This window comes from Bombus fervidus, chromosome 15, assembly GCF_041682495.2.
Source record: "Bombus fervidus isolate BK054 chromosome 15, iyBomFerv1, whole genome shotgun sequence".
NCBI lineage: Eukaryota > Metazoa > Arthropoda > Insecta > Hymenoptera > Apidae > Bombus > Bombus fervidus.
Window position 1 is genome coordinate 5712593 of NC_091531.1, and position 561290 is coordinate 6273882.

At 38.0% G+C, this 561290-nt stretch overlaps 22 protein-coding genes, 14 long non-coding RNA genes and 1 pseudogene across 76 annotated transcripts; 21 read left to right on the forward strand and 16 right to left on the reverse strand.

Moving 5' to 3' along the window:
* The first annotated feature begins 3123 nt into the window (after nucleotides 1-3123).
* Nucleotides 3124-62287, forward strand: LOC139994951 (aquaporin). 9 transcript variants are annotated; one of them, XM_072018049.1, is made up of 6 exons: nucleotides 3124-3260; nucleotides 14459-14623; nucleotides 55717-55904; nucleotides 56333-56476; nucleotides 58907-59362; nucleotides 61693-62287. In XM_072018049.1, exons 2-6 carry the CDS (start codon nucleotides 14488-14490, stop codon nucleotides 61696-61698), a joined length of 930 nt encoding a protein of 309 aa, XP_071874150.1. In that variant the 5' UTR covers nucleotides 3124-3260; nucleotides 14459-14487; the 3' UTR covers nucleotides 61699-62287. The 9 variants fall into 9 exon arrangements, 8 of the variants coding, with proteins under 8 accessions (XP_071874150.1, XP_071874151.1, XP_071874148.1 ...); XR_011801824.1 differs by lacking the exons at nucleotides 3124-3260; nucleotides 55717-55904; nucleotides 56333-56476; nucleotides 58907-59362; nucleotides 61693-62287 and adding exons at nucleotides 7152-7362; nucleotides 26775-26962; nucleotides 30737-30880; nucleotides 32599-33050; nucleotides 34019-34559; XM_072018050.1 differs by lacking the exons at nucleotides 3124-3260; nucleotides 55717-55904; nucleotides 56333-56476; nucleotides 58907-59362; nucleotides 61693-62287 and adding exons at nucleotides 7154-7362; nucleotides 26775-26962; nucleotides 30737-30880; nucleotides 32599-33046; nucleotides 34012-34559.
* Nucleotides 62288-71078: 8791 nt separating this feature from the next.
* On the forward strand, nucleotides 71079-251462 carry Alpha-man-iib (alpha-Mannosidase class II b). Of its 5 annotated transcripts, XM_072018031.1 has the most exons (8): nucleotides 71079-71777; nucleotides 138289-138344; nucleotides 170236-170685; nucleotides 221184-221276; nucleotides 229534-229706; nucleotides 232388-232521; nucleotides 245963-246431; nucleotides 246595-251462. In XM_072018031.1, the coding sequence occupies exons 3-8, from the start codon at nucleotides 170398-170400 to the stop codon at nucleotides 248735-248737; spliced, it is 3300 nt and encodes a 1099-aa protein (XP_071874132.1). In that variant the 5' UTR covers nucleotides 71079-71777; nucleotides 138289-138344; nucleotides 170236-170397; the 3' UTR covers nucleotides 248738-251462. The 5 variants fall into 5 exon arrangements, with proteins under 5 accessions (XP_071874132.1, XP_071874135.1, XP_071874136.1 ...); XM_072018034.1 differs by lacking the exons at nucleotides 71079-71777; nucleotides 138289-138344 and adding an exon at nucleotides 147863-148029; XM_072018035.1 differs by lacking the exons at nucleotides 71079-71777; nucleotides 138289-138344 and adding an exon at nucleotides 160635-160658.
* On the forward strand, nucleotides 181083-181467 carry LOC139995237 (uncharacterized). Its single transcript, XR_011801920.1, has 3 exons — nucleotides 181083-181104; nucleotides 181180-181205; nucleotides 181319-181467. It is a non-coding gene; the product is annotated as an uncharacterized lncRNA (long non-coding RNA).
* On the reverse strand, nucleotides 238854-240592 carry LOC139994957 (uncharacterized). Its single transcript, XR_011801835.1, has 3 exons — nucleotides 239610-240592; nucleotides 239321-239518; nucleotides 238854-238988 (listed from the first exon to the last, which is right to left on the reverse strand). It is a non-coding gene; the product is annotated as an uncharacterized lncRNA (long non-coding RNA).
* LOC139994954 (uncharacterized) lies at nucleotides 251111-252626 on the reverse strand. Its single transcript, XR_011801830.1, has 2 exons — nucleotides 252578-252626; nucleotides 251111-252396 (listed from the first exon to the last, which is right to left on the reverse strand). It is a non-coding gene; the product is annotated as an uncharacterized lncRNA (long non-coding RNA).
* Nucleotides 252627-253184: 558 nt separating this feature from the next.
* Nucleotides 253185-254333, reverse strand: LOC139994955 (uncharacterized). Its single transcript, XR_011801831.1, has 2 exons — nucleotides 254167-254333; nucleotides 253185-254061 (listed from the first exon to the last, which is right to left on the reverse strand). It is a non-coding gene; the product is annotated as an uncharacterized lncRNA (long non-coding RNA).
* Nucleotides 254334-256865: 2532 nt separating this feature from the next.
* On the forward strand, nucleotides 256866-266900 carry LOC139994801 (uncharacterized). Its single transcript, XR_011801756.1, has 5 exons — nucleotides 256866-257420; nucleotides 258929-260454; nucleotides 260540-262374; nucleotides 262497-265802; nucleotides 265842-266900. It is a non-coding gene; the product is annotated as an uncharacterized lncRNA (long non-coding RNA).
* Nucleotides 266901-267241: 341 nt separating this feature from the next.
* Nucleotides 267242-325159, forward strand: Rhogap100f (Rho GTPase activating protein at 100F). Of its 8 annotated transcripts, XM_072017738.1 has the most exons (21): nucleotides 267242-268054; nucleotides 272229-272331; nucleotides 277186-277429; nucleotides 306928-307041; nucleotides 307650-307832; nucleotides 308294-308452; nucleotides 308835-309064; nucleotides 309525-309783; nucleotides 311009-311261; nucleotides 311342-311605; nucleotides 311694-311852; nucleotides 311932-312095; nucleotides 312186-312534; nucleotides 312599-312817; nucleotides 313141-313529; nucleotides 313592-313724; nucleotides 313810-313929; nucleotides 314025-314185; nucleotides 314256-314448; nucleotides 314798-315051; nucleotides 317933-325159. In XM_072017738.1, exons 3-21 carry the CDS (start codon nucleotides 277211-277213, stop codon nucleotides 318188-318190), a joined length of 4080 nt encoding a protein of 1359 aa, XP_071873839.1. In that variant the 5' UTR covers nucleotides 267242-268054; nucleotides 272229-272331; nucleotides 277186-277210; the 3' UTR covers nucleotides 318191-325159. The 8 variants fall into 8 exon arrangements, with proteins under 8 accessions (XP_071873839.1, XP_071873840.1, XP_071873844.1 ...); XM_072017739.1 differs by lacking the exons at nucleotides 267242-268054; nucleotides 272229-272331; nucleotides 277186-277429 and adding exons at nucleotides 303982-304608; nucleotides 316545-316608 and having other exon boundaries at nucleotides 314794-315051; nucleotides 317933-318060; XM_072017741.1 differs by lacking the exons at nucleotides 267242-268054; nucleotides 272229-272331; nucleotides 277186-277429 and adding exons at nucleotides 303983-304608; nucleotides 316545-316608 and having other exon boundaries at nucleotides 317933-318060.
* Nucleotides 324335-325518, reverse strand: LOC139994802 (uncharacterized). The gene is made up of 2 exons (XR_011801757.1): nucleotides 325187-325518; nucleotides 324335-324908 (listed from the first exon to the last, which is right to left on the reverse strand). It is a non-coding gene; the product is annotated as an uncharacterized lncRNA (long non-coding RNA).
* A 5024-nt stretch (nucleotides 325519-330542) lies between these two features.
* LOC139994814 (uncharacterized) lies at nucleotides 330543-333535 on the forward strand. Its single transcript, XR_011801759.1, has 3 exons — nucleotides 330543-332663; nucleotides 333107-333220; nucleotides 333300-333535. It is a non-coding gene; the product is annotated as an uncharacterized lncRNA (long non-coding RNA).
* An 830-nt stretch (nucleotides 333536-334365) lies between these two features.
* On the forward strand, nucleotides 334366-340912 carry LOC139994804 (uncharacterized). Of its 4 annotated transcripts, none has more exons than XM_072017747.1 (16): nucleotides 334366-334649; nucleotides 334743-334859; nucleotides 334932-334976; nucleotides 335078-335229; nucleotides 335302-335413; nucleotides 335491-335673; nucleotides 335753-335918; nucleotides 335994-336769; nucleotides 336834-337183; nucleotides 337317-337450; nucleotides 339088-339233; nucleotides 339308-339538; nucleotides 339615-339934; nucleotides 340007-340327; nucleotides 340408-340501; nucleotides 340600-340912. In XM_072017747.1, exons 2-15 carry the CDS (start codon nucleotides 334784-334786, stop codon nucleotides 340495-340497), a joined length of 3102 nt encoding a protein of 1033 aa, XP_071873848.1. In that variant the 5' UTR covers nucleotides 334366-334649; nucleotides 334743-334783; the 3' UTR covers nucleotides 340498-340501; nucleotides 340600-340912. The 4 variants fall into 4 exon arrangements, with proteins under 4 accessions (XP_071873848.1, XP_071873849.1, XP_071873850.1 ...); XM_072017748.1 differs by having other exon boundaries at nucleotides 339311-339538; XM_072017749.1 differs by lacking the exon at nucleotides 334932-334976 and having other exon boundaries at nucleotides 334367-334649.
* A 557-nt stretch (nucleotides 340913-341469) lies between these two features.
* On the reverse strand, nucleotides 341470-346917 carry LOC139994807 (ethanolaminephosphotransferase 1). Its single transcript, XM_072017758.1, has 9 exons — nucleotides 346776-346917; nucleotides 346500-346568; nucleotides 346232-346424; nucleotides 345899-346161; nucleotides 345663-345820; nucleotides 345399-345579; nucleotides 345136-345312; nucleotides 341619-344587; nucleotides 341470-341550 (listed from the first exon to the last, which is right to left on the reverse strand). Exons 1-8 carry the CDS (start codon nucleotides 346845-346847, stop codon nucleotides 344525-344527), a joined length of 1176 nt encoding a protein of 391 aa, XP_071873859.1. The 5' UTR covers nucleotides 346848-346917; the 3' UTR covers nucleotides 341470-341550; nucleotides 341619-344524.
* LOC139994812 (coiled-coil-helix-coiled-coil-helix domain-containing protein 7) lies at nucleotides 341513-342361 on the forward strand. 2 transcript variants are annotated; one of them, XM_074112073.1, is made up of 3 exons: nucleotides 341513-341652; nucleotides 341885-341989; nucleotides 342065-342361. In XM_074112073.1, the coding sequence occupies exons 1-3, from the start codon at nucleotides 341563-341565 to the stop codon at nucleotides 342170-342172; spliced, it is 303 nt and encodes a 100-aa protein (XP_073968174.1). In that variant the 5' UTR covers nucleotides 341513-341562; the 3' UTR covers nucleotides 342173-342361. The 2 variants fall into 2 exon arrangements, with proteins under 2 accessions (XP_073968174.1, XP_071873866.1); XM_072017765.1 differs by having other exon boundaries at nucleotides 341885-341983.
* LOC139994815 (uncharacterized) lies at nucleotides 346423-347455 on the forward strand. The gene is made up of 3 exons (XR_011801760.1): nucleotides 346423-346617; nucleotides 346652-347264; nucleotides 347342-347455. It is a non-coding gene; the product is annotated as an uncharacterized lncRNA (long non-coding RNA).
* A 366-nt stretch (nucleotides 347456-347821) lies between these two features.
* Cox7c (Cytochrome c oxidase subunit 7C) lies at nucleotides 347822-348499 on the reverse strand. Its single transcript, XM_074112074.1, has 3 exons — nucleotides 348293-348499; nucleotides 347992-348110; nucleotides 347822-347915 (listed from the first exon to the last, which is right to left on the reverse strand). The coding sequence occupies exons 1-2, from the start codon at nucleotides 348389-348391 to the stop codon at nucleotides 347997-347999; spliced, it is 213 nt and encodes a 70-aa protein (XP_073968175.1). The 5' UTR covers nucleotides 348392-348499; the 3' UTR covers nucleotides 347822-347915; nucleotides 347992-347996.
* A 575-nt stretch (nucleotides 348500-349074) lies between these two features.
* Nucleotides 349075-352733, forward strand: LOC139995101 (E3 ubiquitin-protein ligase TRIM23). 2 transcript variants are annotated; one of them, XM_072018270.1, is made up of 7 exons: nucleotides 349075-349450; nucleotides 349819-349895; nucleotides 349975-350535; nucleotides 350593-350701; nucleotides 350826-351199; nucleotides 351256-351624; nucleotides 351727-352733. In XM_072018270.1, the coding sequence occupies exons 2-7, from the start codon at nucleotides 349827-349829 to the stop codon at nucleotides 351919-351921; spliced, it is 1677 nt and encodes a 558-aa protein (XP_071874371.1). In that variant the 5' UTR covers nucleotides 349075-349450; nucleotides 349819-349826; the 3' UTR covers nucleotides 351922-352733. The 2 variants fall into 2 exon arrangements, with proteins under 2 accessions (XP_071874371.1, XP_071874370.1); XM_072018269.1 differs by having other exon boundaries at nucleotides 349077-349605; nucleotides 349681-349895.
* Nucleotides 352184-357105, reverse strand: Calr (calreticulin). 2 transcript variants are annotated; one of them, XM_072018271.1, is made up of 8 exons: nucleotides 356945-357105; nucleotides 355199-355303; nucleotides 354882-355085; nucleotides 354385-354536; nucleotides 353861-354127; nucleotides 353514-353750; nucleotides 353191-353334; nucleotides 352184-353000 (listed from the first exon to the last, which is right to left on the reverse strand). In XM_072018271.1, the coding sequence occupies exons 1-8, from the start codon at nucleotides 357027-357029 to the stop codon at nucleotides 352983-352985; spliced, it is 1212 nt and encodes a 403-aa protein (XP_071874372.1). In that variant the 5' UTR covers nucleotides 357030-357105; the 3' UTR covers nucleotides 352184-352982. The 2 variants fall into 2 exon arrangements, with proteins under 2 accessions (XP_071874372.1, XP_071874373.1); XM_072018272.1 differs by lacking the exon at nucleotides 352184-353000 and having other exon boundaries at nucleotides 353227-353331; nucleotides 353510-353750.
* A 373-nt stretch (nucleotides 357106-357478) lies between these two features.
* On the forward strand, nucleotides 357479-361960 carry LOC139995100 (uncharacterized). 2 transcript variants are annotated; one of them, XM_072018267.1, is made up of 7 exons: nucleotides 357479-358695; nucleotides 358931-359676; nucleotides 359782-360078; nucleotides 360162-360531; nucleotides 360630-360948; nucleotides 361021-361193; nucleotides 361722-361960. In XM_072018267.1, exons 1-7 carry the CDS (start codon nucleotides 358471-358473, stop codon nucleotides 361761-361763), a joined length of 2172 nt encoding a protein of 723 aa, XP_071874368.1. In that variant the 5' UTR covers nucleotides 357479-358470; the 3' UTR covers nucleotides 361764-361960. The 2 variants fall into 2 exon arrangements, with proteins under 2 accessions (XP_071874368.1, XP_071874369.1); XM_072018268.1 differs by having other exon boundaries at nucleotides 358553-358776.
* A 732-nt stretch (nucleotides 361961-362692) lies between these two features.
* On the forward strand, nucleotides 362693-387665 carry LOC139995104 (uncharacterized). 8 transcript variants are annotated; one of them, XM_072018274.1, is made up of 3 exons: nucleotides 362693-362943; nucleotides 385128-385646; nucleotides 386076-387665. In XM_072018274.1, the coding sequence occupies exons 2-3, from the start codon at nucleotides 385181-385183 to the stop codon at nucleotides 386264-386266; spliced, it is 657 nt and encodes a 218-aa protein (XP_071874375.1). In that variant the 5' UTR covers nucleotides 362693-362943; nucleotides 385128-385180; the 3' UTR covers nucleotides 386267-387665. The 8 variants fall into 8 exon arrangements, with proteins under 8 accessions (XP_071874375.1, XP_071874383.1, XP_071874382.1 ...); XM_072018282.1 differs by having other exon boundaries at nucleotides 362716-362943; nucleotides 385128-385643; XM_072018281.1 differs by lacking the exon at nucleotides 362693-362943 and adding an exon at nucleotides 375886-375910.
* On the reverse strand, nucleotides 363022-363500 carry LOC139995105 (uncharacterized). The gene is made up of 2 exons (XR_011801864.1): nucleotides 363340-363500; nucleotides 363022-363249 (listed from the first exon to the last, which is right to left on the reverse strand). It is a non-coding gene; the product is annotated as an uncharacterized lncRNA (long non-coding RNA).
* Nucleotides 367861-375042, reverse strand: LOC139995106 (uncharacterized). 3 transcript variants are annotated; one of them, XR_011801867.1, is made up of 4 exons: nucleotides 373938-375042; nucleotides 369268-373813; nucleotides 368373-369065; nucleotides 367861-368315 (listed from the first exon to the last, which is right to left on the reverse strand). It is a non-coding gene; the product is annotated as an uncharacterized lncRNA (long non-coding RNA). The 3 variants fall into 3 exon arrangements; XR_011801866.1 differs by lacking the exon at nucleotides 373938-375042 and having other exon boundaries at nucleotides 369268-373193; nucleotides 373721-373931; XR_011801865.1 differs by lacking the exon at nucleotides 373938-375042 and having other exon boundaries at nucleotides 369268-373931.
* Nucleotides 380329-382461, reverse strand: LOC139995108 (uncharacterized). The gene is made up of 3 exons (XR_011801869.1): nucleotides 382011-382461; nucleotides 381079-381342; nucleotides 380329-380961 (listed from the first exon to the last, which is right to left on the reverse strand). It is a non-coding gene; the product is annotated as an uncharacterized lncRNA (long non-coding RNA).
* A 7-nt stretch (nucleotides 387666-387672) lies between the features above and the next one.
* Nucleotides 387673-390992, reverse strand: Echs1 (Enoyl-CoA hydratase, short chain 1). The gene is made up of 7 exons (XM_072018273.1): nucleotides 390776-390992; nucleotides 389261-389470; nucleotides 389007-389131; nucleotides 388658-388862; nucleotides 388101-388220; nucleotides 387957-388024; nucleotides 387673-387886 (listed from the first exon to the last, which is right to left on the reverse strand). Exons 1-7 carry the CDS (start codon nucleotides 390870-390872, stop codon nucleotides 387821-387823), a joined length of 891 nt encoding a protein of 296 aa, XP_071874374.1. The 5' UTR covers nucleotides 390873-390992; the 3' UTR covers nucleotides 387673-387820.
* On the forward strand, nucleotides 388168-388862 carry LOC139995107 (uncharacterized). The gene is made up of 2 exons (XR_011801868.1): nucleotides 388168-388304; nucleotides 388353-388862. It is a non-coding gene; the product is annotated as an uncharacterized lncRNA (long non-coding RNA).
* A 1545-nt stretch (nucleotides 390993-392537) lies between the features above and the next one.
* LOC139995284 (uncharacterized) lies at nucleotides 392538-393944 on the forward strand. Its single transcript, XM_072018615.1, has 4 exons — nucleotides 392538-392788; nucleotides 393062-393309; nucleotides 393400-393545; nucleotides 393687-393944. The coding sequence occupies exons 1-4, from the start codon at nucleotides 392728-392730 to the stop codon at nucleotides 393823-393825; spliced, it is 594 nt and encodes a 197-aa protein (XP_071874716.1). The 5' UTR covers nucleotides 392538-392727; the 3' UTR covers nucleotides 393826-393944.
* On the reverse strand, nucleotides 393200-395301 carry LOC139995285 (uncharacterized). Its single transcript, XR_011801933.1, has 2 exons — nucleotides 394719-395301; nucleotides 393200-393535 (listed from the first exon to the last, which is right to left on the reverse strand). It is a non-coding gene; the product is annotated as an uncharacterized lncRNA (long non-coding RNA).
* Nucleotides 395302-395455: 154 nt separating this feature from the next.
* Nucleotides 395456-398304, forward strand: LOC139995283 (inositol 2-dehydrogenase). The gene is made up of 4 exons (XM_072018614.1): nucleotides 395456-395625; nucleotides 396029-396271; nucleotides 396633-397014; nucleotides 397405-398304. The coding sequence occupies exons 1-4, from the start codon at nucleotides 395543-395545 to the stop codon at nucleotides 397852-397854; spliced, it is 1158 nt and encodes a 385-aa protein (XP_071874715.1). The 5' UTR covers nucleotides 395456-395542; the 3' UTR covers nucleotides 397855-398304.
* On the reverse strand, nucleotides 397362-402081 carry Rngo (DNA damage inducible 1 homolog rngo). 2 transcript variants are annotated; one of them, XM_072018611.1, is made up of 6 exons: nucleotides 401615-402081; nucleotides 400950-401168; nucleotides 400612-400866; nucleotides 399964-400269; nucleotides 399742-399888; nucleotides 397362-399244 (listed from the first exon to the last, which is right to left on the reverse strand). In XM_072018611.1, exons 1-6 carry the CDS (start codon nucleotides 401874-401876, stop codon nucleotides 399030-399032), a joined length of 1404 nt encoding a protein of 467 aa, XP_071874712.1. In that variant the 5' UTR covers nucleotides 401877-402081; the 3' UTR covers nucleotides 397362-399029. The 2 variants fall into 2 exon arrangements, with proteins under 2 accessions (XP_071874712.1, XP_071874714.1); XM_072018613.1 differs by having other exon boundaries at nucleotides 401561-401702.
* A 3506-nt stretch (nucleotides 402082-405587) lies between these two features.
* On the forward strand, nucleotides 405588-410284 carry Fer1 (48 related 1). 2 transcript variants are annotated; one of them, XM_072017720.1, is made up of 3 exons: nucleotides 405588-407977; nucleotides 408365-408681; nucleotides 409181-410284. In XM_072017720.1, the coding sequence occupies exons 1-3, from the start codon at nucleotides 407706-407708 to the stop codon at nucleotides 409318-409320; spliced, it is 729 nt and encodes a 242-aa protein (XP_071873821.1). In that variant the 5' UTR covers nucleotides 405588-407705; the 3' UTR covers nucleotides 409321-410284. The 2 variants fall into 2 exon arrangements, with proteins under 2 accessions (XP_071873821.1, XP_071873820.1); XM_072017719.1 differs by having other exon boundaries at nucleotides 408365-408684; nucleotides 409181-410282.
* A 4363-nt stretch (nucleotides 410285-414647) lies between these two features.
* Nucleotides 414648-425080, reverse strand: Alh (coiled coil domain containing protein Alhambra). Of its 2 annotated transcripts, none has more exons than XM_072018533.1 (13): nucleotides 424546-425080; nucleotides 424372-424451; nucleotides 424143-424307; nucleotides 423872-424069; nucleotides 423122-423787; nucleotides 422711-423042; nucleotides 421423-421896; nucleotides 421164-421347; nucleotides 420859-421078; nucleotides 420473-420625; nucleotides 420135-420399; nucleotides 419929-420057; nucleotides 414648-419785 (listed from the first exon to the last, which is right to left on the reverse strand). In XM_072018533.1, exons 1-13 carry the CDS (start codon nucleotides 424652-424654, stop codon nucleotides 419635-419637), a joined length of 3126 nt encoding a protein of 1041 aa, XP_071874634.1. In that variant the 5' UTR covers nucleotides 424655-425080; the 3' UTR covers nucleotides 414648-419634. The 2 variants fall into 2 exon arrangements, with proteins under 2 accessions (XP_071874634.1, XP_071874635.1); XM_072018534.1 differs by having other exon boundaries at nucleotides 420865-421078; nucleotides 424546-425078.
* A 568-nt stretch (nucleotides 425081-425648) lies between these two features.
* On the forward strand, nucleotides 425649-426820 carry LOC139994811 (arylalkylamine N-acetyltransferase-like 2). The gene has a single exon (XM_072017763.1). It carries the CDS (start codon nucleotides 425950-425952, stop codon nucleotides 426658-426660), a length of 711 nt encoding a protein of 236 aa, XP_071873864.1. The 5' UTR covers nucleotides 425649-425949; the 3' UTR covers nucleotides 426661-426820.
* Nucleotides 426821-427149: 329 nt separating this feature from the next.
* On the forward strand, nucleotides 427150-431325 carry LOC139994810 (uncharacterized). Of its 2 annotated transcripts, none has more exons than XM_072017762.1 (3): nucleotides 427150-427424; nucleotides 430255-430540; nucleotides 430651-431325. In XM_072017762.1, the coding sequence occupies exons 2-3, from the start codon at nucleotides 430268-430270 to the stop codon at nucleotides 431140-431142; spliced, it is 765 nt and encodes a 254-aa protein (XP_071873863.1). In that variant the 5' UTR covers nucleotides 427150-427424; nucleotides 430255-430267; the 3' UTR covers nucleotides 431143-431325. The 2 variants fall into 2 exon arrangements, with proteins under 2 accessions (XP_071873863.1, XP_071873862.1); XM_072017761.1 differs by lacking the exon at nucleotides 427150-427424 and adding an exon at nucleotides 428547-429521.
* A 702-nt stretch (nucleotides 431326-432027) lies between these two features.
* Nucleotides 432028-433711, forward strand: LOC139994809 (uncharacterized). The gene is made up of 4 exons (XM_072017760.1): nucleotides 432028-432163; nucleotides 432346-432626; nucleotides 432719-432817; nucleotides 433194-433711. The coding sequence occupies exons 1-4, from the start codon at nucleotides 432046-432048 to the stop codon at nucleotides 433572-433574; spliced, it is 879 nt and encodes a 292-aa protein (XP_071873861.1). The 5' UTR covers nucleotides 432028-432045; the 3' UTR covers nucleotides 433575-433711.
* LOC139994808 (uncharacterized) lies at nucleotides 432078-442250 on the reverse strand (the record flags this gene model as incomplete). The annotated part of the gene is made up of 6 exons (XM_072017759.1): nucleotides 432078-439577; nucleotides 439867-440116; nucleotides 440406-440672; nucleotides 441073-441305; nucleotides 441367-441642; nucleotides 441956-442250. Coding segments are annotated over 6 exons (1494 nt in total), but the record flags the coding sequence as incomplete, so codon positions are not given.
* Nucleotides 442251-448920: 6670 nt separating this feature from the next.
* Nucleotides 448921-452179, reverse strand: LOC139994816 (uncharacterized). The gene is made up of 3 exons (XR_011801761.1): nucleotides 452045-452179; nucleotides 451747-451975; nucleotides 448921-451694 (listed from the first exon to the last, which is right to left on the reverse strand). It is a non-coding gene; the product is annotated as an uncharacterized lncRNA (long non-coding RNA).
* Nucleotides 451691-554366, forward strand: LOC139994803 (adenylate cyclase type 6). Of its 2 annotated transcripts, XM_072017744.1 has the most exons (22): nucleotides 451691-452789; nucleotides 468486-468646; nucleotides 482272-482532; nucleotides 485231-485389; nucleotides 493657-493870; nucleotides 495329-495639; nucleotides 524117-524266; nucleotides 531906-532027; nucleotides 535068-535160; nucleotides 535449-535595; nucleotides 537377-537535; nucleotides 539101-539349; nucleotides 539763-539922; nucleotides 540592-540689; nucleotides 541190-541274; nucleotides 541994-542110; nucleotides 544903-545034; nucleotides 546101-546339; nucleotides 546551-546689; nucleotides 547054-547273; nucleotides 547925-548073; nucleotides 549473-554366. In XM_072017744.1, exons 2-22 carry the CDS (start codon nucleotides 468566-468568, stop codon nucleotides 549803-549805), a joined length of 3618 nt encoding a protein of 1205 aa, XP_071873845.1. In that variant the 5' UTR covers nucleotides 451691-452789; nucleotides 468486-468565; the 3' UTR covers nucleotides 549806-554366. The 2 variants fall into 2 exon arrangements, with proteins under 2 accessions (XP_071873845.1, XP_071873847.1); XM_072017746.1 differs by lacking the exon at nucleotides 547925-548073 and having other exon boundaries at nucleotides 549473-549659.
* Nucleotides 543801-544284, forward strand: LOC139994984 (cytochrome c oxidase subunit 1-like; annotated as a pseudogene).
* Nucleotides 554367-561290: the final 6924 nt, after the last annotated feature.

Consider the following 561290-nt stretch of genomic DNA (forward strand, 5'->3'; position numbering starts at 1 on the left):
TTTCCACGTTCACATGGCATTTCAAAAGGTCGAAGAAGGGTACGTTACATAAACATCAAAAAAGGGAAAGCTATTTATTCGTCTTCACCGAGTTACCTAGAAATTCCGTAGCTATGAAATGGGAGAACGTTTTCGTCTCTTCCTGTTCAAGTCGTCGACCTGAGTCGACTGTGAAAATGTTATGCAAACCGCGGTCGATTAGCCTATCGTTGCCTCATCGTCGACCACGAATTAACCAGGAATGTCATTGATATCGTGTTTCGTATCTTCCTGTTCTCGTTTGGCGCACGATTCCGATGGTCTTTGACAACGATCATCATCAAATTTCCTACTCGTTCGTTGAATTAAAATAGGTACACGAATATCTTTGTTCATCAACAACATTGTACGTATATAGATCGAATAATTATTCGGAATAATAATAAGAAGATAATAATTCGAATAAGAAGATAATATTCTCGTGGAGTTTCGAGCATCGTGCAAACAGATTTTTCTCGCGATTTGTTCGGACAAAAGAGACGGTTCTACCGCATAAAATTTGCATGTTAGTCAATTTCGGAGAAATCTTCGCAGTTTGAACGTACAAGCGGATGATTTCTAAAAATTTCCACGATTTCAAAATTTTCCATCCTCGTGCCATCCTAATCCCAAACGATTCTTCGCAATCATCGCATCCATCTTCCACCTCTCGCATCCTGCAGCACGTGTATGCAACAGGAAAACGTGAAATACAACACCGTTGTTTAGACGATGAATTCAGGGAATTCCAATTATTTCAATTATTCGAACAAATTTGCTTTTCCTTTGTTCCCCTCGGATCCTTTGTTTTCTGTTTCCATCTTGAGTCGCCTATCGATCACAAAGTTCACAGAAGCGATCACACGCTCTCGAGTTTCTATTCGCAGAAGCGGAGATTCGAAATGCGAAACGCCCAGGATTCCCGAGATCGAGACACAGATGTAAAATAATCGCTAAAATCCGTGGCAATTTGCTGGAATTTATCGTTTCCGTGGCTAAATCCTCGCGTCATATATTTGCTATGGCGATTAATTTAATCATTGGCCGGCACCAGACAAATCCGTCAGTGCCTAGTGTCAACGTGGCGTGGTATCGGTGTTTACTACCTGGATAAGTGCAATCTCGACGATCTAAATACCAGGAGTAATTTATACAGTTAGCAGCTTTATTTTTTATGTCCGTTTGTCGACGTTATCGCGAATTAAATCGCGGATCAAATCCTGTCGAGATAATGCTGCCTGCTAGATTTATGCTTAAACAGACATTTACTGCGCTTATTTCACTCGAACGCTTACTGCACAATTTCTTTGCGAATATATTGAGCTTGAATATATCATGCTCGCTATTTGACTATATGAAACTTTTGGAAATTTTTGTTAGCACCGTAACGAGAATATACGAATATCGCGATTATAATAGGAAAATTTGGAGCTACAGTAGACCCCGGTATAACAAGATTAACACGTTACGCGCTATATGAATTCATTGGAAATTACACATAGAAATTAGAAGAAATTTTCTGCAAATATATGTAGAATGTACTTTGTTGTTTCGAAATTAGCATTACGACGAGACACGAACGAAGGACAATGGTATAGATTAGATTTTCTTGCAAAATTTCATATAAAAATACCGCGAGGAAATCCTGTAATGAATATACTATGCGCGCTGCTAAACATTTTTGGAAATTTTTGTTAGCACCGTAACGAGAATACGAATAGGACATTTTTTGAACTGATTCGAAAATACACGCAGAAGTTAGAAGAAATTTATTGCAAATATATGTACCACGTATATATGTCTAGAATTAAATTGTAACGAAACGACTGTTTCATATTTTAATTTTATTACTCACAGGGCTCGTCGTATTGCCATTTCTTCGTGACGAGTATACTCGTCAAAAACAGCTGACTGGTTAAAAAGATGTAAGAACGAACTAATTAATTTTCGTCTTCCGCGAGTTATTAGGACAATTCGTCTCCTAATAACTCGACGTTCGTTTATGAGCAGACATTTGGAAATAGAGAGAAAATTATTCCGACTGCCAAGTACTCTCGCGTTATTTCTAGCTGTATCCATCGTTGCCCTGCATCGTTGCAAAATTAAGTACGCGTGTTTGCGATCGGTAAATCTGACGATCGACTGGAAGAATTTCACGAACGAAAGCTGCTCCTCTATCGATCGATCATTATCTAAGTGGAAAGGTATGACATTATGTATGTATCGTCCTGAAATTGCAGCATGATAAACGCGATTCGTTTCTTGGCAAATTCTCTGAATACATAGCAGTAAAGTTCAGGATTTTTCAAACTTCGTTTCGTTAATTATACGAAATATCATGCTTATAATAGGTAGCATGTTTAGAGACTGTTCTGGATAATTTCTATCATAATGTTCTTAATAATTCCTATTAACTATCTCTAGATACTAATTTCTACTATTTTCAGTAATTTTCATCAATTATTTTCAATAAATACTATTCATTGCTTTAATATATTCTCAATAATTTTCATCAATTATTCTTAATAATTTCCATTATCTCTGGCAATTTCCACTAATTTGTGTTAATAAGTTCTATCGATCATCTTCAATTTATTCTATTAATTATTTCTAATAATTTGTATTATTTTCTTCTTTCTAGAATTCTCAATTATTTTATAATTCAGGATTCTTCAACTTCGTTGTACTGATAAAACAAATAATTCGTTTGTTGTGCCTAGGTTTATTATTTTCTAACAATTTTGCAGGTGTATGCATAAATAATTTCTATAAATTCGTATAAACAGTGGTAAAATACTGCTAGTTCATAACACGTTAAATTAGTTTACCTTTCTTCCTTGGAAATCTCCACATTCCTGATGAATAAATTTTCATTCTTTAATTTCTGCTAAATTTCATAGAAATCCTAGAAACAGATTAAAAAATAGAAACTGTGTAATTTAATGTTACGTATATTATGATCTATGAAGTTCAATTTATCACTGTTACTGTCGCATAACTCGCGTCTCATTAATTTGTTAATAGCGCTGACGCAATTATTATCGTTAAATATTCATCGCTGTCGCATCTTCACGCTCAGACGGAGAGCATCGTATCAGTGACAACGTTACAGTGATAATCGTTCATTTTAATAATTGATCCTCTCGATCAAATGTTTCTTCTTTTTTCTAGAGCGTAGATAAGCTCTGTTATAAATCTATCGTTTCTGAAAACGAAAAATGAAGATTGCGGGGGGAAACACGGTAAGCCATATCTTTTGTTTTTTATATTGAAAATCAAAGTAAAAGATTATGATGGATTACGTTTTCACTATCTATAGGGGAACGATTCTGAGTAAACAATTTAGTTTAACCTCTTAGACATTCCAACGATACATTAAAATTAAAAAGCTCGCAATTGTACAAATATCATATTTTTCTCCTGTAATCTTTCTAACCACCGAGTAACATTACAGTCAGAAAATAGTTCAATTTTTTAACACTAGAACTAGCGATAGTTAACACGAAGCTATTTCTACCACAACAAGTTAAAATAGCAGGGTCTTTAAAAAATGCGTATTAATAGAATATTTGTATATTTATTGATTTATTACTTTCTCACAGAAGCAATTCCATGTTACGTAGTACATTTTTGCTACTATTAATCCATCTGGGATCTCTGAACGATGATTGATACATTTATAAAATTGTAGAACCAGTCGTTTAGATTGCTGTGGTATTTATAGCGTTAGCATCTAGCGATCGATCCGGAATTTTCCTCATAACTGATATCGTCGTATCGAATGATACGCGGTAAAAATTTGGAAAACGTGTGACAAGTTGTACGAAACGAGGAAACTGGTTAATTGGGGTTCGATAAACAGATTGCAGCACCCCTTTACACTTTGACAAGTACCAGTCATTTTCACTGCTATTGATATAAGTAGCCTTAATACAAAATTATTTCCAGTTTGAATAGATAGAAAACAAAATAAAATTCATTATATTATTCCTTCAGTTATCGTTGCGAAAGTCATTACATCATTGTGAAAAGAAGATATAACACGAAGTAGGAATTTTAAAATAAAATTGTGAAACCAGTCAATATCACTGGTGTGGTAGTTCTAGTGTTAAAATACTGCTGTAGATAGTACTGTATACACTAAGATAGATACATATTAGATAGATACTAATTATTAGAAAACAGTTAATTCATATGATATAACACGATAAGATAGAGATATAATAACTATGTTTAAAGTTTCCCGAAAAAATCGAGTTTGAAAATTTATCAATAATACTAGAACATGGCTAATCATCGACTGGATACGAGTAAACAATATTTTCAATGAGCTGCTTCTTCATTCAGACGAATTTCAAGTCTCCAGCTTTAGTTATATCACAGAGATACGGCTATTTGTGGGAAAAAATCCATTTTCCCTTTCTCCATACCTCACATAAGGATTTATTTCGAACGAAGAGTTAGTATGTCGAATTTCACGTCTTTAAACTTCAGAATAATTATTATTCCGTAAAAGAAATGTTACCTCTTTTCACTCCTTTAGGGTTTGTATTTCTAAAACTCCTCTCATCTCATATTTACGTTATAAAGAAAAAAAAAAAAAAAAAAAAGAAATATACCGTTGAAATTTCACGTTTCTAGGTACAGCGGTTTGGTCTGAGCGTTGATGAATAGATCAGTCACTTTTGCATTATATATATGAATATATCTATACAAACGTATATATAGGAATACGATGTATATATACTGAGTAACATCCTTACCTTTCTAACTGTTCATTTCAAAGAGAAACGTAAACAAGCTTTGAACTACTGAATTATCTACGTACGTATTACAAAAATAAATATTATAACATACTTAGAATATCAACTTTAATTATTATGTAATACGGTTGTAATAAATTAGGTACATTAAATAATATTTAACATTTATTGGAATAATCGAGAAGTTTTAATATCAACGGGCGAAATATCCGTTGCCGTTATTTTCTATGGAAAAATGTTTATTTCTATATTTTATTAAGTTCTATTCAAAGTTCAAACATTTATTTTCGTGAACTTTTCTTCATCTGTTCTTATCGGAACTTATAATGTGGGAACGTTTTCTATAAAAGTTTCACGGTCCTTGTTTTAAACAGAATCTATTAAAAAGTTTCCTGGCTCTCTTCATTCCTGAATTCTTGCGATTAACGAAAATTCGTTAAACGTTATTTCTTGCTTGTTGGAACGTTAAAGCATAATTTGATCGATATTTTAAATAATTTGATGATATTTAATCTCTTAGAGGTATTCCATAAATATTAAATATCGATCTTTGAAACATATAATAATAAAAATGTCAATGGATATTAATAAAAATATTAATCTTCTTTCGGAAATATTAATATAAACATTAGAAATTAATCTTTAGAAAAATCGATTTAAAAGTAACTTTACCTAATTAAGCTTCTATCGTAGCATTTTTATTCAACCCACTAAGCTTACAACGTCGACAATCTTCAACGTAACACTTTACCGACTGCTAGCGGTTTAACAGCATACGCACGTCCAATCGGCAGCTCAAGCGCAGATTCTCCCTGGCGTCGGCTCTGCTTCTGTTTACACTCTCCAATACCATTCCTTTCGTTCATCGCGAACGATAAGTTTTACAAATTGGTATAAAACTGTGCGAGCTTACAGAGCAACGCGACTGACGCAACCGAGCAAGGTACCTTAGTACTAAATAACAAATTACTGCTCAAATAACGAAAAAGAATATCGGCGATAAAAAGCCGATTAATAGACTATCGGTCGGTAAGCGTCGGCGACAAAAAGCCGATTAATAGACTATCGGTCGGTAAAGTGTTAACGTATTTTTGATCCTCCAGATCTCTATCTTGTTCTCAAAATTCCAGTTCAATTGAATCTTCGAATTGAAAGTTAAAAAAGAAGAAAAAAGAAAGAAAGGAAAAAGACGCAGCGTTGCAGATCTGCCCTGAACAAGCGATCTGGAATGTCTGAACGATAAAGCGGAACGTATTAATAAAAATGGGACAGGAATGTCAAGAACCAGATATACGTTATTTAACCATCATCGAAGCTTTGAAAAATAGAAAACTTGAGCTTATCGTATTTTTATCGACTTACGTCAAACAAAGTTAATCTTTATCTGTATTAATCCGATTAAGGTAGAAAAATTTGCGAAATGATAATTAATCACAATTATATAATAATCTATCTGCCGCAAACTCTCACCATTATCAACAGCTCCTGGATTGTGAATTTTTCTGCGAATTTCCATCTTTATAAAGCCAACTAACCAAATGGTATCCGAGTATAAATCTGTTTCATCCACTGAACGTTACGACAAGTACCATATTTCCCATATTTCGTCCACTCTTGCCACTTCAAATTTCCTGCAAACCTATACAGACTTGGCTCGAACGTTTTTTAAACAGCCTGCATCTGCTTCGTTCCACGTAACCGACTGTCATTTGATCTTGCAAAACGCGCGATCGCTAGTAACATATTAGGTGGTCCGCGAAGTTTCTTTCGTTTTATAAGAAAATAACGGACGCACAACGTTTCTCGTTTTCTATTATTTTATCGAATTACCTATGATCCATTTTATTCTAGCAAGATGAAGATCACAACGTTCGATAGATTAGGTTTCATGTTTGTAGAGAGATGCGTCGTTATACAAGACGCGTCTGCAAAAGAAAGACACTTTTCGGACAACCTGATACTTCCCTGTGATCGTCGATGACGTTATCGTTTATTAACCACGGACCATCTCGGAATATACTGACGAATAAATAAACAAATAAATCGCTGATCTACTCTTGCGTTGGCAACTAAGTGATCGCGGATTTTGTCAATACCACCTAATGACAAAAGCCTAATGACAATAGTTGCCAACCCAATAATCGCACCAACTTTGTTGACAGTGTCCCGCGCTTTCATAAACACGCGGGAAGAGCAAGACGCGCGAAAGAACGCAGAATCCGTTTACTGGATACGCAGAAAGAATGGCATTGTCCGAGGGGAGGATCGTCCGAAAGGATGAGAAACTATGTCGGCCGGTTGGCATCGATTTGGCAGAAGTAACGGGAGCCAGAGTGCCTGCCAGAGGAGGAGATTCTACATATAGAGGTAGAAGCGAGTCGCGAGCCGATTCAGTCTGGTTGAAGCCACGCGACATTACGACGTTGTGCCGAATCGCGCAAGTCTAACCGCCGCTTTTCGTCCAGCTGTCATATTACCAAGCTTCGACCGAGTGACCGCGAGAAACACCACGTGCTCCTCTCTTCTCTCTGCTCGCAACATAACACAAGGTGGGGCATAGCTGATCGATCTTCGTCTCAGCGTGAGTCACTTTATGCAGAACCGGACTGCGGATTTTTATTCCCACACGCGTTTCTATTAAGCTAATGGAACGAGTGGAATTTCGGTAGAAAATCGGTCTCGTCCGGTGAATATAATAATAATAATCGGTACGCTGTATAAAGGCGAAGGATAGAAATAAGCGGACAGGTGTAGCGAGAGCAGGTAGTGGGGGTAGATTTTTCATTTTCAAGGAAGATGAACATCAAATTGGTATTATTTTTTACTGTATTCTGGTCTTGGCTATCGTGCAGTTTTATGGTCAATGGTGAGGCTATCGTTGAATAAATTTACACGTAGACAGTTGTTTCGATGGACAGTGATTTGTTATGGGGCGGTTCAGTCGAAAAAGGGGAAGAATTGTCTGTTATTTGGACGCTTGTTATTGGATTGCTTGAAACAATGAAATTAAGTGTTATTTTGGAATATCAGTTTACTTTCTATTTATTTTTATTTATTGTTTACCGATGCTTAAGATAATCTATTTTTACACGAAGGTAACAGTTCAATGAGAGAAAGAGAGAGAGAGAGAGTATTGTGTATTGGAATTTGGAATTGTCAATAACGCGTCTGTTGACTACGGCGAATACGCCAAGATCAAATATACCTGCGAACAATTTGTTCGCAAAGCGAGTAGCTTTGAAAGCAAGTGTCAACTACGGTCTGATTAATTAACGATCAAATTAATAAACAAATGAAAATAGATAAGACAGGAGGAAAAATTATTCGTTTATAGATTATCATTTGTTTGTCGACTGGATGCAAATGGGAAATAAAATTTCACTTGCAAATTAGGAATAACAAATAAGTTATTTTTCGCCTTTCGTTTTTAAATGACTTTTATTGAAATAAGAAATTTCATAAGTGAATAAAATTTTGCCCAATTTTGTAGCGCGCAGATTATTTAGTAAATATTATTAGTATATATGAAATTAATATGTATATTTTTGCGTAAACATTTCGTATTTGAAGAATTTATTTCCACTATGCTGTTGTCTATTTTTGCTCCTAAACCGCGCCTCGCATACTTTGCTTTTCTTTGCGTATTATACGATTTTCGCGCATTTTTCCAATTTTAAATTTCCTACGAACGCAGCACGATCGTTGCACGATGATCTTTTCCAGCGGTGAAACGCGGAAATTCGAATTTCTCGTTCAGAAATTTCTAACAGGTCACAGATTTGAATTTGAATTTCGATGGAGACGCAAGATAATGATTTCGTTACGAAATGTGGATTGTTGACATTGGACACTCGAGTTTACATCGAAATATGGAGATTTTTTCCCTTTTTTTTTTCTTTTTAATTTCAATCGAAACGTAGAAACGTCGATTCGAATGGAGATAAAACGTAGAAGCCCGAGCTTCGACTTGAATACGCAAAAGTTCTCGTAGAAATTTCAATCGAAATTTAAACCAGTCGATAAAACGAATCAAATCTGGCAGATACGAGAATTAAATTGAAACGAGAGGAGAAAGGAAGAATTATTTGAATTTTAATCGAAATTCGAAGCAAGAACACTTGAAATCATTAAAAGAGGAATATCGAAGACGATTAATCCATAGTTTGGTCACGGTTGTACGTTAAACTTCAGATACGTGTGTATGTATACGAATTTTCGATTACCAACAACTCCGATGTTTACAACGCGCCGCACAAAGATTACATCCTTATCGTGAGATCCTTGGCCGGGGATTAAATCAGGATTATCGATCGCTCCACTTGATTCAGATTGCATGGAGCATGCAATTCTACGATAATGCAGCCAAACAGTTGAACATTCGTAGAAATTTTCCACCTCTTATGAATAAGTTACGTACGTTGTGTAAAATATATTGCAACGTGTAGAAACGTTTGATGAGTAAATTATGGTTGTTTAATGTATTATATGCTGTACGATGTTATATAAATGCTATATTATAAATAATAATTTATAATATACCTACACGGATACATATTGAAATTTCATTAACATTGCAACAAAATACGACTATCGTGATTATATTGACGAAATTTGACCAGAAATATATGTAATAGTTGCAGGCATAAATTTATTCAAAAATTACTACACACCATGTATAGCCAGTTTATACGTACGACAAGTGTTAAAGATAGGGAAACTAAATTTCTATCGAGGTTTATTAATATGTGGTTGGCAGATGTTCATGCAAATTCGTATTTTTATGAATGGAAATGGACTTTACTCTTTAAATGATATAACCAGTATCTTGATTTGAATAATCATAATAACGATAATAATTTTTATTGATTTCCCTACGGGATTACGACGTCCCACTACCTTCACCTTCTATACATAAATATCACGTATGATGTAATACGACAAACATATAGCGAAATTCGTATATATCAGGCTGTAGCAAAAGTTTCTTTCGTTTTGTAAGAAAATAACAGATGCACAACGATTTTTGTTCTATTGGAACAGAATGGATCGTATGTAACCCAATGAAATAATATAAAACAAAACAGAATGTGCATCTAGTGTTTCCTTATAAAACGGGAGAAACTTTTAGGACAATCTAATATATCACTATAGCATATCCTAATTTTATAAGAAAATAACACATGCACAACAATGTTTGTTCTATTGAAACAGAATGGATCATATGTAACCCAATGAAATAATATAAAACAAAACAGAATGTGCATCTATTGTTTCCTTATAAAACGGAAGAAACTTTTAGGACAACTTAATATATCACTATATAACATATCCTAATTTTATAAGAAAATAATAGATGCACAACAATGTTTGTTCTATTGGAATAAAATGGGTCGTAGATAATCCAATAAAACAATATAAAGCAAAAGATACTGTGCATCTATTGTTTCCTGATAAAACGAAAGAAACTTTTAAGACAACTTAATATATACATATCACTATAACATATCCTAATTTTATAAGAAAATAATAGATGCACAACAATGTTTGTTCTATTGGAATAAAATGGGTCGTAGATAATCCAATGAAACAATATAAAGCAAAAGATACTGTGCATCTATTGTTTCCCTATAAAACGAAAGAAATTTTCAGGACAACCTACTATATACATTTAACTGTAACATTAGGTTGTCCGAAAAATTTCTTTCGTCTTATGAGGAAATAATAGGCGTTTTTTGTTTTATATTATTTTCTCGAATTACGTACGACTCATTTTGTTCTGCTGAGACACACACCGCGACATTTCACAGACTTGGTTTCACCGTTGTAAAAAAACACGTTTGCGAAAGAAAGATACTTTTCGGACAACCTAGTACCTGTAAGCAATGCAGTCGTTGGTTTTTATACGTCAGACAAAAATAAAAAAATCATCTGTATATCACTGATGAATTTTCCCGTATCTCTTTTATAATTCATTATCTTTTCCTATCAAGCTTTTGATTGGATCTTCTCAACATTTTGAAAGTAACAACGCTTGCTGTTTTAAACTAAGCTCTTAAAAAAGCTTCGTTACTTATGGGATGACTCGATGTAACATTTATAATACTTTAAAGCAAAACTTTATCCCTCCCTTGCTCTAGTCTCATTAATTTAACCTAATATTACCTTACAATCCTGCCCTGTTCTCAGATTTATTCCACCTGGCAAGTAGTATAATAGCAAGCAACTATGCTACCTTATTTTTCACTCTTGTTGCTCTATAGTCATCAACCCTTTAATTAAGCTACATCTCTTCGCTTCTCCTCTTATCTTCTATTTTCCCATTCTCTTCCTTACCATTTTCAATATTTCTCGTAATTTGTTAATATCACGCGTGTTTAGATCTTCATAGAAATTTTCTCGATTTGTATTTCGTTGCTTGTTTGATACACGTGAAAGATTTCCAGATTCAGAGATTCTTTCTTCAAAAGTTTCTTTCGTTTGATAAGAAAACAATAGACGCACAATGTTTTTTGTTTTATATTAGTTTATTGAATCATGCAGGAACGTGATAATAGAAATAGAACGAAATGGATCATAGCTAATTCAATAAAATAATATAAAACAGAAATTGTTCTATTATCACCTTACGAAACGAACGAAACTTTTCGGACAATCCGATACATATCTCATTCTAAACTCACGCTCTAAAATTTCTTTGACAGAGGAAGCTTCATATACTTTGCTCGGTAGCGTTAAACTTGTCGCGAATCGCGTCCTTTCCGATACGAAATTTCCTACAAATAATAAAAATTTCCATTCTACTTATCGATATTTTATGTTCGGAAAAAGTCGCAACGACGATTCAGAAACACTTACGTAGTCTTTTCTTTTCTTTTTTTTTTCTTTGAAGCTTCGAAGCTTTCTATGTCGATCGTTGAAATACTTTGGCGAACCACTGCGCGTGAAACGACGAAGCAAAACGATCCGAATTTTCCCGTTCAACACGATGAACAGCAAGTTTCGATCTGTCGATAACGTGTGACCGAGACTCTATCTTTCGCCCGTGGTATAATTAGCCCGGTGATGGAAACGCAACGATAACGTGCTCTTTAACGTCAATTAGCCTTGGCACAATGGTAGAATTCGATATCAATTAGACCACCTCAATTTCGGCCTGTGCAATTTAATTATCCGCGTCGTCAAAGTGTCACTGGTACGGTAGATTGCTAATTAATTGCTTTCTGTTTCGATCGTACAATCTGCACTTTCTATCGTATCGTCAAAATTATCGTTACAATGCGGTGGTAAACTCGACTTGCAGTGCGGTCTTTTCGTCGAGCTTTTGCCAGTTTCTTCAAGTTTCTTTCATTCAAAGAGTTCTTCGAGTTTTATTCTTAGAACACGGTAGAACTGCGTTTAATTGAACTTGTCGGTGGACAGTTTATATAATCGCAGTTCATAATAATAGAAACTCGTCGATTTTCCTTGCAGCCTGTTATTTTTCGTTCACGTAATTCGAATAAGAAAATACAAGCAGTCACGTTCGGGTAGGCAAACTCAACCAGCCAAAGTGCAACTAATTAATTCGCTAAAATTCAAACGGCCCAGCACGTTATATCGTTCCAATTCGTTACGCGAACATTTGTGAATTTTTGAAGTGTTCAACGACACAAATATTCACAAGATGCGCATAACACGCGAGGATATGTCGAATGTCCAGGCTACTTAATTTGTATTTAGCTTCAATTGCTTTGATCGCTGTACAGATAAACATAAAGATAGGGGCAGAATGGAAATGCAAAAGTGTACCCCTGTGGTCTGTTTCTGACGATAGGAAATAATATTGTGTTGGCAACTAAGTGATCGCGGATTTTATCATTACTACCTAATTACGTTTAAATAATTTAAATCTTTATATTATTTAATGATAATATTATTAATCTAATATACTTATATTTAGTTATTAAAATTATTTTTTATATAAAAAATTACATTACCCACAATATTTATATAAATATAATATTCATAAATTAAAAAATTATACATACATATATATATATATCAAATTAATAATTATTTAATAGTAATTTCCATTTCTTTTTTACTTGCTAAACTTGCTTTTTTTTACTTTACTACTCACCTAATTAGGTGGCAACGACAAAATAGTTAATTGCCACTTAGTTGCCAAGCCAATTTCAAACGAAAAGTAGACTTAGTTCGAGGTGGAAAAAAGTGAAATACAGAAACCATAGTACCAGGTTTTTAAAATATCCACTTTCGTTTATCCAATAAAAATTCGAGATACGAGGAAAAGGAGGAGGAAAGAGAATTGGGTATTTTTTTTTCTTCGAGATTGTTTTCTTCGTCAAATTTCTTTATCCATCGATACTTCTATATAGGTTTCTATAAATAGGAAATTTGTGAGTACGAAATCAATTAAAAATAGTAGATGTAATCTTTGAAACGTGTAGTAAACAACTTTCATTTTTTGTAGAGTGAATGGGTTTACGAAAACAGGAAACGCGTAGTACCAGCGACGAACCTGTGTCTCTTTATCAATTCGATGTTACGACGCGAGAAAAGCGCCGCTTCCGAACGATTTACAGCCGTCCGCCTTATTTCTCGCGTTTTTCACAGTTCTGTCAGCCGCGATTTACGACCCCGTCCCACTTATACGCGCGTCTCCGAACTCACTGATAACGAAATCGAAAAACGACGCGTTTACCATTGTGTTTCATCGTTACTGACAAATTCCGCATCCAGATATTTCCTATTTATAGAAATAAATAGAATTATTCATGCATGCTTTTTAAAAAATAATTTCCATTTCTCTATTCTTTCTCTTCATCCTCTGTTCCTTTAAATTTATCCATCGAGATCATTACTGACAAATCACGCATCAAAATGCTCCCTGTTTATAAAAATGAATTAAATTATTCGTAGATATTTTTGAAAAAGAAAAAAATTCCTATTTTTCCCTCACTTTCTCTTGATTGTTTCTTGAAATTCGATGGGATGGCTGCTGACAAATTCTGTGACAAAATATCTTCCATTTGTAGAAACGAAGAAAACTACACGTGGATACTTGTGAAAAGAAGAATTTCTATTTTTCTTTTATTTTATTTATTCCTTGCAATTCGACGAAACGGTTGCTGACAAATTTCCAATTAAAATATTTGCCATTTGTAAAAATGAACGATATTATTAATGGACACTTTTGAAAAAAGAATTTCTATTTTTCCTTTCGTTTTTCTCTATTTCTAACAATTCGAAGGGATGGCTACTTACAAATTACGGATTAAAATGTCTCCTATTTTTGTCAAAATGAACGATATTATTGATGGACACTTTTGAAAAAAGAATTTCTATTTCTTCTTTCGTTTCTCTGTTTCTAGCAATTCGATGAGATGGCTACTGACAAATTACGGAGGAAAATATTTTTTATTGGTAGAAACGAACAAAATTATTCATGGATACTTCCGAAAGAAGATTTCCTATTTTTTCCTTCCTTTCTCTTAATTGTTTCCTGAAATTCGACGGGATGGCTACTGACAAATTCCCGGGGCAAATTATTTCCCATTTGTAAAAATAAACAAAATTACTCGTAGATACCAGCGAAGAAAGAATTCCTATTTTTCTTCCCTCTAAACTCGACGAGTTCTATCGATGAAATGAACGTTGAATTTTTTAACGGGCAGGCAGATTGACGTGGACCAGTTCGTGAGACATGGAGCAAACTGGCATCTCGATAATACAGACTGGTGCGATCACCGCCAGTACAGCGGGAAAATCGAAAAGCGTTGGCATCCCGTTCAATCCGAGCTCCAGCATACAGAGTGCCACGAAGAAGTTCAAAATACCATGTGAGTCTGCTCTCTTTTTCATTATTAATGGATTTTCATTCTTAATTTATGAAGAGACCGTGAATTTTTATATATTCATTGGAAATTTATCTCTGCTATTTTTCTTACCTCTTTATATCTCTTCAGATATCTTCTTTTTTCGTATAACACTTTCGTGAAATTCATAAAAATCGAGGAATACTGAAAAATTAGTCTAATTATATTGCATATCAAAAATGTACAAATGTGAATAATACTCGGCGTGTAAATTCCACGTTGCAATGGAATACACTGAAACGGTGTTAAGAATCAAATAAGAAGAAGCGAAAGCAACGTACTATTTTATACATACGATGCTTGGAATATGTCTTTTGTCTAAATGAATAGGCTTAAGAATAATTAGAATGTAGAATTTATCCAATAGAATTTCGAATCTATAATAATATTTATCAGTCTAGTTATAAATTAACAATTTTGTTTCTCAGCGATAGAAACGTGCCAGCGAACAAAGTATAACGTGTAATGCTAAAATATGCTATATAGAATAATAAATCATAAAGAGTAGAATGACGATATATATATAGTTCTATCGTGAAACTAAACATTCCTTTTAATGAGAATGTAAGCGAGCGGCACGACGACGAAAGTTTCGATTCCGCGAAAGTTCGTTCACCTGATGATTAAAACGCGACGCGTGGAAAAAAAGAAAAGAAAAAAAGAGAAAGAAAAAGAGACGAAAGGACGATTCGACTGGGTCTGGTGGGTTGCTGGCATTGCTTCGCCATGAAATTCCACTAGGCGGCCTGGTGGATAAAAATTCGATCGTACCGCGTAGAAAGGTGCTCGCTGGCACCGGTTCCCCTCGAGTGAAAGAAAAGAAAGTACCGGCGACGCGGCGTGCATTTCAGGAAATCGGGTTACCAGAGATCTCGTGATCGACCGGAAACTCCGTCACGTGAAATGAAACCCGTGACCACCGAATGATCTGAAGAATCTGCTTGTGTTCAGCGAGCAACAGATGTTCCATTATCGGGAAAAACGACGAAATAATTTGCATAGATGATTCACGTTGCTAGAAACAGCACCTTACAGAGGAGAAAATATCGATATTGCGTGGTATCTTTCCAAGTCTAGTTATTTTTTTTTTTTGCCATGGAACAAACAACTAGATCGACGTAGATGAATTATCGCTGTTCAAAGAAGGTTTACAACGATTATACTTTGATAGTTTTTCGTCAACTTTTGGTAATTTATTATTTGCTAGAAACACGTTGCTAGAAGCAACGTATTATAGACGATATTCTGCCAGTTTTCTGATCTAGTTTCTTTTCCGAAAGGGGAAGATAACTAGATTAAATAACTAGGAAAGAGTTATTGATATTGTTTAAAAGAGGTTAACGAAGAGTGGCATGGACACGTTTCGCTTCTTCGTTTATTTCTTCGCGAAATTGTGATAGCTTACTATTATTTTTCCGTCTTGGTGAACACGTTATTCGTACTGTTTAATCGGTTTACGCTCGATATGAGGGTTATATATTAAAAATAAACTAATTAAACGATAGACGCTTTGTTTGGCAAATTGGCTAGAAATTTGAATGTTTTACATTTCCCTTACGAAACATCGGAAACGATACGTTTTTATTACTAATAATTGGCAAGAATAAATTTTTCTCCATGTCTAAAGAAACTTCGGTCTTAAAAAGCTTCATAACGATCGTATCTACTCGTATAGTTCTTTACGAAATTTTAGTCACCTATCCTTATTTACTCATTTAGTTGTTTCATTTTTCTCAAATCGAAAAATCAACTACACTCTGCTAAGAAATAATGTTATTCTTATTATCCAAAGGAAATTACCAACAATTTTATTATCCAGTTAGTTCCTACAAAAGTTTCTAGGATCTGTCTCCAAATGTTACTAGATTGCATTGAATATCACCAGACGAATTCGTTGCTTAATATCTTCATAACTTTCGTATTTGCATGTCGAATTTCCATGCAGTAGGTTAAAATACAGCAGGTGAATTATATTTACACGTGTTGAAGTTTGAATAAGTCTACGATGAACAATAACCCGGAAGATGGCTCTATTCTTGCTATTGCGTGTCATAGTGACACAGTGTGAGATAATTAGCACCGTGTCATTACCAGTCGCTCGAGACTAATGACGAACGCTCGCAAATTGTTTGAACTATTAAATTCAATAGTTACTTCGTCTCTGTCTCATTACATTTCCACGAAAGCAGGTCTGCTATTCAGGCTTAAACATTTTTTGCCTTTAATTAATTAAACGATATCGTTCGTCGCTAGGTTGAAAGATTTTATTATTCGAAATTCGAGATTTTATTTTCGAGAAATGGAACGTGAACGTGATTCCACGAAACTGGCTTTCGAGAAAGGTCAAGAGTACCTTGTCTTTTCTCACGATGGCAAAAACCACATGGTTTCCATGTCGAGTAAGCAGATTCGAACCTGGTTTCTGCAAGCACCGTTATGGAAGCTGAAGGCTAATCGTGCTAATTTCCCTCTTGCACAATCCAACCACTGTTACTAGAGAAACTGTGCAGTTACAACTTACCAATTAATACGTCGAATTAACGCGTAAAAAAAGAGGTTCTACGTGACAAAAAAAAATTCATTGATCGCTAATTACTTTAACTGAATGAAACGAAAGAATTACGCGTTCATTCATGTGTTAATTGATCTTTCAAAGACTGCAAACTGTAACACGTTCTAATAGTCAAAAGCAGATGGAATTAACGTTACAAAAAATGACGTAGTTTGGCATACTGTCGAATGAGAAATTTTATTAACCGTTTCTATAAAAAAACCTTTCTAAAGAAGGTGATCTAGCGTCTCACGATGCCCACAGCGTCGTAATTTCATTGGACTTGTACAGCTGTGGTCGAAAGAAAGTTTATAACTGGAACGTGGGTTTTTAGTAACAGTATACTAGATACTTTTTATCACGTTGATAACAACAATTTGTTTTTGCACAGTGTCTCCTCGAACCGCTCAGATATCTCGAAAAATATGAACGGTAGAAAAAAATGTGTCGAACGAAATTCCCACGATATCGAGGTAGATGTACTGTGCTCTTGCGTATTTCACTTTGAGATGATCTTGAATCCTCTGGTGAAGAACGGTACGAATGGCGCAAGTTTATTTTGAAAACTTCTGAATGTCAGCTACAAAAACACGTGATAGAAGATGAAGGTCTCCTTTTAAAAATTGTAATGTTGACTTTACAAAAGATTTCAAGGTCACCGAAAGGTCAAATACACAAGAGTATAATATGTTTCACTGCGTGTCGTGTAATTTTCTCTTTGATTTCACAGAGAATCTTCGTTGTATTTACATTGCAGTAATCAAGCACGAAAATTCTTCTTTTCACGTTACGTGAATTCGTTGGTTTTGTAAAACAGTCGTTTAGAAAATGTAATAAAATTCCAACGAACTTCTTCCGCCATCCAATTATACGATGAACATTTTGTTAAGAAAGATTGAAAGGTATGAAGCAAAAATTGACGACATTGGAACATCGTTCCGTTCTCTTTGAAGAAGGCAAACACGAAGAAATTGGATTCGCTGGTGAAAACGAGAAATCTAAAGACACTAGGACAAGAACGAAATGTTCCCACCCTGAAGATACAGCTTAGTCAGTTTGATTAGCTGGCCTGATTTATTGAAGCATTTACGAAGCGTGTTCTCACGACTGTCCCACTTGCGAAACGCAAATCACACGAAACAACGTGGCCATAGGGGCGCCACGATATCGAGCCGATATAATCGCCGTGATTTCCCTCGTTTTCCACGTTCCAGATACTTTCGCGCGCAACTTTCTTTCCGGCCCGCAAAAGTCCTCGATAAGCGAAATCCCATGAGATTTCTACCTGCAATACATCCGAGCGCCCTGTTCCTTCGTCATCTGCGCTTGCAAACTCGACTAATAAACACGCAGGGATCCTGATCCTGATCCTTTTCCGGTGAAAACTGGTCTTTACGAGGCGTTCAGCGTCGTTGAAAATGGTACGTGTAGAAAGTTAGACGCGATGCGTGTAAGCGTGACTCGCAGAGCGGCGAATCCTAATCTCGTTAGTACTGTCTTTGAGCAAGAAATCGCGATAACCAGCGTAACGAGTGTTTGTCGTGTGCAAGAACGTGTGTTTTGCGAACAGTTTCTGCAGCGTAAAGCATATCGTAATGTAGTAAATTGGCAGAAGATCAAAGCCAACTTAACTAATTCCAACTTTGAGCATTAGGTTGTACGGGTAACTGCAACGAGTCTTTCATGTGCAGCCAGATATGCATCATACGAATATTTATAGGGTTAAAGATTTCAACCGAGCATTTCAGATACCCAGGTACCCAGGTACCCGTGAGACAGCCAGGTTTACAAAAATTGCCCGGCTACCAGGCTATCTCACCAGACACCTCGATAGTCATAATAAGAGGAACCCATTTCAGCAGTCGACAGGAGACACCAGAACAATGAAAGAGGTCCGTATGAACATGTGTGCTATCTTGTTCCAAGTTAGAGCCATTTGTTCTTGTTTCCAAGTTAGATGCATTTTTGTGTTTCCATAATTCGCAGCTACTTATCTTCGTAGGAGTTGGATAAGTAATATACGATCGCGAGTTTGCGGGCAGACCGAGCGATAAGTAAGCAGTTGCGAATTAATGAAACACGAAAATGGCTACACGACTTCGAAACGAGGACAGGTAGCACACACGTTCGTAAAAAAATTCTTCATTGTTCTTGTGCCTCTTGTGAAATGGGTCCCATGAGTTATGGTACACCCTTACCATTGGAAAGGAAGTGAAGTAACCTGATTAATGCTATGGATATTTATATATCTTAACACTTTATTGACCCCTAGCGGTTCAACAGCATACGCACGTCCGACCGGCAACTCAGGCGCAGATTCTCCCTGGCACCGGCTCTCTTTCGGTTTAGACTCTCCAATACCATTCTTTTCGTTTATCGCGAACGGTAAAGTTTTCAAATTGGCATAAAACTGTGCGAGCTTACAAAGCAACGCAACTAACGTAACTGAGAAAGGTACTTTAGCACTAAATAACAAATTATTGCTCAAATAATGAGAAAGATTGTCGGCGACAAAAAGCCGATTAATAGACTATCGGTCGGTAAACGTCGGAGATAAAAACCGATTAATTGGCTATCGGTCGGTAAAGTGTTAAATTGCATTACAATATAATAAATTGGAAAAGAAACGAACTTTACTCAATTAATATCGTCTTTGAGCACGAGACTTCGGTAAAGGAGGACTTCAGATGAAAATAGCAATTTTTCTGTTATTATGGTGGGCACGTGATATGGTTCTATTAGACACCAGTTAATAAAGCGTGTGAAAGAGAGGAAGAGTGGGAATTGTGTCGTTTTGGAGAGGGGTCAGTGGATGTTCATTGCGAACTTGGCTCAATGTCACACGTGTAACTGTTGCAGCTGTGTAAGAGAATTCGTGAGATTAATTGGCACGACGATCGAAGCGATGAAGAGACAAATCTTATCAGCTTGACTAATCGCGTCGAATATTTTTAGAAAAGGGAACCGATAGAGTTAATTAACTTATTGTTAGTCAGCTATATTCGTGACTCGTGAGATATGGTAATCGATAACAATATTTTTCAAATTATGTACAACATGATAATTTCTTGTGAACGCAAACATAAGCACTCGTATCAGGCACTTTTACATAAATGTACGAGGATGTTGCTGATTTCGAGATTCCAATGGTTTGAATGTTTTTTTAATTAGGTAGAACTTGACTCGATTTCATTGCCAGTTAATTCAAAACTAATCTTGTATTGTACTCAAATAAAGATTAAACGGAATTTTTAAATCTTATCCCAAACATAATCAAACTGATTCAAACTTAATTCGAATCTAAGCCAAACTTAATCAAATCGCTTCAATTATTTTCAAATAAACGTGGCAACTGACTAATCTACACTAAATTTTTAAGTCTACTAACACTCGAGCTTAATTAAACCAAATTTATCTTAAACCCAATCACTAAAACTAATTCGAACCTAACTCAACCCCACCAAACGAATTCGAACTTGGTTCAAACCTAATACAATTGCTTCAAATGCTTTTTACAATAAAATTTCGACTTCTAATCGTTTTCTGTTTACACACATTTGTCGTTTTCTTTTTCTTTTTTTATTGAAGGTCTAAACCTAATCTAATAATCATCCGTTATCATTTAAAAAAAAAACCAAATGAAATATTATATAAAGCGAACCAGAATCGCCTGATCGATGAAATTTGACGACAACAAATTTTTTTCTTATTTAGATATTTGGAGAATTTGTCGAGCGAAGAGATGGTCGGGGTGAACGTGTTGCGGAAAGCGCGGAGGCGACGTTAATTGGAGCGTGGAACGCTCGAGCAAGAAGTAGTCCTCGATCTCGGGAGCTTTCGCGCGTGCTCTCGTCGAATCGCGAGCTATATGGGCCGAGGAACGACTAAACTGCGGCGAGACAGAAATTAATTCCGCGCGCGCTTTCTACTCCAGTCTCTCGGCACGCTATTAATTCGAGAGGAACTCTATTGTTTCAGTTTCGAGCGTATCGAGATATTTAACACCGGCCAGCTCGTAAATCACGCGATACAACGCTACATTTTCTTAATCTATGCAAAACATTCGGAGATAGGTTAGCTTTTCAATAAATTCTCCTAGACGCGGAATCTAGTTTACAGGATGATACAAATGTAATGTAAATCGATATTTAAACAGATTTGATTAAAAGTTGTTCTTATTAGAAATCCAAATGTACGTTAAGTTGTCGATAAGTTCTTATAAACGCGAAGCTTTATATACAGAGTGATGCAAAAGTGAGCGCTAAAAAGTAACGGCCAGAACCATGTTGGAATCTTGGACATAACCTAACCTAAAACTTAATTCATGAAGTATTTAATTTTATTATGGAATATCTTCATTAGAGATAACGATACATTTTCTAATCTACGTAAAATACTGGCAAAAAGATAAGATAATCAGATTCTTTAAAAAATATGTCAAATAAATATAGAAAATTAGTAGGGTTGAAAATCATCGTGGTTTTTATTACAATTTTATTACAATAAATGCAGAACATTAATTACAAATATGGGTATGGGTGTAGAAAAAGTCAGCAACGGCTATTCGTGAATACTTGACGATCGTGTGAATGTTAAATTAAGATGGTTTCATCCTATTTCACGCGAATTAACCGTTTATACGTTACGTAGTGAAAAATCGATCGCTATCGAACTTTCTATCGTTACGTTTTTTATCGACGTAACCATTTCCTTCTTTATCGAGCCACGCTATCGAGTGATTAATGATTCTTCTCACTAAGAGCAGATGGCGTGCTGATTATCACCATAAATTATTAATTGATGCAAGCTATGGGGAACTGGCCATTTCTTATCGTGTTTCATGCTCGAAAGGCAGACGATCAACCTTTCACTCTTTTCTAAATCACGGACTATTACTTTCTCGAATCCTAATTACGAGCAGGTAACTAACTTTCATCGTAATTACCGGCAACACCTATATCCCTCGTAATTCTGCTATTATGGACACCAGATATCATCGCAAACTTGTATACACAATCTTCTGAAAGAAGAACTTGGTTCTAACATTAATAAGTTAGAGAGGCACTTCCTCGTTCCTAACTCAAATTGGCAACAACGGTTAGAACGTGTTGCCACCATTATCTGACGACTCGTTCTATAAGACATGATCTACATCGCGCTTTTATGTAACAAATATTTTTTCGAAGGAATATCTTAGAACAGTGTTTTAAAATCAATTCACTTCTAAGCACTGAACCAGAACATTTATTTCGTTAACTTTATTCAACGTATACTTTGATTTCCACGCGACTAAATGTTTCTCCTTCCTGTGTTATTTTATCAACATATTCATTAGACATATTGAATCTAAGAACTGGTTTCTCTAAACTTGTTTATCGATACTCTAGTTCCTTAACAGGTTACCTTACCTGGTTTTCATAAATCAGACGAAAGAAGGTGGAACATAACCACAGCTTTTGTATAATAATTTACCAATCAGTAGCAATACCAATGACAGCAATGCCAATGAATTAACAAGTGATAAGTTTAAAGACTAAAATAAAATTTCATTCATGATAGTAGTGCAATTATCTAAAACGGTATGTGAATGTGCAGATTGGCGCACCTGATTCTGCAGAGATGAATAACACCAGAGTCGATCCTTTTCCAATAATTAGGCTATCATCAACATGGAATCGTACTTGAAAGCCGTGGCAAACGTCAATGACTGATCACTGTCACTCTCGATGGGACGCTAATGGAAATTGTGCGTGACACGTGTTGCCTTCTAATTATATCCGGCCGGCACACGGTTAATCACGAGAACTCTGGCGTAATTCTGGGGCAGACGTGCCTCCGCATATCCTCCGTCTAACCCTATACACACCAATACGCGACAATTTCGCGAAGAATTTGACATGTCACGAATCATCGAAAAATCGAGCCCTGTTAGATTTTTCAAAAATATATTTTACGCGACAATTGAATTCAACTGGAAACCAGTTAAAACTCAAATGAAAACGAACCAAACTAATTCGAGCTTAGCCCAAACCTAACCGTTTCATGCAATTTCCAGACAAATCTATGACCGAGTAAACTATTAGGTTATCTCAAAAATGTTTTTCTTTAAGTTTCGAAAGTTTCACTGAAACTATGACTTTGTATCGCAACATTATAAAACATGTATCGCAAGATACTTGAAGCTGCACTTTGCCAAGTTTGACGCCATTAAGGCTACTTACGCGATTTTTGATGGTTCACCGTAACGGTTATGGTGGCCATTTTCTCCGCGCGAAAGTATCACGATAGTAAACCTAATGAAACATTAACGTTAATATGATATTTTCCTTTTATTTTTTTCCTCTTATATACCTCGAGAGTGGAAAGTTGAAGTTGAACGTTAGCTTATTAAAGCGTACCGGGTGATTCGTGAAATACTAAATTCTAGGGAATTATGGGGATAATTGGTAAGAATGACACGGCTAGATGTATAGAGAGATTCATTCGGCGCGTCATCTCCGAGCTACCTGAGAATTGTGGTTACAATTGATGGCGATGGTTCGTTTATCCGAGATTTATTTTCCTCAGAAGCTATAGAAACTTGCTAATTTACAATTAAACAAGTGCGTTTCATATATTCTTTAAACTATTATTGTAAATTGTTATCTATATATATTATTGTTATCTATATATTGTAAAACGAGAAGAAACGTTACAAATATATAACAAAATTTTCTTCTGTCATTAGCAATTAGGAAATACAAGAAACTAGAATGTTTGATAAACACGAATCTAATAAAAAATTATTTGATGTAGCTGGCTTTCGTAAGAAGACAAATTACGCAATGTATATGTATCGCTGCATCGCGAGCGAAAATTTTCGCCTGCATCTTTCAAGCTTATTCAGAAACTGCTCGTTTGACCTATGCTATTGATTTCTTCATCGCTGATACCGGCTTTATCATTCCTGGCACACGTATACGTAACAGTGACCCGAGATTACTGCTCGCATCCACGATAAGTAGAACAGAAGCACTTGTAATCAGGCCTACGAATCGTTCAACACAAGCATACAAGCTTCGCTACATTTTGCTTTTAAAAATAACATATTTCTGTTTGAAGATCAGAGGGGACGAATATGATAAACGATTTTTAAATTCACTAGTCGATCGTATACGTATCGAGTTACATAATGCAATATTTAATGACGCAATGTGTCAAGACGTAAATTATTTGGTACTATTTATCGATAGGTAAGTTTTTAGCATATTTTCATAGGCGTAGAATAGACACTTTTTTTCGTACAGGGCTATACAAAAGTAAAATGGGAATAGCTACGGTGGTGGAACATCTCTTGCTTGGATATCAAAGGTAAGTTATGTTTCTTATCGTATAGAGATTGCTTAAGGTTTGCAAGCTCACAGGTAAGTTAAGTTCTGAGAATATTTTCATGATTTTGCTATGTATATAGGCTTAGTTTATAGGATGATAGAAAATTTGTATGTGCAGTTTAAGATCCGAATAAACTTAACGACAGTAAGTTAGATTCTCAATATGTACATAATATCATCTATTAGATGGTACAAAAGATTTGATCACAGACTAGTTCTTATTGAGAATCCAAACATACAGATTAAGTTTGCAATAAATTCCTGTAACCATTGCACGAGGTTTCATCTATAGGATGATACAAAAGTAATGTAATTATTAAAGTAACCAAGTCTGATTTACAATACCTCTTATCAGGAAGCCAAATGGAAATCAGGTTTTCAATATATTCTCGTGTTCGTGCAGCTTCATCTACAGGACGCCACAAAAGTGACGTAACCCTCGAATTAAGCAAGTTTCATCAAGAGTTTCACTTTATCAAGAACCCAAATGCGAATTAGATTGCCGATAAATTCTCGTATTCACGCGGTTGCATCTACAGGACGTTACAAAAGTAACATAACCTAGAATTTAACCAAGCGCAGAACGAAATGGCTGTTATCGAGAGCCGGGGGGGGGGGGGCGACTAGGGTTCTTCCAGAAATTCTAATCTCGTTTCCACGTCTGTCTAACGTTCTATTCAGAAATAGAGAGACTAGGCAGTCGGCAAGGATGAAATTTCGCACGATCCAGGGGCAATTTCATCTGGAAACGGCATCGATCGAGCGTGCACGTTCGCGGTTACCCTAATGAGTCGCAGCTAGGGGAAGGCCCCCGACGTAATTAAGAAAATTGCAAGCGATCGAGCGTGGATCTTCGTTGCACCAGGAAAATCTCGCACGTGCTCGCCAGCGTTATTCCGGCTTCCGGTTCGGCTCGAATATCAGCTCGTGCCGCCTCTAATGTTCACCTTTGCCTACCCGCTTGGCCTCTTCATTATGCATTCACCGCGAGTCCCTTCGTTAAACCTCTTTCTTCGCCCGATAGCCATCTCCTTGACATCTGTATTCCAACCGAGCCTCTGTTTACATTGGCGCCAACGATATCGGTCAGCATTGCCATTACCATATTCCTAGATCCATTAGACAGACCTTGTTATGAGGAATTTTAAATTTACGACGGCTGAAAGCGTTCCAACTCTTAGCATGGAAGTTGCCCGCGTTATATTAAATATTTTGAAATTTCATTTACGCTGCAATGAGTCACGACGTAGCCGTGATTACGTTGGCAAAGATTGAAACAGAGCTGAAAACGTGGCTATGGAAAAACACTTGGACACCACTGCGTTTATTATCGTAATTGACGTATTCATTGATTGGATCTGATCGTTTTATTCGTTTTATCAAAGAGAACTATCCGTTTTATGTTTCCAATTACCTACAAATACCTACAAATTTCTATGGAGTCCTGTGGACATATCGTCATTCCTAGAATCCAATGCTGACACGTTAAAAATGTTTTGCTTCGTGTTAACATCTAAACAAAGTAACCTACAGCCTTGTCAAAGACCCAACTATAAGGAAAATTACCTATTTCAATAAATTCCATTTACCATAAATACCTAAAGATTTCTGTGGAGTCCTGTGGACATCGTTCCTAGAATCCAATGTTGACACGTTAAAAATGTTTTGCTTCGTGTTAACATCTAAACAAAGTAACCTACAGCCTTGTCAAAGACCCAACTAACAGAAATTATCTGTTTCAACAAATTCCATTTACTACAAATACCTAAAACTTTCTACGTAGTCTATGGCCAAACCGAGAAGTTACCATGACCAAAAAATGACCGTCTTATCGAGCATTAAGCAATTCAGCTACACTGACAGAATCAAAAATGAATTCGCAGCGAAAGGGTTGATAGAATCGCAGGAATTCCGATATCGATGTATCGTCGTTCTCCTTCCAATTGGCGGCCACCTTCGGGCCTGTGATCGGCTGTTTTTCCATCGACAGAACATGGCCTGGAGTTCCGCCGCGTCATCCGACGACCGCGTCTCTGGCAATGACTGTGCGTCCACTTTCCTTACAAAAATTGCCTCGCAGGTTCAGCTAGCGTAAGACAAAAGACACACCGATCGATCACGTCTCCGTCGCGTCGATCCGGTCCCTCGATCTCTCACAGACAATCATAGTTCTCTCCCTTTTGTCTCGTTACAGGGCTGAGCAATTTGATGAGAGAGGATGCATCCGGCTGGAAGACGCTGTGCATTGCCGTTAGCGAGGCGATCGGCACCGCCATTCTGGTCTTCGTTGGATGTACAGGATGTATCGGAAGCTTGGGTGTTCATCCGAACCTGATGCAAATCTCTCTGGCCTTTGGACTAGGTGCCATGATAGCTATACAGGTGAGCATGTGGAAAGTGGCTGTGATTCAGAGTTTTCGTGCCGCATCTTGGGTTGTCGTTAGGGAAAATGCAAAACCAGAGCTTGTTTCATCACTGACGACAAAAGTTAACGTATGTAACATCGTAACGATCGCTGGAAAATTACTATGCATTTCTTATCTGCTCGGATACATTGGCTGGGAATGAAAAATATCATCAACAGATAACAGCCCGTGCGTGAACGTGCAGTAAGTTTTAACGTCAAATGGCTGAAAAGAAGAGTTTAGGAGAGTGAAACTTGGCTCGGTGATAACTCCACGCTATGGGGTTGTTTCTCGCGTAACGGTGCTGGCCCGCTCGTAAGAATAAAAGCAACTACGGACAGATTCGTGACTATTTTACAAACTCGTATGCTGCCTGCGTGCAAACGAGATAATGCGAGCAGAGCGGTCATTTCGACGCGATAATAACGCGAAACCTTCTAAATTAATCGACACGTTTCTTTTGCGACAAAACGTCGTATAGTTGAGTGGTGAAGTCGTGCTGCTGACTTGAACGCGACGCAACATTCGCGGGATTACGTTCGACGTGAATTGGAAAGTCAATGTTTTAGAAACAAAAGGCAGTCGCGTACGATTAATCGAATCGATGGCACGCAGTAAACAAATCCAAGGTTTAACCAACATCTTTCTACGTTATTTCTTATGTAGCTTTTGTCGAATTTGTAATTATATGATTGAAACGGAGTACACGTTTCTCAACATTGTCACAAAGTTTGATTTGCTTCACCTGATTCAATATTTTACCGAGTAGATCTTACACGAGTATAATCGAAAAAAAGATATTATTGTCATTTCACGTATACACTGTTACCTCTGTAAACTATTTTCAATTTCAATTTCAATGGATCTTGGAAGATAAAAAATACACAGTAATTTCCTTAATTTCTTTATCAGTACGTGTATATAAGTCGATTCACAGGTGGAAACGGTTAATTCCACATTCTGAAATTTGGAAAATTTTATTACCAACGTACTGATTAATTCATCGATCAATGCTTGTACAACTTCATCGATCTTCTCTACTTTTTCTTTCGTGTAGCTGACAAATTATATGTACGTCATCGCTCAAAAGTAGCCGAACATTTCTTTATTTGTTACAAGATACGATGATCAATAATATCGCAGCGATTTTTATAATCGCCGCGGATGATTCCTAGTTCATCGTCAACCAGTTAACCGGGGAATTTAGTTTTAGAAATCTCTCATATACACGTCGAACGCAGTTAACACTTTGACTGCCACGTGGGTCATATATAACCCGCCACGGTGGTCATTGATGACCGGAGAGTTTCAACTTATTACAATTGTAAAAATTGAATGAAAATTCACAGTTAGGGCATTTTCAATATAACCGATAAATAGAAGATACTTTGAAATTAAAAGTGCCCCATTGAACGATTAAACATTTTTATTGGAACATCGATAAAAAAAATGAGAAGAAATCTTGTACCTAACGGTGCACTGTGTTAAAACGCTTTGAACATAAACGTGGCTCATCGATACGATCTGGACAATAGGTGGTCACCTTTTTGCTCCGATTCTTAGCAATTTTTCATCCTAACTGTTTAACATTTTTTTATAGCTCTCTCTGCAAAATTTTCGCGCCAGCTACGCTTGCCCTTCTTTCTTCTGCATTTCGTGTCGCGATCTTTGTCGAATAAGGATATTTCACGGCTCTGGTGAACGGCACTGTGTAAGGTGCGTTGCGAGTGCCATTCTAAAATCTGATACCTTGATGTTTGTTTTTGTTGCTTGTTTATAGAGTATCATCGCGTTTGAAATTGATGTATTTAACAGTAACTCTAAAGCTAATTTTGTATACCACTTGAGGGTTTTTCCATATGTTGTAAAATATGCTATCGTTTGCTCTGATAAATCCACAACACATTTTCCTCTGTTGTAATCTACCACTACCACTGACTTATCAGAAACATAATTTTTTTGACCTCTACCATTTAGCCGAATGTTTCGTCGAAATCATAAAAATAATCGTGAAACTGTTTGCTAATATCTTCTACACGTTTCAACGATATATTCTGCACGTTTTGTCTACGACGAAACAACGAATGCGAATGGTTTGTTGAAACAAACGAAGCCTTGTTGTAATGTGTCGCTATCAACTGTTAGCAAGGCGCCACGATGGTCCCCGTGACCACCAATAAGATAAACGGTCCATTGGGGAAGAACGTTGTCTTACATCATCAACTTATTAGTATTTTACCATTATATGCTTTGAATAATAAAACGCGTGATTTCGGCGTAGCAGTCAAAGTGTTAACTAATTAATATATATATATTTAATTGATATACCGTTAATAGAAATCGACCAGATACTTGTCCGGATACTAGTTAAACATATTATATGTAGTGGGAAAGCTATTTTCACATTTTTTAATTTATCTTGCCACGGGAAAGCTAAAGTACTTTGAATCGGCGAGCCGATGAAAAATTTGCATTGGTCGATCGGTTGAAAGAATATCGACTGTGCTACGTTATTTGTATGTTTGGTAATAACGCTGTCGGTTGCTCTGGCTAATAAATTATTCCGTAACTTAACAATTCGTCAATGCGTCAAATATACACGCGCTGGCTTATAATTAATTCGGGGTTAGTCTAATTAATTCTAGTTCCGTTGCTCGAGAAACCAGATGCTAATGAAGTTCAGATAGGTTGATTTGATTGAACCTCTTGCTTTTGGCACTTCTAAAACTCATCCGCTGCTTACAATTGCTAATCAAGCCAATCCAAACAGGGAATCAGAGGGTCAACGACTAGATTGAAACTCTATATTTAGACTTCCGGGAACTCGCAATAGCTTCGATTTCAATCACGCTGACGCTTGTAAATTCTTGAATCTCTATCCGACTTGTCACTTTTCTGCCGCTCTATTCCAACTTTTCTTTTTACGCTTCTGCCATCCCTCTGTTCAATTTCATACATTTTCCATCGGTGTTCGATTCCGGCCGTGGCTTCCACGAACCCACGGAACAAGCGAACGATGATAAAAATTTACCGAGAGTGGCTCACTGATTTATCGTAATGTCTAGTTTGCCAAGTTCTTCGAAATTTACAGTTTCGGCTGTTTTACTTTTCGCGGCAATTCAAATAGCAAGCAAGAAAGTCGATACGTGAGTTTATTACTTTCTGTCGTCCAGCAACGAAAATTCCTTTGCCCTCGTATCGTTCGTTTCTTGCTCTATCGCCATCGTAATCACGAGGCTGACACGCGGAAATTTCGCTTTTCTAATTACACTCGCAATGCGTCGTTTATCCCATGTCAGAGAAATTGCAAATTCCCTTTGATTATCCAAATTATTGCTAATTGGGTTGGCAACTAAGTGACTGCGGATTTTGCCATTACCATTTAATGTAAGTCACTTAGTCGCCACCAAATAGATACCAAGATGTTCGCTTACAGCGGAGGACGAAAGAAAAAAGTAGTACAAGAGCACGCGATAATTGCAGAGAAAAGTGTTACAACTGTCAAGAACAATTAAATTACCGATAGACGTAATGCAGATGACTGTTATCAGCATGGTAGAAATCTAGTAAAGAGTGTTATCGATACAGCAAAGTTACAGTGCAACGTAGTTATTATACACGAATATGAATTTCAAACTTTCTTCCGTCCACTGCTGTGCATTTAGCAATTACTTAATTATTGAATATTTAATTGCAAGAATATTTATATTCCCTGATGTTTCTTGTCTCACTGTGCTATTTTACTTTCCAGTGTATTGGACACATCAGTGGAGCGCACATAAATCCCTCCATAACAGTGGCAGCTCTGATCCTAGGGAGAGTCTCTCTGCCCATGACCTTCCTCTACATTTGTTCCCAGTGTATCGGTGGACTGATAGGCTTCGGTCTGATTAGGGTAAATCACCGCTCGATACTAGCGCTACAACTACCGTACTAAGTGATTGCCGCATTTATTATTATCATCATCGAATGACAAAACCCGCGATCGCTTAGTTGCCAAGCCAATAGACCAAGATGTTCGCTAGGATGAAAAATTTGCGTTAATTAACGGGACACGAGATACAAAGGACAAAAATATGTTTGCGTAGCAACCGTTGGTGTCGTTGCTGTTTTGTAAAATTCGTAGAAACCAAAGTTCAAAGTACATGCGCGTCCTAGCGGCAATTTTTCAGCGCGTAGAACTCGAAATGTTCACTGATCTTTTTCTGTCGAATGACTCTTGACTAGACTCGGTTGTACACGCGATCAGTGACTGTACGAATTTAGACTTAATATTGTTTACAATACAAATAAATTCACTGTGTGATAAATGTATATATAGTATACATGTAATACAGTGATGGATTATATAGGGTGAAACAGGTAAAACAGATAGAAGAGAAATATGCGAAACAGAACTGCCTGGTATCGCCATGTGATTTCGTGTGAATGGTTGTTTGATAGTTGGAGATCGTACGAAGGTCAAGTTGGATTTTTCAGACGGGATGACACGTTTCTTTACGTAGCATCGGCAGTGCACTGGTACGTTAATAAATCGCCATTACATAAAACAATGTGTTGGATCGCTCGCACGAGGTATATCATTTTCTCTTGCAATTGACTTTCATTGACCTTGAATGTTCTTGAACGTGTGAATCATTGTACGGGTCTTAAAACGCCACGCTAGATGCTACGTAAAGAAGCGCGTCGTTCCATTTGAAAAAACGAAAGTGATCTTCGTATGACCTCTACGCGGCCATTTATCAAAGAACTATTTACATCAAACTATATGCTCCACGACATCGTGCAATGTTTGGTTTGACACGTTTCTTCCGTGACCAATAACAGCCGAGATATTTAGGTGGCCTATTTTAGTCCCACTCTGTATATGTAATAAATAAGATCGTACGATAATTATAAGAATGTATGATAATACGATGGTACAACACAGATCTAGTCAGGAGCGGATTTACCTTGACGCTAATGACGCTATGGCGGCCCTAAAAGTGCTTGTGAAAAAGATCAACGAACAATCGTTTGTCGGAATCGCATAAAATATAAATTTGTCAGTTTACAAAGACTGGGATAAGAATTTTGGCTCGGCTGAAACAACGTTCGTCGAGTCAACACGTATAGCTGTTGAAATATTCGAGACGCCCATCGACAACTCGATGGGTCCATTCGAAAGTGTTCAGAAGGATTGTTGCGTTTTCTAAACTGCGCGAGAATCCACCGAATCCTCCACTTGAATAATTTTGCAAGCAGTTCTGCATCTCGTGGCGTGTATTTTAACCACTACACGCAAAGTTAATATTCACCTAGTCTAAGCGAATATCGTGTCCTGACAGATTACGCGAAGGATCTCCGAACGTGAATATTAATTTCCTATTGATTTAACAAAAATCGACTTATCCAGGTACCTTGGCATTTTATAAATTTGCTTTAGAAAGGTTGGGTCGAAGGTGACCCAAAGCGATCATTAGCTTCAGGCCAGCAAAGAATTAAATCCGTCATTGGACGTGACAAAAATTTTATGCGACATTTCGATGAACACGTCGGTAGTTTTAGCGTTAAATGGAGCCCCGATCGAAACTCGTCCAGCTTCTTCGATACAGAATTCTTCGATTTCTGCAGGTGATAACACCGGTGCAGCTAATGTACACCGCGCAGGGGGCAGGAGACACCTTTTGCATGACGGACGTTAACGCAGATCTGACCACTCTTCAGGGTGCCATGGCGGAGGTCTTGGCCACTGGGCTTCTCGTCTTCTTCGCTTGCGGTCTATGGGACAGTCGAAACGCCGCCAACACAGACTCGGCACCGATGAGGCTTGGCTTCTGCATCACCGTCCTGTGTCTCATTTTTATCCCATACACTGGCTGCAGTTTGAACCCAGCAAGGACACTAGCTCCAGCCGTCTGGAATGGCTACTGGAACAATCATTGGGTCTTCTGGATTGGTCCAATCGGTGGCGCTATCGTGTCGTCGCTGCTGTATCGATGTCTGTTTCTTTGCAAGACTACCGAGTCTGAATAACGGACAACGTCGCAACAGTGCTGTAGGACGGCGATGAATGGCGATGGTAGGTTTTGCAGTTGCAGGATCGAGATTATTAGGAATAGCGAATAGCGATAGTAGAGCGTCCATTTGTTCCAACTTATCGCTGATTAGCCTTCTGCTACGTTTTGTTTGCCACAGGACAAACACGGGATAATAATAGGGCGACTTGTAACTTGTGCGATTTTCTTCGTTCCAAGACTCGATATTGTCACGCGGAAGAATCCATGAACGCGTTAACCGAAGCCACTCTCTGGCGTTAATTTCTTAATCATCTGAATTAATTATAGAAATAATTTTATAATTTTTTTATTTGAGAACATAGTTGTATGGAAACATATATAGCGTATTGACCGTCGCGCTGATTTTATACACGATGTCCCCGTATTGATGGTACAACCGTGGAGGGGGTGATTGTACATGAAAAAATAAGCCGAAAATGTGGAATACATTTTTTTCATTCGAGGCTTCGTTTTCGAGAAAATCCACTTTATATTTCGTCCGGCTACGCCTGCGCTTGATCGTCTCTTGGTTAAAATTAAACATATGCCGTACGTTTATGAGTAATAATAAAGCGTGTAACCCTTAGGAGTTACTTTATTAATGGAAAATTTGTTGAAAATGCTGGCCATCGTACTGCATACACGGGTGTGCTCTCCGAATTCAATTTTTAACGCATTTTCCGCTTTCATTTCTTTGTTTGTACGGTTTGTATCGAGATCCGTTTAAGCACGACGTAGTCGAGCGCACGCGCACCAGGACCTCGAGCATGGAACGCGCACACAGCCGACTCATTCGACGATTCACAGTTCTTGTCGTCCTCTTTCGTACAGATAGAATCGAAAATTCCTGGCAAATTTCTTTCGTCTTCGTCGGTTTCCGCTCTGTTCGCTCGATCTCATCTTCCGCAACTGATCGATACGACCGAGGGGAAGAGGCGGCGAGAAAATAGATCGAGCCACTGTCTTATTGGTTTCTTATTGGTTTCAGCGAGCAGAATCGTATTCAGATGGTCCGTAGTTCACAATTCGAGCGAGAAATCCTAATCGTGTCGCGGAAGCCGAAAGTGAGGGACGATCGCAGAGCCTAATAAAGGATCGAGGATCGAGAAGAGGCGGAAACTTCGCGGAACGTCAGGCGAGAAGGACTTCTCGGTTGCGCACACCGATTTTCCCAAACGATTCGTCCTCTTCTTAGATCGATATCATCTCCTCTTACGTATATTTTTCTACGAAGTACGTAATTTTCGAACCGTGGCGCAAAGTTTCGCGTAATTTCGATGGAAAGTTTCCGGGAGGGAGAGGAGAGAGGGAAGCGCCGTAGAATAAAAATTGTTCGTAGAATTCTTTGTCTGTGAATGAAACGCGAGAAAGGATTGCAGATTGTTTTCGATGACTCGTTTATCGAATGGATAGGTCGCGGAAGAATCGAATTCTTCGATCTATTGCGTTTTTAAAATTACGAAATTCAGAATTTACCAAAAGCGATCGAGATGTGTGCACGCAGAGGCAGAAATAAATTTGATACGTTTTAAGAAACTTTTATCGTGTCTTTTCGCCGCTCCTACCTTCTTCCATCCTTATTTGGATTTTTCATTCCCAGAAAAAAGGAAAATATTTTATTAAATTCATAAGTTTACGAGATCACGAGTAGTTTCGCGAAAGAAGCATGATCTCTGTCAATCGTTCAATCTCAAGATTGTAAATAAAATAATTCACCAGCCATACGATCCTTTCGTACAATCGTTGATACAATCGTTGATAAATAAACAACAAAACTTCATAGCTGATAAAAAGAGCTATTTTAATTTCAACGGCAGGCTGTTGCCTGTTTCGACAGCTTTCGAATGGTGAGAAAAAGATTTCGAAAATGAGCGATTAAAACCGATTCATTTGCGTTGTGTCGCTCTCTGCGAGTTCCGGAAACGTGTAAACGCTGGCAGCTGGCGCGAAAAAAACTCTCAGCACGTTTACCAACACCGTGCAACAGCTCTTGGCGCGATAACAGAGTTTATCTGCGAAAGTTTTTTGCTTGAAATTCGAGAAATATTCAACACGACAAATACAGGAAATTAAGCGTCGTCTGTGAGAGAAGATCGACGAGAGCGTGGCTCGTCGTCTAGTCGGAAATCGCCACGTCCGAATTTTTTCTTTGTTTCCTTTTTACCGTACGAACAGCTCTGGTAAATGTTCCGTATGGTTTTTACAAAAGTCACCGGCGAACGAGTCGTTTCGTGGCTCATTTTCAAAATCGTTTTTTATGCAATAATACAAACTGTCAAAACAGAAAAATGTTCTGCCGTTGAAATAACAATCGAATATCGGTGTTTCGATCCGCCACGAAGCTTTCACGCGCAACAGCGGATGAGGCTCCAGGATAAATAATTTAATCACATCTGTTGCAATCGGACACGGATTTTTAACGCTGACTCGATATGTTTGTAGCTTTTAGCGTATTTCACTACCGTTAATTGCTCTACGATTTTTCATTCGCGATAGATATTTATATATTTACATATATTACATTTATTACATGTTACATATTATATATCTATATATATTTATTTATTTATAGATATAGATAGATCATACACAATAGCAGCATTCGTCTCAATGACGAATTCCGATAAGAAGAATTCTCAGGTCTCTTAATCGCGCGTTGAAAGAAACGTATGAGTAATCGTTTCTAGAAATTGCATATTTTATTTTATCAACCGCGTCTCTGGTTTCAGAATTTCAGTATTTCCCATACTCGATGATATTTGTCGTACAACGAGTCGTTTTGTTGAAACGGGTCGATTCGAAAGCTCAACAACCGCACGAGCAGCTGTGGTAGAAATTGCAGCACCCAAATTGCAGCTAATTAGAACGATGTAACGATAGCATCGATTGAAAGGCGTCTGTCCTGTGAAAACAGAGGACACATTTCAAATCTCTCGAAGCCAATTTCCCTCATCTTCTGCGTCGAAGCTCAACTTTCGAAGCACCGCGTATATTTTCTTTGAATTTCCCCAGAGTCGGTGCACGTCGTTTGAATTTATAAGAAATTTGAAGACGCAGAAGTGCACAGAGTACACGCGATATGTAAAGATATAAAAAATATCCGGAGCACGCGCGATGGATCGGGCGAAAGAAACGAGTGAAAGCAATTTTATAAAAATATTATTTTCCTATAAATATCCACGATATATTTACTTACAAGCAACTCTGCTTCTTCACTCCGCTGTTCTCTTTCTAACCAAACCTACGTTTCTCCCCAAAGAATGAGTTTTACATTTTTTAACCAAATCTTCCCGATCTTCCTTTCGAAGCTCGATTTTTTAAAAAATTTAACGAATTTCGTTGGAGGAGCCGTCGTTTAATTTTGTATCAAATTGAAAGATGCAAAAATGCACGGAATGCACGTGCTTTGCAAAGACATACGAAATATGTATAATACAAAGGGCAATATTTACCAGGTAGAAGGAACGAATGAAAGTAATTTGATAAAGATATACATTTCTACAGATATCCATGCTACATATATAAGCAATGTCTACTTGCACACAGTGAACAAACATTCTCATCATTTTTTCTCAAGAGAACGCTTTAAACTTTCTAATCCAATTTCCCCAATCTTCTCTCTGATGCTCGACTTTTCAAGCACGTCTCACGTTTTCATTAGATTTCTCCGGAGTGTGCACACGTACAGTGACTCTTATTCAAAATCTATCAGGAACATTAAAACTATGAGAAGAAAGAATAATAACACTCAACATGATATACAAAATATCTAAAGTGTAAAGTACAAATTAATGAACATTTTTGTAATTTTGTAAAGACATACATTTGTATAGATATCTGCAGTCTGCTCAAACGTAAGCTTGAAAAAGCATTCCGACCATGTCTGAACCTAATTGAGCCCACGTTCCCACAAAGAGTCTCATTTCTTATCCAAAAACCACAAGAAAACACAAAAAGCATAAGAACGCAAAGATGCAGAAATTAATGAAAACAATTTTGTAAAAAAAAAGAAACATAAGTTTCTATAGATATCCGCAGTCTGCTCAAACGCAAGCTCCACTTCTACAAGCTTGAAAAAGCATTGCAATCATGTCTGAACCTAATTGAGCCCACGTTCCCACAAAGAGTCTCTTCTTTTATCCAAAAATCACAAGAAACCACAAGAAGCATAAGGACGCAAGGATGCAGAAATTAATGAAAACAATTTTGTAAAAAAAAAAGAAACATAAGTTTCTATAGATATCCGCAGTCTGCTCAAAAGCAAGCTCCACTTCTACAAGCTTGAAAAAGCATTGCAATCATGTCTGAACCTAATTGAGCCCACGTTCCCTCAAAGAGTCTCATTTCTTATCCAAAAACCACAAGAAACCACAAGAAGCATAAGGACGCAAGGATGCAGAAATTAATGAAAACAATTTTGTTAAAAAAAAGAAACATAAGTTTCTATAGATATCCGCAGTCTGCTCAAACGCAAGCTCCACTTCTACAGGCTTGAAAAAGCATTGCAACCATGTCTGAACCTAATTGAGCCCACGTTCCCACAAAGAGTCTCTTCTTTTATCCAAAAATCACAAGAAATCACAAGAAGCATAAGGACGCAAGGATGCAGAAATTAATGAAAACAATTTTGTAAAAAAAAAGAAACAAATTTCTATAGATATCCAGTCTGCTCAAACGCAAGCTCCACTTCTACAAGCTTGAAAAAGCATTGCAATCATGTCTGAACCTAATTGAGCCCACGTTCCCACAAAGAGTCTCTTCTTTTATCCAAAAATCACAAGAAACCACAAGAAGCATAAGGACGCAAGGATGCAGAAATTAATGAAAACAATTTTGTAAAAAAAAAGAAACATAAGTTTCTATAGATATCCGCAGTCTGCTCAAAAGCAAGCTCCACTTCTACAAGCTTGAAAAAGCATTGCAATCATGTCTGAACCTAATTGAGCCCACGTTCCCTCAAAGAGTCTCTTCTCTTATCCAAAAAGCACAAAAAAACACAAAAAGCATAAGAACGCAAAGATGCAGAAATTAATGAAAACAATTTTGTAAAAAAAAAAAGAAACATAAGTTTCTATAGATATCCGCAGTCTGCTCAAAGGCAAGCTCCACTTCTACAGGCTTGAAAAAGCATTGCAATCATGTCTGAACCTAATTGAGCCCACGTTCCCACAAAAAGTCTCTTCTTTTATCCAAAAATCACAAGAAACCACAAGAAGCATAAGGACGCAAAGATGCAGAAATTAATAAAAATAATTTTGTAAAAAAAAAGAAACATAAGTTTCTATAGATATCCGCAGTCTGCTCAAACGCAAGCTCCACTTCTACAAGCTTGAAAAAGCATTGCAATCATGTCTGAACCTAATTGAGCCCACGTTCCTACAAAGAGTCTCTTCTTTTATTCAAAAATCACAAGAAACCACAAGAAGCATAAGGACGCAAGGATGCAGAAATTAATGAAAACAATTTTGTAAAAAAAAAGAAACATAAGTTTCTATAGATATCCGCAATCTGCTCAAACGCAAGCTCCACTTCTACAAGCTTGAAAAAGCATTGCAACAATGTCTGAACCGAATTATGACCACGTTTCTAAACCAATCTCGTCTGAAATCTCCTAAAACCATTTTGCCGCATGTACCAACCGAAGCTGAACTTCCGAAGCACCCAGTACGTAGATTTGCAAGTTCCTTGAGAGAAGCGCCGCGAGTCGGCGCACCTATGTTGTTTACGGTGGCCGTGTAGACGGACTGGTGAGTTTGTTGGACGCGCGTTAAAAATAAAACTGGCTGCTCGGTAATCGAAAATAAACGTAGGCTGTTGCGCGCGCTTTCGCGCTCGCGCGCACGCCAGTATCTGCAGCCTGGTGGGGCGGCTACGTGGAGCAGAGGTTCCACGCTGAATCAACCGTGGTCGAGAGACCGCGACCACGTGCCAGCACGATAAAAGTGCGTACGATCGTACACGATCGTGACCGTTCACAAACAATCGGGACGAGCGACCGACCGTGCGCTGCCTCATTCTTACTTTCCGATCGATCGAGATCGTCGCCGCTCGATCTCTCGCCGTCTCCGCACAGTGTCAGTGTATACTATATACTATACTATACTATACTATACTATACTATATTATAGAGTGAGTGTGTGACAGCAACTGGCGCCATGTCCTCTAGCGATCTTCGTTCAGGTGAGTAAGCCGCATTTGCAAACAAATTATTCTTGTAGCAAGTTGATCAAATTGGAGGGAAAATGTAATCCGGCGAGGAACTACGTGGTTAGTATAGATCAGTATAGATAGGAAAATTGGTGAAAATTTATAGCGGATAAAGTTTGACAGAAATGAGAATGAAAGAAACGATTGCAACTGACCGAGGATAAATTTAACGCGGTACTGTTAGTAAATATCGCGAGGATGAAGTTCGACGAGATAAAAAGAAACGGGAATCGTGTGGGTCGTTGGAGATAAATTGTTCTGGTAGAAATTTAGCGATGTAGATGGTAAATAGGTTTACCGATCGAGCACAGCAACGTTTTGTTGCTACGATTTATTAATTTCACGTGGACGAACGTTGAGACAGAAATGGAAAAGATAGGAGAATCGAGCGAATCGTTGTTAAATATATTATTATTCCGGCAGAAGATTATTCGCGTGGATTGAAAATAAGTTCAGCGAGAAAGCATAGTAGAGATCGATGGAGGAATTGTGTAGTAAATTTAGCGAAAATTCGCTGAGAATAGGTTTTCATGGTTTTGAGAGAGAAAGAAAAATAAAAGAAGAATCGACTGAACCTTTAGAGTAAAATGGGGCATGGTTGTGCGTACAATGGTACGCATTGTTTGGTTTCGATGGCACCTCGTCACTAGGTTCGTAGTTATACGCGGTGGCACTGTAAATACCGAGTACAGAAGATACGGAAGTTTGCTTGTTTTTGAAGAAATTTGCACTTGAGAATTGACGAAAGGAATTTGGAATAATCGTATTGGCTGATCGAATCATAGATTCGATAAATTTTTTTTTTCTTCTGAAATTGTAACTTAAATAATAATATAACGATATTTGCAAGAAATCTGCGGTAGAAGAAACTAGCATTTCAGTTAGCTGATTAGACTTCAGATTCGATGATTATCCGCAATTCGGTGGATAATTCTTTTAAATTAAATACTGCAAGTACTTGGTATTCAATAGCTGATTTTTTGAATATTGATGCATAAAAGATGTTGCGAATATTTCAATTCGCCGATTGAATTTTAGATTCGTTTCGAGTTTGAAATTCATTCATTTATTCGGTTGATTCGTTCGATTTTTTAAATATGTATACATTTGAAATTCAATGGAACGACATCTTAAACAATGAAGTTTTATTCTACAATAATTTTCAGACACCCTGTGCATGTTCTATTACCGTGAGATTCAGGCCAATTGCAAGTACAGTTTAATTTCCGAAATGCTCGTAGCTTGCGATACCAAGTGTCCCGAGATTCTTGGCTAATCAAAATATACGTTATACGCAAATCTATATACACATCCATATACCGGGTGATAGCGAGAAAACTATCGTCGAAATAAATTTCTTCCAGAGGAAAAAGGGAAAGAGAAGGAATAAAAAAGAAATTTCTTCGATAGATAAATTATTTTCGTTACTCTCTTACCGAACTAAACTAACATAAAAGACCATAAATAAATAAAAATGTATAATAAAAATCATAACCTAAAAAATAAAATCATTCACTTCGAAAACTAGCATTAGGTTATTTTTATTATAAATAACGTGATTTATTTTGCAAGATCGTTCTACGATAGATAAATTATTTTCATTACTCTCTTACCGAACTAAACTAACATAAAAGACCATAAATAAATAAAAATGTATAATAAAAATCATAACCTAAAAAATAAAATCATTCGCTTTGGAAATTAGTATTAAGCTATTTTTATTATAAATAACGTGATCTATTTTGCAAGATCGTTCGTCGATAATTAATTCTCACTCATCGTAATTTATTTATTCCATCATTTTCATTTTCAAATTCCATCAAATTCAAGCGTGAATTTTAGAGGAAACTTTTTTAGTATTTGCTTAGAATTCAAGCTCGATAAAACGTGTTTTCCAGGAACATGGTAAGAAACGATCGAGACGTTCAAAAGGTATTATTAGCAATAAACCGAGCAATGCAAATTTATTCTATGCAAATTTATATTTCTTAGAATGTAATTAAAAAGATTCAGGTGTATGCTAGAAAATTGTTCTTACCCGGAAAGTATCACCGAAATCACTATACTTTGCATATTTTATATATTCTATGCAATTTCGCACTTTTCAATTTTCTACGGACGCATAAGAATCCGTTTGATCGTCAGGTGACAACGAGGAAAGCAAAATTATAATCATTTGGCAGAAAGACGAAGGAAAAGTTATGGAGAAGAGCAGATAGCAAAGAGAAAGGAGCGCATGGCGGGAAATTAGTAAGAAATCGAGGCGACTTTCGATAATCATAACTTGCAAACGAATGCGTACGATGCGTATGGAATATCATTTTGCAGATTAAAAGTTAACTGATAAAAATTGACTTTTTTCAAACGCTAAAGATCTCGTCTGTTTCCTACAACGAGAGCAACGACCGAAATAGAAAAATCTCGGAAAGGCTACTCTACTTGTGCGAAAACACGATAATAATTAACGACAACAATTAAAAGATTCGTAGAAATAAAAATTATTTTACTTTTACTTCTAAACCGAACAAGAAGGAGATTTCAGATTAAAAAGCGCAAAACTTCATTTCTACGAACATCATTGTGACTGCAAGTTTGAGAAAGTCGTCAACGGAGAATTTCTATCGATTTTCATCTCGATACTTTTCATCTATCTTTTCAAATCTACCCTTTGTACCTTTAATAATACCATAACTTCGATACGTGGCGAATTCGTCCACGTAATTTACATACGCGCGTGTGAACAGGATTGTCGCTGCGAGATTGCAAGAAATTATTGAAAATTAAATTTTAATACAAAAAAAAAAAATCAGTTTCCACGTGTTTCTCCCATTATCGATGTATAATTTGTCGTATCGCATTTTACTACGAACGTGATCTGTCTCCCATGTTTCTTTTCTATTCCATAAATATATTGGCTCGGCAACTAAATCAATACCAGCTAATGACAAAACCCGCAACCACTTACTTGCCGAGCCAATATTAAGAGTCTGTCGTATCCGTTTTTGTTCCTTCGTATCAACTGAAATACGCGTTCGATAAGACGCTTGATACGCGTAATTGCTGTGGACGCGTTGATGTAAAGAGAAAATTGGGAAAAATAATGTGGAAAATCATCGCTTCATTTCTCTACTCGAACTGAACATTTCGAAATTTCACCTACCTTTAGAGACAAAAATATTCGTCTTTCTCGCAGTCATTGTAACCCACATTTAAACTTGTTTAAATGTTTAAAAGTTTACATGCTGTGGATTTTATTGGCTTGGCAACTAAGCGATTGCGGCTTTTGTTAATACCACCTAATGACAAAACCCGTAATCGCTTGGCTGCCAAGGCAATATAAGCTTCTGATTTTACGAGGGAAAGTAAGTTGCAATTTGGAAAACGTCGGAACGCGATTTCAGCTTCTTCGCTTAACGTCGCGCTAATTCATCTCTCCTTCTGTTTTACGATACACGTCGTCACTCGCGCAATGTTGCACAGCGTTCCTAATGCCTGTTTTATATTTAAACCGTGGTTGGTTTGAACGAACAGCTCGGTACGAGGAAGCATAATGAGATCCATGAAACATGTCAAACGTGGAAGAAGAATTGCTTGGGAATAACAAACGATTGTTGCAACCGAGTTCCGCGACACTAGTCGACCGATGCTTCTGTGCAACATTGTATACGTTGTTAGAATGATTCGACAGCATGACACGACTACGAGTCATTCGATGTGGATTTCTGTTTAGCTAACATCTGTTTGTCATTTATTATTAGTCATATAGCAAGTCATGTAACGTTTATACAATAACTTAGTACGACTTTGAAGTTGTGCCACATCTTTGTCTCAATAATGGCAGATCACACGGAGAAACACGATAAATAGGAAGATATATGCCAGTGATTATGAAATATACAGACAGTAGATGGTCTACATGAAGAATCTAGCAAAACATGAGCTTATCGCTTATGTTACGTTGCATCTATTTACATTAGAACGATCTGCAACTAACTTTACAAAGTAGTAGTAATTGAACTATTGGATTGAAGTGGTTGCTACGTCGTTAAACAGAATCCAGTTGGTACGTCGAACGCAAAACTGTAAACATCTCGAAAGGAAAACTATATCACTTAGGCCACTTTCATAATCACCGGCACATGTATCGTCTTATTGATCGTCTCCTTCTTTTATTAGTTTAGTGACTAACCGTGATCGCTGAGAGTTCATTTTTGTACGAAATATAGTTTTATATTTGCAAAGGAAGGATTTTATATTTAGCCTTAAGATTGTAATTATGTTTAAAGGTAATATTTAGAAATATAATTTTCTCTTTGGATCGTAAAATCCAAACAGATGGAATATTAAAACTAAATAAAATATTTCCCAACAATGTAGTTGACTGGAACACTAAAATTTATATTTACACAAAATATATTTTTTTTTTTTATATTTGGGAAAGAAGATAATAATTTAGCCTTAAGATTGTAATTATGCTTAAAGATAATATTTAGAAATATAATTTTCTCTTTGGATTGTAAAATCCAAACAGATGGAATATTAAAGTTAAATAAAATATTTCCCAACAATGTAGTTGACTGGAACACTAAAATTTATATTTACACAAAATATATTTTTTATTTTATATTTGGGAAAGAAGATAGTAATTTAGTCTTAAGAGTGTAATTATGTTTAAAGATAATATTTAGAAATATAATTTTCTTTTTGGATCGTAAAATCCAAACAGATGGAATATTAAAACTAAATAAAATATTTCCCAACAATGTAGTTGACTGGAACACTAAAATTTATATTTACACAAAATATATTTTTTTTTTTATATTTGGGGAAGGAGGTAATAATTTAGTCTTAAGATTGTAATTATGTTTAAAGATAATATTTAGAAATATAATTTTCATTTCGGCTCGTACAAATTCAAATGAATGGAATGTTAATATTATTGGGTTGGCAACTAAGTGATCGCGGATTCTGTCATTACCACCTAACGACAAACTCTGCAATCACTTAGTTGCCAAGTCAATAAATAAAATATTTTCTAACAATAAAATTAATCCGAGCAGCGCATCGGGGGCCGATTAAACTGATCGAGAAACGAAGCTAGCGGTTACGTAAAATATGGAAACCTGGTTGGATTAGTTCGCCTTTTCTTTCCACTTCGGATGACCTTGGAATAGATACAGCTACCAGAATACCATTTAAAATCGCTTCGATCGATGAATTATAATATTTACATAAACAGAGTTTCACAGGAAACGGACATCCTTGCATTTACATTTTGTGTGTGTTTGGCGACTATTTAAAATATTCGTTTTACATGGAAGAATAAGACTACTTCGTCGCTTAGGTATAAAAATTGAATGATCGAATAGAGAAACGATGTCTGTTCGTTGGAATTTTTCTAACAGTGTTGCGAACGAGACAAAACACGTGACGGCGTATTAAAATTGCAAATCAACATCAGATATCTGCAATTACATCTTAGCAGATGATATGAGTTTATGTTATTTCTTTTTCTTTTCCTTTTTTTTTTTTTTTTTTTAACTATGTGATAAAGTCATGTTAAGGCTATGTAACGTTACGCAACGATTTCACGCCACTTACGATTTATTCCGTTTCGATTTATTTTGGTAATTATTTTGGTATCGATAACAATGTTTAACGAGTTGAAATTTTTCATAAATAATATTTTATATGCGCATAATAAATGTTTCCGCGTTATATTTATATGACTATTAATGTCAAACAAACTATTTTTTATAATTTTGTTATATGATTATTAACGTCGAGTAAATAAATGGTTTCTCCATTTAGGTGTTAACGTAACTGTAACGTATGCAGCGTGAAATTTTTAATAATTATACATTTAATATGAAGAAAAAAATTGCGCAAGAGAAACATTTTTTAACGCAGGCACTCTCTGTCCCATTCTCAGCATGACAAATTTTTATGCACCAGCTTTTATTTAGAAAATTAAATCCCGCTGCTGAACGAGCTATTAACATCGTTAATGAATCACTAACTCGCTATTTGCTCGCATTTATTTTCATTAATTCTATCTTACCATATTGGTCATTTATATCTCGGCTGGTTTCTCAGGATCCATGGAAGCAAACATAATCCAGCTTTCTATGGATATTTCCAAAGAAGTTTCAAATACGCGTACAAATTTATGCAAATAATAATAATCTGCTTGTCATAGAACAAAACTAACGTCCGTCGATTTCGTTGTAGGAAAATTATAAAAAATTGGATGACGGATTTGCCAGAAAAAAAAAAAAAAAGAAAGGGAAGAGAATTAGGAACTTGGACTATTTGGAGGAAAAGCGTTATTCTCCTGTATTTGATAGCAGTAAAATTCCAGAATAATTCATTTTCCGGGAACTCGAGGGGAAAGAGATAAACTTGCAAAAATACTGCGGAAGATTAGAAAAAATGCTTAATGTGCACAATCGAAAGTCGCGTGTTTGTTTGCGAATGTAAACGTAGCTAAAACGCAAGCAAGCAGCGAAGATTCGATAACAGAATTGCATCGTGCGATCAAACTTTTTGATTGCGTAACGATATTACTGCACGGAATACCATTTCCTACCGATCGTTATACTTTCTTTTTACGAGCGACGAACCGTCGCGTTGCCCTAAAACCTGTTCCTCCGGTTATCGTGTGCCAGTCTGGATCATAGGTGTATATATATATATATGTTTAAATTAGCTTCGTTTTATATTCGTATCGAGATTGCTTCGATTTTCAGTTGGGTCAAAGTCGTTGCTCGATCCAATTCGTGTCTAGTTCATCAGACCTATCGTGACTAAAATTTCTTCGAAACCGATAGCGACGACGAATTCTCCACGAAGATAAGTAACGTAATTCAGAGAAGATTGGAATTGTTCGAGGAAAAATTCTTGGCCAATTTATGCCAGTTCCGTGAGAAAGCATCCAAGTATTTTCATTGTTATACGATAGAGACTTCTCTCGGTATAACTTTGTTCTTATCTGCTTAATTATAAATTACAGTTTATGGATTAGATTTAAATCGTATAATGTTTCTTTACCATAGAATAGAATCTTTGCTTTAGGTCCCGAAATTTATGTTTCTTGATTATACAGTCGAATCTTAATTTTAATATAAACGAATAAAACAATGTAATTCTTATTACTTCGATTATAAGTCGAAATTAGTTACACTCGAATTTGAATTCCAATCCAAACAATCTTATTGATTTTATACCAATAAAATATTTTGTTACAGTTTAAAAAATTAGGTTAGGAACAAGTGGAGCGGTAGGATTAAGCTAGGTCTAATTTACGATCGTTTAGGTTAGGTTTAAGTTCGCGTCCATTACTCTGTGAAATCTGTCTACGAAGGGTTTAGGTTAGGTTCGTTTCACAGAACGTTTCTCGTTTTAGCTAAAAACGTGTCGAAGATTAGAGAGAAAGGTGCAAAAACGTTGGTCCTGATTCTGACAGACTGATACTTATTTCAAACAACTTATCGAATATTACGAAAACAATTCATAGTGGCAGAGCTGCGGTTAGATACGATCGTTTAAAATAGCCTACGAGTCTCCAAGGCTATGGATATCTATAAGGGGCATTAAAAAACAATGTACAAACACGGATAAGCCTAGACAAATTCTTCGATCGGCGATGAAAACGATACTAGCGCCACTGGCCTCGATCTACCGAGACTTACGTAACCTTTTCTCTTTTGTAACGAAACTTTTTCTATTTACATTACTGAGTATCTATTCGTTCCTCCGCTAATTATCAGTAAGGTTTTAGAGGGTTGAATCTTCGTTTATCATTTAGATACAAAATGCGACGATAAAGTCTAACCAAATTTGTCTTGAACCTGATAGTGGCAAATTCAGGGGATTCTTAACTCTCTTAATTAAGTCGTATCATATATAATACCATTTAGAATCCTACATAGTTACACAATCTTTAGGATTTCATGTAGTTATTGGATTTTATTAAATGAAATGTTATAGCGAGGTATAGAATTTATTAAATTTTATGAGGGTTTTTGAGGACACTCGGTGTATATGAATAATACAATGTTATTAAATAAGAAAGTTATTTCGATAATTATCGGAATACGACGAATATCACAAATCAGTCCAATTAAAAATTTCGACCTCTAGATTGGCTGAATCTTTCGATGGCAATAGATCGTTCGTTTAATGCGAAGCTCCTGTTAAAATTATATGAACTTTAATCCGATGGACTTAAAAGATAATTAAATGATTTGATCGATTTATAATTCTAAAAGGAATTCTCTCTTTCAGCTTTTGTGAACGTGTTGTGAAGAAGTTGCTGGATGGCTTAAATGTGACTAAAGCCTTTTTTCATTATCACTAAATCAAACAGAAGTTTAACATTTTTATGTACACACGATCTCGTGACAAACTAGTGAAATTTCATCTTATCTCGAAAGTTTTCCACGAAATGCCAGTCAAAATCGAATCAAATTGCCTTTTATCGGCTCTCTGTCCGAGCAAATAGGGAAATTGCGTTATCAGCTAGGGTTATCCGACAGTTGTGCCAATCGCATCGTCCTTGTCTCGTTTGAATTTCGTAAAGCCACATTTGTTTGCCACTTATTTTTTTATGTTGTACGAGATAAGTTTATGACAAATACATGTACCACTTGTATTAAATATCTTACCATTTCTATATATATATTTTTCAGATTTGTTCTGTCTGATTACGGTGCTAAGGAAATTTCAATGTTTTACATAATACAATTGATAATATTAAAACTGTGGATTTTCACATATTTATGGAAAATTTAAAAATGCGAAAATACACAAAATTCGAGTAAAGTGGAAAAGTACATAAAATATCGAAAATACAGTTATAATATTTTATACATGATATTTAATTATATTTAATAGATGAAACACAGCTTTGCTGTTTTATTTGTGTTAATAAAAATATAAATTTGCACAAAAATCTGCGGTCTACGCATAACGTACTCATCGAGAAAAGCGTTCGAGCATTTTTGTTGGCCATTGTAATTTGTACAAGTGTATTTCCAATTATATCGTGATTTTTTAATTATTTTGGTTACGTTTGATTTAAGCTGTCGTTATATTGCAGTTAGTTTTTAACTTTATTTGAACTGTGACTGTCTATATGTTGATAAATCATTTAGCATCAATTTGAATGTAAATTAACGAGTCGTACGTTTTCTGAAAACACTTGGTAAAAAAAAAAATTAGAATATAGCGCGAGTAATAATAGTAACCGTGAATAGTATATATTTAGTGCTAGAAATAATATAATAGAAATAATTCATATTCAGTTATTCAAACCGATCAAATACTTTCGCGATATTGTCAAGGTAAATGCTTGCGCTAAATATCTTGCAATTTCTGTACACATCCTCAACTTCTCATTGTACAAGAAACTTTACAAATGCAATTATGATAGTCGACTCTGGTTACAATGTTAATGAAATTCTAAAATGCTTGACGTAACGCACATAATGTATTCGTAAGAAAGACGTACGTAAAATGTTGAGGTGATCGAAAATCGATGAGAATCGGCCTCAAAACGTGGCTGGAACGCGGAACAAAGGAGGAGGACTTAGGTTGGCCAGACTGGCCGAGCTGACACGAGCCATTAGTCAATTCGAACACGATCTGCGTTATATCTGACGCCGCTTATCCCCCTAATAGGCAGATTATACCGACTAATTGCCGCATAATGTCCCGATGCCGATTCCGTAGAATTAGCCGATTGTCGGTTGGCTACACTGCCCGAGGGCACTCTCTAAAAACGTTCGTTCAATGGACGATCGACTGGAATGTTGCTCGAAGATCTTTGTTTGCTTAAGTAGAATTGGGTCGCCGGATTTCCTTTCTCTGCGCGGCTCCTTTTTTTCTTTTCTTTTTTTTTTCTTTTTTTTCTTTTTTCTTTTTAGATTAGAATGGAAATGTATGATAATCGCAGAGGCGTTCCGACGACGAGTCTATAATTACTTTCCTCGCTATCTCGGTAGACTTTGTAGTTTGTTCAGACGACCATTCTTATTATTAAACAACAATTCTCGAGGCATTGGGAATCTTTGCCGCGTCACGAGACAATGCAGAGTTTATGAAATGGTTCTTCTACTTTCCAGTGTTCCTTCATCTTCTGTTTTTATTAAGAAGTTACGAAGCTCGGAGAGGTGGAAGTTTTAATTGGGAAATTGTGAGATCCGCGATGAGACGAGAATTTTAAAAAGACTACTGCAATATCTGTAGTCGATCGAGAACTTTCGAAGAGTCTACAATGAAACGAAAATTTCGAGCCACCCGCAGTCAATCGAAAATTCGGAAAAATATACAGCGAGGCGAAAGTTATGGAAGAATCTACGATAAATTATAGCATCGTAACACCTATGGCTATTCTAACTGAGTTAACCCACCTTACTAACCCTGTACACTATATGGGGTCCTTCTTGATCCTTGTCATCCTTAAGACGCTGCTTGAAACGTGCACTTCAGTTTTCATATTCATCTCGACTTTCGAATCTCCGTGTATATCAGTCTCTTTTAATTTTCCTTGTTTTGCATATACTTACGCGTGCGATTTATTTTTCCCCGCGTCGTATCTTTCTACCAGAGCATTTACCCCGTTAATACAAAATACACAATATTAATAATAATAATAACAAGAACAACAATAAAACAAGAATTCTGGGCCGATCCAAGCAGACAAAGATTCCGATATCGCGAATCTACAACAATAAATGATTATTTATCGAAAGAACACGATAATCTGAACGATCTACGAGAGAAAAAGATACAAGTTGTTCTCGACAAAGTGTTCGAAGATAAGACAGCACTCAAGTCGAGTCGAATTCACTTCAAAGTTCATGTCTTTCCTTATCAATCGTGTCAACTTATGAAGAAAGATCGCATGGAAATTTTGCGAATCTTTTCATTGATAGGGGGTTAGATTAGGTTAGGTAAGGAAGAATATTTATGGCGGAGAACGAGGGAAAATGTGGAAGTGGCGCTAGTGTCGCTAGTGAGAGAGCTGAACAATGCGACTGGCATAAATTACACGCAATTACGATGTATCCAGCGAATCGCAATTACCTGTTCACTGGCGTAAAAGCGACGAAACGCATCGTTGCACGATGCCTGTTTTAAAATCTAATTATCCCTTTCTAAAATATCTCATTCGTATCCTTTTGAAAAAGAAAGATACACTGTATATGTTTTTCTATGCCCCTATCTAATAGATCATAGTACTGTTCTCGTTATTAATTAATTTGCCATTACTAATATTCACCGTACTTATTTGTAATAGTATTACAATCTTAGAACACGAACTAAAACTCTAGATTATGTGAATATAAATATACACAGGGTGAGAAATATCAGTTATCAATTTACGAATATTTATAGTCCTGTCGTGATACAGAACGATGATGATAAAAAGATTAATAGGAAAATATCGTCTAATAATTGCGTGGATTATGAAATTATGTTCGAAGAATATCGAAACACGAGGAATCGTGAAACGAATGAATCTTTGAAATTCAACTTGCATTCTCTTATGTTTTTCTTACGTACGTCTATCATTTACGATAAAAACGTTCCGGATAAGATATTTTTAGAAAAGCGTACAATGTAATCGCGCGCTAACGTAATTCGATTACGATGAAAAAATTCCAGCGTTTTCAAATTCCTCAAAATTATCGCGTTTATGTAACTGCAAATTAACTACAATGATTACGAAACGGCTACAATTATTTTAATTGCTCTGGTTCGTAAATCAAAATCAGCTACTATAATGAACGTTCGAACGTTTATCTTACACCCGCTACATAAACAAAGCGCAATTACCCAAATTATACCTGGATTATTGTAAGAGAATTAATCGTGAATTTGCTTCACAATGTCCATAAAGATTTTGTAAATTCGCGTGGGAAGAAATGCTGACGTTAAATAGCGGAAACTCGGCCGAAGCGAGTCGACTAGCGCAAACGATGATCATTAAATTTGCAAAGTATGAAAAAATTGGGATAGAATCACACGCAGGAGCCAAGCTTCGAAAATTCGATCGAAGCGAGCCAATTCACGCGAAGCGTGATGAAGGAGATTAAATTTGCGAAATTTACGAATCAACGTAACGATGGAAGGAGTGGCGAATTTTTGAAAATCGGTCCGAGACGAGGCGATCGGCGTAACGATGTTAAATTTTCGAGACTTGAAAATTGGAAACGAACACGAAACCGAGTTTCGAACCGAGTACGTAGCACGAAAGAATTAAATTTTCAAAGTTTAGAAATTGACGCGAAATTTGGGAAATTCATGAAAATTCAGCAGGTGAACTTAGAGTTCGGTCGATAACGTGGATATTGTTTCCCTTTGGCGTCGCCAGGAATTTTCGGTAATTGCAGATAACGAGATCGTGGAACCACGTGTATGGGCATTATTTTGTATGGATCCAATTTCCACGGGTACAGATATTTTCATCGGGACGGGTCGATAGCGATGCCGAAGAGCCACATCAATCACCGTGCACTCTTCCGATGAACGTGCACTCTGATTACTTTGCCGGCATTCACGGACTAGAAGAGCGGATTCGTGGACCAGCGGGCGAAAATACAAGTAACCGCGTGTTTCGGTGAAAAAAACGCGCCCCTTTTCTTTTTTTCAAAGTCCATTCGACGCTGTAATATCATCTGGAAACGTATATGCGAAGAGATTCGTGATTAACTGTGAGGTCATGTTCGCGTGTACTTAATAATCTTTTGGCTTGAAACGCCCTGTATAGAAGTATCGAGAATTAGCAGTAAGTTGGTAATAATTATAATTTGAAATGGAAAGAAATGGAAAGAAAGCGTTGGATTGATCGAGCTTGGAAGATGTAGATTTAGTTACTTTGAAACGCTCTGTAGTGGTTTAACGATTATTTTTTGGCATTTTCTTTCGTCGCTTTCCTCGAACTTCGAAAATTATGGTTAACGTTTCTTTCCGCGAGTTTGTGAATTGTCGGAACAACTTGTATATCGTAGGAAATATTACGCGAAAGGAATTGGTAGCATAAATTTTGAAATATTCTGTAGTCAAGTGATAATAATTCCTGATATCAGTGGCAGCCGTTGAAGATGTTATGTAGGGGTTCTGCGTACATAAAAGATAAATAAGTAGCATTTTTTAACGCGTAAACAATTTATTAATAAATCTATATATAGAAATTTCGGTATTTCAAAACAAATTATTTTTATCTAAAAATAAACTCTATCTTTCTTCGCTTGCCCCGAGAAAATCTCTCAATAATTTTTTCATTAAAGTGCGAAATTTCTGAAATCATACCTTTTTCAATCGAAATCACACACAGTGTTGTTAATCGTTCATGGCATTTTTTAAATAACGTAGACTCCTTTTAACGTAGAAACAACCATTAACGCTGGAATAACAATCTATAACCTTAAGCATATTATACTGTATTTACATAATATATTAATAATATTTATTAGTATTATTTTGCACTTTCTAACCTCAGAATGTTCGAGTCTTCCATTTTTTTTTCGGGCCGCCATTGTTCGATATCATATTTCCTAACCTCTAAAACCAGTACTTCCATAAAGAAATTAATTAATAATAACTACTGTAGAAAACTTCCTTGCCTAAATTTATTTGCAATTCGTACAATTAAACACTTGAAATCCTCGCTTGTCAAATTCCTAACCTCCAAGATAAAATCTTCCACGGCAGAGGTTGATACTACTGCAGAAAACTCATTTATTCGAATCTAATTAGCTCTAATTAAAGCAGAAACTGTGAAGAGCGCTGTATTAACGTAACGGAAGTGTTTGATATTGCGGTTTCAATTGCGTTACGAAACTCGCACAACTAAAGGAACAACTTCGGTAGACGGTGCTGAGTGATCTTTTACGCGACTCGATCTTCCCGGGTCTGACGTTATCTCTGTAAACGCGAGTGTACGACCTGCTTGCGTGTGGCAAGGTGACGTCCTGATTTACGATCGATCCTCGTCCCGATCTATCGTTGCACGAGTGTAATTCCTGAGTGACGTGCAAACTATGCTCCGTCATTGAAATTCTACACTCTTTCCACGTGCACCAGCCAGTAAAAACAAATTTACGATCAATTCTAAGAAATTTCAAGGGAAATCGTATCTGGCCATCATCTCGATCCCAATACGGATCATAAATGATACAAACAGTGACATACTACGTCGTTGCTTTTTTTCCTTTGCAAAGGTAAACATTTCTATCGGCGATATCGGTTTACGGAATATTATTCGTAAAAAATTCGTCAAAAAGGTTAGTATTACTCGTTAGACCATTGATACAAACGTGGACAGACGAAAGGATGTTTCGAGGCCCCTAAAAGCTACTACGGCTCCGTCGAAGATATCAAAAAGATCTGCCGGAAGTGGGCAGAAACAGTGGCGTCAATTGAGTACAGGATAAAATACAAAGGCGTTTCAAAAACGAAGTCCCATTCGCCAGAAGGTCAACGTCGCCGTCGTTTCATCGTTTTATTAAAAACGATAAAGAATACTCAATAAAATAAAAAAATTCAAAAGGCGTTTCAAAAGGTGTTTCAAAAAAATAGTTAAATCGATGGTATCCTTTCCTTTCTATCTTCTATGTATATATACGGAGATAATGCATAAAATCCACCTACAGAGGGTTTCAAAAAAAAAAAAAAAAAAAAAAGAAAAAAAAAGAAAAAGAGAGAAAAGAGAAATATCCACGTAAATATACACAAGGACGTTTTACCATAGATATTGAACTCTTCCAAAAATACCGATCAAACAGGTGCAATATTTGCGTTTGAATGGCATCGCGCAGTGTAAGTGTATTTACATTGGGCTATCACTCGACTGAGCCATTTTCGTGCTGCGTCGTGTGTAGTGGCTAATCAGCTGTCAACATCATTGTACCAACGTAAACGTCGTATTTCGTTGGACGAGACCGACGTAGATAACTATCGTTCAGACTACTTATTTCATCGGTGCAAGTGGTTCCGTGTACGCGTGCTGTGTAACATCGACGCAATGGTCTGCAAGTGCGGTGAGATTATCACTCGTATATACCTACATCGATGATAAAAAAGAAACAAGTTCTTCATTCATCGTGAAAATCTCCATCTAAGCCATTTCTCATTTCTTCGTTTACTTCATCTCGTTTATATTTTTATATATGTACATTTTATATATTTGTATACATTGTGCGTAAATACGTAAACAAGGGAAAAAACGCGTATCGTATGTTAGCGACGATTCTTTCGAAATATACGATGAAACATTCAAGATCGTAAAAATATTACCTGGTGGCAAATGTTTCAGATAAAACTCGAAGAACATTGAAAGAGAGAATTTTTGAGAGAAATTAGAAGATCAAGACGTTCAGAATTAGAAAATCTTAAAGGTTGAAAAATTAAATAAATAGAATAAAAGGAAGAGGTGAAACGCGACGAATACAACGACGTCGTTTGATAGCTATTCTCGTTTTTCTGCGAAATATCTGTGCTTTGGTGAAAGTGTTTCGTTTTGAGAATACCATGAAAAGCCGAGGAATTTATAATTCACTAGTTTTTGGACCCTCCAACATCTTGCACCGGTTAGACGAAAGAAAAATAGGTTTATTAATATTTCACCTTTATCACCGCCTGTCTCGCTCGTTGAGAGAGCGACCACCACGACGGGAACGTCTCTGTCCTTGTCGACACCTGTCGAGACTCGGGTCTCGAGAACACCATTACGAACGCTCGTTTGGCGTGTTTTCTATACATGATAAATGTCGCCGACGTCGTGGAAAATGTCTGTCACGAGTCTGACGAGTGGAACGAGAAGAAACATTTTCATACAATGAAAAGTTACCGAGGTTGATATATATCGAGTATATCTCGATTACGAGTTCTGCTAAAATTTATTTAAAGATTGTAATTAATCGGATCCCTGAATTTCGATTTGAAAATTGCTTCCCTAGAGTTTTATGGGGGGATACTTTGCGGGATATTTTAGAATAAAGTTTATTGAAGAGATGTAGGTCCGTGTATGGACAAGAAAATGAAACCACCTGTAGCTATTAAGGTAACAAGTTTCGCGTCAAAGAAAGAATATTTGCTCGAGGTCACAGCATCTTCATTAACATTCTGGTTAAATAAGAGGATGGAAAGAACTAGGTCCATGCCGTGGATAATAAAATGAAACTACCTGTAGCTATTAAGCTAACAAGTTCCGCGTCAAAGTAAAAATATTTCCTCGAGGTTACCGCATCTTCATTAACATTCTGGTTAAACAAGAGACTGGAAAGAACTAGGTCCATGCCGTGGATAATAAAATGAAACTACCTGTAGCTATTAAGCTAAAAAGTTTCGTGTCAAAGTAAAAATATTTCCTCCAGTATTTTCACTAACATTCCAGTTAAATAAGAGAATGAAAAGAACCATTGACGATTGAGATTATTTAAGAAATTACACATCATCTACAGTGTGTTTCATGTTGCAGGTTTTAAGAAGCTGATGCATGGCGAAGGCGCCATGAAGAAAACCGTGTTGATAGTTTTGGCCGAGACGATTGGCACCTCTATATTGCTGTTCGTTGGCTGCATGGGATGCGTTGGAGGCCTGGGCTCTGAACCCACTCCACTTCAAATTTCTTTAACCTTTGGCCTTGCTGTGATGATTGTGATTCAAGTTGGTATCCATCAATTTTGGCAATTCGATTTCATTTACACATATTTATTCTCTCGTTGATTTTGTTATATCTGATGATCCAAATTATACACTATATTTCGATTCTTATTTTATATATCTATCATATTGTACAATTGCACTATGTATTTTAAGACCAAACAGTCTATTCACGATGTCTGTTAGCTTTTGGACCACAGTTAGAATTTCTATCATCATAAAGAAATAAATTTCTAGAGAAGACTCAAATTTGAATTTCGTTGAACACTTCGAAAAGCTTTCTGTTTTCCACGACAGACTAATCGTCGTAGAAATACAAATAGGTTCTATTGCATTTGTAAATAATTTTGCCATGTTCCTAAATGTCTATATGAATCGACTATTCGTGGCTATTGAATAATTCGAAGCTAAGATTCGTTTGGTCCTTTCAGTCTATTGGCCATATCAGCGATGCTCACATTAACCCTGCCATCACGGTGGGATCGGTAGTGCTCGGGAAGAAGACTATTCCCGAAGGATTGGTGTACCTGTTGTCCCAGATAGTCGGCGGAATCCTGGGGTTCGGCATGCTGAAGGTTCGTACTTTCGTCATTCATTCACAACTTTGGTCATCCTCTATTTATATTGATCGTGCACCGAAACGGATAAACTGTGACGTTGAATTCTTTAAGGCCTCGCTTTTAACAGGATAACTTGAAAAATTCGTCATCTAAAAAGCTATTGGTACTTTTCTGTAATTAAATTCTATGGGTACACGTACTTTCTAAAATATTTTGGGCAGATCAAGTTGGTGTTACGTTGTAAAATGAAACGACCTGTACCTGCTTCGAGGCAGAATATTTTCTCATCGTAACAGGCAATTCTGCAAAAGCAAATTTGGAGAATATGTGGATTTTTTTACTCATTGCATCGTGCAAGCCGATAAAGCAGGTTTTGTATAAACACATTGTTAAAACAAATCACTTGACACATCAATCTTAAGCTTCAAGATTGCTCAGAAGATAGATATCACCTAATAACAACATAATAATACGATAATAAATCGAATATTATTATCATGTATGAATCAGGTTGTAAATCTTTGAAAAATACGTGAAACGTACAAGAGAATGATTTTAACGCGATTTCGAAAAGAGGCCAGTATATAATCGCAACCTCGACATGTATCCGTTTATCGAGTTCAAGACCTTCTATTACATTCATTTATGGAACGATAACTAGTCATGATATCACGCTATCTGTATAGATTGTGGTCGAGCTCTATTTGAAAACGAATACCTGTGATAACAAACATTTTTTCTTATCTAGCTTGTGTCTTTGTTAGCTTTTGTTTGATTATTTTTAAATACAGTCATTTTTCATTCGATTTGTTAAGTGATGAAGTAAATTGGGATATCAGGTAGATTTATAGAATTATGCATCATGTTAGTCCGAATCAATTTCAATCATTACATTAATCTTTGATTAATCCTAGACTCGAATAGTTTATGATACCAATATGAATCATAACCATTTCAATGATCTTCAGCAATCCAAACTGGGATTGAATCATACACCATGTCCATTCTAACCAACTCCAATAGGTACTACATCAACTCAAATCAATTGCAACCAATGCATCAACCTTTGATTAATCCTTCCACACATTGCCAAAGTAGTAGATTTGAATAGTTTATGATACCAATATTAAACAATCATAACTATTTGAGTAATCTTGAACAATCCAGACTGGAATTGAATCATCCACAATATCAATTGAGTATATCAACTCAAGTCAATTCCAACCAATGCATCAACCTTCAGTTAATCCTTTCACACATTGTCAAAGCACTAGAATTGAATAATTCATTATACAAATATCAAACAATCATAACTATTTGAGTAATCTTCAACAATCCAGACTGAAATTGAATCATCCACAATATCAATTCTAACAAAATCCAGTATGTAGTATATCAACTCAAGTAAATTGCAACAAATGCATCAACCTTTGATTAATCCTTTCACACATTGCTAAAGTACTAGATTTGAATAGTTTATGATACCAATATCAAACAATCATAACTATTTGAGTAATCTTCAACAATCCAGACTGGAATTGAATCATCCACAATATCAATTGAGTACATCAACTCAAGTCAATTCCAACCAATACATCAACCTTCAATTAATCCTTTCACACATTGCCAAAGCACTAGAATTGAATAATTCATCACACCAATATCAAACAATCATAACTATCTGAGTAATCTTCAACAATCCAAACTGGAATTGAATCATCCACAATATCAATTGAGTACATCAACTCAAGTCAATTCCAACCAATACATCAACCTTCAATTAATCCTTTCACACATTGCCAAAGCACTAGAATTGAATAACTCATCACACCAATATCAAACAATCATAACTATTTGAGTAATCTTCAACAATCCAGACTGAAATTGAATCATCCACAATATCAATTCTAACAAAATCCAGTATGTAGTATATCAACTCAAGTAAATTGCAACAAATGCATCAACCTTTGATTAATCCTTTCACACATTGCTAAAGTACTAGATTTGAATAGTTTATGATACCAATATCAAACAATCATAACTATTTGAGTAATCTTCAACAATCCAGACTGAAATTGAATCATCCACAATATCAATTGAGTATATCAACTCAAGTCAATTCCAACCAATACATCAACCTTCAATTAATCCTTTCACACATTGCCAAAGCACTAGAATTGAATAATTCATTATACAAATATCAATCAACCCTAACTAACTGCAACTATTCATTATTCTTCAAGTAATCTTGCCACGCATTATCAAAATTATACAGATAGATAATATATACATACAGCAATCTCAACTAATCCTAACCATATCATATCCCTTATTACCAAACCATTCTTTCTGATCTTAAAGAATCCTGTATTAATCTCCCATTTCCATGAAAATATCTCGATGTAGCAAGCAAATATCGACCCAAAACCGGAACTGGCGTTGCAGGTGGTGACTCCAACAGGTAACCTGACGAGCAAGACCCTCAGCGAGGCGGACATGTTTTGCGTGACCGATCTACACTCGGAGCTATCTGCGATCCAGGGCCTGTTGCTCGAGGGCATTTCCACCGCTATACTGATGCTGGTCGCGTGCGCCGTCTGGGACAGTAGAAACGTGAAAAACACCGACTCGGTGCCAATCAGATTCGGCCTGACGGTCGCTGCTCTTGCGCTCGCGTTCGGACCTTACACAGGCTGCAGCATGAACCCGGCCAGGTCATTGGCACCGGCGCTCTGGAACAATCAGTGGTCACATCACTGGATCTACTGGTTCGGCCCTATTGGTGGCGCCCTTTTATCGTCCTTCATGTACAAAACTATCTTCGGCGTAAAGAATAATACGCAGGATGAGTGCGCCGCTGAAGCTGTCGCTCTGAACAGCGTCAACATTCAGAAGACGGAGGTACGCTCGTTACCATAAGTATTTTTTAATTTTTTTCAGCTGTTCAGGGTCCGCTTGTTTTTCTTTAATTCCTTTTTAACTCTCTGTAGGCTGGTATATAATCTATCGTACGCTATTTTTGTAATTTTTCCATTTTTGAATTTTCCTTTCATCTTTAATTTAAGCCGATCAGAGTCCATTTTAGATGGAAGATTCTCTTTTCGATTCCTTATAGACTTGGTACATTAGTATCAGCTCATGGTGCGCCATTCATTTTTCAATATTTCCAACTGACCAGCGTCTACTTTTCTGAATATTCTACTTTTAGCTATTTACAGGCTTCGTATCAAAGTCTACTTTGTTAAAAATTCTCTTTTTCACTCTGTGTACACTTGGTACACAGTGCGATAGTATCTGTCGCTCAATTTTATCAGTATTCGTGTCACTGAAAATATTTAACTCTTCGTAGACTCGGTAAGCTCGTTCACCTTCGGCTCTGCCATCTATTTTCTAATATTTCCAGCTGATCGCAGTTCGTTACAGTGAACATTGTCTCTTTAATTCCTCCTACACGTTACATTCACATTACCTACGTATCTTTCGTCCTTTTTGTATAAAAATTTTATATCTTCGACTTACTTTTACAATCATTTCCTTCTCACTTATACTATGAATAACAGGACACCCTGTATAACACGTATAACATATACAGGAAAGTTCCCAATGCTAAGTGTTGAAATACCTTCATGAACTATTGTAAGTAGCCTAGCAGTCTGGTGACGACAGACGTCAGTCTCTGGATTCCTCTTCCGAAAGCCATTAGGCTCTAACTAGGACAGTTTGCAGGAAGGTGACTTAAAGTTGATTCCAGAATATTCTTGCAACAGCGTGGCGCATAGGATAAGAAGTTAAACGATACGTCGTCCGAAGAACGGCTTTCCTCAGATCCACGGTTAGTGTTCCCATCGACGGTAAACCGAGAACGTTAAATCTCACCGCGTCGTAAAACCAGTTTCACCAAACTTCCTCGCCAACGACGATTTATCGCCGACCTTTACGGCCAGCCCTTACAAGATAATCCGCATCGCGAAAAATCTCCATGCACGGCATGCATCGCGTTTACATGACGTACATAGTCAGCTAAACTTACGAGCTTCTCCTCCAAATTTCTTTCATTCGTCGCGATGTTTCCTTTTCAGAATTTTTTTTATCGAATTACTGACTAGTAATCCGATTAAATTAATAGGACGATGTGAAAAGAGAACTGATAAAATCAAGTATCAACGTTGCGCTCGCCACTTCGATTTATTACGAAAATTCTTCGATCTTTCTGAGAACTTTGGTATCCGAAAATCCAACGCGCGTCCTAGAACGTTCGTGAAGAGTTTGAAGATATTCTTGGTAGCAGGAACTGTGGACGATTAGGAAGATTAAAAAATAAGCGAAAAGGCTAAACATCTGCAAGGGAAGAGATTGAGAGATTCACGAAATTCTGAGTAGTCAGACTTTAGCGAAGAGAAACACATTTCTGTCCTCTGATAAGAGATGATCCAAGAAATCGTTTGATGTAACAGGTCTACAGAGTTGACGCGTCAGCTTTGACATCTTGCTGACTTTAATTTACACAAAAAATAGTTTGATCCTCTGTGTTGAATTTAGATTGAAATTGCAAGTAGCCAGGAAATTTCCTAAAATACTACAAGAAAATCCTAAAAATCTTAATCAGTGCCTAAAAATAGGAAGGATATGTTCTCTGAAGCGTTATTTAAAGTGCTATCACAGGTTAGCATTATCTTCGGTCAACTTCACAAGTCGATATATGCACACAAACCTAACTTAATCTCTTGCTCAAATATCATAACAAATAAAAGTTTATCCATCTCGATACAATCCTTCCGTCAGTAGCATCAACGAGCTATCGCGAACAATCAAAGAATTATCGAATTTTATCAAGGGATTAGGAAAACCAACTAAAGAATTAAAGCAACCGAAGCTGCGTAGTAATTTGCTTCGCCTATTAAAGATAGTGGCGAATACTCCATTTTGGAATATTTTACATATTTTACGTATATCGTGTACATTCTGCTGACTTTTGTACTTTTAAATTTATGATAAATCTAAAGGCACAAACGTACACGGAGTGACGTAAACAAAGCAAAGATATGTAAATGAAAACTATACGTAAAAAAAAAAAATAAAATATGTTACTATAGTTATTATATGTAGCAAACAAAACAACTGGTACAATCCATTCTTCGAACGATATGCAGAACAATATAAATTTCTATAAAAATCCGCGTTCTATCGGGCAATGATCTATCACGATTGATCGATTCGTTTTCTCTTTCTAGCCGTGAGACGAAACTGAAGAGGGCCAATCGGAAACGTCGAGGGTCGATCGGCATCATCTTCAAGAAACCACGAGAGATTAAGCGTTCAATGGAGGATTCGAATGGATCGAACGGATCTACTGGATCGTACATCGCGCCTTCTAGGATCTTTTGTACCTCCGTTTTTCTCGATCGTATAGAGTTCGAACGATCCAGGAAATCGCAAGACTGCTCATCAGAAAGATCATCCGTTGCCTGCGAAGTATTGTTCACACGCGGCAACGTTATCTTGTTAGGGAAACGATATACAGCGTATAGGTTATGTGCATCCCGGGAACGACGGTATTCCGCCATTTTACGATTCGATGATCCACCGTGCACAATATGGTGGCTGTTAGATCGGAACCGATGCCGGGAACACGCATCTCGTTGTTGTTGTCTTTTTTATTTTTTTTTGTTTCGAATACTCCGTTAGTATATGTTTGCACAGCGTAACTGTGTTGCTTGCTGCTTCATAGGCGACTTCAATCCGCTAATTGTCGTTGTATATAATTGTTATATTTTTTATAGATGTATTTACTCGTGACGATGGAAAAATATAATCGGATAAAAGTGAGCTTGGAATTTATTCGTCAACCCTTCCCCATTACCTTCTGCTTGAAAGAAATTCGTTTCTTTCTCCTTCACATCTTTGGAGAATTGTCGAATAAGAATATATATATATATATTTAGGAAATTTTGAATAAAAATGTTAAAATCTCCTGTAGTACCGAGAACCGTGTCGCAGCGGTGTATCGATGGTAGCCTGTATTCAGGCGCCAGACGAGCGTAGAAAAAAAAACCTAGCTCTTATAATTGGATCTCTTTTATTAATGATATAACAAGCTTTTTAATTATAATCTGAGATTCTGAGATACAGAGCATAAACTTTGAAAACATTGCGCGAGAAACTTCTCAATAACTATTTACAGAGACAATTGGTCGACGATCGACCGGGACAATTTCTCTCCGTCGCTTATTACGACCTTGAGATTCCATTCGAAGACGAAAAACACAAATCACGTCGTATATGAAACAAGTTCGATAGAATGAATTCATCGGCGGCGATGATTGTTCGATAAAAGCCTGTAGCGTTTGAAGCAAATAGGAAAAATCAGGAATTATTTTTAAAATACGATAACCAACGATTGATCGTTAATTAATTTATTCATAAGACCAAAATTATATCTGCAAAGGTATTTACTGGAAGCAATAATTAGAAGCCATAATTTGTAGCCACCGAGCCATAATTAACTAATCAATCGTAATCTCAAGTGATCGAACCGCGTAATAACCATAAACTGTAATAACAAAATATAAAAACTGACTGGCTAATTAGCTTGTTCATGAAACAACCGGAAATATTAATCGTTCCTAATCTCAAGCTCTATAGGTAAAAATAAGAGAATCTTCAAGTCTCAACTTAATACTAGTAATTTAATAATAAATATTAAACGACCCAATAATAAAATTAATGATAATAAATTGAATAACTGACAAGTGCCGTTGGAGAAAGTCAATCTTATTTCGAACTAATTTATCCGCAGAGCCAAAGTCAGTCCCGACGACTAATCAATCCTAACACAAATTTCCGTAACTCAGAGCCGCTATTCACTCATGAGAATTTTGAAATCTTCATTTATAAACAGTCATCGTTCGTTATTCAATTAGCATAAAATTACGGTTCGAGTGAATAGCCAGACGGAGCGAAGGGATCTCTACGGGGCTGGTTTCCCATGGGCGACGTAGCTTGTTACAACGGAGTCAGAAAATTAGACGAGGACCCGGCAAAGAAACAAATGTGTTTCCGCGTAAGAAAATGGGAAAACTACATCAGGCTGTTGGCGAACAGAGCGAAGTAACGTTTTCCTATGATTTACATAGCAAGCGTCGACTCAATAATTCAACTTTCAATCTGTTCCTTAATGCTCGCCTCCCTTTTCTTCGCCGTTTCTTATTTCCCACGATTCCTTCGCAGACACGTACGCCTGCATGCGATATAATGACCGTCTAAGACGAAAATAATTACAGCGAGCAGTGAAGCAAATATTTGTCAGCTCAAATTTCTCGACGCGACGCGCGATAAAAAACTAAGGCTGACGGTCTCCATCTATGGTTCCAAGAATTTCATGCCAGACACGCGTCAATATCGCGATTGACGTATTTAAGGCTATTTTTCGACGAGTCCTTTGCACGTTCTACACTTTTTTTCGTACAGTTCGAATCCTGATCTTCCAAAGCTGCTACGAGTAAAGTTTTATTTTTTGCAACTGCGATATTTTACCTCTTATCTGTATTAAGCACATTTCTTCGACTTTATCGATTCTATTGTAAGAGACTGAAACGTTACCCATCGTTCGTTAACATGGAAATGGTTTCCTTCGATGACTAAAGCTTCCGAGGGCTAAAATACGACAAGAAGGTGCTTCGATATGTTTGAACTTTTGTTAATCACTTGCCTTGCAATTGTTTTCCCGGCTATATCATTGTCAGGTTTCCGATATTTTAATCATTATTCTATATATACAATATGCATTAATTATTATTTTTGTACACATTACGTTCAATCATCGTAATATTACATTGCTATATTAACATATTCTTTTGTGTTTGCAAACTGTAGGATCGATGTATTACGTGGAAATTGCATTAATAATTCATAGTGTAGCAATTCGGAATTAAAATCCAAACTAAACCTCCACGCAAATATTAGTCCTATTGGTTGTATCAATTGTACGGTATATTTTGCCACCTCTGGAATATATTTTATGAACCACTCTGTATATATTAGTCGGCCAGCTACGTAGTACAGAAACTATATATTAAACACGATATATATCTTACATTTTTCTCTTCGATTTTCCTTTACATTTATACGATAGTTATTAACATGAAATAATTAAACTGTTCATCGCATATATCGCATACATTTGCACGGATAGTTTTACATTGATGTAAATTATGTGATTTTTATACAGTGGAACGATCGGTTTAAATTTAAACGGTTGGACATTGATTTATAGGAATGTACAGAGTGATTCGGAGGAGAGTTATGGTGGCCATAAAGACAGATAAAAGCGAACCCCGTTTTGTTTGCGAGGCAACGTTTGCGCCTCCATTAATATCCTCGTTTACTTAACGTTATCAGTCTTGATTGTGTCATCTTAACGTATGTGCGATCCCATAATTCCGTTACCTACCTGTGTCAATATGCCATTTCCCCGTGGAATCGATAGACAACCATGTCGTATACAAACATCAGGCATCTTATCTCCCTTAATTCACCTCACATTTTCATTTCGAAATTTATACAGATAACGCGTTACAGTTTGTTCGGAACATCCAATTTTTTTTTTTAACAGCAATACGTTGAACCAGGCTATTTAAAAATATCATTTTAAAGAGCGTCGCGAACGATTCTAACTACTGTTAATTTTACATTAAGACTAAACCCGAAACTAACGTGAAACTTACATTAAACATTCGCATTTTTATTTAGAAATACGTCTATTATTTAGGAACATTGTTTATTCTAGTTTATTCTATGTACTACATTATATATCCGTTGCTTTTAACAATTAGCTGATATAATTCAGTTTTGTAATATTGTGCGATCTTCTTTATTGTACCCTTTAAACTTCTTTTCGTCCACCACTGTGTGTGATTATTAAACCACCCTGTATAAGATGTTACCCCGATGTTAATATTAATAAGAATAAAATTAAGAGTAAATTTTCACGAAAATAATAATCCAACCGATGGTAAATGGTAGAAAGATTCGAATCTTCAGTTTTCAACATTGTAATTGCATTTTGCAGATTCGAATCGTTGGAAATAATTGTTTCAAGTTCCGGGAGAAATCGTGAACGAATCGTGACCTAATCGGGAATTCGGATTACTAACATTTACTATCACCAAAAATGATTCTCTGGTTTCTGAGGAAAAATTCCTGTCGCCAGAAACAATTCTGTTTTATTTTTTTTTTTTTTTTTTCTGAAGCATCCAAATTACGAACAAAAACGAAACGACCGACTAATCTTAATCCGATCGAAAGTTCAAAAGTACGAATTGCTAAAAATTGAAACCCTGTAAATAATACTCTACTCTTCGAGAACCGAGAGGGATAGCGAGAGAAATCGATAACTAATCTGGATCTAACTAAAAGTTAAAAAATTCCAAAAAGCTTGAATAATAGAGGATGACTCTCTTCGGTTTTGGAGGGTCGAACGTGAGCTAAATCGATGACGAGTCTTCGTCTAATTGGCCGTGCGTTCGTACAAAAGGCGAATGGGAGACGAGGACAAAGGGAAATGCGAATTGGACGCGTTCGAACGTCCGTAGTCGGAAAGGCTTACGAGCGCGTGTAATTGCCCATTGTGGAGGCCATCTAGCATTTTCCAGGAAAAATATTCGAGTACGGGCCTACTTAGAAAGCGTAACGAACTCGTTCGATATCGATATGCCGCACGTGGAGCCAATTGTACAGAAAATCACGTGACTGCTCTAATTCTTCGACGCCGTGACGATGTGCTTTTCATACACGGGTGAAAATCTCCTTTCTTTTTTTCCTTCTTTTCATTTTTTCAACACCTGTAGTCTTGTCTTTGTACGTTTACGCGACGGACATGTACGTTAAGTGGTTAATTATCAAATTGAAATCCTTCGAATAACGGTACATATATGGATTTACAAATAATTCAATGTTAACAAGTAAAATAGTTAAAGCAATATAATTAGAAAATAAGAATCTTACCGTTGACACGAAAAAGACGATATGTGGTAAAAAAATAAGATAAAATGTTGTAATTTTAATACAAATAAGGCAACTTTACAGTTAGCAATAAAAACACCGATATTTGATAAAAAATATGATAAAAAAGTAGAATATTGTAATTTTAGTAACAATAAAAAAAAAAACGTTACCGTCGGCACTTAATACAAAAAATTAGCACAAAATACAATGTACGACAAAGAACATGTTAAAAATAGAATATTATCATTTTAATACGAATAAAAGGACCTTATAGTAAAAACACTAGTAGTTGTACTAGCGTTTTGCAGTAAAAATATGATATTTTAATTAAATATTTATTTGCACGGTTAAAATTGTCTGACCGAACCTTTTTAATACATAGCTTAAATATCATTAAAATATTCCATTTGATACGAATACTACATGAACATTTGACTGTAAAGTTTGCATTTAAATTTAGTCAAATTCTACATTTACACGAATAAGCATGGGGTTTGTTTGAATCTTGACTTTGAATTAGAGCCGTCGTTGCGTTCACGGATTTCTTTCATAAAATTGAGACAATACAGTGAGACTCTACTCGATTATTTACAGTTGACTCAAATTACAAATTATTCTTGCAATATGATTGGTAGTGATTTGATCAGATGTCTGCGGATCTATATTGGTATGAAAAATGATCATTGGAAACACTTGGTGTATAGATAACCACAAACAAGGTGAACGAACTGCAACGAGGCTGTAACTCTTGATCAAGGTTGACCATGTGATCTGTTTGCATTAATCGTTCTATATATAGCACGAGATAGAAGTTATTATTACCAATTATCCTCCGTCGGATGATTTTTTCTTAAGGTTAGTTTCTTTCTAACGTCATGACTTTCCTTCTCTTAAAAATTTTAAAAACACATTTAAAGAAATAATTATTATATCAATCTTGCATTCTTTTTAATTGAAACGACTAATAATTACAACTTCACTAACGTGTAAATTTCAACTAAGATTTTATTACGTATAAATTCAAGTCTATTAGCTTTTAGCATACGAATGAAATTTTAACAAAATGGCTGCCAGTTATATCAATTATAGCTATCGTGTACAGCGAAACTATGCATATACCAGACATAATATACATTTATCAATATTTCTACACTTTTGAAATTGTTACAATATCATCTTAAATGTATTATATTGCTGTAATAAAATGCTATGATAAAATCTGTAACATCTTGAAATACGTTGATGCAAACGCTTAAAAAAAAATCATCCACCAATACGATTTCCGATATAAAACAAGTATCTATCGTGTGTGTGTATTAATAATGTACATATAATATATGAATTAATGAAAAACTCACGGATCTCGTAACTCTTTTTATCGGCATTCCAATGAACGTCAGCAGCTTCGTAATTCAAACGGGAATGATTTGTTGCACCTTCGACGCTCAACAGTTGAACGAATAACGTGCTTTGGCGTATAAACAAATCCTGGTACAATGGACAAGGTGATCATTATTGACTGCACACACAATACACGTTGTTACAACTTATGACACATCACCGACATCGCACATTTCAATCTAACGTATCACGTATTTATCGAAAATCAGACTCAAATCACGCTTGATTTCAACGGATTCGTCAAAGGACGCGTAACGTGCGAAACTATTCGTTCGATAATCGAAAGATGCGACGCGAGCGGCGAGGTATCGAATCTCACAGGTATGTACACTACTGTACGTGTTAACTTCGCTAACTTCACCATTGGTCCATCTTGTACAATTAATTAATGTCATTATTTAATTATTAAACTACCGATTTTCATGCATTTACAAGAAATTTAAAATTCTAAAAATACAAAAATGCACAAAATGCACATAATATGCAAAAATGTACAAAATATTCAAAGTATACTATATATTATAATATTCGGTGAATGAAATAAATATCTACTTGCTGTTAAATTCCATTTGTTTCATCAGATATATAAAAATATGAATTCGCATAAAAATCTGCATATATGGGGAATTTTACAAATTACAAATCACAAGCTGTCAGTATTAATAACTTCTCTTGCATAACAAACTTGGTAATAAAATAAATAAAGTTGTATTTGTTAGTTTTATAACTTACACATCAACTGATTATTCTGCTTTATGTGAAAATGTGCATTTGTAAAAAAGAAGTTTATATTCCATAACTTGTAACTTATTAATTGACCGATACTGTTAATTGGTACAGCATTGTGCAAGAGGATCTTATGTAAAATAAACAGGTGAGATATTCATAGCTGACTCTCGCTTAAAGGAGTAGAAAAACATACAATACCTTTAAAATATATTTTCAGACATTCCTAACTTCCAATGAAGCATTTTTTTATTAGCTTCTACATTTCATTTTCATGGTATCAAATTATTGTAGTCACATCAAAGTAATATTAAATGATACAAAATTTAATTCGTATATTATTTGTAATATATTATTATAGTAAATTAATTTCAATACATAGAAATATACTATATAACAAAAGAGATCATCCTATTTTCATTATTATTGAATCGTAGTGTTAATCTAGATCCAGATCGAATCTAACCTGGACCAACTCAATCTCAACTCCGGTCTTGTAAACTCTAGTACGTATAAAGTGTTGGAAATACATGGAATATTTGGTAAGGGAGGAACTATAGGTGGAGTAAACCGTACCTTTTAGAAATTCTTCGCATAGGATCTCACTGTAGTCCTTTCAGAATCCTACCTACCGCAGTTACGAGCCGCGTTACTTGCCCCTTCGAACATGGAAAAAGTTTGTATTGCGGTTATGCTTTGTCCACTGCGCAAACTCGACCGGTCGTTTGACTCAGTGGTCGATCTCCCCGGATCCCGCCCGACCCCTCACCTGTAAGCGCGCGCCGGTAGGCTAACCTGACCGTGAACAGGCGTGACGCTATTAAACGTCCGAGAAAGAAATATTTATCGGAATTTCACGCAATCAACCCACTGTAAACTCCATATATGACTCTAACGTGCTATCGAATAACACTGGTCCTCTGATTTCATTGGTTGTAAATAAATACTTTTTTTCTAGAATGGATCGTTCGGAGTTAAAAACAGTTTTAATGTTCCGTTTATTTTGAGAAGAATAACAAAATATAAAAAACGGCAATACGTATTCGTGTAATTTTCGTGAGATTTTCAGAACTAATTTCTGATTGGCTTTTATATAATTCGTAAAGGGCAAATGACCAATGGGATTCAATCACGTATCTTATTCTTAATTTTGGCGGTAACCGACGTATGCACTTCCGGTTAGCAGTTTCGAAGTTTCGAATAGTTCTGTACGCGGTACGTTGCATGCAAAAAAGAATGGAAGAGTTTGGTATCTGGAACATGTTCCGTTTTCTTCGAGTGTACTCTTATTATTAAAAAGAAAGTAACGCATGAAAGTATAGTTAACTACAGGTTCGAACGTACGACGAAGTTTTACAGTATTCTGAATGTGTAACCTGTACACCATGAGCATTGGAAAGATATAAGGAAAGAAACGAAGGTATGCTGAGCTTTGACAATTATATATCGTTCTAATAAACCATTATTATATGTAAATAACTGTAATATAACATTGGCAAAAACAGTGGAACATTTGAAATGTAAATTGTTATTACATAAATGTTTACGTAATAAATGTCATTCTCCGATAAAATTTCATCCACGCATTTTCAAATCGTACAAAAATTATTCTCGTTAGTGAATTGTTGGTTGGAAGATTTCAATTTATTCTTTTTATTGGTTTAATGATATTCTTAAAGAGACATATTTTACTTCTTTTAAAACGTATTACGTATTTTATGAATATAACTAATGCTCAAGTAGTCTTGAAATAGTAAGAATATTATTTCTTTACAAAATTGAAATCAATAAAATTATGCAACAACAAAAGAGAAACGTGTCGACTCAAACGATTCTTAGTTTCGTTAAAAATGTTCTATTTTAAAAGATATAATTATCCGTGCTTTTATATTTCCAAGATATAACCAGTGTTGGTCAATTTCGTATTATTATGTTTTAAACGAAGTTTAAACGAAGCTATAACCTGTAAATTTGTAATTAGAAAAATACAAGAAAATAGGTATTGAAAGTATACCGAACTTGAATAGTTATTCCAATAAAATAATTAAAGTGACTAAATTTCACATTTAAAAATTTTAAAATTACAGCATTACTATCTACAGTCAATACAATAAATATACAACAAATAATTATGCAGTAAAGTTAAATAAAACAAACAAAAATAATTCGAAAGACTTTCCAACTACAATTACTAACAAAAATAGTAGTTTATGAATTTATAGGAAATTTAAAAATGCAGAAATGTATATAATACAGTATATAATGTATATAGTAAATATATATAGTATAGTACCCTGTATAGTAAAATCTAATAATTCTCTCTAAAATAAAATCTATTCAATAGATAAAGTAATTTTCTATCGACGTTCCATTTCCTTAATCATAATTATAAAAATACGAATTTCCATAAACGATCTCTAGTCTAATGATAAAAAATCAATTTCTTTCTTACTTGTAGGAACCCCACGCCCTTTGCTACATACGTTCCTGTCTGATGGTATCCTTCTCACTTTCTCTTACCCCGAATCGAATGGCGCCGTGCGTTCGTCCTTCTTCCACGTTCCCGCGCAGTCTCCAACACTGAAAGCCTCGTCGTTTCTCCCTCTCTGTGGTCCTACCTGGCTTCCCTCTCCCGGTCGGTGGTCGATGGAGGGGCGCGGGTGAACGCGGTCGGACGACAGTCCTTCCGCGGATTGCGGATATTGTGTCGGGAAGCCTCGTGGTACGGTGTCCTTGCTATACCCGTGTTCCTGCGACGCACAGAGTGGAAGGCGAGTGGCATCCAGTTTTTCCATCGCGATAAACCAACTCGTGTCTTTTCGTCGGGACCTTTGAACCTTCTGGAGGACTGGAGAATCGTTTCACGGTCGCCGTCTCCTTGGTGCTACTCGTAGTCCGTTCTCGCGTTCTCTTCCTCTCCGTATTTCCGACGTACGTACTCCGTGACACCGGTTGTAAGGTTATGTTCACTCCTGTCACATCCGCGTGCCGCTTCGTGCGACCGTACTTTTCTTTAGTGAGTTTGTCGCGAGATACAGTGTCGCATTATCGTTTTACGTAGTGTTTGTCGTCGTGTATTGTTCGCGAGTGCTCGTCAGAGAAGTTTGTGACTTTGAGGGACACGTTTGGTCTCGAAGAAGGCGATTCACGAATGACGCTACCACGCCTGGAGTCTTTCTGCATTTCGGTAAGTGAATATTTAAAGCTTAATTTTGTTAAGGTCACTCCTCGTGGCGTCCAATGCTCGCGTGCTTAGACGTTGCGTATTTCGACACTCTTTCTCTTTCTCTCTCATCAGTGTTTCCCTCCTTCAGACGCGGGGAGATCGTTTCGAAAGATTTTTTTGCGTGCATGGTATTAACACGTTGACTGCCACGCGAATTTACATACTTCGTTCTAAAAGTCGCAATAGATTGAAATATAGCACTCTATAACGTCTAATTTTTCTAGAATATTCTATTCTATTTGTACATCTTTTTCTGGCAATGCTATCGAACTAATTCGTATTTGTGAAAATCTGTTCTCTTATCTTAATTGTCCTATAAAATGTAACAACACGGCGTCAAGTGCGACGACCGTGACGATCAACGTGTTAGTGTATCGATGTTTCTATGTTTTTATTCTATCGCGAGATATTTTGGTTCTAATCCGATTCGAACAGTATCAAGTTACATCGTGTTGACTCGTACAAAATATCAACTTTAATCACGTAAATTGTGTTTTCCTTGACACGACATTCGGTTAAACTAATTTCTAAATGAACGTATGTATATAACGTCTCTGAATAACATTAATTAATTCTACCATTTTCAGATTTATAGACGATATCGCGTTAGAATTTAAGATTGCTCATTCAGCTTATTTATTTATTAGATGAAAATTAAATGAAAGATGTTAGATGTTTGAAAAAGATTGAAATCAGTAAATGGAAGGATTAAACGTTTTAATCCTTGAATTTTTGACATGGTCATTTTTCGTATTTAATATTTCTATATCTTTTTTATTTTTATATTTCTATATCCACTGCATGCATAGTGCATTCGTTGCACGTGCAATGCAGCAAATTTCTTTTTTTATCTACAACAAAGCAAATAGTGCGAGCCCATTAAGTCCCAAACTCCATAGAAATAACATTTCATATACTTCAATCCAATAAATTCAATTACATAAAATATCTCTCTAATGTATATAATAAGTTTTATTTATTTTAACCAAATTTTATTTCCATTATAAAGATCCATTATTCTGTACAAATGTTTTTCCTTAATCTAAAACATGAAAAATAGAGATTATCATAAACGAATGATTTGGTGCTCGCGTAGTGGTAAGATGCCAAAGTACAATAACAGTCATTGACGGCAGTCGGTTACAGAGACTTGATTGAAATTCCATTCGTATTTGTTCGCGCAGCTTAAACGCATTTAGTGTATTACATTCCTCAATAATATTCGAGTAGAAGATTGGAAAAGACGTGGCTTCTTGTCGTCGCGAGAACAGGGTGTGAACTGCCAGGTGAATTAGAGCGGACGATAAGCAGAGGCAGAGGATTGCCGTGGAGACGATGGCGAGGAAAAGCGGAAGTTCATCTCCGGTCTAACAGAGGGATGTGTAACGAAGTCAATCATCTTTGCTTGCTCGCTTGGCCCGGTCTCCTCGAGGCTTTGCTATTAATTAACTTTTCTGACAAGTTATTAGCGCGACGAGATCAAAGACGCCACGGTATTACTTCGTTCCATAGCGTCGTCGTCTTTTCCTTTTTTCTTTTTTTTTTTCTATTCGTCTCTCACCTTCGCCCCGCCTAAATCGTCGAACCGTGGCGTGTAATTAAGACGGCCATCGCGTGCCTAGGTGTACGCGTTAATTATCTTGTTTATAAAGCTTCGTTGGGAAACGGCGATAGCGAAGAATCGGAGCCAACGTTAGAACAACCCACGCCCACTACCATGCGTGTCGAGAATTTTACGATACACCTGTAATCATGCGATGGCTACTCGTATTTAACGAGTGGAACGATACCAGTGCGTTTTCAATTTAAACTAACGGCGTAGATTCACGGCCAACTGCAAGGTTTACCGAATCAACGCCTGCGGGATCTTCCTTTTAGTAATTAACGCAATAATGAAATAAGAAGGCTTATAGCGCGCTCCAGTTTGAAACTTAAATATGAGGATTCGTTCTCACAGTCTCATTAGTCCCAGAAGGGTTAATAGAATATACATCAAATTATCGCTGCTCTATAATTTCAAATTATGACACAAATTAGGGAAACGATGCAGGCATTTGAATGAATGAATATACCAACTCCAGTCTTCTAACTAATTGACTAATTTTATTAAATTATCTGTGTTGAAGTGGCCACCGCTTCTAAGAAAACTTTACATCTGGTCTTTTTAGTTTTCTCAAACATTGAAGCCATTGACAGTGTATAGACAAAAGACTGGGACGAAGGCAGTAAACAGGCGTCATAGGGTAACGCTGGTAGCGTGAGGATCGGGACCAGCTCAAATTATATTCCTACTTGTATTTACACTTCTGTATTAAAATATATTTTCTACCTTACAATTTATCCACGCGTTCCCTTGTTCACGCATCTAATAACCTCAACAACGTGCACTTGGTTTTTCAAACTCGCATGCAGGAAACATACGACATAGCCTACTCTTGATTCTTCTTGGATGTACACAAATTTACAATTCTATGAGAATCTCGCGATACCGTTCTGGCGTCGAAACGCCGACTCCTTGGAATTAGTCTACATGGTGTTTTACTCTTTCTCTCGAGGAAATTCAAGAATTTTGTCATTTTTTTTAACGCGCTAAGATTCGGCAAGGGATGAAAGAGCCTGTCTAATCTACGGTTAAGCAGCTTACGAGGAAGAACGACTACGCGTGCATATGGTCGTCGTGGAGCCTGTTCCCGGTCGTCTTTGTGCGCCAGGGAATTGTTGCAGTGGCTTCTTTTGTCGAAAGTTCCCCGCTGGCTGTGACCACCTGCGCCCATCTCGATACCTGTTTCGGTCTGCGTTTTCGTCTTCCTGCGTCCTTCTGCACCTGTCTTAACCTTAGCAGTTCTCGCGCCTGATTGATTCCTCCTCGGTTGAAACGCCTACCCCTTGGCTGCAAAGTATAGCATTCGCTGATCTTAACTCAGGTTTTGTATTTGAGGAATATTTTAAGCATCGACGAGTCGCCATCCTCCTTCGTGAACATGTATTTTTACCTTTTATTTCCGCTACTTCTTCGTTATTTATTTACGAATTTATATTTGTAAGTGAACGAGTTCTTGGTAAATCGGGCAGAGCAAGGGGAAATTATTTCCCCCTGTTTTTCATCTCTCTTCGTACTTGGTTAGAATGCAGCTAGATTAACTGCTTTTGTTTCTGAAAAATTATGATTAAAACTGTATTATAAAAGTTGTATATATAATTATATTCTAAAATTTGTTGTTAGAATATGGAAATAAATAGCTGCCGAATGTTTCTGTAATACTATAGATCCAGCAAGTGGATTACGAATTTTGGGTTTGGTTAAAGTTTGTTTATATATGTTACATAATGTTTATACATAAAATTATATTCTAAAAATTTGTTGTTAGAATATGGGAATAAATAGCTGCCGAATGTTTCTAATATTAAAAATCTAGCAAGTGGATCGCGAATTTTGGGTTTAGTTAAAGTTTGTTTATATATGTTACGTAATGTTTATACATAAAATTATATTCTAAAAATTTGTTATTAAAATATGGGAATAAATAGCTGCCGAATGTTTCTAATATTAAAAATCTAGCAAGTGGATCGCGAATTTTGGGTTTGGTTAAAGTTTGTTTATATATGTTACGTAATGTTTATATACATATAATTATATTCTAAAAATTTGTTGTTAAAATATGGGAATAAGTAGCTGTCGAATGTTTCTGTAATACTATAGATCCAGCAAGTGGATTACGAATTTTGGGTTTAGTTAAAGTTTGTTTATATATGTTACGTAATGTTTATACATAAAATTATATTCTAAACATTTGTTATTAGAATATGGAAATAAATAGCTGCCGAATGTTTCTAATATTAAAAATCTAGCAAGTGGATCGCGAATTTTGGGTTTGGTTAAAGTTTGTTTATATATGTTACGTAATGTTTATACATAAAATTATATTCTAAAAATTTGTTGTTAGAATATGGGAATAAATAGCTGCTGAATGTTTCTAATATTAGAAATCCAGCAAGTGGATCGCGAATTTGGGGTTTGGTTAACGTCTGTGAAAATTTGTGGTAATAAGAAAGGTGGGAGAGATTCCTTTTAAATACTCGGATGAGTATGTTTTGGATCATCTGTTATTGTTATACGGCCAATTCACGTTTCCCCGGAGTCAGAGATAGTTTTGTATATCATGAATATTCAGCTTATATAACATTGTAACGATAACATGGTAATCGGAAATTTTCTCCTCGTACATTCCATTCATATTATCGCCACTATCTGGGCTGGCGATTAAACTGTATCATTAAATTACTACATATTATTTCATGTTAAACGAAACTGTCGCAACGTCGATGACGTGACTAGTTCATTGAGCCAGACGTTGCAAGCTTTTCCCAGCGAAAATAGAAATTCGAAGGCGAATGAAATTTTAATACGCGTTAACCACCGTCATCCGTTTCTCGTACGTTAATTACTTATGGTTAATTACCTAAAGGTTGAAATATTTTTAGCTCTAACAACGTCCATTAAACCAGACTTATTTTTCATCCAACGAATAAATTCATTAACAAACGAATATACAGAGTGCGGTAATTTATGAAAAAATAAGAACAAAATATGGAATAAGATTTTGTCATTTAAATACCCACATCCAGTCGTTAATTAACCAAAATTAATAAGGAAACTCGATAAATCTTGAAACTCGATTTTCTCGTAAACTAACCCGAGAATGAAAAACTTCTATTTTATTGGTTTATTTCTTTCTTATTTCCTTCCCCTATTTTCTTCCTATTCTCCTACAAGGAATCGTGTGCTGTGCACTTTTGCATATTATTCGACCATATACTGTGCGTTTGATCTAATAAATTATTCGATTTAAATTACCACATTTATTGTTACGAGTCGAGTTGTTAATTAACGAAAATAAATATACGAAAACACAGAGGAAAGTAAGGAAACGAGGAGTCAAAGTGAAAATTCCATTCTCTTCGAATTATAAAGTAGAAATCGCGATAACTGTTCTATGACTTGTTAATAAGGTTGTATATCATCTTGAAACACTCGAGAGACCACTTCCTGCGGGACGTGGGATTCGTCGAGGCACAGCAGCTGCTACAGTCGGTCGGTTTGCTCGTGGAACTTTCCGTTGGGCGAACGTGCACAAGCAGAGCGCAGGGTGAAATAAAATGTAATATCGTCCCGCCAATGTTAACACGCGGCGTTTGTTTTGAAACGCGCGTGCACGTGGTCCGGCTGCTTACGCTCTCGCGCTTAGAAACTGGATTCTCGCGCGTGTAACGAAGAAAGAGGAGCGGCGTGGCTGTGTCGGCGAGAACGAGACGAGCTGCTCATTGATGAGAGCGAGAGCTGGCGTTGGCGAAACGAAGAAAGAATCTCGCTGCGTGGGAATATAGTATTGATCAGAAGTTTGAGGCCACGTTCAACGAACAGGCCACAGATATATTTTTGTAATGGTTCAGCGATCCCAGCTATCGTTCGAGAGGAGACAGAAAGATTATTGTATTTTTCGGTTGAATGAATTAGGATTTAAAAAAGATAGCTAAGGCTGCTTTTGGTATTCTTTCTCTTTATCTTCCAAACCACCGAGTCATCGTTCTTGCTACATTCTTTAACAGTAGAACTGCTGATAGTCAACGCGAAGCTATTTCTAACAAAACCAGTGAAAATGACTGGTGTTTAAAAAATTGAATGTTTTTATATTGGCAGACGAGTCTCACGACAGTTGCAGGAGAACAACGCAATGTCGAACGATCGTTGTTGGGAAGAGTGTACGTATTGGGTTGGTAACTAAGTGATTGCGGGTTTTGTCATTACCACCTAATGAGAAAATCCGCAATCACTTAGTTGCCAACCCAATACTTCGCAATTTGGGGATTGCGTTAGTTGCGCTGTATATGTTTCGGCAGATTTTGCACGGATCTTTGCCACCTGATTTCTTTAAACCACGAACGTACACTTATTTCGTTAATCGCATACTTAATTCCACGTTTCGTTGAAAATAAAAAGAAAACTGCCCTTTAGGAAGCTTCCATCGCGCTAAGGAAGGCGCGTTATTTGCTCGACGCTGTAATTGAAATTACATTTAGCGGCTAATTAACACTGGAACTACCGATAGTTAACGCGAAGCTATTTCTACCAAAATCAGTGAAAATGACTGGTTTAAAAAACACGTAATGATAGAATATTTGTATATTTGTTGATTTATTACTTTTTTACAGAAGCAATTCCATTTTACGTAGTACATTTTTGCTATTATTAATCCATCTGAGATCCCTCAATGAGGATTGACACATTTATAAAATTGTAGTACTTTTAGCTTAGCGATCGCATTATGCACGATAACATTTGAAACGTGACATTTATATCGTAATAGGAGGGTGGTCGAATCTTTCTCGAGCTACGAAGCAAAAGGATTATAAGGCGCTCTATGTTATCAGAAAATCATAAAACATATGTCCGTGTTATTTTTAATAATATACGCACGCACGTGGTTGATCGGAAGATTCTTTTTCCTGGGAGCTTCTTAATAAGATGTTCACGGTAGAGCAAAATTCTTCAAAGAGGCAATCGATCAGCGAAAGAAACGTTGGACGACCAAACCCTTTTATTTTTTTTCTTGTCGCAGACAGTCATTAGGCAATTTACAGGAGCGTCTGGGTCTAGCCAGAGCGTGAATAGATAATCACACGCACACAGTGCTGCTTCATTAAATTGGATTCATGCACGAGCACGTATCCTCTGGCGTTAATTCATCTTATTTCGCTTTAGCCGGTTTTTCCATCCTCTTTTAACGACGGCAGACGGTCATCGAGTGTCGTTGCCAAGTCACATATCTCCTACCCAGCTGGAATAACATCCGCGAGATCCTCGTTTCTTGCTATTTTACACGTGGACAAGTTACATTTAAAGAGCAATCCCTAAGTATAGAGTCGAGGGCATCGCCTAATTAACAATGACGTCAGGTCAACATCGGTATGTTCACGCTATTACGTATGTAGATAGGAAATGTAAATATAAAACTAACTGTTCGTGGTGAAATTTGGTTATTGATAGGCTGCGAATATTTATGCAAATTTGTATATTTGTGTGAGCAGGAGTCAAAGAGTAGACGCTAGGCAGAGATCAGTTTTGCTTACTCAATATCGCAACTGGCAGTGTATTTTGGGCATTTCTGAACATTTTTTTAGATTGTCTGCAAAAGGCTGAAGACACAATGCAAACAATTGTATCGACAATTCAATGCGGATATTCGCATATGTATGCAAATTCTTATTTGTGTAAATACACCTAAAGCAGTAGAAACTAGGCAGAGATTGGTGGCTTCTACCATATCTTGGATATTCTGACAAATTTCTTCAGGTATCTGCATTAACTTTAAGGTACATTGCAAACAGTATCCATACGTGGACAATTCAATGTTGGTGGATATTTATGCAAATTGTTATTTGTGCAAACACACCTAAGCAGTAGGAACTAGGCAGAGACTGGTAATTTCTACCTTATCTTATCTACATTGCAAATAGTATCCACACGTGGACAATTAAATTTTATTTATATTTATGAAAATTCATATATCTGTAAACACACCTGAAGCAGTAGGGACTAGGAAGAGATTGATAGCTTCTAGCATATCTTGGATATTCTGACAAATTTCTTCAAGTATTTACATTAGCTTCAAGATATACTGCAAACAGTATCCATGTATGGACAATTCAATTTTGTTTATATTTATGAAAATTTATATATTTGTAAACACACCTGATGCAGTAGGAACTAGGAATAGATTGATAGCTTCTAGCATATCTTGGATATTCTGACAAATTTCTTCAAGTATTTACATTAGCTTCAAGATATACTGCAAACAGTATCCATGCATGGACAATTCAATTTTGTTTATATTTATGAACATTTATATATTTGTAAACACACCTGATGCAGTAGGAACTAGGAATAGATTGATAGCTTCTAGCATATCTTGGATATTCTGACAAATTTCTTCAAGTATTTACATTAGCTTCAGGATATACTGCAAACAGTATCCATGCGTGGACAATTCAATTTTGTTTATATTTATGAACATTTATATATTTGTAAACACACCTGAAGCAGTAGGAACTAGGAATAGATTGATAGCTTCTAGCATATCTTGGATATTCTGACAAATTTCTTCAAGTATTTACATTAGCTTCAAGATATACTGCAAACAGTATCCATGTATGGACAATTCAATTTTGTTTATATTTATGAACATTTATATATTTGTAAACACACCTGATGCAGTAGGAACTAGGAATAGATTGATAGCTTCTAGCATATCTTGGATATTCTGACAAATTTCTTCAAGTATTTACATTAGCTTCAAGATATACTGCAAACAGTATCCATGCGTGGACAATTCAATTTTGTTTATATTTATGAAAATTCATATATTTGTAAACACACCTGAAGCAGTAGGGACTAGGAATAGATTGATAGCTTCTAGCATATCTTGGATATTCTGACAAATTTCTTCAAGTATTTACATTAGCTTCAAGATATACTGCAAACAGTATCCATGCGTGGACAATTCAATTTTGTTTATATTTATGAACATTTATATATTTGTAAACACACCTGATGCAGTAGGAACTAGGAATAGATTGATAGCTTCTAGCATATCTTGGATATTCTAACAAATTTCTTCAAGTATTTACATTAGCTTCAAGATACATTGCAAACAGTATCCATGCATGGACAATTCAATGTTAGTGGATATTTATACAAATTCTTATTTTTATAAACACACTTGAAGCAGTAGGAACTAGGCAGAGACTAGTAGCTTCTACCATATCAATTTCTTCAGGCATCTACACTAACCTTAAAGTACATTGCAATTCAATGTTGGTGGATATTCATGCACATTCCTATTTTTCTAATATAATAAACACCTAAACAAACAGCAAGTAGACAGAAATTAGTAACTGGTACTATATCTTGGATATTGTTTACAAGCTTTCTACCTGTACCAGGATTAAGGTACAATGCAAACAGTATCGTTACGAGGACGATTGAACGTTGGTTTTCTGATGTTACTGTTAACTGTGCGACGGCCTTTAGCACAAAACCAAGCAGGACTCGATTGCATCCGCCTTTCGAAATTCCTGTGCCTGGTCGCGATTTTCCTGGCCCGGCTAATTGTTTTAAACAAGAGACGACGAAGAACGATTAGATGTTGAAGATCGCGCCAACTAAATCGGATCGTGGGGACAATAATTTCGAGATGGAAGTGGCGTCGTGTAATCTCGAAACGTTTAATTTCCTCGGCCCGCCGTTAAAACGATTCGGTTCTCGCGGCTGAAAATAACGAGATCTTTAATTGTCCCGTCTAACGGGAGGCTGCTGGCTGCTACCGCGTAGTTGTGCGTTACGCTTCCTCCTCCAGCCACTCTTCTCCTTCGTTTCGTTTCGTTTCGCTCCTGCAAAATTACAAACAGAATTACGCTTCGCAAAAATTGATAGAAGTTAAAGTGGATTTAAGAGACTGTTGAAAACTGTTTTCGGAGCGGAGTTCGCCTTCTTGATACTCGAGATTCGAGTACGTTCGTCGATCAGCTGAAAGTTGGCGATATTAACTCTTCCGGACTCAGATAAATAATTTACCTTTTAATTTTCCCTCGCATTTCCCCGTTAAGTGGTTGCTTTTTTTGCTAAATTTGCGACCGAATTTTTGCAAGCTTTTTATGGCTCACGAAGTATAAATATTTTTCGAGATCGGAACAGATCCATCGACGTTTCACCGAGTAAAATTGTCGAGTTACAAACTTTAGGATTTTGATAATTAATTCAAATTAATAAATAACTTTGGCTGGCTTCGCGATCGTTGCCTATTTCTTCCCTAAATCTCCTTGCTTCTTCTTTTGCAAATTTTTCCGATATTATTCTATTTTACATAGTTGTAACCATATGTAACGCTGGGAAAACGCTCAGACAAATGGAAATAAAAATATATCGAAGTTTTACGCTCGGGAAAGATGGAAAAATCCAATTGAAAATTAATCGAAGAACGAGAACGCGAGGTTCACGCATGATAAAATTAAAATTAAATTTGAACATTCAAATTAAAATTAGTTAATTAAACGCTGACCCTACTGCGAAAACACTGGTTGCATTTGGATTTTTCTGAAATTTATCACGCGGACATATTCAGCAAGCTGGTTCGAGGCACGCAGAGTACCTCGCTGGCATAATTAGGCAATCGATCGCAGGTGAAAGCGATTTCGTTCTTCGCCTGTGGGGATGTTCAAGATGATAGATAAACCGATTCCCCTTGGTATTTCCAGTTCTGCCCTGTTTCTCTCCCAGTTATTTACATTCCATTTACATTCTCCTCGTCGCGTTTTTATTTTCACCCGGTGAAATTTCAAAGAATGTCCCTTGCTACGCTGAAAGCGTAACGATAGTCGGACAGCAGACTGTAGTTTCGACGGGGAGGTCCAAGGATGGCGATTATCGCGAGAGAGGCAACAGAGCACATTCTCGACGTCGGCGTTTAAAATTCCTCCGGCCAACGATCCGATGCCGAAGGTCGATTAGACCTGGTCGTCCTTGTCCGCTGGACCATTTCAGCCGGCTCGTTCTCGCTGCCGAAAGGGAGCCTGGTCTTCCATTTCCGGGTGGGTCGAAAATTAGCTTTCTTCCTGATTCCTTGATCCTTGAACCGGGTCGAATAAACGTCCCTACAGGGAAATGTCTGTGTCTACGATGTAGCTACCTTGCAGCGTTGGTAAAATTCTAGAGTTTGCGCGCCAGCCACACGGACCGGTAGATTGTCAAAAGGTACGAGAAGATGAGCACAGGAAGCTTCGATCTCGCGCTATTATATTGGGTCGAGTAACAGGCTTCCTCGCTTTTCACTGCTGTGTGCGTTCTGAAGAATATTCATTTATTTATTTATTTAGGGTAAACTCTTTGAGTAAACACAGAGGACAGAAGAAGAAGAAAGGAAAAAAGAAAGAAAGTAGAAAGGAGTAGGAGATGTATGTGTACAAAAAAAAAGAAGAAGGAAAAGGATGAGAATACTTTGTACAATAATTGAAGTCACATCACTCTGTATGAGAAAACGTTCGATTTCTTCCACTAATGTGGTGAAAATTCATCAGGAAAGGAATTTTATTCGTAGAAAAACGTGTGTGTGTCTTAGTCGTAGAGAGAACCGAGTCTGTCATTCGTTTAAATCTTCAAACGCCCGTAGGTGGCAAACGTGTTCGTTCTTAGCACTAATCTTACCAGGCTCGATGAGGTGAAACGACGAGTTTCAAAATTTCATTTAAAAACTGTAGGTAATAAAACTTTATGGAAATTCTCATATTAACGAAAATTGAGAGATTGATCGATCGGATAAAACTCGTATAAAGGCAAAGGATATATTTTCTCAAGACGTGTTTTCTATCTTCGTTACACAAGAGTATTTCATAACTTTGCTATAAAATTATAAAAGAGTTGCTATAAAATTGCTGATATTTCTATTGGTTAATGACACTCGCATCGTTTTATACACAGACGATTTACCAAGCTGGCGTTGCCTCTTAACGCTAACAGAGCTGTTGAGAATTGGATCTTAATTGCTGAAATAAAAGTTAAGGAATACACAGAATTCATATCAAAATAGTTTCAAATTTATTTAATATGTGATTGACAAGATATTCGTGGATACATATTTGCACGCGTCTCACAATCTTCCATGCCACACTGCCAACGCAATAGTTACATTCATCAGTTTTTTGAGACGTCGCGCACACACATACTCCCACACACTCATATTCACATAAGTGTGTCACTACTACGCGGCCAATCTAGTCTAGCACACAAAATTATACATATCTCAATAATAGCAATTATTTATGTTTATTAGAATTATTGGAAAATATGGAAATAGAAATTGCTCTTAGACTGTACGCTACGATAGAGCCATTTGCGTGTAGTCCACGTTATACAAAAAAAGGAGCAACGTTTTTTCATTTCCCACATAAATAAACCAGAGTCGCTACAATCGAAGATACTGAGAACAATAGTCAACATCCCATGGTATGTCAGAAACGAGGATATACGCAAAGATTTAAAAATACCAACGATGAAAGAAGAAATTGGCAGGTATGCAAAAAAACACAAGGAAAGAACAGCAACACATCCAAACCAGCTGGCTGCTGAAGCGAGCAAAACTCTCACAGAAAGGAGACTAAAAAGAAAGAAAACACCCCACTAACCTCACTAAAGAAATAAAATAGTCAAACTCGAAGATGGTATTCCGCTGGGGTTAACCATCCACATGTTATTTAGCAATTGAGTTAGAAAAATTTATCAGACGTCCAGCTAGACAAATTATAAAGTACAAATTACATAATAAATAAAGAAGAAGGAGAAATAATTACAAGACTAAAAAGAAAACACCCCACTGACCTCACTAAAGAAATAAAATAGTCAAACTCGAAGATGGTATCCCTCTGTGGTTAGCCATCCACATGTTATTTAGCAATTGAATTAAAAAAATTTATCAAACGTCCAGCTAGACAAATTATAAAGTACAAATTACATAATAAAAAAAGAAGAAGAAGAAATAATTACAAGACTAAAAAGAAAACACCCCACTGACCTCATTGAAGAAATAAAATAGTCAAACTCGAAGATGGTATCCCTCTGTGGTTAGCCATCCACATGTTATTTAGCAATTGAGTTAAAAAAATTTATCAAACGTCCAGCTAGACAAATTATAAAGTACAAATTACATAATAAAAAAAGAAGAAGAAGAAATAATTACAAGACTAAAAAGAAAACACCCCATTGACCTCATTGAAGAAATAAAATAGTCAAACTCGAAGATGGTGTCCCTCTGTGGTTAGCCATCCACATGTTATTTAGCAATTGAGTTAAAAAAATTTATCAAACGTCCAGCTAGACAAATTATGAAGTACAAATTACATAATAAAAAAAGAAGAAGAAGAAATAATTACAAGACTAAAAAGAAAACACCCCACTGACCTCATTGAAGAAATAAAATAGTCAAACTCGAAGATGGTGTCCCTCTGTGGTTAGCCATCCACATGTTACTTAACAATTGAGTTAGAGAAATTTACCAAACGTCCAACTGGACAAATTGTAAAGTACAAATTACATAATAAAAAAAAGAAGAAGAAGAAATAATTACAAGACTAAAAAGAAAACACTCCACTGACCTCATTGAAGAAATAAAATAGTCAAACTCGAAGATGGTATCCCTCTGTGGTTAGCCATCCACATGTTACTTAGCAATTGAGTTAGAGAAATTTACCAAACGTGCAACTGGACAAATTGTAAAGTACAAATTACATAATAAAAAAAGAAGAAAAAAAATTCATTTCTACGCTCACAACAAGTCGTTCACGTGAAATCTGCCAATGGAGTTTAAGACCTGGCAGCCACCTGAATCTTAGCTTTCAGAGTTGAGGGATTGGTATCTGGCGACTATACCAGGCAACCCCAAGGCTCGATTTTTAGAACCGAGGATTTACGATCTCGTGACTGAAGCTTGGTTGTTGTGGCTTCGACTCTGGAAGAGTCGTTGCCGGCGGATATCATCGAGATATCGCCTAGCAACGAAAGCTGATAGCTGGTAGCGAATCGATAGTCGGGCCTGTAACGCAATATATTCGATGGCACTCCTCGGCCTATGCTTGCTCTATCATTTAGCCTGTCTCTCTCTCTCTTTCTCTCTCTCTATGTTTCTCTCTCTCTCTCTCTCTCTGTTTCTCTGTCCCTCGTTGTCGATCACTCCCTCAGCCTCTCCTCGTACACTCTGCTGGGTCCATGTACACCCTCTACCCTTGGGTAAATACATTTATTCTGATGCACGCGTGCGCGCATTAGACAGGCGTACGTGTGCGTGCACGCATGCAAATTGGCGCGTTTGGTCTCGTAGGCGCGAAAAGTCATCCGTGGCGCCACTCGAAAATTCCCTTCTTCGGCTTAGCTCTTTTTATCTTCCCGTCACTCACCGTGTTTTCTCGGTTCAAATTACTCGACTTTTCTCGTGCAACAGATCGCGTACGGCAGACGAGTCTCATGGCAGTTGCAGGAAAACGTAATGTCGAGCGATCGTTGTTGGAAAGAATGTACGTATTGGCTTGGCAACTAAGTGATTGCGGGTTTTGTCATTACCACTTAATGTGAAAATCCGCAATCACTTAGTTGCCTACTGAATGCTTTGCGACTTGGGGGTTGCGTTAGTTCCGCTTTATATGTTTCGGCAGATTTTGCTACGGATTTTGCTGCGGATTTCTTTAAACCACGAACGTACATTTATTTCGTTAATCGCATACTTAATTCCACGTTTCGTTGAAAATAAAAAGAAAACTGCTCTTTAGGAAGCTTCCATCGCGCTAAGGAAGGCGCGTTATTTGCTCGACGCTGTAACTGAAATTATATTTAGTGGCTAATTAACACTGGAACTACCGATAGTTAACGCGAAGCTATTTCTACTAAAACCAGTGAAAATGACTGGTTTAAAAAATACGTAATAATAGAATATTTGTATATTTATTGATTTATTACTTTTTTTACAGAAGCAATTCCATTTTACGTAGTACATTTTTGCTACTATTAATCCATCTGGGATCTCTGAACGAGGATTGATACATTTATAAAATTGTAGAACCAGTCGTTTTGATTGCTGTGGTATTTATAGCGTTAGTATCTAGCGATCTAGCGATCGATCCGGAATTTTTCTGCTAACTGATATCGTCGTATCGAATGATACGCGGTAGAAATTCTAAAAACGTGTGGCAAGTTGTAGAAAACGAGGAAACTGGTTAATTGGGGTTCGATAAACAGATTGCAGCACCCTTTTGCACTTTGACAAGTACCAGTCATTTTCACTGCTATTGGTATAAGTGGCCTGGATACAAAATTATTTCCAGTTCGAATACATAAAAAACAAAATAAAATTCATTATATTATATCATTGCGAAAATCGTTACATCATTACGAAAAAAAAAAGAAAAAAAAATAACATGAGGTAGGAATATTAAAATAAAATTGCAAAAACCAGTCAATCTCACTGGTGTGGTAGTTCTAGTGTTAATTATATTTAATTATTTCAATCTAACTAACATTATATTTAAAGGGTAGTAGCTTCGATGGATTTGTATCTTAACGCGAAACAAGAGGAAATTCAACGACGATCTAGTAGAAACGTAAATCCTCTCCATCTCCATAGATACCCGTTATGCAAAGTTTTATCTAAAGTGAAAAGATTAATCGAAAAGCAAGGAAGATATAGAAAGGACCGAGTATGGTCTGACAAACGTTTAACCTAAATCATGAAATCTGGAAAGCATTTGGCTGCGGACGTTTCTACAGAGGGCGGTAACTTGGATGGACCGTGGGATTTTTCTAAAAATCGCTAGAAAAATGTCAAGTAATAGAGACGCGGTCGGTTTAGGGGAAATCCCTTGCTGAATTCGGTATTTCGCCGGGCACACGATTTTATAATTGACAAAATATATCTGGCGTCGAACGCGTTTTACGAAGGGCCATTTGCGCCCGGGGAATTTACCGTGCTGTTTGGGGGCCAGACGAATGGCCGCAATCTGGAAAATAAACAGCTGGCGCGGCCAGCGAACGCCATCGACCGGCTCGTACATTTATTCTTCGAAAGGCGCAAGAATGCGTTTCCCTTCTCGTTGTCCTCGATTCTTATCCGACTCTTGCGTTTTCCGCTTGTTTCGTCGCGGTTTCCGTTTTCAGATTACACCGATTCCCAATCCCCTCTCTTCACTCGTCTATTTTTCGAACAGAAAAGGGAACGATGTGTGTCGCCTTTAACGAAAATAAAACATCTAGGAAACGAAGTTATGGTCGCGTGTAAATTCCTATTCGCGATACGTCTCCTCTTCTGTATCATCGCGATATATAGCATGCTTTGGAGCAATAGCTTCCATCTCGGACAGAAATGTCGTAGGGAGGAATGGCCGTTGGAAAATAAGACGAGTTCGCGTTTATTGATCATTCGTATCTTGCAGCCGCTGTTTGTTAACGTTTTACATCGTGCAGGGAATTGGTTTTCGCGCGATCGCTAATCTCAGGTGCCTGCAGCGCGATCGCTCCAGCTTTTCCAATTTTTGCCCATGGCTCTGTAGTTGGATGATGGAAATGGCGATTGGTGTTACAGTCTCAATTGTTAAGAGATTTTGTTCCGATTTTGTAGTACGTTTCTTTTTAAATCTCGACAGGGACTGCAAAGTCTGAACGATTTCCAACGTATCTTCAGATGCGTTTGCCCAAAGCGTTGAGGATATGTCGACGATGCATTTACAGGTTAATATTAGGTTGTCCGAAAAGTATCTTTCTTTTACAGACGCGTCTTTTGCAACGAGACGCACCTTTCGATAAAATTCGATAAAATAATATAAAACGGAAAATGTTGCGCATCCATTGTTTGCTTATAGAACGAAAGAAACTTTTCGGACGACCTAATACGTTATAACACAGATACGTAGTATATAAGCAACACGGTAAATGGGTAGTAGCGTGCCGTGAGGCACTTGGAGTCACCTTGAGCATGATTTCTAAAATCACGAAGAAACTTTCGAAAGATTCGATAAGCCTTGGTAGATAAAGCTTCAGTCATGGTAGATCTTAACTCTGAAAAATTTGATAAGTCACGAAATTCCTGAAAGATATCACGGTTTTGAAAGGTTACGTAGTATGTGATTCCGAGCTGGTCTAATGCTTGATGGGGCGAGAAAACGGGAGGTTTTGGTTGGCAATATACTTGACGGGTTAATCGCGAGCGTAGGACACGCCGAGGCCTGTGCAGAAATCGCCGTTAAATGCGTTTCCAGGCGTCCTGTTTATCGCGATTATCAGACGCCTGGTTCGTAAAAGCGACAGTCGGTATTTTAAATTGCGGCGATGCCTCGATAAGCCATTATTTCGGGATCATGAGGGAAATTACGCGTTTTATCGAGGCCGTTTTCCACGACGTTTAAGACCGACAGGAATTCCTTACATCGCTGAATATTTATCACTCGTCCGAGCGAAATTTAATTAAAGTCTGGCTCGCTCGCCAACGTCGCGAGACACTTGGGCCTGGCTCGTCCCTTCTCCTACTTCATTCTCCAAGAATTTTATTCTTCCAACCGGGACAAAGATCTGTTTATCGCGTTGAAATTTGTCCTCGTCGATTTCACTAGATTTTGTTCAAGGTTTCGTTAGTTCTACGCGACGTCCACTCGATTGTACTTACGCGACGTGGATCTAATATCGTTGATTATTTTTAAGTCTACTCAAAGCCTGTTTCAGATACCTAACTCTGCTCAGTTTATCTATTCGATGTCTCTTCAACGTTTACTTAGTTCCATTTGCATCGTTTAACTCTACTCAATGTCTACTCAATTCTATTCGAGGTCTACTCAATTTTACTCGATGTCTATTTAGTTTCATTCAGATTACTCGGTTGTATGTGATATCTATTCGATTCTACTCAGTACTACTCTGTATTAGTCCAACCTATTCGTTCCATTCAACGTCTATTGCCCATTTCTGCTGATATTTCTATTGTTGGATGATCACTCGAATCTTCGGACAAAATTTAAAATTCCACGTACCGAAGGCTCTCGAAAATATCGATAAATCTCGATAAATGGAATCTCTCTGAGGTCATTTGGTTTAACTTGCTTCATTCGATGTAGATCGTTTAACTCTACTCAGTGTCTGCTCAGTTCTATTCGAGGTCTACTTAATTCTACTCGATGTCTATTCACTTCCACTCAGATTACTCGGTTGTATGTGATATCTATTCGATTCTACTCAGTACTACTCTGTATTACTCCAACCTATTCGTTCCATTCAACGTCTATTCCCCATTTCTGCTGATATTTCTGTTGTTGGATGATGGTAGGTTGGTATTTGAGTCTCAATTTTTAAGAAATTGTAAACGCTCGAATCTCCGGATAAAATTTAAAATTCTACGTACTTAAGATTCCCGAAAGTATCGATAAATCTCGATAAATAAAATTGCCGTAAGGTTATTCGGCTTAATTTAACGACCACACAGTCTCGCACAATTTCACTCGATATATACTCAATTGCATTTACGCGACGCAGGTTATTCCGTGGTATATTTACACAGACTATTCGCTTGCACGCTAGATCCACTTGCTTCTATTCTACTGGATTCTGGCGGATCACGTTTGAATAATTGATCGTCACTCTACGTCAAGTCATTTTATCACGGTGGAGCAACCTGACAACGCAATTTATTCGCTGGTGCGCACCATCGTATCTCGAATGATACACGCGTTTCACATTTTTGTATTTCCGCGAAACGTAGATCGCCTGTTTGCAATGTGCGCGCGCTGCGGCGAAATAAGATTTCGTCGTCAGCACGTCAGGTAAACCGATTTCCGCCGCTTCTTGCCGCACCTTTGCGTCCCGTAACACAAAGCCAACGTAATTCCTGCGAACCTATCCGCGATTTTTCGCACGTTTCCCCTCCGGTTTCTATTTACAAACAGATAAATCAGAATTTCAATGAGAATTACGCAAGCAACTTATAAATCTTGTCCCCTGCAAACAGTACGCGGTTTCTCTCCAAGGGAAACGAATTTCCCCGCCAACCGCCAATGTCGAACAGCTCTCTTTCTTTTTTTCTTCTTTTTTCACGCGGTTACAACCAACAGCGACAAGATCTCCTAATAAGAGGTACACGGTCGAGGAAGAACGACGCGTTCTCTCGCGAGAAAACCGTATATGGAGACAAGTGTAGGTCGTTGGCTCTGTTTAAACTGCGCGGAACACCTCGACGCGTACGTGGAAACGATCGTTGCAAAAAGAATCGGAATTGTCGGTGGACGATCGGCGAGCGTGGCCTTCGTACGCCGGCGAAAGGAAAACGATCCGGCGCGGAAAAGGGAAAGGACGATGTTAGGGCTTGGCAATTTTTGTCGAGCGTTGCAGCCTGCGTACAACCATCCGTGAGAGACTGCTCGCTTTATAAAGAGGCCATTTTTATTTGTTGCAAGCGCGTAGAACCGTCGCTCGCCTCTACAACCTTTCTACGAGTATCGTTTAAAACCGAGTCGCTCAGCGACTACGCTAATTGCGTTGATAAATAAGAAGCAAGTAAGAGGCAATGCGATGTAACAGACGTTATCTTTTACATTTTTCAATTTACTCGGACATTTACTTCGCATCTTGAAGAATTCAATCGTACGTTTCTGCAGAACTGAACCGAATTGCTTCTAACGAAGTTGAGAAATTTTTACATCGTGTCTTTCTCCATAAGAAATCTCGTAATTATTCCATTCTAGTCACGCGTCCGCGCATCATATCTGTTGAGAATTGTGGATCTTAATTGCTGAAATAAAAATAAAGGAACATATTAAAATAGGTTTAGATTTATTCAATAAACGATTTCCAGGATCTTCGTCGATATACATTTGCACGCATCTCCGTACTATGTTTGTGATAAACCAATGGTAGTGGTAGATTACAAGAGAGGAAAATGTGCTGTAGATTTATCAGATCAAACGATAGCATATTCTACAACACATAGAGAAACCCTCAAGTGGTATACAAAATTAGCTTTTGAGTTACTGTTAAATACATCAGTTTCAAACGCGATGATACTCTATAAACAAGCAACAAAAACAAACATCAAGGTATCAGATTTTAGAATGGCACTCGCAACGCACCTTACACAGTGCCGTTCACCAGAGCCGTGAAATATCCTTATTCGACAAAGATCGCGACACGAAATGCAGAGGAAAGAAGGGCAAGCGTAGCTGGCGCGAGAATTTTGCAGAGAGAGCTATAAAAAATGTTAAACAGTTAGGATGAAAAATTGCTAAGAATCGGAGCAAAAGGTGACCACCTATTGTCCAGATCGTATCGATGAGCCACGTTTATGTTCAAAGCGTTTTAACACAGTGCACGGTTAGGTGCAAGATTTCTTCTCATTTTTTTTATCGATGTTCCAATAAAAATGTTTAATCGTTCAATGATGCACTTTTTATTTCAAAGTATCTTCTATTTATCGGTTATATTGAAAATGGCCTAACTGTGAATTTTCATTCAATTTTTACATTTGTAAGAAGTTGAAGCGCTCCGGTCACCAATGACCACCGTGGCAGTCTTAATCGGCGAAATAAATGTACAGGAACACTTAGAGTACACTTAGAATTCATATCAAAGTAGTTTTGGATTTATTTAATATGTGATTGACAAGATATTCGTGGATACATATTTGCACGCGTCTCAGCAGTCTCTTTCTCTTACCATCTTCCATACCACACTGCCAACGGAACAGTTGCATTCATTTGTTTTTCGAGACGCCATACACACACATACTTCCACACACTCGTATTCGCATACGTGTATCACTACTACGCGGCTAATCTAGTCTAGCACACGAAATTATACATATCTCAATAATATCATTTTGGGAAAACTAGAAATGGAACGTGTACGTCAGGATGGTTTTAACGCCATTCACACGGGGGCAATGGAGGATGATAATTTTATGCATCAAGGCGACAACGTTTCTGTTGAGAATTTTGCATCTTAATTGTCGAAATAATGGTATAGGAACACTAAATTTACACTTAGCATTTATATTAGAATAGTTATATATCTATTTGATAAACGATTTCAAAGATATTTATCGATACACACCTGCACGCGTCCCACCTTCTTCCGTACTGGTCTGTTAACTCAACGGTTTACATTCCTCTGTTTTCGAGGCGCCGCGCACACACATACTTCCACACACTCGTATTCGCATACATGTATCTCTACTACGCGGTTAATCTAATCTAGCACATAAAATTATACGTATCTCAATAGGTTCTATTCACACGTCGATACGCATGAAACAGTGACCACGTGAAAAGAATATCGCGGTTTCCACGTGGCCAGCTTTCGCAGATTCTAATGCAATTCCGGGGAATAATCACGGCGAAAGTTTATGCCAATCGCAGGTAATATAATTCCATTAGCGATATGATTAGCGTATTGATAAAGGAAACGCTGGAAAATTTGATTTATCAATGCCGAATCACGTTTCTAACGTGGAAAGAACGACAACTGTGCAAACTGTTAATAAGCAAACGACGAAGGAACGATCCTTAACGTTGATTTTATTTATCTGAAAAGCTCGTGGATTTATAGAAATTTTTGCTTTGGGTTAAATTTTTGAGAATAAATGTTATGTCTATCGTTGCCGGAAACATGCTTTTCTTATCTAAATAGTTTCGTCAAAATGCTATCGTACGTAAATTTGTCGTTAGAAGCAGATAACTATGAAATTTTTCCAAAAGAATATTGCGGTTTTATGGAAATTTCCGATACTGCAGTTTAGTCAAATTGTTGAATTCATCGTTCGTCGCATATAATGTAATTATCAGGAAGATATTATCATAAATACGTTTTTTTACGTCTCCTGTCACAGATACAAGCGTGTTATAATTTGTCCTTTCGTCAGACCTTGTCAAAGACTTAAAAAAAAAGAAACAAAATAAAAGGAAAGAAATGCGATACTTGGTAAAAACGCGTAGTGGGAGGACTTCAATTAGGCGAGTTAAAGTATAATGTGCTTCGCAGAACTGTGGTATGATGGATGATGATGGATGTAAAATGTTAAGTATAGACACATAATGTAATTTTAATTGTGCATATCATTAAAATTATCGAGTAACTACAGCTGATATTTTCCATGTATCGTTGGCCGATCTACGTGCTGTGCTACTACTGTCCTTGCCGAAACACGTTATATTCAAAGTCCATCAATTAGATGTGTCACTCCAGTCAAGCCGCTAAATCTATACACCAGAATTTTTCCATTTTTCCAGCTTTCCTGTTCTGATCCGCCTTTCGCTCGACGAATAGAATCTGCCACGGTGGAAAATCGCGCGGATTTTCTCTCAGTCGGGAAAATTCGTGGCTTAGCCCAGATTCCAATAGCAGATTCGAAACTCTGGAAAAGCCGATCGCTAGCGTACTTTCACTCCGCCTCGTCTGCTTATTTTCCAAATCAACCAATCGCTGATCTTCCTTTGTACATTTACACGTATCAGTTTTTCCATTTATCCGACTCTCCTACTCTATCCATACGTTTTCCATTTTCCACCGTTCTTTTCCACGTTCCTTCGACAATGTTTTACCAGTTGCAAAAATATGCCCCCGCGTTCGCCTACGAAACTCGCAATTTTGTCGCCTTCCAATCGAATCCGACAACGCGGAAAAACGCGACGCCCCGCCACCGTCGGCGAGGAAAATTCTACGCTCAGCCACCATTTCCATAGCACATTTTAATCCTCTAACTTTGATCGCAATCGGTCAAATTAATTCCTTCCTCGCTCGCCTCACCCTTTTCCTTTCGCATCGCCACCTGACAAAATAATAGTCAGCCGTGCGTTGCACAAGGACCATTACCACCTAATGACAACACCCGCAATCACTTAGTTGCCAAGCCAATACCTTCGCACCGTATCCTTCGTCCCCTTGTCTTTTCTCTTCGGCCTCTTTTTATTCCTTCGCACCGTGCGCCAGTGGCCCTTGTTGGCATACAGTATCACGATTTCGTATTATGAAATGAGCTGCAGGGTTAACGAGCGAGCCCGGACCACGTTTCCAGCGTAATTAATATAATGAACGGGTCGCTTGAACGTTAAAGTAACGCGTTACGGGGAATAATGGGTCGAGCGGGAAATTTTTAAAAGCCCGTGCGTATCGTACCGTGAAAACGAACACGAAACGTTAGTCGCGAGTATCGTACCTTTCTCTGTATCGCGATCGCGTCTTCTTCCTCTCGGACAATATTTCCTACTTTTTTCTTTTATTCCATTTTAACAAGCACACCGCGCTCTTTCTTTTTTTTTTTTTTTTTTTAATCATCGTCGTTATTTGCCTTTAATTGGCTTTACTAGCCGGTTTTTACCTGGCCGTGTACCGTTAGGTCATTAGCGACGAATTTGGCCGCTGTTTCTCCGACGTTGGATTTTGTAACTGGACTTTATCTCGTTTCTCGCGATTCGGACTACGAACTTGCCGCGTCTCTTTTGCGCTTTGAAATTATATCCGCCACGGTTGTCACTGCGTTTCTTCCTGCTACGCTCTTTTCTTGTATTTTTATCTTTTTCAAGGAAGAGGTTTGATAGAGTTGGAAGAGGAAAAGCTAGGAATCTCGTTGGATCTGTGTTTTAGGATATTTTACTTGCAAATGATTCCAGTGTTTTGCGACTATATTTTGTTTATAGTTTACCCTTTCGTTTCATCTCTGTGTTCTTCTTTCGCTGTTTTGTTTGTTGCCAGGGAATTTTGATGAAGTTTGAACAGGTTGGACGAGAAGGGAGGATTTTTCGGTCGATTAAAAGTGTAAACAGAGTTGGCGAATCAATGTGATCGACACGGTGCAATTTCCCGTCCGGGCTAATTCCCTTCATGAATATTTATGCGTGTAGCAGGCTCCCTGGCTAATGATAACGCGGATGCCAATTATGTCCTTGCGTCGAGTCACTCGCCCGTGGCTGATTGCCGCTTCTAGCCTGCAATTCTCCTTGCTGTGCATCAATTCCCTGTTACGTGCATTTTTCTAGCGATTCGCACGCTTCGAATACATCGCTATTACGTCGAAAATAGCTTCTCGCAGTTTTAAAGAATCCTTTCGATCGTCCGCTTTTTCCTCCTTCGTTTCGGAACTATTCGAAATAATCTGGTACATGCGACGATGAAATAGAATTTGAGAAAATTCTTTCGATAGATGTCTCGAGAGTACATGTTGCTATTTTCTAATTGCAGAGAAAATTAAATTTTAAACGCGCTGTACTCTGCTAAAATTCCCATTTTTAATTCATTTTCACGTAATTCTCATTCGACGAACGAGGTAGATTTTTTTAGAATTCCCAGCTCTTTCCCAGCGAATAAACAGATATCGACCGAAGCTTCTCGAGTATTTTAAAGAATCTCAACCGTATAACGTCCTTGGAAAACTGTTTCTATTTCTTACTAAATAATATAATCTTCTATCGTTCGTCGTGTTTGACAATTGCAAGTACAAGAAGGAACGTAACGAGAGTTTTAAAAAGGAGACACCGTCGTTCCATGTTGCTTAGTCGAGCAACCGCGATGCGTCGTCTTCGTATCAGCGTATGGAATTTTTTGATATTGAAATTTTCCATTTATTTTTACTTCGTCGAGTAGCAGACTCTTTGCACTGGAAAACTCGTTCGCCATAGGCGAGTAGCAACCGTGCAAGTTCTCCCGATATAAAACCTATGACATTTTTTACACCTAAAATAACCAATTAACTACGTTCGACGAGTATACTCGTCGCCTGTATTATTTACTTCACACTCTACGACCTAACGTTATGAAAGATTTCCAAAGCTAAATTCCGCAGCCGACTGATCAACGCGAATAATATTAATATCGTTAATTAATTTTCGTTCGGTTTAATTAATTATTTCAATTAATTTATCCGATGTAATCAATTACACTTAAATTAAATATCGATCGTTTTAATAAACGATTCTCTCTTAATCTCTAAGAAATAGCATCTGTAAATACTTTTGTCGACTGTAGCAATCTAACTATCGTTCTCGCGTTAATTATTCGCTTCGTATAACGCGGTTTCGCGAGACGCGGCTATTATCTTCAACATCCCATTACCGCGTCATACGGCGAATACCCGTAACCTTGCAACCTTCCCGTTTCACGTCCGAGAGCAAGGCCACGGTAAGATCGTACGAACCACGAAATTTTTCTCTCAGGTTCGGAGACACGGCGCAAGATATCGGCGCCGAATTCTCGCAAAACTAACCACCGTGTGTGGCCCATACGTATGCCCATAAGGTAAACCGGCGCAAACGATGGCGAGCCCCGTGAAACATTTTCGTCTCGCTCGCGCAAACTGTCCATTCCATCTGGATCTGGTTCGTCGTCGTTCGGATTGCGTTTGGTACGTGACGTGGTCGATATTTGGAAGGGAACAGACTGGCAATTTGCAACACGAAGGTAGAGGGCCAGGGTTGTGGTATTAAAATGCGCCAGCATGATTCTAATAGAAGGCATTACCGGGCCTGGGGTTGGATGCAAACACGTTGTAATGTATTCATATTGGCCCGGCGTGCTTCACGGACCTCAAAGCGGAGACGGCTCCTCCACGGCCGTGATATTTGAATTTTAATGCCAACCTACGACCTATCTTTCTCTCGGTTTCTCCTACCTACCATTCCAGAGTATCGCCTTTTCCTCCACAATCGCCGGATTTCCCTCCAACTGCCGAAGCCAAATACCTTTCACGAGACATCGATCGCCGACCGACTCTCGTCGCGATCATCCTCTCTGTTACGTTGCATTGCGGAAACTTACAAATTTAGCAGCTGCTATCGACAGAAATCGGGGTAGAGGGATTTCTTCGCCTGGCGTACGACTTTCCAATGACATTTTTCAGCCAACTATTGGCAGAGACGCGGCGAACTGATTTCTGGCCCGCTAGCCCACTAACCGATTGTCCAGTTAGCTGTTCTCGACGTGTATACTCGTCAACAATGTTTTGTGTTATGACGAGTATACTCGTCAACAATGTTTTGTGTTATGACGAGTATACTCGTCAACAATGTTTTGTGTTATGACGAGTATATTCGTCGCGAAGGGCCGACAATGTTTTGCGTTGTGACGGGTATACTCGTCGAGCGTAAAAAGTACTTGCAATTGTTGGAACTCCGTTTCCTTGAAAACGAAGCCTTAAACGGAAAAATTGTATTTTGTTAATTACATTTTCGACTTACTTTCGCTTCATATCCAGTCTCTGGATTATTTTACACTTTTAGATCATTTTATCTTTTTAAATATTTCTATTTTAAATATTTTCTATTTTAAATATTTCTCTTTAACTTTTCTTTCGAAATTGCGTTCGAAGTAACATTCGAAGTGAAATTTTTGTCGCTCTCAACATTGCATACTTTGCAATCGGAGACATTGAGAACTATCATTGTCTATAACGTGTTCGATATTCATCGATCGTCTCATTTCCCTCTTTTTCCTTTTGAATTTCTGTCCAAGATTCAAAGTTTGCTCGGTTCTATGTGGAAGAAAGCTGGTAATTTCAGATATCGGTCTACGTGAAAAGATACAGAAGAGAATCGTAGGTTTGGTTAGATTAGTAAGAGGACACGAAATCTTGGAAATGACAATTGACTGGAGACGAAGACGGGCCCTGTGGAACCCTAAGCCAGGCTAGCCATGTTCTGGATAATCGTTTCCGGCGATGTCGTTCCCGAGGGAAGAATCGAGGGTTGGTCCTGAGAAACCCTCGATTCGCAGTTATCTTTACTTCTCCACAGCTCTCGTGACTTTTGATTCTCGCAGCCAACGCGGTTCGTCCTACCAATCCCAAGGAAGATGACGTTTGCTTGATCCCCGTTGGATTATTTCGCTGACTGTACGTTGCTCAGTCGGTCGACGATTCTACGAGTCTGATAAAAGCTCTTCGCTCGTACGCGTTGGTCATAGAATCCTGCGTAGATAGCGCGACAAAATTTCCAATTAAATTGCCTTTTTTATTCCGCACTAGCGTCACAGAAAAGCCAAGCAACCGTACTTTGTCGTAATATTCTTTAATAACTTTATGTAAATTCCTATATTATCCGATTAATCAATTTCTCAATTGTTGTTAATATAAGAATTTACATATAGTTGGACGAACGTGCAATTTCGAATTAAATTTTAAAACCGGACATTCGACCGGGTTTCGTATGGTTAGCGTTAACGATCGAACAATCGTAAGAAAATACGAGCGTGGAACATCTGCGATGGAAGGAAGAAGGTTTCTCGGAGCTTCACCTTCGCGTTCTATGAAAATAGAAAAAGAGAACGAACAAATAAAGAAATGAAAAAGATGTTCAGGTACGTTGTAAGAGAATGTTAGTTGGTAAATAAATGTTGACAGTGGTGTCAGCATCTCTTTGTAACAGGAGATAGCGACAAAGAGTGGTTCTCTTTTTAGAAATCGAGCATAGCGTTTGTATTATACAACGCAACGTGATATTTCGTTATCTGGAAGGACGCATAAGCTTATTAGTGTAGCATTATAAGAGGAATATATGCGAGGACGAAGGCAGACCGTGTTGAAGAATCGCACGAATCGACTTTCTTATTTTTTTATTTACCTCGTAACATAACGACGAAACGAAAAGACAGCAGTGAGAGTTTCGATACAAACAGCGGCGAAGATGAATTAGATTTAGACGCACGACTATCGGCGCGAAAGAAAGCGAAAGTAGAGATATCGACCTAGAAAAAAAGAAATAAAAGACGAGTGAATATAATTTCGCTTTTCACTGTTTCGTAAGAAGCGTAGTGTTGAAGGAGTTTCTTATAGGCGCGATAGGAGAAAGGTCACCGAGTGTAAATCCAAAAAGGAAGACTTTGCTCGACTAATAATAATAATTTCGAACCAGTCGTCTGTTTTCGACGAGTATACTCGTCACGAGTAAAAGGTAGTTGCAATTTGCTGTTTAAATAGCAATTTACTAATTACGATAAAGTAATAAAATGAAAAGACAAAACAGCCAGGCGTATTCTGCCTTCGACGAGTATACACGTCGTCGTTTATTCTTTGTCACACGTTTTAGGCACACACTTTTCAAAGAAATCCCGACGTTAGGGTTTTTATCGTAATCAGAATCTAAGGACGAAGACATTTTTCTTGCATATAAAAAAAAAGTACGAGACGATATTTCATCGGAAGGTTTGCTTTGGTTAATCGTGTTAGTCGAGCAAACGTCTCTCTGGATTGTGGCAGGAGCAATAAAAATAGGAGGACGAAGTTTCCGCTGAAGGATTACCGGGGTTGAAACAAGATTATCGTATCTCGGAGAAAATTGGAGAAAGAAAGGCGAGCGTCGTTTGCTTAAAAACTGTCGTAAGCAGTCGGGAAGAAAACAGCGCGATAATAATGGCCGGCGTTGTCTGGTCCGCGGAAACGGCGCCACGGAAGCTTCCGGTCTTGTTATCTCGATGCTCCACGGCGAGCTCGTTAATCCCTGCTGCCTTTCTTAATCCCTCTACCCGTTGTCTTCAACTGCTCTGCGAATTTTTTCCTTCTTACTTATTTATTTCCTTCTTCTTGAAATAACGGTAACGTGGTAGAAGTTAAGCTGGAACAACTCGAAGAAATTAATACATGCACACTGTTCGAAGTACCGTACAATACGATCTATAAGAAACTAAATCCAACTCTGTTCGAGCAACAAAGAATTGACAATCTTCTTCGCACCTTCTTCTTACTTATTTACTTTCTTCTTCTTCAAATTCTTATTCAAATTGTAATAAGGTAAACATGTCAAAAGATGGCATTAAGCTAGGACAACTGAAATATCTTGACACGTGTTCAACTGTTAGGAGTTTAAAGTGGACCATGCAACATGGTCTGTAACAAGAAACTAGATTTAACTCTATTGAAAAAAGGAAGAATCGACAGTATCTTCTTCTTCTTCTTCAAATCGTAACATGTTAAAACATGGCATTAAGCTAGGACAACTGAAAAAAGTTATCATGTACACAACTGTTAGAAATATAAAGAGGACCATGCAACGTGATCTATAACAAGAAAGTAGATTTAACTCTACTGAAAAAAGAAAGAATCGACAGTATCTTCTTCTTCTTCTTCCTCAAATCGTAACATGGTACAACATGGCATTAAGCTAGAACAACTGAAATATCTTGACACGTGTTCAACTGTTAGGAGTTTAAAGTGGACCATGCAACATGATCTGTAACAAGAAACTAGATTTAACTATATTGAAAAAAGAAAGAGTCGATAGTATCTTCTTTTTCTTCTTCTTCTTCAAATCGTAACATGTTAAAACATGGCATTAAGCTAGAACAACTGAAATATCTTAACATTTACACAACTGTTAGAAGTATAAAATGGACTATGCAACATGATCTGTAACAAGAAAGTAGATTTAACTCTACTGAAAAAAGGAAGAATCGACAGTATCTTCTTCTTCTTCTTCAAATCGTAACATGTTAAAACATGGCATTAAGCTAGGACAACTGAAAAAAGTTAACATGTACACAACTGTTAGAAATATAAAGAGGACCATGCAACGTGATCTATAACAAGAAAGTAGATTTAACTCTACTGAAAAAAGAAAGAATCGACAGTATCTTCTTCTTCTTCTTCAAATCGTAACATGGCACAGCATGGCATTAAGCTAGGACAACTGAAATATCTTGACACGTGCTCAACTGTTAGGAGTTTAAAGTGGACCATGCAACATGGTTTGTAACAAGAAACTAGATTTAACTCTATTGAAAAAAGAAAGTGTCGATAGTATCTTCTTCTTCTTCTTCTTCTTCAAATCGTAACATGGCACAGCATGGCATTAAGCTAGGACAACTGAAGAATCTTAACACGTGCTCAACTGTTAGAAGTATAAAGTGGACCATGCAACATGATCTGTAACAAGAAACTAGATTTAACTATATTGAAAAAAGAAAGAGTCGATAGTATCTTCTTTTTCTTCTTCTTCTTCAAATCGTAACATGTTAAAACATGGCATTAAGCTAGAACAACTGAAATATCTTAACATTTACACAACTGTTAGAAGTATAAAATGGACTATGCAACATGATCTGTAACAAGAAAGTAGATTTAACTCTACTGAAAAAAGGAAGAATCGACAGTATCTTCTTCTTCTTCTTCAAATCGTAACATGTTAAAACATGGCATTAAGCTAGGACAACTGGAAAAAGTTAACATGTACACAACTGTTAGAAATATAAAGAGGACCATGTAACATGATATATAACAAGAAACTAAATGCAACTCCATTTAAAAAAGGAAGAACTGACAGCCTGTTCTTCCTCAATTCGTATTATGATAAACATGGTAAACATGGCATTAAGTTAAAACAACTGAAAAATCTTAACACGTGCACAACTGTTAGAAATATAAAGAGGACCATGCAACGTGATCTATAACAAGAAACTACATGCAACTGTATTAAAAAAGAAAGAACTGACGCAAGAAATGTGGCATAATCCTGGAGGATTGACCTCATCTGTTTGCAACACCTCGTACATAGTTCTTTTCTCTTGTCACGTTTATTGTTGAAAGAAAAGAGACAGACGTCTCGAAGGGAGTAATTCTACAGCAAAGTTTAGGTTCGTTTAACACTTTACCTACTGCTCACGATAACTCGAGGTTGCCACTCGCTAACGACTAATTGAATTGCACGCAGATTAGTCGCCAAACCCACTCCGTTCGTTCTCTTGGTTTTCTCCCGATGAAACGTATTTCTAAAACTATACGTCTTTAAAATGACTTAAAATTACTCGTTGCGTCGTTCTGCTCTCTTCTGTCCCAAAGCGTCAGTTAATTTCATCGTCATCTGTAACTGCCACAGCGTCGTTCTATTTTTTCCACGTAACAGAACAACGTTACAAACTAATGTCCGCGTAACGCTTCCAAGTAACTGCTGCGATCTGACAAATTATCCAAACGAAACCGCAACCTTGATCCACCTTAAACGATGAAAATTTTGCAAATTTCCAAGGAATATGGGGAATTTGTCGCACAGTTAGCAGCAAGCGGAGGTAAAATACGAAGGCTAGCAGTTGGTAAGCGTAGCCATCGGAAAGACTATTAATAGGTTTCCGGTGGATAAAGTGGACGCTATAGATCAGGTCGGAGTTTATTCCGTGGTGGTCGAGAGCACGCACAAGTGAAAACCCTTTTTTTGTGAACCAGCGGCCGGGATGATTTATGACGCTCGCCAGCTAAGCTACTTTCGGCGAAGCTGTTTCCTATCCGTAGCTTCCGTTAGTTTCGTCTGCGTTCCTCCCTTCGAGTTTGTTACCAGTCCCTTGTCAAAGAGCCTACCCGTCTCGAAGCTCCGAGACAAGCAGATCAGATACGATACGACGAAATACGAAGGCAAACCGCGTCAAACGTGTCTGACCCGAGAGAAAGTGCCGCGACGTCTCCAAACGAACGTAGACAAATTCCCCCGTCAAGTAGCGTTTCGAAAAAGTGCGCCAAGGAAGCAGAAAATAGGCAGCGCTAGATCGAAGACGATAAACAAACAACCACTTGGCTGAGCCAGCGCGCGAGTCAGCCAATTGGATGAAAAAGGAAATGACCGCGGACCTCGAACGAATGAGAAAACTGCGGAGGCAGCAGTCGGTAAAAGAACACGACGCGTAAATCCAAAAGGACTTAACGTACATGCTATGATCCGCTGACGAAGCAAAGAATCATCGCCGAGCTATCGCGCAACGATAGTTGAGCTTCGCGATATATCAAACGTAAAAATTCGCCTGGTAACAACGTGGGAAAAGAAAGAAAGAAAAAAGAAAAAAACAGTTTCAGGGAACGCAACGGTTAATCGTAATTCTTGACAGCATAATTTCCTGGATACAACAATCAATCGAGGCTTAATCGGCACTTAGTTCGTCCTATCTACCCTCTCGACCAGCCAGAGAACCCTAAGAAGTCCCTCTTCCTTTGAACCGTTCCCAGTGACGAGCGAATTTCAGTGGATCGAGCTGGCTGAGCGCGATAACAGGCTTAATACAGCCCGGAACCGGATGCACGGCCATTGTACCCGGACAGGTTATCGGCATCCGTCGATCGTTCGTCAATTCGTTCCGTTTAAACGTGGACGTATTTCAGCCTCTTGCTTCAGCCTCGCCTTCCGTTCTTTCCTTTTTATTTTTTACTTTTTTCTTTTTCTTTCTTTTTTCTTTTTATTTTATTCTTCCTACATCGAACATCGATCAATCGAGTCCCCTGTCGGCCATCATGCGCTCTTCTTGGAGCAATCACGAGCGTGAAGAGCTGCAACTTGTTTTATTATTGCTGTACATCGTGATAGCGTGATCTAGAAAAAGAAGAGACGAGAAAGTAGGAAGAACGAGTCGTTTCTTGAACTCTTAACACAACAGGCTGATGGGATGATCGACAAATTCTTTGGCAAAGAAGAAGGTTAAGAAGGAAATGGAGGATTTTTCTGCCTGAATCTTGGCTTTCGTTTTAACAGAAGATTTTTAAGGAATCAGAGAGATATGCGAGCTTCGAGGAATCGAAATTTTCTGTTTTTTATTTCCTCGCTTTTTTCTCATTTTGGTATGTGCAGCAGGTAGGTAAAAGGGTATTTTGAAATGCTAAAAAATGCTCGAGTCAGGGAATACGAGCGTGTTATTTTATTTTAGAGGAAGATTAACCGAAGGCTTTAAACGCTGTTTCTCTCGAAACTATGTTCCCCATCCAGCCACATCTCCGAAATTCTTTATCCGATTAACTTGGAATTTTTACACGTTACTCCGAGTAACATTATTCACAACGTAGCCTACAGTTTTTTCGATGTCCTGATCCGTTGAATTTTTATAAATATTCCAAGTTGATTTCGCTTCAGCGAAAAGCAAAATTTCGCTCTTAACAAGCCGTTGTTCTCTTATTGTTCAAAGTCACAAAAAAATCGTACGCCACATCGAAGATAATCTACCTTTGTATAAGTTGGCAGAGAAATGTTTCGCTTTCTACGATTCAGTCACGTTCGCCGCTGGCTACGAGCTGGCCGCATACGCAGTCAGATAACGTTGTCTCGCTGCCTCAGTTTGCAACTTTATTCGGTAAAAAAAATATGAACACAGAGGCAAAATGTCGCGTAAGGTTACCCATAAAAATCTTGGTCCTTTACCAAATACTCATAGGCAAAAAAAAAAAAAAAAAAGAAAAAAGATATATATATTTCCTATCTTCCTAGGCCTGTAGGGTTGCTTGCTCCCTTGAGAAGATCCGTTGTATAAAATCCAAGAGACGAATCGCTGTTTCTTACTTTTCCGAAGCTTGAGAAATTCTCTGACGAACGTATAATTCTATGGAGAACTATGCAAACCTACAAGCAGTAGGATTATTTGCTGCATTTCACTCGTACTTTGCGTCCATGCAATTGTCTAAACGTCGTTGACGTAACTGTTTGGTTCTGAACGAGTACACTGCAATCTTCTAAAGACGTGCCAGGGATATTCATCTTTCCCTATTTTCCTTCCTATCTTCTCCTCCTTCCTTTCCGTAACTCTTTTCTCTTCCTTCATTTCCAGTTCTCTATTTCCACCTATTGTACATGATATTCACAAATATTGGGTTGGCAACTAAGTGGTCGCGGAATTTGTCATTAGATGGCATTGACAAAATCCGCAATCACTCAGTTGCTAACGTTTGATATTCTTAGAACGAGTAACATTTGGCTTTCGCTACGTGAAGCGACAAGAACCGCGGAAGAAGTCGCGTGCATGTTGTTATCGCAATTACGACGTTTGTGTAACGGAGTTTGAGATCATGTCGGGTCTATAGGATGTCGTCGTTTCAATTTTCCAGTTGCGCTGGCGCAACTGTTTGCCGTTAAATTAATCGCAACGTTTCGCGGATGTCGTCGTTCTTCTCCTGACCAGGATGTTGACTTTTCATCTTTTGTACGTGCGATTTGGTTGCCATTCTCCGCAGTTGAATGCCACAGGATCAAACTTTATCATACTTGGTCGTACCTTTGTAAATTAGCGTCTTTCCGTGACCTGACATTTTTACAAACTGCCAGCTTCTATACAACGCTGTAGCAACGTCATGAAATTCCATGGCGATCCTAAACTTTCGAATTCCACGTTATCCAAGATCACACACACAGAGATTGCCGTATTATCCAGCGATACAGCAAACACGTTCGACGTAGGTTGGAAAAGTTGTCGTATGGATCGTAAGAGATGCAGCCGTAGTAACGGTGCGTAGCGTAAGGAGCGCAGCTGAAACGTAGTGGAAGTACATGGCTCGATTTCCCAATAGGAAAAGGGGAAGAGGCAGCGAGGCGGACACGGAAATCTCTTAGATATTTCTGCCAGTGTCTCTTATTCGCGTGTTTCGGCCGAGTATCGTTGGCTCGACGGCACGCGTGTACGTCCGTGGAAACGAGTAGCTCGGAAAGAAATAACGAGAGGCTCTTGGAGCTACCGCTCATTATTTTCCAAGTAAATACGCGGTAAAGGGAAAAAAGAAAAAAGAAAAGAAAAACGGCGGAGAGGAAAAAGCGGGACGCTGGGGCGAAAGAGAAGAAATTAGCCGCGAAGGTGCCGGTTCGAGGCCGACCTGGTCGGCCGGCCGCGCGTCGCTTGAAACTTTAAAAAGGACAGAGGCGAGAGGTTTCGCTAATTGGGTTCGTTGGATGAAGAAAAGCCCTGGATTCCAGTTGAACGTAACTCACGGTCAGCACATTCCTCGCGTTAGCTTCTGTCCGCTTCTGTTTCGAAAGACACCGATCAGCCAGGCTCGAGCTCGGCTAATTACTCGCCAGTCCTTTGAGACTCTTGTGGTTTTGTCGAAACGCAGTGCGCAGAGCGATCCAGTTGGCTGGAATATCGCGTGAAACGGGGTTAAGAGTTCAGCCGCGATATCGAGTATGGGGAAGATCGATTTGCGTTTAACGCGAGCGTAATCGGATTCAGGGCACGCGCCGAGATTCTCCGATCTAACCGTTTGGCATTGGGAATCTTGTTCGAATGGCGCGTAAGCCCGAGCAAGATTTAATCCAAACTAGTTGGGTATGATTTTCAGCTGCGTGGAATCGATTCTAATCCAAATCGAACTCTGATCCGGAACAGCTGTCAGCCTGCACTTGATGCAGTCTATGGTGATCTAGTCTCTTAGATCAGGATTAGAATGGACCTAACCGAGACCCGTTTTCACTTCAAGTTGAATTTAAACGCAATTCACGTTTTGCACTTTGGATTCTTTGGTTAAACTTTTTCAAGCAGCATCTGAACGCAATGAAGATCCATTTCAGAGCTAACCAAGTGCTGACATAGATCCTAAGTCGATAATTATCGTCGTTTTTGATCGACTCAGATCCTACACCTAGTGCTGGCTATTGTAGCAAAACTGGCAAAGCTTTGTGCTTCATTTTATTGGCCACTGTTTTACCAAAGCTAATTAGGTCCAATTCTAGTGTTGACATAGATCCTAAGTATCGTTTTCAACCCACTTAGACTGTACACCTAGAGCAGCCTATTGTAGCAAACTGTAGAAAAACTTTGCGTTGGAATTTGTTGGTCGATGTTTTGCCAAGGCTAATTAAGTGCAATTCTAGTGCTGACAAAAATTCTAATTCAAAAATTCCTCTCATTTTCAACTCAGATTCTTGACCTAGTGCAGCCTATTGTAGCAAACTGTAGCAAAACTTTACATTGGAATTTGTTGGTCGACGTTTTGCCAAGACTAATTAAAAGTGCAATTTTGGTGTTAGCAGAAATTCTAAATAAAAAATTCCTCTCATTTTCAACTCAAACTCTTGACCTAGTGCAGCCTATTGTAGCAAGTTCGAGCAAAACTTTGCGTTGGAATTTGTTGGTCGATGTTTTGCCAAGGCTAATTAAGTGCAATTCTAGTGCTGACAAAAATTCTAATTCAAAAATTCCTCTCATTTTCAACTCAGACTCTTGACCTAGTGCAGCCTATTGTAGCAAACTGTAGCAAAACTTTACGTTGGAATTTGTTGGTCGATGTTTTACCAAGGCTAATTAAGTGCAATTCTAGTGCTGACAAAAATTCTAAGTCAAAAATTGCTCTCATTTTCAACTCAGACTCTTGACCTAGTGCAGCCTATTGTAGCAAACTGTAGCAAAACTTTACGTTGGAATTTGTTGGTCGACGTTTTGCCAAGGCTAATTAGGTCCAATTCTGGTGTTGACATAGATCTTAAGTCAATAATTGCTATCATCTTCAACCCACTTAGACTCTAGATCTAGTACAGCCTATTGTAGCAAACTGTCTCAAAACTTTGCACTGGTTTTTGTTGGTCGACGTTTTGCCAAGGATAATTAAGTGCAATTCTGGTACTGACATAAATCCTAAGTCAATGATTTCTGTCGTTTTCAACCAATTCAGATTCTGCACCTAGTGCTGTCTATTGTAGCAAAACTGACAAAACTGTGCGCTGGATTTTGTTGGTCAGTGTCTTACCAGCGACTCGGGCTAAACAAAACCTAATCTTAATCTGATTTGTCGTGGTCCAAATTATTTCTAATTGAAATCTGAAGCTTAAATCTGCGTATTTAAGGAGGGATTTTCGTGCAACAATAATAAAAGCATGTGATTTTTCTGAATTTCTCTTAGGCTAACTGCCAGTTACGTGGAATTGCACCTTTTTACAAATGCAATATTCTTGTTTCAATCACTTTTTAACAGTTTATTAACTTTCTCAACTGCAACGTTTAATAAATTTTTCAACCGGCGCGCGCGATAACTGAAAAATTAATTGATCGATCAATTTCGGACGAAGCTCGTGCACCGTAAATTTCTCCAGGGATTCAGCCTGATTTTCCGTTTGATTATTTATTCGTAATATTTTTTCAACCGATATAAATTCAATTTATCTGCCGAAAGAATTAAATTTTCTTTCCAAACGCCAGAACGTTCCAATTTTTCATATTTGTCTTTCAAAAATACCTTCAATCCCAGCGGAAACTATCTAACTTTAAGCAAGTTTCACAACCTATGCATTCTAATAACTGTGACGCGTGTTATTACCACGCGCCAATAATGGTCACGTCGTCAAAGACCATCGCAACACTCGTATAATATACAACAAACGACGAAAACCGGAACAAAAATACTACATTTGTACTTGAAGACTAGCTATTTGCGTCTAAAAATTAGCCAGCAATTTCCCCCCCCCCCCCCCAAAAAAAAATTCATAGAAATTCTAAGCCCCTTTAACCAGTTAACTGTGTTTGACGAGTATACTCGTCGTCGCTTACTTTATGCCACACGTTTTACTTACACACTTTGCAAAGTTTTGAAGAAGCTCGTATCTAGAACCATCGTAGCTAGTTTGCACAACTTTCTGTGAGATCAATTCGACTAGTGTTTTAACGTGGAATAAAGTCTAATCTAAAGCACCGCTACGTCTCAATCTTGTTCTCTCGAACGGCAACGCGATAAATCCTAATCCACTAAGAATCTCAAGCAACTCTGCAGATTCTAACTCGAACGTAGCTGTAACACGAAGCTAATTGAGAGCTAGCGCGATCGAATCTACTATATGGGTTGGCAACTAAGTGATCGCGGATTTTGTCAATACCACCTAATGACAATGGATGCAACGTAGCTGATGCTGGAACCATCGACGAACCTATTTCTACCAAAACCAATGAAAATGTCTTTAACAAACTGGTCTTTAAAAAACCCGTGACGATAGAATATTTGTATTTTATTGATTTATTACTCTCTTACAAGTGAAATTCCATCTGGCAGCAGAATTGCCTAACCATTTACATCATGGCCCTACTTCAGAGGACTGGTCCCTATGACTGCGCGTGGTCGCTCGTAGGTGCTGTAAATGACATCCGAATTCTTCATGGAGTTTATCGAAAATTTACCGTTCAAAACGATTGGTAGACAATGTTACTTCGCAAACATCGCATCTTACATTCTTTATAACGGGGGAAAAAAGAAAAAATTATTTATTTAAAAAAAAGTAAGGAATAAGGAATCGAATCATATTATTTCCCGTGGAATTCTTTAAAATGGTCAATAAACCGATATAGGCGAGATGCTGACAAACGGGTCAAACGTGATCTCTCACATCTGAAGAATACTTAGCGACTGAGATAAAAAGCAGTCGCAGCGCGCGTAATAATCGGTGCTTGGATGCAAATGGGCTAAACGAGGATTGGCGCATTCGTAAAATTGCAGAAGCAGTCGTTTCGACCGGTGCGCTGGTTCCCTGGTGCTCGTCGTCATCGAACTCGACTCGATTGAAAGAAATTCAGCTCGGTAAAAACGAAAGCAGGAACATTATGTTTCTCGTTGGAGAAAGTGTGCAGCGTTGCCAAGATCGCAGGATGAATGATCGTTGGTCAGGAAGTTGCGCGAAACAACGAAGCCCTGACTCGTTTACCGAATGCGTTATTCGCCTTCTGCGATCATCGGAAAAAAAGGAAAACTCTTTTCTTTGGAGCGCGGAGACCGCAGACAACGATTTATCGCGGAACGAAGAAAGGACAACAACTGGCCGGGAAAATGTACGCAACGAACAAGAAAAAGTTGGCACAAAGCAAACGCGATGCTGTGATAGATCGTTCCATACAGACTCTAACTTTGTGCGTTTAAATTTTCTGCAATGCCGATCCAATAAATCCGCCGCGAGTGGATACGCTCGACGAATTGAACAGGTACAATGCAGCAAGCCACGATTCACGGTTCAATTAAGGTCAGCGTCGTTTTAAAGCGTGCAATTTAATCACGATATCCGGCCAGCGCTTAGCGAGAAACTCGACGGGCCAACAATGACAGGGCTGTATCGTTCGTATGGCTGGTCGAGACGCAATTACGGGTCCGGACAATGCTCGCCCCTCGCGTTTCCTGCGTTTCGCTTTTACCTCGTCGCCGCTCGTTAATTAAGAAGCCAAGAATTTTCAGATTTTTACCTTCGATCCGTGTTTTTCAGCGTGTCGCGCGCTTGCTAATAGCGAGGAACGCGGCGGCCACACGCGGTTCGTTTCGCTTTGTCGATCGTTGGGAGTTGGAATTCAGCGAGCCGCTCGCCGCTGTAACCGCAGCCGCAAGTGGAGAAACGACACGTTATTGTCTCGTAAACTTGAGACTTAGATGATAAAAACACAACTATTAACTTTCTTTTTATCAAACTTTATTATGAATTCAATAATCACGATTGAATATACACTGAATTGACACGTATAAATCACAGTTCGCTCCAGCAACTTTATATAGAAGCTAGTTACACTGGCGCGTATGTACAAATTAAGTACGCGACTGGTCTAAGGGTAGAAACTCGGTAAACAGATGCTGACTATTCTAAAGATAGAGAATAAGTAAAGTTTAGTGACGATGTTGTGGCGGAGGAAAGCTAGCGACGGGTGTGAGGGGATGGATCGTGATAGCGAGAGGAAGAAACATTTGAGTATATTTAACAATAGAAATTTATTAATATATATTCAACGTGTACACTTAGCGTGGAACTCGCGATTCGCAATTACAAGTTCGACTTCTGGTCGACGCGTTTCGATGCGCGATATAAGTTCGGACGATTGCTTAAGATGCCGAGGACTGTGATCAATTGTTACGAACTACCAACTATTGCTTCCGACCGATATGTAACGACTGACTGTCCCTCACGATGATGCCGCGAAGGAAAACTGTGATGGGATGTGTCTTAGGATGCGAGTGTCGTGTAATTTTTAAAGTGAATACAAAAGATTCAGTATAAAATCAAGTTTATTTTTCACAGTTAGGTTTTTTATTACAAAAGATCGAAAGAAGAACTGTTCGGACCTGTCTCGTACCATCAAGGAAGAAAGCTCGGTGTGGGTGTGCCCTTTTGAACTCAGAACGCGGATTCGTCGTCCAGACTTTTCGGTAGAAAAGTGAGGGTAATGATCCGCGATGCCCATTGGTTAATAAATCAAGTTGTAAAGACAAAGAAAACCAGATATAGGCATCCTTGTTCATGGGAAAAGTCTGTTATCTCGCCAGACACCCGCTTTCTCCGTAATAGTTAAGAGCGTGCAACAAACCATCTGTAAACCGAAAATGTTTATGCGAAGAGAAATGAAACTGAAGAGATTCGGTTTACGGTATCTCCATAGGCCTGTTGCGGGTCAGTGTAACAATGGATAGGTTTTGACGCCCAGACTATGAGGAATCTCGCAAGGACCATCGCATCTGGCGTAGCACGTGCTAAACAGAAATTTGATCCGTGACACGAGATCATCGGATTCGTTGAGGAAAGCGAGGGAAATGGACGTCGTTGTTAATTGGCTAATTTTGCGTTGGTGGTTGGAAAAGGATGCTAACAGCCCTTGAAAGAGAGTCGCTAGCGGGAAGCATCGTACGCGAGAAAAGCAAATTTCTCGTATCTTCCCGTAGGAGATGATAGGTTTAAGGACTGCTAAGAGAAAGACTGTTTGTCCCTTTGGAGAACCATAGCTAAATAAATTCTAAGATTTATAGCAGGTGCTTAGGCTAGCTGAAAATATTCCGTGAGGATGTATCGACATCTTGCAATCATCTTATCCGAAGACAGGGTTTTTGTATGGCGAGCCACGGGACAGAAAGTTTGCCGTCGAGTGCCGCTACAGGTGTGTCTAAGGACACGAGATGAACCGATTCGTTAACCCCTTGGCCTATAACCACGAGCGGGTCTCGTGGTAAGGGATTTGTGCGATAAACGGAACCCACGAGTTTGACTCGTGGTAATTTACAAATTGCTAGTGATTCGTTATCCACTTTGGAATAATAAATTGTTTTTGCTAACTGATCAATTGATCGTGATCACGTCCTAGACGTCTTAAAGACACTATTTGTCCTCAAAGGTTGTTTATTATTTCACAATTCCTTTTGTAGCCCCTAAATATACATGTCACAAGAAGTATACATCTTGCGCCACACGGTTGAACAGATGAATGGTACGGCGCGCGACCGAACTTCTTGCTTACTATGGCTCGCGCGATCAAAGGGTTAAGGACAATTTTGGCTAGAAAAGTGAGGGCGATAGATATCGCTTTCTATTGGGTAACAAGAAGTTTGGTGGACTAGGAAGAACGCGAGAAAAACCAAGTTTCCCGTATCTTCCCGTGGTAAACGATAAATGTAAAGGACACTTGAAATGAAAGATCCTTGTTCGGTCCGAAGGACCTTAACTATGAAAATACTCAGATTTATGGTGGGTCCCTAGAACTATCGAGGGTACCCGGTAAGGATATCTGGCTGCCATTCTGGCCGCGTTGCGTGGCCTGGTCTCCGATGTGGATTGAGACGTGGTTGATGTCACGTTACGAACGTCGCGATGGTCGCAGGATTAGCAAATTTGCCGGAGAACGCCGCAACTGTGAAAATGCTCGCTTCGACCGGAAACTTTCGGTCATCGCGAGCCACAGCCTTCGGTGTAATTACGGCGTGTAATTTAAATACGAAAGAAGGGAAAGAGGCGGGTTTGCAAGTTGCAGATTACGTGGAGGAAGAAGGAGATTTTTGAGAAGCGAAACTTGCGAAATCTTGTGTTACGACGCAAGAAATCTTGTTAAGTCGTGCCGGTATTCGTAATTACCGGCGGTATAATTTGATAAGAAAAGAGGAAAGCAGCTTTAAAAGGTTGAAACTCGGCAAGTTTCATGGAACGAAAGAAAGTTTGCCGGAGATGCTGAAATTTCATGGAATGAAAAATTCTCGAAACGCTACGATTTCTCCAACGAAATATTGCGTAGCGTGAAATCGTTAATCCTAGTAAAATCCCGACATTCGTTATGATTACGGAACCTAAGAAGATAGGAAGAGAGGAAACAGTTCTTCCTCTTCTCGCCACTTTCGAAACGTTCCAACGTGTACGATATATCGGGAAAATGATGAAACCTACGAAATGCAAGCGTTTGTCGTAACTGTACGTAACGGACAAATTGTGTTTGATATTTTTCACTTACTTTCGCTTCTACCATAACGTCCTGTCGATTGTGTATTCACGTTCAGTCGCTGATCAACCACGTCCCGGTGTACTTGATGAATCTTTAAACTCGATTTTCTCGAAGCCCGAACCTCAAACGATAAAACGTTATTGCACATTTTCTTCTTATTTTTTCGCAAGCAATCGCCTCGTGAAGCTCGTACGTGTCATTCGGCCGTACTATTCTACGTAATGGCAGAAGGAAAGGGAAGAGAAGCTTCTCGTTAGCGAAGACGAACAAACAGAATCCTACGATTTTTCCCCAACACGTCGTCTGGCATTTTTGCGTGTAAGAAAGGTAGAAGCGACTAATCGGAGAAGGAAATTCCAGCTGGTAAAGGCTTTTTTAATCATCGTCTGGTTTAATTTCGACCCGGTTAGCAGAGGATTTCCACGGTTTCGTGACCTGGTTCGCACGTTTCTCGTTCTATAACGCAACAAACACGCTCGAAGCGATTAATTTACTTGAAAAGTTTCGTAATCAGACCGCAAGCGGGCGTCGTATACTCGCGATAGGGCGTGACGCTTTTAATATAATTTACGTGGCTGGAGAGCAGGAAACGGGGCAAAGAGGTTCGGCGATGGCGCAGCAGTAAGAGGCGACGTCGTTCACGCATTAACCGCTTTCGAGAGCTGAAAACATTCGCTGAAACGATACGCGTTTGCCGTATTTCCAGCGAATGCTCCGCAGAAGCAAACTCTGTCTTGTTTCGTTCTTTCCTTTTTTCTCTCTCTTTGGTCGCCAATGATTATCGACCTGTCGTTACGTATACCGGGTGTCCGGCTTTGATTACGTAAGTGTAGTTGACTGTAGGCGACAAGTATAGAGAAATTAAATTAAAGACGTCAAGGGACGGACGAGGGAGAGAAAGTTTCCAGACGAACACATTTATCATCGTCCCTGCAAATCGACTAGGATTATCGATGGATAAAGATGTATCGCGTGGCAGAGATAAGCGATGGATGTTTTTTATATATGAGACACGCTTAATGGAAAAGCATATGACAGTAGTTGTGCGGACGTTAGACGAAGGAATAGCAACCTTGGAAATATGTCGCAATTGCTGCGATCAAATGTTTCAGCAAAGGGATAATAGACATCCAAGATGGCCCTGTTTCGTTCACGTTCGTGAAGATTTTGACCTGTGTAGGCTCTTTATCAGTTAGCTGTTGCGACGCCTTTGCGAAAAGCGTGTACCTAAAACGTGTCGCGAAAGACAAGCGATGACGAGTATACTCGTCAGACAGAAATGACCGCCTTACTTTTTCATTTCACTGGTGCAACTTATTGGAATTCTAAATTGCAATTTAAACAGCAAATTGTAAGTTCTCTTTACGCATGACGAGTATACTCGTCAGACAGAAATTACTGCTTTACTTTTTCATTTCACTGGTGCAACTTATTGGAATTCTAAATTGCAATTTAAACAGCAAATTGTAAGTTCTCTTTACGCATGACGAGTATACTCGTCAGACAGAAATTACTGCTTTACTTTTTCATTTCACTGGTGCAACTTATTGGAATTCTAAATTGCAATTTAAACAGCAAATTGTAAGTTCTCTTTACGCATGACGAGTATACTCGTCAGACAGAAATGACTGCTTTACCTTTTCATTTCACTACTGCAATGTATTGCAATTTAAACAGCAAATTGAAACTACCTTTTAGTAGTACATGACGAGTATACTCGTCAAAAATAGCTAACTGGTTAAGAGTACCGCGAGTATAATTTCGTATTTGATCGTTGATCCTATCTGCAGGAAATTCAGTCGAATTTCTACGTGTCATTATGCAACCAATCCTCGTGCACGTTATGAGAATCGGTAGACGAGTAATCCGGCAGGAAGGTTTGATCTCTTTCACTCGGATCTTAATGTCACGTTGCATCCATAGTTCACCTCGTTTATCTTCATCTTTCTTAAAACGTCGAGATACGTCTCGGAGGAGCGAGTAGTTGGGCTGCCATTTCACAGATTCGCGTTCGATATGGAATACAACTAGATACTTTGAACGATTTCCATGGTAGAGGAGCGTTTCTTTCGTCCATGAGCCGAAGATTTGCGCCATCGTGCTTCGTCGAAGACCTCGCTGAGAACCAGCCCGACGTCTGTTCCTTAGCGAGAGAAGGTAAAACGTAAGAACGTAGCGCGATCCTGCACTTGGATCGCCTATCTGCGTTCTATGCAGAGTCTGAGAGACCGTGAAACGTGCGCAAGGTTGACGGTATCCCGCGAGGTCAATGACTGGGAGAAGAAGTGTGGGCGTGTCTGGCAGCCGGTTACTTATCGAGACGATTTAATCGATGATTTCCCAAACACTTAACCCACATTCTAGTTACGACTGACTCGAGCTAGCCAAGCGTAAATTAGCTTCTACTAGTTTTCGTATCGCCTGACATAACGTAACTTGACACGGCCTTTCCTTTGCCTTGCAATAATCTAACTTATCGCACGTTCATACATATACACCTGTCGAGTTGTCATTGGAGTTAGGGGCGTATAACGAATTGGCCATCGTTGTTGTATGCTATGGATGATATTTATCGATACAAATGTGATTATTACAGAGTTTGACAAGTAACAGCGGCGACTGGATAATCGATGACAATGAAGTTAGATTCTGTTGGAATACAACGATATTTCACGCATAGACATAAGCACCCTTACACAGACACCCACACAGGCATTTTAACAGGACACTTACACAGGTCATACTCATTACTGTATAGAGAGTGGGGTTCAAAGTATTTAAGGGATCATGGGTCACTACCTAAGTCTAGTCTGAGAGTAACTGACCAACAATCAACAATTCTTGTATACGTTGTTAATTACATCTGGTTCTGTAGTTCTGTTTAATAAACATCACTGAATGTTATTTCAACACAAACATTGTGTCTTCCACAGATTATTAATCTTAACTTCAAGGTTCGATAACGAATCTACGGTCAACGGGATGACGAATGCGATTTGATACAAGATTCTGGTGTCACTCAACGTACTTGTCCACTGTACAAGTAAAACTTATCGGACTGAACGTCAGTTCAAGTGGAACTACCCTTATATACTCCTCTCCGTACCTCTGTGTACCCCTTGGGTCAATCTCTGTTTTTAAGGAGAGCTATTTAATTACTCCATACTCCTATTAAGTAGACGTCCCTCCCGTGACCGTGGTTACGTTCAGCGACCCGTTATGTCACTTCGAGCCTGAGCCCACTGTCATAAATCTCGGGCATCCATACTCGGATTAAATCATAAACAACTATTTCTCAGTTTTATTATTTAGGTACAGCTATAATAAAAACTCTGGACTAAAGTATCGGGGATCTTGCCAAATATTCCAAAAGAAAGGTCCCGATGTCCTTTCATCTCCGACACATCTGTAGGATATTCCAAACTGGATTTCTGTTCCACGATCCAACCTAACTTGATGCAGCTTTACTTTTGTCCCAATCTAGGTTCATCTTCCATAAGAATATCAAGATTTATCTTGACTTAATCGAATCTAGACTTACTTTTCTTTTTCTACCTTTACTTAACTTACACTTGATCGAACCTTACTCAATCTATACACTCGATTAAACCTCGCTGAATTTATAGACTCGCCTTTCTTCTAACTTCATTTAAATTCATATTTGACCTAGTTTAAGCTCCACTACACTCGTCTAGCCTAGAGAAACTTGCAATTACCTGCTGCACGTTGTGCCTATACTCAACCTTGAAAGTTGCAAGTATAACGCACACTGGCCTAAACTATCTTTCTTTTCGTCGTACGAGATCGATTCAAGTTCCTTTCAGCTGAAACAGGCCAGGTCCTTTGTCCGTAGCTGTTTGCTCCTGTGGCGACGGAACAACGAAAATGATCGCAGCGGTCGGAAACCAGCAATCGGTCACGGTCCTTAGCAAACCGTTAGCACGGTACGTCTCTCTGTCACCGACTGTGTCCCTTCGTCTCTCGAACCACCTCGTCCGAAATGCACGCGTAGCGACCACAATTTGCCAATTAATTTCCTCCAACTAAGTTCGTGACGCCAGACGAGCGTTACTTTTGCTCGCTGAGTGCGTTTGACCAAACTGAACTCTGCAAACGTACGTTTTAACGACCGGTTACGTCGCCGCCATTCATCGTCTCGCGGCAGGACACGCGGATCGCGTGTACCGACTGTTCGCGAGCCTGTTGCGTGTTCCGACTTCTCCTTGGCTACCAGCCAAAAAATTCGTCCAGGATAGACGAATTTTCCTCTGTCGCTGTGCTCGTTACCGTGCGCAGCGTTTCAACCAAGTTGAGTTGTTGCTTGCGGTGGCAACTTATTCGCGCGCCGTTGTTCGCACGTTTCATTTGCCTTACGCTTGAAGATCTCCGCTAGAGAAACGATTTTTTTTTGTTATTCCGGGGTCCAACTTATTTGATCTGCGTGTGAGAAATATTCGCACGATTTATAAATCGATGTTGCTAAGAAAAAAAGAAAAATTCTAAAGTGATAGTTTCCTATGAAAGATTAATATTTTGTCCGATGTACGTTTTTTAATGACATTTTGAGCAGTTTAATATGTCGAAGATTAGTTTTTATTGATAATTCATGTTGTATTTTATTCCTCTATTAGATGAATTTATTATTCCTTTTCAGCTTTTATTGTTGTTGTTGTTTTTTTTTTTGTAATTCTACGGTCCAGTTCGTCCCATAGGAATCGCCATACTAACGTAAAAAGCTCGTTGTATTAATTTGATAATTTAAATTTGTAATATATTGGAGTATTCCGGCAAATTTTAAATTCATTTCTCGTCGATTTATGTTCCAATACTCGGACAATAAATCGGCATATTCTTCTTTTTTCCCGGTTATTTGCCTGCAATATTGCAAAAGTGTACGACATAAAATACCATAATGCGTTCTATAAACGAGTTTTCAAAATTTCATTCAAAATTGTACATTGGTCGTTGTTCCTTTCGTTCGTCCAACTTCATGTAAATTCTCGCATTAACAAAAATCGAAAAACTGACTAATCCAATGTCATAAGAATTTACATATAGTCGGAAAGAAACAACGACGAATGTACAATTGTTTAATTAAATTTTGTAACCGGTGTTGTGTTAACGATTGCCGCGAGAATTTGTCCTCGTCTTCATCCACTGAAAACCCTCTAATTACTCAACTACTCGACACGTCGGAACAGATCCGCAGGCTAAAAAGACATTAAACCTTATACCTAAGCACTAGATTCAAATAGAATCAAACATACTATAATCACTTATTAATCATGTCATAGTACCACGTCAGATAAATTTACTTAAAATTGATTGTAAAATAAACGCAAATAAAATAAAAAAATCTTCATCCACAGACATAGCACATACTGAGAAGTCTGAGCGAAAAAAGAAGACTGGGTCACCCTGTATATGTATGTGGGCTAGACCGGAACGCGACAGTTATGAGAAAATTGCTACGAACGTGAATCATATTTTTTATCGCCGTGGCGGTCGTCTTTCTAGTTTTTACTTTGTACAGACGCGGTCCGCCGTCTAACTGGAAGCTGCGAGAAGAAGCGGGCTTGATTAATCCCCGCGACAGATTTTGCGCCTCAGCTAATTACGCGAAGCGAGCACGAGCAGAAGTGGAAAGGGCTAAAAGTAGCTGTGTCGTGCTCCTAAAATCCTAGGCTTCGATGAAAATAATTCCAACCCCAGCGCGTTGCGTTCCTTCTCAGGCCTCTACGAATACCGAGAAATTTGATTAACGAGAATCGCTACGGTCGCTGTAGAGTGGATTACGTTACTGCACAGCATCTGTCGCACGATTTAACACATTGTTGACCGGCAATTTTACTGAGAATTTATCTCATGTCACCGGCTATTATTTCGTATTTGCATGTGGAAGAAAAACAATATAAATAAACTTGAATAAATTTTATTTATTATTCAACTTTGAATATGCATTGGACAAGGTGCAGTTTATCAGAAAAAATGCTAATTTTTTGCTAAAATTAATAAAAAATAAAATATTGCTATTCGTCAAATACTGATCTGCACGATCTACCTCTTTCATGTGCTTATTGTATTGTAATATGCACGTAAATTTAGTGATATTTCAGTGGCCTGATATCAGATTCACTACCTTCTGATACACTATCATTTTCCAAGTCACCATAATTTCATTCACGATCACTCGGATAATCGGATAAAATCATTGATACGTTCCGTCATCGTTGAAATTTTGTTTGCTACAAAGGACGCAACCTAACGGTTCCTATAAGCGAGAGACATAGCTTGAGCTATGCTGACCAACGATTGCACTGTATCATCTCCAACAGCGCACCGAGAAAACGACGCTGATACGAAAAGAAAGCGCATCACGAGTTTATTCGTGGCCGGTCAACAATGAACAGATCAGGAAAATACCGAAGTTGGTAATAGCGGAGAATACATCTGTGAAGAAATTATTTCTGTTGAGAATCGTGGACCTTAATCGGCGAAATAAATATATAGGAACACACAGAGTACACTTGGAATTGATACGAAAATAGTTTTAGATTTATTTAATATGCGATTGACAAGATATTCGTGGATACATATTTGCGCGCGTCTCAGCACTCTCTTTCTCTCGCCATCTTCTTTACCAGATTACCATCGGAGCTGTACACGCACATACTTCCACACACTCATACTCATATATGTGTGTCACTAATACGCGGCTAATTTAACGTAGCACGCAAAATTACACAAATCTCAATAATTTCAAATATTCCTGTGTTTCGACTTGTATCGTGTATACTTTCTCTGTACTATTGAGTCGCTCGGAAACTTCGTTCCGATTCTCAAGGAATCTGGTCCACGCGAAACGTATTGAAAAGTTTCTGGCCGAAAAACCTGAGAGGTTGCGGAAGGCTGGAATATTCAAGTCGCCTGAAACATGGAGATAAATCGTGGAACAAAATGTTACCTATATCATTCAATGAACGTATGTCGAATCGAAATGTAAACCATCTTTCCCAAGTATTAACCAATTTCCTACCTGGACTATCTTCTACGTTTTCCATTTAGTTTTTCACGACAGTCGGTGGTGCGTCGCCAATGCTTAGCGACTTGCGAAGTAGGATGGCGCGTGAGTCCAACTTAACCCTTAACCCTTTCGCTTCTTCAGTCCAGTCCACCGAAGTACCGTCACTGAACGGAAACGCGCGCCAGAAATACGCACAGTGTGCGTGGTTGTTGTATATACGTTTTCCTAAGTCTTAAATAACAATAATTCTTGTAAGAACCGTATATGAAATGTCGTTTCACTGTCAATGGATCTAATAGATTTTTTAGCACGAAACAGCATACGATCGTTCGGATGTTTGAAATATATTGCGTGAAACGTTTAGATGTTGTTTCAACAATGAGTAACTTTAAGAAGTGATTAATCCAGTATGTCAAAAAAATCAGCAGAAAATGTTCTACTGATAACGAAAAAATATTATTAATTACAGATAGCACTTGTACATGCGAGGTGTACATAAGTCGTGATAGGTATTACCGGTGTATACGATTTTTGTCTTCATCCGGGTTGCCTTCTCAGTTAGGAATTGTGTAAAAAACCAGATTGTGAGTGCCGGGATTCTAACCTGGTCTTGAACGTTCTTAACCAACTGCGCTAACCACTGCCGTCGTCCGGTCGAGGATAGGGTCTTTGTGTAGCAAGCCACGGGACAGAGACCGTTGGAAAGTTTGCTGTCGAGTGCCGCTACATATGCATTATTTGGATGCCGGATATACGAGGTGCCGGACTCAGGAATCGTCGCATGGTCGCCGCCTATTTGCGGCGCTCGTACCCACAGGTCATCTCGCGGGTGATGAAGCGAAAGGGTTAGCGTTCCAAGTGTGCCTTTCGAGCACCACCGATGTGCGGTGCTCTACTCCAAATGTATTTTTGGCTCGTTATCGGTAATTGTTTACAAATAAAAAACAATACTCCTCAGTGAGTACTGTGAGACCTGTGAACTCAAGCCCGGTTTGCATCCCAACGAATGTTTTTGGAGAGCTATTCTGTTCGCTCGATCGTATCAGATACGTGTTGAGCGTTATCGCAACACGTTTTGTGTACAGTACAGAGGGACAGAACGTAGAAAAGTGTATTTCTCTGATAGAATGGTATCGTTGAAAGACGAGAGAGAGAGAGAGAGAGAGAGAGAGAGGGATGAAGGGTGGGAGGATGGGCGTTCTTCGAGGCCTCGTTCGTTGGAGCTGCGAGTTCCTTATCGAGTTAGAAGTTTAAACCGGTGTAGAGATGAAGATTAAGGGGGTTGGCAAGTGATTCCAGCGGCGGACAGCGATCGATTATTTACGAGAGTTTCCGGGGGGCGGGGGAGGGAGAACGATATCGAGAGACAGGATATCGCGTTGGATCCGTTATATCGGAATTGAAATCGAATTAAGGAGTTGCCACGCTTCGTTACGGCAACTTCTGATACGTTAATTAGCGCCAGTGCTGCTGAACTTATCACCTTGCAGATAATTAGACCTCGTGCACGCCTGCCAGGTATTCCGGTGTCTCTGGCAATTCGAGCTCGTTCGTTTTACGCGCAACTTTCTTGCCGTTGATCTTTCCCATCGCGCCGCCATTTCTTCAGCCGATACACCTTTCAACTCATCGTCTTATCGTTCGTAATCTTCTAAAAGGTCGTTTATACCTGCCTGCACTCGGTTACGAACGATCTCCGGAAGACGTTACGAACGTGTCTGAATAATCTCTCGTTTAATCAGTCGGATGTTCTCCACGAGTATACTCGTCACGAACAAGTGCCAGTGTTCCGCGTTACGACGAGTATGTTCGTCGTGCGTAAAGAGTAGCTACAATTGTTGCCGTTTAAATCGCTGTTTAGTAATTGCGGTAAATTGCAGTGATAACATTGAAAAATGAAACAGTCTTTTCGTCACAACATTGTCTCTGGCTGTTATGATACAGAATCTCTGACGAATATACTCGTCGTCGTTTACGTTTACGTTTTAGCTACATGCTTTTCGTAACAGCTAATTGGTTAATCGTCGTTATCGGTGAATGATCTTAATGGACTTTCGAAATGCTATTATCGTGGTCCTTAAGATCGCCTCAGTTAACCTTTGAACGATGTTTAATCGACGCGTATCTTATCGGCTTTACACAGCCTTTGAAAATAATCTTGTTTCGCTGTTATATCTGGCTTAGTCTTTATCGACCATTAGGAGACCTTTATCGGTCATTAGACCAACTTCATCGACCATTAGGTCGCCTTGATTGATCATCGGTAGAATTTGATTGGCAAGTCATCGATCTTTACGTATCCTTGCCGCCCTTTAAACATCAGCGATCAATGTTCGATTCGATTTACGTTTAACTAACCTTAATTGATTGCTAATCATCTGCATGTTTATGTTAATACAATACACTGACGTATAACGCGGTTCATACGTTACGCGCTAGACGAATGCGCGCTATAGGGAATCGTACTGTACGGGAATTTTTCTCCTATAACGCGCATAATCTAGAGGAACATAATTGGGACGATTATTGATTATGTCAACTTTCATTTTCTATGTTTTATCAAACAGGACAGTATTACAAAGATATTGGGTTGGCAATTAAGTGATTGCGTCATTTACTATTGCCACCTTATCACAAAATCCGCAATCACTTAGTTGTCAACCCAATAAATGGTATATTTACAAAGTCGATTAAAAAGAAACATATTATTGTTGAGAATTGTGGATCTTAATCGGCGAAATAAATCTACAGGAACACTTAGATTGCGCTTAGAATTGATATCAAAATAGTTTCAGATTTATTTAATCTGTGATTGACAAGATATTCGTGGATACATATTTGCACGCGTCTCGGCACTCTCTTTGTCTCGCCATCTTCTTTACCACATTACCAACGGACCTGTGCACGCACATACTTTCACACATTCATACTCATATATGTGTGTCACTACTACGCGGCTAATTTAGCGTAACACACAAAATTACACATATCTCAATAATTATTAATAAAAAATCTTCTATTCCACTGAAGTTTAATAAAAACGTAATTTCACGAATTTAGGTATTTCTAAATCGACAAATACTTTTACGTTCTTCGTTATTGGTCAATCGTACACAAATCGCGTTCCAAAGTCTTCGTGTTGGTGCAAGTAGATGTCCGTTTTCAGTGGTCGAGTCAGCTTCACATACAAATTCGATCTTTTCGATGAATCGATTATCTCGCTGTATTACGTGCTTTTTGGCGCGTTGTAAGAAGAATCGCATTACACGAAAACGGTAGCCGCAACACGTTTGGCTTGTTCTAGGAATTCTAACTCAATTCAAGGAATTCAAATTCAACTAGGAGTTGTAAGAGCTCGCGTTATACGCCAGTCTACTCTATTGCTTCTGCTGTATCATCGAACTGAGAGTCAGGATGTCTGGTAGCATAATGCGAATACAACGATACCAGAGACGCGATAAATTCTCCGTGAGACGGCGATATTCGTCGAGAATTAACTCTTAACGCTTCGATTTTTAATTTACTCCAACTTATTCTCGTTATACTTTGATTTGCAAGTTTTTAAGTGTCAGATTTTAAATGCTACAACGACGTGTAAATAATATTGGGTTGGCAACTAATGATTGCGGCTTTTGTCAATACCATCTAATGACAAAATTGTAACATAATTTTGATTACAATATTTGTATTAATTATAATTGAGTAATGCGTGGAATTTTTTCAAACATTCATTAGGATGCTGTTCACAGGTCTCACAATAGAAAACTGTTCTTTTACCGCATTAATTCCTATCAGTGCTGTCACTATAATTGCTTTCCAAGTCAACAGCTACATCATTATAGACGCGAAAATCGAAATTCTCACCGCCGCTATCTAAATTTTCTTCACAAAGATAATCCATTTTTCTTCTCGACATAATTAAAATAGATGGGTTTACGATAACATAGGTTCGGATCTGACTGTCTTTACCGATCGCTTGTAACTCACTGACGAGTATTATTTTTTATTTGTAAACAATTAATGGCCGCTGTCTGCCCCGTTTAACGCTGTTCGTCGTACAGGGCAGAATAAACAAACGCGAACAGTAGCGCGATAACGGCGATCGAATCGAATCGAACGGTATAAAACCCGTGGAAAATCACGGCCGATGTTTCATCGATTAGAACGCGATTATCGGTGCGCGCCGCGTGCGAACGTAATAATACGTCGATTGTTGTCGGTTGCGCGACTAAGTAGGTTGGCAGAATGGGAAATGGATTCGCGACGTGGAGTCGCGTGTCGGCGTCGTCGCCGTGCTGAATCGTCGCGAAATTACCGCAGCTGGTTGCTGGTTAGAAAACAAACGGTTGTTAACGATTCGATCGCGTTTTGCGCGGGGGGCGGATACTCGACTGCGTCGCTCCGATAATTTTCATTCGTTCGAATAATAATTCTGTGAGTGTAACGCGGGCTGCCGGCCGAATTAACCGCGATTCGCCAGTCGAAACTCGGCCAACAACAATACACGGCCAATCGTTGCTGTTTGCACGCGCGAATTGCACGTCATCGGCCGCGCCGCGTCCACCGTTTGCTATCGATTGGCCGTGCGAATTTGCACGCCAGGATGTTACTTGGGAAATGGAAAAAGTTGAGCTGGAAATATTGGCCGGCACGCTGTTTAACCCTTTAACCCCGTGGACTGCCCACTCTTTACGAAAAAGCACATCGTGGGCTGTTTATTTTTTAAGAAAGGCATTGTAGTCTTCTACACATTTTGGTTTTCGCTTTGGTTTGCTGGTTTGACAATTCATTTCTCTTGTTTCGATGAAATCATCAGAACGCCGGGTGGATAACATCTATACGTCATTTTTATCGCGCCACTTTTAGCCTAAATTGAATGGTTATGCGAAAACGTATATATACGTTCATAGCGCTTGAAGGGTTGAGAGGCTGCAGATCGTAGATGCACGTTTCTTGCCGGGCAAAATCTAATCGAGTTGCAACGTCCCAAGTATCGGAACAGCTTCGAATAATAATAATACGAGAGAAGGCGGCGTGCTTCGGACTTTAAACTCGCTCGCTTTATCGCTGATAATAGTTTAATTGTTAAACGAAGTTTGGCAAACTTTGCTCGTTTGTTTTTTTCCCCGTAAAGGGATAGCCAATATCGCACGGAAAGTTGCTTTCGCGGTGCATCTGTTTTTTAATTTAAACTTGGCAACCAGGATTTTCCGCTCAGGAGTTTGGTAGTCGATCGCCGCGAGTTTGTTTACCGATTTATCGACCCTCTTAGTCTTCATTTATCCGTGTCCGTTGCTCCGCTTGAGTTTCGGTCAAACCAGCGGCTCTTCCAGTGGCAATCTCGCGACGAGTACGATGCGCCACGGTGTATGGCAGCTAGAAAAATCCAACAACTAAGTTGCTCTCTGTCGCTTAAATTTTCCATCCATCATGCGCTCTCCGCGAGCATTGCTCCTTACCGCTACTTACATTTCCACCATTAATCTCTCCAACTCTGTCTTTCCGATCTCTGACTCTCGTTTTCAACCCTCTTTTACCATACTCTCGCCATTATTTCTATTGTCTTTTGTATCGCGCTGTTGAAAAGAACACACACACACGGACGATATTAGATAATATAATATAATTATAAATATAAATATAATAAATATATATAATATGTATTAAAATTATAAATATAAATATAATAATAATTAGAATATAACGTGCAATTGTCACGTAGGAGACACAAGAAATCACGAAATTGACCGGTGATCTGCTCGCGTCGCAGTTCGAAAGTTTCACAAATAAGGTAAAGAATTGAACTTTAAATAGAGTGGTACGAAAAAGAAAATAAAATAAAATTTATTGTGCGAGTTCAACAGAGTGACGGTTCACAGTGTTAGAACAGAGAATTCTTTTTTATTATTTAATTTGTACTTTGCAATTTGTCCAGCTGGACATTTAGTAAATTTTTCTAACTCAATTTCTAAGTAACATGTGGATGGCTAACCCCAAAGGGATATCATCTTCGAGTTTGACTATTTTGTTTCTTTAGTGAGGTTAGTGGGGTGTTTTCTTTTTAGTCTTCTTTCCATGAGAGTTTTGCTCGCTTCAGCAGCCAGCTGGTTTAGATGTGTTGCTGTTCTTCGCTTGTATTTTTCTGCGTACCTGCTGATTTCTTCTTCAGAGAATATCGAGAACTGATTTTAGCAAGGTTTATATACTAGAGGTTTGGTTCCTATTGCAGTCCAGTTCAGAGATGGCCATGCTGTCACTGTTTTCTCACACTGGAACACTCTCTACGTTGTTGTTTCGATGGCCTATGGGATGTTAGTTAGAACCCCTTGGTTCTTCTATCGTTAAGTTTTGGTTCTGTGACGCGGTGCTTTCTGCACGCTCACTCGAAGATGGTATCCCGCTGGGGGTAGCGATCCACATGTTATTTAGCAATTAAGTTAGAAAAATTTACCAAATGTCCAACTGGGCATATTGTAAAGTACAAATTAAATGACAAAAAATTCTGCACTCTCGTTTATTTCTCTATAGAATTTTAAAGTGGATCCCCAAAGTCCATGCAACGTGCACACAATGTGCAGCAGAACTCGCCGTTGCGTGTTGTTCTCGACAGTTTCTTTCTTCGTAAATGGCGAAAGTAACCTAACGGTGTATGTATAAGAAGTAGAAAAAAACGAAAATCGAAGCTACGAATTTACTCGGAGGCTTCGTCACCGGCCGACTGCCAAATGGTAGCAACGACGCTCATGCGAAATGTGCTCGGTCGCCGCTCTCTTTATCGCTGGCCCGGCATAAATATTCCCTTTGCTTCCAATCTCTCGTCAACCACACGAATTTCACTCGCCACGCTGCCATAAAATCTGAAAATAACTCGCAAGGAACGTAGGCGAGTCACGAGAGTTTTGAACAACAGTCGCATAGGAAACATAATGATATGTAAATAAGCAGTAGCTGGACGCACGAGCGAGGGCAACGTCTTTATCGGCCACGGCGATTCGCTGCGTGCGGAACGGGTCTTCGTTGGCGACTAGGTCGTAAATAAAAGCGGCGCGGAAATTACAGTGGAGCGTAACGCCGTAATACGCTGCACATAGAACGAAGAAAAATAACCGACTGCTGCTCGCTGGGTCACCGTTTCTCCCTCTTTCCGCTACACCTTGCGATCGCTTCTTTCTTCTTCGCGCAGACTTTCCTTCTCAATCGTCTGAACACCGTTGACACAGTTCCTTTTTCTTGCACGATACTAATCTACCGCGGTCAGGGTAAATGATCTCGCGCGTTGTTCTCTGTGTCGCTGTTTTATTGGGTTGGCAACTAAGTGATTGCGGATTTTGTTATTACGTGGTAATCACTTAGTTGCCAATCAAATATTTGATCGTCGTCAAGGAAGGAACAGATAGACGTTACGACCGCTGTTTTACCTTCTTATCTCGTCAGAATCTTCGAGAACTACGGTCCTCGGAAGTTTAATTCTCGTTTCCGCTATTGTCATTTCACCGTCGAAGCGATCATTGCCTTTGTCTCTTTGGTATATTATTGTTAAGAATTGTGGATCTTAGTCGGAAAAATAAATGTATAGGAACACTTAGAATACACTTAGAATTAATATCAAAATAGTTTCAGATTTATCTAATATGTGATTGACAAGATATTCGTGGATACATATTTGCTCGCGTCTTAGCACTCTCTTTGTCTCATCATCTTCCTTAGCACACTACCAACGGAACAGTTGTGTTCTTCTGTTTTACGAGACGCTGTGCACGCACATACTCCCACACAATCATACTCATATATGTGTGTCACTAATACGCGGCTAATCTAGTGTTTCTTTATTTATTTATTTTGTACTTTACAATTTGTCCAGCTGGACATTAATTTAGTGTAGCACACAAAATTATACATATTATCTTGAACAATTGTTCAATTAAAAAATCCGCCCTTCCGATCTTCGTGCTCGATGCTTACCTCGATCGCAGAACCTCGTGTCTGTCTGCGAAATCTGATAAAATTCCCAGATATCTGTATATTAACCGGTTACTAAAATTTCAGAAAGAAAGCGAAACAGCGTGCGATCGTCTGTCGTTAGCCCTCGAGTAGCCTAATCGTTCATGCACCCCTCGTTGAATCCACCCTTTTTCGATCAGCCGTCATCCTTGCACCTGACAGAGAGTGCAAACGCTCAGCTGAAACAGTGCTCGAAAGGGGAACGCGAAAGGAAGGAGGGCGTTGATGAAAGGAAGGACGAGGGTAGCGTTCGGTTGTGCGCTGGTGGTACAGGTCGTTCGTAGTCACGGACCCTGCGACACGGCCCATGCCAGGGGTTGCTGCGACGTTTGTTACCCCGGGAGAGGGCGTGTGTACCGATTTACAGTCGGCAGTCACGGCATTGGGTCCGCGCGATAGTGTGGCGTGGGCGTCTTCCTTTACGTAGCCACGCGGCTGTCGTAAATAAGGCGTTATCTGCGACGATTTTTCTTTCATTTTCGCGCCCTGTCGCTCTAAATCACACTCCCACAGCTCGCTGCGTCCACGAATCTCCGTTGCAAGTTCTTCCTTCCAATGATTTGCTCGGCGCCACTCTAGGGACTTTTGTACTACTGCAGTACTACTGGACTAATGGAACCTACAACAGGGTAGCACCGTAAGGTGTTGAGTTAAGGCAACCGGAGGTGAACCGCGTGATCAAGCTACGGGGAAAGAACAGAGACTGAGATTTACAGTCACCAGATGTTATAAAATAAAAAGTTACTTTTTTAAATAATAATCTCTCGACACACTCTCAGGCAACGACTGGCTCTGTATGTATATTTTTTTTATTTGCGTATTGTTACTTATGTATTATGGCCAGTTGATGGAATTCAGTCAATTAAGGCAGACAAAGATTAGCGTGATACATCTAACGGTTCTATCCATCGTGTGGTCCGGTCAATTATCGAATATTAGGAATGTTTCTGTGCCATTGCCACGTATTAGTGAATTAATCTTAAGCTCGCTTCTCGTCGATTCGTACACATTTTCACTCGATAGTTACAAATATATCCGATTTTTCTATTTTCTATGGCTAACCTAGGGATCATCTTCGTCCTTCCCAGACTTTGATCACACGGTCTGCCTAAGCTGGCTCTACTCCGTTGATAAAAAGTATCGCGATAAATAGGCTAGTCGAGCATCTCGTACAAAAGACGTATCGCCAAGTCGAATTAGTAGGAGGATGAAAATTCTGGCGAGGCTGTTCGTAAATGGCGGAACCCTGAATAACTTCGTTATCCATCGTTTCTTCGAATTATCCTGTCGATATCTCTGGCTGATATTCCGAGCAACCCTATTTTCCTAGATATTCCTCGTAGATATTCCTAGATAAAAGGATCCTCTGAAACGGAAGGAATTTCCATAGTCGGATGATAAAGAGAAGGGCAAGTGGGGATGGAAGTAGATATCCAAGGAATACGAGGCAAACGTTCTCGTTGCATCTTTTAACATTGCGAAGCGAACACTGGGAAGAGTACGCGTGCCAGCAACGAATGCACGGTCTATCGTCGTGCATGGCCTTTTCTCTTCGTGGTCTTGTGCGTGCGCGCGGACCTATTTAAATATTTACAACGGCGCGGAAGCTGCCGGGCGCCGCTTTTATTTGCCAGTTCGTTTGCACGAGACCTCTAAATTGCCGGCACTCCGTGATGGAATATTGACCGTGGTGAGATCTTGTACACCGAGTTTGTAGGCTCGTCCAATCAACCTTGTTTCCGAGAAAATGAATATCCTTGACCTGGAATCTGCCCGTGATTCCACCCGGCCTCGCTCATCATCTTCTTACGAATATTATTACGACCACGTTACTTCGTGAAGTTAAATCTAATTCAGTTCGTCTCATCTCCGCTACCCCATAGATTTTACAGAAAATTCTAGAAATCTGACGTACAGAAGTATTCGAATCCGACAGAATTACAGCGAAATCTGGATAACGAATTATTAGCTTGGCAACTAAGTGGTTGCGGATTTTGTCATTAAGTGCTAACTTCAAGAATAACTCTGCATTTTTCTTTTGTATATCCGTGATCTGCATACCGTTGTTACGAAGACAATAGAATTTAGTGAAACAAAAAAATATTCTAAATAAGCAGGGGTTCATATTATCGTGTCTTTGAATATAAATTATGATTTGGGCTACAAGGTCTAGAAACAAAGGAGCTATAAGCAGATTTCTATCGCTGCTTCTTGTAGCCTTCAGCTAGAGCTACAATGTTAACTCTTTGATAATATCCTTTGCTATAAATACATGAACCGGCCCAATCAATCTTCTATTGTATTGTAACATCGTAAGAGCGAGGATCTGGATCTTGCTGCGTCTGGATTGGGTTCTTTATCTCGCAGTGTCTGTATCTGATTGTCCATCTACGAGCGCCTAATTTCTCACCTACCTATGTGGTTAATGTAACGCCATTACACGATTGTCTGAATTTTGCTGTCACGAGCCAGGCGCGAAGCAGCTAAAACAACGACAAAGCCGATCTTGAGAAGCAAAAGGATGTTGGTTGGATCGTCCGTGGAATTTTGTTCGGAGCGTGACTGGGACGTACTTCCGCAGCTGGTGGTCTGTGTATCGCGGCACGAGAGACGACGACGGGGCTTACGAGCTTAATGACGAGACTTAAACAGTCCCTTTGGAAGCTGGTTGGCCGTGGAATCGCGAAACTCCATTGTCCTGCTGTTTCCATTGCAGCTGCCGGCGTCCCAGCTTCCGGAAACTGCTTCCTTCGACGCCTCGTCACGCTAATGAACGGCATCGTGACTTCGTTAATGCCATTAGTCACAGGGCTAATCCCATTGACATGTAGAAATTAGATTTCGCTCGGATGTTAGCCTTTGGGGAGGCCAGTTCCTCCTCTCGAAAGCAAGTTCCGCACGAAATCCTCGCCGACCGGTTACGCTTTGCCTCCATTCGTTTAACTTGCTCGATAAAGGTTGCTCGGTCGGTTAGGACAATTAGACGATTGTCGATTATTCCGTGGTGGACTTTGTGTTTCCCAGATGGCTCGGCTCTTTCACAGTCTGCCTCGCTGATCTCCTCGTCTTTTCCATCATCGCCGAGCTTCACTTTCCACTCTAAGGGGAAATTAATTAACGAGTTTGCAACTAGCCAAGTTGGGTTAAACAAAAAGTAGCGAATATTAACTCTTGTACTCGCATCGGACGCTTAACCTATTGGCTTTACTTCAGCTATAAATTATGCATAGAAATTGACTAGCTGGTAGTCAACTTGTTTGACTTAGTAATAGCGTTAGGAATTATTAAACCGAGGTCAAACGAGCCAGCGAATATTAGCTATCGTCGTCTTATCATACGCACGAGCGTTTAGGTTTTCGCTGAATTAAGCGTAGGTAATCAGCTGACGTAATTAAGGTAAACGTAGCAGATATAATTAACCTACGATCGACCGATCATCGCACGTGGATAAGAAATAAAATAGTGAAACTCGAAGATGGTATCCCGCTGGAGGTAGCCATCCACGTGTTATTTAGCAACTGAGTTAGAAAAATTTACCAAATGTCCAGCTGGACAAATTGTAAAGTACAAATTAAATAATAACAATAATAATAATAATAATAATAAAAAAACGTGAATAATGTCACGTAGGAGACACAAGAAATCACAAAATTAACCGGTGATCTCGCGTGGCAGTTCGAACGTTTCACAAATAAGATAAATAATTAAACTTAAGATATAACGATAAAATTTATTATACGAATCCAACGGAGTGACAGTTTACAGTGTTGGAACACAGAATGTCGAGAGCTGATTTTATCAAGGTTTATAATATAGTAAGTTGTCCGGAAAGTGTCTTTCTTTCACAAACGTGTTTTTTAAAACAATACACCTTCATACAAACGTGAAACCAAGTCTGTGAAATGTCGCGGTGTTTATCTCGACAGAACAAAATGGATCCTACGTAATTCGATATAATAATATAATATAGCTAAAAGCATTGTGCGTCTCATAAAACGAAAGAAACTTTTCGGACAACGTAATACTATGTCGAAGGTGTCGCCAGGGCCCAGTTCAGAGATGGCCATGCTGTTACTGTTTTCTCACACTGGAACAGTCTCTACAATGTCGTTTCGATGGCCTGCGGGATGTTCATATTGAGAATTGTGGATCTTAATTGCCGAAATAAAAGTAAAGGAACACTAAGATTACACTTAGAATTCATATTAAAATAGTTTCAGATTTATTTAACATGCGATTGACAAGATATTCGTGGATACTCAGCACTCTGTCTCAGTGTCTTTACCAGCTTATCAACGGTACAGTACAGTTGCATCCATTTGTTTTACGAGACGCTGTGCACGCACATACTCCCACACACTCATACTCATATATGTGTGTCACCACTACTCTAATCTAGTGTTTTCTTTTTTTTATTTAATTTGTACTTTACAGTTTTTCCAGCTGGACATTAATCTAGTGTAGCGCACAAAATTACACATGAGGTGAATAGGCCGTCATAGTTGTAGTTTCTGACGTGTTTGTGTAGTCTCCTTAGTTAGTGCGCTAAGCTTGTGTGTGTGAGACAGGTTCTGCTGCGGGTTGCCGCTGGGGTACTGCTGCATTTTTCTTCTCATTTTTGATGTCGCGGAAGAAAAATTGAACTTCGGTCACTGGGATTTGAACCCGGGTCCCGAACGTTCGTAACCTAAGGCGCTAACCACTGCGCTGCCATCGTCCGATCGCCTTGGTTTTTCTATCGTTAAATTATGTCTCGGTGACAATAACGTAGATTGGGATTGCGAAAATTAGGTTAAGGAAATAGCGAGTATCGGCTTTTCTTGCCTCTCGCTACTGCAACTCGTAAACTGTAGCCCTATCAGGAGTAAAAAATTAACCGATAGCTCGTGTTATTTAGACGATAGTATCAAGAACCGCTTAAGAGAGAGCAAATATTATCGTTGGCATAGAAAGCGGCGAGCGAATGTGCGATAATTCGGTGGATGCTCGATGTGCAAGAATTCTCTGCTCGTTTTAGCTTTCGTTAAAAAGCAAACGCATTACGTTATCCTTAAAAGGAAGTTGGTTCCCGCGGGACCCGATGTTATCGAGCTGGCGGTCGGAAATTTTCTGCACTAGCCACGAGGTGAATTCAGCGAGGTGAGAGGAGCGGCAAGGAAACCGGATAAAGGGCAAAAGGAAGCGGAGACCGCGTCCGACATATCGATTGTTCGCCGACCGATTATTTGCACCCAATTATAATTATTGCTGCTCTTTCAATTTCTCTCCTCCCTTTACTCATTCTTTTTCCAATACTTCCTTTCATTATCGCGAAATTCTATCTTCCTTTTCTTTTCCATTCCACGTTATCTCTGTCGTTTTAATTCTTCCGCGGCTGTAATTTCATTTCACGCGAGACAGCAAAAAGTCCCAATACAAACTGTATTAAATATAACGCACGTTTAATTTAATAAAGTCAATTTACTTGCCGCTTTTCTACCGTGCAGTTTCATCTACCGATATTACGATCTTCTCGCTATGGATTTTAAGGCCTACGATTTACTTGGCAGCAAGTTTCTTTGGAATTTAACAACACCACGATCTATTCTTTCGCCTCGTTTTCCACTAATTTTCAGAAAGCTAATACGATATTTTGTGCATCGTTATGCAAACGACGATCGAGGGAAATAATGTTAATTTTGTAGAGAAAGAGAAATGAAAAAAGATAGACGATACTCTAGTAGCTTTGATAAGTTTGGCAAAGCTAAAGTGAAACTGACTATCCATCAAGCGGGAAACCTAATAGGACAGCATCTACCTCTCAGGTGGAAGTTGTATAGCTCTTGAAGTAGGATAATGGGAATCACGGCCGAGTTCTACCATAGACATCGCATGATCCAACGGGTTACAGGACGTAACGAGCTTTGGCAGTTCTGCCAGAAACTACCACCGTAGTCTCTCGTCTTGTCACGATCTATGGCTGAATTTCTAAGTAGAACATGGTCGGTTGTAGTTGCTTTCTTCGATCGCGATTTCCGCGAAATCTCGCCAGCATTGAAATCCTTGTTTCGCGTAGTCGTATCTCGCGCTTAGGAAAATGTCAATAATTCTATCGAACATTTTTCTGTCATCTTTCGACGATGATTCTACGTATCGTCCATTCGGGAGTTTCTTTCGTTTCTCGTACGACTATGCGAAATCGAGCAGATGAGATTTGCGAAGAGCTTTCTGCTAGAAGCTCCTTCTTCACACAGTTTCACATTCCGAACAATAACATTGGATAGCGTCGCGTAAAGTACTTTCCTGGCCTCTGAGACTGTTCGAGCGTCAGCTCTTCTCAGTTCACGTAGTAAAACAAACGAATGTATCGGATAAGCTTTATCTTGCTCGCATTTAACGAGGAAGAAGGGTACTGTACATTCTCTGGAATTAAACCTCTACTGATAATTACCCGGATAAGGTCCAACTCATGGCACTGCTCGTATCCCTCGGATTTTCAATTTTCAAGACACGCTAACTCTTTCGAATCTGCCATCCCAAACTCGACAAGTTTTCATCTTTCCTCTGAGCAAGTCTAGTCTGACTGTAGATTATATATCTATGACTATAAATGGCAATAGTGGACTTCCACTAGCTTCTTTCAACCACCAAACACGTCGAACGATGCGCTCTGGAGAGCGCTGTTACGAATTACCATCTGATGACAAAATCCGCAATCACCTAGTTGCCAACCCAATAGATCTACCGAAAGTATAATAGAAACGTGCCACTAAATGACGTTTATATTGCTTTTTACTAAAATTTTCACTTCTTATAGTAAATGGTACTTCTTTATTTCACACGACGAGTATATACGTCAACCGCGTCGAAATAAATCCAAATAACGTGTATATTCGTCGAACGCGGTTAACTAGTTAAGGGAAAGTCCTAATAATAGTGGAAATGACCGGTCAATTACGAGAAACGAAAAGACGAGCATTTAAAGAGATGCTACTGTACATCTAGAAATTTGCAGGAATTTCTGTCCTTTTTGTCTTTATCGAAATAATTCCAAGATGCAAGCGCAGTGCAATGCAGCGTAGTAGAACGAATTTACAATTTTATTGAGCGTTCTTATTGAAGTAATTACTTGAGGAAAAACTCCACATCTTTACTTTTGTATATCCGTGACCTGCACACCGCTGTTACGAAGAGAATAGAATTTAGTGAAATAAAAAGATATTCTAAATAAACAGAGGTCCATATTATCGTGCCTTTGAATATAAATTATGTTTTGGATCATAAGGTTTAGAAAGAAAAGAGCAATAAGTAGATTTCTATTGCTGTTTCTTGTAGCCTTTAGCTAGAGCTGCAGGGTTAACTTTTTTGGTAATGTCCTTTGCTATAAATATATGAACCTGTTCACTATCGTAGTTTCTTCTATCGTATTGTAACACTGTAAGAGCGAGGATCTGGATCAGCACACACTATACTTATACTTATTTCAATATGTTTTTCTATTACAAATTCATCCACTCGTTCCTCTATCAGTCAACCTCAACAATATATAAAAAAGGAAACCATATATGTAATAATTAGTATAATAATACATATAATACTTAAGAGTCAGATGGTGTTTCTAATTATGAAACTTTGTGGAATCCGTATATTCAAATTCTTTAATCAAAGACCCAGTTCAAGGCTAACATCTATACAGGTTGTACTTATACCTGTACTTATTCCGATATATTTTTCTATTACAAATTCATCCACTCGGTCCTTCATCAGTCAACCAAAGTTGAACACGTTCAAGAGTCTCTTTAGGTTCCATAGTGCAACAAAATCGTTTTCTTAAAAACTTGTACCGTTATTATTAATACAATATATTTATACGCGTTTATCTACCATCGGACATTTTACAACTGTAAATGACAATAGTGGATTTCTGTCAACTTTAACCACAAACGCGCTGCACGTTCAACGTGCAAAAGTCCCTTCAGGCGTCGTCATAAATCACGATCGCATTTTTCTCTTATCGCGATCCAACCGAGCGTAAAATCACGAGATACCAATTAGAGCGGTTCGCAAGATCTTGCGTGGAGATCGATCGAGTTAGCTCGAGATCCCGCAGGGGCAAATCTCAGCGAACTCGAACCTGTACACGCGTAATAATAGCGTACGCCGTGGCACGAATCGCAACGATCGCGAAAGGATGTGTGGCTGGTAAAGGGAGTGAGACGAGCAGCCCGGTCACGAGGTGGATCCAGTTTCCATGGATATTGGTTATCGATCGGGCAATCCTGTTTCCTTTATCGCGTGTCCCGCTATAGTGTCGCCGGTATTCCAGCCCCGTGGCTCCTATGAAGTCATAAAGTTGCAACGGGGTAAAGAAACTTTATGCGTGATATTATAATACGTATGTCTCGCATGAATTTGCCCTCTCTCTTCCCTTGCCAGCAGCCTGGGGGTTGCTTTATTGCGTTTATTCTAAATCACCGCACGTGCCCGGAAATCCTGTCCCGTTCACGTATTATATTGCTCGTCCCGACGCTGTATCATCGTCTGCCGTGTGATCATCCTTGCGAGAAGGAATTTTTCCTTCCTTGCTTTTGCTTTTGCTGGTTTTTTCATGGCAAATTCGTCGATACGATCGTCCTGTTGAGACGAGGCCAAGTTGGCGTTAGACTGTCAGGAGCGTTGGCTTCCACGTTCCTGACTGCGATCATCGATTAGGACGCGGTGCTAATTTTAGAATAGGATCCTGGCTCCCAGTTGTACCCTACGATTGATTATGACGTTGCAATGGATTGGACGTTACGGTTTTAACGTTATATCGCGTCTGCTGCACGGGATGCAGCGTCAGATCCCCGCGAAACTTTAGGTCCGCGCTCAATCTCAGTTGAGGTGTCAGGTCTCAGCCTACAGTCTTGCGCCTGAGCTATTGGTCAGGTCGTTGGACGTTCCCGTATTAGTATCGCTGAGTGGGCTGCTATTAGAGTGCAATTCGTTGCGATATTAGTATTGGGTTGGACGTTTAAAGTTCTACCAGCTCAGATAGGACTCCTTTGCTTACGTTGCAGCTTTGACGCGTTGACGACGACAGATGCTAATTAGCGTCTCTCCTTTTGCAACCGTTGGTGACGGGTGAAGCTAATTGCTTAGTCTTCAAAAAAAGAAATAATTCGTAAAAAGCACTCGCTGTTATTATCGTTATCTGAAAATCTCTTTTGATCAGTTAGCTGGTGCAATCTCTTTGAAAAGCGCGTACCCAAAACGTGTCGCGAGTATACTCGTCGAACACAGAGTATGCGTGGCTGTTACAACAGAGAACGAAGTTGCAACGAAACGACTGTTTCGTTTTTTAATTTTATTGCCGACGGTGTTGCGAATTATCGACTAACGTGCGACCTGTCAGATCCAACCGATCGCGAATATGATATCGCGAACCTTAAATGGATTAATAACGCTCAAGGTGAAGGAGGTTTAATATATCGACTGTTAGTGTAATTTGCCACTTTATTTGCACTTGCTGTATACAAGCAAAGTTGATGTTCTGAACACGACGGTTGTAAGATCTTGTTGAGACTGCAGTCTTTCACCCACACTACACGACGCTTTGTTGATGATCGTCTTAGTATGTTGCCGATACTCTCCACCAACCGTTGAGTCTCGTCAGTCTATCGTGTCTTCTCGGCCAGAGGTTTTCCCTGGGGTTTTCCCTAACCTCTTAGTTATCAGGTTTACAGTCATTCGGAATTTTCCAAAGAAGGAAGAGGTGCTGTCCGAGCCATTAACGTACGGCCACTGAAAATCCCAAACAGACGGGGCTCGTTGTAGCACGAAATATCGCCATTGCTTCATGACGAGTATACTCGTCAAAAACAGGCAACTGGTTAAATCGGTGAAATTAAAACGCTAAGATCAAAGTACTACATTAAACCAATAAAACTAGTTTACGAAAACTATTCTCCCAATCTAACTCGTTGCTACTATCGTTTCAGGTTTCTTGGATCTTGGCTCTACACGCGAAACTGTACGCGTCTCCGATCTGAAACAAGTAAGTGCACAATTATTTATTTTACTTTATCGATATCATCTTCCACCCGAAACCATAACAATAAACTGATTTTATTTCTTAGTTAGTAAAGTAATTGGACGACGTGTAAATATTTCTGGAAAATTGAAATCTTCTCAGATTTCTTCTCTTTTACTCCGTAAACACGTCGTCCCGTGTTTTATGATAATCGCGCAGCTTCGATCAACTTGCTGCCTTGACGAGATATATCGCGCAAACTGCTTTCTCTTTACCCTCTTTACGCTACCAAGACACTGTCGTCGCTTCTCAGACCTTTTGTTTCTTCGCGCCCAGCCATGGAACGGCGTTCACGATGGATCGCCGCTAAATTACGCGAATAAATTGCGGTCTAACTGTCTTGTACATTGTTTGTCTTCATCCTCGCCCTGGTTTCCACCGCTTCCACCGTTTCCGTGGCCTGGCTCGAGCTGCGGCACCTTTCAACCGCAACATTATCGCTGCTGGATGGCTCGCTTCCACTGTATCATCGCGTGTCCTCCGTATCTCGCACACGTGCAGCGAATTTGTCTGAAAGATGAATTTATTCAGCCAGGTATTCCTCTATACGCGATAATTCAGCTTTTCGTAAACGAGACTAATTAACCACGCGTTTTCATCGTTTCAATGCACGCGATTAACGTTCCTATTCGAAAGAACGAACGATTTGCTTGTACGAAAGATGACACAACCGACGACGAACACCGAGAGAAATTGAAAAGAAATGGAAGAAAAAAGGGAAAAGGTGAAAACTGTCGTAACGTCGTGGCTTCTCCGTGCTTCTTCTCAATTTATGCAGTCGATCAATGTGCTTCCCGAACGACTCAATTACACGTCGCGATCCACCAACAGTTGGCACCTGAAGCTTCCCTAACTTGCTACAACTTTTTCCCATTCTGTCCACCCTTGACCCAAATCTCACTAATGGCATTCTATCGATTCTGGCTACCACCTGCGTTCGTCTTGCAATTGTTCCATAATTGCGCAGCTGTTTAATACGATATGAGGCACTTGCAAGTAGCAGAATTTATCGTCCACCGGCGCATCTGGCCGATAAACTTCTGACTCGACTCGTTCGTTGCTGTTTCACGACGTTCCTATCTCGATGCTGGCGGTTCAAGGCCGTGTCAGAACGAAATCACTCGCGTGGAAATATTTTCAAATTTCTCGTAGAAAAATTAATCTTCGAAATTCGTTTCACCTTGCTGATCCGCGTGTCCCAGCAACGAGCCTCCCTGCTGAGCTTCCACGTTAAACAATACTTTTCCAGGGTAATTTAGTCAGAATATCATCGATACCGTTGGATGAAAGAGGAATTTGGGAAAATTTTATGTCAAATGTTTCGCACGTGCGGATCAATTATCGAGAAAAGAGCGTTGGCTGAGCGTGTTCGGCCGGGAAGTTGCTTGGCGAATTTGTCAGTGCCTGAGCCAGCAGCGGGGAGTTAATTTAACTTGCTTGCAGGATTTCGCGTGCCACGCTGGCGTAATTAAATTTTGAAGCAACGTAAACGAGCAATTACTGCGTCTCGCAGTCGTGTTTTCGACGTGGACCCAACTGCCCGGTCACCGTGCAATTATTTGCTCGCGATTGATACCAGCTCTCCTCCATCGATGCTTCTCCACCAGCAGCGGAGAATTTCGTCGAAAGACCGCTAAAGGACCCTACGAGAGAGTTGCTCCGGGTATACTCAGTCGCCTCTATTTTTCTCTTATTTTAGTAGATTCCTAGTTTCGTGCTGCAGCGCTAACGATATGGTTTCACACACGTTGCAATTTCATGAACTTACACACTGATATAGAGTGTGAGTCTTTCAAGACGGCGACTTAACACTGCAACTACCACAGCAGTCAAATTTCACTGGTTTTATAATTTTATTTTAAAATTCCTACTTCGTGTTATACTTTTTCCCGCGATGGTGTAATGACTTTCGCAACGATAACTAAAAGAATAATATATAATGAATTTTATTTTCTTTTTTATGTATTCGAACTGGAAATAATTTTGTATTAAGGCTACTTATACCAATAGCAGTGAAAAAGACTGGTACTTGTCAAAGTGTAAAAGGATCCTGCAATCTGTTTATCGAACCCCAATTAACCAGTTTCCTCGTTTTCTACAACTTGCCACACGTTTTTAAAATTTCTACCGCGTATCCTTCGATACGACGATATCGGTTATCAGGAAAATTCCGGATCGATCGCTGGATCGCTAGATGCTAACGCTAGAAATACCACAGCAATCAAAACGACTGGTTCTACAATTTTATAAATGTGTCAACCCTCGTTTAGAGATCCCAGATGGATTAATAATAGCAAAAATGTATTACGTAAAATGGAATTGCTTCTGTAAGAAAGTAATAAATCAACGAATATACAAATATTCTATTATTACGTATTTTTTAAACCAGCCATTTTCACTGGTTTTGGTAGAAATAGCTTCGTGTTAACTGTCGGTAGTTCTAGCGTTAAAGTAACTCGTGAATTATTCAATACAGTGCTCAAATCTGTTTCTATTATCTTCCTTTTTATAAGGATCACCTTTGCTTCTTTAAACGAAAGTCTAATATCTTTTCTGAAATTGGGACAAATGGTGAAATTTTGCACAGAAAGGTATTGCACAATGGGACTGAAAGTGAGTGTACTATCTCGCTAAAAAAAATAAGATGATAACAAACAGATTACAGCACTGTATGCCCACTTAGATACTGTGCAACTTTTGTTCGAGACGTCGTTTCGTACAACGAACAACTTGCGAGTTAATTTAAGTCGTCGTGTTAGGAGACTCAACCTGTGCAACGATTCCATCTTGAAGTGTTTTAAACACGAAGAACGTGACGCGGGAAGATGTTCGAGAAGGTGATGGATACTTTGAGGAATTGTATCTCGAAGAATATCTCTTCTCTTTTTCTCTCTTTTTTTTTTTTTTTTTTTTGAACCTATAGAGCTACCGCTACATCGATTGAAATTTCGTTCTCGTATTGAAGATACTAAAATATCGTTTCATTGTTTCGATGCTGTGTGCATGCCGCTGAGACGACAGTAATAAATGCGAGACGCGATACTCGAGGCACCCTTGAGACCTAGCCTTGAATCATGCGAAGTGGAAAATCCTGTCCTGTCTGAAGCCGATCATCGGACTGTACGATCGCGTACATACAGTAGAACCTCGATAACTCAGAACCTGTATAACTCGAACCTCTGCATAACTGGAATATCTCGATAAGACTACAATTTTCTCTGTTTCTTTGCGCTCTGCCTATGGAAGCCTCTGCAAGTCGAGATAAAATTTACCTTGGAATTATTTCCAATTTAATTGGAATTATTTGCCATCGCCTGTCCACACGCGTTCTTTGCACCTCTGTTTTAACTGGAATTTAGAATAGCCAGACTTCGCTATTGGTCGAAGTTTATCGAAGCGCGCCTGTAGCTACGCTGTGTGTCAGAAGATGCGAGAAAGCAATCGTACGATATTCGATAGTTCGACTGTTAGGATTTTCTCGCGGAAATAAATGTATAGGAACATTCTCATTGCACGTAGAAATGATATTAAAATAGTTTCATATTTATTTAATATGGGATGCACAAGATTTTCGTAGATACACGTTGCGCGCGTCTCACCATCTTTTTTACCACAATGCGTACGCAACAGTTGCATTTTTCTGTTTTTCGAGACGCTGCGCGCGCATATACTCCAATACACTCATACTCATATATGTGTGTCACTAGTACGCGGCTAATCTAGTGTAGCACACAAAATAACACATATCTGAATAAACGCAAGACGACGAGAAACGAAAAATCGTTTTTCCTCGGTCGAACGCATGATTGCCATCGTCTGTCGCGTCTTTAACTCGTGCGTTTATGTACGTCGAATAAAACGAGGTCCGAGAGGAAGCTTAAGCAGTTAATTGTTTTCGACGAGTATACTCGTCACGAAGAAATTACAGTATTTTGTGTTACGACGAGTATACTCGTCGTGCGTAAAAAGTAGTTACAATTTGCTTTTAAAATTGCGGTTTAGCAATTGCGATAAATTGCACTGATAAGATGAAAAAATAAAACAGCCGTTTCATTCCAAGTTAGTTTGTGTATTATAACAGTCACGCGTACTCTGCGTTTGACGAATATACTCGTCTTCGTTTACCATCTGCAACACATCTTAGGTACACGGGTTAGGTACATTCCACGCCTTTCAGGTACATTTTAGCTACATTTTAACATGGTTAAAGTACCAACGCTTTCAAAGGTGAATTTGATCGCGCCCGATCGTACGAAGCTTTTCCGTACGTCGAATTTTCCTACGTTAAACCTCTTTCGCTCGAATATTTCGATAAACCGAGACACCTGTAACGATCGAAGATCTTGCCACATCCCTCGAGGTTGTCGAGTTACCGACGTCCGCTGTGCAATGAAAACCGAGCGCGCATACCGATGATACGAATATCGTAACAGTTTGGTCAAAGCACGCAGAGAGGCTCGCATCCGCATTTTCCAGCGATATTTCGTCGCGGAATCCCACTTCGTCGACCACAGTATACCACCTGTTACAGAACACCCTGTATATTACACGCGAACGGCGAAAAGTCGACCAGCTGGTCAGTCATTCACGCTGTCGGCTCGTGGGACGTTAATTTACACGACGGAGACGTAAACGTGAGGGTTTGCTCACGTTATTTCGGTCGTTAAAGCAAAACACGTATATAACGCGTCGTTGACAAGCGACTGGTCCGTCGTTTACCGTGACGCGAACTTGCTCTGTTGATACACGGCGAAGAATCTTCGAGAGCTGCGGGCAACCGAATCATAGCGCATTTGCGATACGCGAGCGCGATAAATTGTCCTAGAAAATCGGTTGCTCATCCGCTGCCGTTTTCTCCGAACCTAAACTCTGGTTATCGCACGCTTGATATTCCGAATGTTCTGTTCAAGTATTGCGTTGACAACTAAGTGATTGCGACTTTTGTCATTAGGTGGTACTGACAAAAGCCGCAATCACTTAATTGCCAAACCAATAGATCTGCCGAAAGTATAATGGAAACGTGCCACTAAATGACGTTTATAACGCTTTTTACTAAAATTTGCAGTTCTTATAGTAAATGGTAATTTTTTATTTCACACGACGAGTATATACGTCAACCGTGTCGAACTAAATCCAAATGACGTATATATACGTCGAACGCGGTTAACTAGTTAAGGGAAAGTCCTAATAATAGTGGAAATGACCGGTCAATTACGGGAAACGAAAAGACGAGCATTTAAAGAGATGCTACTGTACATCTAGAAATTTGCAGGAATTTCTGTCCTTTTGTCTTTATCGAAATAATTCCAAGATGTAAGCGCAGTGCAATGCAGCGTAGTAGAACGAAATTACAATTTTATTGAGCGTTCTTATTGAAGTAATTACTTGAGGAAAAACTCCACATCTTTACTTTTGTATATCCGTGACCTGCACACCGCTGTTACGAAGAGAATAGAATTTAGTGAAACAAAAAGATATTCTAAATAAGCGGAGGTCTATATTATCGTACCTTTGAATATAAATTATGTTTTGGGTTACAAGGTCTGGAAAAAAAAAAGCTACAAGTATATTTCTATTGCTTTTTCTTGTAGTCTTCAGTTAGAGCTACAAAGTTAACATTTTGGTAATGTCCTTTGCTATAAATATATGAACCTGTTCACTATCGTAGTTTCTTCTATCGTATTGTAACACTGTAAGAGTGAGGATCTGGATCAGCATGCACTATACCTTTCTTTATTTCAATATATTTTTCTATTACAAATTCCACCTCAACATATTCGACTACAGAACGTGCCACTTTGAAGGTGCTTTGGCATTTCTGCACGGAAGAACTGTACAACATTCGTGTTACGTATTTCTGCGCGTATATTTGTCCAAGTTTTAATCAGTTAGTCGTTTCTGACGAGTATACTCGTCACGAAGAAACGGGACGATTTTATGTTACGTCGAGTATACTCGTCGTGAGTGAAAAGTAGTTACAATTTGCTGTTTGAATCGCAATTTAGTAATTGCAGTAAATTGTGGTAATAAAATGAATGATAAAACAGTCTTTTTATTACAACGTAATTCTATGTTAGAACAGTACTCTGTGCTCGACGAGTATACTCGTCGTCGCTCAATTTTTGCCACACGTTCTGGGTACCCACTTTTCAAAAAGATCGCAACAGTCCACTGGTTAATAATATTCGCTAATCTTTTTTTGCTTTTCATTTTTTGAAGAGACGTAAGAGAAATTGCATGTCTGAAATAAAAAGAATAGGAAGATTTTTGATCGCAACTATCAAGATCGTTGAATCTATTCGAATTCGGTGTTTTTCTCGAAACGCTAAATTCGAGTAGCCCGCGACGAAGTTCGAAATAGGATAATTACTTTATAAGTAAATTAATATAAATTATTAATTAAGTTGGTTAATCTGCAGCGAACCGCCGAGAAAGTTTTACCGTTGTTGCTTAGAAATTTGGTAGAAGGTAAAAGCTAGCGTTTAATTGTATGAAATACTGGCAGAGAAGGATCGTTGACACGAAACGAAGCGTCCAAGTTACGCAAGCGTCTGGTCGTCAGCGAGACGATCACCTGGCCAGTCAGTCAGTCATTCATGCAACGTGCGTAAACGAGCGTCGCGACGCGACCAGGCGTCGACTGCCTGCGTTATTTTTGTCACCGGCAACGCTATTTCCGTTGAGGTAGCACCTAATCGAGTCTACGAAACACGGCTATTTATTCCCGCGCGGAATTAGGTCGAGTCGGTTCTACTCGAACACCAAACAGCATCCCTATTTTCATTTCGCCTTTTCAAATAACGACCGTCTGTTAACCTGTTAGCTGCTGCGACCTCTGTAAGCTTCGAAAAGCGTGTACCTGAAACGTGTTGCGAGAAACAAGCGACGACGAGTATACTCGTCGAGCATAGAATACGTGTGACTGGTATAATATAAAATTGAGTTACAAGGAAATGATTGCTTTATTTTCTCATTCGATTACTCACAGGGCTCGTGGTAATGCAGGATATTGTCACTTCTTCGTGACGAGTATACTCGTATAAATATCATTTTGTTGTATTTCAGGCTAGATATTGAAATCACGTACCTAAATCAAATATTAAGACGAGAGGCAGAATCAATGACCAGATGGTTAGAGTTGAGTTTACGAGTTTAGTGAGTAGAATTGAAATTATATCCTAGGGATGATTGAAGTTACACGTTTCGACCAGGATTACTTCAATTCAACCTGATTGAATCTGCCAAAAATTAGATGCTAGGCAGAGTATGGCATTAGGGTCAGGATTAGATAGCAGGACCAAATTTCGCACCAAATTCACCCATTATATTCTAGAATTGATGATGGAGACTAGGTATCAACGATGACTATGTGTCGAACGTCGTATAGTCTATAACCCAGAACAGATTATCGTTTACTATAACCAGGGTTAAATTGTAGAACCGAACCTAATCCGAAACTCAATCAATCATTAGAGTCGATTATATGGTATGGCTGCAGATTAGATCTAGAATTAGGTATCAGTAGAATTAGGTCCAATTATTGTAGATTGAATCTTGGGATTCAACTAAAATTATTTCTAACCGAAAATGGCCATTGCTAGGAACTATCGTTCAGATCCAGAATTAAACACTGTGATGGAATATTATTGCTGAGATTCGAATTATACCTTAGAAAGAATCGAAATTATAAATAAACATTGGGATTAAATATTCTCGCTAGATCTAGAATTCTACCTTAGAATTATGTAAATCCACCCAAATATCAAATCACTATTCTTATCTCTTGCTTGTCCTTAAAATTTACTGACCAGGATTACTGGCTTACAGATCCAGTTTGGAACGAACTATAATAGACTCCGATCCATTCGAGGATCAAAACACCAATCTCTTCGATAGCAATACTCTTTCCTAAAATTCAGCAATGGGAATCTTGTCCATTGATTCGTCTTAAAACGTGGCTCGACTTTATTCCCCTAACCATTCCATTTCTCAAAGCATATTAAACCAGATTCCAAGTTCTGCTTCGAATTAGGCACACGTTTTGATCCATCCAACTATCATTCGTATTATCAAAACTCGTATTTCCTCGATATTTATTTCCCTTCGTAAAATTCAACAGCCATCGCCTTATCCTCATTGATTCGTCTTAGAGTGCGGCTCAAATTTCGAGCCATCGTCTTATCCACATTGATTCGTCTTAGAGTGCGGCTCAAATTTCAAGCCATCGTCTTGTCTATGCTGCATCATGTTAGAGTGCGGTTCAAATTTCGAACCATCGCCTTATCCACATTGATTCGTCTTAGAGTGCGGCTCGAACTTCAAGCCATCGTCTCATCCACATTGAGTCGTCTTAGAGTGCGGCTCAAATCTCTAGCCATCGCCTTATCCTCATTGATTCGTCTTAGAGTGCGGCTCAAATCTCAAGCCATCGTCTTATCTATGCTGAATCATGTTAGAGTGCGGCTCAAATCTCTAGTCATCGCCTTACCTACATTGAATAATCTTAGAGTGTGGCTCAAATTTCAAGCCATCGCCTTATCCACATTGATTCGTCTTAGAGTGCGGCTCAAATTTCAAGCCATCGTCTCATCCACATTGATTCGTTTTAGAGTGCGGCTCGAATTTCAAGCCATCGTCTCACCCACATTGATTCGTTTTAGAGTGCGGCTCGAATTTCAAACCATCGTCTTATCTATGCTGCATCATGTTAGAGTGCGGCTCAAATTTCAAACCATCGCCTTACCCACATTGATTCGTCTTAGAGTGCGGCTCAAATTTCAAGCCATCGCCTTACCTACGTTGATTCATCTTAAAGTGCGGCTCAAATTTCAAGCCATCCAAGAAACTGTATTCCCCTAACCATTCCCTTTCCCAAAGCTTATTAAACCAGATGCCAAGTTCTGCTTCGAATTAAGCACACGATTCGATCCTCCCAACTATCATTCGTATTATCAAAACTGGTATTTCCTCGATATTTATCTTTCAACGCTCATCACCTTATCCACATTGATCCATCTTAGAGTGCAGCTGAAATTTCAAGCCAGCCTCCGAGAAAAATCTCTGTTCCCCTAACCATTCGGTTTCCCAAAATTTATTGACCAGAAGCCAAAGAAGCTGCTCGCAAATTCAGTTTAGAATTAGACGAATTAGACTGGGATTTCGATGTAGCCTAACGATCGAGAAACCTATTGCTCCAACAGTTATTCTCATTTCCAACGATTCGCTAATAAACTCTCTCCCCTCGATGATTGGTGTAGTGGCATAGCGTCGGCAGGGTCTCCGCGGCACGCAGTGTATATTTGATGCGGAGTGTATATTTCATCGGTCGGAAGAAGCGTTCGATTAAGCGTACTGTCGGTGTGCGTAGTCGCGTCGCTGAGCCGAGCGCTTGCCAGCTACAAGCAGGACAGACGGGGCGAGAAGACGCGATTACGCACAAACTAAACGCAGTCTGGCTGTGCACGTCGGTGTCGTAGCTCGGTGTTAGTTGGCCAGATTCGTAGGTAGGTTGTCTGGCCGATGGCCTTTCGACCCGAGTGCAGTTTCGCTCGCGAGCTGCGTCTCGTTCGTCGCCCGTGTGCCTGTAGTGTCAAGCCCATCTTCCAGTCTCGTTCTTCCGATCTGTGGCTGCATCTCGTCCTTCTTCAAGGTACACTTGCATGCAACCTGCTACATCTACGCTCTCCTCTTCTTCTTCCATCGATTTCTCCATATTTTTCTCACCCTCCAATACCTTTCCCACCCTAAGTTTCGCTATATCGTCGAGTATTTCGAACAGCGGCGATTCTTTTCCGCTGCTGTGGATTCGTCGCAGTCTTCCTTCCTCGCCTCTCTTACCTGTCGGTGTGATCGGATCTGGAAATCGCCGCGACACAGTGATTTACAAGTTACACGCTCATTTCCTACTTTTTCAATTTTCTTTTCAATTTTCGTCTATCGCGAATTACGGCGAACAGATTCAGCGAATTACAATTTCTATTCTTCCGAACAAACGGTCACAGAGTTTTGCACAGGCTACGCTTCTTCGTTTTACCTTCTGAATCTGCCTGTTGTACGAGCACCGAGCGAATCGGTTGAAAAAGCCACGGAAAAACGTTGATAGAACGGACTGTCGAGCGTTGCTCTGTCTCTGGAACGAGAAACGCGGTATCTGGATATCCAGAACGAGCTTTTCACGATGCGTATCCTCGCGGACGCTGGAGTCGTCAGGCTGACGACGAGTAATCGACGCTCTGCCGTCTTTTCAACCGGTTACCACTCTTTCCTTCGTCTCTTCGCTCGGTTTACGGTTGCATTATCGTCCGAGTCTCGTCTAAAAATCTCACGAACCTTCTCTTTTACGATTCTCTCGGTGCAGTCATCTTCTTGCGTTCCAGGCATATTTCGCCCAGTCGAATCCACGCACAGTCCGGATCAAGTACCTTGCCGTTGTTTCCCCGTGCGTGTTATTTTCCCTGCAAACGTGAAAAATTGTATCAGGTTGTCCGAAAAGCTTCTTTCGTTTCGTAAGGTGATAACAGAACAATTTCTGTTTTATATTATTTTATTGAATTAGCTATGATCCATTTCGTTCTATTTCTACTATTATGCTCGTGCATAATTAATAAACTAATATAAAAGGAAAAATATCGTGCGTCTATTATTTCCTTATAAAGCGAAAGAAACTTTTCGGACAAGCTGATACTTTTCAATGAAAGCGACGAATCTTACGAGGATACCGATACTCGCCGATTTTGGCGCAACTTGTTTCTATCCGAGCCAGCCTGTTCTATGTAAGTGTTCGTAAATCTATAAAAAGTAAACGACCAGAGATGTCAAAAGATCGTTGAAGCGAAACTTGTGCCTTATTTCTCTTACGATCTATAAATCTGTGCGAAAAGTGTTCCGAGGAAAATCATTTTTAAATGTAATTTTCGTAAGAAAGTGATTTGCTAAAATAATCGTAAAATTTTCGTAACGAAACGACTTCTTCCGAAAAATTAGTCGCACGGATTTGGAGACCTACCACAAGCACGGTACCTGTTTCAACCATTTTTTGGTACCTTTTGTCGTTTACTATTTGCAGCACTTGCGCGGAAGAGTTGCGAAAGAGTTGATTTCTTTCTTAAAACAACAGACGAAATACGGCTAAATCCTCAGGTAGATCCAACGAGCAACGCTTGCGCGAAAATCGTTAAAATTGACGCGAGTCAACAGGGTTCTCTCGCTGGTGAAAATTTATTTCGCACGAGGGCAAAAATTGCAAATTGAAATTCAAAATCGAGTTACGCTCCATGTCGGTAGGCAGCGGACTTGCTTTTGTTTCACGACCCACGCGGTGCTCCGGTTAAGCTGCAACTAATTTCCCTTAAGTTTTATTAAATTCGAATTACTTCGATTAAAACCGCGGTTTAATTTGGATCAAGTTATTGGCTTGGCAACTAAGTGATTGCGGATTTTGTCAATACCACCTAGTGACAAAATCCGCAATAACTTAGTTGCCAACCCAATACTTCTGCTTGCAAGTTGCAGCCAGAGATTCGTTCGGATTCTCGTTCGATTTCTATTCATCTAGCAGCAAGTTCTAGCAACATTGCTTAGGCTGAACCAAGATATTATCGGCGCGGATTAAGCGACGCTTGAGTTAGCTCGACTTACGTTAGATCGCACGCTTACGTTCCATTAATTACGGATCAGCCATTGCACCGGACCCCGTGTCACATCCTTACGGTAGTGCACGCTTTTCCGCCGAAACGGTTTCACTTTGACTGCCACGCCGAAATCGCATGTTTCGCTCAGGAAGCCACGGGTGTGTTTTTATTACTCGAAGCATATAATGGTAAAATAATAATAAGTCGATGATGTAAGACACCGTCCTTCCCTAATGCATCGTTTATCTTATTGGTGGTCACGGGTGACCACCGTGGCGCCTTGCTAACAGTTGATAGCGACACATTGCAACAAGGCTTCGTTTATTTCAACAAACCATTCGCATTCGTTGTTTCGTCGTAGACAAAACGTGCAGAATATATCGTTGAAACGTGTAGAAGGTATTAGTAAACAGTTTTACGATTATTTTTATGATTTCGACGAAACATTCGGCTAAATGGTAGAGGTAAAAAAATTATGTTCCTGATAAACCAATGGTAGTGGTAGATTACAAGAGAGGAAAATGTGCTGTAGATTTATCAGATCAAACGATAGCATACTCTACAACACATAGAGAAACCTTCAAGTGGTATACAAAATTAGCTTTAGAGTTACTGTTAAATACATCAATTTCAAACACGATGATGCTCTATAAACAAGCAACAAAAACAAACATCAAGGTATCAGATTTTAGAATGGCACTCGCAACGCACCTTACACAGTGCCGTTCACCAGAGCCGTGAAATATCCTTATTCGACAAAGATCGCGACACGAAATGCAGAGGAAAGAAGGGCAAGCGTAGCTGGCGCGAAAATTTTGCAGAGAGAGCTATAAAAAAATGTTAAACAGTTAGGATGAAAAATTGCTAAGAATCGGAGCAAAAAGGTGACCACCTATTGTCCAGATCGTATCGATGAGCCACGTTTATGTTCAAAGCGTTTTAACACAGTGCACCGTTAGGTGCAAGATTTCTTCTCATTTTTTTTATCGATGTTCCAATAAAAATGTTTAATCGTTCACGTGGGGCACTTTTAATTTCAAAGTATCTTCTATTTATCGGTTATATTGAAAATGGCCTAACTGTGAATTTTCATTCAATTTTTACAATAGTAATAAGTTGAGGCGCTCCGGTCACCAATGACCACCGTGGCGTCACAGGAGAAACTGTGGCGGGTCATATATGATCAACGTGACAGTCAAAGTGTTAATTTCGTAGAAAATAATTTTGCCGCGCGCATTAGTCCGCGTGACTGCGTTTCGCTGCGAGCGCGCTCGTAACGGACGCGAAACGCACAGTTTTAGCGGCAATGGGTGATCAGGCTCGCCATTTGTCGACTCGCAAGAATGGTCCGGACAGCTGCTGAAAAACGACAGTAATCTCGCCAAAAAAATATACATTCGTTCCGTCGCCGTATTACTCCCTCGACCGGTTCCCCGCTCTTTCCTTTTTTTTCCTTTGGCGCGCGAGTTTCGCTTGATAAAAATGCGTTTTGCCGGCTGTCGTATTTTCGATAGCGAATTTTTATCGTAAACCGATTTCTGCCTCGCGCTACGTCGACTGTCTGCTCGTTGCTCGGCCTGTTGAAGCTTCTGCCTGTTTATCGTCTTATAGAACTCGATTCGGTGCCATTTTTATCCACCCGTTTCCATATTTCCACTCGCGATTTCCATTTTTCCAGCCTCGCGTTTCGCAGCTGACGATAACGTAAATCGCGATCGCGCGCCTCCGAAACGAAGTTACAGTTCGTCTGGGCACATTTACGGTAACGCGATCGACCAATTTCAAAATTTTATTAAATATCGGATCGTTTCGGTGGCCTGTTCGAGGATAAACTTTCGTCCACGCGTTACCTACAATCGATTTCGTTAGTTGCACGATGTTATTTCAAGTTGTTTTAACGCGAGTGTTGGAAGTTTTTGTTGCGCTGCAAAAAATCACGTCGAAAGGCAGATAAGACAGCGGACGTTGCGTTGGGCCACGGATCGTTGCCAACGAGAGAGAAAGAAGCGAATCTACGGAGAAGCCGAAAACAAACAAGTGGCGGAACTCGCGGGAATCGATAACATTTAACGGAATTACTGGAAGAGAAGCGTGACGAAGCGGGGAAACTGGAAAGAGGAAGAAATAAGTCGACGATCGAGGGAACTGTAAAGAGTAAAAACAGGTGTGCGCGACGTTGGTAATTGAAACGTTAATGGACACCGAGAAAAACTGTGACTAGAACGGCTCCACGTTAACATTACCACGGAAAAAGAGGGGGAAAAATGCAACTGGATAGAGGAAACGAGCGAAGAGAGAATGAGAAAGAGAGCGAGCGAGGGAAGAGAGTACAATGGGAGCGTCGATCGCGTTGCGGCGTTGAGAATTTTAATCGATGTTTCCGGATTGTCGTTGCAGCTATTCCGTCGCTCTTTTGTCGCCAGTAATTTTCATTCGCTAACGATTCGATTCTCGCCGCAAGAAAGCCTCGTCGAAGTCTCGTTTCTCGTTAATTGCTATCCTACCGTTGTTTTACCCTTTCACCAGACGCACGTGCTGTCCTCTTCTCTCACGCCATCTATGCAACAAATATTTCTACGCTACTGTGTCTCTCGACGTGACCTTTTTTCGGCTAATTTTCGCTTCTCCAACCCTCTCGGTTCTTGCCGAACGAAGGAAACGTGGAAACGATAATATCGACCGATCGAAGGATGGAAACGTGGTAGATTTTTATGTAGCCGGAATTTTTTTTATCGATTAAAAAGCAATCTGCGGACGCAACATGTGCCCATCGATCCTGCCAACTTCTTTCCACGAAATTACCACGATATTCCGCAACAGATTCTTCTATCGATGTGAAAATAATATCTTTGCCTATCGTTTGGATATCGGGACGTTGAGGAAAAGTGGGCATTTTTTATCCCTTTCTGGTGATCGTGATCTTTGGACAACAAGGTGTTTGGCATGGCTGGATGTAAGTGTTAATTACGTGGAAAATATTTGCGGTGTGAAGCGTGAAACGCAAGCGGAGGACCAGTGTTCCTCGGTCATAAAGAAATTATGGCTCGGCCACAGACAGAGAAACGTGAAGAACTCCGGAGGGAGAAGCGGGGCAGGCCGCAATCACTGTGTAACGAAGACAACAAGGACTTCCTGCATGCTTACGAAGTATACGCTGTCGGTAGTCTGCCACTTGGTCTGCATACCGGGTGTCACAAACATTTATGTAACTCGATTCCCCTTTTTTCGAACCTTGCGTCGATCCGTAGCACGTTCCCTGCGTGCTACAGCGACGGAGGAGAAAAATTTCGACACAGGAAACATTCGATAATCGCACGAAAAGATCCTCCGGATAATTGCACGGTCGTCGTTCCCGTTGCCGAGGGCAAGTTCGCCAGATACAACGCGAAACTCGACGGCCCATCGCGATCGAATAACGTAACACGATCCGATGTCAGATATCGCTGAGACGTGGTATCGAGTTACCAATTCAGAAGCGCAACTTTGCTATTTCTAACTTTTGTTAAAATTTTGTTGCCTTCGGCAACGTATTTGCGACGCCTCGCTGATTGCAACGAGACCAAACACGATGTAATTTGAATGACATTTAACTTTTCGTATATATTTAATTATCGTTTATCGAGCGAGCGAACATGCTGGAAATTATATCGTGTTTGATGTTGTTTTAATCAGAAGAACGTAACAAACACGTTGGGGAAAGTTTCATTGATCGCGAAGCAGAGATAAAGTATCTTCGTTTTCGAGTTAAAGGTCCCAGCTTATCGCGAACCTTTAAACTCTTCCGAACTAAACTCTTCCACTCTCAGTCCTCTTTCTTTGTCACTCGCGTTCTTCCTCTCTACGTTCGACGCGTCTCAGATTTCAATTTCCAGGAGCAGAGTCGTTTTTATATCCGCATCGGTGGAAAACTCGAGCCCCGATTTTTGCACAGTTATCGAACGTAAAATTATCGCTATAGAACGGAAGACCTTGAACATTTAAAGGCTCGTCGCTCGATTGCGTTGTATATCCTATAGAGTCCAAGAATTCACGTTGTCTGAAGCTCATTTGTTCAAAGATCGGCCAGCTTCGAACAAATTGATCGAGTACCAAATTGGCTGCGTTTGAACAGTACTGCGATACATCGCTGTCTGTAACTAATCGTTACAAGAAACTGGCCACTTTCGAGCTCTTTATTCCGCCGAATCGTCGCGTTGGAAGAATTAAAATCTGATCAAAATTCGCGAGTCCGAGAAGATCCAGTTAGAAGAAAAAGCAAGTGTCTTAAGGTTTGCCTTGTCGGTCGACTCATCCTATGTTCGTCGACGTTGCTGAAAATTTAATGCCCAGCTGTTTCTCTCACTCGTACCATAACTGTAGATACCTGCAAATGGAAAACTCTTTCGCTGAAGTTTTCGCCAAGTGAGAAGCTCAAACCTTGGTCGAAAGTAGCCTTTAAAAATCAGTGTAACCCTCGAGAGACATAAACCACAGGTCCGACTCGCAGGAGTTTAGGTAGAAACACGGTGGAGTCGCAGATTTATGCGAAGTTTCCTGCGGTCGTGTCCATCCGGCGTCACCGAGCCATCCTCGTTCGTTTCTCGCCAGCGAATTATGCGAAGATCCAAGCGAGCTCCTCTTGCCAGCCGCTCGTACCGTGTTCTCCTTTGTCCGTACCCTAACCAGGATCCTCGTAAAGCACCATACGCTCACGGAATGTCTGTTGCCGAACTCTGAAGTGTCTCGTTCACGGGCCTTGGTCTTGCATCCGGCAAACTCCGCTGGCAAGTTTGATGGCTGCCTTCCCTCGCACGCTATCGGGATTATTCGAACGATAGCGGCTGGCATCTTGGACCGGCACGCCGTATGGCTCAGCCACCCATTAGTTTTCGAGAATCGGCTGGGACTATGCGCGCTGGGAGTTAAACGAGCGTCGCAGACGAAACTGCCCATCGACGGCAATTTTACTTCGATTGCTGCGACTTTCGCGGTAGTCTCCGAGTCGAGGATCGATGATACAATTGTCTGGAATTTCGTTGCACGGAGTTTGATTTTCATGTAGGTTTGATTTAGGCTCGTCGCTTTTCGAATTTTCCATTTTCTTGCATTAGTTTCGCAGTTGCCTTTATCGAGCTACATCTATTTCAGCTACTTTTGCTTTTTTTCGCTCCACGTGTCAATTCTAATCGACAGTTTCGCACGCATAAAGACGAAGCCAGGTCCGGGACACGATTTCTCCGGCAAAGTGGAAGCTGTTGATTTCTCGGTTATGGCTTTTGCGTTTGTTAAACGGGCTTCGCATTGGCTACGTTGAATGTTATCTTCAGGCTAGAATTTCCGCAGAGTTCTCGTGCCTTCTTTCTCATATCTTCTTTTCGTTCTATTATCTTCGTAGCCATCTCTATCGGGCGTTATCCAGCTTAGCTTAAGCCGAGATTGAAGTCCCTGGAAGACTTCCGACATCGTAGATTGTTTCTTAAAGCTGAGACTGCCTGCCGGCTGTTTAGACGAGGCTTCGCGACATAATACACGTCATGGACACCGTGTCTCCGATATTTTACATACTTTTCGTGTGTCTTCGTCTTACGCGTAGCAAATATCATCAGTCTGAATATCAGGACGGCGACTCGCAGACTCGCAGACTCGCAGAGTTGCAAATTTCTACGATGTTTCTGGTTTCATGAGCGAACGAATCGTAGGCGAAAGGATGGATTGTTGGTGCTGGAAACAGCCGAGAAATGCAACGAAAAGGGTGCACAGTGGTAAGAGCGACTTTGAAATTCAGCCGCGCGAGGTAAAGTCCGTAAACTCGTAATTAGAATCGGCTGGCTAATTTGATTCACGGCGAGAGGCTGCGCGAAAGGGGTGGAGGCGGAACCGGGGGATTCTAAAAGCATCGTGGCCCCGCAACGAACGGAGTAAGTGGCAATACGCCGATGCACGAAATTCAGAATGAATTTATTAGGCGACGCGCGGAGGTCTGCCGCTGACGGTCTCTTTGAGACGTCTGTCGACGCTGCTGCATACACCGTGTCTATTTATTATTCACGACGCGCGCAATTTTAATCGCGCGCTCGTTCCTTTTCTATTTTCTTTGCTCGCCATCGTCGCGAAGCTTTTCTTCCTTTCGCCTCACCTTCCACCTTTCGCTCGCACGCAATCAACAACATTCGACTATTCGCGTTTTCGGTTGGCAACCAAGTGATTTTGTCATTAGGTGGTAATGACAAAATCCGCAGTCACTCAGTTGCCAACGCAATATTCACGAAGAACGTAGCGCGACTCTGTTCTTTGGAAGCGGACAGTGTTGTTTCTGAAAGAATTCGCACTCGGTCGTACAAGGACGAGAATCGTTGCACTCGGCGAATGTTAGCATGAAAATTACCGATGTTTCTACAGGGACGCGCGAATCAAATGTTGGATTCTCGACGTTGCTGCGGAAAATCGTGACAGTAATTGCACGATTTGCTTCCGTCTCGATTAACCACATCAGTGAAATTGACTGGTTTTACAATTTTATTTTAAAATTCCTACTTCGTGTTATATCTTCTTTCCACAATGATGTAATGACTTTCGCTACGATAAGTGAAAGAATAATATAATGAATTTTATTTTGTTTTCTATCTATTCAAACTGGAAACAATTTTGTATTAAGGCTACTTATATCAATAGCAGTGAAAATGACTGGCACTTGTCAAAGTGTAAAAGGGTGCTGCAATCTGTTTATCGAACTCCAATTAACCAGTTTCCTCGTTTTCTACAACTTGCCATACGTTTCTCACATTTTTACCGCGTATCATTCGATACGACGATATCGGTTATCAGGAAAATTCCGGATCGATCGCTGGATCGCTAGATGTTAACGCTAGAAATACCACAGCAGTGAAAACGACTGGTTTTGCAATTTTATAAATGTGTCAACCCTCGTTTAGAGATCCCAGATGGATTAATAATACCAAAACTGTGCTTCTATGAGAAAGTAATAAATTAATAAATGTAAAAGTATTTATTATTACGTATTTTTTTAAATACCAGCCATTTTCACTGGTTTTGGTAGCAATAGCTTTCTGCTAACCATCGGTAGTTCTAGCGTTAAGCCGCAGTTTCGTTGAATCGACGCAAAGCACACCCGGTACATGGGCCAAGCATGGAAGGGGCCGCGGCTGATTTGCTTTTCAGTCGCGCGACCAGTCGAACGTTTTGGAGCAGCGCGAACCGTTTGAAGTCGGCCGCGGTGTTTGCGATGGAACATTTTTTCCAGGCTGGCACCAACATCCACGCCGCGCTCCTCTGCATTCACGGCGTCGTCTACGTAGCTAATATCCGGCGTCCGACGTGAAAAATCCTCGCATCCACTCGCCACCCTCCTGCCCTTCTCTCCTTTGTTGAAACGCGAATTTCGCCAACTCTCTTTTTCTCGCCTAAACGAAGTGAACGTGACGTGGTTCCGCGCCCGGAACCCCAGACATGAAAAACACAGTTTCATCGTGCACGTAATTGAATTCGGCTGCTCGCGCGCCTCTGAAATATCCTTTTCTTAGCTGCGATTTAACGTTAAAGTCAACCGTGCCCCACTGACCCCGGTCCAAGATGAACTCAGGAGAAACTTTAACCCTTTGTACTCGTATGTCGAGTGTGGCTCGACGTCAGTTTTTATCTCAGCAGTTCCTTTGTCGAGTCCCACTCGACGTTCTTTCGTGTCCACCTTTTTTTTTGTCAAACGAAAAGCAGAGATCCCGCATCCTGGAAATTATTTCAAGATATATCATACACTTGAAAATTAGAAAATACAACAATAGCGTGAATAAAACTGATATTTAAATAAATTCCTTTCTTCCTTTATTTAATAAATTGTCTTATTTTTTAGTTAAAGTAAATTTCAAACAAAACACTTAAAAGCGTTGGGAGCTACTGGTAACGAAATTGAAATAAAATTCGGAGTGCAGAGGGTTCAAGAATCCCTTAACTCTCGTGCGACCGTGACGGGTAGATCTTGACCCAAGGTTATGTTGACGCGTTGCGATATTTGCCAACGCCACCTAAAATCATCGTGTCAGAAACGTCACCGTTTATTTATATTCTGCTTCTAATTTGTTCGTATTTGACGATATCGGATCGTACAGGGTGGGGGTGGTAGTCATAGTAGAACCAAGTAGAGAGCGACGTAAGTGAAAAGTACGTCAAGAAATGAGTGGAAAATGTAGAATAAAATTTATTCATTGGACGCTTGGTTTCTGAGAAAATCGAGTTTGAAGATTGGTCGGCTATGTGCTTTAACTCGGCCAAGCGCCGGCCAGCTACGTGCAAACAATCAACAGGAGATTATTGTGCGCGTGAGAATAAGTGAAAAAGAGGCGAAATGAAATTCCCCCGATTTAAGGCCGCGTTTACAAGGAAATAAATTTTAAACGCGTTTAATTACGCGCGCCAAACATACGCCCGATGCATTTCCAAGATTATTCTTTGCTGGAAAACGAACCACCTTATGAGAAAATTGCATTCTATATTGTTCGCTTGTTTTCAAACGTAGCTTAAATCCCGTAAACCCATTTACCCTGTAAATTCACCCTCTTTAATCGAAGATTAGCCAAATTTCAAATTTTCAAGAATATTCGTCGAATCTTCCAAGTCGATTTTTCTTTTCTCTGAAAACATGTAGCAAATTTTTCTCTCGTCGTTTTACGTCAAATCAGCCGAATGTGTCGCGATTACCGCCGCGCCGCAAGCAGAAAATCACGTCGAAAATTGGCACGAGAACGAGGAGCATGCGGACTCGTCGAGTTCCGCAAATCGCTCGAAGTTAGCCTAACGCGGAAGATTGCGGATTGGCTTTTAAACGACTGGATCGCTGCATTGATTGTTGACCTTGCGGCACGAACTGTCGCTATTCTCGTCGCGTTTTAATGAATAACGACGAGCAATCGATAGTCCGTGGGCCGTCCAGGACTGGGTTTTCAGCAAGTCCAAGGAGAATTCCATTAAAGTTAACCGACGTGGTCAAGTACGCCTAAAGTCCATTGAATTAAACATCGATGTGGCCCTTCTGTGGCTTTGTTTACGCCCGATGCTCGATGGTCTCGGAAGAGTTGCGCGAGGAAAAGGTGTTGGTAAAGTTAGCCAGGATTCTACTCACCGCTATCTACTGCTGAGAGTGAGACTTCTCGGTGTCTGAAATTGGCCGAACTCTGCCACGTTTGACGATCGGTTAATCGGCCAGTGAAACGTTCGAACGAAAATTGAAAAAAAAAGGACGTTGAAAATTGAAATTTGCGTTGCAACTGAAATTCCAGTTTCGATGCGCTGCCGTATGACCCACGCGTCTGCACGCTGTCTGAAGACCTTGCGTTCTTGTGGATGGCTGAGAGATCATCAAACTTCAGCTGCACCCGAACCACAAAGTTCCGAAAAAAAGAAGAAAAAACAAAAAATAAAAAGGATCAAAATTGTTCCAAACTAACGGCTTTCGTATAACCGTGAAACGTAATTTCCCAGCATCGTGAGTCGACCGCCTCGTGAGTGTCCTCCCAAGAATATCAAAGATTTCCGAAAGAGAAGAAAACTTGACTTACGGGTTCCCACTTTTACTAGCAGACGATCCCACCAACAGTTCTGAGACCTTAACGCCGGCTCTCAGACCTCGCCATTAGATCACCGAGTCGCAGGAAGCTGAGAATCCTGGGACCACGGCCGCGCCTCTAAACGGCCTGGCGGATAAAAGAGCGAGAAAGGAGCAATGGTCTCGCGACGATCTCGCGACGAGGCTGAAACGGCGATCAGATTAATTCAAGCAGCTGGTGTTGCATTATCCTGCGAAATAATGACAAGTTTGCGGGGAGAGGGGGTATCGTTCGGTAATGGCTGGCGACAGTTCCATCGCGGCTCGCTGAGAGCAATATCGACGTAAATCGAGTAATAACGTCGCGAAGCAGCGGATTCCACGCCGATGTAATTCCTCGCATAAACATCCAGCATGCAATTACGCGGTAATGCAATTTCCCGCCCAACCTGACTCGCTTCGTCCTTCTCCTTCTTTTCCTCGCGTCTGGCGTCGCATTTCAAGGAAACCACTCGACTGTCGAAAATGATGCGACCCGTGGAACGTGTACAGCTTTCGGACAAATGCTAGTCGCGATCGAAAACATCGGTAGAGCGAAGAACGAAGATTTGATCGGTGCGACTCCTATCGCACAGACGATAACACGGGGCACAGGAATTTTCGTTAGCCTCCGAAACTGTCCACGTGTTTGATCCCAACTATTTTTCCTCGCAAGATGACATGTCTGTTTTCGAATTTGCCGCGGGACAGAAGACAAAAAAAGCGTGTGAAAGTCGATATAATAGTTGGAATTTGTAAAAAATTTCCAGGACAAAAGTTATGTACACCCTACTCTTGCACTTCGCAGTATAAAAGCTTCCTGGAGGAAATTTGATTCAGCAGCGAGAAGACAGTAGAAGCTTGGTCATATAAAACGGTCTCGTACAGGCTATCGTATGATCCCTTTCTCGACAAAGCTACGGCAAGATGGACAATTTTTTCCACTATGAACCAACGATTCCTTAATTTCGTTGCAAAGTATGCGTGGTCTGACCTGGTCTACAAGTGTTCCAACTGTTAAGAGATACGATCGAAGGTTAGCACGGATAGCTTGGTGGATGGATGTACTACCAGGTAGATCTTTTCCATCGTTTTCTCTTTGCTTGGTCGAATTACAGCGGCACAATTGTATTCACGTATCGTCTATTGCGCCCCACCCTATGACATTCTATTCTACTGTTCTCTATTGTACTATTATTCTAGCATTTCTATCCTCTATATTCTACCATATGTATACGCTACCATTATAGTACTCTCTTTCGTTCTATCGATGTAACATTCTCCTATTCGATATCATTCCGCCATTCCAGTATCGCCTGCCGTGTCTGTCACCAGATATTCGCATTTCCATTTTCCAGCGTTTCGAATTTCGAAGAAATTCATATAGCAAAGGCGTGGATACTGTTAGCTGGTGCTGAAACTTCATCGAATGGCAATTACGTTGATTGAAAGGTTAACACGAGCGTTAGAACTTGCGGACCGAGAACGCTATCGCCAACTTGTATTAGTTAACACTAGCTTGCTGTTCCGGGCAAACCTCTCTTTCTCAGTGCGATGATAAATTCCGATCGATCGGTCGTGAGAACGACTAAAGTTCTGCATCAGGCGAACAAAACTGCGTTACGAATAACTTGTTGATTCGCTTCAGCAACCGTCTCTCGTTGGAGAACGTTTGAAGCAAGTTGCTGGGATTCCTTATCGTCGATATTTTACTTCGATGTTCATCGAGACGGAGAGTACCGCCCAGAAACGAGAAGATGAGTAGCGAAACGTCGCCCTAGCGAAACGAGTACACTCTTCCCGCTCCGATTGATTCCAACTTTGATGCTCCAGCCTCGAACTGTCGAATCAGTTTTTGTCAGCCTTTCAATTCGACAGAGAGTCTCTGTATCAAGCATACTTTAGCCACTCCTCTTCTTTATCTTCCCTTACGGTATACAAAAATAAGCCCTTCGACGATCAATGTACGTTCCATGGATACCATATTACATCTCTTCAGACTACTATTCTATCCAAGAATTCCAAGCTTCTTCCTCTTTTCCCGTCATTTGTACGTTAATGTAACTACGTCCGCCTTTCGTTGATGAGTCCAGTTAGATTCATATAATATAATCAGCTTAATCCTTATTCTTATTCAAAAACGATCAACTTACATTCTATGGATACCATATTGGATCTCTTCAGACAACTATGCTATCCAAAAATTCTAAACGCTTCATTCTTTTTCCATTATTCGTACGTTGAAACAACTATATCCAGGAACTATAGAATTCATAATATACTCACCTTAACTATTCTTACTTTTATTCAAAAACAGTCAATGTACATTTTCTAGATACCATATTGGATGTTTTCAGACAACTATGCTATCCAAGAATTCTAAACTCTTCATTCTTTTTCCACTATTCATACGTTAAAACAACTATATCATTTTCCTTGAGTCTGATAGAATTCACAATATACTCGCTTTAATTATCTTTATCTTTATTAAAACGCGATCAACTTACATTCTATGGATACCATATTGGATCTCTTCAGACAACTATGCTATCCAAGAATTCTAAACTCTTCGTTCTTTTTCCATTATTCGTACGTTGAAACAACTATATCCAGGAACTATAGAATTCATAATATACTCACCTTAACTATTCTTACTTTTATTCAAAAACAGTCAATGTACATTTTCTAGATACCATATTGGATGTTTTCAGACAACTATGCTATCCAAGAATTCTAAACTCTTCATTCTTTTTCCACTATTCATACGTTAAAGCAACTATATCATTTTCCTTGAGTCTGATAGAATTCATAATATACTCGCTTTAATTATCTTTATCTTTATTAAAACGCGATCAACTTACATTCTATGGATACCATATTGGATCTCTTCAGACAACTATGCTATCCAAGAATTCTAAACGCTTCATTCTTTTCCCATTACTTGTACGTTAAAACAACTATATCATTTTCCTTGAGTCTGATAGAATTCACAATATACTCGCTTTAATTATCTTTATTTTTATTCAAAAACGATCAACTTACATTCCATGGATACCTGGATGTCTTTTCTCGTCAGTTGTACACCAAGGAGACTACGTCATTCTTTCACCGATGAGACCAACTCGATTCACTTCGATATGCTCCTTCTAACTTTCATTTTTCCGAATCTTCTATTTTCCTGCTCGTATTTTACGAAAGCAGCGTAACTGCGAACGATCCATTCCAGGGATGCCAAACGGCAACGCTGCAAGCATCACTCGCCTCCAAGAATCCTAGACTTTCCACTCTTTTTTCGCCGCTAGTACTACACCAAAAAAGCATCAGGCTTTCATTAGTCGAGTCCGCTTCGATCCATCAGGCAACCCACTACCCCTGCACTTACAAATCTTCGCCTTTCTCCCTCGCATCGTACAAAAACATCCAAACTCCGTATACGCTGCATTCCACGGATAGCTGGAACTTGCGAGACAACGAAGCTTCCGTCGAAGAATCCTAGGCCCTTTCCTCGCCACTTGTTCATCGATCACCGCACGGATCACGGCAGACACCCCGTGCGTGTACCGTCATCCCCTTAGATCCGTAAAAAGAAGCGGGGTCGAGCGGACGAGCGGCGCTCGCGAGTCAAAACACCCTCGGGCCAAGCGAGACCAACCCCTTCGCCACTCCGTACGTTCACTCGGACGTTTGCACGTGTGGGTCGCGCGTATGCAGCGCGTAGAAGCGTGGATTATATCGGCACATGCGCGGTGAACGGTGTCGCGTCGCCGGAGAAGCGGACGTAGCCGCCGGCGTGTCAAAACTATTCCACCCGTGGCGAACGTTCAGTACGGCGTGGTACTCGCTCGCGAACGTTCTCTTCCGTCCCTTCTGCACGCGTCCGAGCTTCCGGCTGCCGCGTGCTCGCGAGTAAACGCGTCGCTTCCGGTACCCGTTCTTCGGGGCCGGCTGTTGGCCGGTTGGCGCGAACAGAAACGCGACAACGTTATCGCGTGCCGCTGTTTTTCCCCACACTCGTTCGCTTCTGTTGCGTTCCCGCAGTTGTTCGAGTTGTCCGGTTACTTGAAGTTTCCGTGTTCGTAGCGTTGAAACGCTTCTGTGCAGGTTGGACAACCAAGTTGCGCTACGTTTGATGGCCTCTTAGCTAGACGAGTAATTTTCCAAGTGGTAAGCACGTTTCTATAATTGCGCAACTGTAGCGTCGCCTTCTTCCGGCTCTTCTACTCCGTACGTTTACGTCCATACGTTTGGATCGTTGACGTTTGACAAGGTTTTACGAGCTTTGGACAAACAGGTTTCAGCAGATTTCTTGGGATGACGAGATAGCGCAACGATATTAGTCGCATGGAAATTGTGATTTCGTCGTTTGAATTGGTTCGATTTCGTTGGCGAGACAGTCGCGTAAAGTTTGAACGAGCAAGTTGGAGAAGGTTTAAGGTTTAAAGCGAGGAATAAGCGTGTTTTTCAAACGGCTAATAGAATATTGTTTGTAAGTTTAGCGAGGGTTGTCGGCGGTTCTGTTGGTTCGAGGTGCTGGATATTCTTCGTGCAACGGGTGATAGATTCTTGGCGGTTTCTGCGGCAACGTGGTAATGTATTCGTAGCCGCTGACGCGAAATTGCGCTGGTTTGAGAGATAGCAAGCAGCGTAAGAAAATGGTATCGTAAACGAAAGTAAAATACTCTCGCGTAACCACATATCGAGTAACTTACAAATTACGAGCCGTCTCTTGCTCCCTTTTCTCATAGTTTTACAATTTCGTATTTACACACTTTCACGCAATTTAAAACGTTTCCTCACAGGCGACACAATTTATTATTCCCCCCTAACTTGTAACAATTTCAATCGCAAAAATTCCAATTGTTCGGACTGCATCTAATAACGATAAGAGTAACATTACGTTGGCAACTAATTGATTGCGGATTTTGTCATTAGGTGGCAATTACAAAATCCGCAGTCACTTACTTGCCAATCCAATATTATTTCATTGGATTATCTACCATCCATTCTGTTCCAATGGAACAAACATTGTTGTGCATCTGTTATTTTCTTATAAAATTAGGATATGTTATAGTTAAGTGTATATTTTAGGTTGTCCTAAAAGATTCTCTCGTTTTATAAGGAAACAATAGACGCACAGTATTTTTTGTTTTATATTGGGTTGGCAACTAAGTGATTGCGGATTTTGTCATTGCCGCCTAATGATAAAATCCGCAATCACTTAGTTGCCAATCCAATATTATTTCATTGGATTATCTACGATCCATTCTGTTCCAATGGAACAAACATTGTTGTGCATCTGTTATTTTCTTATAAAATTAGGATATGTTATAGTTAAGTGTATATTTTAGGTTGTCCTAAAAGATTCTCTCGTTTTATAAGGAAACAATAGACGCACAGTATTTTTTGTTTTACATTGGGTTGGCAACTAAGTGATTGCGGATTTTGTCATTGCCGCCTAATGATAAAATCCGCAATCACTTAGTTGCCAATCCAATAATTGTGAATATTCATAATTGGGAAATAATTCCAGAAATTAAGAGACGATAAATACTTTGTGAAATCGACAAAAGCGACAACGGAATTTACAATTATTCGGATAATTGTAGGAGACTGTTAAAAAATTGTGTGCAATCGTAGAATACTAAAATTTCGCGTTGGCGTGAGAATGTCGAAGATGTGGAAAATGTAAGGCGCGGACAGGAAGAGTCGTCCCAACGGTATATCAGGAAGTTATCGCAGATTTCGATGGCCGGTTGCGGTCCACCGATCGTTGGGTATCTCCGTTGAGGAAACTCTCGTTTCCAGGAAACTTGTGTTGCGTAACGCGCGCGACGCGAGTCGGATGAGCGACGCGACCGAACGATTCCACTGAAAACAGCGAATCAGCTGTTTCTCCTCGATTTAACTCCTTTGCATTCGTCCCGCGTTTTAAAACTCTTTTTCCTCGAAGATCAAACGCGCGATATTTGCGTTCCGTCGCTCGTCAAATAATGGCAAACATCCAATTTCAGATACAAATTTCAAGAGGTTGTATGCAAATCAAAATTGCGAAAGATTCTACGGATTTGTAGATTTTTATCGAACGTACGAAACCGACGACAAATCGACGATTAGCAGGTTCGGTGTTCGAAAGAATTTACAGTCAAATGTACAGTCTTGAAAGGGAAAAATCTGAACAATCGTTGGTATCCTTCGTTGAGAAATTAAAGTTAAACGCGATTTCATCAAAATTCAGATTTCTCTGTTTGCCGTGTTGGATGCACAGGCGGGCTATTTGCTTTACTCGATCGGCGACTTGGAAACCGCACAAACTGGCTATCATGATTTTCACGTAACAAAGCCGCGTTATGACAGTTTGACATTAACAGATGTCGATCTCGTAATTCCGCATCGCCGTCTAAAAATCAATTTTATCGCGTCATAATATTCCGCAACTGCGATAACACAGTGGCAAATCAAATCGTTAATCGTACATTTCCTAGTTAGATTACATCCTGTCGGAAATAAGGTAAACGCAGCAGGCCGATACGAATCAAAAATTAAAAGAGTCAAAGCCCGAGATTAAAAGGGAAATATCAAGATAAAATCTTCGAATTAAATCAGCGTGAGATCCGCCACAGAAATCACCTATCTCTCTCCGTGTTTCCCTTTCTTCTTTTTTTCGACCAAAAATTATATTACGAGTACGAAAAAAAAAAGAAAAAAAAAAGACAGAAGAAAAAGGGAATACTCCTCGTCTTTTAATTCGAATTTCCACTTGGGACGGATGCGATCCTGTTCGCCGTAAACAAACAATCGAACCGAAATATTCGAGGCCAATGAATCGATTCGCGTCCGAGCTCGCGATCAGCCTATTTTTAAAATTCAAATGCGCACACGCCGCTGTTGTTTATGGAATCGTCGCGGAGAATGGAAGCCTGGGGCGGAGAGGGAAATGCAGGTTTCGATATACGCCGGTCGTTATTAACATACGAGTAATTGGTATTGTTCGATAAAACCGCCGGTTTCGCGATAAATCGAATAGCAATACGGAGATTTTCCGTGTGCAAAAAATCCCGTTACGGGCATCGATTGTTGGCGTTACGTTGCGGTCGTTTCGCTTCTAAACGAGTTTCTTCGCTGCCGATAAGTCGATCCTTTTCGACGTTTATTAGCATATGATAATTACCAGCGAGCTCGTAGCTCTTTCCTATCGCCGTCGCTCTATTTTTCTTTTTTCTTTTTTTTTTTTGTTTTTTTAAAGGAATGTCCATTTTCTGTGTTAGTAACGTTTCCTCGTTTCATAATGGCCTTAGTCGTTTCAGTCGTTGGGACACGTGCAACGATTGATAAAAATCGAACGCCAGGTACGTGTGCCTCATAAAACGCGAATCGACTTTGACCCATAAACGTATCTCGCGGAAAACGTACTCGCAAAGGCCTGCCGATAAAACGTGTCTCATATTTAGTGCTGCACAAATTTCACGACAAAGTGTGTGAACCCACAAATGTCCCACAAAGTTGTACCCACAAAGTTGTACCCACAAAGTTGTACCCACAAATGACCCAAAAAATATGAATCCAAAACGACCCACAAAGTTATTTCCGCGAACGTGTGTTGGGAGACATCTCTCACATAGGTTCTTCAGCATGTGTACCCACAAATGATCCACAAAGTTGTACCCACAAATGACCCAAAAAAATACGAATCCAAGACGACCCACAAGGTTATTCCCGCGAACGCGTGTTGGGAGACATCTCTTCCATAGGTTCTTCAGCATGTGTACCCACAAATGATCCACAAAGTTGTACCCACAAATGACCCACAAAAATACGAATCAAAGACGACCCACAAAGTTATTCCGGCGAACGCGTGTTGGGAGATATCTCTCACATAGGTTCTTCAGCATGTGTATCCACAGATGATCCACAAAGTTGTACCCACAAATGACCCACAAAAATACGAATCAAAGATGACCCACAAAGTTATCCCCGCGAAGACGCGTTGGCAGACTTCTCTGGCACAGATCGTTCAGCATGTGTGCCCACAAACGACCCACAAATCTAACGTAAGCTTGAATCTTCAGACGGGTGGTGGAAGATCCAAAGAGGCGCCGAAAACAGCCTGCACTGCTCGAGCAACAAAAACAGTGGATGCGAAATCCGAAGGAAAGTAGGAAAAGCCGAGAAAACGGCGAGGTAAATCGAATTAAGGAAACGACGCGTTGCTGTTGGATGGGTTGGCGTCGGACTGCACACGTTGCGAAGAGGCCGCGTCCTCGCGACGGTTTCGTCGAGCGCATCGAGTGAATCGCGATAGAGCACCCTCGACACGTCTGCTTGTCGAACAAAAGGGACGGCAGCTTGAATCCGGCTGGCCACTCGTCGCGCCAACCCCTATTTTTCCGCCCTCTGCCGTCTGACCATCTCGCTCGTCCGCACCCCTCTCCAACAAGGAGAATCGAAATCGAAGGTCGAGCGTTCGTTAATCCGTGGTTGGAGAGCGAGGGGATTTTTCAAGGCAAGGTAAGCTGTTCGTGGTAATCGTCGCTTCGTGCATAAGGCTAATTCTTTCAAATTGAACTTTACGTGCTGCTGCTTGAACCACGATGATAATTAGACTGCGGATTTTCATGCGCCTACAGGAAATATAGAGACTTCGAAATGCACGTGCAACTCCTATAGCCAGAAATGAAAAATTAATAGAACTCTTTTCAGCAATTGTAGTCTACGGTTGAGTTTCAAATCGCGTGCAAATTACAAATTACGCTAAAGATCGTAACTTATTGAGTTCGTAGACGCAGTTGCTTGTAAACCGCACTTGACTTGTACTAAAAATCACGATTATTTAGTTCCCTTGGGCTAAGCTAGACTTATTGGCTTGACAACTAAGTGATTGCGGATTTTGTCATTAGGTGGCATTGACAAAACCACTTAGTTGCCAAGTCAATAGATTAGATTCGAAATCAACGAGAAATAGAAGCAATCGTTGATCTCTTTCCCAGGCAACTATCGTTCATCTTATGAAAAGTAGATGAGACGAAACGATACGCTGCTACGAAAGTAGATACTTGTGTTTCGTGGCAAGTCCGACCAGAGTTGGAACAGAGTGGATATTCGGGTTTTCAGCGTATAAGTCGCGACTGGTTCTCCAGGCGGAGTCGCGGTGACAGGTAGGATCGATTATCGCGTGCGAACCGACCTTACGTTGGGAGACAGAAGGTTTCTGGGAAACCGTGTCTCTGGTTCACCAGGTCGTATTTATTGTTCTCGCTGGAATTGGATCGCCCCTTCCTCCGCCTCGTTCCTCCTTTCTTCGTGATTTCAATCCGCGGTCACGCGCGCTCCTCAAATTTTTACCAGCTCTGTAATCAGACTGGAAACTTTTTGGCTCCAACAACTGTTCAAATATTACAGTTATCGAAATTGTTCGCCTTCTCTACTATCATGCGACTGCAAAGATCACGACATCGTACGTTTTGAATTTCGTTTCTATTGGTTTCATTTGCGCTGTCATGAATTTCGACGATCGACGAAACAGGAAAAACGATGATCGAAAAGAAGAAGAAGAAAAAAAGAAAGAAAGGTGGAAAAGCAAGAAGGGATCTAAGTAAAATCTAAAACAGTGTATGGAATTTATCCGATGAACTGGAGGAAAATCGGTGGTCGTTTCGTCGGAGAGATCGAAACAGTTCGTGCGGAGAATTCGGCTCGCGTTCGTCATCGATGCGAGAACGCGTATCGATCGCTCGAGCCGGCCAATTTCGCGGACGGTCGAAACAGTCAGTCATAATTTTCGCGGACGTTTAATCAACCCCGTGGCCCCCTCTTTCTCTCTGTATATGCCCTCGTAATTCATAGCCGAAGCTATTTACTTTTCCCTTCCTCCTCTTCTTCCGATACTATTCGATCTCGCTCCTGGACTCTCGATATTCCCGGCAATAATATACAGCGACGCGCGAACGTGTCCGATAAATCGTCAGCCTTCGTTCCGATACTGCGACTTCGAATGGGAATTTTGACATTTTTTTATTTCTTTTTTTTTTTTTTTTTATTATTTTATTCCATTCCAGTTCAGAGATAGTTTTCATTCGTCTGCAAGTTTCATCTGTCCGTGCAAAGATTTTATTGACCGCTCGTGACAAATACGTTTACGACGATTAAAAGCGATGTCTCGCAGCAACCATAAATTCCGCGATACTTTGCCGAAGGATTTTATCAGGTTCGGTGAAAGGTGACGTCTGCAGAGATACTTTTTCGTAAGAAAGAAATTCTTTATTCCACCGTTGGATACACTTTTTCGCCAGTCTACGAGCTTCTCCATCTGTCAGACTTAGCAAGAGCCTGCTTTTACATCCACACATAGTACCTAACCCGAATCTAATGCAGTCGTCATAACAATTCAGCAACTGACCCAGAAACGCAAAATGTGTCGTCGTTATGTATACGTGAACGCTCGCAAGCCTTCTTAGCCAGGTGAAAATCCTAACCTAGTTGCAACATACAGCCAGTCTACTTTGAATCTGTCCCGCGCCAAATCCAACCTGAAACCCGACATTTATTCAACCGGCGAATGTAAAATGGACGAGAAATTGAGATTCGTACGATACATATGGTTGGATATGGCAAGCATCCACCGGCTCTAAACAGATGTAAAATTTGTGCTTTGCAGATCGTGTCAGCGCGGACGTGTCCCATGAAGTCGATAGACGACGGCAGCAAAGTCGGGGCGCGATCTTCGAGCATCACCGACACGGGATCGGACGTCTATCGCGGCACCAGGTGAATCGAAGTCGAGCAACGCTCGCCCACAAGTAAATCCCGCCTTTGCGCCATGTACAAGATCCTTCGACGCGGCTCCAGCCGCGTGTTCGTCGCCTGCGTGGTTCTCTTGACTCTGCTCTTGTGTCTGTACTACGTGAACCAGGCACAGGCGCCGTCCACAGGTCCATCCGCCGGCATCCTCAACGAGGAGCTGAGATACGATCGAGGTCTGACCTCCATCACGCCGGACTACGTTGAATCTCCAGATGCCAGGGTCTCGCTGGACACCTGTCCCGTCATCGTGCCCAGGAACGTGAACATCGACACGCAACAGGAGTTCAGGAAGTTCGACTTTCAGGTGAGTGAGCTTGTTTCACACGGCTGACGGCCAATTTCTAGGTAAAATGGAAACCCAACGACGATATTCTCTTGCAAGTGGATTGCTCGTGTGTTTCTTAGGATCTAGGAGATTCGAGTGGCTAAAATTTGGTTTATTAGCGGGCCAATAGGATTTATTCCCTTCTGAAATAGTCGTTTCGACGTTCCTCGTGTTACATTCTACCGATCTGCTGATTTCGATTAGAAAGCGATTAGAGTTTGATGAACCTTTGGCCTGGCTCTTTGAGGTTCGTTGACTCTCGATGAATATTAGTACAATAATTAGCGTTTATAGGCTTGCAGTGACCTGACCTTGATTCGTGTTCGATTAAAATTTGATGGATCTTCGATCAGATCCTTCGAGGATTAGACGATACTCCCTGGTGAAACTTATTAGACTAATACGCCAGAATTTGCGGTTGGAACTGTTTGTTTCGCGATTCAACAATCCTAGAGAACATAACGCAACTTAAAACGTTTCAGGTGGAGTAACGTAAAGAAAAGTTCAATAAAGAGTCCCTCTGTTAGCTTTTTTTATACTTTAGCGAAAATTCTGTTTGCTTTGAAAGGAGGAGAAACTGGAATGAGGAACAACTTGTCGCCTTGAAGGATTCGGAAAGAGCAATTAGCAGGGAAACGCGGTCTTTCAATTAATTCCCGCGCTATGCAGCCGAATATTTATGTTCCCGTGGTTAGAATGATTCAGGGACAGCGCGTAAGTCCGGTCGTTTTAAAAGTACCGCGTCATTAGCCGTGAAACTTTCCTTTCTTCGTAACCCTCCGGGGAGTCTGCGGACTTTGCCGATTTAATGGACGACCCCTGTAACAAGGAATTTTTCCTCTTTTTTCTTCCCCTTGCTTCCCCTGTTTTTCTTCTTTTCTTCCCGAGCCATTGAATCGAAAATAATTTAGCAGTTTGTCTCGAGCTTCTAAACTCCCTGGCCGGAAAGTTCGTAAGTCTCCGCGAATTCGCCAACTTCTTCCGGCCTCTGCATTCGAACGAGAATAGCTCGCGTCCCGGATAATTTAATATCCTCGGGAAATTGGCCAGGAGAAAGTGAAAACGCACGAGATTCTCGAATTTCTGCCGTATATTCCCTTGCGCATCAGCTTGCACGCGTTGTTTTGTCTCTGTGGGTTCAGTCGCGGATGGTTTTGAAATTGCAGTTGGTTTAAGATTGCGCCGGGATTGCCAACGTTCGTGTTGGTAGCGATTGGTTCCGAGTGGATTCGAATATCCAAACGTTGGTTGCTGGGTAAAATCATAGGCGTTAAATGGATTCCAATATTCAAATATGTAACTATTGATGTATCAAATATCCAAGTAGCGAAGTATTCAAACATAGGGTATCGAATATCGAAACGTCGGGCTCGCAGGGTATCAAATTTCCAAGTATAGCGTGTCAATTATCCTAATATCCAACTATGGGCTATTAAATGTCCAAATATTCGACTTTAAGGTATCGAATGGAGTTTTAGGTATTAAATAAATCGAAATATCGAAAAGTCCTTAGAACATCTTGACGTAACTCTCGTTGTATCTTGTTCGTAATTATTCTGATACTTCGACGATGCTGTACGATCGTCGATACTTTTATTAAAATACAAATAGTCTCGTTTTCGAAATGGGATAATCGAAACGCTGTAAACTATGAGAATCCAATTAACAATTGCGGAATAATTAGAATCCAATTACCGGTCGTTGTAACAGGAAGTTTCAATTTTCTACCATTTCATATTGAAAATATTTTTCTAAACAAGTAGTTCGCCAGATAATTGCGTATGTAGATTAAACTGGGACGACAGCCTGCATTCTATTTTTCACCCGTTCTTCCATCGATGAACATCGATTGCAACCCACGCACGTCCCACCGACAATTTATAAGGTTATTCATCTCGTTGCTGATAGAATTTTGATAGTTGATCAATTCTTTAAAAAAATTCCAATGGCGCGCGTCACGATTTTTCCAACTTAATATTTACCTTCTACTCTTTTTTCAAAATCACCCGCATATTTTTCAAAGCCTGCGTACGAGTTTCAGTCGATTGAATTCTATGGAATCATCGATTCTACCAATCCACCGATTCGTATTTGCAAGTTCAAGTTTAAACGGATGATGAGAATTAATTGCGATCGGAAACCGGAAGTCTTAGTTGACGTACAATTGCGTCCAATTGTGAAAGACAATTTGGTGACGAAATGATGCTCGTCGTGAAGGTAAACGAGTTAAACCGTTCAATTGCTTTAGACTTTCAAATTGTTTTGATTACCGTGCAAAAACATATACAACATATATACAGGGTGTACCTGCACCCTAATCTTGGAGGTTCTACAGAATAAGATCAATGAAAAAAGAAATTCAAAAGAAAATGATGCTCTTCGAGACTTTGTCTGTGGACGAATCACGTCCGAAGATTCGTTGCACAGTACACACGGTGTATTTTGTTAACTTAGAATTCGATAAAGCTAATAGAAGATTATTCCATTGAAAAATAGAATAGAAACAGTGGGTCGAAAGTTGACACTTGACGCGACTATGTCTTTAGAATTGAACCGTAGAATCCGCGAAATATGATCAATTTGTACAGTTAAGAGGAAAAAATTGTCTGTTACGTTTGACGTGTACGTGGTAAAACGGCATTGACCGAACGTAATTTCTGAAACGCCCTGTATAATCGGCAAATTCAGCGGACGTAATATAAACGCATCGGCTATGAACATTCGGTAAATTGAATTATCGTTCGTAGAAAGTTTATGCCGGACGGTGATCAAATCGAGCGGCTTTAATTAATATGTTCGTTCCTCGATAATAATCACCGGATGAAACGATTTCGACGAGCGCCAGCTTGCGCGCGCGCGCGCGTTCCAAGTAGAGTGCACTTTGCGCGAGATTGAGCGGCCAACAATCGCAATGGTGTTGATTACGAGCACTCGACACGCGTAGTTGCGTTAATCATGAGTTCCGCTAGTTTCCATACTTTATTCCCTAAAATCGAGAAATTTGAAATTATTTACTGAACATTCAGCTGTTTTTATTTGAGGTTAGGAATTTACGATTACAATCCAATATGGAAGCTGTTGCAATTGGAAGCAAATGATACCGAGAGGAGAAATAAGCGTGGCGAAGTATCCGCATTACGACCTTCTTTGTTTGGCGCGCTTACGACTGTTAAATTAAACTTTAAGGTTAAGTGTTGCTACATGTGCAGCTTCAGCGCGGAATCACGTTTGAAGCTCTTAGCGTGTTTTCTGTTTTTGATAAAACTTTGCTGTTTGCTGTAGATTGCAAGTTTTTAATTGTCGAAAGCGATATTTTTTCATCCTTATTGTCCATTTACTCTTTTTCCAATTGTGCAGCGAGCACAACGCGTGTCTTGGGACTTTCAAGCGGAATCGTACTTTTGATCGACCCTGTAGAATGGCGGGAACGAAATCGCCGGACGAGACGCGACGACGTTATACAACAGTGGAAAATTTGTTTTCCGAGCGTGGCGCGTCGTCGAGGGTAGCGCGCCATCCAACGGAAGATGGAAACGAAGATGCAGGCTCTTGCGATTTAGGCTTCAACCGCCTCCCTCCTGTTCTCCTACCCTTCTCTGTGTCTGTCGTACACCGACAGACTACATCTCGCAATTTGCTTAAGCAAACCTTTCCAGAAATTCATATCCGTCGTCGGTCGTCTTCTTCGAGGCACCCTTGAACCTCTGCTGCACCGCCCTCCGTGATACTTGAGCCGAATATTCGTGTCTTCCACCCTCCGACCGGCCAGAAATTTCGCCATCCTCGCTACCTGTCCAGCTTATGCACTTCAGGGCCAATTACTTTTGGATTTTCCAAGCTGAAGCCGCTTTTTAATCTCTCGTTTGGATTCCCCTTTTCTATCGCGTGGCTTCTGATGAAACTTTCCAAGGTCGCGTGGCTCCCCAGGCTCCTCGGAAGGTTATGGTCTATCTAGCGGACGAGAAACGAAAACTACGTCTGGAATTCTTCAATTTGGGCTAACTTTGGATTAGCTTTTGGGTAATTTTAGTTTCTGAAAATTGAACAGCTGTTGGTTTGCTGTGGCAATTGACTACTTCGATCAAATTCTTCGATTTCGATCGGCTTCAAGTTTTACTAAAACTGGATCGCATCAAGTTTTAGAACACGACTGACAAATGGCTGTAGCAGTTCGGTCTTAACCTGAAAGATTGGCAAGCGTAGCATCCAAGCCCTTAGTAGCCTGAACCATAACAAGATCCTCTGTGATGAACGACTGACCCATAAACCCCATGAAGCAATTAATTTCGGGAACCTTTGAGCCTGCACTTGGCATGTTACGTAAACTCGTCGAATTTCCAGCCATAATTTCGTATCCCTGCATCCAGCCACAAAGAGGAACACGGTATGCTCCTCTACGTAAAGATAGACACGTAGCAGTGCGGGTATCCTCTCAAAGACGTGACGCTTTGAAACGGCCCGGCTGTCGACACAGCGCATCGACTGCATCGATGGCAACGACACGCCGCCAGCATCTCACGATTGCGGATTCGATTTTCCCGCGATTCGAATCCCAATCGAATTTCTAATCCGATCGTTCGACCGACTCTCGACAGGGACGTACGTTTGTACCCCATGCGAAATGTCCGTGACACAGCTTCGCCTGGGAATTTCCAATGGGAGAAACCCACTGTCCATCCGGCTCCTTATGCTGATGAAATTGAAGCGGTGCGCGTGACCGGTTCCCTCTGAAATATAAATAATACCCTGTCCGTTATCGCTGCGAGGATCGAATTTCCTCAGATCGACTAGCCGTCCTCCTCGCCTTTCCTCTCGGCTTCTCTTGTTTCGTTATTCGACGACGAGTTCTCGCACGAGATCGATGACCTGCTTTCCAGCCGTGGATATGGATCTGCAGACTCTCAGCGAGGATAACCAGGATAATTCGCACTTAACCAAGCTTAATCCGGGCTTAACCGGGTTCAATCTGGACTTAACCAGGCCTAATGTGAACTTAAACGGCATGATGTAAGCTTAATCCTGCGCAATGTACACGCGACTACGTGAAGTCTTCGCTGGATATGTTTCGATATAAAATCAACTTGGCCTGATCTACGCTTAATTGATCGGAGTATAGAGTTAATCGGGTTTAATATTAATTCGCACAGGCAGGTGATGTAAATTTAATCATCCATGTAATCTGAACTTAACCGAATTCATTTGAAACTTGAGCAGACTCGATGCAACGTAAACCAACATAAACTGACATCGGCATAATCTGAGCTTAATCAGGCTTAATATAGACATAATCAGGCTCGATCTACATCAAAGCCTAACCAGGCCTAATCTGCATCTAAGTAGGCTTAATATAGACCTAACGAGGCGTTAGACCTGGACTTAACTAGATCTCGTAAGCTATCCCGAGAGCTAATCCGATCAAAAAACTGAAACTGATAGCGGCTGCCACGTAACGTCTGTAGTAATTTATCGATTTAATTTTAATTAACCACGTACAGTGTGCGTTTAATTATGAAAGAATAGAAATCGAAAATTCATTCAATGTTAAATCGAAAGAAATTCGTAAATGATTTTTGCACCTCGAGGCCCGAAGTTCACAAAGCTGTCTATCTTTTATTGTCTTACAGTCTCAGTTGCTCTGAGAGTAATTAGTTTATCTGCACGAGCAAATCCATGAAACTTCCACCCGACTTTTACCCAAACGAAATGTCTGCCGTTTAATGATCTCTCGCATCACTGACGAAGGGGTCCTATCGCGGATTCAACCGAGATTTGATAGAAGAAATATGTTGATCCTTCGTCTAAAGGCAATTATGCGGCGACACGACCGCGTCTCGTCGCTATGAATCAGATTTTTGCGGGTCGTGGCGGTCGATTACATCGCCAGCAAATCCGATAACGAGGTCCTTTGCCCACGGGTATTACAGGCAGAAACGGTCGACTGCCTTTTATGCGGCCCGGAGAGAAGAAGAGAGCTTAAGGGCCGCCAATCGCGCACGGGTTTACGTATTCTTCACGCTCGATGAAATCGTTCCGCTCCGAGGATTGCGTCTCCACGAGGACTCTGCTCCGTCTGTCTCAAGAAAAATCGCCAACTTCTTCTTTTTCTCCTATTTCTTGGTCGATCGGTAGATCGAGTCGAACCGTCGGTTAACAAACCAAAGTTAACTCAAACCTAATCAAACCTGACCAAACGTAGTCAAATGTAATCGAAAGCTGATTAAACTGAAGTAAACCTAATCAAACGTAATCCAAACGTAATCAAATGTAATCGAAAGCTGATTAAACTGAAGCAAACCTAATCAAACCTGACCAAACGTAATCCAAACCTAATCAAACTTAATCAAACCTATTATATATATATATTTGTATAATGAGAACTCAACAGAAACGTAGCCTAAACTTGTTCGCGGTTACGTAATTCTTTTGGATTCATCCGACGTTGTCAAAACTGACACTTTCGGTCCGTGATATTTACAGCACCGTAAAGATCGTGATAAAGCACTAACCAAATCGATCTAACAAGCTAACTCAAACCTAATCAAACGTAATCAAATGTAATCGAAAGCTGATTAAACTGAATTAAACCTAATCAAACCTGACCAAATGTAATCCAGACCTAACCAAACCTATTATATATATATATTTGTACAATCAAAACTCAACAGAAATGTAGCCTAAACTTGTTCGCGGTTACGTAACTCTTTTGGATTCATCCGACGTTGTCGAAACTGACACTTTCGGTCCGTGATATTTACAGCACCGTAAAGATCGTGATAAAGCACTAACCAAATCGATCTAACAAGCTAACTCAAACCTACTCAAACGTAATCAAATGTAATCGAAAGCTGATTAAACTGAAGCAAACCTAATCAAACCTGACCAAACGTAATCCAAACCTAATCAAACTTAATCAAACCTATTATATATATATATTTGTATAATGAGAACTCAACAGAAACGTAGCCTAAACTTGTTCGCGGTTACGTAACTCTTTTGGATTCATCCGACGTTGTCGAAACTGACACTTTCGGTCCGTGATATTTACAGCACCGTAAAGATCGTGATAAAGCACTAACCAAATCACGACAAAGACATCGGTGCACGTACGAACAGGACAATTAGGCAGTCCGCAACGCGTCAGCCGATGGGTTGGCCAAGTAGCCACAGCTGGATCTCTGAGCTCTGAGCCCGAAGATTAAGAAACAGAGGGCGCAGCAACAGAACGACAACTTTCAGATTTCCAACATCGTCCGAAACTCGTTAACATCTCGATGACAGAGATTCCATGTTGCAGTTGCGATCGTCGAAGAATCTGTGGGAATCTTATTTTCCAGCTACCACGAGGACAAAAAGTTGCCGGCCGCGATGCTTCGAACTGCTTCAATTGCGGGGTAAACCTTCTCTGTTCGCGCAGCTTCAGCTTCGAGGACTCTTATGTATTTTATATACGCTCGCATAAAGGGTATCGTGGCTGTAGAGGACCGCGGGGAACGCAGCACGTTCCTCAAAGGACCCGCTGCGCTTCGCCTTTCTTTTTCTTTCCATCTTATCTGCCGCTTCCTTCGTGCTTCCTCCTGGTCGAGCGAGCCGGTTATAGAACGTCAGTGAGAGGAACAGAGACAAAGAAAGGAAAAAGCGGACGGTTGTTCGAGCTGACAGAAATAAGAGGCACGCTCTCACTCTGATTTGCAAAGGCATTTCCGGGATTACTTTCCGCAGCTTTTTCTCTCTTATTCCTCTCTCCGACTCTTGCTTCACCGTCACATTCCCAGCAGATCCTCGTCGTCGCGTCCTTCTCGATCGAGCGATTTTTAAACGAACGTCATCTGCAAGAAGAAAGAAAAAAAGAAAGAGAGAGAGTGAGAGGGGGGGGAAGAAAAAAGAATAATTGGAAACGTGGAAAGGTAAAATTCCAACGAACAAAAATTCTACCTTTATCCGGGTCAGGATTACTTAGACTCACGAGTTTAGGTTCTTCGTTACACTCTGTGGACAGGGATTAACGGATCCCTTGGGGAATCTCTTTCGCTCAGGCCGATAGATTCGGGTCACAAGCTTTTGCAATTGCAACGGCGACTGATAGTTTCGGGAATTTTTCGAGTCCTGCGCGTAAACGTGCTCCAGGTGACTGGCTGTTTTTCCGCTGACGGATAAAAGGAAGAGGAAAACACGGCTAATGCCGTTAGAGCTGTTTTAACCTGGCAAAGGAAAAATCTTGCTGCCAGTAATTTCATCGCGACCGCCACTGGCGATACAATTAGCGAACGTAAGCGTCTGCTGTCAGTTTGCATGATCGTTTCGCTCCTTTGTACGGACGAGTTTTTCAGCAAAATGGAAAAATCGTAGCTGAAAGGTAGAAGTTTCCCGCCAACTTTTGGCTCTCAGCTGGATCTACCAGTTAATTGGCACAACTTTTTCCTACGTAGACGTTTCAGACAAACTTCACCGTTTCAGTCGATAAATATAAAGTGGTAGAAAGAAGTTTCTTTCCACATTTGTTGCTAGATCAGTTGCTAGATCTGTATTCCGTGCCCAATTCTGTCATGTACGAGGCTAGTACTTTCTGCACTTAGATATAAAAGCCATGTAAAACGATGGAATGTACTTTGAGAAGGTCGCCTAACTTCGTTCGTGTATTCGCGTACTAAAGACATAGGAAATTTTCTGTTTAAATATTTTATATTATCGTTGTATCGCACGTTTAAAATTCCGCTGACGCTTTATGCTTTTCGAAGGCTGGAAAAATTCTCGCGAAAGGAATTTGTTACCGAATTATAACAGTTAACGATAATAGAGTTATAGATGAATTATTAGGTTGTCCGAAAAGTTTCTGTCGTTTCATAAGATGATAATAGATGAACAATTTCTGTTTTATATTATTTCATCGAATTTGGTATGATTTTTATTATTACGTTCGTGCGTAATTCAATAAACTAATATAAAAGAAAAAACATTGCGCGTGTCTATTATTTCCTTATAAAGCGAAAGAAACTTTTCGGACAACCTAATATTTGTAATTCGCTGCAGTTTTTTAGAAAACTTCAAAACTCGTTTCGTCGATAATCCTTCGTAAGAAACGATGATCCGCAGGATTACGTAAGACGATGGCCGTGTGAACTGAAATACACAGAAGCTATAAAAATACAGCTTAGTACTAAAGTTACAATGAAGAGATCTTTTTAAAATGCATTTGTATCGTCGTTGTTTCGAAACTGGTATTACTTCCTGGGCGACCCCTGTATTTTCTCCATGAGAAGCTCGGAGAAAGTCAAATTTCATCATTAAACTCGATCAACGTCCCCCCAAACACACACACGATAGCTTCTTAAGGAATTATTGGGTTGGCAATTAAGTGGTTGCTGATTTTGTCAACACCAACTAATGACAAAATCAGCAACCACTTAGTTGCCAACCCAATACAAGTTCAAGTAGTATCGGTCGGTAGTTGATCAGACGTCTCACGAATCTCAAAGTTGTCGCTCTTCGCTGTAATACAAATAAGGACAAAAACCTGGAAATCTCCCGCTTCTGTGTAGAAAGTAAAAAGGGAGCAAAAAGATGCAAAGGACGAATGGTCAGAGAATAATCGTTGGAGAGGAAATGGTTCAGGGTGGACGTAATATCTCACGGGTGAATCCATCGTGCGAGGTGTGGCCAGGTTTCGTCGACGCTATACGCCGTGTAATTAGACACCGACGTCCTAATTCAGACGGTCCAAGGAAGCAGAATATTGGCTTTCGCCTCGGCCCGCGTATAACGAGCCGAACCCTCTAATTGAACTCCGCAGGAATGTTCGTACAACGGAGCCTCTTCACGGAGCCGACAGGGTTACAATACGCGGATAACCGTGGACGAGCAATGCGGCGACAGGTCGCATTCCTTTGGTCAAACTCGAATATTAATCGGGCTAATTAGAGGTGCTGCTCTCTGCTCCAGCCTCTGTCACGAGCCTCGTGAACTTACTAAGAAACTATAAGATGTTTGAAAAGAAAAAAATTAAAAAAAGAAAAAGGAAGATATATAAATATGTATCAACGTCCTTGGAAGGAGTAATTCACAGATTTGTAAAAATATTTCCATCGTTTCGAGGCTCATGGTTGCTTGGTTCAACTGGAAAAGCGGTTCTTCAGATAAATCTGTAACAACGATGGTGAAGGAAGATCCTCTCGAGAAGATGTTGAGAATACGTAGCTCTGTGTATAGATAATGGTAAGACGAATATGGACCGGTATATATTGTAGTATCGTGGACAAAGGGCCTAAGAAATATCGGGTGAAACCCCATAAATAATATTGCGGGAAGGCCTAAGTGCCGTTAAGCCAAAAAGGGCCTGGCAGTTTTACCGGGGAGACGATTGGTGAGAGTCGAGTTGAATAGTCGTGAGTTGAGTAGTCGTAGGTTGAGTAGTCGCCCCCCCCCCCCCCCCCCGAGGGCAGCCAGGCGTCCATGAGGATTTCCCCACGTAAAAAAAAGGTTGAGTAGTCGTGAGTTGAGTAGTCGTAGGTTGAGTAGTCGCCGCCGCCCCCCAGAGGGCGGCCAGGCGTCCATGAGGATTTCCCCACGTAAAAAAAAAAGTTGAGTAGTCGTGAGTTGAGTAGTCGTGAGTTGAGAGTCGAGTGGTCGAGTTGTGAGTTGACAGTAGAGTAGTGAGAAGTCGAGTTGTGAGGAGTGGAGAGTCGAGTCACCGAGTTGTTATGAGTTGTAAACTATTAATTACGACTTGTGAATTAACTATTTAATTGTAAATAGATCTATCGATCAATAAATAAATAAAAAATCCTGTAATATCGTAGACAAAAATCTTGCATCGGGGGGCACGAAGTTGACAACATTTCTAAAATGTTCGAGTGCTGACCAGTTAAGAGAACCAGCTGGTTTTCGCGTATTAATATATTCGCAAAGATTATAGCTTTCCTTATCGCATATAATTATCCGCAGCTTGCAAAGGGAGATAAGCGTGCTGAAATAATAACCAGCATTATTCTCCAGCTATTATTTCCGTAAGGTGTTTTTGGAAAGCCTATGATAAAAAAAAATTACCAGCGAAAGATCTTTGGTATCGTCGATGGTTGAAGATACGGTTTTAAACGCTTAAGGAAAATAAATACTCGATAGAAGAAGACATAGACGTGGAAAAGGGAAGAAGAAAGGTAATAATAGCTTTGCTTAAGACAAGGACAACAGAGAAATGGAACCGTGGAGTGTGTGGATCAAACGAATCAAGGAACGGACGAGACTTGTTCCGCTCGTAAAAAGTTGGATCGCGTTGTCCGAAGATACCGGGGCCAGCCTTATTGCTCAGCCAAGCGACGAGGATACCGGAGATTGTGTAGCTCGCAACTTGCCCCCTAGTCGGCTTTTGTCGTAGAAACTGTTGGAAGAGAGCCCAGTCGCCGAGCTTTATCACGCTCAGAATGTAATTCTATCCCTGCGCCCTTAAATTTGCCAAATTCATCGAGGTCCGCGTAAATAGTCACCTTCGACGATCAACCGACGCTCTTGGCGCGTCGAAAATTACGTATCGTACAGGCGGAGGGAAAAACGCGCGAAGAAAGAATTTGTAATTTTGCCACCAACAGTTTTTCTCGGGGTACGCCAGTGCTGCGTTGCTATCCTCGTCTGTTCGATCGGAAACAGACTTGCCGAGTTATTAAATTTTCGTAAGTCCGCATTTTCCCTCGAAACCATATCATTTGGCTAAGATTTTTCTTATGAAAAATTCCAAAACACTCGCAACGCTTTTGCCGTATCGTAGAGTCGTCCGTAGACGCAAGGAATTAAAACGTAGTCTCTGCGATCCTTGTCAGAAGCTCAGTAAAGTAGAATTTGCGTTTAATCTAATCCTAATTTAATTCATTGAAATCAACCTGACAGATTAAATTACAGAAATCCAACAATGCATCAGCCTACGGTGTATCTTCGACAGAATCATAGCGCTACAACAGCGAGATGTAGAAAGTTGCTGGCAAACTTGGACAGCTTGTGTTGCAGTTCTCGTCAACTTTTTACGAAACTCTTTCTTCTAAGTTAAAGACACCAACCGATTTCTATCCTCCACAGCCTTGAACGTCATCTGTCGGTATTTCAGAATCTTCTGGTCTTTGATATATGGCACACGTCCAACGCGTTACACTGGTTCGATGTAAACGTGTCACACGCTTCTTACGAGCTTTTCACAGGCTCGTTGTTAAAAACGTTTCTTCCGACTGCTCGCTTTTTGCCTTCTTTCCACGAGTGCTGTATGCGCAACCCTGAAGTTTGCCACCAACTTTCCAGAATCCCAGATTCGTCGTTGCGTATCGTATTCCAACCACTTAACACCCGGCAGCACCAAAGTCGAAACAAATTCGAAATTCCAAGTGCAAAAGTGATGGGCAAAGTTTCCTTCCACCAAACGCAAAGCCATTATCGTCGAATTCTTCCCATCGAAGGGGGGATAATCTGCATTCGAACGAAACGCGTGATCGATGCCTGGAATATTTACACGCGATGGAGGTTTCAGCGTGCGAGACATAAAGAGCGGAAGGGAGCAAAGGGGAGGTAGATTTATTTCAGCGGCGAGCATTTGTCGAACGTTATTCCAGAAGCCTTCATGGCGAAAGTGAAACGCGATACGATCCAACGACCAACGACTGCGACCCCAAATAAATTAGCGGATATTCCAGATCCCGGGCAATCCGAGAACCACCTCGTCCCTTTCGCTCCGTTGCCTGATTATTTATCGAGTTCTTCTTTGCGTCAGCCTGTCCCCCTACTCTTTCCACTGTCTGCTCGAGCATCGATTCGCCACTTCCGTTCTCCGCAACGTCTCACTGTTTCGAAGGCAAACGTCTGGTGACGTCATCCTTCGTTTGATCCACAGGCTGATTTTTGCTTCGAACGATTTTGTTCTACCGAAGCTACTGGCTGAAAAGAAGTATTCTATGGTGTAAATAGGAACTGTGGGGTCTAATGCTTCGCTTAATTCTTAATCCTTGCATATTTTTTTAGAAGGTTTTACGGTGTCCAATATTGTCCATAACGTGAGATTTCTGTGGCCTAAATGTTCGGTTGTGGCTCTCTTTATTAGTTTGGGATTTTGGGACACGAAGCTAATTGTTGAAATTATAATTGGTGTAATATATTTGATAATTTTCTAATGCGTAATCCGTAGAATATGCAGCCTGCATTTAACAAGGTGTAATCACAAATGGAATCAATAGATAGCGTTAGTATCGCATACGTTATCAGATAATATCAGGGTCATAGATTATTATGAATGGCCATATCGATATCATAGATTCTGATAGAAAGGGATTGAACAGTACGCAGGGATTTGCGTTTTTAATGGCGCATAAATCCTCGAATCGAAGAAATTAACCTAGGTTTCATCCAGATGTGACCCAGTTCGACGATAATTTGATCTAAATGTAATTGAAACGAGAGTCGGTTTGATTCGAATCTGATTAAAATCCAACCTAACCTCGTCACACCTGCGATTGACTTTTTTTTCCCCCTCTAACCCAGGTTTATCTCGCTTAATTCTATCCGTTGTCAGTTCAACACTAATTTACTGCAACTCTAACCAAACCGAACAGAAATTGAATGTGATGATCGTGATTGAATCCTAACCTAACCTAGACCTAACCTAACTTAATTTCAATTTAGCTCAGGCATCGAATAGAATTTTCCCACTTCTCTTTGCTGGCATATTCCAGGCTTCTCAAAGACTGTCGGAACAACGATTGAACAAAGCAATTAATAATAGAGGGTGGGCACGAAGGGCAAAGGGTGAAAGGAGAAGAAAGACTGGGACGTGGTCCAGGAACGGTTTTTCAGCCGTAGCCCGTATAAAACGCGCGATAAGTACAGACCGTGCTGAAAAGACCGAGGGAGGCTTTGATTCATCGAGGACCACTTCTGCGAACACTTTTTTCTCTTCCCCTCTCTTTCCCCACTGGCCTGCGTCATGTCTGCACCCTTCTCACCCTTGCGTTTCTCCCCTTTCTCGCGTCCTTTCTTTCTCCCAGTTGCCTGGCTTCGTTTTACCATTCCACGTCAGAAGTTCATCGCGTGAAAAAGCACCCACCTTGGCACCGATTGCGAAACCGTATCTCTGCTCGTCCATTTTTCCCTTTATCGAGTCTGCCGCTCGATCTATCGGGTGGAATTTAGGCATCGGCTCAACCTAACCTATATTCATCGATCTATGAATTGGAATCGTGTCCTAACCTAAAGTTGGATCCGCAGATATGTTAGGCAACAACTTGACGCAAATTAAATTTATTCCATCATGGAGTTCGCTGATGGAATCGTCGAGTGTTGATTAGGTAAAAATCTGTTCTGGTCCCGACTGAATCATTCGTTGGGTCGTTTAACTTCAAAATAAATCATTTAGCGAGTCTTTTGATCGATGTACGAAATATAGGTTAGGTAAACGCCTAGTCCCAAACTGAACTTCAGTTCGTATATACCACGGTTCATCGAACCCTTTGCTCGATTCTAACAGGTGCAAATTGCATGAAATGAACGTGCCCACATGTTTTCCTGTGTGTTAAGCTCACAGCTCGATGTACCGAATACAGATTATGTATTAACTTAATCTGATCGAAGACTAATCTCGATACCAGTGTAACAGCATATCTGGTAAATCTATTCCAACCATAATATTGACCTAACCTACACTTCATGTCACGTCTATGTTCATAACCTGGCCCAGATTTACCTGACTTAACCGTAATTTAACACGAACCTAACCCAACTCAATATTAACTTGGCGCAAACTTGACCCAAGTGAACATCGATTTGATCAGAATTGTCATTCGATCTGAACCTAACCTAACAACTTAACATCATTTCAATTAAACCTAATCTTCAAATTAACGATTGAAACTTTTATTTGTGCAATAATTTACATCTCCACTTTCCTGTAATATTTAGATAATGTTTTGCACGTTTCTTAAAGATGATCTAATTGCAAGTCAGGTCTAAGCTCTTCCTCAGCAGTCGGAAAGTTGAGGAAAATTCGGAATGCGTAATTTTCACGATTCGAGTTGACGGTGTTGAGCCAAGCTGAAGTCGGGCTATTAAACGGAACTAGGAACTGATCCCCCAACTCCCCGTATCGCAGTGCTATCCGACTGCGCGTGTGTGCGTGCACCATGAATTTTCCAATAAGAGTCACGTCGAAGACGACCAGCCATTTTCTCCTGTCGCCACGGCCTCAGCATATTTCTGCTTCCTCCGCCACCCCTGTGGAATTTCTCTTCCGCATAGTTCCTGGCCGCCTCTCGCGCTCGTCGTTGAAATTCCACCTAGCTTGATATCACCCTCCTTCTCCTCTTCCTCCGGTTGTTCGCTGCGTATGTTTCCAGTATTTTCTATGGCTTGAATTTACAGGGACTCGGAAGCCATTTTTCGAATATATTTCATCTTGGAAAACTGCATCCAATTTTATATTTATCTACATCAAGGTTATGTTCGATTCTTCCAATCTTAGCGATGAAGTTCCAGTTTGTTATCGCGGTTTTAGCTTTTGCGAATATATGGTTTGAATTTCTGGGAACTTGGCAGTCTCTTTTAACTATATTTGTCCCTGGAAGAGCGCAATATTTAGTCTAGATTGAGGTTATGTTTGATATCTATAAACTTATCGATAAAGTTTCTTCTTGTTAGTGTAATTTTGAGTGTTGTGAAAGTATGGCTTAAAGTTTCGGAGGTTTCGTAGTTCTTTCTTTACTGTATATCTTTGCATTAGTCCAATATTTATTAAGATCGAGGTTATGTTTCATTTCTTCTAAACTTGGCAACAAAGTTTCGCTTCTTTAACGTATTGCTCCATATTTTTCTTACATTTTGGTGTTTTTGAATGTTAAGAAAAGTTCATTGATATAAAGGTAATCTGCTCTTTCCTATCCTGAAATCTTTTTCGCGATCGGTTTATTAAAAATATTCTAAAATCCTGTTCGATAATGAACTTCAGGATTTTCTAAGAAAGCCACATTGGTGAACTTGCGATACTAGACTCGAAAATTTGAAGATAAAGATTGGAGAAAGAAAGAAGTGATATGCTGTATTATTAGGAATATTCCCGGGCGACTTGGCTCGACGTGATTCGTCGATAAGGGTGCGCCTTTAATTATCCCCGCCCGATAATGGAATCACGCGGCTCGCACGATAATCCGTAATGAATTTTAGTAAATTGCTGTGATAATGAGATGAAATACGCTTGACCGCCAGTTTACGCTGCTCGCGGCAACGAAATTGAATTTTCCCTCTCCCTGGTCCAGACAATGTCTTTTTATTGTCTCTGCTTCACGTGCTGCCATATTGTCACGTGGCTCGCTGATGATCCATAATACTTCGCCCTAATGATATTTCGCCTAACCTCTTCTTTTCTTTCTTGTGCCTTTTGATTAACCTCTGATTAATTTTTTCAAATTAAAACGTCCATATCATTCTCGTTGTCATAGACAAAGTAATTTACTATATAAATTCGAACTCTATATTTTTTAAAACAGTTGTTCGTATGGACCTGACAGAGGTTTCATCTTTCCATCGACTCGTCGTATTTCTATCAATTCCCTACTTCTAACAGGCAAAATATGTTTACTTTGACTCTTGGCTAACTTCACGAGCTCGCTATATCGTTGATCGAACTCGACGAACACAAAGAGAGATATCGGGATCCATAACGCGGACAAATTCCATTTCTCTCGAAAGATTTGTCCCTTCGCGAGGTAGTAATTGACTTTTCCATCGTGCTGCTCCCCTCGTCGTCCTCGCGTATCATCGAAGCCGGAAGTCGATAAAACGAATTCCAGGGACAGGGAATTTATTTCGTTCTTCGCGAGCTTTCCCAGCTTCGATTCTAACTCGGCCTATAACTGCGTTGTCATTCGCAATTAGGACGCTCATTGATGGCATACTACGCGTGATTACCGATTATGAAACGATCGATCGATCGATCATAATGTTGTATTTATGCAAAAGTTGCCACCTAGTACGAACTAGCGAATAAACAGTTGAAACTGTTAATTGGTATCATAGATATATGACAAATTAACAATAACAGGTTGGCCCTCGGTATCCTAACCTCGATCATATCGAAAATTTTGAAGCGAACTGAATTTCAAGAATTTCCAGAATGAATATACGATAATTAATTTATTAAGAAGATAAGCAGCTTGAAGGAGAAAAGTGCTTTATCTGTTGGCGAAAATCTAAGTATCTACTTTCTTGCCAGAGAGGATCGTAAAAGACGTGGAACGGATGCACCGACAGTCTGTCGGTACTCGACGATCGCTGGAGCCCCGGAGAGCGAGGGATTAATGTTACATTGGCCTCTGGGAACGAGATATACCGTTAGAAATGCGAACCCAGTTTAAAAGTTAGGTTAGGACGTTCAATTAACGAGTCCTCGAAGGTATCGTCTGTTTTCATCCGGGAATATTTTTATTTACTTTGGTACAGTATCGCTGAAGGAAAGTTTACTAGGTTAGGTTCAGGTTAGGTTAACCAAAGCAGCTTCTGAGGAGAATTGCAGCTTGGGAAAGTTGGATAGGTTAGGTGTAAGTTATATTAACGAAATCGATATCGTACGTATCTTGTTCGATCGCGTTAATTGTTGATCGTATCGGAGGAAAAACAAATCGAATCGCAGGACCAAGAGCAGACCTCGTTCATCCTACCGTATTTCGATTCGCAGTTTCGGACGCGGAGGAGAAAAAAACAAAAAAAAAGAACTGGAATTCAAAGCAAACGCGACCATCACCGTCTCTCCAACGCGAAGTTATACGTAAACTGCGGGTCAGAACGATGTAGTCGGTTTAATGGAGGCTGAAATAAAAGCCTGGGTCCTGTCGTTGAGTCTGGCTCCAAGTAAGTGGCAGCTTCGACTTACTCTCGAACCTGAACAAATCGATAAACCTCCACACACATGTTCTCTCGTATCTATAACACGCGGTAATATCTAGAAACGTGGTTCCTCTGGAAAAAAAAAAGAAAAAAAAAATGATCACGTATATTAGATTTTACAAGAATTTCTTCCTCTCGTTTTAATTTGCTAACCTGTTAAAATAAGAATGTTATACGGTAACCTCCTCTGTTTGATTCGGACGTGAAATAATAATGCAAGAACATTGCGAGAGGCAGGTGAAAAATATTGTGGACTATGGCGGTATCGAAACGATGGAGGAGGGTTACACAGTTCACATGCACGGAAGGAAGGTTTCGATATCGCCTGGAAAGCCTCGAGGTGAACATAGAGGTCCGGTCTGTCGCGGTAATGGATATCGTCGGGTCGGCCTTTGTGCACGCGATTCATCCGCAACGACGCTTCTTCCCGTTTGTCTGGTTCCGCTTTGTCGTCGGTTGATTCCTCTTCGAACGCGACAAAGCCAGCGAGAGCCCTCGCGATATTCGCTTTTAATTAATTCCGTCCTACTCTCCTTCCCTCTTCTTCGATCGCAGGTTCAAATTTTCTTCGTCGTCGATCGGCGTTCGAGCACAATGTCCCCCGTTGGTTATACGATAGCAGCACGGCCCGGAAATGAATTTAGGGTCGGGGTTTTTCCTCGCCCAGGCATTGTTCTACCGTTGTTAATCGCGAGAAACTACTGGCTAGCCGGCGTGCAAGTGACGCGCTTGGATCACCTTCAATCCGGTGAAATGGCTCTTTGTGTGCTGGCGATTAATTCGCAGTTGGACGAAGCGACGTTTCGTTGAGCCGCGTTAACAGCCGACGCTTTGTTCCGGCTGAGTCCGATGACACGAATTACAACGCAGCGCCGCTTAACGATTAACCTCGTCGTTGTGCGCGCGAAGCCGATTGTTCACGCTAACACGTCGGCTCTGCCAAAATCAAGACTCGCGCAACCATTTAATTATCGTTCATCGACCACCTTTTTGCTCACTTGTTGCTTAATGCTACCTGCTTTGAGTATTTTCGCTACTTATTTATTAATATTCCATGCTTGATTATTGCTACTCAAGACTCTGTTATTTGGACATTTCGATGTTCCGTACTTGAGAACATTTGCTACATGGTACTTATTTCGATGTTAGTTTGAGATTACGTACTCGTTGTTGCGAGCATTTGGTACTCGATGTTTAAGTACCAGTATTCGCTTACTGAGTATTGATATTTGGATGTTGGTATTCGGTAGGGATGTTCGAAACCCCAATACCAGTATTTAGTATTTGACAATAAGTATTTGTTATCCGATATTTGCTACTCGCTATTTCGAAGCGTAGTACCGGTATTCTCAATACCCATTTTCGCTATTGGAGTACTGGTATTTGTTGTTTGAGTATTGGTGTTTAGTGTGCACAGTAATTGGAACTCAAATACCGGTATTCGCTAGCCCATACTTGATATTCGAATACTCGTTTAATATTTAGTATTCCTGTAATAATATTCGACGTTTGATACTGATCCAACATTTATTAATATATACCATACTCGATACCCGTATTCTGTATTCAATGACCCGCCGGTTCAACTATTTTCTGTCTGATTGCGTCCAACGACAGAGAGTAAAACACGCAGGTATTTATCGTGACAAACGCTGTATGGTCCCCCTTCGTTTCCTTTTCAAATCGTACGCCTGTCCCGGCTTGAACGCCGGTTCCTATTTCCCCGTGGATTGATTCACACGTAGCCAGATCGGCTTTCATGTGCCTGGCGCATTGAAAATCCCTAAATCGAGTACGCGTAGCGCGTGATAATCGCGCCGGTTATATTCGACTATTTAAACGTTTTAAATCGAGCTGGGGTGATCGATAATCGAGTGGAGGCGAGCGCGATGCACGCGCTGCAAACAAACAGGCGGACAAAGGGAGGTCCTGGGCGTGTGTTTGCTGCGACGAAACGAAAGCAGCCAGCGGGCTAACGAAGCATGATTACATAATTAATGAGACATCTACCAAGAGAGAGAGAGAGAGAGAGAGAGAGAGAGAGAGAGAGAGAGAGAGAGTGAGTTTCTTTTGAAAACAGTTCTGTCGGTGAAGTTTCGTCTTGATAAATTTTCAGGGTATCAGGATTCGTCGAGTGAAATTTAGAGGAAATTTTCTACCTTCGCAATGGCTCTTGGGAGTCGCGGCAGTTATTCATAATGCACAGTACACGGCACACCTGTACGTATAATACTGCCATACACGTATGACAAATTCCCAGTCCCTCGGTGTATATTTGCGTTAGCATTTTTGAAGTTTGAAGTCCTGTAGAAACGACGCTTGGAAATGGGAATATCCTCTTAATAGAATATACGTGAGGCCGGTCTGTTCGTGACACCGCGCGGCCCGACCAAATTAACCTTAATAAGCCTCTAACCTCGTCATCGTTTCGTTGTAGATAAACCGATTATTAGCGGCACGAGCAGGTCTCGTGACATCGGCGTCGAACCTGACCCTGTGCGCACACATCTCGCAGCCCTGATCGCTGTCGCGTCACGTTTTACCACGCGTCTCCAATAATGCCCCTATGTTACGTCCACGTCAATACCAACTTAATTAATTGATATCGCAGATTCGTTGGAAAGTTTCGTCAACTAACAGAGTAAAGCTCGGTCGCTACTTCCATGTCACAGCCATTTTGTTTAACTTTTTTTTTTTTTTTTTTAGCAAGTGGTGAAAGCTGTGCAGGAAAATGTATTGGCATGGATTCTGAAAACATCGACAAAGAAGTCAGCAACGTGATACGAATACCGTGATTCTCAGATGGAAATTTAAGAAAAACGAAAGTCAGCCTAACTTTGGAGATTGAGCGATAGGTGTTTTTAAAGAAAAATATTCCGTGAAATATAATTCAGGCCAGGTTATTCTCAGCCAATTGATACTAATTTCATCGAGATCAATGAGCGGAAATAGGATATGTTTGCTCGTCAGTAGCACTCGACATCAACGTCACGCGCATCCAAAATCTTGGCTGACCACGTGTTCTCGCTGAGAGTTTAACCCAACTTTGCACACTTGGCACCTCCGCGTTAAACATCTCCGACATCTTGAACTTGATTCACTGGCAAGCAAACGTTCGCGCTTAAATTTCCACAAACAGCCAATTGAATTTCGTGTTTGCCCGCGTTGAATGAAATTTTTGTAGCCGCGCTATGATCCTGTTATTAGAGGCTGAGACGCGGTTGGTGAAAGTGCGTCTTTATGAGCCGCGATTCGACGCGCGGATTAGCGAGACTCGTGGAGCTTAAATTGCCGCTGTTTATTCTGCAGAAACGACACACGTAGCCCGGTTATTCAGAGGCAAATGAATTTCTGTAATCCGCCCCTTTCATGGCCTCGCCGGCCGGATATTACGGCTCACAATGGCCGCCATTCTAATCTGCTATTCTTCCTCGAGTGGACCTCCGAAATGCCTCTCGCTGACGGTACACTTCCTTTTTATTGCGTCCCGAAAGGCTGCTGTGTCTCTGCCAAAGAACGCTTCTGGTATATACGCGTGTCTCTATGTGTGTACACCGGTGTATTTCGTATTTTATCTCCCGCTATTTTCTCCTTCTCTTTTTTTTTTTTTTTTTTCTTTTTTCACAGAGGACTTCAATTGCCGGTCACGCTTTCGCTCGTCCAGTCCTCTTTTAAAGCTTCAGTTTACCAAAGGCGCGTACGACAGTACGACGACATAGCGGGTCACGTGACTCGACAGGGGCAGGGCGTGGGAGAGAAATAGTCGGAAGACTGGTTTTTCTCGCGAGTTTCAACAGCGACCAAGGAACTCGGCCCCGGGTATCCCGTCCAATCGATAGCCGGCATCGCGATAAACACCGTGGACTGCTATCGGTGTCGGTGAACGTGCCAGAATCACGCGAGCTTTCAACGCGCGTGCGACGGAGCAAATTGAAATTAAGCCTGCCATTTTTCAACGCGGCACGAACTACTCTCGCGTCCGTGAGCTACTCCTAGCGACGCCCTGGCAAATGTCAAGTTCTCTCCTACGTTTGTACTTAGAACGAGGCAGATATTCGAGTAATCGGCGTTCATTCCACTCGTCTGCTATTATTCGATATTAGGTAGTCAATATTCACGGTGATCTGACAGTTTGTTATACGAATACCGATATTCGATCGGTAGTATTCAGCGATTGAAAGGTTAATTTGGAATTTGGTATTAGTATTCCACACTAGAGTCCTATTTGTTTCGTATTTCAGTATTGATAACTGGTGTATTTGGTCCTCGAATACCGGTATTCGATATTCGATAGGTAATATTCAGCGATCGAAAGGTTAATTTGGAATTTGGTATTAGTATTCCACACTAGAGTCCTATTTGTTTCGTATTTCAGTATTGATAACTGGTGTATTTGGTCCTCGAATACCGGTATTAGATATTCGATAGGTAATATTCAGCGATCGAAAGGTTAATTTGGAATTTGGTATTAGTATTCCACACTTGAGTCCAATTTGTTTCGTATTTTAGTATTGATAACTGGTGTATTTGGTCCTCGAATACCGGTATTCGATATTCGATAGGTAATATTCAGCGATCGAAAGGTTAATTTGGAATTTGGTATTAGTATTCCACACTAGAGTCCTATTTGTTTCGTATTTTAGTATTGATAACTGGTGTATTTAGTCCTCGAGTACCGGTATTCGATAGCAAATAACTCATCCTCTTCGAATTCCAGTTGAATATAGCGAACTACTTAATACCGTCGATCGAACGAGCATATCATGCCGCGGTATTCCCAACTATCTTCCTTTCGACGATCGCACGAGGTCGCGAATTTTACGACCGACAGCAACGAACTGCACTATCGATAATAACGGGGTTACCACGACACGTGATCGATAAACTGCTTTACGATTTATAGAACGGCGGAGCTGCTCGTTGGACCTCGCGACTCCGCCAATCGATATTACGCCAGAAATTCATGAGAAGTTAAAAATTCTGTTCACTACGAGACCTGACACACGAATCCTCGATTCTACGAAGCTCGTACGGACGAAACCAACCTAGTTCGCCCGATTAGTGGAGCCAGTAACATTCTGACAACCGTAATCAACGAGAGTTCGCGTTCGTTAGCTTCTACAATAGCCACTCCCACGTTTCGTCCACGGACTCGCGGTATCCAAAGGGATTAACTCGACCGATCCGACAGTCGAACTTTCCTTACTGGTGCTACCCACCGTTCTCGATATTTCCGTGAAATTCCCAGCTGTTCCATCATCACGTGACCGACGCTATCTTTCAGCACAGGAAACGCCGTACAATAGCTCCTGATTAGAGGCCTGACTCCTGTGTACTCACGAATCGAAATGGTAGAAAAATCGCACGAATACGCGGACCTAGTTGTTCAATTTCATGGACTGAACGTGGTATTATCGTAAGAGCGTAGCAATCTTCAGACTGGCTACAGTGGTTTACGATCACATTACGACCACCACTGAAGATTCTTAGGTTATGATTACCGTGGATGTGTTTTCCGACGAAATCAACGTTCTGGTGAATATGTATTCATCGTACGGTTGAACATACGAATACACGATCAATTTTTAAAGTAAATTTCACGTGCACCTAGCATTTCACAGTGACCAAAGCTTTTGTCTCAGTTGTCATGATATTTCGGGATTGAATCGGGTCGGAAATCGTTCGTAACGATCGGGTACCCGATTTAATATTTCTATTATAGACCGGTATGGAAAACGTTCTAAACCTAGAAGTTAAAGTGCGAGATCCGACTGCAAAATGAAGAAAAAACATCGTACTTACAACTTTCTAAATCTCGACCCGACTCGACTACAATTTCGGGTACCTGGAGTCGCTGGTACTTGAATGTCACAAACTCTCGGAATTCCTACACAATCGGATTATAATTCCCCGTACCTGAAGTCGCGGGTACCAGAATGTTGCAAAATTTCGAAATCTCGACCGAACCCTGCTACAATTCCGGGTACCTGGAGTCGCTGGTACCCGAATGTTGCAAACTTTCAGGATCCCGGCGCAACCCGATTATAATTTCGTGTACCTGAAGTCACAGATACCCGAACGTTGCAATGTTTCGGACCCTTGGCCCAACCCGGCTACAATTTCGAGTACCTGTAATTGCGGGTACCCGAATCGACCCGAACACATCTCGTATTATAGTACAAACGGTGTAAATTCTTATGGGAGTAGCTATATCGTTCTTCTTCTACTTCTTCGAAAACAAACTTCTTCATCATAAAGAAACGGAAATAATTCTAGATCATCAACCTGGCCGAAAGCGAAATTCAATGCAGAAATTGCGATTTTCTGCAGGCTATCGGTAACTTTGAATAGAAGGCCCTAGGGTACGGAGGAAGGCTGTAGGTAGCAAACGCCGCGAGACACGTGCACGTCGATTAGCTTTACGGGCGACTGACGAAATAAACCGCGGTGAATGGCGGTTAATCGCGCGAAAACGCGGCCTGCCTGAAGAAGAATGGAAATTCTGCTCTCGCTCGTACACCTTACCGAAGGATTACCTAGGCTTCCACTGGTACAAGGCAACAACGATCGATGGTTAACCGTTTCATAGTTGCGCGATTGCGTTTATTTTATTTTATTTTATTTCACATTATGAAACTGTGGGAAGATACTATCTTAGAAGAAGCATCTGACTGTCTAATTTGTTCATACATACGGCTCGTAACATGAAGATGATAGAAGATCGTTTAGCTCAAAGTTTTTAGGATTTCTAGCGTAGCCTGTCACAGCCTGAACTCGGAGGGCATCTACTTCTTAAAATTAGATAAAAACTTCTCGATTTAGTTTATAAAATGGATTAGGAAGGGGGTGATTTTTTAAAGTCTGGGTTTATAACGTGGTTTATAACATGGATTAGGGAAAAGACTATTTTTGAATGTTGAGGTTGTTAGCGTGTAGAGTATGTCGGCTGCATTCGTACGTTGCTTCCTAAATGGCTTGTACAAAGCTTTGGAGCCACGGGCTGAATGATGGACGCGCAGAAAGAGGGGAAAAAGAGAAACCAACGGTTCCGCCGTGAAGTCGAATCAAAGAATCGGATAGTCAGGTACGCGTTAGAGATGTCGTTATCGGCTTTTAATCAAGCCTACTCTACCTTTTCTGAAACCTTTGCCACCCTCTACATTCTGATTCTTTTGCCGTTGAAAATGGCCTCGCTAATCCGAACGCGTTACGCTCTCGTGCCAGCTTAATGGACGCGCAATTCTATTTCGTGTTCCGCCAGCTGAACCTGCTGCTCTACACTCGGCCAGAGATCTAATAGATTAGCAGCGCTTTTCGAGTTTTTCTGCCTTTTGTACGCCTCTATATGAAACTATTTGCGAAATGGAATAATTTTTCTTTGCGCTTGTGCGCGAGACAGATGAGCCTGCCGCTTTATATTCATTGCACAGACTTAACAGATTAACCGTGCTTTTCAGTTTTTATGCTTTTTATGTTTTCCCGTGAAAGCGCGCTTTTTCTACCCGAGTTTTTAGATCGCAGATTATAGCCATTGTGAATTTCCAATAACACCACTTCCGATTAGCAGCAGCTGAATCTATCGATTTATATTCAATCATGCGATGTAAATAAATTAGCACCACTTTCGTATTATACGATGGGTGTACAGTAGTCCTGCACTTTTTAAAGCAGAATAACTTTTGAAAAATTCGACCGGACTACTTGACCTTTGAGAACTTGGAAGAACTAGTTTACCGGATGACGTGTAACAAGATTTCGAGGAAGCTGCAATTGCAAGTTGGTCGGAATTGCGAAGAGAAAGTAAACGTGCTTTCTGGCAACTTTCTTAACTGGGCCTGTAGTCAAAATTTAAGCAACGCGTTTTCAAGATTTTTGTCAGGTGTGTAGAAAATTTCATCGAAATCGGTTAACCTTGTTACGAACAAAAAAACACGGTTTTCACGATTTTCCACCTGAAACCTAAACAGTCTTTCGATCAAATTTCGACAAAACTTTCGCGACACGCGTAAGCGACATAAATCTTCAAATGTATTATTTCAATTCTCGTTACAGGCTCTGTTAAAAATACTGTAGAAATCGATCTTTGCTTCTCTTTCACGATTTCCATCAATTGCAGCTTCCTCTAAATTTCAATAAACCGACTCTTCTAACTGGTCGAAAAAAAGAATCAAATTAGATTGCAAAAACGAAATTTGCAAAAGTCATCCTGCTTTAAAAAGCCTACTTTCGTATGCTGCCGCAGAGAGGAAGATTCTTCTGAAATGTTCTAAATTCTAACACAATAACTTATTAGGTTGGCAACTAAGTGATCGCGGCTTTTGTCAATACCACCTAACGACAAAAGCCGCGATCACTTAGTTGCTAACCCAATCGAATCGATTGGTGTCGTGGAGCAAAAACGTATCTTCGAACTCTGTCTAAATTCGGCTGAAAATTGTTTGGCCAGATTTGCGTCCCGAAAGCCAAATTGCGCTCGACAGTGCATCAAATATATTTTTAAGCGGCACGTCATACAGAAATCTGCACGACACGACAAAGCGAATTTAACCGGCTAACCGTTTCCCTATTTATACTTGTCGATACTTGTCAGTCTGCCGTGCAGAACGCGTTAATTATACAAATAATTATTTTCGTCTCTGCTATTCTTACACGCGCAACGAACGTGTCGAATAGCCGAGCGAGGGACGAAGAAAAAAAAAAAAAAAAAAACAAAAGGTGTTAATTGAACGTGAAAACGAATCGAATCTAACAGGGACAAAGTTCATCGGAGTGCAAGTTGGCCAGCAAGCGGCTAATCGAAGAGGAAAATAACAACTGCGAAACTTTATTAAACCGTAATCGCGGCAGACGCGTTTACATTGGAGCGCATTGTGCGCGGAACGCGAGGGGCAAAAGTTGGATAATCTAACCGCCCTGCGTTAAAAGCCAGCCACCACCCCCTTAGCCTGTCGGTGTACGCCCGGCCTTTTACTCTACCCATCGCCATCGGTCTTTCTACGAGCCGGAAGGCGCGTTTTCGAGGAACGTTGCCGCGCCGCACCCAGCAAACTACAAAAATGTCTGCCTTTGACTTGAGCGTACGGCGCACCCACCTTGTCCCGATCTTCTTTACCAGCCAAGTGCAATTCCGCGTGTTAAACGTGCCAAAGTGTCGACTGCTGCGACTCCCAGACAATCCCACTCCACTTGGTACTTGCGCGCTCCCTTTTATCGCTATGGGAAACGAACGCAGCCTGTTCCGATGCAACGTTCGAATCATTTTTCCGGGCATTTTACGTTGATAAGTGGGAAAGTATTTCTTTTCATTTTTCAAATCGTTTACTGAAACGCAGTTTTATCGCATTTGTAGAAAAAGACGCGGTTTGAACGCGCCGTTGAAATTATTTGGTCGTCCGAAAAGTTTCTTTCGTTTTGCAAGGAAATAATAGACGCACAATGTTTTTTGTTTTATATTAGTGTTGAAAATTTCGGATCTTAATAGCCGAAATAATGGTATATGAACACTAAATTTACACATGAAATTTATATTAGAATAGTTATATATTTATTTGATAAATGATTGCAAAGATATTCGTCGATACACACTTGCACGCGTCTCGGCACTTTCTTCCATACCCGACTGTTAACCGACTGAACAGTGCACGTTCATTTGTGTTTGAGACGCCGTGCACACACATGCTTCTACACACTGATATTCACATACAGGTAATACTATTACGCATCTAACCTAGACTAGCACATAAAATTATACATATCTCAATAATTAGTTTATTGAATTATGCAGGAATATAACAATAGAAATAGAAGGAAATGCGCCATACCTAATTCAATAAAATAATATAAAACAAAAATTGCTGTTCGTCTATTATCACCTTACGAAACGAAAGAAACTTTTCGGACAACCAAATACGAAATTTGTGAATCTGCAGTGACTTTTCTTTTTGCGAATATAATTGAGCGAGGTGGAGGACGATGTTATTGGGTGAATAATTTCGCTTTAGAAAATTATGCAGACGCTTGCGGCGCGTGATAGCAAGTCGACGTAGCCACTCGATGGTTTAATTTAAGATGTTTCAGTATCGTGAAAAGAGATATTGTATCGTCTGGCTGGACGAAACAAAAGATGGCACGGCCACGAAGAAACGGAACATCGTCACGGACGATGCTCGTCTGGCAACGATAATACGATCGAGCCGTGAAACTTTTTCTATTACCCTTCGGAAACTTCTGCAGGAAGCTATCCAAGTATCGACGCGAACTAGACGTCCGCCAGGGATTCTTCTTCTTCCTCGCGTTCCTCTAAGTAGAACCTATGATAAGAATGTAGCCAGGTATTTGTTGATTCCTACGTTCGGTCTCCGTGTTTCTATCTTCAAGTTCTTCGTGTTGATATTTCCCTGGAACGTTGTGTTTTACGATTATCGCCGTAAACACACGAGAGTGGTATTTTTCTTTTATCACCGCCGTAGCATTTTCCAATTTTTATCTTCGTTCGACGTTTCAACGTGGGTTTCGCCCTCGAAATTTGTTGTTTATCTTGTTGTTCTCTTCAAGAAACGAGATTACAGAAATTCGGGTTTGGCTTGCGTGTAAAAGAATTTTGCGGTAGAATATGTTGCGTGGAAAATTTGGATTAGGAAAATCTAGATGGACAGGTGTGAAAATTAGTCACCGAGATTTTCCACTTTCGACAATGGGACGGAAGAAACGTTTCGATCAAAAGTTAATTAGCTTTCGATCAAAAGTTAATTAGCTTTCGATCGACTACGAATTGCAGCATTGAAAAGATTGGGAAAATGTTTACTTAGACGAGAGGTTACGGTCAGCTTTTTTTCTTTTTTAGGGGACAATATTTTTACATATACGCTATCCAATATATTTTTTAATTGGAAAAATGTATCGAGGTGCTTTGGTCGAAAAATAATCAGTTTAAAAGATATTTTGGCTTCAATGTTGTATAATTCATCGTACGAAAGAAAAGGAAAGATAGCGTAGTACTTCGATACGATAAGTTTTATAATGATGAAGTTAAAGTATCCTTTAAACTGATCATTTTTACACTCAAATACCTTAATTACCATTTTCTAGAGAAAATACAGATAAATAAATCGTAGAGAAAGGGAAATAGAAATGACGTTTGATCTTTTGCTGGAGTAAAACTTCTCTTAAGATTCGTAATATTGCAATTTGTAGTCGATGGAATGCTGATAAACTTCTCTTGAACACATGTTTCTGACCGATCATCGGATGTGTCCGAAAGATCGTGGGACTGATCTTTAGATCACCCTGTAGATAATTAAATTCGAAGAGAACCCAAGTGAAGAATATCTTGCGTTTGGAAAATATTCAACTCGATATTCAAAAAATAAATTTTAGTCTTCTTTGAAACAATTCCATGCTCTGCAATGATAAATTTACAATCCTATGAGAAAAGTAATCAATTAATCAGTTTGTACGCAATCGTTCTAGAATTAGGTACAGAATTGAAAATAAGTTTGAGTTATCTTTGGGACAAGTCCATGCTCTGCAATGCTAGATTTACACTACTATCAAAAAAGTAACGAATTAATTTTTCAATTAATCATGCTATCGTGGTTCTAGAATTAGGTACAGAATTGAAAATAAGTTTGAGTTATCTTTGAGACATATCCATACTCTGGAATGCTAGATTTACAATCCTATTGAATTAATTTTTTAATTAACCACAATATTGTGGCTCTAGGACTAGGTACAGAATTGAAAATAAGTTTGGGTTATCTTTGAGACATATTCATACTCTGCAATGCCTAATTTACAATCCTATGAGAAAAGTAACGAATTAATTTTTCAATTAACCACGCTATCGTTGTTCTAGTATTAGGTACAGAGTTGAAAATAAGTTTGTTATCTTTGAGCCATATCTATGCTCTGCAATGCCTAATTTACAATCCTATGAGAAAAGTAACGAATTAATTTTTCAATTAACCACGCTATCGTGGCTCTAGGACTAGGTACAGAATTGAAAATAAGTTTGAGTTATCTTTGAGCCATATCCATGCTCTGCAATGCCTAATTTACAATCCTATGAGAAAAGTAACGAATTAATTTTTCAATTAACCACGCTATCGTGGTTCTAGAACTAGGTACAGAATTGAAAATAAATTTGAGTTATCTTTGAGCCATATCCATGCTTTGCAATGCCTAATATACAATTCTATGAGAAAAGTAGCGAATTAAGTACGCTATTGTGGCTTTTCGGAATTAGCTACAGGGTAGAAAGCTTCGAAATATAAATGAAAGTTTATGCTGCTCCACAAAACCATTATATTGGTACAACATTCCTGTTGCAGCTGATGATGACGATATCCTGCTTCTGTTTTCGAATACAGAGTTCGAACGAGTTAGATGACGAGGCTCGCAGGAAATCGGCCCGTTAATTAATCAGGCTGCCGCATGATAAGCGGCGGTCCGGCACCGATAACAGCGGTAATTCTAAATTCGCAACACGCTAGTGGCGCTTGCATACGCTCGATAAACACACGCCGGCCAATCCACCCCCGCGACGTATTAAATTATTGCTAAGGAAACAGAGGGTGTGGCGGTTAGTGACTGACAAACTTTCTGTTTACACTGCCCCATATGTGTGACAGTACGTGCTCACGGTACACCGTGCCCTGTCCTGCTGAGCTTGCGCGATAATTGTATGGAAACGCTAAGAAAATCCTGACAATCGGTCGTTTTTTCTCCTTTTTTCTTTTCTTTCTTTTCTTTCTTTTCTTTTTCTTTTTTTTTTTTGCGTGAAATCTATGAGGATTCTTCTTATACCTGGCACTTTTGCAAAGATAGGCCTGGCTTTCTAGAATCGAATTTTTCCAAATTTGATCTCCCATCTCTTACAATGTAGAGTTTTCCTAAGTCTAACTTTCCTGTATTCAACGTTACGTTGCTACACAGATCAGATCATAACTGTGTCACACCCTCTAACTTTTCTTCTACAAGAATTGAGCTGTTACCATTGCACGATTATATCGAATTGGCAACTAAGTGATTGCGGGTTTTGCCATTACCTGCTAATGACAAAATCCGCAATCACTTAGTTGTCAACCCAATATAAATTTCGCTGTAGCAAATGTGCAAGTCTGAGCATTGTTGTACCATTCTCAAGAGCAAATTCTGCAGCCTAGATCTCAATGGGTATTATGAGAGTTATAGTCCAGACCTACGTCACGCTATGGTTATCATACATCTGTCAGAAGAAAGATATTTGGCAAATATTTCATATATTATATATATTAATAAATTTCCAAACTCAATTGTCTCAACAACTAAACCTTAAATGAACAAATAGTATTCCATATTTTGTTCTTATTTTTCCACTCTTCATAAGGAATCACCTCATATGGCTGCTTGAGCATGTTATTCGACCACACCCTGTATATATTACATTATATGTTTCTTATATATTTTTATATTATAAAAAATATAACTGTAAAATATCAGAAGCAAATCAGACACAAATTATTTCAAGCCATTTTGAACTCTGTTCCTGCGCAAATTCTCCGAAGCCATAATCCATAAATTAGTGGACACTGGTAACAGTGAAAAGTAGCTGGAGAACTATGTTGGGCAACTGAGTAACGTAAATGCTTGAAATTAGCAATAAAAATATCTTTTTCTTCGCACGACAACGATCCACGTAACAATTGGCGAACGTTCTACTACTTACAACTCGCTAGTAACGCGAAACCTAAACGAGCCATAAAAACGCATCAACTTGTATTCAAGCGTAACTCATAAGCTCGTGTAACGATGGGTCTCGGGCGAAACCATGGTTGTCAGCTTACCCGTAATTGTGTAAGTTGTACGGATGCGTTTGCCTGGTGCAAGGTGTAAGTGCAAGTTAGACACGAACACATGGGATAGGCAGGCGTATTGCCGGGGAGTAACCGAGTCGGAAGTCCGTCGTAGCCGCAAGTTAAATAGCTTTCCGTTACCGCTCGCATTACTCGCCGACGTACTGAAACACTCTCCTCGACTCTCCCTTTCTCTTCGACTGTGTCGCACCAACCCTCGGTTCGCTGCTCGAATGAATAATGCGGTCGACGCACAGACCCGACCCTTAACCGGTCTCAGTCAGCCACTCTCCTGTTTCTGCTCTCTCTCTCTCTCTCTCTCTCTCTCTCTCTCTCTTTCTCTCTCTCTGTCACGCACACACACTCACACGAAGTCCAGTTGACCAGCGAAAATTTCCTCCAACGTTGTCCACCAGGCTTCTTGTGTGAGCTCCTCTGACGCTGGACTGGAAGGGATGAAAGGGAGAACGGCGAAGGTAAAGAGAAAGGGAATGAGAAAGGATGGTTTCCTAGCAGCGACGAATTTAGACTTTACACTTTGCGTGTGCATGGCGGATGATTCATCCATAGCGAGGCGTGGGAAAAATAAATGTTAAAAATAGTGGACGTTTGGTTTGTAGAGTATCATGTTACGGAGGATTACGTTTGGATTAGCTTGGACAGCGATCGTTTCACGTGCTATCTATCGCAGGGTCTGCAATTTTGTTAGGATGCAGGGCAGTGTCCTGCAGTACCGACCGCTCTAAGTTCTTTCGTTATATCCTTTGGTTAGATGTAACTAGTGTATAGTTGTACGTTATACAGCTGTACGTATTCTGTGTTCGACGAGTATACTCGTCGTCGCTTACTTTCACGTTTTAGGCACGCGAGTAATTCGTAGAAATTCTCCCAACGATTCCAATCAAAAACTCTAAGATCCTTAATAGATGCACCTTGGTATGTTACCAACGAAACAATACATCGCGACCTTAAGATACCCATAGTTAAAGGAGAAATTAGAGTTAACAAGCACCAAAAGCCATTAGTCATCCAATTACTTGACACGACGGATCAGATCCGCAGGCTCTTCAGATTTAAACATTAAATTCAACTAGAATCAAACGTACTATAAACTCTTATAATCCAAGTTACAGTACCATGCCAAAATAGTTTATTTATAATTCTCAATGAGAATCGATTGTAAAAAGTCCACCAAATAAAAAAAAAATCGCTTTAGGCACACGCTTTTCCAAGTTTTCAAACAGCACGCGATAGCTACCTGGCTAACATTGGGAATACCAACGTGTACGTTTAACGTGTCAAAACAGCGAAAGCAATGGAATAAACAATATGACTGAGAAATATGTTGCACAGGATTGTTATATGTGTTTACTGAAATAACAGTGTTACTATCTGGTGAAAATGGGGCAGAATTAATTTTAGTCGCTACCGCGCACGACCTTGTCCTAAGGAATTGCTCAATTTCAGCACTGTGGTAGTTCTCCTAAAATGGAATATTTTAATTTCGTACGACCGTCTCGCAGAAACGCAGAGGCCAGCTTGGGAGAAATTTCGAAAATTCGATCGGCGCTTTCGACTTCGATCCGAAGATCAAGCTGCCTACGATCGAACGTTCGCTAAATTTGCTACATTTTTAGCTTGATCGGTTAACAGGAAATTTGCAAATCGCGAGAAGACCTCGTGCTAAGGCAATTAATTCGCTGTTGATCAATGTCATCTTCAGGACTTGGTCTATCTTGGCGTAGCTCTGTTCCACCGCTTGCTGCACGGCGAAATAAACTATCTCGACATCGCATGCTCCGTAACATGAATTCTAAAACAGGTTCATTATGGAGTCGTTTAAGAGGGACCTTCGAAGCAGCTGTATCCTGAAGGATAACGGGCTCGTAGGAGGTGGATTGCACCGTCATGAACACGAAATTCTCGTGTAGAAGACAACGATATCGCGGTCGTAAAACATTTATGGATAGAGGGTGGACGGGGTCATAACAGTTTCATATCTTTTTCGCGGCATCTCTCTGGCCTGTTCCGTGAAACAGCGCGCGATTTACTTTGGTGGAAACGTTTCCGCTGTGTTTCACGCCCTCTACTGTGCCACCAAACCTCTATGGAAGTTGCAACGATGGGAAAAGAATTTACTCGGTTTCGTTCTGAGCAGAGTCTTCTTTCTTTTTTTCTTTTTTTTTTTTTTTTTTTTGGAAATCGAATCGCAAGCTTCAGGGAACCGTGATTTTCACTCGCGATCCGTATTTTCGATTTCCATTAGGGCTGTATTCCCAACGTAGAGCGCTGCCGCCGCCTCCTAACATCTGTGCACAGTGCACACGTACAGGCGCATTGGGTACAGTGTACGTGACCCAATTGAAAAGTCGATACCTTAGAATTCAACGGAAGGAAAAGGCCCACACCCCTTTTCCCATCTCGTTCGTCTTCTTTCGCCTCGACATCGTCGTCGTGTGGTCCCTCCGCTGTCGTCGAACACGTTCCGGTTACGATGAAAGCCAGTCTTCCTGATCAGGATCCTATTCCCTGTCCTCGCTGTGTGCATTGCATATTTGCATAGTCGAATGAAGAAAAAAAAAAAAAAAAAGAAAAAAAAAGAAAAAAAAGGACAGGAAAATAAAGGAAAAAGAAACGTTACGCTTCGAACGGGAATTCTGCACTTTGAACGCTAGCTACGGTGATAATAAGGTGAAAGTTGGTTCACGCGAGAAAATTGTTGTAAGTGAATATAATAGCTTTCTTTATCGTCGATTTAAAAATTGCTCGTCGTTGAAAAATTCCATTTTGCTCTCGTAACCTATGTTCTTGTAATTTAATTTTAAAAATTACGCAGTATATGTGAATTTTAAGGTTGCTCGACCAGTTTGACGTTTTTGACGAATATACTCGTCACGAAAAAATGACGATATTTCGCGTTACGACGAGCACAGTGGGTAATAAAACGAAGAAATAAAATAGTCGTTTCATTACGATTTAATTTTATATTATAACAGGCACATATGCTTCTTGATTGACGAGTATACTCGTCGTAGCTTACTTTTTGCCACACGATCCGGCAGATGGAAAATTAATTAACACGGGGAACTTGTAGTTTCGACTCCGTTGTAAATTGTCACGTTAATTTCTCACTTTTCGTGGTATTCTTTGGTTAAAAATCGATCGATATCGAGAAATTGTATTTTTCCTAGCATCCATTTTCGCTTCGATGTGCGCTTCAATCTTCATTCTTGGCTTCAATCTTCGCTTCCATTCTAAGTGATAGATATTGTCACCTGAAAATTGATTAACATCCACAGCACGCCAGTTTTTCCACCGTTGTAAGTAAGAAAACGTAAAACACTGTTTCAAGGCTGCGTAATAAAAATTGACTTCGCAAGCAGGTGAGTAGTAGAAAACGATAACGCGTTTTACGACGATATCCTCCAACTATCGCCATCGTCTTGCCATATTTTTGTTCGTCCTCGATAAAGACACTCGACTTGCGAGCTACGTGCGGCTATATCCACGTTTTCTTTAATTTCGCTTGATAAATCCTTTGAGAGAAGCTCGCTGTGAAAATCAAACACGCGAACATAGTTTTCTGTTCTTTCAAGAGTACTATTGGCTGGGCAACTAAGTGATTGCGGGGTTTGTCAGTACAACCTAATGACAAAACCCGCAATCACTTAATCGCCAACCCAGTAGATAGTCTTCAAGTGCAAATCCGATCTTCTCACTTCGCCTCTTCTTCTTCTTTATTGTATGTTATCCAGTCTGGTGATCATCTTTGACGACGTAAGTCGCCAGAATTTGGACTTTCTGATCGAATCTATTTTTGAAAGAGAAATTTACTTTTGGGTTTATAAATTAAAATTGGGTTTACATCGTTCAGAAAAATACTGTTACGTCGCGCGAGATGGTCCGTGCGACGTCTCTCATGGTCTGGCTGCCAGGGCCTACACATCGTTACACTGACCAGCAATAAACCTAAGAAACCACCATAAACCGAATCTTTCTAGCTTAATCTCAATTCATATAAGTATCTTCGGTTTATGGATGGTCCTTAAAACAGTCCTTATGTTTATTACACGCTCTTACTAATTACGGAGAAAGCGGATGTTTGTGTAGCGAAATAGCAGGCTTTTCCCGTGAACAAGGACACCCACGAGCCACATCCGCAGGAGACTTTCTCCTCGTATTTTTATTTATTAACGTTGGCTATAACCAATGGACATCGCGGATCGTTACCCTCGCTGTTCTACCGAAAAGTGTGAACAACGAATCCGCGTTCTTAGTTCAAAAGAACTTCCAATTTTTCTGTTCTTCCAATCTTCGTATAGTCAAGTTGAGGGTCTTATTCTTAGAGCAATCATCTACTGTTCTTTCAATCACGACGTAGTCAACTCATGAAGTCAGTCAACTCCTGATCCAATAACAGGATATCGTCATCGCTACAGTCTACGCGACATCAAGTTAATGTTATATACTTGGACGACGTAATATCAAGTGTTATAAGTTATTGAAAATATATACATTATAGAACTGTTGATTACAGTTTTATTACACAACAAACGTCCCTATTATCCCACAAGAAATAAGGGGATCGACCTGTTCGTGGTGTCGATTGTTATAATCGTGACGGGAATTTACGACTCCCGTTGACGCGCTTCAACGCGATCGCGTCTCCCCGCGACTGGACGAAAATACAAATACCAAAAATTAATATTCCAATAGAAATTCGTAACATCGTTTCCTGTTTAACCAACATCTGTTTAATCTATTGTAAATCAACTAATCGTAGTAAAGATCCTGTAATATGAACGTGCTCCCCATTGTCTAGTAACGCTAAGAGCGTAAGCATTCAGAGAATCAGCATAAATTTATACCTTTAATTATTTCAATATACTTTTCTATTACAAATTCATCCACTCGTTCTTCGATCAGTCATCCTCAATCTCAACAATTTTCACACAGGGTTTCTGCTAACAATTTTTATAGGTTTCTGGGTCGAATGTGCCAAGGGAAAGCTGAAATCGTACGGTTTCGATTATGCTATCGATTCGACAGCTGGCTGGGCTATGGTTGCGAGTAATCCCGACGTTCGCAGTAGGAAAAGGGAACGCGTGCAAGCTGTTCTGAGCCGCTACTTGACCCGCAAACCTTGACCGAATCTCCAGCCGCCACTGTCTTGCCTGGCTTTCGAACGTTCCAGATGCCTGCAAGTTTGTCGAGCGTAGGCGAATACCTTGTCGTCGGTTATCGGACGTTTCCTCTTCATTGCGGCATCGGTCCGGCCAGGAAACGACACATTTCCTCCCACGACCGTTAATGTCCAGACGCAGCATCGATTCCTTACGACCTTGTACAATTTACTGGCTGTCACGAGGCTGTAGAACGATCTTCCTACGATACCGGTCGAACTAGCTGAAATCCTGCATTTTCCACGAAATTATGACGAGATTTTCACGGAACAGGGAATTTAGCCCGAGACGATTTCCACGAGATATCGTAAAACTCTCTATTTGTAGATGTTGAGGTTATTAGATGTGTGAACAAAGAAACGTGTGGATAGATTGTAAGGTAGAAAATATAATTTAATATAGAAGTGTAAATACAAGTAGGAATATATATGTAAGCTGGTCCAGATCCGCACGCTAGCAGTGTTACCCTATGACTAAAGGAACGCCGAAAAAAACGTCGCACGTGTGCCGCTTATCGTCTGTCGTCAACGCATTCTTTTGTCTATGCGCTATAGACGACATCGGCGCCTTGTGAAAGCCGAAGACCAGATGTAGAGTTTTCTCAGAAGTATCGATCACTTCAACAGTAGATTTTGTGGAAATATCGCAAACTTGTGTCCTTTTCTTAAAATTTCGCCGAAATATCATGGGATTTCTACCTTTGCTTGGCGCTCCGATAAAATATCGCCAAGTGCTCGATTTTTCCTACGATTTTTCATCGAAGTATTACAGAATTCCTGCACTTCTTTAAAATCCCCAAATATTCCCCAATAGTGGTTTTTCTATTATCTCTGAGATTACTTTTATTAATCTCTTAGGTAGATTATCCGCCAGTTTATTTGAAGTTTTTCGCTTCATAATCATATCGTATCGTTCGTTTAATTCCGTTTCTAAGTCCATTTTGTATTTCCTATTTGTTTTCTACGTGTCGTTTCTGCCGATGGTAAACTTGTCCTGCGACAATTTGCCACAGGGTGTGGATCGTTTTCGGGTCAGCAGCGATCACGCTAATCATCCCATTCGGAAATCTTGAAACCGTTTACGTAGTGGCGGCTGTACGAATTCTTTTCGTCTGCCTGTCTGTCTCGGTTACGAAAGACAATAATTCAACGTGTAACACGACGTCCTATTTTCTAGCGTGCACCGTGCGTTTCACGAAGGCAATTTCACTTGACTCATCTAAAACCTGATCAGTGGTTGCTCACTGGAAATATCGAAAAGACAATGCCGAATCTGTGTTCAAGCGTATCATAATTATTACCCTAATTATTCACAGCGTTGTATTTTTACAAACATGGGGAAACGCGAGGCTCGAACGAAATGCGATAGAACCGCCTCGTCTCTTTCGCAATTTCCCAAGGATTGGCTGCACGAGCGGTTGAAAAACTACGTTTGCCGGTGATAAGGATCGCTGGAAACGCAGTCGATCCTTCCGGTAAATTTCCAGGCGCCACGGGACGAGTAATTACGGCGGCGACGGTACGGCGGCGGCGGCGGCGGCGGCGGCGGATGCCGGGCGCAAACGCGATTTATCCCTCTCGTCCCTCTGTTTCGAGGTCCGCGAACGACCAGCCCTCGGTGCCTGGGACGCACGCATTATACGCGGTGCCGCGTCGTAAATTTCATTTTGCCCAGGTCGATGTCTGATCGCGGCCGGTTGCGCTCGCGATGACGCATCGCGCGATAATGCGTGGCCGCAATTTCCTACGTATTTTCGGATAAAGTAATTCACACCGGGGCCCATCAGCGAGCATTACGCGGCTGCCGATACCCGATTACCCATAATCCGGCCGGTTCCAGCCGAATCCCTCACGAATCCTGAATTTTCCATGTAATTAATCGACGCGAAGTAACGAGTACTAATTCGCGCTGCGTTGTATCGTGTCTATAACAGAATTCCGGTTTTTAGAATTATTTGCTTGACAACTAAGTGATTGCGGATTTTGTCATTAGTTGGTATTGACAAATACGCAATCACTTAGTTGCCAACCCAATAGGAGAGAACCGCGCTGCTAAATAAGCGACACGTGCTCACCAAAGGAGAACAAATTTGGTCTTCCATTAATAAAAGAATAAATCCAAAGATAATAGAAGTTGAATCCCCCTGAAAGAAGAGTTCCGCTGATAAATAAGCAACATAAGGCTGCCAAAAAAAAAAAAAAAAGAAAAAAGAAGAAGAAGAAAAGAAAAGAGGAAATTCCAAGGATAAAGAAGCTATTCAGAGCGCCATAAAGATGATTCTACCGATAAAAAGAACAATTAGGGTTGAAATTTATCAGGATCCCTTGGTCAGGATTGATTGATACGATCTGCACGATTTATTTCGCTGCCAATGTGCTTTGGTTAATAGTAATAGCGCATTCGCACAAAGGAAACACGTAAAAGCAACGGGAACGTGTAGGAGCACGAGGCAAATGGTTGCATGCACTGCGCTAAGCATTCCTTTGTTCTTGACGCGTGATTGACGCGGAATAGTTGATGATTTGCAGTCACTCTCGTGCCAAGATTACCCTGCAGCAGAGCGCGATGGATCATCTACACGATTGAGCCAGCTGCTTGGAACAGATGAGCACGTTCTACTTCGCAGGATGACGATGTTTCCTATGTTTGACGTATCTGAGTCTGTTGAGAGACATCAGTCTCCTAATCTGCTGTAACGCAGTGCCATTGAAAAATTATGCGTTGCGTTATCGTCTCTGTTCGATTCGATCGAAAATCGCGTCTCCTCGGCGACGAATGATCGCGTAGAGAACCGGAATCTTGGAAATTTCTCAAGAGAAACGTGGAAAAGTCGCGGTTGTAACATAGAAATTCAAAGCGAGATTATAAGAAAGAAGATCCATCGATCGATCTCTGTACAACAACCTGGAAAATTCTTGTTATACTTGTGCTTCTTTTATTTCGCCTTTGTGTCGCATCGACATCGCTGGCTCATTAGCGATGCTTCCACCTGGTTACCCTTAATCTGTTAACCGCGGAATTTAGTTTCGAAAATCCCTTACGAGCTGCGCAGATAAAATCAAGCGACGAGTATACGCGTCGAACCAGAGCAAATGCTACTATTATAAGTTTGACGAAAAAAGTAAAGCAAAACTAGAAGCAGGGATCGTATTTTTATTCGACGAAAAATTAACGATCCATCGTTGAAAATGGTGTTGTTATTAATAACTTGAAAATAATAAAAGAAATGTCAGAAACTCGGTTGATTTCCGTGTGGTGCTTTTCAAGGCAACGTACCACGCAAAATGGCACTTCGTAACGTGACTCCTTACGGATTCCACTTTTTCAACAGACGGCACATCTTCGAGGGGGATTTGTTTTTCTCGGTGTAGCTGCTATAAAGTCGCATAAGCTGATATAAAAGACAAACAAATTCGGGGAATAGCCGATATACGCGGCAAAGAGAATAATCAAATAATCAAACTGCTTTCTATAAAATACGCGATAGATCTACCGAAAGTATAAAGGAAACATACCACTAAATGATGTTTGTAACGCTTTTCACTAAAATTTTCACTTCTTATAGTAAATGGTAATTTTTTATTTCACACGACGAGTATATACGTCAACCGCGTCGAAATAAATCCAAATGACGTGTATATTCGTCGAACGCGGTTAACTAGTTAAGGGAAAGTCCTAATAATAGTGGAAATGACCGGTCAATTACGGGAAACGAAAAGACGAGCATTTAAAGAGATGCTACTGTACATCTAGAAATTTGCAGGAATTTCTGTCCTTTTGTCTTTATCGAAATAATTCCAAGATGCAAGCGCAGTGCAATGCAGCGTAGTAGAACGAAATTACAATTTTATTGAGCGTTCTTGTTGAAGTAATTACTTGAAGAAAAACTCTACATCTTTACTTTTGTATATCCGTGACCTGCACACCGCTGTTACGAAGAGAATAGAATTTAGTGAAACAAAAAGATATTCTAAATAAGCGGAGGTCCATATTATCGTACCTTTGAATATAAATTATGTTTTGGGTTACAAGGTCTGGAAAGAAAAGAGCTATAAGTAGATTTCTATTGCTGTTTCTTGTAGCCTTCAGCTAGAGCTGCAGGGTTAACTTTTTTGGTAATGTCCTTTGCTATAAATATATGAACCCGTTCACTATCGTAGTTTCTTCTATCGTATTGTAACACTGTAAGAGCGAGGATCTGGATCAACACACACTATACTTATACTTATTTCAATATGTTTTTCTATTACAAGTTCATCCACTCGTTCCTCTATCAGTCAACCTCAACAATATATAAAAAAGGAAACCATATATGTAATAATTAGTATAATAATACATATAATACTTAAGAGTCAGATGATGTTTCTAATTATGAAACTTTGTGGAATCCGTATATTCAAATCCCTTCATCAAAGACCCAGTTCAAGGCTAACATCTATACAGGTTGTACTTATACTTGTACTTATTCCAATATATTTTTCTATTACAAATTCCTGCAGTCGTTCTTCTATCAGCCAACCTGAACAATTTGAAATGCGCGATTTTTCGTCAAAATTTGTTCGTTTCCTCGAATTAAGAACCTTCCTCGTTTAAATTTATTTAACAACGAGCCAATTATTGTGGGCCCGGTAATCTTTGGAGTTTGAAGGTTTTAGGAGGAAAATACTTCTACTTCTCGTGTTCTTTAAGTTTCGTTGAAGAGTAAAACTGGAAATTTAAATTATCTAACTACTCACCTTGTTCTATATTTGTTCTATATTTTAGCCACTGCGAAACTTAACAACGTTTATTTGGAAACTTTCATACCGAGGTATTGCAATCTTGAAATGCGTAAAAGCAGAGCTTAAATGTTTGTAGAACGTAATTTTGTTAATACTACGTGCGCTGTAATTATCCTTTGCATGGAGAACATGTAAATAAAAATATGTGGCAAAGTAATAAACGAGGAATACGATATTTCACTGTAATAATCCAGCATCAAATGAATCTTTGAACAGATGTAAATTATTTCTCGTTTTTCCACGTACTTCTACCACGAAATTTCCCATTTCCTTTGGTTTTTCTGCGCCAACTAACTCACGAATAATCATAAAACGACTGCTTTCCATTTCAAACGCAATTCCTCTCGTTGTTTGTCGTGTATTATTTTCAGTAATATCGCTTAAAATATTATCGTCGCCAGTAATTGCCGACCTTTTCCACTTGGTTCATCTTCTAATGAGAAATCACCAGCTTCGAATTTCGCCGAGAATAAAACCCTACAACCGGCTCAACGTTTACGTAACCTGCTGCGAATACTAAATTTATAATTTCAACGATTTTTCTGCTACCCTCTGTCTCCTTTCGAACTAATATTCGAAAAATTCACCAGGATATTCCTGACGAGTGGAAATTCAGCAATTGTACTCCTATCATTCGTGGACGACACGATACAGGAAATTAAAATTAGAAAAGTTTCGCGTGCTTTTCACGAAAAATTTCATTCGCTGATATAATTCTGACACATCCGGTGCAATGATTTATCGTACGCTGCGTGTACCGATTCATCGACTTGAGGCACGCGCATCCGCGTACCGATACGAAGCAAAAAAAAAAAAAAAAAAAAGAGAGAGAACACGAGCGCGTGAGGCCAATAGTTTCAGCGAAGATGTCGTCGGTAGTATTTTTCGATTACGGTAATATTGGTATCGAGGCCAGCCGGTTCGAGAGAGCGAAACGAGAGGGTCGATTTAAAAACTAACCAGAAAAGAATGAAATACAAGTGTAATTTGCAAGCTAGCCGGCCGGCAACGCGAAATTTAATGCAACGACGCGAGAAACAGAGACAGGGAGAATGGCGCGCGAATATTTTTTTTACTCCTCTTCGTCCGGCGGAAAAAATTCCTCTTCCATTCGCGTGTGGAGGTGGAGCAAGGGGGAGGAAAGGGTTTCTTGAAATTAATATTTGCAGGAGCGAGCGCAAATAATTATCGCGCGTATTTCTGTCCCACGAGCTACGGTGAATTGAATTTCCCCCGCTTTTCCTTTGGCTGACCGCCAAACGACCAGCGGGAAATATTCCTCCCCCACCCCCCACCCACTCTTTGGCAATTTAAAAAAAATGCAACTGCGATCCTTTAATTAAAAACACGGCTGACCGTCGGCCAGCTTGTTTCGACGTATCATGCGAATGAGCCGGAATTTAATTAAAAGAAACTGTCTCTGCTCAGCGCAGAGCGCTGGTATTGTCGTTTGCATAGTCTTGAATAATCTAACAATCAGTGGACCAACTTGTTTCAGTCGGATATACATAGCAGATTTGGAAAGATTGTCGGTCATGGGAATTTTGGCGGTAGGAATTTTCGTAGCTGTTCGTTAGACCGAGTACTGTTTGCAGAAATAATTAGCGTTCCTGTTGTAATTAAGATCTGTGTTTTAATTAAGATTCGCGGTGCACCGTGTTCTTACGGTGCTCGACAATTTCCGCGAAACCGCTGTAATTTTTGGTAAAATCTAATAATTGGTCCGTTCTAATGACGAGTTCGTGCACGATGGTATTTTGATGAGAAGATTGGAAAATGAACGTGTAGGTGGAAATGGTATTGATACCGTTCGCGGGAGAAATTGAAGATGATGATCTGTTTTATCGACAGGACAACACTGCGGTTCGAGCGTCGAAACACGCGAAACAACAGTAGCTACATCTTAAAAATATCGAGATTTTTGATCCGGCCTGCTTGTACCCCACGTTTGAATATCATAGAAAATCTTTGGCGAATAATTGGGAGAAAAATTTCTGCCAATTACAGAAGGTATAATTGTATCGTGTTAACCAGCTAGCTGTTCGATAAGTGTGTAAGCGATGACGAGTATATTCGTCAAACACAGATTATCTGTGGCTGTTATAATGTAGATTAACTTGTGACGAGATGACTTTTTCATTTAAATTGCAGTTTAAACAGCAAATTGTAACTACGTTTTACGAGTGACGAGTATACTCGTCGTAACATAATATTGCCACTTCTTCGTAACGAGTATACTCGTCGTAACATAATATTGCTATATCTTCGTGACGAGTATACTCGTCGTAACACAGTATATTGCCATTTCTTCGTGACGAGTATACTCGTCGTAAAACATCCAACTGGTTAATCAAGTGTCTCCATTTTTCGCGTAACATGACATTCTTTCGGAACCTATGTCTGCCGTGTTACACGAACGGATACCTGTATCTCTGTTATTTCCGTCGCGAGCCCAACCTAACGTCAAATCTAAGGCAAACTAATCTGACTCAAAGCTAATCCGTACCCGATACAAACCTAACCTATACAAATGTAATGAACGAGACATTCGCAATTCTTATGGATATCCTGCGTCACTGTCGTGCCAAATGGAAAATACTGATGCCGCGAGAAAAGCCATTTCATCGCTCGAATTCCTCTAAATGACACGTCCGTTGAAAGGAAGGTCTGCAGTCCCCTAAGAATGAACCATTCGAGCGATACCAAAGTTCAGAAACCCGGCAGACGGATAAACGAAAAGATAGATAGCCGCAGAAAATAGAGGCGCGGACGTTTGCCGTGGATAGTAGGAGGCTGTCGCTAGTCTCGGCTCTAATTTCGTTAAAGGCGCGTGAAGGCGAGGCGTAAGATCGATCGGGGGGATGAAAAGAAAGAGCCTGCCGGCGAATAATCCGCCGTTAAAAGACCGCCTCGATGGATTAGATGGGACGGGAGCCGAGCTTTTCGCTGTTTAATTAACGTCCCCGGGATTAACTCTGTTACAGGGAAGCTCGGATGATCAACGGATAATCGAGCCGGCCTTTCCGCCTCGAGGACCATCCCTTTCTCCCTCTTTCTCTCTCTTTTCGTTCCCTGTCGTCGGATTGGTTGCCTGGGAATTCAATTTCCTACAGTAACATAGTCGAAAATATGAAATCTGCAGCCAGGGATTGTTGAAAGCCACCCTGGCGGAGTCTCGCTGCTCGAAACTCCGAACAAAAGTGAGATTTAGGGTCTTCCGTGACGTATACGCGCCGCTATGGATTATTTCTAGTGTTGCCGAGGCTCAAGGTCAAGCTGCCGTTACTCTAAAACTTGTACTCCATTAGGGTTCAGCCTTCTGCTGACACGCAGCCATACTTCCCACACTTGCGAGCAACGGCCTTGGTCGAGTAACACAGTATTCTTCTCACGTGGATTCTTTTGCGACGATGCAGATTAAGAACGTTAACTATTATCGCAGTGGACTGCCGTCTAAGATTTCGACTTCTTACAACGCCAGTTGCTATAGCGCGCCAAACGTACTGCGACGCGCCAAAGAACAAAACACAGGAATTATCGCGTACTGATTCAAGAATTAAGTCCGCTTTGGTCGAGCATTAGATCGTTTTCTTCGTCGTTACCATCTTCTTACGTTACGTCTTTATTCTGTTTTTTGACATTCTTCGTATAACGAATCGCAATTTTGATATTTCCCAGTGAACAAGAAACGTCGACTCGCAAAAACGTCTCAGCAAATATTCGATGGTTGCAATCGTGGCTAAAATATGTTGAAACTTTGCAGTAAACCGCTTGATCTACTCGTTTGCGCGTTAATTCTATGGTCTCGTGCCAATTTGCGAACACTCGGTGAATACGAATTGCGACACGGTGCTTCAGGTTTTAACGCCACCTTGCTAATTCGGAATATCAAGGAAAAACCTGCTGAGAGATGTGTGCTGTTCTGAATGTGAATTACGGCGAAGGCAAAAGAGGTGCAGTGTTTCATCAGTGCGAGATGTTGGGTACATTGTGAACGCGTTGGTTATGACGCGAAAGTTGCTGCGACTACTGCGAGTTAATTTTAAGAACCATAGAATCGATATTTACACCTGGGACGATTGTGCTCGTGCTGCGACTTTTGTCCCATCAGATCACAAGAGAAAATCGTTTTATCATCTACTCGCTTTTTAATTTTATACGGCGAAAATAAATCGGAATATCGCTGCTCCGTAACGAAATCCTTGCTTTATTTCCATTTTTTAATTACACCAAAGTTACAGATACCTTGCGCTTCCCGCCATTGCTGAGAGTCTGCAGTATAAAAGTTTATTAGCTTGCCTATGATATTACGCAGTTTTATTCCTCCCTCTCGTCCTCTGCTGCAATTTCTTCTTCCTCTCAAACAAACTATATGCTTCGGTATTGGTATTTGGTATTCCAAGTACGCCGCGCCTCCTCTAATTACAAAATATTTATCATCTGAAGCGTACTTTTGTCAGCAGCGATCTCAGCTCGCCGTATACTCGAGTCTTGCTACTGCGATTTCTCAGAAATGTTCCAACGATTCACACGTTTTTACATGCAATTTGAGATTTTATCGTTGAAACTTGCTCGTTCGTGGTCTAATACGATAATATCGTTATCCCATAATACGAAGACAAGAAGAGGCAAGAATATCGGTAGCAAAGTGTCCTAATACGAAAACCTGAATCGTATTCTCCGAGTGGCTACAAAGACCATAAATCGTTGGGAAAGTTCGTGCGCGCCACTTCCATCTCGCCACTCGTCCTGCTTCTTTTTCCTCCCCCTAATTGTTTTTATTCCAGTTGCTCTTCCTCTCGGACCCCACACATCGTCTCACCGAACATGCGATCTCGCTGGACCAAGACCGATCCTTTCCCTTTCGTCAACCCATTTACCGTTCCACGATCATCCCTCTTTCCCGAAGGATACCAAAGCGTCTTTGTGCCTCCTCCAACTAATGGTGATCGAATTGCTTTCGACTGTTCTCGAGGATTCCAGATCGACCGGAACGGAATCAGTTCTTTTTCGCGTCTAGAATCCGAGCTTTTAGAGCTCTGGTGTAACGACAGCCAATCCAGGTCATTTATTTGGCTTAATTTATTAAGAACGTATAAACAATCTTCAATGGGATTTTCAGGATAGAATTCGCAATATTCGAGTAACTTTCCGCTAAAGGAAATCTGCGAGAAAAAGTAGACCACAAGGGTTCGATGAATTTAAAAAGGAGAATTTTTTTAATATTTTTTATTGCGAGTTAGGTTGTAAATGGGGATAGTTTGGTAAAATCTTAGTGAGTAATTGTCTGAAGGGTCCTGTGACGATTATTCGATGGCCAGACTTTGGGAGATCGATAGCCACTCGGCTAAAGATTTTTCAGATATTTAAAATACAGAATTTTTAAAATATTTTTTATTGCAAATTAGGTTGGAAATCGGCGATATTTTGGTAGCACCTTGACCCTTTGCACTCGTATGTCGAGTGTGACTCGACATCAGTTTTTATCTGAGGAACTCCTTTGTCGAGTCCCACTCGACGTTCTTTCAGCCTCACCTTCTTTTGTGAAACGTGCGAAAGAAAAGCAGGATTGCATCCTGGAAATTGTTTCAAGATATATCATACACTTAAAAATTACAAAATACAACAGTAGCGTGAATAAAACTGATATTTAAATGAATTTCTTTCTTACTTTATTTAAATTGTCTTACTTTTTAGTTGAAGTAAATTTCAAATAAAACATTTAAAAGCTTTGGGAGCTGCTGCTAACGAAATTGAAATAAAATTCGGAGTGCAAAGGGTTTATGAGTAATTGTCTGAAAGGTCCTGTGGCAATTAATCGACGACCAGACTTTGGAAGATCAACAGCCACTCGGCTAAGATTTTTTTAAACAATTTGAGGTGCCCGATATTTAAAATTTAGAATTTTTAAAATACTTTTTCTTACAAATTAGATTGTAAATCAGCGATATTTTGGTAACACCTTAACGAGTAATTGTCTGAAGGGTCCTGTGGCAATTAATCGACGACCAGACTTTGGGAAATCAATAGCCACTCGGCTAAGATTTTTTAAAACAATTTGAGGTGTCCGATATTTAAAATTTAGAATTTTTAAAATACTTTTTCTTACAAATTAGATTGTAAATCTGCGATATTTCGGTAACACCTTAACGAGTAATTGTCTGAAAGGTCCTGTGGCAATTAATCGACGACCAGACTTTGGGAAATCAATAGCCACTTAGCTAAGATTTTTTAAAACAATTTGAGGTGTCCGATATTTAAAATTTAGAATTTTTAAAATACTTTTTCTTACAAATTAGATTGTAAATCTGCGATATTTCGGTAACACCTTAACGAGTAATTGTCTGAAAGGTCCTGTGGCAATTAATCGACGACCAGACTTTGGGAGATCAATAGCCACTCGGCTAAGATTTTTTAGAACAGTTTGAGGTGTCCGATATTTAAAATTTAGAATTTTTAAAATACTTTTTCTTACAAATTAGATTGTAAATCAGCGATATTTTGGTAACACCTTAATGAGTAATTGTCTGAAAGGTCCTGTGGCAATTAATCGACGACCGGACTTTGGGAGATCAATAGCCACTCGGTTAAGATTTTTTAAAACAATTTGAGGTGTCCGATATTTAAAATTTAGAATTTTTAAAATACTTTTTCTTACAAATTAGATTGTAAATCTGCGATATTTCGGTAACACCTTAACGAGTAATTGTCTGAAAGGTCCTGTGGCAATTAATCGACGACCAGACTTTGGGAAATCAATAGCCACTCGGCTAAGATTTTTTAAAACAATTTGAGGTGTCCGATATTTAAAATTTAGAATTTTTAAAATACTTTTTCTTACAAATTAGATTGTAAATCTGCGATATTTCGGTAACACCTTAACGAGTAATTGTCTGAAAGGTCCTGTGGCAATTAATCGACGACCGGACTTTGGGAGATCAATAGCCACTCGGCTAAGATTTTTTAGAACAGTTTGAGGTGCTCGAGCCTCGATAACCACTTGGCCAATTTATTCGAACGGTAGCAAGTAGCATCGGGCTTCTTCTTCCTCTAAATCAGTTTAGTAGTCAATGAGCACTTGGCCGACGGTTTTTCGCAGTAATCAGCCACGCTTGCCTTCCAAGGCTTTTATCCGCTCGACACCTGACCGAAGCCCTCGAGTAGTCGGATAAGTCAACTTCCAGCCAATGGCCACTTGGCCAATATTTTCCGAAGCCGTTGGGCTTCGGTTTCTCACCAGCTTTTATCCACTCAACGCCTGCTCAGAAGCTTCACGCTTAAATCAGTCTTTAACCTGTGTTTCCTAGATCAATTACAGCGGAACCTCGGTAACTCGAACCTCGGAGGAACCAAGCCAACATCTTCGAATCACAGACGTTTCACAGGTTTGTCGAAATTTTCGAAGGAAACAGGTTCGACGAACGAAAGTTCGACGCGCAGAGGCTTCGCGTTCATCTTTTCAGGAATCGTCAGTGCTTTAATTAATTTTGAGAAATGTGATTCTAAAATTCACTTGATCTGACTTCTCAACGAGTGATCACTGAAAGCAAGGCGATAACGTTGCCCGGAACACGACAGTGAGAGAATTTCAAAGGCGCTGTAGGCGTGAAGCCTTCTTCGCTCGTACCTGGTCGCGTTTTCGTTATCGACCAAGGTATCACGTCGAGGCAATTACGACGATAAAGCCGTCGTTTAATGGAACGCGCGAACAGCGCACAGCCAACAATCCCGTGAACCAAAATGATCATCGATTCTCAACAAATATTCGCCTTTATACGTCCAGATCTTCTGCCCTGTCCAACCGCAAGATCGCTTCTATCAAATTTCGATCTTTCCATTCGTTACCGTACTTTTTCTAAAAATCAGAAACTATACAAATTTCGCCAGGAAAGTCTGTGAAGCACCAAAATTTATTTTTTCCCAACGACATTCCAATCAAATTTTTTATTTATTTTTTTCCAACGACAAAAGACCATTCTACAATCTCGACGCATTACTCGCGATCACAACGGATGACTTACAACTTGTCAGCTTTCCTATACCGTAAAGGCGTTCAGTGTGTGTATGTGTACATGTGTCTGTATGTGTATATATGTATGTGTGTGTATGCATGCATAGGTGTGTACGTATGTATGTACGTGCATGCATGTGTGTATGTATATATGTGTGTGCGTGCGTGTGTATGTATGTACTTATGCATCTGTGTGCATGTGTATATGTATATATTTATGTGTATGTATGCACGTGTGCGTATGTTTGTATGTACAAATGTATGTTTGTACATGCATGCGCGTGTGTATATATGTATGTATGTTGTCTGTATACATGTATATATATATATATGTATTTGTGTATGCGTGTGTATGCATGTATGTGTGTTTGTTCAGGAAGCCACTGCAGCAAGCAGTGAATTAGTAGAGGAGTCGCAGTAACGGTTCTGTCATTAACCAGCATCGTTAATAACCGGAGCTCGCACATTCTTATCGTTAGTCGTAAATTGTATGACTCGTTGCATCGATGCTAGTGGTGGTATCGTGGTGGAAAGTCGTTCAGCCGAATGTTACTCCCTCGTCCCTGCTTATCGGCCAGCCGATGATTAATTATTAATTAAAAAGAGCCAGGTAATGCGTTACAGCAGCATAAAAATCGGGCGTCCGGCTGATTTTCATTTGCGGTTCGACGAGATGCTTGGCAAATTTGCATATTACCGCGGTTCCTCGTCTGCTTATCGAACAGCAGGATAGTTGCATGTACGTAACTGAATTGTCTCTGTGTTTCTGTTACAGCCGTCGTGGATGCGCAGCCGGGAATACTGGGACGACAGCTTCGAGACTCGTTACGTGGTGCTCAGGAAAGATCCGACGAGGCCGCCGTTGAAGGTAATTATGCCATCGTTAACGTTATCGTTTGTCAACCGTTTGCGCGCGCGCTATCGTCACCGCCCGATTCTATTTCACGCGCGGAGATTCTGCACTTTCTGCGGCTGAGAATATCAACCAGCATGGAAATACGAATTCTTAATGAGCGATGAAGGAAAGGAAAGAGGAGAAAAGAACACCAGGAAGCATAAGAAAGTAGCGTTTAACGCTGGAACTACCACACCAGTGAACTTGACTGGTTTTACAATTTTATTTTTAAAATTCCTACTTCGTGTTATACTTTCTTCCGCGATGGTGTAATGACTTTCGCAACGATAACTAAAAGAATAATATAATGAATTTTATTTTGTTTTCTATCTATTCGAACTGGAAATAATTTTGTATTAAGGCTACTTATACCAATAGCAGTGAAAAAGACTGGTACTTGTCAAAGTGTAAAAGGATCCTGCAATCTGTTTATCGAACCCCAATTAACCAGTTTCCTCGTTTTCTACAACTTGCCACACGTTTTTAAAATTTCTACCGCGTATCATTCGATACGACGATATCGGTTATCAGGAAAATTCCGGATCGATCGCTGAATCGCTAGATGCTAACGCTAGAAATACCACAGCAATCAAAACGACTGGTTCTACAATTTTATAAACGTGTCAATCCTCGTTCAAAGATCCCAAATGGATTAATAATAGCAAAAATGTACTACGTAACATGGAATTGCTTCTGTAAGAAAGTAATAAATCAATAAATATACAAATATATTTGGTAAAAATAGCTTCGTGTTAACTATCGGTAGTTCTAGTGTTAAGGGAAATATAGATAGCACAGAATGGCTGTGCTATTTGATGTGCCATGGTGGAAGAAATTAAATGCCTCGGTGCAGGAACCAAATACAGGTAAATGCGGGTTTATGGGAAAATAGAACGAAACTGAATTAAATACGATTCCTTTGAGCAATTGCGCCATAGTATTCTGCGCTTAAAAAGTCATCCATGTGACAAATGATATAAGAAACGATATTTTTTACAATTGTAAAAAGTATTGAGATTAGCGGAAATTTTCATCGCGTTCCTTTTCTCCGGTTCTCGAACTCTGCTACAGCGAAATCGTGTTATAGATGTATTAAGCTGTCGGAAATGTGTCTTCCTTTCGCAAACGTGTCTTTTACAACAGTGCACCTTCGTACAAACGTGAAAACAAGTCTGTGAAATGTCGCGGTATTTATGCCGACTGAACAAAATGGATCGTTCGTAATTCGAAAAAATAATATAAAACAAAAAACGTCTATTATTTTCTCATAAAACGAAAGAAACTTTTCGGACAACCTAATACCTGTACTTTCCCAATTGCCAAACCGTCTTACATGGAATCCGTGTTCTAAGAATACCGTGTTCTGCGTGGGACACCTGTACAAGTTTCATGTGACATGCATTTGCCCGATATTTCGTATCAAAGTACTCGATAATAGTCGCCAGAGGTGCAAAAATTGTCGCCTAAACAAAGGATGTGAAAAAATAATTCTTCTATGATGGAAGACACATCGTGGCTGTCAAAAAGCGCCAAAAAAATAGCCTTCCGAAGGATCGCGCGAATTTTTCTGCCGTTAAAAATCCTCCAATTGTACCAATGTAATGTATAGGAGAATCGTGGATGTGATTTAGGTGTGTGCAGCTCTGGCCATGTCGCGGTTTTCCAGCAAACCTTTGTGCAACGATTCCCTTGACCAGCGGTTCCCTTGGCCCTTGACGCTAATGGGAATGTTTCATTAAAACTCACGTGGTCGGGAGAGAAAACTCTAGGCGCTTGCTCGTCCGAGAATTTTCAATATTTAGCCTCATAGCTCGTTTATTTATTCGACCGGATAAAACTCCCTGGTTTTTTCACCGGAGCGGCTCGAGTGCTCGATAATGAATCCCCGGCTCGGTCGATAAGTTGCGCCTTTCGCGATGTTCGCTGAAAACTGTGGATCGTCAAGCTTGTTGAATACCGCGGTGAATGCACGAAGCGGATTTGAGCGGACGCTTGTAATCTGCAAGAAGCTTACTTCTCTGTTCGATCGCTGTTTTTATAACGTGGAATAACCGCGCAAAATTTGTTCACCTAAATGCCAACGATCATCGATTGGAGCAAACTCGTATAATTGTAACGAGAGGAAAGTAAGAAAGAAAATTTATGACATCGTTTTCAGCTCCTCTACTCCGACTGTAACTCGTTTCGAGTAAATTCTGACGATCGTGGGTCTTGAAGAAGAGTCAGTTTGCTATGGCGAAATCTCAGAATGCGTATCCGATCAGCCAGAGGCAAAACACAGATTAGAGGGTCGGAAGGGTTGAACGCAGCGGAGAAGAATGAACACGATGCGACGATAATCTGATCTGTGTAATGAAGCGATAGGAAAGCAACGCGGTGGATGGAAAGGTGCGTTTATAACGCAGGCCTGGGCCAAGCTCAGCACAGGGATCGTACGTGCTCGGCAACGGAGCCTCAAGGCGGATCCGCGCGGCGAGCAACTTCGTTAACGAATCTGCGAAATGCCTTGGATGCGTCGGCTTAATTAGCTCGCAAACGTGAATGCCAGGCTGCCGTTGCCAGGTGCGACCGGAAGTGAAAGGTGAATCTCCCCGTACGAAGTTGCTGCTCGATCGGTTCGATGCACCCCCGATACGCCGTCACATCTGCTCGTTAGGATGAAACATATCCCCGTGCCATGATGAATTTCAATGTTCGCTGAAAAAGAGCAAAAATCCGACGATTTTTTCATCGCGGCAAACAAGATCCACCGTTTCTATGGAATATTCAAGTTAGGCGCTTTTGTTCCCTTCCGAATTCACAATCTGGACTGCAGCTTTCGTTTCGAATTTTCGATAAAAATTCTATGCTAACGTATCATTTATCCACGTGCAGTTACAGAATGTAATAGTCAAGTCGTGCAGTCACAGAGAATCATAGTCAAGTCGTGCAGTCACAGAGAGTCACAGTCAAGTCGTGCAGTTTCAGAATATAATAGTCAAGTCATGCAGTTACAGAGTGTCATAGTCAAGTCGTGCAGTCACAGAGAGTCACAGTCAAGTCGTGCAGTTTCAGAATATAATAGTCAAGTCGTGCAGTTACAGAGAGTCATAGTCAAGTCGTACAGTCACAAATAGTCACAGTCGAGTCGTGCAGTTTCAGAATATAATAGTCAAGTCATGCAGTTTCAGAGTGTCATAGTCAAGTCGTGCAGTCATAGAGAGTCACAGTCAAGTCGTGCAGTTTCAGAATATAATAGTCAAGTCATGCAGTTTCAGAATGTAATAGTCAAGTCGTACAGTTATAGAGTGTCATAGTCAATTCGTGCAGTCACAAAGAGTCATAGACAAGTCTTGCAGTTTCAGAATATAATAGTCAAGTCATGCAGTTTCAGAATGTAATAGTCAAGTCGTGCAGTTACAGAGAGTCATAGTCAAGTCGTGCAGTCACAAATAGTCACAGTCGAGTCGTGCAGTTTCAGAATATAATAGTCAAGTCATGCAGTTTCAGAGTGTCATAGTCAAGTCGTGCAGTCACAGAGAGTCACAGTCAAGTCGTGCAGTTTCAGAATATAATAGTCAAGTCATGCAGTTTCAGAATGTAATAGTCAAGTCGTACAGTTATAGAATGTCATAGTCAATTCGTGCAGTCACAAAGAGTCATAGACAAGTCTTGCAGTTTCAGAATATAATAGTCAAGTCATGCAGTTTCAGAATGTAATAGTCAAGTCATGCAGTTACAGATAGTCATAATCAAGTCGTGCAGTTTCAGAATATAATAGTCAAGTCATGCAGTTACAGACAGTAACAGTGAAGTCATGCAGTTTCAGAATGTAATAGACAAGTCATGCAGTTGCAGATAATCATAATCAAGTCGTGCAGTTGCAACGATTTTTGAAACTACCTGTAGACATTTAGTTTCTCGGTACGTCGAATAGGAGAAAAGGGAATTGAATCGCGTGGTAGCCTCTGAATAAAAAAGAAGAAGAAAAAAAAGAAGAAGCGTTTCAACTAGCACGAAACTGCATTTGGTTGGAGAAAATTCAATCAGGCTCACAGTTTCGCGATCTCCTGGTACGGAATCGCAAATCAAAGAAGTCGACAGATGGAAGACGTCGATCGGTGGTGCTCGTCGTCTATGCGGTGAATTTTTCTCCACGATATTATCTTCTCAGTTTTACCTTGTCGGTTATCTATCCCCGGAAGAAAAGCACTATAACCTTGTTAGGCAAGATTGCAGAATATTGGCGTGTTTATGACGCTACGGTACCGTGAATGGACGACATCGAGTACTGAACATATCTTACCATATCCCTACACGTATTCTTACATCGTGCTACACGAGGCAACTTTTCACTTTTCAAAAAAAATGCATAGATACGTATGGTATTTAAATTTGGACCGAATATCGTTATCAAAATTCTAATAGAAAATTTGCCAAATACCAGGCGCATCTACTTGCTACGAAAATACCCGAGAAAGAGACAAAATGAAAAACGCACAAAGAGAGTTAGAAGAATTTCCAAAAGAATCTGAACACGAGAATTTCTTCCTGAAAAATCCTACGATATAAAACCTGTTCCATCTAAAATTCCTGATCCGGACATCGATTTAAAAAAAAAGACCGCTGAAACAGCGGAGAAGAATTTCCATATTAAGTCGGTGTATTCAGCAGAACGAGAGGCAGTTGAAATGACGACAAAATGGCCACTGGTGGGTATTAAAATGGCGGTGAAGTAATTCGAACGATGGATTCGGCAAACAAGCGTGGAAATCGCGGAGGAGAGGCGAAGAACGGAAGGAAGGATAAGCAGAATGGGAAGTGGAAGGTGCGTCGGATGCATTCCACGACTAGATCGGCATTGTTGTGCGCGTTTTCGAAAAGGCCACCGCCCACCATTGTACCTGGCCGACAATGGCCTGATGAGCCAGTATTGTCGAACTTGTCGAACTCCGGCACGATGAAAGGGCCGAGGGGAAGCCGCGTCCGAAGTCCCCCGGCAAGTACGTGCCTCCTGGGACTCGATGAAATCGCTTTCGTCCGGGAACCACTTCCGTCCAAATATTTGTTCCGTCATTCCAACTCCGTACTTTCGATCCAACAATTATTAATCCTGTTTTTCTTCTGAGCTGTTGGACCCTCTGCTACCAGCATCCATAATTCTCCACAAGGGAAACAGTGGCCAGATTGGACCGAGTACTTCTGAAACATTCAGTCGATTGTTATTCGGTTAGGAAGCTTGCGGATCGATGGAGAATGGGTTTGATAGTATCATTTGGTCTGCGGTCGATTTATACCGAGTCGCAACTCCGAGTCTCCTGATGCTTCTGAAGAGATTAGATTCGAGTTAGGTTAGAAAGATTGGATTGAATGTTGAGGCCAGGACAAAGATTGTTTATTCTTCTTGAAGATGCCAGTGGATAAATTGGACCGGGTATTTCTCAGTAATACAGTTGAATGCTGTTAAGCTGGATTCATCGAATCTCCTGACGATATGATTCTGATAAAATAAGATCGAAGGCGAATCTGTCTTAAGCAGCTGTCCGCATTCTCGAGCTTCGGATGGACGAGAACGTTCTTTCCACCTAATGAGCTTCTGCTTAAACTTACTTTTCCTATCGATCGACGAAAGTACAGATCGAAATCGTGGAAACAGGAAGAAGACGGTGATCACCTGAAAACGAACTGGCTTTTGGTTCTCACGAAAGGACGCATTAGACTAGGGAAGAAGTTGCGCGAAGTTTGCAAGTTGCCAGGCCGGAAATTAACCTGTACAGCTCGTGATGCACTTTTGGCGGCGACTTCTCCTTTGAGAGTGACGTAGAAACCTGGATATAAAGTCGTCAGAGTGCCTGACTCCGGAGACATGTTTCCGGCGGTTGCAGTTCTCTAATTTATGATAACCTATGTACACAGTGTCCGATTAATCTTCTAATTCCTCAAGAAAAATTAAGGCTCGTAAGCTAAATTTGGATTAAATTGCGATTAGAGTATTTCCCACGAGAACACCAATGTCTAAGGAATTGTATCGCTCGGCATGATTGACGTAGAGTACTAAACACGTAGCAGTGGAGAGAGACATGATAGGTGAAGGTAAACAGCGTTCGAGATACGAGATACATTTAGGTCGTAAGAGACGTCCTCGTAAAAAGTACGTCTGCTCTGGTAAAATGTTGATGTGGTTGCCTATCGCGACTGGGGAAATGTAATGGAACGGTCACGAGTCGCTTGTCGTCCTCTGCTTACCCTCTTCCACCCTTTAACTCTCTCTCCGCGTTGCTTCTTTTCCTTTCCGGCGAGAACTACCGCCAGCCAGCGCGCTTATTAACGTTATTTATTCACATAATAGCAGTGCTTTCTTATGCATACAGGATAGCAGTGTAACAGGAAGAAGAAAAAAGAAGAAGAAAGGTGAAACGTTAAGAGCACAAAAATTAGGTGCTATGGAACCGGTGTAAAGCACGAAAAACGTGTTAGCGTTGGAGTACTGATTGGAAAAAATAAATCAAAGTCCATGCAATTGTCTCTAGAGGAAAGGTCAACCGCTGACAGCTTTCGTATTTAAAACTGTCCATTCCGTTTAGAGGACGACGATTCGAAGAAGTAGCCGGCAAAGTTATCGGGAGACTGAGCGATCGAACGGATCGTACTAGCTGAGAAGAGGAGATCAATGAAGAGTGAAGGGGCAGGGGTGTATTAAAGGGGCGCACTGATCCGGGCCGCGATCGTCTCATGCATACGAATAAGCCTTCCTTGATATCTCCCGCGGCGGTTTCCGGTAGTAGCCGGCTTATTAAACGCTCTGGATGATCGATCTGTAATTAACGCTCGTCTTCGTGAACGACAATTCGACAGTTGGCACGAACCTACTGGAATATCAATTTAGAGAAGTTCCACAATTCTCACCTATTTCTTGCTTATTGACAGCAGAGGATGGTTCGATAGCTTCTCGATAAAATAAAATAAAATGAATGGATCGGCTGAATCTTATAGAATGCGATTCAAATCATCGATCCAGCTGAAATGGAGAGGGAGGGAGGGGGTTGGTCCGGTCGGTCGAGTAATAAACGGGGGCGCATAACAGGGATTTGTCAGTGACCTATGCACAGTTTAACGTGCCGCGGCTTCCACGCTGATTATGAGCGAATGGATATCGGTTTATTGTAATCCTTTGTGGCAGCGGTTCTCAATCAGAAGCCGAGCGAAGTGTTTTCTTTTTCCCATCATGACCGAGCGAAACGGGTCGCTGTGTGAAAGATCAAACAAGCGGCGCGTTAAATATTCATAAAAGAGAGGCTGTGAAAGCCGATGGGTAGAGGAGAATGACGGGAAAAATTGAAGCGTCGGTGCCGACCGGTATGAATTTTCATTAACGCGAACTTTCGGCCCGGCCGAAAATCAAATTGACTTCGACGAATTTCAAATGCAATTTCGAATCTCCACTGAAATCTGCATGCTCCACGCTGCAACCAACAAAGTCGCCGCGTTAATCGTCGTATTAGTTACGAAAAAGTTAGGTTAACCTAGATGTCGCTCGTGCAATCCCCTAGAATGTAGCTTCCCCTAGGGAGATTGAATTATCTGTGTACGTAGACCGGAGGAAAGGCAATTTTTCTCGAAATTTCCCCGTTCCACGTGGTCGACAATGAACAACAATCAAGCCAGCCAGGCTTACGGCTGAATGAGCCAATGGTAAATCGTAATGAGTCCTGCAAATTGTTTTACGAGCGATGCTGGCTGGCGTGCGGCCGCATTACAGGCTCGACCCAGCGGTGTATCAATTACGAAATAATGTCGTTATCGTGGCGAGCGTGGAACGGCCTAATTAACGAATTTCTGCGTCGAACTCGTCGATCACGACCGGTTGAGAACCACTATCTGGCTATTTCAGTTAGAAATTCGTTAAGTCCTGGATCAGAACGGCCCGACTCATTTTGATCGGAATATATATATATACATATTTAATATATAATATTTTCAGCAAATATACCGATACATTTAATTGCGACAATGGAGAAGCTAGTATCGTGACTCTTGTTGCAGTTACATAACCTAAAAACTGATCGTTTCGATCTACATCTGTTAGCCAGGATTCAGCTGTGTTAGCCGATAAACGAATTCAAACTCCATGAAATTGCAAACCTTTTGACGTTTCGCGTTCAAATGAAAGTTAGAATTGCTATGGGAACTTCTTTTTCACATATGAAGGTTTACGGACAGATAGTAAGAGTATATTTTTTTGTTGTTTCAGGTGATCCTGGTGCCCCACAGTCATACAGATCCAGGATGGTTGAAAACGTTCGAGCAGTACTTCCACAGCTCCACCAGGAGCATCTTGAACAACATGGTCTCGAAGCTTCAGCAGTGGCCCAACATGACTTTCATCTGGAGCGAAGTGTCCTTTTTGTCACTTTGGTGGGAAAGGTGAGTAATATGGGAACACGTGATAGAGGGGATTGGAACAGAGTAGAATACATGAATACAAATGATAAAAATCACATACACGGGAAAAGAGAGTATAGTGAGATGCTGTGGACGAATGGTAGCTTTTCCTCTGATCGACGACAGTCGTCATTTTTCAACATCTTTGGCAATTCTCGCCACGTGTCCCACTCAGGAGGATTTACCATATTTTGCTTACCATAATACGAGTACAAACGCGTATACAAAAATATTCCACAATAACAATCTACATCCTATCCATCAAAAACAGTATAAACGCGCTAAAATTATCGTCGGTAGATGCAATGGAAACGGGCTTATTTTCTGCAGTATCGTTCTTGTCTCTAGTCGTTCGATTGCCCCGGCCACAAAGCTCATCGGTAACATCGTTTTTTATGCCCACGTTAGGAGCTGGCGTTGTACGTGGCTCGCGAAGACGACAGTCGTAAAGGGCGCCATTAGGGGCGGTCGATGGCGGCTGAGATGGCCTAGCTTGAAAGAGCAGTTAAAGCATCCCCTTACGATGGATGGAATATCCGCTAGAATCTTCCTGTGCTTCCCTTTTTTTTCTTTTTTTTTTTTTTTTTTTTTTAACGATCGAAAAAGAATCCAGGGATAAAGATGAGGAAGTATCGCGAGCATAAAAGGGAATCGCGAAAGGACAATGAGATGAGATCCCCACCTACCACTCCTATAGAAGGACTTCTTTATGAAATTGACGGTGGATCGAATTCTGTCCAGCACCGGCTGGGACAAGGGATCATTTCCGATTCAGGGAAACGGAAATCGTCTGGATAGCGATCCAGGAAAACGGAAATCGCCTCGATACCGATCCCCGGCTATCGTTCCGTAAGAGGATCACGTGGAAAGGGGAATAGATTTCCGTGGACTTAGCTCGGCGACCGTGTGTTCGCGTGTCGTGAGCTTCTTCCTGAAACGAGGCTGTCATAAAATGGCCCATTAGAACGAGGAACGGCAGCGTCATGGTGCTTCGGGTTTAGGTAATATCCGGCGGATCGAAAACCACCTCCTTCCTTAACAACCTGCAACGCCACGACTGAGAACGAGCCTCTTTTGTACTATACTATGTAGCAGGAATTGTTGGGTCGTTGCAGCAGAGGAGTTCTTGTTTCCTCGTGAGCCAGCGTGAATTTGAGCTTAATGCGAAGTTCTGAAGGAGATTTCGTATAATTAGTGAGTCTGAGTAGTAGGAGAAAAGGGAGGAAAAGGCGAGACACCGAGGGTAATTGGCTGGGATAGGTCAGAGCGTGTTTGACTGTCTCCGGACTGACTCGAGTTTCGAATTCCCACGGACTCGGATCGATTTTCACCAGGCGAAAAATTATTTTCACTTGCATCCCTTTTTACTATATCCCTAGTGCGCTCTACAGGTGAAAGAATTTTACAACCACTGAAAAGTACTGAAAAGTGGTCAAAGTATTTGATCAATGTATGTGAAAATGGAAGTTGAAAGTACGTAGTGTACTCAAGAAGATGGAAATGCAACCAATGGGATTTGAACTTGGAATGCACGTTTCTCTCCACCAGTGAGTCTCTCTGACTGAAAGCTTCGTAGTATTCTACATAGCGAAGGTCCGTGATACTTTTAAAGGTACTTCTAGATTCTCTGCTTCACCGAGGATCAATCCGTGTACGAAGTGTTAACCGGAAAACCTAAAGACGTCTTGGTGCAAATTGACGACTTCCTCGGCATTTGGGTTATCGAAGAGCGGAAACGGTAGTAGAACGGAATTTGTTGGTGGTTTACGGACCGACGTGAACCGCAAGGAGGCGGCCATTGCGGCCTGCGTGGGATCACGTAAATCCCCGACCCACTGGAATGCGCCCCGGCTATAAATATGATTTGTATCACGGATTGTATCGTGCGAAATTACAAGTTGCGGCGTAACACGTTACACCCCCTCCCCCGTTATCTGCGATGTAACTTACAATTACTTGACCTGTATATCAGCCGCACGTTGTAAGGCATTCATGCTTAACCTCCTTGGATAGTGAATTATACTTCCAGGAATGTCTTTGCAGTTCTACAATCCTGGAAACTTTCGCTTCCCTCGAAGCCAATTTAACGTCTGGCGGTATAACCTGAAAAGTGATTGATAACCACTCGCAAACTATTGTAAAATCTAGATAAACTTGAAACTATGCATAGAGATTCGTATATGTTATCAGAGTCGAAATGTACTAAAGTGCAAAAGTGCTGACTGCGTCGGAGATACGAAAGCAGCTATGTTCTCGACGTGCAAATTTTCCAAGTTGAGGATGGGGTGGACCGTGAAACGAAAGCATAGAGGAAATTTAGTTAGATCTGATCATCGTGTAAACTTCATGACCTTAACCTAAACGGGAGAAAAGCTGCAGAGGATATTGCAGAAGCAATGCGAGATTTGTGGCGGTTTTATGGCAGACATAAACGTTTTAACGAGGGAGCTGACCTCTCACGGGAGTATTAAGCCCGGTACGCAATTCTTCTCCCGATCGATCATGAATTCTGATGTTAGTCGACGTTGAACCATCGATTTCAACTCACGAACAACATAAATATCATCCGCAAATTGTAATCGATCTACGTTTGGAAATTTTCAGGTTAGGAAGCTAGAAATACATATTCAGCTAAAATATTTGGCTTTCCTGTTCATTTACAGTGCCCATCCCACCAAGAAGATGGTCGTGAAAAGGTTAGTGAAAGATGGCAGGCTGGAGATGACCACAGGGGGCTGGGTGATGACAGACGAAGCAACGTCGCACATCTACGCCATGTTGGATCAGCTGATCGAGGGTGAGTGCGGCCATCTTGAATTTTTATCGCTTCTGAATAGATCAGCATATTCAGGGCCAATATAAAACGGTATAAAATTAGAGGAAATGGAAATTGGGTATAACATAGAACGCAATAACCCACGTTTCCTTTATTCGAAAGAATTTTTACTTAATCTCGATTTCTTGGAGGTGATGAAAAGGATCTTCGCAGGAATTGCCTGAAGGGTTCTTAACGCCCTCTGATTGCAGAAGAAAAAGGAATCTGGCTGGTTTAATGCCAGAATTTTATCGTACCCTAGAATTCCTCTCATTAAAGTTGAGACCTCCATGATACTAACCGCGCCATAATAATTACCATTCCCTTAAATACGTCCCGGCGTTATCGCTGTCTCGTGGTCATTAAGCGCGTTCGTGATCCAGGCTATGACGTTTGAGAATCCTCAGGAACTTCCTGATGATCCTGGAATCCTTCTTCAAGGACCAATATATTGTATACGAAATCAGCCGGACCATTATTGTCTTCCTGTCAGAATTGGATTTATATTGTCATGGGCGATAAGTGGCGAAGGAGTTTGATGAATTATTAAATTCGTCTCAAAGTTTCTATTATGAAAATAGCCTTTAAAAGGTTTATCCAAGGAATCTTCGTTCTTCGCATCTTTCTTTATTTTGAGATTAAAATAAAATTACGATATAAACTAGTTTCGAAGTATTTAGACAAAAATGCCCAAGTTGGCGATCAAAAAGGTTAGAACGTTTTGGCCAGAATCGAGTGGACCAAATTTGTCGGGATATTTAAACCGCAATTTCTGTTCTCTGCAGCAGGGATTCTCTGCGCTTGATCGATTTGGGTCGGTTTGGAAATCCTTCGGGTCTGTTCCGACTGATAGCAATATAGGAGGATTTGTTGGTAACGTGTTGCGTTTTCGACGTTACATATTCACATACAGAATATTTGCCGATATATCGGCGTGTAATGCCCGCGAGCACGCATATTGACCGCGGCTGGCCTGGATATTTAACGTTCTAAGCGCGAACCGACCGCATACATATTCAGAAGCCTAATAATTGGAAGTTAATATAGCCTGCTCGGTATTATTTCAATGGAACGTGTGGACCGGCTACACAAGTTGCCGTGTAAATTGCAAACCTGAATGCAAACCAGTATGTCCTTGAATGAAGGAAATCGTGTGGCTTCGTTGCCAATCTGTAATAAGAGAATCACGAAAAATAATATTCTGGGAAAAAAAAGGAGAAGTAAAAAAAAGGTCTTTCGAGATAATTTTATAGATTTTGTCGTTTATATATTCGCACACTTTTCTTTTACATTCATTTATTGGATATTTATTTATTTTATTTTCAATTTATTTTTCATCATTTTATATTACCATATTTCCTGTTAACGAGAGTTTCTCTCGTTTCTTTTATAAATAGAGAAAGAGGATGACAGCAAAAATCGTGGTTGTAGAGGAAGAAATTACTCATTCCCCTGAGGTAGTCAGACAACCTGATACCAACGCTACATATTTCACTTTGTTTCCTTCTGTATCTCTAAATTAGCTTCACAGACATTACAGCGTCGGATCTCAAATTGACTTCATCTCGCAGGCAACGTCGAAGTTACCAACAGAAAACGTCCTCGAACCATTTGTTCGCGGGATGAGCTGTCGAGAACCGGCAGAATCGGCCAGACGATAAAGGATCGAGAGATCTTTGGAAACCTCGGTATCTCTCGGTGGATCCAGTGTAAATATCGCGGGAGAAAAGCGTTCATGGCCGCGTGCTATCGCGCAGCATGGAATTTCTGCTCTTCTCTAGCTGCTAGAGAACACAGGAATCCACCGTTGGAAATACAGGGAAGCGCAATCGAAGGAAAGTCCTGGCGGCGATATTACGTGGCTGAGATCCACCCACTTCGGGCTTGCCGGGTGAATATCCTCGACGAAAGCTTCTCCCGTGTATAAAGGATGTAATTTAAGTCCACCAGAATACGCGGAGCATCTCTCTGCGATCCTCTTTCCTTTGGATTCTCTTCGCCATTGATCTTTTTTTCTTTTATTTTTTATGATTCCAGCGATAATTCGCTTCTGAGAACCTTTTTGTGCCGATTTCGTTGAGAATCGAAGTTTGAAGAGGTTACGTGTGGTTTGATAAGCAAAGAATTCGTCCAGTGTAGCTGAGTAATTTTTTTATGGTCTAGAGCCTCTGATTCCTTCATTTTCGTTGCTGGTCTATGCGATAAGATCTTCTTCTTAATTGATTTTACGTGAAATCGAAGTTTGGGGGGGTTGGATTTGGTTTGAATGAATAATGGGGGTTCGTGAGATCGATTAGAGTAAGTTTTTAAAGGTTCTGATGGATGTTCTTCTTCCTGATCTTCTTTTATTGGTTCTTTTGATGGTCCACGTGATGGATCATAGTTGAGATCCTTTTTCGAATTCATATTGAGTTTGTATAGGTTGAATTAGGTTTGAACATAAATTAGGAAGCTTGTAGACCCATCAGTGATAACTTTTTGAACATTTTCAATATCGATCATTCCTTTTAAACTGGTTCTGCATTTTCTTAATGAAACTAATATTATTACTTGCAACTGTGTGATCTAGCATTTTGTGATTGCTGATTTTTACAACCTCGTGCGCACGTCTAAATTATTTCTCCATCCAAATATACACTCTCAGCTTCTAAAGCATGCCTTTTGCAAACGGATCCCGTGGTCCCGTTTTAATCAGATTACTTGTGTCGTTCTAACCATCCACCAAGGAGAACGGCTTATTACAATCGCTTCGAAACCTCCCCAAGCGTCTCGTAATTAGCTTTCCCCTCTTTCCCTCCAAGTATCGTCTCAGAAACAGGCGACTAGCCCTCTTTGAACATCTCGAATCGCGACTTTTGAACGTAAATGGCACCAGGTAGAGGCGGAATTACATTTGGAAAAAAAACAAGGACGCCACTTAATTGCGTTTCGCGGGAGTAATCGTCGAGCTTTTCTTCCGGGAGAAGTAAAGTGTCGCGTGGATTCCTTTGTGCCACGCCAGGCGAAATGCGCCCGTTCCTTTGTCTCCCGTTTCTGCTCGAAAAACAACCTGACGTTTGTCGCGGTCGCTTTGAAACTTGACTGGTCGGCAGAAATAAATAACTAATACTTTATTTTAGACCTTTTTGCAGCTTGAAGAAAGTTTCTCATTTGTGAGTCAATCCTCGATATTTTTAAGCTGACCGAGAAAATGTTCTCGATGCTGCAGCGTCGTTTGGATCCGTGAAAAAGTCGTCAAATGATAGATTTTTAGGTTATTTCCTGTACCAATCTTTAAACGTTTATTGTGATCGTCTTAAATGAAGGTAAAGAGAGGTTAGGTGGTGAATCAGGTTGGTTCGTAGGTTAGGTGTATTTGAATTGTCATTTCAGGACTACGAAATTGTTGGAAATGAGAATCGAGATAGAAACGATCGGTTTGAGGTTAGGTTTTCACGGTAGGTGGCGCACATAGGCAAAATTATGCATCTCGCAACGACAAATCCAAGCGTCACGGATCGTGAACGGATAAGCGTAATTTACGATCACGAACGCGTCTAATTCCGATCGCACCTGTTCGATCAATAGAACGATTGATTTATCGAAGCCCACGTAAGGGGACAATAGCGCCGGCCAACGATAATAAACCACCCCATTGTTTAGCAGAGGAAATCGCGAGCTATAGCCGTCGTTGAGCGGCAAATTAATTATCCGTTTCAGATAACCAATTCCCTGACGGCAGTTTATCCCAATCAGGTCAAAGCTTTTACTTTGAAAAATAGATTTAAACAGTTTAATGTTTCGAAACTTTTAGGTTCGAATCAGCTATAATTTATTACTTTCAGATTCAGGAATAGGATTAGGTTATTAAATATTAGTAATAATTAAAATATTATAAGAAACTCGGTATGCTTTTGAGGTTAGAAAACGGTTGAGGTTAAAGAAGGGAATAAAAGTAAAAGAATTTCGCAGAATTATTCGACCAGAAACCGAAGCGTACTAAGATGGATGTTAACAGCTGAGATTAAAGCGACATGGAAGAGCTGAGTTGGTGGATTAAGCGAGCACTAAAATCCAGAATCCTCTAAAATAATGGGAGATAAGGGATGGAGAAGAGGTATCGACAATTGCAGAAATCGAGATAACCGCGATCCTGGCGTCGAACACGCAGGAAGCCCGATAATAACCGGAAGTGCACCGGGACGAGTCCATTACCGGTCTGTCCCGAAACGCCGAGCTCGTTTCGGTCGGTCCCTGAGAATTAGCAACAGCTAACGAGCCCCGTTATCTACGTAATCGATTCCATCACAGAAGATTCGCATCTTGCGCCAGCTAATTTCCTCCCCTAGACCGAGATTATACAAAAAGTTTCAAATTTTCAGAAATAATTTTGCAAATCTAGGTTAAACAGAAATACGTTATTAGACTAGCTGCATTCAATCGCTGAGTATAAACCAGATATTATTTATAGGTTAGGTTTGGGACAAGGTTTTAGTCATGACCAGACAAAACTAGGTTAAGTTAGATTAGACTCAGATGGATCATAGGCATGATACCAGGTTAAGTTTGCCTTAGATCGATTTGGATTTGAGTTTGGATTATGATCTTAGGCATACCAGGATATTATATATATCTAGGTTTAGTTTGAACTATGCTTAGGTTAGATTTAGGTTCGAATCCGATTTGGTTAAGATCGTGAACGAGATCAAAATGTTTGTACTAGCTTAAGTTCGATCTGAACTAAATGTTAAACCTGAGTCAATTATTAATTAAATCTGATCTGGAATCATTTTTACATTTCGTAACTTTGATCGTGAAATATCATCCAAGTATTATTTTTAGGTTATATTGTGAATCATGTCTAGAAGCATATCTAGAATGGTACTATATTCGATATAAAAGTCGTCATCGTCGATCTCTATAAATAAATTCTTCGGCAAAACTGCCTATAAAAGTACGGGAAAGTACTTTATTTCTCTTCTAAGACTACATATACCTTCCTATAGCATTTCCTAGAGTCTGAAGAAGCTGGTGGTATCTTTGATTCTGCTGAAATAAGAGCAACAAGTGGCGCGCGGTATTTATTATCCTTCCGTTTGCTCGCAGCTCTTCTGGCTGACTAATGCGACGCCTCGCTACTAGACGAGTCTGTCAGTGATAGAGGTCGACGTTCTATCGAACGGTACAAGTAGTCGCGGAACGTGTCGCGTCAGACGGCTGCCAGTAACGTTGGACGTTTTAAGGTCAGCCAACGTAGGAGGTGAAGGCTGAATTATTAAAATAGCAATGGGCGATCCTCCATCGTGTAAAATATATTCAAATTGAAAGGAACATTAATCTTACGAATTGTACTCGGCTGAAAGGTTCACTGAAAAATGAAATATACCTAGATGGCCTGTCAGTAATATCGAATATACCATCTATAGATTTAGCTCTGACTCATTTTACTTGAAATGACATTTACTTATATTTCATTGCCCTTTTCTATATCATAATGTGTGCTTTATCACTTTTATATATTTGGCTGGTTTAAAACATTGCTCGAACAATTTTTAATCTGTTACTTATGCTTAAATTGCAGTACAGATATTACAGTGCAAAAGCAAAAAGAGAAAATTATTGCTATACAACGATAACTAAATTTTATATATTATTTAAACCATTTTGATCGATTCTTTTCTTATTGGAAATCTTCTCGTCTTAAAATTTTTTGAAGAGAAATTTAATTCGATCGCAAAGTTTTTTATGATAATTTCTTTCGTACGTGCGGATCGTTTCGGAGGAAATCAAGGCGTCGATTGGAAACCTAGAAGCAGCTTCGACGAGGAGCCTGCCCTTTAGCGATACTTGGCCTGGATGAACTTGGCAATTCCCTGGAATTAAAGCCCAAGCGTGCTCCAGAAACGTTCGAACGACGATTCGTTATCCCCGAAAGCGCACTCGGTTCATTCCCCTAACTTTTTCCAACTCGTTCGTCGGTCACTCGCCCTCCTCCTGTCCTTACTGTACTTCCGTGACGCTCAAACTTTTTTCCTCGTATCATTCTCCCCTTCTAATCAAGCAGGCTAACCTAAAAATTGATTTAACAATTTTTTAATCCTCATTTACTTTGACCAACCCAATATTTATATATGAAAATTAATACATAAAAGTAATCAATTTTATTAAGGGCAAAATATAAAATTATACCAGCGAATATTGAACTTTACCAAAGCTTGGCAAAAAAAGGAAAATTGGCAAAAGGTGTTACCAAAATTAATGCAAACATTGATGATTAGAGTTGGACACTTGATCCTAAGGAATTAGCAAATTATAAATTTGAATACTCTGAAAAATATTTTCTGTAAACTTCGCTGTAAATTTATTTTTAACAGTGATTCATACCTTAGGAACTAGAAGAATTAAGAGCTTTTCAAAAATCATTGTTCGTTGCTATTTAAAAATCAATTTTCCAGCATCACAGTGTTCTGCTATGTTTGTAACAGTTTAACTATGATAAACCTATAACAATCGTAGAAAATAAAAGCTCGCAGATCCATTGGTGGTCGAATTACGTGCTCAAACATCCTCAAACATCCTCAAACATCGTCAAAAGAAAAGCAAAGAGATTTATTATTGCACGATAGTATAGTCTCTTCCAATTTAAATCACTGAGTAGAACGTCTCTCCCATTGGAATCGTTAGGTTCATCCATGTCAGTCAACAGGATGGTTCCGATCGTGTAGCAGGGAACAGTCTATGCGCGCGATAACTCGTTTAATGCACACATGTCATGTCTAATGGGTTATAATCAGTGAAGTACCGGCTGAGTGTAGTTTAATGGTTTGTTCGCTCGCATTAGGCCACAGCACACCCTTTCATCCGAGTTCTCCTGCGTTCCCCTGCTCTTCAAACCTCCTTGTACACACTTTCCCTTCCAATGGCTCCTCAGCAAGTCTACCAGGGTCTCAGTTTTTGCCTCGTTTCCTCGATTCGTTTATTGTACTAAATAGCTTCGCTTCTGCATATGAAATATCATTTAAGATGATTTAACATGAATACTAATTTATATTAGTCTACATAAGTATTAGATTACAGTTGAATTACTGTACCTAACTATGAAACTAAGTAAGTGGTCGTAGTAGGACAGTTTATAAAATTACGGTTCCTGTAACAGGAGCTCATCAATTTTCTTCGCTATCTAATAACAACGTTTTCACATATTAGAAGCTCACGTTCGATGAATTCAATCGGCAAGGGTTCGGTTAATCAAGCGTGAACTAAATTTTCGTTCCAATAAACGCGGTTGAGATAGACGCAGCTCTGCCACAGTGGTCTGGATATTAGATTTGGTTTGAAATATCACGTCCAATCGCGAAGTTGAGCCTAAGCAAATTAACATATAGCAAATTCCAACGAGATACATGCCACCCGCAGGTAAAAGGAATTTCTTAAAGAAGCACGTTAATTAATTTCGTCAATCTTCTGACTCCTCTTGCTCGCATGCTTTAATGGCTGAATGGGAAATTCGTCGTTCTTCGAATCCTGTTACGATCTCCGTGGATTTGTGGTCGGGGACGTTCCTTCGAAACGTCTGCAATAAACTGAAAACTCTGTGGAAGCAGCGAGGAACGCGCAATTTGCGGGCCAAGCCGGCTTCCTCGAATAATTGACGCAATTTCGACGCTACGACCGGCGGCCACCGATGACTCTGTGAATGCGGATCGTACGGACTAACGGACCGGTAACAATCCGCCAGTGGACGTTAATGTTTAAGCACGCTCGAACGATTTCGAGTAGCGCGCGTCTGAATCGAAAATACCGGCCCTAGCCCCAGGAATTGCTGGCGTCCTCGCGACATCGGGCATTAGGAAACTCGAATTAGTTTCGAGCCAGGAACGCTTAACCACCGTCACGATTATTCATTTAACTCGTCTGCCCACCCCCTAGGAAACGGGCTACGACTCTGCCGAATTTATTTGCCTTTCTCCTTTTATTTTATTTCACTTATTTAATTGAGAAATTGCTAGAATTCATGCATCGATCAATTGGTAATTTCTCATTGAAATTTTAATTGATTCACAATGACGTATTTTTGTATCTGTTGAAGTGGTCACCGCTTCTAAGAAAACTCTACATCCGGTCTTTTTTATCAGTTTTCTCAAGCGCCGAAGCCATCGACAGCGTATGGACAAAAGACTGGGACGAAGGAAAACCATAAACGGTAGATAGGCGACGTTGGCTTCAGGGTTTTCAGTTCTGGATCAGCTCAATTATATTCCGATTTGTATTTACACTTCAGTACTTTAAAATATATATTTTCTACCTTACAATTTATCCACGCGTTCCTTTGTATTCGCCTACATCGAAGAACCTCAACAGTAGTGAATAATAAACAATTAACGGCAAGAAATATAACATAGAATACTAGACTTTCGAGTACGGTAGAATGTAAACGAAAAGGGTTGGTTATAAATCTTGTTAATTTATCGACAATTTGAGTCTATTTTATGCTTCTGGTGAAAATATTTCGCTAGAGAATGGTTGAAATTCTTTTCAACATAAATTCGCTTCTAGTGGCGTATCAGGTTCCTTCATCAAAGTAGAGAAAGCCACGAGCAAGATGAAATATAAACACTAACTGCTTCTCTTTCCAGTATTAATGTTTATGAAAGCTGTTGGAATGTCGTTCGTTCATAAAATATAAAACACAGTGCTAGAATAGCGACCTGTGTTTTTTTATCATTTTTTTTTTTTTTTTTTTTTTTTTTTTTTTTTTTTTTATATCTTACTTTCAATCCATAGCTTCCAATAATTGAAACAAACAAGCTGTGTTGTCTGGTGAGAGCGGGGGATTCGTTCAATCTGTTACGGTTAACGAATAACCACGAACAAAAACTGTTACTAATTTTATATACCGTTGCTGGTCTTCTGTCGCAAAATCTCGAAAATGTCGATTTTCACCGCAACGAGTATAAATGTCGTGGAATTTATCATCTGCACAAATTAGCAGAACTAAATCGATGGATTAAAATATTGCGGATTCGAATAAAAAATTATGTCCAAGTGGTTAGAAACGCCAGTTGCTGCAGTTAACTGGTGTTCCCTGGTTAATAAGTTAAATTTCCCCAATTCGCAAGTCCGCAGCATTTTCGTGGAATGTTCGCCGTTCCACCGATAAAACTGAAACGGCGAAACGGAAGGTTGCCTTCCGTGCAGATAAACGAGACAGATACCTCGAGGACATTCGGAGGAGAAACTGGGACAATCCGGATGGAACATTTGGGTCAGCCAGTCGGAAGTCCCTAAGGGGTACACGATAAGGCATGCCTCAACGAATTTATGTGCCGTAAATCGAACGCGTAAGATCACTCCAGGAATCGTAGCTCTTCGTTCATTGGTAGCTTAGCCCTGGTAGATGGTATTGGTTATTAATAAAATTAAATCTGATCCGGTCGGCGGTCGTTTTCATTAGCGGTCTTCCAATTGTTCCACGCCCAACGAAATGCACTTGGATTTGCACGCTCGCGGACTTCCTATTGTTTCCGGCGGAATAGCGCAGAGCGAGCCCCGCGGCCACCGTTTTCGATTACCATTTCTCTCTATTCCTATTAATCCGGTGTTTCGATCTTTTTCTTTGCTTAAAACGCCAGGAAGTATTGTCTGCACGTTTTTATGAGAAATCCAAGTTACGTCGTCGTCGTATGGTTGGTGAAATTCCTGCAATGTATTTCTCTTATTGGAAAATTAGTACGCGACGGTGCTAATTTTGTCTATGATCTTTCTAACTTCAGATTAATGCGCAGGCATATCATCTTTCTACGTGGCTGTTAAAAAGAAGCTTTCCAACAATCATTATAATTGTTGCGAATTTCGGATCTTAGTAGCCGAGATAATAGTGTACGAACACTAAATTTACACTTGCAATTTATATTATGTATAATAGTTATGTATTTGTCGGGTTATCGTTAAGACTTGGGTTAGGGGCGTGTAACGAATCTTCACCGGAATTATTCGTCGTTGTCACACAATCGAGGTAGCGTTTATTGACACAAGTATAGATGTTACAAGATTGGCAAGTGGCCGCGCTAACTAGACGCTAATGACAATGTCCTTAGGTTCGATAACGAATCCGCGGTCAACGGGATGACAGATGTACTTTGCTCCAAAGTCTACGTCGGACTCGACTTACTTCTCGCAATTACTTGACTAACTCTTTACTGAAACGCGGATTATTCACCGATCGTACAGACGCTAGATAACTGACTAACGAGACTGCAAGAAAGGGAATGACTTTCCGTCACGACGACGCTGCAGAGGAAAACTATGACGGGATGTGTCTAGGGGCACGAGATCATCGGATTCGTCGAGGAAAGTCTCCGCTCGGAAGGCGAGGAAAATGGTCGTTGCTGTTAATTGATTAATTTCTATGTTGGTGGTTAGAAAAGGATGCTAGCCGCCCTTGAGAGAGAGTTCCTAGCGGGAAGCGTCGTACGCGAGGAAAGCGGATCTCCCGTGTCTTCCCGTAATAGGTGACAGATTTACGAGCTGATAGAATAAAGACTGTTTGTCAATTTGAAGGACCTTAGTTAACTAAATCCTAAGATTTTAGCGGGTCCTCAGACTAATTGAACATATACCGTGAACGATGCATCGACATCTGGCGATCATCTTGCCCGAAGAATGGGGTCTGTGTGTGGCTAGCCACGGGACCGTTGGAACGTTTACTGTTAAGTGTCGGTACGGCTGATTCTTTAAAGGAGAGCTATGCAATTCTATACCTCTGTTAGGTGAAACGTTCATCCAGTGACCACGGCTACGTTCGGCGATTGGTTGTCGCCTCGAGCCCAAGCTCATTATCTCAAGTCTAGAACAATTGTGTTTGGGTTATTTCGTAAAGGCTACAGTATTGAGGGTTTTCCGGTGTCCTTTCATCTCCGACATATTTATTTTATAAATGATTCCAATGATATTCATCGATACACACTTGCACGCGTCTCCGGCACTTTCTTCCATACCCTGTTAACCGACTGTACAATTTACATTCATTCGTTTCGAGACGCCGTGCACACACGTGCTTCTACACACTGATATTCACATACAAGTAGTACTATTACGCATCTAACCTAATCTAGCACATAAAATTATACATATCTCAATAATAACGTTAAAGAATCAGAATTAACAATTCCTTGAAAATTGTTTCAATTCAGCATTTCGTCATCTGGGTCTACGTGGCTATTGTTATCTCAGTGGCTGATCTTTGAAACATTTAAAAAATTATTGCACGATGTTGCTATTTCATTGTCTGATATTTCTATCTCATCGTAAGATCCGCGTAACATCTTTGAGTTTCGTACAATTAGTAGAATCGACGTGGGAAAAATATCGAGCGAATGTTTGGAGAATTTCAACTCAACGAGCCCCTTCTTTTTCCCAATCCATTTTCAAGCCGTTTCGCAATCGCAGTGTCAAAAAGCAGAACTGGAAAATGTAAATTGAAAAGGAAGATCGCAGATGATATATTGCCGGAGCGCAATGTTGGTCGTTAATGAGCTAACCTAAATCCGCAAGAGCGTTGTACTTAGGCCAGGAAGAGCCCATAGAGAACAGGCTGCATCCACACGACAGCGTGCGTTAACACGCACGCTTAGCTGCACATCGTTGCATGCACAGCAAGTGCATCTGTTGGTTGTTGTTGTTGTTGCTGGGCTGTTCTGATGCTCGTCCATGCGCATAGCAGAATCCTGAATACGAATTCGGTTTCGCAGGAATTTCGGGGACGCTTCAGACGATTGCATTAGCCTGATAATTGGACCTGTCTCCGTTTGCCTCTTTCTCCTAAAACCGTATTAACTCAATTACGTACTGTTCTTCGAACGGTATTTCGAATTTAATTTATGAAACTTCGCACTTGTGGTTTCTTTTTGCGTGAAACGAATTCTCTAATTTTCATGAATAAACTTGATAAAGTCAAAGAATCGTTTCATGATAAAAAAAAAAAAAAAAAGTTTATCGCGACAGTCCAAAGGCTCGCCTCTGCCCAGTAGTTCATTTTCCACGTCAGAAGTCGCGCAGATCGCAGGGAATTCTGTTCCATTGTACGCTAACATTTCATTGGATTCGATCAACGATCGTTTATCGAGGGAAACTAGAAGCCCGTGTGAATTCGTTTTCTCTTGGAAAATACAAAGACCAAAGCGACGTGGGAATAAAATAAAGAAATACCTTGCCACGATTGCACATCGAATACCGTGCCGTGTTCCTTCTCTCCATCTGCAATGTATACATTTTTCTAAATCGTCTCTTCCCTCGATCAACTCACGTTTCCCCATGAAATATAATACAATTTCTGGCCTGAAATTAATCACGAAACTTTACTCCGTCCATAAAACAATTTCTAATTAATTTTTATCAGCCGATCAGCGAGAATGAGGCTCGGCCATAAACGCAGTTTATGGAGTTATTAAACGTAGATAAGCAGCCGTAGACCAAAGGATAGTTAGTGGAATCGTCGCTAGAGGCGCTGCGAACCGTATGACACCATAAATTGTCGATCGAGAAACCGAAACGCAGTCTCTATCCTGTGGCAACGGATGTGGATTAACTCCCCCCTGTTGCACAGGGTCAAAGGGGGTTGTTTGGCCGGCGAGGAATGTTAGGAGGGTGAGAACTGATAAATAGGCTGCGATTACACCGTCCACTACGGCCACGTATCGAAACTGGTCTCCGCCGTGAGAAATCGAGTCTAAATTATTGAATACAATGGCCAACCAAACCTGTTACCATCTTTTCCTATTTCGTTCTTCTTTCTCCCAAATAGTCACACTGTTTCCTAAAGCTAACATCCTTCTGACGGATGATTTATTTGATCGACTGGGAAGTCCTGGCAATCCGTTAGCGGATAGGATACAGATTAATTTCTGGACCCAAGAATATTCGATAATATTCTTCGAGAATATTTGATAAACATAAATAAACACACGCACAAATATATCTTAGATTTTCATTTTTATAAGGAAGCTGCATCGAATCATACCGCGCGGATTCTACTTGTTTCGCTTGAAAGCGCTGGAGAAGAAGCTCCTGTTCTCCCGTGGAGCATGAGCTTTTAAACGAGCCCCGGAGATATTTACACGACGATAAGTGTCTCGTGATCGGCGATACGAACGAACGGCACTCAAAAGACGTTCTTCGAATTTAACGACGCTGTTCGCATCGATCCTTTTGATTTGTACAAGACCTGTGTCTGTCTTAATGAGACCTGCAGAAGCCTCAAAAGATTCACCTAACCGTTCCCAGGACATTAAACGGCCGGATGGCTTGCCAGTACTCGGCATACCAGAAAAGCCGATTATTCCGCGGCGTTGCTAACTATTGTGCAAACTGAAGCTCTTCATTCCCTATTCACAGCCTGCAGACTGGTGTTTTTTAATTGACCCGATTCATGTCTTTTTGATTCCAGGTCACCAGTGGCTGAAGACGAACCTGGACGTGATCCCAGAATCTGGTTGGTCCGTGGACCCTTTTGGTCATGGTGGTACTATACCATACTTCCTGAAAGCCTCTGGAGCTTCTGGTACAGTCATCCAGAGAATACACTATGCGTGGAAGCAGTGGTTCGCCAAGGAACAGTACGGTGACTTCATCTGGATACAGCCCTGGGATCAAACCGGCAAGGCTGATATGTTGACTCACAATCAACCGTTCGATATCTACAACATCAAGCATTCCTGTGGTCCACATCCTCATGTGTGTCTGAACTTCGACTTTAGGAAGATTCGTGGAGAGTATACCGAGTATTCGGTCAGGGCGGTGGAGATTACGCCCAACAATGTGAAACAGATGGCTGAGCTACTTCTGGAACAGTATTCTAGGACCGGATCACTGTTCACGCATAACGTGGTGTTGATGCCGCTTGGGGATGATTTTAGGTGAGGGTTAATTCGAATTTTGTGATAGAAATAATTAGAGAATAAAATAGATAATTATCACATACTGAAGCTATGTACTCGTATTGCAATCCGATTTTCTTGAAAATATGGAAAACTATGCTGCATAAAGTATTTACTAGCTCCATATTCTACTCTATTTCAGATACGACCATGCTATCGAGTGGGACCAACAGTACACCAACTATAAAATCCTAATGGACTACATTAACAGTAGGAAAGAAGAGTACAATGCAGAAATAGTGTTCGGTACACCTAAAGACTACTTCCGTGAAATCAGAAAACGAATCGAGGAGTTCCCAACGTTGAAGGGCGACTTCTTCGTATACTCCGACATCTTCAGCGAGGGCAGACCAGCCTATTGGAGCGGCTACTATACCACGAGGCCGTATATGAAAATTTTGGACCGTGAGTTGGAAGCTAATCTCCGATCAGCTGAGATCCTCTACACCATAGCTCTAAACGTGGCCAAACAATCTGGCAAAGACTTCATGCTGTATGAGACTTATTTCGAGAAACTGGTGAAGGCCAGGAGAAATTTAGGTCTCTTCCAACATCACGATGCCATCACTGGCACCTCCAAGTCTTTTGTCATGAAGGACTATGCTCTAAAACTGTTCGAATCTATTTCAGACACGACCAGTCTCCAGAGTTTCGCCATTCAGTCTCTGGCTGGAAGCGCCAGCAAGCCTAATTCTGTGTATGTTCTGGCTGAATCGGATAGAGACAGCTACGAAAAGCTACCAAAAAAGATACCCATTGGTATCAATGGTCAGGAAACTAAGAAGATAGTTCTATTCAACCCTCTGGCTCAGCCCAGGCAGGAGGTGATCAGTCTCAAAGTCACTTCCTACAAAATTAGGGTTCTGGATACACAGAAGAACCCTATTCCGTATCAGATAGCTCCTGTGATGAACGCCACGAGCATCACTCACGATGTTTACGTTTTGTTATTTGTGGTTGAACTGAAACCTTTGTCCATAGCCACGTATCATCTTCAGCAAGTAGATAAGGTGCCCATGGAGGCTATTTCCACGGTGTATTGCAGCAGATGTGGCAAGGACAACGTATTTCCTATCAAACCCATGCAAGTAGGCGACGTTCAGTTGGAAAACCAAAGGATGAAACTGCTGTTCGATGGTCAGACCGGGTTCTTGAAGAGGGTGACCAAAAAGGCGACTGGTAAGATCATGCAATGCGCCATTCAGTTCGCTGCCTATCCGTCTGCGCAGTTCCACAGTGGGGCCTATTTGTTCATGCCTGATCCTAATCTTCGAGACATCGATAAGGACGTTCTTGAAGCGTACACCCCTCATCAAAAGATCTACATCGTTAGTGGAAGCCTGAGTTCGAGGCTGACAGTCGAGTATGGAAAGTTGTTGAGCCACCACGTGGCCATTTATCACAGAGACGACGGACTAGGCGAGGCTATCTATCTGAGAAATATTGTGGACTTTGAAACTCCGCCAAAGAACCGTGAAACAGAAATGTTCATGCGTCTACAAACTGATATCCTGAATGGTGACCCTCCAGAGTTTTATACAGACCTAAACGGTCACCAGATGATCAAAAGGACGAAGATAGAGAGAATTGGCATCGAAGGTAACTACTTTCCCATCACCACTATGGCCTACATAGAAGACACCAATCACAGACTTACTCTGTTGGTGAATCACTGCCAAGGAGCAGCCAGTTATCAGCCAGGCTGGCTAGAAGTGATGTTAGACAGGAGAACGCTATACGATGACTCCAGAGGAATGGGCGAAGGTCTTCTGGACAATCGTAGAACTGTCATCAAGCATTGGCTACTGCTAGAAGACATCACCGGGGAAAAGGACAAGTATTCCAAGCCTTCCCTATTCGCCAATCATCTAAGCAACGCTCTCAACTATCCTGTAAACATTTTCGTAGTGGATGGTACAGAAGGTGACATAGCAATGGCACCAGAGGTTAGGCTACTAAGTCAAAGTTTCCCCTGTGATCTGCATCTGTTAAATTTGAGGACCAATCACGATCAAAAGCTGCCACACTTCCCTGTGAATAGTGCCCTGATGGTGCTCCATAGACAAGGTTACAGTTGCTCTGTGGGAGTGGACGTGGCCATGAAACACTGTCCACTGACTGAGAAAATTGGTCAAGGGACTTCGTTCTTCAAACTAGCGAATCTTAATGTGACCAAGACTTCGCTAACCGGCACCAAGACGAAGCAGAGGCTAAAGGACGGTCTCCAGGGGGTGAGCCTACAGCCCATGGAGGTGGAAACATTCAACGTAAACTTCGTCCAATGATCGTAAGCCCAGCAGAAGCGTTTGCCTGCCTTCTCAACAGGACACTGCCCTGGCAGATGCTACCTCTTCGGGTCTTCGTGCAATCCACTGGAATCAGAGAGGGGAATTGCCCTACAGATGGCGCTGGAACCGTGTTCTTCTTGCCCCATTTGTTACCTTGTATTCCATGGTCAATTCAGTGTACATACTTAGACGCCACGGTGATGTTGACTGTGTCAGCATCAGTGTACATACACAAACCAGGCCATCACACTGTGCTCCATTCTCTACCTTTTAGTTGAGTTTCTAATTAGGCAGGCAGGAACAGGAAGAGAGAGTCCACATAAGAAGAGAAATTATACATGCTCGCTGTGTCCTCTGACTTCACGTTAGATTCACAAGGTTTCCTATGCTCCTCAAATCATCTTACACGACTGTAGGAATATGTAGGAGTCAGAAATCATTTCTGAAGCCTGGTCTCCATCGCTAAAACCATTCAGATGTTTCTACACCAGTCAATTTTTACTCCCAGATACTTTAAAGGGAATACCGCGCGAGACCTGGCTTCAGAAGCATGCCAAAACAAACTGACGACACAATCAAACGATCAAAGTGCATTACAGACTAGTAATCTGTACAAAGGTAGAGATTCAGCTCGCGCGAGGCGCATGGGAATAGTGTGGATTATGGTGAACAGGGTGCTCCACTTAGCTTATCCGTTTGAATAACTTTATGATTGAGATTATTCTTGAGAATGGATAGTTTGTTGATGGAAATTAATCAAAAAAGATTCTTAGACCTTCAATTTCATAATTGATCAGCTCCGTAAAAAAGACCCAGATGACAAAATGGTGAATTGAAGCAATTTTGTGGGAAGCGTTAACTCTGATTCTTTAACAATATAATGGTTGTTAAAAAGCTTCTTTTTAATTTTTTTTAAATATACAAAGTAAGAAAAAGTTTACAAATGAACTAATATCAATTCTCATAAATCTTCTAAATATTCTAAGTTCCTCTAAGAACTAGTAGGTTACTTCGCTTAGGACAATAAAGTTTGCCCCATAAAAACAGATGATTTGTAGAATACACATCAAATGTTTTAGCTAAATGGACTCACCGTGTGAAATACTATAAATAATATATTATATTGTACATATCAAAACTGGACTTAACCTTAGACCGTATATTGTGATAGCGTGAGATATATAATATAAATGGTATACACCTATTTTCATATGCAAAACGTTAAACGATAAGACTCTCTCTTCCTTCTCCAGATAGAGTGATGAAAGAAAATGAAATCAATCGCCAGAGACCACTGGTGACTTCCAACGCTCTTCCAATTCTAGCGGGGACACGATTTAGTTGAGCCTGAAGGCTGGAAAGTACCTATTTTTTACTTTTGCTAAGCGAATCCGGCTGGAGAGACGAAAAGGTTCGATCAGGCATCCGCTGTACGACAGACTCGTGTAAATATTAGACTAATTAGCAAGAGAGGAAGCGTCGTACGGGTTCCACGCGAATTTTTACAACCAAACCCTTCATTGAAGTACGCTTCTTGGTCAGAGAAGAGGTTAGGTTTCAATTTCTTGTGACCAGCTTATTTCAACGACTCATCGAGCCTAGAGTGGCTTATATAAACATTTGTTATACGATTGTTAAAGTGTTTTTAATTTTATCTGTTGAATATTTGTCATTTTTACAAATTTTATCAATGACTCTTTCTTAAAATTAGGGGTATCTAAATAAAGTATCAGGAAAAAATATTCAAAATACATTTTTCAATTTATATATATTACATTGTTTAAATAGTTATTATTTTATTCGTAAGTTTTGGAGAAGATATATGCTAGGAAAAATTTCACTGACGATTCTGCTGCTGAGAATTTTATTCCACTGCTAGTAATATTTTACAAGGGGATTCCAACGCAGATGATGCGTTTGCGTGCATCTGTAATTAAGTTCAGGTTGTTGACCTCCTAGATTTCTAATCCAAATACTCGGTGGATTTGATGATATAAACAAGTAAATCGTTGCTGATGTGATTAATAACATGTCCTGGTAATGGAGAAACTATAGGGACAGAGATAAAGAAATACCCTCTAGTTCCTTTTAACTTTAATTCTATTCGTTATTTTTATTAATTTAACTATGCTTTACACTAAGAAAATATAAATTAGTAACCAGAAAAATTGAAGTACAATTATTTTTAAGATTTTTGAAGTACAAGTAGTAGAAAATCTATAATCTGAAAAAACTCGTATATGAAGACACTAGTACCAATCTTCGAAGAAGAAAACACTAGTTACTGGCAAAGGGACAACCTGTCTCCAAGTAGGCCAACTGAAGAAAGTAAAATATCAAGATGGTTGTTGAACACGTCACCACCAAGAGATTCGCGTTGGAACACCGGAGAATTAGATTAAAAAGAAAAAAAAACGATCGCCGGAGATCCGTGACTGTCCTTGTAACGATATTGTAACATACTACGTGTTTGTGCTGTCTCTAGAGAAGAAAGATCTATATTAAAGATGGTATATGTATACATACGTGTACGCGTGCACACGGCATGCACATGTGTAGTACACGTATATAGAGATATATTTGCAAATCGCTGGGACCACTCGCAAGAATAGCTGCTTGCGAGCTGTCCAGCTGGAGGAGGACAATTACACACCACGATATTCCTTATGTTATGATGTAATATTATATTTATTGAATAAAGATAGTAACTGACGTATTTTAATTAAGAGCGTCGAGATGGATTCTTCCTATCTTCTCCTGTATCTATATTATATTTGAAATATAATCTCTCGTCATTTCATTTTATTATATTCATTATATTACACTTTAATGACTCTATTGTTGCTAAGGTTTATCATTTGCTTATATGTACTGTCAAGTTTATCATAGGATTATGTATCAAAGAAGTTCACGTCTAAAGATTTCATTTATGAAATACTGTGTTCAGATTTATTATACCAAGTAGTACTGATCATAAGCAATATTCCAAGTTGAACTAGACAAAACATTGAACCAAAATCGGGAGATTTTATTTACAAGATATTGCATCCCCACAAATGAAGCATGAATCTGTTATAGCAAGTAGAGCTGATCCTTGGTAATAAGACATTAAATTTGAACTAGACAGGAGGTAGGCTCAGGAGGATCTAAAAACAATAAATCCGTACTAAGGAACCTCATATCTTAAGAGGATTTTATTTATGTGCGCAGATGAAGCACAGACTTGTTATATCAATTTAACTTCTTGAACTATTTCAGTGGCGCTCATTCCCGGCGAGAAGACAAAGATGTGCTTTGAAGTAACATCATCTGAGTGGTAAATTTGTAGGCAACGTATGATAGTAAATCGATGAAGCGTCGCCTCGTCGTCGAGTATCTAGGCTAAGCTTTAATCGATACGATTCCTTGACATAATTCTCATTAATGAGAGTACAAGATACCAGCTGATGCGCTGATAAACGCCACAATGCCAATTTCTTATCCGCCGTGATTCGTGAGACGCTGAGAACGCGGTTAGAGGGTCATCAGCATGAAATAGAATATTCATTTGCACTTCTCCTAAGAAGCTTAGAAGATCACCTTAATTCCAGGAACTTCAGAATGCTATTTAGAAGGCCTGAGCTTAGCCACAGGGACTCTCCAATATAAGATAACATCTACAAAGAAATTGGACAAAAATAATTATCTTCATATTTTATTTATACACTAGATAGGCTTACTGTTGTTGTAAATTTATTATAGATTTATCATATTATTAAATGGATAGACTAAGCATGCTGTTAAATATAACATTTAATATAAGACAATTATAACAAAATCTCAAAGAATGATACTTACCTCAATGATAACAGTGATTTAATTTTCGAATTTTTTTTTTTTTTTTTTTATAATTAGAGATAAATACCTGTCAAAATCTTCAGAATGTATCAATGTGCCATATGCTTTGGTAACAAAGAAAGGCAACTTTGAAGTGAAGAGATTCTCCCTACACTGAAAGAGTAATAGGCTTCAGTTCCATGTTACTTACTCAACAAGTAAGTAGCAGTAGACAGTATTCTGACTATCCAAATCTGAGTTAGATGTAATAAATGAAGAAAAAATAGATAGCAAGAAATTAGAGTGGAAGAAATTATCTTCATCTTACTCCATTCAAATTCACTGAAGAAGAAATAAATAAATAGGAAGAAATTAGAGTGGAAGAAATTATCTTCTTTGTGCTATTCTATTCAAATCCACATTTAGATGGCAGACTTGAAATGTTAGTAGATGAAGTTTACGGATATATTTAAACAGTGGCTGTAGATAGCTTAAACTTCATTTGAACGTGAGAATGGCTTGCAATGAGTGAGATAAGTCTGGAAGGGAGGAGAAAACTAATACGTAAACGACAGTCGCGGAGCTCGACCACTCGAAGAACTAACAACGTATTTCCGTCATTAATTAAGGATGTCAGGGGGGTATTCAGTACCGTGAAAAGGCCGCGGAGAGAAAAATAAGTGGACGTTACGAGTGTCAGCTTCACGGTTGTGTTTAACGAACCTCCAGATGGAAACTCCAGTAAAAAGGAAATCGAACTGATTGTAATTAAAAGTTGTATAACGAGAAGGGTCGTCTCTTAGCTCTTCCCAGCCTCGAATTTTCTTCGTTGTCTGCTCAAGATACCTCCAGAACCCTCCGATAATTATTTTTTTCATGCTAAATGTACAAGAAATATTTATATGTAAAATATTTTTTAAATAATTTTGTGAGTTTAATCAACAATTGGAATTTTTAGAATTTCGTACTGTTCCTCTAGTATCTTTAAATTTAGATTTTTATGATAAATTGACTGAAAAGAAACGGGCAAAATATTCTGTTCGAAATATTTTAATTTTTGGATATTTAGAATTTTCATATTTTTCCTTCAGTTTTGTAACATTCCTATCGAAACGAATCCCAAATAAGATATGTACAACGATATGTTTTAAATATTCTAATCATGTTGATTCAACTAAAATTGAACATTTGTAATAAACTACTAGTGAAATAGATGGAGTAAATGTGGTCCATGAAGTGTTGTTCTTTGAGTGACTACTGTATGGGAAAAAAGCTGTCTGAATGCAGGAATGCGCTTCATTTGAGCGCATTTGCGTGGTTGGCCTAGTTCTCAGCTCTTTGTACCGATATTACATTCAAGTTTCACGAGCTACACGAAAATATGTTGTTGTCTCGGTCACAAGCAGCATTGTTAAAGCCCAACCAACGATCCACTCGATGGTCTGGCCGTCATGAAACATTCCATTTTCCTTCTTTCAGTCTGGATCAATGACGACATTGCTGAACTGTTATTTTAAGCTGTTTCAAAGTACCTGCACACTCTATTAGAACTTTACACTTTAACATCAGTCCATCCTAATCTATTTCTCACTCGTAAACTTTGTACTTACTAAATATAACACAATTTCGTCATTTTATTTGGGCTCTGTTCGTCACAAAAACTTAAATTTGAGAAAGTCAAAGGAAACGGTTAAACATTTCATCATGTAACTATTTTCACTCATAGAACAGTCACAAAGCGATACCACTATAATAATTATCCAGTAGCAAATAAAAATGTCCCTAGAAAATACTAGAAATTGTATCGCCAGATAAAAGATCGCGATAAAGCGTCCGTCTTCTATCAAATTAAAGACACTGCGGGCTAAACTTATTTTCAAGAAGACAAGGCGTCTGAAATTCCCGTTTCTGTTTTGGGGCTATCAAACTAGAGGCAAACTCCGGCACAAGCTTTTTCCCAAGCTCGACAATGGCCCAGTGAAATAAAGACACGAGGGGCTTTAATAACAGAGACCAGTCAGGGGAGACAGACAAATAGCCGGCTTTTCCTTTGTGTCGTGAAAAAGGCGTCCAACCTCTCTCTCCCTTTCTGTTGGTCTCGAAAGATGCCAGAAATTTCGTGTCCAGGCCCCGAAGTGCGTCGTTAATTTGTATGGAAATACAAGGCGGATTATAAACCACAGGCTGGCTTCCTTAGGATATCGTCTTGGTGCAAATTATTCTGCGGAGAGCCGGTGGATTATGACGAAAATCATTTTTTAAGGGTCGCTTCAGCGATATTGCCTCGCGTGTCGTACAGGGTGTTCCAGTAACCATGGTACATTCGGTAAAGCAGCGGTTCTACGTGAGAAAACAAATTTAAAATGTAAAATAAAGTTTTCTCGTCCAAAGCCACGTTTTCATTCACTTGAAAACTGAGTACCCTATGAAAAACTTTTATTCTAACTTTTGATTTATCTTTACAGGTAGAACAAGCTCCTGTCAATTATTTAGTTCTCTGCAGTTCAGAATTGACCAGATTTAAGTATATTTGACAAATTTTCAAATTTTATTTTCTTGGAAATAGAGCGTCCCATGAAAAAGTGTTATTCTACATTTTCGACTTATTGTTTCACGCAGAGTTTCCGCCTCAACGTTTGCGCCATGATTATGGAACACCCTGTACAGGTGCACGCTGCTGGAACATTCTTTAATGAAACGTAAAACCGAGGCTTTAAGGTAGACGTTCTTATTAGATAAGACACGATCCCTTAACCTTTAAGCGCTTAAATTTAAGGTTCTGCGACGTTGGATACTGTAAAATTCGCTTTAAACTAATTGCTGACCTACGTGCTCTGGGAAAAATTATTTCGCTGTTTTTATTTCGGAATGATTTCTAAAGAGATTATAAATTTTTCTTGATCTGTTTACCAGAAGTTTGTTTCCTGTTCCTAGCCAGGGGCAAGCTTGGTCAGCGAGGCGAGTTCGAAGGAACAGATAAACTCTGATCGAGTTGCATTCAAGAGCTGATTCGATAATTTGGAAAGCGAGGGATACAGAAGTGCTTTATTGGGAGTGAACTCGAAGTAGGACTCAAAATGAAATATACCTTCTATCTTTCAATTTAAAGCTAAAGAAATATATTACTTTGAAATGAAATATAGTATTGCTTATCAAAAATGAAAGTAACTCTTATGAGGAAATATACATTTAGCAAACTGTCGGTAAGGAAAGAAAGAAACTATTACCGATAATCGACAATCGATAAAAATGCGCTAGAAATATTGGTAAAGTAGGTTACTAAATCGATCGATATATGTATCAACCGAGATCACATCATTAAGAAAATTTATAAAACGAAACATACTATCACTGCCATCTCTTCATCTTTCATGGTACTTGAGCATAGAAAACTTTAGAGTACAGTAACTATTATTTAAATAATCTTTATGATTACTTGTATTCAGCTTTATAATAAAATGAAAAGTAACTTAAAAGATGTTCGTTGATTTACAAAAGACAATTAATATAATATTTTATTACAATAATGAAATTTAATTTAGATGTTAAATTAATCAATAATAAACAGTAAGTGAAACACTGTTTGATAATGATATAATTTCGAACTTTGTAAGAAAGATCAGAAATACCTAATATATTTAAAAATATAAAATTAGATACGCTTTAATTAATTACTCAACTAATACTTACTTTACGATTATGTTCTTCCAAGTCTCTTTGTAAAAATTGCTGTATCACGTTATTAAAAATCCGAAACACATGTTATAACTTCTAATTGATTCCTGACATTTGAATGCCTAACCCTAAATGTGTTAACACCTCACTGTGTTAAGTGGCGTTCTCTACCGGTCGATATTGTAAAATAAAGTTATATCATAAACGAGGTATATATTACACTTAGCACTCAATGTATCTTTCTGTCCATGTCATTTTGCGAGGAAAACGATACGCAAAAAGTAAAAAAAAAGTTATTCTATCGTGAATTGTGATGGACGTTTGAATTTTAATCTGGAAGTAATTACAAATCTTGTTAAATATATAGCTTAGTGATTAATTAATTAAGTATATAGCTTAGCCTAATTTTGTTAAGTATATAGCTTCTCCAATTTTGACTATTTAATTTTATTCTTTTAGTTAAAAGTTTTATTAAATCACTAATATAAGAAATCGATCGGCGAAAATTAAGAATTTTTTACCATTTTATTGAAAAAGGATCGAATTTCCATTTAATATCATTTAATCCATTGAATGCTCAAAATTTACCAAAATAGATACATTTAAGTTAAGTTCCAATAAATTTATTTAAACATGTTTGGATAAACGGAAGTAGAAGTTCTGAAAATGGCCAAAATATAACTAATCTTTTTGGTAAATTTTAAACACTAAGTGGATTAAATTGTAAAGATAGAATTTAGAAAATGTTTTATTATCTTTCCAAAAACGAAGTCACTAAATCATTTAAATAATTTTTAAAGTGATTCGGTATTTGAGAGTTCTTTCAAGAATTGAAATAAATTCAGAATTCTTAATTTGATGCATCCACTTACATCTGAGGTATTTCAAATTTTTGCGCCATTGCAAACCAAGCAATCCTCCAATCACTTCAAAGCATTTAACTGCTTTCAGTCGTTATACGACCGCGCACGCGAGAGTTTCGTGTTGAGTATGATAAAATTCGTGTGATTTTTCGTAAAAAGTTAAAAAATATACGTGATCGAAAAGGAGCGATTAGTAGAAAGTGTTGGCGATATGGAGAAGTCTTGGACTCTGAAGAAAGTAAAAGGCATAGCTTGGATAGAATTGCCGCCATGAAGAACATCATTGCGCAGTGTGAATACGTCAAGAATTACATGTGAATACTATGGTAAGTACCTTCCAATTTTCTTGATTATTTATAATTAAATGTTCGTGTTTATCATTTAAAATGTAACTCCGAAGATAAAAGATTATTTAAATGCATACATATTATGGGAACATAAGTATACAATTTAAGGTTAGACAATTCATATTGCATAGCGTTGTGAGGCGCGAAAATTTTATTTGAATTGAATGAATAAAACTATATGATTATTTATGGATTATAATATAAATTGATAAACATATTTAGTGTAAATAAATTATTTAATTCTATAATTAGATTTAGATATACGTATAAGAAATTTATTGCGTCATTAAGTCATTTGAGTTATTAAAAGCCATTATCAAATGCTATCAAAGTAACAATGTTTGCAATTGTCAAATATGGATTTGAATTTTTGAACTTTTTATTCTTATATATTATGTAATACTGTACAGAAAAGGTTATATAAAATTTTTAAATAAATATATATGTTATTTAGAATTATTAAAATAATAAATAGGCATAGAAATAAGTTTCAGTTACTATTGAAATAGGAAACATATGTATTTATGTGACATTGTAATGAATACGATTTAAGATTTTTAAAGAAATTTTCTTGAATCTTTAATATAGTAATTGATACTTTGTTTTTTTATAATTAATGTATGAAAATCATTTCATACAAATGTTCCAACATTTAATTGGATGTTTGCTATTATGACAAATGAAAAAGAAAATAAGGATATCTCAAACATTCTACATAAAAGAAAAGATTCATTAACCTAAGTAACTCGGTTAGAATTGAAACTGTATTTCTCTCCAGTGCAAGCATCGTGCATCCTAATTATTCTTCATCGTTCCATTCTACTCAAACAAGAAGCTCAATGAACAAGCATTCTCAACAAAGATATCTATTTATTTCAGCAATTAAACCATATATAAGATTAGTATCTCAAGTCAATCCTGTATTCACTGGCTACAGAAAGTATAGGCAGACCATCGTATTTATTATAGCATTTACAGTCTAATTAATTAAGTCTAGGTGTATTAAATTACATGTTCTTTAGTAGTACCTCCGTATAACTACTAAAATTTGATACTATGAAAACCTGATAAAAGAAAGCATTTTATTGGAACAATACCTCTTGTAGGCATTGTACAATTTATCAGTGGAATAATCCACAAAGATATTTAGATTTTTTCTTGTTTCCATTAAAGTCCCATAGGGAATTTCCCAATATTGATCTATAAAAAAACAATGTCTTACTTTCTATCAAATACTTTGCAATATTCTTAAGGAACTGGAAATCTTGATTCGTTAGCTCATACTTATAGAAAAATACAGAATGTTCCAGTAATCACAATTAGACTGCTATTTACCAGCTGTTGAATAACTTTCAAGGAAACACTTTCTCCGATAAGATTGTAGACTTTAAATGATTGTACATAAAAATCTAACGAACCAAGACTGAATTCTCCAAAGAATATTACGCAGGATTCAGAACAAAATAAAAATATATTCTCTTTTGTAGATTAAGATACATCTAATAGAGGATCTCCTGTAGAATTTCTAATAGAAGATTTCTAATTTAATTGGTCTAACGAATTTTATCAGGCCTGTCTCAGTGAAGCTCAATGAAAGTAAATAGGAAGTTGAATGCCGGAGCAACCTAAGACTCTGACCAGGCAGAATCAACGTGGTTACGTGGTTCGAACGGCGAGAGCCGGTTAAAGAGGTGTGTTCTGATGAATGAACGAATGGATAAATGTCAGAACGGCGGTAGGGGCGGTAAAAGAAGAGACGGACTTGCGCCCCTGCAGGTCCGAAGTCTGTTGGAGGGGGCGTAGAGGACGTAGGATGTAGAAGGGTGAGGGGTCGTTGGGTTAATTGCACCGCATCACAGAACGTAGTATTTCGTAGTACGTGATGGTGGGGATGTAATGCGTCCTCGATCGTCCTCGTCCTCGTCGACGGCGTCGTCGTTGCCGTCGTTATTCGTATGTAAGCTGCACGCTCACCTGGATCGACGTATGCGTATCAGGGCCGTATCCACACAGGTGTTCCATTCAAAAAAGAAATATTCAATTTTCTATTCAACTTTGATGTAACCTCGTTACTTTAAGCCTCTACTAGTATAGTGATTATAAAATTAATTTCAAAACAACTTTATTTCTTCTTTCTTGATGTAAAAGAAAGTTACTTGAATTTTCTATTGATGAGTAGTGAGCATAATAATTTGTATAAAAATTGTATTTCTACTTTCCAATTTTTATTTCTTAATGCGAATTGTAGAACAAATTATCGCAGTCATCAATGATGCAACAGTGTCAATTGAGGGTTAATAATGTTATTACGCTAGAATTACCAGATCAAAATAATTGGAATCAGGTTTTTTGTTTTTCCAATGGAATATTATAATGGAGGAACATAAGTTACATTCTCTGTCTTTTACAGAGAAACAGTTTTAAGATTCAGCATATTGTTAATCCCATATTATCAAGAATGTGTTTCTACTATAATTTTCAATTAGTAGAAATAGGTAAATATTTTTGGTGTTACTAATATTTTAGTTTCATTGGGATAGAAACACTTATTTTAGATATATTACATTAATTCCAATTAACTATCTGGAGCATATTAAAGGGCTTGTTAGTTTTAGCATTAATAACAAAATTAATTCATAGTAAATAGATAGGAAAGAATATATCTAATGGATAAAATAGACTAGAGATGGTTTCATAATAATTGAAACTTGGTGAAATTCTATTTATATATTAGAATTTGTCTTTTCACTTTTCCTTAGATAACGATAATAAGGTGTTAATGGATTTGGAAGTTTTAGGGTGTACCAAGGAGTGAGAATTTCTGAAAATATCGAAGGACTTAATCTGACGAATCCACGGGCAATTTAATCGCGTATAAAGTTTAAAATAACTTCTATACTTGAGTGTCTTGGAGATTTCTGAAGGAACCTGTAATCTTGATGAATTTAAGGAGCTGGCAATTTTCGCGAAGCTAATTCTGCTCTTGAGGGAAGCACAACTTTTGCGCCATTTCGTCAGTCTTAAACAAACACTTATAGAAATTGTTTTATTTCTTTCTTGGTTAATTTATATAGATTAATTTAAATAATTTGTTTTAGAACATTTGAAGATTACAAGGGAAAACGCATGTCTCATTTGTATCATGGTAATGCTATAATTTCATTGATCTTGATGTTATTCAGTGGTTACTTTGATATAAAATAGTTAAAGATAGGAAAAACCCATTTAGTTAGTCTAAAGGTATAACTGATTAAAAATATGTGACAAGTGCATGAAGATTTATGAAAAAATGAACTTACCATAATACTTTTAAGAAATCAATATATTTGATGATCTCACTCATAACCAATTTTAATAAAAAGATAAATTTGGTAATATACGTGAATTGTTGACAAGATATGAGATATTAAAATTGCTATCATTGCTATGAAAAACAAAAAATATGACTTATCACAGCTTTCCCCTGTAGTTTTCTTTTATTAGAGGTGTCGTATTTAGGAAACGAGTTTAACAGTGCCATATCAGACATTGGCGGAGCCCCGAGTCGCCAAATGGACGATAATACGAACCAATCGGCAGGACGTACTTGATGAACGTAATAATCGATCGGTTGAAACGTTTGACACACTTTTCCAGCCAGACAACGATTAATTTTCGTCGATGCAAATCTGTACTAAGTGATGTGGCGAAGGCGTTTTCGTGGAAATGGCACAGGTGCACTGAAACTCTGTATTGTAATAAATAATCGATACCATTCATTGTCTCTGATGTAGCTGTGGTTCAGATTAGAGAAGCACCTTTTCAACATATTGGAATTCTAGGGGGAAATATCTTCCTCTTTGATATTTTCCACGGTATATTCAAGCGAGTCAATTAATAAGTTTCAAGCAAAAATTATTTCAATGTACCAAGATACTCAGAGAGAAAAATTGATTTCTACAACGCAATGAGTACAATTTCATTCAGAATACTAACAATTTCAAAGCAAAAGCGTGGCTTTTGCTTTGAGCTCCAAAATACTTTAAATTTCAAAAGATCGGATATATTATATTCTATATAGACAAAATTGAAAATTTGCATAATTTTATGTACAATCAGGGCGAAGAGGAGAATTGATACGGTGCTGGTAGCTCGTGTGCGTGACGTGGAAAGCACACGCGAGCACACGCTCACGCTGCTCGCGTGTCAACTACCGTAACCCTCGAGTACATCGGGGGTTTCACGATGGACGGGGTCGCGGCTGAAAGGAAGGGGCTGAAAAAAGGTGTGAATGCCGGATGGCATTCATTCAAATGCCGTCCAATCACAGCATCGTACTCCAGGTCGAGTAGCAGGGCCGGCATGCATCGGGAATTATTAAGTCCTCGCGATTCCCTGTTGCGTTAACGAGCCAAATTAACTCAAACCGAGAAGAAAAACTGTCTGCGAGATAAACTGGATAAATATTGTATTAATTATTGCTGCATTGCGTATACCATACTGTTAACCACGCCGAAGTGGATGTTCTAAAAAGAAGCTTGTATGCTGATGCTTATAAAATAGAAATTGAAGACTATTTTAAAGATTGGTTTGTAAAAAGGATGATGAAATTTGGAGTAAGAAGGATTGTATTTGAATGAGATTTCAACAAATCAAATAAAACAGTAACTGGAATGAAAGGTCGTGGCATAAATCAAGTGGATCTGCTAATTTCCTGTGGATCAATTTTGTATAGTTAATTGCATTTTAATTTTTGTTGATTAGTACAAATTGGTTTAGAAGTAAACCAATAAACAAAGCAATGAATAGTATGTCGAACGGTATTAGTTAGAATAAGGATATCTCTGATGAAATATAAGCAAAAAGCAGATCCAGAAATGTGTAGCTATATTTGAATAGCAAAGTGTGTGTTGCATTGAAGAAGATAAAAATGAAGATTGAAGATAAGAATAAGGTACCATTTAACTTTCACTGAATCAATCTCTTTGAACTTTTACCAATTTTACTTGAAATAACTCTTCTAAATGGAATAAAAGCTTCTATGAATAAATAAAATAAAGATATAATCTTTCCTAGATTCTGCAGTTTCAGTTAGACACCGGTCTGAAATTTATGAATCAAATAGAGAGGATCCGGCTCGACTCGCCGAGGCAACGTCTTTCTGCCGAGTGTTTTTGACACGAGGCGGTCTCTCCAATCGATCCAGGCTAGAATAGCCGAACCGGAAGTGGGACGTTTAGGCTCGATGGGAATGACAACGAAGAGAGAGCGACTTAACTTTGGATCACGACGGGGCCCTCTCGCTGTGAATCACTCGAACGAATTTCCTCGATAAGATAGCTAGCTCTCCTCCCAGCCGCCTATTCTTCCATGCGAGAATTACTTTCGTTCAACGAAGGAGAGGCGATTCTTCTACTTAAGAATTAATTGAAAGGGAAACGAATCGTCGACGTTGATCGAACGAGGATCTAGAAGACATCAGCGTCTTCCATGAACCATCCTGTTTCATCTCTTTCATAAGTTATTAAATAGATAGAAAAGAAGAACGTCCAGACAAATTGCTATTATAATTTTGGTAGATTAATTTACGGTTATGTGTATTTCATTTGTTAGAATACTAGTAGGATTGTTCATATTTAAGATGTGGCCAAAATATTGGGTCCATACGTAATTGTTTTCGTGGTATAAGTTTGAAAGAAGAATTTCTTCTTTTGAAGAGATGTAACGGATTCTGTGTGAAAAATTAAATGATACTTATACTTTTGTTAAATTCTGCGATACTGCAACTGCACAGAATATTTTTAACGCTATCTTGGAGAACTGAATATTTAAATAATGAAAATAAGTAAAAATATAGAAATTTAATGGTTGAACTATTTAATTTTATTAATATCTTCAGATCTGCTGAACGAAGATCGATTAGTCTTGATATTTCCAAAAGAACTGCTATAATCTTGAATATAATTAATTTCTATAAAGAAATTCTAATTTAATCTAACAATGAAAAAATGTTTCATCTAATTTTAATTTAATAATTGAAGATTCCTGTGGATTAATATTAAAAGAACAATAAGAGAAGATAAATTTTCTCTAGCAAAGAGAATCTTATTAATTCCAATTAATATTTCTAAATTGATTTCAAGTATCAATTTGAACAATAACTCACTAGGCCACAATTGGTGTGGTTAGAGGCATCAGTGAAGCAGGATAAAGGTAGATCCCGTTTCACGTTCAGGTTTTCTGGTGTCTACGGTTGAAACTGATATACTCTGAGCTGAAAGACAAGTAACTTTCATCGATCTTGTTCGGCGATCCCGTCATCCCCCAGTGGCGAGGATCTCCCTCTCGTTTTTGCGTTTAATTGCTCGTCACGACGACGAGCGTCGAACCCGAATAAATTTGAAAGCTGTTCACGGGGAATTTTATTGAACGTCCGGCAGAAACTCTGCGACGATTCTCACCGTTATTAACGTATCCATTCTGGCCGCGTTTTACTCTCAAACTATAAGGAAATTAAGCAGCTGTTTCACTGAAATGGAACAAAATATGTTGCAATCTGATAGAACAGTTTTCATCTCAACTAACATAACGTCAGAACAATTTTCATCCGAATTATTCTTTCTGTTAAAAAAATTAATTTTCTAGGAAGAAGATTGTGACGAAGTTGAACTAAGTTTTACGTCTCTTGGAGGTCACGTTTTAGGGGAAAAATTATTCTTATTCAGATACATATCGTTAAAATTGAATATTAATTATAAATTATTATTATATAAATTATAGATAATTGTAGATCAAGAAGGGACTTGTGTATCACTATGAAAATTTTGTTTAAAGTTATTCTTCCGTTTTTGGGAAGAGGGAAAACATAGACAAAGGTGATTTTCGTTATGAGCTGCTCAGTCGTCGTGGCTGGCACAAACCACTAGATTCCTCTTCATGTTAAGGTTCTGTATATTTTCAGTGACTTCTGTCAGGGAGTAGTATGACAATTGGCAGCTGATTGCGATCTTGCACCCCTGTTGGGAGGGAGAGGAGAAAAAATTAGCGACGGAGGAGGCAATCAACGTGTCTGTGAAGTAGCGTGGCCCTAGGTTTTGCGGCTGTATCGACCTAATAGTCCGTAGTTCGCGGCAGCTCGTAAAATACGGCGATTACACGACGTGATTTCGTGGAAAACCATAATAGCCGACCCTGACCGTCGAGAAATCGTCCCATCGGAACGAACAGTTCAGAAGATCCTCCCTTTGCAATTTATCGATGCTGCAATTCGGCTCTCCAACCTATCCAACCTTCAGAAACTGAGAAATTTTCTAAAAGATTCATATAAAACCTGTCTTGCTCGTCGAAATAATCAATTCATAGAAACTTTAGTAATTTACATTGGTGCATTTTTGCAGATTTGAACGACATTTTCGTAAAGTGCGTAAATGAAGAATGGGAAGCTTTTTGCGTTCTATTAATTTCTAATTCTAGTAACCTTGACAGACGAACATGGCACTACAATTGTAATATGATTATTAATGATCATTTCCCATTTTCCATAAAAAGTTGGAAGTGTGTACTTTTGGAATATCAAGAAATGCAGCAGGAGATCTTGTTCAAAGCTAGATAGATGATTATTTTCTGAATCGCTTATGCTGAATCTTTTGTTAGTTTATTATACTGTGAAGAAATTACAGATCTGCAGATGTCGATATTGAAAATAAAAGACAAATAGTAAACTTTACGCACCAAAGAGCCACAGGTGCAATAGTATCTCACAAAAACTCATTATAGAAAAATATCGTATGCTTTAGAAACTGCGAGGAAGAAATTTAAGAGGCATTCCATCGATCGGAGCATCCCGGAGAGCCTGGAAATACCGAGTACATCCGTTGGTGATAGAAAGCAGCGGACTAGGGGTTGGGCTCTGCTTATCCTGGAGCCTCGATAAGCATCGTTTCGTATGAGGGACTATTTACAGCGAGGCAAGAAATTTAATAAAACTCGGAGAAGTCGTGGAAAACCGATGTAGCACTATGCATATGCTTCTCTGTCACTGTCGCCGTTTCTGTGGCCGGAAGAGTAGGAGAGAAGAAGAATTTCAACGTCTGTGTGCGGAGGGTTCGACAGCCTGAGAACTAGCAGAAGAAGCCAGGACTCGTCGTACAGTGGCACAGAATCAATTTACCAGCCGAATCTATATTTCAGTTTTTACGGGGACTTACTACGCCTTTGCTGTCTCCTGTCAACAAAATTTTCTCAATCGTTCCCGTTAAATTTCATGAATACTATATTGTATTTATCAAATGGTATTTTGGCCGGAAGTAAATATTTAATTATTTTGGGAAGTGGTAAATCAGTTATGTTAAAGAATATAGATGAAAATAGTAGGATTTTGTAGTAAAATTGTTTGATAAATTGTTAGGATGATTTTCTAAGTGCAGTTTGAATGATATGTAGGTTCATTAGATTATTATTTAATCAAAATAATTATCAGTAGATTGGGTATTTTTATGCGTTTATGGGAAATTTAAAGCTGCAAAAATTTGTAAAATATTTAAAATAGGGTATTTGTTATTATATTCAATAAGTGAAACAAAATTTATTCTATTATAAGTTATTCAAATATTTTTATGTGTCACTGTGCACAAACCCAGTAACTCAGCATATTCTGTTGAAATATTTCGATAGATTTTATTAAAATATACTATCGTTATTTGTATTAGGAACACGACTCGTGGCTCTCACGTTTGAACCATAATTTGCGGCACAAGCCGACCTCGATGTAAGACAATGGCTTAAATGTGTTAGCCGAGGAGATCCAGTTAGATTAATTGATATTCGATACTAAATGCTTTTCCGTGCCACCCCGTGAAATAATTCGAAGAATCGTTCACCCATCGAGAACCTTAATTCCATATTTCCATTAATTACTAGAGAAAAAATCCGAAAATCGTATATCATATCCGAATGCAGAAAGAACCTACGTATGCCTTTGTTTGAACAGACAGAACTAAATCGTTCGAAAAAAACAAAGAATCCGCAGAAAGCATTCAAATAACCTGTTGCATCGAGTCAGGCGAAAAAAAAAAAAATCAAAAAGCCGCTCGGTCAACTGAGATCCAGAAGAATCAATAAACCTATTAAGTTCAACGAAATAACCATAGCTCATAGTTAAACGCGACTAATCTATGCTACGATATGTCTTCTTTTCTGTGCCTGACCAAAACTTTGTTTTTCTATGTCTTGAGTTCACCTTCGTTTCTTCCATCTTTCAAGGAAGGAAATTTCAAGCGGAATGAAATAATGGGAAGAAAAGATGAAGGAAAACTAATTGCGATTAATCATCTATGGAACGACTTCTTTTCATTGTCCAACTAAAATGTAATTTGTTGATTTACAAATCCATGGCCATTGACTTCCATTTTTCAGAAATAAAAAGTCCAAGGAAAATAAAATTTGAAGAGATAATGAAGAAATGAAAAGTAGTTGCGAATAGGTGCCCATTTTTATTGACTTCCATTTTCTAGAAAATAAAATTCTAAGCAAAATAAAAGAAATAAATAAATAAAATGAGATTATTTTCTCATGGAACGCTTCCAAAATGTCTGCACACAGATTCATTTTTATTAATTTCCATCTTGCAAAAGAGAAAAAGGCAAACGAAACTAATTGGAAGAGTAGACTACTAATTCCCTAGGAAATGTCCTCTTTCCAATATTTAACAAAAATCCTATATCTTAAGCCTGTCTACATTGATTACTAATGTCCAAAAATGAAAAATTTCATTTGAATGAAATAAGAAAGAAAGAATAAAAAGAAAAAGGAAACTGATCTCGATTATTCGCCTACTAACAAAAGCCTTCTAATCAAAATTACACTTTTCCATCCACAAGTCCATCTTCATTGACTCCTAATCTTCGAAAGAGAAGTTCGCAAACAAACCAAAGTAGAATAAAAGAAAACGAAATGAATAAAGAGAAGTGAAAAGAAACTCGAAAACTGACTTCGGTCCGGCGGAAAAATTGATTCAGCGTAGTCTGGAGGGCCACGGCGAATACGCGAGAAGAAGAGGAGCCGGGGGCGCGTGTGCGCAGTTCCCTCGACCAACATGTCCGCCCGGGTACTCTAGGTAGTCGTGGTTATGCGGCGCGGTGCGTTGCACACCGTCGTCAGGCGAATCCTCGGTTTTCCGTGCTGCGTACGTCCGCGAGACACGCGTGTCCCTTCGATGACCGGCTAAAGGGCCAGGATCGCTGAGTCGTCGCCTCCTGGTGATTGTGGCTGGCTCTGGTACAAGTTCACCAGGGGTAGTGCACGAGGTTCCGAGCAGCTGCGGGGAGGCTGGAGCCGCGACACGGACAGTCAGAGTGCTGCTCGAGAGTGGAGAATCGCGGGAGAGCCAGGGAGAGACAGGGAGAGACAGAGGCTTACTGGAGGTGAAACACAAGCGGGCAAGAGAGGGAGAAGCTTGAGGCAGGCGCGCGTATTGATTCCCGCGTGGCGTTTATACGGTGAGGTGAGAAAGCTGCAACCGGAAGACTCGTGCCCGCTTCCTTCTTGCTCGCTGAAAAAGTCGAAGGAAAGGCGGACTGGGCCAACCACATTGGGTTCCTGGCTCCGAAGCTGCTCGTCCTTCGGTTACTAGAAAGGTACGTTGCACCAATGGACAAACCGGACGGACTCTGGCTGGTCACTTTGATTCATTCAGTAGAGAGCTGTTTAAGAGAGAGAGTCGGCAACACGCGCGTCTTCCTTGAGGAGAGAGAGAGAAAAGAGGATAGTCAGTGTTTATGTGTACGTGTGGGTGTATGTTAGTACGAGTCGAGGGAGGGTCGGTTGAAGGCACTCTCGAAAAAGGGTATATCGATCCGCTGGTCCGGGACCATTGGCTCTGGCACGCCACCACGAAATCGTGCTTCACTCGACCCTTCTTCCCTTTCTTCACCCTTTCTTCGGGGTGTTTCTATGTTCTTCCCACTCGTTCTATACTACTGTACGGTATCTCTATTACCTACTTTTCTTATTTATTCTTTATATTCTTCTTTTATACCGATTCTTGCTCGTTCAGTATATATTTTGTATTTTATCCCTTTTCGAGGTTAGCGAGTATACGTTTTATTATTTTGCTTCCTCTTTTATGACTTTAGATAAAGGGTATATAGTTGGTTGCTGACATTATTCCAAGGGTAGTGGCAAGTGTTACTTGATTGATGTAAGGATCACAGTGAGCAAGATCCTGGCTGCTGCGATGCTCTTGTTACTCTCGCCCTTAAACGTATCCCTTATCGATCCAGGCCCGGCTACATTGCCGTACGATCCGAAATTGCGCTCCACGAGCTTCTTCTGCGTCCATTGCCACCTTATCGACCCTACTGGCATCTATTTTTCACAGTCGGAATCGCTTCGTTTTGCTCTTCACCGTACCACTTCTTAATATTCTTCGTCTTGAACTACTTTAACTACACATTTTTTTTCAATTAATTGGACGATCGCCTGTTTTCAGCCGAAATTTGCATATAGAATGTGTTGGAAGATTATCGCGACATTTTAAAGAAGAGAAAAGAGCGATAACGTTTTTGGAGGATAGCACTTTTTATATCGTGACTTCTAACCGGCTATTACACGAGGAAAATCCATAATTAGAATAACGACACCCTTAGGGCGAGACGCGGGGGAGCGTATAAATAGCTTTACTATCCTCCTTCTATAACTTTCTTTGAAGATAATGGGATCGTTAAACCGGTACACCTATCTCCGCTCTAAGAAGAATATAAAAATTCCAACGCTACCTGTGCTGGATGCAGAACCGAACTTTCACAGTATTCTTCGCCTTCTTTCTTTCTTCTTCTTGTTGAAGAGAAGAAGAAATTCCAAGATGGTGCACAATTGTAGTATCTTCTCCCAAGTGGTTTGTCTTAGTTGGTCAGTCAGGCTTGGTCTGTCCGTGTCTTGTCTCTTCTGTATCGATAGAACATGAAACGGATAGCGGAATCGAGGAATGAAGTTCAGGAGAACCAGTTGAATGTCGCTGATTCTTTCCTCGGGTATAATAGTATCGACTGTAGCTTGTAACAACTCTGGTGCATATCAGCGCTCAAAACAATGTTTTCTTATATGCAGAATTTCTTGAGAATTTTATAGTCATTAAGAAATATATTCATATTCGATGATATATATTTTCTCTTTCTGAGAGAGCTTTCTTCTTTTCACAGTTTTGACTTGTTTGATGAAAGAAACTACGTTTATGTGGAATGACCGTAAACGTGTATTCATTCTGAAGCAGAGTTCCGCATCGTGCCTTTGTTTATTCATGTCGCTGCACTCTGGCTCAAAATAAATAATGAATGAAGCAAGTAACGGTAAAGGGGGAACTGTATGCGAAGAAGTTCCAAATATCATTCCACGCAACTCTTAAATGATATTAAACTTTGAGTAGAAGATTGTCTCAAGATCATTTTGTACAAAGCACGTAACATTTTTACCACATACGCCGCTAACTAGTCAATTTTTAAATATTTAAAATCACTATCATATACTACATTACATCCTACACTTTCACGATTATTTTAAGTAGCACCTATAGTAATGAGTTTAACAAACTTTTCAAATAACTTTCATATATATATTTTAGGCAAATATCAATTCTACTATTAAATAACGAAATCCATAGAATAGGCAAACCTCAGGTGCAGTTTTCTGTAAATATCTCAAAGTAAATATCTTAAGGTAATTTTATTAAATTATCATATTTTATTATTGACATATATATTAATTATGTTACTAAAATCTTTAGATTAAATAATTCTGAGGAAAAATGTTAAACGGAAAATGAAGGAAAAAAAAGACGATTGAGTTATCATCCGGAGGATGACTGATATCACATGGACCAAACGGCGATCGAACCGCCCTTACGACAAAGATTTTGCGCAGTAGTAGGCCCCCCCTTTTATTTAACGACGGTACACACACGTCGTCGCGCAGTTTGAGACCGCGCTCGTCCCCCCGTGGAAGTCGTCGCCTTCCTCGTCCTCGCGGAGAGAAGGAAAATCGTGTGCCGCGATGTTGGGCGTTAAGTGGCGTGTACGACGTTGTTAAGATACGCTTGGCGTGAGCCGGTGTAGTTAATCTCGCGTGCCTCCTCGTGGACAGCTTTTTTCAGTTCATTTTTTTGCCCTTCTTTCTAACGAGCTGTTGTGTCTCGCCGGAAAAATTTCGCCGATTCTGTGTGAGATATTAGTGTGAATCGTTTGGGCGCTTTGTAGATAGTGTTTGTGATCAGGGAATCGCCAGCTCCAATCAGTTGTCTGAATTGTTTGGTAAAGTAGTTGATACTTCCAAGATTTCTGTTACCTTTATCTATGTCGTTGAAACTGAACTCATTTATTAGGAGTTCAAGTGTTGAAAATTTAGATAGTTGGATATAATTATAAAACTTTCAATTGCAATGGAATTGATAAAACTATTGAATTTGATGTATGGAATTGGTCGAAATATTCAGAAGGGTATAATACTCAAATATACGTAGTCCTGTAGAAAGAAACGTGTATGAAGTAATTAGAGGATCATGTGCTGAAAATTTTGGATATTTGGTTCTTTAGAATTTTGATTTACTGAGGAAGGAAAAGCTTGTGTAAATTAATTAGATGATCGTGTACTCAACATTTTTGAAAAATTAAATATTTAGTGTTTAAAAATTTCAATATTGTATGGAATTGATCAAAATATTGAAAAGAAATGTATCTGTTATTTCGAGATAAATTATACGAGCAGCTTGTAATTGTTTTATTGGAAAGGAAAGTGAAAAGAACGATGAGTGATCAAAAGCACAGTGCTCCTCCAGCTTTATGTCATATTGAGAACTCCTTTGCTTAACGCTGACGTTTTCCCATGGAGTTGTCTGCAAAGTCGAAAGTCCGGGAAGCTTTATTACTCCCGCCTGTCGAAGCCCAACTTCTATGCAAGTTTTTGAATTTTCACATAGGAGCTTTAAAACTTATCGATAACTTCCAGGAATTTGCTTTGAAATTCCGCGCTCTCTCTCTCTCTCTCTCTCTTTCTCTCCCTCCCTCTTTATTACAAAGAAGAAAGTAGTCTAGGTTAATATCTAGAAGAGGTGAATCTAAGTAGATATTTGCTTCACGCAGTAAATATCATAAAGGGTATTTTACTTTTTATCCTTTTTGTATTCTTTCACCTTTAAATTTCCCATAAATGCATGGAAATCAGCAATCTACTTGTAACACAACTTGAAATAAAATACAGTTTCAAGGAGTTTAGTTCCAGCAGTTTACTAGGTTATAGAATTTGTAGAGTAAAGAATGAGATGATATAATAATCTTATTCTTTATATAAAGGTTTCGATGGAGCGCTTGTCGACGAGCAACCCGTCATACGCTCCTTGTTTCCGTGGGGTTTCGGTGTATGGGGGATTGCTCTTCAGCTGACGCCCAACACTTGCATCTTTAAAGCTTCGTTACTAAAAAGCAAAGTTACATGGAGTATACTCTAGAAAAATACTTATTTTTCATTTTACCATCACTTTCTGTTTATTCAGCAGAATTATATTTTAAATAATAATAATACAATACTGTCATTGTTAATTTGTAATAACGTAACACAGCAAAAGATACAGTAAACTCTAATAAGTAAAATAAGAAAATCAGATTGAAGTTTTCAAATTCCAAAGTGTTCGACACTTTACCTAATCCGCCTTGCGATATGTCTACATTATCTATTCTATAAATATAAATATTTATTATATCAATTAATTAAAAGTTTCACTAAATACCAAGTACTAATGTAACTATTCTTATTTTGTTTCAGGAGAGCGCGAGAAGGTGATCGGTGGACCAGAATGAGAGAAGAGACCCAGGTCTGCTCGAGCAGGGACCCGTCGGCCCTTCGCGCGAGAAATGATTTTTAGAAGGTACCGATCAAGCACGCCAGCTATATCTCTTCTATCACTTCCTGTTCTTCTAACTTCTTTGTAAACTGCGAGAACTCTTCTCCAAGTGTGCCCAGAGAATTACATCGATTGGAAATTACTCTGGAAATACGAGTAAACCTGCATGGCATGCCACGTTTTCTTCTTTGCAATTCAACGCGATATTTCTATCTGAGACGAGCGTACAGGTGCCTTCTGTGTCAAGCACGCCGCTTGTACTTCGAATGATCATTAAACATTCGCTTCTTTTCCATTAGTTATACGTGATAGCAAGTATCGAGAAGAACCAGATATGGTTCGTTCAGTTATTCGAATTATGTGTGATTGATGAAAATTTTTATTTACTGATTTACTCAGACCTATGTAATTAGACTCTTACAATCTGTTTAATGTCTCTGTAGCTATCGAATTAATTTATTTGAAATGTGTGTAGTGTGTACTATAACTGGGTGTCTTATAATTTCTTCTTTTTTTACGGAAATGTTTCGTATTTTTTATAATTAGGATATATATCCTATTATCCTATATACATAGTTAGAATTGTGTTTAGGAAAGATTTTAAATCTCGAATCTTGAGACAGAAGTGATTTCTGGTTCAAAAAGATTGCATGAAGGGTGGAACTTTTGGGGATTTACGGTAGCAGAAGAGCGTCCATGGGGAATACGACAGTTTACCCTTACACGTGCATCAGTATCATTACGCTGCACGTTTTTCCCCCGTGCGAGTATTTCCCTGGAACAGGTTTGTTGCCAGAAGTATCGCCAGGGACCGATTGGTCGTTTACTGGAGCAGCGTAGCACCGTTATTTATGAGCCCTCATCAAGCTACTTAGGGCCACAGAGATGTACTAAACTAACAAGAGAGAGGAACTTCCTACCTACATTAAACTCAAAAATTCCTAGGGCATTAAGGCCCCATTTAAGATTACAATTTCCTCTCTTCTGTTTTTCTTTATTTGGTAATTATATCCAAAAGTGAGAAGATTCGGTAAATCACAAGGAGCTAAAACATCTCTACTTATTGTGGTACCATAATAAATGTGTCTTTTCTTCTATGCTTCATATTTTAGTAAATAACTTAGAAGTTAGATCATCAAGAGATATGAAAACTATAAGGAACCAATGTCACTACAAAAGTATCTTTTCCCCTAGCTCTTCAACTTTACTCTCTTCTTCCTCAATTTTTCACCAATTATCAACATTTTGTTTCCTCTTGCTTATTACCATATGTTTCCTAATCATTCAAAGATTCCAGGCAACTGTGTCACGAATTGCTCGAATGAAGTCGGTATGGTTCAGACGAGATTATTCAATAAATTGTCCCCATGCACTAGGAGCTAACCCTCTTTTTAGGGAGAATCCGTGAAAGGGAGGGTAAGGTCAAGGTTATGCCACGACAGCCGTACGCGGTTGAGGATTTCATTGATTCTTAATGAGCCAACGCGAGCTTGACACAGAATGTGTCGTATGAATAGTACCACCAATTGAATTGAAGACCGAGACATTCGGTCGGTGATGGACGTCGCTTATGAGATTCCTGGCATAATTCTCGGTGGCCCTAGGTCAACTGTGATTGCGCACAGCCACGTGCGATCGATTATTCGGTTACCATAAAGGGGGCTGAAAGCGTTTTGTTTCGACCCTTATTCACCTAGTGATTTAAATACACTATCCTTCTGCCTGCTACACATCGTTCCAATCCCTTTCTGATACTTTTTCAAGCGGAATCTTCTTAGAGGTTAGGTTAGGGTTCGCGTCGACTAGATTAGGATTGGTCCTTTGCTTATAATAGAATTTCAATTCTCAATACTTGACGACTTATAATTGTTTGAACAATTTTTTTAAGGTAATTTTTTAAGGTAATTTTTTAAAGGAGGTTAGGATAGGTTCCATGATGAGTAGGTTAGAGAATTAATCCTTTGCAAAGGTTAGTGAGATTTTAGTTCAATATTTGATTTGTTATGCTAATAGCCTTTTAACGATAGTTTTCTGGTACTATTTTGAGAAAAATCTTCTTGAAGGTTAGGTCAAAGTTCGCGATGAGTTCTTAATGATAGCTAAGTTTGCTACCTAATCTGGTGACAACTAGAACTTTACTAGAATATTTATTGAGATTAATGTTTTGTAAATTGTAGTGGATTCCAATGAGATGATGATATTAGAAGAAATATGCCAGGGGATTATCAGACACGCAGAGAGTGGCCTAATAACTTTATCTAGCAGCCAGTCGATACCAGGGCGTGTTAATTTATTAATGGCTAGGATCCATCCATCGGTTCCCAGATGATCGAATGATTTTAATTTGGCACGCGATACGATGGCCTCGTTCTACATTTCCTCTTGATGGTATCTTTCGTTCGTCTACATTTGTTCCATCCGAAAATAAAGATTGCCCATCGATTACCGACGCCCTCCGACGCTTTCTCGTTCGCTTTCCACCTTTCGAACCACGTCGAAATGAATTTTTAATAACGCGGCTGCAGCCCTGATTAAATCAAGGCTCATTAATTAACGCTGAATCACGATTTCCGCGTGTGTAATGGCGTTGTTCAGCGCTCAAACGAGAAGTCTCCACTTCCAACTGACTCCCTAGTCACCTAGGGAATTTTATCCGTTGGTTCTTTTATTCTTATTTAAGGATTAGTTAACATGGATAAATTTGATATTTAATAGAATAATATTGAATAATAGTTTTCATTAAAAAAATTAGTTAATTAATTTCTTTTGTAGTGAGGAATATTTTTCGTGTAATCTCAAGTATACTAGCTGCCTAACTTTATTCTCAGAATCTGCAGATTAAAAATTTTGTACTAGATAAGAATTCTGAGAAAATTCACAAAACTTCAGTCGTCAGAAAAATTCTTTTTCTAATAATTTCGCTTTGCTTTTGTTTTATTCGTTTTACTAACCACTTTCTAACATTTTTATCGTTATCCTAACCTGGAAAATTCCCAAGGATAGGCAGAATCGCTAGTTAAAGAGAACTCTAAACAGTAGAATGAAAGGGAAAAACTTCCCTCCAATCAAGTGTACTCGCGTGGAGGATATCAATAGCAAATAAAGTTCGCCAAGGCAATATAAACAACAGTTGTTAGTGATAAATTGGGAACAGAAAATAGGGATTTTAGGAGGGCAACCTTGAACGTGGCTGATTCAAGGCAGTGATAGTAAAAAGTTTAGTGATTCCATCCAGTCACCTATCAGCTGTCGTAGACGTCGAAACCTTCGTGTTACGATCCTCAAATTGGTTTCGTAACCTGTCTAAGCCTAATGAGTTTCAGCGTTCGATTTCGTGGCTTTATTACTATACTGTTTGCTCAACTTATCCAGTTATCTATTTATTGGGTTCTCTCGTTTTAGTATAGGGATTATTCTTGAACATTTCCATTGCAAAGAGATTAAAGCTTATAGGAAATATAATTAGAGATCAAACAGTCTGGGAATTAGGAAAGTTTCAAAATATAGAAATTGGAAAGTTCATATATTTGAGAAATCCAAAGTTTGGAAATAAAAACGAATATACGTATATCTAATAAAACATATTGCCAGTTAATGGATTACACGTACCTGGGTTAAGATTAGATCAACAGATCGATAAAACGTGGCTTACGGCTTAGATCAATAATCAGTTTGCACAGGAAAATAATTTTCCGTCGAAAGACTCTTTAATCTCGCAATTAACTATGAATGGGCGAGAAGTATGTTCGTTAAAAGTATAGTTGATTGAAGAGAGTATAATTCTTGAAAACATGTAGCTTCATAAATGAAGAAGGATAGAACTGACAGTGTCATGTTAAAAGTTTTCAAGTAGCGAAGGTGTATGGTTGCTCATGGTGTCAGGATACCCAGAATGTATGGTGAAGATTATAGAGACGTTTAATGTGTAGTAAGAGTATGCAGCCTGTGCGTTCCTCTCTTTCCCCCCACCCGGTACGTATCGATCGATCTGTCCTGCTTTTCCAAGGGGTAAGGAATGGGTGGCGACTCCTGGCATCCTTAGCTTCAGCAAAAATTTGCGACTACGAGGCTGCTCTGCTAACAAAGTGCATTAGCCGTACGGCAACACCCTATGGAAGCCTTTTAGCAACGACGTGTTACGTAACGGTGATTGCTTTTGATAGCCTTGTGTGTCGTGCCGAGAGCACATGAAGATTCCGAAATTCCCACCCACCCTTTAGCCTTCGTGGTTCATTAATTAATTCTTGCGGTCAGGCTCCCTGCTTCTCGAAGAAACTGATTTAACCGTAGCACGACCCTAGCTGCAAGGTGTTGTTTAAATGCTGACGAAAAAAACAGGACGATTGGGGACTTTTTATAGGAAATTAAATATTAAATAAATATTACAGGAATGTATGGAAAATTGTAATTCTTGGATACTGGGTAATTTGAATATCGGAGAACTTGGAAACTCGAGGCTTCAAATACGCGAAGATCCTAAACTAAAACGTATAGACTCGGAAATTTGAGAATTTTGCAGTTTGAATATTCAAAGATTTAATTTGAAGATTTGGAAATTTCAGGATCTTGGCATCCAAACGTCAGAAGTTTCAGAACGTTAGAGTTTCTAAAAACTCCAAAGATCGATAGATTGGATATTTGGAAGATTAGAGCCTTGAGAACTCTTATATCAGAAAATTTCCAAATTTGGACATCCCAAAATTTGACAACTTTGAAACTTGAAAATTCCAAACCTACCGATTTGCCAAATGACCACTTCCTAAGATCCCTCTAATGAAAGGTAATTCCGTTATGTCCCACTTTCCTTGTTCAAACTTAGCCCCCGACTGATCTTCCTCAAATCATTAACCTTTTTACTAACCGATGATTGGATTTCAGGAAGAGGGCATGACGCACCGAACTCATGCAGTGGCGAAAACACGTGCGCATCAAGTACGGTGGTCGAGTCGGTGTCGGTCAAGGGCAGCGGGAGCGGGAGCAGGTGCAGCTGCAGGTGCGCGTGGTGCAGCTGCAGCGGGAAGGGGGCGCACGACTCAGCTACGTCTGTCATCAGCCTCAACTCTCGTCGACGGCTCGCCGCAGCTGCAGCGCAGCAGCCATGCTCTGCTGCGGCCGCAGAAAAGTAAGTACCAAGCATCGTTCAACCCTTCAGGATTGCATGCTCGTTGCAACTGCAACACCCTTGGTACTTCAGCCAAGGAAACCCGTTTTGCATGGAACTATAGGGACCCATCCTCGGCTGATGCGGCTGAGATCAAGCTCGGAGTTAATAGCTTCGAAGTGAAGCCGTTCGAGTCGATTACCACTCGAACCTCCTAATTGCCTACGCTTGCGTATTATTTTAGTAACATGCACTGAGATCTGTGAATCGAGAAGATCCAAAATTAAGGAAATCTAAAGTTGGGGAAATTATAAACTGGGCAATCAAAATGTAGAAAGATGCAAAAGTGGACAGTCGAAAATAGTAAAGTCCTAATTGGGTACATTTAGAGCAGGAAAGTTGCAGGAGGAAGGATACTCATTGAAAGTTTCCAAATTGGAAAAAATCCTAAATAGAAAGCCCCAAAATTGAAAACTTCAAATTTGGCAGAATTCAGAACAGAAAATCCCAAATATCTAGAATATAAGAATGGTGTATATAAATAACAGTAAGAATTCAAGGCTGGTGATAGTATCACAATAGGAGAGCAAGCAAGAGAGTGGTAGATTGGTGTACTTCCGCGTGTCTTCGATTACTGGATTCAATTTACACTGGCTGCGTCCATCGAACCACCTGGACACGATTGCATCTGTGAAATCAGATTAATCGGGTTAATGTCACGTGCTGCCACGAGCATGTTCCAGTTACACAATCCTACCACCACGTGGCCTCATCGTCAATGTTTATTTAGATCCATACGATGATTAGACCATCCCGTTTCCTTGGAAACGGTTCTTGTTTCATTTTAGATGTAATTTTAGCGTGTTTGCCAGGTAATGAGAAAGTTGAACGATGTTTCCCCAAGTCTGAACCGTGGAGAACCATTCTAGCAATATTTTGTTATAAAATAGCGCCACTGTTAAGGATTTTACTGCGAGGAAATGTAGATATTTATATCCTAGTTTAAGTTTAGCCATAAACATTTTTTCCTGAAAATTTTTTCAAAAATTTTCTTTTAGGAAGTGTTATGTAAGAAATTTCAGATAGGAGATAAAAATATAACAAGAAAACTGCAAATCGACAAGATCTGAAATAGAAAAGTCCAAGCTGAGCACATCCAAAATAGGAGAAATCCAAAAGTGAAAGATCTAGGACAAAAAGCCGAAATCGGAAAAACTTAAAACAGCAAAAGTCCTAAATGAAAAACCTATTTCCGTTAGGAAAAAAAAATTCCAAAATATTTTCACTTTCTTGTGTAGAATTTATTCGTAGACACAACGACATCAGGGGCTTGTACATTTTTGGCTTCAATATCCTTATTGATATTCGAAGTGAAATATCAAATTTTCGGTGAATGCGTTACATGGAAATCGAAAACACAGTTCCGATATACCGTTGGTGAATATCGGCCTGTTATAAATCAATATCGAGATACGGAGCGGAACAGCTCGGCTTTTATCATATATATTTGTCACGCTCCCGCCCACAAATATCCGGCAGCTTGCCATTATTTTCTATTCCACCCGATGATGCGGGACCAACCAAATAAATGTGTGCAACTCCGCGATTGATTTCTCGTCCAAATCATCGCACCAACTGTCGATGATTATTATTTACCTCACGTTTCTGCCGATGCCTCTGAAAATCAGAATATAGAGACACAATGTGTCTCATAAGTTTCCATACTAAATTCGTTACTGTACTTGGTGATTAAATACCATATGAAAATACAGCGTATTCGAACATTTTAGAAGCTTTATACAGCCATATATATCATTGGCCAAGAATTTGGAATCAATGTTTCAATTATAGTTATATTAATTCTTACACTAATTCTAAATTAGAAGATATTCCATCTCTATTGAACTAGCGCCTGTTCAAATTTTTAGCTTATACAACACACTAATTCCAGTTCCACGTGGATAAATGAATAGAATAGATAAATGGATTAAAAAATAAGTTTAATCAATCTTTTTCATAGAGAATCGTACGAACTTTCTGTACATATTGGATACGATCTTTTGTTCTGCGAGCTTTATGGAAAATCCCGGGTATTCAATTCATTTAGTGCTATTAATAGAGCACTCTATCAAAATTTGATTGACATCGTTTCAAGGATTTGTGAAAATATAGGTCAAAAGCTTAGACTCGGTTATAGGTTTACCTTTAAAAGCTATCGTGGTTAACATTGGCCTGGCAAATTTAAACTTGATAAAAGCAAAATTCCATATAGAACGTACGAACTTAGCAAAACTACAATAGTCTAAAGAACAATATAATTCCAGGATAATTCACCATGGAAATATGTCCCTGTCCTTCGACTTTGCTTCGCTTCCTGACGTGTCTATGACGAGCGTGGAGAAGATGGTCTTTTGAAAACGAGTCATGTGCACAAGTTCACTGGGAAGCGAAGACAATAGGGTGGACAGGGAGGAAAAGAAAAGACGACGCCCGTCCTGGCACAGAATACGTGGCACAGCTACGCCGCGTCATTTTTATATTGTTCCACTCGAAAACAACCCCACAGTCTGCCCACGGCCTGGAAACGTTTCATCTAGCCTGCAGATTTCATCATCTATTATTTCACGTTTATTATCTGCTGCGTTTACGCTTTATTAAACCCACCGCGTTGCTGATTAAGTTTTATCAAGTATGATTATCCTCGTTTTAGATTAGGGTAGAGCCAACTTTGTTCCTCGCTGGTTTCCACGACGAATACTCCTCTCCTGAGAAATTTCGGTCAATTTATCATAAACGTTGTGGAAGCTTCATTTGCATTGGAGTTTATTTTATTTTTTAAAGTTTAGAGTTTGTAGAGTTTAGAGCCATCGTCTTCGTTATTGCTTTATTACTGATTAATCTTCGTATAGGGTGACTTATGTATTAAAAAAGAGGTGTAGGAAATGCTAAAGATCTATAATATTAATATATTGAATGGAGGGTTTCTAGAACCCTGATAGGAGATCCCTTGTTAGGCAATTTGGTTAATTCATTGGTCGATGGTAACAAGATTAATTTCTAATAGGTTTTAAGTGATCTTTTATTTTCTTCTATGTCTATTTAGCAAAAATAGAAATTTAGGAATCAGGAATAAAATTCATTATAAGATTGTTGGTGCTATATATCAAACAATTTTAGATAAGCACTATAGGGTTATATACGTATATTGTTTGACCTGATCTTGGTAAATATGCCAAGGGTTAAGCGTGAACCATGGCATCCAGCGAATATCGAGCATGTTTCCGGGGCCACGTTCCATGGTGAGCTCGGAAACTTTTCACCATGCTAGCGTGAAACGGCGTGCTCATAGTGGCTGTGTGGAGGCCCTTCCCAGAGGGAGAGAGTGTTAAAAGTGCTACACTGGCACAAAGGGGGATACTCCCTTCAGCAGGTATCAAAAGCATCGCGACAGTGTGAAGGGGGATCCCCCTCTGCTGCCAACCTAAAGCTCAAAGGGTTCAATTTCAACGCTTCCGCCGGAATTTTCCCGTGCCTCCTCTATTGTTGGCGAATATTCTGATCAACTTATTAATCCATGATATTAAGTCAGCACTTTTTTTCTTTCTTCTTATCCTCGCCATTTGTACAACCTGGACCAAAAGTTTGCATATGTGTATATTCATTAAACTCGGAAAATTACAACGAAGCGATTATTTCCAGTTAATTTCACACGATATATTACGGTTATTAAGAGGAAAAAGTTAAACAAATTTTTGGATTACAAAAATTTACAATTAGAGAATTTTAGATTATAAAAATTTGGAATAAAAAAAATTTCTAGTTATGAAAATTCAAAATTTGAAAACATCGCTTTTAAATTAAGCAATTACCGATATAAAATATTATATAAACAGTTTAGTGATAAAATGCTTTTTCAGGTTCGTTTGATAAATCAGATAGAGAAAGATTGATGGTTGTACGTGGACTTTTGTGACTGAGTGTGAATGCGATAAAATAGTTGTGGGAGGATGCTAGAGGAAAAATAAGACACTAATGGCGGTGCGAATGTAGCGAGAATAGCCAAATGTCGTGGCAACGACGAATAAAACTGTCACGGGACGAAGTGGCTCGCGAACAAGTTTATTTAAATTCCACTAATGACGTCATTAAAATAATAAACGATGTCATTTAGGCGCTTCTGCTCTTCCACGATCAGAAACTCCGTAGGAAAACTTTCTCTCCCTGTATAGACGCCATTTTCTGTCGAAAACTTTCGTCAAAATTCGATTCTACTTTTTCGATGAGAAAAAAGTAATAAAGTCTAGAAATTAAAAAGTTTCGAATTATCAAATTTCATGATATGAAATATTAAGTACAAAATTATTTTGTTGGCACGGTAATTTTTAAAAATTTGGACAGAAAGTTTTCTGGCGTAAATTTTATTAAATCAATTTTACTTGTAAAATATGGTAGATTTTTCAATTATTGGAATTTGAAAGGAGAATGACGCAATAAAGTCACGAATTGGTTAGAATTTTATTATAACTTTCTAGGGATCCCTAGGATTATTCTAGGGACAAATTTGGTTTCGATGACAAGAAGTAGATAACTGACATTGTAAAAGCCAGTTCCGGCTTGATGTATTTCCATAAGCCGGCGTGTAGATTTCCGGAAGCCGGCTTTACGTTCCTTCCGCGTATCACGCGTGTCGACAGCCTCGAATATTTTGCATGCTTCCGCGAAAACTCGACGTTGTAGTCGTTGCAGTTGGAGTGCATTACGTGCGATCGAGCACGCGATACGGATATTTCGTAAGGATGGCCGTGGCATAACCGGTGTCTCGAAAGAAATCACGATCGTTAACGTTTACAATGTTTATTATCATTCTTATATACTTGTAAATTTTTATAATACGAAACTTTATCGTTTTTAAAACTTTTCTAATTTGAAATTTTGTTGTAATCTGTAAAAACAAAATGTTGTAATCTGCAGCTTTTTTATTGTAAATATTTCTAATCCAAAACTTTTTGGTTCTTTATAAATTTATTTCTCTGGTCAATTAAAATCTGTAAAGATTCTACGCTTCATTCGTAAATAAAAAATTAAGAGAAAATGTCCTACTTATATAAAAGAAATGTTCTATTTTTAAGAGAAACCAGTCACTAGATTTATTAAGAATATAATAACGTCGATGACTTGTAAAATTTAATTTTACACTTAGAAATAAGAATATGGAGCGTGATGTATATTTTCGTCTGTAACTGAAACCTTCATTGACAAATCGTATATTTAGATTGCATTTCCATTGCAAAATCGGTTGTACAACCGATCTGCTATAAATTTAGATGTGATCCGACTGCTTCTTGAGTAAATCATTCAGCCACGACCCGAATTTCTTTTTGGAACGCGTTGTAATGCAAGAATCCGTATTGTAGAAAAAAGATATTAAAGTAATATAATTATACGATATATCGTGCATCTGGTTTAAATTAAATAATCAGTTGTACGCCAAAAGCTATATCAAAAATGTAGCAAGAATTTTTTCATTGAAAGGATTCGAGGGAAAGCTGTTTGACATACGCCCAGTTTTTCTTAATTCAATTTTTTCAAAAATAGTTTGTCCTACAAAGAAATCTTATTCTACATTTTCTCTTCAATTTTTTATGAACTTTAATTTAGCTTTTAATTGAAACGTCTATCTCTCTTTATATCAGAGATATTTAAAGATATATGAAAAAATGGGGAAGAATAGTGTTTTTAGGTTCCATGGTGGTAGAAATTTGAAAGACGTCATTGAATACGTGTTAAAAACAATTACCACTTTTCGCCTATCTAGAACATTGGCTTATTATGGCTCGTTCATCTACTATCGACATCAATAGCGCCGCTATCGATCAGGGACACGCGATGAGTAACAAATTTCTGCGTAGCTCGTGTTTAATGAACACGTCGTCCTTCCAGCGCATAATGGTTTTTTAATAGTTACTTGCGTTAATTGGTCGATATTCGGGGATAATTGGACCATTGAATATTTTAGAAGCTTTTGACCTTTGATGAATACGATACAATTGATTTCTATATTTTTCTTTCAGTCTTAAAAAGATACTGACACATATATACAGAGTGAAAGATATAACTAAAACCATTTCAATTATTTTATATATAATGAAAATAAAATAATAACATTTTTAGTGAAACATAGCTGGGATAAGATTTGAATGATTTTGGGAAGGGGCACATAATTTGATATGATTAATTTTATGTTAATGAATGCTTAAAAAGTGTGTGAAATTTAAATTTGTTTTTAGGAATATTTTAAAGATGTTAAAAGAAACTTCAAAAAATGGTATTTTCCCTTTTTTCGTCTTAGGTTATTTAACGGAAGAAACGGTGAAGCGAAGAACGTGGAACTGTTAAAAATATCGTACGTAGAATTGTGGTTTAGTCTTCACGACAATGTACTTCGCACGAATCTTCTCGTGAAACACCCGGGGCGTTCGATTCGAGCTACCTTACTTCCAGGAAGATTTAAATATTAGATTGCCATTCCGGGAAAGAAGTACCACTGCTTTACATTGCAATCCGGCGATTTGCTTCGCTACAATGAAGCTTTTTCTCGTCGAGAATTCTTATTTCGTTCTAGTCCCACTTTCATGGAATTTACTCGACCTGAAATACCATAGAATATTGGATAAATATTTTATTTCATAACGCTAAAAAATTTTTCGTGTGTAGATAAAATATAAGGATAGAGGAAATTCAAAGAAAGAAGACAATTTTTATTAAATAGAGAAATTAATCCGAAGTTATGTTTCACATAAATTTATTTCTTATTTATCGATTTCACAAACATATGCTTTCCAAAATTTCTAATTTCGAAAGGAAGCGAAAAGTATACAATGTCTAATATGAGTCTTGTCAGGCGCCATCTTGTCTATCAGTACTCTTTGAGGTTATGTCACATACTGTACTTTCCAAACAATAAGATTAATAGATACCGTAAAATCCTCAAAGGATGGAAAAATGCTAAAATTTAAGAAGAACGCGTCGAATTAATTTCCATGCCTGATACGTAATTTCGAAAGTTTCCAAAAAGAAAATTGTAACTCTGAACGCGTATATTTCCGAGTAAAGTCCATCACCAGGGACAAGAAGACCTGGTGGTTAGGCAGTCGCATTCCCAGACAATAGAGAGAGTCTTTTTCAAAGGGAATGGTAAAAGAATAGGGGGAAAAGGGGGAGAGGTTGTGAAGAGAAAGAAGGTTGGACGAGCGAGTAATATGCAGAAGGTCTCGACCATCCTTTGATTTTAATAGATCGGCCAATGAACGAGAACCCCTCCGTTATAACAGGTTAATGAATAGCCGTCCATCTTAACGCGGCTCTAATGCGAAATCAATATCTAATTATCTTTCGCTGGTCTCCGTGGCCCTTTCTGCCCTTTCCGTTCTCTCGCCGTTGTTCCCAACAATTGATGTCCCTTACCGAGCTAAAAATTATCCGGAATTATTACTGCTAACCAAACAGGCGCGACTAACTTGAACAAAATGACTTCAAGAGATGAACAAAGCGGCAAACAAATATTCATTGAAATTAACGAAGGGTGCTAATAAAATTATTGCAACAAGATATTCAATATTCAAACATTAACTCAAAGTGGAGAATTTAATTTAGGAAAGCAAATCACAAGCCTCTGGAACTCAATTAATAGGTAAATCCATATTTGGATCTCCCTGTCTCTTCCTAGCTCTCCCTGGCTCTCCCTGGCTCTCCCTGGCTCTCCCTGATCATTTTGCATTAATTTGGTACTTAGAATGAGGAATTTAACTTAAGGAAGCAAATCACAAGTCATAGAAACTTAGTTAATAGGTGGATCTCGCCGATTATTTTGAAATTTTATTACATTTTGCTTAAAGAGTTCGATATAAAGAAGTAAATCACAATTCGCCAAAGCTTGATCAACTTCAGCCGTAGTTAGATCTTTCTCACTCTCCTCGTTCCTCCATGGCTCTCTTTTTCCAGCCTCTTTACTTCGCTCCTCTCATTCGGTTTGAACGACAGCATAGCCGCGACGCGACAATTGGTCCTCAATTATGAAACCTCCCTCGTCAGGGTAACGGGTGACCCGGAAAAGAAGGGTGGCGGAAGGCCGCTAAAGGACGCCTCGCACACGATCAACCACCCGGTTACTATCCTCTCGAATATGTGTGGGGTTGTGTGTACCCGATCGAATGCTTCGTGTGCATGTACTTTTCGTGTCGATGCTAAACCGATGAAGGGTCGTCGCTATCGATAGGGGACTATCCGTTTTCTAACCGGTAGCTCGAAACTATCTGCCCTTTAGCCATTATTACACACGATTCTATATGCAAAATCAATCATGTTATCGTTAAACTGTCTTCATTTTTATCGTATCCTACTAGCGAATATTAAATAGCCATCGTGTATCAGAAGAAATATTATTCGATATCAAAGATAAATGTCGAAGCGATGTTACTTTTGGATGGGTACTTTTGATGCCAAATTTCAGAGATACAAAATCAAATCGATTTCTGAAGTTCACAGATGCAAACACAAATTGACACTCTTCAGGTTGTAAGCTCATACAATATTAATCAGAGACTTAAATGTAACATAAAACGCTTCTAATAACAATATCTTCTTAAAATCTAAATTTCTTAAAATACAAACATCCAGGCATCTCAAAACTGAGAAGTCTAAATTCTCAAAGCATCCAGCGCATCTCAAGATATCCAATAAAATTTTTTCAAATTCTAATCTTTCAAACTCCCAATATCTCAGAACCTAATCACTCAAATGTTTCAAAGTTGAAATGCCTAAACCTGCAAATACTCAACACGCAAACGCCAATAATCCAAAAGCCACTTGCACTGCCGGAAATTCTCAAAAGAAATTCGTCAAACCTCGAAAATTCCACGTTACTCAAATAAAACCGATCTGATTCGTTTGAAGATAAAGCATGGAACGCGGAAGAGACGATCAGGGTGCGAAGACAAAGGAGGTTACGTGAACCGATAAAAGGCGTTTCGAGTGCCCTCCGCCTCCCCCTGGGTGATTAACCGTGGCCTTCCGAATCAGCTCTGAAAACGAGTGATTTTTAATGAGGTCGAACGTCCGTGTCGACGTCGACAAACAAGAAACTCTCATTCAACCGGCTGGTATTGTCTCCACGATTGCTACCACCGATCTATCCCCTTTTCACCCTCCCCGCCTGTCTCCATTCTCCTTGCAACGCCCTCTTTAAGTTCTTGTGCCCTCAGGCTGGCTGCATCCTTCTCCAAGAGTCTTTTCCGTGAATCTTTTCATGCGTTTTCGCGGTGAGCCACGGCCACGAGGGCTCGCTGGGGGTGGCACGAAAGAAAGGGTAGGAGAATGAGGGAGTGAAAAAAAGAGAGAGAAGGGATCGTAACGATCCGACTGCTCCAGTTCCGGTATGTGGAACGTGCGAGAGGGATAATTGCGGCTCGCCTGAAAATCAAAGGGACTTCCGTTTCGTCCGACATTTCCACCCTCCGACGTTTTCGCCCCATTTTTTACCCCTCCGTTCCCATTGCCCGTTCCTCGACACTAGCGCACCTTTATTGTCAGTGTTTTTTACTTGGGTTTTAGACCATAGTAATTTTCTAGGCGAAATTAGTTTTTGATATTTGCAGTTTGAGTTTCTATTGGATTTGAGAGACGTGGTTTTATCGATTGACGATCGAAATTTCCTGCGTATGAGACATGAAATTTGCAGTTAACCGTCCTGCATTTAATTCTTCCGGATTATTTTCTGTTCTTAGGTAATTTAGTTTCTTGTAAAACCTTTAGATTATTTTGAATTCTTTGGCTGGATATTAGAATCGACGCATACGTTACCTCGTTTCAGTCATTTGATACATATTTGAGTCTCCCTGGTTCACCCTGATTATTTTGCACTTGGAGTGTTAATTCCAGTTAAGAAAGCGAAACACATGTTACTAAAGTAAAATCAGTAGCTTAATCCACATTTAGATCTCCCTGTCTCCCCGGCTCTCCGCGGCTCTACCCGATTATTTCGCTTTAATTTTGTACTTACAGTCAATAATTCAACTTAAGAAAGCAAAACATAGACCACCAAAACTTAATGAGTGGCTTAATACATAATTGGATCTCCCTGTCTCTCCCTGGCTCTCCGCGGCTCTCCCCGATTATTTCGCTTTAATTTTGTACTTACAGTCAATAATTCAACTTAAGAAAGCAAGACATAGACCACTAAGACTTAATGAGTGGCTTAATACATAATTGGATCTCCCTGTCTCTCCCTGGCTCTCCCCGACTCTCCACGGCTCTTCCCGATTATTTCGTGTTAATATTCCTCTTAGAGATATAACACTTCTGTAGCAACCTATTTCCGCCCATATACTCGCCACTGCATCTCATATATTGTAATGTCTGCATCGCGAAGAATGCATTTAAAAATACCAGGCCAGATATTGAAATCGTATATTGTCGAATAGAAAATGCTTGAAACGTTTCGCATACCTGTCCATAAAAGGAATTGCAATTCCACGAGACGGATTTGGCACAGGCGACTGTGAGGATTATTGTTTTTGAATAAAAATTTTTCCACAAAATCGAACGGAAAGGAAAGGACGCACTCCACGCGGCGAACGGAAAAATATCGGTGACAGCGATCGCTGAAACAATCCATGCGAGAAAGATGAGTCTCGGGTGTCCCTCTCAATTCCATGTTAACTCTCGCCTATAAATCCTGTTGGTTGTCTATGAAAATAGACTCGGAACCGTGTGATTAATTCCTATAGTCCTCTTTCTGAAACACTCCATTGCTTGGCACACTCGGTCAAACACACCTATATCTGCTATAATCTTTGCTAAATATGAATTAGGGTTTTATTCGATGAAATATTCAAGAAAATAAATCAATTAATAAGGAAACATTAGATTTAAAATTAGAAATATAGCAACTTGTGGAATGCATAGTCATTTTGCTTGTTTAAAAAATAAAAATAAAATCTGTAAAATAACATTTATGGATGGTAGAACCTTTAGTGGACAAAAAAGAAATTTAATTTAAACTAACAGTGAAGAATTCCCAGAAATAACATCCATAAATGGTGACCTTTCTTCTCTTAAAAACAAGTATAAAACATAAGTGAAAGATTATTGTGATGAAAAATTGTTTATACTAATATTTACTAAAGAAAGCTGCAATTTACAATTACTACAATTTTTGCTCATTTCTCTATTAAAAAAAAAAAAAAAAAGGAAGAACTAGTTGTCTAAAAACAGAGGGATTTCAAAGCTAACTGATATATTGATTATCCCTCCATCAGAGAGTACAAAGTGAAAACGAAGAAACGAGCATGAAGTAGGGAAAATAATCCTGACTGGGGCACGGATGGACACAGAGCCACATGGATTTCTCTGCTTATTGTAAATGGGCCGCGTATATTCGGCTTTGAAGAGAACTCCGTTTCATTTCAGGCTCGTTGGTCTCCTCTCTCTCTCTCTCTCTCTCGGCTTCTCTATACATGTGTTGGCTGTTGATTCCGCTGGAATGCTGTGTGTCCAATATCTTTGATATGCATCGCGAAAAAAAATGCTATGGGTCAATCGTGCGATGTGCATGTTAAATGAAGAAATAAGTGAAAAAGGTATCTGCGAAATCCGGAGGATTTTTAGTTTTGATACAGCAGACACAGAGTTTAACAGACGTAAACTTTATCGTGGATTCTTTTTCTCTTTTCCTTTCATTCTTACTAAATGTTACATTTAGTTGCTTCTTATCGAGTCACTCTATAATTCCTTCATTCCTTCAATTGATACTGTATGACGATTAACTACATTTCTTTATGTTGTGTTTCTTTGGAGAATTTCAATCATTTTTTATCCAGAAAGGTTTAGTAACTTTGAATTTTTCTTCTTAAAATATGTTTCCAATGTCTGATTTTCATATTGGTAATTTGTGAAATATAATCTCTTGATGTATAAGGGTACTTTACAGAATTTTCTATCAGTAGTTATGCATTAATTAATTAACATGTGTTTTTACTGTTACATATTTGTTTCTTTATAAAATGCTGTTTGTTCAAACCCGATTATGGAAGAAATAGAGAATTCTCAGAAGTAGAATACACTTGCCAAAATCTTCTAATCTATGTATAGACTAATTTAGTTTGATTCTGTGGTTCTGTAAACTTGGTGATGAGGTACAATCTACACTAAGTTATAATCATTATGGATCTATAGTCCTGCGTGTATAATTAATGACAAACTCAAACTTTAATTCTAATTTAGGAATAATAGAAAATTTTATGACATACGTAATTATCCAATTAATATACCTATTAGCTTAGTTTAAGTTTGTGGTCCTGTAAAATTGATGATAAAGTGTAATGTAAACTTAGCTACAATTAGTATGGATTTATATGTACAATTAATGACAGAATCTGATTTATGTGTAATTTTAAAAGTAACAGGGAATTCTTTCATACATTATTTATTGTAACTTGGTTTACGTTTATAATTGCGTAGAAGCAAACTCAAAGATTTAATTGGCGAGTGTTCTCAAGAATATGGTGAAAAGCAAGACAATTAGAGTGATTGCCCGGGAATAAACCACGTCAACGTGCATACGACTAAATTTATTCCGGTTGATTCGGGAAGATAATGTAATTACGGGAGACGTCGGCGAACGTTCAAATTATCTCCAATGTGCAGCGTCGAATTGAACATATGCGCTGCGGTTGCGAACGATAATGTCCAATAATTTAGGCCACGGTCTATGACAGATTTTGCAACCACAGTGTCACCGAAAAATTACCTTCGAATTACTCTGATTAACAAATTACATTTTGTATCTCTCTAAAAATAACACTAACTTTTCACTTCCTCAAATCTTTGCCATAATATTAAAGAATGTCCTGGGTTTCGCAAGATTATGTTTAAACCTAATTTCGCAAAATCACACATTCTTATATCGACAAATCTTGACAAAATACTAAATATCCCAAATATTGTATATCGCTACCAAAATTAGGATCAAATGAAAACCATGAAACCCGAATCAAACGTATTAATTGTAATAATTTGGAAAACCGTGAGAAAGCAGTAACTATTCTAAAAACGTTCCATTACCTCGAAAAACCTAATCACAAATAGATTTCAACAGATTTTCGTTTCTGTTCTTCGTTCTGCAATTTTATAGCCAAAACTTGGTTCCCCTCGATTTTTAGTTTGATCTTTCAGAGAGAAAGGAATAATGCACGATCCGTAGCGGAGACAATAAGATCAACGGGATGAGCGTTAGCCGTTTTTGATCTTGAACTTTTCAAAGGGTTTGCCACACGTTTGACATTTAGCGGAGGCTCTCGGTTATCTACTTTAGAAACCGGCGATCGATCTCTCGACATCATTCTATAACCTTTGACCGAGATGCTTCGACGGATTGAATTACTCACGTTCGTCCAATTACACCCAATTTCATGAACTTGCTACGTATCTCCATTATTCCTCCTATCTGATCAATCAGGATGTTTGACCTAAAGGCTGGTAGAGTCAGGCGGTTCCTTGAGAATATTTCATATAAACGTCTCTGGGATTATTCCTATTTTTTATTCTCACTGTCCATCGGTACTTTTATTAACATTAGTACCGTTTCATGTTGGTAGAATTTCTGTGAAAATGCACATCGCAAAATCGAGAGCACGTTGTGTATAAATGTTTGTAACAAATTTGAAGAACGGGGGAAGATGTTTTTCGAAGAGGAAGATTCAAAGAGGATTATCGAAGAATTTCTTATTTCTTACTTTTTAGTCGTTCACGATGGTGAAAATGGATATTTCGGCTGAAACTTTGCAATAAATTTAGTTAAAACAGAAGAAGATTCGAGGGACGAAATTTAGCTATGTTTTAGCTAAAACTGTGCAACACATTTAGGAGACACGGAAAGTTATAGTTAAAGATTGCACGATGAAATTTTAAATATTGGAAAATATTTTATTTGCCACGGTATTGGGCTGTACGTGGAAATACCATATCACGATTCGTGTGAAATCACTGTAATAAATCCGAGAGGCAATCTTACCCAAGGTGAAATTTTATTGGTGAATTCCATTGGAAAATGTGCTTATTAAAAAATTCCACCGTGTATAATCTGGCTGCAAGGCGGAAGAATATTGGAAGGCATTCCAAAGTTTAATGAGACTTCCATCTAAACTCTTACCTTTCGTGAATCATTAATCTATATATATATATATATATATTACAAAAAATAAATAATGGTACTTGTGGTAGTAAAGAGAATGGTAACTTTAACCAACACAACTGCCAGCTGCTATAAAATGTTACACATTTGAAACATTAAGTGAGCTCGAGCTTTTGCATAAATTAATTATAAAGTTTTACACAAGTTTGAATTAATAATTATAATGGCTTTCAAAGAATCTTGTTCTTCTTACGTTTACAACAGAAATAAAAATTTCATAATAATTGAAAATCATCCGTTTAACTAAAAAATATACTTAGCATCTACCTTATCATACACCATATTTACCATATTTACCATACACCTTCTTATCTAGTTATTTATGGCAGACAAATAGGTGCAAGTGGAAGCACGATCGTCAAACGGATCTTAAGGAAGGCGACAAATCCCAGATAAGACAGTTACACGTAGAGGATTAAATTGAAAAACCATTTGAAATAGCGTCGAAGAGACACGGAGAACCGATAGAGCACCTAATTGCCGCAGAAAATTCCATGCTTAATCCTCGGTCGACCCCTAGAACGACGCTAGTTTTCTCCTACATACACACAGGAACACACATACACCTGCCTAGCCAGTCCTTTCACGCAAGTTATTGGAAAAGTTGGAGCACGGGGGTTCCTATTGGAGGGCGGACACTGTGCGCATTTTTATGCGGGACGGTGCAACAACCTTTGTGAACGAAAAGCCCTGGAAATATCATTATGCCGCTGTGAATTCGCTGGAATGTTTGCACGTCTCTCCCACCTCGTCATCCTCGCCATTATATTTTACAAACTTTTATATTGGATGAGCAGCTTGTTCGTTTGTTAGTTTCTTTATCGCAGTTACGGTTATTAATGTTACTCTATTCTGACGATCGGATTATTCCAGCGAAATTTGTAAAAGATCGAAGGAGGGAAGATACTTTTATAATCTGACGGAACAGAGCCAAAGGGAAATTATGATAACTGGGAAGTAGAAGATATATCGGTAACATCGATAAGGACGTCGTTAGTTAAGGGCCCTTTGGAATACACTTCGGACCTGGATTCTCCAATTATACGATGAAATCAGATGAAAAAGAAAAAAAAAAATATGGTGCGAAATGTCGAGAGAGTGCACTCTCGCCGGACAATTAATTTTCAAAGTGTCTGTCTCGCCGACGGAAGTTGGACAATTTGCGAGGCGGTGATTTTCGGAAACAGCCGCGGAACAAACGAACGAGTGCACTCGTAGTTGCCGAAAGCGACACTCGCGCGTAGAGTACGCGTAACAACGGGCAAACGACCTGCACAACTTTTGGTCCTGCGTCCACGTAAATCAATTCTCGCCTAATCTCTACGGATAACTGTAAACAACTTCGTAGACAGATTTGTTAAATCTCTACTACGTGACGATACTATACGTGGTCTTTGTTTAACAGTAGAAAAATCCTTCTGCATAAGAAGTAGCAGAGAAAGAGAAAATCTGTCCGCTTAAACGACTGCGAGTTGTTCCATTAAAATAAAAAAATAATAAAAATTACCGACGCTAGAAAAGTACAGGAAAATTGAACAAGAGGACAACTATGATGCGATGTAATCTGAGATTAATACTTTACCGACCGCTAGCTTAGACTCTTCAATACCATTCTTTTCGTTCATCGCGAACGGTAAGTTTTTCAAATTGGTATAAAACTGTGGGAACTTACGAAGCAACGCAACTGAGCAAGGTACCTTAGTACTAAATAACAAATTACTACTCAAATAATGAGAAAGATTGTCGGCGACAAAAAGCTGATTAATAGGCTATCGATCGATAAGCGTCGACGACAAAAAGCTGATTAATAAACTATCGGTCGGTAAGCGAGGAAAAACCGATTAATCGACTATCGGTCGGTAAAGTGTCAAGAAACGATGGTGGATACGAAACACGCGTTAACTTGCGTGTGGTTCTTTTTCTTGCAGTGATACCAACAATAGAATCATGAATAGGATATAAATAATGGGTATGTGTGGCTACATGAAACCTGGAAACTGGAAAGATTTTCTCGAGCGTAGCAAATCGAGGAGAGACGGAGATATTCCTGTATTTTTCTTCGATAGGATTATAGGCGTAGCTTGTGCACGGACGAGCAGGATTACCCAATAAGCGGCTCTTTCTTTTCCCATGGCCGATTCCGGGGCCGATATCTTCCGAGTGACCGACTCCGCTACGGAGTCGAAAGTTCTCTTCAGGCTTGTCCAAAGCCCACTTCAGAATGTTCCTTTTATCGGAATCGCATTCTAGGAGACTCTTTTTGAGTGTTAGAGACATAGACACATACAGTATCTCTTTGGTATATAGATTGGACAACGTTAATTCTCCTTTCGAGGAAGAGCCTTTTTTGGGAATTGTTGGAAATAGAACGAAGGTAATTATCGCATTTGTTTAGAAATATTATTGCGATATGTATTGAATCTTGGAAAATTTCATAACAAATTTCTCATTCGCTTTCCCTTCACTTGTTATTCCAATTATTATGTTCAGCTTGGTCTCTGTTTTATGTTCCTATTCAAAAAATCATAACCTTTTGCTTCATCCTAATGAGAAGATGACAAGAACTGAGAAATCTCGAATGACTTGGTGTTTTCCTACTTGTGCATTCCATGTTTTAGGTTGATGGTAAAGCAGTGCCAAACAGGTTTGAGTGCATAGCCCCTTGTTTTCGAGAAATTAATAAATTCTTTCTATATTTGACTTCATAAATTCTTTTAAATTGATATTATGTCTTTTATAATATTAAATTTTTACAATTTATTTCGCTAAATTTATTCTTATTTATTACAGTACTTCTGCATATTCTTACAATTTTGCGGGTGGAAATTGTAACGAAAACATGTGAAACGATAAATTGCTGCTCTTGCCATATCCTTGTAGATGAAAGACATCGGTCGATGTCCCGTCACTCGATCCTTCAACTTCAAATCCCGCAACACCACTATGGCTATTATGATTTATGAAACTAATAATTAATAGTTTCCACCTAAGGAATCTTCAGCGAGATGTTCATCTACTGCTCAGTTTCAAAATCGCTCGTTTATGCAAGTAATAATTAGTTACCTGGTTTTAAAGGATTTCTCGAAAGTTGCCAGTCGACGAACGCATTCTCGAAGTGGTAGACAAATTCTGAAAAGTTTGGTCAGCGATTCGCTGCTGAAGTCGAAGGTTACAATCCGCGAGGACGATGTCAGGCTGGCGTTATTAATTTGCCCCTCTTTCGCCAGTTCGAGAAGGTTACCGGCAATTTACCTTGTTAATTGCGAAAGTTTGACGGCTCCGTGGCTCGTACCCTGGTTATTAATATCGCCTACTCTCTACGCACTCTGGTAACGCATGCCTCGTATAATTTTTTTAAAAATAATTTTTCATTGATGATTGATTGATGAAAATGATTCGTTCGCTGTAGAAATGTTGTGAAATGGCTTTTCATTGTATACGAGTGTAGAAAAGTTTGCTAGCCAAACTTTCTGCTTGGAAAAGAAGCATGACGCACATGCTGCGTCATTAAGGAAACCGTATTCGTTTAGAGTTTCATGTCTAGAACGATAATCGGTGAATACACGGTATTTTTCTCCATCATTTATGCTATTTTTAATGTTTCTTGACATTTTGCACGGAAATAAGTCACTTTTCATAATAAAAAGGACTATGTCAAATATGTCGCAGCGCCAGATTTGAAAGTATTGAACGATCAATTTGGAGCAAATTGTTATGAACTTTCAAAATTTAGTAAAAATAGTCCAAAATAGATTAATTAAGATACTGCATTTTTCTTTTAGCAAAAATTGATGTCTAGTCACATGTTCTGCTGTAGAAATAATGCAATTCCCAGACAATGAATTCGTGTGATTTTCCTATTGTAGAAGCATTTGATTTATATCGAAGGAATATCAATTGGAACAGGCATGTTCAAGGGATTAATTCTGGTGTTGCATCCCTGACATCGTGTGAGAGTGGTTGGAATCGATATTAAATTCCCAAAAGCATTTTATGAATTCAATAAAAGTGACCTAGTTGAAGAGGAACTGTACGATGCTTGGTGAAAGCGGAACAAGATAAATAGAATAGTATATGTGTGTATGTGTGTATGTGTATATTGTAATGGTGGAAGAGTTGCCGAAAATTTTATTGCATTCGTCCTCCGCTGAAAGATTCCACTTAAACCGGTAACCGTATATAGAAGTTTTATAAAACTCCATTGAAACATAACCTCTTCAAAGAAAGCAATCTCCAAGTTTATTAAAATCTGAGGACCATTAAGTAATACAAACAAGTATTTCATAAATTTGATTGGTTGTAAGGAATTATGGTGACTCCTCTACCCATTTCCCACATCCGAGCTCGCATTACCTTTACAATTGGGATTCCCATTTTTAAGAACCATGTAGACTCTAGGTTCTAAAGACCAGTAAGACCCTAACTTATGCAATGGTTCAAAGAAAAATCGTTCAGATAAATTTAGGACACGAAAGATTAACGAAGAAACTGAATAATTTACGATCGGGGCTATTAATATTATCGTCAGAACCTCCACTTTCAAAAACCAGCATCTAAAATTAAAATTTTAAATAGGACTAGAAAAACTAAGATCTAGTAAGAGTCTGTAATCGCTCTAAGCACAAATTATCTGGCAGTAAATAGTATCAAGTTATCCAGTAGCTTAAAAAAGGTGGAGGAATCGCGATGAATCCGTTAAAGGGAAAAAATTGGACATGCAGCTTTGTTGCAATCAACGGCTCGCTTAGAGGCCGTATTAACTTGGTAAAAAGCTAGTACATTGGCGCAATATATGTCACGTATTGTACGTACTTGGCTGCGTACATACGGGCTACAGGCGCCCCCCTATACTTAGCTGCGTACGTACTTCTCACCGTACTCCCGTATGTACATAGACCGGGTAGACATATAGTGAGTGCACACTGGCGTGCATCGACCTCCAGAGGGGGATAGCGCGCGCACACAGAGACCCAGTGTAGAAATGTGGTCAAACACCCGGACAGAGAGGGTTCGAGACCGAGTGAAAAAGAAGAGTGTGGCTCCACCCACACACCTTCGTTCAGGCGCGTGCGCGTTTATGTGCGCGCGTGTGTGTAGAGTCAGAGAGAGTGCACAGTAGATGAATTCAGTTCAGTTCGAGCTACTTCAGGATCGTGAGACGCAGGCGCGTTGACCGAGCATCGTATTGCAGGATCCATCCCTCTCCTCGTACAGACTGCCCTTTGTTTCTGAATTTTTCCTGTGGCTCTGTCTGTCTCTTCTCCTTCTTACCCTCCTTCCCCGTCTTTCGATTGTCTAGTTTCTTCTTTAACTTCTTCTTCCATATATAAGGTGTTACGAAAATATGTAGCTGACTAAATTTTGATGTAGGGTCAAATACTTTTGTAGGCATTTCGGACACCTTCGTAATAGCGGAAGAAGGTTTTGTAGATAGTTATAGGTTAGGAAGATTCTGTTCAGGAAAGTATAGAAACAGGTTTTCGTTACGTTGGATATTCGTGAAATTGGATCCTTTTTTCTTATCCCCTGTTGTTGAACTATTTAATTTCTTCTGTAGACTCTTCTCGTCTATATAGGATGTTGAAACAATACGTAGATGATCAAATATTATATCCTTATATATTTCTAAGATTCTTTTGTTCACTACTAAGAAAGAGCAAAATATGAATCTAATGCTAATCTACTCCAAACTAAAGTTTAGCCACCTATGTGTCTTTCTTTAGATAGCATCCAGCGTACATTCTTCTGATTGTTCTGCACATCACATTGAGTGCATGTAAGCTTTTCCCTACATGTAGGATCGTTTCTTGTTTCTTCTTCGAACCTCGACTTTGTTTCTTCTTATTTCTTCATTGTTTTATCTGGATTCCATTTTTCCGTTTCCAATTCTTTGCCCCTACCGTGTTTGCCTATCCTCTTTTATCTCTTTTGTCTTTCTTCAAAGTACACATCAATAATTTTTGTACCGTCTGCCCTTTCTCTATATACTTCGCGTCCCTTTTTGAGTATACTTCAATTGTTCTTGCCCAGTCTGGCCTAACATTCGGTATTCTTCTTTCCCAAGAATGCTCTCGCCTCCTATTCCTCCTTATATGCCATTCTTTAACCCGTTAAGAATACAGATCGCGTTAATACAAAATTTTATCCTTATTTTTTCGTTAGATAAATTATTTCATTGAAATTTTTTGTTTCATCATTGAGATTATGGAAGATGATTTCAAAAATATTTTTAATATCTCTTTTATAGTAGACTATACTTTCGTCTATCTATATCCTATAACTCCATATACATAAGTCAAGATATTTATACCACCGTAACCACCTAGTTTCTCAAATCACAGAAACATCTTTCATACCTCCGATTTATCTAGTATTCTATAAAACACATATATATTCTATCTCCTTCTTCCAATAACGTAGCATTTACGCATTATTCCACAAGTCCTTAATGGGTTAAGCTTCCACAGTTTGCTCTCTTGCAAAGCATACTTCATTTATCCTTACTCAGTTTTCCCCTCGTCTTTCATCTTTTCTTCTTCCATGCACGCTTCGAGCTCTTTTTCTTCTTTTACACATCTTTTCTCATCAACTGGCCATCCCACCACAACCTTCCCATTCCTCTCCTCCGGTGTCCTTGTCCGTCCTACTTCCCCTTTCTCCCACCACCCAGGCATTGCTCTCCCCACCATAACTACAACCTATCCCCACCACTATCACTGCATCTCCTTCCAGTGGACCACAAACGATCCTCCTTCTCGTTCCCTTTCGTCCTCGAATCTCTCCCACCGCCGTACATTTTTTCGACCCCGAACGATGCCGAACGTGCGTACGCCTGCGTACCCGCCGTTACTACTTACTACTACGTTTTACTACTGATACTTCCGGGCTACTACGCGCAGCAGCGTAGCTTTACGCTGTTCCACCTTTACGCTACCTCCCTCCCCTTACCCGCTGCACCCTTTGACCATCCTCCCACTTTTTTTATATTTTGTCGTGGTCAACCTATCTTCATACTGCACCATCATCTTCCATCGTTTGATCTAATCGAGCAAAAAAGACCGATTTCTTTGATTTTGGTTTTTGAAGGCTGATGTGAGTACGTATTTTAGGTTAGAAATTGAATGTTACTGAGGTTTGTTTGGCTTTTGAGGTTCGGTTTGTGAAATTTTTAGGGTTTCTTCATTTTTAGGTTAGAGAGTTGACCGTTATTGCTGTCCTGTGTTACAAAACCATACTTAATATTTGAGGTTAGATCTAGGAAATATTGAAGATTAGTTCTTACATATAGAAAATAAAATATGAATTTAGAAATGATTTGTGATACCTGATGGTAAAATTATCATGATATCTTAGTTTAAAATTTCACTATATCAGTTCTACCAACGATAGTTAGAAGATTTGCTTATATCAAATTTTGATTCGGGATTGATAATTTTGTATTGGACTAAGCCTCGTATTGATAACAATAGCATTAGTCAGAACAGATACTTACGTCCATATCAAGAAGTTTTCAAGTAATTTTTGGTATCGATGTTCTCGTTTCATTTTATTCTCCATTGGGGTTGATTTGAACGAGAAAGAGAGCCAATGGAGCGGTGCCAAATTGAAACAGAACCGCGGTAAATCGGCCGCCTTGAATCCAGCCCAGCGGGACACGTTTCGACGTTAGACTAACCCCCTGCCCTCCTTCCACGTTTTTCAACCCTTCATCGAATCTCTTTCTCTCTCTACCTCAGAGCTGCCCACTTCTCCACACTTCGTCAGCCACGAAATAGCCACTTGAAGCTTTGAAAGTAATTCATTTAACGCTTCACGCTGCGTTAAAACTGCGCTGGCCCTGTGAATGATTAGCGAAACCGAAATAATTTATAAATCTCCTCTTTCAATTTTTCTTCTTTTACTTTTCTCGATCATATTAAATTTATTAATGTTTTGATTATATTTGGTGAAGAATTTTTCACATTATTTTTGAATATTTTAATATGCTTTTACTAATGATATATGATACAATATTAAAGGATCTTCTTTCTAGATGAAACCTAACCTAACTTAAAGAGAGTGAGATGTTAGACTACTCCTAAGCATGATTTTGTAAGTAATATCATAGTGACACTATGTTGAAAGATTTTCTTTTACGGAACCTAATCTATCCCAAATCTGAAGTAAGGGAAACATCTATTAAACTATTCTTCCATGACACTATTTTCAAGAATTGTTCTTTAAGGTGAATCCCCTTGATAAATCTAACCGGAAAGAAACCTAACTCAAACGCAAAGTAAATGAAGAGTCCGTGAAACTCTCGCATCTACTTTTGTCAGTAATATATGGTACTAGTTTTAAATTTTCTTCTATAGCAAAGTTCCCTTGCGAAACCTAATCTAACCTAACCTAATCCAAATGAAGAAAAGTCAGTGTAAGTTAGGCCGAAAAGCAGCATTAAGCTTAGTTGCGTCATGATTTGTTATATAGAATGAAGAGACGATGAAAGATTGAAAAAGCAGTCGCGATCCAACCGGGACCACGGTTAATCGCGTTAAAACGCTAAAACAACGGTAAAACGAGGATCCACGAGGCGGAGGCGTGGACACACAACTCAGAACACGTAAAATCCGGCCGTTCCTGTGAAAAGGTCGTCACGCCTGCGCCAACAATTTCGTTCGAAACTCAATGAAACGCCACGCTCTAATATCAGCCACGCTAAAGAAAAAGTGCCCAACCTCCCTTCTCCACCTCCCATTCAAATTAATTCATCGTGAAATAATTTGCCTAATACAGAGAGAATAAAAGACCTTGACGACCTGTATTTTCGTTCGAAAAGAAAAAAGACGTTGGTTTTTATGACGGCTGGAAAACGAGGGGAAATTTTATTTTCCAAACACGGTGTTTGTTCGGTACAAACTGAAAAAAATTAATGGCTGCCTCTAAGACAATTCACCAGGTTGCTGAACGCGATCTTATGGAAGATATAGTGATTTTTGAATGAAGTATAATAGAAGTTTTATTTTCATCGTTTTATTTTAGGAAACGACAACATTTTTGTTCTGGCTGTGTCACGGGCTGCCAGGAGCAAGGATAATGAGAAAATAATTGGTTCCCAGAGTTTGTATATGGAAGAGAATTGCTTTCCAGAGTGTTCGCCCGACCTCGATTTGTATCTGACCCAAAATCCAGTTCCGCGTGATTTCGAAAACACTTTGTTGAAATATGTGAATATTCATATTTCGATACAAATAATTATCCTGAAATTCATTAGTATCTACTCGTAATCTATGGAAGAGAAATTTTTTAAAATTTCCCCATTAACATTCTATTCTTAACTTCATAATTTAATATTCACTGATTAAAAAAAGAGCAAAGTTTGAGGTTGTAATACCCTTTATTAATACGTTTGTACCCAGTGACGCACGCATATGCGTCACGCGTATATTCCACTGTGCGTCTGACGACGTATAGTGTCTTCTACTGTATGTTTCAAGGCACACGCCTATGTCTCACGAGTATATTTCACTGTGCGTCTGACGACGTATAGTGTCTTCTACTGCGTGTTTCAAGGCACACGCTTATGCCTTACGAGTATAATCCACTGTGCGTCTGACGACTGTGTCTTCTACTGTGTGTTTCAAAGTACACGGCTATGCTTTACGAATATATCCAACTGTGTGTCTGATAACAAACAAGTACTTTCCACTATGGCTCTAAAGATGTACGAGTATATTCCACCGCGCATCTACGGACCCATACGTAAGCGTTATGAGTATATTCTCTTGAATATCTAACGATAAACGAGTATTTTCTACTGTATACTCTGATAACAAATGCTTATATTTTACTATGCATCAGTAGTCGCCCTTTCAAAAGAATTTGCTACTAGAAGAAAAATCTTCCAAATACAGAGCTTTGCTTCTGCACACATCATTAATACCATAAATAAATGTATTCTCGCATTCATACGCGAATTTTGTAAACCTAACCTCCAAATTCCACTCCAAAACAATTCCACAGAAAACAAAATAGATCTGTCACAAGAAACAAGAACCTGGGACCTTAGACGATTAACCTGGACCCTACCAATGAATGCAGAATTCGTGGAAGGGACTCGGTTGCAATCACAGAAGCGAAACATTAACGTAAGGTCCGCTAGCGCCATTACAGGCATTCTTCCTGCAGCTTGGAAGCGCAGCCACCATTAACACCACCGTTACCACCATCAGCACCTCCGTCACGGGTAACATTACTACGTGCAGACGCGTACGAGCCATTGCACCTCCTCGCCAGAGGCGAGAGACGACGAGATTTTATAGTGGAGGGGGTTGTCGAACCCTGTAGGAATTGCTCGATGGAGAAAGAACGGGGGAGAAGCCAGAAAGAAGGACAAGGAGCCACGTGAGAGATAAATACGTGGAGAAACAGGATGAAGACAGTGAGAATTAGGGTTGGTTAGGTGGAGAAATCGGAGATTAGAGCTGGCTGGACGAAGGAAATGGAAAATTATGAGCGGAACCAAGGTAGAAAGAGCCAAGATTCTGCACATGATAAGATGATGAAACGAAAAGAAGTTGTAGCAAAAGGTATGAATGAACATACGATCAATGTGTTTTTTGTAAATCATCTTTTATCCCCAACTTTTATAGAAATTAAATGACGTACAAATTTATCAACCAAATGTTTAAGAACTATAAAGATACCAGGATTACCTTAATTGTGTTCCATTTTACAGATTACCATAGCAAAGGTTACTATACCAAAACCAGTATATCGCTATAACAAAATTTTTCAGCTTTACACTAACATCCTAAAATAACGACCTGCCTAACTTGTGACATTATAAATTCTCCTAATTAAACAAGCAGATTACAAATAACACCAGAGACAAAGGATCCACGACAACATTCAAATAATAACGTTTGTGTGTCGTTAAGTTGGCAGACAGAGGAACTAGGATTGGACCATTTCTGTGTAAAGTCAAACAGCGTTGCAACTAATCAGCAGTTGAAGGAATAAGCAACTTACAGCCAGAGAAGAGGCAGGATTTGCGGTGGGGAAAGTTGGAAAGAATAGCAATGCAGACAGAGAAAAGCGTTTATGGCTTACATAAAGGAAGAAGCACACAGGGGATCGGGAACTGTACAACCGTTCTGTGTGCGTGTCTGGTGGATAAAACGAATTGTTGGGAATGGTAGAAAGATGTCAAGAGACGCGGCGAGTTGGATGCAATTAGAGAAGAACGGGCTGCATCGCGAAATAAAAGCCGGATAAATGAATATCCTCGAAGCAGGGTAAAATGGGTCGAAGTAAAAATAATGGGAAGATCGATGACGAGGATCTGTTCTCTGAGGCGAGTATGAAAGATGGAAGAAGGAACATGGTTGTAAATCGTGAGAAATGAAGAGGAGGAGAAAGGACCAAGCACAAAGGAGTATTGATAGTTCTGGATGATGAAGAAGAGCTGATAGAGTCTAGGTTGGACCAGGCGAGCTGCAAGACGAAAGGAGATGCTGGTGAGAAACAGGTTCTCGATTAGCAGGAAATCTGTTCTGCACGAGATTCTCCAAGACTCTGTTCAATTTTGCATCAGATAGTACAAGGAATTCTTTCGTAATATTGTGAAAAAAAATTAGTCTTTGGTCCACAGTAGATACGTGTTCTCAGCAGTCGAAGGTGATTAGGATCCCTCAACGATTCCAATATGTGTTTCTTGATATCCCTGGATGATTGTTCGATATAATTGTTCCCATTTTGCTCTGCAAAAAACATCTATCAACCCTTAATATATTACATATATAATATATTAATATATAATATATTACACTAAATCTTAATATTCCTTATTTCCTGTTTGATCTCACAAACTCCTCGATGCACTCATCAATAGCCTTGTAATAAATCAAAAAGCAAACGAACCTAACAAAATCTCAAAGAAGCCAAATGGAACCTAACCTAAAAACCAGATACACCACATCGAAGAAACTCAACAATCAGCGACAACAAAAAAGTCACGGTAAGAAGAAGCACATCCCGATTCAAAGAAAAACCTGCACAGAAGGAGAAAGAGAGAGGGAGAGAGAGGGCATAGCAGAAATCAAACGGCACAGAGAGGTGCACAGAGCTGGCAGAACGCGTAGACGTAGCCAGAGAAACCCGGCAGCCGGTGGAGCGAGACAGCTATAACGTACAGACAGAGATAAAACGAGTGGAACAAACGAGGGGCGGCAGCGTAACCGAGAATCACCGCGAGAGACAGAGTAAGTTAAGACAGGGGTGGGAGGTTTGGTCGAGGATGGTGGTGGGCTACGGTGACGTCACATCGGGTCGATACTCACCCACACTCCATTTCCCGGTGCCGTGGTGACCATGGGGGCGCAGGCGCGGCCTCGTACGCTCCTGAGCGCTCCTTCCCGCCATATTAGCCAGCATGGGGTAGGCGAGGATGTTCTCGAGGGGTGATACGGGCTGTTTCTTCTCCCGTAAGGTAATCCGCGTACCTGCGTCGCGTGTCCGGACCCCCTGGTGTCGTGTGCGGTTTCCACCATCGAACGAAAGAAGCCTAATTTGGGTCTTCCTGTGTGGACTGGCCGGATAGTGTGCTAGGGTGGACCGGTAGCCCAGTTGTGTCGGAGGTCTGTAACGACCCCACTGTAGTACACCCCACTGTGTTCGTGTAGCACGCATGGATAAACGTACTATCCCAAGAACGACGGACCTCGACACCTCGAGAAGGAGGAAAGAGGAACAGCAGAGGGCCTGGACACCGGTTGAGACCAGGGAGAGGGGTGCTGAGGGCTGCACGACCAAGGCTGAAGAGCTCCTAGCCGCTGCCGCCGGCCTTCCTGAGGACACGTCTAACAAAAGGGGCTGCAAATCGGCCGCGCAAGTGTGGATGTCTTTATTGTCCCTCTGTGATCGGATGTGCGGCTCCGCCGCGTGGCTAGTGCTCTTCACATGCCTCCACGGGGTGCGTTTCCGGATCGCGTGATCTGCTTTGAACGAAGGGAGAGAGAGAGAGATAGAGAGAGAAGCTCTTACGATGTGGAACGTGTGCCGGCTACTCGCGTGCTGGATATAGACTAGATGTAGGATGCTTGTAAAGAGGATAGTAAATGTGATACGCATGAAGCGAGAATGCGGGTGTAGTAGTGATGGTGTTAGGGATTTATAGGAGTATGGGTATGTAGAGCGACTAACGGTGAAACTGAGGTACAAGAAGAAGAGATTAACTGGGTTCTGATCAGTGGATGACAGCATTCTTCGGAAGAGACAATTTTAAAGCTTCTGATTAGTATCTTTATCGCTATTTGAGATTCTCATCTGAATTCCTATATGGAATGCTGTATGGGATACTGTATATCATACAATATACTTTTGGCCTAAAAGTTATATTGAGAAAATAATTTTCCTTCTTTAACAATGTCGCTCAAAGTTCTTGATTTGATGCTCTTAATATTGAATTTTTGAATATTGAATGCTACCATATTCAGAAATTTTTGGCTATTGTTCCTAGAAGCGCCAGGAATTAACTAAAAATCACTGTATAAATTTGTCTATGAATTTGTTAGAAGTTAGGAAGGCACCATGACATACTGATCATATAACTACATCCTCAGTTAGATTACTCCTTAATGACAAAGTAACAGAATAGAGATCTTTATGGAGATGTAAGTTCTATGAAAGAACAGGAGAGAAACGTTGCCATTTCTGGTTAATTCTAATTGAAGCAGCTTTTGTAACAAGCGGTTGATTCCCCAGCATTGTTTATTACTTTTAATGAGTTCTATCAGAGCACTTGTGCATACAGTTTCTTAGCATTGAACGGAACCTCTGCATACCCTGATCAGCTTAAGATAGCTTATTGGTTTCAAGATGTGTACAATTGAGACAATTCACTATACACTGTGATGTATCTTCCAATGAAGAAACGATCAACTGGCTGAATATTTAAGCACCGGTTAAGTGATTTTTATATTTAGCTCAATTTGATTTCCAAATTGGTCCAGTTTCCAAATGGAAAATGCATTTGTGAAATGACCAAATCTATGGGGTTTTCTATTTATCAACTGGATACACAAGTAGGTTTTTAACGCTAGAAATAACTAGATGGGATAGAAACTCTAGAAACAATCTACATATTCATATATCAAAACTGTGTTTAATTCTTAAAATACCATAACCAAAGACTTAATTACTAGCTATAGTAGAAAAATATGAAGTCCACTCCAGAATCTCTACTTTTACCAATAATGTTTTAAAATATAGGGCGAAGGGGGCCAATCTGAATCAATTTACAATCTCATCATAAATTGCTATAGAATTCCTAAATTAGTCATGCAAAATTTAGCAACGAATTAATTCCGTGGTTCTGGAAACCGAATTAATAATAAGCCGTCTAATTTCGTCTGAACAAGGAGAAAAGGGAAAATTGAGGATGGTAGACCGATGTTTGCACGGGGTTGATTATTATCTCTCCCGGCCCTGGGTTGGCAGCAGTGAGTAGTGGTGAGTAGGCGCCTTTGCATCGGTGACCGACAAAGCGGTTTCTATTTTCGGCGGATCCTCTGAAGCGCGTGCATCTCTGATTGTCCGTAATTTCACAGGTAAAAGCCGGCTGGGAGAGAGAACGCTTGCAATTTTTACGAGCCTCTAATCAGCACACTGATTGAATCTCGCATGCAACCGCCGCGAAGAAAATTCCCCTCCCATTTAGCCCGATTTGCTGTAGCTTTTAAGCTGATAGGGAAATCCCCCTGATACCTTTCGTGCACCAAACATTTTCATTTTCCATTATTATGTTTATCTTTAAAAATTCAATTTGTTATTTTCGTCCCCCTGTAATTTTTCTCTTAGTACTTCGAAACTTCCTTTGATTTCTTTCCAAGATTATTCGTGATTTTATTGAGGATCAATTAGGGAGACGCATGATCCTAGGTTTAAGACATGAATTAGAAATTTCCTTTCTGTTTATTGCAATAAATTTCTTTGTACTTTTCTATGTTTTTCATTTAGGATACTTTGAATATCTTCGCAGCGTCTCCGTAACGAAGTCAGGAATCCTGTATGATAAAAAATCCTTACAATAGCGCTACTCTTACATTATGTTCCAAATTAATAGTGCAGGTACATCGTGAAAAGTATTGCAAAGAGGCAATACTGATTATAATACCAAATTTTATTTTGCCGATTTATGAAATTTTATGAATACCTATTAGCTTGCCCAAGCAATTAATAATACAAAATAGATTACGAAAGTGAAACTAATTATACATTAATTTTGATGCAGGAGGGCCGGGGGGAAGTGACAGACATCAGCGCAAGTCCTGGGAGGCAAGCACCTGCCAACCAGTTGCGCCCCAAGGAACCACCCCCCATGGTGATTCAGGGAGATTTCAGAAAGGTACTGACTTTCATGACATTTTTGCTCTCCAACAATCTATATACATGTACTAAAATCTTATCTTTTTTCTCCTGGTTATCCTACCTTCTTGTCAGTGAAAGAGATTAAAATCCTGGTTCCTTACAATGTCCCATAGGAAAAGCTAGATATCCTGCTGTTTTCCAGACCAAACATATCCAAGGAGATGATTAGGTCTCCAAGGAGGCAATTGATAAACCCAATTACTTCAAAAATGAAAGTAGACAGAGGAAAACAACAGAAACAGGGAATCAGATTAGAGGAAACTATAAGGCCAATTTACCTTTTTCATGAAGCTGTTCAGCAATAACTCTAACAACAATATATATAACAATCTATAGCCATTATAAAAAAGAAGAGGGAAAAATATATTAGTTGAGGAATATTTTAAAAGAATAATTATTGGAATTGAGAAATATTTTCCTTGGAATATTAAAATTTATAATATTAATATCAAAAAATTTAGAAGTACGATACGAATTGGAGAATATTTTTTTAGAAATGGTTATTGGGACAGTTTCATGGAATATTTTTTATTGGAGTGCCTGTTCATGACATGCTGGTTGAAGTGGAAGGATCTGTCGTTGCAGGTGAGTGGAATCAGCACAGAGATCTTCAAACAGATCGAGACCGTCGAGAACGATCATGACGCCTCGACAGCAGCGGCCCTCGAAGCTGTCGAACGAAGGGGTGAGATGGTCGTCCGAGTCATCGAGCCACGACAGATGGGCAGACAGGCGTCCGAGGCGGCGAAGAAGTTCATTGCTATGCAGGTGCGGAACCATACCAAATTCCCAATTGGATAAGAAAAATTAAACCTATTTTTTCATCTATGAAGACGACACTTTAATTTCTTAACTAACAACATGACAATGAAAGAAGCTTCAAACTATAAAAATATTCCTTAAAGGCTACAATAATATAAAAGATTTTTGTAAAAAAGTTTAAACTTAAAAAATGATCTTCTAAGAAGTCGGAAGAGAATTTTCATTCCATATATATCTTCTTATCGCCATTTCGTCATCTAAAAAAAGCACGATATCGACCTTCGTCCCACGTACCTCCTTCTGAACACAAAAAATCCAATATTAAGACAGTAATTTATTAGTTCATAACTTAGTTGCCACTATATAATGAGGCAGTAAATTTAATCAACAAATTTTCCTGTTTTCTTCCTTAATACTCTTGAAGTACTATTTATAAGAAACATTTCATTATTTCTATGGTGTTCTAGGATCCAAAGCACCCCATCCACTTTGTCGAGATAATCAAAAGGCCAGGCCAGACGCTGGGGTTGTACATACGGGAGGGCAATGGCGTCGACAGAAACGACGGTGTCTTTATCTCGAGGATAGCCCTGGAGACCGCAGTCTACAACAGCGGCTGCCTGAAGGTTAGAAAGCATCCTTTTCCTCGAATCCTTAATTGCAGTTCTAATATAGCCAATTTGAGCTTGTCACTTACTGCAGTTATTCTTGTGGGAATGAAAATCATGAGACTCGCTGATTTCTTCTCCGAAATATATATGAGGAGCTATCTGAAAAGAAGATTCACAAGACAATGAATAGAATAAATTGATTTCGTAGAAAGAAAAATTAATCTACCATTTGATAGCTTATATTTAACATAAATCTATGAGTCCTTTTCTTTCAGAATGTTCCTCATATTTTATCTTCTATGTACAATGAAAAGATTCTTATTTTTTTAATCATAATTATTCCTAAATTTAGTAATATTTTATGTAAATAATTTATATAAAAATGTGTTTTATTTAGGTTGGGGATGAAATCCTAGCAGTGAATCTGGTCGATGTGACGCACATGAGCCTGGACGATGTCGTGATCATTATGTCGATACCCAGGAGGCTCGTCCTGGCGACTAGGCATGGCCAGCACCAGCCTGTCTCACATAGTCGTCAGACCGAGCACAAAGCGCCTCCGGTTGTGGTGATCAAGAGGGAGCTAAATGAAGATGAGAGCGACCATGCAACAAGTAACCACGTCAGGTAATTATGTTTCAAAAATATTTTATAGTTAGAATTCTACTGGTACTTACAAGTACATCTTCTGTGAAATTTTATATACATGTACATTTATGCTATACTAATTGTAAAAAATAAACAATTCTCGATAGGAACTAAATATGGCTACCCAGAGAAGGAGATCTTTTCTTAGTCCCAATATTAATCTCACCATTTTCTTACAGTTTTTAAAGTAATAATAATATTTGTTTGATTTCCGAGATAATTACAAGCCTGTTATTTCTCAAGTAATTAAATATGAAAAAGTTTAGGATGGAAGACTTATTTAGATATTTATCAAACTTTTGCTATTCACATCCTGGAAACTTTAATTATTAACCACATTGCTTTGACTGATCTATTGTAAGTTCCATTAGAATCTAATTAAAACTCCATTTGTTGATTGTAATCATAAGTTGATACAGTTTTTGTATTTTGATTCCAGGGATGGCAATCGTAGGCGTGGCGACGGTCGTGAGATGCTACCTTCCCGGTCTAGATTAGGTCTGTCGGGTCTAGGCTCCAGTCAAGACCTGGGTTCCAGCAACGGTGATCTATACTACAACTCCAGACCGGAGGGACACTGGTCCTATCAACCACCACCACCTCCTGTTATCACACATCAGCCAAAACCCTCTACGACGCAACACTTCCAGCCTTATGAACGTGGATACCCAAAAACTTTGGAGAGTTTAGCTGAAAAAGTAAGCCTGTGTAATGTTTTACTTGCTCTTCGGGACTTTGACGCAGGTCGAGGTTTTATTAGATGAAAAACATTCGATTACATAAAGTTCAAGCAACAATTAAGATTGAGAAAATAAGAGAAATTGATATTGATAAACTTTGGAAGGAAGATATAGGAAAGGGAGTTTAACCACCGTAAAAGTTACGATATTGGAGAAGAATGCAAGATCTTGATGTTATAATTTGGCGTTTTGTTATTAAATCTCCACCTGCGTTTGAATATAGATCACATAGATGTTCTAGACGATGTGGATCGAGCACCCTTTCATATACCTGTCTGCACCAAGTTGACACTTGTTTGCCCTTCTCTGTCTTCAATTGCGATAGCGATTCGAATAAGAAAGTGGTGAATTCGTGGCAATGACTCGAGACACTCCTGATAGTGATCAGTAATGCTGTGCACCGTCTTGATTTCAAACCATTCTAATAAAACAAAATACCACGAGTTTCTTTTATTAAATTACTTGAAAGATTGTCTGAAATTGACTTAGAGAGTAGACGGTTCGCAGCTCGCTCGTGTTTCGACCACGTGTTTCACATGACTAATCGGTTCTATGAATGAATGCTACGTTGATATTAACCAGGATTTCACAAAGGTAAAGAAACCACTAACTCTTTCTTGATATCTAGACTTGTGTATGCAGCAATTCCCTGCACCGTGCATCACCTGGACAATGGATAAGTATTTATACTCTATACATCCATAATATTAGGAAGAAGAAGTAATGTAAAAGATTTAATAATAGAAAATTAGACGAAAACCATAAATACTTTTCAATGTCCAGGTGGAACAAAACAACTGTTGCTACTTATAACGTAATTCCACTTTTTGTTGCCTTGTAAGCTTTGCTCTGTATGTTCGTTCTTTCTTTTTCTTTCTTTCTGAGTATTGTCTCTTCTCGTGGCGATCCGTGGTCGTCATAGTCCATCATAGTGATATGTGGATTTCTATGTAAAGTGTATTATAATCTATATAGAGAGATCTATCAATCATGATGGCAATATCTAATTATATTTTCCTTTGATCACAATCGACTTCTTAATCTATCCATGTAGATAACGTAAATATCTTCTGTTAAAAAATACAGATCGAGTGTTATACGAATAATCGATTGCGATATGAAAGGAAAATAAGAGAAAATTGTAAAAGAAGCAACATAAATTAATTAATTCGATTGAATTTAGGTACACTCCTTCTACACGGGGCCAGTTATGCCCTCAAATGGTGGTCGTCGAATGTCTACGGGCGCAGGGATGCAAACGGTTGGCAGCAGATTGTCTAGTCAGGCTCAGCCACCGCATTATGGTTATAGCCAGCATTCTGGAAGTGGAAGAATCATGCCTAGAAGCGGTTCAGATCAACATTTACCTCGCGTTGATTACACAAGTATCACCACTCCAGCTCGACATACTCTCCTTAGATCCAGCTTGAAGTCAGGTCCGCCACTTTCCACTAAAATCATTTACGCAACTGTTTTCCTAACTGTAGACTCATATTTTGTGACGTTTGTTTAACAGGAACATCTGCGTTGAGATATAACACCAGATATGGCACTCAGGGAGATAGTACGTCGACTACTCAGAGACAAGGTCAATTTGGTACTCTAACCAGGAGGCACCGACCATCGTTGGATTATGCTTCAGACACTGAAGCAACCTGTTCGAGTTCGCCCAAGTCGGCGTATTATTACTACAGGCACAATATGAACAATCCGCCTCAGAGTAGCGCTGTCTCGCATCTTGCCACCCTATCGAGATCACAGATTGGTCAGAGTTCCTCAGGTTAGTTATTTCTTCTGCATCTTAACAAAGTTAGTTCCTCATGTGTGATCGAGAACAGACTTTAAAATCGAAGTTATGCTTTCTCTAGGCTTGAGATCGAATTCGTTGCCTCGTAGTGGCAGAACGTTGCCCCAGCAACCAGGTCTCAGGTCTGGACTTAGCACAGTAGCATCTGGACTAATAGATCAGGAAGATAGTGACGGAGCACTATCAGCACCCGAACTACCTTCCATTAGACGCGATAGAGGTTAGTTTAAAATTCAAGTAGCGAGTCGATTCTAGTATTTTGAACATAAAATTGAGAATTCTATTGATTGGAATGTCAGGAAGAATACCGTCATCACCCAGTGTGTTCACATCAGATGAGTACCGAGCATGGCTGAGTCGAACGCCGAGTACCAGTGCATTGTACGAGCAGATTAGGGCCACTACGACTAGACCACCACGTTACACTTACAGCGCAGAGAACATCCACGCAGCTGTAAATCAAGTAAATAACACATACATTAAAAATTACATTCTTTTTCGATAAACTTTTTAGATCAGTTTCTAAATTTTGACTAATTTGTTTAAAATTTAGGGTGAATATGGAAGCTATGGGACGTACAGACCATTGTCCAGCACGTTGGATCGTTTGTCAACAAGATCAGCCTCTGCTCAGCAAGTGAATCTTGCCAACTTAAGAGCATCGACAGCGATCAGCTCGACGTGTCATCGTGGAACAGCGAACCCAAGACCGGCCTCGGTTGCATCCAGTGCTCGTACGTCCTTGACGAGTCAGAAACCATCACTGAGCAGCTCCACCACCCAGAGGGCAACGTCGGTCAGAAGAATCAGGAACCTGCTAGACCTGGAGTCCACCCGAAGCATACCTACCCCCACACCTACCAGAACTCAGGATCAAAGACTGCTAGATATTAATCCTGCAGGTGAGTATTAAAATCAATGTTGACCGTAAAAAGTTTAATTAAGGTTATAATGTCTTTTGTACAGAGTTCCTTAAGTATAAGATAGAAAAACCTCCGACTGTGGGAACTCCGAGCTCGACTAGCTCTCTTTTGAGCTCGCTCGGGGAAACCAGCAGCGGTGACCTGGCGGGTGGTGTTAGTGGACTACTTTGGGTCCATCTTCTGGCAGGTCGTGGCCTCCGTTCAACAACATCCTCGTCAGCTGCAACTACACCTTCCACACCATCAGGTCAGCCTAATTTAGGTACGTTCGGGAGTCTGCACATCCCCTAGACTATTTCTCCACTGCACAATCACTATTCGCATTAACATAATATCTAACAAAATTAAATTATTTCTATTTTATTCTATTTTCTTTATTTCAATTATTTTTAATTTAAATCTGTAGTGATTCCTACTACCTGACACTCTCGAATGTTAGAAAGTGTTTGATAGTACTATATACTGTCTTTAAGTCTCGAGCTATTCCTTTTACAGAAACCTTTAAGGATCAGCTTGAGGGTTAAAGTTACCATATATAAATCTGAAAAATGGCGAAATATCTTTATTGTTTGGATAACATAACAGCCAGTTGCGGCTTGAGAGACCTTTACTGCGTGCTGGAGTGCGATAGGGTGCACAAGGCGAGGACAGTGATGCGAACTGGCGATTTAATGTTCGACTGGGACGAAACCTTCGAGCTGGACCTCGTTGGCAACCGGCAGTTAGACTTGCTGGTCTATTCCTGGGATCCACAGTACAGGCACAAGCTTTGTTACAAAGGATCTGTGCACCTGGCGACCCTTTTGAAAGAATCACCAGTTCACCAGCTAGCTGTCAAAGTCGAACCACGTGGCACAATTTATCTAAGACTGAGATATACGGATGCTCAGCAGACATTCCGAAGGAGAGGACTCCCAGTCATATCTCTGGCTACCAGAGTGGCGCCACTTTTCGGAGTTGACCTTGACACAGTGGTAAGTTCAAAATTTTGAAGTTACGATATATAAATTTGAAAAATGATGATGGTTCGGATTAGGTGAGTCGAGAGAGCAAGACTGGTGGAGTTCCTGGAGGTGTTTCTACTGCCCTAGCCATGGGTGTTCCAAATGTACCCATAATTGTATGGCGTTGTGTCGAAGAAGTTGAAAGAAGAGGTCTTGACATCATTGGTAAGATATGTTTTTACCATTTACAAAGTTCAATTTCTATATCGTTGAGTTTGAACAGTTTGTCAATGAAAACTTGGGGGCTTAGGTCTATACAGGCTCTGTGGTTCAGCTACGAAAAAAAGGATACTTAGGGAGGCTTTTGAAAGGAATGCTCGTTCAGTGAACCTGTCGCCTGACAATGTACCAGATATCAACGTGATTACTGGTAAGTTTCCCTTAATAATTATTTCTAATATTAATAACAATAATAATGTAGGAGACAGACTTTAATTGTAATGGTGATTTATAATTATTGTTTAGGTGTACTGAAGGATTACTTGCGAGAACTTCCAGAACCACTCTTCACGAGGTGCCTGTATCAGATGATGGTCGATGCATTGGCCGTCTGTCTACCGGATGATCCACAAGGCAACGCAAAACTTATGTTCAGTATACTTGACTGTTTACCAAAGGTTAACAGGGTAAGTATCTAATCCCAAACTTCCCATTCATATACCTAGAAAAAATAATAATTGATTGCTCCTTCAACAGTGTACGTTAATCTACTTGCTGGACCATCTGGCAATGGTAGTATCACAGTGTAATAAGATGTCACCAGCAAGTTTGGCAGTCTGTTTCGGACCAGTTTTAATGCTACATTCTGAAGAAAACGGACCGCCTTTGGATTTCCAACAACCAATAGCAGTTCTCAAGTATCTTCTTGAAATTTGGCCTGTTAAGTCAGGTAATGTCGTCATTCCTAACAATTGACTTTCGTAATCCCAATTCACTATTAATATATGACTCAAAAAAAGTAGCTTGTAATATTAGAATTAGACTGCAGATGTTTATATATTTATGAGAAATTTAAAATACGAAATCTCCAAAGTATAACTGAAAAACTATAAAACTACTACAAATATAAAAATAGAAATGTTCATTATAGTCATCTACAGTCTATATTATATCTGCAACTTATTAGACATTTCCGAAGCTTTATCGTCGAATTCACGTACGAAAATTAAAGTCGTAGTTTAAATTAACTGAACCGAAAAAATAAGAGCCGAATAATCAGTCGCTCATTTCACAGACAGTTCGGAAGATTTCTTCAGTCGCTTCGGCGCTTCCTCGAGTTACGCCAACAGTCGAGCACAACAGCAGTCAACAGCAACTGCAGCACCAGCAGCAGGCTCAGCAACAGGTGCAACAGCAACTGCAGGGAACATTGGGACGCACAGGGCTGCCCTGGCAGCCTCAACACTCACTTCATCAACAGCCCCCAACTACGGCAGCACCCGCAGCCCTCGCGCCCTCCACTCGTCCTCCACCACCGGTCAAGCCTCGCCAGGTCAGTGTTCTATTTAGAGCTCTCGATTTATCTCAACAACGTTCATTTCAATCTTTTGCCTCTCTTACCGTCGCTTCCTCTGTCTGTGCACTTGCTCCACTGCTATTGATGTCTAAATATCTCAGAAAGCACCTTAAAAGTACAGATCCTCTTGGTCCACTTCTTAAGCAACAGTTTGAAGTTTTTGTGTCGCATAAATTAATGCATTATTATAATAAACTGTAATAAATTGCGTTATCTGGAGAATTTTACAATTAACTTATTCTCCAGATAAGTGATCAGCTATGGATCACTTATGAAAGTAATCCTTTAATATGACAGTTGAAAAAGGGAACAATCTTCTAAATTAAAGTATAGGTCTTATAAAAGTAAGCAATGAATCCACAAAGTGTTGTGAAACACCAAGAGCCTAAGTAATGTTATGACAATTAGAATTTTTAAAATATTCAGGGGGTAAGAGAAACTTATATTTAATTCCAAGATAAAATAAAATGAGAATTTTGTTTAAATGGGATTGATTGACAGTAGCTTAAATTTTTTAATTACTTTCATGTAAAAGATAAGAAATATGTCTTATCATCTGCTTCACCTTACATTCTTCAAATGTGATCACTTTAAATGAAGACTACTGTAAGTACTGTAATGTGTTTATTTTCGTTTAATTTGTAATTAACAAAGTAAAAGTACAGAGGATGGGCGGAAGAAGGTTAAAGAAATAATAAACCAGAGCTTTCTTGGTCCAAGATTTCTTGCCATTTTCTTATATACATATTAATTAAAAATATCGTGACCATGTGAAATGGAAGAAAGACCAGGAAAGTTGAACGAAACGCTTCAAGAAAAAAGAAAAGAAAAGAATTGAACAAGAGTCTCGTCTCGCTCTCTGCTTTTCTATCCGTGTCCCACATATGTGCATTATCTGAAGCGTGTTGTGAACAGCATGGTAGGCAAAGTAAAGACTCTGTTCTCTCCCTTTATTTTCGCTTCGCAAAAACAAGCCCTGTCGCGCTTTTATGATCACGAATCATGTATTCGCTACTCAATGAGACAAGTTCGTTCCATTCATTTATTCACATATTTTCATTCATATACGTTCTTTCATTCATTTACATCGTGTCGGTTTCAGGTTAACTCTCGAGGATCGTCGGCCATTGCAAATTGTTCGCCCTGAAGGCTATGTTTTCTTAGCATGATCAAAAAGAAGGTGTATAGACGAAAAAATATAAAGAAAAGAGGTTATAATGGGTGGCAAACAGTTTGCAAAACAATCACGTCGCGATGCGTCCGTGTAAATATGATACCACAATTACCAAAAACGCCTCCGTGCATGTCTCGATGTCACTTCTGTACATTTACTTGGGTGTCCTACTGGTCGAGCGGGTCGGTTATGATTTTTCCGTTTCTCTTTACGCAAGTCTCTCGACGTCTTTCCATTATAGTGACGATTTACGTTGTCTTCTTTATCTTTTTTCGTTTGGGCACGTATTCTTCAGAGCAAACGCAAATTGCCGGCTCTACCAAACCGCTGACAGCACAGAGACGCCGCTTCTTGCACAGGTATTATCGTTATTATCGTTTTCATTCGCGTTTTTTACATCAGCCTTTAGTTATCGTTCTATCACATGCATGGCCAGATTATCAAAAAAAGAATATATATATATATATATTAAAGAACCAAGTAATCAATCATCCATTAGCTTTCATCAGTTTCACAGAGTCGTTTCGAACAACAGCTATGACTACAAATGAATATCAAAGACTCTAATGTACATGAAAATATATAAATACTTTTAGTTGGTTGTAAAGATCAGGAATATCCAATGTCTGAAAACTCATGGAAAATCAAAAGCTATTTGATATGAATATTTATAAAAGATAGAATTGTTCTCCCTTAAAAACTATTACATTCAAAATGTTTATACAGTTTATGAAGTGACTATTCTTGATCAAGATCTTAATGTGAAGAATACTTTGACAGTGCGTCTGTTTTTGATCAATGAAAAAATGTTAATTCACAAAGTGTCTAGTACTCTTTCAATATAGTATCATCTCTCATGATATATATTTATGCTTAATTAAGAGACAAAGTGGAGAAAGAGTATAGGAAAAATGATCCCTCTTGGGAATCATTTTAATTAAGGAACCACTTAATCTCAGAAAACTATTTAGCAACTGATAGTTTGAGGGATCATTAGTGCTCCAAGCATGCATTAATTGCTCCTTGAGTGTTGCTTCTTGAATCCGGTTTGACATTACATTGTAAGTCATAAACTTGATTAAATTCAATACCTCTTTTTTAATTTAAAATATTTCAAACTGGAATCAAGAACAAAATATCCTTTCAATTCCCAAAAATTCTTATCCAATGGACATCCTTTCAATCGTGAAGTACACATCAGATACATAGAATATAGTAACCAAGATGAGGCATCTAGGTTTCGACACTTTCAATTTTTCTATACATATTACACACACAACTCAAATCATAGATGTCTCATTCTACATAGGTGAATACGTTTATTTCCATACATCCCAGGACCATATCTCACTCATCAAAAACAAGTCACTAGAAGTCATTTTTATTATGAGACTGACTTATGCTTCAACAATCCTGCAGCAGAACCTTCACAATAGAAATACAAAATTCATTTTGCACACAGCCACATCACATGTTCTTTAACCCTTTGTGCAACAATTTGAACAAACATGTCTATTCAATTCAAAATTCAAACCTAGAAAATTAGACCTGGAACCTCAGAAAATCACCACATATAGAGTGCGAAGGGTTAATATTTATCAAACATAAGCACGCGAAAAGAGTCCAAGGATTGCGTGATTAATGGAAAACGACGCTGGTGATACGGCGTCTCTGTTCATATAGGTGATAGTCTCGTCTCCCGGTTCACCTAGCAGCGAGGAGTCGGAAGCCTCGCCGGAACCGATTAACAAAAGCCTCCTGGGCGGCCTGGGACTCGAAAAGAACAACGAAGGGGCCACAGCGAACTCGACTGGTCCTGGAACAGAACAGATTACGCCGACCAGCAGCGTCGACACCGAGGAGGGAAATACACCACATCCTGAAGAGGGTGAGAAGGGCGTCGAGGGTGATGCAGAGGCCAGCGATGACGATCGACATTAGCACGTACCCAATACGCATTAGAGTCTCGTGAAATATGAGGATTTAATCGGGGATGTGCGCCCTGGATAGTTTCGACGTCTTCGTTTTACCGATAGTTTGGAGAATCTTGCGTTTCTTCTTTTTTTCTTAAGAAGATGAGATTACTAAGGAACAGTGTTGGGCATGGAATAATGAATAAATCGAAAGGTTAAAATTTGTTCAACTAGAAAATCACCTGGATTATCTAGTTGTCAGTTGTTAATTGTTAAAATAGACTGTAAACAGACTCAAAGTCTGCCTACAGTTTCTCTAAATTTATTTATTATCTGAAGAAAGTTTGGCTAGGTTTGAATCTTGCCCAATACTGATGCATGCGTATTAAGAGACTGAAAATGAAACTTGTAATAGAAATATAATGGATTTTGAAGTCTGTTGGAACAGGATTGAAAGGGTTTTGTTGCTCACAAGTGTGTTTGTTTGAAATTGTTTTAAAAAAAGAGAGAGAGGTTATATTCTTAAGATACAGCTTATCATTCAGAATTGTATGAAATGATAAACAAACATGTTAAGAGTTTCTGTTTCATTTTAATCAAAGACTTTCATGATGTGTTGATGAAAGCTGAAAAAAAGAAGATATACTTTCTACTTCTGATTTCTCAAAGATATTTAACGCGTTGACTGCTTTGATTTAGGAATCTAACTACAACACTTGTATCGTGAAACGATTTTTCAATCTTTAATAGGTACCAGCTGCTCGTAGAGCAGCAAAGAAGCGAAAACCAAAGACTTGAGTCTTAATCGATGCTGTATTACCTAGTGAAATAATTTTTCCTTGAATGTTATTATTGTTGGCTGTGTTAGGAAAATGGTTCTCTTCGTTGTGTAACGTTGTGTTTTGAAATATTTATAGATGTTTTCTGCGGCAGTCAGCGCGTCAAATCGCACATATATCCCTCTGAAAATATTATGTTTGAAGAACGTATAATTTATACAATGAACGAGGCTGAATATTTGTCGCCAGACGCACAATATAAGCGATCATTGTTTCCGAGACGAAATGACGCGCATAATGGGACCACTGCGAATATTCGTTAAAGAAAATATCTTCGCGAAAAAACGAGATTCAACGCTGAAATTGACTATCTGACGACTGACTGAAAGCCTTCTGCAAGTTTTATAATACGACTAAACAAAACCTAAACCAAAGAAAAAGAACTAATCGAAAGTTATGCTAATATTTAGAAGAAGATTTTACTCTTTAGCTGCGATATATATTATGATTTCACAATGACCAAAGACTGTAACAGGTTCCTAGTTTGAAACTTCTTGCACAAAATTTGACTCCTAGATAATTTTGATCTCGTTCAACCAATAAAATAAGATACCATATGCAAGAGGAAATAATTCTCTCTTCCGCAGCTGAAGAGTCAATATTGTAAGGATTTTGAACTTTTCTTCGAGCACAAATGCCAGAAAGATTATAAACCAGCTGAACTTTTTTTCTATTCTTTCTTGAGATCAGTCAAAGCTTCTTTCAAAAACCCAACGGTTGATCAAGCAAAAATGGAGCCAGTAGACAAAAAACTAACAGAGGAAAGGAGGCAACGAGTGAATAGTTGTACGACAGTGAACATCTCTAAATATCCCCTGCATCCTAAATTGTGCACAAATCTACTTTACCGACTGAGAAGATAATGTCCAATGCAATGAAACAGCAAAGAATGGGGTACGAATGGAATGCAAAAAGGAAATTTCGCGATTCACCGCGCACATCCTCAGCTGAAGGAGAGACTCTACCGTTTCTCCAGTCGATTTTTCAACAAAGTTCATGGTGTTTCCCGGCCGGTCGAGACTGAGATCTCACGCGAAAAAGTTCCGGAAGAGTTTCTTCACCGGCGAAGCTAGCTGCAGAAGAAGAAAGGCGACAAGAACTGATCACGCTGACTGGCGATGGAAGAAGAAAAGAAAGAGCGATATACAGGGAGGACAGGAGATGAAACAAAAATAAATAACCAAAGAAAAAACATACACACACAGAAGGAAAAGTTGAATAAGAGACATACACACACGTAGAGACATATAAGGAAATATGAAAATGATGAATCACACAGACACAACGGTCGATTTATATACAATATACTATATATATACATATTATATATACACACATAGGCTAGTCACGATATACATGTGCTTTTGATAAAAAAACTATTACTTAGAGGTTAGCTAGCCCTCGTATACAAAACACAAAGGAACTGCTGATGTACACGACAGCTGCGTCGCACATATACATGCATATATGTAAAAGGAGGAAAGAAAATAATTGAAAAAAACGAAGTATGGGAGACAAGATGCAAAGTATAGGTGCACGCAGACGATAAAGTTATACATAATATATATAATGTTCAGCGCGACAGGAGTCGAGGAACCGACTCCATGACTTCTTGTACATGTTGACAATAGCAAACCGACGAACGGAGAAGAAAAATAAAGGAAAGATTGGATCAGAATAAAAGCGGAGAGCCAGGGGTAGAGGAATCGAAACTCACCGAGAAACGATAATAATTAAACGGTTAATTGTAAACTTCTAAACGATTAAAAAAACATAGCCAGTATTATAATTGTGTACGTGAAGAAGCAAGCATTTGAAGAGGACGAGCCGGGAGAGAGACCACCCTTCGGTCAGGGTATTCCCCGGGGTTCGTTTGTTCTACGATCTCGTCAACGGGGACACGAGTCGTTATTTGACTATTGTTACTGTCATTATGGTTAGTTAGTATAATATTGTTGCGTACAGACAGTAGATTTAAGTAGACCTCATGGTAATTAATGAGTAGTGCCATTTAAAGCTTATTATTCTCTTGATCTAGCTCTTAATATGGAAAACAAGTTCTCAATCTACCTTGAGATTTCACTTATTTTATCCTCACTTGGAACGAGTAAGAACTGTAATTATTTACAGTGCATTAGTAAAGCGTTCATATGTCAATGAGGTATTCAGAGTCCTCAAATTAATGAACCCAATGTTCACTTTAGTATGGTTATTAGTTAAATGGCATCATAACTATTATATGTCTTCCATCGCATCCCAAAACACTCCCAATTCCTGTATTCTGCACTACAAACTCAGCACACAATCTATTCCAAAGAGCACTATAGCTATAATTTTTATTATTAAATAGAACTGTAAACTTCTAGTCTTTATTTTCATTTATTCTCGTGCAAACTATGCATCTATATTTCTATATTTATAACTTTGTTCATTAGAATCCTACTGCACTTCCTTACTCAACTAGTTATAGTACCCGTGGCGCTAGTATCGCTACTGGCAATGCTTAGCGCCATACGGTTATTTGAAATCTTCACAAACAGGACTAAATTCCCAAAAATCTACCGTGTGTCCGTAACAATATGTATAAATAAACGTTTATATGTATATATGTATATGCAGAATGAGTCGTCAGACGTTGTCATTTAAATTAACTTTCCTGTTGATCGATTTAGGAAGAGAATAATTTAATTCTTATTAACTTAAACAGGAATTTCAATTGAATAATAAAATGTTTCAATTTCAACGATTGAACGGTTGGAAACATTTTTTTTAAATTAGCAAAAAGTTATTTCATATGACAATTTCCAGCGACTCATTCAGCACGAGATAGTAACTTTATTCAATTTAAATATTCTTATCATCTCGGGTGGCATAGAAAAGTGGTGATCAAACGTTTAATACAGTACTTAATGTCCAGACACATAATGGGAATAGCTTTTTTGTAAATTTAAACATAAGTTGTTCGAAGTTACAAGAGAATTGCAAGGTAGCTATTTCCATTACAAGCAGTAGTTCTTAATAAACACCACTTTTTCATACTGTTGAAGACTAAGTACAGGAGTTTCTTTCGATTGAATAAAGCTATTATTCAACCCTATATAAATAATGTATAAATAATACATCGTGTATGAATAATGGTAACATTAGGATGAATGTTCACTAGCCTTTTGGAGAGGTTATGTGAACAAAATTTTATTTTAAACTATTAATCTAGTCAAGAAAGGCAAAAAATATCATTTTCTATAGTTAAGAACAATCCTGTATCAAAGACAATGTTGATGAAAGCACCCTGTTCAAAAATATTTAGTACTTGAAGGGGTTGACTGCTACGAAATTGCTTTCTCAGCTCGTGTCCTCGTGAGTGAATGCAATCTGTATAAATGGCATACGATATACTTATCGTATCAGCGTTCTTCAACAAAACATTCAAAGGTTACATAAAAAAAAAGTCATCTAAAGGAAAGTACCAGATCAAGATAATCTGCACTATTTTATGACTCCACATTATAGCCATATTACAATTTGGCGATAGTTGAAGTTATAGTTTAGGGTATCCTATAAATCTCCCTGACGCAGCTTTTTGATCTTAATTATTCCTGAAGATGGAACTTTACTTTTTGATCAAATAGTACACTAATGCACACATAAATTCCAATAGGTCAGGGTCCTGCATTGTAATTCTGTCATAACAGATATATACCAATTTTATCCCAGGGATATTCTCGAGTCTCATAATAAAGAAAGAGATCTGTAGATCTACAGATCACTATCTTTCGCTTACTAGGTTATGTTGAGCTCGAGATACAAACCAGTGCGGAGTCATAAGTATACATCACTGTTGACTTATTGAAAAATGCTGTTACGATACAAGAATATATCTATGCATATAATATATTTACACGTATGCTATCGCATACTCCAGTGCGCTCTCTTTTTTCCGCACAGTGTTAGTTTAATCGGCGGCATCTCGGTAGAGGATGTCACCGGGGGCGGTGTTTGTTTTGAGTAGCCGAGATTCGAGGGTCATTGTATAGCTCATTGTCTGTGTACCATAATTCGCGTAGCCACATCTCCGATCTTATCGAGCCCCCGACTGTTTCACTATCGTTCGATGTGCAAGCGCCATGGAACGCCGGTCCCTTCTTTTTTATATTCCTCCTTTTCACTCCGTATATTTTAAAATTCCATTCTTTAGTTCCATGTTAGTACCATTTATATATAATAGTTCTATATTGCGTAAGTACTATATGATCTCTCGTTGTCATCATTTTGTAAGAATATGTAGCGATGTCTACTTAGTGTTCCTAACCTAACCTAAAATTGTAACAAGCTACAATATGGCGAGAGCGTAAAATCAGGCAAAGTAAATGTATTTGAGTTTTCAAGGTAAAGAATTTGTAGAAACATAAGCTGAAACTTTGATCAGGGCTGCATGAAGAAATTTTTATCGTGAAGATATTTGTTTATTTTTTATAAAATGTATATAAGAATTACTTTTTAAAAGCCAATATGCAATAATAAAACTGACGTTCGTAATTTTTAAACATTGTAATACTGTTTTATGAATTGAATAGAGATTCTTCAATTTCTGAATTTATGTTAGGTAAAGCACTCGTTATTTAGAGGATGAAACAAGCCTATTTATATTCTACCTTTTTGGTTATATTCGTGTATTCAAAAACATAAAATAATATAGAAATTAAAAAAGGACCTTATAAAAATATTACTATATATACAATTTCTCAAGAAGATTCTGTATAATTAGGCTCATATAAAAGTTGAATTTTCCATATTTATAAGAATTATCGCCCGTTTATAGATTAACCAGGATAACCTTACTTTTTAGAGTTAGCTTGTTAGAATATTCTCGGTGGCCGGCGTTCCTCGACGTTCCTAATTTTTAGTAATAACGATGAAATCACGCGCCCAAAAATACGCGTACCATTAATTATAATTATACGTGAAAGCACACTGCCGCAATTTTGTATGATTGACTGTTGTTATATATACCTATACCTACATATTATGCTACGTATACATAATTATTAATTGTGACTCGAATCGAACGATTGGTACGTGTCTGATGAGGGATTCCAGATTAATAAATTCAGGTTTCACACATTTGTATCTTTTCCAAGCGTTTTCGGTTTGTTCAGTCTGGAAAAGAAGTGCATTTAAAGGAAACAAAAAGCATTAGAAATGCAATCTTTGAGAACGCAATTGTCAGAAACTGAATTTCCAGTAGACTGTTGTGTTCATCAAGTAAGATATGACGAAGAGGATGATAAAAAGAACGTTGCTTATCTAATAAACGTATGTCCGATTTTGCTTCCTTTTTTTTTTTTTTTTTTTTTAATTATAAAGCGAATTATTTGCTGCTAGGCGCCAAATACTCGCATTTTCAAACGTCAAATACTTGAAAACAAAACAAAATCGAATATATATCTATTAGACAAAAAATGTTTTTTTCATCAGCCTCTATCTTCGCCCGATTAATCCATACTTCTGAAATCATTCTCTATATTTCTTGAGCATGAAGAAATATAGAATATAACAAAGGGCAGATAATATAAAATTGAATACCAAAGCAACAGATGGACTAGCCGAAAACAGAATTTGACAATCAGTTTTTAATCAATCGCAAGACATTTCATTTCGATGAACAATTCGTACGCAATGAAATATTCGTTTATGATGGCCTGGACATCCTTCGAAAGACATCGTATCGTTATTAATGGAACCCCTTGATCGGAAGAACCGAACGAAGGAACTGAGCCCAATGTACTGCAAGTTCGTGGCCTCGACTTCTCTAATTCCTTTCTGAAGATCGTATTTTCTTTCGATATCTTCGGTCGGCCTCTTCTTTTCCATTCCAAGAAGACTCAGCGAGCAATTGCTTAAAATAAACTAAAGAAATATTAAAAAATTGTGGAAAATGAAGAAGGTTTTGATTCTAATAATTCACAACGAAACTTCTAAGGAAGAAGAGGGTCGAAGAGCCACACTCATGGCTTCCGTGAGGATTCATTTACAATGTGTAGAGCAGAGAATAGAGTGGAAGAAAAACGAAGTAGAATAGACTGGTGAGTGAAAGAAAAACGAAAGGAAAAGCAAGAAAAAAGAAAAACGAAGCAAGGGGCGTAATATCGATATAAGAATCTAATTTTTTATTATGCTCGCATTACCTGATTCTCTTGCGCAATCGCGTTTCATCGAACTACCAATACCATGACTGCAGACGTTTCTTCGGACGAATTTTTGCGCAAAATGAAGAAAACTAAAAGAACCCAACGGCTTGTATTTTCTACCGTGGCACACGATCTTCGAGCGATTTTATTCTTCTTTACGATAACCCCGCGATATTTTATAGGCCGATTATTTTGATAAGCTCGAGCGCGCCAATATCTGGAAGAAGGAGGCGCGTTTGTCTTGCTGTGTACACGATTCACTGAAGCAGGGCCGTCGAATTTTCATTGAAAAAGGAGAAAGTAACAGAAAAGGAGAAAATATGGAGAATATGCATTGCAAAAGAAAGAAGATTCAATGAATGGTGAATATAGTAATTTTTGAATTCTATATCTTCTCCTTTACACTTTGAGTAATGTGTTAGAAGAAAATAAAAAACTGATTAATATTTGAACACTAATAGCTTATCTCTAGATATGCTATTTCTATGAAGCTTGAAACAGAGAGATGAAATTGTAAAATAAATATGTAGAAGAAAGGAGCAGAAGAAGAAAGCAAGACTTCTTTCATGAGAGAAAAGACACAAAGAATTTTTAACATCTGTTTCACTGTTGAGGAAGAAAAATTCTTTGCTAGCTTATAATCAACGAAACACGTTTATTTTCAAGCTTTAGGAAAACCATGAAAGAAGAAGAAATAACCTATTCGACGGTTCTGAGTATTAATTCCGCACAATGAGACTAGGAAGAAGTATCAACAAAGGCTCTCGGTATTATTTTGAGGTTAGGAGCGCGTAACTTCTTCAATGATTCGTGAATACCAGCATCGTTTCTGATTTCCCCGTATACAGGTCTTTTTAATCGTCGAATCCTAGCGCTAACATATATTGAACTACGTATATACGATGGACCATGTTTGTCATACTGAAACGTTTCTAAAAAAAAAAAGCAAAAAAAAATAATGTGAGAGAGAGCGAGAAAAAGGGAGTGAGATTGAGAGAGTTTTTCCATGATTTTTCTATGATTTAGAAGCAGACAGTAGCCAGAGTGCAATTGTTGCGCTCTTGAAAAAAAAATTTCTCAAGGAAGAAAGTTTAAAAAAGAAAAGAAGAGATGAACGAATGAGTATAACTATCGACTTTCTACGATTCAAACTTAAGTAGTTCGTATCATACAGTTTCTAGTTGTTCCTCAAAAATCCTCGAATCGTCACGAGGTTCATTCTGAATCATTCAACACAAACTCCTTCGATGATCTACCTTCGATACTCGTTTCCTCGATTCGATTCATACGAAGATCCTATTCAGTGTTGCATCAGATTACATTTAGAAACGAATTAGGTATTCCAATCATTCGTTAATCTTCTTTTATACCAGTAGTATCCAGACCTAAATGGATTTTTCAAATCAGACGCAGGTCAGTTTAAAGGAAATGCTACTTCATTACTACAACGAAGAATAAAAAGCCAAAGTCTGACTCTAAATATACCTTTCACCTCTCCAAATCCTTCTATGAATAGTCTAGAAGCAAAAAAAAAAGAGCTGCAGCACCTAAAAAGATGGATGGAAGTTAAAGGGAAGAGAAAGACAAAGAAAACAGCTCACGGTGAACCTCGAGACGATTTCCAAAAACCAGCTTGGCTACGATTTACGTTGTTCTTCCTTCGTCCTTCCGGTAGACGATGATGATCTTCAATGAGGGGGAGGATCCTGGAGAGAGAGACACAGTGAGCAGCACAATGCGCTCTCAGAGCGCGAATCTTAGAGAATAGTCATGAGGATGATGAAAAACGAAACGGAGAAGATATTCGAATTCCTCGAGCCGTCGTTCACCATGACGTAGACGTAGAAACGACGAACTTCACACTCCCACGTATTCAGTGCTCAATGACTCCAAAAAAACGAAGCAGCCACACAGGATAGTAAGTAGTTGGCAAGTAGTCGAGTTGTCTATACAGGAAACGGTGAGACAGATATATGTATACTTTGAGTCAGTAGACCAAGCAACGAGTTAATTATGTACAGAGAAGAAAGACAAAAAAAAAAAAGAAGATGACTAGGAAGAATAATTACATATTCTTGAAGAATACTTAGTTCTTCTGTCGTTTTCTGAGCCCCACATCTCGGGGGATTCGATGTACGAAGCGTTCTCTTCTCAATTCATGAAGAAGTTGATGATGATGACGATCATGCAGAAGTTGATGAAGTTAGGAGAGATCAGTGAAGCCTGTAAATAAGTAGAATCTCGTTCGTCACGTATTTGGACTTGGTCTTTGGTCACGGATGCGCGCGACACAATTCTATTCAGATAAAATAGAAGAGAAGAGTATTATATATATATATATATATACACATACACAAAATACACGCGTACCAGGGTCGAAGCTGGCTGTCCTGGGGCCAGGTTATATTCTCTCTGATCCATGATGTACAGTTTTGGAGGCCATTGAGAGGCGTGAGGGTCCCAGAACTGGATACGACCGTGCATAATGCAGTTATCTTCAGAAGAGTATAGCTTCTTGTGTAATTATGTGAATTGTACGTAGAAAGACACTTATCTCCAAGGAATAGCTGCGAACACATATCTCAAAGCCAGAATTCATTCTATCTGGTGCAGAGGGAAAAATGGATAGAGACGGATTCAGAATGATGGCAACGAGATGTGGGCCCTCCTTTGAATATTAGAAACTAGTTTCTAGCAAGGAACTTGCCGTGGTCGGTCTTGATCGCTTTCTTCTTTTCATTTCTTCCTGGTGGAAAGTGGTTTCTTGTCTGATCGATGGACTCAGAGACAATTAAGACTCTCCTAATGTAAGATTTCATCCTTCTACTTCTTGTCACTTAACCTAGGAAATAATAAATAACATTCGGTTGTAACGTTTTAGGTTAGGTGTTTTGAAAGATAGAGAAATTAGTCAGAATTGGGCCCACAAAATCTTGAAAGTGATTTAAAGGGATCCGCCGATCAAGGTTCTGCGCTTGATCGTTTCCATCCTTCATCGAGCAGGGGCATAATTAGGTCGTAGGTTTTACCCTAAAGCTTTCATCGTCCTACATATCATAGAGAAGAAGAGATCCTTTTGTTTCTGTAGTAGAAAGATGGGCCTACGAAGAAAATTCTTAAGGTTCAGTGGAGTACTTAAATAAAAAGAATGAAAGTGAGTGTGAGAGTGAGAAAGGAAAGAAAGAGAAAGAGAAATATGCAATTAGGAACTCGAAACAAAAGAAAAGAAGAAATAAGAGGGCCTCTAGTAATTGATAGGGAAACGAGCCGCGTTTCGAGACAAACGAGAAACACGCTTTTTAGGATTAGTCGCAGCTTCGACCTAGCCCCCAAAAAATATAACTAAATGGCACTTTCTAATGTGCACCCTGAAATTCTTCCCTTTTCCTTAATTATCGTGAGTTCTATCCCTAAATATCAAAATTTTGCCTCGAAAATTCATTTACCAATAATATAATATTAGTAATACATCTATTAAATTTAATTAATTCATTCTAACGTTCAATTTTTAATCTTAGATCCTTTTTTAAATTTTGATTATTACTTTACGATAACCTTATGTTGTAATTAGAGCTCTCGACAATAATAAAGGAAAAGGATCTGATGCAGCTCATCGAATCATTCAGTTTTCCAACATATCCATCTTCTGACCTCGTATTTTCATAAATCAAGACATATGACATGCACATCCTCATCTATAAGGTTCGTCGACAAATTATTTTCATAATCAGACTGATCTACATCGATCTCATACTGTCCTTATTCGATAGCTACTATCTTACAGTATTACAAAGGTCGGATTCTTTTCTCCTTTTTCGTAATTCCCGCCAGAACCAGAAACATTTTTATACAAAGGAATTTTTATGACCCGTATGAGCGACAATTGTCAACCCTTTCACATGAGGGTTTTTTTTCTTCTGATATCGTTTATGGAAACAACTCCTATTGCTTTCAGATTGTTTGACAATAATCGTGACTGATGAATACTTAGAACGATAATTATTGAGCCCGAGAACTTCATAAGGGAAGAAATACTGATAAAACCAAAAAATAAAAAAAAAAAAATTTAAAAAAAAGAATAGGGATAATGATGAAAAGTTGAGTATTAATTACTAAAGTATGCGCAGATAACTGAATCACACGTGTGGAAGGGATGAAACACTAAGACAAATTTGTATTTCAACAAATGGTTTTTTTATTCATTCCATGTTAATTGACGATTTTGTATCATCTTTATTATGATTTATACAGATTAATATTTCATAGGAATCTCTACGTAAACATGTATATATAATCAGTGCTTAGATCATCGGATCTCCACACACAATATCGCTGTCAATCACTGTCATGTGAAGGGAGAAAAAGTGAAAGAATAAAAAGCTTACGATTATTTAGAGAGGAGCCTGTGAAACTCTCTGTTAATAGAAATAGCGTGGATGAATAATTGCAATTCACTTGTTGTATCATACACCTTGATTGAGGAAGTCTGTTGCACATTGGTTACTGTTACACATAGAAGAAGTTTAATGTTGAACACTTTAGCCTGATATCATCGATGAGACTCCAAGCATACACACAATTTAATTTAACGAAAGACTAACTTGTCAATGAAGTTAATGATAAATTTGAAAGAGCTTTTTCGTTTATAGCGTTTAAATTCTTGTTAAATGTATAGCCCACTGTGCAACCAATTTCCTCAGTAATTTTAACATCTATAGGGGATGATTGGTAAACAGTTATAGGAACGAATGAATAAGAGTGAGAGGCAAGCATACGTATCTGGGTGTGGATGAGAGAAACAAGAGCAAAAAGACGATACAAAGAAGCCAGGCGATTAAATCGCCAAGAGAATTGAAAATTCTAAGTGTATAAATATATTTACAAAATCGAGTGCATCGAGTGCATCGAGTGTTATGTGTGTAGAAGAGTCAAAAGATGAATGACAGAGCGAAATAATAAGCAAGGGGAGAGAGTAGTAAGCTTGGAAGAAGGCGAATGAAAGTTTATGTGAATGTAGAATAGGTAAGGAGAAACTAGAAGGTATAAAATACTAATTTTAGAAGGAGGAAAGGGAAAACGTAGAGATACTACGAAAGAAGGGAAAGAGAGCGGATAGGACAGTGATACGAACAAATGATGGATGAGTGCTATATCAGTATTTGCGCAACAACAAAAAAAAAAGTTAAAAGTCCCAACTTAGAAGCGTATCATGAAATAAATTTGACTCGAATTTCGAGGATCGATCGATCCTCCGATCGAAGCTGCTGAACGATCCAGAAGACGAATGTGTGGCTAAAAGTATGAATGAATGAGCAAAAGGGAGGGAGGGAGGGAGGGAGATTATATATATATATATACATAAGACAAGAAAGAAAAATATATATATATAAATTATACATATAAAAATGAAGGAGAAGAAAAAACAACTATCGTTGATCGCTATACCAAGCAAGTAGATATATATATATATATTATATTGAAGAATATATAGTAGCGTGTCAGTATAATTAATTACAATTTGTAAGTGCGCGTCGCGGCGCGCTTTTACTAGAGACGCCCATTGACCGCTCATGCGAACCAGAAAAAAATCAACTATGAAAGGAAAGAAAAGCATCGATGAGAGTGTGAACACAAAAGATAGTGTCGAATGGGAAAGTAAATGAAAATGCGTATCTTGTGTGTGACAGTGTCAATTGTAAATGCGTCCGGCTTTCTAGAAATTTTGTCTTCATCTAGGGATATTTTTCTAATCATCAAAGATCTCCCTTGAAATTTTAGATCTTACAGTTATCAACAGAAGATTCATCATAAGTTGGTAGAATATCTAAGTAAATTTTCCTTAGATCAAAAATGTTACTAGGTATCTATAATAATTTTTATTTTTTAAACGTTGGTCAAGCCGGACGCACTCCAAGAAGATGTAGAAGCACAGTACGCGGATACAAGTACAGCAACTTCAACACCAAAACGAAATAGAATTTCCTGCAATATAACAGAATTTAGATCAATTATGGGAATTCTTTGTAGCTAGAGATTATAAAATATTCGTATTCTTCGCTGTTTTTGCGTGTCACGCGTATTCGTTTGTCCAAGTCGCTTTGAGGTCCGCATCGTAACGAACATTCTCGCGATAAGAAAAGAAATCTAGGGATAAGATGAAAAAATCATTATGGAATGGGTAAAAACTCTGTTTTTTCGATTTACGTTATGTTCAGTGTGTTCACACGTGACCGTAAGATTTACGCGTTAATGAGCCAGGCACAACGGGTGAAATGGAACTTCTGCTTTCGAGGACTGACTTTTTTATGTCGTTCTAAATAAATAATAATTGTAATGATAAAGATAATGATAACAATAATATTAATAGTAATATCGATAACGATAATATTAAAGAAAAAATAAATAAATAAATAAATAACGATGTGTGCGTTCGAATTGCTAATAATAATTAATAATAATAATAATAATAATACGTATACTTTAAGGCACGTTTTCACCCGGCGTGTTTGGCCATGAAACCTGTTTTCCATTGTTTGTGAAAGATTTATTGCGTCGCGACGTTATCGATCTTGATGACGAACGATGTTTATTAATGATTCAAATGATTATCAATAGTAGAGCCCATTCGAGGTAAAGAAAGCCCTTCACGCTCGAACACCTAGTTACAACGATCAATTTCGATTTTATCATTTTCGTTTTGCAGTGGAAGCGGGTATACAGAGTCATCTAGAGAAAAATGAAATCGTATGAGGATTTCCCCGAGTTATTAAACATTATGTGTGAATAATGAACATGAATATATTAACAACAGAGGTAAAAAGTGGTTCGAGTGAGAAGGGTCGATTAGTTATTAATTAGCCAAGAATCGGTTAAGCTGGAGGCCACACTTTATTTTTGTTTCATTTCACGGCAAGTAGACCATCAACCTAATCGATAATATCATTAAAAAGAAGTAATAATAATTTGACTAATTTCGAACCAAACGAAATACTTCAAATTACAAAAAAACATGTAATTTCATTATTCTCAATAATATAAATAGTTACTAGAAATGGAATTCTAGATATAGGGAATATTAAGTATACGACATTTTCTATCGTGATCACTACTTCCGTTATCGATCATAGGTTGACAGCCTGCCGGCCATAAGGTGACGCTTGATAGCGAATCGATAAATCTCGCGCAAGTAAATGAAAAGAAAAGCAAAAAAAAAAAAATGGTAAAGAATAGGGTTCTAACGTCACCGATTCCGGTGATAATTTAGTCAGTGTTAAGTCCACATTAATTCAAGATGGAGGATCGATGGTATGCGCGACCATCGATCGAATTATAAATCAACAGTAGGACATATTGTAGAGCGTGAGAATTTCAAAGAGGTAGTACTACCGTTGTTCCGTTGATCGTTTTTAATAGATTTTATTATGCCGTGACCGCATCGCGTGCTCCTGCTAAACGTTCGTTTCATTGCTGAAAGGTAACAATAAATAATTGACTTATTAACAAACAATCATCCGGTGACCTTCTTAAATATCTGTAATTACCCGATATTATTCTGTTCACGTTAACAATGTTACTATTTTTAATTTACTAGGGGATTTTGGGAAATGCAACATAAGTCTTGGGGAAAATAATTCCAGAGATTGGTAGAATGTATAATAGAAAGTATAGACAGTTCTTTTGTAATTTAGGAGAAATTCTTGCTCCTGAGATTATGAAGACTTAAAGAATTTAGTCAATTAGGTGATCTTGTAGGGTATTTTCCTCAGGCATGATTCCATTTATCCATATTAGATTTAATTTTAATCACTCTATTCAATATTTAATCAAAATTTGCTTGAGCAGGAACTATAAAATTATTCCAAAATCAAATTTGAATTTTAATTAAATATTATGCAATATTTTCTCTTTAATTTTTAGTTACTTCAAGGAATTGTTCTCTCGTGGAATAACATGGAATTCAGTTTCATCTACTGCTATCTAGAGATATTATGCATAACTTGGTACGACCACCAGGTGCTTCGATCAGATCTGGTAATCTGAAAGAATAAATTCCCCAGGAAGATCTATATCGATCTTCCAAAGAGCAGATTTTAAGTTTTTGTATTTTCAGTAACAAAATGATAATCGTGAGGTTCCACGGGACGCGGCCACGCCTAGCTAGGACTATTTTTCTAAGTTGCAAAGCATAATAAATTAACGATGTTGCATTATCGTTATTAGAGTATATTATAATGTACATTGATATTTTAACTAGCCGAGTAAGTATGAAATAATGTTACAAATCATAGTAGACGAGCTCCATATAATATACACACATATATATATATACATACATATATATATATACATGTAGGTAACCTTGGTTGCGATCGTCAGCTATCGACTAATCGTGCCGGTTCGCACTTGAGGTCGGTGCACGCGCGCGCACTGCGACGCGCCAATTAGCCTGATATATCTATCAATAAAAACTGAAAACGACGGCGAATATAACACGTAAATGGGAATTAAAAGATCATGAGATACGATTTTTTGCGAGTCAAAACACGCCATTTTGAGTTCCAGCATCGATCGATTGGCGATCGAGAAAGTACAATGGATGCGATTTATCTGAGGGAAAAAGAAATATCCTAGACGCGCGTACTACGAGGCTGGAACATTAATGAGCGTATGCGTGCGTGAAATGTAAGAGTGATTGAATACGAATGGGAAAAAGATATGATTGTGGTCTTTGACCAGAGAACAAAGAGAATTAAAAATATGAATCGTTTTGTCAGTCACCTCACTTATATTATACAATGTCATATTATTATGCTGCCATATGATATAAATATATGTCTACAATAAGGAATATATTACTAAAACATTATAAATAAATATGTTATAAGTAATTACATTCGTGATCGAATCCCTTAAACTCAAGGATTTCATTCCTTTTTCATTCTTCCATTTAGAGTTTTATATTTATAGAATGAATTGTTAGCAGAATATAGTTGAATATTTATATAAATACGAAAATTTATATTTTCTAGTAATATTACTTTGAATAAAAAAGTATTCCATATAGAAACGACGGGTAATTTTACATTTCCCGCCACGGTTTATAAGATATAAGTTAGAAAATGTATCACTGGATGGCGCTTTAAATAACCAAATTATTCTGTGGTTTGTACAACTAATAATGAATGATTTAGTGATCGATGACCCTTGAAGATGGGAGTATGACTTTTCGTTGTAGTTTAACATAACCTCTCTTTTGCAATGTCTAAAATCTTTAGAAGTTCTTAAGATATGTGTGAAGTGTACAGTATTGTATTTTTATACGCTTCGTAATTATCAGTCGAAGTGTTCAGTCTATGTTCTTTTTCATACTTTGCAATTGTTTAAGCGAATAAGCGTATACTTTGAGGTTATGAATGACCTTTCTGTATTGTTTATGAGAAAATACATTCTCGTTTTAAATGTACGTAAAAATAGCGTACAGATTTGCGTCACTTGATTGAATAACTAGATATGATCTCATGATTCTACTCACATTTAATTTTCATATTTGCAGATATTTTTATTATCTGTAACATATATAACTTATATTTTATTATGAAGCGACGTCAAAGAAGGCCTGTTTTAGAACTTAATCAATCGCAGTCCGGTTTTCATGGAGAACATTTACAAAGTAAACACATATATTAATTAACAAATTTTTATTATTGCATTATATCTATTTTTAGATGATAAACTGTTACAGAAGTGCATGGCATTAGAGAATTTTATATATATACAGTAGCATTTTGTAATTATACATTCAATTTTATTAATAAAAAGAAATTGTTAATAAAAACTCGTACATAGATTTAAATTTTATGTAATATGTCTTATCATTACCTTTTTTAGACAAACACAAACATATAAATAGTGATTATCCTGGACAAAACATACCTACAAATCCTCTGGCAAATTTACTTTGTCACTATAATTCAGATAGTGATACTGAAGACTCAAAGAAAGATTGCAAATTAGATGATCAAGTTAATAATTTTTTTAAAGTAAGTAAGGCTTCTCATGATCATAATTTTTTGGAGAACATTAAAAAATGTAAGATCTTCGAAATTTTGTAGGAAATCCAACTGATTGCACCCAAACAACCAGTCTCAAATGAATCTAGCAATGTTGCCTTAACAACAAATTCTAACACACGCTTAGCACATTATACAAATCAACAAGCACTCAGTAAGATACTATCATATCTTAGAATTTAGAAAATGTCTTTGCGATACTTTGTAGTTGAATAATGAAAACCATTTTAGTGTGGAGAGAATGCTTAGATGAATCTTCAGGTTACCCTTACTATTGGCACATTGAGACTAACGAAGTAACATGGGAAATGCCAGATGAATTACGGTACTTAAAAAACAACATTAAAACGAGCTCTGTTATAAAACCACTTTCAATGCAAGAGTCTCATTGGGTTGATTTCTCATCAGTTACATGTAATTGTATTTTGTTGAATTTTTATTTTGTTCTTTAACAGATATGGATTCTCTAATCGATAGTATGGAATCTTTTTAGATCAACAATCCCATGAAAATATACCAGAAGGTATGATTCCCCGGGAAGTAGTGGCTCGAAATCGTAATAGGTATATTTGCAATGAGACATTGCAGAAGCCAGAATCTCAAACTGATCCAGACACTGCTAACACATCTGATACTATGGATAATGATTCTGATGATGGGTATAACGCTAAGGCATTAATAATTTTAAATCTCACTTTAATAGGTTACTTAAAGAGAATAATTTAATGATTTAGGAAAATAGAAATGATCACATCCTATGGGAGTGATGAAAGTGATTCAGATACAGTGGATGAGAATCGATCAAAGAACGATATGAAAGAATCATCGGTGAAAAGCACAAGTACAACACCAAAATTGAAATGCCCTGAAAAACTTTCTTCATCAACTCCTATAATCCAACCACAATTGCTGACAATTTCTCAGAATCCAAATCAGATGTACGAAAACAAAGGTACTGTAGAAGAATCAACAGTAGAATCTGTGGACTCAAAACCATCTGATGATACAGAGGCTAAGTACTTAATAAACCAAATTAAACAAGATACTGTTCAAAAGACAGATTATACGGATAAAATTAATAATGATAGTCGATTGATGAAAGAATCCATAACAAAGAAAAGCAGTAATAAACACAGTGTTGACTCCGATGTAGACTTCCGCATTTCTTTAGTGCCTGGTTACGATGAAGATTCAGATGTTGAAGAAGAATCTGAAGATAAACAGGAGAGAAAAGCTCTATTTCCAATTCCTCAAACCAAAGAAACCGTGGAGAGTATGTTATTAGGTAAAATTGATGGTGATCAAATAGCAGAGAGTAATGACAATGAAGAAATTAATAGCGAAAAGAAAAACGTACAAGAAGATAATGACGACATTCTAGAAAGGTTAGAATGTAGAGATGATTCAAATACTAAAACAGAGGAGGATACGCAAAAGGGAAACAAATTCGTCGATAACGTACATGGTCGGAATAAATTTTTTCAAAGGAAAAAACGTATTGCATTTGATGGTAAGATATTTTACAGATCAATAATTATAACACGAATTAAATTAAAATTCACTTATTTTTTTAGTTCCATCTACAAAGATAAAAACAAATAATGATAATGAAACGAGTAAACTGGAAGTGGAGACCCAACGCGAGGAAATGAACTCTTGCGACGAGCATCTTATTGAACCTCAGGTTGATCAGCAAGAAGAACCAAACACTGCGAACGAGAACGTGGAAGAGAATGTTTCAACTTGCAAAGATGAATCAAATAGTACTGAAGGAGAAACAAGTACATCAGAAACGAATGGTGAATCCAGAGAAGATGAAGGGGAGGTTAATCTACTATCCCAGATCATACTTGAGAAATTAAAGTTTCTATCAGAAGGAAAACCAGGTGTATCGCCAGTTCAATTGATGTCTATTCAGCTACAAGTAAATAAAATTCCTTTTTACATAGTTATAAGAGATCAACCAATATAATGTTGTATCAGATAAAATATAATGTTGTATGTATGAGAACGAACGTATGTATGTAATGAACGATATATTGAATATTATGTTGCAGACATTGTTTGTTGCATGGGAAGCAGGTTGTTTAGAAAAGAATTACTTGCGTAGATGGTTGAGTGACACCAGTCACGAATTGGAACGCTTGGAACAAGATGCAGCACCACCTGGATGGCTATGTCAGTGGGATAGGTATAGTATACCATCTAAAATTTGTGTATTTCATATAAATAAACATAAATCGTACCATACAAGATATCGTGTATGTTATACACGTCATTATTCTAAAAATCTTCAAGTCATGTAATCTTTGCACATATCATTAGCAAGACACTTAATAACGATAACGAGTGAGAATTTCAATCTTTTTGTTTCAAATTAATTTTCTTCACGAGATCGTATCTTAAATTTAAAAGACGAAGTATTTTTTCGAATATTTTTTTAATTCCTCTCATGATTCATAGTAAAAGAATTGAACGAACAATTGTCGTATCCTTATTAAGAAACTTAATCAATTTGATTTTATCAATTTCAGAATAAAACATTACGAAATTCTTTAAAGTTTTTAGGATCATTAATTCTACTTACGTCCCTTAAGGGACAATATTTTTATTAATTAAATTTATTGAAAATTATACATGAATGTGCAAACACTACCGGGTTATCTTATAAAGTAACTAAGTAATAAAAAGATAGGTTTGTGTTCAGAGTGGAGCCTCAAAGACCAAATGTGCATTATCTAAAATTATGAACGAAGAATATATGTGGAAAAATTAACAAACACTAGGAGCGTTGTTTAGTGACTTAAAGCATGAAGATTATATTATCCAGTATATTTGAACACTTCAAGAACTAAACTTCTGAAATAACTAGAGTCAAAAGCTCACCTCAACAAAGTGCAGAGACAGAGATTGTACCAAATGGATAAAACCATCCATTAGAGACGCAGTCATGAAACCTGAGAAGTATTTGAAAGAGATCTTAAATCATGTGAGTGTTAACAGACTTAGTAACCTGAAGGGATAAGTGATAAAAGGGGATGGTCGTTGCTGGAAGAAACCATTAAATATCAAAAGAAGCTTATACCAAATTAACTCAAGTTCTTCTTGGACGAAATCATACGAAGGAACTAGGAACCTAAAGAAACTAGGCATCATTGAAAAGATTTATCAAGTCATTGAAACAAGTTGTACACAAAGTTGTTGGTCAAAGCATCGAAGTAACAATACTTGTAGACGATCATTACATATATATCGTACGAAGTTTTCATTTCTCTACACTACATTTTATGTACATGTTTTTAATGTCACGTATATACGTCATTTGTTAAAAAAAAAAAATACATTTCATGAAAAGTTGTATCTTCTACATGTTTAAACAATTTGTTGAAATGTAACAATTAAAAGGCGCTTCCCTTGGTTCCTCAACGAGTGCACGTCGTTGTATATCTTTGAAAGTCATCCTCAGGCCTTTGCGCCCTTAGTTACACGCATAATCAATCCGCTTAATATTTCGCTAGCGTAACGCAGATATTGTCGACGTAATTCTCAATGTTCGAGTTTGCGGAAGACATCGCCTTCTATGTAACCGCTAAGTAACACTTAATCCTTTTATAATAAAAGGGCCTCGCTGACTTAATGGCACACCGAGCTGCAGGTAGGAGTATTAATTTTTTGTTTTCTAGCTAATAAGTTGCTTCAGAACTCAGGAGGACGTTCTTTTCATGGAGTAACGTCTTTCCAAAGTTTATCAATGTAAAGAAAAAAACCATGCAAGTAAGTCACTTTTATTCGTCATTGTGCTACATCCCTTTGTGGGCTTTTTTCCAGGTCGCATAAGCGATATTATTACCAGAACACTGCCACTGGAATTACACAATGGATTTATCCGGATACTGGCATCGCCGGTGGAGCTGAAGAGATGGAAATTTGTTCCACGCCTCCTCCAGCTGAGCAAGAAGATATTATTATACCTGGTATGGTGAAGTTTTGTGATATAAAGTTAGACCCTTAATTTATTTAGTGAATAATGTATGCTTCTCTTTGATAGCAGAAGAAGAAGGACTAAGATCAAAGTCAAAGAAATCAGAAGGTGGAGAGACAACAGAGGACATAACGATGCCAAGGAACAGCGACATAGAAGCTCCGCCTCCACCCCAAATTTCAAATCCGAGCCCACCTCCACCCCCAAGAATTTACGCGGAGGATTTGAAGAGGGACAAAAGGAAACAAGATAAGTGCAACGACAAATTGGATGATAAGAGATCACGACTAGGAGAAGGTGCATCCTTATTAAATCAATTTTTCTTTACACGCTTAGGTATTTTAAATATAAATTGATATATTTCTTTCCGCAGAGGGAACAGCAGTCGCGGAAATAAAACCATTAGAAAATTCTGTTGCCCCATCCTCTGCCTTACTGTCGCCTCAGCCTGCCAATCTTGCAAACGTAACTAGCGCAGAACCCCTGCCACCAGGTGTCGATTTAACAGAAGCACCTTATGAGATACCTGCAACTGCCCTGAAGAGAATTATTTATGGTGCTGTGCAGTCACAAGGTGCTGCGCTCTACGATGCAACTGCGAGAGATCCGACAGTTCCTATTCTAAGTCATCCAGCGACCATAGTACAAGAACATTATCTTCAATATCCAGCATATCATCAACACTTACACGCTGTATGTTATTAAATATACTAATATAATCAGGTTACTTCTGTAATTAATCTTGTTATATTTATTGTTAAATAGCCAGCGGCCTTAGTACTTCCGCATAAGCACAATGTGCAGCCTGCGATTCAGCTAATACCTGACTACTCTCCAATATATACGAATCATAAGGTCATTGAGAAGCCACCAGTTAAAACAGCGAAAGAATCTTTAGTGTCTGCGCTAGATTCATTTTACAATGACATTGCGCGAATAGAGAATACGGGAATGGAGAAAGTTCCTCAGAGACAAGATACTACGACGGTGGAACCATCGTCCTTACCAACAGAGGAAGCCAAATTAGAGACAGAGCAAGAACCTATCCCTGTTGAGGCTATTGTGAAAGAAAAGAAAAGGAAAAGGGTAAAATATTTGAATAAAAGAAGTAAAATTAATTTGGTATATATAGATTAGAAAGAAATTACATTGTGTTATGATTTCAGACAAGGATTGGTATTAGTAAAAAACATAAAGAAGTCTCTAGTATGGTTGCAAAATGGCAAAAGGTGCAACAGAATTTCGAAAATACGTAAATTGGTTAGTTAATCTAATATTTGAATGTTAAATATTTTATATGTAAAATTTGTAATATTTTGAATATTTATTATATGTAAAACTTTAAATATTATTTCCAGCTGCAACTTGCCGATATTTAGATCACTCAACACAAATAGCACACTGTACTCCCGCCAGTATAGTGATCCCGTACCTGCAATTAACTTTATTATTCTCTGCGCTCCCTTTTCTATTTTTAAAATTTGACAAACTTACTATAAGAATTGGTACGTTCTGAAAAAAGAATGTAAATTTTGAGGAGTTATAGATATGGTTTTCTTATCATTGTGTACAAAGTATAGGCTGATCTCTTTTAATGCTCATCAACTGTGAGAGAATAATATTATCGCGATTTATAAGCATTTGAAATAAAAAAGTATTGTAATTTAATAATCAATTCCATTGTCTTCGCGTATAGGTTTATATGTACTATGCTTTGAAGTATTTAGGATTTATTTATCCTCAAATATCATGGAAGAAAAGTGTTCTCCCATCCTATATAATTTAAAAACCAAATATTTCAGTGCTACGTTATCAAAAACAAATAGCTACCTCTTATCACAGGTCTAGAATTAATTACCTATTTTTCAAAACAACAAAAAGAGGCTTCTATTTGTTTGTTTAAGGTTATGTAACTTCGTTTGAATGCAAATTGAGGAGATAGTGTTATGATCATATTTAGGTACTTTCATAATAATGACATAAATTTAAAAACTGAGAATTACACAGAATTCATAATCATTGTAGAAAATTTATAAGATTATATGTATTACAGATTCATTTTGTAACAATATGTACATACATATATGATTATCAAATATATATATATGCGTATATTAAAGCAGACAATTATAATTGGTACTTATTTAAACTTACATTTATTATTTCAGATTTTAATTAAAATTTCTACTGTATATTTCAATTAACTTTGATATTTTAAAGACTTATCATTTTATAAATAAAACTTGTTAAACTCGATTACAATTGGAGAAAGCCACGACTATCAATGTTAAGTGATAAACTTTGAATATCTGGAAAATAAAATGAATACTTCAAATACAAATAATAAACATACATCTACATTAAAAGAGAAACTCACGCAAAATCAGCATCTAATTAATCCTTGTTTACGAGTATGTGTACGAGATTTAGTTCTTTGAGGTTATATAATTTGAACTTTTTTGTACAATTAAGATATTTAAAGAAACGAAACTTACAATTTGAAAAGTTAAAAACTAATTTAGAGAAGAATGGAAGAGTAGATAAATTGTAGCTGTTAATCTATTATTTTAAAAATTGATGGAAAGTCTGTTACTTAACCTCAAAGGTATAAAAAACATGTTTATCTTGTTTATTATTTTTCAGGAATATAACATCAGTTGGAAATGTCTAGAAGACAATAAATACGAAACTAATAATTGCAAAATGCAATTTGAAAATTACAAGCTCTGTAAGAAATTTTGGGTAATTGTACATATATATTCACTAAGTACATTAATATCAATTCTGAATATAGTGTGCTTCAAATACTTATTAATGTTTTAGAGAGATGTAATGATCAGTAGGAAGATACAAGGTATAAAACCACACCTCCCTTTGCCTGAAGAAAGAGAACAAATAAAAAAAGAGTACCTACAATCTCGCAAAAAATAGTACAATTTTTTTTATGGGTGTTAGATTTTGTATATAATTTTATAGTTATTTTATAAACGTTATTTATATCTACAAAATCATTTTTATCATAATCCTGAAATATATAAGAGATGTATTCCTAAAATAGATAACTCTGATCATTTCTATAATTACATGGATTATATGTAAAAGTAAAGTAAATGCAAAACAGTCTTTTGTGCTTTTAATTGTATTATTAATGCATTAAAAATATATAGATAAAATGTGTATATAACTGCTCGCAGTAAGCGAAATATTTATGTAAAATTCCTGTTTTTAACATCTTTGGCAAAAACAAATGTTCGAGAAATTAATACATACATTATTATATTCGACGAGTTATAAACGATACAGATGATTAATACCTTACATAAAAAAGAAGAACTAAATATCTAAAAATTAAAGTTACATAAACTGTGTTTTAATTAAAACAGGTTACATAGCTTTTGTTAATTACTATTTGTACAAGTGTGTCCATGAACACCTAGGTAGTTAAAAAATTTAGCATTTCGAGTTCCTACACGTTCGGTAAGTTCTTTTGAGACTATGTATGTACATATACTAAAGTTTACAAAAAACTCGTTACATCTATTAACATTCTCCACTCTACTTACAATTTCGAACGAATGCTTGAATTAATTTTTTCTTTTACAAAATGCAATGCGTTAAATTTCTTAAAATTATGTATATCGATAACATAAATTAGACTAGTAACAATATTAAATGCAGAAATAGAAAAATTTTGGCTTAAAACATTATAATGGAATTTCAATGCATAAAATCAATACACATTTCAAAAAATTTGTTAGTGTTATATTGACTTATTTGTTCGTTTTATTCGTACAACGTGGGAATTATTTAACACTTAATAGTTGTATATACTGTTTCCTAACTTACAAGCCAGATTATTCATTTCAGTTTACAAATTAATTAATATAATTACTCTTTATATATTTTACACCATCTGCTATTGTCACCAACTACATATCTTGTAGACAAAAATTATAATAACTGATTGGTATTAATAACAAAAAAAAGATCAGGTAATTAATTGTTGCATGATTTCTGACTTCTGACTGTGATTTTATATATTTTTTCCCACGTTGAAAACTTATTGAATTTTTTCAGACTGCGAATTTTTAGGCAAATTCATATTTTTATAAACACAAATAAAAAAGTGAAACCTAAGCAGGCTTGCTTTACCTATTGAATATTGTAACTAGTAATATATTTTATTATATTACACTTTATGTAAATTCTATGTATTTTTGCAACTTCAAATTTCCCATAAATGCATAAAAATCCGCAATGAGTATATAATAAAACGTCATTTGAAATATTTTATAAAGAAAAAAGAAAATGAAATATCGTGTATCTTTTCTTCAGTTACTCGCTAGGTTCTTTAATCAATTCGATTGACTTGATTTAATCTAAGTCAAAATTTGTGATTCAACCTTATCGTTTTCCACGTCAGTACACGATATTTTCTACATTATTTGCAAAGATTCTTCGTTTCAGGAAGCCGATTAAATATAATATAACATACACATACATCCTTACGCAAAATAAATAATGTCTTCTATCTTATTACACCAGCATTACACCCTTTCTCTTTTATCCATATCGAAGTTCATCTGCCAACTTGCTCAGAATTTTCACGCAAAAGAAAACTTCGTCCTTTAGCAATCACTCGAAACGAAAGAAAAGCTTCTGTGGAGACCTTCAAAAGTTCAAAAAATCTCGAAATTTGACTCTTAAATTTCTCCACAAATTTTTTAATTTCTCTAAAGGAAAGAAATGTTCGTTTTATGGGAAAATTGAGCAAGCCAGATTCATAATTTCATTTTTCAGACAATACATGTTAAAAACGAAGAATTCGATGCGCAATAGCTAAAAGCTTTGCGTGCTTTAAATAAATGCTCTATGCACAGTCAGAGTTACGAACAGAACACAAAAAGACAAAGTAGAGAGAACGTATGTGAACTTATTTGAGAGTATATACACATAAAGAAAGCTTCTAGGTTCTTCTTTAATTATATCACAGCAACATGAAATGGAAATGGCTTCATCTTTGCAACTGAATTGTTAACATTACTTAACAGGTACTCTCTCTATTTTTAGGTATATGATCAGCGATGGTTGTATGCTCGAATAAATTTCTATTATCTACTGTCCAATATTTGCGTTTTCATATTTGAAATATTCTTTTGTTCTTCTTATCAATCGTAATTCTGAAGTTTCTTCCGTTTGTCTGCTCTGTACTCAGTCATTCGTAGCTCTTTCCGACCGTTTGTTCGTATTTCTTCATTTTTAACATGTATCGTCGGCAAGTAGTCAGTCTGCACGATCTTTAATACGGAACGTGTGAATACGGAAATGACGACACATCTGACGCACCTAAAGGAATAAATAACTTATTAATAATAGTTTATATAGGATGTTTCTGCAATCATGGTACAATTGGAAAAGATTCCTTGTATAAAGCTCGTAAATATAGAATAACATCTTTTTTTTTGTATATTCATTAAGTATACGTGCATCTTAATCACACATCTTGCTCGGGGAATCATATCTTCTATGTTCTATATTCTCACATTTTATTTCATATATTCCATAACTAACTCTATTCAATCTTTCATACCTGATACTTCAAAAGTTGCATATTAAGTTATCGATCACTCTTTCATTTTCTGCATTATCGACAACTATATATACTATATCTAATATCTAATATTTATTATCTCATATTTATTAACCCAAGCCCATTCCACAGCTCTTTTATTCCAGCATTTTTATTCCACATTGTATATTTTGTATATACTACCTCATATCCCATATCACATAAACAAAATGTATTTATAATTACAAGCTTCCGGTTGTACCACGATTATGAAAACTCCCTGTATTATAAAATGTTTTATTGAAAATAATAATATAAAACTTACCACACATGTTCCATAGTGAATATGTGCCAATAAAGCTATAATGGCAAGAATATATGTGAATACCAAATCTATACTAGGCAAGATAAATGAGAAAAGGGCTGCAACTGCTACAGGTAGTAATATCCATGATAATAGTTCACATCTGGTGTTGCTCATTTGTGAAACAATTAAACGACACTGTAAATTTTAAAGAACATAAATTAATTAAATTAATTTTTATCAATCAAACGGTTTAAATTTAGTACTCTGACTAATTATCTTACACAGATGTTTGAAAAAATAGTTCCAATTGCTAAAAAAATTATCCTAGGATCTTTGTCTATGATATTACTAGGTGAATGAACTACCCAAATTGTTGAAATCGAAAAGAGTACTGCTAGAGGCAGTAGAGGTCTTATGGCATCTAGGAACGTTCGCATTTTACCAGTCTTGTCCCTATATGATCTAGAAATTGCAAAATATATTTTGTTAATATATGAGAAAACGTTACTAAAAAATGTAAATTACTCTAATTGTATTGTACTAACTTATATATATTCCATAGAACTACAGGCAAACTAGATACAATTGCAGTGACATAAAGTAATACTTCAAACATTACACCAACTGGTATACCACCAGGGAACACAATCTTCCAGGCTTTATGTCCGCCTATACTAGATATGACAAAGACAATAATAGTACCCTAAAATTTTTAGAGATAACCATAAATTACATGAATCACTTATCAATAATTTAATAGATACTTTGAATAAATACTTACTACCATAGATAGATCATATCCCCAAGGAAGAAACAGTACCCCTGTATTATACTTTTCCCAATGAGTTAAGTAAAAACTAATAAACACGTTCCACAGAATGAAATACATTCTTAATGGAGATACACTATGGTCTGTCCTACCAAACACAGAAAACATACAAACACTAATGAGCATTGTTGTCCAACTATCTAGTCCATGATCAAATAGCTCTCCTAAAGGACCTGATGTTTGTGTACGTCGTGCTTGTTTTCCATCAATACCATCTGCAAAATAAACATTACATTAAATACAATGAATTTGTAAATTCACAGGAAATATTAAGATTATACTTACCAAGAGTATATGCCATAAAAACATTGAATGCACCCAAGGCAAAGACCCATCTTGGTATAGGAGGATACTGTGGCTTATCATCACTTGATGCATACAAATAATAATCATAAAATGCAAACAATGTGAAGTTAAAGACAGTAAACAGAAATCCAGAGAAAGTTAATACGTTTGGGGCAACCCACTTCGGACAATACTATAAAAAAGTTCCAAATTGATATATGAAATTGAACAAGTAATTATAAACAAACATTTTATATAAAGGATGTACCTGTACTACTTTATTCCAAAATGGATGCATAATATATACACTGAGAGGGCTTGTATCCACTGAGCTATACTGAAAATATAGATGAATTTTCATCTAATATGTATGTATGAAACTGTATGTATGAAACTTTCATAAAATATGTATGAAATTAGTCTTTTCTTAAATCTATATTATAATTCTGGGGTAATAAACTAACAATAAACGAAAATTTTTACCACGCAATTCAATATTATTCAATACAAATTATGAAGAAAAATATTTAGCTAGAGGACTTACTTTATAGTTCTCGAAGCCGGTAAGATGTTGTTCAGTGAGATATTTGACTTCGAGATTCAATTTATGATACATGTTGATGTACAAAATTCGTCTAACCGCTGTACTGAAGAAAGACGTGCTTCAATCCCGATTCGAAATCAATTGACCTTGTTTCACTTCATGGGAACGTCAAACGACATTCCCCGGAATATGAATATACATGAAGGTTAGAACTGTTCACATAAAAAGATTAATAATTTCTAAGCAGCATGTGCTGTTAGCAAAGTAAACCCGGTATGCGTCAGTTCATGGTAACACTATCTTATGTAAATGACGACACCTTATCTTAAAACGCAACTTTTTTGCGGCAAGCAGAAACTCGTCAAGGCTGATACTCACGTGAGCGAAAAAAAGATCCGTCCAGCCGAATTAAAATCGAACAGGAAGAACAACACGCAAATCCTGCCTATGAAACTGCGTATTGATACCTATTCATAGATTAGCTCTAACGTAGTCGAGTCCTTGAAGAATAATAATATCTCGTTAAATAATAGAAGCTGAAGATAATAGATATGCAGAGGTCAAAGTTGAATATACCAATTGAATTATTTTAGCGTTTACCAATTAAATGTTTATTGAGCAAAATAAGATGCGACATTGTACGTATTGAAATTATAACTGAATCATATATATAGAGTAACATTTGAATCGTGATACTTAAAATAGATTATATAAATGAAATAACCGCGTTTCTCTCTGGTTTTCTGGTTATGTAATGAGATAATTACTGCAATTATTCTTCATTCCTGATTATAATGAAAAAATTTATCAATTCATGCGATATATCCAGTATATCTCTTCTACAAATAGCAATATTTAAATTGGTTGAATATGTATATTGGTTGTTTCCATGAAAATAAAATAAATGGAAATTTTTCTGTATTATAAATCTTTTATATTCTATATTATATTGTATTCATTATGTATGATAAATTATGTCAATGTCTATATGAAAACATTTCTGAAAATGTTGACATTATGACTTTATTAAACAATACTTATAATACTTTATTTTACAATATTTTTATTACAAATCTATGTTACATATTACATGTTTTACAACAGTATTAGACTAATTTATTAATGTTAATGCTGTAGTACCTGTAAAACAATGATCAAGATAAATCTAAATTTACATTGAGGTGCTTCATAGGAATTATAAATTGATAGAACTCACACATATTACTTCGTTAAGTGGTACCGAAGAACAAGGAAAGGAACAGAAAATCCACTTCCAAAGAAAGCAATGAAAATTGCACATAACTTGTATCTGTTGTCAATGCTAAAAGGTAAGTTCTGTGAAAAGAAAAGTGAAATTTGTATTATTTTTCATTGATAAAGAAAGGAGGGATAGTAAATGTTTAAAAAAGATGCAGTTAATTATTTCAAGTTTCTATAGCTTATTTTTATTTTGACAAAAAATTATTAAGTCAGATTTCGTTATGTATTATAGAATAATACATTTTCTTTTTACTTACGGCACCAGGAAAACCTTCTGGCCCGTGATCACTTTTATTAATAGCAGTAGTTTTGAAGGATCTGGTGAATCCTCGTAAAGCTGATCTTATAAGCAACATCTTTTATAATTTCGTACTCCCTACGTTATTCTTCAATTACCTGGATAAAATGGCGATAAGTCGTCTGCTCTATACAAATCTAAGATGCATTCACATATGCGACAAAAATCTAGTTATTTCATTGTTGTATCATGAGCAGAGGTGAATAGAGAGGTCGCCAATGCAAAGTTAATAAAACCAGAAAATGTACACTAGGGACTTCTGGTGGTCAACATTCGAACTATATGTACATTTTTTTGGAACTTCTGATGAGGGAAAATGACATCATTTTCAAAAATTGGCGAATTTGTGTAACCTCCTATAGCCTCATATTCTCCTGATACAAAGCCATTTTTAGGAATTTCAAATGTTCAAATGTTGTTTGCTGAAAAAACTTTTCTCATATAAAAATGACAATCAAAAATTTATAAGTGTGTACATCATGGTATGTTTTGCTGTTAGTTTTTGAATTGACGCTAAGCATCTGCTTTCGGCTAGGTTTTCATTATCATTGACCCTTTCACAGTGGATACGCACGCTTTAGTCACTAAAAACACCGGAGGAAAATATGTAAATATAGTTAGGCCGTTTGACCGCTAGAGGCGGTAATTCATAGAGCTGAATTTCTTCCATGCTGAAAATTAGAATTGTTGCATATTCGCCTTAATACATCGTGAATGTAATTGTAAATCTGCCCTAAAATTGTAATATTACTAAATATTTCAAGCTGAAATAGAATTTTTGGGTCTTCTCTTCTTGCATTATTGAATTGAATAAATATTATCAGTGAAATTTTGCAACTATAGTACAATTTTACATAATAAATTCTTTTATGTAACAAATGAAGCTTTGGAAGTCAATTTTACGAATTAGAAGTCAACTAATATGATCTTAATATAAAATTATATGAATTATATATAAAATTATAGAAAAGACATATATAATATATAACTTGTAACTTGATAATTTACTATCATCAATTAATAAATTTGAATGCAAGAAAACCTTGGAATAGACTGTCTTGTTAATTGACGAAATTCGTCTGAACTGCATCTAATTATTAAGACAGCACTGTTTCTAGTAAAAAAATAAAACTTTACCTATTTGAAATCATCTAAAACAATCATTTCTTATTGTATAATTAAATGGTAAAACACGTGGAAAGGTTATGCAAAAATATTTTAAGCTTTTAAATTTATTGTACAAAAATTAAATTACATTATTAGTTGTTATAAGTAATTTGTTATTACTGATTTAAATATTTTTTGTCTATTGTAATTTTGTATATCGTTAAACATGCATTATTACAGCTAACAAATATTCTATGCAGTTTTATATATGAAAATACTCTCTAACCTAAAACTTGCTTAAAAAGTGGAGTACTTGCATTAATACCCATTGTTCTGTAACTATTAGTAATTTCTCATATATATCTAATTTCAATAAAGAAATTATCATGACTGACAACTTGGATCATCTAAGCAAATATTTTAAACAGACTCTAAAACCTACTGTAAGAACCAATGTAAGTCAAGCATATTTAATAAATCAAACCAAATAAACTATCTTAAATTTCTGATTTTGTTTTAAATATCAATCTTTAGGTACTGGAATGTCGTGTCTGCGAAGAAGTATTTACTGTTGATGGAATAAAAGTACCAAGATTACTACACTGTGGTCACACAGTATGTCATTCATGTCTTTTACGATTGAGACCTTGCATGACAGATCAGCAGTTCTTATTGTGTCCTTTTGATAGACAGCCAACAGGCATTAGTCAGAACAATGTCTGTAACTTGAAAAAAAATTTTGCTCTAATAGAATTGCTAGAGAGACTAGAACAGTCCAACAGTGAGAAACTATCTATACTTGAAAGGGAGAGATTCCAATCTAATCAAACTTGCGATGAAGATGAAGCTCATACAGCAGTATTATATTGTACAATTTGTATGACACATTTGTGTGAAAATTGTGATAGTACCATTCATTCTTCAAGGACTTTAAGCAAACATAAACGTGTAACTCTATCAGAGAAACCGAAGGACAAACCAAAGTGTCCAGTGCATACAACACATGTTGCAGAATTTACTTGCACTCAGGAAGGTTGCCATAATTCCCTTATGTGCTATTTGTGCAAGGATTATGGTAGACATAGTACGCATAAGGTAACAAATATAATTTGTAATTAGTGATCAATATTCTACTATCTATTCTAATTGTAGCTAGCTTTGGTGGAAGTTGAGGCAGAGAATATTAGAAAATCTATTGTCACTGCTCTGCAGAAAATGACACAATTTATGGAGAGTATGAGAGATACAGCACACAGAATAGGCATGTTTGCTCTCGTTATTCTAACACTTTCATATTTTATTTCAATTCTTTATTAAACAGTAGTTAATACAAGAATTCAATAAGTAAATCCATAGTAAATCTTTATTATGACTGTTGTTATTAGAAACGGTGATACAAGAGCTAGAAGGATGGGCAATAGAAGATGCAAGACAAAGAGTACGTCAGCATTTTGAGGAACTAAGAGCTCTATTGGCTGAACAAGAAAATGCAGCCATCTCTTGTATTGAAACAGAAACCCGTGGGAGATTATGCGCTTTAAGTCAGCAACAACAAGATTTAACTACCACTAGGTCTCAAGTAGCTAATGTGTGCATTCAATGCGAAAGTATTTTGGATTCTGAAGATTGGAAGTTATTGAGTAGCGCAACGAAAGTTAAAGAAGTGTTAACTACGTTGGAACAACAGCAGCAACATTATGCTCAACTTGGCCCTGACTTCCTCACACCTGAGTCCTCTATACCTATAATATTCAGCCGTGTAAGTGTTTACGTTATTAAGTTGAAGCATCACAATAATTCATAATGGAATTACAGGACAACAGAGTACATATCGGCACGAAGATTGACATGCGTGTGGTAATATTAGGATTAGACGGTGCTGGAAAAACAAGCATTTTATCAGCCATGAGAGGCATCACGCTCTCCGGACCGCCAATTTCTACAATTGGCTTTAATGTAGAAAGTCTAGAGTATAAAAATTTGGTATTCACTTTATGGGATGTTGGTGGACAACAGAAGTTTAGGCCACTGTGGAAACATTACTATCACAATACACAGGCAGTAATCTTTGTAGTTGATGCCAGTGATAGATCTAGATTCGAAGAAGCTCAAAACGAACTATCAAAAATTGTAAATGAACGCGAATTGAAAGACGCTTTATTCCTGATATATGCCAATAAGCAAGTGAGATATCTTTTAATATATTTTCTTATACATGAATCATTGATAAACTTTTAATTAATTTTATCTATGGGGTTTTTGATCTACTGCTTTTTAATTTTGTAGGACCTCGCTGGTTGCGCCAGTGTCGAGGAATTAACTGATATCCTGTGTTTGCAAAAATTATGTTGCGGCCGAGCATGGCACATACAAGGTTCATCTTCACTTACAAACGCTTGTGGTTCTACACAAGGTCTTGACTGGTTAACCCAGCAATTGGGTGCTCATGAAACCTTATATACCATACCTACTATATCATAAAATTTATGAATGGCGACTATGCCTTATAGAACGAATGAGATTACAATGAAGAAAATTCAGATTTCGTATTTACATACTTAATTAGCCTGCAATTTGTTTTATAAATTACGTATTGCACATTCCGCGTATATCTTCCTTAATTAATTCAACAATTGTGATAATGTTTTGAAGTTATGTTTAGCTTATTGCCTTTGATATGATGTAACTATCATGTGATAATAGCCGTATTAATCGAAAGGCGAAAATAAACGGCCTGGGCACGTCTAGAAAAGTCTTATTTATTTTATTACATTGGTTACTTGGTTTTGCTTTTAATACATAATCGTATCAATCATATTTATATTTATATTTCATTCAGTCATGTCTGCATACATCCAATCATTCTTACATTTTAACTGGAGCGAGCTGTTTAATACGCGCGTACACTGTACGGAAATTGAAATAATATATAATATATATATTTTTATATATATATATATAATATAGCATCATTAAATTACATTTCAATTATCTTTCAATTGTATATAAAAACACTTGACAAACAAAAACGGAACAACTTAGAGTCTTTCATGGAGCTGTGCATGGGGAGGGGAGGACACAGGGCAAGATGACTCTATATGATATATATATATATATATATACACACCATATGTATTCTGGTAGCACATAATGAGCACTTTGATTTCTTTTTTTTTTTTTTTTTTTGACACTCAATGTTCAGGACAATAATCTCACATCGATGAATTTCATGGAACACGACCGAACGATTGAAGACTAGGTTTGAAAATTCAGGCTACGAAGATGAGGCCATGTTTCTTTAGAAAAAATGAAAGAACTCTTATGGGTACACTGACTCAAATTGTCCACGAATTTAATAAATATTTCTTTTTCCCCCGTAGAATTTCATTCGATCGAAAGGGATCCGATTCATTTTATGGCAATGGTTAGTTTTTCTTTTTTATCGCTATGATTTTTATGTGTTTTTATGGAAAGTTAGTGCGTGTCGCGGCCACACAGCTCCTGGAATACAGTCTGTGTTTGTGTCCATCACAACACATTATTTACAATTCATCATGCTCCTGAAAAATACGGAAAGACAAATTTTAGTAATGCGGCCAAAATGTTAAGATGGTGGGAATTGTTTCATCTCATTTTCAGCAACGAAGAATTCCAGCCATTTTATCAATCAATTTAAATCAGAGCTAAATAGAATCATCATGAGAATTAAATAGAAGGAATAGTTTTTAATATTTTTTAAATGAAGCTTACTTCAGTATCAGGGACATTATTGTCCTCTTCATCCGCATCTTCATCCTCATCATCATCTTTATTATCTTCATTTTCTTTAGTCTCCTTTTGTCTCTGTTTTCTTTCCTCCTCATCTTGAGCCTCTTTCATCTTTTTCTCACCCTCCTACAACGCGCAAATGGTCGCCAAATAAATTTATGTAACTTGATACTCAAAATCGTAATAATAATTATGTAACTTCAGCAACGAGGAATTCCAGCTTTTTTATCGCTCATTAGAATCAGCAGCGCTTCTAACATCATTATTTTTGCCAATAATTAGATATAATCTTTCTTAATACTTACAATAGTGGGTTTCCAAACTTCTTCCCCAAATTTACGAGCGACCTCAGGATCATCCGTAATCAGGACATTGTCGAATATTGTACCAGATTTTACTTGCCAGAGATCGAAACCGATAGCGCAAATTTCGTCCCTCTTGTACAATTCTGGATCAGGAGTGTATTCAGGATTGTCAATTTCTGGGTGGATCCAGGGTCCTTTGTAGTTAGGATTATCAATTTGTTTCGGTTTCCATTCACCCTAAATACAAAGAAATTAATTTACGTAAGTATTTAGAATACGTTTTTTTTAGTACGTACATTTAGTACGCAAGAATTTAATTTATTTAGACACAATTTTGTACAACTAACCTTATATTCGGGATTATCAATCATTGGAGCTTCCCACTCTCCGTCCATTTCATCATCCCAATCTTCGGGTTTGGTGGCCTCGGGATCAGGAATGTGTTCGGGTTTGTCCCAGTCCTCTGGTTTTTGGTCATCTGGGTCGGGGATGGTAGCATTGTCGTCCCAATCTTCAGGTTTGCTCTGGGACGGATCTCTGATCTTCTTCGGTGGAAGGAAGTCCCAATCTGCTTCCAATTCACCTGATTCAACCTCCTCATTGTTGATTAAAACCTACGAAACATTTAAATACAAACATTTAAATAAAAGGAAATCTAACCATTTTCCAAAAAATATATGAATCACAGAAAATGTCGTTCTTTGCTACTATCGTAAATAAGCAATGTAACTTATATACACTTTACGAACAAGATAATCATTGCTCTTCGAGATCCTCTAGCACCTATTCTCCACAGTAAATCAATGAGAACATGTAACTCTAGGCTCGATATATACTTTTACAACTTAATATTATAGTTATACTCCCTTACCTTGTATGTGTTGTCAGGCTTAACGATCAGAGTATACAAGTTGGTATATATATCGTCCTTGCAGCGGATATCTTTGTTAATCAGAAGATTTTTGCCTTTGTAACTGAAGATCACATGAACTTTCTTTGTTCCCGGTCCACAAATATCAGGTCCTGTGAAGAAGTACCACATTTAGCAATGATCATGTTCATTGGATTCCTGCCAAATACATATAATACATACTATGTATTTTTGTAACAAAGAGAGAAAGTAACCGTAATAAGTATTTTTAATATTTGCTAGATCTAACATTTTGTTGTTTTATCAATCATCTTTAATTAATGAAATGGTTAATGTATCTTTAAAGGTACCTGAAATATGTATGATTACTATATTCAGGGCATAAGTAAGAATTTGTTCTCCGAGATCCACTAGCACCAGCATGCCACAGGGCATAACCAGTGACTCTAGGCTCGGTTTCTTATTCAAATTGCTTTAAAATAGTTAAAGATTCTTACCAAACATGATCTGATATGGACTTTCACCATGCATATCTTTTTGATCCAACGAGCAATCAAATACTTTTACGTATCCACCGCCACAATCGATATTTTGTTCATGTTTAACAGTAAATTGAATAACAAGCGTTTTGTCTTTATTGCTGAATGGCTTGAATTTTGTGCTCAGGGCATAGAATCTGGCATCTTGGGATGTTTGGATACCTGTTGCAAATGAGAGAAATTATTGTATCAGTTTGTTTTATTAAATCGTACATATAGAGAATCATGTTTTTCAATTCATATAAATGTTCTATAAGATATAAAAATTTCTTTACCTTTATCATTTTCTGGATTATTCCAAAATTTTCCATGGCTTAAAACAAACTTTCCAAATTCCTTTCCAGGATGTTCAGAATATACCCAATTCTTTTCCCAGGAATCTGTAAAAAATTTATTCATGAAAATGTTAATTTGATGCTAATGGTTTTAAAAATCTTATTATAATACAATTCTTGATTACAAGATTTTAATGTAAGAAATATGAAATACAAATCTAACAAACAATCTACAGCAAGAAATTTTCTAGAATAAAAACATTAAGATTTTTGTAGCACAAGATGTTATATAAAGAATAAATTGTTGTATAATAAATAATTCGCAAACAAAAGCAATTACGAGATATTCTATCATTTTTAAATATCTAAAACAAGATCTCATGAAAAAGCATTATTTATTATGTAACAAAATCTAATAATTATATAAATAACAATTTCGAAAATCTTAATATTTTTATCAAATGTATATCATCGAATTTAATCGAATATCTTTCGCCAGAGATAGTAATCTGAAAGTTATTAGTCGCATTTGAACAGAATCGATATCTATATTGATTATTATACATACAAATAATGTTACAACGAAATCAATCTAAAGATCGAACCAAACTCAATAAACATATACAGAATACCTAGTAATCATGGCACAATTGAGAAATGGACGATTCTATTCTAGAAAAAGTAAGTCGAAAAAAATAGAATATGAATCTGTCATGGGACGCTACGTTTTCGAGAAAATGAGATTTGAAAATTTATGAAATATACTCGAATTTGATTAATTCCAAACTGAACAGAATTGAATAATCAACAAGAGGTTATTCTACATGTGAAAATAAATCGAAACTATAAAATAAAATCTTTTCATAAGATGTTCCGTTTCCGAGGAAATGAAGTTTAAAAATTTATCAAATACGTACCGGATTTAATTAACTATGTTCAAACTACATTTTCTTGAAAATCATAAACTGAATGGTCTAAAATTGAAAATTTTACATCTTGTTTACTTAAATTACATGTAGAATAAACATCCTATAGATTGTTTATTCATATCCAATCGGTAATTAAGTTCACACATATAAAATATATTTTCAAATTTGTTTTCATCGAGAACAAAGCTCTATATGAAAACTTTTAATTATTGTGTATTTTAGATATATTTTTTTATATAGAATCACCCTCTTGTCGGTCGTATCACAATTATTGGGACACCCTGTATAATTGCATCGTTCTCAGCGTTCAACACAGATCAACCAATCGATTGCGCGTCATGTCGCCGAAATGCAACGTATGCTTATAGCCCTCGCCACGAGACGGTTCTCATGCCACGTTCACGGCAACTTCGATTTTCGTCTGTGGCATATGGTATCGTAAACAATTCTACGGCGCTTGATCATGAAATCTAGCATTAATTATGTAGAAATCCGTGTGCACATATAGAGAGCACGGTATTGCGGAAACGATCGAGGCAAGGGCGTGTGGTTACCAAGGAGAAATACACCGCTCGGTCTCTCTTGGAATCTATTAACAGATCTTTCTGGAAAGTACTCCCCGATAAATCAATTTTCCACTCTACTACACAACTATCTTAATTAAAGACATGGGTGTGGTTTTTTCCTATGAAAACACGTAGGGAAGTTTCGTTAATTGTTCTAGACTATCTTTGGTTTGGGCAGTTGGATTTCGAAATGGAGTTACAGAATAAGAATGAAATTACGATGGGAAATGTCTGGATACGTGTTTACTCACCGTCGAGGAACTTTTCCTCAAAGTAGACTTCCGCGGTGACGATCGTAACCGCCAACAGAAGGGAAATTGAGCTGAAGAATCGCATTTCTGACGCCGGGACAACGAAAGTCCGGTCGACGAGGATGCTTACTCTACGACGAACTAGCCGATAATGCTCGAATCGTGGACGTGGTTGGTGAGTTAGCGGCCGTTGGGGTAGACAGATGGAGGATGCTGATTGGCTGAAACGCAAGCACCAATCAAAGCTGACCACGCTCAACCAACAAGGCGCCGCGCCGTGGCAGTTTATAGTCATGCTGCACGCACTAATTTCACGTCACTGATTACCTCATTTTATCTATTGTCGATATAGTAGAGGATATGGGATAATGATTCAGTGAAACGTTCTTATTGGTCGGCCTGCTGATAGCCATTATTTGCAGCAATATTCAAATAGGACTGACTTGAATGAATTTTTTTTGATACATTTGTTTTAAATATATGCATACAACATTGGATTGTTTTTTGATTTTGTATGATTAATAAACCAGAATATAGGTATAGATTAAAATTATGTAAGAGATTCATATAACATAGCCTTTATAGACAAAAAGGCGTTACAGGCTTGACAATGAAAAGCTGATTGGGGAAAGTATTTCGTCGTTTTACAAGGGCAGGTGAAAATTGGCCTCGTCATCAAAAAAGATCTTTCGCGAGAGTGCTGTCTGTCTGGGCAAACTTCTTGGGGACTGGTGGGCTCATCCTCAAAGTGATATGCAGGAATCATTTAGTCAACTCCACATGGTACATTGTGGTACTATAGGGCTCTTTATAGGTCTGTCTGGATGTTTTTAAAAAATGGGCCAAATTTCTCTTACAATTATTACAAAATTAACGAAATTAATGAATAATTATATTAAAGATCGAAAAATTTTAAATAAAGATTACTACATGTATGGACTTTTCATTACTATTAATCAATGTTAATTGTTCTTTTAGAGCTTTATATTGATGATTAATTCAAAAGAATTCCATAATATTGTTAAACATTTGCTGTATTAAGCTGCAAAACACAGCGGTAGATAGATAACGAATAACAGCTTATCATGCACACTCTCGATCAGAAAGTTATGTAATCGCGAACAAATGTAGGTCTGACAATGAAACTTGACCGGCATATTTACACAGTAAACATGAAGTCGTCGATAAAACAGACACGGCCTTCCCTCACGTTTTATTCTATGTTTCTATTTGTCCATGTAGAAGTTTTAACGATTTACACGTGTCACGATAAACCAATTGGTCGAATAGAGACTCTGATCCTTGCTGATGCAACCACTTATCACCTGGAGGAACAGCTCCGGACGATGTATCAGGTTTCAGAACATATTGTATACCGATTTGTTTCCTTGGTAACGGTTTGTAGCAGGCGCACTTCGCTTTGGTCGAACTGCCACAAAATCTACAAGTAAAGCCAGTAAGGTCCAATCAGACCAGAGAAGTCGGTGGACCTGCAAGAAAACAGAAAAAATTAAAAAAAGGGAAAAATGTTGCACTCGAAGGCAACAGCTGCTCTGTTGAGGTTGAAGGAGATAGACAAGAAGTATAATATAAAACGTAACGAGGGCACGAGAGTTCAGAGTAACGTCAGCACTGAAAGTTCTCTGGAAAGTTCATCTAGAAGTTTGCAAGTCAAATCTAAGACCTTGAATGACAAAGAAGATAGTTCGGCTTTATCAACACCTAATGCAGAGACGGAATTTAGATTCAAGGTATTGACCAGTTCTGCTGGATCATTTTAAATAACTTGTGGAAGATTTCAAGGTCATTTATTAGGATATTGAACGTAGGAGGTATTTATAGGGGAAGAGAGTTATTTTTTATATTATTGATATCACATCTATATTTTTTTGGAATCGATACTTTTATAAATTAATCTTTAATAATGATTTATTCTTGACGAATTGGAAAATTAATTTTATTTAATTATATTCAATGTTTATTTAGGCATTTTCTAAATCCAAGATGGAGATTAAAATTCCACTCAACAATATAAAAGATGATGAATCCTCAATCAGTGACAGTGTGACCTTGAATAAGCCTTCAAAGGCATCCCCTAAAACGAGATCCATAATCGAAAGTATTGAAATAGAAGAAGAAAGTAAAGATTCAAGGTTGAAAGAATTTCCTGAGAGTCTCTCAAACCTGGATACGAATTCCAAAGATAAGGTTAAAATTTCCACGATAGGATCTCAGAATTCCCCAAGGAACAATGATAATTCTTCTATCGCTACAGCATTTTCCAGGCGTTCAGATGTTTCTGAAACAATTTCAGAAGCAGTTAAATCCGTGAACGAGACTTCCTCTAAAAAAAGCGATGAAAAATCGTACGAACCAGAAGTGACGATGGCTGAGGACAATGTCCCGTTATCGAATAGCGATAATAAAGAAACGACGATAGAAGAAGTTATCAGGCTAATCGAAGAAAAAAGCGAAATCACCTCCGAACAATCAAACACGATGAACAACGACATTTCCATGGAGAAGATTTCCTTCAAAGAAGAACAGAAGACTAGATACGAAGATGACACTTTCGAAGAAGCTTCTAGTTCTATTGAATCATCCAGTTCTGTTGAACAGAAGTTGGATAAGAGCTCGGTAGAGGATACTGTAATTTCTGGGGTGAAACATATTAAGATTACTCCACACAGGCAGACAGAGAATGTTCAGAAGGCGGTGGTCGACGAAGACAGGTTATTAAAGTAGAGATTTCTGTGTTTTTTAAAATATTTTTCGTTTTAGAAAATATCTTGAGTCGAAGGTACATTATAATATTTAGAATTATGTTCATTTCCCAGAGACAAAGAAATCGTGGAGTTGATCGCGCCAAAAATAATGCACAGTACCAGCGAGTGTGAAATTGGCCTCGACGAGGAGTTATCGAATTACGTGAAGAGAACGGAGAACATGGACGAAGCAGGGCCGATCAATCTTCTGAAGCTACCTAAACAAGTAACTCCAACGCGGAGGCACGTTCGTCGAAAAAAGTACCGGAAGTTGCCCAATGAAAACACAGAGGAGAAAACTGACTCGACTTCTGAACACGAAAGATTAACAGAACGTAAGGAAAACAGTCAAGAGTCCATGACATCCATGTAAGAAGCAATTCTATTATTTTCGGTCCCCTATAATTGAAGAATAAATTACTTTACCGTGTATATCTCCTGTATCGTTTTAGAAAAAGTGAAAAGGATCCGAAGGAAACTTCCTTACCGACCGAGTACGGCAGAGGAGAATTTATTAACAGAATAGAAACTGGAAAGTCAGGAATTGAGATAGAAGATGGCAGTTCGAAAACGAATTTCAGTGAAGAGAAACTTCTAAGAGAGACTCCAAAACAGTCTGATGTTACCTGTACTTTAAGAAAATTGAATAAAGATGCAATTAATGCCATAGTTAGGAGAAGTAGGGTCCAAACCCCAGTAGAAGCTTTAAGTAGCCTAAATAAACCTAGACCTTGTAAAAATTGTGGAACTATAGCGAAGCTTCCAGTTGTAGATGCTGTAGATTATGACAGTGACGCTTCATCTCTAGAAAAATTTAAGACGGTAAATATCTTAGAGAACAAATTTTTGAACAATTTAGTACTTTTAATATTTCTTTAACATGTAAAAAATTGTGCATCTTTTGCCAAAACTCTTTATAGGGCAAGGAGACTAATTGTGATCAAAGAGTTAAACAGAAGAAGACTAAATGTAAGAAAGTTTCAAGGTCATCAAAGAATCGAAAATCACCAAATTGTAATAAAGTAGAGGGGAAGCGCTCGAGATTTGAATGCAGACAAATGCATAATCTGCGGAAGCACGCAGCAATACTCAGGCTGCAACAGGAACGCGAGGACATCCGTAATTACTTGCTGGAGCTGGAAGGCACGCGATTAGAATTTGGTCCAGGCATGACGTCGTCTAAATTATCCATCTTCAAACCGCTTGAATTTCCAAAAATCGCAGCATTTGTAAAACCTGGTAGATTATCTTTTTTTTAATTCATTCATCTCTATTTCCCTTAATTCATGTATCTTTTTTTCGTAATAACAGATGAGGAGGATTCAATATTTAAAGCCCAAGGTGGGCTTGCCGAATTACAGAAAAGAATACTGATGATAAAGCAGTGCCTGAAGGATCAATACATTCTTTACAGGGATTACAGTAGTTTAGCACAAACAGTGAACTCAAAATATATTCCTGCCAGCCTGGAGGATGCAAAGAGGGTATATGTTTCATTTATACTTCTTTCCCTATATAAAAAAGAGAAAAATTCTGAAGTATCAGTATGTGTAATCTCTACACAAAATCTATTATTCACAATAAAATTAAAATATACAATACCATTGCGTTAAGTCCTCACAGAAACCATATTATTTTAATAGAAATCGGTCTAAGGAAAATTACATAACTTTCTTGATAAATTTCTAATCTAAATAAACATTATTTACAATTACAACTGAATAGTAGTCATTCCTCATCAAATTTTCCCAAAGTTACTATTACATTCCTAATCTAAAATAAGTACACGTTTGCATAACAATTTTTCACGGCGCACCATTGTGTAGTACAACAAAAAATAGTAAGAAAGACAGTATCGACCGGTAGGAAGTACAAACGCGTAGGAAACAATGGAAAGACAATAGAAATGGCTTACGAGGAAACAAACCAAACGGGATTCCCCTTTGCCGGAGGAAGTTTTTCGGTCGACGACATCCACATTCGAAAGTTTTAACGAAATAATCCTGTTTCAGACGATTCGCCAGTTACAGAGAGCAACGATTAAGAGCAGGTGACCGGTCGTTTCTACGAACCTCATGACAAGAACCGACCAGGCACGTGCAACGTGATTCTTCTACCGTGCCAGAGTGAACGGTGTTGTTCCGTGCAGTACTGTGTACTGTGCATTATACTTCCTCTGTGATGGTTGTGCGTCGACTTTTGCTACGTATTATTGTACCAGTTTTGTGAAATAAATTTGTCCTGGAAGTGATCCTATGTTCATTGTTATTTTAGGTTAAGCGATTCCAATGAAATTTAATGGATAATTACAATTGGGAGCACAAGGGCCGACTCAAAGAAAGTTTCAAATTAACAATGAAATTATATTTGAATTTGATTCTTGCGCTAGAAGTGATTCACAACAGTTTAGACTAAGTTATTTAACTACAAAGTATTTTACCTTATTTATATTCTTTATTTTGTGTAATAAAGCTCATCGAAGGAAAAATCCAACGAAATCCAAGGAAATAGGTAAACTAAAACTCAAAACTTGTTACTTCTAATAGATAGAATAACAAAACAAAAAGTGCATTACTTAAATAACCTAACTGAAATCTAATCTAAACTTTGTAATCTCCAATAAATCAACAATACTAATTATAGCTTATCTTGAAACAATCCAATAATAAATCGAAATCGCCCATTTCATTATACATAAAATTTCCATTCACTCTCACAATAAAACAGATTTTAAATCAATATCAGCCATCAATCATAACTTCAAAGATTGTTTCAAAATTCCATTATAATCGAGCCTATCCATCAGCGCGCTCGATCTAAAAAATATGCAGCTTCCACACAAAAGCGTTGAAACATCTAGCCGGCATCTCAGCGAATCGATACCACGATATCATGTTGAAAAGGGTCCGGAGAGAGAAGGGCAGACCCTACGCAGCCATCCACGCTTTGAAGCGTGTGTACGCGTGCGTGTTGCACGCGCACGTGCAGGAGGAGCTCGAATGAGCGGCGGTGATGCCGGCGTTCTTTCATTGACGTGCTCCTCGCTATATCCTGTATTCTTCAGTCCCGAGCGAGCCTCTGCACGCTCGTGATCACGGATTTTGTGTTGGTGGCTTCTCTTGAGCAAAACATATTCGAAAACTTATAATTTTTGACAGTGACTGAAAAATATTTCAAAATAAAATAAATCATACCTTAGAAGAATTTGGTGATTGAAGTTGGATGACATCTACGGTGAGTCTTTTAAGATTTCTTTGTGTTGTTTTTGGTTATTGAGTATTATTGACTCTTTGACTCCTTCTTTTCGGGTACTTTTGTTTTCTTTGTTTTTAATTGTAATAAAATAGAGAGAAATTACTGGAGTTCATAAGGTTTGAAGAAATTTAGTATGATTTTGGTAAAATGTTCTGACTGTTTTGAGAGTATATATTTAGTTGTTTGTAACACGCGGATATTTGAATAGATGACATCAGCAAGCGTCTGGAACAAGCGGCGCGCCACAATTCTTATCTTATTAAATATACATGCACCTTGCTACACCTGGAAAGCAAAACCACATATACTGTGTCAAGGTTCAATGGATCAATTGAAATTGTGCAACCGTAGACCGGTTTCTGCAAGTAAACTGACCCGCGGCTAATTAACCTTACTACCCGAGTAATTATAGTTCAGGAATATTGGATCGATTAATGCGCTCTTCATTTCATTGGTCTCTTTGCCAAAATGCTCGTATATGGAGTAACGAATTTTTGATTTTTGCAAAAGTCCGACGTCTTAATTTTCCAATTTTCATAGCGTCAAACTTTTATTTCTCCATTTTTTTAAAGCGTCAAGTTTCCAAATTCTAAAGCAACAAAATGATCGAAATTTTAAGTTTAGAATTTTGCAGAATTTTCAATGCGTCAAGATATCAAAATTCACAATTAAAAATTTTCCAATCTTCAAGCCATCAAATTTTTGAGATTTCAAATATAAAATTTTCCAATTTTCGAATCTTTCAATTTCTGAAATTTAAAATAACAGTTTTCTTTATTTCTGATACAAAATACCCAAGGAAAACCTTAGCCACAACAAAAAATAATAAAACGCAAACCTCAGTAGCTCTTGAAACCCGTGGAGAAGCCGCGAAATCGCGGCTCGTGGCAAGTGTGTTCCCACGAATTTCTCCGCAGCGTCGATCGCGTCGAACGCAATATGTACGCTGGAATATCTTAGAAATTCGAGCGCGTTTAGAATGGCGAAAGTAATCGGGGAGCTCTCCCGGGATCTCCCTCTAGAGACCTTATCCTTGATGGAATCGAGGTCGTCTTCGATGATGTCGCCGTTTCATCGACGTCTACTCGTCAGATCTCGATGTTGTCGTCATCACGATGTCGCGGAAAAACAGTCTCGAATCCGACGTTTTCTAATATCCGTTTCCGTTCGACCCTAATGCGTCTTTCTCCGTGCTACGTGTCACTCGTGTGAAATAGAACAGGAATTCTAGGAGGGGAACAGATCGAGTGGGGAGCCGACCCTAATGATGCTGGGCCGACAAAGCAAGAAACTTCTTTTCGTCTCTTCGCATAACATGGGAATTTATGGCAATGGTAATTAATACGAGTCGAACAACGGGACCGTGAAATGCCAGAAACGTGTCTGATTTTTGTAGTTTTGACTGGCCAATTACTTTCGATAGTCCTTTGTTTCTTATTTTAGTCGTTCTGAGGTTTGGATATTTGGATGTGGATTGGATCTAAAATGGACAGTGAAATAGCAGAGACGTGTCTGAACCTCGTAATTTTGATTGATCAGTAATTTTCTATCATATTTTGTTTCTCATAGATGATCATGAATTTTTAGGTTAGGATGAAATTGGACAGTGAATCTAAAATAATTTTGACAATATTAATTCTTATCCCGGTTATGTCTTTTGGGAACATTTATAGTATATAACGTTGGAGATGCAGATATCCTCGTTTTCTTTATGTTTGGAACTCAACCGAGCGTGAACTTTGACCTGGAAGAGTGCACACACGCTCCGTCGACTTCCAGCCATTGTTATGAGCTAATTTACTTTGGAGGAAGCTTGAAATTCAAAGATGTTCCGCTCTATACAATTCGATGTATCTAACTGGCTATACTTCTAGAGTTAACTTAAACTTATCTTGAAGGGGGAAGATGAACAAAGGTCAAATGGACCATCTGTCTCACGTTACGCTTTTCTTCCGGAAGAAACGTTTTAAACAACTTAAAGGCCACTGATCAGGTCAATGTGAACATTAATTTTAGGTCAACCATAACTTTCAGTCCTTGTAATTGACCTTTAATGACACCTCTGTGTTTTTCATTCTAAATTATCTTTAGTTATTTTTGTTACCAGTTTTACACTTGAACGAGAATCCAATAACCCTGTGATAATGTGATACGCAAGGCTCTCATGGTGAATGTCACTTCACGGGTTGTAGGTAATTCAGAGCGTTGATCCACGCGTCTCGAGGGCGAGTTTAATTACCATGCGCCATCTTTGTTAATGGTAATCAATAATGACGTCTTTTGGATGGCATTAAACACATCTGGCTGTTTATTGACCCGCACCCCATTAAGAACTTCTGATCGATCCTCCATGAACTTCAGTGTACGACCCTTGCTTCAGGTTATAATTATTCATGGTGATTGTCGTCAGTCGTAATCGATCCAATTTGCGTACAAATTCGAACTGATTGACAACGTTGGTCGTCATTGATAAAGTGGAAAACTTGTAGGTGTCATTAAATCTGGTCTTTTATATTATTAGTTCTCCGGATTTCAAACTTTCAGAACTTCAAATTAAAAATTTCCCAGTTCTGAAATTTCCACATTTAAAATTTTCCAGTTCTGTAATTTCCAAATTAAAAACTCTCCAAGTTTAAAATTCTGCAATTTTCAAACGCTCAAATTATCTTTTTCCAATTCTCAAACCGTAAGATTTTCAAATTTCCAAATTTAGAATTCTTCAAATATTCAGATTGCATAGCAATTATAATATTTTCACAATAACTACATTCCATGTATTATGTAATAACTACTAATCATATAACTGCATAATTACAATTTCATGGAAATTCTTTTTATAATCGATTGAACGCGGAACGAGAGTGGAAACAATTGTTCCAGGTTGCAGATTGTCGATTGCCCAACAAGCAAAGAATCGATTCCGCAGTGCTACAATGATTTCGTTCCATCCATTCGACTCTTGACGATTTCTCCTCCGTTCATTGAGATGCTTTCGACCAATTAACGCAGTTTTTTCGATGCGTCACTGTAAACAACGAGGATTCTTTAGAAAAAAGCGCCATTCAATAGTTCATTTGACAGAGTCAATCAATCTTGCCGCCATTACTCATTGAAAATTCTGAAGAATCGTTTCTTTATACTCAATACTCTATGCTTCATTTCATGTTATAAGTGTCCCTATTTTATTCTTTAATTATATGCCGTGTTTCCAGCATTCAGTCTCTTCAATCATAAAGTGACATTCAAATAAAAAATGAGCAAAAATCCTATCCTAAGATCTTCATTTACACGTAACCTACTATACTTTAAGTTATACCTGTCTCTCTTTTGTTCTCTAATTATACGCCATAATCCCAGCAAACGTATGTTGTATCGGGGATCAAACTTCTCTCATGTGATACAGTTTGCGGCGGCGCGGGGAGTTACGAAATCACCAAGCCGGTTGCCCAAGACGCTCTATGTGTCCGGTAGTTTCTCTTTGTTCCACTGGCTGCCTCCAGGATAACCGGCTATCCTCGCCTCTGTACACACATTTTCGCGCAGCGTTCTAATTACACGGTTCTTTCTGTTATACTTCGATCCATTTAGGCCGAATTATGTTTTTCCCCGTGAAATTTCATGCAACGTCCACGTAATCTCCAATTACCATCGTGTGGTAATAAAACAAGCCAGTGAGTTTCTTTAACAGGCAATTACTAAATTAGAAAATCGCTACTTTCTGACTCCATTTGACACTATGCTTATATTTGAAAAAATTTAAGATTAAATATCTAATTGTCTACTGCCTAAATTTTAGAAGAAATATATTTTTCCAAATATTGTAACTTGAAATTTCAATATATCGTCCTTAAAAAATTGAAATGAAGTTAGAATCGATAATAATCTAATACTTCGATTAGGTTTCCTTCAGATTGGCCAATTGCAATCTTTGTTCTCCGAAGACCCAAGGACGCACTTTCCCTGCTCACATGGCGGAACTATTTTTAGAATATGGCTGGTAAAAGGAGGAAAGGGCAGCGAGAACACGGTTTGACGAAGCGTTTACTTCGATTTTCTCCCCTTAACTTGTTGTTTTGTCCGTCTGTCGCCTTCAGGCTAGTCTTTCATTCGACTGAGCCGCCTTTATCTTTCTCCGTCGGCTGCTGACTATTTTCGTGCCAGAAACGAATGCAGCGTCACGGCGCCAGCGTCCGGCTCCCTAGCCAAACAAGAGAAAATTGTACAAATCGCGGCAACGTGTATTTGCATCGTAAAGTCACCTCCAAGACAACGCCGCCTTGACTTGACCCTGTACATAAGGTGTATACCAGGCTATGTATAGTCAAACCCTCAAGGCCTAACTTATTTTGGTCTCCAGTTTCGTATTGATAGAAAACGAGGCCTTTTTAAACTTGGTTACTCACTTAACAATCATTTCTCTAGACTAATTCTATTATTATTACTAATACTTCTATTTAATCCTTCTATAATTACTCTAAAAAACAATTAATTTGAAAATTAGGATCCCTAAAGTAAAGTTAGATTCACTGTAAACAAAAAAGGAGAACTTTTGCTAAGAAGGAACAGAAATTAAACTGATGCTTGATAATAAAACCATGACTCGCGATTCTGTGGCTTCCCCATGGTAAACGAAACGAGGCGGAAATTGATGGAAAGTCATTGACAATGAGTCACTGGCTCCGCTTCAAGGGCTAGGGACGCGGGGGTGCGGATAATGTCATCGCCAGAATTAATTTAGTGGTCATCGGGGTGAACAACCTAGAACATCAGCTCTGTTTGGCCAAAAAACTGTTCGTTAAAACATCTGGAAGCGATGACGTACTCGAACCTTAATTAAAAAAGCACTTCATCAAAGAATCTCCGCGTCTTCTTCGCTAATTACATTTTTCTGTCCATCATAATCTCGAAATTCAAACCAACTGGTGTTTCTTGTGTTTTTTCTTCTAGTCGCAGATTTTTATTCCTTTATGTATTTATTATACAAGGTGTCCATGATTATTGGAATATCATGTATGATGATCCAGGAAAGCTTTGTATGATATTAAATATGGTCCTGACCCGATGCTAATTATCTTTTTTTTGATCAATAAAGTTTGATTTCTTTTATCCTGTTTCTTTTTATGCGTGAGGATTCGTCGGGTGGTCTTCTCGCTCTTGATGGCCTCTCGCTTTTATACCGGATCACCTTGGGTGAGGAAACCCCTCCCTCAGTTGACTTCATCTCTGCTAGTGTCCACACGACGCTCGAATCTCTTTTAAAGGACGATAAACGCGCTCATGGTTACCTGATGCACACCTTGGACATGTGATGCCACTCCTCCTGACCCCAATTTGCGTCCATTTTTCGTCATCTGGAAGGATCACCGATGTTAGGCGCTTTTTTTAGCGGTTAGGGTAACTAATCTTACCTAGTGCGTGCGTGAGGTCGATATGCTCCTTCCGGAAGCTGTAAACAGGGTCGTAAATCGCGTCACAGCTTTCCATTCTTCTTCTTTCATGGGGAACACGATTCCAGAAGGAGAAAGATATATTGGAGGTTAAAGATGAAGAGAGAGGAGGAATTGAAATCGGTCATAAACAGATTAAAGGAGTAGGAAGAAATGGGCAGAGCAAGAAACGTTTGTTCAAAGAACGAAAAATATGGTGAACAGCCATTTTTCTACAGCTAATCTTTTTTAAAAAATATTGCTTGTTAAGACTTGTTGCTATGACTTCCATAATAATTATTACACTGCAATTTTTTGTACACTTATGGGAAGTTTCGAGACTAGAATATAAAGAAATATCTAAAATATTTGAAATAGAAATTACGAGAGATTAAACGATTAAATATTCAACACTAAAACAATGCAAGAGAGAAGAAAAAATACAAATGTAGCGAGAAGAAAAGGGGAAGAGAAACAAAAGAAGAGAAGAGTACTTGAAAGCGAATAAGGGAGCGGCTGGAGGCGAGGAGGGACAAGAAGGAAAGTGGCCGAAAGGGAGAAGGAAATGGAGCCAGAGACTAAACACGGGGATCATGATGGTCGATGACGCCGACGGTAACTCGTGGGAGCCTGTCGCCTTAAATACCTCGTGACATTATCCGCTTTACAATGTACCTGTATATAACCTTAAATTAAAAAATGGTACAAAGTACAAGTAAAGTTAGAGATATTTTATTCGACAACCGTCGAATTTCCAAAATTTCAAAATTTTCAATTTTTAATCTACAAAATTTTAAAATTCATTTCCCAGACAGTTTGACAAAGTTATTAAATATATGTAGCCTCATACAAAGCAGTAATTCAAACAAATACTTACTGATGTAGATGGTGTTTTCGAGTTCAATAGTGGATGGATCATTGTTTTAAGCAGTACATTTGAAAAAAGTACATATATTGAGTTTGAATTGTATGGAAGAATTCAAAACGCGTTGAGGCAGTGAAGCATAATACAGAGAAAACAACGAACGTCGCTTCTGAAGTAAGCTATACGATTGCTTCAAAACGTTATAGAACACGGGAAACAAGGAGATGTCTTCGTGATGTGAATAACCATGGTTTTGTATAGCTGTAACAGCTAAATGACATCGGAGAAGTGGAAATGAAACTTCCCAATCTGAAATTACATTGGAACTACATACATATATATTTCAATTACGTGGGTACAAAGAACTGGTATTGAAAAATGCGAAGGCTAAACAAGCAGTAAAATGTGGTTTCGTTGTAGTCGATCGAGTCGTTAAGAATGATTGCACAACGTTATTTATTTCCAATGCTACACTGTTCTTATCAACCGTGAAAATATATAACCTAGTCAATTTTTCATTTCTTCCATTTTTTTTTAAATTAATTCTTATAACTTTTATCTCATTCCTAATTAAGGTAAATTCGTAATTAACAATTAATAAGAGAACTTGTAGTTTTGGATGAATAGATTATAATTCTCCATAGCCATTTTGTAATGATCAAAACGATGCGGAGACAGGGCAACGGGAATCTGGGCGAGCAAAGACCACTTATACGCTGCAGGTTGCATAACGGTTTCGCGCAGCATCCAACGTATACAGTATCCAATGTCTGCAAAGAAAGAAAAAGGTGCGGACACGTGCGAACGCTTGACTCCTCGAACCATTCGATCGATACACGCTCTCCGCCAAACAATTGGGGGATCGAACTCGATGTAACAGTTCGAGTAAACAACCTCCTAACCTCTTCTCACTGAAACAATACGCTCTGCCCTCTTCTAAATACTTTTTCACGTCCCATTTTAGCAATATGATGAACGTACACTTAATTGTATACAATTTACGATGTAACTTCTTATTACATATTATTTCACAAATGCGTGAAGATGTATCTTCCCCTAGGTATAGAATTCTAACCTCTCAGCTACTGATCATCTCTCATCATAATATACCTTTTGTCTACTACAAAGACTCGTTGGTGATATTTAATCAAGAAACAGATCAATGTTGTGACAGCAGAAGGTAGGAGGAGAATTAGTGAATGAATTTCTGGACAAACGAGAGGCGGGGTCGTTATGGCGAGTTCCACGAACCAAGATCTCGTTACTTGCTCGGTGGTCGAACGGTATCCCACAAAGGGGACGTCTTGTCGACGTGCCGCGGACTCCTTTGAGCTGTTTCCAGCACCGCACCGTCTGGACTTCTCTTGCCAAGGTCCGATTCATTCGACCGCAAACAACTTCCTTCATCAAGAAGTTTGTGCCTGACTTTTTCAACTTCATTCTTCTACCTCTTCACAGGAGTTGAATTATCGCGTCACTCACTTTCCAAACTATAAATTACTGTATTTCTCACCATTCTTTTCACATTCTCCACCTGTTGCACAATAATTTATTAATTGACAGTATTATAATCATCAGTGAATTATTAGATTATAGGTTATGTAAATTTCTTTTTATAATTTTATAGCTATACCAATTAATATCATCCAATGAAATTTCTATACTGTTCTACAAAAATTATATATAGAATTAAGAAAAGACATTTCGCATATTTTATGGCATAAAAAGACATCATTTCTTAGAAACATTCCAACATTTGAAACAAAATCTTCCATAATTTTTCTTCCTTTCTGAAAAAAGGTTATGTTTATATATGGAAGACTATAGAAGAGTTCTTATAAATGGGGATTCTCAGATGTAGAGTCTAGCAGAGAAATTCCTCTCCTGGTATTAAACTTTCATTAAACGCAATTAAACTGACACAATAAATTACACAGAATTTAATTAATCTTCATAAGGATAAAGAACTTTTACATCAATAATTACATCAATTATTTTTAATCTTAACCTAATTTTTGCAAATTTCCAAACCTATAAGAAGATTAGAACAATATTTAAAATTTTGATTTATCATAAGAAAATCTAATCGAATGAGGATCTAATAATATAGATTCTAATCTCCAATTATAAGCCGATATAAATGAAATTAATAAACTTTCGTAGATGGTTTTAAAAACGAGTTTTAAACGAGTGTCGAGTAAAGAAGAGCGTCCGGCACGGAAGGACGCTGGAGTCCAAGGAAAAAGGAGAAAAAAAGAGTATAAAGAACAAGCAGGATGACTCGCAATCCTGATGATACTTGTCTGTCCTTGAATCGGCCTGTAAGGTAACTTAACGATCTCCGTGGATTTTTGTCGGACGTCTTTCCAAAGGTACTGCCGCGTTTCAGAAGCTCTCTGATCTTCAATTAATCTCCAATTAACAATATTTCTTGTAGTTTTGTTTATAAAAAAAAATTTGTGGCGCTGCTTTTCCTTACTAGCTGAAGAAAAGATAGAAACATATAATTCTTGGAATTCATCGAAGAGTAATAATTCGATGAAACTAAGTATTTTGCAGGATCTATTATAAATTCTATTTTTATAATTATTATGAAAAATAATAAAAATAAAATTTACAATAATAATAGAATTTACAATAAGTATGACAATTATTCTTATAATTATTTACAAATACAATTTTATATTTAAATTTCATTAACGAATAAATTTTTCATTAAGAAGTAATTAGAAGGAAATTATTGTACATTCTATCTTTTTACTTTAAAGAATTGTATCTGAATTGTTTTAAAAATAATTTTTTACTTTTAAACAAAGTAGTCTTCTTTCGTTAAATATACTAGTTTGTGTAAATATTACAGATTCAATCACCTCATATTTTCTTATTGTTCTATAAGGCTAGTGACGTTAGAGTGTTTAATTAATTAGCAAACAGGTTGTGGATCGTTGCTTCGCCTCATCAGTATCGTATCTTTTAAGAGTGTATATTGCAAATGCACATTTTTCTTCGCAGTATTGTTCTTTCCCGTCAAATCGAGGACGCCAGCATTAAATCGTCGGCTTTGGAAAAGAGCATGCTTCGTGAATGGAGAGTTTCTCTCCGGGGCTTATTACGGCCCTCCTTATTTCATGAATAATGCGTTACTTTTGCTGTTAATGCAATTATTTGCAAATCCATTATTGGCTCTACATAAATAAAACACAAAAGTATATAAATATTATTCAAATAATGTATAAATAGAGTAGCCCCAAATTTGTAACCATCTATATTTTTGTAGAAAGCATTAAAAAGAAAAAAGTGCTGTTATCGATTTTAATTTAATTAGGTCAATAATAGTTCACTGAAAAACTAAAGTTTATATAATTAAAAATATGAGGCAAAAGTTCACGTATATTGTTTGAATTATATTTCTTGTAATTTAAATATTATATTATATTAATCTTAATTTGATTGCATTTCTATCACAAAATTTAATAACAGTAATGCAACAAGGATAACAAAATAAAAAAATATTCCAATTAAATAATTGTTGAAAGAAATCCGCGACAATATAATTCTTTGTTTTGTATTGAATAAGGGCCCAAATTAATTCTTTTCTGATATCTATGTATCTGTCTTACAACACTGTTTAGCAAAGTTTAACAAGTAATTATTGAAAAGACTCAGTGGAAAGTTTATACGACAAAAAATCAAGGAAAAATATTATAATAATGGAAACGCTCCCACACGTATTTTATAGTTATCTTCGTTGATGATCATGTCGCAATGATTGTTGCATCAGAAAAAACTTCATTGGTCGATGCTTGGATGGCAGAAACACGATTTTCCAACCTTATTTCCGACGTTTCTTGAGCAACATCGCGATGAGCAGGAAGTCGTCGCGAAACTACCTTCCGGAAGTAGTGACATCTTTGTTTTCCATTACTTCGTTACTCATTCTAACAAAATTGCAATCAACATTCGACTAACTATGAATCCTAAATATAAAAATAATTTTTGCAACCATACAACACTAACGAAAGCATTACGAAATTATTACAACAACGTTTACGACGACAGTAAAATTATTTAAAAAATATATTCACACTTGACATTAAGAAATTATTGTAACATTGCTTATTATTATGAAAATTATTAAAGATGTATATTCATATATCAATAATGAAAATGATTAGAAAATTATTATAAAAATACTTGTGACTGGTAAAATCATTTTACAAAAAGTATATAAATTATAAACAATCAGTAATTAATAACCGATAGTTAATTATTATGTAGATTTATAAACTATAAAATCATATTTTAAAAACAAAACTATAAAAAGATTGTCAAGGAAAGAAAACGAAGGATAAAGAAAATGAAATATAGCGGAGAAAAACGTACGACTACGTGTAACGTGAAATTACAAAGTATAGAGGCGCCTTCTGTTGATATATCGTACTCTATTATTTCCAGGCACCGTTACCTTTTATTACACGGCAGATTTTCTTTTGTGGGTGGCTGCTTCCTCGATGGGACATTATAACGCCCGCGTGTTGTTCCAACTCTCCAATGTTATCTAACCTCCAAAAAGGAACGTGAGAACGTATTTACATACATATATCAATGATAGAAATAATCGAAAGGTTGGGTTAGATGGTGCGAGCATCAATGACAATTATACAAGCAGATAATTATACAACCTGTGACACACGTAGGTTAAGAAAATAATCGATAAACGCTGCACCGTTGTCACAAAACTGGTTTGCCAACCCTTCCGGGTTTTCATAGCTGTCCCTCCATGAACTTTACTTTGGAAAGCTGATGTTTGGCTTTCCAGACTTGCAAAATCTTTCCCCATGGAGATTGGCGTATATGATACTTAAGAAAATCCATTTTTTTAATCCATTTAAGGTTCAAGTTACGTAAATCAAGGTTTGTTTATTAATTTTGAATCCTTATTTATTGATGAAGAGATTTAGGAGGATCTACTTTCAAAGTTTAGGTTATATAAATTAAAATTTGTTTATCCGTTGAGTTTGAATCTTCATTTATAAGCTTCATCAGAAAATCAATGTTGGAATATTATCGTATCATTGATTTAATTTAACATGAACTTTATGTTGGTACATTATTACCTGTGCCAAAAATCTGTAGAGTGTGTTATGTGTCTGGGTTTAATTAAGTTCGTCTAGACGCCTATGGTGATTCAACGTCGACGATGGACTCGAGAGAGGAAAAAGATGAAGAGGACCGGCTATTCTCTTATGTAATGGAGACTGAAGTTTCTGCTCGGTGTAGCGTGCACTGCACACAAACCGCCTCGCAACTTCCAAGCAAAACGAAGGAGCCATTGTTTCTCACGTGTTCGGCCGAGTTTTTCTCTTTTTAACCCTATTAACGTCAAGTTTTCAACGAAAATACAAACGCCTCTGCAATTTTTTATTTAGAACTTATGTCAGAACTCAAAAGACTAGTACACGTGTCTGCGAACCCATTGCGAGGTTATGACCGCACCTGACAACCATCTTCCAGACCTCTACCATAGAGAGCTGGTATTAAAGTCAATGAGAACTGGTTCGTGAACAGAATATGATGTCACTTTCGTGTTGGTGACTGGCAGCGAGGGCACGGGAAAATAATAAACAGGAATATGCGAATAGAATAATGATTAAGATTAGATACGATTCCAGTAAGCGAGTGATTCTCTTTGTTCGTCGATCTCTTATTTTCCTTGGCCTTATTCTACGATATTTGCTGACGAAATTTGCTTGTTTTGGGATAATGACGATCACTGTACTATCCTTGGAGCATTATTCTTCTTCCAATATTCAGCTTAATTTCTTTTACAATTTATATTTATGAAAATTCATAATTGGCAATTTAGATGTTTGAAAGATTAATAATTTTGAAACTCCCAATTGCTTGGTAATTAAGAAATTAAGAACTTTAGATGGTTAGTAATTTAGAAATTTAAGATTTTGATCCATTGATTGATATACTAGCTGCTGATAACGCTACATTGACGTCACGGCCTGGTCGCTCCCGAAGACGGGTGATGCAGGTGACGCTGTGTAAGCATGACACGTGCAAATACTGACGAGCTTCAAGGAAAAAGATTTCATAGTTTGAAAATTTGCAAATTAAAAAATTCCAAATTATACTTCCAGCTGGATTGGTAATACCAAACATGTACTACGTAATATGGAATTCCTTTTATAAGATAGTAATAAATCAATAAATATAAAAATATTCTGTTACTACGTATTTTCTAAAGACCAGTCGTTTTGGCTGCTTTTGGTAGAAATAACTTAGCTATTTTCTTAACTAACTTCGTCTTAATTGTCTAGTGTTAAAAACTAAAAGTATATAACTATTTTTTAAATAAATAACAGATCAGAGTAACTCCGAAGCTTTTCACACTATAATTAGTAGTATTTTGTCGTGTATAAAACAGCAACCCTCCTGTGGTCTAGTGAATCAGCTTTTTCAAGGATTCATTCTCAAAGAACGTGGTAGAAAACAGGGAGAGCCACGATGTTGTAATCGGTTCTGACAAGTATAGTCGCGGATCCTCCTGTCAGTACGGGTTCGAGGGGAAAGGAGATGGTTCACCTTTCACCCTGGAGTAACTGTAGAACGAGGAAAGTCAGGGAATGGATTATGCTTGGCGGAGGTGAACAGCTGGGACTCGATATAACCCGCCACGATTACGTTTCTGTTGCCGCCTTTACCATGGAGTATTAATTTTCATTCATCGATGTTCAAAAGTAAACGCTTCATCCTTGTTAACCGATGCGTTAACTTCGATATCAATATTTAAATAATATTTTTTTAACGAAATTCAAAATATTAATTCTGGGATTAATATCCACGCTTTCGTTTAGAAACTTTAAGATTTTTCATTGTTCGCACTTTCAAATTCTTTAATTTCTAAATTATCAGGTGTTCCAGTTTTCAAAATTTCAATCCTTCTAATTTTTATATTTTCAAATCTCTAAGTTACCAATCATTGAAATAATCAAATTATCACAACTTCGAAGTTCCAAATCTTTAAATCTTTACACATTCTAGATTAGAGAACGTTTAATTCTCCAAGTTTTTCAATTCTCAAATTTTCAGACTTTTTGTAGAAATGTCGCATTTTCATGTTCCAAAATCGTCAAATTTGACCGATCTTCCAAAACTTTCTTTGGTCGAGTGATTATCAAAACTTTAGAATTTAGGTAATAATTGTTATATTGCTTTCTTCGAGTGAAAAGTCGAGTTTCTACTGGTTGATTATATCAGCGAGACGGATCGCAGTGAACTGGTAGAAGCCACATGCTCTTCCGTGCTGAATCAGGATCGAGCCGGTACATATTTGAAAAACAAACGAAAGCGCGTTTACGTAAGCGCTGACTCCTTTTCGTCTTCCTCGGCCGTTCCTCGTTCAACGAACTATGATAGCAAACTTTGAGCGGTTTCTGGTGTTGTTGACACGCGAAGTTCATTCACTTTTCCGTTCGCGTCCTTTGTTCATTGAATTCCTTTGGTATGTTCCAATATTTGTACTTCCTTCAAATCTAAAGTAAACATTCATAAAATTATTAATCTTGCATTTTTATGAAATATATTAACAAAACTTTTAGGATTTCCTAATTATTAAATTTTTATTACTATTCAAGAAATTCTTAATAATGTATCCTTACCAGTATCTTTATTTTTATTAATTCATTGATGTTCATTACTTATAGTTTCTGTTAGTTACTCACTATTATTTTCTGTAAAGTTTCTTTGATAAACTTTTTTTCAAACTTTTTTCAAACTATACTTTAGCATCATAAATTTTAATTAACGACTCTCCATCAATCCATTTAATTATTCCTCCTATGCAGACATCTGGGAACTCTAAATTTTACTATCTTATTCAACCATTCTTAAGAAGAAGACATAGAGGGATTATATATACAGTTACCTAAAGTATCCAACTGTTAAGAAGTATAATTTATTTTACTTTTAAACTACTGGACCATCACTCTTATTTTATATAAAATATCCTGATATACATTCTCTATAATTTTAGATGAACACTATAATGTGTTCAGATACTTTTACAATCAATATTTCTTTCAACTTCTTTGTACACCTACATATATGAACCTTAGCCAAGAATCTTCTAATTATCCCAATTATCTTCTTCGCAATAGCAATCTCCTGCAAACAACATTCTTCAGACTGTCATTTATCCTCTAAACCCGGATAACCACGTTAACTTTTAGTTCCTGGATAAACCTAAAGAAAATCCGTCTCTGTATCAACAGAGAACCACTCGGTCCAGCCAGGGAACGGTATTATCCATGTAAGAACAATTCGATCGTGATTCAGAGTTGGAGAGCGTGGGTGTGCTACGAATAATCGGCTCGAGAAGGGACAGAGGGCCGGCTGGATCTCAAAGTGAAAGTCCTGGATCGACGTTTAGTCGTGCCGCGGCCACAGACTTGTACGGATATTCTACAACGCGTTCAAACGTTATTCTCCTCTCAGTTTATTCGCTTCTTCATCAACATATTTATGTGAAAATGAATAAACAGTGGTGTACATGTGACCATTTTGGATTAAGGATCTACCAGTGATCTATGGAACTGAACTGTCAAGGTTTGATTGCGACCTTAAAAGTCAAACACAATTCTGAGTCGAGATTCATGAGTGGTTCGACGCTTGAAGATCTTTTTTCGTTAGTTCTTGAATTATTGCTGTTATCGTTATGGTTTGATTGTAAGATTGGAAGCTGAATGCTATTCCAAGTTGAGATTTGTGGCTTGTTTTGATTCTTTAAGATCCTTGTCTTGACAATTAATTTAACTAATTTAGAGTTTCGTTGTTCAAGCTGATTAAAATTTAGTACATTTAGCTATCTCATTTTAAAGCTTGAATTGCGATAGGTCAAATAATTGAAAAGATGTCTCTTTTTGTGAGTCTGTGTTTACAACATTGACAAGTCGAAGATGTCTCAGTGCAAGAATTCTATGAACAGAGTGCAGTAGTTATCTGTGCCGTATTAAGAGTCGATCAACAACTTCTTCGAAAGGAAATCCAAGATTGAATGGATCTAGCAGTGTTATGAAACCACAGAGACCTCAGAATCCCATGTTCGAATGATAATTATTCTACTACTAATTGCTCTATTACTATCCCGACACAAGTACCATTTAAACCAATCATTAATTAATCACTTGGGTTTTTCCAACATACGCTATCTGTTCAACATCCATAATTCCTCTTTACTAATCCTCTAACCTGTTTCAAACTGCTTATACTTGTTTTTTCCTTAATTATTCTCATCTTATACGTTAAAAACATATTCCATTTAGCAATTAAAATTACATGTGTGTCCTTCTATAATCCATTAAATTTCTATTAACACTAAGTGCGATCTTCTGCTTAATGTAACATCATAAAAAAGTTAATAAAGTAGGCTGAAGTCAGATTTGCGTGATCAGTGGGGCGTTAATCGGATGAAGGCTCGTTAAAATCCGTATCGTGATCGATCAGCCGACTGGGATAGGAACGATCACTTTCCGTATTATTACTTGGCTGTGTGAAAGGCATAACCTCGGTGCTCGTGCGCGCAATAACGGAAATATTAATGTACGGGCCTCGTTCGAACTTTCGACCAGACTCTCTGTAACGAGCCACGAATCGATCGTGTGCTATTGCCTGTTCCTCCTGTCCTGTCCGCTTCGATCCACCATGCGTGAAGGCTCAACCAAGGCTTACGGTACATTGTGGCGTTATTTCGTACGCTAATAGCCAGTCTCTGCCTTTCCACTTGATCCTCTTGCTTCAGAATAAAGAACTTCCATCGGTTCCCTGAAAATAGATCCAAGTTACTTTCGATCATCATCAATAAACTGCAAGACAACTAAAAAGAGTAAGATAACTTAGACAGAGAATTGTTTCACCTTTTCTACACCAATTTTGCACATTATTTGTATCCTTTGCGCTTTTACACTTTTAAATGTCATATGAGTGCGTAAAAGTCTTTAGTGTAATCATTAGTTAGGCCTGAAACGTAACTGATATTACGATTTCATTCAATTTTATCTTATGAGATTTGTTTCCCATATTTGTTCACCGTGGTAGTTTGTACAATGTATTGGGTCAGATTCTACTTGGCTTTTATGAAGATACAATTTTTAAGAAATTTTTGTGATCACGTAAGAAACTCGATGAGGAAAGTTCTTTGTATAAGGTCCACTATAAAAATTCTGCTCGTGTATATATTACTTAACATAGTCATGTGTACGTACAACCACGCATGAAATAAATTTTTAGAGGGAAAGAAGAGTAATGATACACAAAAAGTTAAGCAAGCATGACTGGAAAAAAATATTGAAAACGTGCCAAATAGCGGCTGGCCTGGAAATCATACAGCGCATGATGAGGCAAGCTTATTACTCACAAAAATATGGAAAAGAAGGGAAAAAATTCCAAAAGTACAGGTGGCAACAACTATCCGTGAAACATTATCTTCATCAGAAATATCATTACGAAGCAATTATTATCCCGTTCATGTAATAGTGTCAGACTTCTTCACCAACCACTTTAATTACCGCCGTTAACAAGTTTACGAGTTTTCTTCCCTTGATACCGTTCCATAGCTCACTCCGAATTTTAATGAAAATTGCAAATTATGATTATCAGATCATGTCTGATTGTTATCAAAATTATTCCGCAACTATTGCATAACCATTTAATTGTATAGTCATGTAAAAAATTTTTGAACCTTTTTACTATTTTTTATTATTATACTATGGATGTTTACGTGTTATATCCATAGTTCATAGATGATCAAAAGCTTAGATTAATTTCAGAGTTTGCTTCATTTTGATAGCATTAATTAATGACGTATTAAATTTGAAAAATCCAGTGCTCGATATATAAAATGAATTGCAAGGGAGCTTGCCTGTAAAAAGGAACCAAAATGTGTCTTATCATGTTTTTCTCCCGTAAAAAAATTTCCAAAAGTTTGGATAACAACTCTCACTGCAATCTCAATTGTTTTCATTTCTTATGAGGATTTTTAGTGTCAAAGTACTCTATTGCAATCGGTACATAACATGTTGAATATTTAAAAAAAGTAGGTTTATCTTCTACAGTTTTCATAGCACTTGTAATAATATTTAGTGAATAAATAATTGTTTTATGGATTCCACTTTTTGAATCATATTCATAATAACACAAATTTGCATAAACATCCGTCTATTATCTAACTGTACCATTTCCATACAAATAATGAATTTCGCCCAATTATTTCACGCTATTCAACCATCGTATTCAGCTACAATGTCGTTGAACCAAGCAGCGCCATAGTTTTACACGACAACCACGTTTTTCACGTAGATTTTTCGAGATCTCTTGGTAATACATAATTAAAGGGCAGAAGAGCACGGAGTGTTGTTGACGACAAAATTACCAAGGATCCAAAGCTCGTTCGAACGAAAGATTTTTTACTGTGATTACCACACCAAGCCGGGAGAGTCATCCATTAAATCAGTGGTGCGCAACTTGTATCGTGCTCGGCGATAATTTACGAGCGTGCTTATTAATCTTGTAACAGCTATCGAACCGGAATCAACGCTTATTTTGTAACACAGAATTCACTGAACACAACTGCAGCAATATATTTCCCATATATAGGGTGTCTCAGGTTTTTACTCAAAATAAAGATGGCATATTCTATAACTGAAAAGAAGAAAAAATGTTATATATGTATAGGCTAATATATGATTTATAAAAAAATTATAACAAAAATATGAAATGACAACAGATTGTTCTTACTTAAAATCCAATGATACCAACCTAATTATTAGATATTAGGCCATTAGATTTGTATTTGGAAGGTAGGGCCTAATGCAAAAAATTTGTAATACACTGAAATTAAGGAGGATTTGCAATGTAATGAACTCAATCTTTGCATTTGATCCATAAAAACTCGCGCAACTAATCTACTAGGAAGAAATTTTCTTTGTCCATAGTGCGATGTTTCATAACAGTTATTTAATGTACACGTCAGAAGATTCGACTGGTTTACGCAACAGTAAATGCTTTTCCCTTCTCCAGTTTCTAAAAAAAAGAAGAAATTTGAAAATGAAATTTTTGCACTGAATTATTAGATAACAACCAGATTACGCTACACAGACCATAAATATTACTGAAAGATTTATGTGTACTATATGAAAGGCTAGCTCAGCTGTGACCTTGAAATATTTTCTGGAGAAAAAAGTAGAAATTGAAAAGAATTTGAAGAAGTTTTATGCCTCACATATATAGCAATATTTTTCTCTGTAATGTAGATTACTTGCCATAGAATTCTTTTTCCAGTTCTATACTATATAAATGTTTGCTATATTATATAACCATCTTCCATGTTACCAAAAAGATAATAATTTCAGTTATGTAATATATCCTTTATAGTTGATAATATTCTTTTACGAAATCCTTGAAAAGATATTTCTCCAAATTATCATAAATTTATTCATTCTAAAGTGCAATTCCCCAAAATAGGTTGTGTAATACATATAAAAGAACAAGTTCTTGTTGAAATAAACAACACCTGGACATTCTTCTACCAGAGTTTCTGTGTCTGGAACTTGTTTTGTCCCGTATCAAGGGAGTTTGCGCACCGCTGAGCCCGGTCGACCGATATCAAACGTCGATAGACTGGTAATATGGCGTTTGTATCGGGAACGAGGCACAAGCGGGTGAAAGAGGAAACGAGAGGAGCGGTTTACCTGGACGAAACTCGCTGCCTGGCAACCAGCTCGCCACCGGGCGACTGAGATATGTATATTGTTGATCCGTTGCAAAAGCTATGGAAATCGCTCTTCCTAACCTGAGCCTAGGCTATACCTTCGTTATAGAAGCTTTTAATCAAGCTTTTCAATTTATTTCCTAGCCTAAAGTGCTTTCATGTCATGATACCTTACTATGACAGCTTTTGATATACTATTTGCTCTTTCATACTTTGTATTCAACTTGGTATCGTCAGTGGAGTCTGTAGATTAGTTTCCACAAGTCTAAAAGTACTGGAACAGATTTAGGTACATTATTTTCTTTTCTATTTTACTCTTTATTTAGCTTGGTATGCTCAGTGGAATCTGTAATTTAATTTCAAAAGTAGAACTGCTGACAGATTTTGGTACACTACTTCTTTTATTTGTTACTTAATGTGGCATATTAATATGCAAAAATCCAGAATTGCTAAAACAGCTTTTGATATATTACTTTTTTTATTTCCTACTTTATTTACTATTATCAGTGAAGTCCAAAAAACGTTGGAACAGACTTTACACTATTTAACAAGAATTCTTGTTTTGCTTAACTTAGTAAAGTCCATAAATTATTCCCCAGAAAATGAAAAATTTCATTTATTCCTCTTCATTTTGATAGTTTTGCATCTTTCATGCATTTAGATGCTAAAAAAGAAAACTTGGTTTAATTTCTAATATTTTATCATTTTGATAATAAAAAATTAACTGTGATTCATTTTCGTTCTAATGTTAAATGGCTAGCTGCAGTCATTGTTCGACACCGAGTGTCTTGCCTCGGATAAATATCATCCTACGTAATGGGGAGCGTGTTAATGTTGATTGCGGGCCGCGTAACAGTTCACGACTCTCGGACCGGTATCCTGGAGAACCACGTGCGTGCACACAGCATGCATACTTAAAGCCTGTGCGAATAACTCTTTCGTAATCGCTCGATTCGTATTCTTAAATCACTCATTGTTTGAACTCAACGTCCTATACTCCAACAAAAACAATGCAAATATTGTTAATATTGAAATTAAATTAACCTGTTCAAATAGTTTTTTAGGAATAGCAACGATTCCATACTTCGAATATAGGTTAGGATTACTTCCCTATCTAAATTCATTTAAATCCCATTATGTACTGTTCTAGACTCTCAAACAATTTGAAAAAATTCTGGGATACTCACTGAAGTCTCCACTGCAATATTTTAATTCAAAGAGTTAAGTATTTTTTTAAATCAATGAATATCTTCTTCAGAATTGAAATAAAAGTAAGAAAATGCAGGACAGATTGCAGATTTAAAAATTTACTTATAATTCACTGTATTTACATAAATTAATGTAGGGAATTTCCTAATTGTCTGGTGTATTAACGTTGCATCAAACTGCAGAACCAGAACAAAGGATCCTATCTATCCACACGACTGCTGTACCATGACAAGATTCTAAAACGTGTACATACATACACAAACATCGTGCTAGAAACATCAGACATTTGAATGCAAAGGGATCGGGTAAAACAAAGCACGCGAAACCAGATTACGGTTCTAGCGGAGCGAAGATCTAAGAACAGAAGTGGACTAAGCAGCCGTTATTGGAGCATTAATAAAAAGCTAGCCGGTTATTGTTCGTCAATAAAAGACAGGCGGGCTATTACGCGATTCAGCGTGGGCCCGCGCGGTCCGATTTCAGAATCGATAACGCGAAATCTCGCCCACGTTTCCCTTGGCGCACTTTCCATCTGCGCCGTGAGAAACCGCTTTATTTATACCTAGTAAGTTCTTTTTCCATCACAACCCACGAAGTGTGCACGCGTTTACGGTTGCATTCTAATATGCAAACGTGGGCGTTTGACTGCGTTCGACCACATTTGCCATTTGTGCATTCTATCGGTGGCTTTAGAGGCGAATTCAGTGTAGAGATATTATTAATTCGTTTATTTGGTTACCTACTCATAATGTATTGCTCATTTATGACTAATTTAATTTAAGGGAGTAAAATTTGATAATCTAGTCTAAGAAAGTAAATGTGGGGAATTTTCATCATAGTTAGAAAATAAAGAGTTGGATTTACCCACTTCTCACTTTTCTATTTTCGATCTTTCCTTTCTAGATTTTTCTATTCTGAATATTCACATTTCGGATTCTTCGATTTTGGATTTTGCCAATTTTGAATCTTTCCCTTCTTCGGCCTTTATATTCTAAATACTTCTTATTTTGGATTTTTCTACTTTGGTTATTCTCATTCTGCGGAAGTTCAATAAAATTCAATTACCATAGCCATTTACAGCTGCAAAGGGAAAAAGATGGACAAAAAGTAACATATATAGGCGAACATTATAGTCTAACGGGTATTTGCTGATCGTCGGTAAATCAGTTTTTCCCTTTTCATCTCTCGAACAGTTGTTGAGAATCCGGTTGGGCTACTCGGATTTCTTCACCGGCGATTTAAAGTCCGTGTATCCGTCCACTATGAAAAAGGAAATGTGTGCATGGTGAATGCATTATATACGATCTGTATTTACGGTAACGGGAATATGTCGTGCGTTAAAGCTCCTTCAAAGCAGCAGCTTCCTTGATAAACCGTGCAATTTAACGGCGCCTGGAAAACCGCTTGCGCCGTACGCTTAATTATTATCGGTGACAGATTACGATACTACGATTGGCCATTTTACGTATAATTTTAGTTTTAGACACTGGTTATATTCTATTTCGTTTTCAAACCAAGCCGCGTAAATGACCAATGCAGTAATGATCATTTCATACAAATATGCAGCTTTCTAATTGCTATACTATAGTGTATTTTCAACGTTTCAGCAGAAGATTTTTAAATACAAGAATATAAACAATTTGCTTATTTGGAGAAAAATATTTGTGAATTTTTAGTATGGGAGTTGAATATTTCTTGTAAGAAATAATTATATACATTGAAAAATTCGTATTAGGTGTCATTACTGTTTAGCTCAAGTATTTGATCATTTATTCATCCTTTTTTATAGCGTTATCTCTTAGCTATTACAGCTATTAAAACTATAAGCTAGTGGCAAATGTATAAACTAGTGATTATAATTTTTTAAACATTAAAAATCTTTTTTCAGATTAATAATTAAACAACTGTTGAATCATTCGCAAACTTCAAGCAACAAAAATAATGGCAAGGCAGCAAACAGCCGACAGGAACATTCCCCATCTCCGAGACATCTTTGGATTTGGTAATAAATGGGAGAACACGCGTCTCCAAGCTGAAGAGAAGGCACCAGGACACGACAGTGCCGTATCTGTCGGTTCAACTTCTGGTGAAGAAGAGAGTCCTAAGAACAGTAAGAAGAAGAAGTCGCGTCGTCGTGATAACAGCAAGACATTAACGGAAAGCGACGTAAAACACCTGGAGAGACACCTATCCATGAAAAAAACCATCCGCAAGAAAATCATGCGCGACCTGCAACAGGCATTCGTCGAGGACCCGAACGAGTTCCGTGTAGATGATATACCGCCAGAACAGCTCAAGGCGGAAATCAATATTCAGAGCTTGAGTTTTGGGACACCATCGCAGAAACAGGGACGCACACGTGGCAATGCGGAGAACACATTCCTAGACATGCTTCGTGCTGGAGGTGGTAGGATTTTTTTAAAACCATTCATTTTCCAGGATCAGCCTAAAAAATACATAAATATGTTAATTGAGATGTTTTGATGAAAGTTTGCCAATCGGACTAAAGTTTTATTATTTGTAAGCACGTACAATTCCAGACATATGTATTTTTAAGGTTATCGTTTAGGATATCTAATACCATCAAATTTATAATTCTGCAAATTGTATTAAATTTAATATCGTTGAATTATTATTCAGTAATTCAGTGTTAATATTTATCAAGTGTGTTCATTTATTAGTCGACTAGCTGATAGCGTACTACTTGACTGATTGAGAGCCTACTATTGATGTGTGTATTAATTCTTAGAGTTATGTTTCAAGGAGATTATTTATGAAAAAATAAGTCCTTGAAAAATAGAAAAGAATAATGAATGGTAATTCATTTGTACTCCAGGTCTGGAAAAGAACTCTGGTGACGGAGACAGAGATTCTGGACATGGTGGCTCCCCCACTAGAGAAACTCCCAATGCACAAGATACGGATGACGAATCTAGTTACCCCTATGATACACCAGTTGCAACGCCATCAAAGAAAAGCGGCAACTTTTGGAGACGTTTCACCATGAAGAGCCGTAACAAGCGGTAAATCCCCGAACGAACGTTGAATCGATCACTACCAACTTAATTTCCGTTTCTGTAACTATACCAACTTAGTTATTCGAGCAGAGCTTGCAACTGTGATATATATACGAGAGAGGAAACCGAGTTGTCTCGTGTGAGCACACTTCCCCAATTTTTTTTTACTGGATCTCGAGAAATTTCCGAAGCCCCTTTGCAAAAGTGAGCCAATATTATTAGTCAAATTTTATACATCAAGGTATTAATATTAATAAATTCTCTTGCATAACTATAATACTAAATTTTACAAATTACAAGTCACTAAAAATCGTAGAATTATAATTTAAAAATTAAATAAAGTATAATAATAATATTGGTTGACAAATCATTATGCGAAAAGACCCAGGTCTAACTGCAAGAACACAGGACCAACAATCTAAAAAAAATCTAAAAATACAAATCTCTCATAATCAAAAATCACCATCTCACATATCAGAACAATATTTTTGGAGTTCCTTTTGAGAAAGCTTTTTGGCTGAAGGTTTTTGCGAACAATCTTTGTAAATAACGATTTAAAGTGTTACGAATGATGACTGAAAGTTCTCTGAGATCCTATTGATTCCATAACGTTACACGGAACCCCCTTTGGTGTGTACTTAAAGTAATAATTAATTAATTAAGGAATGCAGCGAGGATATCTAGAGCGTAAGGGTAGCTAGTTTGAATTATTTTTTTTTTATATATATATAATTTTTAAGATAAGGACGAGGAAAACCAGATGGAAATAATAAGTATGCACAGCTCTTTCATCATACCTGTACATTGTTAGTGTTAGCTAGTCAAGCAGGTTTTGCAAGAGGATCGACATACGAAGTATTCTAAAACAATTCGTCCTAATTTGATACTGCTATTTTTTGTGCAAATTTGATACATTTATTATATTTATCACACACGAAAACGTTTAGGACTAATATACATATATTTTAATATGAAAATAAAATTACGTTTGGAAGAGAAAAAATGTTCAAACGAAAATGAAAAATTTAGAATTATCTTTTTGGACTGAAAAAAAGCACAATGAAAAGGGGAGCATCTTTTTATATCGTAAAATATAATCTTCGATTCTCCGAGAAAATCTGAAAACAGAAGTATAAATATTCCCAACTAATAAGCGAGATATATACATTATTATGCAGTTCGATATTTATTGTATAACGATGTTGATGTGAAATTCCATTGTTCCTATCGTTCTTGGATACCTTTTACGACGTCGATGGCATTTCTGTGCTTTTATAAGAGCATTAGAATCGCTATTAATAAGAAACATTTACCTGGTATGAACTGTTACTTGTAAATGTATTATACTCAAGGATTATGATATTAGATGTAAAGGTAGCTATTAAATAAAAGTTCTTTATGAACGTTAAGTCTTGGTTTTTGTTTTCCTTCAAAATAAACAATTATGTTTATTAAAAAAAACACCCTTTTTGACAACAAGTGTAAAAAATATATAAGATGTATAAAAATAAGTATCTAGTTATATATATATATATCTTATAATGAACTAAACAGTAAATGCTTTCTACTGGTTGGTGAAGTTGGGTGGTCTCTTCTCAATGAATGCACTCATTCCTTCCTTCCTGTCACTCTGAAATTTTAATCATACACCATTCAATTTTTGTTTTTTAAATTACTATATTTGAGAAAGAAATCCTTACTGTTGCAAATGTTCCATGGAACATTCTTTTTTCAAAGTGGAGCCCTTCCTTCAAGGTAGTTTCATATGCTAGAAAAACAGAAAAGAAATGAATATTTGAATAAATGAATAAGAACAATAATGGTTACATAATTTCAATGATTACCAGTATTAACAGACTCCTTCGCCATGGAGACGATTAATTGAGAATGAGAGGCAATTACTTCACCCAATTTGATTGCCTCAGCAACAAGTTTTTCTGCTGGGAAGATCTTGCTAACCAAACCTGCAACAAAACACGTCTAAATATATACACATAATGATATTCGTATATTATATACAGGATGATTTGTGATTCATGGTATTAACGGTGTATATGTGAAGTATACATAAATTTGACCAATTCTTAGCAGGATAGATATGCAAAATTGGCAAGAAATTATTCTATATGCGAAAATAAGTTGAAAATGAAGAATAAAACTTTGTCGCTTAAGGTCACGTTTTGAAGAAAATCGAATTTGGATGTTTAACAAAAATTAAGCGGTATACGAGTATTAGGCAAATCTCCAAATTCGATTTTCTTGAAAACGAAGTCTCCAACGTAATTATATTATTCTTGCTGTTCGTCTTATTTTAAGCCATAGAAGTTCCCTGACTCCAGTTGTATCATGAGTTACAAACCACTTTGTCTACAACTTACTTTTCAGTTTCTAATAAACCTACCGCACTTCTCTGCCTCTTCAGCAGTGATCTGACTTCCTGTTAGTACCATTTCCATCGCTTTGCTCTTACCAATTACCCTAGTCAGTCTTTGAGTACCACCTGCACCTGGTATGGTACCAATGGTGATTTCTGGTTGGCCGAACTTTGCCTTGTCTCCGGCATAGATGATATCGCACATCATTGCCAATTCACAGCCTCCGCCTAACTGTGTATAAAAATATACTGTTTAATAAATAAGACATAAGCAAATATTTGTTTTATCTGTTAAATATTATACAGTGATTTGAATATTTGATATATTTCTGAAAATTACCAAGTTGCTATTTTTTTGTAAATTACATTAACTTACAGCATATCCATTTACGGCGGCAATCACTGGTTTCGAAATTCGCGTGATTGCGTCCCAGCTTGTAAGGAAGTTCCCTCTAATAGTATGCGAATAAGTATTATTCTGCATTTCTTTGATGTCAGCTCCTAAACAAAAATATTCGCAATTTAATTCTAATTGAATAATTCATTAATAATTTGCTAATGAATATTAATTATGGAGTAAATTATAAATAATTCATAATATAATAATTCTAATACGACAAAATGTTTTACCGGCTGCAAATGCTTTTTCGCTGCCAGTAAGAACTATGACCCCGATGCTGTCGTTCGTATCCAATTTATTTACAGCATTGTTTAATTCAGTCATCAATTTATCACAAAGAGCGTTTAAGGCTTTTGGCCTGTTTAACGTGACCAGACCAACGTTCTTCTTTTCGCCAGCAATTTCTACCTTGATGAATTCATAATTCTGTTGAGCCTGACCTACAATAAAAGAATTTTTTAATAATAATTCCAGTTTTAATAATAATTCCACTTGATTTCACACATTTGACGAAATAAATCTTTTGGCGCGAAAAATTAGTGGTTTTATTTGGAATTTAGTATTTCCCAAGGTTATAGATTTTTTCGCTAATTAAGTAGCTGTTTATTTACCGTTTAATTTAATAATCAGCAGAATCTGAATAAATATCGGTTTTTAAAAATTAATCGGTTTTAAAATCGATAATTACATTAAACTGCAAGTGAAAGTATATGTGGAAATAATAATATATGCATGTATAAACACGAATACATTTTCTGCTGTAAATGCACATGTGACATAATAACTTATTTATTCTTTGTACACGTGTCGGTTCTTTCAGGTACAATGGATTAAAGTGGGACGACATCATCGACGCTTTGTTTTTTAAATTATCCTTTCTATTATATCATGAACTCGATAGGAAGTCTGTTGAAACCATTGCGCAATCAGATCTCTCGATCAAATAAAATGTGAAAATAAAGAAATCTCTCATGTGCACTACTATATATATATATATGTATGTATAATATATATGTATAATATACATATCATTTTAGTCAAGGGGACAATATATAATAATATAATAAATCTCGCTTACATAAATCTATATAAATTATAAACAAAAGATAAGAGTTAGGTGTGAATTAGACGTCATTTTATCTGGCTACCGAGAGGCGGCTGACAATCAATACTAACGCACACGATATCACGGACGCACTATTATGTACAGAATTCAGTGGTACTGAGGGTTTTTTACAAATATCTCGGAAACTAAGATCAAGCGATGGTTATGTGTATGGGAAAGTCGTTCAAAACCATATCTTCAACAGCATAATGAAAGATCATAAAAATCTAAGATCACAGAGGTTTTTTAAGTAATTACCAAAGTTGAAAAAAGAGTGTTGCCCTAAAACAAAGTTTAGCCATAATAATAGTTACCAAAAGAACAATATTTAAACTATAGGAATGGTATTAAAATTAAGATAAAAGGAAGCAGTATCACTGAATTCTTTACTATAACCTTTAACCTATAACTGATTATACCCCATTGCTTATATAACTGAGCAGATCGACACATGAAAAATTTTGAACCAAAGTATTTTATAAACAAAAAGGAGATTTTACAAAACGGACCCTAAGATTTTGCAACAATCCTAGAGATCTGTGTAACTGCGTAATACAATTTATATCAAGTAGCGTTCTAAAAGCAATTTACATATTCTGTCCTTCCTTCCCGACAATTCAATAAGCAACATAGTACTTACAACAATAGTATTTCACGTTCCTCGCAAAGTATTGTGGTTTTTGACCAATCTGCAATCCTCTATTGAACAGAATTTGTCCAACACGTATAGTAGCCATGATGCTTATTAGTAGGAACACTATTATTTGAGAATAAAAATAATGAGCTTAGGACGAAATGATAAGACCAACTTGTCACGTACACTGTGCGTACGGAATAAACAAGAACCAGTGATCCACGTGGCTAATGGCACCAGTGGTGTATCTAAAGGTCACTGAACCCTATTACTTTCACTAAAAACGCCAGTACATATAAATAATTTCCTTCGATGTTATTTCCATATAAAAATATAACAAAATACACATTTTATGCCATATATATGAGTTATATGGCAAAATGTAACTATGAATTACATTTTCATGAGGGAGTTCAATGCAAGTTGTCAAACATGTTTTGCTTCAATGATTGTGTGAAAAGAATTTCGCAATCTGAATAAGTTTATCAAAACAATTTGGTATGATGTAATTTGTGGAAGAAAACATGTTTGTTATTTTCTTTTTTATAATTTGAGTTTTGTAGTTTATTTTGAAGATGGACATTTGTACACTGCTTACATAAAGTAACAATCTGAGATATATTATTTTTATGTACAAAACATTTAATATTACGGTTTTACAAAATCACATGTTTGAACTAATTTTTGCTAATGAAAAATCCATGTAATTTAAACAAATGATGAACCAAAAATTGATGTCTTTAACATAATTAATAAATTCTGTCCCAAAAGTAATATCATTAGAATCAAAAGAATATCAAAATAATAGAATTTAAAATAAAATAGTAAGAGATAAAATAGTAGATATATATCAAACATACTTAAGATTAAGCTCTGACGATTTTATTTCAAATTGTAGTGTTGTCTTTAGTATAGAATCTACTAATTATATTGAAAACTCTAATATTGGTCCTTTAATCCTTTAAGTGTGATTTTATTTGATTGTAATATTAGGTTAAAGTATAGTTGTATATAATAATATAGCATATCAATTAATAATGCATTGAAATTCTATTCAAATTATATTCGAAAATTAACATATGTTCATAATTGAGAATGAGCTATGAGACTGACATCTTTGCTCCATTCGATGAAAGTAGTTTACAATTATATGTCGCAATCGATAAGGTAGGTAAATGGAAATAAACATAAAAACAAATAGATTACGCGATGACGGAAAAAGACGAGATTTATAAAAAAATTCCATTGCAAGGATTGACTAACTTGCGTAATGCAACTAATGAGTGAACAAAATAATTATAATCTTTTCACTGTCGTATCTTATTTGATCGATGACTCAGATCATCCTGAATGTAGACAACCAGATGCATTCCTTGTATCAGTATCATGATTGAATTGTTAATATCTCGAAAGAAATAAAAAAATGTTATTTTATTGACCTTTATATAAGGAGAATTAATCTACTATTTTGTAAGACAGATAATTTTAAAAGCTTACCAATATAGTATTCATACAGTATCCTTATCTTTAAATACAAATATACGAATATCAGCGTATGATTAAAGATTAAAAAAAATAGAAGATTATAAATAAATTTTGGATTAGAAGAATACATAAATTTCCCTTAATAACGTGAACTAATTAATTAAAAATTAATTTAAGAAATTTTTACCGAATCGAAGAAATTGATTTAAAAGATTTTCGAAATAAATCTGCTCTAATTTTAGTGTACTATGATATTCGTAACAATGATGATTTATATATGACATTGGAAGGTTTATCAACCTCAGCAGTATAAAAAGAATTGAAATAAAAATATAGATGTATGTCAGGGTGAAAGTATTAGGCGATTCAGTGTTAAAGTGGGAGTCAGCCAAGGGCAGGTAATAGTAGGGATTGCTTTCTGATGTGTGAACTTGAATTCTCTGTCAGTTCACGGACGTTCATCTGGCAACGTCATGCAAGTACCGCTACATGTCCTGCTGCTTCTTATATTTACTTTAAGAGAACAATTCGCGGGTAATTACAATATAAGTATTAATTAGAATGCGGATCTTTGATTCTACTTTTATTATCTGTTTCATTTAACTATTTATTTCTAAACGATCAAAACGACTTGGACTTTGGTTTTTTGCTCTAATGTCGAAACAACTCTGTATTATCGAAATATATCAATCGTTTTTATTGAACTCAAAGACCCGATGGCATTCATTAATCGCAGAAACCGGTATAATAACCAGCAAAGACCTTATCGATGAAAACAATAACAGAAACCTTTTTTATTTATCTCAGAGGAAATTTGGGAGCAAGATTTGTCCATGGACATGCAAATTGGAGCTTCCACAAAAGGATATGATCTGGTCGCCTTACGCTGTGGGGCAGAAAAAATGGTAGTGGATCTGCAAACATCGGAAAATTTTTCAGGTGTGATATACACACGAGGTAGCTTCTATTCCAGACAACCTTCGTGTTTCTTGAATCCTGATCATGGTGGAAACTTCACTATGACCATTCCCTTCAACGAGTGTGACACAGAAAATGTAACTACATCGTAAAGTCTGCTGTAAATTTGGAAAAGTTACTACAAAATAAGTTAGAAATAATTCACTGGTTTTAGATATTTGTTTCAGGTTGATAACAGATATAGGAACACCTTGGTTCTTCAGCATGACGATGAGCTAATTACTCCTGGTGACGCTGCTTTTATCTTGGAGTGTGACTTTTCCAAGCCCAGAGACCTCATAGTGTCAGCAGAATTGCCTGGAACTGATAAAAAGTAATTAGGTTTTTGTTAAATGAAGTTCTTGAGTTAAAACATGTTAGACTATATACTTAAATTTTTGGATCTTTAAATTCCTCATAAATGCATAAAAATCTTTAGAAGAAACGAAGTTGTGTACTATGTTTTTATTTGTAGAGAGGTAAGATCGAGTATATCTCTAGTGGACGCCGATCCAGGAAGAGATAAAACGAAGAGGTCTGGGTACGTGGAGAGCGACACCAACGAAGTTGTCTTTGTACCTAACTCGGTCATCAAGATTAACGACGAGTTATAGATCATTGTCTAATACATTTTGTAATAAAGCTTACTTCTATTTTTAAATTTTTCTTCAAACTATCTAACATAATTATAATATAAATATTTAATATAAATAAATATAATCTACTATAAATATTTCAATTTAATTTAATACTCTCTAAATAGTCCCATAGATAATCAACAATTAATTATTGCCAATCTTTTAGATTAGAAACTTGTTTACTCCCCTTTTAAAAATATCCTGTTATAATAAGTACTTCAAGTTCAGCCCTTAGAAAAATTGTATTATATCCTATTCTTTCTGTTCAATTTTCCATGAGACTTTCAACTAACTTTGAGAGTGATGAAACTGATCAACGAATTTGATTATTAATTAACTATCGGTAGTATAATTCCACTGTGGTCTACGCAACGAAATTTTTTCGCGGCGACAACGACAAGATGTCCATCAATGACGTTAGCTCGTTGCACTTGCGATATGATAGTCTGATAACCTTAGAACAAATTAGAAATCACTATATTCTTTCTTTTACATAATGCACTAAATAGTTCAAATAGTAGGTCATGCATGAAAACCAGAAGAGAATAACATGATAAATCACATTTTCTTTTATTTTTATTTCTTTAACTTTGATCTAAAAGATTAATTAGATTTTTTTAAACCGTAAATTTATATAATAAGTTCAATCATCAAGTAACATAGAACCCAAGAGATCAAGATAAATTCTATATATCTATTCCATATCTAAAAGAATTTTCCAATAATTATATTCAATAATCATTTTGACAAATTTTTATATGAATCATTAGTAGTCTAAAATAAGACCTCTTTTGGGTCATTAATGAAATTATTTTCTTTTTTATTAATAGTTCAGAACATTTTCCACAAAAAAACGTTTCGTTAATTACATCCTTTATTATTTAAATTCTGTAATCATAACATAATTATCAAAGATCAATTTTTCTGAACTTGCAACATAACAGTGAGATTAAAGTTTGCCACTGAATGAGTCAATAAAAGGTCAGTCGATAACTGGATCGACACGTTACCAGATAAAAAAAGTCAGAGGACCAAAATGAATACACAGGATATTGACACTCTTACAACAGAAGCTTATAATTTTCCACTACTGGCTATGAAACGTTCATATCTCATACAGAATATTTCAAAAGTGTCACGACTCAAGATAATTCAATTCTATATTAAAAGAATATTAGAAAATCATTGTTTTCTATATTCCATTCTTCTTGCTAACTTATGCGTTTAATAAGTATAATATTTTTTTTAAATTCCAAATAGTTTTTTATTTTCCCTGAAAAACTTGTTTCAGTTGTGTCACTTTTGAAATACATGTATGATGCATGTATTACAAACACGATTAGGTGTTAATGAATGGACAAAGAAACGTTAGACGACTGTTACAATTGGACATTCGCGATTTTGATGCTTTATATGAATGAGAGATTCGTTCTTATTAATTGAACGATTAATTGGATTTGATATATTCATGGCAGCTTGATGGCTATCTTAACGAGGCCAATATTTGAACCATAACTACTTTTTGAATTTACGTTATGTTAATCGCACACATCTCTCCCCACTATCGTCAACCAGCTCTTTTATATGCATATATAACAGGCCCATCGTTTCAGACTGTCTTCTGCCGATTGACGAATCCGGAGATTCATATTTTACTTATTTATTTAATATTTCATATTCTTAACAAGACACAATGGCAACTGCGAAATTCAAGGGTGCCTCACCTTACACAAAACCACAACCAAGGCCTCCACAGCAGGATTATCTTTATCAAAAGTGAGTATTTTTCCAAGTAGGTCATTCAAGTTCATTGAAGGTTTTGTGTAAAATTTAATTAATGCAAACTAAATATTCTTCTCTTTCCTTCTTTTCATCACATGATATTCTATCCAGAGCAGAATTGGACACTTTGTAACTGGAATGAAAATAAGAAATGAATTTGTTTGAAAATAAATTTCAAAAAGCTTAATTGAGAAATAAATTATTCCAAAATAATATCTACCTATTGATATAAAATATGCGCCTTGGGAACAATTCTCTTATATTTTACTTTTCTTCATCTCTTCTCTTTTAATGTTTCAAGCCGGTTGTTGAACGTTGTTCTAGACTCATATAGACTACTTAGTTCGCTCTTCCTTTTTCTCTTTCATGACTGAAAATGGATTAAACGTTATTATAGGTACTTGGAGGATCTGGCACTGAAGAAGGATTTACTCCACCCTAAAGTAAGACTTGCTCTATTTGGAGTCGGCCGTGCTGGAACCATTCATCTGTCCAATATTATTACCAGTTCGCGTGTCAAGCTGCTCTACATCGTAGACGATATCGAGTCTAAATGGGTGAGCCTCAAGGAGTACTGGAATCTTGATGATGTTGTTTTCTTGAATAGCAAACAAGCAGACAAAGTGTACAATGATCCTAAGTAAGTAATTTAGATTTTCTTATGGGAAACATTTTAGATACAATAAAAAATGTATATATCACAAAAGTGATCAAATGAGTTGGATTTTTAAATAGGAAAAATGAAAAATAACTTGCAAATTTAAAAGAAACTTTCAAAAAGTCATTTACTTGTTTCTGCGATAAAGAGGATTATTGTATTAATATTCCCCACTACTGATCTTTCGATTATTACCAAAAATAATCCTTCCAAACCCCAAACATTTCCTTAATCTACTTTTAAATATTTTTATCATGAAATTAAGTAATTATAAACTCAAGAGAAAACATAGAAATCAATTAGGAGTTCAATTAACAATTAAAATCGTTCTTCGTGTTGATAGTGTGGACGCAGTAGTTGTTGCTTCGCCTACGTACACACATGAAGGCATTGTAAGGAAAGCTTTGGAAGCGAAGAAGGCAGTGTTCTGTGAGAAGCCGATCGCCGAGGACACCGCTAACTCGATAAAATGTTACGAGACCGCGAAAAAGGTCGGCAAACCATTGTTCTGTGCCTTTAACAGGCGATTCGATCCCAGCTATTCTGCTGTTAGAAGCAGAGTGAGGAATGGAGAGGTTGGACACGTTCAGATCATCAAAACGGTCTCTCGTGACTCTCCTCTTCCCAGCATAGAATATTTAAGGATGTCCGGAGGTATATTCCATGACTGTATGGTCCACGATATTGATATCATGACTTGGGTCCTTGGAGAGTACCCTATCAAGGTGAGACTCTCTGGATATTGCTATCAAACACTTGTAGTTGGAGTTTTAAGTAGGATAATTATGTAGAATATTGGATTAGTCCTTCACTGATATCATGGAGACCTGAATTTATAAATACTATAGCATTATAAAGAAGTTTCCATGATTTAAAAAGATCCTAACTTCGTAAAATTATAGAGTACAGATAGAAGAACTAATAGTTACAAAAATCTTCAGTTCTAAATAAAAACAGAATGTAGCTTTGAGTTTTAATTGCTACTATGAGCACTTAAAGTTAATAAATACCATAAGATCATAAAAGGGTTTCATAAACAACTATTGGTAATGTTGATTTCTATCCTACTGACTGGTATTTGATGAATTATTAAATGTTGAAATATTTTCTTGCAGATTGCTGTCCAGGCACACGCACACATTCCAGAGATAAAAGCGATCGAGGACTTCGACACAGTTGTAGTGATCTTGCATTTCCCATCAGGAACCTTGGGGACCATCGACTTGTCACGAAACAGTAGCTTCGGTTATGATCAACGCCTGGAGGTGTTTGGCCCCAAGGGTATGATCAAAGCAGACAATGAACAGCCAATGCACTCTGTCACATCCCAATATAATCTCGACGGATTAACCAGCGCACCAATATGGTATTCGTTCGCCAGCAGATTCATGAATGGCTATCGTCGAGAGCTGGATCACTTCGTTGACGTTGTACTTGGTAGAGCTGAATGCTCGGTATTACCCAAAGAAACTCTAGCTGTGATTAAAATTGCGACTGCATGCCAAGAATCCGCTCGTACCGGCAAGATGGTGGAAATAAAGTGGGCGCCAAACGAGCTACCCTAAATGAGGTCATGGTGTAGCGAATTTTTATCGTTCCCATGACATTCCATCATTTTGTACCTTATACGATCGTGATACATTCACTTCTAATCTCGTCTTTCAAACGAGATTTTCATTTCCTTTCTTGACAGACGAGGGAAAGTTGAGATTATCTTTGCTGAATCATGATTTGTACGCACGAGTGAAAAGACTTAGGTGAATCTTGCTTGTTACAATTTTTTTTCTCTTTTTTTTTTATCGGTATAATAATATAAAGAAAATACAGAAAAATACCATGTACCCTAAATAGATAGTAACGATACAAAATTCACATTGTCTGTTTGTAAATACAATAATGAAAGTTTGTAAGAACGAAACAATAAAAAATTCCCAAAGTTTATTCGTGTTTCTTTTCTCTTAATTCTTTAACCCTTTGAAATAAAAAAAAGAATTAATGACAAATTCTTTGTAGATTCATCGATGCGTGATTAGTTTACATTACAAAATTCTCTTTTTTCGTAAATAATAAAATTACAGAAGTGAAACTAATGTATTCTTGGAGGTATCGCAAACTGAATTTTAGTTGCGAAACTCGAAATGTCCGTCAAATCGTGCAATATGTCTCTTCGGTTAAAACATTATCTTTCAGAAGTCTATTTTCTTTTATCTAATCTAGTAAATAAAAATTTTGTGAGACATCTACAAACGTGACGCAACTTTCACGAAGGGCAATAAGCTGCTCCCCTAACTTACGACTTTGTTTTCAATATATTTTATATTGATTCCTAAAATTGTGTATTGCAATAATGGTAGGCTAGGTTATCAGAGCACGCTGACTTCCACTTGAAATTCCAAGTTCGATTCATTTCATTTCTGTATATCTAGCAAAAAGAATACAAAAATTGGAGAAGATATATGTAGCTTCACTCTGAAGTAGCCACTTAATAGTTAAATGAAATATGATGTCTATACATACATCATAATATCTGCTCGACGAAATAAAACCCAAAACACGATTTCATGCTAATTGTCGAGCAGTGAGTATGCTTGCTTGAGCTGAATTTCAATCGTGTGGTTTCCGGATTTTATAATAATCGATATGAAAATTCGCTACCAAAAATCAAGTATAAATTTTCCATCCCCTTATCTTTACTGTTCAAACATGGAAACCTCCACAATTTCTTTCTTTCTTTGTTGGCTTATAGTCTAAAGGATTTCGTGAACAACGCATCGGTGGCTTGAGTTTTGTCTCCATTAAATCTACGTAGTTCAGCGATGACCTGTATTCTGCTGAATCCCAGAGATTCGATTTCTTTCACTGTTTCTTCTGTGAATGGGTCGAAGGGGAAGACTGTAGTTTCTATGGAGCCTAGTCTGCTCGATGTCCCGCTTGAACTATTGCTTTCTTGCCCTTCTAAAATACATAGTATTCATTAAAAAAGTCTTTTTATATTCTAGCAAGCCACAAATAAAACTATAAAATTAAAAGCCACAATTATAAATTATCTGGTTTAAGTCACTAGTCCAGGCAAGTTAGGAGGATTTGTCTCAGTTGCATCTCCCTAGGAAAAGGAAAGGTATAGTGGCTAACATATAAGGCCTTGTATCAAATTCAGCAGCATAAACTTCAACATTGAAAAGTAAATAATAGCGATAATATCACGACCATTATTTTTGATCATTTTCCTTGGAATTTAATACTATTATTAAAATTTCCATAATACATTTATTTGGATTTATAAATATTTCCTTTTTTATTGACATCACTAAAAATCGAAATGCACAATAAAGGAACATATATACAAAGGAAATTTATTGGGTTTCATTATGGAATGTTACACAAATTATTTAACATAGGATCTTATAAGGAATTATGATAAGAAAGGATAGCCTGGACAGATACATACTTACCCTGCTGACGACGTTGTTTTTTCGCATCTCTGGAGCCATAATCCAGTGCTCTCTGAGGTCCTCCCCTCTTGTCATCCTTATCATCGTCCGTGTCGTAAATACTTGCATCGCTATAACCACTTAACCTTAGCCACTCTGGCAGCTCCCCTAATCAGAATTAAGCATTTATGTTGTAAAACAGATAAAAAGACATTGTGCAACTATAGAAATATTTAAGACCACCTTCTGCCAAAAACGGCGTCTCTGCACCGGTGGTGCCAATTGTGAGCACGTTTTTCTTCAAATCTATGCAACATTGATGCCTCTTTAACATGTCCAGACCCAGTAGCATGTCCATGCTTTGTTCCGCGAGGACAGTGAACGATGTTGTTAGATGATCATTACCAATTTGAATTTGTACCATGTGAATACGGCCAATGATGCGTTGAGTTCCAACACCATGTGCTATTCCAGCCCACCTTGTGTCCACCAATCGCATTATGTGGCATCGTTCGGCACACGCATCCGACATTATAGTTGATTGTGCACCTGAATTTTAAAAACGTAATGTTACTATATATTGCGAAATGTTTTTTTTTAAGAGGAGCAAATTCATGGAATTTTTGAAGACAAAAGTACAGTCTAGGTCAGAGTACGGATTTCAATATCTAAATTTAAATTTCTCCCACCATGAAGTACCACATACTACAAAGAATGACTTTCAAAATGCAGGAATTTAAAAATAGACACATTGGCACAAACAGCAGCCAAACAAAAATACTTAAAAATGATCTTGTGTCCAGTTCAATGATGATCTCTGACATTTATCAATGCGCATTTACACACGTGTATAACTCATTATTTATAAATGTAAATAAAGTTGATATTTACCAGTATCAATAAATGCTTTAACTGGGAATCCATTGACCTTACAATTAACATATAACATAACAACTGATCCAAATGTTTCTGGATTATACTCCATTGCAGCTTCCATGTTTGCTTCAATGTTTTTTTGCCTAATATCCTCTGCAATAAACCTCTGTGCCTCTGTGTCAAATGGATCTGCATTCATCATTCTTAGTCTTTGTGCCTCACGCTCTTCTCTTAGTTTTATTTGTTCTCTGAGTACAGTTGTAAATCTCTCTACAAATCAATAATATCTATTGTAGAGTAAATTCTTAAATTTCCAAAATACAGTTCTTAATATATACTTTTCGAAGACTCACCAAGATTTCCAGAAAGTAAGGCACTAGCCAGCTTGGGATTATTCTGGCTCAGCAACGCTAATTGATCTGGATTAGCCAGAAACATATCTCTTATTATTTCTGGATCATCCTCCTTTCTAGGGTTTTGCATTCTGGCTATAGTGCTACTGGAAGTTGTTGGCTGTTGACTACTGGATGCTCCTGGTACTCTGATGGAACTGAAGTCCAACATGGGAATAGCTAGAGTAATATGTATCTTGGAATTTAGTACATTCTCTTCTTTACTATGCAATAGTGCGCTCTTAAATAATTGATCTGACTAAGCACATGGCGACAAAAGCTATCTCTAACAAATCAAACTCAACACAAGTGAATACAAAAAACTTGTGCTAAACTGAACCGGACAGGTGTGCGGACAAGATGAGAGGAACTTAGATGATTCTCACACGAAGAAAAAGAAAACTGTATTCTAATAGACACTATTCTATAGTGAAACCAAAAGGGGGATAACATGCTCGATCGAGTCTGTTAAGCCAAATTCATGGATCGTGCGTTATAAGTCTGGTAACATCTGATCGAGAGACGTGACAATACAGTGAAAAAGAAACGTAAATCGAAGCCGAAAAGCTAACCTCACGACCCGCCTCGATCGCCACTTTAAATAATGGTGCTGTATTGAAGCTGACCTCCGTTTAACGGGTGAAGGTTCAATTCGGCCCCGCTTTGATGCATGTGCTGCAAAATCACCACGTCACCGTCACGGATCCCGTGATCCTTCAGCGATTTCTTGTCGTTCATCAATGGTAGACCATTGAAAGCAATCACCATCTCATGGACTGGTACGTTGCTCTCGATCTCGCAAAGAGCCTTGAAACTCTCCAGCTCCATGTCCTCGATCACGTCCAGGACGAAGATGTCGTCGCTGAGCGTGGTTACCGTTACCTTCATCGTGTGTGTGTTTTATCTGGTTGCTTGTGCTCTTGGTTCCGTGCGTGCACAACGATTGTACGATACTAGAGGCAAACAAGATGGGCAATGAAAATGGTCACTGGGTGGCAATAAAACTTCACGTGAGAATTTTTGCCGCTCCCCTCGCGCACGGGACGTCCGTACGAAGAGCGGCTACAGGATGTAAACAACAACCCAGCTCAGCGAAAATACTGGCTGGTCTTTGAGGCTTGACCTGAAGGCTACTTAAATCACCTCGAGATATCGAGGAGCAACGAGATCGTGAAATTGTGCCGATGAGCAGACTGCGCGCCAAGCTTGAATTTCGATTTGAATGCGTCATTCTGTCACTTGCTGTTTTAGCAGAACATCAGCGTATTAAATAAATTTTACTATACAACATACACAGATAGAATACATTGACAGATATGATCGAAAGTTTGCGGAGGTTGGTGTTATGGGTTATGTCATTATATATTGTTCAACAACCTTAAGATGCGCGTTTTTTTAATTATCACAGAAATAATAATTTCTAAACTTTGATATTCAATTTGTTTCAGTCATAGATTAACTAAATCTTTTTTTTTGTGAAAAATAAATTATTGACTGTAGCTATAATAATACTGTATTTTGTACCATTACATTATTTGCTCCACTTTTCTGGTCAGAGGAACATCTCTATCTTTTTGACTAGTAATAAAGCAGGTCGAAATCAAATTTTCTAATAGTAGATTGAAATATGTATTAAAAATATTGAAATCTAATCGAGAATCTTTTCGTTTTATCCTTGGCGGATAATCTAGAATTCTACATTACGTTATCGTCAACAGAGGGCAGACCAATGAACTTCAACTTTCTAAACCCAAGATATTCAAACAATAAAAATTGCTGGTTATTACTTAAAAAGTTATTCTCTTCATCTATATATTTCAAATTGTACGAACAGATTCCACACAACTCCACAGATGTTAAAATGTTTGCATAACGTCAGGCTCATGGACTTGCAATGGAGCAAATCTTGTTAGGATCACAATAGCAATAATCGGGATGTGGATTTATCATAGATTTCAATATCTATAATCAACGTTTACTGAGGAACCCTGTGTACGCACAATTTGAGAATTAAACGTCCCATACATGACGCTCAGATCGACGTAACGATAACCTTATCTCCCGCAGTGAATAGATCTTATCTTGATCATCCTATTTTCAAAGCAGCCTGTGGCATCGATAATTTTCAACCTAATACATTTATTTCGCCTAAGAAAATTATAGATTTTTGTGTACCAACCTTTTCACCCTAGATAAAGAATATTTCTCTATTCTCTGAAAATTCGCCGTCTTTTGGAATATTTTATGATAAGGAATCGATCCTATGGAGGAAAAAAAGTATGGGCTAAAGGTGGTGCGGTGAAGCATGCAACGTTCAGGGGATCCTGCCCTCCTGGAGGGCACGACCACGAGGACACCGCAGGGGGTGCCATCCCCCATAAACCGGAAACGGATGCAGAGGTGGATATTAGACAGGTGGCTCAGAATTTCGCGTTGGACAGGGCTGATGGTTAAATTAGCGCATGATTTCGACAGCTCGCTCGATTACACTTGGAACAGGATGTGTCACGACAAATATCGTGCAAGGTGTGTTCGTAATGTTGTATAACACTGTTTCACGCTGTTTAATGATGTTTCCTATAGTCTGTAGAAGTTTGTAAAGTAACAAAAATGTTAGGAAAATATTACCATGTATAATAAATACAATAAATAATCAGAATACAGCACTACCTCACGCGGTTTGATGATTTTTTGTATAAGTTTATAGAAGTTTGTAGAAGTTTGTGTACCAATAAACAGCACCTGAAACGGAAATAAAAATGTTAATTAAATTTTCAATAAAATTATATAAGATCAAATGATGTAAATGAGCGTATACTTTATTGTAAAATTGATTAGTGTGAAAGTTCTGAAACAGGGATTCCATTAGAGGTTATAACAGCCTACTGTAGGGTTGCAAATCGATTAAGCTTCGGAAGATGAATCGAGAGTGGGTATAAATCGATTTCACACTCCTGCTGAGTATAAATTAATAGACACTTATGGGGTTGTCTGTATTTCGAGTGGGTACCAGGATGTTCCCCGGGATTGTACCGGCTACCAGGTGTTGGACATGGGTTCCGGGGTGCAAGGATGTGCCATAGAAAATCGGTTAGGCATGGAGAGCGAGTCTTTTCGAGAAATGATGCGCTTTTATGAACTCCAATCTCTTTGTTTGCATTAAAATAATTCGCCCAGAATATAAATAGCAGACTGAAAATTAAAATAAAGCATATTACATTAAATTGAATAGTTGTGATGATAGATGTCTCCACAATTTCCCCCCCCCTCTAATTTTCAATGTTAAATAGTAATGCTAAATATTCTTTCTAGCGATTATAAAAAATAAATATTACCTTCTACAGCAGTACAGTTTATTCGTTTCGTATTTTGTATTTAACTTCGAATTGAGGGTACACGTGCCCAGGGGATTTGCCATTTAAATCTGGCCCCCTTTGGTTATCTCTCGATCTCGAGGATCAAAAATCCAGCCACACAATAGTCCTGTCCCAATCCTGTGTTTTTCTTTTGGATTAGATCCAGACAGGCTGCGGCTTCCGATCTTCAGATTCGATTTTTTTATAATCAATCTTTGCACCTGCACCTTGCGCCATTAAAAACTATTTCATTTGTTTGTACAATCAATTATTGATAATTTATAATTGTAAAAAGCTTTCTCTTACTCAAATTGCAAATTAAACGTTTCTGAATTAAGGCAGAAAATTGTACTCGTGGGAAAGGAAAAAATCGTTCTCTAGATTTTCCCTGGAACAACAGATGAAGCGAATAAATCATCCTGATGCAATGGGCCCTCTTAATTTGTAGCGTGTTAATTGTCCAGCCTCAGCGGATATGTTCAGTAGAAAGTTTTGTGGGAAATCGATAATGGCCCGAACTTTATATCCTGTCGGCGCTTCAAAGAAAATCTTTTGGTACCTTCAAATATCCTAAAGTTAACATTTCCTTCCGTTTCGTCGTATATTTTTAATAGAAGCATTATTCGAATACTTTCCGGTTTTACTCCTACTTGAAGCTGGATATCTCACATTTGTTGGAACCACCGCTTTTACTAGAAATTCCTCCTCCAATTTCGGATAAATTTAACTTTCTTCCTTTCTTCAATCCTTTTTGGATATGATATTTTCGAATTTCTTTTTAAGGAATAAAATTATTACAAGTTCCCTACTTTATTATGTTGGATTTAACAGAATCTTTTTTCTTGAAAGAAAATTCAGAATATCTTCTCTTCTTTATTTTCTGAGGTTCCATATTCTTCTACAGTGATCCACAGGACATAATGAATGTTGGCGACTAGCGAGTTTTATGGTTGTCCATAAAAAGAGCATCCAAGGGAATCAAAGGTGTAACGGAGAAAGAAATTAGGGGCACGTGTCGTGCACGTGTACCGAAAACACCGTGCAAGGGTTTACTCGGGGGTTAACCACTTCTGCGACATTTGGCCTAGCCGGAGCACCGTGTAATTATGTGGCCCGTAACAGGTCCGATATCATTGCTGCTGTATTATTATCGTACCGCAAAATTATATTATTTAATAGCGCACCAATATGTTTCTATGGAACTTTGTGTCACGTGAAAGAAAGTTTTCCGAGCTTTGCACGACATGTACTTTTTAATATAGAGCTGTTATTCTTTAACATATTATAGTCAGCTGTTTGTTAACTTTCTCAGTTAAATTCAAGTACGATATTTGACATTGATAAAAGTTCTAATACAATCCTTCTATTACGAATTGAATCTTCTAATCTTCACTAGAAAAATGTCTTCTGGTTAAAAGTTTCTTTACGTAATTTCCTTTCTCTAAATTCTTTCTTAAATCCATCACTTTTCCTAAAAAATCCCTTTTCCAATTGTTGAATTCCTTTCCCCGATTCTTGCTATATTTACTTTCTTATAATTTCTCCTACATTTCTTCCTTTCTTTGGTTCACCAAAATCCTTTGTCCAGTTTCTATTAAATCGTATAGCTGATCCTCTTCTTGGAATTTTTTTCCAGATCTTTTCTTATTCCAATTTCTACACGACACTCGCCTTCAACCAATTTCTACCGAATTTACAGCTTCTTCCTTAAATTTTCTTTATCCTTATATATACGACAACTATCTAACATCTAAAATATCCATCTTGGTGTGCAAATTCGATTCGTAAATCTATTCAATTCGCATTATCGCCCCGTTTCTTCAATCCAGAACCTCCCTGTTCCTTATCAGATCGATGAAGAGGCGGAACCAGCAGCCAGGCAACTAGGGGTAGGTAGGCTCCACCACCAACTAGCTCGACGAATGGGGATGCAGCTAGACTTTCAACCCCAGGAATGGCTTCCCTACCGCTTTTCTCTTTCAGTTTCGACAGACTACCTGAACCAGTGCTCATCAATGATCCACAGTTCCATTTCACCTTTCTAACAGCCTAACATTCACTCAACAGTTCGATATTCTCTCTTTCACCTCAAATCCAAATAATTATACATACTAACAGTACTATGTCAGTGATTTTCCTATCTTTTCTCTTACGAAAATCAGTTTTAACATCAATAGATTAAATACACTGTTACTTATAGGAATTTGGTTATTAGTGGATCCGTGAATGTGATAACAATACAACAGTTTTATCAAAGTGTACGAATTAATGCATTAACCCATTAGGTTCCAAGCACGTTTTAATTTATCACAATTTTGCAACTTCTCTTCAATTTTTTCAAATTTCATAAGGTCGTAAAAACCAATTTAGTGTGAATGATGTGTGTCGAACGTCCTATTAGAAGTTTGAAGAATCTGAACTATGAGTGAAAGTGAAGAGAACGTTGTCCAGGAAGAAGATCGAGGATGAAGAGATTGGCTGATGGTTTCCTTACATCCAAAGTGGTTCCTCAAGTGTCTGGAAGAGGAATTTTGAATTAGATCACAGTATGACCAATAAGGAAGGATTGAATACATTGTGTTAAGTGTCTGGACAAACCTGGACACGTGTCCTGGCTTCCTCCTGGCACGTGCCGCTGTTTAGAAGTATTTCCTAGCACGCGCTGAGGCCACGTGTCACGTCGATGGTATCAGTGATCCTCGGGACGTGATCGAGGGTGCTTGCATTGGAATTCGCTGGAAATTTCAACGAAAACTGCCTGCTGATCCCAGTTTAATTGAATCCATTCAATGTTCCTTGCATTGAGTTTGAAGAATTGTCTCTTCTGCGTTCAAAAGACGCTATATAGCGTTCCAGGAAGCACTCAGAAATTACACAGCAGCGTCGTCCGTGATCTCAATAATCTGTTTAATATTTCCTGTATTAGGTCGAAGATATTGGTTCTTCCGCCTTCAAAGAAGACTATAGTGTCCATATAGACAGGGCTTAGAGGTTGTATAAAAGCATTGTGACTGATCTCAAGGATGTTTCTTGTATTAAATTTGAATGTGGATCCTCTTTGAGAGATTCTCAACTATAAACTACAGTGTGAAGTCAAACTTTCAAAGTATCCTGTAACTCGTGATGGAAACGTTTGAATCTCACTTGAGAAATTCTCAAGTAAGAACTACAGTGTAGAATCAAATCTTCCAAATTTCTACGTCGATCTAAATAGGATTAATAAACAATCTTATAAACACTATGTAAGAGCATTTCAATGAATTAATTTGAACTAGTCAAAGATTCTAGTCACTATACCAAAGAATTTATCTGAAATACACACGTACCAAAGAAATTTAAGCATAAGACAAGCCTCTTCAAGATGTATTCTATGGATAATTTGGAATTAGACATGATGAATCGCCAGTACATGTACGAGGCTCATAGTTTCCTTGGAAATCCTGCGATTCCAGCTCTGCCACCGCATTGCGGAGCACCTACCACGGCTACGCTGCCTTCGATTCCGTCGCAGCTAGCTTCTCATACTGCTGGCAGTACTGGAAGTACCAGTGGCAGTGAAATTTATTTATATGACGAAAACAGCACCGACAATGAAAGCGCTTACAGCAGTGACCAGGAGAACCACACCAGAGAGTGAGTGTTACCTGCGCAAATAAATTTTTATTAAAATTATTTTCATATTTATTTTTATTCAGACTAGCGTCTAAGTTATTTTATGATATTTTACCAAGACTGTGAATCAGAGTAGTTTCATATTAAGAAAATTTCTTCCTCTGTCTTCCACTTTCTCGTGGCCCATGTTTACACTGAATCTCACAAGCATCTTAAGGATAAATAAAATTATAAAGATCATAATCCCAACAAATACAGTTCAATAATGATCAAATATATTTCTTCCTCTGTCTTCTACGATTTTGGACCACTTTTAAACCTAATTTTCAAGGAATCTTAGAAATATCTTCAAAAATAGGTGTCTAGAGATCATTATTCTATTAAAAACAGTGTAATAATGATTTCTAGACGAAGTCAGAGCAACAGAAGGAACGGGGCAACGGGAAAAAGTCCAAGGCAGGCGGTGCAACAGAGGCAGGCTGCCAATATGAGGGAGAGGAGACGTATGCAGAATATAAACGACGCCTTCGAGGGCCTTAGGGCTCACATACCAACTTTGCCCTACGAAAAGAGACTTTCTAAAGTAGATACATTAAAATTGGCGATCGGTTACATAAAGTTCCTGAACGAACTGGTCAGAGCTGACAAGGGCAACGATCCTCTGACAGGAAACGGAGGTCTCTCGAGGTGTTCCGGTCGAGACGACACTAAGAAGGTCATAATTCGTGGTGAGGCCAATACCGATCGCACTCACATCTCCTTTCTGTCATATCCACGTCATTCTTTTCTTCCTTTTTTTTTCATTTATTGACCTAAACTGTGTTAGACTTTACCTATCAATTGGCTTAAATTGTCTTTTAGATTTACCTGTCATCCTTACAGAAGGATTTTTATGATTTACAACAATATATTTGACATTGTTCTTTTGTTTACTCTTAACTTTGGATACTCTTTTATGCAAAACAATAAATGGATTACAGACAGTGATATAAAATCTTAATTAACAAGCACATCAAATTTGGGCCTATCTGGTCTTTACAGACTTGTTTTATTGACTTGTTTGTTAACAATTTTATTGATCAAGTTTTACAAGCAACCAAAATCCTATAGTTCGAGTAAGAAACAAGGAGAAGAGAATATTTAATTTTATTAAAATTCTGATGAGAATTTCAATAAAAATTAAGCTCCTTGATATACTAATTTTGATAAATAATCAAATTTCAGGCAGCGAGGGGAACCCATTCATTTTCCATTCTTTGTCCTGGTCTAGGAAGTCGGACATCTCCCCGAATGGGACGATGTACGCGAAAGTCTGGACCCCGGAGGACCCAAGAACATCAAAGAATGGCTCGACATTCGAATAAAGTGCTCAGGTGTTAATTATTAAGTGCGTCGAGCCTGTTATTTAGTATCTAAGGACAGAAATTTCTAGTCAATCATTCATTTTTTCTAATTTTTAATCGTACCAAAAGAACAACATTTGTTAACCAAAAAAATTATGCTAATTAATTATCCTGTATCTCTAGTCGATTTTAAGTCACGGTTGGACAGTATTATTAAATTATTATTGTTAACATTATTTAATTGTCCTATATATAGACAGTATCATTCTTTAAATTAATGTGTTAATGGAATTTCAAATAGGAATTAAATAAGAAATTCCTATAGAATGTGAAGAACATGTGTAACTTCTTTCAGTTTCTTTTTAGACGTGCTCAAAAAACAGCGAATCTACGCTTAGTAAATGGAAGAGGAAATACATAAAAATTCTGTCAGGAGTTTTTCTCTTCTCTTAAGTAATCAATTGATTTCTCTATTGTCTGACAGAATTTATGTTACTATTGTACATATAGAGTGAGTAAAAAAGTGTAAGCAGATATTGTTTGTACGTGAAATGTGAATATGCAACAGAATGATTGTCAACGTGATTGCCACCCAAGCCAAATAAAGTAGGTTCTTCAAGTTTCAGACTGTTTCTTCTTTTGTTACCATGCATTTCTTATATTTTACCGTAATTCCCGCTTTCTTCCATTCTTTCTCTTTTATTATTGAAGCAATAGTTAATGAAGTTTGCTTGGATAAGTTAAAATTCCAATATTCTGCGCACTTCCTGATAGGTGTACATAGTTCTTTTAGAAATCAATAGTCTTCCCACTGTAGCTCGTTAAAATTTAATCCGAAACCTCTTTGCTTGATTCAGAGAAAACTGAATCCAAAATAATTTCTCTTGAAGTAGCTTCTCTTTAATTTTCAAATTTCTACAATTTCTGTCAATTTTTCAGTCTTCCAAATTTTTATACCTTTCCGTCTTTAATGTTTCTCGTTCCTCCTAATTAATTTTAACAAGTTATGTTACTAAAAATTTTTTCAGCACGAAACAGACTCTATTTCATCAAATTTTCAGTCCAAGACTAATCTCTCAACCTTTTAGACTTTTTCATATCTTCAATTTTCCTTGTGTCCTTTTCCTCCATTTAATATAATTTAAAAAGATTATTCCCCAAAATTTCATCAAGATTCGATGCAAAGTAACGTAACGAAGATAAAAAATGTGTTTCCCCAGTGTCCAAGAAGTCGGACAAGGCTTTGAATGTAGTATTTTTCGCAACGAAATGGCGGAGGACTCCGAAAAAAAAGAGGGTAGAAGCTGCGCCAAATTCTGGCGTAGAGTTCGCCTGAAAGGGGAGCAGAACCGACGTGGATGAGACAGAGAAGGAAAATCGTGGGCGGTACGTCGATATTGCGGTGTCGCGACGTCCTGCGACTCGGGAATAATGGCGTCGACGGCTGCGAATCTTCCCACGACGCGATCCTCTTTTCCCTCTTCGTTATTTCTGCACCCTGAATACGGTTTTCTACCTTCTACCCGTGCCTCACTGGTTGTTACGTTAATGAGCCGAGCCATTTACTTAAAAATAGATATCATTAGCATAATAACTAGTTCACTTGCTTTTACAAGTTTCTGACCGTCTTCCACTTATATAGTTACGTTTTACTAGTTAAAAGTGTACGTATGTACAGTTAAGTATGGAGTTAAAAGTGTATATATACAGTTAAGCACCGTGTAGAGCTCGAAATTTTGCTTCAAGGGTGGAATTTTATGGTAAGCCAGAATATTGTGGAAATTGTTCCTTTGAAAATGTTTTATCCATCACTAGCTGAATTTCTTTTCTAATTTTTATGAAAATCTTTTCTCCTTGCGTCTTCTCCGTTTAACTTTGTCTTTCCCATCTCTTCTTCTCATTTCTTCTCTCTGAAGTTCATTTAAAGTCCTTTGAAATTACAGTATTTAATTCCAAATAAATGAATTTTTTAATTGCAAACAACCAATTTATCAATGATAAGAATGTGACTATACTAAAAGGAATATAATTATAAATATATTATTTTATTGTATTATTGTGACAAAATTCTGCAGTTAAAACCATATTGTTTCTGAACGAAGAGATCAGAAATTACACTTACTACAAAGAAAGTCTACTAGGTGAACTAGGTCCAACTTGGTGGAGCCGCAGCAGGACGTGGGCCGCTATCAGCTGTGAAAACAGCATTGTTTATAGACACCGTGGCACAATGAGGTGTAATTGAATCCATATTCTACCCCGTTGTATCAGGCGGCACTCAACAGAAAGCTAGCGGAACGCCCCTGGTGCCCCAGGGGGTGGTTATACTTAACGGTTCGGAAATTGAGGGTGGTCGTCGATTTGTGGACAATTAGGGACGATATACGTGTCCCTCGGGACGAATCGAAACAGTTCCCACCTTCTCCGAGAGTGTTCTTTCCTCTCTTCTTTCTTTTTCGTTATTTAAACAAAATTGAAATAAGTATTTTATATTTGTCATTAAATATTTAAGAAATATGTACTTTGAAGTAATTCAAGATGCTTAACAAGTACCATTAAATATAGCGGAGTACTTAGGTATCTCAAGAATTTTAGTATCATGATATAAATATTTAAAACTGGAGAGAGAAATTCTAGAATTTCTTACATGGATACATTTTAGGGTACGATGAACAACGTTAGATAGTAGATTAGTATGGACGTTGCATTCAGAGCGATGCTACGGTATTACTACATGAATCGCGAATTAATACTTTATTTGTGTGTCACTCCAGCTGCGAGGATCAACACAAGTGCGACCCTCGTGACAAGAGGGTGCTCTTAATGCGCGTCTGATACGCGGAAGGGGCTGCAGCCGCGATTCTATGGTTTGCTAATTTTCACGGGATCACGGTACCGTGACGTTCGAGCCGATTAGGTTCAACCTGGGGTATTGAACTTTCACGCCTCCCCTTAACCGCTGGACTTCTCTATGAAGATGCCCTGAAAAATGATTGAAGCTTTAATTCCATCCTTATGAATAATAAAAATGAATATATGATCAATTATATTATTATCAAAATGTTGGGGCTTTTTGTTTTAATTCTGATTCAAATAGAATTTCATTTTTAGATAATATGACTGAAGTAAAGTATTGGAAAAGATTAGAGAACGATCGCGTTTCATATTGGCAAGAATATTAATGTAACACTTGATATTGAAAGATATAAGTGGTAAAAGATTGATGCACCACGAAGTGGCGCGTGATAAGGGCAGGTGTATGAACACACCTGCGTCAACTGTAGATAAGTCTGAACCAGTTTCGATCACCTGACGAATAACTGTCCTCTTATCAGTTATTAATCTTATTTACTTTTGTAATCATCGCACAGAAAATACTAAGAAATACTGTTAGTATACGATATACTAGCCAGTCACTTGCTATCAGTATATCAAATGCTAAAACAAGTTGCATTGAAGTTTCAATGTTTCAAGGAGAATAATTTACCCTTTTAGCTTGAAACATTCGTATCTAACTCCTTAATTTACAATGCCCACTTTTTTCTTTTCCTCTATCCATACTCTAAAAGAAAGGAGTACAAATTAATACAGAACAAAGCACGAGTAAACCAAAGGAAACAGGAAAATATATCAAATTCATAGATAGCGGTTTGAATGTAACCTGAGAGCAGAATTAACAATGTTACATCGACAGACATAAGGCTGGGGTTCCATTACACATACTAGGGGGTGTTCTGAGCAAAAGAGAGCATCCATCCACCCTTCTGCTCCCCCTCATAGATTCCAGCCCCACAGGCTGAAAATTGGGGCACGCAAATACCTGGGCAGCTGCGTGCTCCAGGGTGTTTTCCGAAGTTCCAGCGACATTATCGACCCCTGAACAACCCCGCCGGATCATTTTTATCCTTGTAGCTTTCACTAAATTATTCTCCACTCGATTGTACAGGTAGACAATGGAACACTTGATTTGATTGTCGTTAGTGGACGATTAGAAACGGTAAGAATAACGAACTGGGCTGGCTTTTCATGAATTTCTTCTACTTTGTGCTCTGTATTCTTCGACAATTTTCTTCTAGTTACTAATTATTTCTCAAATTACATTTGGGTTGTTCAAGTAGGATTTAATAAACCAGATTGCGAAAATAAGATTATTTCAGTTCAGTTTAACTGAAACTTAGAAGTGAAGAGATGAGTTTATGTATGAAATGTAGGTACTGTTGGCATGAATGAATGAATAAGTAACATCTTTAGGAGTGGAACATGTAAGGATCTGAAATCCATAGGTGAAATCCAGCGTGAAAACTCGGGCTCGATGAAATCCTATTACTTTACATTGGACATTGTTCTGCTGTAATGCGAAACTGAAGCTTCCCCTCCCCAGAAGATGATCTAAAAATGCTGACACGTGCAATACTTTTGCTATATTCTTCCTTTTATGTTCTGTAACATTAATTTCTTGATAACTTTTGCAGAAAAATTCAGAATTAAATTAATGTTATAGTAACGGGGCCGTGAATTGGTGAATTTTCACCTCTGCTACAATTATAATTATTTTGTCAGACTTTAATATAACATATATTTCTCTTGGATGAATTTTTACCCATCGTACGAATTACCAACTAAAAAGCGAACATCTCTATAGAGAAGTTAATCGTCGACTTTAACATTAACATGGAAATTATTCATTTTCATTGATTTATTTAATTTACGTTGAATATATTAAGAGGATCAATTGGTTGTTTCTGATAAGAGAGTCTTTCGGCTTTATCCATGAAACATAGCGTATTCGTACAGTCTCGTGTAATATTGATTCGTCGGAGACGAGGTCGCAGGTGAGCCTTCCCACGATCGTTGTCCGGCACTGAGGCAAACGTCAGGGATTTGTCTGGAGATAGCCGCCATGCCTCCATAGACGAGTAAATATACGCTTTTACTCTTTGTTTCAGAAGAAATCAACAAACTTTCCATCCTACGTTCAAAATTTTCTTCGACGACCGCTTCAAACCAACTAAAAAGTGTATTTCAAGTTATATTAGTTCACAAGTAGGTATTCCTAAGAAAAAATACATTTACTCGAACAGATGAATAAAATCATATATTAGATTTTTATATCTGAAAATAATTCTAGTCGTGCGGTCTGTTCTTTGCTAATTGGTATTTTTACTAGTATTATTTTGAATGGTAAATGAAGAAATTGCTACTAATAGAAATATCTGAAACTGAACGGAGCAGCTGTAGCTCTCAGAAGGTACCTTCTCCAAACAATTAGATTCCTATTAAAGGATCCATACAGAAGGAACGGAAGGATCTGGAAACAGGAGATGCGTCGATCCAGTGAAACGATGCTGTCGTCGTTTACTCTTCTTTTATTACATGCTTCCGTATGCACAGTTACATTACAAAATCGTATCGCACAGTGATTTACATCCCTGGATTCGGAACCGATCCACGCGACTCCGTGACGACGCTTCTAAATGAATCGTGTGCACCAATGACAAACGAAACTTCCAGTTTTAACTTCCTTGATCGATGAACGAAAAATAGAGAGAGAGAGAGAGAGAGATTTGAGCGTATGATTATACAGCGTTGTTGTTAGAAGCGTCGTCTTTAGTCGGGTTAACTCCTTTTGCGAGCTCTCGTCCATCCCTTGCGCCTGAGGAAGGCCTTCAATCCTCTAGATTCGACAGTGTAAAATCTTAGCAGATGTACATATAAAAGTGAAACTTTCTAGGCATCCAATTCGAGGCAGAGAGCCTAGTCTCGTTGGCGCTGGTTCTCCTGAATTTAAGCCAGTGGCTCTTCTCACTATTCGACACACGTGTTCTTCACAGTATTACCATATTTTGTCCAATTTAAAATGACAAACTTAAAAAGAGATAAATGTAGCTTTCACATATAGATCATTGAGAATTTATTATATAAAATTGAACATCCGAATACTTACATTTTTTTTTTTCAAATGTTTTTTTCAAGACACTTCTGACACATTCTCAGAGTCGGTTTTCATAATAATAATAATAAAATAAAGATTCCTTTAGAACTGAAAGTCTTAGATCTGGAACCAAAGAACATATAAAGATAAAAGTTGTAATAAATTAAAAGCTAAAATTAGAATTCGTCGATTAAGCAACGCATAAAACAAAGTAACCGAAATAGAGCATTGACAGTGTTAAACTCAGGATGCCCCTAGGAAATGGACAAGATTTCGATGATGAATCGTTACACTAAACGCGTTAAAAAAACAATCAGCCTTTTCTCACGTTAGAAAATTCAGTTTTTTTTTTCCCCTGTGTGGAAACACATATGGCATTTCGATCGGTATGCTCCTTCCTTTATATCCTTACACGGGTACAATAATAGACGTACGTAGTAGAGGACAGTTTAAAGGTAGCTAGCCACGGAGCAGCCCCGGATTTTTAGCTGCTCATGTTTGTTTCTCACTTGAAAATATACAAAAGACTACCGGAGGACGCGGCAGCCTTTGAAGTGTCCTCGTGATTACACCCCTTTTTTTTTAATCTTTTTACATAAAGCTACCACTTTCTACAAATTGCGAGCTGTCCCAAGAACGTGGCCGTGTTTGACCCTTGACCTTTTTACAATACCTAGCACACGGTACGCTTTATATTTAATTGGCGCGTTTCTTGGGAAAACCAACAAGTGCATCGAGACAGATAAGCGTTCGTCTCCTTTCCATTTTCCAGTTTCTTTTCTCTTTCTCTTCGAGTAGAATTATTTTACAATTTGAGTTGCTTGTTTCTGTTCGCTCGTCCAGAGATTGGGAGGGATATCAGCTAACTCTCGTAGAAAAATGAAAACACGCTTCACAAACGGCGCCAAGATTGGTTCACTTGCACACTTATTTTTTTTTTTTTTCTTTTTTAATTCTTTTTTAACTGTCCAACAGTGACTCTTAGCGAAGAGATCTCGAGTATCAAAATGCTACGGGTACGATCTGTGCCAATATTTCGGCCAATCAAAGCATTGCTGCCGCCTGGACATTGTGGTTTCATAATTTACAAATGCCTGAATGTCTTCTAACGCCAGTTTCTTGGCAAACAAAAGTCTCGTACGCGGGACCAATGGGTCCTGTGTATTCTATTTCCACTGTACTCGAGCAGCCTCCAATTTATCGTTCGAATAAATAGATTTTTGCTCATTTGTTTCTCGCTGATTCGTCTTTCGGAACAATTCGTTTGTTCGAGAACATCATCGTGAGCGTAATAACTTCTTAATACCAACGAATCTAATGATACATCTAGCCTAAACGCATCAACTCTTGCGTACATAAGTATACACGTACCAAACATTTAAGTTACAATTAAACTACAAGCGAATAGAAAATCCTAATGGACAGAGCCACATTGGGTTTATACAAAATTTATCGGAGAAACATCTTTATCAAAACGTCTTAGTACAATGTTCGTCCAAAAGGTTTCAGTGACTTTGAGCGCAAAAACAATTTCCTTTCTTCTTGTCTATTCTGTATAAATCCAATTGCGGCCCAGAATTAGAGAAGACTTTGGTCAAATTAAAGTGAAATTTTCAAGCGACAAAAATCTCCGACAGTCGATCCACATTGGATTTAGGAACACAATAATTTATTTGTACACGAATAATTGAAAAGTGAACACAAAATTAAACGAGAGCATGGAAATGTCGAAATTAGGGAGCGACGTTCTGTTCAATTTACGTTTGTTTCTTTTTATCATCTTCGATCGAGGAAAGGTTTCATCAAGGCGATTCCAGTCCCAAAATCTCGAACAACTTTGTTTTCTAATACGTTGCTCGAGTTTAAAGGGAGTTCAATGATTCGATTGCAAAAATTTGGCACGGTCTGCTGTGTGTAAAAATATTATCGTTAACTGCTCTCTGTTTCAACACCACACTTAATACACGCTTTGTTCTCGCCTCTCTCTCGCTTTCTCTCCCTCACTCTCGCCCTTCTATCGTACCGCATATTATCTTAAACATACAGCGATACTACACTGAAATATAATAAACGCATAAAATACTCTTCATCGGTATAAACGCATTGTTGTCTTTGACGATCACCCGACGTTTTGGAAACCCTTTTAGAACTTTTGACTAAGTCATCAGTCATTAATACTCCTTTCTCCATTTATAACAGAGAACACCATATCTATATCGTACACCTTAAAAAAATTCAAATGTTAATTTATTTATAGGTAAAAAGAAATTTCTAAGAAGCTTCAAAAATTATAATTAATTTAATTTTTTTAGTATTATTGGTATTTAAGTACTATGAAGTAATGTAGTATAATAGGTTTGTTTAGGTTCGAAAATGTATGATAACTAGACTGTGAATGTTAATGCAAATCTATATTTTTATGAATAAGTATAATTAAAAAATTGGAACTCAGGCAAAAGTTTGTTTGATCTAATATAAATATTTTATATATTTTTTGCATCTATAAATTTGAATTGTATGAATGCATAAAAATCTTCAGTGATATAGTGTTCTATGCTGGATACAATCGAGGTACACGAAGAAAACTCGACAGAATTTTAGTAAATCGATTTTCCCTGAGTGATTGCGTGCCATTCTGAACGCTTGGTGTCCTCATGATCTATCACTAAATCGTATTATCAACGCGTTTATCGTACAATTTAAGCCTAAAGGTTCCTCTCGGTTCCCTTTAAAATCATTCGCCTATCTTTCCTCATCGAGAATCGTCTTTCCGCAAAAATAATACTTTCCGATCAAGAACACAACGTGGCAACGTTTTACACTACAAAATCTCATTTCCTACAACACAACAAAAAATATTAGTATACAAATCCTTACTAGCTAGTCATTCAGAACGAAAGAGAAATTCATGAATCTGTATTAACATTAAAACAGATATTCTTTTCAAACGGAAAGACAGATTGCTAGAAATGCTACTATTTTATCAATTCACTTATTAATTTTTTATTTTGGTGAACCGAGAGACAGAAAATTAGTCTCCCTATTATAATCATTTCCTTATTCTCAACGAATCGAATATCATTCATACAAATGCAGCTCTTATACTGAGCAAATGTCCCTTCATGAAATTTTTCATCAATTATTTAACAATGATTTTTTATTTATTTATTTATTTATTTTTTTTTTTTTTTTGATTATGCGTCTCGTATCGACAAAGGTCGAAAATTCAATATTCTTGATAGTCTAGTTGAAGTAAACTGTATGCTGCCATCGAGAAAGACAAGGTACAACAAAAAACAATCGCAAATGAACTCTTTATGCGAAAACGAAGCGCGTGTGCAACATTCTGTCTAGAAATAACTTTAACCGTTTCCTCAATTTCCGTGCAACGGTCGTAGTTCGATCATCCGCTCTGAAGAAACCATTCAAAACCATCATACTACAAAAAATTATAACTATTCGATCCGTTTCACGGCCATTTTCATTGATGGAAGGCAGTGCTCGAGTTAGATATCTAAGTATATAATTTTACATGTATAAGATTAGAATTTACATCGGTTCCAGCCGTGAGACGGATCAATTACGAGACATTTACAAATTTAATATTAAAGATGTAGTCATCTTTGCGAAGCGTCGACAGTGGTGCGCTAAAGAGAACCCGAGAAACGAATTTTCGTTTGTAAGATGGCAAAAATGAAATGTCTTCGTAGAAAAGATGGGTGACTTTGCCGTACCACTAGACTCATACGCAATTTTCCTTTTTTTTTCTTTTTTTATATAAAATTTACACCTACATCGTATTATTATTGCTATTCGTCGCGATAGATTAACTTATAGTCTAAAATTTGTACATCTGCGGATTTACTGTTTCGTCATACGATGTCGATGACAATGATGAATGATGATGATGATGTAAAGATTGTCTCAGACGTGCTCGATGACGTGCAATCAAAGGAAAAAAACAAAAAGAAAAAACGTGTCTCTATTTCTAAATTGCTTCTTTGTTCGAATGTGCAAGGCCTCTGTTATCGCGCTTGTATGTGAAGCTAACATAACGTTTGAACTGACAAAACTGCTCTCGAAAATTCACCAAGAAATGATAGAAACGTACATAACGCGTGTATTCGCACGCAATAAAATCGTGAATTACAAGTATTGATAAATGCAAATATTTTCTTTCCGCTGTGTAGAAACTTTCCTTAGTATGTATTAATCTATCGAATTGATCACACTTTATCGAGCAGAGACCAGTCAGAGATCGAACCAATCGGCAAAGAAGTACGAAGGACAAACGACTTCCCTGTGTTCGTATTTTAAGGATGGTAGCACGTTTCGCTCGGCGATGACATGTCATCACACCTGCTATCAGACGCAGCATATTCTTCCTTATTTTACATCTATCTTCAGCTGGGTTTTCCAGGTGGTCCATGGCTGGGTGGAGAAGGTCCATGTGAATGAAGATTATGAACATTACCTACTTGATTACTTGCCAAACTGGACATTGTGGGTTGATACATCGAAGGTATGTAATTGCTCGACGACTGTGGCACTGACCTGAAACATATCAAAGCTCCACCTACTTTCCACGGAAATACGTTTAGCTATACGACATTTTACTCAATAGTGCGATTTCCAACGTCACATTTTAACTAAATCAAATATTGCAAGCCAAAGAAAATAAAAGTGTCGATTTTTACCTTGGTACCCCGCGTAGAGGATCTGGTGTAACGGACGAATTCCTGACCACACCAGGATTACTAGCCGGCGCAGGGGAGACTATATTACTAGGCTGTCCTTGGTGGTACGCGCTTCCGGCCGGACTGTGTCTGTTTACATTAATTAGGAAAAAATAAATTCTGCAGTACCAGTACGCGTGATACTGAATACAGGACAAATATGTTACCTGATCGTTGGACTTGGCTGGGGCGCGACTAACGACGTCCTGTGTTGATACTGTGAAAGCGAAGCTGCAGCTGGAGGTGACGGATCCGGAGGCAGGCCATTTTCTAGTGTCGTAGAGTGATTACTGGAACTCGAGTGTGGCATGTACGTGTTGTTCACTCGTGTTTCCCTGCTCACCCTCGGTACAGGAGCCGCAGCTCCTGGTGGGACTTCGGGATGTGGAACATTAGGGTGCGTTGGGTTGACTGTTGGGTGTATGTTATTCACTATAATTTAAAACGATTAAATTTTCAAATGATTATTCCAAATATTAGATATGGAAAAATTCGAATAAATTACCTGGGTGAGCACTAGGCTGAGACGTCAGAGGGATTGCGAGTCTAGCGTTCACAGCCAATAAATGATCTCTCCTTTGCAGAAGACTATTTACATGTTCCTCTAACCTAAGGTTCTCTGCTCTCAATTGGTGAAGACACGAAAGTAAAGAAGCGACTGTGGAAAGAATTCGAAGTTTCAAGAAACTTTTTATTTAATCCATTTAAGCGTTAATAGATCAAACGAGCTAGGAAGCAACATACCTTACATTTTGATTAAATATTTTTGGTATACAAATTCATCATTGTAAAAAAATACAGTAAGAAGATGGTTCATGCATTTCTTTTTAGTTAAAAATCCCCGATTTTACCACACCCATGCGACTAAAAGCATATTTTTCCTTGCCGTACACTCACTATCAAAGTGTTGGGCTTGCTCCATCAAAAATTGGCTTCCTTGCTCCCATTGTCTCTCTAAAAGTTGGTCAAGCGTTTGGGGTATTGCTCCACTGCCTAAAGAACCGGTGCTGGTTGTACTAGCATTAGTGTTGGCGTTGGTGTTGGTATTGTTAGTGGCATTAAAAACCGAAGAAAATGATGTAGGCTGTGCACCTGTTTGATTGGATCGTATCTGTAAAATAATATATGAGGATAAGAACACAAAATCTCAAAATAGAAATTTTCTCCTTGTTTTATTTTGTTTTGAAGATACTTACAGATGCAATCACTCGACTGTGTAGCTGTGGGCCAACCAAATTCGTTGTAGGATTACTAGCTTCCGTAAAAATAGAATGTGCTTCAAGTTCCTGGGAAAGAGTATCAGACATTTTTTGTGCCATCGTGGAGGTTGGGTTCAACTGATTTCCTAGCATATGTGGTGCACTAACTCCATTCTGGAATCTGATAGATATTACAAATTAGCATATGTACCGTAATATAAAACACTTTATTATAGCAATCATCTTTATTTTTTACAATTTTATATCCTTCTCTTCTTTTGGGTTTGTGAGAGTCGGAGTACTGGATGCAGAGGGTGTTGGAGTTGTAGAAGCAGCGCTGGCGGCTTTCCGTTTCTTCCTTCCAGGCCCACTACTACTCATACTCTCAGAACCAGGACTGCTGGGTGGAGATTCCTTGACAGTAGGTCCCATGTTGTTTGCAGATCCAGAACTAATGTTACTAAAATGACCACCACTCAATGTTGGTCCTTGAATAATTGATGGTACAGGTGCCACAGTTACAGCAGGTGGAGGAGTTTGATGATTACTTCTTCCTCCTCGTTTAGATGTTGTTACCACTGCACTGCTAGATACTGATGTTACCACGGAAGAAACTGGCTGAGATTGCTGTTGTTGCGTCTGAGACTGTACTTGTGGCAGTGCTGGTTGACTATTCGATGATCCACGTTTCGGTTTTCGAGGCTTTTCTTGTTTATCTGACGATTGAGAACTGAGAAAGCAACGAAATGAAGATTTATTCAGTGGCATTGATTAACTGTATTTTTGTGCGGCCTTGAAACTAAGAATACTCGAAAAATTCTGGAAAATTGATTTGTTATATAAAATTAAAAACAAACGGACCGTTGCGCACTGCCATTTACATCACGTTACTCCTTTCCTTCGTTCGTTGCCCTTGAGGCCCCTTGAGGTAGAAAAAACAAACATAACCTCAAAGTATCCTTAAAGCTACAGACGAATCAGAGGACGTTAAGAAAATCACAGTCGTTCACAATAATTTCTGTCAGAATCTGATTACGATTTACATCACACAAAAGCGAAATAAAAAATTCTCCTGAATTCATTTTTGCATTCGTACAACTCGTAACTCGTCGTCGCGAACACCTTCCAATCGCCACGATGTTTTCCGGAGATTTTACATAACGCAGTCGCATCCTTGATGAAACGATATTTTGCACAGTACCATAAATCCATATGCAACAAGATTTTTTCTACCTGAATGTTTTTTACGAAACGCAAGAAGAGGTTAAAAACAAAGAGGCTTGTTTATCCAGCTAGTCAGCCATTTTGATACCTCCTGTTTTGGCGCGCATTTCAAATTACCCGCAACACTCACGATTTTTCTTAATTTTAACTTTTCTTTTTATATTACAAATACATACACGTATGTTACAAATATAATTATATTATATAATATTAATATTAGTTAAAAGGTTTCAAATGATAATAATAATATTAACGTTATTAGTAAATGGACATTTTACATAGGAACAAATATCAGTACCAAAACTTAAATGTAAACTTACCGAGACCTCTTAACAGGTGCTTCTTCAGATATAAATCTTTCAGAATTCGACATAGCACTCGTCCTCGGTTCCGTAGTAGCTGCGGTAGTTATGATACTCTGTTGCAATTGTTGGTATAATGTTGGAGCACTTGTCACCACACTCTGTACCGTATTGGACAACGAAGTCGCGGTCAGTGGAACAGATACGACTATACTATTCGATGTGGTTGTTGGTGATTGAGTAACAACCGATGATTGGGATTGCGTTATTGCCATTATCACAGGTGTAGTGGTCACTTCAGTGGTGATTGGAATACTTGACGATGACTGAATGGGGCTCTCCACCTTTAACTTAACAAAAAAATTTCAAAATATGAAACATATTGAAACACAGTTTGTAATGAAAATTATCGTATTAATTCTTATTTACTTTTTTCGACTTTTCCGGCTCAGTGTTCGTACTCAAACTTGTCGCTTCCGTTATGGTTGTCTGCACGTTATTACTCGATACAGCTTGCTGCACAACAGAACTCACAGCAACCACAACCGAACCGCTGGCTTCGGAACTGACTGATTGATTTGAATTTTCATTCCCTATTACCGTCGGCGTTCGCGCCCCTGTCTTTCTCTTTTTACTGTGGCTCGAAGTTTTGTTCGATGACGAGGAATTCGATTTCGTTTGTCCACTATTTTTGTGACTGGAGCTCGAGTTCGATCCGGATTTAATGGTAGCGGCGGCCACCGCGGCAGTGGTGGGCGCGGTGCCGTCATGTCCGAACACACTCTCCGATTGGGTGACGATCGTCTCTACGAAGTTGGAAGTGGTGAATTTACTGGAATTTGTGGTGTTGTCTTTGGGTGTATTACGGCCGCTACTGCTTTTGTCGTCAGCAACGCCATTTATTTCTAGACTTGGACTAGTATTCGATTTGTTTTTAGAATTTGTAGCTGATTTGGAACTCGAACTCTTTCGTTTACCACTTGACGAAGATTTTATCGGAGTCTCCGCTTCCTTTTCAGGAGACGAGTCTGACGAACCATTATCAGCGGGTATTGGTTTATAAGGTGGTATTGTTTTTACATTACCACCTTTTTTCTGTAAGTGAAACGATCAAATTGTTACTGGAATCGATCGATTCGATTTTGTCGAGATTTTGGTTTTAAACAGTATGACACACACCAATTTCGAGTAATGATGCTGACAATATCCACAGTATTTAACATTATCTAGATAATTGCCAGCTTCTTCACAGAGCAAACCAAGAGCCTGAGCACAAGTAACATGAAATTGCTGCCTGCAGCCAGTCTTGTTGCACTGCATACAGGCTCCCACATTTGCTCTACTACCTCTTCCTTGTTCCTCACAAATATAACATGACTGTAACAACCATATTACATACTTTATATTAAATAATCATTAACAAGTCTACCTCAATTTGGGATGTCTTTACCTTACTGAATCTTTCAGATGGTATCAATTGCAAAATAATTGGTTCCATTGTTGTCACGTTACCAAACCTAACTTCAGGTATATAAAGCGCACAAACCACATGTGCCCATCCAGCCTGATCGGTTCTCTTAAGAGCACCATCTCTGCTCGGACATAATTCGCAGCGCTGCAAAACAATTTGATACCCAAGTAAACAATGTACTTTTCAGATTAATAATTATGAAACTTACTACACGGGCACTACGTTCCTGCGACTCACACTTCCTGCAGTACCATGGTCCCGTAGGTACCGTAACGATACCATAACAAGCTATAACAACATTAGGATGTAACATTACAATTGTATACTCTCAATTCTAGGCATACAATTCTACGCAGAAGAAGAATCAACGTAGCAAACAAACCTTGGTGTACAGCAACTGTACAACCTTGGCCATCACAATACACCAGTGGATTTTCAGTCCAACCCCTCTCGTCAGAACACACGCAGCACCCTCCAAGCATCTCCTTCATGCTGTGTTCCAAGCAATTCGGAAGACGAGACTAGCATGAGGAGCTAGGCGAGCCGTAAACGGAGATGTAACGCGAGGTAACCTCGCTTTCGCAATTGCATCCTGGCAATGTGCGATTCCCAACTCGTTTCTTCTTTGACTATTCTCCCCGATGCTTGTGGACACGCGTGACGCATTCAACGGTGAATCGTGGCTTGGAATGCGCGACCCCACGTTGCCCGTTGCCCGCACGATTCCACACCGTGGGAACACGAAGCACCGAGACCGAGGCGCTTTCAGAATACCGTGCACCGGCTGTTCTTTAAAGAAATACCGTTTCGAAACGTGCTCGAACGGTTTGTTATTTACAACGGCGCTCTATTTGTTTCGCTGGTCGGCCATCTTATTTTGTTGTTGCGCCTTGCGTGCGCACGCGCAGCCGCGCGCTCTACCGCGAAAATGTTCAAGCGTGTTCAAAAATCGGCCGACGTTTACTTTCTTTATAGTAGCTTTTTTTCATCCGTGCTTCTTTCATAACAGTTATCAGACTGGATTTTTACGCACTTATGGGAAGTTTGGAGCTGTAAAAATGTACACAATACATGTAATATGTAAAAATATACAAAATATAAAACTATAGTATTTATCGTATTTGGTAAATGGAACAAAGTTCTATTTAAATACATCTTCTTTAGTTATATTCATAAAAATATAAAAATATATAAATTCAATTTAATATTATTCGCTATTTATAAAATTTCTTTTTTTCTTTTCCATTGAAATATGGATTCCAAATTTTCAATTTATAAAGATTAAATTATTTCTTTTTTTTATTTACCTATAAATTCTTACAAGCTTTCAAATTGATGCTATTAATATTTCTTCGTCAGAATTTTAAAGAATATAAAAGATTAGTTTGTGAAGGTTAGTTTAGAGATGAGAATGAATCACGTGCTCTATCAACGAATATGTTATGATCCGAATTCCAATATCGACCAATCAAAACCCTAGTTTACGATGCTACTTATGTGTAACACCTTCCAACAATTTACATTTAAGTAGAGTGAGTCCATTGCACGACTAATTGTGATGTAACGAGAAACATCGACTTATAACATATTTTTGTTACCAATATAAACAAGAAGTTACATAATATAGAACTATCAATTAAGGTATACATAAATAAAAGACAATAGAATAAACAGTAACTCTGCTTCAGGTGAAAGAGTGATTTAATGAATGAAATAAAAATACGATGGTAAAATAGATTTCTAACTTACTGACATCTTCATTTTTAAAATATTGAAACATAGAAAAATGGAATCAAATAACAATCAATATACTTTAGAATGGGCGAATGACACTCACTTATCGGAGATTTTATCTTTCTTACATGAAAATTTCGATAAGGAAGAGACCATGTTGAAAAGTTTGAGAGATAATAATTCGTTAACAATAGAGGATGAAGAATCGATGAGAATCGATCACGAGCGACTGATACGTGCAATTTTCGCTTTTTCACCTTGCATCATAGCCACAGGAAAATCATCGAAAAAAATCATCGGAGTAAACCTGATGATAGTTAGTAAGAATTCAAAGTCCGATGATGGTGCTGATGGCGTTTCCGCTGCCTTCAGCAACAATCCTCCTAAAAATGAATTAATGAAACGATATTTCAACTATTTAGCCGAGATCAGTGAAACGGCTGATTTATATGGGAAGTTTCCAAACTCCAAGGCAGCCGTGGAATTTTATGCGGTCGCTGTGGATAGAAATTATCGTAGACAAGGACTTTCAAGGTCACTAATGGCTGCAGGAATTTCTTTCGCGAAAAATACCGTGAAAGACGTCGGATTCATATTTGGTGTGTATACGTCTCTGTATTCGAAAAAAGCGGCGGAAAGACTTGGATTAAAGAGCGTTATGGACGTAGATCTTTTGCACTACAAAGATAATCATGGACGACCTATTTTTCAAGACACTCCGCCGCATAATGTTGTTTCTGTTATGGTCTTGCAACTTGTTTAAAATTTTCCAGATGGCATGTATCGTACAAAAGTATATGAGCTAAAATTGAATATTCCGTATCTTTCAGTTCTCATACGCCATTTAATTGTATAATAATTACCGTTTCTAAAAATGTATTATTAACGAAAATAATTGTTAATAAATATTACTTTGAGACAAATTATTCTGCAGTTTTATATTAAATATTAAATTAATTAAATTTCATACTAAATAATTTATCTATAATCATTGTTTATTATATATCAATTACTCGTATCACTGACTTAATTAGTACTTATTATCTACATTCTCTACTATCGCTTCAATACATTTGCCATCATCACTAGAATTAATTACCAACTGTAAAAGGTGTGAAAGACATTTCTGATTTATATTCATGCATCTTTACATGTTTGCTCGAGCGACCGATCAAACGCTAGTGCTAGAAACTGGACAGTTTAGTCTATTGCAACTTTCTTGTTTGACAGCCTGGATGGCTGCGATCCAATCGAACAATTCTTCTTCCTAAGAACATTCGTCATTTGATATTGCTATAGAATGCGATAACGTCAGCTACATAACCATATGATATCTTGTTCTGGGAAGTACCAAGACTGCACTGAAAGTCCCGCGAATCAAATTGACTATTTTACGTGTTACACTACGGTTATATCTTAGCTCTGCGCTACCAATTGCAATTCGCTAAAGTTGCCCTACAGGAGCGGAGTCGAAATTTTGGAACGCAATATATCTACAAACACATATAAAGAAAATTATACATTATTGTAAGTAATTTTAAATTCTTTTTACAACATTTTTGATAATAAAAATTGATATAGTCGTTGGTGACAATTCAAAGAAACTTGCCTCATGATTTATCTATTAATGAAGTATCTAGGTTGTCATCGATGGAAGTTTCCGGTAGTCGGTTTGAACTTCTCGCTTCTTCACGATATAGTTTTTTATGTCTTCGGTGATAAATTTTGTAAGAGTGTATTTCTGAAATGTCACAGACATTAGACATAATATTTTAATATCTGCTTTTCATTATTGTTTGAATTTTTTTAAAATTATTAACAAATACGAAATAACTAATATTGTCATCATAAAATAGAAAATACAGTACCTTCCGTTATAAAGTATTTTTTCAAAATTTTCCAACGATAAAATAAAAGAACGATGCACCCTCTCATGTTAAGAAGTAATATTCTCACTCGTACAATTTCATCGAACAATTCGGAGATTTCAAACTTAGAAATCCGTTAGCAGTGTTGCAACATTGTTTCACTCTGGATCGCTTCAATTATCATTTACAGAATTGCCAATTAATATTATCAATCGTAAAATCACTGATACGTTTTCACATAATCTATCTGCATCCATGCTATCCGCCAATTTTGGAAACCTTCAAAATTAACACGAACGTGCAAAAATTTTGCAAAAAGCAAATACATGGAACATATGTGGATCGTTTAGAGAAAGTTCTGTACTAATTGGGGATACTTCTGAAAAAAGCAGGTACAAATTAATGGTACAAGTATTCTACACAAATGACCTTGTTTGTTTCAAATGGCAGAACCGATGATCTTCGCGAAATTTAGAAATCGTGTTTTGCAGACTATCCAAGATAACTATATCTTGCGTGGTACTCTCCGCTTAAAATTTAGACGACTACAGCTTTAGGATTAACAATTCGATTGACAACAGAATCACACAGATATTTCGACAGGATTCGAAAGGATAGACTATGAAGTTCGCAAAAATATTTCTAGAAATGCTATTAGCAATTGGTTTATGACTTGATCCTACTTTTATTTATTGTATCTTTCTCTGCAATAAATTAGAAGAAAGTAAACAAGAGTTTATCTCGCGCGGTGGCAGCCTACACGATGTATCATGTCGCGATGGAACATATCTTTTGACGAAGAGAGCCTCTCTATATTATAATATTTATATTTATTATATTTATAGTTGCTATATAATAATATTAAAAAATATTTCGATAGACAAAGTGGCTAAAATCGCCATCCGAAGCATGCTGGACTTTCTTCGCAAAAATAGATTTATCTCCTACCAATCAATTATCAGTAGCATCTCTAAAACATTCTTCCTCCTTCGAACCGTGTCAAGAGATCCACCAAAAATTCCATCAATCGAATGGTTTGCCAGTGGAAAATCTTGAACGACGAAGAATTTCAAGTTTATGGCCACTGGTGGAGGCTAATGAACAATCTTGAATGAAGATTTGGCTCATTGACTAATTAAATTAGCTTTACACACGGTCAACGACTTCTGATGGCCTGTGGGTCGACTAAATTTATCTTTGCGGCACTTTCATCAGCCCCCCCCTCCCTCCACCCATCGCCAACAAGTTGACACATGACCTTGTATGCAGCTATATGGTTCCACTGACTCGCATATATCACGTTTCTCAAACGGGTATCGCATTGTTGTCGAGTATAATGGGTTCATTCGACTCCAAAGAATTCCTCGCTATCCGTTCGCCTCATAATAAATCGTAAATGTTATTCGTCGTAATGGCAGATGCATTTGCTTTCCAGTTGATAGAATTGTTTGAAAAATTGAAATTTCTTTATCGTGTCGGAATTGTGTGTTTGTTTTCGATCTCGTTCGACAGTTATTTTAAGAGATACGAGGATAAAGAAAACTGATGGAAAAATTGGAGAAATTCTAGCGCACGTGAAACGTGATAACATTGTTGGCGTGTCTTTCAAAACACGGTATATAGGTGCCGTTTTATCCATCAACCGATAGCTTGGTAATCGACGGTGTTAGGTCGCCTTGTATTCTCATAGAAGTGGCTGATCATGGTCAGTGTAGCGTGATCCAGCATTGTCTGCGCATCTGTCGGTCAAAATGAGGTGAAAAGGAATAAAATTAAACTGTAACTCGTTATTGAGAGTTATTAACGCGATTCGGTAGTTTTCTGGCAGACCACAGATAGTGAATCGAGTAATTTGCGTCGAAAGTTGTGATCCTAATTGTTTAACCAGTTAGCTGTTTTCGACGAGTATACTCGTCGTGAGAAAATGGCAATATTTTGCGTTATGGCGAGCTCTGTCAGTAATAGAATTACAAAATAAAACAGTCATTTCGTTTCAACTTAATTCTATATTATATGAGCCACACATGCTCTGTATTTGACGAGTATACTCGTCATCGCTTACTTTTTGCGACACACTTTAAGTACACACTTTCCAAAGTTCTCAAGGAGGTCACAACAGCTAACTGGCTCATATTAGTTGTATTGATTGGTTACAGTACTCCTTATATTAGTCAATAATGACCTTATAGTCATATTAGTCATATTAGTTAATAATGTTAATAATGTTAGTCTAATAATGACGTTCAGAGAACGTTTTCTTTTCTTTATGATTTATATAATATAAGAAGAAAATTTCTATTTGTAAGTATTATGTCGTATAGAAAGATGGAAAGAAAATTTTTCAGGATGCAATTGAGATAGGCAAACGTTTCCTTATTTATAAGTTCGTCAGTGTGTCCCATCACACATACTTCCCTTGTCATCTTTTCTAATCTAAATATAAAATAAACATTGCATTAGTTATTTTAAATAATTGTATTTGCGTTTAGGAAACGAAACGGAATGCCACCGTACCGAGTCTGGGGTTCCACAGAGGATAGGACCATCGACTTCGAGTCCTTGACGAACGAAACTCTGGAAGGAGCTCTGGATGTCATGAGAAAGAGCTTCTTTGTCTACGAGAGCGTATCCAGAGGTGTAGACCTACTCTCAGAACCTGGCGCATCAGAGGAACTCGAGAAACTTTGCCTGGATGCTGCCAAGGATGGCGTCAGTGTAGTGGCTGTGGACATATACAGTGGAGAAGTTATTGGAGTGGCTTTTAACAAGCTACAGGTAAATAAAAAGGATGAAAAAGCCAAATAATACTGCTAGATACGAGTTTGTACGAATATCTACGATAATTACCGTACAACCATTAAAAAGACACTGCCTTCATTGTTCAGGTCCTTAACAGTTCATCAGACAAGAGCGCTTTCGAGATATTCAGTGAAAACTGCAAGTACAAGTCGTCGAAAGCTCTAGTGGACTTCATGATCAACATAGACGCTAAGATGAATTTATTCAAGCACTACAACACCGACTGTATTTTTGAAATAATGTTCTTGGCTACTCTGCCGAATAATCAGAAGCGTAGGATAGGGGAACTATTGGTATCTACATCCATAGAAGTTGCAAAGGAGTTGAGAAAGGGAAAGGCCGTGAAGACACCAGTCACCATAAATGGCGACAATACGATACAGAATCTGGAAGCAGTGCCTAACCTAGTGTCTGCGATCATGACATCAAACTATTCACAAAAGATTTCAGCAAAGTGTGGATTCGAGAGCCTGGTGTCAACCAACTACAAAGAGTTCCAGTTTAATGGGAAATCTTTCAACGAGAGGATAGGGAACGAACACTTGAACTGTCTCCTAGTGGCTAAAAGACTATTTTAGATTGAATGTAACTAGTTAGGACACTAATTTATTATTGGAATGCGGATTTCTATGAAATTATGGCAGATCGAAAGATGCGAGGATGTATATAATGTGCAAGAATATATAATATAATAATATGCTAATATTGCTATACTGTTAGACGATACAAATCTCTGTGTAGATTCTATTCCTTTCTTTTTTCTTTTATAAAAATATGAATTTATATGAATATCCATAATCTACTTATTAAGAAGAAATTTGATACTGATAGGTTTATCTTTAGAGATACAATAGAAAATACATATTTTCTAGTATAAAATTGTACAATACGAAGAAAATTGGCTTAGTGTCTATATATAATTATACGACCTTGCGTTATTAAGTTAATCTGATTGTTGTAATCGAGTTTAGAGTGCTTGCACGCGATAAGGTAGCACGTGTATAGTGTGTTTGCAGATAATTTACTAATCAGTGAAGAGTACTAGTTAAAAATATTTTGTTACACACGCTATGTTTTATTCCATCACAACATACAGGAGAAACAAGTATTATTCAAGTATTATTATGTCAAGGGGTCTTTTACAATAAACAAATTGTTCTTTAACGATCCTCCTTTTGAATCGTTCTTTTATCTATCACGTCCAAGTACTCGACACGATAATCTTTATTTATGAACGTGTCCTAAATGATGTAAGCAGATCAAAGTACTCGCTTTGAAAAACAATAGTGCGTCGATTATAGTTCTACAACTTGTACGCAGATAACAAGAGCGTTTCCCCGATATGCATTAATTGGACGCTGAAAAGTGAAGCGGAGGCTGCTTATCAAGACACCAGAGCTGTGCCAACAAAGGCCTTAATAGACAGAGTGTAGGTCGCTTGGAAGAAACTACTCGAATTTAGCTTCATTCTGTTGTCGCACATGCAGCTGGGAACATCGTTTTTCCTCAAATATTGGTCTATGACTGAGTTATCGCTGCCAGTAGTCTCAGCACGTGTTCATTCCTATCTGTTTCTTTATCAGCCTGTCAAAACAACAGGTAACAGATAAAAACGCCTTTCATAAAATTGATAAAACAATTAGTCGAACGTTAAATCACAGAAATTTATATGAAAATCCATCTTATCTATATTTATTATAATTGTTAATCGAGGAGCTTCCTCAGAGAAAGGTTTCATGAGACAAAATGGTGAATGGATTAAGTCCTGTTGGAAATTTTAGTTCCAGTTTTACCATTTCGCTTCTCAACCATGTCTCTGAAGTCTGATGATGAACTGAACTACAAACTACTCACCAGAGACAAAGTAGAGGATGCTTTGGCTATACAGGCTCAGACCATGAAACAGGAAAATCTGGCAATAGGTTTGGGGATGTTTGAAGAAGATGGAGCTCCAGAAGAGATGTTGTTAGTCTTCAAGGAAGTCATCAAAGATGGTACCACGTTGATAGCTGTTGACAAGAAGACGAATGAGTTAGCAGCGGTGGCGTTCAACAAGCTTCATGCAAGTTTTCATTCATTTCCATAGTAGCTAGCCAGTTTTTCCTCTAACTTTCTCTAAGTGATTTTCACCAAACGTTTTCTATCACTTTGAAGGCTAGACCCAAAGAAGGAGTAAAGGATGAGCTAGAGGTGTTCATAGAGGAGAACCTGAGACATCAGACGTGCAGGCAGCTTGTCAAGCTTCTCGATGACGTAAGTGTCTCTTGATGATTGGTTAAATTGCCTCGTTCAGATCAAGTGTCATCTTCAATTTGTTCGGTAATTGCTTTGCTACCATCACAGGCTCTATTTAGAGACTCGGAAGACCTAGATGTATTTTTGAACTTAATTAACACGTTCCTTGTGACTGCAACAGTACTAATTTATCTTCGGAGCTGAAGCTATGAATTTCAGACCACGCGCTAGTTCACTTTTTCGCACCGACCAATGAGACCAATAATGAATCGAAACAAATTCGTGGACCTGGCCTGTTTTGGAATTCAAGACTTCAATTAGAACAGTCTTTTTTTTAAATTTTCTTAAAGAAACGAACTAAGATTAATTCTGCTGCTTCTTGGTCCAAGAACAGACTCAGTGCAGCGTAGATATTTTTGAGAGGAACAATGCAAATGGGGCGTTGGAGCTGTTTTATCTTGGCACCAATCCACGTTACCAAGGCCGAGGGATCGGCCGCCAAATGGTAGAAAAGTGTATCGAGTTCGGTCGAGGACTGTTGAACGGTACAATGAAGAGAAGATCGATCGACGGTGACGTTCTAGAGCAGCACGTGCTCCCAGAAATAATTTTCGGTGTATTTGCCTCCAACTACAGCCAACGAATCGCAGACAAATTGGGTTTCGAGGTTCTACATGAGTTTCGATACGAAGATTACAGCTTTGCTGGCAGAAAAATGTCCGAGAGGATAGGAGACGTTCATAGAACGGCCAGGTTGCAGGTTTTGAAACTTTAAAAAGATCTAAGACGTGCGAGAGATAGGTTCTGTAGTGAGTTCTATGATATTATGCTGTTGTCAGAGTTAAGAGTCTATGAAAACTGTAATATTTGGAATGGCTAATAAATGGTACTAATATGTACCATTTAATGAAATATTTTTGTTAATCAAGAAATATTATCAGTATTTTTTGTTTGTAGAACCTTTCGAGATATGAATATAATATTCCAAGAAAAATAAAGGAAGAAGCAATCCAAATGGTAATTTAGTTTGTCTCGCTGTGCCATGAGTTTTATCAGACACATTCTATTGTCAGATATTAAGTAACAATTAAATAATTAAAACTCTTTGATAGAATAATGTTCGAATTTACATTCAGATTCGTCCTCAATCTCAAACTAAAATTCAAATTCAAATTTCAATTCGAATTTAGTAATTGAATAAATATCCAAACTAGTTTTAGCTAGTCATTTTTAAAAGACACACTTTACCATCTAGCGAGAGGATTTCAGAGGAAAAAAGAAAGCAGTGATGAGCAGAATCAGTACGAGGGCACTCGAGATGAATATCAAGCCCGACACTGAAGAGATTCTACGTTATCTCACGAGTGTCTCGTGGCTGGTACATAATTAACTTCGTTAGTCGGTGGCTGCTTTTCAGTAACTTAATTGATCTTGTTATTCAAACGAGTGGACGACGAGTGGTCGAGTGACGAGAAGATGAGCTTTATACGACGACCTTTTTTTTTTTACCTTTTTTATATAAGTATATATATGTATGTATTAACACATTTACAATCCGGTACATAATTGTTGAATATAGTGAATATATTGAGCGTAATTATGAATCCAAACATCGACCACGGGAATACGCTTATTTTCCTTTCTTTTTTATCAAATTGCTTCTTTACAAAATCCCCTCTTCTCAATACTACATACGTACTGTTATGGGAGATGTTTTAGAGGAGAAATGCAATGCGTTACATGAAAAAATTGTAACAGAATTTCTCAAATAAAATATTTTACAAATATACTTAAGAATTTGGATTCAAAATTATTAAGAGCAGTTCTCCTCGTTCTCGTAATATCATTTTTATGTTAATTTCGTCGCATCCCATCGCCGAAATTTTCGATTCCACTTATTTAAAAATTTCAACTTCGCGTCCGCCAAAAAGTTCTACAACTTAATTAGACAATTAATGAAATATTTTTCATACTTCGATAAATCTAAGTTTATCACATTACAACACTAACGAACATCAAAGCTCTTGATTCACGATTGTAAATCAAATTTGAAAAATCCTAATAAAGGAAATTACAAAAGTAAACGATTGAAAAATCTCTTAAGCGCAGAATTAATTTGGCGGACCTGAAATCGAAGATTCTACTGTATACGAGCTACGGTTGGAAATGTCATAGTTAACGTTATATTCACGGGGAAGACACCCAGTATAAATATATATGTATATGTATATATATTATGTGTGTATATATACGGCACTGCTGATCGCTGGTAAATAGTATTTTTTTTGTTAAGTTTCGTAAAGCGTCTATCTGAAAGAGATGCGAAATTTATTGTTTCGCATTGCTTAGCATGTCGCGCGCTAATTTACCATTGTAATCAGTATTCGAACGCACTACGGTCCTTTTATAAAAATATTCAACCACAAGTAACCAGATAAATGTAACAATATTTCTCCATTCAAGTTTGCATCAGATGCAATCTTCTTTTTTTATTTTTGTGCAACAGAAATTTGGATCTCTTTCGATTGTTATCTAGTTAGTTATTTTGTTTGTTTTCTTTAACACATTCGCTGTTATCAAAATACTTCGTCAGAAGTATGTTTACTTGAAATAATTCAATTCTAAAAGATATATTAAATAATAAACACGTTCATACTTTCTTCAACTTCCTAGATCATTTGATCAAGGATACGAAATATAATACTATGATTCAATATTGCACACTACAACAACTAATAACTTAATAACTAACTGAGGGATAAACCGAGCGAATATATTATTAATAACAATGTAAGAAGATACAAATATTAACGCACCGTATGCATCAATAGCAGCGAATATGTCTACGATAAGTCAACCCTCCCAGGTCGTGAGCGTTCGATAAAAAAATAAATCACTATGAGAAAGCCAGCGATTAGATATCCTGTACGCAGAATATATTTTCATTCTTTTTAACATTTAGCGATAACAACCAGCGCGATTGAACAGCGTCTTATGCATCAGATAATTAGGGAAAAGCCCTGCAAGGGTTGACTAGTTGATTCACAATGAAAACATTCATCGTGCTTGAGCCACATGAGAAAATGATTCGCTAAAAAATAAATTATTAAAAATCAACAGTTTGCTATTTTTTCTTCTTCTTTTTTTTTTTTTGAATTTTCTTCTTATTTTCTTTTTTATTCTTTAATAGACTTTGTAACCTTCTCTAAGCGTAACTTCTCCGATTCATCAAGTTTTCCTTCTGTCGAATTTATTTCCCTTGTTGAACCAGAGTAACTTATTTACTCGTTAATTGCGCTTTCTTTAAAAAAGTTTAGAATCATTTTCTTTGTATGTAACTGCGTCTGTAATTCAATTTACGTCTCGTCGATTAAGAAAGCTACAAATTGAAATCGGCTTCCCTCTTGCGTCTTCCATTAATTGTATAACATGATTTACTTCTTAATATATGTATACGTATATATACGATTAAATGTTGCGACTATAGTGTAATAATATAGTAGTAGTACGTTCGTTATTGTTTTTCTTCCGTTTTCGTCTTTTATTATTGTAGCAGCTATAGCAGAACTGCAGAAAGAATAGGCCTTAATAGGTCTAGCCAAAATTTATCTTCAGTTATCATAAAATAACTCCAAGCTCCTTTCACAAGTAAATATTATACATAAAATGTAAAGTGAAGATTATATTACTGAAAATTCACTGATAAACTTCTCCAATTTCTAAAACTAGCATCATTGGATTACAGATAACAATAGTTGGGTTATAATCTATAATCCAATGATACCAATTGAAGTCTAATCACGCTATTCAATGTTTTATTCTCATTCAGTTACAGCAATATGAGAATATTAATATGATACTAACAAAATAAATAAAATAGAAATAATGACCATCTCAAAGCCTATTCTTCTTGCAATCTTGATATAATTACACTTGGAACGCTTATTATCAGTGTAAAAAAGTCGTGGACGTATATAGCTTCTGCGATAGAATATGATTGACATATTTCCAACAACGAATATTCCTCTTTCTCTTACATTTCTACCATCTCAAAATCTGCCAACAACAAACTACACTTAATTCACGGTACTTGTCTATGTGTGTCACGCTATTCTCAGTACGGCTCTAATAAATACTTATTAGCTATCGTTTACACGAGTCGTTACAGTCGCTACAGACTAGAACTCGGTATTTCATATTTTGGCACGAATTTTACAATTTTCCTTTTAGCCACTTTCAATCACATCCTCATTTCTTTTTGATTTCATGCGGACAGCGGTTTTTGATCAGCTTTTCGGACTGCGTGTCAGTCCAAGGAGAAGGAGGAGCGGGATTGACAGTCATGGAGAAACGATTCACCCTAATTCTTCTAAGATAAAATGCAGTGCTTACATACTAAGTACTAAATACGTAGAAAAAGAAGGCTCTTCTACAAAAGTTGAGCTAACACAGCTATCATAAGCAGACTGTGGATAGCTATACATTTATGGAAAAAGACACAAAAATTTGCTGGATGTATATTATATAAAATATCCAAAGTAAAGTACTTCTTATAGTATTTCGTAGATAAAATCTATATCTTGGTTTCATTACTTTACATTCATAAGAATGTGAATGTGTATTGATATCCACAATCCAACCATAAGACTTTGTTAATTAAGTACATGCATTTATCAGTTCAAAATATTTCTAAAATAATTGTCTTTTAAAATTATGTTTTTCCTACTTGTTTTCATGGTCACTGTATACTTGATGAAAATAATAGGCTTAAAATTCTAAATGACATTTTAAATTTCATTTAATCTAAGATAATTCATCTACTTATTTAATGTTTTAGAAACACTCTGTACACAGAATACTAATAGAACAATACTGAAAGCGTAGAATTATTTTTGCATAAATAGTTGCCATAAATAATTAAAATGGTCAAGAATGTCGACAGAATTATCCACGTGAATGAATTTTGTAAAAATATAAAAAAGGATCGCACACTTTGCGCTGAAGAGATCGAAAATTCTGTCAAGTAGAAACATGTATCATGTAAGTTTCTTCGACTAGTTCGAATTTGTTCATGCGCCATATTTATTCATGTAAAATCGTGCTTTCACGCGTACGCACACACTCGCGTTTATACTCTAAGACCGAAAAATCTGACATTTAACGTTCTTCTTCTCCTATCTTTGGCAAATATAGTTATCTAAATATTCGCGTGTGCACGAAGTGGAAATGGAGGATCACAGAATCGCGATAAACCGGTAATTGCTTTGCCATCAGACAGTAAAAGCTCTATACTTCAAATATAACATTCTAAAAAATTTTATAAAATCAAAGTTTTTAAGTTTTTTTTATCTAAAAAGGTGTATCTGTGAAGATTTAACCACGCCATTTTGTCTTTCTTCATATTTGTTAAAAAAATGGCTGTAATCCCAATATGGCGACTTGGGAACATATTAGAAGCCAAATTGGTATGTTTCTGTTTACATTTACAGAGTTATAGAGTCAGAGTTATAGAGAGATTGAACTGCTCTATTTTCTTCGATATTTCAACAGAGACGTAGATTCTCAATTTCTGTTGCTAGATTCATTAAACATGGCAATGAATAACAGAGAAACCTAACACCTCTTAAGCAGGTCCTTTTCAATAATATGCAACTTTCAATCCAGTACACACTATTATACTTTGAGTTTATAAAATATTTTCTGTATTTTTTGTTTCTTCCTCTGATACACTCATTCACATATACACACACACGCACACGTATTCACATATATTCTCACACGTATAATTCGAACGTCCTTTGTTTCGAAAATATTAAATATTCTCGTTATCAAAATAAAATATAAATCGGCAATAACGTTATGTGACTAGACGGATGTTCTCGCTGGCAAATTACATAGGAAACATTGATCGCTTCTCTCCTTCCTCCTCCTCTTTCTCTTTCGCTTTTTTTCTTTATTTCGCGTATACGAGATAATCGATATTATTGCTTTCCCCGGGTCCATACCACCTCCTTTATCACAACTGTGCATAGAAAACTTTCCTCCAGTTCAAGAGAGATCACTCCATCGATCAGGGGCGGTAAAGCCAGTTTTTTATATTTGTTTCTGTAGTATCCATAAATGTAATTTATTCAAATACAGTGCAAAGAAAGAATCGGTTCAGAACTGATGTAGAACTGGCCTAACTACTCTAAGTTCGTATGACCCTATTTCGTCTCAAATTACTTGTTGTGTCACAAAAAGTTGTAAGTTTTAATCATTGACTAACTTTACGACTTTACCGTGTCGTTTTCAAATACTACAATATATTTGGCAGCTTGCTTAACTGGGCCTTAAGTTGCAATAGTTAAAAATTTAATTATGTCACTACCCCCCTGTCGATTGCAGAGCTCTCGCTACAAGTTTTCTTGCACATGCTACTCCCAAAGCATCTTCTTTCTCCTTCTTACCCCTATATCTTTAATTTCTATAAAATATTGACGTTCGATTTCTTCTGTTTTTTTTTTTCTTTATACGTTTAAACAAAAATTTGTAGAATGATTATTATGGATCCTTTATGCTGTAGAGTTAAATACGAAGACTGCAGGTGGTTTCCTGAAAGATGTTCATCTTTGAGAAGATTCACACTGTGCGTCAGGTGGTTGCATGGTCAAGTAGCAGGGCTGAGTGTCACGGAAATGCGATCTGACGAGAAGACCTAGGCCTAGAAGGACCACAGGAAGACCCAGCAGAGCGCAGATTAACTCTCCCGTCACTCCGGGAGACCATGTGATGAAACCTGTTTAAATTCTTCGTTTGAGAAATCTTATTGCTTTTAGAGGAAATAGGCAGGACTTCTAAAGTAAATTAAGTTTTGTAAAGTAAGAGATTTTAGTGTGTCTCAAAAGCGTAATCAAGATTCGAGTCTGATTTATGAATCACATATATAATCACTTCAAATGAGACAATAATTCCTATAACTTGTTATAGTTTTCTGGTGGTTATTCAGGTTTCTAATTTTTCCTAAGTATCTGAATCCTTATGAGCAAAGATATACATGGTTAATTAATTAGAGGTTTTTTACTCACGGCCGTGAACATCCATTTTATAGATGCTCCACCAGATTACAGACAATGGAAGGGACACAGTGGCGGTAGCAATAGTGAAGACAGCGCTCTCACTTATAGACAAGAAGTTCAGTACAGAAATTGAGAAGATGATATACGCTATTAAGAAGATCCAGCCACGAGTAGAAATATTTGAGCAGTTGTCGCTGTTTTTGAAGTGACACGTGAGTCCGTGCTCCACCACGCGGTATAGCTCCGCTGGAGATAATCCCTGGAATTATTGGAAATGATAATCCATTTATTGGAATGAAATCTTAACTAGTACTTGACTAAATCGATCAAATGGATAAATCTTGTCTATTGAATCCCAGTTATCTGAATATGAATTTCTACTGTGAATGAAAAATTATAGATAATGGGAAGAATCGTTAAATTTCTATGTACTATTAGATTCTTGTAGGTAAAGTGATTGAATTTTTAATAGAACTTTCAACATTATGTCTACTGAATGAATAGAATCCCACCATAATTTGAAATGCAAATTGATTTAATTAACTTACTCTGCCTATCCCTGGCAACGTGTCGATCCAGGACATCGATAAAATGGCGAAGAACGCGATTAAGTGAATGTAGAAGAGAGTTTCGAGGATTGGAGGTTTTGGAATATGTTTTGGTTTTATGGTAGGGTCAGGATCTGTCACGTGGAGCAGTCTGCCTCCCTCTTCTTCAGAACCTCGTCGACGGATGTCTCGTGACGATACCAATCTTGATACTGTGTAGAGAAAAGAGTTTTGTTGGCTCGCCATTATTTGACACATATTCTGTTGCTGGAACATAAAGAACATTTTTTTATATAATTGCCTATTTTTATGACATAATAAAATAATGTATAAAACTAATACGGAATCTGTATTCTCCATACAATAAACTTCATCATAGAATATTAAATTTTCTTGGTAAAACTTTTATTTTTATGTGACGATATATGTATATTTATTTTTTAATGATTGTTCTTAAATCCTAGTTATTACTTATCATTATTTCTAACATTATTACTAATTACTTTAAGCAGTATATATAAAATGAAAAAAAAAAAAAAATCAGAATACAATTCAAATTTTATATAAAATATTTCCACATAAAATTGAAGTAGCATTTAAAAATGTCATATACACGGGACGAAATGTCGTCCACAATATTCTTCTCGATTCATTTTTAAGCTCTCACCTCAGTGGTATAATGGGCCTCGAGCAAAGTGAAGAACATAGCGAAAGCAGCTAGTGCACCGACATAAACGAACGTCCAAATGGCCTTCACGCCCCAAGATCCTCTCATAGTTGTGGTATGACCCGAAACTTCCTGTCCTCTACATCGAAATTGATCACAGAGGCCATAATCAACGCTTATGAAGAGACCCACAATTATCGTAGTACTTGAGAAGATCCTCTGCAAGCTCATCACTATAACAATTGATTATTTTTCATTTTCTTTTTATAAGAATGACAAAATGTGGAATCTTACTTTTGCGACAAAAGAAGAAGTAGTAGACCAGGGAGAAGACAAGAGTGATGCCTTTTATGGGATCTTGTAGATGACAGAGGACCCTGTCCCTGTCCAAACAGAGCGTGATCACTATGCCAGAGAGAGCATAGATGAGACTGATTTTGAGCAGAGCACAACGAGGGATCTTAATTCGCATGCTGTTTGGAATCAAGGCGGGTGGTGGAGATACTCTTCCCGCGATGAAGTATATTATGCCCAGGATGAAGGCGGAGCAGAAGGCAGTGAAGAGAAGTCCTGAAATTGGTACAAAGAGGTTTTATTTTACACTTCTTATATGTCCTTCACGTAGAATCACTATCTTCCCGTTTATAATCTACATAATAGGAAAATTCTCTGTAGTATCATAATGGAATTCCATAGCAAACAATCCTAATTCATACTACAAACTTCTTATATCAATATCATACCAATTGTGTAAACACGTATACAGAGAACGTACGGTTTGAAAAAGACGAATGTGCTGGCGCGACAAGGAAGGATAAAAGCAGAATAAAATCGCCTACGCGAAGGAACTAGAATTAGCATTATCCATTCGTTTCCGGGATACCTGTGTAAGCGTTGGACACGTAGCTGACGCTCTCGAGATAAAGGGGATAGGTGATAATTAGAAAGGTAATGGACACGACGACGGTCAGAAGGGTTGCGACGAAGCTGAATTTTTGCCAGGCCACCCTGTCCGTGTCGAACAGCTTATCAGTGATCTGATAAGCGACATATGGCGAGTCGTCGGTGTCGGTGTACTCCTCGATCTCGACGTCGCTTCCTGTGCACCGCAGCTCCTCCTGTTCTTCGTCGTCGACCACCGTCGAAACGCAACTCGCCAGGCCCGCCAGTTTTGCAGTTTATTTTGTTCACCTCTCTGAAAAATATTGTTAAAACGTGTTATTATTAATCGTCAATTAAATGCAATGCAGATAAAACAGTTGACTGATAATTTTCTCTCGCAACGCAAGGCTATGTTATTTAACTAATTCTTCATTTACTGCTTATTTTTTGTTATGTATTTTATAATACATGATACATGATATACATATTATATAACATATATTATAATAATCTGACCGATATTATAGCAATTGAGGATTGACGCAACTGAGAAATGAAAAAACGAAGCGAAGAACTTAGTGCTAAGTTCTAAAGACATGATTTTAAAGCGCAAAACGTAGTACTGTGTTTTGTGTACGTGAACTTTAGTCAATTAGAATTGAAGAAAAGAGCAGTAACAAACGAAACTACAAACAAGCGTAGTACTAAGTACGTGCATGACCTGTAAACTATTCCTGGAAGAAAAAACACAATACAATATTTACAATTCATCCAATGCACACTAAGATCGATCGTCATTTGCAAGGGTGAGCTTTTTTTTCGCAGCAACGTAACTCACGCAAAACGATTCAGTTGAGTTCAGGTCGATTTGTTTTTTATCCCCGACATTTTTCCTTTTCGTCCTTGCAATGGTGCACGATTAACGAGCACGTTGCATGCACGCGCCGTTCCTCTACATACGCTTTTCACCGTGCAGAGATTAGATAACCGGTCTTTCCGTTATCAGCTCACCGGAATCGGAGAATTTCGTGCCCGGTTCTCCTGTATGGAAATCTGTGTGCGAATGCAAACAGAGAATGGTTGGGTGGCTAGTTGGCAAGTGACGAGCATAGTGACGTTAATTCCCTTTTTTATAATGCTTCAACTTTTTATTTAAAGTGGAATTTGATTAAAACAGGAGGTTTTTATAGGTATATCTTAACCTACAATTAGATCGCTGGGGCATACGTATAATTTTTCTATGTATGAAGAGCAAAGAAAAATTTCGAATGTAACGATGCATTAAAAAAGTCGAAAATGGTGGCAAGATTATAAGAAATATAGTCGTGGCTGAGATGACGAGTTAACTCGTGTTGCTGCCGATGGTCACTGATATAGCGTTACGTCTTTTTACGATCTATGACTGATTGTTGTCGTCGACGTAATATTACGTCTTCCTGTAAATTACTGCTGGTTACCACTGACGTAATATTACGCCTTTTTTATAAACTACATCTGGTTACCACCGACGTAATATTACGCCCTTTTTAAAACTACATCTATTTATCATTGACGTAATATTACGTCTTTTTTATAAACTACATCTGATTACCACTGACGTAATATTACGCCTTTTTTATAAACTACATCAGGTTACCATCGACGTAATATTACGTCTTTTCTTAAACTACATCTGATTACCACTGACGTAATATTACGTTTCTTTATAGACCATAGCTGCTTACTATTCACATAATATCACGCCTTTGTATAAACTACAGCCCATTACTAGTGACGTAATATTACGTTCTTTCACAATGACAAAAAGACGACTAAAAATACAATATCGACTATCTTTGAATATCTTGTGTTCAGTACTGTTATGTAAATGATGCACATATATTATATCTTTTATTTGACGAAATATTAATTGTGAAACAGGTACAAGAGAAAGATTGGAAATCAAATTTAATCAAACTTCGAAACAAGTATTAAATTACGAAGCTTTAATTTTCAACGGGCAGGCTGAGTTTAATAAATGCAGTAAATGTATTTTAAGAACGAAATGCATCTTTCCTTCTATTAAAGTATCTATACGTTCACCGTCTTTCTTGCCAGTTTTGGAGAAGTGTTGATAAAACTTTTAGAATTAATGAGAATCTCCGTAAAGAGAGGTTATTTAATTCAGAAAATATTTAATTGTGTGTGTGTACGTGCACGCGCATGCGCGCGTGTTTGTGTGTACGTATGAAAACGTTCAAGTGACCGAATTTAATTAAACTGATATAACTAAATTAATTAGATCGAAAGAGTTTCTGCAGTTGAAGATAAATGAAGTGTCCATTCCAATTTATAAAACGTCGTCATTTACGTGCAAGTTCTATCATATCTGTGTAAAAAGTTTTGTTGCTTCCTCCTTGTAAAAGCTCTGACATTTTTAAAGCGCATGAATTTCATTAGAAAATGTGTTGTAGCTCGCGTAATAATTTTTGTCACGAGTAATTGAAAAACTCGGAGAGGAAGTAATGTAAAAAAATGAGAGTACATTTTTTCTAAAAAAAAAAAAAAAAAAAGAAAAAAATTAGAGTGGAGGCTACATAAGACATACTTATCTAGGGAATTTTCTTACAAATACCATAAAACTTTGTGAATACGTGCTCTACATGCTAAATGCAGTCATTTTTTAAAACTGCTTTAGTAATGTTTAATTCAACATCTGCTAACGCTTTCAGTAATTTTTAATTCCATGTAGGTATATATATTTGATCTTCGGTAACTGTATTATAATAATCTTTCGTCGACTGTGTATTTTAATAATTGAACAAGCGTACAGATTATTTCCCAAATGAGCGAACGTTCCCCGCATTGAAAATTTTACCGATATCACTTTTCATACGATCAAAAAATTCCCCACGTCGATACAGTACCGATATACAGATTATTTCTATCTATTTCCTAAGTGAGCGAACTTTTCCCAAATTGAAAATTTCATCGGTACCATTTTTCATACGATCAAACATTTCCCTATATCGATACAAATCCGACATGGATGTTACAAAGCAGGAAACCAATTAATTTGTATCGTGTCGCAACATGTCAGATTTTTCCCCTAGGATCGCGCAGCCGATAAAGCGTAAAATCCTGTCGGAAGCAGATTCCTTTCACTGTTTGACCGGCAGATGTCACAAAGCAAATTCCATTCCGCAACGATGGAGTTAACGGTTCGCTATTTGCAGGCTCGAAATAATATCGATCTCCGCGATAACGGGCCAATTTGTACGAGTTATCTAACTCGATGCAATAGATAGAAAAATATATATATATAAAATCGGAAAATCGACAGAGAATGGATTAACTTCGTCCTGAGAAGCTTTTTGGTACAATCGCAAAATAAATCAGATATCTAAGTGATCTCATTTAATCGAGACACCTTGTATATGAACAAACACGGTTTGGTGCTCTCTCTCTCTCTTTTTATCCTCAATTTTTCGGCACAGTCAACCGAGAGGCTTTTCAACGGCGATCGCTTTTCAAAAGAGATCGATTAACTTTTACCTATTATGTTCTTAAACGTGTACACGCGAGGACTACGTGCATTCGCTGGCCCGATTTCGAATAAGCTTTGTTGCGAGATTTTACCGACTAATCCGTGCTTGCTCATTGCGTTTTCTAAGGGAAAACCTACTACTACTCTTTCTTCGTAGATCGTATGATGAGGCGTTGGATCTATCCTGAAGAAGGTACAGAAAGTCTGGGTAAAGAATTCTTCGACTCATAACCTTTTTTCTTTAGCACGTTAGACTTTTTATTTTGACACAGCGCAATTGACGTTCTTCGTGAGTTAATGAGAATACGTTCGAATGATTTCGACGAACTCACGAACAAATACCTTACCTTATAAGACTTTCTTACCCGGTCGGTAATAGTCGATCGCGACGCGAATCGAATAGAATAGAGAAATTCAATGGGTTCCTTCGGTAAGAATAAGGCTTTGTTGGCTTATCGGTAGCTTATCTAGCTATCCCTTTCTCTCTTGATCTCTTCATCTCTTTATTTGCGCGAACAGCTCGACGTTGAAGCATTTATAGCTTTATAGCCATCGATGATCGACGGTATCGTCATATAGCGAATGAAAGATCATAAGGATTCGCAAAGTCGCTGGATTTTAATAGGAATACGAACAACTACGTTTAGTAGTTCCTGTAGTATTTACTACTTTGGAATGTGTATTACTATATGGAATATGCAATTATTATAATTCAAATTTTTTGCCACTATGTGATAGTGTACTTGCTACTATGTGATAAAAATTCAAGTTGAAACCAAAAACGTAGTACTGCGTCATGGGAGTTCAAATTGAGACCAAACAGGTGATATTATGTTCTACGTGTGTTCCATGAAATACTCGATTAGAAATATTGTACAAAATGTTCGTAATTCGAATTTGTAATAAAAAAACTAATATTACATGATAAGCATTCAAGTTGTGACCAAGCACGTAGTACTACGTTCAAGTTACTATGTACGTTTCGAGTTTTAATTGGATCGTTTCTCTCTTATGAAAAAATATGTAGAATACCGGTTAACCGTCATGCAAAATAGAATGGTATTTGGTGGAAAAAAGGCGGCGTTTAAGGGCGGAACAAAAGAATCTAATTACTAGCAACTTCACTCGTCACAAGTGGCTCGAGACAGAACCGTAACTCGGGTCTCTAAAAACAATAGGATAAAGTGTGACGCAAAGCGACCGGATTGAGCTTTCTTCGGCAGTTTAACCTATGTTATTTTTTAATTTTTGCACCACCTCGATAATCTAACGAAACAACAACACAGCGGAAGGAAAATAATTGAATAAATTTTACCTGAGCCATCTCGAAGACCTTTTTCGTAAAAAAGAAACTTTCGACCGAGAAGACTTAGCATTTAATTTCGCTAATGCAATTCGCATCGAACAATTTAATTTTAGATTTTAATAAATTCTGGAAACAATATTGTTTAATAATATTCTATCAAAATGTTTTACTTACAAAAGCGAAGTTAAAACGTTCAATGTCTTTCAGATAATTAATTCGTTTTTTAATGAAACATTTTTGATAATTTTATTTAATAAAGACAACGTAAATTTTAATCATTATAATGTAAATTTTAATCATGTACAATTAAGACAAATTTTGTATACATGGCAGAAAATTAGGTTATCTCCTATGAGAAATGTGAAAAGAATGATTCTAAATTTAAGACTCGGTCGGTAAGATGGCGACAGGATATTGGCACTTTCCAGCCGAAGAATTAACAAACGTTAGGCCACGAAAGTGCAAACCCCGGTGTCGAGCAACTCTCTCGCTCTGAAACGACACTTTAGAGAACATTGAGTGTACTCGAGGGATTATATCTCGGTACATCCTTGTCCAAGATCGGAAAACTTTTCCTTAATACAGCCAGAAACTTTCGACCAATCTCCACAGAATTTATACAACTTTCCTACAGTCAAACAAACTACCCCATAAACCGTTATTTTTCCCCTTCTTCAAATTGACATCGAAATTTATTAGAAAATAAATGGAACGAGATTACAATTTATATTTCAATTTATTGAGAAATAATTTGAAAATTTTAAAAAAATAATTAGAAGCTGCATTACGAGTGTTTGTGTTTTTTTTTATTATCAATAGTGAATCAACATTATGTATTTAATTATTTTTCATTATTTGCTAAACTTTTTGTTAGGAAACATATCTGTGTACAATTTATTTGTTAATATAATCAACGGCACGTGTTTGTTTATTGCACCATCAGCGAGTGATTTTTATTTGTTTGTATTTCGTGCTTACCAATGATATCTGTATTTGCTGTATGGTATTTGCTTCGAACAAATACAGTACGAAATACAAATTTTTAATTTAGGTAATATAAAATCAATTGGGAAATATGAAGGGAAATGAATTTTGAAATTTATCAACAATAACGAGGTAATAAATAACTGCTTAATTACAGGAAATCTCCCGTAAACAGTTGCGTTTAAAGCAACAAAGAACGCCAATAAGCTGCACGTCTACGGCCAATATCCAATACAAACTGCCACAACATCTAACCTAACAACATAATTTCGATAAGAGATCGAAAAACCGATAACCTCGAGCTACTAGGCACACCGCTATAATAAAGTATGAACTAGTTTCTGGTCACCTGTCACGAACATTCAAACGTGCTTGCGGAATCGAATAAATCAAAATCATTCGCGAAACTCTGTTTTGCAGGTTAGAGTTTAGCTTGATCGAAGGAAACTTTCGAATCGAATTCCATCAAGGCGGGGAAAAAGGTGAAAAAAGAAATTCACGAAATAATGGCTTATCAACGAACTCTATATACGTGTTGGTATTGCGACTTACCTTCGAAACCTAACCTGACACCGCCCAGTGTCACACCAAAGCTGCTTCGAATCCTTCGGAAACTATCCTGTTCCTGCGGACGCTGTGCCCACTAGGGATTCACATTCGTAAAACGTCGGGAAACTCGATGGGTTTCACGAGAGCCGCGAACCACACGAAAAACCAGAAAAAACCACAACTTCGTCCCATTGTGAGACGACAACTGGCTTCGATGCGGGCTCCGTCCACTGGCGCGCAGTACTGTCGCTAGGCGCTTGGAGACCACCGCCCTCTGTGCAAGAAAATCGTTTCATTTGAATTTAGAAATATAGCGCGTTTCAATAATCGTGGTATAATCGGTAAGAAGGTGATTCTACCTATGTGAACAGATAAGTTGAAAATATAGTATAACATTTTTTCATATGACGTTCCATTTTTAAGAAAATAGAGTTTGAACATTTTTTAAGTAGACTTGAAGTAGAAAAAGTAGAATGAAATTTTTTTATACGGCACTTCGAATCATCTACTTGCTGATTTTAGCACAATTATTAGAACACCCCGTATACTGTTACTATTTACTAATTGAATGTAGTATAGATATTATAAGAAAGAATAGTATTTTTTATATTTTTAAACGTCTATTTTCTATATTTCACTATAATTTAGGTATTTCTTGATAGCGTTATAATCGCTTTTGTAAGAACTTGTCTCTTTTTAGCGATAAATTCCTTGAAATTTTGAAACATTCCTTTGTGAAAGCTGGACAATGTACTCAATTTTTGATGAACGAATAAAATTGAAAATTTGATTTATAATCCAATATTTCCTTTTTCACCGAAATATTTTTGTTAAAAGTGAAGCACTTCATAGTTACATTAATTGCATTGTACACTGCTCTTTCCAGCAATGGCATTTATAAAATTTACAATAAATAATCCTTCTGGCAATTTCATCAAATGAAATAATTTGTTAAAAATATTTTTCTTCGTGGTATTATATATATTTTTAAGTATAAAACTATTGTAATAACACGTCTTTAAATATTTCAAAATTGACTGTGCAATGAATCACCATAGAAAAGAACGGTCCTGGTATCGCGCATGCGCAATGGATGTAATTGTAACTGGTGTAGATAAAGCGGGGGATATGTTTTACTCTTCGTCGAATTAATCGTGAAAATTATGAATTGTTAATTGCAGCTTGACGAATGTCGCCTGCAGATCTTCTTTCGTTTCCAAGTAATTGTTTCGTATGTCTGTGTTAATAACTCGTTGCGAAGACGGGAAAATGAATGATCTCATCGACGACAGGAGAATTCAATTACGCGCTCTGAAAATTCGTATCGCTGCGTATTCAATTGAAAACTGATTAATCCAGCTGAAAAAGTATTTCTGATTGTATCTCGCGAATATCTATCTATCATTGTACAATTCGATATGAGATTAATTAATCCAGGTAAATTGCTCTTCTCGTATGGTGAGAAAAATGATTATTTTAGAAACGAGATTCATTTGCAAATTTGTAAGATTCTAACCTAACCTAACCTTCGCAAATTTGATATTGCAAATGGCACCCAGAAACGGGAACTGAAAAGAAGCAACTATTTAGTTTTAATAATCGTCATTTACAGATAAAGACGCATTTGGCGGGAAAGGCCATTATTTTTCAATTTTCCAGTTTACCATCGGATTTTCACGAATTTGAGATCTTAGACGTCACGAAGTAACGAGGATACAATTTCTCCCGACTCTCTGTCATTTTGAAGGAAAGTCGTGAGACACGTAGTAGGGTGATTTTGGCACTGGCTTTAAAATTCTATTCGGGACTTGGACAAAGCGGAATTTGAAACAGTATTCCCATGGTGATCAAAGAGATGCAAGAATAATGTCGATTGTAAACTTCGCCAATTGCAGAGCTTCTCAAAGTTTCGCAGCACAGTCGTGAGAAAGGGTAATTTCGGTAACCAGATACTCACGTTTCAATGAAATCTGGTTGAATTATGAACAACTCTCTGACGTATCCGTTTTAATCCCCTTACATTTCAAACTACTCCGTCTCCAAATTTGAAACTCAAACCTAACCTCGCTCTTTCGTCAATCCTTATCGAGAAATCAAACTCTTTTTATTAAAATTCCCCACTGTAATTTAACTTGATCTTTCAATTTTCAAGGATATTGCACATATTTGGAAACTAAATTCCAATACGACTTGAATTTCCAGTTTCATGGAATCTTGAATATGTCGTGAACGATCGGCGAACGTTTTAAAGGACGCAGCATGAAAAGGAATGGCAGAAAAACGAAATAGTACGTTTGTAGAAGTACAGTCTGTGATTAGGAGGGGCTTCAAAGTCGAGGAACGGAGAGAGAGAGAGAAAGAGAGAGAGAGAGAGAGAGAGAGAGAGAGAGAGAGAGCGTATGAAATTGGAGCGTAGCAATCAGAAATGGGATGTTCATTGAATTCGGCCGGTAAAGGGGAAAGAGTAAACCACGACAAGGAGCACAACACACATTGTGAACCAAACCCTGAGGGGAATCGATAAGAACTGGGTTAATACGATCAGCTAAAGCAGCATACTTCTTTAACCTGGCTATTATATTTAGAATCGACCATATGGCCAAATGTGGTAAACAACCCCACGGGACATGCATTTTAGCTCATTCCCTTTGGACAGAATCACTTTCGTCGCATTATTCGGCCTCGTGGTTGGTGTTTCCGTGGATCTATGTGATTTTTAGAATTTTCCATCTAAGATCTACCAAGTCCTTGCTGGAATCCCTGCGAAAGCGTAATCCACAAAGAAACCTGCAATTGATTCTCATTTACAACACCCAGACACCAATACTCAAACCATTCTCCAACCTAAACTACGTTCGTCGTCGCAGCTTTGCTAAAAACCGCAATGCCCGAGCAAATCCGAAGAGTAAGTCCTTGGTTCCATAGAACTGTATCCCACTCCAATGCAGGAAATAATTGTTTCCACTTAGTTAATAGGCGTCAGTTCAGCGGCCGTAGCAAGACGAACGGGTTAATCTTCAGTCGGGGGTTGCGTGTCTCCGGCTCAGGGCTGTAGGCGTGGGACGCACGTCGAGCCCTGCGCACAGTACGCGTACTGAAAGCCGCGCGGAAGCCGCGTCGGAAGGTTTAGTCTGCGCGCGACACTTGTCCGAGACGCGTCGCGCTCCTCTCTTCCAGAAAGTGTATCCTCACAACGATTCCCTCGTAGAGCCACGAGGAATATTTCAATCGAACTCTCAACAAACCTTTCTTCGTCGATCGATCATGGCTTCACATCACAGGACACCGTGCGATAATCCTATGGTGGTCCTCTGATTCTAGGGTTGCTGGCATTCTTGAAACTTTCTAAACCGTTTCAGCGAGGAACAGAGATCTCTGTAGAGATACCGAAATAAGTCGGAGAATTGAGTTTTATTTTTCTAGTTACCTGCTGAATTTTTGCAATTTGCTGTCATCCGAATCAATCCAAGATACAGGAAGTGAATAATTTCGTAATGATTCGCTGAATCCCAAGAGATCCCGAGCTTCTTGCGATCCTGACAGGGGTCTGACTGCCCGAGGAAACAAACATCAGAGGCTTCTCGGTTCTGCGAATCCTTCCGTCATGAATGATCCAGCCGATTCATCAAGGGAGATTCCCAGCGAAGCGTAGACTTCTGTGAAGAAGAAGATCTGTCAGAGTATCTCCCTTCGATAGTCTTGAGATATATTCAACAAACTGTTACCTGTCGATTATTAGCTACGAAAAATTGTTGTTAGACGAGAAGATTCGTTAAAGAATCGAGTTTGAAGGGTTTAAGAGAAGAGTCGGACAGTAGCAGATGAGGCCAAGTCCAGGCAAATCTGTTACCAGGCTGAACATTGAGCGTCGAGGGGCCTTGGCTCGTTTAAGCTGTAATTGCCAAGCTGCTGTGTGCAATTGGACCGTTTGTTCCTGTCGTGTGTCCGTGATTGATCCACATTCCTCGTCCAGATCATCGCTTTCTTCTCCGAGGGCCAGCATTCCTCACAGTTTCGGCATCCCATTTCGCCAAATGCACATTTGCGCCGAATTTTAACATGATTCTTCGTACCAAGCTCTGCAGAGACTCTTCAAAGGCTCCTCAAAAGAAACTAAAATCAAAAGAAAACGCCTCGAAAGACCAGTTTTTAGCTTCTGATCGGCTAGAGCTATCGATCCTTTGAGTGACCAGGTGTGGAGGTGGAAATTAAGAGGAAGATCTCGAAGAGCGAAATCTCGGAAAGGGACTGGAGTCTGAGTTTGGGAAACGGAGCAAGCAGTTGGTGAGGTTTCGCAAGGATCTGGCAAGAATAGGGATAGTGATGAAGCTGGAAAAGAGCGCGGCAAATCGGATGGATCTTCGTGAAAGATTGATCAGTCAGTCTGATAAAACAGAGGAGAAATCGTTGTGAAAGGGGCCTAAGAGTGCCGGGAATCAGAAACGTGTCAAGATCGAGCATCGAGCGAAGGTAAGAATGCTCGAGTTTTATCGTCGATTAGCGTGACGACTCGTTGATCGTCCTCCGCGAGCACGCACTCGTTTTTATCAACGATTATGAGCGCCACTGGCCTGTCTAGCTATGTCCATCTAAATGTTTGGTCATAAAAATCGCAGTTAAAAATTCATCGACAAGAATTTACTTTAGCCGGGTCATTTTTGATCCTCCGTAACCCAGTCGCGTTTGACGTTCATCTTGTTTCAGCCTCTTTACTTTTAAACAGTTTACAGATGTATTTTTTGAAACCTTTGTATCAGAGCTTAACGCAATAGCCAGTCGCTAACAAATTTCGTTTCTATCCAATTGGAGATGAAACAAAGTCCCTAGGAAATGTTAATGTGATTGGTAAAAGGACTGCGCAGATACAATTTGTTTCTTCTTATCGTTCGCACGTTTACGTGGAACGATCTAAATATTGCAACTTCACTCGTTGGTAAATAAATACGATATTATAGAAAAATGTAACAATTTCAAACGGAAATGTCTGTTTCACTGGATGGACATTTTTTATGAAGTTACAATCAACTTATTTGCAAGTGTCGATTTTAGACTTTCTTTCGTCCATCAATTCGTTCAACTTGGCCCGTTTAGAAAGAACTCGCACGAAACAAAGTTACTCATCGAAACGGTCAACCGAATCATCGAAATTACGCGCAGAAGAAGCGAGTTTCCTTAAAATGTGTAAAACAGTCCGGAGCATGTTCGGTCGTTTCATCCGGCTCTCTAATACTTCAGCCGGTGCTCTAACCCCGTCACGATTATGTCATCGTTCCAGTTCGCCTCGTCAAAGTTACATAGACCTAGACATGGTTGCAGGGGGAAAACCCGGTTTTCGCTGCAATTGGCAGTCGGCTATTCGCGTCTGCGATCATAATGGCCCGAATAAGCAGCGGTACAACGCGTATGCCTTCGTTCTATTATTGGCTTATGATCGACAACCATAATAACGTCCCTTTCACTACCCTAATTGGTTGATGCTCGTTAAATCCGAGACTCTGCCGTCAACCGTAAGGACAGGCTGATCTGAAGCAAACGAGAGATACAACGTCACAAGGATCATCCTTCGAAAGTGTTCGGATCACTCATCTATCGTTGACAAGGAGTATATTTTAATTAGAAAATAATTATTATTCTCTCCATGGTAATAATCACAGCTACGTATAATAGAAGACGTGATTTTGGGTTTAACTTTTACGATCATTTAGGAGGTAAAGTTATTTATTTCCAGAGGGTTCGACACACAATTAGCAATTAGTAAAAAAAAAAAAAAAAAAAAAAAAGAGTAAAACCGAGGATAAGAATTCACCTGCCCCAAATATATGTCGAACAGGTTCAAACGAATCATTTTCGATTTCACATTTACGTTACGTAGCCTGTTGTCAGCGACATGCCGGGTATATTTTTTCTTTTTTTTTTTTTCTATATTTTTCCAGTTTTCGATAACGGTGATGGCCGCAACGATCGATCCGGTTAGACGTAATCCCCGCCGCTTGCGATTCTTTTATGGCCTCCGATAATATCTGCAAATGAATCCGAAGGAATATTAAATTTTCGTTGGGAACATCGTATTCAACGATGTAAGTTAGACGAATTCTCGCGGACAACCGCAACGATCGCACCATTCACCGGGCATCGACGCGTAAAATTACGCGAAGGAAATTCAGAAACTCGCATCGATGTTTCGTTTCGTTCCGTGGAAACATTTTCGTGTTTCTAAGCTTTTGAAAGATGAAGCTCACACTCGGCTGCATAGAGCATCCGCTACGCGAAATATGTATACGATATGCAGAGCGTATGCAAGATACAGGAGATATGCATAATGCAAAACGCATGGAATTGTGTTTAAAAGAAACGAAGAGTCCAGAACTTGTGGTTTTATTTGAAATCTACGTTTCGGTTTCATCGGTGAGATACATTTTAACGACGAAAAGCGAACGAATTACGCGTTTGATCGGTAGGATACACCGATAAAAACGATTCGGTAGAGGATCCTTGTGATTGCTATAAGCAATACATCCAGGCTTCTCCAACTATTATATGCATCTAACTATATGTCATTTCTTATGGTTGTATTACTTTCTTCTTTGAGTTATATTATACGTTTCATATAATTCATATGAATTGTTTTGATAATAAACAATTTATATGAACTTTAACTCAAAGAAGAAAGTAATACAAACCGTAAGAAATTAACTTTCAAATGATATCTCAATATCTGGTTTTCTTCTTTAAAAATATTAAATTATTTCTTACGGTTGTATTACATTCTTTTTTAAGTTAAAGTTCATATAAATTGTTTTCTTTATCATTGTGGTTAAGATTGTTCATATGAATTGTTTTCATAGTAAAAAATTTATATGAACTTTAACTCAAAGAAGAAAGTAATACAACCATAAGAAATTAATTTTCAAATGATATCTCAATATCTGGATTTCTTCTTTAAAAATATTAAATTATTTCTTACGGTTGCATTACATTCTTTTTTAAGTTAAAGTTCATATAAATTGTTTTCTTTATTATTGTGGTTAAGATTGTTCATATGAATTGTTTTCATAGTAAACAATTTATATGAACTTTAACTCAAAGAAGAAAGTAATACAACCGTAAGAAATTAACTTTCAAATGATATCTCAATATCTGGTTTTCTTCTTTAAAAATATTAAATTATTTCTTACGGTTGTATTACATTCTTTTTTAAGTTAAAGTTCATATAAATTGTTTTCTTTATTATTGTGGTTAAGATTGTTCATATGAATTGTTTTCATAGTAAACAATTTATATGAACTTTAACTCAAAGAAGAAAGTAATACAACCGTAAGAAATTAATTTTCAAATGATATCTCAATATCTGGTTTTCTTCTTTAATAGAAATAATTTAATATTATTAATGAAGAAACCCAGATATTGAGATATCATTTGAAAATTAATTTCTTACGGTTGTATTACTTTCTTCTTTGAGTTAAAGTTCATATAAATTTTTTATTATCAAAACAATTCATATGAACAATCTTAACCGCAATGATAAAGAAAACAATTTATATGTACTTTAACTTAAAAAAGAATGTAATGCAACCGTAAGAAATAATTTAATATTATTAATGAAGAAAACCAGATATTGAGATATCATTTGAAAATTAATTTCTTACGGTTGTATTACTTTCTTCTTTGAGTTAAAGTTCATATAAATTGTTTTCTTATACCTTAGTTTTCATGCTACAATTGACTTTGATTGTGTTATTATATTATTTCTATTCTATGATTATAGATTATATTGTATTTGTTATATTTAAACGAGAATCCTGCCAACTTATGGTAACGCATTGCCGTAGGTATGCAGTATTGTTCGATGTAATGCTATTCATGCACCTGTCAGTCATTAATGCCGCCCCCTTGATCCGGGTTTAATATTTAAGCCCGAAACCGAAACCTTTGTCGACCGTTTCCGGTTCGCGTGATTAACATAATGTTGTCCGCCCACGCAGAACTGCAGCTTCCTCCGTTCATCGAAATCTGTTTTCAAGAGTTTTCCACGTTACACGCTGAAGCGAATTCACTTTTACGCTTCCTTACCTTTGCGAATAAATCACCGGGCAAAAATTCTCGTCCCATTAAAATTATAGGGAATTTTCCAGTAATCTTGTCATTAAACGTAACTGGACTGCGAATATTCATGAAAATTTATATTCCTATGAATTTAATCGAAGAAATAGAATTCTGTGTATGAAATTGTTTAATCTACTGAATATTGTCACGTGCACTTACCAAATATCGTACTTTAGACAATTTCGTATGTTTTTGCGTATTACGTGCATTCGCGTGTCTAGGTATTTTGGTATTTTTAAATTGGCCATAAGTGCGTAAACATTTACAGTGTTTTTCTAGAAACAAATCTAAATTCTTGCAAGGTGCATTTAAATTATAGGGAATTTTCTAGTAATTTTGTCATTAAACATAATTAGACTGCTGATACTCATGCAAATTTATATTTCTGTGAATCTAATCGAAGAAATAGAATTCTGTGTATGAAATTGTTTAATCTACTGAATATTGTCACGTGCACTTACCAAATATCGTACTTTAGACAATTTCGTACATTTTTGCGTATTACGTACATTCGCGTGTCTAGACATTTTGGTATCTTTAAATTGGCCATAAGTGCGTAAACATCTACAGTGTTTTTCTAGAAACAAATCTAAATTCTTGCAAGGTGCATTTAAATCATAGGGAATTTTCTAGTAATTTTGTCCTTAAACATAATTAGACATGCAAATTTATATTTCTACGAATTTGATCGAAGAAATAGAACCTGTATATAAATGGTTTAATCTATTGAATATTATACTAAATATCATTCTTTAGATATTTGATATATCTTCACGTATTATATGCATTCTATGCGTTTTTATACCTCTAAATTATCTATAAATACCTAAGGTAATTGTAATAAATACATAACCTAAAAATTGTCTAAAAATGCACAAACAATTCGCAGTGTAATCATAATGTACAAAGAATTAGATTATTCTTTGCAAACTTCGAGATTGAATTTTAAGACGCTGATATTTAGATGACCGAGTTATCCACGTCTGTGTGTGACCATAAAGAAGGCAGGAAAAAGATTAGCGTCAGACGAGTTGATTTTTACGATCGTGTCGAGATGAAAGGGATGATATCGATGTACGAGTCGTTATTCCCTTCGACACGTTGGTTTTCTCAAATCTCATCCGGATTTTTCGAGGATCAGCAGTTGCCCAAGAGCTCTACAAGCTGCCATATTCCCTCGGATAAACGTCGTTCACTGAATTTCGATCGACTGCGAATGAAATTATAATAACTCGCGAAATTGTAACCTCTCGAGTTATATGTATCAGGAAAAAGCAGCAGCGAAAGTAATTTCTAGAAGATTTTTCCAAAGGGACGCGATAACGTAGATTGAATTATAACATTTGATTTTTCTAAATTTTCCAAAGTTTCGTAACCTTCTCCTAATTTTTGTTTCAACGTCGGATAACTTCTTCCAAATTTTCCCTACATTGGACAAATATCCCTTTGCAGTTACTTGGGAAATTTTCTTTTCAATTTCCATGTATTCCGAAAATTTTTCTTCGGAATTTCCGCCATATCTGGAGAAAACAACGGCGAAAGGACCTTTCTAAAAAATTTTCACAGAAACAATGACAAAATTCTACTAACTAAAAATACCGAAACAAATTTCCCAGATGTATTTAAGGAAATCAGTGTTAAAGCTACTTCGAAGAATCTGTCGTAAGAACAGTGACAAATTCTGAAGAAGTTTGTACAGAGTCGTAAACAATTTAATGGACCGCCTATAAACTTTCCGCATACTTCTACGACACGACAATTTCCATAGACTTATCAAACTTTTACTAAGAGAACTTTTTCGCCGACGGGAGGCTGTTTTTCAAAGTTACGTAAATATCGCTAGACGATTGATCGAGACGTCGCGTGACGGTGATTTAGAAGCAGATCGGATCGGCAATGAGTGAAGAGAACGTTTCTTGTGTCTCGGCCAGTGGAATAGGGCGGTCTTTAATCAGACGACGCGACGCTTCCTCCTCGACCATGAAGGTACCTGCGCTGGTTGTCGTTCGATCTTAATTGGCACTGGTTACGTGAACATGAATAAATAAACACGTGCTACCTGATTCCTCCTCTTCTTCGCTTTTCATCACCGTCGTCCACTCTTATCGTAAAAATAACTGAAATACAGTCTTCGACAAGATACACCGATAATATAGATTTTTGTCGTATCACGAACCACTTCAAACCTAATCCATAGCTAATTTAAGCTTTGCGATGTCAAACGTTTTTTAAAAATGTACCAATCAGAATTCAATTTCCAGTTTTCTCGTTTCAAGAATTAAATCAAACTTAGTTCAGGCCTGAGTCAACCTAACCCTAGTCTCTGTAATTTCTCCTTTTGAGATGACGATGAAGAATGGCTGCACTAATTGAAATGTGATACTCTTTTCTCGTATCTCAAGCTAGTTGAAATCTAATTTAGTGTAATTACATAGATTTTAGTAAAAAGATAATTGCTGCTTTGGTTATTCATTTGTTAGGCGAGAGAAGTGGCATTTGTAGGGACATTTGCTAGATACCATTCTCATCTAGGGGTCTCCAGGGAAATCACTAGCTGTACAACTAGCATGCCCAATTTTGAGAATCGTTATTTGCTATGTTGAATAGCCAGTTACACGAGAATTTCGGCCGCCCACTTTCAGTACTGTCAATTAATCGTACCCTTTGTGAGCCAGTGCAGGTTTGATCGATTCCACCTGCTGCTTTGCATCGTTCCCCAATCTACTCTGCAATTAGGCTCGTTGTAACCAGACACAACGACGAGGAAATTAAACTTGTTCATTTTTAGGGGAAGGATCTAGGGACTTTTTTGAAGTCCAAGACGAGAAATATGCGGTGAACGACTTTCGAGCTGTGGAATTCTTTTTCTCGAACGATAGATATCGAACGATAATCGAAGATATTTGACCACTTCGTTTGGTCCTTAACAATCTCTTTTATAATCAAATCTCGTGTTTTGGACACAGAGTCGCGTGTAATTGGAGGACAGCAAACAAACGAATGTACTGATTCGTGCAACACGAGCAGAATATTTTTATTTTTATCCTACGAGTATACAGAGAAATTCGTCGAGGAAATAGCGACGCAGAAAAATAACGAATAATCTGTAACGAAACAGCGAAACGCTTCGATAGGCGATAACAATGAAAACAATCAACCCTGTGCAAACAACTGCACTATTAACGTGATTATGCGAAACATTAAAGTAACGTAGCTTTAACGCTCAAACTACATCATTCCGATCATAATGAGTGAAATTTTGAAAAGATCGCTGCAAAGTTAGTCAAATCAAAATTTTCTAAACAATGACCAACATTCAAGCAATCAAAAACTCGCGAGGTAACTAGCAACTAGTAATTTTCAAAAAATTCCTCATCTTGCCAAAAATTCTCAAACCAAATTCTCAATGACCAAAATTCTAAAACTCGATATTAAAAGGTCAATAAGAATAGAAAATCGTGTCGTCTTGGATTAACGAAGATGAGAATTGGAGCGTTCAGAGGAAATTGTGGTTTCTAGTAAAATTTGCCAACGCAGACATTGGGTTGCCAGTGTTTGTCGTGGAAAATGATCGAACTAGGGACTTCGTTATACTCTATCGATTATCGTTAACCGCTAGCTGAGATTTTCGTGGCGTCATTACCGACCAAAACCGCAATACCTCTGAATTCAGTGTACATACTCACGGGGGCCCAGGATGATTGCAGGCGTGATGACATTCGATTTGTTGCCCTACGGCAACCGGAAGTCGAGTTGCCCTTTCGACTAATTGCCATGGATTCTATGTGATTGGAACTATAACAACGATGTATTACTACGTACATGTTGCTAAGGAATATCAATTTACGCAGGTGCATCGATCTGTTCTAATCAATTATCTCGATGTATTATTAGGTCTATGCAAAAGTTCTAGTACTTTTTTCAAACGTTTGTGTATAGTTACTTTTAATCGATCTAATTTCCCGTCCTTTTCGTGCAATCGTTTGGTTGGTATTGATCTATCTGAAACGCCAACTTCATGATCGATTAGTGACGATCACCATAACCTCAAAAAACAGCAGCTACCACGATGACAACGTTAGGCATCTACTTACGTAAAAACAAGTATGCATTTCCATTTAAAAGAATAATGCAATTGTTGATTGCACTGCACCACTGCACTAAAAAAAAAAAAAAAAAAAAAGAAATTAAAAAAGAACATGGTCCTACGAATGTATATTTTTGAACCATTCATCTTACTCCTTTGACATTTTTCTATAACTATATATTGCTAACGTATATCATGGAATAGCTGCGTGGGCTGCCCTGTATATTATCAATAAAGGTTTTCAAATGAAAAGATCAATATGTATCGCGAATACAATGTTTCCAATATTTATCGACGAACTGCATTTTTGTCGAGAATCTCGAAATATTGGCGATACTATTTATTGCCTGAGGGCAACCTTAAAAAAGATAAAAAGTGAATTTTTCCTGTCACTATATTGAAACAGATTTTGTAACAACGTGTAAAGGGTTTCAGAGTTCAATTTGAAATTTTAATAAAGCTATCCATGTTTTCTTCTATTTTTCTTCTTCCAGGATGATGACACCGCGATAACGAGATACCTGGAACTCGATTTTGCGTCGTTTCACCCGATTGCGATAATTAGCCCAATTTCCTACAATTTTTTCATTGATCCCTGACGAGGTAATGGGAATTGTATGGTATGCTAGTCCCTGTCCTCTTTATTATGTAATTGTGTGTCAACGATGGATGCTGTTCTGATTGCTTGATCGCATGGGCATGGGACACACTTGTTGAACACACGTTCGATACTTATCCCATAACAGCTTGATTCAATTTTCAACGATTTCCTTCTTACCATCGTGTCCGACGTTAAACACACATATAATTACTATACTAAACGTTAAAACTCTCATCATTATAATATTAAACGACTGATCTTTATTGGATAGAAAACAAATTTCTGAGCCTCTCTTGAATAAATATTTTTATCTCTGCAGATGTATCATTATTCATAATTGTAATTCGATTGTAATTCAACAGGAATCAGAAAAACGTGGTACTACGTGTTTTTAGTACGTTTATCACACTACTTCTATTTCAGTGAACGATTGGAACTTTTTAAAGGTAATCTCACGAACAAGTACTCTTCTATCTTCTTCCTAAATAAATAAACAAATAAATAATGCGAGAATTTAAAGGGGATAGCTCGTTTATGGAAATGTTTCGGCAGTATAAAAAGTGGCTAGTAAATTTTTTTCTCCGAGTTTCTTGGGTTATTGTGCAACGTCGAGGCGACACGAAGGACAAATTGGAATCTGTGAATGGCCCTCGAGAACACTCGACAGCGGCTCGCCTTTGCCACTCGATATCGAAAATCCTTTTTTCTCTATTCTACTCTGCCAATCGAGCTTCAGGTCCGCAGACAATTCTTCCGTTCGTCCACGGCTGTTCGCTGTTCTTTAAAACGTTTCCCCACTATTACATCTCGCTTTTCATGGATTATTTCACGAAATAAGTAGAAGACAAATTGTTTCCAACACTCATAGATCCAGTTTGCAAGATGACCTTAAGATACTTGTTTACGAGAAAACAAATCACTGTTCCAAATATCCGAGTATTTTTATTTTTAAATTCTTAAATTTTCGATAGATGCAATATGTAGCTAAAAAAGTGAGGTTAAGTATATTAAAAGAATAAGAAAGTTAGAAGAAAGCTGCCTGCTTATTTAATTGCTTGAGGAAACTTTGAGACCATCTATTCCTTAGTTTTGTGTTATTTTAATTAGTTTAATGGAATGCAGATCCGGAAAATGAGGTTAGGTTACTTGACCTTTAAAAATATGGTGGTTGTGCTGAAAGTTTCAGATTGGAATTTTCATGTTCGTACTATTCGAATCAGTTAAGACTTGAAATACATGTAAGACAGACTTAAAGTTTGGACACCGTGTGCTATCTAAGTTTCAATTCCAAATTTCTGAAATACGATAGAATCTGGATTTGTTTTAGGAGATAAAAATTCTAAATTGATCGATCCCCTATTCTCACAAACTATAGCTACGCAACTATACTAGATTACAATTATGCAATATTAAATTTTACTTGCAATATTGCAATTGGAAAGTCAAAGATTCATAATCAACTCCCCTCGTCCATAGAGAAAACACGAGAACTGGAAAATGAGTTATCGTCAAAGATAATATGAGAACCATTTTCCAGACGAAGCTAATGTCTATACGCTGTAGTGCAGGTGGCTGATGGACGAAAATCGATCCAAGACACGCGGCGTGCGTTAATTTTTAACGCGGCTTCGTTTCCTCGTGCATAGCGCCATTTGAAAACGGATGTCGAGTCGTTTCTTTATTTCAGAAGGGAGAGATTAATGCAAGACGCAGAAAATGTTAGCCGAGTATTAAGGTATTTGTAACGCAACGATATTTCTTAAAAGTAAAGCCAAATGTATACTTCTCCAAATTTCCTCCAAAGTGTCACAGTGTAAAGTCGGCTTAAGTCTTACTGTGCACGTGGCAACGTCGCGTCGCTTCGTAAAGGCGCAAGCGTGGTCCATTAAGCCAGTTACACACTTTTCGGTAAGTCTGTCAGTTACAAAGTTACTAAACGGTCCCTACTTGTGGTCATGTGAACCTGTTACATGTGCCTATTTATTCCTATGGTACTCTAGCAGGCGTAGCTATACCTACATGTGTTATACGACCATAATAGTTGAATGGTGTGTATGAATGAATGCTATTTATTTTCTTTATTGTACTTGCTCTATCCGCAGAGGTGCCAAACTCTTTTAATTCGATTACTAACTTTGAATACGACGTTTCTTTCTCTACACGATGATAATCTTTGAATTTCAAATTCCATAAGCACGGTTCGCTTCTGTAAATTTCTAATAATTCTTCCAAAATGCATAGCAACGAAAACGTTGCTATTTCGTTGCTGTTTCACGAACGGATGCACGTTACATTACAATTACCACTACACGAACGCATACTCGCTGTTAGCATCGACATATCTGATACGCGTCTATGAAGCGACGCTTCGTGGACAATGGGCTTAAAACACACTGAGACTCGAAAGTCATATTCCAGATGAAACCAAACCAAATGAAAATCTGTTAACCGTAACATCGGTTTGCTAGCGGTCGAGACTGCGGTCGACAGTCGAAAAGGAACACGGAGGACGAGCGTTTAATTGAATTTGTAGAAACCTGCAGCGAACTATATGATTTTGGTTACAAAATATATTACAGACTCACGTGACAAAATCGTGGATCAAAATATGAAAAAAATGGCCTGCAAACTTCTACGGCTACATAATTAGCGCAATTACTTCCACTTATCATCTCCACGTTAATACGTTACTGTTACAAACATATCGCATTAGCCATCTTATGCATCCTCATCTAAGATTAGCATGATTTTCATTAAATCATACTTGGAAAATGACATCGTTCCTTCTTCGACTGAACGAATAAAAATGAAAGAGATTACCATGGGATCTCATTGTTTTCGATTGTTTAGTTTTACTGTCGAATCTTAGATTTTAATCGATCCTGATCTGTCTGTACTTTAGGCTCCTAGCGTGAATCAGGCTTTAGTGTCGATGCAACATGTTTCAACGTAGACAAGGTTTTGGAAATGTTCAACCTTGAAGTCGAATATCTCCATTTCGCTAAAGCAAATCTTCTTGAAAATTGAATCCTGTAAGGATAATGTACTAAATAAAGTATTGTCAAGATTTCAGAGGAACTGTCAGAAAGAAAGGCCAATTTCCACTGCAAATACCTTAATGCATCGTTGACGAGGCGTTAATAGAGCGAGGGGGAGAATAAAAAGTGCATCAGGTCGACGGTTCCAAGCGGAAATAAAAATAGAACTTGCTCGTTCTGTCTACTTATTTCTTCCTCTCTTATCGTTCGTTTTCTATTTCTGTGACTGTGCTCTGACACGCAGCGTAATTTTCTCGTCGTTCATTCATTCTTCACCGATACTCCACCGTATATTATTCGATACTATGAAAAATTCAAGCCATGAATTCCAAAAGCAGCACAAGTCCATTCTTGACAGTTATTGCCATGAGTTATGGATAGAACTGTTTTTGGTTGGATTATTAAGACCGCTATTTCATGAGATATACACTGTACGACCAAATGTTCGCAGTTAGGTTTGCTACATCTACAGATTAACTGAAATTCATTACATTTTTAATTAAAGTTTAAATTGATTATACGCTAATATATCACGAGTAGCCGGACGATTTGCTCGATTTGTAGTAACAGTGTGTGAATTTGACCAAATTATACGATACAACGATGAGTTAACAATTAAAAGCAACATTTGCTACCTTTTTATTAACCTACCTACGTATTCAAAAACAAAGCACTAATTTATTCTCGTATTTACTGCACACAGTGTATACACGTGTATAGTAATTTAATACACACATTTGCTGTTTAAATATCAAAATGCAAAATGTTATTTGTTTGAAATAACCTTCTTAATCCGCCCTATAATTGAAGAGTTAGTCTTCAGATAAAGAGCCTGTAAAGTAGCAAAGTACTTCTGTCAGATATGTTTTATTATTTTACTATTTCTTGTTACATATTATTACGTATATAGTTGATTTTTGAAAATCAATTTAATCGGGCCTACTGTTACACCTTAGCTACGACGATCACGAAGAACCAAACAATCGTAGTTTCATTTGACCATACGATAATTTTGAGGTTAGAATGTGTCTCGTCGGAGATAAACAAGTGTCGCGTATACCTTTCAGCGACAGCGTGTTTTTTTAAGTAAATTCTGTCAAATTTGATAAGATCCGGCTCGGAGGAATGGCACGATGATCTCATTGGGAGAATCATGTTGTTCGATATCGTTGAGCTGGTTCGAGGGTGAAGAAAAATCGATACGATCATTTATAGGGAATTATGTAAAACAGGGCATGGCTGTGGCATAATTGAGGAATAAATTCCATCGTTTGGCCCAATTAGCGGCAGTAAACCAACGAAAGTAACGATAACGAGTCGAGAGGGCCAGCTGTTGGAATACTGGGAGCCATTTTTCACAGTGGAAAGAGAGAGGGAAAAGACCAACCATAGAAATTTCATGCAATTCTAACCTATTCATCAGAAACTTCGTTAGAATTAGTTGGAAAATTCTTTGAAAATGTTAGGTTATGTTCGCAGCTATCAGGTTGGCCAGTTGTTAATAGCTGTACATCGGCGAGTGCTCTACAGCGGGAAAATTTATCGTAGAAACAAGTCATTGGGTTCTGGGATGCTGTTAAGCATCGACAATACAACACACGCACACAGTGGGTTCCGAAAATAACCTAACTTTTTAACACTGCCGGTCGGTGTCACGTGATTTCGCTCCGCCATCTGTCGTGACCACCCAAATGGCGTGAGACCAAACGATTTAATAAATGCAAAATACAAAATAAATGATCCATTGAAGGTGAACGGTCAGAAAATAATTACGATGCCGATTTCTGTAACTGAATGCGACAATCAAGAAATGAATTATTAAAATACCGACAGGAAAAAACCAATGGCGATATCAGTACGACATCCTTCGTTATGTCGGTGTCAAATTTTTATGGCAGTTATGCCACTGGAAGGAAAGTTGTAACGATCAACGTCAGAATGGATTTTGTTCACGCGTCGAAAAATCTGATTCCGTCGCACGATAATACGTTGGCCCATCACTGCAAATGCTTTTCTCTAAAACAGATCAAAATGTTCCACCTCTCGGTCTGTTCGCCAGATTTAGCGCAATTACTTTTTGTCTCGACGAAACGACATCGCCTGTAGACAGTCCACACGTATCTTTAGGTGCAATGTCTGTCAGTGTGAACGCGCCTTAACGTGCAATCACATTGAGTCAACCATTCGATCGCTTGATCAGATTGTCGAACATTTATGGTCGATATAATAACCTTTCTAACAACGGTTCGCGTACAGGATTGACGAACAATGAGAAACTGAAAAACTGGTCTACCAGCCCTGCAGCCTTTTACGTTTTCCTTTGTGTTTTCATTGTTCCCTTTTAACGCCTGAAACAGTTCACAGAGTGAAACACACGTTGGCCATTTTCATTCGCTTGCAGAAGTAGCTGCCGCTGGCGGGAGGCAATCGCGCGTGAAATTGCTCTGGCAAATTTGTTTCTGCTCGGGAGGGGGGGGGGGGGGGGATAGTGAGAATTGGCGGGAAAAACCGGCCGACCCATTTCCGGCGAACATTGCGAATTTCCGAAAGCGAAGGGTCACAGTCGACCCATCCTGCGAAATCATTCTCAATCTCGTTGCCTGGAAGATTTCAGGATTTTCATGGAAATTCAACGAAAAATCCTCTTTTTCTTCCCTCCTTTCCAAGTTTCACGTTAACGATGAAAATCCAATAGGATGTTTACGCGCGCTATTGTTTGGACGCAAAGTACTGCCAGTCCGATTGGGCATTCGATACGTGGAAACAGCACCGATGGATCTCTCGATTCTTTGAAAAACCTGTTAGCCTGCTTTTGACCGGTTCAGAAGTTTTATAGCACGTACGCAGTGAACATTGAAAACACAGTAGATTGAAAAAGTTCCGGGACTAATGTCATTAGGAACACAGCTTTCAAAGTAAATGAAATTTTATTATCTGCTCTTCCTACACGAATCTTCTACCTTTCTGTATATACAAATTGTGTATGTAACTGTAGCGCTGAAAGTGCGCGTGATCCTCTTTCGAAATTGTCTTTTCTCTTCGTTAGTTTCTTTCTTATTGTCTTAAGTCGTACGGACTGCAAGGTGATCAGCGACTGAGGTATAATGCTGCGGATCATGAGATATTTTATACGCGAGAACTATGGGAAGAATGACGAACAGACGGACTTACGCAGTTTTAGGTGGATTGGTGTAACCACCTGGTGGAACATCTGGTGAAACCACTACAGCCATCTAGGCACGGTACGACAACGGATGACTAGAGTTGCAGAAGTTCTTCTGAGATTGTATTTAAAACAGCCGTCACGTTCTTCTGAATCGTTTCTGCATCGTCAGAACGCTGCTCTTTCAGTGTCATCTTTGGCTTAGAAAGAAGTCAGCAGAAGCGAAATCCGAGCAGTAAGCTGGGTCTCAGGCAACCCATCCACCAAGCGTCAAATAGCTGAGTGGTGAGATCCAGGAGATGTCAGAGCGATGAAAGTGACGGTCACAAAATCAGAAATGGGCACGATGTTGGTCGTATATTTTTATTCAAGGTCACTGATTCACTACAAATTCGCTCCACTCGACAGGACTGTAACTGGATCATTTGATACAGAAGTACTCGATGGCTTTTGAAAGGAATTCGTAGAGTCAGGCGGGACAAGAGCGAGAACGGTCTCTTCTGCATGGCGATGCTCCGGTAGACTATAATCGTTGATTGCCTTGCAATTTGTTGCTAGAAAATCGGTACACTGATTAACCACCCACGCTATGGTGCGGATTTAGCTCTTCGTTTCACTTCATCCAGTTTCCTACGTCAAACGTAGCACCGTGAAAGGACAGCGTTTCGACGAAGTAGAACAATTCAGAAGAATGGGAGATTAATCGGCTCTGAGCAAGTCGACTGCTATGATTAATACATGAGCGATCTAAGATTTCTAATAATATATAAAATATTATTATCACATTATGAAAACTGCCAAAAGCCATTAGTAAACACACGAAATGGTCATAAGTAATGCATCTAGTAACATTTCACACTTTCATGCGAAGAAAAGCAGGAAGGAGTTTAATTGGCATAATTTGTTATTAATTTATTTCACTATTACATCGTTCAAACTAACAAAAACTATTAATGAACTCGCAAAATAATTAGATCTATCACGTCTAGTGACATTGCACATTTACCTAGGGGAGAAACAGGAGAAAGCTCTCAAGCATAATATTTACCGCGAAATCATCATTTTCTCGAGAGAACCTAGCGAAAGACAAAAAAAAAAAAGAGAGAAAAAGATAAAGAAATGTTTGAGTTGGAATGCAACGTGCGAGAGATGAAAATATTTTTCTGGTTGACAGGAGCAAGATGGAGTAGCGGAGGACGGTGTTGAATTGGTCGGAAGAGTTTTTCGACCGACACAGGCAGAGAAAGGGACGATATGGAGAAATACAGTGTCGAGTTCCCGAGGCACGAGTGGAGCCATCGCCTCAGCCTTCGCGCTAGTCGAAGAAGTCACCAGGTAAATCATAAATAACATCCGCGTTTACTTTTCAAAGTCTTCGTCCCGGTTCCTTTTAAGATTTCTTTCCTGTCTCTTCTACCTTTTTTTCTTTTTCTTTTTTTTATTTTATTTCGGTTTTCCGAGCGAGGAAAGAGATCTCCGAGTGTTCTCAACGCAGAAAGATTTGCAGAAACGCTTAATGTGGTGGAAAAGTTTCTCAGAATCGAAGGTTCATATTAAGAAAGTTGGCTGAGAACGATTCCTCGTCCGGCCACACGGAACATTCAAGCGGCGGAAAGTTACATTTGCTCTTTGATTGAGAAACGACTTTACTGTTCCCACCCACTTTACCTTTAAACTTCTTGTTTACCTTTTTCCAAGGAAACATCCCATCTCGGACGGTTACCGTGTAATATTAGGTATCTTCCACCATGTTTCGCAACGTGTAATACTACATTACTATGAATTCCTGGGCAATTCTAACGATGTAGATACTAGTCACGATAATTCCCTAAACTAAATCTCAGGGGGACCGAACTTTATACGTAACATAAATCATAAATCTCGAAGTAGATTTTATGAGTCTTATGCGAAGCTCGAACAAGTTTCCTTAGAAACCGAGCTGAAATTTGAAATTAAACGAGGAGAGTAGAAAATACGAATAACACTAGTTTCATAACTGGTTGAGACATTAACAAAAGTCCCTATATAATATGTATATAAACAAGATGGAGACTGTCGTAGGCTACATTGTAGGGTACCAAGAAAGGAAGATATCGTAGAAAGTAGGATAAGTGAAGTGGCGATAAGCTGATTAAGAATTTTGAAAAAAAGAAGCGTAAGAATATAGATAGCGAACTACTTGTGAGCCAAAGATAGATATGTGATAGCATATACGTTAATTATAGGATAACGTATCTGTATAGGTTATGTACAGGATAAGATAGGTTAAGTATATAGATTAAAAGAAATAAATATACGTATGTTTAATTTGTAATATTAGCATGTGTAGTACGTACAGAACTAATTGCAAGCCAGAAACGAATACGTGATAGTATATAGGTTAAGAGAAATGAAATTATACGTAAAAAAATGAGACTTCGTCATAAATTTAAAAACAATTCCAACACGATGTACGAAACGGATTAAGGGGAGAAGAAAAACGACGCGTCAGTGCCTTTGCAATATGGTAATTCGCGAAGACGTTGGAAAATCCCTAGACTAGTTATTTTTCCTGATCCAGAGTCTACTCTTGTAACGAAGAACGATGATTTTGCGAAACGTCGGACGCGAGGTTAAGATTAATCGAGGACAGAGATAATAGGCTTAGATCGATTGATTAATTCCACTGGTCCCTGTCGACAATAAGAGCCAGGTTCAATTTTCGTTTCTCCTTAACGGCACTCGTGGCTCGCGAACGCGATGTAATAACGCGCGACAGTGCGTTTCACAAGGCGAGCGAATAAACTAGTGAATAATGGATGAGCCAACGAAGCGTGTTGCGCTGTTTAGAAGGACGGAAAACAGGGTTACTCTATTACGACGGCGATAACCTGGCTACGGTATGGCTGTTCGTTGTTTATCGCTAAATTTGTTCTTGCAAACTGACGCCGGTTTATTTTTAAAGCAGGTAACGGTTCGTTTACACCCATCGGAGTCGCCATGTTGGCGATTCTCGCGTCGATTATGGCTGGCGAGCACAAGCACCACGCTTCCTGCGTTTGAGAAGTTTGGATATCGTGTCCAGTAAGGGACACGGTATATCAGTTTCGATCTCGTTGTCTGTACTACGGTTGACCGAAATCGAGACTCCTCGGCGATGAATCATCGTGTAGGGGACTCGATTATACGAAATCGATACGATCCGTCATTTTGCCGAATCTAGAGAAAGATAGCGCGAGTGAAGGAGAGACAGGTCCGAGAGTCGGCTCGATGAAGTGAAACATATTGGCTAAAAGATGTTGATGCAACAACGGAACTATTTTATTTTCAATTGTTGTTGAACAAAACTTTCGCCAATGTAAAATCGCGAGGTATTTCTGATTAAAACAAGACCAAACGCGTTACAACTTGCGACATATTTGCTTATCTAGTGACACTATCTTACTGACTTTATCATGTATCAAGTATACGTGTAAACGCGATTTAAACTACATCGCGTTTGGTCTCGTTTTAATCAGAAAAATCTCACGAATACCTGGATAAAGCTTGAACCGAATAAAAATCAAAAATAGGAAAGTATCATCGATAGCTAATACTTTCTTCATGGACAATTGAATTCGGATCAGGTTACACTACTCAATCGTCGAACTTCGTGTTCCGTCGAAGGGAACATTAGGGGAACTCCCTCCGGTAATGGCGGCGACGAACTGTCAATTACGGGGAACAAAAAAGCGAACATTTAGGTAGACACTACTGTATCACTACGTTTATCGATATAGTGCTCTGTCCTTTCATCAGATAATGAAAGATCCATAAAAAATTAGTAGCATGTTTTTTTTTTTATATTTAGGGAAATGAAAGATTCCGCGAGTGCCACTGAATTTCCATTTCTTAATCTACAGCGCTTTTGTAGTGATTCTTTTCACTGATGAAGTATTAGGTTATTTGATTAGGGTTAGCATTAAGGTTAGGTCACCTTAGGCTACCATAGGTTAAGTTAGGTTAGGTTAGAAAGGGTGGCGCTACGTTTCTTGGCTTTGTGAAGCTTGCAGATCGTATGCAGCTAGAGACGTGATAATTTAATATAAATCTCCATCGATAGAGTGCTCTGTTCTTTGAGGAATCCTCAGCTAGTGAAGAATCGATGAAAACCTAATACGTGTACAGTGAGTCAATTATGATATCTCATGTAAAACCAAGAAATCCGTCCAATCCTTATGAACGAGATTATGTATATACCTCTGATTTAATGGATCGTAAAAGCTTATCTTGTAAAAGAGTGCCTCACTTGGGACTTGGAAATTGACGAAGTTGGTCACGAAAATTTGCGAACCAATGCGACGGAAACGATTCCCGCTAAATGAGACTTCGACCGAAGATAACCCGCGGCATAAATAGCGCGGTAGTTCTCGCGTGATTGAAAAATTCCACCGACTTCACAAAGAAGGGAAGCAATGACAAAAAAAAAAAAAAAAAAAGAAAAAAGAAAAGAAAAAGATGACACAGAAACAATTTGCTTAATGGCGTTTGTTCATTCGCCGATTAATCGTAAAAGTGGCTACAATCGGTCTGCCCTGACTACCTTTTCGCGTTAAAAGATGAAAAAGTGGCACGACTGTCGCCGCCAGATGCGAAGCAGTGGAAAAATTGCTCGGGCGGCAAGTGATAAATTAATTGTTTTGCCTATCGAACGAGAAGTGCCGCGAAAGATTCGAGTGACTCCGTCCGCCACAGTGATTCGAATGATTCATCTGCATGAAAATATTCGGCTGAAAATATTTTACAGTGGCGAGAAAAAGCGTCGAAGAATGTCGGCGTTTGCCAAACGCGCTGACTATTTCAACGAGCGATTATCACGGCAGCTCCACCGCAGTATCTACCGCCACCACAAACTCGAGCTTTCGTTTCGCCACGATATTGTTTAACCATTAAACTTTATTATTTCGCCCGCGGTTATTTAACCAGGTTACGAAACGTCGAGCAATTTTTCACCGATTTATGCAAACACGAGCTCTCGCTGGATAGAGGAAGGTTTTTAGAATGCGTTTATTTTACTATTTTTGGCGAATACGAGGCAGTACGTTTTGTTTTAGTTCGGGCTGTATATTCTTTCCCTTCTCTCATTTTTTTTTTCTTTTCTTTTTTTTAATACTCCACGTAATATTAGGTTTCGTAAATTTAATACGTTTCGCGTAATATGACACCAAGGTTTGTTAAAAATTAAGGCATTTCGCATAATACAGATCGCATAATAAGATTTAATTTAATCTTAAATTAAACGTAGTATAGTACCAGGATCTTTCAAATTTCAAGCATTTCGCGCAGCATAATATTAGCGAGATTGTCTTGATATACATCGTTTTACACATTACAACATTTTTCATTAAATTTCGGGTATCTTACGTAGTATGAAAACCTTCTTAAAATGCAACATGTTTCGTATAGTACGAAGACTTTTTAAATCTAAGACCCTTCACGTAGTACTATGTTGTTTTTAATCTACCACTTACGTACCAGTGTACGTACGATCTTGCGTTACTTTAACATGGCATTTAAACGATAATTCATCGCCATGTAGTTATTAATATTTATTGCCTGTACAACGAAATAAATGCAACTATACTTTTGTTTGAATTTATAGCACTTTGCGTAATTACATCGCCAACGTTATTCACGACTGGTAGAAATAAAATTTGAAATTCGAGATCGATTCGAGACTATGAGAAAATTCGAACGTGTTCAACCGCCGCCGATGAATAATTCATCGCGTATAATTAATCGAATTCGCTAAGTTGTTTCACGCCTGGAGGGATGGCAACCGTCTCCTTTCAGTTTGAAAATCCCCCCCCCCCTCTGCTTTATTAATATTTCGGCCCGATGCTCGTTAATTATTCATCGGGGATTCGTTCGATCATCGCGATTTATCGCGACACCAGATAATCGCCGACCAAACCTGTTATCATAGGGTATTATTTTAACGAGAACGAAATTTATAATTGACACGCGATCATGGTGGTCGTATCTGACGTTACAACGCGTTAATAACGGATACAACGAAAATTCAACCGATTCGAGGGTCCTACGTAACATGGAATTTCCATTCAACGAATTTCACGGTTAATGATTGCACGTGTTTTCGAAAACTCGCATTAAATCGCTTCTCAAGCGAAATACCAATTATATATAATGTACACCGCTGTTCATAAATATTCGCACGTTTGTTGAAGTTGCGCGGAACATGGCAATCGATCCACGTTGTTGCGAAGAATGAACGTGACAGTTGATGCAGATCGACTGTCTGATTCTTAAAAATCATCTTAGTCGACGTGACGAACCTTTCGTATGAAACATTCGCAATCTGTATGTCAGAAATGGGGGAATAAGGGAGATGATAAAATGTCCCTAGAGAAGCATCGGCGAATATCTAGGGAAGTAGAAGGCCGAAGACAGGGGAAATGCGATAGGAAACTTTTTGTCACGCGGCAGTCGCGTGTTCAGCTTTCCATGAATTGTCTGGAAATTCCTGCCGACTGATACGTTATCGAGGTTTCCACGCGTGCACGATTGCACGCGTGGCCGACGAATTCGACGAATGTTTCGAGCGCGGTAAATTTCATCGGGACTTCACCGTGAAACGATAACAGACTATTAGAAGACTGCATATGTGTAGATTCTCTTATCACTGGCTGTTGGTTCAATTTTCAGTAGCGTGCAATCTGAACAATAAAAATCGAAAATAGACCTGCCACTCTGCTTCACGTATGATAGCAACCTAACCAATAAATGTAATGGACTTTGAGAACGTAAGAAATATACAGGGTGTTGCAAAGAAAGAAGCTGAAGCTTCGAGAGTTTATAGTTACAGTACGGTAGAGTTTCGATAATTCGATCTGATGTGAACCTAACCTATCTCGGATAATCGAAAACTATAATCGGAAAATGGAAAAAATAATACGAAAGATTCGGTGACTGTTAATGAGTCGCGCGTTAAAATGGTACAAAAACATTTTGATAATGTAATAACGTACATGTATTTAAGTTTGTTTAAGTATTTAATCGATGGAAAGCTTGATTAACCGTCTTAACAATACCTGATTATTTTTCGTACTCTTCATATTAAACTTTCGAGAGAAGTTACGACAAAGTTTAAAATACATCGAATAATGCGAAACTTTGGTTAAACGGGACTCGGACAACTAAGACTCCATTGTATTGTACAATGTAGCAAAGGTATAAGGCAGCTAATTACAGAGTGCAAACTTCTCGAGAAAATTTTCTAACCTCTTCTGGAACAAAGATACGGCCGGGCTCAGTTGCTACGATTACCGCCATGTTTGATTTTCAACTGTTGGACGATGTTTGTCTCTGAATCAAAAGAGAAATTATCCTTCTTAATCTGCGAAAAGAACATCGCACGATAGACAAAGAACAAATATAAAGCGAAATGGTCTCTGTTCCAAGTTAAAATAAATAAAAAATATAGAACAGAATTCATTTTGTTCGAAGCGTTGTATTTGAAAAGTCGAATATAAAAATTCATGGATCTGACTAATTCCTGATCAAACGTATGTAAATTGAATTTTCTGGAGAGAAAAAAAAAAAACCAGATCTCGAACGAAAAATGTTCCAAAACAAGTTTCCCTACTTCGTGTCACTTTCGTATGAAAAGTGCAATGTGTTCAAACAGAGCTAATCCTCGTTGAATCTCGTCAGATCCAAAACAAAACGTATCGGGTGACGGGAAAAAATAATACGTTTTTCGAACATCCCTGTGCTTTCATATCCTGCCGAGCGAATATCACTGTCAATCTCGAAAAAATAAGGGGAAAAGTCACGAAATTTTCGCCTGTCCGTTTCGTTTTCAATCGATGAGTGATAGGGGAGTTTTATTGCGCAAGAACGACAGATAAAGATAGTTTAATGGCCAGTGACGAGATAGTCGAAACGGCGGATGGTAACAAAAGAACGGTGAGGCCAATCGAATTAACAAAATTCCTCGATGTAGCGACTAGGAGAATGGCTGACGAAGTGGCGGCTTAATTCGAGCAGCCGAACGGAAATAACAAGCTTTATGGAAGTTTATCGACCAGTCCAGGCAAGATTAACGAGTCCCTGTTGCGAACTGCTCCATGCAATTCCTTTTGCTTCGCCAACAAAATCCAGAAATTCCTATTTTCATACTTTGAAATATGCTTCACAAGCGAATGGTAGAAATTGGAATTTTCTAAAAATGCTAGAAACCTGAATTTTCGTAGGAAAAATCGTGGAATTTTTGGTATTTTGTCACGTCGAGAGGAGTTTCGCGGGAAAGTTGTAGAAATCTGAGTTTTCGTACGAATAATCGGGAGATTTCCATTTTGGAATATTGAAAAGATTTTCAAAAAAAAAAAAAAAAAAAAAAAAAAAAAAAAAAAAAAAAAAAAAAAAAAAAAAAATGGTAGAAATTTGAATTTTTACATACAGGGAAAAAGGAGAAATTTGTATTTCGTTATACTGAAATCTGTTTCACGAGGGAAAAATAAAAATTTGGATTTGGATATAAATTTCTGTAACATCGAGAAACGGTAATAATTTTGGTGTGTATTAAACAGTTTATGGTACATTCTATTGCGGGATTTTGAAATGTCGAATTCAATGATATTTTGTGCATTCTTTTCCTTTTTTAGGATTTTAAAGAAAAGTGTTGGTGAATATTTTAATAAAAATATGTATATTTTAGTATAGTGTGCAGGATATGAATATGTATTCTAATGGGAAAAAATAAGTTTTCCTGCTACTGTTGAATTTTTAGTTTGGAGTTTCGATAACAAAGAATATTTAAGCACAAACAAGCGTATGTGTTAAAACAATCTATACCCGTTATAGTGAAAACAAACATTCGTCTTCTCATTTATTCATTTTTAGGGAAATTGTAAGATCTATTCTTTGACGAACAATAGGAAGAATCTGATATGAAATAAAAGTACAAAAGAGAAAAGAATAATGGAGAAAAAATTACATTTTCTATCAAAATGGATATTTATCAGTCTGATGTTAATTCTACGGTTGTTAGTGCTATGAATGTGCTAATTGTCTGTTTCTTCTACATTTTATCTTCTAAATTAGATTTCAGAATTTTAATTTTGCTCGGGGCCCCGGGGTTGCAAAGCCCGTACCTACCAATTACGGTAGGCCCCCTGGAGGTTGAAATCGTAATTTCTTTTCTCCCTTTTGAATTTTTATTTTAAAATTTTTAAGCAAATTGTAGAATATCAAAGCTGGATAAATATTTAAATAAGCCTATTTTAAATGTTGCATATCAAATTTCTAATATCAAATATCAAATAACAAATTAAATTTCTAATATGAAATATTAAATCAACCGACAGGTATCGAAGTTTATCGCAAATATTCTCCAAAATTAACTATTAAAATCATGCTAATATAAAAGAAATTTCCCGATATCCGGATAAAATTTCTGTATATTATATAATATTAAATTAAATATTAAATTTATGTATTGAAATTCATACTATACTATATATGCAGTATACATATACAGGGTGGTCCATTTACCTTTATCACCTGGAATATCTCACTTTGTTTTTTTTATAATATTTAGAAATGTTCCAGGCACAAGTTAAATAACTTTGGGGACGCTATAATTTGACGCGACTACATTTTTCGTAGGTGGATGCGTAGGGAGGTATACGAAGGTCACTGTTGTCTTTTTAAATAGAACCATATGTCGTTTAATATATTAGTCGACCCAGTTGTACATTAGAAAAAAAAGTATTCATCTATTTATGTCGAAAAATTATTAGCTTTGCAGATATTTTTCCTTCAATTTGTGAAATTTAACGTGTAAAAGACAAAGATAAAGCAAACATGAAAATATCGGTTCGCATCTCTCCTTGTCTTTCGTACGTTAAATTTCACGAATTGAAGTTAAAATATCTGTCAAACCAATAGTTCTTCGACATATAAGAAATCAATACGTTTTTCATAAAGAAAACCGAGATGGATCGACTACTGTATTAAAAGACACATAATTTCGTTAGAAAGAAACATCGGTGACCTTCACGCGTCCTCTACGCGTCCATCTACAACGAGAGTTAATAACGTCAAACTATGTCAAATTTAACTTCTATCCAAAGCGTTGTTTAATATTATCAGAAGCAAGCGAAATATTCCAGGTGATGCAATTAGGTGGATTGTCCTGAATGTTTAGAAAAATGGTAAAATTTAGCACATATTTAAACGAGCATAGACCGTGTCACACTTTTGGAAACCTTAATCAGTCAATAAAACAGAGTAATTTGATGAAAGTGACTAACTCGCGGGAGAGTGGAGTTTAAAAATCCTCATTTCCTTTAACAAGTCGATAAATTCCCCCTGAAGAACTATTCACCCTGAGGGAGATCTTAATTGCGTCGAGAAGTTTTCCTGGATGATAAAACGAGACTCGACGATGTTAATTCAACAAACGACCCCTCCATGTTGCTTCAAGCCACCCGTTGGTTTGCTCACCCATTTCATTTCCGATATAACGTTTGACGATTTCAAGATGAATATTTAGCCAAACATAACCTAAAAATCAATCATATTCCGAAGTTTTTCCTCCTTCTGTTTTTAAGCAAACTAGAAGTTTCTTTGGTTTTCAGTTTTCTAGATAGACGTGTAGTATCTGTCTGAAGGATAGTGAATTGCTACGAGGAAAAACACATTTAACCAAACATAACCTAAAAATCAATCATCTTCCGAAGTTTTCCCTCCTTCTGTTTTTAAACAAACTAGGAGTTTCTTTGGTTTTCAGTTTTCTAGGTAAGCGTGTAGTATCTGTCTGAAGGATAGTGAATTGCTACGAGGAAAAATACATTTAACCAAACATAACCTAAAAATCAATCATCTTCCGAAGTACTTTTCTTTCTTCATTTAAAGAAATTAGAAGTTTCTTTGGTTTTCAGTCTTCTAGATAGACGTGTAGCATCTGATCTAAGGATTGTGAATTGCTACGAGGAAAAGCAATCGATATCAGAAAATTATAGGTTATAATAATGGATAACTCTCTTTAATAACCATGGAAGGAAGACTTAATTTTTAATTCATGTTATTAATATAGACAGGTGCGTGTAGCAAGTGGAATTGAATCACGTAATCTTGTAGCTGCTAGCATTTTACATAAATATAATTGTTTATATCGTTAATGCTATAATACAGGCTAGAAAATGAAAAATTGAGTAATCTACGGAAGCAACCTACTCTTACCCTACACCAACGACCCCAGTTGAAGATTAATAATTCATTCATTTAAAGATCCTCAGATTTACAGATACATAATTAAAATCATATTAGACCAGGATGATCATATATTCATGTGGGAAGACCACGAGGTATGTAAATTCCGCTGTATTAATTTTTTAACGCTGCATCCTACGTGAAGATCTAAACAACCACTTAAAACTAACTTATTCAAACTTAGAGGGAAAATAATGACTCTGGACATAAATAAATTGAACTGAATGTAGAAATACTTTGCTTAGAAATTACAAAATACCAAAATGCCAAAATGATCCTAGTAATGACTCTGATCGATTGTAATTGTAATATGATCTCAATCCAAAGGAGGAGCTCCATTTTTAAATGACCAAATTATATTCGCCGATGACGACAAGTGGCTGTTTCGTTGACGATGTAAATATTTATTGTTATTATTGGCAATTTAATACAGAGACCGATAACAACATCGCCTAGTCCATGTTCAGTTGATCCAGATTTATTTCGAATTAGGTCACGTGTTTATAATTAATTTTGTTTCGAATTACAAAGCTTTGCAATTTACTTCATGCTTACTTAAATAAAGCGGATAAATCGGTCACATAATTATTCCATCGAAATTATAGATTCCCAATCAATCACCAACGTGTTTATGGTTGTGCTTGTTTCAACAAAATTCTGGCTACGTGCATGTAGCTGGTTAAATACATTTCAAATTATTAATCGTCAGCCTGGAAACGACCTTCGATATCTCAAACGGCCTTTTACAAATTTTCGAAATTCGCCTTCGAAGGATACATCGTACAAGATTTTTGCTATTCGATTAGAAAAAAATGTTCTTCCTTTGAATCGAGCATTTTGTAGAAAGATTTCGACGAAAGAGAATCGTTAGCAGCAGGATCGATAAAGTCTGGGATAAGACACGTTGAAAGGAGCAGAAGTGAATAGATGGGGCTTCCATGGCTGATTAGGTAATAGAAATTTAATACGACTCGGACGTCGTTCGTCCTTCGCCTTCCAGCGTGCATTGATTTCAACTGATACATTGGAAAGCTTTCAGCTGCCTCTGCCATCCTACTTTGTCTACCACACAGTAAGATACTTCTACTGTTACCGCTAACGCGGAGACAAAATTATTCACGTGTCTCTAGATTTACTATTTACTGGATGGTCAAAAAATTCCAACGACGCAAAGTCCAGTCCAATTTCTGACCTCTCAGGTTTCCATAAACAAATACAACGCGATACAAACAAGTTCTAATAGCTTTTCGTAATACAAAAGGATTTGTAGCAAAATCGATTACGAGCAAAAATGTTAAGCAGCTGAGAGATTCCATCGATTGAACGCAGCAAAGCGAGCTTGGACGACGCGCTAAAAATGGTCGAAAACAAATTAAAGCGACAGAGGAAAATAGAACGAAGCGAAAGAGCACCTGCTCGCGCTACAAACCCGAGCAAGGGCTACTTCAAAAATCGCGTGACAGACACTGAACGACCCAGGACTACTGTAACGTAATCGCATGGTTCAGCGATTGGACTAATGCAAACTCAGCTTTAGGTTGGAGAACAGGACAAAGACGAGAGATTCGGGAAATAAATTTCCGCCTTTTCTCCGTAGCTAATGGAAACTTCATTTCTGGATACGCCACATGTTAACAGAGTCGATTAACTGATCGTAAGGAGGAGTTAACATCCATAAAGACCCATGTCAAGAGAAGGTGATGTTAGGCGAACTTCCGAAAACCAAGACGAACCAAACACGTGTAAATTGTCTTGTCTCGTGAAAGTTCACGACCACCTGTCCATTAGCCTGACAACTTGCAGTCACGTTTCGACAAGGCTCACACGATAACTCCATTTAACTAGAAGAGTTGGCACGGTTTCCCATGAAACAATTTTCTCTCTTCACGCGATATGGTGTTCGAAGAGCAACAGCACGCAGCTTATGAAAGTTCGCCTTGAACATTCCCCTGGCGAAGTGAAAACAAACTGGAGCGTCGAAGAAACAAGCAACAACAGGGAAGTGTTATTCCTCTTCTCCACAGGGGCTTGAAACAAATGTAATACATTTAAGAATTTTATTACTCCGCCTCCTCTGTCTTTGCTACCCCTCGCACGTCTTTCTTATCTTTCACATATTTTCTCCTTCTTTTTTTCTTTTTTTTTTATCTCTTTCGTCTCTCCTGAAAGACAAACTGGTATCTCTCACGAATCCTGGTCCTAGCCACCCACCACGTCTCAGAGATTGGAAAGCTTGGAAACTGAGTTCTCCTCTTACCCGGATTTAAGAGGAGATTTAAATTCTTTAAACGATACTCTTCGACTGCGATTCTTTTTCCTCGGCTATGATCTGCTGCTAGAAATCCAGATGCTTTCGTATCAAGTTTTTGGGACTCGATGTGTTCAATCGGCGATTGGACTATTTAGAAATTGTGTCTGCCCGAGAAGAATCGGAAATTTCGATGTTTCGATTTTCTTTCCTCTTTTCTGTGTTCAACAGTTTGCACTCGAAATTTGCATTATTCGTTAATGTTACATATTTTGCTATTTGTATTGGGTCGGTAACTAAGTGATTGCGGATTTTGTAATTTCCACCTAATGACAAAATCCGCAATCACTTAGTTGCCAAGCCAATAGGAAACTACGAGTTTCCCAATGTATTTTTAAATTTGATTCATCAACTGTTCAGATGTTCAATAAATGAAATTTAATTTTTCGACGGGCTGCATAACAGACTGTAGACGGTCATCTAATATACATCACAATCATTGAGCTTGAGTGATAGAAGAACGAGTGGATGAATTAGTAATAGAAAAATATATTGAAATAAGTATAGGTATAAGTATAAGTATATGCTGATCCAGTCACATACACTCACTCTTACAGTGTTGCAATACAATAGAAGAAGATTGATTGGAAGCACGTTCATATATTTATAGCAAAGCACATTACCAAAAAGTTAACGCTGTAGCTGTAGCTGAGGGCTACAAGAAACAGCAATAGAAATCTACTTATAGCTCTTCTCTTTCTAGACCTTGTAATCTAAAACAAAATTTATATTCAGAATAATATGGACCTCTCCTTATCTTCAATTTTCCTTACTAAATTCTATTCTCTTGGTAACAGCGATCTCCAAGTCATAAATATACAAAAGAAAAGGGAATTTATCTTGAAGTAATTACTTCAACAACCACGTACTCTAACTATAAAGCGATGGATTAACAAATAAATTAGGCAGAATCAATTGGATGACGTAACAGGGTAATTCCACCAACTAGAAACTCACCTCTGCATATGAATATAACTCTTCAACATAAGTGAGATTCAATCTATGCATCTCTTCCTTATGCAAATTACTAAAATTTACTAATTATTAAATTACTAAAATAATACAAATACTTATGCAGATTAACAAAATAGAAGATTCAAAGACTTTAGACCATTCTATCATTCATCAACAGCATCACGTCCTAATTCACCATCCTTTCTAATTCCAGAACAAATCCGCTTTTCCACGTGAACATAACTTTTTAACACAAGTATGATTCGATTTACGCGTGGTCTTCTCTATGTGGCCTTAAGTTATAGAAGATCCAAAGGTGTTAGACCCTTCTAGCCTCTATTGCTTCAACCATTCTTCATCCACAGCATCGTGTTCATCATCTCCAATCCCATCATGTTCTTCATCCACAAACGGTAATCCAGTGGAACGGTTTGATTTACAGGGCGAGGTGGCTACCAGGTCTGTAACCGGGTCCGTGAGAAGCACGCGAAGATGGGCCAGCTTACGACAGCACGTGAGCAACAGCGACGGTGGCAAGCCGAAGGTGGAGCTGTTGCTCGATCCCCCGGGATCCAAGTCCTCGACACCATCTTCTCAACCGCATACACCCAACACCCCTCGAACTCCTCATACACCGCTGAGGAAATCCAACTGGGAGGTGATCGAGCACTTCACTGGCGCGCCACGTCCCTCCATCATCACGGTGAGTCCTTGTATAACTGGAATTATACCTTAGAAGGTAGCTTAACAGGTTCAATGAGAAGTCCTTCAGTGACACATGTTGCTGTTATTTTCCCTTTTCTTCTTTTTCCGTGTATTTCTGAACAACTTAACTGGTACGTTCTAGCCATGTTTTAAGTGAGACCTAAGGTAGTAAATAAAGTTTCCTCTTGTTTTTTCTTTTTTTTTTTTTTCTTTGTTACGGAAGGTAGAGATTCTTTCATATGGAAAATGTTAAGTCAGAAGATCCTGCTTCCATCTGAAATGAATTCTTTCGTTCCTAACGTCGATAATAATAGAACAGACCCGACTGCAATCGATCAGTCAGAACACGTTGTTCAGAATATAGTTGAATTCTAAAAGATTAGAAATGTGTCATCCGATAATCGTAGTGCGAGTTGGAATCTAAAGGAATTTCTATCTAAAAGAAGAAGACTAGTACTTTACAGATAAAAATTCAACGTTACTCTTTCAACAGGTCAATATAAATACATACAGTTTGATATAACTTAGCATAGTTCATCTTCCTATTGCCCTGCATTCTCATTGATCCATGTACATATACATGTGCATTTACATATACACTCACATACCCAACTTCATTTAATCCCCATTTTCTATCTCAAACCTAATCCAATCTACATCTATATCACCTGTATAGATGTTAGCCTTGGACTGGGTCTTTGATTAAGGAATTTGAATATACAGATTCCACAAAGTTTCATAATTAGAAACACTATCTGACTGTTAGCTATTATATGTATTATTATACTAACTATTATATACATTTTTTTTTATTTTTTATGTATTGTTGAGATAGACTGATAGAGGAACGAGTGGAGAATTTTTAATAGCAAAACGTATTGAAATAAGTACAGCTATAAGTATAACCTGTATAGATGTTAGCCTTGGACTGGGTCTTTGATTAAGGAATTTGAACACACAGATTCCACAAAGTTTCATAATTAGAAACACTATCTGACTGTTAGCTATTATATGTATTATTATACTAACTATTTATACGTTTCTTTTCTTTTTTATGTATTGTTGAGATAGACTGATAGAGGAACGAGTGGAGAATTTTTAATAGCAAAACATATTGAAATAAGTACAGGTATAAGTATAACCTGTATAGATGTTAGCCTTGGACTGGGTCTTTGATTAAGGAATTTGAACACACAGATTCCACAAAGTTTCATAATTAGAAACACTATCAGACTGTTAGCTATTATATGTATTATTATACTAAATATTATATACATTTTTTTTTATTTTTTATGTATTGTTGAGATAGACTGATAGAGGAACGAGTGGAGAATTTTTAATAGCAAAACGTATTGAAATAAGTACAGCTATAAGTATAACCTGTATAGATGTTAGCCTTGGACTGGGTCTTTGATTAAGGAATTTGAACACACAGATTCCACAAAGTTTCATAATTAGAAACACTATCTGACTGTTAGCTATTATATGTATTATTATACTAACTATTTATACGTTTCTTTTCTTTTTTATGTATTGTTGAGATAGACTGATAGAGGAACGAGTGGATGAATTTGTAATAGCAAAACATATTGAAATAAGTACAGGTATAAGTATAATCTGTATAGATGTTAGCCTTGGACTGGGTCATTGATTAAGGGATCTGAATATACAAATTCCACAATATTTCACAATTAGGAACAGTATCCGACTATTAAGTATTATTATATGTATTACTATACTAATTATTACATATATGGTTTCCTTTTTTATATATTGTTGAGGTTGATTGATATAGGAACGACTAGATGAATTTGTAATAGCAAAACATATTGAAATAATTACAGATATAAGTATAATCTGTATAGATGTTAGCCTTGGATTGTGTTTTGAATATACAGATTCCACAAAGTTTCATAATTAGAAACACTATTTGACTGTTAACCCCTTGGCCTATAACCACGAGTCTAAAAACACTATTTGTCCTCAAAGGTTGTTTACTATTTCACAATTCCTTTTGTAACCCCTAAATATACATGTCATAAGAAGTATATATCTTGCGCCACACGGCTGAACAGATGAATGTCACGGTGCGCGACCGGGCTTCTTGCTTACTATGGTTTACGCGATCGACAGATAGCGTGTAGGCCAAGGGGTTAACTATTATACGTATTATTATACTAACTATGTGTATACTAACTATAGTGTATGCTGATGCAGATCCTCACTCTTACAATAGAATAGAGGAAGATTGGTTGGGATCACATTCATATGTTTATAGCAAAGGACATTATCAAAAAGTTGACATTATAACTGTAGCCGAGGATTACAAAAAGCAGCAATAGAAACCTATTATAGCTCTTTTCTTTCTAGACCTTGTAACCCAAAACGAAATTTACATTCAAAAGCAGAATAATATGAACCTCTCCTTATTTTCAATTTTTTCTTTCACTAAATTCTATTCTCTTTGTAACAACGGTCTTCAGGTCACAGATACGCAAAAGATAAGGTGTACAGTTTCTTTTCAAGTAATTACCTCAACATATATATCTATATTCATATCTATTTTATCCTTTTTCAGTGACTATTCCTCCTAAACTAACAACACCGTCTAATTCCAGAAACCCAATTTGTATCCACGTTGTGATATTGGGAAGGGGTGTACTACAATAAATTGTACGCTGGTTTTTTGTCGACAGATGAGCAGGGGATCAGAGGTGGGAGTTGGGCTTAGAACCGGGAAAGAACAGACACAGGAGGCGAGCGTTAACGCGACGATAACTCAGCCAGCGAGGAAATGTGCGCTCTGCCGTTTTTTGAAGTCGCTGTGCGCCTCTCACCGCTTCAAAAACTTGCAGGTAAACACCTGGACGAACAGAGTGAACAGGCAATTGGAATAACGAAGTATCCTTTTTGGTCGTCGTTTTTCTTTTTGCCTGGGAAAATTCAACCTCGTTTGGAAATTCGCGTCTCTCTCTCTCTCTCTCTCTCTCTCTCTCTCGAGATATTATTGGAAGGAAAGTACAGCTGTATCGGACGTTGCAGAAAACCTGCACGTAAAACGTACATAAATTTACAAAAGTACAGCTTCTGATATGGAACACGGCGAGGTGGACGGAGCTACGACCGGAGTATTGGTTTGGCAACTAAGCGATTGCGGATTTTGTCAGTACCACCTAATGATAAAATCCGCAGTCTCTTAGTTGCCAACCTAATAACAAGGAAACGATAGTAGAGGAGGGAAACACGAGACTGTAGGTAGCGCAAAGTTAGGAAAATTAGGTATCACGGGGCTATAGGATTATGCTAAAGACAGGTGTAACGCGGTATCGATGTAGTACGATTTGCGTGCTATTTCCACGACCATATCGATAGTCCGAGTAGGCGAAAGACGAATTTTACAGCAGAAACAAGGAATCAGGGTATTTTCGTTAGTTGCCAGGACCTTTTGAAACATCCTGTACATTAAACTTTTTTCCAATCCGCTAGATAAATAAAAGTGTAAAAAAAAAAAAAAAGACAAATAACAATAAACTACAATAGCTGCGATAATTGAAACCACTAGATCGAACGAATTTCAAACGTTCAAATAAAACTGCCAATGAAACAGGTGAAAAAGTAAAAACAATTAGAAAATTGTTGGGATTGGGAGAATTGTTGGAAAAAATATAGGAAACATAAGTGAAGCGTTGCTCGCGATATAGAGACGATCGTGACAATGTCTGGTCAATGTTTTCTGACTAAATTTCAACCACTATAGAGTAATGCTACAGTCACCTAAATAGGAAAACATGAAATCGCGCAACAAGTTTGCGCGGCCAAAGAATCCGAAACTGTACGGGGCTGTTCGCAGACAGTTGCGCAACTCCAGTGGTCGTTCCTCTTCATTCCCGCCATTTGGAATCGAATCTGTGGCGAGCGATTGAGTTGCCATAAACTCGCAACTCGAGTAGAATAGCCGTGAAAATGGTGAAAATTTTGACGATGTGGTTTCACAGCCGCGAATTGAATTCGCGTTGATCGAAGATCTCAATAGCCTTGGCTTCTTTCCTCCTTTCGACGAAGCTGCAACGATGAAATTATCGATAGCTAAAATATATAGACGCGATACCACGTCGAAGAGTTTCACGCTTTCAAGCATTTTTCAATCGAAGTAAAATATAATTAAAATCCATTTTTCCATCGCACGATGATTATTCAGATTTTTAAGATCGGAAGTTGATGTTTCTCTCGGGAAGATTCGACGCCATTTAGATATTAGAAAGTCAGCGAGAAATAGTTCAATTGCGTGCAATTGTTGCGAATCTTTTATTTTTGATTCTTTAATTTTTAATTGTCAATTTCTAATTCTCGACAGCCACTGGAAATCGAATTAATTGACAATTATCACGTTCTAAAATTGTATCTCATTTTTTCCACACAAAATTCGTCGATGAAACTGTCGTTGACCAGAGTTTCAATATAGACACGTAACACTATGTGTCATATGTTACTCTTCATAACTACAGTCAGTGCTATGTCCTGTGTCGTTGATAGCATAGGATTTTTTAATTTTACTTTACCGACCGCTAGCGATTCAACGGCATACGCACGTCCGACTCGCATCTCAGGCGCGGATTCTCGCTGGCGTCGGCTCTCTTTCGGTTTAGACTCTCCAATACCATTCTTTTCGTTCATCGCGAACGGTAAGTTTTTCAAATTGGTATAAAACTGTGCGAGCTTACAAAGCAACGCGACTGACGCAACCGAGCAAGGTACCTTAGTACTAAATCACAAACAACTGCTCAAATAATGAGGAAGATTATGGGCGACAAAAAGCCGATTAATAGGCTATCGGTCGGTAAACTTCGGATACAGAAACCGATTAATCGGCTATCGGTCGTTAAAGTGTTAATTTCCACAACAGTCGTTCCAATTCCTATCGTTTCATTATTTTTTGCTACTTCAACGATGTTTCATCGAATTTTACTCTTCGTTTTTCTTAAAGTAATACTATATAACGTTTTATTAAGTACAACGTTTATATAGAACAGAATAACTGTTTTATATGTAACATAATAACTCGAAGTATTATTCTCTTGTACATCTCAAACAGCAATCAATTTATCGTATTGCACATCCATTCGTTTATTTTCTCTTCCTTTCTTTCATTCGTCGCTCGTACAATGCAGATGTACACACATCTATTTTCTAACGGTTTTCATGTATTTAAAAAACACTCGATAACAGAATCGTCACTGGTTGGAGCTTAACCCTTTACGCTTGTATGTCGAGTGTGCGATCAGTTTTTATCTCGGGAGCTCCTTTGTCGAGTCTCGCTCGACATTCTTTCACTCCTCACCGTTTTTTCGTGAAACGTGCGAAAGAAACGCAGGAACTCTGCACGCTGGAAATTGTTTCAAGATATATGAAACACTTAAAAATTAGAGAATACAACGATAGTGCGAATAAAATTGGTATTTAAGTGAATTTCTTTCTTCCTTTATTTATTTAAATTGTCTTACTCTTTAGTCGAAGTGAATTTCGAACAAAACACTTAAAAGCGTTAGGAGCTGCCGCTAACGAAATTGAAATTAAATTCAGAGCGCAAAGGGTTAAGAATCTGATACACGGTACGATAAGAATTCTTTTAATTGTCAGTGCAACGCAGCATCGAATTTCCCGTTGACTGACAAATATTACGATTTCAATGTTATTCGGTTGGCAACTAAGTGATTACGGGTTTTGTCACTAGATGCTATTGGCAAAATCCGCAATCGCTTAGTTGCCAAGGCAATATTTCCGCGTTGCATTTCAACGAACATTCCGACGGTGAAACGTTGCGCGTTCGATTTCCAAGCGTCGCACAATTGGCAAAAAGATAACCTCGCGAGCGAAGCAGATGGTGGACGTTGAATCGATCGATTATCAACTCGTGACGTTTCAATTTTTCCATTTGTGGATCGAGGGGGGAATTAGTTGCAGCGGACCAGGATAATGGAAAATACGCGTAGCACGTCGTTGCAGATTACAAGCACCGATGATCATCGGTTCCGCGAATTACAAAATTGTTTATTCTCGCGGATGGTCCCGCTCTTTCATGTTGCTGCTCGCGTTTGTAGCTCGTGGCTAAAAATCGCTGTTTGCCCGCCGGTGTTCACCACCAACATCGGATCGGATAATCCGGTTGAAATCGCTGCATTATGAAACATCCGCGTAATTCCTCTCTGCAAATATTGTCCGATGACTGTGAGCATCGCGTTACGTTCTATAACGCCGTTTTAGCTTCTGCTTCGTCACAGCACGACGAATCCGATTACGGTGCACACCTTTTCCTTCTACTCTTCTCTTCTTTATATTCCGACGGTCGATCAAAACGATAACTAGTTACCATGTAAGCTGATATTTATCGCGATTTAGGTTACGTCTGACTGAAATTTGATCCGCGTCTCGCAGCTACCTAACCTTCCCTTTCTGTTTCGTTCGCTCGCTGAGAGTGTCACGTCGCAGACACAAGAAATCGCGAAATAACGGATCGCCGGTGATCTCCTCGCGTCGCGGTTCGAACCAAATGATTCTTTTACGAATACGACGGAGAAAATTGAACTTCGTATGCGACAATGAAATTTATTATAGAAATCCAACAGAGTGACGGTTCGAGCGTTACAACAGAATGCTTCGGAATGTTAGAACAGACGCGTCGGAACAGATCCGCAGGCTAAAAGGACATTACACCTTAGACCTAAGCACTAGATTCAAGTAGAATCAAACATACTATAAACACCTATTAATCGTGTCATAGTACCACGTCAGATAAATTTACTTGAAATTCTCTAACGAGAATTGATTGTAAAATAAACACAAAAAGAAAAAAAAAAAAAAAAAAAGAAAAAAAAGATAGTAATGACGAAACTCGCAATCACTTAGTTGCCAACCGAATAGCTTTCGGTTACATCAGCGAATGAAACATCATTTTACACATTAATTTACACGTTAATAATTTATCAATAAAACGTTATTTACTTGATGTGTATTGAATTTAATTGACCTCTGACGTGGATCGTCTCAAGTCAAAGGACAGTTGCACGTCTAAAGAAATTGCGTTAGGTCGAGTACTATGCGATGCTACTGCAGTAGCACGTCGTGTTGCTAGCATCTCGTTGATGCTGTCGAATATTCTCAATGTTACAAACGCGTTGATATTTCCTGTTTGTCAAAAGTGTCGAGGACGTAACGTCACGCCGATGCTCGAACATTTCCAAAGTTTCTTGGACATGCAGCGTCGCGTCAACGCTACGCGGATCAAACTGACCCGAAAGCGTCCCTAGCAATCCGTTTCCTTCGGTTACGCCTGCTTAATCCGAGCTTGAGATCGCAGCTGATCCTCGAGGCTCGAGAGCTCTCGATCCTTGACGCGTACAGCTTACGTTTGACTAAAGCCAGCTTCCTGCTCTATAGTAAATCTTCCTTTTGTCGTGCGATAGAACACCGATGGATAACATCGACGTGAAATTTTCACGTCAGCTTTCAAGAAAACTAAGCAACAAACACAACTGGACACTGTTCTACTTTATATCGAATTTATTGTAATATCAGTTTTCGCATAAATGGAAGGATCCCTACGATGCGACATAAATTTGACTGAAAAGGAATTTAGGGATAGATAGGAGATCTGAAAGCTGCTCTACACTTGGCCCATGTCGTGTGTCTTGGAAAAGAATTGGACGCTGTTTCGATTGCCATGTGGCGGCACTCGACAGCAAAATACCATCACTCGACACTAATTAGCGTCGGATGACGACAGCGCAGTGGTTAGCGCCTTAGCTTACGAACTTTCGGAACCCGGGTTCAAATCCCGGCGACCGGAGTTCCGATTTTTCTTCCATCAAAAATGAGAAGAAAAATGCAGCAGTATCTGCCACAGTATTTAGCGACCTGTGTCTCACTCTACACACGAGCAATAGCGCGCTATCACCACAACCTCTAACTATTTCCGATCAAACGGCAACAAACATAACATATCCACCTCAACCAGAATAAGATCGAAGGTTTTCGCAGTTGAAAATTATTAATACGAAGCTATTTGGATTGGCAACTATGTGTGATTGGCAACCCAATATGTTCTTAGGGTACGATAATTACAGTAAATAAAGCAGAATTTTAATACACTGGGCAATTAGTAGAATAGGGCAATGTTTCTTGAGATCTTTGGACGATAGAAGTTGACAAGGTAACTGCGTTCCTCTTTGCACAACTACGTTAACGCGATACCACGTTTGCCTGAGTTACACAAGTTCCTACGACTTCTTGCGTAATCTAGAACGATCTTTCGTTTAGTAAATCTTAGTTTAATTAAATTTGGTCACGTATTCTGGTAGAAATTAGCGCGGCCTTGGGGCGCAAGAAGAGTTTCACTTCGATAGACGATTAATCAACGAAGAAGTCCGTGTTTTTCGTTAACCGAACACCAACAACCCCGCAGCTATCTCCAGGTATCTTCCTCGACTTAGGAAAGTCTGACGTTAGCTGGCAAGCTCTGCAGCCAACAACTTCTCTTCCTCCTTTAATTCCTCGCGTATACCAAAATCCCTTTACGCGACAGCTACAAAGCAACAAACGCTTAGAACCCACTGTATCGCGTGTGAAAGTTTTAGCAGCAACGATATTCCATTCGTATCTTCGTGCTACAGGTCTTTCTATATATTGAGTTGGTAACTTAGTGATTGCGGATTTTGTCATTTGATAGTAATGACTTAGTTGTCAACCCAATAAAACGTTGAAAAGGATATACCAGGAATTATATTTATATATCGGATCATCTTTGGGAAACGGAGCGTATAATGAGTCTTGATGCTAGTTGTCCATAGTTGTCTTATACCAGATGATGTTTGCTTATGAGAATGTATTACAAAAGTTAACAAATGATATCGATGATCGAGTGATCGAGATGTCTATGACGATGAATTTAGGGTCGATAACGAATACACGGTCAACGGGATGACGATTGCGATTAGGAACTCGATGTAAGTGTTCACTGGGCTAGGCGAACTTATCGGATTGCACCTCGGTTCAAGTGGAATTGCCCTTATAAACTCCTCTCCGTATTCCTCGGGTCAATCCTTGTCTTTAAGGAGAGTTATTTAATTACTTTATACCTCTGTTAGGTACACGTCCATCCCGTGGCCGTGGCCTACGTTCAGTGACCCGTTATGTCACTTGGAGCCCAAGCCCACTGTCACAAATCTCGGATAATCATAATTGACTTGACTCATAAACAGCTATTTCTCAGTTTTATTGTTTAAGTAGAAACTATAATAAAAAATCTGGACTAAAGTATCGGGGACCTTCGCAAATATTGCGAAAGAAAGGCTCCGGCGTCCCTTCATCTCCGACATACATAAAAGTTGAAAAGGATGAACCAGGAAAAGGTTAAAAAATTGCTGCGAATTCAACGGATTGGTCGTCTGGAACGAACGAATCGGACTGTCGTCGGAAGCTCGCTGATGGATAATTTAAAAAGCAGGAAAATTTTCCTGGAGACAAATTTTTAGCGGCGTTGACTTTCGTTAGAAGCTACTAAGTCTACTTTTTCTCTTAAACAGTTCGAAGAATACTTTGAAATATCTTGGTGAATTTTGTAACGTGTCTTTTCGAACGATCGATGCGATCTCGCGATTAAACAGAGTTTCTTCCGAGAACAAAGGCGAAGGCGTTCGCTTGAAATCGCTTTCCAAGTAAATTTGTCCAAACCTATGGAACTGATTCGGGCAAACGCTAAAAGCCGGGGAAATGAAAGAAGAAATAAAATATAAAAAGCAATACCGCGGGATTAACGGCGAGGCAAGCGAATGAAACAAAGAAAATGGAAAAGGAGAAACGACAATGGCGCGGAGTTCCACTGGTTTATTTCGCCTTTCAATGGCTTGCCATCCAGCTTCTCCCTCTCTCGATACTTCCGTGCTTCCTTTGATTTCACGCATCTCTAATTCAGCCAACGGTTCCAAGTAATTCTTTAATCCTGTTCGGCTTTTTTTTTTTTTACCGAACTCCGACCAGAACTCGATTCCATCTCGATCGAATAAATCGATCGTCTCACGCTCCGATGCTTCGCAAGCTTTCGAACTCTCGCGAACGATCGTCCAATTGGGAACATTTTCCTGGCCATCGAGGGATGTACATCTTCGCGAGAAATATTTTCCGAACGAACTGCTAAATTAGCTGCACGTTTGACTGTCGACGTTGTTTTAGGAGGTTCACTCGAAGCAACGTCCGTCGCAAACGCGGCGAAGTATTGCAACGGTTGCGGAGTAGACGTTGTCCGAGAAGCTCGTGCCGATTTTCCGTACGCGGCATAAGGGCAGCTTGGAATATGTGAAAATTACTGAACACGAGTGACGCGTGCAACTCGACTCTCAACTCACGACTACTCAGCTCGATTCTTAAGTCACGACTACTCAGCTCGATTCTCAAGTCACGATTACTTAACTCACGATTATTCGAATCACGACTATTCAACTCACGACTACTCAACTCACAACTATTCAACTCACAACTATTCAACTCACGACTATTCAACTCACGACTACTCAACTCGACTCTCAACTCACGACTTGACTCCTAACAACTCGACTCTCCACTCACGACAATTCAACTCACGACTACTCAGCTCGATTCTCAAGTCACGATTACTTAACTCACGACTATTCAACTCACGACTATTCAACTCACGACTAATCAACTCGACTCTCAATTCACGACAAGTCAACTCACGACTAATCAACTCAACTCTCAACTCACGACTTGACTCCTGACAACTCGACACTCCACTCACGACTACTCAGAACTCAACTCCTTCATTCGACTCTTCAGGTGATGACTATCCGGTAAAACTGCCAGGCCCAGCGGCATTTAGGCTTTCTCCCAATATCGTTTATGATTCACGCGATATTTCTTAAGCCATTTGTCCACGATACTACAATATAATATGTCATATTAGCTATAGAACATTATAAACTATCTTTGACAAAATTTTCAGTAGGAAAGGTTGCTTCTAGTTCCTAAACTTTTCAGGAAGTAAATGTGTCAGGTACATATTTGAGAAACGTTGAAGAAAGATTACTTGTTCCTGTTTGTTTTTACTTTCTAGGTGGAAATGCTGTATCAACGCTATTTTCTCAGGATGAACCAAAGCAACATGACTCACGTTCTCGGCTTACTAGCGGGGCTGGCGTTTGCCTTAGGTATGCTTCTGATGCTGAGACTCCTTGTAGAAGACAGCCAACAATTCCTTGCCACTTTAGAGAGGCCAGAAAACCTGTCGCTAGCAGTGACGCTGGTCGTCTGCGTCGCAATTTATGCTGGTAAGTATCGGAAAACTAAGAGACAGGGTATAAAAACCACCAAGAATTTACCATCAAATTACTGGACAAATCTTTGGCGCGAGAGATTCGCCAACCGTGCGAGGACTTCTCCGGAAACAAAATCCAAACGCAACGCGCAAAACCTCCGCGAGCATCGCGCAAATAAAATCTCGAAATTCAACTTGGTCGAATTTTACTGCCAAATCGTCGTTTTCCAAATATGACTCGTATTTCACATACATCGTACGAAAATAGATTCCGCTGATGAGAAGCAAAGCGTGAAATCTCCGCAACCGTGGCCGCAGGACAGCAATTTTCTTTGAGACGAACGATCGAGTCTGAATTTTATCCGAAGGATCAACGAGATCGTTTGCCACGTTTTCGGTCGCTTTCGTTTCAGCCTCGGTTGACCCACTTGCGCCGCCTCGATGTTAATTAAAATTTCCTCGGCAAACGTTTTGCCTGTGTGTAATCCGCGCATAGTTTCAGCAAAGAGGCAACAAAACCAAACAGGGTTGCGAGAAAAGGTGGGGGAGAAAAAAAGTATAAAAATATCAGAATGCCATCGCGTCCTCTTACGACAGCGCGTACGTGCGTCGTAATAGTCGTACGAAGCGCGCGTGCAGCGTCGCTGACATCAAAGGTCGAGCGGCGCATCAAATTTTCAAAGCGGTTCTCCACGAGCAACTTTTTTTCCATCTACTTTCGCAACCCATCGTCTTTGAAAGCGGCCGTTCCCGCTCACAAAGTTCCAACGCGAACGAAACGGCCACCGCTAACTTCGTCGCGAAACTTATCTGCGACACGTACTCGCACCTCATACGGGAAAAGCTCTTAACCAGTGAACTGTTTCTGACGAGTATACTCGTCGCGTCGTCGTACTCGGTATATCAAACGGAACAGCCTCTTGCAGAGATCTCAGCATGGTAGACGACGACCCCATCGATCACGAGGAACATAGCGACGACCAGTTACGAGGAAAATAACGTGCTACGCGTCCTGACAAAATCCTCGCAATCGTCTCGATCGCTTTGTATTTATCGGACCAGTTTAATCGCCGTGGCAACTAAGTGATTGCGGATTTTGTCATTAGGTGCTAATGACAAAATCCGCAATCACTTAGTTGCCAACCAATACAACGTCCAGCTACACTCCTGCTACGTCTTTCGGGCCAAAAGACCGATTAGTAGGCTATCGGGCGATAAGCGTCGGCAACAAAAATCGATTAATCGGCTCTCGGTCGGTAAAGTGTTACGAAGATAACAATGAAATAGAAAATACCGCGAGTCGTCTGTAGCGTTCAAACGTGCTGGCACTTATTCACGCAGAATCTAAACAGCGCGATCGCGTTGCTTGCGACTGAAACGGTTAAATCGTAGCGGTTAAACGTTGCATACAGCGCACAGGCAAACTGTCCTCCGGAGTTCTAACGACTTGGCGAGTTTCCTTAAATTGCAGCCTTGGTAGCAGCGATATCCAGGCCTGGGATGAACGAAATCTGGTTAGCCGGCGTGAGTGGAATAGTCCTGGTGACTCTACTCGCGCTGCAAGTGGCTCTGAACGTACATCTGGCGCTCGGATCAAAGGAACATCGGAGCGGAGGTCCTTTGGCTGCAGTGTGGGCTGTGTGCTTCTTCATTTACATGGCGTACGCACTTCTGCCCATAAGGCTGCGGCACGCGTGCATCGCTGGGTTCATTTTCTCGCTGGCGCATCTGATCGGAGCATTCGTCCTCTACCCTTCGCAATATCCCGCCATGATGGAACACGTGAGTGACATTCTGTAGCCTTGTAAATCCCGTGCGATCGCTATTTTACATGCGCCTGGCTAACGCTTCTATCGGGCAAAAAGAATCGCGGCAAATTGAGACGTCACGCGGTGATCGGCTCGCGCGATGGAATTCTCTCGACGAGTTTTTCGCCCATGAACCCATTGTTGCATATTTTTATCTCTTAATTACGAAAATATTACGAAAAGCTGCAAGTGGCGAATTTTCGACTTGCACGTTTAACCGGGAAAAATATCGCGACAAGTCGAAGCACGACAAAGTTTAATTTCTCCTATTTCTCCCTTAGGCTACTTAGGTAGTTTTTACAACGAACTTTCAACCCGTTGCAACGAAGATTAAAAGCTTTCGTAAAAGAACGTTGACACAGGTGCGCGAGGATTTTCCTCCGACCTTCTTCGTATAATATTTCCTCTTCGGTATAATATCCAGCATGCAAATTGCATACGTTAACTAGACTCTTGAATTCCGTCAGACAGTTGCTGGAAAATGTCCATTCTCGCCATTCGTCAAATATAACGAAACGTAATAAATCATCGGGTTAGATTTTTCGATTCTCTCGGAATATTCTTCACTGCGGTGTTTTACGCGGATAGTTCGAAGGTTTTATAGGAAATTCGAAATCGTAACGATCCACGTGATATTTGCAAACGTACGAAACACTCGAACATTAAAACTATACGTTTTTATGCTTAGCGATTGAAATAAGTTTCTCGTGAGATTCCATTTCTTTAATTACAGGGGAAAGCTACGAATTTCCACGAACATAGTATTCGCAGTTCTACGCGATATTCGCTCGAAACGCTCGTTGCGAATTCTCAACTTCCGTTGGCAACAAAGTGACTGCAGACTTTGTCATTACATATATATAATTTACTTTATTTATTTAATTTATAGATATATAAAATTTGTAGTAGATTTCTTATTAACTCTTACTGTATTTAATTTCATTATTTCCCAAAATAAGTTCGATCGTCTGATTTACCCTAAGGATTTACGTTATTATATATATATATATGTCGGAGTTGAGTTGTTTGAGCTTGGATTATGGGCGTGTAAAGAATCTTCGCCTGGGTTGTTCATTGTTGTTTCACAATCAAGATAACGTTTATTAACACGAATACAGATGAAATAAGATCGACCAGTGACCGCGGTAACTAGACGTTAATGGCAATGACCTTAGATTCGATATAGCGAATCCACGGTCCACGGGCTCACTCTTTATTAAACTCAGAATAGAATTTCTACGCACAAAAGTATCGCTCGCTATGACGCTCTTTATATTGCTCTCTAGACGATGTGTCACTCACCAAGGAGATCGCAAGAATAATTGAGTAATGGAAACTTTCTTTTCCTTACGATTGCGTTAGCTTTGTTTAACGTTGGCCTGGGATACCAACAAACTGCTACCGTTGCTAGGCAGACTCGCATAACTGCGACATTGCTCTTGCCCAGGGTTTGATTGTTAATACTACGTGTGTCTCATAATATTGGTACTTTTCTGTTAGGTGGAACGTTCATCCCGTGACCGCGGCTACGCTCGGCGACCGGTTATCGCCTCGAGCCTAAGCTCATTGTCTCAAGTTTCGAATGACTGTGTCTGGGTTATTTCGTGAATGCTATTGAGGCTTTTCCAAGCACTTTCAACGGGTGACCCCGTTGTCCTTTCATCTCCGACATATATATATATATTTATATTTATATATCGACGATCGATTCTGTAAAATCGAGCTTATTTTGGGAATAATGAAATGAAATACAGCAAGAGTTAATAAGAAATCTGGTACAAGCTTTAGCTGGAAAATCGAGAATCCTAAATTACCGATCTTCTCTCGTGATCTAATCTATTCCGCAAAACGACTGCCGGTAAAACAGAGCAAAAGTAAAAATATCGGTTGGCGGGTAATTTGAATACTATAGAATTTACATACATATATGTAGAGTATAAGAGAAAGTTGAGAAGCTTTCGAAGACGAGGCGAACGTTTAGACGTGTTTTCTTCGTGGAAAAAATGGCTCGGGTTTATGGGCAAATCTCGAAGCGAACGCGGTAAATGGATTCAACGTAGGGAACGTTACGATCACGACAGGCATAAAGTTGGTAGAAATTTTTGGCCGAGTATCGACCCTTTACTAGTTAATAATCTTTTATTAAATAAAGGAGGAAGGAAGACAGCGAGGGAATTATTTCAAGGAGGAAATTTAGTGAAATTTCGTTTCGTGTAATTTGATTTAATTTCACATTATCGAGAAATCCAAGCAGCACTCTTTTGCTAGACCTAATATTAGTATATCTACCGCCACTCTTTCTACTCGAGATACGCTTCTCTTGATTTTTTAAACTCGTGTTCAATCGTTGTAACGTGCAGCGTTAAGTTTTAACGTCACGTCGATAATACGAGGGAAAGTCTGCCAAGAGTAAATTCTAAGACATAGAATAGATGGTTTCAGCGCTGATTTTTCTGTCTGATTAAATCACAAGAGAAAATAATGTTATTGTCTACTCGCTTAGTGATTTTATACAACGAAGGAAAATTGCAACACCGCAATTCCAAGCTACCTGCACCGTAACAAAATCCCTGCTTCGTGTTATTTTTATTAATTAGACCAAAGTTTCACACAATTTTTTTTTTTTTTTTTTTTTGCTTTTCATTATTATCCACAGTTTGAAATACGAAAGCTTATCAGCTTTATTCGTTCCCCTTTTGTCGTAACTTTTAACTTCACTCGAACAAACTGATATTCCAAACACGACGTTGCAATTTTGCTTCGATTTCGAACGCGAATGAAAGAAACGTCGGAACGTTTCTATAAATTTATTTATTTATCCCATTTGCTTGCTTTTGCATTTCGTGCATTCGTTTCGAACTTACGACCACTTCGAGTGGAAAAGTTTCAATTTTTCTTACGACACTGCCAACTTTATCCAAAGGAAGTGGTACAATTTTCCCGCTCTTTGACCTACTTTTTTGGATGGTACATTACGCTAAACTATGATAAATCAGGCTGATAAGCTTATTGGTTCTAGTCAACGAGTCTCTATGAAACAAAGAAGGGAAAAGGAGCAAGTGGGTGAAAATACGAAAGGACGTTAGATCGCGACGAAATATTTGCCGTTAGGTGAAAGGTTCTTCCGGCGATTGGAGTTGCCACGTAGTCGTCTTTATCCGGAAACAAAATTATTGTATCGCTGGCGTGGTGGGAAATCGCCTTTTCCTCGCCCTTTCCTTTCACACGTTCGCTGCAATTTGCCAAATCGACGAGACTCTCGTTTCACGAAAAAGCCTTGGCAAATCTTTGAACCTTCGAGCTATCGCACTTTCGTTGCCTTAAGCTCTGCCTCCGCTGTGAATTTCACTCCGCTTGTCCCTTTTTCACAGGTTTTATCGCGATTGAATAAAACGATAGAAGAAACGGGCAAAAGGCATATGAAATTTTTGGTGTTTCGTATTTTCACATCTGTGCAATTCTTTTTACTTTTGGTAATTAGAACCGAGTCTTCGGAGATGTTGTGAAATGTTTGAAATATTTGGAGAAAGTTGGAAGTATCGAGGCTGATAGAAAGGTTGGAATTTTCCGGAATATTGATGAAATTGGAAAGAAGAAAATTTGTGGAAATATTGCAGTAGCTGGAGATATTGAAATGTTGAATATCGATAAAATCGAAGACGTTGCAATTTTATTAGCATCGAACGAAATCGCATATTGAAATCTGGAAATATTAATAAAAATCAGGGTCAATGTGATTTTAGAAATATTGAAATACATGTTTGAAGTATTTTAAAGCTGGAAGCAATCAAATGTGTAATTGCTGTAGCAGCCAGATATGTTAAAAGGTGGGAATATTATAAAATTTATTAAATTGAATAATATAAAGTTATAAAAAGTCTAGAAACTTTGAAAAAATTGAACACCAAAGTCAAGAAATATTTGTTAAACTGAAAGTAATAAAATTTGCAAATACCGTGGCAACCAGATATATTAAAAGGTGGGAATATTATAAAATTTCCCAAATTGAATAATATAAAGTTATAAAAATTCTAGGAAACTTGAAAAAATTGAATATCAAAGTAAAGAAATATTTGTAAAACTGGAAGCAATAAACTTTTCAAATTGGATAATATAAAGTTATAAAAATTCTAGAAGACTTGAAAAAATTGAATACCAAAGTGAAGAAAAATTTATTAAACTGGAAGCAATCAAATTTGTAATTGCTGTAGCAACCAGATATGTTAAAAGATGGGAATATTATAAAATTTCCTAAATTGAATAATATAAAGTTATAAAAATTCTAGAAACCTTGAAAAAATTGAATACCAAAGTGAAGAAAAATTTATTAAACTAGAAGCAATCAAATTTGCAAATACTGTGGCAGTCAGATATGTTAGAAGATGGGAATATTATAAAATTTCCCAAATTGAATAATATAAAGTTATAAAAATTCTAGGATACTTGAAAAAATTGAATATCAAAGTAAAGAAATATTTGTAAAACTGGAAGCAATAAACTTTTCACATTGGATAATATAAAGTTATAAAAATTCTAGAAACCTTGAAAAAATTGAATACCAAAGTGAAGAAAAACTTATTAAACTGGAAGCAATCAAATTTGCAATTGCTGTAGCAACCAGATATAGTAAAAGGTGGGAATATTATAAAATTTCCTAAGTTGAATAATATAAAGTTATAAAAACTCTAGGAACTTTGATAAAATTGAATACCAAAGTCAAGAAATATTTGTAGAACTGAAAGCAATCAAATTTGCAATTGATGTGCAACCAGATATAGTAAAAGGTGGGAATATTATAAAATTTCCTACGTTGAATAATATAAAGTTATAAAAACTCTAGGAACTTTGATAAAATTGAATACCAAAGTCAAGAAATATTTGTAGAACTGAAAGCAATCAAATTTGCAATTGCTGTGCAACCAGATATAGTAAAAGGTGGGAATATTATAAAATTTCCTACGTTGAATAATATAAAGTTATAAAAAGTCTAGAAACCTTGAAAAAATTGAATACCAAAGTGAAGAAAAATTTATTAAACTAGAAGCAATCAAATTTGTAAATACTGTGGCAGTCAGATATGTTAGAAGATGGGAATATTATAAAATTTCCCAAATTGAATAATATAAAGTTATAAAAATTCTAGGATACTTGAAAAAATTGAATATCAAAGTAAAGAAATATTTGTAAAACTGGAAGCAATAAACTTTTCACATTGGATAATATAAAGTTATAAAAATTCTAGAAACCTTAAAAAAATTGAATACCAAAGTCAAGAAATATTTGTAAAACTGAAAGCAATCAAATTTGCAATTGCTGTGCAACCAGATATATTAAAAGGTGGGAATATTATAAAATTTCCCAAGTTGGATAATATAAAGTTATAAAAAGTTTAGAAACTTTGAAAAAATTGAACACCAAAGTCAAGAAATATTTGTAAAACTGAAAGCAATAAAACTTGCAAATACTGTGTCAACCAGATATGTTAGAAATCCAGAATATGATATTATAAAATTGAAAATATTAAAACTTGAGATCATATGTCTAATTAAGTACTCGTTTCATTCTCAGTACTTTCATCTACCTAAGTAAATGAGATAGAAAGACGTAGACGTTGACGTTAGTCTTTCGCTAAAAACTGCACCGTTTAATAAAATGGATGAAAAATTGATCGGAGGTGAAGTATGGTTTTCCGTGCGGTTAAAATTTAGTGTATTCGAATGGTAAGCCGCAGGCAATTTTCGAAATTGGCCGGTGCTCTCGGTCAATTAGCTTTCGCTCTCGTTGCTGAAATTCGGAAGCATACTGGTATCGAAAATATCGATACGAGGGAAGTTTGCGGAGGGCAAACATTATTGGTAAAACCTAGGGAAACATTGATCTGGCCATTTTCAACCCTGTGAATTCCATCAGAATATGCAAAATTCTCTATCTGTTACGTTTATTCCACTTTCCATGTAGAATCCATAAAAGAATTCGAATCTAAACTTAACACTTTATCGATGGCTAGCGCTTCAACGGCATACGCACGTCCGACCAGCAGCTCGCGCGCTGATTCTCCCTGGCGCCGGCTCTCTTTCGATTTAGACTCTTCAATACCATTCTTTTTGTCCATCGCGAACGGTAAGTTTTTCAAATTGGCATAAAACTGTGCGAGCTTACAAAGCAACGCGACTGATGCAACCGAGCAAGGTACCTTAGTACTAAATAACAAATTACTGCTCAAATAATGAGGAAGATTATCGGCGACGAAAAGCCGATTAATAGGCTATCGATTGGTAAGCATCGACGACAAAAACCGATTAATCGGCTATCGATCGGTAAGCATCTGCGACAAAAACCGATTAATCGGCTATCGATCGGTAAGCGTCGACGACAAAAACCGATTAATCGGCTATCGGTCGGTAAAGTGTTAAATGAGAAATCTCAGCTGCACCTAATTGCAGGTCATTGCCAGTATGTTGCTCAAAACTAAAATTCTACTTTAAAAGGAACATCCCAGAATTTTTATTTTGTTTATTTACTCATTCGTGCGCGTTATACGGGTAACATTCTTTGCTATAGACAAAAATGGATATAAATGGACGAATATTCAACGATTCATAGTAAGTGACAGATTATGCAGAAATAGAGACGAATTAGGTACATTACGTTTAAACGAGGATACGAAAAAGAAGTGGAGTAGATGGACGAGTGAATTGGTGTATTTACAAATATGCTGGATGCAGCTTAGTAAGTTTTAGAGATGCCTGGACTAATGGAAACTTCCTGACAGCCACAGATGGAACATTAAGCTGAAAATGCCGCAGAACTTGCAGATGGTTTACGTACACAGCTGTTTACAGTTTTATAGGAAAATGTAACGTCAACTGTGAATCTGCGTTGTTCCAATGTAAAACGTCTGGAGGATGCTAAAAGCGGATCATCGTTGTGGTGTTATCGGACTTCTTTTAAATACGCAGCGCATGCCGTTGGACCGTATCTAGGAACACATCTACAAATTCTCACTTTATCCTCCAAGGATAAATTCCTTTTGTCGGTAGCTTCGTCGTGTTCCATGTTAACAGGCCTGGCACTGCTTTGACGAGTACCAGCAACCACTGAAAGTCGTTGGAACTGAACGGTCTCCCGCTCAAAGGACGCTGAACACGGCTCACAGAAGACGCTGCCTCACCCTAATAAAGCTGAACTTCAGGTTCTGGACAGTGGTGCATTTGCACGTGCTGTGCCGGTTCCGACGTATACCGAATTTCTTGCAAAACTTAGTTTGAGGAATATGCGAATCAAATTTACCTAATCTCTCCTCTTTGAACCTAGACATCAAAAAACTCTTCTCTTTTTGTGTAAAAGAGTCGCTTTGGAAGGTAACCCAAATCTGATTTAGAGGTTAGGTTTGTCTATCTTTCTCTTCCTTAGAAATTTGCCTTTAGCTTGTGGGGAAGTTTGGGATTTTTCTTACGACTCGCTACTTTGTTAAATTTAACTTACGTGCCTGTTTCAGTTTCGATGCACACCGAGTCTCTTGCAGAACTTAGTTTGAGGAATATGCGAATCAAATTTACCTAATCTCTCCTCTTTGAACCTAGACATCAAAAAACTCTTCTCTTTTTGTGTAAAACAGTCGCTTTGGAAGGTAACCCAAATCTGATTTAGAGGTTAGGTTTGTCTATCTTTCTCTTCCTTAGAAATTTGCCCTTAGCTTGTGAGGAAGTTTAGGATTTTTCTTACGACTCGCTACTTTGTTAAATTTAACTTACGTGCCTGTTTCAGCTTCGATGCACATCGAGTCTCTTGGAGAAATTAATTTAGGGAATATATGTGCTAAATTTATCAAACTCCTATTTTTTGAACCTAGACTGTGCAAAACACTTCTTCTCTTTTTGTGTAAAACAGTCACTTTAGAAGGTAACCCAAATCTGATTTAGAGGTTAGGTTTGTCTATCTTTCTCTTCCTTAGAAATTTGCCTTTAGCTTGTGGGGAAGTTTGGGATTTTTCTTACGACTCGCTACTTTGTTAAATTTAACTTACGTGCCTGTTTCAGCTTCGATGCACACCGAGTCTCTTGGAGAAATTAATTTAGGGAATGTGTGTGCTAAATTTATCAAACTCCTATTTTTTGAACCTAGACTGTGCAAAACACTTCTTCACTTTTTGTGTAAAACAGTCGCTTTGGAAGGTATCCCAAATCTGATTTAGAGGTTAGGTTTGTCTATTTTTCTCTTCCCTAGAAATTTGCCTTTAGCTTATGGGGAAGTTTGGGATTTTCCTCGTGACTCAGTACTTTTCATAGACCCTTTTTAACTCTAACTTACGTATGTGTTTCAGCTTCGATGCACGTCAGATCTTTTGTGAAATTCGGTTTAGGGATTGCATCTATTAAATTTACCAGCTTCCCTCTTCTTCGGGAATTTTTGAACCTCCATTTTTCTGCTGACTAGGTATCTTTCCATGGACCCTTCTCAACTTTAACTTACGCGTGTGTTTCAGCTTCGATGCGCGTCAGATCTTTTGTGAAACTTACTTCGCGCATTGGGTCTATGGAATTTATCAAATTCCTACTATTCGTGAAAATGAAACTGAAATTGAATAGGAGATCAGGAGAGAACCGCTTCCTTTTAACAATTTTTCAGGCTTCCTGTTTTCATTACGGATAACACGAGATGAGCTCCCGTCGTGGTGAACAGGAGTTTCTGGAAGATAGATAGCCTTTTCGATCTACGAGGATCTTCTTTTGATCCTCTTTGCTCTTGTTTCCCGGTTTCACGATCCAGCTTATTATTTTCCTGACGCTGCAAATTAACTACGCTGTTTATCTCGCCAGACAATAAGAGCTTCCAGATTAAGACAACCTACCAGTTAATTAATTTATTCAAGAAACTTGAGACGCGCTTTCCTGGCCAAACAACTTGGATATAATTTCAAAGAAGGCAATACTGCGTTACCCAGAAAGTTGGTTCCGATTTTTAAGGAATTTGGTCGCCTTGAAGGATCATGTTGCAATGTTTCTCGCCAAAAAGCCCGAGAGAGCAGCATGGAACATTCGAGTTGCGTGAAAAATGGAGAAAATTCGTGGAACAAAATGCCACCTATATCGTTCAATAAATATGGATCTTTTTTTTTTACAATTTTTCGAAACAAGATTTCACTTAATTAATAATTACATTTCATTGAATTAAAAATTATTCTTCATTATAAAGTACATTTCTAAATTTCTAAATGACCAATTTTTTAAACTTGGATGTCTGAAAATTTTCCAATATATCAGCATTATTTCATTATCAAAAAATTTGTCGCTTCACGTGTTATTCCATACGCCGAAATATTCTACCTGTTAGCTGAAAATTATTTGCCCATGAAAATTATCGAACGACTAGCAATAGGAAAATAGTAAAATTATTGGAGAATGTTCTCGTCGATTTGCCGCTCTATTACACACGATCACGCTGGCAACATATGCGGCCACTGATAAGAGATAAGAAAAACAGATCGATGACGCGAAAGCATAAAGCTGACACGGACTCTACTAGGAAATCTCATGGAAACAGTTCGTTGTTATTGGATTTCTTTCGAGCTTGGTATCTTCATCCATCAAGTCCCCTTGCTTACTCAATCCCCACCCTCTTCTAGCCAATTTATTTAGCTTTTATTACACTGAAAGCACAGAATGCATCCTCCAGTTCTATCAGCGCGCGAGGAAACGGTCTCTTCGATGGATTCTTCAGTCGTCTACTTTTTTTCCTTCGACCGGTGTACGGTGCAACACGGTTGCAAAAAAACGCTTCCATCTATTTTCAAACATTTCACGGAAAACTTCTTCGAAATCCTTCGAAGATTGACTCGAGAACTTAGGGAATTAATTTCTGTTCGGTGAAATTCTAAAAGTAAATTCGCACGATCTAGCGAATATTCATTCGTGGCCTGGGTCGAGACTCGACGACGCAAAGCATGAAAAAACAGTAAAATAGCGAGTCTCAGTTTTATCGACGAATTAAACGCTCAGCTGAAAAGCCGCGGTGTTCGTGTGGCGAACCGTCGTTTTATTTGGCAACAGTTGGCAAGAGCGTTGGCAAGAACACCCACTTGCAACTTGTCGAAGTGTGTCGCAAATTACGGTGCAATTTTCGGGAAAAGTCGCGTGACACCGGCAACACGGGAATTTGAAGGAGGCAGCCGGTTCGAGGAACCGAGGAACAAGAGCTAGTCGCGGTAACGACGCGATTATTAACCGAAACGCCGCAATCGATGCGCGTTAGATCGAGATACGCGCGAAAACACGCCCCGGCATCACGACACACTATGAAAGTTTCACGTTAATAACAGACTCGGGTCGTATGGGCCCCGACCAACTTTCATATTAGGGAATTTCGAGGGTGCGTTCACCCTGGCTTCACTGACCAACTGTTTCCACTGCCCTGGAAAATATGACTCACGAAAATAATTAATACCTCGACGTGTTGCAATATTCCTGATTGTTTTCTTATTTAATTATATAAAATTGTATGAAATTGTCCAATTAGGCGAATAATTTAGGTAGATGAATCTTAGAACGTCATTCTCATCGTTGTCGTCATCGTTCAACGAGCAACTAGAAAAATGTCGCTACCAACGAGCCAAAAATTCCTCACTTGCGTCGTTCGGATTCATTTTGCTGGGTCGAAATTGCAAAGCTTTGGAAAAGCAAGTAAAATACTGTTTCTTGCAAACAGCACAAGTGCGTATACGTCTAGTAATTTTTCTTCTATCGCCTTTAATGGATTGAGGTTAGGTCGAGGTTAGGTTAGATCCGACTAATAGTCTACTCGATCGGTAACCGAGCAAAACGCCGATTTCTAGCACTGATTAAAGACACAGAATAAGCGTGACATTAAATGGCACTTTGCGTCCTATGTTCTGAAACCTGCAAAAAGTCAGAACGTTTCTTGTGTCTTTTGTCATTCGAATTGATACCTTAACCTAGTCATGGAAAAAACGACGAAAGCGTTGCATACGTACGTATACGCATATAGGGTGAGTCACCTAAGAGTTTAAGTGGAAATATTTTCGACGCTATCGATTATATCGGGAAATGTTTCAGATAAAAGTTGAATGGCTTCGGGGGGAGCATGTTTCGATATTATTAGCTTTTCCGTAGGTGGGCGCGTAAAAGTCACGTGTAGGTCAGCTTTATCTTTTTAAAGGGAATCATATTTCTGTAACATATTAATTGACGCAGTTCCAGATTCTCCGTAAAGAATCATCGATCTACTAACACGGAAAAGCCCTTAATTTTACTTTACAAAACTCATGTTACGCAAGCGAAAGACGAAAGGCACTAGACGAGTCTCGCAGCAGTATCAAATGAAATTTTCAAATATTCCGTCCGACGTTATATTCCTTTGACGCGTAACGTGTTCTTAAAAAGCGTCTACGACTATTGCAATACTCTGGTGTGTCTTAGAAGAACCAAGTACAAGCGTAAGAACAAAATAACACCAAACGTAAGAAGCATAAGAACTTCGAACGAATTCGATAAAAATGAAGAAATCGAAGAATCGACCATGAAACATGAAAACAAGAAAACAAGAATCTCGCGATCTTTCGAAAATTCCAGCTTCGACGTTCAGCCATACAGTTTAATGTATCGTGTTAGTAATTTATTATTTATATTAGTGATATAAAATTATGTCGATTACGCTAATGATACAGGTATTTTGAGCAGCTTCTACGAAGCTAAGCAGCTACGGATTATGGAAACACAAAAATGTTTACGACCTTGAAACAAGTGTTGGTAAGGGGACACGTACGAACGTGTATGTACTGCTGCGTATTTCTGAAGTTGGTCCCGCGCGTTATAATACGTCCCGTACACTTTCACGGGCTAATCCAACTTAATTCAATAACGGAAGTTTGACGATTAAATACGCCACGCTGATGTTCAACCGGGGCAATCTGAGCAACATTCTGAGCTAGAGAGTAGGATGGAAGAGAGGATGCAAAGCTTCTAATTACCGGCACAGGTCACGTTTCGATGGTTGTTGACGCGGCGAGTCCTGTTTTCATCAAATTTCCCAGCAAATCCGTCTTCCGTTGCCAATAACGCACGACCGAGCTAACGAGCTACGAAGCTGACCAGGCACAACGACCGCCGCATTATTATACCGAAATCCCATGATCGATGCAATGTTGCATGTTCCATGGAAGACACACACGCAACATCGCTCTTTTCTTATCTTGCCAACCAATTTATCGTTTTGGATTTGGAGTGGCCGTCAGTTTCTCACTCGGACAACATATGTCCCTTTTTTGGGAAAGTCCTAATTGCCTAACTCCCAAGCTGTAAAGCTTATGATGCGAACATCATTAGGGGGCTAAGAGCTACCTTAAGCGCAGATGTGTCAGGACAAAGATGAACAGCTGGATATGTCAGAGGATATGCACGAGAGTACAATTGAACTAGGGAAAAGATGGAAAGTCAGGAGGAGACGAAGCTTCTGCTGGGAGTAGCAACAATATCCTTCGCGTATACTAACAGTGCAAATAAGCTACCAAACTATACCAACACCCGATATATTCAATTTACCTCCACCTTGAGCGTTAAGTCATTCAAAGTTCGCGATATCGGTTGAACCTGACCAATTGCTATTTATTGGGTTGACAACTGAATGATTGCAAATTTTGTAATGTATATGTCGAGTTATAGTTAGATTTAGGGACGTGTAACGAATCTTCATTCGGACTAGCCATCGTTGTTGTACAATAGAGATTATATCTACTGGTATAAATATGATTTTTACAAAGTTTGGTAAATAACCGTGATGATTAGACACTCGAGATGTTACTGACAATGTTCTTAGGTTCTATAATGAATCCCCGATGTCCTTTCATCTCCGACATATATATATATATATAGGTATGAGATAGGTGGAATTAGAATTAGAAAGCTAAAACGTTAATTCGACAGTTTATTCGAACTTAAACAAACGTTATTTCGTCTTACGCTTTATACCTTTTCCCTGTGAAGCTTTTGCAACCATCAACATGGTGCACAGAAAAACAACTTGCATATAGCGGACGCAGGTACTTGCAAAAGAGAATAGTTGAAAAAGTTAATTGGTAAGTTTGTGAAGTTTTACGAGGTAGAGAAGAGAAAACGGGAAGTCTGTATCTTATTAGTTTGGTAAATATCTGTGCAAGTTGCAACAGACCTAAAATTTAAAATATGCGGCCATGAACAAAGGTATCGGTACACTGTATAAAATGGAATATCTTAAACTTTCTTAATAACATTGTTGATAACTTTATTAACATTGGACCAAACAACGTGAATTTCCTCGAGCAGCTGAGTTGGAAACTAAGTAACTGCGGATTTTGCTATTATCACCTAATGACAAAATCCGCAATCACTTAGCTTCCAGTCCAATAAAAGGACCAGTTTACCAACCACGGACTCTAAAAGGGCAAAACAGGGGTAACGTCTTCTTCAAAGGTCAATTATACTTCACGAGTTGCTAGGTTTGGCCACGTGAAATTCGGTGCGTGAACTTCTCGTTAAAAACAACCCTTAAGAAAGTTAAAAAAAGAAACAATATGTGTTTTCTCAAAGAATATTCTATATCTCTGTATCTACTGCAATTGGAGGCGTGAGATTTGGCATAGAAATTCTTCGTTAAAAATAAAGAAACACGTGTCTCGGCGTTTTTTCAAATTCATCCCTTAAAGGGGTGAGAAAGGAGAACGTATCTTTTTATCAAAAAATAGCCGTATCTCTGAATCTACCAAAGTTGGAGGCGTGAAATTTGACGTAGAAACTCTTCGTTAAAAATGAAGAAACACGTGTTTCAGCGTTTTTTCAAATTCATCCCTTAAGGGAGCGAGAAAGGAGAACGAATTTTTTAATTTTTTTAAATCAAAAAATAGCCATATCTCTGTATCTACCAAAGTTGGAGGCGTGAAATTTGGCGTAGAAATTCTTCGTTAAAAATAAAGAAACACGTGTCTCGGTGTTTTTTCAAATTCATCCCTTAAAGGGGTGAGAAAGGAGAACGTATCTTTTTATCAAAAAATAGCCGTATCTCTGAATCTACCAAAGTTGGAGGCGTGAAATTTGGCGTAGAAATTCTTCGTTAAAAATAAAGAAACACGTGTCTCGGCGTTTTTTCAAATTCATCCCTTAAGGGAGCGAGAAAGGAGAACGAATTTTTTAATTTTTTTAAATCAAAAAATAGCCATATCTCTGTATCTACCAAAGTTGGAGGCGTGAAATTTGGCATAGAAATTCTTCGTTAAAAATAAAGAAACACGTGTCTCGGTGTTTTTTCAAATTCATCCCTTAAAGGGGTGAGAAAGGAGAACGTATCTTTTTATCAAAAAATAGCCGTATCTCTGAATCTACCAAAGTTGGAGGCGTGAAATTTGACGTAGAAACTCTTCGTTAAAAATGAAGAAACACGTGTTTCAGCGTTTTTTCAAATTCATCCCTTAAGGGAGTGAGAAATGAGAAAGCCGTATCTCTGTATTTACCAAAGTTGAAGGGGTGAAATTCGGCGTAGAAATTCTTCTGCGTGGGACAAATCGAAAGATAGGACGCAGATAGGAGCAGAGGAGTTTCCGACGACTCGCCCCCACGTCGAACGATTCCATGGAATTCTTAAATATCGTTTCCCTTGGCGTCGTAACGCGACAAGATACACACAAACTGTGATGAAAGATTCAGTTGCGGTCGTTTCGCATGTGGAAGTTTCTCGTCTCTCGGAAGAGAACGTCTTTTCTGCCTGCGCAGGATTCTTCGACATCCGGTTGCTTGTTTTCCCCTGGTCCTGCCAGTGGCTCCTCCAAGTCCTGGCCATTAGACCAAGCGACCGTAGCCGTAATTGAATTTGCAAGTTTCTCGCTGGGGGACACAACGATTTCATCGTCATCCAATGGCTTTCGTTCGCTCTTTTGTTCCGTAGAAGCCAGGTCGATACTTGAAAAAATCATTTGTCTGTTGCTTCGTTCGTGCAACGAGCTACACGAGAAGAGTTTCTTCCTTTCGTCCATCTGATCCGATTTCTTTCGATATTTTCTACTTCTTGTCTTGTCTTTTTCTATTTCTTTCTTTCTTTCTTTCTTTCTTTCTTTATTTATTTATTTATTACCTGCTTTATGAGTCCATCATTTGGGTGGCTGGAAGTCCTATTAGCGTGCATCCAGCATCCAGACTCTGCGTTTATCGTCATTTATCCTATCGTTACGTGTTTAAAAATGTTTAATAAGGTTTAAAAATGAAGAAAATGATTTACTGGGTTGGCAACTATGTGAATTAATTAGGTGGTATTGACAAAACCCGCAATCGCTTAGCTGCCATTCAATAGAAGCGACTGTGACGATCGGCTATAGTCTCGACTATTTCACTTGCAATTTCTCTTCTCATTCTCGTTTGTCCATACACGACGTTGCAACACCTGCTATCTGCTGGCTCTTGTTCCATGTCCGTTCTATCGCTTCAAACTATTTAAATCCATCCATTGGTTTGGCAACTAAGTGATCGCGGATTTTCTCATTGGGTGGCATTGACAAAACCCGCAATCACTTAGTTGTCAAGCCAATAGTTTGGCACTGGACTCGAACGAGGAATAATAATGTGGTCTGAGAAGCACGAAAGGTTGCCGTTGTCTGGTCCAAGTGAATACCACGACCCGAGAAACGAGCCAAGGGACCTCTGAACGTTGTAAATAAATAAGAAAAGAAGAAAAGACACTGCGAAGGGGAATTTTCCATTGTATAATTAACAAACGTCGATTTAACCAGGCGAAACTTCGTTAAATTAACTTCAATTTGAGCAACACCGAAATAATTATTAGCTACGGGCCCCTCAAACGGTTAAATTCACTTGCTGCTCGCATTTCACGCGCTATTATTTCCATAACATTCCATTTATTTCTTTATTTGCCTATGGCGGTTGTCGTAGAGAGATCGAAGAAACTTGCTAAAAGGTCGAGGGATTTTATTCAGGTTAAATTCAATACAAACATTCTTCCCTCTTTCTTTGTCCCGTTTCTTCTTTCTTTTTCGAAGCCTTCTACTTTTACATTCTTCGTTTCACTTGTTTCTTTCTTTCTTTATTTATTTATTTTTTTTTTTTCTTATTTCTTATTCGCTGCAAGAAGAAAGAATTTTCTCCCCAGGCACCTCCCCACGCCATCGAAAGAAACTCGGAAAGTAAAAACAAATTTCCTAGAATTTTAAACGTTTCCTGCTCGCCATCCTTTTATTTGCATCGCCATTTCTTATTCATATATTCGTCCGTTCGTAAGAACAGAGCAAAAGGAAAGAGAAAATGGCCAGAGCCAAAACGCTTTACAGACACTCGGTGGGTTCAGCCCTGAAGGAAGCCCATCTGCCAAGGAAACTACACTGTTTCTCTTGCCCCATTAACATAACAGTTATTACCATAGGGAGAAATCCACAAGCGTGTCGTCTGTTATCCAAAGAAATCCCTGTTCGTGTATCTTCTGTCCCTATCGGACAGACGACGCTCGTTTTACGTATTTTAGTTTCCGTCGAAATATCGGCCGATTATTTCCTTTACGTTGAAATATTTTCTACGCTCGATTTACGTTGAAACGCGTTACGGTGTATCACGCCTCGTCGACACTTAGGTTTCGTATTATGTTACAGCGGACACTCAACTGCCAAACTGTTACAGGAACCCTTGAAACTTTTTTTAGAATCGTAGAATTTTTTTATCGAACAGATCGACAATGTCCTTTTTTTTTTGTTTTTCTTTTTTTTTAAAGAAGGTGAGATGTCGTATAAAAAATTTATTTTCTTTAGAAAAAACTGCAGGAAAGCCACCTCTTTCTACATTCCAATGAAAATTTAAACGACGTATCTTGCAGATTTATATTATTTGCGTAGGTGGATTTATGTACATTATTTGGGTTCGTATGCACGGTGAAAATTTGATCGGAATCGGCCAGCGTTGCTACGAACGGTTAAAAAGCGGCGCAAATTACATTTTTCATGAATTTCGCTCCAAAATCTTTCCACGCTTGTCGCTTGCTATCGCGATCAACCGATTTCGATAAAATTCTGACGTAAAAGTTCGAAACGTGTTGTTTCAATCGAACTATCGCTTTCACAGGACATTTCGAGCTCGCCGCAAAGTCACGCACACACGCGACAGTATATAATATATATACATATACATATTCCTATGTGAAATATTTTGTCATATGATCCGTGTTTCTCGGAAATATTTCAACGCCTGCAGATAAGCCGGGTACGCGGTGCTCGCGTGTAAAGAGACTACGGAATCGCGTCGGAGGATCAAATATTCTCAGGTTCGTTCGCTCGCCACTTGCCGACGTTTCTTGAGAAAAAAATTCACCTTTTGCCTTTCGACATTGAAAAAAGGTTAGTGTGTCCGCGGGTGGAAAATTTGGCGAGTAGAAATTGGTAGAAAAATTGAAGAGAGAGAAACTTCAGCACAGAGAATATGCAACGCCGAGGCACAAAGTATTCCACGAAATACAAAGGATGAAACGCTAGAGTTCTGTGAAACGTTCAGGGCTGCAGCAATTACGGGAGAAAGAGTTGCGCGAAGAGAAAAAGAAAGAAGAGAAAAACGGGGGAAGATAATACGAAGTGTCGTATAACGCGAGAACGAAGGAGAAAGGATCAGCGTGAGTTTAAATTGCCAAAGCAAACCACGTTCAAACAAGGGACAGAATCGTGGAGAAACTGGGGCAGGATGAATTTTAAGGTGATGAAAAATGGATGGCCATGGCTATTGGACGAGGAGATCTGTAACCCTCTGGCAAACACAATCGCAGAATTATCGTTTCGTAACGTGCAACTATTCCTCTTCACGATTCCGCGATTATCGTTCGATCGAATCTTCGTGGCTCTTGAAAAAGAACGAAATCGACGATAAAAAGAAGGTTGTTTGCCCACGAGGTGCGTATTATTCGGTCGATTTGAAAAGTTCGAAGAGATCATCGAACGCGATCTCGCGATGATGCGCGGAGTTGCGACGAACGAACGAACGACGACTGTGTCTCTCGTAAATTTAAATTCTCGCGGTTTCAAGAATTCATTCCGAGAATTAATTGAATTAATTAAACGCGGGAATCTCTGTTGTTGTTTTGTTCGAATTGTCGCGGCATCGGCGATTGATCGTTTGTCTGATTTACGACGACGGTGATTCACGTAAGATGAAATTTTCAACGAGCGTGGAAAATTGAAATTGCCAGTATTCGAAAGATTATCGACGAACGTTCGCTCTCCGCCAAATCCCCGTTTTGCGTTTGGTTGCAATTTTACCGGCACTGAAAAATTAACGACAACGTTCGGCTGTTTCGCGAATTCGCGATTACCGTTCCATTAAAATTCATTTTTTTTTTTTTTTTTTTTTTAATAACAACGCTCGTTTCCACGGTTTCTCCAATTAACGGCGGATTGAAATTTTTGCTTTTCGAAAAATTCACGATATATCCCCGTTCGATCGCAAATCCAGCCTTTCAAACGTTAATAATAAAGAAAGTAAGAAGAACGCTGGTTCGATCTCTCAATTATCATCGGATTGAAATATTCGAGGTAAAAAAAGCAACACATAGGAATAAATAAATATTCCATCATCGTTCGATTTAAATCGTCGTCTTTTTAAACGTTAATAATAATAACAATAATATTATTTTCATCTCGAAATTATCGTCGAATTGGAAACTTTCTGGATGGAAAAAAGGTACATAGAAACGAACAATGCGATTATCGTTCGATTCAAATTTCCCTCGTATTTCGAAACATCGATAACGATAATAATAACGCGGTTTTAATCTCTGAATTTTATCCATCGCGTTAAAATTTTCTACATTCAAAAGAGAAGAATGGAATAAAAAGAAAAGAAGAGCAAGTAATTATGATAAAAGCAAATTGGCATATTAATGTTTGAACGAGAAGGTAGTTAACCCGCGGCAAGCGTTTGACATGGCCGCTCAGTGATTGACGTAAATCACTAGAATTCTTCTCTCTAGCGAAGGGAAGTTACTAGATGGAACGTTTTAATGAAAACGAGGCAGAATGATATATTTGAGTTTGTAGTTGTTATTGGCACTCTGCTGCTCAATGATATACGATGATTAATCAACAGCAGCGATAGATAGGAAACCACAACGAATCGTTCCTTTAATTAACGCGAAATTCAATATGTCGTTGTTGTTGTAAACAGCCTTTCGGATTTCGAATCGCGAGTTGATATTAAAATGGGACATCGCGTTTCGTAAAACTACCACTGCGAAGCATACGCGTATTTCGACGTTTTTGAATTCCTTTTGAAACTATCGAAGATGAATTAGTCGGGGAAAAACGATAGAATGAAAATCGCTATATCGTCGGCAATTATAATAAACAGTATGGTATAATGAATGTGGTATATAAAGCGAGGAATGTATATAAAACGTTTTAAATAATTCCTAGACTATAAGATCACTGAAAAATATTTTTAATATATTGGAGAATGTCACGTGAATATAAAATAGTACGAATATTTTGAAAACATGAAATGAATTGTATAAGAGCTGAAATATTTTGAAACGTATAAAATGAATATAAAATAGTTTGAATATTTTGTAAAGTATAAATCGAACACAAAATACTTTTAATATATTACAGAATATGAAATGAAGATCAAATAATTTAAATATTTTGTAAACGTATAAAATGAACACAACGTATTTTAAATATATCGTCGAATATAAAAGGAATATAAAACAGCTTAAATATTTGGAAGATATAGAATGAATATAAAACGAGCTCGATATTTTGTAAACTAGAAAACATTTCCACTTTCAATTTTCAACGAATCTCAATTTTCCCGATATGTGTGTATTATTTGAAAAACGGAATTTCTCGAATGTTTCAATTGGAGTAGGTGAACGGTGTTTTCCTATGGAATTTTTCATGGAGAAGTGTAAACGAGGAGGAGGGAAACGTTTTCGTAGAAGAAGTGGTGAAAAGGGAAAATCGTGATATCGTCGGCCGCTTGAACCGGAAAATTCAATTGCCGTTTTCAGCGCAGCATTTCTATTGGTCGAGCCTAGCCGGAAATATGGTCGAGAAGGAAGTGGACAGAGCCACAGGGTTACCAGGAAGTTTAACTTCCGCTGTCTGATCGTAATCTTCGTAAAAGTTCTACGAATATTTTGAAAAATTAATTTTATACTTGTACGAACGAGAATTATATTTAATTATTTATTACTTTTATGAATGCAGAACATTTTATATCGTCAAGTTGAATTTTCTATTTGAAAATACGTTTAGTATTCTTTTCTGGCTATCCCACCCCGAATTTTTGTCCCAGCAATTTATATCACATTTCCGTTTTTAACATTTCCATTTCCCTTCGAATATTATCCAAATTTTATCTCTCCAGCTTTGGCAATTCCTCTTTGGAGATTTTATCTCCGACGAACATTTTTTTTTTTTTTATCTCCTTGTCGATATTTTCTCTGGAAATTTATCTCCGACAATTCGTCTCGGACTTTCCTCCGAAACGTTTCCCTCGACTTTATTGGGTTGGCAACTAAGTGATTGCGGATTTGCCAATACCACCCAATGACAAAAACCGTAATCGCTTAGTTGCCAACCTAATACTTCGGAAAACGTTCTCGAAAGTGGCGGAAAATTCATTTCAACGATAAAACACAAAAGTTCTCTGCTTGCCGGGAATTTTCAAAAATCCAGTGACACGCTGTTTCCGATAAATGTTAATATTATTACCAGCTACATCGCAGGGATAATTAAAAATACCTTTACCTTTTCCATCCGCTTCGTACAATTATTATTACGCTCGCTCAGATTATTCATCCCAACCGTTTCATCCCACGTCTTTTTTTCTTCTACGCAAACTAGTTTCCTTTTACGATAGAAAAATTCCACGACAATGAAGAACAAAAAAAAACCTCGTCAAATATTTCGTAACATTTCGCAGAATTTGTCACCGACGAACCATAAGAAGATCGAATTATTCAAATAGCAATTTTCTCCGATCGATATCTTTTGCTCCATTTCATTCTAACTTTTATAACATTATAACTAACTCTAGTTTATCGGAAAATCGTTATTATCGGCAAGTACGTACGTATGGTATCTGGTCCGATTAATAACCAGCTGTAGATGCTTGACGACGCGATAAACGACATTTTTATGACATTAAACGGCCGTTTACAGTTAACACCGAGCTGGTTAATCCCGTGAGGTGGGCGACTAATTTCACACAGCCCTAAAATCGTGCAAACACTTTGCCACGCAATTTCCAGCTTCATCTCCGGCCGAAGCTCTTCCGCTGTAATTCAATTGGCCGATTTAATGAAATATTACCGACTTTATTAAAACGTTACGACTGCACACGATTTAATGGATCCATCGAATTCAATTTGTGGGAGAAAAAACTTGTTTTTGTCAATCCATTTGCAAACATTTCGCAGGATTGCTCGACTCTTTCTCTGCTACGAGTTAATGCATTTCTCAGTGAAATATCTTTCTCTTTTTTATTTTTTATTTATATCTTCTCTATTTTATTTTGCAATTTTATCGCACCGAAAAATTTCCATCTGGAAATTATTTTATCGAAAAATTGTTCATTAGAAATTTTTTGCTTTCTAAGAAGACTTCTGGCTGGTTGATTGGTTCGTTTGATACATTTTCCACGAGGAATATGTTGTTATCTTGAAAGCTTTTTACTTTGAAATTATTTTACTGTGAAATTCTTGAAACTTGGATTTTGTTTCCTTTTGATTTTACGAAGATCTTAAGATGGTTAATTAGTTGGTTCGAAATATTTCGAAATTTTCTTACTTCGTAGCTTTCTACTTGGAAATTTCTTTACCTCGGAAGCTTTTTATTCGAGAATTACGTTATTTCGAAATTTTCGAAAATTTGAAATTTCTTTCATTTTAAAAATACTTCCAGACGAGCGATCAGTTGGTTGGAAATCTTTTACTCCGGAATCTCGTTATTTACAAATGTCCTCGCTTTGGTAACTTTCCTCTCGAAAACTATTTTGAAATTTTGCAAAATTGCAAGTTTCTTTCCTTTTGATCTTCAAACGATTCAAAGATGGTAGAGCTTAGCAAATTTTATTTTATCTTCCATGCAATTTATCTTATTCAATTTTCAAAGTTACTTGTTTTAATCGAATATCGCTCCCTCCTCCGTTTTTTCTTTTTCATTGTAATCCAAAAATTCGCAAAGTTCCGCCTACCTGGGGACGAACAGGTTGATCAGACGATTTTCCAATTAACAATCGCCTTTGACACCAGCTAAGTCAGACGCACGCCATGTGAAAGTCACTTTGCTTCTGTCGCCAATCTCGAAATATCAACAGAGTATTTCACGCGCCTCTAACCCGCAAGTTGCGCCGCGCAACATGTTGCCAAGCTTCCTCTTAACATGTTGCCAAGGTGTCTAACCGCGTTAAGCGTCCAAATTTGACTTGCAAATTCCGATCGGTTTATTACACATTTTCTTAAATTCAAGTCAAACCTTCCATTTTCCTTCTTCCCTAATTTTTTATTCATACAGGGTGGATAATACATTGGTTTTTCATATGAGAATTAAAGGAATGCGGCGGAGGGAAATTTGAAAGTAAAATTTTAGACGAAGAAAATTTCTGAAGGAAGGATATTCCAAAGTGAGATGATTTCGAGAGTTGGTCCGTTAATTTTTAATGCAATAGTTGGTTGTCAATTTTTGCCAATTTTTATTACAATTATCAATTTTTAGCATAATAGTCAGACTGTCTGATTGACAGTGAAGTTGAGGAAGATTAATCTACAAATTCGAATTTTCCCCGCATTTTCTACCGTACGATCAATTTTCGAAATATGAGCTACATTTTTATTAAAAATAAAAAAGGGCGCAATAAATTTGGACTAAAAATTAATCGTTGCGGAAGATTCGATGTATGGTTAGGAATTTTAAATATCGGAGAAAATATTACAATTTGTAACATCGAGAACGTGGAAATAAAAGGATCTTTGAAACGATAGCCAATGAAAATTTACGTGAAACAAATTGCAAGGGAATTGCAATTTCACGTTGCCGAGGGCAAACAATTTTCAATTTGATGTTGGAAAAAAAAGAACGAGCTAACTCATTCACATTCGCGAATTTTCTTATTTATTTTCTTATTTAATTGCCCTAAAAAAAAAAAAAAAAAAAAAAAGGAAATTCCAAGGATTCGACTATCAACGACCTTCGCACCACTGTCTTCCGTTTATTGGGTTGGCAACTAAGTGATTGCGGATTTTATAGTTACATCTAATGACAAAATCCGCAATCACTTGGTTGCCAACCCAATAGAATTTTCTTCCTGAAAATTTCCATGAAACTAAAACGAACTGAAGTGTCTGTAAATTACGACAAACCGATGCTCAGTCTTTGACAAGTTAGCGCATAACATAATATAACAGCGTTAAAGCTTTCCATCTGAAAGATGAAATTCGTTCGTGCACATATTTCACGGGAAAGCGCGGAATCGTGCGAAAAAGAGGATCCTGTAAATACGTAGAGAAATATTGCTCGAAAAATTCTACAATATTTTTTTACGCTCGACCGTTCCATCAATTTCACGCTGCACGATAAAACAGATAAATCGATTTACTTCTTTGGACGTTTAGGAGGTACGAGCGAGAATTGCTGTTTTTATTTGTTGTAAACTGAAAACAACGAGTAAACTGTGTGTTTAAATGGGACACACACGGCACAGGTTGCTTTTATGCGTACAAAAAAAAAAAAAAAAAAAAAGAAAAATCTAAAAACGTGAAAAAGAGGGAAGAAGAAAGCGGTGAAATTTGTCGGAAAGCGAAGCAGACAGCACATGTAAGAGATTGCAGCGATGCTACAGGTGGTTGTTGCGGATCGATTCGTCTGACCAGCGATCGTCTGAAATAAGTTTCGCCATCAGGAAACTTCTTTAGTACCAGTTTCAACCGTATTATATTTTATATTCACTCGCCGAAAAACTTCAATTCGTAGGAAACTTCGATAACACAAAAATCCACCCAGCTCTACTTTCACCTCGAATCCTAACGTTTTCGCCTAACTTACCGCTCTTTCCAACGTTCTAATCCTACTATTTTCAATTTCATCGATCTTTAGCTTTCCTCTGGGAAACTATAGCGACAACGACGACTAGTAATTTAAAAAATACGACGACAGTGGCAAACGCCTTCAGCGATAACAATTACGTTTAACAAATATCATTTTTCATTTTTCATACTCGATTCGCCTCATCGAAATTGACTGGGTGGAATAAAGAAATAAAGAACATCGTATTAGGTACATATCTTCATAGTGTTCATATATTGGGCTGGCAACTGAGTGATTGCGGATTTTCTCATTGGTTGAATTTGGCAAAATCCGCAAAAACTTTGTGGTGGATGCTTAAACGTGTTGTTTCAAATGGTAAAACGAGTTAATACTTGTTATGGTCAAATGTATTTAAAAATCGTTCTTAATAGAGTTAACACAATACGTCTTAATCGTCGCTCGCTCCTTGCTACTCGTTATAAGAATATCAGATACTCTCTGTCCTAGAGAGCGTGTTCGTTTATTTATACTAGTCGGGAGAATACCAGGAAGTTGAAATTCGACTCCGGTTAACGGTTGCACGTATCGACGATATTGTTTTGTCCGGGGTTTTTTTTATTATTTCGTACAACGAGACCGTGTCAATGTCTCGAGGCAAAACAACACGAGTCACTCTCGGTTCGCATCGTGCTATGACTCATGCGCCACTACAACTTGGTCGTCAACCCAATATATAAACACCCAATATATAAAACACAACATATATAAACCCAATATATATGTACATACTTGGACTGCGATAATAAAATTCGTATTACAAAAATGCATTCGTTGTTGGAAAATATTACGTTCGTATTAGCTTTTCTACAATTGTATCATTTTTCCCCAATTTCGATTCCGAATTAAATATGCTAATTATATCTTTGTATCGTCAACCGATTCGAAGAAGATAATGACATTGTGAAGGATGCTGAAAGGATGACAAATACGTAATAAAATTATCTTCCACGAGTTTAATATATTTTTTTCATCAGCCTGTGTATAAAAGTAGAAATTGTCAATCTCTGGACAGACGGAAGTTTCCGTAACGAAAAGTAGCGAGGGTCGATCAAAGGCCGGACGGTTTATTGAATTTACAAAGTTGCCAACGGCTCGATACAAGTGGCCCATACTAATTGCAAAGCCCATGCTAATTAAATGTGTGTACCGGCCTAGCAACGGGAAACGCTCGACGCTCGTACAACTCCTACTACCTCTTTGATGTATCCCAGAGCTTCGGCACAGACGCTGGCCACTTGTGGTGTTTCCTTTAGATTTCCATTTCGATGTGAACTTGCCTTTATTATCATATACATACACGGCAGGCAAAAGAGTAGCGAAATTCCCTCGAAATTAGAATGATGTTTAGACTGGACATTTTGAATTTGTTAGGAAGAAATTTATGGAGATTCTGGTCAAATTTGCTTTTGTATTTCGACGTTGTATAAGTTTTCGAACGCGTAAAGAAACGTCTAGAGCGTATAGATTTTATAGCTGCGTGGCAACAATTTGTCAAGATGTTGGTGAAATTTGGAAAATTTGTCTAATGGTCGTGACTGCACGAATTTGCCACGAAGAAAATTTATTTGACGTGTTTGTGAAATTTCGAACGGATAAAAGTTTAGGGGGAGGATCTTTGTCAAATTTTGACAGCGTTTGAAGCCTGGATTGTAGAAATTTTCGATTTGCCGAGATCTTCATGAGATTCCAACTGTTCTCTACATTTTCAACTCTCTAAGCAGAAATTTCTCTTCTAAAGAGTTTCTGAAGAGCAAAGTAAACGTCGTATGTCTAAACTTTAGATTCTAGCAGATATAAAATTTCAGATAGCAAATATGGTATTTGCTGGGGAAAAATTCGTCGAGATTTTCGTAGAATCTCGGCTGTTTTGAAAACCTGCACCGTGTAAATTTGCAGACTCGCTAAAATTTAATAATATTCCAGCTGTTTCTAAATTCTACGTTATTTAAATTTCCGTCTCACTGGGCGAAAATTTATCGAGATTTTCGGAAAATTCCAACTGTTTCTAGAGCCTAGATTGTATCAATACGAATCTTATCGACAATTAAAAATTTATGGACACTGCGTCTAGGTCCTAGATTATATAAATTTTCCTACGCAACGATTAATTAATTTCGACGATGTCTAAAATCTTAGAGGCAAATATCTAAAATCTGTAGAGGTCTTAGACTCGTCAGGTCAACATTTATTCGCATCTTTGCAAAATTTTATTTTTATTTTTTATTCCTATTAATATATCTATATTTCCACTACGCTAAATACCTATCTATTGGCAACTAAGTGATTGCGAATTTTCTCAATACCACCTAATGGCATTGATAATCATTCAGTTGCATAGATATTTAAAGTAAACCCAATTTATAAACAGAATAATTCTGTTGCATAAATATATAAACTAAACTCAATTTACAAACAAAAAGTCAATATATAAATACGTGTAGAAGAGAGTACTCAGACTTGTCGAACAAAACTCGATAGTGTTTGATTTGGAAAAGAGTAAATTCTTGATCGATCGAATGACTAGCGTTTCAATCGTATCAAGTTCGTGTTCCATTTGAGAGAATCAACTAAACGTTTTAAGGAAGGATTGATAGCGGCCTCCTTATCCGTAGAAGCTCTTTCTAGCTGCACACTTGATCCCACTCTTACAATCTCCTAATCCGCTGTTGAAATTGCCCCTTCGACTATGTCGAACCTCTTAATCGGCTTATTCTCACTGTCTGTAGAAAATCTACTTCTGTCCAATAAAATTGAAAATCTCTCGGAAAGTATCAATCGAGAAGCGAACGTATACTGCGTTTTGTCGTTGCCAACAAGTTGCGTAACAGCGCGCTGCTATCGAACGTGTCAGTTTATTCAGGAGACGAGTGACAAAATTGTAATGGTCAGTGTATATTATTGGGTTGGCAACTAAGTGATTGCGGATTTTGTCAATACCATCTAATGAGAAAATCCGCAATCACTTAGTTGCCAACCCAATGCTTTTGAAAGTAGCAAATCAAAGCAATGTTGACACTCCAAGGCGCAACAATATGAGTCACTCCGGTTTGAATCTTCCGTTGACTCATGTGCCGCTACGACGGTATAATTATATATCTAATTATTTGTTCTTGGACCTAAGCACCAGATTCAAACATATTATAAACGCTTATTAATCGTGTCATAGTACCGCGTCAGATAAATTTACTGAAAATTCTCTAACGAGAATTGATTGTAAAATAAACGCAAATAAAAGAAACAGTTGTTTGTTGAAGCGATCACCACTTTTAAGAAAACTCTACATCCGGTCTTTGTAGTTTTCTCAAGCACCGAAGCCATCGACAGCGTATAGACAATAGACTGGGACGAAGGCAGACCATAGACGGTAGACAGGCGTCATAGGGTAACACTGTTAGCGTGCTGATCTGGACCAGTTCAAATTATATTCCCACTTGTACTTACACTTCTGTATTAAAATATATTTTCTACTTTACAATTTATCCACGCGTTCCTCTGTTCATACATCTGATAACCTCAACATTTTTCAATTGGAACATCATATATTTAATAGAAAACAAAGAAATATAAGGATAATCACTACATCACATTGTCATTGTCAATTTTCCTGCAACATATTCGATATCCTTAATTAATATTACCCATTGTTGAGGTTATTAGATGTATGTGAATACAAAGGAACGCGTGGTAAATTATAAGGTAGAAAATATATATTTTAAAAATTAAAGTGTAAATAGGAATATAATATAAGTTGGTCCAGATCCGCACGCTAGCAGTGTTACCCTATGACTGAAAACCCTGAAGCCAACGTCGCCTGTCTACCGTTTATGGTTTGCCTTCGACCCAGTCTTTTGTCTGTACGCTGTCGATGGCTTCGGTTCTTGAGAGAACTAAAAGACCGGATGTAGAGTTTTCTTAGAAGCGGTGACCACATCAACACCTATAACATATTTACCAACAGTTCATTCACAATCTTCCCTCACAATTTTTCAGACTTCCATTTCGATTGCTTCGGTACTTACGTTCCAAGTCTTACGTTCTAGTCATCTGCGGGTAATCCCAGTCTGTCAATCTATTGATTGCTGATTTTGTCATTGGGTGGTATCGACAAAATCCGCAATCACTTGGTTGCCAATCCGATGCTCCGAGAAAGCGTTTAATTTACAGTTGCCTCGTTTATTACGAATCTTTCTGCTCATCACTGGCAAACAAATTTTCGATCAGACGTAACAGCTTATGAGATAGCGGTATATGTAGCTTGTTATACAACAGACGCAATAAAAGCTTGGAAATTTTAACCTTACTAACTATAAATATCTATGGAATGTTCCATTTTCTATTTCAGCTGCTAAGCTCTATCGTGGTAGTGGGAGGGACGAATATGGCAGGCGTTTTGACGCATCATCCCCGCGAACTGGCACAGAGGCAAGCCTTCCTGGAAACCAGGCAATGCGTCGAGGCTCGATTGACCACACAGAGAGAAAATCAGCAACAGGTATCGTACGCGAAATTCTATGAAATTCCATCGTTTCTCCCATCGTGCAGACAAAGCACCATACTTTTATTCGCAACGATAGAAATCGCAGCTCCATCGGCAAAGGGGAACTACAGTCTCTCGTGAATTTAGTATATCGATGACTGTAGAGATTTTCAGAATTTAACAAATTAAAAATCTGCTCGTCCAATTTAAAAATTTATCTGAATTAAGGACGTACCTAGTTTAGAAATTTAATTGGAATTTTATCAAATTGTAAACTTGCTCAGCTTGGTAATTTCCTTAATTGGGAAGTTACCAATTTTGCAAGTTTCCCTAATTTGTTGATTTATCCAATTAGGAGGTGATCGAGTTTCTGATTATGGAGCTTCGGATTTCTAATGATCAAAAATTCCTAATTTTACTTAATCTAGCTCTAATTTAGCTCTAATTTAGCTCTAATTTAAGTTCACCTATTTCTCGATATTTGCCAAATTTAAGTTCTTTTATCCGAATTGTTCATTCGGGTGAACGTTATCAAATATTTCTTTGTGGACAGGGAAGGTATATTTTTAAAATTCAAATACCTTTCGATGTGCTGTGAAACGATGTTATTTAACTGAGAATTAACTTGTTAATAACGCACAGCGAAGTATTTAATACAATGTCCATAACACGATGCACCATATTATTACAATATTCGCATAACGCCAGCGAACCATTTATCTCTTGTTTTAACGAAAATCGTTTTTTGACAAAGAGCTGCATCGCGCGGAGTCCATGGGAAATGTTCGCGAATAAAATCTCTGTTTTACATATTTTTAAACGTTCCACCTGCGGAACATCGTGCGAAACACAATTCCGAATTTTCTACGCGAGAAACATGCTTCTCTATTTGTAAATTTATCCGTGCGAAAAATTCAGCAAATTCACGATACAAAATTAGAGAACCGACAACAGATTAAAAAGATAGGGCAACAAAGGAATGAAAATGAAAACCGTATCGATGCGGGATATAATTTTTTGTAATCGCGTTACGTTAAGTAACGTTAATTGCTGCTCAATCACGCCGATATTTAGTATTCTAAGGGGAACATTAAAATTACCAGGTTGGAAAATCGGCTAGTTACTAATAACGAGTTTAATCAGAGCCAGTTCGATCGAGCAAACTAACGAAATTCTAATGATCAAACCTGCCCTGTTGCTGCCTGTGCACCTCGATAATTAATGTACTTCACTAATTGTTTATTAATATCATCATCATCAGCCACGTATACCAAACTGTTTGCTCGACATTTTCTAATTTACTGTGATTTTAGACCAGAGGAAAATAAACGTTCGATAATTTACCGAGTAAGTTGGTCTTCGTTTAAACTACATGAAAATTCGAAACGAAATCGCGATAAGTAGATTGCTGATTTTTGTGCAAGTTCGCGTCTTAACGAATACAATTGAACGACCTAATCTCGTTACGAACAAACCTATTTAAAGAAATCTATAAAGAAATATTAAAACGAGTAACTAGTTTCGAATCAGACTTATCGTTTTTATCTCCTAAACGAAATTTCAAGAATTATCAATAGCTACTTATCTTCGATACGTTTCAACTTTAATTAAAGGTAATTAACATTCTGTTCTAATTCGGCTCGGTTCTAATTTCTGAGGTAGTTAACCTAACAACAGGTAGATTATTTTTAGCAGCTAGGCGAAATAATAGCTGGCAACTGACGGAAGTCTGCTAAAGATAATGGTTTATCGGAGATCGGTTATAATTCCAGTGGACATAGTAGCCGTGACCAGGTTCATTGTATGCTTTAATCAGGTATCCGTGACCTGACGCGATAATAATCCACCACTGTCCTAGTAGCTCTCTTGTTTATCAAGCACACGGTCCTTGGCTTCGTTCGCTCGATATCTTGCCTCTAACAAACACGTTCTCAATTTGAATTTGTACAATTTTGTCAAATTCACGCTGTATCGCTAGAAATTTCCTACGTAAAAAGAACGATCACGCTAGCTTTCTGAGATATCAAAATTCTAACCTAATTCCTAATTTAATTCTAACTTTTCTAATTCCAAGTTTTTCAATTCTTTGTACGCGTAGTAATACTTACTAATACTACAGATGTACGTGACATTATTCTCTTTCCCAATTAAATTTTTTATCAAGGAATTTTCTAAGGTAGCAAGATCCTAACCTAGCTTTTTCTTAAATTCTTCAGTTCTATGATAAACGTAGTACCTCCTTCAAACTTGCCAATACTACAAATGTACGTGATATTATTCTCTTTTCCAATTAAATTTTTCATCCAGGAATTTTCTAAGATAACAAGATCCTAACCTAGCTTTTTCTTAAATTCTTCAGTTCTATAATAAACGTAGTACCTCCTTCAAACTTGCCAATACTACAAATGTACGTGATATTATTCTCTTTTCCAATTAAATTTTTCACCCAGGAATTTTCTAAGATAACAAGATCCTAACCTAGCTTTTTCTTAAATTCTTCAGTTCTATGATAAACGTAGTACCTCCTTCAAACTTGCCAATACTACAAATGTACGTGATATTATTCTCTTTTCCAATTAAATTTTTCACCCAGGAATTTTCTAAGATAACAAGATCCTAACCTAGTTTTCTTAAAAATTACTGAGTTCTTTGGCATACATAATGCTTCCAACCTTACTTATTAACACTTATTAACGTTACGAAAGAATATAACATTCTCTGTAGAGGTAGTAGCATTCTCTGTCGCACAAAAAATGTTCATCAAAAATCTTTTCAAGATGGCAACATTCTAACCTAACTTTCCTTCAATTCCTCAGTTTCACGATACACACAGTGTATCTAAAGTAACTACAGTATCAATCTTTCTTATAATCACATGAAAATACCACTAAATGATAAGGAACTTGATATATTTGAACCTAATCGATTAGCATACATGGTGTCTCAGCTAAAAGAAGCTACCTAAATATCTCCTTCGTTTTTCGTGATATGAAGAATTGGCACAATTTGAATGGCTAAAACGAACAAATACCCTGAAAACAAATTTTTATCGACAGTAGTGTTGTTACGTACTTATAGCTCTGCCGTTGCGGTGCAACATCGAGTTTTCCTCGGTTTATACTTCTACCACGATACAAACGGAATAGGAAAACTGGTGGAGAAGACAGATGAATTAGAAGATCAATTTGCGCTATTTTCACCAACAGAACCGAATTACTTTCTTCGTAACGAGATGAAATTTTGTTTGTTCTCCAAGAGCTTTCATCAGCACGAAATTGAAGTATACCGATGACCAAGTGAAAGCTGTTCAATCTCGCCTGCTAAAATACTAAAGTCAGACCGGTTGTTTTTCCTATTCCAATACTTCAATTGGAAAGTTTAATTGCAACATTAATTGTCCTTTCTATTTTCCTTTTGGGTTTGGGATTGGTGGTACTGTGAGAATTTTTGCCAAGAAGGCTGCACATGTACAGAGACATTGTGCGTATATTATTGCAACGCATACGAATTTGGTTGACTTCGATTAGAAATTATCGAAGAAATGAATTTGTTTAATTTCCCACAATTTCTATCGTTTGGATTTCCAAATACACGATCCTACATTTTCGCGTTTCCCGCTTCGAGCTTGCGATTTTGCAACTTTTTGACTCGTTGATTCTCGTGTTTGGCATTTAAATTTTCAATTTCGTAACTTCTCAATTCTTAATTTACCAACTTTGCCTATCAACTTTCCCAATTTCCGCTTTTCCAGTTTTAACTTTCAACGTTGCGTCTTTCAAACGTTCAATATCCAATTTTTCAAATTTCCATCGCAACAAAAGTTTGTCTTGCGAGCAAATAACCACTGAAAGCTAGTAAGGTATTTTACGATGGAAAATTTTGTCATGGTGTTATTTCACGATCGGGAAAACATTGGAAAAGGTCAAGTTCTACTTATCTTCGAATTGACAGTATTTTTATTCGAAAGCTCAACCGATTCACGAAGAAAAGAATTGCACTTCTGTAAATTTTAACATAGTTTCACGTGGCTAACAATGGGTCATTCGTGGCCTGAACGAGCGCAATGCGTGATCGTTGTTGCTTAGAACTGCCTGGTTTCCCTTATTTTTCTTATTTTAAGGCTGCCAGTTTGCATGAATTTCGCGTATACCGATGGAATTTATGGTTCCGTGGTATGCAGTTTCGGCACGATGCTCCGATACGCTGCTAAACTGGCAACTATCGTCGACAAGTTCTTTCATAGCACTCTTGCAACAAGATATATCGCGTTCAAGATGAAATTTCTTTCCGAGAAAATTAAAAAGTCAGACTCTAAACGTTCTATGAAATATGTTTTTCATTACACGTTCCATCTATACCGAATGTAAAAACAGAATAACTTTTTAAGAATTGCATCAAACGATTCGAGCTTTTTTCGAATCAGAAAGGCCAATTTACCAGACGACGCGTAAGAAAATTTAGCAAACTGATTCCTCTGACATTTCGAAAAAGAGCTCCTGTCGTTCGGTCCAATTTTAAGGAAAATTTTTCTATTCTAAAGAGTGTACGAATACTTTACATACGACAGATGACGAGTATACTCGTCAAACACAGAGTATGGGTGGCTGTTATAACACAGAATTATATCATTTTTTAATTTTATCACCACGATTTACTGCAATTGCTAAACTATAGTTTGACCAGCAGATTCTACTTTTCACGTGTGACGAGTATACTCGTCGTGACACAGAACACCGCCATCACATCACGACGAGCATGTTCGTCATAACGCAGAGTACTGCCACTTCTTCACGACGAGTATACTCGTAATACAAAATACTGCCATCACTTCACGACGAGTATATTCGTCATAACAAAATTACTGTCGGTCCTCCTTGACGAGTATACTCGTCATGATACAAAATACTGCAATCACTTCCAGACGAGTATACTCGTCGTGACACAAAATACTACCACTTCTTTATGACGAGTATACGCGTCAGAGACAGCTGACCGGTTAAGGCCGAGTAGCTGTCCGAAGCTACAAGTTGCTCCGATAAACCGTTCAAAGGGACAAGAAGAATTGATCTCGATTGGAAATTTTAATCAGCCGAGAATATCGAGCAATGGAGAAGTCTAATGAGAATCCAGGAAATCCAATACGGCGAGGCGACAAAGGAATGAAACTAGCAGACACCTGGTCAGAATGAAATGGAAGGTAGCGTTACGTGACTTGCAACAGGAAATAGCGGCCAAGAGGTTGTGTGTATTGGCCGATCACGAACGATAGGTGATCGCACGTGACAGCACAGGTGCGCGCAACCTGTTGTGTGCGGAGAGGCTGATCGATTTATACGGCGTCAAATTAGTCGCGATGAGGGGCCGCTGTAATTTCAGATTCTACGACGCGTACAGTATCCGTGCGCTTGGTAACAAGAGAAACCAGACTAAGTTAACTACCGGACCTGAATATTTCATAGCTTGTACGAAATGAGCGAGATACATCGACGAACGGAAGGATCACCCGGTAGAAGGAAACATCCCATTGGAATCGTTCGACCACGCCTAGCGAAAAAAGCAGCTGACGACTGGCTTCCTTGCAGCAATATCAGCAGCGTCATTTTGATCGCGAAAATTACGCGAGCTTCCGTGGCAAGGGATGGGACACGACACACAGAACTAGTTTGAGATCCTGGACAAGGGTGGGAACATGTGTCCGTGATCATGAAAGTGGTGGAAGTCGTCAGTGGGGAGAAAGTTTGTTAAAATATTGAGAGATAAAGAGATAGATAGCCAGTCTGAGTTTTATCTCTGCTTACGTTCAGATTTGGAATAAATAAATAATAAATAAATACACATGCGCAGTTTTCAACAGGAAACATTCTAAAATCTACAGGTTACTGTCGCTGTTAAATTTGAATTATCGCGAGTGACAAGTCTGACAAAAGATTGGAAGGTAGAAAGGCGAGGAACAGAAGCTTGGATGTGGATAAGCAGAGGTTGGAGGAATCGAAGAACGGAATTGGGTTGAAACATTGAAACAGCGCAGCGGTATGAAAAATTTGGGAAGAGAGAAGATTGGGAAACTGCAAGTGCGAAATGGAAGGAATGGAGGCAGGAAATTGGAAAATAGGGAAAATCAAGTACACTGGAAGGCAAAGAAATGAAAAATCGAAACATGGCAGAGTAGGAATTTCGAGCTTAGGAAACAGATGGAAATGGAAGAGCGAACGTCGGGACAAACAAAATTCGAATTTGACAGTGTTCGCATTGTAGGTTTCAATGACGTGCGATTAGGTGTGTGGGTTGCGCAGATTTATTAGAAGCGCCGCAAGTTTCCACGTAACGTGGTTAACTAACCAGCTGGCAGCAGTACCAAGAGGAATTCAAAATAGTTGCTGTTAATAGCGGCAAATCGGGACGTCGAACCAGCTGTGTTCCATTTGCCAATCAAATTGCAACGCTGAATTCTCCGAAACAATTCGTTCGATAGCCTGGAATACGCGAAATTTCATTAGCGACCTGCCCATGTTTGCAACTTCAAAAATTCTATGAGTTTAGAAATTACAAAAGTTCCCTTGCCATATATTCAGCACTAACTTCACCAGAAGCTTCGCCAGTCGATTGACTGGTTTCACAATTTTATTCAACATTCTACACTCATCGTTGTTTCTTTCGTTCACCCAATTTTATGTAGATTTTTACATCGACAAACATTGAGAAACTGACTAGTCAGACGATATAGGAATTTACACAAAGTTAGACGAACGAAAGAAACAACGATGAATGTACGATTTTTAATACAATTTTGAAACCGGTCATTCGACTATTCCTGGTAGCATCAGTTAGGCGAATGAACAAATAATCCAAATTTTTCACTGAAACTCCCAGTTTATTTCAAAAATCCCTCAAATTGTCGTTGCTTCACAAGCCATGTGTTAGGCTTAGGCACCTTACGAATGCAGCAAAGTCACAGAAAAGTGTTGTGTCTTGGGACAAGATCGAATGGTCAGCACACTGACAAAGGGAAACTGTGAATTTGCCGCGTGAAAATGCTAGGCTACATCTTATCTGATACTCTCTGCCAATTAGCGTAGATGAGATACAGAAATCACTTGATAGGTAGAACTCAGCGTTTGCCTGGTGGCTCGAAGTTATAGAAACGGCGAATATTCTGATCCAGCAACCTGCTCTCTTCTCTTCTTTAAATAAACTTTCAGTTTCGTTGAAAGATTTGTATCGTAACGATATCTATTGGGTTGGTAACTAATAAGTAAATAATAAGATCTGCAATCACTTAGTTGCCAAGCCAATAATATTAATAACTTGCAACTAGGATGACGTAAAGTACGTTATGACGTACACACAGTGTACAATATTTCACAAAGAATATTTTCTGTCTTTCATATTTATAATTTTTAATTTTTCCAATTACACGATCAACAATACCGGAAATAGATATATTTCAACAGCCGTTAAAGGTAGAAAATGGTAGGAAAAAATAGTTCTAATCTGGCAATCTCATGGATATTTACGCGAAGTATACGAGGACGGGACCATGAATTCCCGTGCGATGCGAGGAAATTGCATTCCCCTTGCTCTTTGCTGTTCGAACGTCGTAGACGAGAGGCTGTGCGCGATGAACGACGACGAATTTTCTCTGATTTTTTTGCAGGAACGGCTTCTATTGAGCGTGTTGCCACGCCACGTAGCCATGGAGATGAAGGCAGACATCGCAGGGAAGCCGAAAGATACCATGTTTCACAAAATTTACATTCAAAGGCACGAGAACGTCAGGTGAGTACCGCCTCGAGTATCCAGACGCGAAGATATAAAAAAAAAAAAAAAAAAAAAAATATCAGAGATTTAGCGTCGTTATAAAGTTCAGGTTGATCGTGGTTGACGATCTTTCTTGCATAGTTTGACTGCCTTTTGGGCATTTAAGTTCGATGAAATTAGAATTGGACGTTTGGAGGTTTGAGATAGTTCGGTCAGAGGTTTGAGACTTTTTGTTTCGAGGTTCGAGAGCTTTTGTTTCAAGGTTCGAGAGCTTTTGTTTCAAGGTTCGAGAGCTTTTGTTTCGAGGTTCGAGAGCTTTTGTTTGAAGGTTTGAAAGTTTGAGGGCTTTTGTTTAGAGGTTTGAGACTTCTCGTCTGGAAGATTAAGATATTCCAAAAGAAATTTGGTCAATTTTGTCGTAAGAATGGTAACAGAAGTCTTCATAAATAATACTACGTGCAATTTCCCGAGTTTAAATCCTTCTTTCCAAAAGAGGAAGTTTGTTTAAAGTACGATACATCAACTAAATGTATTCCATTACAAATTCATCGAATTCAATTAGTTTTTCCAAGACAAGGGATTCTTTCTGTAAGAATTAACCATATTCAACCGCGCCGTTCTTCTTCTTTAAAAGAAACCTATTTAGAGACCTCATTCATATTCTATTGCATAATAAACAGACCATTGTATTCATTGCGTAATAATTTACCATAAAAATCCACCGAACACCGTTTCCTATTAAAAAAGAGAAAACATGTCTGATCAAATCGATCACATTCTACTGTACAGCACTCAGCTCACTACCCGTCTGGTTACCCGTCGATTATTTAAAATAAGACTTGTACCAAGCTAGTTCCTTCATCCATAGAAAGACGTCTGTCTCTGGAAACCAGTTATATCGCGCTATACATTAGACCAATTGTATTAACATCTCGGACGTTTCAATCAAAAATCTACCGATACCTACTTCCTTTTGCTAAAGGAAGAAAAGCCTGTCTGCTCAAACCACTCTTCTTCTGCTGTGCAGTATCCAGACAATGTATCCACTCTTCAGTCATTGAAAATAGAAATCTACTGAAACCAGTTCCTTAGGAAACTCTTAGAAAGAAAGACAACTGTCTGTCCAAATCAATCCGATTCTATCGTACAATCTCTATCGCGTGTTGCACAATTAACTGCGTTACACAAAATCCCATGTAACGCAGTTAACTCGTTACTGTTGGATTGACAACTAAGTGATTAGTCATTAGGTGGGATGAACAAAATCCGCAATCACTTAGTTGCCAACCCGATATATATGGCTATATTTATATGTCGGTTCCTCATTATAATTAGGGTTAGGGATGGTTAGTGTAATGAATCTTTACTGGAATTAGCCATCGTTGTTATACAATCGAGGTAATGTTGATTAGCACAAGTGTGAGTATTACAAAATTGACAAGTAACCGCGGTGATTAGACGCTAATCACACTGGTCTTAGGTTCGATAACGAATCCGTGGTCAACGGGATAGCACGATGTACTTTCCTCCAAAGTCTAAGTCTGACTCTTTGTTAGAAACGCGAAGTATTCACTGATCGTAAAGACCTTGTTTTGCTCGCTGACGAGATCGCACGAGAACGTTCCTCTCCGACGCGGTGATGCTGCAGAGGAGAACTACGATGGGGTGTGTCTAAGGGCACGAGATCGTCGGATTCGTCGAGGAAAGCCTCCGCTCGGAAAGTGAGGGAAATGGACGTTGCTGTTAATTGATTAATTTCTATATTTGCGATTAGAGAAAGATGCTAGCCGCCCTTGAGAGAAGGTTGCCAGTGGGAAGCGTCGTTCGTGAAAAAAGCAGACTTCCCTTATGTTCACGTAGTAGGTGATATATTTAGGGACTGTTAGAACAAAGACTTTTGTTTGTCCGTTTGAAGGACCTTAGTTAACTAAATCCCAAGATTTGTAGCGGGTGCTCGGGCTAGCTGAACATGTCCTGTGAAGATGCATCGACGAAGAATAGGGTCTGTGTGTGGCGAGCCACGGGACAGAGACCATTGGAACGTTTACTGTCGAGTATCTGTACAACTATTTCTTTTTAAGGAGAGCTATACAATTATTATATACTTCTATTAGGTAAAACGTTCATCCCGTAACCGCGGCTACGTTCGGCGACTAGTTGTCGCCTCGAGCCCAAGCTCGTTATCGCAAATCTCGGACAATTATAATCGGGCTAACTTATAGAGATTAAAGTGTTGGGGATTTTCCAAAGAATTCCAAAGGGAAGGCCCGGTGTCCTTCTCCATCTCCGACATATATGTAAGATCGTAAATCTTGGGGTAAATCTCGTAATTCAGGCGATCGATTCTGAAGTCTGAAAATCGAGTTCTATTGTGAAAGTAATTAGATAAAATACAAAGGTAAACAACAATTGATATCCGCCTATAACAATAAATAACAATAAATTACATAAACGAGAAATAGCAAGTTCTGTACAATGTTTAGCTGACAATCGAGAATCGATTTTAAACGTCCTGAGCTACCGAACTTTCTCCGTCAGTCTTCAAAATTTTAAATAATTATTCTGTGATCTTGTCTGTCTCTGATGTTGCTCTCTATCCGTCCGTTTGGCAAATGAGTGTCTCTCAAAAATGGTTGTCCGTAGAACATAAGAGTGTCGCTCTGTCCGTGAAACAAAGAAAGTCGTGCCAGCCGTAAAACAAAAAGAATCCCTATCCAACGTGAACTCTAGGGAGTTTACATATATATAAAAATTCGCGTAACACGACAGTATCAGATTACTAATAAAATATGTGAGAATTAATAGACACGCGTATCTGGCTGAATAATTCTGGCACGGTGTATTCAGTGAGGCGAAACAGCTGAACATCCAACTCTATTACACAGCAGACTGACATACGCGTCTATTATACGTTACGGTAACGCGTATCTGCCACTCGACGCTCGTTAAGTCGCACGACATCCACTACCCTTACGAATTCCAATTAACATGCTGATATAATAACGACTAGAATATAATACCGAAGAATATATAATATTGCATTCGTTCTATTTTCTAGCATCCTGTTTGCTGATATCTGCGGGTTTACTTCGTTGTCGGATCAGTGCACCGCCGAGGAAGTCGTCAGGCTGTTAAATAAGCTGTTTGCCTGGTTAGTCTATTTTATATCGTTTCTCTCAGCCTTTATTTTTAACATTTTTTTATTTCTCCTATGCTATGTATTTTTTAATTAGAATTTCATTAATCAATAATTTAAAAAACTTTGTATCAATGCTGTTCGTGATATCTTTTCGTTAAACAACTATACGAGTTGTCGATTTTACATTAGAACCTTTCGATCGAATCTTCGCTTTAGTTTTCTTTGGAAATTGAAGAAAATAACGAATTAAAAAGAGAAATCATTCGCATGGAAATTCTGCAATTCTGTTTGTTACGTTAGCTTCGACACGCTGGCGGCTGAGCACCATTGTCTTCGAATCAAACTACTCGGCGACTGCTATTACTGTGTCTCTGGACTTCCGGAACCGAGACCAGACCACGCTCGTTGTTGCGTGGAAATGGGTTTGGACATGATTAGCGCTATTACGTGAGTCTTTTGTCCTATTAATTGCTACGTGCATCCGATTTCTTTGTAGCTTTAATCACTGACCTATCACACGAGCCTCCTTGCTTCTCCCTTTTCATCGACTTAACATGTTCACCGCTAATCTTAATTAATTTAATCTTAAAGTTAAGATTAATAATCTGTTGAAGACACAATGTTTGTGTTAAAATAATATTCAGTGATATTTATTAAACAGAACTACAGAACCAAATGTATATAAGCGAGTGATATAATTAACAACGTATGCAGATTGTTGACAGTTGGCCAATTACTCTCAGACTAAACGCAGGTAGTGACCCATGATCCCTTAAATATTTTGAACCCCACTCTCTATACAGTAATGAGTATGACCTGTGTAAGTGTCCTGTTCGAATGCCTGTTTGGGTGCCTGTGTAAGAGTATTTGTGCCTATGCGTGTAATATCGTTGTATTCCAACACCTTTCTAATAGATGAGAAAAATAGATGTTTGGGAAGATCGTTAATAAATCGTTGAGAGAATTTATTTTACAACGAAAGGCAATTAAACCTTAGGGAAAAACTTGCGTCTCTTACGAAACACGCTACACGCTGTACATCCTTCGAAATATCTCTGCGCTGCAGCTGATTTTATAAGGAAAATAGATAGAATACGAGCTTCTTTCGAGAGCTTCGTTCTGAAAAGAATTTACGATCTGTTTCGTTATAAATCGTCATTATAGAATCCTCGAGAGTGACCATGTTCGTTTCTACGGCCACCACTCCGAATAACCTTTTATTCTCCAAGGAAATCATTCCTTTGACAAGACTGGATGTTTTTCAGTCTCATAACGAGAATCCACGTCTCGACAGTCCACGGTCTACTTTGACTCGTTTGCTCTGTTTCCGGCTCTTACGACGCTTTCTCTGACCAGCTTCTTCTGCCCCGCCATTTCTTCTATCATACGACGGAAACGCTATTAAACGATAATTCTACGAAAATGCAAGCTACCTGTATAATTTCAAAACTACCTGTAGTCACGAGATTAAGAAATACAAAGAAAGTTCTGTTCAGTTTTAACGAGGATCTCTGATGGTACGTTCAACGACCCAGGAATTTTTCAAACACCCTGTATGTCGTAATTTACCATCGTATCTTTATCGTCGTATCTATCATATTTATTACCATCGTATCTGCGCTTAATCCACTTGCAGGAAAAATGAAGTCTATAACTGGAATTACAATCGCAGTTGAGAAAAAGAATCGTAATTAACTTTTCACTTCCAACAAGCTTCCAACGAGATCTGACTTTAGAGAATTTTTTAAGCAGCCTACATACCACGATTTTTCACTGAAAATTAACTCATTTCTCACTGTAAACACAATTCTATTCGCTGCCTTTTTTACGTTAAACCAACTTTCACTGACATGCTGGTCTAGACAGGGGAACTTTTGAAGCACCTTGTATATAGTATAGTTTCTCATTCACATTCTTATATAAATAATTTCAAGCAAACAACTCATTCTCTGTAGTTACAATCTTTTCTAACTCACAGTAACAGATCGTACTTTTCCATTTTAGAGAAGTCACAACTTTTTGAACACTCTATATGTATTGGGTTGGCAACTAATTTCTCATTCGAACTTGCACAGAATTTACTTAAAGAAACGAATTATCCTTTGTGACGATTTTTTTTTTCTTTTTAATTAGCAGTAAGAGATCGCAATATTTTATTTTAAAAAAGCTAATCGAAATCCGATTTTCACGATGATATTCTCAACATACTTGGTGATGATCTTTTGCAGTTTATATCGAGAGGTTGGTGCGGTGAACGTGAACATGAGAGTGGGAATACACACAGGCAGAGTTCATTGCGGGGTCCTTGGCCTGAGGAAGTGGCAGTTCGACGTTTGGAGCAACGACGTCACCCTGGCCAACTACATGGAAAGCGGCGGAATACCGGGGCGAGTTTCTCCCCTATTCTCTTTTTCCTTCCGGGGCTAAATTTCCAAGTGACAAGTCTCGTTCGCGTTGCAGCGAACGTTCAGCGGAGAAACGAATCTCTGACGGTCTACGACGTATTTTCATAATCTTTCGCCCTCTTTTTACAATAAAAATTCTCGATAGAGAACGAAGGAAAGAATGCGGGAATATTAAGGCAAAATTGTTTTTCCTGATCTCAATATCGCGATACGACGATGTAAATCAACTGCAGGAAAATTTTATTGGCGTTGGCTATTAATTAATATTAAACACTTTGACTGCCACGTTGGTCAGTGATGACCGGAGCGCTTCAATTTCTTACAATTGTAAAAATTGAATGAAAATTCACAGTTAGGGCATTTTCAATATAACCGATAAATAGAAGATACTTTGAAATAAAAAGTGCCCCATTGAACGATTAAACATTTTTATTGGAACATCGATAAAAAAAAAAATGAGAAGAAATCTTGCATCTAACGGTGCACTGTGTTAAAACGCTTTGAACATAAACGTGGCTCATCGATACGATCTGGACAAAGGTGGTCACCTTTTTGCTCCGATTCTTAGCAATTTTTCATCCTAACTGTTTAACATTTTTTTTATAGCTCTCTCTGCAAAATTTTCGCGCCAGCTACGCTTGCCCTTCTTTCCTCTGCATTTCGTGTCGCGATCTTCGTCGAATAAGTATACTTCGCGGCTCTGGTGAACGGCACTGTGTAAGATGCGTTGCGAGTGCCATTCTAAAATCTGATACCTTGATTTTTGTTTTTGTTGCTTGTTTATATTGACGTATTTAACAGTAACTCTAAAGCTAATTTTGTATACCACTTGAGGGTTCTTTTATGTGTTGTAGAATATGCTATCATTTGATCTGATAAATCTACAGCACATTTTCCTCTCTTATAATCTACCACTACCATTGGTTTATCAGGAACATAATTTTTTTACCTCTACCATTTAGCCGAATGTTTCGTCGAAATCATAAAAATAATCGTAATACTGTTTACTAATATCTTCTACACGTTTCAACGATATATTCTGCACGTTTCTCCTACGAGGAAACAACAAGTGCGAATGGTTTGTTGAAATAAACGAAGCCTTGTTACAATATGTCGCTGTCAACTGTTAGCAAGGCACCACGATGGTCACCCGTGGCCACCAATAAGATAAACGGTCCATTGGGGAAGAACGTTGTATTACGTCATCAATTTCTTATCATTTTGCCATTATATGCTTTGAATAATAAAAATACTCCCGTGGCGTCCTGAGCGAAACACGTGATTTCGGCGTGGCAGTCAAAGTGTTGATGGAAACCTGAGACACCTCTAGTATGATTTTAAGATAATTAAAATCGATAATTCAATTGCTAATGATATTAATTAATAACGTGACAAACGTATATGAATTAACAGCGTTAAAATCCGCGAGATTAATGGCGAATTAAAGAAGCTGACAAACAGAGAGTCGTGATTTATTTTTCAAAAATCTCGATCGATGAACTGTACCGTCGTGTTGGAAATAACGAGCTGCGATTATTTCTGTACAGACGAGTGCATATCACGAAAGAAACACTGGACTGTCTTGATGGTGTCTATGAGGTGGAAGAGGGTCATGGGGGCGAGAGAAACGCGTATTTGAAGGAGCACGATATCAAAACCTACCTAATTGTCCCTGGAGACACGTATAAGGGTAACTTACCCTCGTCTGGGCTGAGGAAAGGTTTGCCAGCGAATGGCAACGTGTCGAAAGAGATGAGAGTGATGGGACACGGTTCGCAACACGGAAAACAGAACAAGTAACTGGTTCATTGTTTCTTTCCATTTTTCTTCTTCCCTCTTCGTTTTTTCTCCCTTCCTTGTGAAAATAATTTTAGACCAACGCGTGTGGATTTTCCTAAGCTTCGTACATTCCGAAATCTTAAGTTTCTTCGGAATACGAATCTTCAATAAGAAAGTTAATTCTTTTATTTTATTATATTAAATAAATATCGTTATATATTTATTTATTATTTTGTACATATTAAATAATATATTTCTACGGATCGCGTGAAACGGTCGATTGTATAATTTCCAGGGGTTGGGAAACCGAAAGAAAAATTTTCAAGACTTGAGTCGCGACGGATGTTCGATTTATGAAATTTTCAGTTTTCCAATGTAAGAAGTTTCTCTTGTACGGACCTTTCTGTATCGGTTATTAATCTTGCGACAGATTAGGATTTGGCGAGACGACCGAGGCGAAAAAGGACCCGGAGGACGAGGTGAACGAGTACCTGATGAGAGCAATCGACGCCAGGAGCATAGATCGATTAAGAGCGGAGTATTGTACGCCTTTTGTTCTAACTTTTCGTCTGCCTGACGTCGAAGGGAAGGTAAATGCAAATTCTTGTCCCCTTCCTGTTGATCAATTTATTTGAAGGATTCGTATAAATTTATAATTCCTAAAATAATTTATCTTTCCTCTAAAAGATTCTCAATAATTTACTGCCGTAAGATCGTGCAATAATTTTAATAAATTACGCCATTTTGCGTTCGTTTTTGGCTTCCTTTTATTCTTTGACTATTATTGTCATTATTTTTTAACACGTTCACGCCGGCGCTGCTATTTTAATCCTGTGCTCGTATTCGTGTTCGTAATAAGTTTACAACGTTGAATAGTTATTTTTTTAAATAAATCTTATTTTTTTCAATTAATGTACGTTAAATTCCCATTATTTAAACGTTTAACTATATGGCAATTTATTCCGGTTACTAAACTAATTACATTTTTGCTGGTACGCAGCGTCCGATGGAACGTTCAAGCGTGAGCCACCGGTGGTACACGTCGTCTGATGGGAGACTCGAGCGTGAGCCACCGGTGGCGCACGCCGCCTGAACGTGTTAAATCAAATTCTCGCTCAAATTCAAAGTGATCTAATCTACTGTTGTTTAAACGGAATAAAATTCGAGGGTTTTGTTCGTAAGAAAATTGAGAAAATGCTATGTATCCGCGAAGATTTCGAAGAAGAAGGAACCATTTATTTGTAAACCATTTGTTGCAGTATTCGCGCGAAAGGGACAGAATGCTCTCGGCATATTTCGTCTGCTCCGGCTTCGTCTACATGGTCGTCGTGATTGCCATAGCGATCACTCTACGAGGGTAACTCTGTCCATTCTCTTAATTAAACCATCGATCAACTAGACTTTGCCCAAGTTTCCCTTTGCCTCTTATTGGCAGCTAATGATTTTCAAAAGTTTGTAACGCGATTGGAATTTCGGAAAATTCTATTTTATTTCGATTCTACTGAAATTCAACGAGGATATACGTAAATCGAACCATATTCCCAAATTTTTTGGTTCCATGTCGCTGCTGTGTTCTGAACAGCCACTACCAGAAGATCGAACATGATTTCTGTTGATATAGTTCGTCAGAAATAGGATAATAGCATTTAGAAAAATACGTAACAGTCAGAAATAGGGAAGGTTGTGGAAAGGACCGATATTGGTTTCAGTTACGATTCTAACATCTGTTATCGTATCGGTTCTATATCCGCCGTATTTCGAAGTGCTTCTATATCGACAGAAACGGTTCTATTGACCGAGGAAATGTGAAGCCTCCAGAGGCTTTCATAACGGTTACGAAATTGAATCATTTTTCAGGAGTGGATACTTTTACACGTGTGTGACAGTGAGCACGTTGATCATCGCCACAATCAATGGAATACTACTGGCAGAGAAGAACGAGGTGAGACTTTCGCTCAGACTATCGTCCCTTTTTGCTATCTGTGGGCAAAGAATTCTACAAACGAATTTGAGGAATCGCGTTGCAACGTGCATCGCGAGCAAATCGATCGCATTCGCTCTTTGGAATCTTGCCACTTCCTCTTGACCTTGAATTCGTGGCGTGATTCCAGGTCACAATGCCGAGGTCATTAATCGTGTCTCGTACATACGTCGTTGGCGATTACATAATTCGTGGTATTTGTCCCTTGCACGCAATGAATAATTTCGACGAAACAAAGAAAGAAAGAAGGAAAAGCAGAGAAAAAATTTCTATGGAATTTCGCTGGCACGGTATTTTCGAAATATTACGCGTTCCACGATTACTTCCAACGATTTCATTAACACCTAATAACAAAATCCGCAATCACTTAGTAGCCAGTCCAATAGAATGAAAAACATGACAAAAACGAACACTATTAGGTGGAAGGATTCCTACAAATTTTCAGTGACAGTATTTTCCAAATTTCGTTGGAGAATTTTTATCAAAGAAAACACTAGAAATTAGAGAATAGTAGAGTTTTGTAACTGAAGGAGTATAATTTATTTCGACGATAATACACCGTTTCAGAGATTTTCCAGCCAATCTATTCAAAAGAGAATAAGACTATAAAAACACAAGATTTGAAGAGATCAAATCTTTCAACTACGTAGACGATATACGTTAAAATTCTGTTTCTTTAGAGAGTGCCACGGTGTCTGCGAGATTTTGCGGTGCACGTGTTCGAGAATCGAGGAGTCGCTCAGGTGTTAGCCACGTGTGTCGTGTTTCTCACTTTCGCCACAGCTTTATCGCCGTTGGTAAGCTCACGTTATTACAGTACTACACACTATACGTTCTAACATTATGCTAGTGCTCCAAGGTAATACAGCTTGCTATACTAGAGACATTTGTTGACGCATGTTTATTACTCGCAAACAGTTTGTTAATAACGAAAACAGATAAATCTGTTCAAATTATTTCGTTACTCGACCAGCTTTTTACCTTTAGCTTCTTCCATCTAAACCAGGAGAAAGATTTTAGATACCGATGAATAATAGCCATATTAAGATATGTATAATTTTATGTGCTAAACTAGATTGACTACGTAGTAGTGATACATGTGAGGTGAATAGGCCGTGATAGTTGTAGTTGCTGGTTGCCACTGTGGTAGTTTCCTAGTTGTGTCTGGCCGGTATAGTTGTGGGTGTAAATGGCGCTGTGGGGGTGCATTTTTCTTCTCATTGTTGATGCCGCGGAAGAAAAATCGGAACTCTGGTCGCCGGGATTTGAACCCGCGTTCCGAATGTTCGTAACCTAAGGCGCTAACCACTGCGCTGCCATCATTTTTCTTTTTTTTTTTTATATGATGTTTATTGACCCAGAAAATGATTATTACATATGTATAGTATTCATAGTAAACAATGAATTTCGGTTGTGGGGTGGATTAGGCAAAAGTACCGATACGTGTCGGTACCACATAGCCATACAATGTTATGTGTGTCTGAATTACATTCTTTTTGGCATTATAATTTATATTTTGGATTTAAGTCGCTGTAGAGCGGTGCTTATATATGATATTATTTTTTTCTTCCTATTTCTGTCCTGAAAACCTGGCCGCAAAATCAGGGCAGTACTACGCTGCCGTCGTCCGACACTAGTTAGTGTCGAGTGGTGGTATTTTGCTGTCCAGTGCCGCCATACATGTATGTGAATACGAGTAGAAGTATGTGTGCGCGCGGCGTCCCGAAAGCAAAGGAATGCGAACTGTTCAGTCAGTTAACAGTCTGGTATGGAAGAAAATGCTGAGACGCGTGCAAATGTGTATCGATGAATATCCTCGGAATCGTTTATCAAATAAATATAGAACTATTTTAAGATAAATTCCAAGTGTAAACTTAGCGTTCCTGTACCATTATTTCTTCAATTAAGATCCAAAATTATCAACACCATCTAATAATTTACTTACGATATAACTTGAGCAAGTAGCCTATTTGTTAACAGAGTATGAATATCGAACGCTATATTGCTGAATGTCGTTCGTTATTTAGCTTCGTCTATATTCCCTATCGCGTAGTAACATGGCCGTACAGTGTAGAGAAAACCACTGTAATATCAATGATTGCAAGCATTCTACCAGCTCGGTATAGTATTGTCTGAAAGCTGGTGTAATTCCTCAAAATCCGACAGAATCTCGCGCAGCGTATTATTAGGAGAAAATTCATGAGAGTGGCTATCGATCATCATTTAATACTAGGTATATATAATGAAATAGATAGCTATAGCCATCATCCATCATCGACGAATCTATAAATCCATTGATCTGGCAGAGAATATGAACGACATTGGCCTACGATCTCATTAGAATTCCATTTTTCCTCGACTACTTGACAGATAGAAAACTATTAAGCACGTATAGAGCATTAGCGGTATTATGAAACTAAGAAAACTCTACAAGTTTCTTTTCTATTTTACAAGTAGAATTTTTATACAAACTACTGATAACACTGTAATACTATTGCCATACCTACAGGAATTAAAGTTTCTAAATGATTGGCAACTAAAATATATTTTAATGTTACTTTTATTTGATCAATTGGTTTCATTTTAATATTCGCAATTGGAGGATTAACAGGAGTAACATTATCTAATTCACCAATTGATATTATCTTACATGATACATACTATGTAGTAGGACATTTTCATTATGTTTTACCTATAGGGGCTGTTTTTGCAATCGTTACAAGATTAATTCATTGATATCCATTAGTTACTGGATTAATACTTAAAAATTCAATTTATTATAATATTTATTGCAGTAAATATAACATTCTTTCCACAACACTTTTTAGGATTAATAGCTATACTTCGACGATATTCAGATTATCCTGATTCTTATTATTGTTGAAATTTAATTCCTACTATTGGAGCAATAATTTCTATAAATAGAATATTGTTCTTAATTTTTATTATTTTTGAAAGATCAATCGCTTAGTTGCCAACCCAATAGAAACTATTTGTACAAAGTTGTGTTACGTACAATTTGTTAAGCTGATATTAGAAAACATTTGGAACTTTACGATTAGAATCATAAATATGTGTAGTACGAATATGTAAAGACAAGACGTGATGATACCAAACTTGGTCAAACCAAGGCCAAGCGTAGCAGAAACCATACGTCGTTCCTCAACTTCCGCACGCCAAATAATTCAGCAAACGTGGTAAGAGGTTGATTTAAAAATAGTTGGAGATATATTTGGAGCTTGTTCAACCTTTTGTGGTAACAGTTTTAAATTTGGAACGTGGGTGGTGAAAATTGCCAGGGAACTAAATATAAAAATACATGTTGGTGGACGAGTGCATGGAAGCGTTGGAAAACAAGCGCGATCGATGAATGAATTTGCGCGTGTTTGGTAGACCGAGCCAGTTTCTAATCGAAAGGACAATTAAAAGTACATAACATCGGACAATCGATGGATCATTTTGCATTTTACATGGTCCGGTTTCATTTTCATCGATCCTTTTCGCATCGCTTGATCGAGAAAGAAGAACCTTTTAGGAGGGAAAAATTGGAAACGCGATGGAAACCGATTGATTTGTTTTTTGATTGCAGGTAACACTGGAAGATGGTCACGTGTGTGGGAACGTGACGTCTTCATTGACCGAGTGGCCAGATAATTCAAGCGTAACGTTCCAGAGTATCGACACGCCCGTCGATGTTTGCTATTACACTGTCTTTGCTGACGTAAGTAACTGTGATCGATTCGATGTGCCCAGCCGCGAAGCTCCACCTTGAATTAACTCGGGATTAACCGGAAACAGGATGGCTGCTACTTGTGTGGAACTCAGAGCGCGTTCCCAAGCCACGTCAAAATCGTTTCCATGCACATGCACGCGATTCGATGGCTCTGTGCTTTAATCTAACTTCAGTTTACACGAGTTTACGCTAATGAAGTTTGTATGGATCTTCAAAGATAATTGCACAAGTATAAATCAAGCTTGTTCTGACCTAGCCTAGTGAAACTGTACTATCAATCGAAATCGAAATGAGCTATTTACTCGGTTTGTTGATTAATGCAAACTGATTAATTCGCGAGGGACAGCACTTTTAAATCGAAGACAAAATGAGTCGAGCGTAGGATTAGTTAAGCTTAACCTAGTTTGAGGTCTTTAGCTGAGCCATACCGATTAAAACCTAGTTAAATTAAGCCGAATTATATGAAACCTAGCTATACAAATCGAGTCAAACTGAGTCGAACCTAGTCAATTCGAGTCAAACTAAGTCAAACCCAGCTAAAAGTCTGAGCCAAAGTGACTCAAACCTAGACAAGTCGAGGCAAACTGAGTGAAACCCAACTAAAGTCGAGGCAGATTGAGTCAAACCTAGCTAATTCGAGGCAAATCGAGTCAAACTCAGCTAAAGTCGAGGCAAACTAAGTCAATCCCATCTAAAGTGGAGCCAAACTGAGTCAAACCTAGTTAACTCGAGGCAAACTAAGTCAAACCAAGCTAAAGTCGAGTCAAACTGAGTCAAACCCAGCTAAAGTCGAACCAAAGCGACTCAAACCTAGACAAGTTGAGCCAAACGCAGTCAAACCTAACTGATTCCAAGCCAAAATGAGTCAAAGCTAGCTAAATCAAGTAAACGAGTCAAACCTAGCGAAGAGAAGTCAAAAGGAGTCGAATCTAATTGAGTCATGTTGTAATTTAAAACGCCTATTATTGCTATTCCTGTATCTGTGTCCCTATTATCCCTAGATTTCTGCATCTATACGTAATAACACATTAATTTCGTATGATATATGTTACAGCTTTTTCCGGTACTAGTGATGCTAGTTATGATAACCTGCGCTGTCTATCAGATTTTAACATCGGTGTTCAAAGTAGCTATACTAAGCCTAGTAGTCGCTTGCTATTTATCCATCAGCATCTACGAAGCCATACACGAAAGAGATGTAGAATTGACTGGAAGATGGTTAGCAGGTGTTCTGGTGATTTTCTTTATGACGTGTCTCATTGCCCATTCCCAACACACAGAAGCTACCTACAGGTAATATCTTTCACTCGCAATAAAATTAATACTCAGACCCATTAACAAGTAATGGTTCGTCATAATCTCACTCATCGTTTCTCTAAATTTGGGTGAACTTCTTGGAAAGCTTCCAAATTGAAATAAAATGCCAAGATTCCTCTCAATCGCTATTTCTTCGAATTGGGAAAAATGACGAATGAAAAGGTGGAATGTCTGTTGGTAAATGCAGGTTGGACTTCTTATGGAAGTTGCAAGCAACTGAGGAGAAAGAAGAAATGGAGCACCTGAAAGCCTACAACCAAAAGCTGCTGGCCAACATACTTCCGGAACACGTGGCTGCCCACTTCTTATCTACGGTTAATTCAGACGTAAGAACGTTAACAATCTATTTATACAAAAGAAATCATATAAATTTTATCGGGCGATAATTAAGATTCACCAAGACCAACAAAATCTATGACTTCTTCTATCGTAATTACAGTAAACTATGAAACTAATAAACTAATAATAAACTGCAAGCTTTGCTACTGAAGATATCTCGTATCTGCCATTTAATAGAAACTAGAAAAACAAGCGTTGAAAATCTCAAGTGAAAATCTCAACTGTGATAGTTAAAGGAACTGTCTTGAATTCCATAGTGAAAAATTGGGTGTCCTGATATTTTTAATTGGATCGCAATTCTTCTCTGCCCGTCAGCTTATCAACATTCTTCCATGTAATTAACGATTGCAGGAATTGTACCACGAGCAGTGCGACTTCGTTTGCATAATGTTCGCCTCGATACCTAACTTTTCCGAGTTTTACGTGGAGCTCGAGGCGAATAACGAGGGCGTCGAGTGTCTCAGGCTGTTGAACGAGATCATCGCCGATTTCGACGAGCTTCTAGCTGAAGAGCCGTACAAATACATCGAGAAGATCAAGAGCACTGGTGCCACGTATATGGCCGCATCCGGTGAGAACTTACACCATCAGCTCTCCCTTTCTTTTTTTTTTTTTTTTTCTTTTTGTACATCTCTCTTCTACCCGATTACACTATTCAACGAGGCACTGATTAAAATTCGCAACGTCGTATCTCCCGTGTTTCTCTTCCTTTTTCCTATTGCTACATATTTTTTAATGCCAACAAAGGACCAGCTTTATCTTTTTCAGGGAAAAAACTACGTATCTTCCGTGTCACAGGCTACCGCTCTGTTCTATACATTTTTTTTTATTTTTTATTTTCTTTTTTTTTATTTTTTTGCTTATATTTTCGAATCTCTTCGGCAAATCTTTCGCGACCTAGTTTGTTTATTGTTTGTTTCGTTTTTCGAAAATCCCGAATTCTTCGTAATGAAACATTGGGAAATATTTTGCAAGTTTTTCTTTTACAGAAGAATTGGGTATTTTTTAAAGAGACCACATTTTCTTATTGCTGAATATTCAGTGATTCAAAGTAAACGTTACGTTATTGCTGATGTATTGCGTTCAATCTGTCCAAGCATCTCATTGTAAATCTTTTTATCTGAAGAATTCGAGCATTTTCCTGGCAATTTATTTGAAGAGAAAAGAGAGGCCCGGAAATTTTTAATCTTCTAAGAGAATTTCCTTTGTACTGTTTCGGTAGGATTAACGAAGAACACCTGCGACATGAAAGATTACAAACACGTGACCGCGATGGCAGACTACGCGCTCAGGATACGCGAACAGCTGGCGTCTGTTAATGAACACAGCTTTAACAACTTCCGGTTGCGTGTGGGCATCAATATTGGACCGGTAACGTCGATCAATTTCGCACTAACTGTACGGCACTCATTGAAACATCTCTCTCCCTTCGCCTGAGCTAAACACTCAGCAAAATTCTATAAACTTCAACAGAATATCAGTATTAAACAAACTCCCTGAAATTCCTCTACTCCAAAATAAACTTCAAATCTCCTACATTCTACAAATTGGGTAATCTCGACAAACCAACTTTTGAAACTGTCCTGGCGTACAATAAAATGCGGTAAATATTGGGTTGGACAATATATCTAAACTAAAAATCGAATATTCACAAAAAAAAAAAAAAAAAGAATGAAATCCCATTAAACAAATGTTCGAACCTATTCTCATATACAGTGAACCATAGAACGAAAAATTTCCCCAGACTAGAAAATTAAATTTCCACAAAAGAGAAGCCCCAGTAAACAAACTTTTCCTCCTTTGCTCATATACGATAGAACTTAAAAAAAGAAAAATGTGGAATTCTATTAAACAAGTGTTCGAACCTATTTTCATAAACGGTGAACCATAGGACGAAAAATTTCTCCAGACCAGAAAATTAAATTTCCATAAAAGAGAAGTCCCAGTAAACAAACTTTTCCTCCTTTGCTCATATACGATAAAACTTAAAAAAAAAAAAAGAAATGTGGAATTCTATTAAACAAATGTTCGAACCTATTCTCGTAAACGGTGAACCATAGATCGAAAAATTTCTCCAGACCAGAAAATTAAATTTCCATAAAAGAGAAGTCCCAGTAAACAAACTTTTCCTCCTTTGCTCATATACGATAGAACTTAAAAGAAGAAAAATGTGGAATTCTATTAAACAAGTGTTCGAACCTATTTTCATAAACGGTGAACCATAGGACGAAAAATTTCTCCAGACCAGAAAATTAAATTTCCATAAAAGAGAAGTCCCAGTAAACAAACTTTTCCTCCTTTGCTCATATACGATAAAACTTAAAAAAAAAAAAAGAAATGTGGAATTCTATTAAACAAGTGTTCGAACCTATTCTCATAAACGGTGAACCATAGATCGAAAAATTTCTCCAGACTAAAAAATTAAATTTCCACGAAAGAGAAGCCCAAGTAAACAAACTTCTCCTCCTTTGCTCATATACGATAGAACTTAAAAGAAGAAAAAATGTGGAATTCTATTAAACAAGTGTTCGAACCTATTCTCATAAACGGTGAACCATAGATCGAAAAATTTCCCCAGACTAGAAAATTAAATTTCCATAAAAGAGAAGCCCAAGTAAACAAACTTTTCCTCCTTTGCTCGTATACGATAGAACTTAAAAAAAAGAAAGAAAAAATGCATTTGAAAAACGAGTACAGATTAAAAATCAAATTTGTCGGAGAAGAAATCCCAGTGAATGATATATTTTTTTTTGAACTTGTTCCAATGTAGGTCGTCGCCGGGGTGATAGGCGCCCGAAAGCCGCAGTACGATATTTGGGGTAACGCGGTAAACGTGGCCTCGAGGATGGAGTCTACAGGCGTGTTGGATGGGATTCAGGTCACCCAGGAAGTTCGCGACATCCTAATCACCAAAGGATATCCGCTCACCTGTCGTGGTACCATTCAGGTGAAAGGCAAGGGTAGCATGGTCACTTATTTCCTGGATGGTCCTCGTGTGCCAACCAAGGCCAACGATATCTACAGCAATAGCAACGAGGAGAAAATCAGCTCTGTGACGAATGGTAATTTCGACGGACCTGTCTCGCCTAACGTCGACGTCTGAACTATCTTTTTATCTCGTATGGTCCATAGGGACCGAGAGAGAATTTATGGAACGAGAACAACATTTTTCTGTAGGGGAAAAAATATTCCTATTTTCCGAATGTGCGAAGAATTTTCGAACGGCGAAAAGTGATGGTAAATGGGAAAAAGATACGCTGTCTTTTCGGTGAAAAAATAGTCGACTTCTGGATTCAGCTTCGTTATTTTTGCTGAAGCAAAAAAAAAAAAAAAAAATAAAAAAGAAAAGTTTGAGAAAACAAAAAGGAATCCAAAAGCAAATAAGGAAAATGCAAAATTACGCGGAGGAAATCAAACGGACTTTCAGAGGAGATTCAAAGAAATCAAAATTCAAAGGAATTTAGCTTTCTAACGAAAACACGATGGAACGATAGTTGTGGCAACGTTGCAACGAGAAATCATGTTTATAAACACGAGACAGACGGACGATAATAAAGACGTTTTCTGTATTGCTTCGTGTTCTTTCTCCGATCGATAGAAGCAAGACAAATTCATTGGAAATATAAATAATATCGTGTCGGAAGTTGAAGATGAGAGGAAAGATCAAGATCCTATGCATAGTATTTTTCCAAACAGTCCAATCATTTGTACACTACTTAACCGTTAGAAGAAACTTGGATTCTACTGGAGAAATAGAAGAGAGGAACATTGACGTTAGAACTACTTAACCCGTCGGAAGAAGATTTCTCTTTTTGTCCTTAATATTGGATTGGCAACTATGTGATTGCGGATTTTGTTAATACAACCTAATGAAAGAATCCGCAATCACTTAGTTGCCAACCCAATAGAAACACGCGAGTGTTCTTTCAAGAATATCGATATTCCTCGCAAAGTCTTGAACTTGTTTTTTTTTTTTTTTTTTCTAACACTCTGTATATATCACGTTATCATTATTTTCATGATATTTAGAGATATGGTATTTAGAGGTTGATAATTCTAGTGTTAACTTATTTCGCTGTCTGTTGCCTGTCCTACGATCCACCGACTACCGTGTCCCCAATGACGATGAGAATCGATTTCTAAGATTCGTCGAGTAGTTACGAGTGGAACACGCAGGCGAGAAATCGTGTAAGCTCAAACTAACTTCCACTATGTATCTCACCAATACAGCGCGCTATATACAGCATCGTTAATAGCGCGTCGTGTCGTACTTAAGCCGTATCTCGCTATTCTCTCCGATTAGCTGCTTCGGTTGCATTCTAATCTGGGGAATATGATCCTTCTAAGTTGTCAGCCATATCAATTTACAAGCTTTGGGATCAAGTAACTAATTCGGTGGTCAAATATCGTAATGGCATGTATATCTGCAGAATGTAATCGCTCGAGTACTGAGAATTGTGCACGATTCGACGAATTGGTTTTCCAAGAGGATTGCAATTTGGAAAATTGGTTCTCTAGAGGGAAGATATTATGAAAGTATAACTTAACAAATTTCTCTCCTTTTTGTTTTGTTTTATTTAAGGTATGTGGTCGAATTAGTGGATAAGATCTGTAGAAATTTATTCAGAGAGCTGTAATTCTACGGAAAGGTTCGATAATAATTGCGTTCGATTCGAATAAATTTTCAAATAATTTTCCAATTTCCCACTTTTCTAATTTTCAAACGATCCCACGATCGATTGTCCTGGTTTTCGAATAGCCCGGGTTCCAGCTTTCCACTTACAACGTACCAAGAAAAATATAATCATCGATATGGTTGGACGCGGTGGCGGTTCCCAGAAAATCATTCGAACGATATTTGACCAAGTAAAAGGACGCGATTAAAAAGATTCGAAGGTGGTAATTTGATATCTGGCTGTCAGCTCGTTAACCCATTCTTCTAGTCAATACACGAAAGATTAATAGGAGAAGCTCGATACAACGAAACCGTGGCTGGGTTCTTCGTACTGAAATTTCGTTGGAAAACAAAACAGAGCGAGATGGGACCACGGCAAGTTTCTACGAATGAGTTCACGGCGAAGACGAACGAAAGAAAGAAAAAAAGAGAAAGAAATCTGCTCGAAGAAAAGAGAAAAAAAGACTCACTATTTTTACATTTCTCTTTTTTTAACTCTAATTCATCGACAAGATTGATCGTCGATTAATGAGTTTTTTAATCACGCGTAAAGATCATCTTCTATATATATACCTATACATATATATACATAGAATATATATTTAAAAATATATATATATATATATTCTGAAAATATTTTAGATAAGAGAATACACGCGTTTCTGCACAGTGTAATTTGGTCTGATAGTAGATAGTGTTTATCGACTAAACAATGCCGCGTATGGTTGCACTAACGATACCTTCTAAGCAACCGCAACTGTGTTCTATAAGTCAATAACGTGTTACTACAGAATTCTTTCGCAACTTTCTGTTCATTCGGTGAGAAATGTAGTAATACGATTTTTTTATCCTTCTCGATAAAATGGGAAATATTTTATTGAGAATATTTCCAATACAGAACGTAGTACTACGTTTATCGAGACTTTACGTTTATTAAGTGATTCGTGGCTGTCGCAAAGCGGATTCTCGCAGTTCGCACTGTTCTACGTAATACTGTTCGAAGCTTTCGGGTGGAAACTCAAAAGGAACCTGTTTCCAACGTTTCGCCGGCATTGCGACTGACAACGACGAGCCAGGACACGAACACAATTCACCGTGTTTTTAAACTGTGAAGCGCAGCTGGTAAAAGGAATTTCTTTTGCACTCGGTTTCTACCAGAGAGCCTCGAACCGTGTCGCGTTTGTACTCTTGAGAGTGTTAAGCGTGATCAAGATTTAATACTATAATTTTGGAATAATTTGAAATTTCTCTTAATTTTCGGCTTTTATCATTTTTCAATTTTTTAACTCGATTTCTCCAGCTTCTTCAAGCTGCCGAGTATTTTAATTTTTAAATCTCCAAAGTCTCAAATTTCCTCACTAATTTTATTGCTCTGCGCATTTCTATATTCGTTAAAAAAAAAAAAAAAAAAAAAAAGAACGTATTACTACGTTCGTAAATGTTTAGCTACGTATTTTCATTTCAGTTAGAAAACCGTAAAATAATCTACAGACGTGAAACTTGCTAAGCGATCTAAATGCCTAATAAACTCTTCTTTATTTTGTATCACCGTACGATACTTTGAAGAGGCAACGTCCGTGTGGTGGATGCAAGGCGAGTCAAAAGTCGCGTCACGCTGTGTAATTTAAATGAAAAAATTCCCAACGAAGATTATATTATAATTACGAATAAGCGACACAAGATCGATGTTCTGATATAGTCAATAAAGTAATGGAAAATCGGAGCCTGGTGCGCTGATTCGATTACGTGTATTAGCAAACTTAGCGATTTTAATCACTAGAATCTAGTGACATTTTCGTATCTATCGATAGATTGCGCGTTTCTATGCATTTCTAGGGAATTGACAGATGCAAACGTTTGTCACGTTTGATGCATTCAATGTACATAATATACAAAAGTTAGGCATCTAAAAATTATGAGACAAAGTGCTTTCTCAGTTTTTTCATAGAATTGTGAAATTTCTAGATATTCGCTATTCAAACCTCTGATTTAGTCGTTCGTAATTTAATATTTTCTCCTTTTTTTTTTTTTTTTTTTTTTTTATAAAAATTTCTTTCTTTCTTTTACAAATCTTACTTTTCTTGGAATGCTTTAATTCCTATAAACATGTGACTTAACGATACGATAAATTAAAATTTCGTTTGACGAAAGATATTTCGTACGCGGTGAATAGATGATAATATTTGAAGATATTACGACACCAGGCTCTATACAAAGAGAAACTTAGAAACGAATTAATCGTCGTGCGTAGTGTCTGTCGTGATCGTGATGGATGTGAAACTTTCCAAAGAGTCTAATTAGTCGTCAATTGAAGTTGATCTTGAGCTGATAGAGCGAGCCTATAATTCAGTGTTTCCTCTTGGCAAAAGAAATTGTATTTTGATGTTGCTGGCGGGTCCAGCCGTTGATAAATGTTAATCGACGTTACGATCGAACCAACCGCGGGCCATCGTTCGATAGATCGTATTAAGATCGACTTACAGATGCTTCGATGAGAAATTATCCCAAAAATTTTTCAATAGCTCTTCTACCCTTTCAACTTCATTTTTGCCGATTAAAAATATTAAATCGTACACGAACGTATCATTTCTCCCTTCTTATTAAAATATTATACTATTGCAACGTTAAAATATAAAATTTCTTTCGTCGAGGCATTAAAGTACGAACTGTTATCGTTCTTTTGTTAAGATCTCTTCCATTGAGAAAGAGATCTATCGAAGCACCTGTAACTTAATATTACAAAAAAAAAAAAAAAAAAAAAAAAATAAGCTAAAATCTGTCATATCAAGTCTAAGTGTGCAAAAGCCCAACGATGTGTTAGCTTTCTAGCGATAAACTGTTTCAAACGAGTTCTCGCTGTTATGACTGGTGTTGTAGAGATCCTTCGTCAAGGCACTCGTTAAAAAAGAAGAAAATTCCGAAAGAACGAAAGTCTCCGTAGAGATTGGAGAAATGAGAATTGAATAAAATCTGACTTTTCGACGGAAAATTATTTTTCGAACCTCTCTGCGATACTCGTCTTAGAATGAGAATGGAAACTAGTCAATTTGAGATGAAGACGAAGATGCGTCAGACTTTCGCCAGATTCGAGGATAGTCGTTACTCTTCCTCCGTCTTTCGTGTAATTTCTCGATGGCCTAATCGCAACAACCTGGAGTCCATACTGAACGTGTATCATAGCTATTAATCGCGGCATGTGATTTGCCAGGAATAACATGAAATAAATTTTTATTAAAAAAAAAAAAGACCAGCCACAATGGATCGAATCATTTTATACCTTCCTACGAAAATTCACACCCACGAAATCCCCGGCAAGAAGTTCACTCCTCTAATGATTAATTACCAAATGAATTTTAAAACAGTACGAGTTTACGGCTGTACGAACTATTTTACGAAAAGGATAGTTATCCGACGATGTTAAAAATCTGAGCATAATGGAGATGTACGTACAACAGATACTCACTGGAAAAATAAACGAGACTAATAATAAGATCAATGAATTAGAAAAAGAACAGAGCTATAGGCAAATATCTTATAATATACAGTGACATAATCTGCAATTTATTATAAAATAATTGATCCGAGCAGAATCTATCGTTGAAAATGACAACGTGAGTTCGTGCTCGCCATCCATATGCAGATGCGCTAGTTACAAAAAAAAGTAACTAGAAGATTGTTCTAGATACAATCGATAGTTTTAAAATGTTCTTTTCTTTCTCTTTCCCCTAGTCCACGTAAGTGTGTGCAATAAAGGTTTTTCGGCTGAAAACGGTGTTATAGATTTATCCATACAATATAATAATAGCTATTGTGATCCTATCTCTGAATATAGAAATAACAACATCTATTGTAAAAGAAGATTGCTGAATATGATAGACATTTTTGAATACTAATCGAATAAAATCATTTAGTTAATTGTCATAGAATTTGATACTTCTTCAAGCCTAATAAATGCTTTGATAGATCTAACGAAGAATATTATTCGCTACATAATTAATATCTGTATCACGTACACGAAGAGTCATTTTATGTTACAACTATAACGAGTAAATTTACTCGTTTAACTTGAGAGGAATTAAAAAAGAACTTGACTTATAAGTAAGTATTAAATAAGATTTTTAAATATCGCACACAGTGATGTAGGTGTTAATCAAGGAAAAGAACATTTTATCTTGTAATTAGAACGAGTAAATAAACGAATATCGATAATATAATATAATGTTTAATATGAATTTTATCTGTCTGATTATTTAATACCTTAACTTATTTCACAGTAACGTCATCGACTGCCGTTAGGCTTTGTTTCCCTTTCTGTTCAAACTAATTGATAGTCGAAAACAAGTATCAAAGAAGTGTGAATATAGTCTTAGCTTGAACTATTAAAAAGATAAAAATGGATATCGTATTAAATCGATGAAGGTGCCTATTTACGATAAAAATTAAGAAATTGGTCAATTTGATTTTGTTGTAATGAAAAAACCGTCTTTAGCTTTGTCAAAATATCGTTACCCTTTGATTGACATCTCGATGATAATTTGTGAAGGTATATAAGGAACCCGGAAGTCGTGCACGAGTTCTTTTGTGCCTGAACTGTCGAAGAGTGAACATCGAAGAAGAACTTAAATTTAAGGTAAATAAACAAAAAATATTAACAATAACATTGAACCAGTAATTTATAACGTCTTAACCGTTAATTTACAACACTTAAGCTATTAATTTACAACATTTAAGCGATTAATTTACAACATTTAAACTGTTATTTTATACATTTAAGCAGTTAATTTTATACATTTAAGCAGTTAATTTATAACATTTGAGCCATTAATTTATAACATTTAAGCTATTAATTTACAATATTTAAACTGTTATTGTATACATTTAAGATATTAATTTACAACATATAAGCTATTAATTCATAACATTTAAGCTATTAATTTACAACATTTAAGCCATTAATTTATAACATTTAAACTGTTATTTTATACATTTAAGCCATTAATTTTTAACACTTAAGCTATTAATTTATAACATTTAAGCCATTAATTTATAACAATCAAACCGTTAATTAACAACATTTAAACCATTACTTAAGAACAATTAAAGCATTAATTTGTAATATTTAGGCCATTACTTAATAACGGTTATATCATTACTTTATAACAATCAAACCATTCTTTAAGGAATCAATAAGTCTATCGCTAATAGCTTAATAAATCCTTTGACAGATCCAACGAAGAATATTATTCGCTATATAATTAATATCTGTATCACGTACATCGATGCAGGCGCTATTGAAGAAAAAAGTGCCATTTTATGTTACTACTATAACGAGTAAATTTACTCGTTTAACTTGAAAGGAATTAAAAAAGAACTTGACTTAGAAGTAAGTATTAAATAAAAATTTTAAATATCGTATACAGTGATGTAAATGTTATTCAAGAAAAAAGAACATTTAATATAAGAACATTTATTATTTAATACCTTAACTTATTTCACAGTAACGTCATCGACTGCCGGTTAAGCTTTGTTTCCCTTTCTGTTCAAACTAATTGATAGTCGAAAACAAGTATCAAAGAAGTGTGAATATAGTCTTAGCTTGTAGAAACTATTAAAAAGATAAAAATGGATATCGTATTAAATCGATGAAGGCGCCTATTTACGATAAAAATTAAGAAATTGGTCAATTTGATTTTGTTGTAATGAAAAAACCGTCTTTAGCTTTGTCAAAATATCGTTACCCTTTGATTGACATCTCGATGATAATTTGTGAAGGTATATAAGGAACCCGGAAGTCGTGCACGAGTTCTTTTGTGCCTGAACTGTCGAAGAGTGAACATCGAAGAAGAACTTAAATTTAAGGTAAATAAACAAAAAATATTAACAATAACATTGAACCAGTAATTTATAACGTCTTAACCGTTAATTTACAACACTTAAGCTATTAATTTACAACATTTAAGCGATTAATTTACAACATTTAAACTGTTATTTTATACATTTAAGCAGTTAATTTTATACATTTAAGCAGTTAATTTATAACATTTGAGCCATTAATTTATAACATTTAAGCTATTAATTTACAATATTTAAACTGTTATTGTATACATTTAAGATATTAATTTACAACATATAAGCTATTAATTCATAACATTTAAGCTATTAATTTACAACATTTAAGCCATTAATTTATAACATTTAAACTGTTATTTTATACATTTAAGCCATTAATTTTTAACACTTAAGCTATTAATTTATAACATTTAAGCCATTAATTTATAACAATCAAACCGTTAATTAACAACATTTAAACCATTACTTAAGAACAATTAAAGCATTAATTTGTAATATTTAGGCCATTACTTAATAACGGTTATATCATTACTTTATAACAATCAAACCATTCTTTAAGGAATCAATAAGTCTATCGCTAATAGCTTAATAAATCCTTTGACAGATCCAACGAAGAATATTATTCGCTATATAATTAATATCTGTATCACGTACATCGATGCAGGCGCTATTGAAGAAAAAAGTGCCATTTTATGTTACTACTATAACGAGTAAATTTACTCGTTTAACTTGAAAGGAATTAAAAAAGAACTTGACTTAGAAGTAAGTATTAAATAAAAATTTTAAATATCGTATACAGTGATGTAAATGTTATTCAAGAAAAAAGAACATTTAATATAAGAACATTTATTATTTAATACCTTAACTTATTTCACAGTAACGTCATCGACTGCCGGTTAAGCTTTGTTTCCCTTTCTGTTCAAACTAATTGATAGTCGAAAACAAGTATCAAAGAAGTGTGAATATAGTCTTAGCTTGTAGAAACTATTAAAAAGATAAAAATGGATATCGTATTAAATCGATGAAGGCGCCTATTTACGATAAAAATTAAGAAATTGGTCAATTTGATTTTGTTGTAATGAAAAAACCGTCTTTAGCTTTGTCAAAATATCGTTACCCTTTGATTGACATCTCGATGATAATTTGTGAAGGTATATAAGGAACCCGGAAGTCGTACACGAGTTCTTTTGTGCCTAAACTGCCGAAGAGTGAACATCGAAGAAGAACTTAAATTTAAGGTAAATAAACAAAAAATATTAACAATAACATTGAACCAGTAATTTATAACGTCTTAACCGTTAATTTACAACACTTAAGCTATTAATTTATAACATTTAAGCTATTAATTTATAACATTTAAGCTATTAATTCATAACATTTAAGCTATTAATTTCTAATGTTTAAGCTATTAGTTTATAACATTTAAGCTATTAATTTATAACATTTAAACTATTAATTTATAACATTGAAGCTCTTAATTTACAACATTTAAGCTATTAATTTATAACATTTAAACTATTAATTTATAACATTGAAGCTCTTAATTTACAACATTTAAGCTATTAATTTACAACATTTAAGCCATTAATTTATAACATTTAAGCTATTAATTTACAACATTTAAGCTATTAATTTACAACATTTAAACTGTTATTTTATACATTTAAGCCATTAATCTAAAACAATTACTCCATTAATTCTAAACAATTATACCAATAATTTATAACCATATCCTCCCATTAATTCAAAGTAATGATGCTCTTAATTTATAACAGTTGTACCATTAATTGGAAGCAACTCTACATTTATTGATTTAAATGAATGCCATCAATTCGTAGTGAGTAAATTAATGATTTATTTTGTTTTATTTAATATTAACGAAATCTTTCAAGTCCCTGAAGTTCCATTTTATTTCTATATAGCATTATTTTTTAATTTTAAATACAATATTTAATTTCTCATTTCACTATTTCATATAAAACCAGTGGTAACGCAGAGTGTACCTATTGAATATCTATGGATCGAATGTAATTTTCCATGTTTGCTCAAAACCAAGGAAACAGCACCGTATTCATGGAATCAAGGAAGCAAGTGCAATTTATTCGAAGGCAGCGACAACTCACCATTCATCCATACGTACTATAATTGGTACCTTGCATGGTTTCGTTTCTTCGATGGTAAGTTCAATATTCAAGCATGATTACGCAGATCCACGTACTACAGCCATTCTAATTAATAAATTTCAATAAACGCTACTTTGTTATAAAATAATTTTACATCTCTGCTTCCAATGCTTAAAAACTGTTTATGTAAATGGGACCCGAGCGTAGTTACCTCCTCGTGGTGGGTCCCGGTAATTGGTATCGTTTTCTAAATAATAATACACCAAGTGCTATTTTGAATATTAGTATTATTATTTGAAAAACGATATCAAGCTAAAAACTACTTGAACATAGTCTGGTCTTGATCAACCAAAATAGTTTTGGTGATCTAGACTGGACTAAGACCCCCCCGCGGGGGCACCGTGGGACATCGTGGGACACCATAGGACACCGCGGGATGCGTGCGTTTTAGCCTTAATTAATCATAAGATAGATACCTATGTTATGTGCAGTGTAAGCTCATTCCGTACAAAGATACTTATCCATCTTGGAACGAAAAATATAAATCTCGTCTTTCGTGATCCCCTCGCTTACCACATTGGAAAAATTGTTCCCGCGATTTATCGCTTCACGATCGCTCAGTTCTTTCAAACTGCCGCGTGGCATACTCGCTCGCGCGTATTCCGGGTACGTGCGGGTCAACGTGCACTGGACAACCCTTTGGATTCGAAGGTCGCCCAAGGACACCTCTTGTCTTGGTGACTACTCGACGACTGCACGTCGTTTGCCTCGAATCGCGGGCGTTGTCATCACGCTGGTGATACCTGCGAATCTGTTGACGATTGTGTCGCAGGTCCGCAATCCTGTCCGATTGGTATTTCGGTACTTGGACAGGGGACCTGCGTTTAATGTCCTCCGTAATTCTGTTCGAACTCGCGGGGGTGGACCCCACTGTTCAGTTGGGGCCTTGCCTTCGTAATCCTGTTCAGCGGTCCCTCCCCGGGTTCAACTGTTCAGTTGGAGTGTGTTAAATTGCAGGCCCATTTGCTGGACACTGGTATCATCGGTAAGTGCCATCGACCGTGATAAGATCCAAACGACGTGACAGGAATCGAGCGAAGGTCAATGCTTGCGCTGCGACTGAATCTTAGGGTTATCTGGTGCACGGGGGTACGTCACGTAGGTTTGTTAGTTCTTTCGAGAGATCGTGATTACGTTCGTTCAGGGCGAACCGCGCTTTTTCTTTCATCGTCTGATCGTTGAGGCTCCTTTTCCATAGTAGCCTCATTCTTTTTCTTTCGTTCCAAGTTAGACGAATGTATCTTTGATACGGAATGTTGCCGACAGGGTTGCGAATTATTGTACGATATTTGTACCGATCGATGTAATCGTTGTGTGTGAGATACATGTTGCGTTGTGTGGGAGATAGATATTGCGTCGTGTAAGCTTTGTCTTACGTTTGTAAAGATTCGTGTAACTGCTGCGTAAGAGATAGGTGTTTCGCGGTTAGACTACGAAATAACTATCTCTTTACGCAGGCCCATGATCGAGTAGAGTCAGAACTCGACATTCTTGCCAATAGGTTGAATGTCGAGACCGATGCATAATGTTAAATAACTCATGGGCGGGTCTCGTGCGTAGTCACCTCCTCGTGGTGAGACCTGGTAATTGGCATCGTTTTCCAAAGATTAATCAACTGATTAATTTTTGGAAAGTGATACCAAGCCAAGAACTACGCACCAGTCCAGTTTGGTTCACCAAAAGTCGCGAAAAGAATTTTGAGTGATCTAAACTGGACTGCAACGTGGGACATCGTGGGACACCGCTGGACACCGTTGGACACCGTTGGACACCGCGGGACACCGTTGGACACCGTTGGACACCGTTGGACACCGTGGGACACCGTGGGACACCGTTGGACACCGTGGGACACCGTTGGACACCGTGGGACACCGTTGGAC

Coding starts and splice junctions, on each gene's coding strand:
- Alpha-man-iib (XM_072018031.1), top strand. CDS start 170,398: ATGTACAAGATCCTTCGACGCGGCTCCAGCCGCGTGTTCGTCGCCTGC. Junction 229,707..232,387: donor TTGTCACTTTGGTGGGAAAG/GTGAGTAATATG, acceptor GTTCATTTACAG/TGCCCATCCCACCAAGAAGA. Junction 246,432..246,594: donor CCGCTTGGGGATGATTTTAG/GTGAGGGTTAAT, acceptor ACTCTATTTCAG/ATACGACCATGCTATCGAGT.
- Calr (XM_072018271.1), bottom strand. CDS start 357,029: ATGCGATTCTTCAGCTCAATTTCCCTTCTGTTGGCGGTTACGATCGTC. Junction 355,304..356,944: donor TGAGGAAAAGTTCCTCGACG/GTGAGTAAACAC, acceptor AATTTTTTACAG/ATTCCTGGGAAAAGAATTGG. Junction 353,335..353,513: donor AAGTTTGGAAACCCACTATT/GTAAGTATTAAG, acceptor TGCGCGTTGTAG/GAGGGTGAGAAAAAGATGAA.
- LOC139994809 (XM_072017760.1), top strand. CDS start 432,046: ATGCAGCTGGGAACATCGTTTTTCCTCAAATATTGGTCTATGACTGAG. Junction 432,164..432,345: donor TCAGCCTGTCAAAACAACAG/GTAACAGATAAA, acceptor TGGAAATTTTAG/TTCCAGTTTTACCATTTCGC. Junction 432,627..432,718: donor TGGCGTTCAACAAGCTTCAT/GCAAGTTTTCAT, acceptor ATCACTTTGAAG/GCTAGACCCAAAGAAGGAGT.
- LOC139995284 (XM_072018615.1), top strand. CDS start 392,728: ATGCAAGTACCGCTACATGTCCTGCTGCTTCTTATATTTACTTTAAGA. Junction 393,310..393,399: donor ACGAGTGTGACACAGAAAAT/GTAACTACATCG, acceptor TATTTGTTTCAG/GTTGATAACAGATATAGGAA. Junction 393,546..393,686: donor TTGCCTGGAACTGATAAAAA/GTAATTAGGTTT, acceptor TTTTATTTGTAG/AGAGGTAAGATCGAGTATAT.
- LOC139995104 (XM_072018274.1), top strand. CDS start 385,181: ATGGCAAGGCAGCAAACAGCCGACAGGAACATTCCCCATCTCCGAGAC. Junction 385,647..386,075: donor CATGCTTCGTGCTGGAGGTG/GTAGGATTTTTT, acceptor TTTGTACTCCAG/GTCTGGAAAAGAACTCTGGT.
- LOC139994951 (XM_072018049.1), top strand. CDS start 14,488: ATGGAGCAAACTGGCATCTCGATAATACAGACTGGTGCGATCACCGCC. Junction 14,624..55,716: donor GAAGAAGTTCAAAATACCAT/GTGAGTCTGCTC, acceptor TTCATGTTGCAG/GTTTTAAGAAGCTGATGCAT. Junction 55,905..56,332: donor CTGTGATGATTGTGATTCAA/GTTGGTATCCAT, acceptor TGGTCCTTTCAG/TCTATTGGCCATATCAGCGA.
- LOC139994807 (XM_072017758.1), bottom strand. CDS start 346,847: ATGTATCATAAATTGAATCTCGAAGTCAAATATCTCACTGAACAACAT. Junction 346,162..346,231: donor TTTTATGGCATATACTCTTG/GTAAGTATAATC, acceptor TTTATTTTGCAG/ATGGTATTGATGGAAAACAA. Junction 345,821..345,898: donor GATATGATCTATCTATGGTA/GTAAGTATTTAT, acceptor TAAAAATTTTAG/GGTACTATTATTGTCTTTGT.
- Echs1 (XM_072018273.1), bottom strand. CDS start 390,872: ATGGCTACTATACGTGTTGGACAAATTCTGTTCAATAGAGGATTGCAG. Junction 389,132..389,260: donor CGAAAAAGCATTTGCAGCCG/GTAAAACATTTT, acceptor ATTTTTGTTTAG/GAGCTGACATCAAAGAAATG. Junction 388,863..389,006: donor CCGCCGTAAATGGATATGCT/GTAAGTTAATGT, acceptor TTTTATACACAG/TTAGGCGGAGGCTGTGAATT.
- LOC139995101 (XM_072018270.1), top strand. CDS start 349,827: ATGACTGACAACTTGGATCATCTAAGCAAATATTTTAAACAGACTCTA. Junction 350,536..350,592: donor GTAGACATAGTACGCATAAG/GTAACAAATATA, acceptor TTCTAATTGTAG/CTAGCTTTGGTGGAAGTTGA. Junction 351,200..351,255: donor TACCTATAATATTCAGCCGT/GTAAGTGTTTAC, acceptor ATGGAATTACAG/GACAACAGAGTACATATCGG.
- Fer1 (XM_072017719.1), top strand. CDS start 407,706: ATGTATTCTATGGATAATTTGGAATTAGACATGATGAATCGCCAGTAC. Junction 407,978..408,364: donor CAGGAGAACCACACCAGAGA/GTGAGTGTTACC, acceptor AATGATTTCTAG/ACGAAGTCAGAGCAACAGAA. Junction 408,685..409,180: donor TAAGAAGGTCATAATTCGTG/GTGAGGCCAATA, acceptor ATCAAATTTCAG/GCAGCGAGGGGAACCCATTC.
- LOC139995283 (XM_072018614.1), top strand. CDS start 395,543: ATGGCAACTGCGAAATTCAAGGGTGCCTCACCTTACACAAAACCACAA. Junction 395,626..396,028: donor CAGGATTATCTTTATCAAAA/GTGAGTATTTTT, acceptor ACGTTATTATAG/GTACTTGGAGGATCTGGCAC. Junction 396,272..396,632: donor AAAGTGTACAATGATCCTAA/GTAAGTAATTTA, acceptor TCGTGTTGATAG/TGTGGACGCAGTAGTTGTTG.
- LOC139994810 (XM_072017761.1), top strand. Junction 430,541..430,650: donor TGGCTTTTAACAAGCTACAG/GTAAATAAAAAG, acceptor TTCATTGTTCAG/GTCCTTAACAGTTCATCAGA.
- LOC139995100 (XM_072018267.1), top strand. CDS start 358,471: ATGTTGCACTCGAAGGCAACAGCTGCTCTGTTGAGGTTGAAGGAGATA. Junction 358,696..358,930: donor AGACGGAATTTAGATTCAAG/GTATTGACCAGT, acceptor ATGTTTATTTAG/GCATTTTCTAAATCCAAGAT. Junction 361,194..361,721: donor GCCTGGAGGATGCAAAGAGG/GTATATGTTTCA, acceptor ATCCTGTTTCAG/ACGATTCGCCAGTTACAGAG.
- Rngo (XM_072018611.1), bottom strand. CDS start 401,876: ATGAAGGTAACGGTAACCACGCTCAGCGACGACATCTTCGTCCTGGAC. Junction 399,889..399,963: donor GACGCCGTTTTTGGCAGAAG/GTGGTCTTAAAT, acceptor AATTCTGATTAG/GGGAGCTGCCAGAGTGGCTA. Junction 399,245..399,741: donor AAAACAACGTCGTCAGCAGG/GTAAGTATGTAT, acceptor TATGTATTTTAG/AAGGGCAAGAAAGCAATAGT.
- LOC139994804 (XM_072017747.1), top strand. CDS start 334,784: ATGAAGCGACGTCAAAGAAGGCCTGTTTTAGAACTTAATCAATCGCAG. Junction 335,919..335,993: donor GATAATGATTCTGATGATGG/GTATAACGCTAA, acceptor TTAATGATTTAG/GAAAATAGAAATGATCACAT. Junction 339,539..339,614: donor GAGATCACGACTAGGAGAAG/GTGCATCCTTAT, acceptor TTCTTTCCGCAG/AGGGAACAGCAGTCGCGGAA.
- Rhogap100f (XM_072017735.1), top strand. CDS start 304,324: ATGGATAAACGTACTATCCCAAGAACGACGGACCTCGACACCTCGAGA. Junction 307,833..308,293: donor AGAAGTTCATTGCTATGCAG/GTGCGGAACCAT, acceptor ATGGTGTTCTAG/GATCCAAAGCACCCCATCCA. Junction 312,535..312,598: donor GCTAGATATTAATCCTGCAG/GTGAGTATTAAA, acceptor TCTTTTGTACAG/AGTTCCTTAAGTATAAGATA.
- Alh (XM_072018533.1), bottom strand. CDS start 424,654: ATGAAGGAGATGCTTGGAGGGTGCTGCGTGTGTTCTGACGAGAGGGGT. Junction 423,788..423,871: donor AGCATCATTACTCGAAATTG/GTGTGTGTCATA, acceptor TTTCACTTACAG/AAAAAAGGTGGTAATGTAAA. Junction 421,079..421,163: donor ACAGTCGAGTGATTGCATCT/GTAAGTATCTTC, acceptor ATTATTTTACAG/ATACGATCCAATCAAACAGG.
- LOC139994812 (XM_074112073.1), top strand. CDS start 341,563: ATGAATACTTCAAATACAAATAATAAACATACATCTACATTAAAAGAG. Junction 341,653..341,884: donor TAATTAATCCTTGTTTACGA/GTATGTGTACGA, acceptor ATTATTTTTCAG/GAATATAACATCAGTTGGAA. Junction 341,990..342,064: donor GTAAGAAATTTTGGGTAATT/GTACATATATAT, acceptor TTAATGTTTTAG/AGAGATGTAATGATCAGTAG.
- Cox7c (XM_074112074.1), bottom strand. CDS start 348,391: ATGTTGCTTATAAGATCAGCTTTACGAGGATTCACCAGATCCTTCAAA. Junction 348,111..348,292: donor CAGAAGGTTTTCCTGGTGCC/GTAAGTAAAAAG, acceptor TTCTTTTCACAG/AACTTACCTTTTAGCATTGA.
- LOC139994811 (XM_072017763.1), top strand. CDS start 425,950: ATGGAATCAAATAACAATCAATATACTTTAGAATGGGCGAATGACACT.
- LOC139994803 (XM_072017744.1), top strand. CDS start 468,566: ATGGAGAAATACAGTGTCGAGTTCCCGAGGCACGAGTGGAGCCATCGC. Junction 493,871..495,328: donor CTGCGTCGCAATTTATGCTG/GTAAGTATCGGA, acceptor CTTAAATTGCAG/CCTTGGTAGCAGCGATATCC. Junction 539,350..539,762: donor CAACACGGAAAACAGAACAA/GTAACTGGTTCA, acceptor ATCTTGCGACAG/ATTAGGATTTGGCGAGACGA.